The 550034-nt window shown below is 41.0% G+C and overlaps 39 protein-coding genes and 2 long non-coding RNA genes across 92 annotated transcripts; 18 read left to right on the forward strand and 23 right to left on the reverse strand.

The window, feature by feature from the left end:
- Nucleotides 1-1115: 1115 nt before the first annotated feature.
- On the forward strand, nucleotides 1116-5050 carry dguok (deoxyguanosine kinase). 2 transcript variants are annotated; one of them, XM_027278502.1, is made up of 8 exons: nucleotides 1378-1407; nucleotides 1631-1692; nucleotides 1776-1885; nucleotides 1973-2172; nucleotides 2856-3003; nucleotides 3786-3901; nucleotides 4274-4373; nucleotides 4515-5050. In XM_027278502.1, exons 4-8 carry the CDS (start codon nucleotides 2018-2020, stop codon nucleotides 4539-4541), a joined length of 546 nt encoding a protein of 181 aa, XP_027134303.1. In that variant the 5' UTR covers nucleotides 1378-1407; nucleotides 1631-1692; nucleotides 1776-1885; nucleotides 1973-2017; the 3' UTR covers nucleotides 4542-5050. The 2 variants fall into 2 exon arrangements, with proteins under 2 accessions (XP_010730857.3, XP_027134303.1); XM_010732555.3 differs by having other exon boundaries at nucleotides 1116-1692.
- A 439-nt stretch (nucleotides 5051-5489) lies between these two features.
- On the forward strand, nucleotides 5490-7320 carry spaw (southpaw). The gene is made up of 3 exons (XM_010732554.3): nucleotides 5490-5772; nucleotides 6149-6963; nucleotides 7050-7320. Exons 1-3 carry the CDS (start codon nucleotides 5490-5492, stop codon nucleotides 7200-7202), a joined length of 1251 nt encoding a protein of 416 aa, XP_010730856.3. The 3' UTR covers nucleotides 7203-7320.
- Nucleotides 7321-10616: 3296 nt separating this feature from the next.
- On the reverse strand, nucleotides 10617-14594 carry eif4ebp1 (eukaryotic translation initiation factor 4E binding protein 1). Of its 2 annotated transcripts, XM_010732553.3 has the most exons (4): nucleotides 14398-14594; nucleotides 14107-14272; nucleotides 11984-12175; nucleotides 10617-11268 (listed from the first exon to the last, which is right to left on the reverse strand). In XM_010732553.3, exons 2-4 carry the CDS (start codon nucleotides 14240-14242, stop codon nucleotides 11237-11239), a joined length of 360 nt encoding a protein of 119 aa, XP_010730855.1. In that variant the 5' UTR covers nucleotides 14243-14272; nucleotides 14398-14594; the 3' UTR covers nucleotides 10617-11236. The 2 variants fall into 2 exon arrangements, with proteins under 2 accessions (XP_010730855.1, XP_010730854.1); XM_010732552.3 differs by having other exon boundaries at nucleotides 14107-14594.
- Nucleotides 14595-15844: 1250 nt separating this feature from the next.
- On the reverse strand, nucleotides 15845-116826 carry ank1a (ankyrin 1, erythrocytic a). Of its 4 annotated transcripts, XM_019275198.2 has the most exons (47): nucleotides 102778-102953; nucleotides 102069-102570; nucleotides 68422-68514; nucleotides 50678-50779; nucleotides 48105-48203; nucleotides 47068-47166; nucleotides 46717-46815; nucleotides 46347-46532; nucleotides 46164-46262; nucleotides 45981-46079; nucleotides 45777-45875; nucleotides 45353-45550; nucleotides 45153-45251; nucleotides 44956-45054; nucleotides 44735-44833; nucleotides 44377-44574; nucleotides 44156-44254; nucleotides 43971-44069; nucleotides 43689-43886; nucleotides 43484-43582; nucleotides 42735-42833; nucleotides 41628-41726; nucleotides 41434-41526; nucleotides 41220-41292; nucleotides 41029-41049; nucleotides 38757-38877; nucleotides 38497-38575; nucleotides 37223-37338; nucleotides 36913-37137; nucleotides 36632-36786; nucleotides 36337-36548; nucleotides 34206-34410; nucleotides 33895-33991; nucleotides 33541-33769; nucleotides 33240-33368; nucleotides 33025-33144; nucleotides 32849-32936; nucleotides 32606-32680; nucleotides 32155-32286; nucleotides 31846-32001; nucleotides 25857-26502; nucleotides 25701-25754; nucleotides 25267-25615; nucleotides 22658-22741; nucleotides 22212-22364; nucleotides 20785-20883; nucleotides 15845-19565 (listed from the first exon to the last, which is right to left on the reverse strand). In XM_019275198.2, exons 2-46 carry the CDS (start codon nucleotides 102192-102194, stop codon nucleotides 20812-20814), a joined length of 6171 nt encoding a protein of 2056 aa, XP_019130743.1. In that variant the 5' UTR covers nucleotides 102195-102570; nucleotides 102778-102953; the 3' UTR covers nucleotides 15845-19565; nucleotides 20785-20811. The 4 variants fall into 4 exon arrangements, with proteins under 4 accessions (XP_019130743.1, XP_027133888.1, XP_027133889.1 ...); XM_027278087.1 differs by lacking the exons at nucleotides 20785-20883; nucleotides 102778-102953 and adding an exon at nucleotides 116656-116826; XM_027278088.1 differs by lacking the exons at nucleotides 68422-68514; nucleotides 102069-102570; nucleotides 102778-102953 and adding an exon at nucleotides 58033-58240.
- A 3007-nt stretch (nucleotides 116827-119833) lies between these two features.
- ebf2 (EBF transcription factor 2) lies at nucleotides 119834-148543 on the reverse strand. Of its 4 annotated transcripts, none has more exons than XM_010732551.3 (16): nucleotides 147913-148543; nucleotides 146093-146249; nucleotides 144390-144447; nucleotides 142932-142987; nucleotides 142755-142828; nucleotides 141312-141380; nucleotides 126474-126555; nucleotides 124797-124938; nucleotides 123407-123537; nucleotides 123059-123185; nucleotides 122874-122962; nucleotides 122694-122759; nucleotides 122103-122277; nucleotides 121831-122013; nucleotides 121558-121728; nucleotides 119834-121379 (listed from the first exon to the last, which is right to left on the reverse strand). In XM_010732551.3, the coding sequence occupies exons 1-16, from the start codon at nucleotides 148044-148046 to the stop codon at nucleotides 121348-121350; spliced, it is 1746 nt and encodes a 581-aa protein (XP_010730853.2). In that variant the 5' UTR covers nucleotides 148047-148543; the 3' UTR covers nucleotides 119834-121347. The 4 variants fall into 4 exon arrangements, with proteins under 4 accessions (XP_010730853.2, XP_010730852.2, XP_010730849.2 ...); XM_010732550.3 differs by having other exon boundaries at nucleotides 144390-144453; XM_010732547.3 differs by having other exon boundaries at nucleotides 119834-121728.
- A 3914-nt stretch (nucleotides 148544-152457) lies between these two features.
- On the reverse strand, nucleotides 152458-158052 carry LOC104920362 (eosinophil peroxidase). The gene is made up of 15 exons (XM_010732604.3): nucleotides 157995-158052; nucleotides 157790-157858; nucleotides 157284-157371; nucleotides 157011-157186; nucleotides 156788-156920; nucleotides 156541-156670; nucleotides 156218-156424; nucleotides 155756-156116; nucleotides 155505-155665; nucleotides 155132-155390; nucleotides 154659-154829; nucleotides 154303-154540; nucleotides 153995-154194; nucleotides 153867-153899; nucleotides 152458-153742 (listed from the first exon to the last, which is right to left on the reverse strand). Exons 2-15 carry the CDS (start codon nucleotides 157854-157856, stop codon nucleotides 153312-153314), a joined length of 2655 nt encoding a protein of 884 aa, XP_010730906.3. The 5' UTR covers nucleotides 157857-157858; nucleotides 157995-158052; the 3' UTR covers nucleotides 152458-153311.
- Nucleotides 158053-160911: 2859 nt separating this feature from the next.
- Nucleotides 160912-167608, reverse strand: LOC104920313 (eosinophil peroxidase). The gene is made up of 13 exons (XM_010732544.3): nucleotides 167541-167608; nucleotides 167335-167403; nucleotides 166902-166989; nucleotides 166592-166764; nucleotides 166373-166505; nucleotides 165921-166050; nucleotides 165577-165783; nucleotides 165115-165475; nucleotides 164828-164988; nucleotides 164482-164740; nucleotides 164037-164207; nucleotides 163681-163918; nucleotides 160912-162620 (listed from the first exon to the last, which is right to left on the reverse strand). The coding sequence occupies exons 2-13, from the start codon at nucleotides 167399-167401 to the stop codon at nucleotides 162416-162418; spliced, it is 2193 nt and encodes a 730-aa protein (XP_010730846.3). The 5' UTR covers nucleotides 167402-167403; nucleotides 167541-167608; the 3' UTR covers nucleotides 160912-162415.
- Nucleotides 167609-178271: 10663 nt separating this feature from the next.
- Nucleotides 178272-183001, forward strand: sftpbb (surfactant protein Bb). Of its 3 annotated transcripts, none has more exons than XM_027278228.1 (11): nucleotides 178272-178448; nucleotides 178649-178701; nucleotides 179836-179904; nucleotides 180105-180227; nucleotides 180306-180428; nucleotides 180521-180601; nucleotides 180691-180874; nucleotides 180959-181101; nucleotides 181189-181269; nucleotides 181393-181564; nucleotides 182371-182387. In XM_027278228.1, coding segments are annotated over exons 1-11 (1083 nt in total). In that variant the 5' UTR covers nucleotides 178272-178396; the 3' UTR covers nucleotides 182373-182387. The 3 variants fall into 3 exon arrangements, with proteins under 3 accessions (XP_027134029.1, XP_019130123.1, XP_019130128.1); XM_019274578.2 differs by having other exon boundaries at nucleotides 180524-180601; nucleotides 181393-181563; nucleotides 182369-182386; XM_019274583.2 differs by lacking the exon at nucleotides 182371-182387 and adding an exon at nucleotides 182579-183001 and having other exon boundaries at nucleotides 178274-178448; nucleotides 181393-181503.
- A 115-nt stretch (nucleotides 183002-183116) lies between these two features.
- usp39 (ubiquitin specific peptidase 39) lies at nucleotides 183117-187661 on the reverse strand. The gene is made up of 13 exons (XM_010732541.3): nucleotides 187464-187661; nucleotides 187101-187179; nucleotides 186912-187006; nucleotides 186691-186827; nucleotides 186273-186425; nucleotides 185946-186171; nucleotides 185770-185844; nucleotides 185474-185541; nucleotides 184540-184728; nucleotides 184238-184380; nucleotides 183914-184049; nucleotides 183674-183760; nucleotides 183117-183395 (listed from the first exon to the last, which is right to left on the reverse strand). Exons 1-13 carry the CDS (start codon nucleotides 187537-187539, stop codon nucleotides 183342-183344), a joined length of 1518 nt encoding a protein of 505 aa, XP_010730843.1. The 5' UTR covers nucleotides 187540-187661; the 3' UTR covers nucleotides 183117-183341.
- Nucleotides 187662-189119: 1458 nt separating this feature from the next.
- On the forward strand, nucleotides 189120-192115 carry ciiih2orf68 (chromosome III C2orf68 homolog). Its single transcript, XM_010732540.3, has 4 exons — nucleotides 189120-189359; nucleotides 190763-190878; nucleotides 190961-191106; nucleotides 191203-192115. Exons 1-4 carry the CDS (start codon nucleotides 189250-189252, stop codon nucleotides 191323-191325), a joined length of 495 nt encoding a protein of 164 aa, XP_010730842.1. The 5' UTR covers nucleotides 189120-189249; the 3' UTR covers nucleotides 191326-192115.
- Nucleotides 192116-202024: 9909 nt separating this feature from the next.
- Nucleotides 202025-207011, reverse strand: mat2ab (methionine adenosyltransferase 2Ab). Its single transcript, XM_010732539.3, has 9 exons — nucleotides 206773-207011; nucleotides 205886-205963; nucleotides 205674-205796; nucleotides 205462-205574; nucleotides 205216-205359; nucleotides 204908-205126; nucleotides 204641-204823; nucleotides 204395-204528; nucleotides 202025-203836 (listed from the first exon to the last, which is right to left on the reverse strand). Exons 1-9 carry the CDS (start codon nucleotides 206861-206863, stop codon nucleotides 203734-203736), a joined length of 1188 nt encoding a protein of 395 aa, XP_010730841.1. The 5' UTR covers nucleotides 206864-207011; the 3' UTR covers nucleotides 202025-203733.
- Nucleotides 207012-209467: 2456 nt separating this feature from the next.
- Nucleotides 209468-226194, reverse strand: inpp5jb (inositol polyphosphate-5-phosphatase Jb). 2 transcript variants are annotated; one of them, XM_019276049.2, is made up of 13 exons: nucleotides 225628-226194; nucleotides 221000-221493; nucleotides 219406-219513; nucleotides 219040-219148; nucleotides 216388-216504; nucleotides 215249-215424; nucleotides 214878-214989; nucleotides 214391-214500; nucleotides 214019-214226; nucleotides 213575-213712; nucleotides 213354-213437; nucleotides 212663-212767; nucleotides 209468-212509 (listed from the first exon to the last, which is right to left on the reverse strand). In XM_019276049.2, the coding sequence occupies exons 2-13, from the start codon at nucleotides 221479-221481 to the stop codon at nucleotides 212165-212167; spliced, it is 2094 nt and encodes a 697-aa protein (XP_019131594.2). In that variant the 5' UTR covers nucleotides 221482-221493; nucleotides 225628-226194; the 3' UTR covers nucleotides 209468-212164. The 2 variants fall into 2 exon arrangements, with proteins under 2 accessions (XP_019131594.2, XP_019131591.2); XM_019276046.2 differs by having other exon boundaries at nucleotides 225634-226193.
- A 3781-nt stretch (nucleotides 226195-229975) lies between these two features.
- Nucleotides 229976-233260, forward strand: selenom (selenoprotein M). The gene is made up of 5 exons (XM_010732538.3): nucleotides 229976-230242; nucleotides 230993-231028; nucleotides 231191-231225; nucleotides 231357-231435; nucleotides 232507-233260. The coding sequence occupies exons 1-5, from the start codon at nucleotides 230147-230149 to the stop codon at nucleotides 232726-232728; spliced, it is 468 nt and encodes a 155-aa protein (XP_010730840.2). The 5' UTR covers nucleotides 229976-230146; the 3' UTR covers nucleotides 232729-233260.
- A 119-nt stretch (nucleotides 233261-233379) lies between these two features.
- smtnb (smoothelin b) lies at nucleotides 233380-280153 on the reverse strand. Of its 8 annotated transcripts, XM_019275382.2 has the most exons (21): nucleotides 279701-280151; nucleotides 265181-265338; nucleotides 263751-263829; nucleotides 263581-263659; nucleotides 262825-262904; nucleotides 257118-257220; nucleotides 252983-253695; nucleotides 251390-251441; nucleotides 249885-250493; nucleotides 247820-247893; nucleotides 240527-240712; nucleotides 240193-240268; nucleotides 239978-240019; nucleotides 238924-239103; nucleotides 238638-238700; nucleotides 238457-238538; nucleotides 238192-238362; nucleotides 237978-238104; nucleotides 237676-237827; nucleotides 235894-236071; nucleotides 234829-234966 (listed from the first exon to the last, which is right to left on the reverse strand). In XM_019275382.2, exons 1-20 carry the CDS (start codon nucleotides 279749-279751, stop codon nucleotides 235924-235926), a joined length of 3225 nt encoding a protein of 1074 aa, XP_019130927.2. In that variant the 5' UTR covers nucleotides 279752-280151; the 3' UTR covers nucleotides 234829-234966; nucleotides 235894-235923. The 8 variants fall into 8 exon arrangements, with proteins under 8 accessions (XP_019130921.2, XP_019130914.2, XP_019130939.2 ...); XM_019275376.2 differs by lacking the exon at nucleotides 235894-236071 and having other exon boundaries at nucleotides 233380-234966; nucleotides 239987-240019; nucleotides 279701-280152; XM_019275369.2 differs by lacking the exon at nucleotides 235894-236071 and having other exon boundaries at nucleotides 233380-234966; nucleotides 279701-280152.
- Nucleotides 280154-281429: 1276 nt separating this feature from the next.
- trafd1 (TRAF-type zinc finger domain containing 1) lies at nucleotides 281430-289865 on the reverse strand. Of its 3 annotated transcripts, none has more exons than XM_010732533.3 (12): nucleotides 289187-289865; nucleotides 288029-288078; nucleotides 287810-287945; nucleotides 287469-287522; nucleotides 286945-287380; nucleotides 285926-286228; nucleotides 285778-285842; nucleotides 284665-284925; nucleotides 284358-284439; nucleotides 283478-283691; nucleotides 283293-283350; nucleotides 281430-282454 (listed from the first exon to the last, which is right to left on the reverse strand). In XM_010732533.3, the coding sequence occupies exons 2-12, from the start codon at nucleotides 288061-288063 to the stop codon at nucleotides 282416-282418; spliced, it is 1683 nt and encodes a 560-aa protein (XP_010730835.3). In that variant the 5' UTR covers nucleotides 288064-288078; nucleotides 289187-289865; the 3' UTR covers nucleotides 281430-282415. The 3 variants fall into 3 exon arrangements, with proteins under 3 accessions (XP_010730835.3, XP_010730834.3, XP_010730833.3); XM_010732532.3 differs by having other exon boundaries at nucleotides 284322-284439; nucleotides 289550-289864; XM_010732531.3 differs by having other exon boundaries at nucleotides 284322-284439; nucleotides 289187-289864.
- A 1070-nt stretch (nucleotides 289866-290935) lies between these two features.
- mob1a (MOB kinase activator 1A) lies at nucleotides 290936-296830 on the reverse strand. The gene is made up of 6 exons (XM_019275774.2): nucleotides 296611-296830; nucleotides 295821-295987; nucleotides 295429-295522; nucleotides 294509-294642; nucleotides 293481-293644; nucleotides 290936-293040 (listed from the first exon to the last, which is right to left on the reverse strand). Exons 1-6 carry the CDS (start codon nucleotides 296622-296624, stop codon nucleotides 292963-292965), a joined length of 651 nt encoding a protein of 216 aa, XP_019131319.1. The 5' UTR covers nucleotides 296625-296830; the 3' UTR covers nucleotides 290936-292962.
- Nucleotides 296831-299398: 2568 nt separating this feature from the next.
- On the forward strand, nucleotides 299399-302925 carry mthfd2 (methylenetetrahydrofolate dehydrogenase (NADP+ dependent) 2, methenyltetrahydrofolate cyclohydrolase). The gene is made up of 8 exons (XM_027278363.1): nucleotides 299399-299607; nucleotides 301075-301259; nucleotides 301390-301512; nucleotides 301611-301763; nucleotides 301858-301965; nucleotides 302048-302140; nucleotides 302236-302361; nucleotides 302464-302925. Exons 1-8 carry the CDS (start codon nucleotides 299528-299530, stop codon nucleotides 302610-302612), a joined length of 1017 nt encoding a protein of 338 aa, XP_027134164.1. The 5' UTR covers nucleotides 299399-299527; the 3' UTR covers nucleotides 302613-302925.
- A 2822-nt stretch (nucleotides 302926-305747) lies between these two features.
- On the forward strand, nucleotides 305748-308226 carry arl6ip4 (ADP-ribosylation factor-like 6 interacting protein 4; the record flags this gene model as incomplete). The annotated part of the gene is made up of 4 exons (XM_019275257.2): nucleotides 305748-306015; nucleotides 307206-307323; nucleotides 307493-307562; nucleotides 307648-308226. Coding segments are annotated over 4 exons (513 nt in total), but the record flags the coding sequence as incomplete, so codon positions are not given.
- A 65-nt stretch (nucleotides 308227-308291) lies between these two features.
- LOC104920301 (membrane-associated phosphatidylinositol transfer protein 2) lies at nucleotides 308292-349186 on the reverse strand. 7 transcript variants are annotated; one of them, XM_027273683.1, is made up of 27 exons: nucleotides 348400-349186; nucleotides 333148-333392; nucleotides 328832-329046; nucleotides 327993-328114; nucleotides 326166-326399; nucleotides 325754-326089; nucleotides 324122-324217; nucleotides 321851-321955; nucleotides 321699-321763; nucleotides 321416-321487; nucleotides 319563-319807; nucleotides 319150-319339; nucleotides 318925-319044; nucleotides 318612-318826; nucleotides 318310-318485; nucleotides 318010-318180; nucleotides 317027-317179; nucleotides 315948-316112; nucleotides 314836-315120; nucleotides 314185-314333; nucleotides 313955-314071; nucleotides 313731-313847; nucleotides 313495-313643; nucleotides 312373-312522; nucleotides 312103-312283; nucleotides 311861-311989; nucleotides 308292-311780 (listed from the first exon to the last, which is right to left on the reverse strand). In XM_027273683.1, exons 2-27 carry the CDS (start codon nucleotides 333223-333225, stop codon nucleotides 311412-311414), a joined length of 4404 nt encoding a protein of 1467 aa, XP_027129484.1. In that variant the 5' UTR covers nucleotides 333226-333392; nucleotides 348400-349186; the 3' UTR covers nucleotides 308292-311411. The 7 variants fall into 7 exon arrangements, with proteins under 7 accessions (XP_027129484.1, XP_027129486.1, XP_027129487.1 ...); XM_027273685.1 differs by lacking the exon at nucleotides 348400-349186 and adding an exon at nucleotides 346807-346916; XM_027273686.1 differs by lacking the exon at nucleotides 321416-321487.
- A 3922-nt stretch (nucleotides 349187-353108) lies between these two features.
- Nucleotides 353109-354549, forward strand: mtrfr (mitochondrial translation release factor in rescue). 2 transcript variants are annotated; one of them, XM_019275116.2, is made up of 3 exons: nucleotides 353109-353216; nucleotides 353312-353580; nucleotides 354158-354549. In XM_019275116.2, exons 2-3 carry the CDS (start codon nucleotides 353323-353325, stop codon nucleotides 354386-354388), a joined length of 489 nt encoding a protein of 162 aa, XP_019130661.1. In that variant the 5' UTR covers nucleotides 353109-353216; nucleotides 353312-353322; the 3' UTR covers nucleotides 354389-354549. The 2 variants fall into 2 exon arrangements, with proteins under 2 accessions (XP_019130661.1, XP_010730827.2); XM_010732525.3 differs by having other exon boundaries at nucleotides 353124-353580.
- Nucleotides 354550-355984: 1435 nt separating this feature from the next.
- kmt5ab (lysine methyltransferase 5Ab) lies at nucleotides 355985-360678 on the forward strand. Of its 2 annotated transcripts, XM_010732524.3 has the most exons (8): nucleotides 355985-356136; nucleotides 356378-356472; nucleotides 358447-358579; nucleotides 358801-359011; nucleotides 359110-359194; nucleotides 359310-359369; nucleotides 359879-360069; nucleotides 360159-360678. In XM_010732524.3, exons 1-8 carry the CDS (start codon nucleotides 356127-356129, stop codon nucleotides 360367-360369), a joined length of 996 nt encoding a protein of 331 aa, XP_010730826.2. In that variant the 5' UTR covers nucleotides 355985-356126; the 3' UTR covers nucleotides 360370-360678. The 2 variants fall into 2 exon arrangements, with proteins under 2 accessions (XP_010730826.2, XP_027134114.1); XM_027278313.1 differs by lacking the exons at nucleotides 355985-356136; nucleotides 356378-356472 and having other exon boundaries at nucleotides 358450-358578; nucleotides 358799-359011.
- A 205-nt stretch (nucleotides 360679-360883) lies between these two features.
- Nucleotides 360884-363997, reverse strand: rilpl2 (Rab interacting lysosomal protein-like 2). Its single transcript, XM_010732523.3, has 4 exons — nucleotides 363464-363997; nucleotides 363227-363378; nucleotides 361798-361911; nucleotides 360884-361358 (listed from the first exon to the last, which is right to left on the reverse strand). Exons 1-4 carry the CDS (start codon nucleotides 363755-363757, stop codon nucleotides 361337-361339), a joined length of 582 nt encoding a protein of 193 aa, XP_010730825.1. The 5' UTR covers nucleotides 363758-363997; the 3' UTR covers nucleotides 360884-361336.
- Nucleotides 363998-365407: 1410 nt separating this feature from the next.
- Nucleotides 365408-370866, reverse strand: LOC109138124 (RILP-like protein 1). The gene is made up of 9 exons (XM_019257502.2): nucleotides 370765-370866; nucleotides 370050-370420; nucleotides 368785-368935; nucleotides 367519-367637; nucleotides 367159-367431; nucleotides 366876-367070; nucleotides 366548-366711; nucleotides 366355-366459; nucleotides 365408-366263 (listed from the first exon to the last, which is right to left on the reverse strand). Exons 2-9 carry the CDS (start codon nucleotides 370371-370373, stop codon nucleotides 366170-366172), a joined length of 1425 nt encoding a protein of 474 aa, XP_019113047.1. The 5' UTR covers nucleotides 370374-370420; nucleotides 370765-370866; the 3' UTR covers nucleotides 365408-366169.
- A 1908-nt stretch (nucleotides 370867-372774) lies between these two features.
- On the reverse strand, nucleotides 372775-391189 carry hip1rb (huntingtin interacting protein 1 related b). The gene is made up of 32 exons (XM_019257525.2): nucleotides 390874-391189; nucleotides 384696-384759; nucleotides 384268-384410; nucleotides 383740-383796; nucleotides 383517-383597; nucleotides 383354-383430; nucleotides 383077-383138; nucleotides 382215-382355; nucleotides 382033-382090; nucleotides 381658-381733; nucleotides 380569-380736; nucleotides 380414-380469; nucleotides 380232-380304; nucleotides 379645-379828; nucleotides 379473-379561; nucleotides 379262-379378; nucleotides 379081-379182; nucleotides 378728-378922; nucleotides 377892-378039; nucleotides 377711-377797; nucleotides 377507-377614; nucleotides 377147-377283; nucleotides 376446-376556; nucleotides 376298-376356; nucleotides 376022-376052; nucleotides 375855-375917; nucleotides 375610-375710; nucleotides 375065-375170; nucleotides 374677-374800; nucleotides 374533-374594; nucleotides 374018-374248; nucleotides 372775-373929 (listed from the first exon to the last, which is right to left on the reverse strand). Exons 1-32 carry the CDS (start codon nucleotides 390964-390966, stop codon nucleotides 373921-373923), a joined length of 3213 nt encoding a protein of 1070 aa, XP_019113070.1. The 5' UTR covers nucleotides 390967-391189; the 3' UTR covers nucleotides 372775-373920.
- Nucleotides 391190-397656: 6467 nt separating this feature from the next.
- Nucleotides 397657-399269, forward strand: LOC109138131 (hydroxycarboxylic acid receptor 2). The gene has a single exon (XM_019257526.2). The coding sequence runs from the start codon at nucleotides 397758-397760 to the stop codon at nucleotides 398730-398732; it is 975 nt and encodes a 324-aa protein (XP_019113071.2). The 5' UTR covers nucleotides 397657-397757; the 3' UTR covers nucleotides 398733-399269.
- A 1252-nt stretch (nucleotides 399270-400521) lies between these two features.
- kntc1 (kinetochore associated 1) lies at nucleotides 400522-420089 on the reverse strand. 3 transcript variants are annotated; one of them, XM_010732519.3, is made up of 62 exons: nucleotides 419844-420084; nucleotides 419476-419623; nucleotides 419197-419317; nucleotides 418039-418154; nucleotides 417779-417857; nucleotides 417616-417693; nucleotides 417493-417527; nucleotides 417297-417407; nucleotides 417070-417163; nucleotides 416761-416813; nucleotides 416562-416674; nucleotides 416401-416455; nucleotides 416217-416315; nucleotides 416080-416123; nucleotides 415910-415972; nucleotides 415725-415800; nucleotides 415480-415605; nucleotides 415202-415374; nucleotides 415000-415111; nucleotides 414702-414845; nucleotides 414558-414614; nucleotides 414354-414425; nucleotides 414117-414236; nucleotides 413690-413833; nucleotides 413497-413592; nucleotides 413268-413371; nucleotides 413060-413162; nucleotides 412836-412970; nucleotides 412637-412756; nucleotides 412311-412383; nucleotides 412106-412173; nucleotides 411716-412017; nucleotides 411437-411609; nucleotides 411228-411328; nucleotides 410804-410948; nucleotides 410664-410720; nucleotides 410402-410565; nucleotides 410193-410297; nucleotides 409977-410105; nucleotides 409571-409687; nucleotides 409378-409487; nucleotides 409063-409279; nucleotides 408649-408738; nucleotides 408392-408557; nucleotides 408207-408265; nucleotides 407897-408113; nucleotides 407741-407814; nucleotides 407451-407661; nucleotides 407216-407328; nucleotides 407042-407097; nucleotides 406766-406844; nucleotides 406556-406680; nucleotides 406336-406471; nucleotides 406146-406241; nucleotides 405706-405762; nucleotides 404363-404417; nucleotides 403713-403776; nucleotides 403224-403353; nucleotides 403040-403129; nucleotides 402603-402757; nucleotides 400931-401029; nucleotides 400522-400793 (listed from the first exon to the last, which is right to left on the reverse strand). In XM_010732519.3, exons 2-61 carry the CDS (start codon nucleotides 419611-419613, stop codon nucleotides 400933-400935), a joined length of 6612 nt encoding a protein of 2203 aa, XP_010730821.3. In that variant the 5' UTR covers nucleotides 419614-419623; nucleotides 419844-420084; the 3' UTR covers nucleotides 400522-400793; nucleotides 400931-400932. The 3 variants fall into 3 exon arrangements, with proteins under 3 accessions (XP_010730821.3, XP_010730820.3, XP_027133917.1); XM_010732518.3 differs by having other exon boundaries at nucleotides 415910-415975; XM_027278116.1 differs by lacking the exons at nucleotides 400522-400793; nucleotides 400931-401029 and adding an exon at nucleotides 402185-402296 and having other exon boundaries at nucleotides 415910-415975; nucleotides 419844-420089.
- Nucleotides 420090-420956: 867 nt separating this feature from the next.
- Nucleotides 420957-428389, forward strand: rsrc2 (arginine/serine-rich coiled-coil 2). 2 transcript variants are annotated; one of them, XM_010732516.3, is made up of 10 exons: nucleotides 420957-421087; nucleotides 423548-423692; nucleotides 424059-424099; nucleotides 425207-425370; nucleotides 425914-426045; nucleotides 426144-426260; nucleotides 426891-426976; nucleotides 427082-427347; nucleotides 427462-427551; nucleotides 427637-428389. In XM_010732516.3, exons 1-10 carry the CDS (start codon nucleotides 421082-421084, stop codon nucleotides 427823-427825), a joined length of 1236 nt encoding a protein of 411 aa, XP_010730818.2. In that variant the 5' UTR covers nucleotides 420957-421081; the 3' UTR covers nucleotides 427826-428389. The 2 variants fall into 2 exon arrangements, with proteins under 2 accessions (XP_010730818.2, XP_019113074.1); XM_019257529.2 differs by having other exon boundaries at nucleotides 426144-426191.
- On the reverse strand, nucleotides 428205-430638 carry si:ch211-110p13.9 (uncharacterized). The gene is made up of 4 exons (XM_010732517.3): nucleotides 430411-430638; nucleotides 429776-429905; nucleotides 429564-429697; nucleotides 428205-429477 (listed from the first exon to the last, which is right to left on the reverse strand). Exons 1-4 carry the CDS (start codon nucleotides 430528-430530, stop codon nucleotides 428731-428733), a joined length of 1131 nt encoding a protein of 376 aa, XP_010730819.3. The 5' UTR covers nucleotides 430531-430638; the 3' UTR covers nucleotides 428205-428730.
- Nucleotides 430639-432142: 1504 nt separating this feature from the next.
- On the forward strand, nucleotides 432143-438177 carry zcchc8 (zinc finger, CCHC domain containing 8). Its single transcript, XM_010732514.3, has 14 exons — nucleotides 432143-432386; nucleotides 432526-432568; nucleotides 432666-432740; nucleotides 433609-433711; nucleotides 433800-433877; nucleotides 433971-434074; nucleotides 434221-434286; nucleotides 434406-434466; nucleotides 434553-434689; nucleotides 434791-434933; nucleotides 435032-435147; nucleotides 435337-435423; nucleotides 436461-436581; nucleotides 436714-438177. Exons 1-14 carry the CDS (start codon nucleotides 432212-432214, stop codon nucleotides 437583-437585), a joined length of 2181 nt encoding a protein of 726 aa, XP_010730816.2. The 5' UTR covers nucleotides 432143-432211; the 3' UTR covers nucleotides 437586-438177.
- A 1624-nt stretch (nucleotides 438178-439801) lies between these two features.
- On the forward strand, nucleotides 439802-462447 carry clip1a (CAP-GLY domain containing linker protein 1a). 11 transcript variants are annotated; one of them, XM_027274977.1, is made up of 30 exons: nucleotides 439817-440091; nucleotides 440437-440540; nucleotides 440651-440725; nucleotides 443770-444082; nucleotides 444719-445281; nucleotides 445915-446039; nucleotides 446151-446367; nucleotides 446464-446661; nucleotides 446819-446910; nucleotides 447115-447175; nucleotides 449439-449543; nucleotides 450851-451750; nucleotides 451926-452042; nucleotides 452373-452430; nucleotides 452530-452613; nucleotides 452756-452912; nucleotides 453019-453184; nucleotides 453347-453562; nucleotides 454535-456988; nucleotides 457723-457860; nucleotides 457962-458068; nucleotides 458205-458325; nucleotides 458407-458459; nucleotides 458584-458604; nucleotides 459324-459441; nucleotides 459805-459955; nucleotides 460053-460105; nucleotides 460691-460696; nucleotides 461170-461297; nucleotides 461391-462447. In XM_027274977.1, exons 4-30 carry the CDS (start codon nucleotides 443992-443994, stop codon nucleotides 461617-461619), a joined length of 6729 nt encoding a protein of 2242 aa, XP_027130778.1. In that variant the 5' UTR covers nucleotides 439817-440091; nucleotides 440437-440540; nucleotides 440651-440725; nucleotides 443770-443991; the 3' UTR covers nucleotides 461620-462447. The 11 variants fall into 11 exon arrangements, with proteins under 11 accessions (XP_027130807.1, XP_027130778.1, XP_019113054.2 ...); XM_019257509.2 differs by lacking the exon at nucleotides 440437-440540; XM_027274981.1 differs by lacking the exon at nucleotides 440437-440540 and having other exon boundaries at nucleotides 444722-445281.
- Nucleotides 462448-463425: 978 nt separating this feature from the next.
- On the reverse strand, nucleotides 463426-464048 carry LOC109138128 (uncharacterized). The gene is made up of 2 exons (XR_002041838.2): nucleotides 463984-464048; nucleotides 463426-463802 (listed from the first exon to the last, which is right to left on the reverse strand). It is a non-coding gene; the product is annotated as an uncharacterized LOC109138128 (long non-coding RNA).
- A 741-nt stretch (nucleotides 464049-464789) lies between these two features.
- LOC104920356 (leucine-rich repeat-containing protein 43) lies at nucleotides 464790-471304 on the reverse strand. Its single transcript, XM_019257508.2, has 10 exons — nucleotides 471131-471304; nucleotides 470821-471027; nucleotides 470073-470183; nucleotides 469486-469625; nucleotides 467747-467985; nucleotides 467494-467657; nucleotides 466200-466371; nucleotides 465577-465716; nucleotides 465406-465495; nucleotides 464790-465015 (listed from the first exon to the last, which is right to left on the reverse strand). Exons 1-10 carry the CDS (start codon nucleotides 471215-471217, stop codon nucleotides 464797-464799), a joined length of 1569 nt encoding a protein of 522 aa, XP_019113053.2. The 5' UTR covers nucleotides 471218-471304; the 3' UTR covers nucleotides 464790-464796.
- A 7083-nt stretch (nucleotides 471305-478387) lies between these two features.
- On the reverse strand, nucleotides 478388-492670 carry mlxip (MLX interacting protein). 4 transcript variants are annotated; one of them, XM_027276943.1, is made up of 17 exons: nucleotides 492030-492670; nucleotides 488334-488440; nucleotides 487145-487230; nucleotides 486930-487019; nucleotides 486732-486767; nucleotides 486135-486306; nucleotides 485911-486000; nucleotides 485639-485733; nucleotides 484329-484932; nucleotides 483614-483717; nucleotides 483329-483440; nucleotides 483132-483247; nucleotides 482867-482974; nucleotides 482604-482731; nucleotides 482374-482497; nucleotides 480545-480674; nucleotides 478388-479367 (listed from the first exon to the last, which is right to left on the reverse strand). In XM_027276943.1, exons 1-17 carry the CDS (start codon nucleotides 492350-492352, stop codon nucleotides 479261-479263), a joined length of 2532 nt encoding a protein of 843 aa, XP_027132744.1. In that variant the 5' UTR covers nucleotides 492353-492670; the 3' UTR covers nucleotides 478388-479260. The 4 variants fall into 4 exon arrangements, with proteins under 4 accessions (XP_027132744.1, XP_010730813.2, XP_019113073.1 ...); XM_010732511.3 differs by having other exon boundaries at nucleotides 486135-486375; XM_019257528.2 differs by having other exon boundaries at nucleotides 486732-486773.
- Nucleotides 491736-497239, forward strand: LOC109138132 (uncharacterized). The gene is made up of 3 exons (XR_002041839.2): nucleotides 491736-492062; nucleotides 492142-492253; nucleotides 496998-497239. It is a non-coding gene; the product is annotated as an uncharacterized LOC109138132 (long non-coding RNA).
- On the reverse strand, nucleotides 495597-501912 carry cfap251 (cilia and flagella associated protein 251). Of its 2 annotated transcripts, none has more exons than XM_027276925.1 (21): nucleotides 501760-501912; nucleotides 501481-501714; nucleotides 500575-500715; nucleotides 500369-500478; nucleotides 500175-500283; nucleotides 499689-499769; nucleotides 499510-499587; nucleotides 499377-499418; nucleotides 499049-499272; nucleotides 498777-498953; nucleotides 498437-498687; nucleotides 498178-498329; nucleotides 497779-497955; nucleotides 497456-497640; nucleotides 497247-497361; nucleotides 496975-497138; nucleotides 496792-496882; nucleotides 496437-496580; nucleotides 496117-496345; nucleotides 495827-495946; nucleotides 495597-495729 (listed from the first exon to the last, which is right to left on the reverse strand). In XM_027276925.1, the coding sequence occupies exons 2-21, from the start codon at nucleotides 501634-501636 to the stop codon at nucleotides 495599-495601; spliced, it is 2877 nt and encodes a 958-aa protein (XP_027132726.1). In that variant the 5' UTR covers nucleotides 501637-501714; nucleotides 501760-501912; the 3' UTR covers nucleotides 495597-495598. The 2 variants fall into 2 exon arrangements, with proteins under 2 accessions (XP_027132726.1, XP_027132721.1); XM_027276920.1 differs by having other exon boundaries at nucleotides 499371-499418.
- A 1497-nt stretch (nucleotides 501913-503409) lies between these two features.
- On the forward strand, nucleotides 503410-508804 carry LOC104920286 (rab5 GDP/GTP exchange factor). 2 transcript variants are annotated; one of them, XM_027276949.1, is made up of 10 exons: nucleotides 503410-503756; nucleotides 504589-504656; nucleotides 504914-505100; nucleotides 505405-505532; nucleotides 506257-506408; nucleotides 506500-506569; nucleotides 506664-506799; nucleotides 506883-506977; nucleotides 507380-507636; nucleotides 507731-508804. In XM_027276949.1, exons 3-10 carry the CDS (start codon nucleotides 504943-504945, stop codon nucleotides 508133-508135), a joined length of 1401 nt encoding a protein of 466 aa, XP_027132750.1. In that variant the 5' UTR covers nucleotides 503410-503756; nucleotides 504589-504656; nucleotides 504914-504942; the 3' UTR covers nucleotides 508136-508804. The 2 variants fall into 2 exon arrangements, with proteins under 2 accessions (XP_027132750.1, XP_010730809.3); XM_010732507.3 differs by lacking the exon at nucleotides 504589-504656 and having other exon boundaries at nucleotides 503415-503756.
- Nucleotides 508805-509667: 863 nt separating this feature from the next.
- Nucleotides 509668-512625, forward strand: psmd9 (proteasome 26S subunit, non-ATPase 9). Its single transcript, XM_010732506.3, has 6 exons — nucleotides 509668-509833; nucleotides 509922-510021; nucleotides 511285-511478; nucleotides 511573-511674; nucleotides 511838-511926; nucleotides 512123-512625. The coding sequence occupies exons 1-6, from the start codon at nucleotides 509708-509710 to the stop codon at nucleotides 512148-512150; spliced, it is 639 nt and encodes a 212-aa protein (XP_010730808.2). The 5' UTR covers nucleotides 509668-509707; the 3' UTR covers nucleotides 512151-512625.
- Nucleotides 512626-512976: 351 nt separating this feature from the next.
- Nucleotides 512977-517011, reverse strand: gtf2h3 (general transcription factor IIH, polypeptide 3). The gene is made up of 13 exons (XM_010732505.3): nucleotides 516794-517011; nucleotides 516632-516711; nucleotides 516442-516548; nucleotides 514861-515003; nucleotides 514640-514702; nucleotides 514412-514441; nucleotides 514258-514286; nucleotides 514095-514169; nucleotides 513954-514007; nucleotides 513731-513799; nucleotides 513505-513640; nucleotides 513387-513423; nucleotides 512977-513258 (listed from the first exon to the last, which is right to left on the reverse strand). Exons 1-13 carry the CDS (start codon nucleotides 516801-516803, stop codon nucleotides 513189-513191), a joined length of 903 nt encoding a protein of 300 aa, XP_010730807.2. The 5' UTR covers nucleotides 516804-517011; the 3' UTR covers nucleotides 512977-513188.
- A 1420-nt stretch (nucleotides 517012-518431) lies between these two features.
- LOC104920283 (Rieske domain-containing protein) lies at nucleotides 518432-521703 on the reverse strand. Its single transcript, XM_010732504.3, has 4 exons — nucleotides 521461-521703; nucleotides 519141-519371; nucleotides 519005-519039; nucleotides 518432-518858 (listed from the first exon to the last, which is right to left on the reverse strand). Exons 2-4 carry the CDS (start codon nucleotides 519340-519342, stop codon nucleotides 518568-518570), a joined length of 528 nt encoding a protein of 175 aa, XP_010730806.3. The 5' UTR covers nucleotides 519343-519371; nucleotides 521461-521703; the 3' UTR covers nucleotides 518432-518567.
- A 334-nt stretch (nucleotides 521704-522037) lies between these two features.
- Nucleotides 522038-529914, forward strand: LOC104920354 (uncharacterized). 2 transcript variants are annotated; one of them, XM_019257500.2, is made up of 15 exons: nucleotides 522038-522226; nucleotides 523021-523123; nucleotides 523202-524047; nucleotides 524343-524505; nucleotides 524647-524744; nucleotides 524890-525111; nucleotides 525388-525475; nucleotides 525864-525985; nucleotides 526124-526229; nucleotides 526351-526422; nucleotides 526529-526638; nucleotides 526738-528887; nucleotides 528970-529327; nucleotides 529548-529641; nucleotides 529741-529914. In XM_019257500.2, the coding sequence occupies exons 2-15, from the start codon at nucleotides 523065-523067 to the stop codon at nucleotides 529894-529896; spliced, it is 4644 nt and encodes a 1547-aa protein (XP_019113045.2). In that variant the 5' UTR covers nucleotides 522038-522226; nucleotides 523021-523064; the 3' UTR covers nucleotides 529897-529914. The 2 variants fall into 2 exon arrangements, with proteins under 2 accessions (XP_019113045.2, XP_027133592.1); XM_027277791.1 differs by having other exon boundaries at nucleotides 522082-522124.
- Nucleotides 529915-531612: 1698 nt separating this feature from the next.
- On the forward strand, nucleotides 531613-545308 carry LOC104920353 (ubiquitin-associated protein 2). Of its 5 annotated transcripts, none has more exons than XM_019257520.2 (30): nucleotides 531613-531736; nucleotides 533111-533248; nucleotides 533766-533843; nucleotides 533933-534043; nucleotides 534220-534379; nucleotides 534605-534682; nucleotides 535660-535723; nucleotides 535969-536057; nucleotides 536812-536864; nucleotides 537091-537155; nucleotides 537305-537536; nucleotides 537640-537895; nucleotides 538019-538153; nucleotides 538416-538552; nucleotides 539047-539285; nucleotides 539421-539664; nucleotides 539797-539836; nucleotides 539991-540120; nucleotides 540304-540361; nucleotides 540520-540742; nucleotides 540834-540925; nucleotides 541258-541308; nucleotides 541489-541567; nucleotides 541837-542037; nucleotides 542177-542347; nucleotides 543160-543261; nucleotides 543354-543386; nucleotides 543733-543806; nucleotides 543974-544165; nucleotides 544464-545308. In XM_019257520.2, exons 2-30 carry the CDS (start codon nucleotides 533153-533155, stop codon nucleotides 544557-544559), a joined length of 3579 nt encoding a protein of 1192 aa, XP_019113065.2. In that variant the 5' UTR covers nucleotides 531613-531736; nucleotides 533111-533152; the 3' UTR covers nucleotides 544560-545308. The 5 variants fall into 5 exon arrangements, with proteins under 5 accessions (XP_019113065.2, XP_019113067.2, XP_019113068.2 ...); XM_027277570.1 differs by lacking the exon at nucleotides 531613-531736 and adding an exon at nucleotides 531883-532047; XM_019257521.2 differs by lacking the exon at nucleotides 531613-531736 and adding an exon at nucleotides 532230-532252.
- Nucleotides 545309-550034: the final 4726 nt, after the last annotated feature.

Below are 550034 nucleotides of genomic sequence, written 5' to 3' on the forward strand. Positions count from 1 at the left end.
GCCAATTGAGCAGACGTTGCTGTGAATATTCTAACTGTAGTATGTAAATCGTAAAGCTTTTTTTTATCAAGGGTTGTTCAATGAGAATGAAATGTCGTAGAAAGTTTGATTGTACTTTTTTAAACAAATAAAAAAGTTGTGATTTCTTTTTAAATTAAGAGTTTGTGTTTTTGTTACAAAGAAAATAGTTGAAACTTTATTAATCACGTTGAAACACATGAAATTACTCCTCCTCATTTAACCCATCCAGGTTGGCACACACACACACATGCACATGCACAGGGTCACACACTCATAGAGACAGATGCCATATTCACTGGAGCAGTGGGCATCAGTTCACAGCGCCCGGGGAGCAGATGTTGGGGGCACGGTGCCTTGCTCAAGGGCACCTCGGCCGTGGCAAGGAGGTGGACTGCCACGCCACCAGCTGTCAGTTCAGCAGCGAGAGCGGGAACGAGCCACCAAACCTTCGGGTTAGACGACCCACTCTACCACCAAGCCATGGAATTATAACAACATGGCTCATCAATACTGAGCAATTTTGGTATAATTTGATTTTCATTGCATGTATGTAAAGCAACTTTGTAATGGAGTCCAAACCTACATTAAGTTATCATTTGTTGGATATTTCTTATAGGTATTTTTAAGTAGATTGTTGCAGTTTGAAAAGTAAAGGACATTTCTGTGACACATATAAAATTCCACATTCCTGTTTCTGTTCAGTTAAACATATGAGACCATTAACAATATTAATTAAATGTTTGATGCTGAGGTTGAAAACGGCAACAAGCATGTTTATATGTGACTCCAATCCTCCAAATCCAAAGTCAGTTTATTTGTTTGTGAAAATCATCAGTGTGCTATTACAAACGAAGTACCTTTTAATTAAAATGTCGAAAATGATTAGATTTGATAATGAGTCTCTCTCTCTCTCTGAATCAGGATGAATCAAGATTAACAGGCAGTGTCAGTACACACTCAATAAATAAAATATAACAAATAAAATTATATGAAAAATGATAATTACTTTGCTGCGTTTATTAAGAGACAAACCTATGAAAATAATAAACTTGTAAAACGAGATCTGGTTTGTCAACAATGCTTTTATTGTGAAGGCGCAAGCGCAACGTGAACCGGAAGTGATGATTGTTTGTAGCATGTGGGCTAATTTGTTTTCATGAACTTATCGTAGTATTTTTTACTTACTTGTAGTAAATATGTGAAACACGAAAGCCTAAGCTCTTCAGCAACAACTCGGCCAACATATCGGCGTTCATAAATGTAGTAATAGTCGCACATTTAGCTTTAAATCGATGATTCATAATGAAAGTTCAGGTTAGCTACGTCATGGAGAGGATTATGTAGCTGCCATGAGGGCAACAAGCACCACGTAACATGCAGATACACGTGATTATTCTTATATAGCTGTTCTTATATCTGTCATGATGTCTGCTCTGTGCCGATGCCTTTTGTTCAGCCGTGTTTCTAAATTAAAAGAAAGCACAGGTTTGGTACATGTTATGAGATTTGGCTTCAATGCGGTTCAATCTCCACAGTGGAAGACACATAGTAACATCCTCAGTGCTATGGCTACTAAGTCAGAGAAGCTCAATGTTTCTTTCTTTTCAAGTTCAAGTTCAACTAAAGATGGGCCAGCTCGAGTGAAGAGAGTTTCCATCGAGGGCAACATTGGTAAGTATAAATGCAGGATTTCAAAATAAGACGCGTCAAGCTCTGAGTGATGGTTTTATGTGAGCTCCCCTCTCATTTACCAGCTGTTGGAAAGTCGACTTTTGCAAGATTCCTGCAGTCAGCTTGTTCAGACTGGGAGGTGGTGGCAGAGCCAGTAAGCAAGTGGCAGAACATTGAGAGTGAGACCTCAAAGGTTAGTGCACACTTCATGACCTCTGTATCACAGATTAGACAAAGACAAGATGTAAGCTGACCATCTCTGCTTGTGTCTTTGTGTCAGGGGACAGGCGCGCCCCCCCAGACTACAGTCAGCAACCTTCTGCAGATGATGTACGAGGACCCTCAGCGGTGGTCGTACACGTTTCAGACATATTCCTGTATGAGTCGTCTGAGAACGCAGCTGCTGCCTCCTCCTGCTCGCCTGCTCGGCTCAGAGGGAACACCTGTCCAGGTGTATGAGCGCTCCATCTACAGCGACAGGTGAGTAAAAGGTAGGACAAGAAAGTGAACCTGAAATCATACAATGTGTGCCCGTGTTGTGGAGAAAACTTCCAAAAAGACAGCTGCTTGCGAATACGAATTTTTCCTTTTCACAACCTTTTATACCCATTCTTACATCACTCTTGCATCACTGTTTACATAGTTAAATCACCAGATCTGGACCCAACAGTCCTGTACTTTCTTATAATCATATGCCCGTGTTCTGAGCATCACACGAACGTAATATTGTATATGTATATGTGTTTCCCATGAGCCTGCATGGTGTGTGTGTGTGTGTGTGTGTGTGCTCGACTCCTTAATCTTGGTCAAGGCCGACCTGAAAACAGACTGGCTGAATGTTATCTGGTGGCACAGAAACATTCAATACTGTCCTTGCTGTGTGCATTTTTGTATGTCTATGTGTGTGCCTTTATCATGTTCCATTCAAAAGTCCATATGTGTCACACAGAACACCACACCTGTCACCCAAACTATTTTAACCAGAGTGAAGAAGCTGTAAACCTACTCCACTCTCCACAAATGCACACATTGTAACTATATTATTATTGTTATTAATCAAAGTTATGCTCCAGATATAAGTAGTATGAAATGGGAATATGTGCTTTTTAACTTACTGAATGCATTCAGCTTCGTGATGTTCACACTTGACTCTGTCCCGTTAGATACATCTTTGCCCTGAACATGTTTCACTTGGGCTGTATCAACTCTACAGAGTGGACAGTCTATCAGGACTGGCACTCTCTGCTGGTGGAGCAGTTTGGACACCAGGTGGAGCTGGAGGGCATCATCTACCTCAGAGCCCCGCCAGAGGTATGAACATCTGAGATTTTATGTCAGACATTCAAGAGATCAAACAATAACTCAAGAGGGAAAACAGGACATAAGTTTAGCGTGTAGTAGTTTATATTAGTATCTATTGTCAGGCCTACTGTAACATTAAATCATTGATAACTGCTCTATTTCTTTTTTGTAATTTTGTTTTTATTTAAAAAAGACAAGATCGCAGAATGTGCAGAACCTTTTTGCATACATGTGCATTTGACATATACAGGTTTAACACATCTGCAAACATCTGTAGTCACCCTATCTGAATCTACTTAAATCTGTCAGCAGCTTTTCAATTTAACTTTCTCTCATTGGTTATAGAACATGTGATAGGACTGTACTTATATAGTGCTTTTACACTACATATTCACACACACATTCATACACTGACAACATCCGTTTTGGGAGCTAATCATTAATTCAGGAGTCATTTGTGGTTCAGTATCGACATGCAGACTAAAGGTTCCGGAGATTGAACCACAGATTATCTGATCAGTGGACGACCTGCTCTGCTTCACAGCTGCCCCATGCCCATCTCATATTCTATTAACAGTCTAACTATATTAATTATATACAATAGAACCAAGCAAGTGTACATTTCTATTATTCTACAAAGTCGCTTGGATTGAACTTACAAGTTTGATCCATTTATTCCAAATCTGGAATAGTAAAAAAGAGAAAAAATTCTCTTTTTGCATCCTCAAATAATAAATGAATCCATTTAAAATATTTCAAAAACATTACGTTGTATTTTTGTTATCTCTTAGAAATGTATGGAGCGTCTGAAGCATCGGGGAAGGGACGAGGAGAAAGGAGTGAAGCTGGAATATCTGGATAAGCTGCACGTTCAACATGAGAGGTGGCTTGTTGAGAAGAGCACTGAGTGAGTTGAAATGAAATCATACCTTTGTTGTAATGTCACATTATGCTGTCTATAATCAGGTGGCTATTGTGAATGCAGCCCAGATGTGCAGGGTGCAAAACAATGTGAGGGAATTACATTTAAAATTGGTTTTATTTAGCTGTTATGACCTGTAAATGATTCAGTCAGAATCTGGTATGAACTTTTAAAACAAAATAAATTTAGAAAGTGAAAACAGTCATTGTGTTACAGGATGATTTACTCAGGTTCACCAGTTGAAACGCCTTTTCCTCGCAGCTGTTTGTTGCTTGGCTGCGAACAGATGACGTTCAGCAGTGTGTGGTCTGGGGACTTTGTGTTAATACAGCTTACCTCTCTTCTTTTTTTTTTCAGAATACATTTTGAGAAGTTGAAACAGATACCTGTGTTACAACTTGATGCCAGTGTGGAGTTTCAAAGTGACCAAGAGGTGCAGGAGCAAATTATAACCAAGGTAAGGTTTTATTTATTGCGCTGCTATGCCAGCGACAACCACACGAGGGCCCCATCCTAATATTTGAGATTCCTCATCCTCACACACACATTTTCTGATCTGATGTTCGATGTGTTTCTGATCCATCCTTTTCACACACAGGTAAAGAAGTTCTTCGATGCTTTGTGAGCAGACCAGCATCAGCTACATGATGAGACCAGCCCGACCTCAGTCAGTAGAGAGAAGGAAATATAAAGTTAATATAAAAGGTTCTCTCTTTTTGACAAGCACTGTCTTTACAGGACTGTACTGCATGAAACACAGTTCAGTTGACTTGAATGTGTTGGTTCTCTTAGATTGTTACATTACATTTTTTCAGCTTTTTGTCACCTGCTTGTTATTTTATTTGTTTTGATATTAATTTCTTGTACTGTACTGTTTATTCCACTTGAAATCTTACTAATAGAATATTTTACACATTTGACCTGTTGAAACACAGATCTGTTAAGTGATTTTACAGCCTGTCTAAATCTGTGCTAACACTACTGTGACCATTTGGAAACACAATTTACTGAACGTCATACAGTTTTTGTGTCTGGTACTGTTTCACACATTCCTCACGGTGTCATTTTACAATAACTTAATGAATGCATGTATTGTATCTGTTGTTTAATAAATAAAGATAATTTTTTTAGAGATGTTTTGTTCATTTAATTATCAAACATTGTCTTAAATTTTATCTTTATTTTTAGTTTCTGTATGTGTCAAATTGTGCTAGTGCCAACCACTAAGGTGCTAATGACTATACAGCATTTAAAGCATTATTTGTTAATGGATATTTACATTTGTAAAGGATCAGGCTCCTGAATAAAAGGCCAGGCACTTTGACAGGACAATGACCTTGGCTAAATGTTTTCTTTTTTTCCCTGCCCCTCTGATGTGCTCTGGTGATCAGAGGGGTTGTTCAGATGCCTGGAGTGGTCAGGGGTCATCAAAGGGCAGCTGTCCACTATAAAGGGGCCTGGCTGGAGCTCCGTCTGCACATAGCATCATTTCAGCCTGAGACCAGCTGGAGGAAGGAAGGAGATCTTTGCCTCTCTCTCATTATTAGAGTAGATTTTGGGAGTTTTAGTTAAAATGGAAGCTGGAGTCCTGATGTTTTTCTGCTCATTCCTCCTCTGTTCATCCGGTGTTGTTTCCTCCACTCCGGGCCACAGATATCACACAGGCCCCGAGGCCAGTTTAGCATTCAGAAATCTCTCAATGAACCATCGCAGCAGATATCCTCTGTACATGATGCAGCTCTACCGCTCCTTCAGGACGGCTGATTCCTCGTTGCCAGTTGTCAACGCCGTCACTGCACAAGGCGACAACCCGTCAGCGCACAGTTCAGACTCTGTCCTAAATCTGATGGCCAGAGGTGAGTAAACAGTTAAATTATTTCTGACATCACTGGATATGAAGCATGATACATACTGTGTATGTTTCTCCTCAGTGTGCTCTATCCTCCTGCAGCTCTTGGTTCATTATCTGTGTTATCAGACCCTCCCTCTTTACAACCCAGCAAGTGTCAAAATGCTTATTCGACTTTAAAGGCTTTCTCTGTTTTATGTGAGAGGGTGTGTATATTAGCCCTCAGACGTCCTTGCACAGGGGGGTTCAATACACATCCTGTCCTGTTCACCCTCCCACTTCAGTGTTTTGACATTTGTCCAGGGATCTGGTTTGCTCTGAATCATCCACACTGCCGATTGCTCTGTGCGAGCTCGTGTTTAAATGTTTTCTCTCATTTTTAGGTTGCCATCAAGAGGGTGAAAGATGGACAGTGACTTTTGACATGTCATCCGTCTCCACAAGTGAGCTTGTCCAGCTGGCAGAACTTCGGATCAGACTGCCAGCTTTCTCTGGCTCTAAGCGTGCCACTGTGGATTTATATCACTCCAGAAAGCAGAGCTGCGACCCGGACAGTACATCATGCCAGGATGAGCACCTTTTCCTGGGGAGCTTCGGCACATTACCAAACAGCACTAAGTCTTCGTGGAAGGTTTTTAATGTGACGGCTCTGTTAAAATACTGGCTGTACCAGGGAGATGGAGTGCCAAGCCAGGAGGCTTCAGGAGAACCTGACATGGACCATGGGAGTGGTGCTGGGGACGAAGAATTGACAACTGGCATGCCCCTCTTCAAGAATTTGGGATTGAGGAAAAGAAAAATACACCATCCAACGATGAACCGGGTCATGATGGTCATCTTCTCCAAACATAAGTTACCCCAAGAAGGCCATACAGCATACAGTCTCATTCATACTGTGGAGAACTCCAAGTATGTGACCAAAGACAGAGTCGGCAGCGACAGTCAAAGTCGACGTCACAAAAGGAACAAAATGGAGAGATTGAGGGTGACTGATGGAGCTTCACCTACTGCTGGACCAGCAGCAGAGCTCGCCCAGAGGCCGCTGTGTCGGAGGGTGGACATGTGGGTGGACTTTGACCAAATCGGCTGGGATGAGTGGATTGTGCACCCTAAACGCTACAATGCATATCGCTGTGAGGGAGAGTGCCCTACCCCTCTGGACGAGTCCTTCAGCCCCACCAACCATGCATACATGCAGGTAAGATGACAACTTATCTTTGAATCTTAAACAATCACAAGTATAGTTGCCAGTTTATTCATGTGAATTATTCATTTATTTTTCAGAGCCTCTTGCGACATCACCATCCAGAAAGAGGGTCATGCCCGTCCTGTGTGCCAACACGCCTCAGCCCGCTCTCCATGCTGTACTACGAGAACGATGACTTGGCCCTGCGGCATCACGAGGACATGATTGTTGAGGAGTGTGGCTGTCACTGAAGGACAGCTCATCACTGCATTCACAAGAGCAACTATCGACAGAGCATAATGTTGAACTTCATTGTCTTGATATAAATTAAGAGCTCCTTTTACAACAAATAAAGGATATGATTGTTAAGTTTTAATGTTAAGTCTTAAAATATATTTCATCCATACTGTGTGGAAAGCTCCATAATGCAAATATTTTATGTTTTATCTATTTAAACATTGTAATGTATATTTTGTACATAAAATATGAAATATATTAAAACATTTTATTTTTTACATGATTGTGATGTTTTATGTTGTTTGATTATTGGGTATTCATGGACCCTACATTTATATATATATATACAGTTTTTGAAGTTGCACATCTTAAAAAATAAAAACATCAATTCAGATATGTTTTTAAAGTAAAATGCTAAAGTTTGTGATATTTAAATCTCAAATTTCACAATAAAAGAGTCAAATCTGTATGGCCTTTGTTTGTTTTGTATTTGAAGTGTAACCTGAAAAAATATTCAGGATATTTGAGTTCAGTTTGCCAGTTTTAAAGTGACTCCTGCTGACTCCCGGGCAGTAACTTTGCTACAGAATGAAATACACATACCTGTGGGACCAAACAGAAAGCTCTTCTCAGAGCCTCAACCTGCTCGTAGATACTCAATTACATTAATCCCACTTGTCTTCTGTGACTTGTGACCAGCTAACATCTTAGCGTATTTGCCTTCCTCACCTCCAATCCACATCTTTGGGCCTATTACGGCACATACATCATCAGAGGTCATTAGTATCCTTTCCGGCCTGGCTTCTTTTGTTGATTGTGATCAAACAGGCAGGCAAAAGTACACTGAAGGACGGAGCAATGGGGGAGAGAAAAGCAGTAGCATTTGTTTACTTTTGGGAGGGGGTGAAGGGTCAGGAAGCAGAGGTGACAATGGGAGATTTAGACCCCAAACAAACAGAGAGAGCGATGTGAGGGAATGGGGAGAGTCAACGTCTGGATGCTGGAGCTACTGTGGAGCACAGACAGGGTGGACTGGAACTGATCAGCTGAAACTATTCAATCCACACTTCTACCCAAGACGAGTACAGACTAAGTTTTCTGGGGACTTTCAGTTTTATTCAACTGACACCTGAAAGCTTTCAACCAGGATACAGACTTATGTGCTTTTTATCCTCAATTAAACATTAGCAAACTATCCATTCTATTGTTTATGCTTATGAGTTATGCAATGATGAAATATGATGTGCTGATGCGGAACCTTGACACTGTTTGTACAGAAAACACAACGCAGTGGCAGGAGAGCTTAATGTCATCACCTCCAAATCATGCGTCAGTTCTCGCGCATCTACTCCATCCTGAACAAACCTTTCTGTTTGGAGGTCAGGCAACTCCACTCTTACTTCACCAGGAATAAAAACTATTATTGATGCTCATGTAATACCGAAAACTGGTTTTATATCCCTCAAAAGTGTAACACTTTTGTCAGTATATGCATTCAAATTAGTGGCCCTGTTTTGCATTTAGAAGTAGACCACACATGTGACATACTTATAGAACACAGAGATATATTGCTTTTCATGAAAACAATCTCCACCTGTTTATTCCTATTCAGTGTTGTGAACTGAAGCATATCTCAGCATACTTTTGAACTTGGAAAGCTAATCTGAGCTCATACTCATCTGTGGATAGTTAATCACTGGATTCAGCCTGACTTTGCACATCTTTAGAAACTTGGAGTACAGAAACAGGAACTTGAAAAACACACTCAGCACAGCTGCACAACCATACTGGACTATTTAGTGCAATAGTGCGTGGGATGTCCTGGGACATCAGTTATTTGGCAGCAGTTATATAATGCTTCCAAACAATGATGTGTAATATGCTCACATCAAAGGGAAAGCCACTTCAGAACATGTTGCACGATGAAATGACCCCATCTAGCTCTTAAGAAAGAGGGAGTTTCTCCCAGCTATGTACAGTTGTATATTGACCTCTCTTTATACACTTCACTGACTGAGGTTATCAGTTGCCAGTGAGCTCTGCGAGGAATTCCTCTGATATGACTTGTGCTGAATCAGTGCAGCACAGGAAGTGCTAAAGGCTGTTAAGCAACATGTCATAGTCAAGATTTATCATTTCAAGATGTGTATTAGCTCTTCACTTACTTCACTAACTTCATCAAATTTTTACTTTTAATCTACATGGAAAATGCTTTAAACCCCAGATTACTGAAGTACCGTGAATGAGAAAAATAATCTGGTAATCCTTTAAATTGTTTTCTCTCTTGTGCTTATGATTTTAAAACAGGTGAAAGAAAAGGTTTTGCCACATTAATCTCTTTACCTTACTTTTTTTTTTTGTCTGTTAAAAACAAAAAGGCTTTGGTAAGTGCATAATTGTTTTGTAAGACTAGTTTTCACATGATGTCAGATCTCTGTAGGAACACCCACTTGGAGGACAAAGACTTTCTTCCACTGCCCATCAGCCAAGTTAGTGAGAGATATCCAACACAGACTTAGTTTGGTTAGACAAAATGCCAGATAGTTGTTGCTTGATCGGATGCAAAAACCACGAGGAGACTAGTCTGGGTTAACCAGGCTGAATTTTGGCTGCAGTGTGCTGAACCCAGCTGTCATTATGCTTCTACAGAATCTGAAATCTGAATTTGCATCTGAAAAAAAAAGGCAGAAGAGAAGTGATTGTGGATTTATAACGAAATTGTACTCCAACTTCCCAACAGCACAATTATTGACCCATCAGATCAATATATTACAATCTGTACTTTTGTACGCTTTCATCGTGCCATGATGTAATGGAAGAGATTCTCCACAGAATATATGTAGACATCTCTAAAGTGGAGTTTTGGCAAGGATCCTGCTGTTTTCAGTGATTGAAATACTGCTGCAGATGCTCTACGTGGGTCACAAGATGCTAAAACCTGCAGTTTATTTGTGTAGCTCTGTTTCTCTTTTTATTGAGAAGTGATCTAAATATTCAGTGTGTTCAGTGCAAGTTGTCTATTTTGCCTTTCAGGGAACCATTTCACATGTGACTGAAAACTTTGAATAAGATTTTTCATCTGAGAACATGGTGTAGTGGTCTACTTCAGTCTCTTGTGGCTGAAATAAGAATTACAACAAATAATAAAAAATAATAATAAAAAATTCCTCCAGACAAAAATTTTTTTTTTTTTTCAAAACAAAAACAAAATTAAAGTACCTAAAATGATTTTTCCCACTTGTTCTTAAGTCATAAAGACTTTTGGTCAGACTTAAAAAATTGATCACCAGATTTAGTTTTTGTCTCTCAGGGCTTACATAGGTGTTTAAATGGCACTGTCCACGAGTGATGTATATTCAGACAAACATGATTATGATTATTGTAAAAGTACAATCCACTGACATGATAGAACAAGACTCAGAGTACTGTGTGCTTTAATGGGGTTTGCTTTAATGCTTTGTCACCCTACAAACCGTGTGAAAATCTGTTTCAAAATTTGATCAACAAAATTATGTTTCACATTCACTGTATGACACTTCAGGTGATGATCAACAAATTATACAGTATCTTGAACATTTCAAGGCAAAATCTGAAGAGAGGTGTCAGAAAATGTGTGGAAATAAAACCACATCAAGTGACAAACCCTTCTGGAATGGTTATAAATTCAGCTAATTTCAATTATTGTTGTTCTGCATTGAGCTTCATGTTTTTGTTCCTTTCTCTCAGTTCTTATGAATGAGGTTTTGTTGGTGTTAAATACTTCTCAGTGTTGATTTTAAACTTGTAGCCACTACAGGAAGGCACACTTTATCACACAAATCAGGTTTAAGCCTTGAGGCAGACAGAAAAAGGTTTCATTACAGATTTGTTCTGGGCAAAACAAGCAAATGAGATTGATGAAGACAGACTTTAAAACACTAAGACACTGGAGACACTGGAGGCGAACCTCGGTCCTCGTGGAATGGATGATGGGAAAAGAGAAGGTTCTCCTGAGTCTCTCTTCACAGCATCTTGTTGGTAAGTCTGACATCTTAATGCTTGGACTGATCTAGATGTCCATTTCGAACTGAGAGTCATCACCTTAAATTAAAAAAAAAGAAGACACATATGGATAAGAAACAGTTCCGACATTCAGACTCCTCCTGGTTTCCTTCTGTCTTTCTACCACCAGCCAATACTGGTCGATCTCCGAACCTCTCCCTCAATCAGTAACCCTGATTTCTCCTCTTATCCCTTACTCTCCATCCACCTACTCTTCATCCCTCAACCCTAATCCCTCCGTCCCTTCATCCTGTCATACAGTACATCATCCTTTATCCACAACATGCAATGAACCTGTCTAAATTTAAATCCATGATGGTGTGGTCTTTGTTAGTGAACTCGCAGTAATATTTCAGTAAGAGGTGTCAGAAAATGTGTGGAAATAAATCAAGTGACAAAACCCTCCTGGAATGGTTAGAAATTCAGCCAGTTTGAATTGATTTAGATTCATTTAAATGGATTTAAATATTTAAGACTGGGAGATCATTAGCAAGTAAAATATTGTTCAATAAAATCTGGCATCTGGCAAATCTGACCATGGAAAGAGGTGACCAATAAGTAATGTTCATGATTAATTTAATCATCAACAAATATGTTTTTAATAGAGTTATCTAACCTGAGATGCCTTGAAATACATTTCTGTCATTTGATTACAAACAACTAAAATACATTCATTTAAAATGATGGATGGAAGGCAGAGAACAGCAGCTATGTGAAGCTCTGTGTGTCACATTTCTCTGAGATGTGAACGTACCAGTGTTGCTGCTTTCAGGTGCAGGGATGCTGTTGTTGTTCAGTAGTTCTCCGTTACAGGCCTTCTCATCAGCACCTCTGGAGGGAGGACTGGTCACCCCTGGAATGTTGGGCAGACCTCTCGGAGGAGTCTTGGCCACCGGAGAGCTGCGACACTCCAGCAGGAACTTTCGGTCGTAGATGATCCTGGTACCTTTTGTGTGAGGAGGTGGGGAAAGTGAAAGTTTATAATCAGATGCTTCAACAAACAGTGGCTGAGTCATCATTCATTATATTCAAGCAGGTGTGCATTTTGCATCAATTTTAACAATTCCTAAGTGTGTCTTCTGACTAAACTGGTGTTTGGATACTGCCACTTTATACTACACACTAAAATATGACTAATAAATAAAATGAATGTGGCTACTAAACACTGAATACACAAATAAGAAGACTGTGTAATAAAACAGCTAACATATTGATGGGAATGTTTCCCAAAATTGATGAAGATAATAAACATTTGTTAGGTCTTATTGGGTTTGGATGTCAGCTGTGCACGGATACATAAAACCTTTTATTGAGCAGAAAAATTCAAACAGCAACTGAAACCCCTTACAGGCCAGCTCCTTCATCATACTTTTCTGTACCATCTACCGCACCTTCACACAAAGTCTCAAGGCTTGGCTTGGATGTGAAATTGATGTGAATATTTTTATTCTAAACCTGCTGCTAACTTGTCCCACACCTGTTGCCGGATGGTTGTCTTTGCATGACTTGTATGATCTTCATATTACATACACCTGTATGTAATATGAAGATCAATAATAGTGAAATGTAGTGTTATAAGCTTCTTCAACTTGTTCAATGAAAAACAGGGTAAACTAGGATAGTAGTAAGAACAGACAACATAAATAATAATGGTTATTATGGACGTAATGTGAGTAAATGAGTAGTTACAGGCCATAATAAAGTATGCACAACAACAACAATAACAATAATAGTTGTAATAAGAAGTAAATAAATAAGTAAATAATTTGCTGCATGGCTTATGTTTGGTGTGTTATGTCATGGTATGTATGCATGAATATGTGAATTTGTGTACATGTATATAGAAATATCACATTTCTGCTGCTAACACAGGTACAGAACAATATTATTTTATAGACAAGCTTTACTGAAACGTTGTTTCCAAGCTTTGTAACCTTACGGTATGATCAGCTCCTCATATTCAAGGAGAAGTGGTAGGAACACAGTAATTTAAAATCCTTTTTGAACTTGTAAGATTTCCTTTGTACTGAAAACTTTGACCTGACCAAAACAGGAAGTTTTGTAAGGAAGGCATCTTATGCAGATAGAGCATCTCTGGTTGGACGTGATCACAGATTATGAATAATACCTTCTCCTCTGAGTCACTAAAGGATGTGTTGAACTAATCTTTTCACAAGCCGCATTTCTTCTGTACACTCTGACAATAAAATGTTTTTTTAGAGTTATAAACCAGGAGAAAATTAAGTTTGTTTTGAGACCTGTGTGGCAGTAAACAACATACTCTCGCGAGATTTGGCAGCAGAGCTATTTCTTCTCTTGTGTCGGGTGATGTATCGTCTGTCTGTTAAATTAAAAATGACCCACAACAACTTAAAAACTTAAATAACTTTATAAGGGGCCACACAATCTGGTTTCATCCATCTGAACAACAACACTTACAAACGAGATTTGGAGGCCACGCAGGCGTCTTGTATGTGTAACATCTCTGGTGGTATCAGCAGCGGAGGACAGCAGGCGTCGCTAACGCTCCGATAATCAGCTGATAAAACCCGCAATAAAACCCCGCAAACATGTCTCGTTTACTGTCAAAGCAGTTGCGTGGGTATCAACCACCCACACGCATTTAACCACACTCACTTTACTGCTTTTAGAGCCGGTCTTTCTTTGTGTCTCACAGCCAAACACCGTCCTCTATCGTATAGCGTTAGCAGTTAGCTCTAGTGGCGTTTTGACAGCAACCCGACCTCATGGAGTTAGCCCGAGCGCCCTCATACAGCTGTTTACTGCGCAGGAGACTATAAATCATGTATGGCCGTGGGTAACCGCACGTCTCTTGCGTGCATACAAGTTAATACGATGTATAACAACAGTTCGTACCGCCCGGGGTCGTGCTGAACAGGGTCCCTCCGGGAGTCGTGGAGTAGTCGTGGGGCATGTGCGCCGAGTCGTTGATGGTCACCCTCCTGGTCGACGGGATAGCCTTGGCAGTGGTCTTCTGGCAGTCAGTGGACATCTTCGCTTAACTCTAATGATCTAAGCTTAACTAAATAGCATGAAAAAGGCAAGAAAAGTCTTGACAAAAAACAAAACAAAGCCAACACCGCGCCTGCCAGATATTGCTTTGGCTCAAACAGAACTGGCTACTTTCGGATAAATAAAAATAAATACCTCTTTTTCATAAGTGCAAATCATGAACGGTAGTATCTAAAGGCGTCACATTACAACACACACATACACACGCACACGCACAGTGTCCAGGCTCTTTGTTTTAAAAAAAGAAAAGAAAAGACCTGAGCACACGTTCCTCCGCTTCCACTCACTCTCTCTACATGCACACAAAACAACACAGACAGGCTGCAGACAAGCTGCAGGGAAAACACTCCCGAGGTGGACAACATGAACATATTGCGCCACCTACTGGCACATGAGGACTGTGCAATGGCTGTGCACATTTTAACCCCATGTCCATATCGTCATACAAATGATCTGGATGGTGGTCTAAGACACATTTGGCCAAAAGGATCAAGTGAGTACGAATACGAGTACCTCTAGTTGTTCGTGTTGTGGTACTTGGAGGGATATCTGAAATATATTTGCACCTGAACAACAGACTGGACTAGAGATGCAACACTGACTCTACTTCTTGGGGATGCTCAGGTCCTTTAATATGTGCATCAGGATGTTGCAGATGTTTTACTATCTATCTATCTATCTATCTATCTATCTATCTATCTATCTATGCATTTCCTGAAATATCTTGTTTCAACATCCTGATACGTCACCATGTTCATTCACGTAGTGTACGCATACATCCACAATTAGCTAAAGTGTGATGTAAGATAGTAAGTGGATGTAAAAAACAGTTTATAAAGACTGCAGTCGTGGCTCCAAACCGGAAATACATCCACCAATCTATCCATTTTCTGTGACTGCTTATCCTCATCAAGGTTGCGAGGTAGCTGTGCATTCAGCTACTGTTCCGTCTCTTGCCCTAAGGCAGCTGGGATAGGTAGGATAAATTTGTCCATTCTGGATTACTGTAGAAACGTGGCAGTTCAAAAATTATGGACTCTTTGGAAGAGGACCTGCGGCGTCTGTAGATATAAAAGTCTCAGTAACAAAAACATCCATGCATCCATCTAGAGGGGGGGCTGGAGCAAATCCCAGCTGATTTAGAGGCGGGATACCTGGACAAGTCGCCAGTTCATCACAGGCCACACAGAGACAAACAATCATTCACACCTACGGGCAATTTAGAGTCACCAATTAACCTAAGTCCATGTCTTTGAACTGTGGGAGGATGAGTACCCAGAGAGAACCTACAAGACACGGGGAGAGCACGCAAACTCCCCAGCCGAGGGTTGAACCAGGAACCTTCTCGCCCTGAGGCGACATTTTCTGCAAATGCCTCCTAAATCTTTACACACTGGACCTTTAAGTGTCTCACACAAAAGTATACACACTATACACAAAGACATTTCATTTCTTTATTAATTTTGTAAATGTTGAGCTGGTGTACAGAGTAAATTGTCAATAGATGTCCTCGGATTTGATTGGATTAAAAGGCTTTTACATTTATATTTTAAATTCATGTTTGACCCTCCATAACAATAAAAAAAGCAAACAAAACAGGTTAAAATACCCACAAGACCCCTATTTATCCCCAGGTTGCAGGCATTACCCAGAACTCAACAGTCTCTTGGTAGCTACAGCTGTATGATGCTAAAAGTACATCCATAACATAACTAGGATCCCATTTGACAAGTAAGGGTGCATAGCATTCTAAGTAAATATATATATATATATTTTCATATATTTCATATATATATAGCCTTTTTATGTTAAAAACATTTTCTGTGCATGTGCGCAGTTGCATTCCTTAGTATTGAGTAATATGCTATTGCGTTAATAATGTCTTCAATCCATTCTAAAGGAATATACATGTGTTCTCTAGTTTTTGCAACAGTTAATATTTTTGCATGAACTTGGTGCATGGCATCATCTCAGTAGTCCCTCAGTGCAGGACTGAATTTTCTGGTCTAACCACTCCTCCCTCTGCTTGCACTTAGTTAGGACTCCTCCTTTGAAACCGCGTTCAAACTGTAACCATGTGGAAGCCTTAGAATCGGCTCAGTCTAATATTTTTCGTAAGGGGGGTAGAAAGTAGAAATTAGGGGAAGGTTGTGTTGAGGAAAAATGCTTGTCATCTTGAAAGACTAGCCGTCGGAGCCACCAAGCCTCCCCACAACTCCATCTACCTTATTGTCTTTTTTTTTTTTTTAAATAAGACATCCTCTCTGCCCCCTTTTTGCTCTAACCTTGACATCAGCAGTGGTTCTATAAGCGGCCCCTGCTTCAGAAACCAACCCAGGCATACCATAATTATGAGCCCTTAGAGAGCAAACCGTATGCTATAACATAAGGGGTAAAGTACACGGTTACACTGCTGTGTAACCTTGTTTGACATCTAACTTTTTGTGGTTATTAAAAAAGATAATAAAATAGAAATAATATCTGACGAAGGGATATTTGTTAAAGTGTCCAAAACCCTCTCTCTTTAAATCTCTCCTCTTACATGATTTGTATGCATGTTTACAATGAATGTTGATGATGGACAGCAGATATTGAGTTGAAACAACAGAGTGAATACCCTATCATCTACTAAAGTACAGAGCCAACACAGATGACTACTTTATAACAAGACTTACAGTATACCAAGACCTTACATTCATCATCTCTGGCTGTGAAGCCGTACTAAACAAACACTTATTGTTGGGTGATTATTGCAACGTTTCTTGTGACTTTTCTCCATAACAAAGCATTCAATGTCTTACATAAATGTTTGAACTAAATGCATGTAGGTAATTCATATCGTGTGAGATGGCACGCTTATTGAGGTAAATCAACTTTAAAAAAATATGTGAGTTAGCGTTACACGTATAATCTGAGAGCTTCTGCTCTCTGTCTGTTTGCAGTATTACTTCCTGTGATATTATCACAACTCCTAGTATCCTAATATCCAGGACTGAATACGTAATTAAAATCACACACACACGCACGCGCACACACAAACACACATAAAATAGGATTTCTTTCAAGGTGCATATGAATGCCATTAAGGTTTAAAAACTATGACTCAACATGCCTACATTCCCTGATGAGTAACAAAAACAGACACTGGGCACTTTGCAGATGGGATGGCTGGTATTAAATCATACCAGTATTTGCCCAATCTTAGTGTAAAACTTAGTGTGTTTTTCTTCTAGAAAGACAAAGTGATGAAATGTTGGATAATAATGTACTGACATCATTTCTGAGTGGAGTGAGGAGTAGCCTAAAGCTGTGATTACCAGATTGAAAGCCCGATCTTAGGAAGAACATAAACTATGATCCTAAAATCCTCTTTCTCTCTCTGTCAACACTCAAACCAAACACACAGTCAAACACACTCACACAAACAATCCTTCCTTCTTGTAAGCACTTATTGCTTCTGCTGAAGTACAGTTAAGACAGTAAATCATAAAAAAAAGAAGAAAGACAAAAAGAAAAAGGAGTGAAACAAGAGACACGCTTCAGGAAGGGTCAGGCTCACAGTTGCGGGTCAGTATTACAGTTTCTCATCACAGTGATTGGTGACTGACTGTCTTTGCTACACTCCAAAGAATTGCCAAGGAGACAAACATCAAAGCTCAACACGTCCTCGACCCTCGGCGCGACACTTTTCCTTTCTCCAGCTGACTCTTCATCTTTTACCTAGTCAAACCAGTGCTACATTATTACCAGCATTTCAGCTACTTTACCCTCATCAAGTGACATCTTCTTGTGGTGGTAGTGGTGGTGTTGAGATGGTGTATAAGTGCACCTTATGTGTGGTGGTATTATATATATATACTGCATGATGAGGTCAATCAGACACTGCTGAAGGTGGGATCCTGCCCCCAGCTGGAGGTGGGCAGGACTGCTACATCTACTCTGAGAGGCTGACTGGATGGGGTGAGGGGTGGAGGTAGGGCGATAAGGGCAAGATTGTGGGTGTACTGGGATTTTGGCTCAGACAGACATCTGATTAACACAAAACCTCACAAGGATACAGCACACTGGGGGACAAGAAAAGGCGGAGGAGTGGGATGGTAGAGTAGGTTAATCTCTCGTGATAATCTTTCACTCACCATATATCTCATTGTCATCCTCTCCACAAGGCAAACCACTCTGAGGGAAGGTCGGGGAGGCAGGTTCACTGCAGAGACCTGCCTCCCAAAGCTCAAAAACCCACAGTACAGTAAATGACTCATATAGTATGTTTTCCCTCTACTGTTTGACATGTCAAAAGCAAAGGGGTGAAAAGCACATGAAAAGCACAAAGAAACAGACAACCTGACACACAAAAATCTGACGTTTAAAACAGGCAGAGCGACACAACATTTGCTTGTTCTTGTACCCACAAAGATCTCAAGATATATAGAATAATATATACGTTCAGACCAAACGAACCAAACGAGAAAAAACAGGGAGGAAATTCTTATGTACCTGAAACAGCAGCATCAGTGGCATCGCATAGGGACCTCAGAACATAAACAACACACGTAACACACAGTCACGTAGAGCATTTTTAGTGCATACGATATTATGTACAACACAGATATCCTTGGGTGATAATTGTAGCTTTGCTGGACTTTGAGAGCACTGGGACAGGTTTAAAACTAGTTTGTGATGCTCTTAGCTGGAAGAGTGTGGCAGGAAGGAGGGGGAGTAACCTGTTGCCTAGAGATTATGTATTTCTCAGTATTTTAGTCTCCCTTTTTTTGACTGATACACTTTCCCCTGTTGGTTTAGAAAACGGGTCAGTGATTGACCATACCCCACATTGCATGCCTGTCCCACACAGCAGTGTCTCCTCCCCATCCCTCCCCACCCTTTTACCCTCCCCTTGTATTCCCTCAGTATTTGTAGTTAAAGACAGGCCATGCGGCAGCAGTCACTCATGCTGATACAGATAACAGGAAGCACGTTTTGGTTGCTAGATTTTTTTTTGTTTGTGTTTGGTTTTTGTTTTATACGAAATCATGCTTCTAGCCTAGTAGTAGATGTTTTTTTTTTCCACGGTTTCTTTTAAAAAAAAAAAAAGGTAATAAAAACTACAAGTAAATCCGCATCCTTCTCTTCCGGTGCGTGCTGATAGTCGGCAGAGCCGCTGTGGTTGTCATAGCGTTGGTGTCTGTTGCCCTTCATTTCTGTCTGTCTGCCTTTTTATGTATGTTCTTCCTCCTGTCAGCTGCTGCTGGTCATGTGTCCATGTAGGATGGTTTTGGTGAAGGGGTTGAATCCTGCGGAGAACTCTGTGGAGAGAGGGAAACTGATTTAGGACACGCCACATCTTTACCTTGCAATAACTGATGAGAGCAAAAACATGCAAGCTGCAGTAAGTCAATGCAAATGTGAGTGTTTTTGAGTCACAGATAGGTCTACTGCTTAAAATAGCCTCGGCTAAACGTGTTCCTTTTTAAAGGTCGCTTCGATCAATGCTCATACATAACCCAGATTATTGGAATCAGTCAGTGTAACACTCCATAAAACAACACATTAGTTCTGCAGAAGCGTTCAAGCAAAAATGGTTGGCAAAAGTGCTTTAACATTCAGTAGTGAGTCGCTTGAAATATCAGTAATCTCAGAAATATTGCAGCCTTTACGTTAGAAAGGGCAAGTCACACACACGCACACACACACACAACTACACACACACACACACCATAGCTCCAGATAGTAATTCACAGGACAACTGGCCTTGCAGCTTTGACCTTGAGAGCTGTCACGTTACAAGATCCCTTTTTGGTCAGTTGTTTCGCTGAGTGCACATTGTGCCAACCCATTTTTTTTTTCCATCTCGTCACAACATGCATGCAATAAACTGCCTGACATCATTTATTGCAAAGCAGTAATGATCTATTTGTATCAGACTCCTCTGGTAATATATTGTGAGTGCACAATGGGACATTTTGAACACAGAAACATGTTTTTTGCACGTAGATGAATAAAATATTGTAGAAAAATTATCACATAGAAATGAGTTAAATTAAAACTAAGAAATATCAGTTCTGTGCCCATTACATGTAGTTTGCTATAATCTACAAATATAAGTCCGTGCATCTGAAGTTAAACATGACAAACCTGAATTTCTATCGTTCAGGTTGCAAAAACTGGAAGAAAAAGATATGTGCTCTCTGAACTTATGAGGTAAAAAGAAAATTACTGCAGCATTAAGTATCACCTGATATGAATGTATGTCTTCTTACACCATAAAATCTGCATTAATACCGACAGAAACTGTATTATTTGTACTTAACAAAAAATTACAGCCATTTTTCTTTCCTTCTTTTTTGATGTGTCATTTATATTTTCACCATTTATTATAATTAAAGTGTCGATTTGCTGTGCCAGAATCACATTACATATAATTAGTATGCATTAAAGGTACATTCAGATGCATTTAATCCAGAAAGACTGGATTAAATGGTCTAGCCCACAGGTCAGACGAGGCACTGTGGGTCAGTCCCGTACCTGCGGGGACGCAGCACTCAGTCTGCCTCACTGCTTAACTCTCCGCAGACTGGCACATTTCACTATCTGAGCACCTTTCTTCACATCCACAGTATCGGGCTACATCAGGGGGGAAAAGGGGTTGGCAGCAGACGAGGTGTGAGGATTGAGAAGAGGTGAGGATGACAGGACCAGAACAAGAGGTTGAGGGGGTGTTAGTAAGGGAGAGTAAAATGAAAAGATGTGAAGGGAAAGCAAAAATTGAAGAACAAATAAAGGAAATAGGAAAAACAACAGAAGAGATGTAATAGAAAAAAAGACAAATGAATAAAGGGAGAGGAAAGAGGGGGGAAAAGAGAAAGAAATTATGTATAAACAGTCAAGCAAGGACAGAAGTGATGGGTGGCAGTTGGAAAGACAGTTGAAGATAAGCGGGCATCAGAAACATCTACAGTCTTTGGGATTCAGAGCAGACCTGTGTCAAATAATATTTATTTTTCTGAACTGATTTCTGCATGTTCTGATGGATGGGATTTTGACCACATAAGACAAAATACAGTGCAAGAAACCCTGATATTCTGAATTGTCTCGATGTGGTAAACCCCGATCCTCTGCTACTTAAAAGTTAAAAAAAATTGTAAATAATATTTGACGCAGCTCTGATTCAGAGAGCCTTGCAGGTTTGAGTGATACAGCACACAGTCACAGTTGTAAGGACTATAAACTTTAATGAAGGCAAAAAGACAGAAGAGTCAGTCATTGAGATAACTGATGGGGACAGAATGGAAAATATAGCCACTGCACGGTGTCCACAATCAGTGCATTCAGTCATTAATATGCAAAAAAACCCCAAAACAAACATAGGAAGTGTTTGTGCGGCTTAGCGATGCTGAATGTGTCGGTGAACTGTGAGCACTTCACCCAAAGCGATAACAGCGTCAGACCAAAGTGGGCTGATTTGTCCCTTTTGCATGCAGAAGATGAACATGAGGCGATAATACTTGGGTGGAGATGAATGTAACAGAATGTCAGCAATCAAACAATTTACCAACCAAACTTGGCACTCAAACTTTGCTCGGTTTTTAGGGCTGATAATAAAACAGGGCTTTTGCTTTTAAGATCCTGAGAACAAACACACAAACTGTGTTCTCAGCCTGTAATACTGAAGCCCATGCACGTTAAGGCTACTCTGGGACTGTTGGGATATTCCTGGTAAACCATGTTTGAAACTCGCTTCATCACAGAGTCCCCCGTTCACTATAAACTAGCTACTACATGGATTTAAATCAAACAAGCTCTCATTAGATGGTGTTCAGCTGTATCATCTGATTTGATTCAGTCCATTTGGGCACTAAGTGCTCCCTGCACATCCTAGCTAATAACGGGAGCCTCAGGTGTTGCAAGGCCTCACGGGCCAACAGAGAGCTGGCTGCAGATCAGAAGCCCACCTTGCTGCTGTCCCGGCCCAGGATGGCGTAGCTCATGAACTGCTCAGCATCAAGCTCCAGCTCGTTGGCGTCCTGCAGAGAACCCTCCACGCTCACCTCCTGAACCCCCTCCTCACCTGTACCCTTCCCTCTGCGCACAACCTTACGCACAATCTATCACAAATGCACACAGGAGGGTGGGAGAGAGTGATGGATGGAGGCAGAGAGTGGGAATAAGGCAGTGAAAAGACAGAGTTGGTGAAATATAAAGAAATGATCATGGTGGTATATATTTTTGGGACATACAGTAGATCTATAGTATAATGTGATGAACTTTGTAATGATTATTAGTTTAATAATCATTCTGTGAAGAGGTGCTGAGTGAGTATTGTGACACTGACATAAGGGAAACAATTACTGCGCCCCACTTTAAGAATGCAGTATAAAAACACATTGGGATGGCTGACCTTTTTTGTGACAATGTTTCCATGTTCATCCGTGAACTGTTCCTCGCTTACATGCTCCCCAGGAAGATCTTCAACCTCATCGCCCTATGGACAGAGGAGAATTTGTACCCATGAATAATGTTTTTTTAAGAAAGAAACGGAAACTACACTTTTGTTTTCTTATTACTACAAGATACTTCAGTCCAATTTTCACCAAATCATAACAGAAATAACCTAACTTTTCAAATAGAGCAGAGCTAGACGAGACACTGAATAATATTATTTACAGATACCCTGTTGTTTATATGGCTTCCCAAAAAGCATGAAAAGTTAAATACACTCAGCTTTGTGAAAATAAAATTAGCACCCAGTAAATCATGCACTTGCATGATAAAGCATGTTAAAATAGCTGTCACTGCAGTGTTATTATTTGCATGCCATAAACGTCTCAGCTAATTGAAAACACAGAGGAGCAGATGAACGACAGATGGGTGAGGGGTTAGAGGGATGTTTGTGGAAGCATGTAAAGCCAACATTTGGGATCCATGGAGTTCACTAATGCTTCTTATAATTACAGTTCATGTAGTTTTTGACAATGCTGTTATAACCCCTAATAATTTTAAAGCTTCTCTCCACAGCTATTTATAAGCTCAAAGACATTCCTACAGAAGGGAGAACGAGCTGAGTCTGTGCAGACCTAATTTAAACATGTCAACTTTTGTGTTAGGCCTGGCACAGTCTGAGATACAGTAGGGAAAAAATGCCACGAGGCTCTTAATAGAACTTGAGTCTTGTTGAGCCCAAGACACTCTATTTACATCTGTAACAGCAGAAGATAAATTTAGGCACATCCGTACGATAATTTGATGGTAGTTTAACAAAATCAAATTATTGGAGGATGAATTATTATTATTGTTGTACTGATTCGATTCAGCAACATTTCCTCATCTGCACAGTGTCTGTACTTAATCCTCACTTTGTCACACCCTGTCCAAACATTTACTCTAAACACCACAGACTTATCCTACATCACTCAAAAACACTGCATCCTCCAGCCTGTCTCCCAACAGTATGTCCTCTCTCCAAATTTCTGTCCTCTTTATACCTTAAGGATGACTCTGCGCCGAACCACTCTGGTGGTGACATTCTCCTCTTCATCGGCCACTCCTTCGACCTCACCGAGCTCACGGTCCAGCTGAGCGTGTACGTAGGTGAGCACGGACCGCACAGAGCCACTGGCTATGTGGAGGACATTCTGACAGCTGATGACCAGGAAAGCAAGCAGCACGAAGCTGAACAGGAGCTCTGTAACCAGGGCCCACATCGCCCCGCTTTGATCCCCAACAAATCAACACAGCAGGAACACGAACACGACGATACACTCCCCCAGCCGTCAGTAACTCCTGCTTGCCCACGCAGCACTTCTCTCAGCTGAGAGAGAAGGTAACAGCTGCGGCCTCCTGTCACTGGTTCAGTCGCAGTTTGATTGTTTGTCTTTCAGTTCATGTCCGTCCTCCATTAGTTGGGGCGGTGGGCCCTTTCCTTCTTCTTCTCCTTCCCACTGTCAAGTCAGGACTACCCACTCCAATGACATCAAATCCAAGCAAAAGCAACCTTGGGAGGTTTCTATTCTCTCTCTCTTTTTCTGACCATGTGATCTGTGGGCTTTAAATACCTCTGGCTACTCCAGTGTGGTTCTGTATGCAGGGGTCAGAGCACTGAGAAACTTGCCCTCAGACTTCCTTCAGGTACCTTTCTCACTTTAACTACAAACTATTTCTCATCCACACAGCCTAGAAGCACATTTCCTCAGAAAGCATATCACAATTAAGCAGCACTGTATCCAAATGCTATAAAAGCTAAAGTCAGACTGAGCCAAGATAAAGAGCTCCTTTCTTCACCATACAGACATACAGAGCACAAGCCCACAAAGTCCCTAAAAGCAACAATCTATTTATGCTCACGCACTTTCACGACCGAGATTGTCCTTTATAGTGTGATGTGTTGGTGTTGTGCCAGAGAGCTACCACATGGAAATGACTGGGGTGGGGATCATGTAACATGAGTGGGACAGTGAGAATGCTAGCTATATTTGGCCGGACATGCTGCTTGTGTCCATCTTCGGCCCTAGCCTCTGTGTGTTTGGGTGTGTGTGTGTGTGTGTGTGTGTGTGTGTGTGTGTGTGTGATTGTTTGTTTGCTGTATATTTCTAGGATCTTTTATAAATAATCCAATACTGATTTGAGGTGAAAGTGTGACTTCTAGGAGAAACTACGGACACAAATGCACAAAACTTCAGAGGATGAATCCTAGTAACTCTGGTAATCACCTCACCTTTCCTCTAGCATTACCATGAGGTTGACATTTGTGGTTGGCCTTCACATTGGTTGGGAGCATTCATGACCCTCTATCAGCATATTAGCATTGCCATTTGTGGAATATTAGCGTCATGCATGTGGTAAGCATGCTGACATTAGCATTAGTGCAGCCTTACAGAGCCACTAGGATGTCTGTAGACTCCTAGTCTCATTATTAATGTTGGCTTTGCATCACAACAGTTGAAGCCTATGAAACATTTCTGATCACATTTAATCTCAGCATATCTTGCATGGAAGGAGCAACACGCTCACCTGGCCCTTCAGGCGCACGTCATCCCAGGCCCTCAGCTCTGGTACTCTGTGTGGGAAGCCCAAACCCTTTTCAAATGGCTGGGTACCTCTGAAGTGCCCTCGTAAGATCTCCGAGTGCCCCATGTCCCTCACAGGCTGAAGCAAGGCCTCCTGGGACATGTGGGACTGGTCTCCATCGACGGCGTTACATACTGTTGACATCATGGTGTCCATGGCCTGTCTGGGTTTAGGCTGACTGCCAACCCAGGCCTGTGTAGGGTCAGTGACAGGGATCCATCCCGGGCCTGTCTGTTCCTGCAGGTAGGAAAGGAAAGAGCCTCCACCACCTCCGTTTCCACCATTACCTGACCTGGAAGGAAAGAATGGATCAATGTGGAGGTGGTACAGGTACTGTACATGCTTATTCCAAGGAAAGTAAAACGACTTATCATAACCTCTTAGTGTCACTTCTTCTGCAAAAAAGGTTCAAAAAAGGCTCCAGTTCACCACTGACATGCAATAAAGATTAATGAGACGTTAGCAGAGATCTATTGTTGGTGTGAATGTGACTTTGCACTGTCACCTGAGAGGCAGACAGAGGTTTGACTCACCTGTCTCCATTCCGATCTGCAACACAGCTCAGACCAGGTGACTCACTCAGTCGAGCATACACCCTTTGCTGTCCTGCAACAAGAGAAAGCCCTTCCACTGAGCCCGGCCCTCCTCCACCTCCTCCTCCTCCTCCAGCTCCATTTCCACCAGTCGTACTGGTGAGTGCTGATGCATCCGAACTCGCCTCTGACCCCTGACCATTGTTCAGCCCGTTAAGATTGATGCCAGCGATGGTGCCACCAAGCGAGGCTGGCGTAGCAGTGCTGAGCGAGTCAACGCCCATCTCTGAATCGTCTTCGGGTAACTCAATGGAGCCACTCAGCACCCCACCCCCTCCGCTGGCTGCGCTGGCCTGACTGGCCGGCCGACCCAGACTTCCATATGGCAGCCCCAGCAGACCTTCTGAATCGTCAGCATTACTGCACTCCAATGAGGAGTCCTCCACAGGCACCAGGGATGGGCTGTTGCCTGAGGGCCACACCTGCACATCAGACATCTCCATGAGGGTGTCTTCCTCTGTGGTGGCAATGGGAGCACAGTCCAGACTGGAGACTTCCTGCCAGTAAGGCTCAGAACCCAGCGGGGAGGGCAGGCTGTACTGCATGGATGCCGGTGAGAGAAGCTCTTCCTGCGCGAGCCCATAACCTGGAGCGAGACAGAGAGAGGCACACTGACACCCGGCCCCCCCGCCTCGCTCCCCACCTCACCCCCACAGCACCGGGACCCCGGGAGGGGGTTAGTGCCCCTGCCCAGGAGCTGGGCATCTAGGGGAGGAGTAGAGGAGGCTGAAGGGACAAATGGGAGAGGAGTGGGAGAAAGAGAGAGGGGGAGGCCAAGACAATAGGAGCTGGAATAAAAGTGCAAGGAGCTTAAGACAAGAGAGCAAGGGCAGCTTTTAGAAGAGGGTTTGTCAAGCTCGATCAGCCAGCGCTGACGGTGAGAGCAGCAGCGGCAGCAGCAACAGACACAGCCAGAGGGACTGAGCGAGATTGACACTGAGGTTCTGACCCAGCAGTGACTGATGCTGCTCTGCTGGCTGCCACCTGCAGGGAGACGGGACAGGAATTACTGCCTCTGCTCCCGACCTGGTGCTGGGACACACACCTGTCCGGCAGGGACACACACACACACACATGCCACACTCTCTCACTCTCTGTCTCATACTATCACACACATACACTCACACTCAGATATGCATGCATTCAAACCCACTCGAGAAACAGGCAGGTTAATATTGTTGTCAGGCTTGGATAGCATGCACGCAGGCAATCTCATTCTCTCCTCACACACACACACACACACACACGGCTCACTCCACACAGCCGCTTGCTCTCTCATTGACACATAACAATATATTTTTATTATTATATATTCAATAAAACACATATATAAACATATAATCTATAGTATTGCTTATGCAAACACATATACAGTAGACTTGTCCTTCCATTGTGAAAGTCACATGTCAAACATAAATTTGAATTTCAAGTGCAATTCCACCAGTTAGTAAGATTGCACATTGTTAATGTGCTGTGGACTCAGGTCACTCCTACAACTGTCTTGAACAACCTTTTTTTTTGTAAAGGTGGACCTGGCGTGATTGCGCATAAAGTGTCACAGCAGCAGTAATGTTTTATTATTTTGCTAATAGCTGCATTTTGCACAAAAATAAATAAAACTCCAGTTGAAGACTACAAAGAGTACACTTTATGTCTCGAATCTGCCTTGTATCTGTCTTGTAACCTGACGAATTATTCTGAAAATGACCAACTCCCATGGATATTAGGTGAATATTGTATGTAAACATTTTGATGAATGGCGATGTAGGTGAAGGAAAGTGTGAGTGATACTATGAATGTCACACTGCAGGATGTGTGTGTTACCAAGAAGCACACATTAACCGGGCGGTGAAATAGGAGATGTAGCACAGAGCATACAGCATGTAGATAAGAGCGATTCCTCTTCTGCATGAGCAAGTGTGCAGAGAGAGAGAGTGAGAGAGACAGGCAGAGAGAGAGAGGCAGACAGACTGTATACTGTACAGTGATAAGAAAACTGTGCAGAGAGCAGGGTGTAACTTGATTCATGGTTGGCAGTGCTGCTGTTGAGTACTGCTGAGAGTGCAGGAGATATTTGTGACACCAAGCAGCCAGAAAGACTTCTTGTCCTACTTTCTGCTTTCCCTTTCGGCCTCTCATCTGCCGTCTACTGTCTATAGAAAATCATAAATATTTATATTTTTTTGTATAGTGTTCTGTCTTATGAAGTTATAAGTAAAAAACAAATAAATGTAAAAACAGCATTGATTTTAACTCTGGAGACTTCCACTGGTGACGAAATTCACATATTTTATTGTACTGTCATGGTGAGTAAAGCGTTTGTCGTTTATTTGGGTCATAAACGCTGCATCATATCTGCACATCATTATACAAGTAAACAACTCTATTCACTATATTAGTTTCAGGTGACAATGTGAGTCATCAAAACTCTGTATGACTGTCCTGATGAGGACAATCGAAAGTAAATGAGGTGCAGGATCAGGTGTGTATTGGAAACATGGATTTGGTGTTAGTTTGTAGTTTAATGATTATTGTGTTTTTTGTCCTCATTTTGGTGACGCCACACAAAGTACAACATTTTGGTTAGTCCTCTCTCTCCATGTTAGTAGATGAAGTGAAAGAAGAAATGAAAGGATGAAAGGAAGAAAGAAAGAAATTAGGGGAATGGACGAGTGTGAAATATGAAAAATGTGTCTGTGATTGCCTGACCCCCCTGATTGAAAGACATAAACACAGAAAAACAAAGCAGTGAAGCTCACGTGAAGATACATGTAAAGGAAATACATTTTGCACAACACTGATACACTAGGAATACAATACATTTATATGGAAGACACAAAACACTTAAAACACACACAAAGACGCTCACGTTGACACTCACACAGACTAATTGATGAAGTCACGTTAAACAATAAGCACATTTACAAGAAGGGGAGAAACAATATCAAATTGACCCTCACCAAGACATTTAAAAACATATATTTCACACAAAATAACCCATCAGACGGACACAGTTTGAAACACAGTTTACACATAGAATCAGTGACATACAAAACAATCACAACATTCATACATGAACAGAGCAAACACAAGTCAGAGTTCGCAACAAAAAAAGGTTTGTGGCCTTTTTTACCCCCCATGGGACAGATCACTGAGGAGGAACAGAGACAGACCAAGCAGGTTCATGCTCAGTATGCATGCCATGCAAAGATATATGTCAGTTGGTCGAGCAGCATTAGGTTTCCAGTGCAGTGGTTGAGTCGTCATCTCCAACAAGCCGGCGTTACTTCTGTCCCTCATCCCAGTGTCTCCATGCAAACACGGGGGGAGATGAGCGGTGAAAGTCAGCCTCATGCACATGCAGACAGGCAGGAGGACAGGGAAAGAAGGGATGGGAAAAGAGGGAAACAATAGAGTGGGAGAAAGAGAAAAGAAGAGCAGCAAGAGAAGAAGAGGGATTTAAAATAGGGTGATGGTCACAGACAGAAACAGCGAAAGAGAGAGAGAGAGAGCGAGGGTCACCTCCCCCCTCCCAGTGGGTGCTGAGTACACAGTCTGTGTGAGGGGTATTGGTCACAGAGCGGACACTTAAAAAGGTGGGGATTTCAAGAGCACAAAAATAAACAAAATGCACGACTAGTCGCAAAAAAAGATAAAAGATGTGGGTCAGAGGTCAACATGAGGTTGGCATGAGGTCAGAGTTCGGAGAGGAGTGAGAAGGAGGAAGAGTAGGACGGCTAGGCTGCAGATGACATGTCCAGAGAAACACAGAGAGAGGGACAGATTCACAGGGAATGAAAACAGGGCTCCCAAAAGGACATTCAGTGCACCATCTTAGTCCTAAAGAGACTCAAACTACTCCCCATGCAACCACAGGCAAAGAGAATTTAAATGTCCCCTTACAAAAGTCCAAAAGAAGAGGTCTTTCTCTATCACGATCGAGTATATTTTTATCTCCTAACCTGGAAATCACCTTGAATAAAGCTTAGACATATGCTTACCTACAGTACAATAAAGGTGCACTAGAACTATGAAGGAGAACTCCAACAAAAAGAGGGAAAGACAGGTAAAGATAGAGAAAGAGGTGCAGCATAACTGAGTCCTCTACTTTAGTAAATGTCTTTTTTGCCTTTTCTGTAAAACTTCTTCAGTAGAAAACAGTATTTTGATAATAATAATAATAATGAGTAGGCTTAGATGGAGGACTGAACCTGATTTAAAAGAACATTTTAGGAAATACGCTTACTTGCTTTTGTTGCCAAGAGCTTTTGTTGTGCTAGGTTAGCTTAGCTTAGTATAAAGTCTGGAAAAAGGGAGAAAAAGCTACGGCTTTGTAGAAAAATCCACTTACTAGCACCTCCAAAGCTCACCCATAAACGCTTAAATTCTGATTTATTTAACCAGTACAAAAACTAATGTGCAAAAGCAACAATTTCTTAGCCAGGCACAGTAACTTATTTCCATAAAACCAGAGAAAATTCCAGAAAATTACAGACAAAAACAAAGCCTGGAGAGATTAGGCTGGCTGTTTCTTCCTTTTTCCAGTCTTTATGCAACGCTACGCTTTGAACTTCTCATCTAACTTTGAGCAAGAAAGCAAATTAGCATATTTCCCAAAATGTTACACTACTCTTCTAATATGAAATAAATAAATTAACCTGTGACAAAAATAAATGAACTTTTATACGAGTCATTAATAAATCTGATGCCCAATGAAATCCAAAAATGAATGTATGCATATGCCCATTTTAAGGGTGTGGTTGTTTTCAATTTCTTTGAGCATTTCAAGATTTATTTTTTATTTATTTTTATTTATTTATTGGATAATTTCTCAGTTTATTTTATTCCTTGAGTCAGGTTTGGTCCTCCACTTGGTCACTTTGCCTTTAAGACGTGCTTAATCCAGACTATAAATCATAAACCGCTTGAAACCTGTCACTGTGATCATTGTGAGATTAGCAGAAGACACAATATCCAGGTATTCAAAGCACCGCCACGTTTATTCACTGAACGTCAAAGCAGGAACGGCCTTTGGGAGGCAGGTAGCCAGACAGATAGACAGACAAGACAGATACACGGTTATCAGATTCACTGCAGCTGTGATCTGAACGTCTCCCTTTTCACCCTTTGACCCTCATGGTCGTATGTCTATGCATTATTACATCTCTGATTATTGCTCCAGTTTTCACAGAGTAGGACCTGTCACCTGTCGGACTGACTCATCGCCTGAAGTGGAGCTCACACCGGTCCAGAGGTGAAAATGGAGTCAATAAGATGTAGGGTATGCATGTGTGGAGGGAACCATGAGGAAAAGGAGTAAAAGACTGAGGACTGACAATTGGTAAGGAGGTCACTTAAGCTAGGATATATTTAACAGTATGATCTATGTGGACTGGTCATGTATGACAGTGTGTTGTTTGTCTTTAAATTATATTAAACTGTTAATATAATTAAAATAACAACAATAACAACAATAATAAAATTAACTACGAATGACTGGATACTTTACTTATTTCTGTGTGTGAGTGTTTTGCTCGAAGGCTATTCAGTAACTCTGGATGTTCAGGTTTTAATCATACGTCTTTTTGGTATACTTCACTCTACTTTCCATCACATTGATTAAATACAGAGACACACTACAGAGGTTGTAGTGTAGTAGGAGTGTCCTGAGTCCTTCTGCATGTTGCTGGGGTAAAGTCCTGCAAAAGTTTGATGTTTGTGGCAGCTTTCATACACAACACCATCACGGGGGGAATAAATAAGAAAGACATGGGGACAACAAAGAGAATTCAGAGGGAAGAGAACAAAATTAGCCCTCAGGGCATTTTTAGGGGATGAGGAGATATGTTTATTGGAAAGGTAGCCATGGGCCAAGGCAAAAGGGACATCGGGAAGAGGCTGCATTGTGGGATTTAGGAAGGGAACTTACCATTCGTCATACCAGGCGAGATGTGCTCTCGCTCATTGTGTCGGCGTCTATTGAGATCACGGGCACCTTGTCTCGCAGGCTGGGGTGGCTGGCCCTCCAACATGTTGACTATGTCCATACGGTCGATACTCTTCAGAGCTGCGTACAAGCTCTCCACTACAGAGAATGTGTGAAGGAGGAACACAAGATGACAAGGAAAAAGAGAAAGAAGGGACGGGTTCCCAGAACAAACAGCAATACAATTACAAACAACAACAACAAAGAGGGGATGAGAAAAATTCACACCAAACTCAGATCTTATATACTCACTCTTGGCCCTCTTGCCCTCACGGGTGGCCCACAGGTTAAGCAGTGCAGAGCTCTGCTCCAACAGCGAGTTGGGATTCTCCACGCGGATCTTATTGATGTCATCCACGCTGAGCTGAAGCTCGCGCGCCAACTCTGCATAGAAAATGAGTCAGAGGAGATCAAGTAAATGAAGGAAATATTTATATAACTTCACCTATGAGTCATGCCTGGTCTAGAGATGGTGCACTACTTCACAGTGGCTCTCTCCATAAGAGGCAGAATAGTCTGCCTGTCAAACAAGCCATGGTGCTTGGCAGGAAAACAGAAAATAATTAGTTTCACTGGCTGGTTGCCGTGTTGTAACTTTGTTTAATCAGCAGTGAGTTACGCAAGCTTGTCAGACACAGGGTAAACATGTAAGAGTTAAAAAAAAAAAACAGATTTGACAGACAGTATTTTCTTGTTCACTTACCAGCCCAGCTCAATCCCAACTGCTCTGCAATCACAGCCATCTTCAGCTCTGTCCTCTCCATGGCACTCATTGATGCTGTGCAAACCAGATGTTAAATTTAGATTACCCCTGCATTGATTCTGTGTGTAGAAAACTGCTGGGGGAAAAAAAACTGCAACTTTTGCAAAAAATATAAATACCACCATGCTGAGCCTTATATTATTATATCGTCATGAGAGAGTGGGAGAGTGAGCGCCTCATTACCCATAGCAGGTTCATTTAGGGCGCTGTATCTTTCTCTTAAAGCCAGCGGAGTCAGAGTTCGCCTCCTGTCTTCACTCCCAACAATCTGCTAGTTTCAAGCAAACAACACAGTCAACACAGGGAAAGTAACTGCAGTTAAAAGACTGCTAATTTGAGTGTAACATTTAGAGCTTTACCTTGATACATGGAGGCATGGTAATGTTGAGGTTACAGAGCACATGTTGGCTGTCCTCGTATTTGGTGGACTTGCGCAGGAAAGACAGAAATCCAGTGGGCTCTTTACTGCTGTCTCTCACCTTAGACACACAGACATAAGAAGTATGTAGAGTGTGGATATAAACAGGCAAAGAACTGAAGAAAGATTTGTAAGAATGGTGAAAAATGGTGATACCTTGACAGAGACGGGAAGTCGGTTATCTCTGAAGGCCTGGAAGCTGAAGCAGCGAGGCTGCTGGGTGGCCTTCCTCACAGGCACCAGATTCCCTGAACACTCCAGGTGAAGCGGCATTCCCTCCATCACCTGTAAGATATAATATGGGTATAAGCCGGCCCCTGCAGGACCTGTATGTCCTGTATATCATTGTATTCACAAACTTCAAGTCTAAAGTGTTGGACTGTGGTTAATGCAGGAATACTTGACACACAACTACAGTTTTATCAGTATGATGCACTGCTCTTATCTCTAAACTGACCTCTATGTCTCTGCTGCGAGCCACCTCCGTAAAGTTCTCATGTTGTTCCAGGGTTTTATCCATCTTATCGTCAGTCATGCAGTAGCAGCGTAGGCGGCCTTCACGCAGCTCGTTCATCTTTGCAAACACCACAAACTTGGCCATGTAGGGTACAGCTGACAGCTCTCTGTAGAGCAGGTTGGCAAAGGAGACGGCCTCGGCTGTCCGAGGACAGTCTGCAAGCCAGAATCTGAGAGGAAACAGTGACATGTAATCACAGTATTCTTGAACACAGTCGAGCTGCTTTGCTAGAAGGATTTGAGCTGGCAAAGACTCACATTTGCCTTAGTCTTATGGTGTGATGGCTGAACTTACCGTGCTGAAACATTGGTTGTGAAACTGGCACAGTCGTTAGCGTACATAAGCTTGGTGGTGCCAGTAATGTCTTCCCATTGGGCTGGTGCCGTGCCACCTGGGAATCAAACAGGATGAGAGAGGGCGAACTGGTTAATTTAACTTCAGCAAAGGTCATAAAATATAAGTCTCATGAGGACTGTGTTTTATCCGACTGTAGCACTGACATCTTTACCACAGCACAGCAGCAATTTTGCCCCATAAATCTTTCCTTGCTATGGAAGAAAACTCTCCCACACACACACACAACTCCCAGTCATGGCATGCAGTACCTATGACAGAGCAAAGCAGGCGCAGACTGGTGGTGTCGCCCTCCCCAGAGTCTCGCGGGCTCTCCTTCCAGGACGGGGGCAGGGGTATACAGAGGCCGATTGGCCGGTGGAACTTGCGCCGCCGAGGCTCCACAGTGACCACGGGGCTAAAGTTTGCCTGGTTACCCAGCAGCTTTGCAACCAGCTCATCTGGAACTGGCTGAGCCTGAGGTTGAAAGTAAATGATGGAACGAAGGGAGTAACACAGCCACAGGTTTGATGATATGGTAGAAAAAAAAGGGAGATTAGGCAAAAGAGGGAAACATATGAACAGGAAATGGAGATTCAGAAAAAATATGTAACATGATAGCAGGTAGAGATAACGAGGGGGGGATGATGCAATAGATGTGGAGTAAAAAAGAGGACAACCAAGTAGGGAAAAATTAAAGATGAAGAGAAAGAGAGAGAGAAGTCCACAGTGAATAAAACACCTCATGGTTTAAAAACAATAGCAACAAGACTTGGTTGTAGGACTTAATAACTCTTTTTTTATTGCAAAATGTAACAATGTGTGTTAACATGAAGATTTTACAATCATTAATACAAAATGGATATCAAAGAAAAAGGCACTGTGGCTCTTTACAAGGCCATTCATGACATTTCTACAGCAACATTTGAGTTAAATAGATATGTTACTAAAACTTATGGAATAGTTAAAATAAAACTAAATAAGGAAAATCTGAAAATGTTAATTTTACTTACATTCAGTTACATTCACTATTTTCAGCTTAGAGGTTACGGCATGTGTGGCAGCATGTTAGCTTACATATTAAATATTTATTTATTCATGTGTCTATAGACACACAGGCAAAGGTCCATTTACACTGTATCTACCTTTCATTTTGGTTTACTGAAACATATTCTGACACATATACAGCTTTCCGTCTTTTTATCTCAAGTTTGTTTAAAACAGGAATTAATGCAATCACAGTCTTGAACTGGAATAAAATCTTATCAGAAGAAACAACACACTGCAAAACAGACTGGAAACAGGAAAAATGTTTAACTGCTCAAAATGATTTCACATGCAAATAGAACCTTGAAATCCCAAATTTGAGAAAATGTGCACATTTATATAACGACATAACATCTACTGCAAAGAACGAGCAAGAATAAAGGAGGAAAATGGTATGCTTTCTGTTTATAAACCTTAATACATGTTTGTAATTGTTAGAAACTGAATCACTGTATCACAAATGATGGTTGGATTCTTGCTTTTAGTGTGTGTATTATTCAATTTAACCATATCAAAAAATCCCAAATGTTCTGATTCTGATCTCACAGACAATGAAATGATATCATTAATTTATTGACAGGGGATTAAGGCACATATTAGATCAGTGAGCGCTAAATCTTAAGTGGATGCTTGTGTACAGAAAGCTGGTTTTATTCCATGAGCTCAGAAGAAAGGTGGGATTGTTCAAAAATGTGCTCTGAAAAGTGTCCATTTCATAGGATCCATATTAATAAGTCCTTTAAAAAAAATGTAAAAGTATATACTGTATAAATGTGGTAAAACACATTCGTCTTGTCTTTGGTGTGTATGTATTAGAAATCTTGAAAACCTGAAACGTGTAACTGTACACACAAAAATGGGTTAAAAGCTCAGGTGCTCAGGTGTCACACATTTTCCTGACATTCATGATGCCAAAACCAAAAGTATAAACTCTTCATGGCTATAACAAGAATACAGAAGATTTCTTATCAAGTAATGTTTGACTAACTGTACTTCTCAAGTTAATGTGTTAAATTATGCTAAATACAGGGACATAAATACATTAGTGAGAGAGACATCACTGAAGATGAAACAAACATTAACATATCAGCACTATATGAGCAGTCCACAGTTGTATAAAGGTGCCAAGTGCATGCACTGTGTGAAATAAAAAAGGCAAACAGGTCCTCTAAAAAATGCAAAAGCAAAACAAACTAACAACAGAAAAGTAAATCAAGACAACTTGGCACAAGCTCTGATATGATCAGGTCATTCCAAGATCAATCAAAGTACATCCAACATGCTTTTATTCAGGCAACACAGGCATTAACGATTCTGTCTTTCTTCTCCTTCCTTCTCCTCATCGTCCCATCTCACCTGCAGCCCCAGGCGGACTCGTTTTGTGACTGCCGTCTCAGGAAACGTGGCCTGGACCAGTGGCACCAGTTTACTTGTCAGGGAACCACCCTCTGGTCCAATCAGGTCGCTCTCTTGCTGGACTCGTGATACAACGGCGAAGTAAAGGGGGAAGTCGGTGGAGATGATGCGGCGGATTCGCTTCTTCCCGAGTTCCTCTTGACTTTCTAAGTCTGAGGAGGCGAGAGAAGGTTTAAATCCACATGAAGCAATACAACCCAGTGATATGTTTGAGATCTATGTTTGGAAATCTTACCCTCGTCCATCCCGTTGAGGATTGTTTCTAGCACCTCGTCACCGTAACGATTGCGATGTTCTTTCCAGACTGAGCCATTCTCACTCCTCAGCACCACAAGCTCCCGGTCACCACGACCCAGAGCAGCAAAGTGGGGGATCTCCACAATCACCGGTCTGCCACACAACACACACATCAACAAATGTAAACTTTTTACCAGAAATATATAGAATAATACAAATCCAAGGTACAAACTGATTGTTAATACAGATTTCTTTTGTGCTTTTCAGTTTCTTCCTCACCCCAAAAACTGCATACTGGCTGGACCCAGGGAGATGATCCTGCTGGCCAGCCCCTCTCCCTCCACCAGTGGAGGGGGGCTGGTCAGCTTCTGCGGCTTCACCAGGCGGCAGGTGATGCGGGTTGGTGCCGCACAGGTTCGCGGAGGTATGATGACACGCAGACCGTTATGCCTGCTGCCTCGCATTGAGCCGCCTCGAGCATCTACCATAAAACTGACCAGGAACCTGTTATTGGATTGTGACATTTATTAGCTGCCAGATCAGATATTAAATAGAGATTAAGCGAGATTAATTTATTTTTTCCGCTGACCCGGTGTGTATGGGACTGGCAACTGGGCTGACATTGTCTGACGTCTCAGTTGCCGGGCTGCTGGGAATTAGTGAGTCCTCATCATATTCTTTGGGCAGTGGAAGTGGAGTGTGTTGCTACAACAGACAGAAAGACAAACTGTTCATGACATTCTCAAAAGAACACTGTTTAGCATAATGTTTTATATGAACCCAAATGTGTATTACTTACACTATCATCTGTTTTATGTGATATAGAGAGGGCAATGATGAAAGATTATGCCTCTGTACTCATTTTTTAGGTGCTATTTTTACAGTGGAAGTGGAGAAGATACATCATTAACTTTCAAAAGACCGCTGAGAAGGAAATCTCATTTACAGTGTCATGTTACAAAACGGGTGAAGCTTAAATAACTGCATCATGTTACATACAAAGAAAGTCACTGAAAAGTTTGAATCACAACCTTGTTTGGATTCAAATATGTCAGCAACACACAGCAGTTCATACTGATAAAATCACACTTCATTCTCGAGTGGAAACAGTAGTTTGAAGTGAAGTGAACTTTAATTCAAGGTCCACTTACTAGCTTTTTTTTCCTAAGCTTTCAGCCGCATCTTCAACCAGGATTGCAGAGTCCACTGACAGCTAAGCAAACTTTATTTGAAGCTTTTGTTGAGTTTCATGAGCAGGACCACACCTCAACCATGCCACTTCCAACATTCCTATAAATACCCTCGTAAACATCTCGTCCTCTTTTGCTCTCATATTCGACACCCCTCCCGTCCACCCCATTTCTTTCTCCTATTTCTCCCTCTTCTTCTTACTCTCCATAGGGTCTGTCATGCCTGGGTGCTATGTCAGATTCTCCACCGAAGCATCCCCACAACATACCAACAGATCACACTTCACTCGCAATCGTAACATGTTGATGGTGTGTTCCTTACTAGTGAATTCGCTGATGAAGACTGTGTGGTGCGTTAAAAAAAGGACTAGTAAGGGGACATTGAGCCATGTCAGATTGGGTCTAGGGACTACAAATGTATAATGGAGACATGCATTGCAAACTGGGGATGTCGGGTTTGAAAGCATTCACTAGTTAAGGAAGGTCTAATGAAAGAAGCTATTAAGTTGCATTAACATAAATGAAGGATCCAGCGATCGCCATACAGGAACTGGTGCATGACCGTTCTTTTCAAGATTCATTTCTCTCAAGTCCTCCAGCTTTATGGAAATACAATCCTAAATTGTATTGTAGTACCCTTGCAGTGTGTTACTCATGCTTTTCTGTACAGTACCTGATCCATCTCATGTTCTTTCAGGATAACGGTCTCTGGAGAGACTCGGGGGATCCTGGGAATGGCTGGTGAGTAATTCCTGTTGTATGGAAAAAACAAAACACAAGTCAGATTGAGGAAGTTTCTTTATGTCTCCTCCCAAGTGCTAATCCCTGGTGTTTAGTGAGTGTCTATGGTGCATCCCCCTCTATCCATCCACCTATTAGCGTGTGGCTACCAGCTTGGCTCTCTCGCCTGCTTCCCCACCCTGCCCCCCTTACGCTGTGCCCAGCCCTCTCTCGTACTCCAGTGATTTCTTGGGGGAGAGGAAATCGTCATCATGGTCTTTCATGTCATCCATCTTCATGTACCTGGCCCCTTCTGTCCCCAAGAGCTCCTCTCCTTCAGAGAACAACATGCCAAAGAGAGCGAACAGACGGAGGTCAGGTTGGTGAAACAGCAAAAGAGAAAGAGAGAAAGAAAAGAACAAGATGGTTAACGAGAGGGGTTAGACAACATGACAGCCCAGGGTTTAGAAGATGGCTCTGTGAATTTAGGGGTTAGACTGGTGTGATGAGACAATCGTGACGATGCTCTGTACACTGACCTTCTTACTACTAATACAGAACACTAGAAACACTTGAAAAACTGTGGCGTGATGACAGAAACAGTACAATCACTGCAATTAGCTGTCGTCTCAGGAGTCCACCACTTTCGATTCAGAACTTCTAAATTTCACTACCTTGAAATAAGAGAAGACACCTTGTGCGAGTTTCTCAGAGTCAGAGAAATCAGCATTATAGATGTGCACATGGCACTATCTCTGGGGAGAGAATGCATCAGCATAATCTCATTTCCAAAAATTAGTTGTTCAGTGAATAAACAGTTATCGAATTGGAAGCTATCAACTGCTTCAGAGAGTGATGTATGCTCTAAAACACACAAATATAAGCACATAGACAAAACAGCATCAGCCGCACGACAACACACATGATGACAAATCTCTCTTTTGAATGTACATATGAGCAGAGGTGGGTTTGGCTTACTTACCCCCCAAAACACGCAGTTATTTTCGATAATACACCAACAACAAGAGCGAGTCTTCCTCGCCTCTATTCATTTGTGACCGTATCAGCACAGCTTGTGTGAGTGGGTGTCTATATCCGGTCCAGAGCCAAAGTAATGTCGTAGGTGTCATTACGCTATGTTTGACTCTGTGAGTGTACTTCCCACAGGTTCACACAGGGCAGCTCACACACCCTGGATATCCTCTCATCTTGTGTACCATACATGTGTGCCATGTCGTGTATTCAAGGGTGTGCATCAGGTAACATCATCACATATCATTTTACCATTCTGGATGTGAGAAGTGTGTTTAAGGCACATCAGCACTCAGCTATTTCCTATATTTAGAGCGACAGTGACAACCTGTCAGTTGAATTATCAAGGGACTAAAAATATGTCCTCTGACATCCCTATCAGTGGTGTTGTGAACACAGTGCATTAAAAGTTGAACCTGCAGTGTGATTGCCTAGAAGCAGAAACAAGCTGTGATCTGTGAGCTGACATATTATCACATTTTAAGCCAATATGGCTAGCAAACCATAGTTAAAAGTAGTAGTTATGGAGCAGCATTATCATTTCTTAGACACATTTCTTACCAGATGAATGTAAACCCAACATTCACTCTCCTTTTAGCTCAGTTTTTGGCTCTCCTGCAGGTAACATCTGGCTCTTTCGCTGGTAAATGCTACACTATATTCAAAGGTTAGTTTCTAACTTTGTCTGTTTTGCTGTTTAGTGCTAGGAAGATAGTGTACAGTAGAGGTTTTTCATGCTGAACCGAAAAAGTAACATTCCTGGTCATAAACCAAACACAGGTGAAAAGTCTATGCAGAATACTGCAGAGTCAGGTTCATAATTCTCTGTGGGCTCATGAGTCAGATACAAGTAGTCCTATTAACATATATACAAACATACATTCCTCTCCTGGCCAACAAACACAATTCACATAGCAGGAACACAAGACAACTAAAAATGATGCGGTTCATGATCAACACCACAATGCAGACAGATTCAAATGCAGACAACTGTAGACACACACACACACACACACACACACACTTCAAAGCAATGACTTCAACAACAAAGACAGCAGTAGTCCATGATAAACTGCTAAAGCTTTTAACTAAATATGTATTAAATTTGATTTGTTAGTAATAATAGGTGACCTATATGTACTAGTTATGATTGTAAAAAGTAGGACTGCGGTCACATTATGGAGGAAAAAAAGCACCTGGAGAGTTAGAGAATGACGGTGTTATTGAGGGGACATCTAAAGGTTAGAGACATGGGTGCTATGGGTGCATGCCAATGGGAAACCAGAGCCACCATCACAGTGAGCACCACTACAGGTGGAACAAGAGAAAGTGAGATAGAGAGAGAAAGAGAGGCCGAGAGATAAAGGTGGAGAGAGTAAGCTTGAAATGGAGCCACAGACTTTATTACAAAGACCTATGAATGCCGCACAAAGAGAGAAAGAGACATTCATACCTAAAGTTAGCTGTGCAATTCCTAAAAAAGGGCAAAAGGCAAAAAAAGGAGTTGGAAAAAAATGAATCTTATGTGACCAATTCAAACATCATAAAATCAGCCTCGTAAACAGGAAGTAATATTTAGGTAACAGTCGATTACACGTTGTTTCCTACAGTTTTATGTGGGTAATAATAATTTGAAGACTTTACCTTCGTCCTCAGAGACGTCTAGTATCTCATCCACTGTTTCTGGGAAACTCATGCGATGTTTCTCTGTGGTCGTCTGCAGGACACAGAAGGAAGAGGAAGAACCAGTTACAGTGACACAGAGTGGAAACTTCAATAGTATTTCCATGTCATTATCATGGCCACATAAAGCCAGTGTTGTATCCAGAGGGGATGGCAGTGTTTCTAAACTTCTCACCATGGAAACTGTCTCCTCAGTGACGAGCTTTAGGACGTCAATCACAGAGATGTAGCCCAACCTCTTAGCGATGGCCAAGGCTGAAGTACCATTCTATGGCAGACAGAGAAGAGCACATTGGATCAGATCTCTGACGGCATGACGACACGAAAGGTTATGAATCATTTTTAAGATGACGAGGTGTTCATGCTCACTGTTGTTGTTTCGTTGGGCTGAGCTCCATGCTTCAGCAACAGTGTCACAATGTCTGTGTGTCCCTGCTGGGCCGCCTGGTGCAGAGGAGTGTAACCAAGCTGGAAGACAGACAAATGCACTAATGTTAAATGTGCTCATTAATGTATGTAATGACATTCAGGATGCATCTAAATAACATATTTTTTATAAATTATAGAGCACAGCTGGTCCTTTTAATCCACGTTTTTACAAAGTTGGTTTGTTTCCATAAAATGAACGTTAGCTGAGTTCCTTCGCATCAAACATCTAGCTGAAGTGCATGAATTAAACAGCACACTGGGCAATTGTAATTGGACTAGAACTGAAATTTAATCAGCAACAATTGGTAATTGGTTAATTGTTAAAGTCATTTCCTTAAAGCAAAAAAAATGCCCACAGTATGGCCACTGGTTCGAGCTTCTCAAATGTTAATGTGTGCTGGCCTTCTATGATGATGATAAACTGAATATTTTTGGGTTTTGGACCCTTAGTCACACAAAAGAAGCAATCTGAATACGTCAGCTTGGGCTCTTTTTTTCTACTATTTTCTGACATTTTTACAGACAAAAAATAAATAAAGTCAAGTAATCACTTAGTACTCAATAATGAAAGAAATCATAGGTTTTTGCTATACATCTAACCTTGTTAAATCACTGTTTTAGAGCAACTATGTTTCTAATTACAACACAACTATGTTTCTAATTACAACACATTTTTGCATATATCATGAATAAACATGCACTAGTTTTAAACAGTTACTGGAAATGTTCCTGCAATGTACAGCAACTCCCACCTTCTACAGGAAACACTGCATCTCAGACTCAGAAATGAAATACTTACAGTCTCTCCAACACTTGTACAGTACATTACACTTAGGTTAAAATGCTCTCAATCCAATAAATCATCATGTAAAAATGCCAGTGTTAACAGCTTTCAACTGGGAGAATCGTGCTACAGCCATGACTTGTGCATTTAACTGTGTAGTAATTGTATTTCCTGATGAATGAGACGGAGACAGCAGACACAGTGACTCATGCCTCGGCTAATTTTTGTTGTAGTTTTATCTAAAACCAGAGGGAGGCACTCACCCTTGTTTTGCTGTTGACGTTGGCCTGTTGCTGCAGGAGGAACTTCACCATCTTGATGTTGCCATAGTGACACGCTACGTGGAGAGGGGTGTAACCCATCTGACAGTGAGAGAGGAAAAAAAAAAGTCATAAACGAAAAATCACAGCAGTCGCATAACTTTAGTGTCTTAATGACCTTTTAATTTGAATACATTATGTGGATTTTATCCTATTTGGGATTGAGCGGTTCATGAATATTACATAAACTGCTGGTTTGAATCCACACACTAGAATAATTTTGAGAACAGAGCCGTGATAAAAGCTCAATTTAGGCTTCATGAACAAGAGAGGGGGCAATTCTTTCTTGTGTACGTGATGGGAACAATAACAAAAAACACCTATATTAACATTAAGACTTTATAATAAATATAATACAAGAGACTCGCAACAAATACTAACACCTACGTAAGCCTGAAATGTTCTAATGTTATCAATGTTTTTGTTCTACTCCCAACTCTGTAGTCATTCTTGAGGCTTTGGTTTGTGTTGAGCTGCTCTAAGCTGTGGAGGTCTAAGGGATCTTAACCCCTCAAGAGTTGGCCATGTGTTGATAGCAACACGTCCCTCTGCTGAGAGATCATCTGGTTATTTATGCTACACACTACTTAAAGTGGATGGCACAAGTAGTTTCTACACTGATAAGCCTTTGATAATTCAAGGTGACGCTCTCTTAACCTGACTAGTTCAAACTATTGTTCTGCCTGTCTTACCCGCGTTGCAGCATAGACTGAAGCTCCTTGCTTCACTAGAATATCTGCAATGCCAACATGTCCTTCCTGCGCCACCAGATGCAGGGGTGTTAATCCACTCTGGAGACGACCAGAAGACAAAAGTCAAACACATAAATCAACTGCAACTCACATTATTACTTAGTTTTCATGACAGTCATCGTCTAAACATCTTTATGGTTCTTGCCTTGTTTCCAAGGTTGACATTGGCCTGTTTGGAGATGAGCAGGGAGACCATGTCGGGCCTTCCTTCCTGCGAGGCCAGGTGGAGAGGTGTAACTCCCTGCAGTGACTCAGCATTGGCCGAAGCGCCGTACTGCAACAGGCTGTTAGCCACCTCCACCTGGTTCTGCTTGGATGCTATGTGGAGGGCGGTGTAGCCATTCTGGAGCACAGACAGGAGTTGTGATTAGAAAAAAATATGTGAGCCCATGTGGGGTGATGTGTGTATTTATTTATTTTTATTTACCCTGGCTGCACTATGTGGCGATCCTCCTTTGCTGACAAGCAAGTTAACAACATCCAGGTTATTGTGATGTACAGCAACATGCAGCGGAGTCAAACCATTCTGAAAAAAAACAAAAACAGAAGTTCAAGCAAAAGCTTTTTTAATGTTTTGACTCCATGCTGTCTGCTCTTGCATGCTTTTCTCACCTTCCCGGCAGCATTAGGGTTTGCTCCTCTCTCCAACAACAGCTCTGCAACATCCACCTTGCCGTACTTTGAGGCCACATGGAGCGGAGTGAAGCCTTTCTACAGAGGCACCAACAAGGAAGTGGACACAATATTAGGTTGGGGGACACAGTGATATGGGCTGACAGTTCCAAGTTAGTTACAGCAGATTGTAAGTAAATGGTAAAGGAGGGAGGCTTTACCTTGGTCATCTTGGTCTGTTGAGCCTCCATGTCCAGTAGGATGCGTACGGTTTGTACATGACCTTCCCGGGCAGCAATGTGTAGGGGTGTGTGGCCAGCTGTGGTGGTGGAGTTGGGGTTGGCTTTTTGCTCCAGCAACAGATTCACTAACTCTTTGTGGCCCATCCGAGCGGCACAATGGAGAGGAGTTTGGTCATCCTGGCCAGGGAAGGGAGAGCAATTATGAAATGTGAGGTGTTGCATGAAAATCCAGCAGTAAAATATATTTTCTAGTGACTTAATCATCCTGTTTTAATCCCTCAGCTACTCTTTTTCCAAATTAGCACTTAAATGCACATTCAATGTGTGAAATCTCTACCTTGGCCTTGGCATCCACTGGTGCTGAATTCTGCAGTAAAAACTCTGCCACCTCATAGTGTCCTGCCCGAGACGCCATATGGAGAGGAGTCTCCACTTTCTACTCAATACACAGACAGACAAACACACAAATGTATCATTATGACAATAATGACAACATCATCGGTACAGAGGTGAATCTGTTATCTGTGCTGGTCTAGAGGTTTGAGAAGAAACACTCACCACGTTGGAGGCGCTCGGAGAAGCACCTTTCTGAAGCAGGATCTTCACAATGTTGAGATGACCCATAAATGATGCCACATGTAAGGGGGTCAGGCCCGACTGTTCAGGAGTAATATGAATATTATATGAATATTACAAATGCAATTACAATACGATGATAAACTGTTTTTGTCAACTCGTTCTTCCTGTTGCCTCACCTCAGTCACCGCCTCTAATGACGCAGATTGCTTAAGCAGGAGATCCATCACACGCATGTGATTCTTTTTACACGCAATATGCAAAGGAGTGAAGCCATTCTGTAAAAAACAAATGAATGATTATCATCACTGCAAACATTAAAAGCAACTCTGCCTTGTCTGATAAATCATGTTAGTGTTAGTCTGTTTTTGTCACTGACCAATGCCCGAGAGTTGGGTTTGGCCCCTTTATCCAGCAGTACTTTGGCCATGCGGTGGTGGCCGCAGTGTGCCGCCACATGCAGAGGGGTAAGGTGGTCCAGTGTGATGTCATCTATCTCTGCGTTGTACTGCAGAAGCTGCTTGACGCAGTCCATGTGGTCCCCCTGTGCTGCCATGTGGATTGGAGACAGGCCATTCTGCAAAGCAAGAAAATATGTTGACTCTCTCATCCCTCACAAAACAGGAAACAACTTGTCTCGAAGCGAAAACAAACAATCTGAGCAAGAAGCAGCAGCAGGAGGAATGTGTCAGACTCATGGATCACAAACTGTCATTTTTATTTATTTTAAAAAGATGATTTTATTCAGTACCAAACCAGATGGTGCACAGAGCTGACTATTTACTTGTATCTAGGTGGATTACCTTGGTCTTTGCCTGGATGGGGGCTCCATGATCCAGTAGTATCTCTATAATCCTGACATGACCATTTCTGGCTGCACAATGCAGAGGAGTTAGCTCATCCTGGAGAGACAGGATTATTGGTGACTTAGTTAATGAGGCATCAAATTAGAAACAAAGGCAGTAAGAGAATTAAAGCTTCTGTGAAATGGAAACTGTCTGTGGCACCTTAGTCTTGGCATCAATCTGAGCTCCTCTGTCCAGCAGGAGTCGGACCATGATCACGTTTCCCCGTCTGGATGCAATGTGCAGAGGAGTGATACCATTCTGCAGGGATAAACGGATGCACTTAAACAGACGAACGCAGCAAGGACAAAGACTAACCTTCCAACAACATTAGTTATTCCCTACCTTTGGGGTGAAGTTGACATTGGCTCCTCTATTAAGCAGCAGTTGAGCTACGTTCAAGTTTTCATAGTGTGCAGCAATGTGGAGGGGTGTGAATCCAGTCTGCAGGGAAACGTACAGGTCACTCGTTATCTTTAAAACATATATGCATACCTGCTGTACATGTGTACAATCATATATGTATACCTTGCTGAGTACGTCAGGATTGGGGTCATTCTGCAGAAGCACTGCGGCTGTGCGTGTATCATCGTTACGCGCAGCAATGTGCAGCGCAGGAAGGCGGACTTTCCCTTTGGTGCCATAGTTGATGAGCAGGGCTACGACATTCTCATGTCCCTGCTGAAGAGCCACGGCGAGAGGAGTAAATCCATCCTGCAAGCACACAGGAGAGCGTTAGAAGACAGGCTGACTCATGCAGAGAAAATAAAGAGAGATGTGAGGAGAGAGGCTCATGAGAACAAGACAGAATGGAAACACAGCGAAGTCTGGATCAGCAAGGGATGGGATTCAGGAATTTGGGAGATTCGTCTTTGAAAACTTCTGAGCTCTTCAGTACCTCAGTTGGAATGCTCTGATTGGCTCCGTTCTCCAGAAGAAACTTCACAACCTCTAGATGGTTTTCTTGTGCAGCCATGTAGAGTGGAGTGAAACCCTTCTGTCTCAGGAAGACGCACGACCAACACACACAGCAGCAGAGGAGACACAAGCACAGCAACAGAGAGATAGGAAGACAGTCACAGATGCACGCACACGGATGTACACAGAGAGGAAACCCCAACACACAGAAATATAGGAACAAAGACACATGTTAACAGATGGGTCTGTAATAGATACTGCAATGGTTTCACAGTAAAGTTCACGTAGTGTGTCCTGTGATCACCACAGTGAGAGCAGCGCCGAGTCTCACCTGGGACTGAGCGTTGACATTGGCCCCGTAGTTAACCAGCTCTGTGACCACCTGCTCCTGCCCTGCCAGGGCTGCAATGTGCAGGGCCGTGTTCCCTTTCTGTCACAACAAAGATTATAGGTGAAATGTGGAGCATGTAGTTTTTGGACATGTTCTGATAGTAGTATTGAGGCTAGTTTTGGTAGCAACACCAACATTTACTCGTTTTAACTATCTAATAGTACATTAAGTAAAGAACAGTACATATACACAAAGTCCCAACTTTCTATACTTTTTTATACTTGATACCAGAAAGTATTGAGGTTTGATAGCAGCCACAGTAAAACTGTTAATTTCTCTTTCTCATGTTTTAATGAGGTGTTAAAGGAATATGCAGGTTATTGTAGGCAACTGTATTATCTTAGTTTTGCCTCTCATCCCATAGGCTTTTTTAAATCCTGCTCTTCAAAACAGGAGCCTATTGTTAAAGAAATAGTTCAACATTTTGGGAAACATGCTTATTTGCTTTTCTTTTTTTGCAGATGGTTAGATCAGAAAGGGGGCGGCAGTGGCTCAGTCAATGAGGATTTGGCTTGAGAACTGGAGGAAGGCCGGTTCAAGTCCAGCATTGACTACAGTATGGGACGTGGACTAGCTAGAGAGGTGTCAAACCCCTAACATCACCCAGGGCGCTGCTACCTATCACTCCAATATTTCCCCACATTTGCACTTTTATAAACTCTTTGTGTGGTTGTATTTTGGGAAAATATATGTACAACTGTAGAACTGAGGGGCCGATAAACAATCGTTCTAAAAAGAAGAGTAATACCACTCGTGTCTGTTCACTACATACAAATCTAGTAGTTCAGCTTTGCATAAGGACTGGATCTGCATACTAGCACCTCTAAAGCTCACTACTTGTGTTATATCTCATTTATTTAATCTGTACACAGGCCGACACATTACGGTTTTAAGTGGCGTTATATGTTTGACTGTTTCTTGTGTGGGGCGGTGACAGGAGGAGTCAAGATCGTTGACCTTTTTGCAGGAGGTTTTACCTTTGTAGTGGTCTCCAGCACGATCCCATTGTGGAGTAACTCCAGCACCATTTTGACGTGGCCTTCTTTCGAGGCCAGATGTAGTCCGTTTAGCCCATTCTGAGTGAGAGAGCAGAGTAGACCTCATACTGAAGGGTCCTAAACACACTATGAACACAAATATTCTCTAATCTAACCACACACATACACACAAACACGTGTAGGCCATGCCAAATGAAACAACTATTTGTCTGTTTGTTTTTTTTAATCACAGTGACTAAAGCACTCACAAACCAAAGCAGGCAAATACTTACACTGGACACCACGCATGCAGTACTCTCAGAGTGGTCATTAGCAAAAACAATGTCTACAGGGATGAAAATCAGGGTGTGAACATTTTCATTTGATTAATGATGGGGAGAGGAGGAGGAGGAGGAGGAAGGGGAGAAGGAGGAGGAGGAGGACGGGAGGGGGATGGCAGGCCGCTGGTCTCGTGGCTGGGAAGAATACGAGCCGTGTGGGATAGGTCTGACCTCACACAGCCTTCCTTCAGCCGCACAGGACATGTGAGGTTGGACCTTTCCCACACCACTGATATTATTCCTCTGAGTGGGGAGACCACAGCACACCATCACTCTACTGCAGACAGAGGAGAGAGGGAGGGCAGGGGAGGGAGGGAGGCAATAGCAAGAAGAAAAAAAAAAGGGAGGTGAGTTAGAAAACAGTTCACAAACAGGAGGAGAGAGGGTGGTGGAGCAGTCGTTAAGGTTGAGAGGGAGAGGAGAGGAGGGACAGAACAATAAGAGGAGGGCAGGAGTGAGGCAGTGTCCTGGTGAGGTATCCACTCAGACAAGGAAACACATCTGCCACAGTCAAGCCTCCACCCGGCTAAACTCCCACCATACAGCATCAGGACTAGCAGTCACACAACCAGAACAACAATAGTCTCACCACTGAAGTTTAAGTGACAATCAACAACTCAAAAATCATGTCACTCTGTATTTATTGTACAAATTTGGAAGGTGAATAAACAGTATTTTACAATTCACCTGTGTTAATAGTTATTCACATATAAGGCTGTAGCCTACATTAGGTATTTCTTTATTATCACACTGAGCTCAGGCAACATTAAAGCTGCTCTGTGCAGAATTTGAATATTCCTAACTTTGCTGCCATCCGGTGGTAGCATGAAAAAGAGTGCAGCTTCACTACAAGCAGCACATATAATAAATGCACCATTTTGTAAACTAAAAAAATCACCAGACTAATTTGAAACTTGTTCTAACTGTGTAGAAATTCCACATATAGAGGCTTTAGGTGCAATCATGTCACTAAATTCAAATGAAATAAGGGATGTTGTAGATTATCACTTAAACTCCAATACAAAAAACACCAAACAGTAAAAATAACAATTTCATGATATCAGCATCATTGATGAAATGAAATTATGTGAAATTCAGGAGAATTCATGTTGCAAGTCAAAAACTTTTTTTTTTTTTAAATCAGACTGTATTTCTGCTTGTAATTATATTTTTAATCCATGAGGTGTCTCCCTTCATCATTGTGAAGGTGTTTTCCAGTAATAGCCACTATACAGTGTCACTTTCCATGAATAAGTCTGCCATTATGTGGTGTCTATAGGGCCTTAAAAAAAGGGCTCATAGAAATCCTTACAGCTATAATAATTACAAAAATGTTGAGGACAGCATAAGTGAATGGGACGGAAAGCATGACTAAGTTAGATTAATGAGACGAATCTCTCTCTCTCACGCACACACACACTATTTTGGCCAAGTTTCAGCAGCCTGAGGGCGGCGGTCCTAGCCCACTAACGCTGCCTCGTCCTGGACACTCTGGGAACAACCGTCATAGTAAAGGAGGAAAGATGGAAGAGACGGGGCGAAGGAAAAGCCCCTGCCCCATTTATCACCTTCCCTGGAGACCCTGGAAACTCTACATGCCACCTTCAGCCACTGATTAACAGTCTACCTGAGCATGCACATACAGTATAGTGCATGACTGAGTGCACAGGCAGACAGATAGGCACATAACAGCACAGCGATCAAGTCATGCACACCGGACACTCATAACACATTTATATAGACATAATAATACATCAAATGGTGGTATACATTGTCTGTATGAGCACTGCAGTTCATTTTACATTTTAAAAAATGACCAATCATTTCACTGTTTGTATCATCCATTAGTTAAATTGTTTTGCCTTTTCAATTCACACATTGCTGTTCTTTTGAATGAGAGGCGGGCAGTCCATCCACCTCCTGAATTTTAATTTAATCACTTAGAAAGCAGATAGGAAGACAGAAGACTAAACCCTGGCAGGATTCGACTGTGGTGCCATCGGTGGCAAACAAATACTCATAAATGCTTGAATATTTCTTTTCCTCTTCTTGCCAAGAACTATAACGCAGTACAACTGAAGAGTGAATTTTGCAGCTAAGCAAAACTGTGTGATGTGAATATACGCCAAGAATGGTATAAATAAAAATCACTGGCTTAGATTTGGATGAGTCTCGCCAGTCAGAAGATATTACTTCAACCAATTCAATCTGGGGAATGTGCAGCTCTCTCACCTGATTGGCTGTATTTATATCGATGCCATTTTTTATATGTTCCAGGGCCTTGTCCAGGTTGCCAGATCGGGACGCTCGGAGAAAACTGTTGCCAGCATCTGCCTGCAAGCGGAACAAAGAGAGGGAAAGAGGAGGGGGATAAGGGGTATAAGAGAAAGTGAAAGACATATAAAGTAGAGGAGTAGAGAGGGAAAATGGAGAGGGAGACAGAGATTGGTTAATATTTCCTCCAGGGCATTTGAAGGACTGAAACCGTTCAGTAGTAATCCATCAGTTTTCCTCTCATGTCACTCCGCCCTTGGGATTTTTTTTTTTTGGACAGTGCAGTTTGAAAATCTGCATTTGCACCTTGAATGTGTGTGAGAAGGTGTGTTGGGCACACAGGTGGAGTAATGGAGTACACAAGCTCCCATATAACACCTCTAAAAATCTGTCCATGAGTGTATTCACTGTACTCAGGTGATAAGGCGAGTGTGATAATACTGACAGCTACTAGAGTGTCTGTTGTGATCAGCAGACTGTTGGCTCTTTGTCTGGACTGAGTTCATGTGTGTATGTGCGAATAAAAGAGGGAGAAAGAGACACAAGGTGAATAGAGAAAGGAGAGAGAGAGTTTGGTGAGATCTGGCTCACGGGCCGGCACATGGCATGTCTAGTGTTTTTGTCTGTGTTTTGATTGTGTCTGAGGGCTTCATGCCTCTCCCAGGCAGACAGGGGTGCTGCTGAAATAGGATCACTCATGCGGCACACGGGGGGGTGAGCGAGGGAGAGGAGAGGAGGAGAAGCAGGAGTAACCGAGGGAGAACCACAGGGAGAGACACGACTGCGGCAAACCCTACACTTTTTCATTTCATTTACATAATCTCCTCTCCCCCGTGAACATCCCTCCTTCCATCTAACCAGCTATCTCAACACGCTGGGCAGGAAAAACAATCAACCCTCCAATCATTCAGTTTTCACACAAATGAAGAGAATCAATTCATTTAGAAACCGCACAAACACCAAATGCTGCCTTCACACACACTAAAGAAACAGCTTTTCTCAACTTCATAACACACCGTTTTAAGCTGTTGTATCTATTGTGACAGGGTTGTCTGCCCTCTTTTGACAGAGAGGGAGAGAGCCTGAGCAAAAAAGATAAAGGATCCACATGCCTGTAGGAGAAACATAGCAACAAATGACACAACACACCCTCAGCATGACACCAAATGGCACAGCGCTGTGCAAAGAGAGAGGTCACTACAGAAAGAAAAAAAAAAAACTCTGAAAGGAAAAGTTGCTTCCAGCTGATACAAATAACAAAACACTATCAGTCGACAGTCTGTGATTGTTTTTCCTCATTTCTGGTACAGAGATGGAGTTTATCGTATGCAAAGTTTATACTTATCAGATGAACTTTACACAGTGTGCAGCATTCTGTGTGTAAAGTAATAAATCCTTGACTTTTGTGTGAGTACACTGACTCATGCAGAGTGCCACTGAGTGCCTCTGAATAACTGTCATTCTCTTCATAAGATGTTTTTGTTTTTAGCTTATGATCACAGACAATTGAGGCATACTACTCCTATTGTCAAAGCCACTGAGTCATACTCAACTACAAACACACACCGACAGGCAAAACACAAAAACACTGCGCACACTGTAAAGCAACAGAAATGTGTTAATAAATCTACAACACGCTATTTAGATAATTATTTTAATATGAAGCTACAATTACTCTATGTTGTCTCAATTAGCTGTTTATTTACTCACAGTTGCCAAGCTGTTTCGGTAAGCCATGTCCTCCCTCTCTCATTCACTTTCACTTTGAAGAGGATTAAAACCCACTAACCTCCTCCCTCTAGGCTGCTGCAGAGCAACAAACTGACCCCGGCACACCTGTCACTGGAGTTACGATCACCATACTGAGATACAACATCCTGAAAAGTTTCCACAAATATACCTTGAATGTGAATGAGCAAGTGTCTGTGTTTGTTACTGTAGAAAAGTGACCAAATCAAACGCCAAATGATCTGATCAATGCATAGTAAGACTCAATGGAAAAAGAACTACTTTCTGAAGCACTGTGCTCTCTCTTTTTGTGTCTTTTTGCACGGGTATATACTTTCTGTTGCATGAAGTGTTTGCCGGCTCTTCCATGGTGACACAAAAAAATCCTTTCATCAAAGTTGGAGCAAATACAGCTGAGGCAAGGACACACACACAACCTAACACAATGTATACAGTCCCACAGCAAATGGTGGCATGGTAACACCATGGTGACCCTGACTGAGGCCCTTCTGCTGGCTTCCCCCCCCCCCCCCCTAAACTCAGTTCACTGCCCCTCAGAAACAAGCCTGTTGAAGTTTACAAGACTCGCACTAAAATCCCACAGAGAGAGTCGAGGATGATGTCGCTAGTTGTAGCGTTTTTACTTTCCTCGTGGTCAGTCTTTTTAGATCTGCATGTTTTCTGCTTGCGTCAAGAAGTGTGTGTGTGGCACCGGGAGATAAGGATGCAGGCGGACCACACCCATCCACTAACTCAGACATAAACAGGTGCAGTGCACATGTCACAGTCTAAAAATGTTCTCTGGTAATTCCTCTGCAACATCTTCCTGGACACCAGTATCTTTTTAGATGAATGTGTGTGTCTCTAATTGTTCCCGTAGAGAGTGGACAGGCTTTGGGCTCTGGGGCTGAGTGAAAAATGAGCGAGCACATTAATCATACTGTTCAGAGCAACAGAAACAGACAATAACCTGCTCAGCAGCTCCATGTTAGCAATATCAACACACACTGTCGTGCAATGTGCGTGCAACTGTCCTCAGGCTGAGACAGTGCAAGGTTCTTCATAATGGAGCTCCAAATTACCAAGTCAAATTATTCCCCTATCTCATCACAGAAAATCCTCTGTCCTGAACACTCTCGCCTCGTCTTTATCTCAGCTTTTCTTTCCTGTTGCCTTCTTTCCCTTCTCCATCCCTTGCTTCTTACGTTTTTCTCTCTCTCTCTGTCTCTCTCTCTCTCTTATTCTCTCCCTCCCTTGCTTGCATCCTCTGCTGGCGCTGCAGCAGACAGAATGACATCACCACCCTCGCTGGTGGACTGCAGTGTTCGAAAACTCAGTGTATACGTATGTGTGTGTGTATACTGTATGTGCATGAGGATGCATGCCTGAGATCAGCATACCCAGCCATGAAGATCCTCTGCAACGAATGGCTACATCAAAAGGATCATCATTTTCACAAGATATCGATTGTGTGTGTGTGTGTTTGAGTTTGCGAAGATTCTGAATGGAGTTAGATTGAATGTGTGTGTATGCATGTTTGTGTGTCTGTGAGCATGAATGGGGAGGCAGAGAGCAGAAAGTAGACTCTCACTGTGTTTGTGATCTAATTGTAAAGATCAGGATTTAAGACAGCGAGCTTTAAAATGGCTGTAATAACTCCTGCATGCTATCTCCTCATCTGATTTAGATCCTTGTGTACACTGTTACCCTTCTGTCTATTTGCAGTGCCGTATGCACACTATTGCAGACTTACTTACAGATACTGTATCATCACAGTAACCTCTTTCACATCTGCTTTTGTTGACCTACGTGGAAAGAAACCTCATCAGAGTCCCTACACCTCAGCACCAGAGCATTTTTACTGTTTCTACCTGTATATGGTGACTTCAAAGGCAATGACTTATCATTTCGAGCTCAATGCATTGTTGCTTTATATATTTAAATACAACAATTATCACTATTTTCCTGTGAAAAGAAGCAGAAATTAGCTTGTTGCCCACTTGTAGGTACAGTTTAAGGGTTAAAATGAAGCAGTATCTACTTGTAACACCATCATCACAGGTTTGAGGCCTTACTATGGATGTAAGATTTGAGCACTTCAACCAAAGATCACATTTTCTATCTCAGATTGTTTCATTTGAAGGACATTTAGAGGTCTGAAGATGAAAAAGTAATTCCTTTATCAGATTTACCACTGGACCACTGGTTTAAGTGTGTCATGTCCTTCCAAACAGTCTAGACAGGTTAGTCGATGTCTGAACAGGTCTTATTGCTACAGGAGAGAGAGCCAAGATGGTTTTGCTAATGAAATCAAGAGACAAATCCTGGAGCTCTTCCATTGAATGTCAATGGACGAGTCTCTCTGCCAAAGATCCAGGCTGATTTTACTTGGAGATGGAACTATTATCTGCTTCGGTATTTCTATTAAAATTAACATAAAATTCACAAAACACAGAGTCCCTCTTTTTCTTTCTCCCTCACACACACACACACACACACACACTCACCCGCACACATGCACACAACGTGAATTTGCAGACACAGCACCAGGTGCAAATCATACATATTTTAAGAGCCACAGCCACAGCTATTTGTACACCCAGCAGAAAGGTGAAAATAAGGTGCATACGTATGTTCAGCATGTCACAAGTCCTGCTTTACTTGCAATAATTTCCTGAACTTTAAACAACATAAAATTGTGCAAGAACACCAAACTCTGGTTAATGTCTGCTATTTTCTCCTCGCTGAACTCAATATCTCGATGTATTTAAACCAACAGTGTGATTGGTCTGTGTATTTTAGAGGAACACTAAACAGCGGATATGGAAATCACTGCAGAGTGCTTAAACAGCCATTTCATCACCCTTTTTCTGCTGACTTGCATTTGTTCTAGAAATTGATTTTTCTTCCTCTCTGTCCTTTTTTATTTTTTTTTCCTTCTTCCTCGGGCCTCCATTTCTGCCTTCATCTCTCAGGCTGCTTGAAGAAGATGAGCAGGCAGCGGGCTGTTTCCGGCTACCGAGATGTAGTAAGTGTAGAGTCAGTCAGACTGAGACCCGTGGGAGCATTCAGCTATGGACACATTTACAGGAAGAAAGCGTGCAGGGCACTGGGATTACACTCTTACATTCCCCCACTCAACACTGTCTGTCTGTATGTAAATCTGTCTGCCTGTATGCTTCTATTCCCCGTACGTGGCGAAGCGTCTTGTCCCATTTTTACTATTTACTTTCTCACACTCCCAGCCTCCCCCTCTCTGTATCCCACTGTTTGTCCCTGCCGTACTCATTGATTGTCTCTTTATATCTGGCCCTGCTGCAGCCTCTGCGCTTGAAGATGAGATTGTCATGGTTATTGTGATCTTTTGTAGGGGTGACAAAGAGGGTGAAAGCCATAGGGAGGAGATAGGGCTTGGAACCTATGGAGGATAGGATCAAGATATGGTAAATATCCTGTGTTTTACTGCACAGTAACAGTAATTATGCAGAATATAACCGTTTCGTGGGACAAAAAGAATATATAATATATAAGGTGTACATAGATTTAGTCCAGATATTGGACTGACCTGAAATCTATATCAAGATACTGGATATTTAAACTTCATGTAACCATTAATAAAGTTATTGATCAACTGCTAAAACAGCTACAGAAAACCCTCAGAGGCGTAGAAGTACTTTTTTTTGCAGTAGTGAAAAGTAACTAAGTACATCAGTAACTGCATTCAAATCAAATTTTAGGGTACTTGTGTGTTTCTAATTTATGATACTTAACAATACCGTGCCACAACATTTTAGAGTTTTTTTTTTACTTCGACTGCTACTTTCAGATTAAGATTTTACCAACAAAATGTGTGATGAGTTTATTAAATACGTTTTTGTTATAGATTAAATTATCCAACAGGATATTAAAGTCACAACATTGAAATGCTACTCACATGTAAATGCATCAGTAATAATAATCCAATGTATTATAAAGAAATAATAAAACTCTGATAGGGGTTACTCTGTATGATGAGTACTTTTACAGAGACTTTTACTTGCTGCTGTATTGCTATTTTTAAGTAAAGGATGCAAATACTTCATCCACTACTTCTCACTGTTATTCTCAGCAAACAAAGATCTTTTAGCTGTTTAAATTTTTTTTTTTTTTTTTACTTTACCAGTTAGTCTGTTTACTTCCAAATTTCTCTCTTATCTTTGGGGGGAACTAAAAATGATGAAATACTGCAAGAAGTGAGAAAAACAACAACAACCACTGACAGCATCGTAAAACTGACTTCAGTTTGTCGTCAGGGAGGGAGGGATAAACTATAAATAGGTGCATTTCTACAAGTTGCATCATCTACAGTAAAACCTCACAACCTTCTTCTTCTTCATTTATTACGCCAGGTAAACCGGGGTTGACACAAAATTAGCACTCACCAACATCCTGGCAACAGGAAATTGTGAACATGTGCCCTGTGTTGCCATTACCTCTGCTAGTTCAGTAGATTAAATACTCTATAGTCTTCAGTGAAGCCACGCTAAAAGAATCTCATTAATCGACCCGCTAATCAGTTTACTGACCTCCAGTTTACTTACCACAGCTAATCCTGGTAGACATCCTACAATCTGAACATCAAATAGAGGAACAAATGAAGTCGAAAAACAAGATTAAGCAGGAATACAGAACACGATACACACCCACACATATACGCACTTACACTAATCTTTGACACACATGCATCACTCTCAAAGATACTCAAGCTCCCTCCCATGTTGCTGTGGGAGGCTCAGGCTGATGAGTTTGATCAGGACAGGTTATGTTTGGGTCTGTAAGCAATGACTATCTTCTGTGTTTTAAAAAAAAAAACTCCACCAGCTTCTTAAAACCAAAACAAATGAGTCTGCATTTCACAAGTGACAGATCACTTTCTTATTAAGAAGGACCTGTTTACATCTCCATGACCTGTATCTCTTTTTCTCTTTCTTGCTCTGCCTTTTCTCTCATTTGTCTTTGTCATTACTAAAGACGAGGGCACATCCAGGACTGAAAAACAAGAACAAGCAGTGAAAGCGGAGCAAGGGAGAAGTCTCCAAAACAGTTTATGTGGACGGACGCAGGAAGGAGAAAGATACTTAGCGAGCGGAGAGCAAACGCAGAGAATTAAAAAAATATATAAGCTTGAATAAAATGGACAAATAGTAAGTACAAACACATCAATATTCATGTATTAGAGGCAAAGTAAAGATGAAAGAAATGGATTTAAGGCTGGGAGCAACGCCAGCGACAAAATTATTGGCCCATTACTGTCTGATGTGCAAGGATAAAGACAGGGAGCAATGGCAGGTGCATTAAATCTGAGAAAATGCAACCAAGGATTTTTATGAACAGACCAAAACATTGCAAAAAAAAAAAGAAAAGAAAAAGAAAAAAAAGAGGGAGAGAGTGACAGCAATAAAATAAGAGTGATAGAGAAGTGTACAGGTGGAGGAGAGAGGTAATATGAAGAGACAAGAGAGAGTGACAGGAAAAGATATGAAGTGAGAGCTTAGGAGAAAGAAGGTGAAGAGGAGACGGAGAGCAGCAGAGATGGTGGTACTCACTCCACAAGTGACGGTCTTGACTGGCATGCCTGTTGGCCCTCCACTCTCTCGTTCTTTATGTTTTCTGTTTCTCTCAAACACACAGCTGTCTTTTCTGTTGCCCCCTGCGAGTGCTGTGGTACAGGGCACGTAGACCCCCGTCCAACGTAAACACGATCACACACACACACACAGACACACACACACACACACACACACACACACACGTCCAGACACACACTTGAGTAAGCATGGTGGGTGGAGAGACTAGGGAGGGTGGGGGTTGAGGGGGCCCAGGGGTTTATCTCTGGAGGAATGCTGCCTGTATCTAAAGACACACATTTCACACTCAGCCAAAAACAAATGGGCACCCCACACTCTCACCCTGGCTTTCCTGACTACATCTTAGCTAAACCTTGGCTACTTTTTCAAACTTAATTTTTCAACCTGCTTCACTTGTTTTCGCCTCAAACTCCTTTCTTGCTTCCTCCTTCATCTCTATCTTTTTCTCACCCGTCTTCCACCCTCCATCACACTCTATGTTCTGCTCTCCACCTCATCTATCCTCTCCACCTTTCAGGTTTTGTTGCACCCCAACACTCTGTGTCACCCTAACTTTATCCCTCCTTTCTCCTGTCCCTTCTTCCCCACACGTCACGCCCATCTCTGTGTCTCCTGTATGTTTTCTGACAGCCAGACAATCATTTTCTTTCACGGACCAGGCAATACCAGAATAGCGTAGAGTTACTGTGGAGAATGGGTGTGTTTCTGGGGTGTTTTTTTCTCGGAGTGGGTCTGTTTCAGTCTGTGAGGTGACTTACAGTGACAAAGCGGCTAGCGGGGGGGTTGCTGCCACCGCCCCGTGACAATGGGCCAGACACACGGGGTGGGGGGAGCACGGAGGGGCCAGCCTCTCAAAAGGCCCTGCCTCTTTTAATAAAGCGTCCGTCATTCCCTGCTTGAAAAGGCCTCCTTTTCTCTACCTCTCCCCTCCTCTCTCCCTCTCCTGGCTAAATGCTGGGAAAAGCACATCGCTGCCAAAACCATGCAGAGAGATAAATGCTTGTAGGAGAGGAGAAGGAGGGGGCAATGTGGAAAGAAGGATACGGACTACTCAGTGCCACTGGACCGTGACCTGGGCAAAAACATCACGTGGGATTTCTCTCCTGTCCACAGTATGAAGTTTGGACAGCGATGAGAGCTCCGCTGCCAAAGAATGTGAGGCAGGGGAACACGGACACTAATGTCCATGAAGACATGACAAATTATCCTGTGGTCTTCTGCGAAAAAGGGGACTGCAACTCTTCCCTCTGACATAAAACCTCCTTTGGCTCAGCCAACTCAACTCTGAGGAGAAGAATGATAACTTATCAGATACTAATTGATAAAACCTCCTAAAGGTGTGGCAGAGGCAAGTGAGTGATGACGGAGGCTTTCTCTGGAGGTGTTTATCTAAGTGGCGTGGAGTCATGGCACAAAAAGAAAGATGATGATGCTAAGATACTTGCTGCTATACTATGGAAAACTCTTGCAGGGGCAGGGGTCTCACTGACTATCACAGTATGTTGCAGGTCATTATAAAGCATATAGGCCACACTCCAGTTGATTTAGGTTTGGGACAGACGTGCCCTCTGCACCCTATGTCGAGCCCCTCTTGTTTGCAGGATAAAGGACTACAGCTGTCCACGTGTGCTGCTTGTGGTGGTTTATTGCCCGTGTCCTGATGTCTCAGAGAACAGTGGCTAGAGTTGAAAAGGTGGGGGAGGAATCAACATAAACACTGATAGTCTGTCAGCTGTCTTTCTTCAACCTGTCACACTCTTGGCCCTTGTCTGGCCTCTATTCCTACTGCCTCTTAGACTTAACACCAGACAGACGAAACAGGTATACATTTATGGTCACTGCAGGTCCAAATTCCATGTTGCAATGCTTCCAACTTTTCTCGATGCTCCAATGAACCAAATTATCAAAGTTTCTGCATGGGAAGCCAGCTAGGGATCTGCAGGCTGGTCAGTTTCTATGGGGTAAAAACATGAAACTTCTTGTGCAAGTCACCCTGCTGAACAAGATCCTCACTGCCAGGTGAAAATTGTGTGGTAGCCAAAGCAAACAGGTGCAGGGTTATAAATTAAAGATAAAATATACCGTATACTACGTGAGCTTTCAATTTGTCATAATGGCCCTCTAGTGGCAGAATGATGCTCTGCAGTATCGGCCTGCAGCAGCTTCAAAGAGAGTATGGGCTGGGTCCTGCTGATTACTGCAGCCCTGGCACAATACTCACACTCACACACATAAGACACATTTTCAACTCCTTATCCTGTGCTTCAGCTCTTGAGCTACATTACACTTGCCAAGTCTCTGACAGAGTAGTTTAACTCTGCATTAACAGCAGCAGGTGTTAAATGTGCCTTCACTTTGCAGGCAGACTATATATCACGTGTCAGAGCACACGTTCTGGCTCAGTCTTATCATACATACAGTAGATAAAAAGATGCTTCAGCAAATGCACATGCCCCTCAACGTGACAAAGCCAGACTGACCTGTGGAAGACAAAAACAGGGAGTCAGAAATACTCAGACGAGGGAGGAAGGCAGAAAAGATGAAGGCAATAGTGGAGAATGACAGCAGTGATACGTCAGTGCAGAGCCAAGCTCCCATTAATCTTCATAAGTGGAGAGGTAGCGATGGGGAAATACAGAGTGAAGATGTGCAGGAGGAGAGAGAAAGAGTATCACTGTGGACAGAATATGTCCCCACAACTCTTCAGGTCTCCCTCTCTTGTATGAACGCAGTATCTGGCACTCCCTGGAAACACAGACTCATAATTTTAAAAACTCTAAACCATCAGTCACAACCGGGCTTGAGTCAGCATCAGACAGGATCCGAGCAGCTAGAACGTAATTCAATCAGTCCTTGTTAATAGATGCAGAGCTGAAGTGGCCCAAGTTTTCAGACTCTATTCAGACCTAATGTACTGTCCTGAAACTATGATATACAAACTGCACCTGCCACTGTCGACATGACTCAGTTAAAGTGGGACATTATGTGATTCTATTAGGATTCCCACAAGAATAAAACTGTACTCTGTCCTTTGAGGAATAAGTACAACAACAACAAAAAAATCACCCTTTTACTGTTACAAACCATCTGGTTACAAAGTTCTGGGTGCACATAAATTTTCCTCAACCAGCCTACTTCTTATTTCCTTTGACAGCTTCTCGCTTTTCGTGGATTCACTGACAATCCTCAGACTACATGCCTTCTGAATTCAGTATGCAACAAAAGCGATGGCGGCAGCATTATTGGAAATGTTTTCCTTGACAGAAAAAATGAGGTTAGCATTCCTTACTCAACATTTTCTTTATCGTACATTAAGTTATTGAGCGAATCCCATGTGAAGAGAAATGAGAAGAATTGATATTTAGAGGGCACGGTGGTGCGATGGTTAGCACTGTCACCTCACAGGTTCCTAATTAAAAACCCAACTGGAGTTTTTATGTGGAGGTTTGCATGTTCTCCACATGTCTGCATGGGTTCTCTCCATGTACTGCGGCTTCTTCCCACAGTCTAAAGACATGCAGGTTATTTGGTGACTCTAAAATTGCCTAAAAATGTTTATTTGTCTATGTGCCCTGTGATAAACTGGCTACTTGTCCAGGGTGTGCCCTGCCTGTCACTTAATGCCAGCTGGGATAGGCTCCAACCACCCACGACCCTGATAAGCGGTTACAGGAAATGGATGGATATTTGGTTCCCTAACACTTTAATTATGTAATGATGAGTTGACATTTTTGTAAAGAAACACCCTCTCTTGGTTGGTTTTAAAAAGGTCTATGTGCTATTAACTTAATTACAGCTGCATAGTGTCAGATTAGATTGGATTTTCTGAGGCCGATATTGATATTTGAAACTTAAAAAGTCAAACAATTGATCAGTCGATACTGAATCGATTTTTATCCATTAAATTAGGTAATTAAACTTTATGGACTATATATAAACTAACTGAAGTATAATCAACAATTTGTGAGGTAGGGTGTATTAAATTAACATAATTAAAAAAGGTCTGAGCAATGATTATCTTCATGTATTGACAAACACTTGTTTCTTTGAATGTGATACAAGCTAGAAGAAAGCTTTATCAACAGATTGAGCTTCAATTAAATCTCTGTCCTTACTCAGCCCATTGTATATGCTAATGGATTTATATATATCATGATAAGCTAAAATCAATAATCAAATGATGCTGATGCATCAATCAGGCCATAGATCTCTCACTTTAGCAGGCCATTGGACGATAGCTGTAATCTGCATGACTCTTGACTCTTGACAAGAAGTAGTTTTTTACTCAAACAAATATATTTTACTGTCTTTCCGCATTATATTATTCTCGGTGCATTCGGTCTTAAATCTGCCTATATGCCAGTTTACAGTACGTTATTACCATTTGTGTGGGCACAGTTGCATTTCCAAACATTTATTCCAGCTTGTCTCAGTGCAGCACCGGCCTCATTTCTCACCGTAAAGAGCGGAAGTGGTGAGGTAACAGGCCCGGGAATGAAAAAGATTAAAGAAGAGATGGATGGAAAGAGCAAGAGGTTCACGGAGCAGCTGAAAGAAGGGAGGACGTCTCGGGCAACGGTTGCGACTGTGATGATAAATAAACGTGCTTTGGGAGCTTTAACTGAACGCATGCCGCAGTGGATGTGTGTACAGTATCTTCTTCCACAGTCTTGTTGACAGAATGAATGCATCTTCATCTGTTAGACTTTGCTGAGTCAGACCTCCTTCCTCCATCCCTTCCCCCTCATTTGCACACACCTTCATCATCATGTTAGCTACAATGAACCGGCAGAGTGGCTGCCTGCAGCAAAGAGGGATCATACACACTTCAATGTGTGTACGGCACTAAATTAACAAATAAATCCATATTTGATGTATCTACCGTGCTGCTTTCCGCTTGAACAGTTAATATCAGCTGTCTCAGGGGCCAGATGCTGCGCTGCCTGCCGAGATTGACGTGTTAATAAATATTAAATATAAGCAATTAAAGGAGATGCTCTCATCAGTTAGGCAAGGGCAGTCAAAAGAGAGATTATAAAACTGACTAACTTATAAGACTGTCAATTACTCCACTGCCTTACGCTGCCTCACACGCAGACAGATTCAAACACACACACTCATGTACGCGTCAACGCACACACATTCACCTACAGTGCAGTACATGCAGGTGCACGCTCACTCGCATTCAACACACACACACACACACGCATATGCAGCTCTCAGCAACCCTCCGTATGCAGGCGTACGGTTCAGGCAGCGGTATACTCAAACTGAAAAAGGTCATGCAACTTGTCGTCCGACCATGTGGGGAGGCAAATATGTTTATTCCCTTCTTAAAATAAAATCTATTTTATATTGTTTTCTCCCTATCTAACACAACCACCACTCAAACTAGGAATCTGTATCTTCGGTCTCACAGATTTGTTTGAAAATGTTTTACTTTCTCTCATAAATCCTGTTTGTGGTGGGCTGCACTTTAATCAAGTAGGATTTCCAGTTACCTTACAGTCCATAAGAATAACCGTTGCATCGATAGATAGATCATTGGTATTGGTAACATACAGAGATTTAATGGTTGTGGGTAGCATGAAAATAAAATACTATTATGCCATATTTAAAGGCGCCTAAATGCTCTGCAGGTTCTTATGGATATGACCTTTGAAATTTCAAATTAAAAGCACATTATTAGAAGGTTCATCTGGTGAACTAATAACATGTAAAAGTAAAACTGTTAGGCCTAAAATTACTGATTATTACTTTTACTTTTTCAAATTAAAGATTTTAAGTAAATCTGTAGCAAAACACATTAAAAAAAAGGTACAGGAAGCTTTAGATATTTTCTAAACTGAACCTGCATGATTGGTATTAAGGAAAGCAGATACTTGTGAATCACTGAGTAGATCTGTCTTGGCTATTGTTCACAGTTGTTTTAGATTTCAGCTCTCTATTCGCAGATAATTAACCAGGTAATCATCACAGCTAATGTTGACAGGACATTGGTGAAACTGTACACAGAGGCAGTCTTGGCATGAAAGATTGTCCATCGCAGAAGAGTTTTCTAGAGCTTTCAGATTTTTTCGACCAGCACTTCTTTTGGAGTATACTTGCATCTTTACCATGCACTCTGCGCATTCACCTAAAACACGTGCACATGCATGCATGCACATTGATTGTTGCTCATTTTGTCTCTCTCTCTTTTTTTAATCAAGTAAAAACACACATGAAAACTCAAATTGATGACAACTAAGGTGCCTAAGATTAGAATATAAAACGAAATTGTTTAAAACTGAAATAAAAAAAGGGTGAAGTCACAAAAGAGATGACTTGAATTAAAATAAGTAAGATAGTGGTAAATAAGTTGGTGACTTAGGTGGTAGACAGAAAGGATCACAGGGGAAAAAAAGATACTAAAGGTAAAAAATGGTTTCTTTGAAACACTGAGAGGAAGTTTAATGTTTTCTTCACATTGCCTTGAGGTAAAATAAGTGAATCTCTGCTCAGTTTGAACTGGTAATATCCATATTTCATAATCCAGTAACCTGTGTATGACAAAAGCAACCCATTGTTCATTTCAGCCTGTTATGGGCCCCTTGTCACAAAGCCACAGACTTCTTTATTGATGTAAAATGTGTTTGAACATGGTGTAGTGAACCTGTTCTATAGGTGTGGTCTGCATTTATAAAGCCATTTAGGTTATAGTTACTTGGGATGGCTCCATTGAAAGTTTTCTTTGTAGGCCATATTGTTCCCATGAGGTGTTGCACTGTTGCGAAAAGCCAAAGAAGATCAGTTCTTAATGGGTCAGCAAGACGAGGAGAATCCTGCTCTCCTGTCCTCTTCCTAATGTTGGTATCTGGCCAACTGAGACATTATAACACGACTTCTGCAGTTTTGAACAATAGGGGATAAAGCCCCTTCTACCTTTAATCTGTATTCTGTGAAGCTGGTATCAATAACCCTGGGACAAAAATGAGAGTTACAATATTTGAATACGCCATGGCCTTTCACATGTAAATTAAACTCTGCCCCCCCTAGCCGAAACAAATTACAGCCAACTGCTGGTGGCTGGACATGAATGGGCTTCCTAATGTAGTCTGCATCTACAGTGGGCTGGGGAGCAGCTGGAAAAGAGAAACTGAGACGGGGGAGAATTTATGTGACAGTGCAGAGTGTGACAGTTTGCTTTTTTTTCATATTGAGTCTGCCATGCAGCCGCACTGTGACGAATGGGGCTTGGCTCCCTTAGCATCTGTCTCCAAGGATTCACTGAGGGGTAATTAGAGCTGTGGGATGATAAGGGATATTCTCCAGGCTCACTAACTATTAATGGTGGCAAAGGGGACAGACCCTTTACACAGACCTCTGACATCTTACAATTCTGTTTTACAGCAGGGGTTGTGGTGGGACGGAGCTTTTGTTGAAGCGTTAGATTTTGGTGTAAATTAAATCAGCCCTCAGGGAAAGAGTCATGGTTTGTGAGACCAGTTTGAAGACTACTGAGAGTCCTCAATGATTTATGTCACCAAGCTGCTGACTGAAGGCTCTGCATTATTCTGAATTGGACTTGCTCAGCTCGGACAGCTGAGAACAATAAAAGTAAGCAATAGAAGAACAAACAAGAGTGGTCAGACAATCAGGATGTAAACAAAGCAAGAGGTTGGTTAGATTTATTTGAAAGTGAATAAATGGTTAAATAATGACTTAAACTGTATGTTGTAAACATCTATCACAGTTTAGAGTGGATGTATTATATGAACCGAACACAGAAATCTAATATATCCAATCACTGGACTGAAAACTGTTTGCAAAATGCATAAACCAAAAGGTTTTCTCCTTTCCTAGTTTGCAAATAATTTAAATAACTTTTGTAGTTATCTGCAAACGTTTTACAATTACAAAAATCCCTGAAGAAGCCTCATGGATGAGAGGTGAAACATCTTCACAAATCTACAACCAAGTCCAGTTGCCCCAGATTTAAGCCTTTATGAAAAAAACGCTGAGTATTAATGAATATTAATGACTTTATGGGTGCAGCTACTTATGGTTTTCCTTCCAAATTAAAATAATGGGGCTAATCTGGTAGCTTGTCTACAACCTGTATGATTGTCTGACTGCTTTTGTTGCATTAATTACTATGTTCTCTGATAAATCACCTCAATACAGATGAAACGGTGACAGGAGCTGCAATAATAAACTAAAAAGTTATAATAAACTACAGTGTTCCTTTAAGATGCGGGACTGGGGTAATAAAAGAGGAAATTGTGCACTGCTGGCAGAAAGGGAGACTGTATCACTGTGGAGTAGACACTAGACACTATTATGCTGCTGTTGTTTTGCCAGAGCCAGTGAAGGGGGGACTGGGTTTCTTCAGGATGATCTATCACTGCCCTACTCTTTCTGTCTGTCTCTGGGACATACAAGGTGTTCATATACCTCTGCTCCCACTCAGCAATCACCGTGCTGTCTCTTTATCCACTGTACTCTATATTGTACTCCATTTCCTTGTCATTTGTGTTATTTGCAGTGAGTCCTACTTGCTCACCAAGCTCTTGCTGTTTGGAAACCCGAAGAATATTAAACTGGGTCTTTAGTCCCTGTTGCATTGAGTCTTTAGTTCTTACAGGTTGGTGTGTATAGACCTAACTAACAGATTAAGACAAATAAATCAAAATTCTCTCAGTCATTCACACAAAAGCTAAAAGAAAATTTTTAAAGAAAAAAGGAAAAGTACAATTGCCCAATGCACACGCATTCATGAGCATCACCGAGGGAAAGACAATACTCCATATTGTTGCGTGTTGGGTCAACGGCCAGGAGAACCTATGATTAATAATGGTTTGCATACGTATCCAGTTGCCCTCTATATGTTACCTTCACTCGGTGTTAAATGTGTTCACCCCGCCTCTTTTTTAGCCATTTGTTCTCTGCACTGGTTTACTTTGTCAGCTGAAAATGGTTTAGCTGAGGTCCAGTAAAGGTTAACATAATGATGCTCCAGAGAGTTTGGGAGCAATATGGAGATCGAGAGAGTAGATTTAGGAATTTGACATGAGAGCAAGGGGGGAGCTAGGATTGAGGGGAAATCATCATGGGCGAGTGTCGTCTGGAACAAGTTTCCCAGCAGCTTTATTGCACTTAGATAATCTCTCCTCCACTTAGTGGAAATGGACTCGAGATCATCTACTGTATTAGAAAGGTGCAATAAAACCTTTGGCAAACCTATCCCTAACTGTTTAAATAGATAAAACCAGACAGAACACAGGCACAGCACATGACAGCACAGTGACACAGGAAATACACTACAGCCACAGTACACAAACACAACACTGACACATCAAAGGCACGGGCAAAGGCAGGCTCAACCCACAACATCCACAGGCAGAAATACCACAATGGAAAACACACAGAAACACAGACTGAAGCACAGACACAACACAGACGGAGACACAGACGGACATTCAAATCACATCTAATAGTAAAACACAGAGTGAAGCCATGCACAGACGGAAATAAAGCATGCACACAACCACACTGAGAAGATTAGAAGAGGTCGACCACCAAAAACAGACACATCCTCACACAAGTCCTCTGTTTCCTTCTCCCTTTCACACACACACACACACACACACCTTGATTTTATCCTTAACACGAACACAGTGGTACAGATGACACAAGCATATTTTATAAATCAGAAGAACCCACAGGAAAAATACTTGGACTGTTGTCTATTATCACTACTGTGAACCTGTGTTGTGTGAAGTACTTTGTGTTGAAGCATACGCACACGTGCTAAAACTTGAGATATCAAAATCTATATTTTGCCCGTGGACTCTTGCCATGTAATATGCTCTGCTTGAGAACAGTAAATTCAGAGAAATCACAGACACCGATATATATATAAATAGAGAGATGTTAAATACTGATACAGATACACACTCATGTTATATTTAAAAATGTGAAACTAAAAACAAAAACAAAAAGAAAACGCAAAAGAAAAACAATCAAATGAAAACTTAAAAATCAGCATAGTTAGTACAATACGTCAAGCAAGGACAGGAACAAAGAAAAAGCTCCAGCCTGATCCCACGACACCTGACTGAATCAGCTCACAGCACAACAGCAACACTAGAAAGTCAAAGGAACCAGAACTACAATACCAATAAGCAACACACAACAAAAACAAGAGAGATAAAGATAAAAACAACAACAGCAGAGCAACAATAGTGACACACACTTTAAGTGACAGATACAAGATGGTCATAAATACAGAATATATATATATAAATATATATACATATAGATATATAGAAATAGGAAAAGCCAGATATACGTGTTGCAGATATTTACTTCATCATCATAGTGCCATACTCCTTGGCCATCCGGCATCTCAGAGCTCACACTACTGTCCTGATCGATTAGCCAGCGATGCACTGCGTGGGCCTAAAAGAACATACGACATAAAGACAGAGCCCAGTTAATCGCAACAGTGAGAAGCAAAGGATGGAGAGACAGGAGAGGAGAGAAGAGGGGAAGGGAGAGGTGGGGGAGAGGAGAGGAGAGGAACGGGGCGGACAGAAAACAATGGCAAGGAAATGAGAAAGATTCAAAGAGGAACAGGCGAACATTATATTGAGACACAGGTAGAAAACAAGGTGGGGGAGGGAGGGAGAGGAGGAAGAGAGCACCCACCGCCCACACCCTATCACATCCCACCAAACCCATCCCTCCCCGGAAAAAAACTCTCCCTGTGGGAAACAGGACAGGTTAGGATGAGTGGTATGAGTGTGAAATCAAAATGTGGCACGACACAAGGACATCACACATACAGTGATGAGCGCTGGGCAACGCCACACTGATGGCGATGGGAGGAGGATCTGGTGTTGATGGTTTGTGACTCACAGATGGATCAGATGTGTGTCGCTGTGGAAAAGCTGCAACCTACACACCGGAGTGAGTCGGGATTACGTTTACGTCACGCTTGTGCGAGTGGCATCTGCACAGAAAATGTAGTGTACTTACCCAGAATTCACACACAGAAATGTGCAACCACGTATGTGCAGTATGAAACACAACCACAGACAATATATTTAACACAATATCACAGAGAAAAAACACTCACAGTAAGGCCCAGTGTGGCCTGTGAATAAGATGCAGAATAACAGTGGAAATGCTACAGTTCAGAATTGTCTCATAGCAAAGAAACAGCCAGTAATACATAAAAAAAGGTGAAAACAGCAAGAATGGTTCAAACAATTCATACAAAAGTTGTCAACAGAAGTCTGTGAGCACCAGACAATAACCAGACCAGACTTTTCCCCCCAGAAAGACCTTTCAAACGTCTTCAACCAGACAAACAGAGGCATGGTTACAGATCAGATCTGCTCACACTCCCTCTGTTCAGATTCAGATCAAACACATGCTGTAGCCAGCTCTAGTCCCGGTCACCCTGAAACACACACACACACACACATAGACCAGACGCACACACACCAAAACCCATCTGTTACTCCTGACTGTTGTCGTGTCAGCACCAAAAACAACCCAACACAGCTTCTTTTGTGACGCTCGCCGCCCCTGTGCGGCAGAAATACTTGTCAAGATTTGCACTCGGGTGAAATCGCAGAATCACAGGGATTAATTACCTTGTCATGGCTGCTACTGCACATTTACTATTTACTTTACGCCAGCAATTTTACAGCACTTGTGTCGCGTTTTTAGGATGCAGTGATGCAGGCTGTCATACCGTGACAGTGCAAAATAACATTTATTTTAGACTGAAGGGGCTACTTAGCAAACAAATTGTTGATTGAAGGAGAAAACTGTAGATTGGCTACTTCAACCCACAAAGTTATGATATTACATGTGTATGTGGACAAACATACAACTACCCACGCACAGACTGGGAATAACCTGCTGCATGCCCAACCTAAGGGCAGGGACAACAAGTCTCAGTTCGTGAGATGTGATGTCCGGCCACATGCTGGAAGGCATTCATAGTTTTGAACTTCGCTAAAAGTGTCAGAAATAGTTGTGTCAAGTATGAAAGAGAGAGCTAGAGAGAGCTCCTTTCTCACCTCCACACAGCGGAGTAATTATGGCGTGAAGTGGGTGTGAATGTTGGATTGAAATGGTTGGACACAGCTCCCCCTGGTTAGACATCGGGTAGGTGTGTGTGTGTGGGGGGGAGAATAGCTTCTGGTGGAGTATAATGGCTCCTTTTAAACTTTGCCCTCATACAAACCTGACACAAATTTAAATTTTAACCCCAAATCAAAGTCCTAATCCTGAACTACCATGAACTGTATCTTCTACTGTAACCTGAAGTTAATCTAATTTTAAATGTAAGCCAGAATCCCAACCTGAATAAATCCTTTTTAAATAGGTGAGGAACAGACAAAATGTCCTTTCTATGCTTGTGAGGACATTTGATCCCCACAAGGACAGGACACACACAAAGAGGGAGCGGGACCTTCTGTGTCCGGTGGTGTGTCTGTGTGAAGACAGATGCATTAGCTATTAAACACATAGCAGGGAAGTGAACAGAGAAACAGACAGAGTCACCTCAAGGGTACAGTGAATCAGAGGGTGACAGCGATGCCTAAAGCTTCTGTTAGGACACCCGAAAATAGACAAAACAAGCAGAAGGGGGCAACTACAATGCACGCGTGCAACATTTGATCCTTTTTTTAACTTTCTAAGCGTGAGTGTGCACTTTGCATTACCTTCATCTGTGAAAAAATATTTGCAGTAACAGTGCTCAGGAGCTCTGTGAGTGTTTATGTGGTGTACGTGATGCACAGAGGCGTCATCTGCCAGAGTTTGTGGTGAGTTACAGAGCGTGTCAGCTTAAAAGAATAATTGGATTAAGTAGCAGACGGCTAGTGATGACAGGGAGGAGAGGGGTGAAGGGCTGGTGGAGGAAGAAGAGGAGGAGGAGGAGGAGGACATGGGTGGGGGGAGGAGACAGGGTGAGGCAAAGGGGGGAGAGAGGTGCTGATAAGAGTAACAGGCCATTTTCTGCGGAGCCTCTGGGAGCCTCAGGGCACCAAACAGACACACAGAGGGAACTCAAACCGTTTCGCTGTAGATTAGAGGGGATAAAGGGATAACGCTCGTAGTTTCTGGACAACTAACTAGCAGCCTCTCAGCGTTTGGTTATACTTCACATCAAACTCCAAAACAAGCATAAGACAAGCAGAGTCATGCACAACAGAAAAGAATGACACATCATTTTGTCTGTGTTTGCTTTATGTGGTTTTAAACCTCCCTGATGACATCTGGAGTACAGCCACTCTAGAGGATGTTACCTCTACACATTTACAGTTTCACAGTGTCAGCTGCACAGCCAGAGCTGAGGACAGGAGTCGAAAGGAGAGGAGTGAAAATCAGAAGAGAGAAAGGGAGCAATGATTAGAGAGTGATAAGACTAAGAAAGGGGCAATGATGAAACAGAATAAGGCTTCATTGGTGTTTTGATGACCTCAGGTGCAGGAGCAAAGTCTGAGAAACACTATTAGAACAAGCATCTACTGGACGCAACCACAGAAAATGTAAGAAGATATAAATGAATTAAAGAAATTTAAGTGCATATTTCTAATATATACCCAGCCAGGTCACACACTCTGTTTGTTAATGTGGATGCATTCAAACCAACATACTGTGTATTACTGCTGTAAGTTCTCTTTGTTTCTTCATCTGTCACACAAAAGGACATTCACACGAAGATGATTTTACATTCACTGCACATATTTTTATACTGACAGAAAACACAAACAGCTGTTTGCGAATTTACGACTCGCTCACGAGAGATGATTACAGTCCACCTCTGATTCAAATACACACGTATAAACATGCAAGAGAGCACAATAGAAAAGCAACCCACAACAATATCACATAAAAATACTTCACGCATGTCCAGATTAATTAGCCCTCCTTCGGTTACTCATACAGAGTATTACTTTGCAATATGCAAGGCTGCTTCTTACAGTGCCACCATCTGGCAGACTGAGAGACGTTTGAACACAACAAAACCTTCAAAACGTTTTTTGCACATTTCATGCAGATGAACTTTAAATTGTACAAGTGGACAGGGCTGTAAAACCACAGCATAATAATACAAAATGTCCCCCTTGATACAGTATGTTTGAAATCATCACGAGTATTGTAATGAAGTAACAGAAGTAAAACAAAAAGGTTTGCAAGTCATGATAGGAAATTAATGATTCGTCATCAGAAATTTTGAAGTATCAAAAGTCGTTAAACAAACCAATTGCATGACAATAATTTGGCCTGTTGGTTGATGCACTTTTGTCATTTTCTAAATTCAATCAATACAAGGCCAAACATTTAAAACAATGGCGTTAAAATCAGCATGAAGACATTGTTTAAACTCGTGACAGGGTTGATTATTAGTACACGCGTACTGTTTAACTGGTTGAGCTGGCTGAATGTGTGCACAGATCTTTCATTAGAGCAAACACTCCACAGGGAGAGACCAGCTCTCTGCTGCTCAATGGACCTGCACCGTCTCAATAACACACACTCCCCCTGTGAGAACAACGAGAACAATAAGGTACAGCGAAGCTGTGATACACAAATGACCGAAGCATTAAGAACCATGCACCTTCCTCAAAGCATCTATTCATCAGTCCAGTTTGTTTGAGCCCTGCAGTGTATCAGCTTCTCTCTTGACCGTCCACCTTCCCGTCCATTATCCTCAAGTTCAGGATATACATCAAATAATCAAGCTCTAATGCCATGAGTCAAACCAGGCCAATGCCAGCCTAGTTCCTCATGAAATGCTGACACAGTATCTAAACTAAGTGGACTCTTACTAAATTATTCAACTCCTGAGGAAAAAAAATCATCAAGTGTAGTTATAACAAGACAGTATCATCACTGAGGTGCAGTAAAGAACTGTTCTCAGAATCACGTCGTATCTGATTTATCAACTTATCTCTTATTTCAGCACCACTTAACTGCACATCACACAAGATGTACCGCGAAAAGATTAAAGAACTGTTTGATAATTTTCAATAATGATACCCGATATCAAAGCAATACTTTGCTCTTGATACTGTGAGAAGCCATTTTCAAATCTAATGTTATTCATCAGATAGCTCTTAATTTAAAAGAACAATTTGATTCAAGAATATGTAAACGGTTTACGACACATACTGTAATTAAAAATGAATAAAATTAAAAATTTATCATCAGAGAAAAAATTGAATTGAAAAATTTCAACGACTGAAATTTAAGAGAGTAAACTTTATTTCATATGAACGTTTCAGCCTCATACAGTTTAAGGTCCTCCACTGGATCCATTATTCCAAAGTCAAACCAGCTGAAATATACACAAACACAACTAGTAGATGTGACTGGTGTAGCCGGTTTTATTTTGGGGTCATTATTTTTAAAACATCATCTGACGTACTAAAAATAGATCTGCAGCAATGTCCCTGTATTGCAATCTTTGCAAAAAATTGGGGTCCCCGTTGAGACCACAGGTGTGCGTGTGGAGGAAGCAGACGTTATTGCTTTTTCTTCGCTCCTGGCACGTAGGAGGATTTTGCTGTCATGGAAATCATCTAGTCCTCCATCAGCATCTTCCTGGTTGCGGGATGATGAATTTTCTCAAACTTGAGTGAAAAAAAAAAAGAAAAAGGTTTGACTGAGGTATTTTTTTGTCAGGTGGCAACTCTTAATAACAAATTTCAAAACCTAAAAAGGCTTCCAGTTAAGCAGCATGACTGTCTTACTTTTTACTATTAGTATAACGTGCCAGAGTGGCTTACTCATTTGCTCCATTTTGCTTCACTGCCCACTTAAACATACAAAGTTTATCTGTTCATTTATTTATTAATTATGTTGTCTTGTCATTGTGTTGTTTAGTTTTTGTTTCTGTTTATGCAATCGTGTAAAAACTTCATAAAATCGTATGAGGAGAATTTTTTGTTTTCCTTAAGTGAAAGGTTTTGTCTGATTTAATGTGTCACAGTAGGTTCACTGGATTAAACATTCATTTGCTTTACAAGTATATTGGTATTGTGATACATATTGCTGTGGTGAGCCTTACTCAAGACTGGAAATGGTATAAAATATCAAAAACAGTAACTGACATAATCATTACGTAATTAAAAATGACACAGCAATTGTAAGGTTGGCAAGGTCCATGTGGAATGAAAAACAATGGTAGTCATCTAAATACATTATTGATTTCAGACTGAGTGCATAATGTAGCTCAACTGATGATTTGATGATTGGACTGCCCACAGCACTGTGGCTGCTTTTAGTTTAAATATGAGCATTAGCTGCTTGCACAGCACATGCTAACTCCTGGTATATGGAACGATGGTGTCATGGAACAACTTAATCCTTGCTTGGAAAGATAACTAACAAACACTCTGCTGTATAGTTGCAACTAATGATAAACAGTCGATCATTTTCTTGATTAATTGATTGGTTGCTTGGTTCATAAAATTACCACTTCTTAAAGCCAAAGGTGATGTTCTCAAATGTCTTATTTTGTCCACAACCTAAACATATTCAGTATAGTGTCATAGAGGACTAATGAAACCAGAAAATATTCACATTTGAGAAGATGAATCAGAGATTTTTGACATTTTTTTCTTACAAAAATCACATTGAAACTTTGCTGCATTGTAAAAAAGAAAAAAAAGAAAAGAAAGACATTCCCACCCAAAAAAAGAAGCCACCACTGTCTGAAACATTTGAGATGGGTGAGAGGTTTTACATGTAAGCAGGCATAAATGAGCGCAGATATAGTCTTCCAAAGTGACAGAGAGTTACGAGACAACAGGGTGAGAATAAGCAGGAGAGCTCTGCAGATCTCAGCCTGATAAATAATGCATGACAGAGAGCTGCCAGCTCTGTGCCCAGCAGCATCCAGCCCGAGCTCCTTCAGCAGAGGAGAGGTGGTTTCTGGCGGGGCACAGGTGGAACCGCCAGGTGGGATGAAAGGGAAGGATGATGCAGTCACCTCCACCTATCACCTCAATGCGCTTTTTCTTTTCTTTTTTTTTTGTCTCTCTCCATCTGGGCTCACGTTCTCTACCTGTTCTGTACATGCTTGTGTGTGAGCATGTGCAGAGTCTCTTCATCCTTAACTGTCAACTCCACTTCTATCTGTGTACAATGTGAGGTCGTATAGTACACTGGCTCTACGAGTGGCTACGATAGTGCCTGTGTCAGAGAGCTGTTGATTAATCTTGGACATTCTTTAGGGCTGTAGTTTGTAGTTGTTAAAGCTAGGCTAGGGTGTGATTTTCATTTTTGCTTAACAGCAATCAATAAATCTGGCATCTGTGTCTCTCGCAGGCCCCAGAATCTCATTTGGCCCGAATAATTGGCTGCTCTACCTACCTCTGTACCTACCTACCTGCTTACCTGTGCACACGATGAATGAAAATGTGTTTTGATGGCGTGACTTTGGAGAGAGACCTACTCTACCTTATAATCGGTATCTTTACATTAATAATGGTTCAAAAAGATCACATCACAAGAGGTCATAGTGACAAACCCACAGAGAATAAGCACCTGACTGCAGCTTATTATTTTTGTTGTTTTTAGTATTGTTTTCGATGTAGCAAAAAGCTGTTTTCAGCAAAAAAACTACACCTGCTCAGCACCAAATGGCAAAGGTAATGACTACAGTGCCTGGTAAAACACATTTTATTTAGCTGCAAAGGAACCAGATATTTCCTTTAGGAATTGGAGGATGCCAAAAACAGGGCTTGAAGGAGGACACACACACACACGACTCCAAATGAATGCTTATGTTGCTAAATAAATTGCAAAGGCAGCTACACAGATGTCTCAAAAATCATGAAGACATTTGAAAAACACACAAAACTGTGTTGGAAAACAGGAGTAACACACTCAAAATAGATTATGTCAGGCTCGTTGCATTGGATTGCACTACGCAGTATAATATGGTGTTCCTGCTCTTTTGTCCACCCTGTCTGATTCCTCCTGGTCCCACCCCCTTTGCTCTGAGCATGGGGAGGTCAGAGGTCATTAAAGCTGAATGATTAACATCACAGCACACAGAGGACGGTGCACTTTGATGTTCTCTGCAGTGGGAAGACGGTACAACCTTTTCTGATCTTCAGCTCTGTTTGTATCATCGTGTCTTCCTCAGAGAATACTCCTCTGTGGATTGTTGAGGCGGCGAGTGAAGGAGGCGAGTGAGTGCTGGCACGAGTATACTTAATGTAAACAAAACCTGTTAGTGTTAATATGGAGTCATCTTTTGTTGCTTAGCTTTAGTGGTTGAAGATGCATTAAAAAAAAAAAATCAAACCAACAAAGGATTATTTGATTCTAGGCAGCTACAACTAAATGTCAATGATGTGCTGTTTACTGTAGCTGGAGCACTCTGAAGTTGAACTGTGACATGACACAGACTGAGCAATGTTTTCATGTTTTTGTGTGAACCCCTGGGATTCATGACGTGGACTGAAGCTTTGTTGAAGAAAGAAGAGAATGAAAAGAAGGAGAAGACACAGAAATGGCCCGTATGAAGGAGAGAGAAGCCAGTCTAAATTTCTTTATGTGTTTTATCAATGACATTTAGCTGCACCCTCAGCCCCTCCTTCCTATTTTTCTCGTCTTTCCATTGAAAACCGTTGCTCTTCCATCCCAGACTATTTTTATCCAACGTTTCATTACCATAATAAAACACATGCATGAAAAAAAGATAAACTCAAAGAGACAGCACAGCCAAAAACCTGGATTTGGGAGGCTTATTTTCATTTTTCTTTCTTGTCTTCTATTCTTTTATGTTGCTCTTTTCTTTTCGCTCAGAGAAATGGAAAGAGACATGCCTTTTCTTTCAGCCTGTGCCTCATTATGGTGCTTTTCAGGTCTGTTCTTTTGTATGGGGCCAGCCCAGAGCCGTGCACAGGCATAGCGGAGCAGCCGGTGGATTACCCAGACTCACGTCAACACTTCGACAGAACCACCAACCACTCCAGAAAAACACCCCTGCCAAGTGTAGCATGAATGTTACATGCTTTAATAAGTGTAGCCAAAGAGCCATACCAAGACTTAACCAACAGGAACAGCTGCTGTATCACAGACATCAGTGTGAACAATACATTTAGATCTTTAAACCACGGCACGGCTATCATGATACTGGACAGAATGTATTGCTGTCCACTGATAATCGGCATGCAATGTGTCGTCTAGCCACACAGAGCATCACGTCCCAAACTGAATGTCATTAAGATTAGACGTTCAGAAGTGATAGAAGTAATTTCTTTGTCACTGAAAAGCTTGAGGTCATCGTCAGCAGCGTCTCTTTGCTTAACATTTGGCCTGTGATAATACACTCTCAAACAATACATGTTGAAATGAATGCATTATGAAGCCGTATAAGCCTGAAACATACTGGAGAAATATAACATAACGCAGAGGTTAAAAAAAATAATGTTTCTCTTCTTATTGCTAGTTATTCAACTTATAACACATTATCTCAACTTTATTTGTGTGCATGTTGTTTCTGAAAATTACAAGTCATCTGCACACCCATAATGTGGTATTTGTTTGAAGTGAAGAGCTTATCACACACAATATCCACAAATTAAAGCTGCTCTTATAAATATCTAAATAATTAACAATAAATCTAATAAATTTATGATATTTGATGGAAGATGTTGCTTGTACCCCATGAGCTCTGTAGTGTAGCATTGTTTTTTTTTTTTATGACCTCCAACTCTTAATGTCTCTCTCATCAACCTTGTTTCCATCTGGAGCAGGCACCTGTTTTCAGAGAAACAGCTCTAAAAACCAAATGTAACATGACCTGCTCAACACCATCAGCAGACAGACCAAGTTAGCAGCTATAGCTGATGAAGATGCTGAAGCATTTGACTGGGATGAAGCCACATATTTCTTCTAAATCATTTGGTGGGTACCAAAAACACAGAGATAAACACAGAACACGTGATGTTATGTAAATATACTACCGCATGCCAACAAGCTCGGCATGTGGACTAAAGCGGTAATACATCACTGTTAATGCAGGTTTAACACACAGTTCAGACACACATGCTAGAACAACGAACATGTCCTTGGCTGTAATGTTATGTGTGTGTGTGTGTGTGTGTGTGTGTGTGTGTGTGTGTGTGTGTGTGTGTGTGTGTGTGTGTGTGCGTGTGTGTGTGTGTGTGCGTGTGTGTGTGCGTGTGCGCTTGTTAATGTGTGCAAATACTGTATGTGTGTGCTCAGCAGTTGGAGCTGGAGGTTCAGGTGGTCATCTATCAGAGCTGTACTCTCATCTCCTCGAGCTCCCTCCTGGGACAGAAAGACGGATGTCCCCTCTATCACTGCTACATGTAGTGCTCATTAAGCCCCTTTGCTGTGGTAAGTCACTGTTTCTCCCGCTCACACCTGTATACAGTTGTTTACACACACAAGCACACCTGTGCATGTGAACACACAAGTGAACACATTTTCTGCGTGAAGACATTTTTATTTAGACTTTTTTTGAGCATTATATTTAGATGCATGGATTTTAAGGGCCAGTATATAAGATTTAGGGGGCTCTATTTACCGAATATGGCCAAAACTGAATATAGTATGCATTCAACTATATCTGAGACTACACCTCTAGATGCTACTAAATCCTACACACTGATTTTTTAAATGAACTTGTAGTAAACCCTCACACAATGCAGCCAAGAAGTGAGACAGTTGCCAGAGCACACTGCATTGCCAATAAAATCCCATATATAGATGCTGCATAGCTTAAGACAAAACTTTATTGCAAGTATCCTTAATTAGATTCACTGTGAAGAATTGAATCTGAAGGGTAATATTCTCAAGAGGGAAGGGGACAAAAAAAGCAGCCAGTGAGCTGTGAGGGTGAGAGACAAAGCATTAAGCCTGTCAAATCCCACAGAAAAATGGATTTGTCTTCCTAACCTTTAAAAAGAGAAAAGCCCCCAAAAAAAGCCTACACAGTGGGCTTTTATACCAGGAAACTGTGATGAGGACAGGAAATTACACATGAAGGGCTTTAATGTAACACCTACAAGCTCTGTGAGAAGGTTTGCACCATTAATAATTTAGCTGTCTTCTGTTGATTCATTCACAAGAGACTAAAATATATATTTATCTGGCGATGGCAGCATTAGCTCATCTGAAGTATACACAAAAGCTACACAGGATTCAAAGAAAGAAGCTCAAGAGATGAGAGTTAATTTGCATATTAATGTTAGTAGGAGACAAAAAAAAACAAAAAAAAAGTATTTCTTTCTTTCCCTCCTGTTGTTGCTGACTCATCCCTCAGAGAGACTCCTCCATGAGGTCAGCTTGGTTTGAGTACTGCTGCTGATGGTAAAGGTTACTTTATAAAGTGTACACCGGAAGTGTGAGAGGAGTGAGAGGAGGAGGATGTCAATTTGAACACTGCAGATTGCATCAACACGTTAAGCCCTTCCTCATTCCACGTTTCATTTCTTCAGCTCAAATCAAAATGACAGCGCTACAGACATTTCAGGGGCCAAAAAAAAGGCGAAATATGAAAGCAGTATTACTTCAGTGTTATGTACAGCATTTCATACATTTTTTACTGGATCTCTGCTGATGTAAAAGCCAACTTTCACATCTTTGAAGGAAGGTGTTTGGTGTTTGCATGTGGTTGGAATGATGGAGGTCAAAAATAGGAAATAGAAATGCCAAGGAAAATGGTGATACTGTAGCTATAGCTCTCTTCTATTTGGCTCAAAACATGTATACGTCTGTCTTTTGTCTGTCTTTCACAAACACAGCCCTTCAGTCCTTTTTACACTTCCATCTATCTGCAGTATTGAAACACACGGCACTGAGGCACCTTAATCATTAACACACACGCACGCACACCCAGACGCACACTCACACACAGCTGTTGAAAAGCCATTTTCTGTGTTCATGAAGAGGGCACGTTGAGTTCCTCACTGCAGCTCTTCCCTGATTCTGTAGTCAGCACTAACGGCACGTGGCTTAAACCTACAACCATGTGCACACTCGGACAGGAGCTAAGATTCACACACACACAGATGCTCACACACACATACACAGATGCTCACACACATACACACACACACTTGGACATACCTTTACACACACTCTTGCATTAATGCAGTTGGCTTGCTCATACGCGGTCATACAAGGAGGCAAGCTGAATGCATCTAAAAATAGCACCCCAATGGCACCCCCAACGTCATCATTACTTCTTTCATCGTCCTTATCAGCAGTGTGGGGCTTATTCAGTTGGTGGACAGTCAAGCCGCTTTCATGGAGCTTTCCTCACCTCCCCATCAATACTGACATCACCATACCCTGCTCATACCCTCTTTTGAATTCCTTTCCTCCATCTCTCCACTCTGATATTTCCATTTTGTGCCCCTAGGTCCCTTCCTTCTCCTCTTTTTTTCTTTCTCTGCCTGCTTATTGGGAAGCACTGACGACTGACACCCACCACAGTGTGGAGAGAAAGACGGAGGAGAAGAGTAGGGCAAATCCCAGAGGAGAACCTTCATCTTGGCCCACTGATACAGAAGATGAAGTGACATCAATCATATGTAACAACAGATGAAACAATTAAGGCAACAAGAGGAAATGAAAAAAGTGGAGAAATGAGATGATCAAAAGAGGTGAATGAAGACGGAGAAGAATCTCTACGGTGTTCATCATGTTGGAATCAAAATCTCTGCAGTGGATATTAAACACACCAAGCGTTTAATTCTGCAGTTTCACCAAGAAAAGGGGATCTTATAGGAAAAGCTGCTTAATCAAGTAATAACAGCAATAATGGGACTGCAGCTAAAAAAATTGTTTTCCATTATTGATTAATCTGAGTATTATTTTTTAATTAAAACGTCCAGTGTGGAGGAATTACCAGAATCTAGTGATGAGGTTGGAGATTGCCCGCTTTAGAGACCATTCTGGACTACTGTAGAAACATGGTAGACTAGGCTAGATGTAAAGGCTTATTCTAAAGGTATAATAATGATTTTTAGGTCATCATATAACCGTTATGATATAATATTACAGTTGTTACATATTCTTCCAATAGATCCCCTTAAATCTTAAAACACTGGACCTTTAATTAAAAAGAATTAAGAAGTAAAAAATGTAATCTCCCAGTTTTTTAGAGAATACAAGATGGTGTTTTGCCTGACTAACAGTCCAGAACCTAATGACATGCAGTTAATTGTCATGTAGGACAAAGAAAAGCAGTAAATGCTCATGATTGAAAAACTGGGACAGGGAAAATACGGTTTAAATCTGATAATAAATCACTAAGACTAAGAAAACAATAAACACAAACCTCAAAGTAACACTGTAGATTGTAAAAATTGTCAACTAAATAGTCTTGGGACTAATGTATGACTTGTTGGGGTCACTTGTACTGTAAGATGTACTAACTTTAAATATATTTATTTATATTTAAATTGAGAACTATAAATAAACAATAAACCCTATAAACTATATACCCATGTTAAACATTGGTTATAATGATGATGTATACACACATGTACGAGGAAGGAAGGCAAAGAGTTGCTATGTATACACACATGTACGAGGAAGGAAGGCAAAGAGTTGCTAAGTATCTTTGCATTATCCAGAAATGACGCATGGTGCTGGCTCTAGATGTAAATGGGCTCTAAAAGTAGGTTAATAAACGTTACGTTGAAAAATGGTCTGACAAAAGACTAATTGGCTGACAGTGCTCTTTTGAAGAAGTTTACTTGCACAAAAATGAAGAGCATCCATTTTACGCTGTCAGAGCAACAGCCTGGAAAGTCTGAGGGTAGCATGGGTGAAGAAATGCTCTGGCAAACTGTGCGTCACACAGTTTGTGAACACTGTCTCAGTTTTTTCTCTCGCTGTCGTGTCCATGACTGTTTCTTTGTGGTCTGTCTGGCTGCAGAAACATATCCTTAGGATGGAAAAACATGCCAGTTGAGCATGTTAAAATAAAGGTTTAATACCTTCAACAAATGTTGAGATCCTTATTTTTGGGGTGCTCAAGCAGTTAACCTGTGTGAAGACTGCAGTTCCTATCCTTTGTGGTATATTACAGACTATAAACTTACAATCCCTATTGTCACTCAACATCTAAATTAACTTTCCTCTCACATTGTTTGAGCAAGAGAAGCCACATACAATGCGAAACCCCCACCACTGTACACCTGTGGCCTGAGAAAAACACACTTTTGTTCTTAGAAAGCATGTATTCCCCTTACAAATGAGACACATACCAACCACAGAGACATCCCTAACCCTCAGAAAAGCCCTCTGAAACAGGAAAAGAGCACTTGAGTCGGGATTTGATGAGGGAGAGTGGCTCAAGGGGGGTTGTCAAAGCTGAGGACATATAAAGAAGCACACATGAAGAGGCTGGGGTCAGTTCAACGACCAAAAAGAGAAAAGCAGAAGAGAGTAAATAAGTGTGAACGTCTTGAAAACTACAGAGCTGCGCAGAAATAGAGAAAAGAAACACAAAAGAGAGACGAGAGGAGAGAGTGGAAAGGTTTGGATGTGATGAGAGCGAACATTGTAAATGAAGCTGTACAAGATGAGAGGGGTCAAGAGGGAGAAAAAAAGCGGAAAGTGAAAAGGTGATATACTGTTGGCCCCACTGAAGGAACATATTTGTACTTGGAGGCCCAATGTGTGGGAAAAGACTTTAGAAAATTGAGAATAAATTATCACTAGTGGGAGGTGAGCACCGAGCACAAATATTTTGGATCAAAGTAAGAGGACAGAAACATCACGCGCAAATTCAACTTGCCAGGCTTGAAGCTATGCATTTGTGTCCAAACACAGTGGCTACAGACCCATCAGCATCCCATGAGGAATATCTGGCACTGATGGCATTTTAAAAAGGGTGTTTGCTCGATAAAAACAAAGAGGTTAGCACAGAACGAGATCCGGAAATATTTTTTGAAGTTCAGACTGTGGTGTGCTGTGGTGATGCCTCAGTGCTCAAACAAGCCACCTGTAACTACACCCATGTGTTCATAAAGCAGCAACACTGATAATTGCGCATAATTTTTATTTTTAGTATAATTTGAACGGGTGAGAACATTCACCCTCAGTACAGTTGTCATGAACGGGGAAATTATCTATAGAGACCAAAACATTTTTTTTTGTACCAGGCTGTAAACATGTTTATTTCTGCTGTGAAGTTGGACATTATAACATGGGGACTTATGGAGATTGACTTGTTCTGTAGCCAGCCTCAAGTGGACGTTTGAGGAACTGCAGTTTTTGGCACTTCTGCATCGACTTCACTTCACAGCCACGGAGATTGCTGCTTGGTTATGATTGTAGATTTGACTGCTTGAACTTCTCCTATGATAGATAGTCAAAAATATGCATGTTCTTCAGATTCCATCGATGACCAATGATTCCCATGTACACATTATAGTCAGGTTAGGTAGGACTGATAAATCAAAAATGTATTTGTTAATTTGATGAGAGGGAGGACGTGGCTCGCTCTGAAGACAGTACAGAAACTTCTAAGAGAGAGAAGAACACAATAAACACTTGCGTGCAATAAGAAAGCAGAAGAAGCAGATTACTCTGCAGTTGTACCTTAATCTCAGCACTTTAAGAACCACTGACGAATGTAATCATATAAAAGTTCAGTTTTGCACTTGTGTAGTATAATGAAGGACACCCTACTGTGTGAAAATGTTATCTGCACTATTCTTACCTGAAAGGACAAGAGGACACACACTGCTTCAAGAGTGCTGAATATACTGTATGAAGCAGCTTCACAAAAAGGCCTTATCAGCATGTGAAAAACAAAGTCTATAACCAGAAGCAATGCCTCAAAATAGTTCCAACCTTAGACAGCACATTGGCTTCCATTTTGAATAAATGGAGCATGAAAGAGGGATGAACAGCCAAAGAAGTGCCCAGCTAGATACCCACCAACCTACACCCCCCTCAATCTGCTGCACACACACACACCTTTCCCTACCACCCTCTCCGTGTTTATTTCTTTCACCTATACATATAGCCACTCCGTCACGCTCTGTATTATTCATCGGTGTCAAACTTCTTTCAGTAGCTCTGTTGTGTGTGTGTGTGTGTGTGTGTGTGTGACGTAGAGGGCAGGTGCAAAAAAAAAAAACACTCTGCACGTGTTACCCACAATGTCACCCACACACTACAACTTGTGGTACAAGTGTGGAGATATTCTACATTTTACTTATTGTAAACAAACACCATGAAAAGATCCCACCTTCGCCAAAAAAAACAAATGAGTAATTGTAGCAAATACATGGACGTGCTGGGGAAGCCTTAGGGCGCATTCAGACAGAATCTGGCACAGCGATGGGAGAGAAGTTGAGCCAGATCCAGCTTTTGGAAAAACACATCCCAATGCCACACTGCGGCTGCCAATCAGACGTTGAGATCGGGCAAACCTCCACAGTCAGCCTGAAATGTCTCTATGCTATCCAGGTGGATTCATGGACTAAACTGTGATACTCTACCTGTGTTCTGGCTTTGTTTGTTTCAGGTACTAAATCTGTGCTCGCAATTCATGCTGCAAAATAGTGACACAAAGAAATTTCCTTTGTTTTGTGTCCGATGCTTTGAGAGAGACAGGGACAGAGCAAACACTGATCAACAGACTTAGACACTGAATGAGAGCAAGGGACCGCCATCATAGATAAAACCGGTTAATCAGTGAAATGAATAGTTATTTCCATATTGTTTCACAGAGGTTACATTAATCACAAATAGACACACACCCAGCAGTCCTTCCTCTCTGTCACACAACCCTGCATGATTCAGCACAGCGCCTGATCTTGTCTGAATGTACCCTAAATGTACTGAGTTACAAACACGTGTGAGTGTTTGGTTTGGTCTTTTCAAGGGATTCACTGAAAATAACAAAAACATAAAAATACTCCTAATATTATCCTTTAAGTTTACTGTCAAATTTCAGAGATGTGCAAAAATGTAACCAGATCAAAAAGCATAAAAACATGAACCTGTGTGGTCTCCACATGTGTAGGCGTGAGGAGGCAAGTACATCATGCACTGAACAGTCCAGAGACATGACCTTGTGTAGTAATAAGAGAGTAGAGTAAAATAGAGTTGAATGGTAATTATTTTGTAGGAGGATTTGCATTTGGTAGCACATTTAACTGTTGATTATCTATTCCAAGATGATGGAAAAGAAAAGAAAAATGAGGTAGAGGGGTGTTTTTAACCTCTGGATCATCAGTGAGAAGACAAACTGGAATTAACATAATCTTTTAGTAAGTGCAACACAAGAGGTTGAATTGATCTCACACATGACGTGACCTTTATCATGAATAAAGCTGTCTTCATGAATGTATATGACCATGCTCACTGGCTGCAGTCCAGCAACAGCCTGGCCATAATGTATGTTGGGGCAGTATTACAACACACGCAGTGAAATACGACCCTATTTTCGCATAACCATCATATGAGAATGTTACAGTATGTGTGGTTTTGTACTGAGAGAAAATATCGATATCAAAAGAGTATTTCTGTAACACACTACTTAAGAAAGTGGGCCTGCAGAACCTCCTCCTCCTCCTCCTCCTCTGTATTTGAAACTTACATAAGCCTACACTGAAAATGTGCACAGATAACATCGACAGAGGATTGTAGGAGTGAACTCGCTCCCTTTTGATAAACTGTGGCAAAAAGGAGCAGCAGTATCGTTTGGGGAGCTACATATTAAACACACATCATCATAAATATAACCCAAAGAAATCTAATTTATTTTGAATATCAATACAACAGTTGGTTAGGTCGTGAAAATTCACTTCTGCAGGTCATAAATGCCTGTATGCATCTTAAGTGCTGGAGGACAGAGCTCACCTCTCCTGCCATTAAATCATTCATGACCCTGCAGTGCTATGGACCACACAGTGCCAGACCTGCCTCAAACAATCTGTGTCTCCAGTCTGACAGTAAGCACACACACACCGTTAGAGTCATACTTTTAAGCCCAGCACTAAAATCAGCCTCCGCCAACAACAATTACAAATATTCATCCAGGCAGGCGCACACATTTAAAAACACCCAGTCAGTCAGTATTTATTTATTTGTGTCTCCTTGCTCCTGTTCCATACACCTGTATACTTTGCTACCCTCAGTGGCAGCATCAATCTGTAAAATATGTCTAAATCTCATTCTCGCTCTAATAGTCTCCTCTGCACAGCACTTCCCGCACTATTGATCAGCCCTGTGTCAATATTCATGAGCTCTGCAGATGTTCTGACAGGGCACATTGGATACCATTTCTTAGTAAAGGGGGTTCCCTAAGACTTTGTCCTCCATCTCCTATCTGCCCTGTCTTGTGCCCTAATGACCAAAATGTTCCTGCAAATGAACCTCCAAATCTCCCTCCTCAAATATTTGCTTAGTTACTCTACTAAAATGTTTTTAAACGGCATCCAGCTCAGGAATTAGGGGACATTTTTACTTTAACAGTGCGTCACTGTCAACTCAAGTTGTCCCACCATCCATCTAAAGTTGCAAACTACAGACAGGTCTCATTACTATCCTTCCTATCTAAAGGTCCTAGCACAAGCAGTTGTGGTCAGTGCAAAGGGATGCCAAGTCATCAGTTCTCATCTTGCTGATACCTCAGCAGCTTTTCACATGGTGAACAACCAAATACGAACTAGGCATCTCTGGTAAAGCACTACTCTAGTCTGGGCCCTACCTCACAGAACAATTATTCAAAGGTGGAGAGTCAAGGCTTCATTTTCTGTCCACTGGTGTACTGCAAGGATCTGTGCTTGGTCCCCTGCTTTTCTCAATATGTAGCACTTCCCTTGGTCTGATTATACATTCACATGTTTTTCTTACCACTGCTATGTTGCAGATTCCAAGCTCTGTTTGTCCTTCCCACCAGCCTCAATGATATCTTAAAATGGATGATGGAATGCCGTCTTCAACTGAATCTCAATAAGACGGACAACTTCTGTCGAGCATATTAGTATCCAGCTCAGTTCTGCCTCGCTCTCACTGACAAATGCTGCTCAAAATCTGGGCATTGTGACTGATAACAAACTAGCTTTCCCTGAACATGTTGTATCCGTCCATTGTTGTGTCAGACAGATCAGGTCCTATTTGATGGAGTAGTCCTTGTACAGGCACTGGCCTTCTCTTGCCAGAACAACTAGCATGCACAGTATGGTCCAAAATTCAACCAGCCAGAGACAGTTCATGTCCTTCTACTTTTCATTAATTTGCACTAGCTTAAGTCACGAATGCTTGTTTACAGAGTAGCCACTAGGATTCAGGTTGATGAGCCTTCTCGCTCACTACCATCTGCAAATGAAGATTAATAGGAAATATAAATAACAGTCCAAACTACTCTCCTGTGGTGGAATGAGTTTGATTCAGTCAACAGAATCCCTTTATCTTTAAAAATGGCTTAATACCTACTTGTTCCTTTAGTACTTACCTACCTAATATGCTCTCTTTCTCCCAATTTTCTCTATCCATCTTTAGCTCTTTCCCCAAAGAGAATAATAATAATGATTTTAATAATTTGATAGGTACTTATGTGATTCCATATAAGCATCTGCAAGCCCGTGGCTCTTGTGGCAAGTGGAGTGTTGAGGCACTTATTCTCGAAGACATTGGACAAAAGAATCTACCAAATTAATAATTGGGAAATATAAATGGAATTAATAAAACACTCATTGCTGAGTCCCAGATAATATACTGTGCTGATGTGGTTATTTATAGAAGCTAACCAAATTATCTATGCAGAGAAGACAGAGCGATGCGTTGGGTTTATGAGACAGGCGCAGAAAGATGGTGATGCCTTATTGACAGTGAGACAGATGTTTCCCACATGACAAATAAATCAGATGTTGCATAATTATCTGTGTACCGAAACTGATCTAGGAAGAACAGATATCCAAGGATAATGTACACTCGATAGCATGACTATAGAGTAATTCACTAAATATACTGTTTCATTGAGTTTCAGAAAATTATATCAATTTTTAACCTCTTCACCCTTCAATCCTATCTCTCTGTCTATCAAGCCCATGACTGAACAAGTGCAGAAACCCTTAATGAATAATTGATGACTCTGCGTAACAGTATTGCAGAACAGCATTGGATTGCTGCACTGGATCAGAGGGAGAGGTGGGTGTGAACACAGCTTGTGTGTGTATATTGCACGCTCGGCTAGTATCTGGGGCAATGTGTGACTCTGTGTGTGTCGGATAATCACGGAGTCTCTGTGTCGGATAAACACCACCCAACCAATGCCTTGTGAAGGCAGTGCAGTGCCAGGTCCTTCACACATCCTGTCCTCTCTCCTCCGACTCTCTTCAGGACATGCACATGTCTTGTGGATGATCTTTAAACCAACTGTCAGCCTACTGACAGCATCATGCTGTGCTGTCAAGCTGCTCACATGCTGACCAAGATACAATGAAGTTCAATGTAAAAAAACTGGATCTGACCCTGCACTGACCAGCAGAGGGAGCTGAGACCGGCTCATCCTTCATCTGTCCTCTGTTATCAATCCATCTTTGTAGAATAAAATACATTAAAACCCTCAAAGACTGTTTTTAAGGCAATCAAGAGCAAATTTCTGGCTCTCTCAGAAGACATTTTTTATTTTGACAGCACATTTTGTTCAACTTCTTTTGTTCTCACACTCATCCATGCAGCAATATCTGGCTATACAGCTTCTTTTTTTTGGCATTTCTCATTAATCTTCGTATTAAGGGGAACAGATGTCTGGATGACTGTGCTGAGCTATACATTGTGTAAAAACAAACATATGCATGCATACTCACAGCCACAGAATATGCTGAATCTTTTTCACACCTAAATTTTGTGCCCACATCACTTCCAGGCTCCATATTTAGGTGATGAGGGCAGTGATACCACATAAATCTGGGTCATACTGTAACAAATGTCAAGTGCTGAAGACACGCTACCAGTTTCAAATGAACCTTAACATTAAACTACTCAAATAAGAAAACAGCCTGACATTTTTAACCTTATAGTGGGTTGAGTTCAGCAAAGTGCAGGATCTACAGCATGATGTATATAACTCAATATATGTTAGGTTAATGCCTAAACTAGCAGTTAGTTTAAAATAAAAACTGTTCAGCAGAGTGCTTTGCTGAACACAAGCCAGATTTTCGCATTGAAGCATACACCTCTGCTCAAATTCGAGATATTCTGAGCACATTACATAACAACAGAGGCTGAAGTTCAAGGATACTACAAGTTTGTAAAAACAGGCGAGTGAAATATAAAAATAAACATAATAAATTCAAACTATGCATACTGTAAACTAAACATATCAACAATAAAATCTAGAATTACTACAGGCTGAAGTAAACATGTGTTTAAACAGCAGCAGGGTGTAAACAGTGAATTAAACTGCTGTAAACTGTGAACACTAAACTGTATTTAGAATTAATATGATGCATCAGATAAAAGATACTTCAAAATATAAATACGGATAAATTTGACCAGGTTTTCAAGATTAAGACAACTTGATTATGGACAACGTGAGCATGATGGATCACCGAAGGGGGTGGGAATAAAAGCAAAGTGAGTAAGTGTTGAAGTGGATTCAGTTTCATCAACTCAGCAGGAAGCAAGAATGCAAAATGTCTAGTATGGAATGACGGCCAGGGATGTGGGGTAAGAAAACTGATGAATGATGGAAAACAGAAGTTGCTTTATGATGACTTTCAGCCTCCTGACAAAGGACAAAGACAGAGATGGAGAAAACATGACAAGGAAAACAACATAGTTGAGCTGAAGCCATTTTCATTAATAGTTGTTGAATTTTTTTTATTTGAGAACAGATCTAACAGCAACTAAAAATTATGTTCATTATCATTTAAACCCTAGATTATTCTTGTTTAATTAATTATTGCTTGGTCTGTAAAATGTAAGAAGGAAAACAAATAGAGAAAACTGTTCATCACAAGTTCCCAGAGACCAAGGTGATGACATTAAATGTCTTATTTTGACTCAAACTCAGAGTTTACTATCACAGAGGGACAAAATAAAACACCAGACATTCACATTTCAGTCACTGGAACCTGCAAAATTTTGCCGTAGATTAATTTTCTGCTGATCGACTGCTGGATGAATTGTTTCAGCTCTAAACTGCTCGCATGAAATGGCTGCAGTTCTTTTTTTAATACACAGTGAAGAGCTTACAGCTGAGACTGTTTGCACACTTAAAACCAAAGTTTGCAAAGATACATTAATAGATTCATGAGCTTTTTTTATTCGCTGACGGGTTCACCCAAATACTGAAGACAAGCTAAGGTCCTCAATCTTTTAAACAGTTGGTGGTGCAGAAACCACAGTGGAGAAATGAAGATGAAATTAATTGTAATGAAGAGGAAAAGGACACAGGCACAATATTGATCCAGGAGATATTTTAGTCACACAGAACCACGAAAACAAATACGGTCATAGAAAGAGGAAGCCACAGAGAAACATATACATACTCTGTATGTGACACAAATGTGTGTGTGTATGTGTGTGTGTGCGAGATAGACAGAGATGTCCACCAGTGTGTAGGCAATTAAAGGTCTGTGCCTAAGGGGGTGCTGAGGCCAAAGTCACAGTACTCTATTCTCTGACAAATATTTTCTCCATTACCAGCAGTCTAACTGTCGTGCACCGCCTCAAGCTCCACTATATATTCTCCTTCACTTAGACTCTGCAGGGAAAAAGAAGGGGGAAACGGGTGAAAAGAGGAGCGACCACGGGGCAGAGGGAAAGGGGTGGAGGAAGTGCCGCTGTACGAGTAGGCTAAAAAAGAAGCAGGAAAAAAAAAAAAAAAGAGATGAGGACATGATGAATGTAGCCAAATGCAGAGTAGTCAGGATCTACCCCCAGCCATCAATAAAAATGAATTATTCACCTAAAAGACATGCCAGATAATCTTTCTAAATCTGTCAGTCTCTCCGTGTCCCTCTGTCCAAACTGGTTTGGAAAAGACAGAAACAAAGAGGACACAGTGTTTAAATGTGGATGGATTTTCAGCTCAGCATGTGTTTGTGCAGAGTGTCTAAGACACTGTACATTTCAAAAGGACAGCGTTTCTGTTTTTCTGTGCGTAATAGTGGTGACAGAGAGAGGGATTGTGTAGCTGAACGCTGAATTTGACTGGAGGACAGGAACAAGAAAATGAGAATATTAATAAATATATTGAGCGATGATGTCAGTGTCATATAGTGATTAGAAAAAAAATCCTCTGTGTAAACACTAGGTGGCGACATCCAACTTTCTCACAGAGCAGCCAAACACCGTGCTGACTAAGGGACACAGTGGATGTGCGTGTGCCAGGTCTACATACATGTGTGCTTACATGTGATCATGTGCAAGCTGTGGTTGACCTTGGAAAGCTGCTGCATACACGCAGATTCTCCTTCATCCTGAGCCGATACTGCTACAGTCTCCAAGGACCTACCCCCTTCCTCTTCGATCCAAACTGATTTATTACGGCAGCTAAAACATTATCTGAACAAATGTCTGTTTACTACATCAAAGGTTTTGTGTTGTGGTGGAAGTAGATTATTCTATATCTTCCTACACAGCACTCCTGTTTCCTTTTCTTTTCCTGTTTACCGAAAACATTAGGCTGCCGCAACAGTAAAAATGACTGATGCTCTACCCACCCCCCCTCGGTTTCTCACTGAATCTCTCTCATTTCTCTATAAATGTGGACCCATAGTGTTTAGTGCAAACTCAGAGGCTGACAGAGACGAGAGGGATGGTGAGGGAGGCGTTAAGAATCGAAAGCATGATCTTGCAGTGTTGCAATGTGCCGAAAGTAACTGCGGCAGAGAGAGGGAAGGAGTTGAAGTCCATATTGAAGCAGGAGGATTGATTGTGGGAGGGATGGAGGAATGTACTCTAGGAGGGAGGGAGGGAAAAGAAAGAAAGACAGGGGGTGGGCACCTGGCTCTGCATCTGCTCGGGAAACATCTCTGGGGTCAGCCAATTAGAGGCTGGGTGACACCACTATCCTCCCAGCTAGCTAGTAAATCCTGCGCCACAAGACAACCCACGTGCCTCTGCTCAATGAACGTGTGAGCACACACACAGGCACACACACACACACATAGAGAAAACATATTGTACACAGAGATAGAGTTATTTGAGTGCTGATGGTCACGTTTTCATGGGAGATGTGATTCATTTTTTAGTATTAACTGAACTGACTGACATACATTATGACCAGAGAGGGGTAATACCTCATACCTGTGACAGCATTTAACCCCTGACAAGACTCTAATCCACCCAATCCTGCCTGACCTTTATGGATCATAGTAATACTTTGTGTAAGGTCCAGATTTGAAGGAATCCACATCCTTATAAGATATACAGCCATGTGGATAGATTTAGTTTCATTTCCATCATATAACATGATCTTTCTCAGCAATCACTAATCACTTTAATGGACTTGCCGTCATGAGATTAGAAGGTCATCGTTGACCTTGGAAATAAAACAGGAAGTGAGAAAATGGAAATTTGAACATCAACGTTTCCATGACGGCTGGGAAACTTCATCTGCTGAGGAATATCATGTGATACTATCAAAAGCTCAAGGCCAGTTATTGAGTGGACCTTGTATTGAGATTAACTTAACTGCTTTTACCAAGGTCAAGGATTAAATCTAAATCTCTCTTGGGTGAACTAGACTATTAAAACTTATATGCTACATGTTTGATATTTAGCTGAATGATGTACATTGCTCTTTGCTAATGACAAAGAGGGAAGAAATAAAAGATTAAAGTCAGACACCAACTTCATGTGCCTCAGTGAATCAAGAGGGGTTTAATTGAGGTGCTACCATACTTGTGGCATCAACAGATCATTACCACATTACCACAGTTTGAAACTTGTGAATAATTAGTGAAAACAAGTGACACTCTTGCAGAAAACTGTGTCTGTACACTGCATTTTGCAGCATGAAGTGGAAGTGTTAGTTACAGACTTGGCAAATGAACAACACAATATTTCAGCCAAGGTAATTAACTAACGTTTGCTCATGCCACCGCAGATCTAGCTCCTTCAACATAGCCATGGATCAATAGGTGAAGGTCCTGATATGTTCTGTGTGTTCACATTTTATTGGCCGTTCCTCCTGGAGAGCGGAGCATCACTGTGCATACTGGGTGGGATGAGAAATGAAGAGTATCGAATCAAAGTGACACCACCTCTCCCGCTCAGGGATTCAGATAAAAAGGTTTACAAATGGCTAAGCTTTTAATAACAGGTTGATGGTGGTATGACACTTTGATGACACTTGACACAAGGATTAGATGACTCATGAAATCTGCACACCGCTAAGAAAGATTTGTCATCAGGGAGCATAGAGTGGTACTTCAAGGAAGGCTTGGTCTCATCATGTTACTCAAAAGATCTGCTATGGTCATAAAAACTAAATATAAATCCCTTCTTTAAAAGCCCTACAAGGCTCCTGTAACATATATACTGTATTTCAGGACGCCACTTCAGGACTGTGCAGGTTTAATTCGGTCAGGAAATTCAGACTTCAATCATGAACTCAATCTTCTCCTCCCCATCACATAAATGAATCAGACGTTCTCTATTGTCCGCACTCAGAGAACTGGAACGGAGAATTACAGCCGGGAAGCTGCACTCCTATAATGACCTGCTGTACTGCTGGGTTTTGAATCGAATTATTTTTCTTCACCCCCCAGTAGACAGAAAAGAAGGAATCATCATATCAATCAGGTAAATAAGACACCCGTCATTCAATACAGAGAAAAAGGGCGCAGAGTCACCCTGGGATCACCCCGACTCTGATATTTCACTCCTTTTTGCTTTCACTCTCCGCTGTTCTATAGCTCTACCCCTGGGCTATATTCCTTCAATCTGAGCTCTCGTCTGCACACCAAACACTTGCACACAATCACTAACACATAAGGCTCTTCCCACACACATACAGATGTAGTCCTACACTGGTAAGCTTGCCTTAAATACAAAGATACAAACAAAACTTTTTAAATACATGTTCCAGCACTAAAGTGCAAAATCCTATGTATCTTGCCATCTAACACAACAAGATTAAGAGTCAAGCTGCCATGCTAACTCACTTAGAAACAACAGTTAACCAGATATAATCTTTAACATGTTCACCATCTTAGTTTAGCGCATATGCATGTTAACATTTGCTAATTAGCACAAAATGTAAAGTAGAGCTGAGGTTGACAGGTACAGTTTTGCAGGTATTTTGTCATAAACTAAAGACAAATATCAATTTTGACCAGACAGTGGCACTAGATGAGAAGTCTGTATCCTGAGAGGAACGCTGTTACCATCTGTAACAAATGTCATGGCAAACCATCCAATGGTTGTTGTGATATTTTACTAAAAAACACAACCTTAATGGTGGCAATAGAGGAAAGATCAGTAATAAACACCCTCTGAGGAGCATGCATGTATGTAAAAGAAAAATTTAATTCATGTTTTATTTTTCAGTCTGGTCTCATTTAGTGCCCTTACGCATGAACAAAAAAGAAAAGACAGTGATGACATCAGACCAGTGAAAGGTGAATAGGGATAGAAAAATGCCTCAAAATGCACCAACCACCTACTGTACAAGTCATATGTCCAACAATATAAAATAAAATCTCTTTACTGAAAAAAGCAGATCAATACAGTAAGTGGTATGTTGCACATTGCAGAGGCCTCCAGTTATCTTACATATCAGTCCAAAAGATACTGCAGATATCAAGGCAGGACTGAGAGTACCTGGACCAATGATCAAACCGCACTAAGCTCCCTATCCCACCTCCTGTCCTTTCCTCTCTCAACAGCCAGAAGGAGCTTAAAGGGAACGAGCTCAGGTTGGGTAACGGACACCAAAAGCCTTCCTATTTTTTTTTCCCCACAACAAGCCGTCCAGCATTGACCTATCAAATTCCTCTAAGAAGATATCACCTCATTGTTTCTCCTTCTCTTCCTCCCTCTCTCTCTCTCTTCCCTTTTTATTTGGGCATGATGAGGATCCATTTCAATAACCATGATCTCTCAATTCTTGTTTCAGGGAGTTACGTAACAGCTGCACTATTAGAATAACAATTGGGAGGAGAGATTAGCGCTATCGGCCAAGGAGAGCGATAGAGAGAGAAAGATGAAGGGAGGGAGGAAGGCACTGGGCGGGAAATCTAAGGAAGCCCCTCACAATATGACACATCATTTCACGTGCCTTCTCACAAATAGATTTAACTGTGCAGTAGGAGGTCGAACACAGACCAATGCTGCCACTGTTGATATTTTTTGGAGGTTCATACAAACCTGTGTTGGAGACTAATGCTTTGCTGAAAGCACTGCAGTCCTACGTGTCAGTTCAGCTTCATTTTCAATCATCAGCCCGGGAAACACACCAACAAATGCTCTGTGTCTTGCAGGCTTTCTGTTATTACAGAGACAACAACATAAAATAAGCAGGTGCTGATGCTTGTAGCTTTAGTCTTCAAATCAAAGAATGAATCACTGCAGTGAGGATGAAACTGAAAACATGGTCACTTCATCACTGATCAACAATTTAAAAATATCCTCCAGCTTTGGACTTTTGGGGAAGCCAAACCGCTGCAGGGAGGGAGTGTCTGCTGGATGCTTGATGTTATTTTGTTCTTGTTTAATTAATTTTTTAAGAAAAAAAGACTGGAGATTACCTTTTGAGCAGGGGAGACATCTCATCTCCCTAATCAAATAAACGCTATAACTGGGTGTGGTGTGGCATCTGCTTTGAAAAGACTCTGCTAGCTCATAAATAAAGACCCGCGATCGCCCTGGTAAAGGGAGGAGGCGGGAGGAGAGAGGTGGGGGTTGGTTAATCGGACTCACGTGCACCTTCCATTCCCCCTTTAATTAAAGGAGAGTAGGCTGCAGCTCCCGGCCAACCTGCCCCAGCAGCACTTACTGTTGAGCTGGGAGCTAGACTCACTGAGACTCAATCCCAGGCTCCATCAACATGAGTGAGTGCTTCGGCCAGGCCTGCTGACTCATCTGTCGAAGGGGTTCCTCCAGGCTACTGATTCCCCTCATTCAAAATATCTACATATGTTGGACACAAGACGCTTACAAGATACTGAAAAATAATTTCAGTGGGTGTGTGTGTGTGTGTGTGTGTGTGTGTGTGTGTGTGTGTGTGTGTGTGTGTGTGTGTGTGTGTGTGCGCGTCCTGGACAGCTCCAGTTTCAATATCACATTTGTCTAAATTGCTGATGAATGTGAAAACAACTCTCTATATGGACTACATCAGTCTGCACAATGAAGCTTAAACACCCAAAACACTTTGGCCTTTTCAAGCTTTATTTTTGATAGAGACAGCTGAAGAGTGACAGGAATGTGTGAAAGCCAGCCTGGGCTGCCATGGCAAGGACTGAGCCTTCGCAAATGGGGTGGTTGCTCTACCAACTGAGCCAAACGACACCCCCAAAAAACATTTTTGAGTAGAGCTGAGCCAAACGACACCCCCAAAAAACATTTTTGAGTAGAGGGTAACTTTAACAAGTGGATTCAGTCAAGATAGTTAAAAAATAGCTTCATTTATTGATTTTTCTTCAAAAGTGAGCTGATGCATACACCAGGATACACTTAGCAGTTTACCACAGAGACTGGGAACAGCTAGTCTGTCTCTTTCCAAAGGTAACAACCCAACCACTAATTAACACATAATATAGTTTTTTTTTAATTGGTACAAAACAGTGTAAAAATGCATCAAGAAAGTTTTAGTTAGACAGAAAATACTGAACCTTTGTCACTCAACTGCAAGAACGTGCTGTTTTTCTCTGTTTTATGTCACTTTAAATCGAATATGTTCAGCCCTAGTTGGGTGGTCCAAACAATATTACCCAAAATAGTTGAAGTAAGAGGTCACTGGTAAGCCTGAAACAGACTAGGTGAAGCCAAGCTCCAGAAATGGTTAATTAAAAATTCACCACTTTGATTAAAGCAGCCACTTAGAGGACAGGTAAGTATGGAGGCAGGGCTGATCAGCAGACAGGTGATAGAGTTGGCTCTGATGGGCTTAGTCACTGCTGCAGCACCGCTAATCCACTGCACCAAACCTGAACACACACACACACACACAGTCATACGGACACATAAACACGACATCAACACCTAGACGGCACTACAGTACCAATCTGTCTCAGACATCGACACATTAACCTCAGTGGAGGCTCTGCTTCCTGTTCAGGCAGAGGGGGGAGACGGGGGAGAGATTTTGGAGGGCAGACGGAGACGAGGCTGGAATGCTGATCCACTGCAGCCACATCAGCTTCATATGAAGATGGACGGATACTTTTTTCACCATTGCAACGTTCGATGGCAGCCGTGTAAGCTGCATAGTCCTGCACCATGGCGGCTGTTGTTTAGGAACCTGAGAGATGCAGCTGATTTTTACCTTTAAGATGCCTGATGGGCTGCGATATACATCGGCAGCCAACACCTCTGAGTGCTAGACAATATACAGCTACAAAGGAGCCATAGTGCATCCTGACCAGACTTATTATATTGATGGATCTGAGTACCAGCACCACTAATGGGTCAATCCTCAGCTGCCACAACTCTCTTTCTCTGCACTTCACTGCCTTACAAGTTACAGACAAGCTTGACTGAACACAAATGATGACCTATCTACATCAAACAGACATTACAGTGGATCTTGAGATCACATCAGTACAGTAATATACTGTAGAGCTACAACGATTAGTCAATTGAAAATTAATTAGCAAATGTTTTGATTAATTGTTTGTAATTTTTCAAGCAAAACTGCCAAATATATGATCATTACAGCTTCTTAAATGTAAGAAATTGCTACTTATTTGTCTTACACATTACACTGCATTGATTTCTTTGGGTTTTGGACTGTGAGTTGAACAAAAAAAACATCTGATGACATCAACTTGGGTTCCAGGAAATTGGGATGTTCCCATTAGCATTTACATCGACTAAGAGGAGAGTAATGACTTTATTTTTAACTCCTGTTTTGGAAGAAGCAGCTTTTGTCCCAGCATGCCACAGTGTTACATTTGCTGCCAGAAAAAAAGCTGCAGATTTACATCATAGACATTATAAAGAGTGGATACTGTATCCATTACATTACCCACAGATTTATGAAGGTAATGTTGTAAAGCTCAAAATCTGTAGCTTCGACCGTTACCATCTTGAAAGTCATGCACCAGCTAATCTAACAAATAGGCAAAGCCGTGGAGCGTGTTTGGACCTGAGGCGAGCTGAATGAAGCCTGGTTGCTTAAACAAGCCATCTGTAACAACACCTACCTATCAATCAATGTAGCCACACTCTTAATCATGCATAACTATGAGCATTTATATAATTTAACTGAGTGAGTTATATAGAAATTCAGCCTCAGTATAGATGTCATGAATGACCAAAACTGTTTTTTTACCAGGCTGTAAACATATTTCTGCTGGGAAGTTTGACATTTTAACTCGTTCTGTAGCCACCCTCAAGGTTTTGGCACTTCCGCATTGTCTTTAAAGGTTTCTGCTCAATTTACGTTCAGAAGTAGACTTGAATTGCAATTTGTGTTGCTACCTTTGGAGATACAAACAATTTGACACATAATCATGACCTGATCACACCAATAAAAATTCAAACATGTGCATGTAAAGAGATTTCACATATGCATTTAACAACATACTCACTGAAACACAAAACTCATTCATGCTCAAAACAAATGAGCAAAGGCGGCAAATGACACCAAAGAGAAATCCATATTATTGCTCAGAAAAATACTGCCCTGGACACATATCCTGAATGGGGATTATTGGATTTGTTAAACACCCTGGGGGCTCACCAAATACTGATCACATACTAAAACAATTGATAACGAGATGCAGTAGATCTCTAAATGGTCCTAAAGGTCCATTGAATGAAATAATTGTACAGCTTTACTACAAGTTGACAAGACAAACTGATTTCTTCTTGTCTGTGTACACTTGAATTTAAAGCAGTGAAGGTGTTAATATATCTCCAATCTTCAGACAGCATGTTTAGAAATAGACAGCACCTGTGCATTTCACATGACCTTGGAATAAACCTAAATCTTTTCCAGCCTTAAAATGAAAATTGCACCGAATACATTTTTTTACTTTTTCAATCTGTCATGCTGATATGAGACAAACAATACAGGGTCATTCTCACCAGGTAAACCACTTCACATTAAAGCAGCTTTAGACACAAACACACATACAGAATGAGGTGAAAATAGGTGCTGACTCGGACAATAGGGCTTTGTTCACATCCTGACAATTCTCATTTTTCAAGAGGAGCAAACTCATCAATAAAAGTAATTTGAGGACAACATTATCCACTGCTCAGCAACTGACCTGTGCCGTATAATACCACTACATCATGAAGCCAATTAAAATGGCACTTTCACCCTTTGATGACGAATTGTTAGCTTCATGACTCTGGACATTCATCAACGGACACGGATTTGTGCCCCTGCATGGGTGGAAATAATCACGTACAACCACCAACATACATTAGCCACAAACAGTAGATCAAAGAGATTACAACAAGGATAAATAAAAAGCTAATCAAATAATAGAAATGCTAAAAAGAGATGCTAAATTAAAATCACTAGAAAATACACATGGCCTTTGACTCTAAAAGCCCCTAGAGGCCTTAACTGGACCAAAGCAGACTGAACTAGGTGACCAGCTGACTAAATGACATCCTTTGAGAGCCCTGTGCTGCTGCTGTTCTAAAACACCAACAATAAATCAACCACTATAAATTAAAGCAATTCAGACAAGTACAGATCAATAAAAGTAGCTGTGAGCAACTATTCGTGTAATAACTCAAAACACATCATTTGTCCAGGATAAATGAGTGAAAGGCCTCCAGTGAAGGAGGAAACTCAAGCTTACATAACGCAAGCCTGTTTAGCTTCTGACGAAAAAAACTGGTGAGTGTTAATGTGTGTCAGCAAAATGTATTAGGCGGTTAAATAAAATGTGGTTCTGTCACAGAGAAAGTGTTGACCTTGCCTGCACCACGAGGATAGGGACACTCCCGAGGTGCAGGTCGATACACAAGACAGCTGATGGAACAACTGCCGAAAAACTGGTGTCGAGTGGCAAACAAAGAAAACAGGCAAGTGCAACGGTGGTTTTGTTAACCACTATGCAATATAAGGAAACACAATCAGTCAACTTATGAATTACTGTAGAACCTGACTACGTAGCTGCAGGCATCAGAGAAGGAAACAAAGAGGGCACTGGAGAGAAAGAGAGATAAAGAGAGAGAATTCCCCCGGTATTAACATCTGCTCCAGAAACCAGGAATGGCTGTAAGCCGGTGTTAAAAAAAGGAAGCAGAGAGGTTGGGAGGGGGAGCTGGAGGGGAGTCAGGAAGCTTATTTGAAAGACTTAAGCTGCATGGTTACGTAAGTGATATGGAATCCTCTGAAACCACACACTTTCAGTCAAAGTTGGGCTGCATTAGTACCCTCACCAGAAATCGCATACTGTTAGAGATGCGGGCTTTCCCCTCTTGTATCTCATCTTGCAGGACATGCACATACTACACATGCACATTACACACACACACACACACACACACATGCATCTCTGTACGGGTTTTCACACTCCTTTTCATTTTAGAAAAAGCAAAAGCGTTGATCAGATCTGTCTCTTTGAGAGGTTAGAGGTGATGAATATGGAGAAACCATAACTCAGGAGTCATCGGCTCATGGCAGTCTTTGCAGACAGTGGTGTGGTGGAATGTGTGTCTGCGATGATGAAAGGGTTGGGTCGGACTTTCCAACAAGAAAAAAGACGAGCAAACCCTCGCTGAGAGACATCTGCCCCAGGTGTATCTGAGTCATCCCACCTTTCCCTCTCTCTTTCTTGCTCTCCATCTTTTGCTCAAATACACCTTGCAACCCCTTGTCATCCTACATTGCACAAGCACAACAAAAAGAAAAATCTGATCCCTCTACCAGTCTATCAGCCCTGCCTCTGATCTCTGGGAAAGTGGATGCTGTACTGTGTTTCCGTCCATAACACTGTCTCTACTGCATCAGCATCAGATTGGTTTACAGCCAGCCTGGCACAGTGCAGGCTCACAGGGTGGCTGGATTCACACTCATTTGCTGAGGACCCATTGGCCACCAATACACACAACAGCACAATCTGCGGATGACTCATTTTCATTAATGAATTTGAGCGAAATCCAACGAGAGGCCAGAGGAATAAAGTAGACTCGGCACCTTGATGATACATCCCTGCAGTCAGTGACTGGCAGAGCAGAGATTTATTGTTTACAACAAGCCCTGCAAGCTCTGCCTGGGACTTCTCAGTCAGACAGAAGCCTGCAGGTTTTGCTCTGCGGTCATTACAATGCCACAGAGAGGAAAAAGCTGAGAGAAGAACAGAACAGACTGTTGCGGAAACTGGCAAGCTCGTTGTCCTCGTGGATGACTAGTGCTGTAGTGAAATTTTGCTCACTGACACCATACCGCAGTGTGCAAACAAAGAAAGATAGAAGACCAAGAGAGGGGACGAGACAGAGATGTGAAGAGGGACGGGGACACAGTGAGAGGTAGAGTACTACACTGCCTTATCAGACGGCTTAGACGGGACAGTCAATAAAGCAGGTTTAAAGCAGTCGAGAGGAGTAGGAGAGCATGCAGTGTGTTGTACCGTTTCCCCCGTGTCTGTATGCACAGGACATACCAGGGAGGGACGTGCCAGGGAGACTGTGTGTACACACAGTAGAAACACACTCATGACTGAGTTTCCATGTGTGCCCCGGCACCCCTGACCAGCTTAGCATGACAGAGAAAGAAAGGGGGGGGGGGGGGCGTTCTCAACCTTCCTGCCCCCCTCTCCAGCCACCCCTCCCTCCCCCCCATCACTCCACCCCTAGACTACCCCACCTGTGAATAGTCCCAGTACCTTGCGTTTTTTATCCCGCGAGCGACTCCTCTTTTTGGCCCTCTGATCCTCCTTCTCTTTGCGCTCCGCCTCTAACTGGGCTTCTAAATCCTTGTTCTTGCGGAGATGTTTGGCGGCTTGTGCCATGGCGTTGGTTGCGGGGGTCTGGGCAGTGTTGACGTGTCCAGATCCAACGGCGGTGGTCTACGAGGTGAGGGTGCTGGGACTTCTACCTGGTGCCGGCCAACACTAGCGCTGCCGCTGCTGCTGTGTGTTCCTCTATGGCCCTGCAGAGTCTGCGAGCGTGCTCACCCTCTGCCTCCTCCTCCTCCTCCTCCTCTTCAGCAGTGCAGTCACACACACACCGGCAGTCCTCAGCCGTCTGCTGTGGGATGCTACTGCAGCGCAGCTCTCTCCCCCTCTCTCTCTCCCCCTCTCTCTCTCTCTCGTCAATGCTCACACAGCCTCCCTCTCTCCATCGCTCACATTCGCTTGTTCAGTTTCCTTGCCTCTCTCTCTTTCTCTGTGCAGAGGAAAAAAAGGGTAAATGACCGTTAACAAACACCTTTTCTTTCTTTCTTTTCACTTATTTTCTTTTTCTACATCTCTTTCACATTTTGTGAAACTGCTTCGCCCCCCCCCCCAGCTCCCCTCAACAAAGATTAAAGAAGGATGAACTGCCAGTCAGCTGAGGAATAGCCTGAGCAGCTTTAAATCAAAGTCAGCTCACCCTCCTCACATTGCATTGATTTTGCTTCCTTTTCCTGTATTTAATTTCTCAGTATCTCATAGTCTTGCTGTGTGTCCATCTGTGGAGGATCGCTAGGCTGCACAGGGAACCCGTCATCACCACAGCCAATCACGCAGTCACTCGCACACACCAGGATACCAGAGGAAATAAAAAAAATCTAAAACATGCATGAGGGGAAAAAAAAAACACTGCCTCTTACTCTCCCTCTCTCTCTCTCTCTCTCTCTCTGCTCCCTTCTTCCTCTCCACTGTTTAGGCGCTGCAGCAGACAGGATTGGTACCCGTGCGAGGATGTTGGTGCAGTGTGCTTGAGTATATTAGAGTGAGGCTGTGAGCAATAAACGGCTATTTCCATATCACTCACTGAGCCTCTTTTGTAAAGTGTGATACAGTAACATCATTAAAAGCTTTGCTTCATTGACTTCTTTCTCTGCTTTCCTGCCTTCATTTTCTCCCACGTTATAGTTTTCACATGCAATCAAAGATGAATGGCTGGCGACATAAATATATGTATTATAGTATAAACATCTTCTGTGTCCAGCGCTCATGTACAATGCATGTGTGGATATGTGCGCAGTGAGGAAGAGGTGCATAGGAAGAAGAGAGGTGCTGCTGGAGTCGGCACCTGTTTACTGGCATTGCTTTGCTTTGCTCTCCCTCTCTCCTCCTCCTCCTCCTCCTCCTCTCCCTCTCCCCTCCTCCTCCTCCTCCTCCTCCTCCTCCCTGCAATGCTGCTGACGCAGGCAAAAAATATCCTTTAACATCTCTCTTTGCCCAGCTCACTATACATCACACGTACAGTTCACATTGATACTGTAGACGCACAAACACACACGCAGTCCACACGCATGTAAACATGCGCGCTTCAGTGCTCTCACGCACACACACACACACACACACACACACACAAACAAAGAGGGACAGCTAGGGAAGAGCTGTTATTCTGCAGCCACATCTTAATTCCTGGCTTATTTTTTCTCCCTTCATTAGTTATCTGAGAGGATCTTACCGGAAAAAGTACACTCCATACCTTCTTATTATTGTTATAATTGTCTCTATTCTTATAGTAATTATCAGGATTAAGATGCATAATATTGAGCCCAATTTAAAGGAAAAGTGCTCTTCAGATGTTGAAAATAAAGTGACTTCTATCGGCATCTGTTTGTAATAAAGATGGTGACAATCTTGTTGAGCTTTTCCACGTACATCTCAATCATTATCTGCTGCTGCTTCCTGTCCACGTCCCTGTACTTAAAGTCTTTCTCCCTCTCCATTTTTCCTCTGCTCTCCTGCCAAGGCTTCCCCAGATCTGATAGCAGCTCTCTCTCTATACTGCAGCATACTAATGAATAAGACTGGTGATATTGCCTTCTTCTTGTCTGCAATGCTACTACACATATCACTCGCTCATGTGGCCTAGCTATGACACAAACAAACACAAATACTGACAGGCTGACAGCTCCGTGGCAAGAGATCCATCATAATATTGAATTTCTGGGGAATGTGCCTGAATGAATCACCATCGGGACTGACTGCACTGGTAATAAGGAGGGTTTTGCTTAGCCAACTAGATAGGTCTTGTTAAGATACAGCCCTGCTGAACTAATGGAGGGGCAGTCCTATACAGTGGATTTTAACACAGCCAGTGGGACCACTAATAGCAGCTGGATAATCTGAGTCTGGAGAGGGCGTTCCACATCCAGCACATACTGATAAACTCACTGTGTCTCTGAAGGTTTAAGCAACGCAAACTCTGAGAGATCACCTTCAAACCTAACATGATGCTCCTTGAATGTACCAACAAGGGCACCTTCTCAAAGTACTTACAGTACCGGTTGCAGCTTTACCATGTATCGATGACGTAACTTGGATTCATTGTGATGCAAGTAACTGCTTCATCCTGAAATTTAATGGGCACTAATGGCTTGTAAATCAATCTAAAACCTTATGGTTTGCCATGGAACGAGGACGGCAGTAATAAAGTATCCTTAGATGATACATTTTAACATCTTGGAATTTTAAATAGATGTTTGAAAGCTGACATTAGCTACAACAAGCAATGCCATCTAACCAGAAGATCAATCAGTCAACAGCTAGTGTTTAACTTGTTACAAACATATATGTCATCATGCGACATGAATACTGATCTGCATTACATCTGGAAATGTTTCGCCATACATGCAACTATTTGCTGGAACCCTGTACAACTCACATATATATTAGTAATTTGTGCAATATAACATTGCTACCATTTAAGATCTGTATGTGGACAGTGCTGAGAAGTCTCCAGAGCTTTTGATGATATCACACTGGATGGAGTTTTCCAAGTTGTCATGTAGTTTTAAATGTTAAAATTTCTATTTTTTCTGAGCACTTTAAAAGACTTTTCATTTATGTTCAGGTCAAGAATGAACCTTCTTCAAATGTTTAGCAAACCCGATCAGCAACTGTCTGTACATAGATCTCAAATGGTTGTATCACATTTTATAAACAGCATGGTTGAGATTCTTTTCTTAACATGCAACATTTACGTACAACGCTTTTGTTAGAAAGTATGCAAAACCACTGAAATGAACCTTAAACTACATAAAAGTCGTTTGTTTGTGATTCAGCCCGCACCCAGCGAGTATAGATCGTGCCTGGGCTGGTCCTGCCTGAGACACAAAGGGACAGGTTGTGTGGACCTGGGGGGAGAAAGACACACACAGCTACTGCCTGAGCACTCTTCAGTGTGACGGCCAGCACCCGCCAGCACATTAACTGCTCCAGTGCTCCTCTAAGAACAGTGGACGGGATACGACAGAACCACACACGAGAAGCAACCTATTCAATACATGGAAACAAATTGTATGTAACCTTGCTATCAAAACCAGACCTCCAGTCATGCAACTTTTCAAGTGTATACAGCAAAGTACTTAAATCAACCCTGATACAGTTCAAATGAACACAGAACAAGTTTATATACTGTATGTAGGTCCAGACAAGTGAGGTTTAAATTGAAAAAAGATTTTAGTACTCATTTGTTATTTCAGAACACCAGGTGTTAACTTGGTGTAACATGCACTGATTACGAAGTTAAATTACTTAACATTTCTGATTTTCTTCCTGCAAACGTGTCAAAGCTGACTAAGAAATCTGGAGACCAAAATAACTTTGATCTAAGGACTGCAAAAGGTCAATTTGTCAAGTCTTGCACAATTTCGTCTCTCCTAGAAATTAAATGGACATTAGGCATATTTACAAAGGATTATAAAATTAAACTAAGTCACAATGAGCAGCAATGTACGCACAGTTTAGACCAGTAGGAACAAAGGCACAATGTATATGCCACCATCTGAACCAAGCGTTTAAATTTGCAGTGTTAGCTTTGACGTGATGATGACGATGTTTTTTAGAAAAGGACAATCAGATGATTATTGACAACAAAGCAGACAAATGACTCTACTAAATGTATCTTAGTTATTTTAGAGAACATTGGCATTTAACCCTCAGTGGAACTACAGATGACCTTTTCTATACTCTGTCTTATTCAGTGTCATCCAGTTAGTTGCGAAAATGCCGTTATGCATGTTGACATTTATCAACCTTGCCATCATTTCACCACCATCCACAGCTCTCATTCATTCAACTGTTATGTAATTTTAAAAAAAATGCCCTCATTTTCTATGATGTTGAGAGTACAACAAAACAAATACACACAAAAACGATAGTCGTTTGTAATCATGCTTTTAAATTGATATATGGGTATAAGCGGGCACGTTTAAGTATAGTTTAACTGGTGTTGTAAAATGTTTAAAGCAGTTTTCCCAAATGTAGTGTTTACATGCGGGACTTTGAACATCCACCAATTACTTGAACAAGTCAAATAATATAATGACTATAAAGAGGAAAGAAGTGTGTCTAAAGACAACATCACCATAATCCAGACCTGACAAGACGATGACCTCAATTATCTGCTTCCTACTGAATAAAAGGAAATTAGCGGTTTCTGTATAAAAGCCCAGGTTTGCCCTTTGAATAGTTTGTAAATTCAGAGTGGTAATATACTACTAAGACTATTGTCGACAATATTTCTGGCTCTAGAGAATAGCATATATTTTTTGGAGGATTTCAGTAACTGAATATGCAGTATCAGCAAAGCAATACAGAACTATCGTACACATAAAGATGGGGATTACAGTTTGTTATAAGGCACATATTAGTGTTAATATAAATTATGAACAAGACAGGACCAAACATTAAACCTTGAAGAACTCCCTATCCCTACCACACAGTTGTATTGGTCCACATTTAGTTTGTTTTAAAAGTTTGCGAGTGATTGTAAGGGATTATGTGTTAAACTGGCTGTTCGATGTTTTTGCAAAAAAATGATGTCACAGTGAAGTTGACCTTTGCGATGTAAAATGTTATCACTTCATCTTTTTATCTTGTTAGGTATCTGTGAAAACTGTTATAATTAGCATAGGGATTAGCATGAGTAATGGCCATAAAGTGGAGAGTCAGCACCTCCAAGTCTGAGGTGGAATAACAGTGGACAGCTCCCTCTGTGAGCTGCTGCCCCAAGCGAAGGAGTTCAAATGGAGCGTGAGATGGACCGGCAGATTGGTGTGGCAGTATTGATCTGCAATATTGCAGACGTAGTACCGGACTGTTGTGGGGAAGAGGGAGTTGAGCCGGAAGACAAAGCTCTCGGTTTTCCAGTCCAAGAAGGAAGAAATGGATGGATGGCCAAAAACGTGGTTTGTAAGGTCACAGCGACCTTGACCTTTTATGACTAAACCTTTATCAGTTAATTCTTGAGTTCAAGTGGACCTTTGTGCCATGTTTTTAAATTAAATTAAAAGTTTTTGCGTGCACAAGTATGGTACAGACGGAGGTACACTAATTTTACTACACAACAGAGGATTCCTTTCAATGTGTAACGATGCATATCTTTAAACATCTCTGCACCAAATTGCATAATAGGCATAAAAATCTAGCCCTCGTTATCCCCAGGCTATTCCACAGTGTTGAGACCTGAGTATGCTCCCAAACAGATGCTGACATGGTCAGTTGCAGACAGCTGCACACACCATGGACGCGTAGTAGTTCTATTTATACTAATTATTTGAGTCCGCTTGGAGGGCACGTTCCACACATGCTCAGATGTATACCTTAGCTTGCTGTAGTACAACAAATGGGAGGTATCCTAGCAAACTCCAGCAAACCTTTGCATACATGAAGCCATATCCCACCACAAATTAACAGCATACTGGAGTTCTTTCTCGATCAGCAGTGCTGGTTATTAGCTTATCCACTGCTAATTAAATCCCTCCTCAAGTGGCCCAGTCCTGCCACAAGTCAACACCTGACCAGAGCTCCATTCCTGCTGCAGTGTGCCCAATAGCAAAGACATAAAAATAAAGCTGGACAGTTTTAATGGACAGGAGAGGCAGCAACACCAGGGAGGCCATGTCATTATCCCAGTGTGGCAGACAAAGTAAAAAAAAAAACCTGTGGCAATGAGCATCCATGAACTTTAAAGTTATATGTGTATTACATATATCATTGCTGGTTTCCGTTTCATTATCTGGGAGCTTTTTAATTGCTGAGCAGACCTCAGTGATTTGCCTCTTCAATGACCTTAGATGAGGAAGATGTACCCCATCTTTCAAGCATCTTTGTGGATGTTTCAGCAGCAAACATCAGCAGCAAGTCTCAATTTTCCTTCACATAGAAATACACAAACACAAAGTGCGATCAGAACTTTTACATCCAAAAATCGTAGAATGTCACACTGAGGACAGGAGTGGTTTTCTGTGGGTTATGCATCAGGTCCTGGTGATGTTGGATGTCTTCTTCATTTTGCAAAACACACAGGTTTGGGTGACCAAAGACTGATGTAGGGTTCCCACAGGCTACAGGAAGCATCCCGAAAAAGAATCCAAAAGCCTCCATAAAAAGCCCAAGAGATTTCTCTCACTGGTTCGCCCACTGTACCTATTGTTAATTATGCATAATTCCTATGCTACAGTGAATTTTTACATTTGTTTGTGTACGATTAAACAAACAAGACATAATCCTTTAATTAGTCTGACCATTATTTGCTTAACCTCCGCTAAACTACATCAAAATCCCTCATCAATAAAGCAAGTCATGCCACAACAAATCCACTAACTAATGTTACTCAACATTATATTAGCTTAACCACCAACCATAGATTTTCAGTTGTACTAGTACTTCTTCTTGCATGACAATGCTCTTGATTTACCCAATTTATTTTGGAAGTTTATCAATTTGAGTGTGTTTTTATTGCAGTACAAGTTTGTATGCATTCTTCTTAACCTTAACCCTTTAGTAACCTTGATTGAAGATTGATCGACCATCCGTCAAACCTTTTCAGTCTTCCCCGTCCAAGTAAAATCACTGACCCAACACAGCGGCCAGACATTGCTTATCCTGACATCTATACATATTTGATCGAGTCACCAGGTAGCATTAGGCCAAGCGTCTATAAATAACCAACGAGTTAATAGCCAACTGTTCTATCAAGGTGAGGCAGTAACGTTTACTGATAATGCTATGACCGTACTCTAGCAGCAGCCCGCTCCAGCTAGCTATCCATCAGTAGTAACTGTCACCAGAATCGTTTAGTTATTTAACACAGTGACAGTTTAATATCCCTGTACCTTATGTGCTCACAGTAATTTTGTGATGTAAACTCGCAATTCAGCCCTAGCACGTAAGGACAGACTGTGGGATGTGTCTTGACAAGTGAGAAGTCCACAGTCCTTGGACTGGACTTTCCAGCCAGTCATTCTTGAAAGTAAATGTCAGTTTTACACTCATTTACACCCACAGCACAGGTGAAACTCTTGGGATAATATTCTCATTTCCTGCTCTAATTTAGTCATCCTCCTCATTAGGGACAGATCACATGGGTGCACAGGTCTGGAGAATATTTCTCAAACAAACACTTCATTAAGTCAGAGTTAGTCATAATGACAGAAAGGCTAATAATGCATCTTATTGCATTGCATCAGTCATAGTTGCACAACAGCAGCAACAGTAGCTCATGAACAGATATCCAACTGTGGTGCTGTTTTTTTACTATGCTGCTCATGTTGAAACCCCGTCAATATTTCGGAGAGTCTCTTGTGTGTTTGCTGGCCGAGGTCCACAGCCTACAGTGAGATACAGTATTCTGCAGGCCTGTGCCATCCTCTGCACCATCAACCATGGCTCATTGCAGAGTTATTTTAGCAGCAGTGTTAGTCACTATCAGACAAAACGAGATGATGGGATGAACAAAAAAAACCTTGCTGTATTTGTGCTACTACAGTATGGATAAACACTGTGGACCATTTTGTGATTTTAAGTGTATCAAAGAATCGTAATACTGCCCTTTTAACCACGTGAAAGAGATTATGGTTGGTTGTCACAGAAGATCAATAGGAAAGGCAAGAACCATTAAGTAGAGAAGAACAGAGGCCAGACAGCACCCTCTATTGATTAGAATGAGGTACTGCAGCAAAGAGGGACGGGACAGTTTGCTGCATGGGTTTATAGTCAAACATGCAGGGTCTTACTAATTACCTGTTGTTGAAATGTGCTCATTTAGAAGCCCTTAATCAAACAATGTAATAGCACAATTTACAAGTTACAACAACAAGCATAAGTGAAACAGATCAAAAATGACAGGACTAAGAGGGTAAAGACAACAAGTGTGGTGGGATCAGGACTAATCCATAATAGTGATTACACCACGGATTACAGTGCCCCCCGTAGGCACCTCTTGCAGTGCTGCGAGTGAATGTACACGCACAGCAGAGCACAAGACTGCACTGCAGCACACAGCCAACTCAGAGCAGTACCACAGGACTGCACAGCTCAGTGCAGCTCTGATGCACACTCCATTCATATATAATCATGTCCGAATAGCCAGGACGAAACTATTTCTGTTTGAACGTCAACACTAACGTTTGTATTTAATTGGAGGAATCAACAATCAATGGACAGTTTTCATAAGAAAGTAAGCATGCACATTATTTAAGAAGCAAAAATGACAAACATTTCCTACTTGCAGCCTCCCAAATGTATAGATTTGTTGCTTTTTGTTGTTTTATATTATAATAGATTGAACACTTATGGATTTTGTACTGTTGGTGAATTAGTTGGAAATTGGGATGGGCATTTTTTACTATTTCCTGACATTTTATTGACTAAACAAATAACAAACTGAAAGATGAATGGGTAATAAAGTTTACTAAACTAATATCTGTTGCAGTTTTAATACTTAGTCATGCTTTATTTTCAGATATTCTTGTTATTTTGTACTCCCCCAGTAAGTGTTATGCCTGGTGGACATTTTTGCTGTCATCTTTCCCCTCCTGACACTTGGCTAGTGAAGCATGAAGGGAGGATAGAGCAGGTTAGCTCAGAGACCTGAAATGCTCCTTTAGAAAGCTCTCTCTCTTTCTTCCTCTCTCTAAGTGTCTCTCTCTCCCTTCTCTGCTGGCACTGCACCAGCAGAGCGAGCACTGATTGGGAAAGCCATATGGCAGGTAACAAACCAAGGGCAGACTCCATGTCCACACTGTGCCGCGGCTCAGGCATCCTGCCACACCATCTAAAGGGCTCATCTGATTTGGCTCTGCATTCTAGGGAAATATATAGACAGAGATCTGTATAAATATGCCATGAGTATTACTGACGCTGCACCATCACCCGCTCGGTGGTGGTGTGAACAGCAGTTCAGAATAGTCTCAAAGCTGCAGAGTCAGCAATGAATATCACCGTCACATGGCCTCAGGCAGATTGACAATCACTGCTGTTACGTGCAGCGGATGTGTAGGCAAAGCAACACTTTGTTCTCAATTGACTGTTTAAAGGGTGGCTTGTCTAGTGATTGTAACAGTTACATAACTGTCACTATCCTTTTATTGGAAGTGAGAGATGTGATGAAGCTGCAACGTTTCTTGAACAGAGTTACAAAAATAGCTCAGATTGAAATCCCTTGTCTTGGTAAACCATCTAGGTGAGGCGCCTACCGCAAATAACAGAAGCTGCCATCTGTGTGAAATATGTGAAGTGTGAAGCACAACAACTACTGTCACCGAAAACACAGGCGAAGCTTAGCTTTCAGAATCTGTGTAAGTGTGTTGTTTATTTATCGATAAATAAGCATTTTTTTTAAATGGTCAAAATACATACTGGAGTATTTTTCCATATAGTATCTGACCAACGAATGGAAGAGGAAGTGAGGTACAACAGCTGAGGGACACACTGTATATCCAGTTTACTTCTGCCATCTGGTGGTGCAATAGTGCACATGACAAAGCTATGGTTTATTGAGTAACGCTGTCTGAACCTCTCTGATTAATAGACGGCTGAAGGGTAGAAATACTACAGATGATGGTGATTAATGTAATTAGATCATTTGTTATAACACAGCTGTCTCTTCATATCTTCTTTTGTATTTTCTTGTCAGTGGTTGTCTATATGTTGCACGTCCTAAAGAAAACCTTCACCTATCTCTGGCTTTACTTCAAACTCAGGACCCCCAGTGTTAAAAAAAGGGTGATTAATGAAATGTAAAAAATCTGAAATAATCATATGTTAAAGAGCTTGGACATCCGGAGGGAGCAGAAGGAGTAGAGCCTCTGCTCCTTTGCATCGAAAGGAGACAGCTGAGGTAGTTCGGGCATCTGATTAAGACAGGGCAGACCCAGAACCCACTGGAGGGACTATACAGCCCATCTGGCCTGAGAATACCTCAAGATCCTCCAGGAGGAGCTTGAACACATTGCTGGGAAGAGGGATGGCTGGAAGGACCTGCTAAACCTGCTGCCACTGCAACCTTACCCTGGATAAGCAGAAGAAAATGGACTTCATATTTTGTAATCTATTTCTTCCAACTACTCAATTTAAAGCTTGAGATGTTAAAGCCAATAATGTAAAGAACCTAAAATGTCCTTACTGATAAGGGAAGTGAGTATTGAGGAATGTTATGCAGAAGGTGAAAAGGGGACAAAAGCGGAGAGAGATTTACTGCCTCACACAGGGACAGACGATGTGGACACGAAGGTTGTCTGATCAGGGAACGGGATCACTGCAGAGATCAGATGGACAGTTTTATGTGTGTTGGAGGGCCAGTGTCAGCGCTAAATCACTGTCAGTCTAATACATTCAGTGGACTTCAGTGAACTTCAGTGATTGTGCAAACAATAAGACTCTCTTGAATGACCCATACTAGTGCATGTTTACTAAAAATTATATTTATTTTACATAAAGTTCTCCCAAAAGCAGAGCCTCTTCTTTTAGTTCATTTTCAACATGAGCCCAGCCTGTAACTGCACTGCTAAATGACAGTGAATAAATAAAATGTTTACGATGACGATGTTTCTGCAAATGCATTTTTATACAGCAATGGCTCCCTGGATGGTAGGTAAAAAAATAAAATAAAAATCAACCTTAATGCTTCAGGAAATGGTAGTGGTAAAGTATTATTTATAAGATACCAATAAGATTTGATCATGATGATAAATATTTCTATTGGCCTTTTGAATTAATAGAAGTATAGGCTCTATCCGCGGTGTGTGCATGTAGGTGTAGACCTCAATAAAATAAAAAAAAACTGACAAGAGGGGGGAGAAGAGGGAGCATTAGGAGAAAAGAAGAAGGGAAATGAAACAGGAAGTGCAGAGGAGGAGGCCGGAGGCCGGTGTCAGTCCCCCTGAGTCCCATTCCCTTCCTCTTGCTCCTCCCTCCTCTCATTCCTCATCTCCTCTCCTGCCATGTCTCTTTTCCTCTGTGTATTTTTCTTCCCATGATTCCTTACACATGGCTTCCTCTGACCCCCTTCATTAAAATAATTATTCCATCCTCCTCTCAGCTCCATTCATTCATATTTTGCTCACAGGTGGCCAACCAACATTACAAAACACTCCCTTTGTGGTCAGAGCCACCATGCCTGTAAAAACTCGTCTTGGGTGTGAATGCAGAACATCACCAAAATATTCGATCCAGTTTAGTTACATTAAAGCAGAACACAAGAACATCTGGCAATATTGTTTCCTGTCCCTCTGTCGACCGTTGGAGTAATTACTGGTTATCTTTTACAAGGTAAAACCAGAGCCAAGACAGAAAGTGACTCCCCTCGCGACACCCAGCGACTCCTCACTTTGTCCCAATCTGTTCCTTTAGATGTACAGCACGCCTCCTTCCACCTGTCTCCTATTCTTCCTTCCTAATCAGGCGTCCCTGCCAATCAATTTGATCGCCATGACAACATTGCGTACAATGCCCTGCCTCCCTACAAACACAGCCACCGTTGCCACCACCCATCCTCATAAACAAAAACAAAACAACCCAAAAAAAAAAAAAAAAACTGAATTCCGACAGCTCAGGATTGATGAGAGGGAGTCCTGTCAAAGGCCAGAGATTAGATTAGGACTGAAGCACACAAACCACAACACAGCTCAGAGGCAGCAGGTGCTTTTGGTTAAACCTTAATTACATGATCTCTGATTTCTCTAATTGATATGGTAATGACTATGTAATTAATGCAAAAGCAGAAATACCAGCAGCTCTCCTAATGAATGGATTTATTTGATTAGATATCCTCTTGCATATTTATGCATGCTGGTATACAGAGGACAGTGAGACATATAAAATGGTTGTTCGGGGATGTTGTCACAGTGTTGATACCTGCTGGCATGCTTCAACCGCAACACTGGATGTGACACAATTTAACATGTGAACACAGATGAAGCTTCAATAAATCATGGTGAGAAAAATACTGTAACTGGATGAGATGTGTGTTTGCTGAAAGAAAACTGTGCTCTTTCACAGGTAGGTGGCGCTATGTGGCTGCCTCATACACACAGGAGCCACAGTTTGAATGAATGAAGATGATCATGAGCAGCACCAACACATCCTTGAAAATTTAAAAACAAAAAAAAAAATAGAAAGTTGCAAATATTGATGATTTACAGACAACTCACATCTGCTAAGAGCAGAAATAAAAAGCTGAATCACCTCTTCTTACACACATACACACAAACATATAGCTATAGCTTCACTAGCAAAGGGTCAACTGTGACAACTAAATGTGACCCAGCTGCAATTACTCTCTGCTGCTGCAACATTCGCACGGAGGGAGGAGGTTGAATATTTGGGGAGAGGCTCCAGTTTGACAAGTCACCTTCTGGGGATGAGAAATCATTCCTCCTGCTCGCACCAAAACGTCCTCACTGCATGCTGACTCTAATATATGTCTTCTCCCCTTCACTTCGTGGGGGGGGTCAAGTGAAAGCACACGTGGGGCCCTGACCAGGTGTGAAGAGCAAAGACCTCAGGCCTTTTCAATCTTTCACTTAAACTACATCATCCGGACACTGACAGCTGATCCGGGCACCACTGGACCTGTCTCTCCTACTGAGTATAAGAAACCCAAAACCGACAAGACTGACAGTTACCATACAGGCTGATGTGCAGTAATGTTTTCACTGACAGGGTGAGAAAATGATTTTTCAACAGTTTTAATAAAAGTCCATGAGAAAAGGTGTTAAATGTGGGGAAAACTGAGACTAGGGATAGAAATGGCATGATCCCACAAAGTATAAAGCCTCAGAGTGGATTCAAATGGTCTAAAGATGGTATTAAATACCTCTGTATAAACATTCCCACATCTCTGCAGAATGTGCAAACTGTAATAAGATAATTCAGAGCATTAGTAGTGATCTGGAACGGTAGTCTATGCTCCCCTTGTCTCTAATAGGGCACGTTGAAAGTATCTGCATGAATATTCTGTCCAGATTACTTAATGTGCTTCAGATGTTACCTATAGAAATTTAACATTCCACTTTTGATCATTTGGATAAAATAATTTTAAAAGTTATATGACCAAAAAGTGCCCTTGAATACAACTCAAAAAGCCAAAAACTTCCAAATCTAAAATATTATTGGGCTGCACAAATTAAGCCTCTAATAGTGTGGAACGGTACATACACATGCTGGCTTAATAAAAAAAAAAAGTTTATGCCCACCAGAGACTCTGCAAGACCTACCTTTCCTGAATGCTCCCATAAAAATGAAAGAAAAATGGCAATCTGGACTGAGACCACTCTTAAAATGTGGAATAAAACACAGTGGATCTATGAGGAGCTTTACATCAGCTTTAGAAGGTGGTCAGATCATGGCTTGGTTTATCTGTACCAGTTATTTAGGTGTGACAGTTCAGAAAAGGTGGTTATTTGCTATGTGAAGATGTTTTTGATGAGGGTTTTAGTAATTAATAGCACATCATTACAAGTCAAGAGTACTTGGGTTTGAAAGACAACAGATTTCTCCACTTTCAGGAGAAAATAAAGTGTGCTGTCCACACTAGCCTATAAAATTAGTTTAAGAGCTGCTGAGTCGTAACATTTTTCTCAGCGGTTGAAAATCTGCCACAGACAATTATTTTTTTTGGACTCAAATAATTGTCTCTGTGATATCTACTAACTATAAAATACTGCACTGTCATTAAGATGGTCACTTGTTTAAAAAGTATGAGAGGATTTCCAGGGACTTTTCTGTACCCACCTCCCCAAAAACAATCACTTAAAATGGGCGTGTTTGTTGCTGACTCTGGGCTTCTCTGCCTTACCTGTGGTACCTGAAGGCCAAAAGCGGTATAAGTTATGAAGATATCAATCAAAACCACTAGGAGACACGGAATAAAAAACTTTCCACAAGCTCGGTTTTGGAGAGGATTCCTTCTAATTTGATTTGGTGAACCGACCATTTCATGACGCTGTGTGTCTCGCAGGGACAGACAGGAGAGGAGCTAATACCATTAATGAATGTTGGAGCGCTAGTTGGTTAACTAACTTACCTCTGAATAATGTGTTTCTTACGGGGCCACTCGGGCCACAGTTGATGGATGGCCTTACAGAAGCCGGGTCAATTAGCCAGGCTGGGTTTCCCTCCATGTCGTCTGCAGACATCACCGGGAGAGCTCCCACCTCTGTCACGCGGCCTGGCTGTAATTAATCACCAGCGTGGGGCCTTCTCACCTCACACAGCCGCGCGCACAAACAGCCAATACGCGCGTTTGGCCCAAATTACATCCCCACTCCTTTAATCTGGCTAATTGTCAATATTGTACCTGGAGGAGCAGGAGCAGGAGAGATCATGACATTAAAAAAAAAGTACCAACAAAAGGATCTTTCCCACAGTGTATCTGCATGCTGCATATTTTATAATGCACTTTGGCAAATTTACTAACAAGGCAAGAAATGAATAAAAAGTCAAACCACAGAAGAGAGGGGAGTCAAATTATAAAGGTATAAATTAACAACTGGTTGCCACAGACTGGCTTATTTGCATAACATGCCACAGTTAACTAATGCATCTACAGCATACCTAGCTAATTAGTTAAAGGCACAATCTGTGATGCAAATGTAAACAAAAGGTAGCCCCACCACCACCACCACCAAAAACATGCATTGGTAGGTCTTTTAAAACAAGACAGCAATTACATCTAGACAAAGTGTACACTGTTGTTTTAATGGTTTAATGGTTTGTTTAATGAAAATGCTTCAGCTACATTAATGTGCATAAAATCCATATGATAAAAATGATTGATGGCCCTTAAATCTACCTAAATAATAAATAATTCATTTAGTTTCATTTAACATTATAAAACATGTTAGGTTTATTAAAGTTGTCAATGCAAAAGCATCAGAGGAGGAACAAACTTAACTTTTAAAATGTAATTTCTCCTGGAAGCATCATTCTAGTTGCACATCTGACCCCATGAAGCTGTTACTGTGCAGTTCTGTCATAGCTCACACAGACACACACACATAAACACACAAACACACAGAGCACAGATTGAGAGGCAGGGACAGAGACGTCACTCTGTGTTCACAGAACATACTCCTGTGGTCTGGACAAAAGCAGCAGGCTGACAGATGAGGTTTGTGTCTGGGGGCAGGGGAGCTATGTGTTGCTGCTGCCGCTGTGCTGAGTGTGTGTTTGTGTGCGCATGTAGTGTGTTGTGCTTATGCATATAATGTGCATGCATGCATGTCTGAGCCTGTGTGTGCACCTATATGTGCTTGGGTGTGTGTGTTTACATATGTGTGTATATGTGTGTGTGTTTTGTTGAAGGGGGGAGAGGGGTGGAGGGGGGGGTGAGGGGGGGTCTCATGGGGCAGCTCTGTGTCTGTCCCATCTGCCACCCCACTCTACTGACACCCAAGGGAATGGCAGAAAGGGTGGGGGATTCATTTTGGAAAAAGGAATCGGGGTCCAGTGGTCTAATGGGCAACAATACAGGTTTTACTGACGGGCCAGAGGCAAAGGACACCGGCTGGGTGTGTGGAAGCCAATCTACCAATCTATTTGACAAAACAGTGGGCCACCCCTGTCAAGCTCTGGCTCAGTCTGCCTAATAAGGCACGCACACCCCTGAAATTATGCCTCAAATGAGAAAGGGGTGCACTGTATTTTACACACACACACATACACACACACACACACAGAGGGACAGACATTACATACACCCGGGGCTAATGTCAGCCTAATGCATGGCCATGCTGTGACCAGAGGGCTAATTGGGTATATAAACACAAACACATCCCTTGAGAGACAAGAGGGGAACAGTGTATTTTGTGCTATATGCTCCCTGTATTGTTATGAAGCTAAAACTGTAACTTAAACATGGGAGCTCATAAGCGCTTTAGCTGTATCGATAATGAAAGATGACATGGTTTTTTGCTCTCATGTACCCAGCAGCTAGGTGCTGTTTTGAAGCCGTGCATTGAGTGTGATGTGGAACGACTTGGTGGCAGGTGGCATCTCATCCTGTCTTTATCCAAACTGTGATCAGAAGACAGTAAATAGCGACGTCGCAGCTACAACAGCAGCAACAACAAAACAGTCATGTGGAAGAGAAGCATATGGCTCTTGCACCACTGGGCAGAAGGAGCACTCAGCAAGATGTATGCCGAGGTGCTGGCAACAAAGCTGACTTTAACTTGTCAAATTAACAGCAAATCAAAAGAGAGAGAGGGAAAGAGAGAGCGAGGGATGAGGAGGAGGCAGCAGCCTGAGTGTTTTTTTTGACAAGTGCCACTTGATGGTGGCAAAGACAGGCACGAAGAGAAGCTTGCTGCTGAGGTCAGATCACAGACAGTGTCAGCACTCGTTTGAAGTCCACGTGTCTCTCACTGTCACCAAGCTGAGTTGTTGATACACTGTTTGTCCATATATGTATCATACACACACACACACACACATGCATGCATGGGTGTTACCCTGCCCCCTCACTGCTTTGAGCGCTATGTTAATGAAACAGTTGCTGTTTCCTGGCATAACATTAATTACCCGATCAAAATAGAGTGGGTAATTAACTGCCCTTCTTTACCAGTGCTAATTACATTAGTAGAGAAGGGCCATTTGAGGGGAGCAAAAGAGAGGAGAGAAAGAAAGATGGGATGAAGCAGTACCAAACAAAGACTTAGTGAGGCACATGCCTAGGCGTGTGTGTGTGTGTGTGTGTATGTGTTTTAAGAGAGAGAAAGAGACAGAGAGGAGGAGGCCACGTTGGAGGGAGACTCATGTGGTTCTCACTCAGGGCCCCCAGAGGCTTGGTCCTCAGAGAAAAGCAGGCTTATTGAAGAGGAGAGAGATAGAGGTGGGGTGTGTGTGTGTGTGGGGGGGGTGTTGTTGTTTATCTTGACATGCTCTACTCAGTCTTTAACGCTCGCATCACAATTAAGATGCTGCGGCTCATCAGCTATGTATACAAAACAGTGTAGCAAGCTGCACGAGCACACAGGTGATGGGCACAGTCAAAAATAGATCCAGCAAAATCTGGAGATGTAGAGTCGAGTAGGGAAATCTTAATGTCCAGGAAACTGTCAGGTAGTGCAGTGAAAATACTTACCATGTGATTCTGTTTCTGCACACATGTAAAAAGACCATTCACATTTGAATGCTTGTGTAAGAACTTGGACGACCATCAGACTTTTTTCTCATTTGTTTTATTTGGAGCACAAAATATAATTACACCTTGAGATATACAAATCACGTTTGCACCATTTTTTGTACCGTTTCAAAGAAAGATGGCTTCAAAAAACAAGCATAATATTAAATTGCTAATATTTTTTTTAAATAAATAAAATTAACCAAAACTCTAAAAACAAATTTGCAAATGTCATCTACTCTTTGTGTTGTTTGCTTTCACATCCTGAGAATGAAGTTGGTGTTGTTGTGATGACAAAAATCAATGTAAGTAAGAACAGTGTGATATGGGTTAATGAACACCTAATACGCCCCGTTCTTTTCTACTGAGCAGTTTGTGCTTTCATTTACTGTACTGCATAGTGACTAGAGACCTGTACTGGATTGAGACATTTAAAATGAAACTGTAAATTCTATAAGTTATAGTCATATAAATTCAAATTCTGCAACGTGGAATGAAATAATATCAGGGCATTGGTGTGACAAAGCATGCATTATAAGTGAAATCAAAAAGGATAAGGCTAACTAACATTTTTCTCCTTTACACAAGGACAATAACCTTCTTGGGGGGCATAACATCAAGATTTTGCTATGCAAGAACCTGAAAACTGGGATTGTTTTATTCCAAAGAAGTGTAATAGTTGAACTCCTTCCACCAAAAAATCAATTCCTTATGATTATTTAGCAAATTAATTAGCAATTGTTGAGATATCTTTATTTCAGTGACAGTTGGAAAAGGACCACTTTATAAAAACACGTTTATATTATTCCCTAAACTAACTATAATAAGTTAAATTGCTTGTTCTTAAATAAATCAATATATGAATTCCTTTAGTAATAACCCTTGAGACAAAGAGTTCTCTCATGTAAAACCGTAAAGATCAGAACAAAAAATAAAGGGACTATTTTTCTGGAATGTAAATTGCCTTCAAAAAGTCTACTACAAAAAAACCTCTCACTAACTCACAGACAGTGTACACACACATGCCATTTAAGGTGTCCATACACAGACAAATAGCACCCTGCTTCTTAGAGCTGCAACGTCATATCAGAGCTGTCCGTCATCCAACAACATTCAGTGCTCTCACAACGCGTCCTGTACGTCTCTGGCCGAGGTTTGGGGCGGGTGTTGGAAGAACCAGATACTGCATGTGATAGTAGGCCAAGAGGTAAATTCAGATGCTTTTGAAGCTTGGGGTGAAATTAGGACCAGTGTTCCCTTTGTTTCCTTTCAAAACGCAGATGCTTCATGACATACACAGCGGTATATGGTCCAGTCTGATGCTCTTAGCTAAGTAGCTTTGTCTGTCTGTAGTTGTGGGTAAAGTAGTAATCTGCTCTGCCTCTGGAGTAGATGACTGGTCTTTGGACATTTTCATACCCCATCCTGTTCATCCACCTTGGATGAAAAGGCGACTAAGTAATGGCGGGGGGCTCAGAAAGGAAAGTTATACATAGTCGCTAGTGATCAATTTTCCATTCTCCCTGCCCTCTTAATGCCAAAAGAGGGGCTAAGTGAAGCAGTGGCCTGGGGTAGATTAGGGTGGGTGCTTTGCTACATCGGGGGAACAACCAGGCCCGCCATCGCTGGAGAGAAAAAAATATACAAAATCTATGATTCTAATCAATCAGGTCTTGCATTATTGTACATCCAGCAACTTTCTTTCTGTCTTGTTCAGTCAAAGCTTTCGAGCGGTTAGTACAGGGAGTTAGACTGCATTCGTAAGTTCAGACAGGGGGGTCAGATAGTGAGTTGGATGGCTACCTCTGAAGCTGTTCCCCCCTGAGGCAGGGCAGGCAGGGGAGGGAGAGCCCTGGGGCCTGAGGACGGGAGCAAAAGCACTCTTCTGTTTAGCAGCAGACGGGAAGGAGGAGAAAGGCAAGAGAGACGATGAAGAGCTGGAGCTTCCTGGTATAGTGGGGCTGGAGGGCATTACTGGGGAAGAGAGAGCAACAATCAGTTTCAATATCACAACAGATTCAGAAATGTGACAATAACTACCACACACATTTAGAGGCACAAGTATAAGGTACTCACTGTAGGGAGAGCCGGTGGGGGAGGCACTGCTGAAGCCAGGAGAGCCAGGTACTCCTAGACTGGTCATGGGAACAGTCCCATAGCCCCCAGTCATCCCTCCGCTGCCCCCGTAGCTTGACTGCTGAGGAGTGGAGGCTGATGGGTAACCCCTTGGAGACAGACTGCTGGAATTTCGAATGTAACCTGGAAGAAAAATGAAAACGTTGGGTCAGTTCTGAGCTTCATCAGAGGGGAAAAAAACCCCTGAATAGTTTATGTCTTATTCTGCTCACCTTGGCTGCTCTGTCCAGGCTCCCCGATGCTGACACCTAACTGAGAAGGATAAGAGCCCAAGCCCATGACACTGCCGTGGGCTGGTGAGCTGGGCAACGCCTGCAGCTGACTGTGAGGACGGGGAACACTGTAGAGCGCCTCTGCGATGTCGGCCGCACGTTTCAGCAGCATGTCCTACAGGAGATAAAATGACACAGAAATCAGAGTCACAAATAAAGAGAGAGCCACGGTGATGCACTTTAGGCTGTCAAGACCTCCCCTAAAATGAGTATGTCTGGGCTGTAGTCCAGATGATGAAGCTTCCTGATACAGAAACTTATCAAACAGTCCATGCTCTGAACTCTTTTATCATGAAATCATAATTTGCCAAAATACATAAATCAAATAAACTCTGATTCACTCTGATGGATTAGCTTTCTCAAGTTTCAAATCTCTGCAAGTTAATTACTGAAATTATGGTAAACCAGTGAATGCCTCAAAAAGCAGGAAGCCAGTTTATTAACTAATGGTACGCTTTTGGAAATGGTCAGGAGTAATGCACACACAATTAATATTTAATGCACTAAAACATGCAAAATCACATTGTTTACCTGGTTACTGTGTGGATTTCCATACAGAGCCTCAACAAGATCTGCTGCTCTCTTCAGGAGGATTTCCTGCAAAGAACCCATTTTTATTACATTAACATCTTAACAATAAGAGTGTAGCGTGCCCAGTTCATTGAAAAATCATTATGAGTATGGTTAAGCGTTTATTTAGGCGTCTCTAACCTTGGCTAGTTTCTCTGGGTCACCAGGATGTCGAGGAATGACCTTTTGGAGGCGCTGGAAACCATAGTCTATAGTTGGTTCATTTAGGGCTGAAATAATATGAAAGAGACATTTTGCACATCAAACACTGGTCAAAGTTAATTAAAAAGTCTAAAAAGAAAGCTCACAATGTGTTGCCTAAATACCTGTGTAGATGAAGCGTCCAGGGGCTCCCTTGCAGAATTGTTTAGACTTATAAGACAGTGTGACCTCCACAACCCCGGGGATGTGTCTAGGGGGTGTCTGGACACGGATAGCGTGCGGTGTGATCAGCTGAGGAACAGGACAGAAAACCGTCACAAAAAAAGCCACCAAATTATTCCCCCTATGAATTGTAAATATTTAGGCTAACACAGTACTGAGGAAAGATTAATTTGTGTAGACTGCCCATAAATCATCTAAATAATGAGACAAGCCATATGCTATATATATCATTTCAAAATACGCTTCAGACTCTACCATCATTAGTGAGATGTTTTGGAGACAATTCCTACCTCACTCCACACCAGCATGCTGCCAAACACCACCTGCAGCCCGTCAAAGAAGTTCTCCCCGATGACAATGACCATGGCCCCGCCGGTGGTCCAGCCCTCACTGGGACTGATGGCTTTGATACACGGGGTGGCTAGACAGGAGGGCAAAACGAAGAGTTACTTTGATTGTTTCAATGCACTAAAAACCAATTGAAAGAAGAGTGATTGGAGCATGCTTTAAATCTGTTTCAGGAATGTGCTCTGTAGTTTTGGCATTGTTCAGGCCAAAACTAAAAAGTTAAAAGCTAACATTATTTCATGGCTAGTTAGTTTCTGTCCCTGTGGCTTTGATCCATGCATAACACCACAAACTGCCTGAAGAATAAAAATGGTTGGACAGGGAAAGATCCAAATGACGTGTAGGTCAAAAAGTTACATGACTTGAAAGTAATGCATTTATATAAAACAGTAAAGATCTCTGGTTAAATACAGGGTACATAGACACAGGCATAGGGGTGGTATTCATCCTTTACTTCAATAAAAATATAGTACAAGTAAACCCTGCAATTTAATCTTATGGAAATATGGAGGTATTATCTAAAAAATTTACCTAAAGTAAAAGCATGCCGGAAAATTGCCCCTCTGACTGTTGCGTTATTATTGGTTTATATTAATTGATTCATAAGTGTGTAAAAGGTATTTTAATGTTGAAGCTGGCTGCTGTGGACCTACTTTGAACTACTTTTAATATATATAAATATATTTCAGTACATCAGTATAAATCTATTTTTTTGTATGTAAAATATAAATTAACAAAATAATGAGTAGTGATAAATGTAGATAAATGTAGTGTAATAACAAAAACTACAAAATTTCTCTGTGAAATAAAGTATAAAATATTGTAAACTGCAAATATTCAAGTTAATTACAAGTACCTAAAAACTCCAGCACTTGAGTAAATTACTTATAATTACTTTAAGTTTTTTTCCACCTCTGCACAGTCAAATGTTTCCTGGTTTAAAGATAAGTTTTTGACTTACAACTGGAAATGGATCTCACCCTATATTAAGTTTTTGACTTACAACTGGAAATGGATCTCACCCTATATTAGGTTGTTGTTCTTCATGCTTAAATATATGGATTTAAGATATTATCATCTCTGCTTTATGTGAAGACAAGTATTTAATTAATGAATTAATTAGCTCAGTTAATGACCTCAGTAGCACCACTGGATATGTTTGATATATCATGGTGATTATAAATGGACATTAAGCAGCTCAAGTACCTGCTGTTACAGTTTGTTCTTTGGATCAGCATGGACTGTGTTTGTGAATGATGAAGTAGACATGTAATAAAATAAAACAAGATAAATGGGGTGTGACATTGTAGTTCTGTAGTGTCAGTGTCTCACCATATTCCATACTATTCTCGACAGACTCGCCTGGCTCAAGTCTGCGAGCTCTCCGGCCATGTTTCGAATTGTTGTGGACGAACATGTTGTCAGACACTGCTAGGACATGCCCGTCGACGCTCACAGTGCTGGACAAGACCACCTGAAAGAAAGAGAGGAGAGCCAAGGGGAAGATACATGAGTGTATGTGCATGACTTAGACAGCATGCTGCAAGTCGCAATCTCTGGTTACAACGGCAAAATCCCTGAGCTACAATTTATTTCGGCATACAGGTGATAGTCATATTTCTCGATAGATAATGTGACATCCCTGGGATCTTCATAATATGTCTGCATTCTGGTGATGACACTGCTCATGCACCCCTCCACTCCTCCATCAGGTCTCCATATGGCCTCTCCACTGCCTCTTGCCTAACTTTTTGATTCATACAGCATGCAGCAGGCTCATCGTTGTCTCCTCATGATCCTTCAATGACACCAAACATATGGACCAAATCTCCCATTTTAGCCGGCCGTTAAAGTAGTGGATGATATATAGTGGCCCTAATTTGATTTTCTGGCCTCAGCATGTGTGTGTCCCTTCCCACATCTGCCTCGCACGGATGACACACATATAATTAATGAGGGGGATACTTGTAGGTTTTTCTCTTTGGATATTTATGAGTGTTGGTGTGATACTATTTCTGAAAGTGATAATGATTTTGAGCATGTGTTTAAAAACTTGTTTGTGAGATTTACATGGAATGGGGGTTGAAAAAGTAATTTTCAATTAAATAGAAAACCATAAATATTTTAGATTATGGATTTTTTTAAAAAAAGATAAAACTTTGCACTCCCTTCGAAAAATAAACACATGGCAGTAATTTTGCAGGTGAAGGAACATGAGAAAGAAAAAGAGAAAAAGCATATGTGCTATAGGTGGTGGAAAGGGAGGGGAACCTAAAGGAAAATAACTGTAAATTATCGATCAAGCAGCAGACTCCCGTCCAGCTCTGATCACCTTTTAACCCAGAGATGAGAGTCTTGGAGCGCCTGGGTGCTCATAACTTCTCAGCATGTGTCACGTCGCAGGAGTTAAAGCAAACATGGTGGAAGACAGAGGGAGCACGGAGAAGGGGAAGGGACAGAGAGGGTTTGCTGGGAGAAGGAAAATGCCAGACGGGGGCCGCTGGTGCTGAAAGACGGCAGAGGAAGTGAGGCGGGAGTGTCCCCTGTGACCACTTCCTGGGTCACGGAGCATGACCTCCTCCATCTGGAGCCAATCACTCAATTCTTGACAACTTCCTGAAACACCTCAACCTATTTCCTGCACCCCAGCACCCCAACGACCAAGTCTCCCACATATCTAACTCCTTTCATTTGTCTTTCCGTCTCTCTGACTCCTTATTGATTTTTAACTTTCACCTCTAACTCCCTCCTCTATGTCTTCCATTGGAAAAACTTTTCCAGAGCTTTACCGTGTTACCGAGTTTGTGGCACAAACTTTACTTAAAACAGGCTGGACACATGATTAATTATTAAATTGTTCTATAAGGATGAATGGGCATGAAGGGGGTATGTTTTGCATCACTGTAAAATCTTTTTGTTCCCCGTGTTCAATCCCTCATGTCATCACCTTCCCTCTTTCCGCTCACCCACAAGCACACGCATGCATTTTTTCCCCCCGTCTTTTCATACCTGAAATCTCCTCATATCCCTTGGGTTTCCTGCAGTCTTCAGACAATTCTGGTTACATTTCAGGAAAAACTTCAAGAAAAACCTGCAAAGGTAAATGAGAGGACACGTGTTTGTACATCAGCAACTAAGAAATCACATGAAAGAATCACATATACTCCTATATGACTATTTGCTACCCTGCAACACAGTCAAAGGTGACATTCATTATTTTTCAGAGATAGGTCTTGTGAATAGTGTGCACAGGCGTGTGTGTGTGCACATCCATGTGATTACAGCCTTGACATCAATCCCAGCTGTTTAGCTTAGTATTAAAGTCAATGTTATTACACTTTAAATCAAGTGATGAGAATTTGAAGCACAGTCCAGTGAAAGCGCTGCTGTGTTACAAAGTAAACTGGAGACAGTGATGTATGCCAGGGGACTCAAGGGACCGTGGTATCCCGCAATGCTGTATTTGAACCCCCACATGGGAATGGAGAGGGAACGAAGTAGAGACAACTACAGAGAAAGTGAAATGAGGAGGTGGAAAGAGGAAGGTAGTGATAGAGGCACAGGCGCTGGTATGGACATGAATTTTGTTTTCAAGTATATGTGTCTCATTACGTATGTGAGAGTACTTTTGAGGGCGATAGGCTGTGGAAGAGAAGGAGAGAGAGAGGGTGAGACAGGGAGAGAGAAAGAGAGAGAGAGAGGGAGAGAGGAGCTGATAGCCTCTGCTACACCAAACAAAACCTGAGAGGAAGGTGGAATAAATAGGAGAGAGGGAGACTACGGAGAGAGACTCCAAATCCCAGGTGTACACAGTTCGGCAACATAGCCCGCTGCCATGGCAACGCAGCTCTGCCGCAATCCCAAAGTCCCCATGCTGAGAGGCAAAGACAGCGATGGGAAAGAGAAGGCAACAACAAGAACACATTCCATCACTGAAATACAGCGAGGAGGGAGGAGAGAGACTTGGCAAGGTGAGATTCAGGAAAATGTAGAAAGAGAGCAGGTGCAGACGAGGATGAGAAGATCCACACAAATCTCATGCCGAGGAGAAATTAGGTAGATGTTTGTTTAAAAAACTAAAGAAAAGAAAAGTGAGCATGAAAATAATGCAGCGTTATGATAGAACTGTGGCTATCAAAGCAGATCTAAACATCATCTCACCGAGAATGAAAAACACATCCATTAATGTTGCGATTAAACAAACAACAACAGCGCAGATGAAAAATGCTGCAGAGGGAGGCAGCGGTTTTGGGCTACATGGTTAGCTCCAATCCCACCCACACTGTGCTCTCTGCAAATATAAGTCATCTTAATGGAGAGTGGTTGTTTGGAGAGGAACTTCATATTGGCCCCACAGCTCTGAACCCTCCCATCGAATACTAATCTCTCCCTCATTCTGTCAGTTTTTACTCGCTATTCTTCCATCACTCGCTCCAACTTCCTCCCTTGTGAACGGAGCCTGGCTTGAATCTAGCTCTTGGTTCCAACACTGTGTCCAATATTTCTTGATTTGAGCTATTTCATCAGAGGACAATCAATATTGTTGTTGGCAGAGGGTGATTATAATTTATCAGTGAGAGCTCGGACCTTCAACCTCAAAGCTGCGCTAGACCGCAGTTTTGGGTGGAAACATGTAAAAGGGCACATCTGTGCATCTCCCATTTCCTTCTTCCATTTCTTTCCTCATCAATGTCTGACTTTGTCATTCTTACATCTGCCTGTTGGACAGCATGACAGTATCAGTTTAATATGATTTAATATCACTATATATACAGTACATTGCACAAGGAAAGGTATATTCATTGTACTGGCTCCTCGGAGGGTTGTGCTACATGTAAGTTTTATTTTGAGCAATGATTCTTACATTATGGTTAATTTTTAAAAGTTGTCATTTATAAGGAGGTAAATCAGCACAGGAACCACATTTATGGTGGTGCTATGTCGGGTCTGACTGTGGTTTAGCCACAACCATTTCCTTGTCACTTGCTTGTTTGCCACTTAATGTTAATCTAACCAGCAGTCATCCTTCATTTGACTGACTGACATGATGAAACTTGCAGTGATGCCTCAGATAGTGAAATCACAACCCCTAATTGAGAGGTTGTCTGCATCCATCTGAGGCTTTGTGCACTTTCTGAGGGTTCTTGACCTTGTTTGTTGACTTCTTCTCATCATTCTCTGTTTGTATGACACCAGATGCCTCACACACACAGAAACACACATTCACATGCATGCGTGCACACTCTAATACACCGACACCCCCACCTTTGCCCCCCTCCCAAAAACCCATTGAGTCAACTTTTCACCCCCCTCAGTTCGGACGCACACAGCTGCAAATGCTGAAATTAAAGCGAGACATTGACGCATATATTAGCATGCATTAGCCGCTTCCCCCTGCCCACTTAACATGCAAATCTCCCAGCCCCGTCGCCTCGCACCTTCTGCCACACATTCATTTGCTGAATTATAATTAGACTAATCTTGCATAATTAATAAGAAGTCGAGGACCCTCTGTTTTTTATCCCCTCCTCTATTGTGGTTGCAAAAGTTTAATATTGCTGTTGTTTGTTTTTGTTTTGGTAATGTAATACACCCACACACCTCCCCATCCAGAGGGAAGAGATGAGAACATGCAAAGAATTGGAGGTGAATTCATGTTACAGGGAAATTGCAGAGAAAGGCTATTTTCAAAGCACTCCACTATCTTAAGCATGTTTGTGTTTAATGCGTGCCTTGTTCTTTGCGTTCACAGAATATTCCATAAAGCATGTGTAAAATGGTGATTCTGTTTGTTTAAAACACTCTTAAGTGAGTAACACAGTGCAAGTAAAGCTAATGGGAAACACCTTTCAACTTTTAAACTGTCATGGATGTCAATTTTATTTTCAGGGGCTGACAAATCCACTTCGTGAAGCTGAACAGACATTATTCTCTAATTGCAGAAAAAAAGAAAATCTTCCTGTGGCATTAGATTACAAACAAAACTTGATTAAAACAAATTCTTCTTCTGTGTTTTTTTTTTGTTGTTGTTTCACACTGATGACAAATTTAAAAAGTAATTGAATTTTACAGCGTTTACTGTGGCCAGCAATGGAAACCGAGTTTTATCTTACACAACATCTACCCTCCGCAGACACACTTAAAACAGGAAACACAAACAAAACATAGACCCCAGTCTTAAACCTCGGGATCATTTTCCACTGTGGCACCACAGGGAATCTGTTTTTTCTTTTCTGTCTTCACTTCTGCATCTCTGTCAAGGCCTGCAATCCCTTTTGTCTGCATCTGCTTCAGTTCCCAAGACTAAACACAGGCTTCGCAGCATGAGGCAGCCATCCCAATGGTGACAACTTGCTTATCTAAAACTAGTTCAACGACCAACCAGTAAGTCATGACACTAAAAACAATAGCATAAATGCAGTTTTTGTAAACATTTCACCCCTCTGTGTGGACCCGCAGTTTCACGTTACTCAGTCCAATGGGGCATCTGTTACACATAAGTGTTAGACACTATGCTTTACATATGGCCTTAATCAAGCAACGAGCACCTAAGCAGCACAGGACCCCCTAACAAAAATTTTCATAGGCATTCATCAGCACTAATCACTGTTGACATAAACTGCCTTTTCACATAGACATAAAACACATCGCCCTCTGTGCTCATTGTAAATGAAGGTTTACTGGTAGCACTGGCTCTTGAAGCATGAGATGCAAAAGGCTTTTACACAGAGTTCAAGTTAGTGAGCCGCACAGTTTGAAAACTTTCTCCACTCATCTCCTTGTCTGGGTTTGGCTTTGGCCCTCTAATTTTGGGTTACTGCGCCAAAGATGACAAATTTATGCTTTGATGCAAAAATATGGGAGAGGAAAATTTAAGGAAAAGAATGAGGAGGAGGATATTGTCATAATTTTTGCTCGGCTGATGTGGATGCCCTGCTGCTGCAGAAATAGGCAAAGAAGAATAGGGGAGTGAGGACAGAGAAAAGAGCTCCTCCTCTACATCCTCTTCATACATGTGACCCTGACCACCTCCATAACGCTCCCTAGCTAATGATTTAAATAAATAAGAAGAAAGAGACAGAGCGATAGAGGAACAAAAAGATGTAGAAGAGGAGAGGCAAAGGCAGAGGAAGAGAGGGGGAATGTTGATGTCCTGTATTCAGGGCCATCACTCATCAGACATCCCCTCCATCACCCCCCCATCCCCACCCCACCCTGAAAAAACAAAACAGTGTCCTGACATCGCGGTGGAGGGGAGCTGAGGGGAGGGCAGGGAGGGAGGAAAATTAGGAAACCAGATGTGAAGCATTAAAACATACTGACATGCTGAGGGCCTTCCTCTGCCACACTCACACATTGAGAGCACTAACTCATACAGCAGGCCCAGATGCATGCACGTATGCATGCATATGTCACACGCTGGACGTACAAACACACACGCTCACACACACACACACACACACACACACATTCATGCATGAGGTCACAGAGAAATACACAAAGACAAATACTGACTTGCAAGCAACCATGTGTGCACAATAAATCATGCAGCATTATAAACATTAGCAAATGTGTTGCCTCAAAAACAAGTGAAAAGTCATACAGTATGCTCGCATGTATTGTTAGCTGAGTTTTTAATAAAACATATAAGTAACGGGCCAAAAACATGCTTTAGCTCATGGCTATGTGCTCAGATTGTTGACCTACGAATATTTCACGTCAAGGCACAAATCTACAGATGGGTCGTCATGGATCAGTGTATGGATATGCATCCAATTAGTACATGTACCCGGGCTGAGGAACGGCTAGGGGGAAAGAGATGGAGGTGTTTTGTTTTCCTCCATAGGGAGAGCTGTGTTTGGGGGATGGAACAGAGGAGGTAAGAGGGGGGGTTAGTAATAAATACCCCTGGACTCGGGTCCCCTGGCAGACTGGAAGCTAGACTGGTCACCGGGGTTAACACTCGGGGCACATGACCTTTGACACTGCTAATGGGGCACAGAAAACCCTCCACGAACTGATACCCCCTCTGTCACATACCACCACAGGACCTTTCACACCAGCCTCCCAGTCCAACCTCCTCCTCCTCCTCCTCCTCCTCTTCCTAAAACATACAGAGATATCTGTGGCATCAGCTCCACTAACAAACGTCAAACAGCCAAACTGACTCCATTATTGTTTTTCCTCCCTTATTTAATGCACATCTAGTCATCAGTAAAACAGCTGTGCTTTTCTTAATTTTTTACAAGATTGCTACAGTTGAAGCCTCCATCCACTTTCAACATAACTATCCACACTGATGCCTAATAGTCTCTCAGTGACATCTTATCCTGTATGAGTTGGGAAAGTTTAAGCAACATCTGCACCAACATGCTGACATGCTCCTCAAACAAGCCAAGTGAAACACAGTAGTGGAGAAAGTATTCAGATCTTTTACTCAGGTAAAAGTACCAATACGACAACGACAGTTACACGTGAAAGTCAGCACAACAGTAGCCAAAGTTTTCAAAGTAAAAGTGCTTGTTATGCAGCCGAACAGCTGCTATCTTTGTCATATTATATTGGATTATCACTACTGATGCATAAATATTCATTTATAAAAATGTGAATGTTTTATAAGTTATGCAAGTTTGTTTTGCTTGTAAAAATTAAACTAAAATTTAGGTAGAGTAGAAGTATAAATTAGCGGAAAATAGAAATGCTCAAGTAAAGTACAAGTATCTCAAATTTGGTGCTGAAACATCAAACCTCAAGGCTCTTTTGGTATCGACTATAACACTGTAAACTACTAAAGTGGGAATCAAATGCCAAGTTAGATACATAGTCTTGTTTACTCATAATTTTATCCAATTATATAATAATTTTACACACAGTTCTTCTGGATTCTTATGTGTTGAGATTTTTTTATTTGAGAAGATTGGCTGCTTTTGTAAAATAAAAATTATTTGAACGACATTCCTCAAAGTAAGACATCAGAAAAAGGTAAAATTACTGCACCGTTTGAAAACAATTCATTATTGATCAGTGGTAAGAGAATCAGTGAGTAAATCGACTCCAGGTAGTCTCAGGCGGACAGCGAGCACATGGGGGAACTCTGCTTTTTATAAATTTGCCTGGTGGATTGGCTGTGCCCCTTGTGGCCTCTTCTCCGTTGCCTCCCAGGCTGGCTTCACCCCTGCAACCTCAAGCCCCGGCCCACCCCGCCTCTAAACTTGAGAACTGTGACAAAGGCAAACATTTAAACCACTAGTGCTGATTTATAGAACTTGGTAGTGCTGTAAAACCTTCAGGCTTGCCACCGCTAAAGTGAGTGAGGCACGGTGAAGCTGTGAAGGAAAAGAGAGTTGAGGGGAAGAAAGTGGAATGATGGGAAGGGTACACAAGAGGCACTCAAGTATTTCAACGAGGTTTCTCCTGGGTGCTAAAGTGTTTTACTGCATAACCTCTCGATGGCTGCTAAATGTGCATTTCAACAATTTAAAATGAATTAATGCTTCAGTCTCCAAAGCTTAGCCAAAAGCATAGATTGCATACAAAGCTTGGCCACATGGGACTGTGGTCAGCCTGCCAAGTAGTTGGATATGGATAGATATTCAGAGTCTAGAGAACATGAATTCACAACCAGGACAGGGAATAGAAGTCCCATCAGTGGCCTCACCTCTCCCAGCATGCTTGGGGTGTCCTGAGGGACAAGGATTCAAAATATACTCTCAACTGTCAAATGGAGACACGGAGCACCTTCTACAGCCGAATAGATTTCAAACAATACTAGAAGGTCATCTGCAATACACCAACACTAATCTTACTTTGTCAATAGCCTTTCAATCAATCAGCCACTAATCAGATTTACCAATAACACGTGTGGCTCAAAGTTCGACCCGAACCTCTCTGAGAGAAGAACAATGAATCTGGGATGGATGCCACTGAGCGGGAGAGGAGAGGAAAGAGAAGCAACAACAGAAGGAGAAGAGATGTCTTCTTAATTAGCCAGTAATGATAAGATCTGACAAACAACATCTGTTTCCAGAAAGAGAGAGAAGGGGGGGGGGGTGGCAAAGAAGGGGGGAGAGAGGGATAGGAAGGAGGACGAGAGAGCTGGAGAGAGAGAGGGAGAAGCAGCTGAGAAACCTGTGAAGCCTAGACAAGAGGGACCTCCTTGTAGGAAAGTAAAGGGGGAGCGGAAGAGATGTGTAAGAGAGGAAGCGCTGTGTAGCGTGACACAATAGAAGAACGGAGGATGAGAAGTATAAGAGAAGTGAGAGAAAGACAGAAAGGGGAGAGAAATCTGACAGGGTTGAGGGAGTCGAAGAGCCAGGACGAATATGACAGACAGAGGGAGGAAAACAGATCAAAATGAGAGAAAAAGGAGGGAGATAGACAGACGCAAGAGAAGGTGAGCTGGATAATGGTGCTGCAGGGAGAGAAGAGGAACGTGTGAAGAGATGGGAATGGAATCACTCAGAGGTCCAGGGTGCTGTAATTTACTGTCCGTGGCTAATACACAGCAAATGTGTGGAGCCGAGGACTGGGAGAGGAGAAGGGGAGCCGGGTGATGGGGGGGCTGAAGGGAGGGCACGCAGACTGTTGGGGTTCTCAGCATGCATGCTGGGAGCCTGTCAGCAGTCACATCACCCCCTGCCCTCAGCTCTGACAGATTCATCAGGACCATTACACACACACATACTGACGCACACACACACACTTATATGCATGCATCCAAAAGATTTAGAAAGACATCGCAATTGTTAACTTTTATTTTCCCTCCGCGACGAGGAAAGCACAACATCTGTTGCATTAATGATTCAGCCGGCAAAACACAAAAGAGCCAGCGATGATTCCTGCTTTTAACTTTACACGCTGAAAACCAGCCTATCCTGCACTCCCGTTTCTTTTTCTTTATTTCGGCTGTGTAATTAAAGTTCATCAGTTTTATTGTACCAAAACTGTATCACCCAGTATCCTCGCCTGGTTGCTTTTTCCATGCCCCACAGAAGGGATTACTATCGCCTCAAGCATAAGCCAATAAAGACACTTAATCAAATTATATTTAAGAAATACTGCAGATGTGTAAATATTAGTGTGAAAGGGTGGAGATTTTTAGAGAGAAATCTAACTCCTGGAAGAAGTACAGTCTGTCCAGATAAAGAGACAAACAAATAAACAAGGTAGCTAGCGGGGCCGGCCCAGCACCAGGGGGCATTGTTAAGTCATTAGTGAAATTTAAGACTTTAGACGAGGATGACCGATCCCCATCACACACACACACCCTCACAGCTCCACCCACAGCAGCAACATCCAGCCAAAGAAAACAGCCCTTGTTCCTAAATACCACTGCTAACTGGCCTCTGACTCCACACCCCCACACACACACACATGTACACACATACACACAAGATCCTGATTATACCGATACAAGATCTCCTTACAAAATAAATGGCAAATGCAGGAATTTCACATGAAAAATAAACCCACAGAAAGCCAAATCAAAGACACACACACACATAACCACACGCCACTCACTCGCTTGCGATCTGAAGTACCTCTAAATCACGCTAATCTGCCCCCTTGTGATCCTCTGAGTGCCCCTACTTAATCTCTACACCGCTCAACCAAAGGTGAACCCTATTAGTTGCCAGACAAATGGTAGGGTTTGCCCCAGCTATACTCTGGGAGAGCGAGGCCTTTCAGAGCGCCATTGAGCTGCAACTCAAAACTTCTAATCCCCCTCCTCCGTCCACCATCCTCTCTGCATCCCACCCACTCTAAAAGTCCCCCTGCTGTTCCTCCACATTAGCCCATTGGTAGTCCATTCCCATTTCCTGTCAAAACATTTCTCCATTGCTCTCTATTTCCGACTGCCCCCTCTGTAGGCTCTCAAAGAAAACAAACCAAGCCTTCTCCTTGTGTCAAGGGTCAAGCCACAACAGCTAACACTGGCCGAAGCAGAGCAAAGGTGACCAAACACATACTCGTCTCATAACCCACTACTCATTATACACTTCCTGTGCACACCGGAGTGCAGGATCTTCCCAGTTCACATGAGACCACATCGCAAAAAGCTTGAGCCCCTCAAAAGGTCCCTGAACTCATTTTCACCAGTCCAACTCTGAGTGAGTCTCTCACTGTTTGAAGCAGTACCTGTCAGTGAATTTGATATTCTAGACATTGCATCGTCTCTCTCTGTCTGTCTTTGTGTCATTCTCCCCCTTGCATCGCCCCAAGGGAGGAGCCATCCCCATGGTCCTGTGCCAGCTGCTCAGTGGTCCAGCCTGTGTGCCGCTCCGCTGTGTGAGGCGGTGTGCACTGGAGCCTCAGGGCCCTGTCGCCACGCTGCCTGGCCCCCAGCCTGAGGGGCTCGCTGACAGGGGGTCTGGAGGGACTGGACAGTACTAGCTCACCAGGGAGAGACCTGTGACAGCGGAGTGAAGGAACCAGTGTGTCTGACTTTGTCTCCGTGCATGTATGTATGTATGACAGCCAGGTAATGTATGCATATTAATAACTGCATCAGTATGATGTGTTGATTGTGATGGAGAGCCAGAAAGATCAGTCTGTGGAGTGAATTCCAACAACTGGGAAGTTTACTTGTGCTGATACTGGTTTCATTTAAATTATAAATCGGGATACATGAAGTATATTAAACTTCATGTTACCATGACAACATATTTCTTACTACTGTACTAAAAATGGTAAAACTTATACAACGTGAAGTAAAGTGACTGCACACAGTGTCAAATGAGCAGACAGTATCTTGCCATAATGTGTTATTATACACTATATAAACTTATTCTTCTGAGACAGTAATTTCTCACTAAATATTTATATATCCACCCCTGCGTTTGTTACATAGAATTTTTCCCCCTGGCCAAGTAAATGTTTATTGTTGGCGGCAGAAAAAGGGGGTTAAATGACAAAGAACAAAGAAATCTCAAGAAAGAATCTTCCCATCATAGAGACTCCACAGATTTATCAAGCTAACTTAAATTTGGAAAAACTTTACCGACATCATCCGCAGCTCTTTCTGCAAATGCACATTCTCCATATCCGCTGGAGGATGACACATTTAGCAGTTTTTTTTCTCTCAGCTATTTCTCACATAAAGTCCTTCTTACTGATGATTTGTCCCACCCCAACATCCAGTTTGAAAATAAAGTATAACAAACGAGCTGGAAAATTAGAAACTCAAATCCATTTTTCTGGATTTTTATTATTTCTGGACTACAAGATGAGCTAATTCACACCAATCATAGCACTGAAACTCAGGATTAGTATCTCATAAAACACTTTTAGACAACACATCAAAAAGGTAATGGCAGCACAGGTACAGCATGGCAGTACCAACACAGAAAGCTACAGTATGAGTTACAGCTAAAGAAAAATCTTATACTGGGAGTATGGGAAACAATCTCCTAAAATGACATTGTTGTCTCACACATAAAACTCTCAAGTGCATATATGATGACCTAACAGGGCGACTTGGCGGCAGTACGTGAGTATGCATCTGGGAGAGGGGAGGAATTCAACCCCTGACACAGTCCAACAAATGTTGCTGCATTTATTCTTTGGCTGATAGTTTAATGTTCTTTTCCCAAAGACTTGCAGCGTCTATTTTCCTTTTGGTTGATGCTGAAGAATGAGGAGGCTGGTGTTCCCGACCATTAGCAGTACAAGGAGAAACTATCAGACCTGCTCTGAGAACAGGTAGACGCCAGGAAAAAAAAAAAAGGCACAGAGGAAAGTGGCCCGTGTCATCATAGACTGGTATTTTTTTAAATTTGTATTAGACAGGCAAGAACAAGCAGGGTGATAGCCAAACATTGAAACAGATGGTCAGTCTGCCTCTCTGAGACACCATACCGGTTGAGAACAGACATTAACATACACCAACAAATGATATCTGAATAGTTTATTGTCAGACTGTCCAGACAGCGTTAATCCGTAAAGAACTCTAAAAAAAAAAAAAGATTGGCAGTTTTACGGCACTGCAGACTCACTGTGTAAAAGTGCGTCTGTGCGTTACCATACGTGTTTTTTTGCATGAAAATAAGGATTTAACAAATAATAACTGCAGTAATAAATACTTAACTTGGGACTTTTTTGTAACTGAGCTGAAACTAAAGCTATCTACTACACATCGATTAGGAGTGGGGGAAAAAATAAAACCCTGCACTGACTAGTTGAAAACAAAGCTGTGGTACATGCACATAACTAGAACCATGACTACAAACAGATCAATACAACCCACAACCTAAGATTAAGAGTAATGGATTCCTCTTGGAGCCGAGCATCTGAAGTCAAGCCATCGCACAGGACAACTAATCATTGTTCAAATAGTAAAATGATAAACTTTAACTGCTTAAAAGGGAAAGAAAGCACAAAAACTATGGCTCCAGTGCATCCCAGATGTTTTGTTTTTTAGGTCAGCGTTCAGAAATCAAAGCCTGATATGCGCGCGTGAGTGTTTGTGAGCTCATTTTGAATCCATGGGAGGGAAGAGCCTTATTGACAAGATTGGAAAATTCCTATTGATTATTCTTCTTTTCTCTGAGCACAGGCTTGTTAAAAAAAAGACCCCTCTTGGAAACACGATCAATTAGTGAGATAGTGCTTGCCATTGATCCCCCCCCCCAACGCACACACCTCTCACAAGGCTCTTGCCTCACGATGGATACCCCCACACACTCCTTATGACCAGCTATTGATTTCAGCTTCTTAGCCAAATATAAAAGCATGCACTCACACCGAGCACTGACCCCTCCCATCCAAACCACACCGTCTAATACTAATACTGACATCTGCTTGTCTCCATTGTAAACCCATGGTTCACTCATAAATACAGAGGCCAGCTTTGGCCCAGAACCAATATAGTTTCTCAGAGGTCAGAGGTCAGCATGGCAATAATGCCACCATTAACAGATCTGCCTGGGTTAATATTGAGAACTTCTCAGAGCAGATGACCTTTACGGGGTGAAAGCAACAAAGATTGGTGAAAAATACCAGAATTATACATAGGCCTATTTTCATTTGACTGATATGTTGGTTATAGATAGAGTTAATCGATTAAAACTGAAAGGTAGAGGCCGGAGAAAAGCTGAACATTTTTCAAACTTTTTTTTTTTTTTTGCTGACCTACACAATCAACCAATTAGCAAATTTGTTGTTCTGTGTTTCAGTACTAATTGTACACACAAAACAAAAATATCACCACCAGAACTGTTAAAACAGGAAAGGAGTAGACATGCAACAAGAGTTGGCGAGTTAGCAAAGATTTATGGTGATTATGCCCAAAGGAATCATGTCCACTGATCAATCAGGTAACCAATCAGTGAACAAGCCAGTCCATCAGTCAAAGATAAAACACTCCATACAGAGAAGTCACATCAGGCCTGAGAGTAAAGCAGTTCACCAATGTTAAGATTAGACAATTGTAAAACTATTAGACACAGCAGGCAGTGGGACGTTAGATAATTCTCTCTCATAGCCAACTTAAGAGTCATCTCTTTGTCAACGACTGCCCTTGCCCTCTTCATCCCTCGGTCCCCTCCACCCTCTATCCCTTCACCCCTCTTTATGGATCAGCTGTGATCTCCTCTCTCCTTTCACTCAAATCAGGATTAGGGAGAAGAGGAGGTGGAGGGGGGTGGGAGTGCAGCAGCGGCAGCAGGAGAAGGGGGGGGAAGAGAAAACTGAAACAATATGGAAAGGAGATTAGAAAAGAGGGGGTTTGGGCCGTTTGGGGAATTGCAAACTCCCTTGTGCTTGGGTAGGTGTCCTAATGACACCGCCTAATTATGGCAAAATTAGACAGGCTAAAGGGAAGGGAGGGGGGTGGTGGTGGTGGAGATTTTAACGTGAGGGGAAAAGAAGAGGAGCGAGGGAATTAAGCAATAGGGAGCGAAGAAGTAAGAGCGCAGTAGGAGCAAGCGGAAAAGAGCAAGAGGGGTGTGCAGAAGTACAGATACGAGGTGAGGCGGGGAGGAAGGGAGCGTGGGGCTGAGAGTGGGAGAAAAAGAGGAACGGAGGAAGAAAAGGGGTGGAAAGCAGTGGCGGGGCGATAGGAGCAAGTGGGCCCCAGCACGCTGCATGTTAATTGGAGAACAGGTGTTGGGGCTGGGAGCAGGAGGCTGATTACTGGAGCCACAGAAACAGACCGTCTCCTCCACACACACACACACACACAGTGCAAGCACACATACACAAATGTACATAGACTGCATACACACACACACACACACACACACACACACATGAATAATTTACGACCCAAGCAGTGACTAGGAAAAAGGTCAAAGTAGGGGTCACAAAGACACATACATCCATATACATACATATATAAACTTGCAAGGATCTCCACACACACATGAAAATATACATCCGTTTGTGTGCACACAAACAGTGTATACATGCTCTGAACACACACACATATACACACATCTTGCCCTGTCAATCTTTTTACTTTTCAGTCGAATGAGAAAGTGCACATAAGGTTGGGTAAAAGGGCACAGGGGCCACGCAAAATTCCATTGGCTTATCAGAAATTAACTAGCTGCTAATAGGCTGCTCCCTGAGGAGAGGATTTTTGCCGTCCAGTCAAGAGGGAGAAGCCCCCATCAGGACGGGATATGCCCAGTGTGATTAGAGAGTACAGTAGGTCAATGATTCCATTTAAATCAATCCTCACAGCAACACACAAGCCTGCACACACACACACAAGGAGTCACAAAGAGGTATGGATCGCTCTCTCCTCACCAGCCCGACTGCCGAGCTACTCACAAACAAATTTGGAGGAGGTTTATCCATGTTAGGAGGAAGTATAAAAGGGGGTGAGGAGGGGGTTATTGTGAGAGTAATGTGCTACAGTAAATGAGAAAAGCAGCTGCTCCAAGGTATTCTGGGAAAATTCAAAAGACAACAGCCCGATTTTTCCGTTATATGAAAACTATCTTCAGCGGAGATCCTTTGAGACACACTGTCAACAGCCAGCCAGCTTGAACTGAGAAGGGGAAAGAAAAGGGTCCTTGACGTATATGAAGTGAGTGTTTTCTAGACAGACTATTTGAGGGAAGGAGAGAAGGAAGCAGAGAGGAGAAGAGGGACCGAGGGAGGGAGAGGAGATGAAGGTTGTGTCTATGACATCACAGAGAAAATATTTCACATGCGGTCTGCTTATGAGCATTCATCACACTGGTTAATGCCAGGCAGACAGCGCGAGACCTCCCGAAATCCCTCGGACGTGAAGGCCCTCACACACACCGATTATGGCGGTGGTCATCCACCTTTCAGTGTGATAACTGGCTGTCAGGGTGAACATTTACTACATATGTGAGCCCCTCTGGTGGGATGAAAGATCCACATGCTTCTGATAATATGAAATCACGCTTTTGGCAGGTTTCAGGTGCAATGTCGGCTGTTAAATGTAATGAGTGACCAAATTGAAACAGATCCCAGCAGGCTGACGATAGATCAACAGACAAACACAAAGCTTTGGAAACACATGGGATTCAGACATGGACACAGGCAGTATAATACAGCCTGTGTAAACTGACGATGAACCTTTATCCGTATGTTGTAAATATTAATATTTATATGGTAATGCATGCATGCAAATTCACACACAAACATTAGCACCACTGTAAAATACATGAATGTGTTGTAACTCGTCTAACTTTGCTGGAAATGCAACAGCTGATTGGTAAAATCTCAGCACAGGAATCTTCACCTCTCATCTCTCTCTTTGTGACTGTGGAGGTGCGTGTATACAAAGAAAGGGTGACCTGAACATTTAGTGTGAAGTGGGTCTTGTTTGAGGTGGATGACACTGTGTTTGGTGTGTTTTGATCTCATTACCTGTCAATGATGACTGGGTCAGAGGGCGTCTCGTTTCGGTTGCCACAACTTTTCTTCTCACAACAGCGGCTGAGTGGGCAGTTAAAGACAGGACAGAAAAGAGAAAAAAAAAAAAAGTCAGCGGAGGAAAAAGAAAAAACAAATTAAACAGGAGGAGCCATCATTTGTCTGGCCCATCCACATCCACGGGCCCAGACTACTGACTGCCCCGCAGTCGGCCAAGATCCAGGAGCACACAAAGGAGGCATGAGAGGGGAGGGGAAGAATAGACAAAAGAATAAAAGAGGAAGAAAAGGTACAACAACACACCCTACAAACAGTGAGAGACCATTCAAAAGTGAAAAGCCAGCCAGGCAATCTGTCACATTGATTTCGAAATCAAACTCAACCCCCACGCAGCCTCATTGCGCACACACACACACACACACACACACCGTCCCACAACATCCTACCATTCGTCAGCAGTCCTGTCCGAGGAGCTGATGGCCACCCCACCCCCCCCCACCCCACCCCACCCCAAAGTCCCCTTCACTGCATAACAAAAGTGCCCCCACCCCTAACCATCTGCCACCCCTACACCTCGCCTCACCCCTCTCGTGTCCCAGCTTGGCCCTGCCCTGCCCCCCTCCGCCCCCCTGTCAGACGGCCTCACTCCCCAGCTGTGACGCTTGCCCTCTGCCTCTTCGGCTCTGTTATTAGCCAGCTGTGAGTCACATTCGGGCATCTGCTGGCTACACAATGGCAAACCCCACTCCGTCTTAGCCCCTCTCCCCATGTCCCAGCCCCTATCCTTCCCCCTGCTGCCCCTCAAATCCTGGGTCACTGCCCCACTTCCAGACCACTCTCTTCAGCTTCTTCTCCATCCCAGTGCTCACCTAATTTCTTCGCTCATCAAACAACAACAACTCTCTCAATAACTGAAACTCTCTGGTCCCTAAGCCATGACTAGACTTTTTAAACTTGCTCTGCTTTTCAAACAACTCTCTGACACTGAAGATATAACACTGCACATGTCATCACATGTTGACAAAGTTCAAACATGATGTCTTAGCTAAACAGAAGTGCTTTAGTTACATTTCGATGAGGGAAAGGTGGATTGTTCCCCTAAAATATGTCTGCTGCTGTCAGCTGTGGTCTGGTCTGGCTGCAAAACTCCAGACCAGAAAAAGAGGAACTCCAAGAAGAAACAGGAGCTGGCTGGTGACATGCTGCGTTACAGCAGAAAGCAGCGGGGGGTTACCACTGTAACAAGAATGATGACAGACAGGCCAGACTTATGGTTCAACCACAGTCTAGTTTTCAAAAAATGTTTAGCCTCAAGCGTCGTCCCAAAACCACACTTCAAGCCGACTGAGGCAAAGCAGAGTGAAGGAGAGTAATGGATATTTGGATTTATTTGAATTTGAATGAGCGTGTGTGCGGTTTTGTGTGTTTTAGACTCACCTGCACATAACCTCGTGTGTGAGCAGAACTCTGCACATTTCTGGATTCTTGTTTTGTCCCTCATATGATATGGGCTGAGAGGAGAAAATGGGGGACAAATTCAGTTTCACGTAGAATCAATTAAACGTGAGGGTTAAATCACACTTAAGTGCGAGGACTTAAGGAAAGTTTACCAACCTGTTTGGTGACAGAATCGATAAGTCGTGCGTAAAGATCCTGCTCTGTACGAACTCCTGCAAAAAGAAAACAGAAATTGGTTTTCAGTAACTTAAACATGAAACCATCAAGCTTTTTTTTTTTTAACTGAATGTATGATGTATGAAACAGACAATGGAGTGACACAAATGAAGCAACTGAAACTGGACTGTAACCAGTTGATAAAAACAGTACATAGTGCTGAGTATTCTCAAAATAAAATGGAAAGATTTATGACATTAATCTTTTTTTTTTTATCTCAAACTCTGGACAAGCTCTCAGAAAAAAAGCATTGAACTCTGTCCAGCCAACATGGAGGAACAAGATTGGCATGCAGTTCATATTTTCTCTCTGATGGTTTCTGAGGGGATTGGAAGTTATTTGATGTTTTGATGATTATTAGTCATGTTCTGCTGAGGCCAGAATTTACAACCACATTCTCACGATTTGTCAAGCTGTTCTTTTTTTGGCTATTTCTCAGTTTAAACTTTTGATTTACTCACAAACTTGAATGACAGAGAGATGAGAGTTCACCAACAGGTAAAACAGTACCTGAGATGTTTGATAAGGAGTTTAATTGAAGGGTAAATATCTTTTTATTCTCGTTTCATTGTAATCAGGTGAGTCTCTGAGAGCGATTTCCAGAAACACCTGAACCTCTCAATGTTTCAAAACCTCAGCTGTAAATCATACAAGATAGGGAAACGACATGTAATGAATTGCTTCTTGAGAGCAGAGTGGATTACCCATGGATTTTTTTTATAGAGACTTTGGAGAGTATTGCTTTTAAAATGTGTTCCTCTCATCAAAGTCTCGATTGAGATGCCTTTGATATCACTTGGGGGAAGGGGATGAGAGGATGCGATGTAGAGGAAGTGCTTTTGGTGTGCTTGTATGTACATGTGTGTGTGTGTGGAGGGTGTATGAGGGGGTTGCTCTGGAACATGTCTTTTATCTTCTCTCCCATGGGTGCCACTGCGATGGCAGAGTAGGGGCAGCAGTGGCTCATGGGAACCAAATTTCTCTGTGTATCCCCAGATCTGATGTGGAGGCTCCATGGGGGGTTGGAGGAGTTGGGGAGGGAGAGAAAGTGAGAGGCGGGAGGGGCGGCAACATGTACCTCATTTCCCCATACATGGGCCCAGAAATGGCTCTTTGCAGAGCTGAACATTGAATTGTACAAACCCAGTGATTAGACAATGAGCGGAAGATAATTTATGAGCTCCGAGAGCAGAGGCGAGGTGAGGCAGGGGAGGATGTGGAGGAAGATTAGTTAAGTGGAAAGGTGTGTGTCACGTTAGTGTGCTGGTGTCGCCGGTGACCTTTTTCAGGTCCTGTTACGTGCAGGCCTTGGCGTTGTCATCTAAATGATCAAATCAGGAACCTGAAAGGGCAAAGAATCAAGCCATAATCTGAGAAGTCATATCTGACTCTACTCACCATTGCTGTAGAGGAGCTGCAGCTTGTAGTGCGTGCCGTTGTTGGTCTTTTCTCCCGTCTGCTCCTTGGAAAGGGGAGGACCGACACACAGACAAATGCAGGGCATGCAGTTAAGCACATTTGGGGCACAGATAAGTACAGTTGAGCATCAGTGAGTTTCTCCTAATCCTGCAGCTTGTCCTTCCCTAGGAGCAGCATCGAGATCAGAGGGGTTGTAGGCTCAAAGCCCACGTGGGACCTTTCGTTGTGCTCAAGAGCTGAGCGCTTAACCTTGAGTTAGATGTTCTTTGTAGAGGTTGAACTATCATGTCTTAGGAACTCCTAAAACCTTACGATCAAATGTTGCCGTTCTCCCCGTGATATGGTACAGGCATGGTTATATGTGTGTGTGTGAAAAGTGTGTTTTAGCGAGTGGAAAGTACTGTATGTGAGACTGAGCAGCAGTCGACCTTGACAGAAAAACTTCCTTTCCGCTATCCCTCCTTCCCCCCAGGCTCTCCACTATAGCCTCTCACTTCTTCCTTCTCCCCCCTCTCTCTCTCTCTGTCTCTTGTTCCTTCTCTTTCTTTCTCTTCCTCTACCTCTACTGGTCTTTCTAAGTGGTCTCAAAGGAATGCTCTCTGGTCCAATAACCCAGGAGGCTGGCATCACAGAGACGAGAGCGAGAGGGGAGGCAAGAGAACAAGGGAGGTTGGGGAGGTAGAGAAAAGTGGAAAAAGGAGACAGTTGTAAGGAGGTAAGAAGAAGTGGGGGGAAATTAAGATGCATGAAGATAAGTTGTGAAGTAACAAAGCTCAAAAGTTAATATCAGTGAGATTGAAGCTGAACATCAGGAGATAGATGCATACCTGGCTTCATAAGTTTTGTAAATATACACAGAGGAACATTTATTTCGCCATGCCATCGCTCCACCTCTGCATAATTACAAAGCAAAAACAGATGCCAGGGTAACCATGCAGAAAATGAACTCCTCCACTGCCGTCATATTACTCTACGCTGGCCTGGTGTGGCACAAAGAGGAGCACACTGACAGCTTTCAGGCCTGGCATTAGCACTGCCGCCCGCGCCTCTCCCTCCCACCCCACCCATGAAATTTACAGTAAAACTATATTTGAACTTCAGTTGACAGGACGGTGTCCTCTTGTCTTTCTCACAGGGGAGAGCTGTTTCCAGCTTAAGAAATTCTTCTCCTCGCCACAAGGCAAAAACATCCATCAACACCGGGCATAAGGCTCCCAGTCTAAGCAGTCTCTCAATCTCCAGGCTCCTTCTAACTCTGTCTCCACACGGCACCCTTCCTTATTTTGGTCTTGTCCAACCTGAGGAATCCAGCTCCCCCCACAGCAGTATTTAGAGTATGGGAGGTGGGGGGGGGGAGACTTTGATGATTAGTTCACTGTATAACTTAACAGGAGCAAGCATAATTTGCATTTTAAAAAGTAGTGATGTCCTCCTAATGAGGCAAGCTGCTAATTAGTCATTAGATATTCTTTTTCAATCCCACATCATCAGCTCATTGAGGGTAAAGCTTGTGTAAACATGTAGCCGTCAGCTGTTCGATATGCTTGGCTTTACTGGGGATGGGGAAGCTCAAACTGAGTACCTGGTTGCAGCCGAAATACTGTATTAGTAGTTTAGGTGTTGAAAATCCCCCTGAAATAACAGTAAACATGAAAACTTTTAGATTAGAAACATTCACACACCTTGTCATGCTCAACAAAGTCCACAAACGCGGTCCTCTCCACCTCCACAGGTTGGCCGTGTCTGTCATAGAGCGCCAGGACAAAGTGGAAGAAGTTGGACTTGCGGAGATTTGAGGGCGGCTGCTTCTCAAAGTGAGCTCTTGACAAAGCTACTCCACTGAGGACACAACAGGAAGAGACAGTCAGCTCACACTTACAATCATGATTATTGAAGACATTCATATTGTCTTAAATGAACTGATTTATACTGCATAATATAAATCTTATTTTTACTTAACATACCATCTAAATATGTATATAATCTACTAGTGGGTGAAAATATAACTAAAGGAAATCTAAATAAAACAAAGACTAAAGACCAGACACTTTTCACTGTGTGCAGTAAATCATTAAAACTAAATTAATATGCATCTCAAATATGTTTGATTTACTGACACTATAATGTCAGTTATTAAAATATTAAGATTGTTTTTAAAATCATGTAATTTCTCACTGGTTACAAATTTTGTTTTTTTTAATTCTCCAATTGTTAATGCCTTCATATTATCCATGAAATAAAAAAAAAAAAAGCATATCATTATAAATATTTTGTTTTTCCCAAAACTTAAAGGTCATTTTACCTGTCTTAAAAAGAAAGCAAAAAAATAAATAAATCAGGATAAATAGCAAACTGAAGTAGAGGAACAAATGAGCTCTTTTGACTCAGACTGATGGTGGAGCATTAAAATGTACAAGCTACTGACTGTTTGACTATTTATGCAGAGTCCCTCAAAGGAGACTCTGGGTCTTTTATCTACAAATCAAAACGTGAATAAATAGAAATCTGCACAACAGACAGCCTGTGCAGTTTTTCTGTAAATTACATTCAGTATAAAATGAGACATTTTATCTCTGAACAGAGAACCTAAACTTAGTGGATTATGGATTTTTTTTTTTTTTGACAGCCGTAAATCTGAAAAATAAAAAAAATTAAAAATGACCATGACTGTTGAGCTGTTAGTTTTTACTTTTTATAAAACAAATTTGAAATCATAATTTAAATAATAATAACTTGAACATCAAATAATATAAACGCAGAACGAAAAGCGCCACTTACTGCAGCAACTGCTTCATATTTCATGTCTGTTCAGATATTTATCAGGCTGTGCTTGGCTTCCTTTATAGTTGCAAACGTTAGTGCGCTTTTATGAGTGTTGACTCCGTTTTCTTTGAGCACAGTCAGAACACGAGAATACTCGTGTATGTGTTTGTGTGTGTAAAGAAATGAAAAATGTGAAGAGGATGGTTGAACATCTGGAAGAAGAATGATTCAACAACAATAGAAAAACTCATTACTTCTATTGATGAAAAATGTAAGTGTGTAATGAAAAACATCAGCTGCTCTGTGAAAAAAATGTATTTATTATATAAATTATCTCTGATTTAATTGTGTAATTAAGCTTAGATATCTAAGTTGAACTTTAAAGTTTAGATTATTAGTTTTGCTCTCTGATAATATAGGCCCACTTTTCTTTTGTGCACACAACCAAAACTTTTGTTGGCCTTTATTACTTTTACAATAATATTACTAATAAAGCCACGTGTTTTATAAGGTTGACTTATAAAGGTGACTCGTGCCATCTTTTGCAACAAGTAGTTTGCAGCTCTTTTCTGAAAGGTCGCCTGTTCTGAAATATTCACACATTATCAACGTGATTGTGCTCTTGATGCTCAGTATGAAAATAAATTATGTCTCGTTGCTAACGAGCCTGAGCGCAGCTGATGAAAAATAACTGGTGAGTAATGGTAATGTCAATAGATCAGCTGGGTTTTTACTGTACCTTTGAGCTGCTACGTTCGCATCCACAACCCCGACATTACGCACCCACGACCGGACTGGATCCATCTCCTCTCCAAGACTTCTCTCTTTTAATCCGCTCACTTCTCGTATCAGATGCTCCTGGATCCCGAACATTTAAGCCCTTTCTTAGTCGTTTCGTTGCACTTTTTTTTTAAACTTAAGACAAAAATATCTGATTTGGAGAGCTAAAGCACTTTGGCAAACAACAGAGGGTCCAGCTCAAGGCGCTGCGCTCCTCCAGAGCGCCGCAAGAAAACTGAGCTTTCACAGAGCTTTGAAAAATAAATGACCGGCGCTGTGTGATGTTTTAGAAGGCGTCTCAGTAACAAAAAAATCCACTCACACTTTCTTTTAAGGCTGAAACGATGATAATAGATATATTCCAACACTAATTGCAAGCATTGTCCAAGCGCAAATCTCCAGCGTCAGTTCGAGCGCAAACAATCACCTGCTTGCTGGGCTCAACTCCTCACACAGTTCGGGACAGGTCCGTTCTCGGAATATTCTTTAAAAATATGTGTGTGAGAAAAGTCTTCCTTTGTCAGGAGGCCAGATCGGATCAAAACAGTTGATCCGAGGGCCAGGAAGCTCGCAGTGAACCTCTGTCTTGAAGCATGAATGAGACCCTCTGCCGGGATAGAGCGTGGAGGAGGGGCCTTAGTGCCATATGGGGGACCGATTGTTGAAATGGATGCTCTCATTGGTGTAAAGTGCATCCGTTGTTTGGACTTCTGCCAGATTCAGCATCCAACCAGTGACTCCTACAACAAACTTTACGCATATTAAGTTCGAACAGGGTGATAATAAAGAAAACACACAGACTGTGAAAGCAGGAAACTTTACACATGCGTAAAAGTCTTCAAGTGATAAATATATTATTTGCTGAGAAATTGAAATGAAAGATGCTCTTTGTGTGTTTGGAGTGAGAAGGAGGGGGAGCAATCATTATTATTCAAATCAAATATTAACACAAATGTTTTTTGTTTTTTTAATATATATGTGTGTGTGTTTTCTTCTCTGAATGTTTCATGAAAGCCAGTTGTTAAAATGTGATATTCTCCCCTACATGCTGGACTTACTCCTGACCCTGAATAGTCAGTACAGCAAATCCTGTTTGGTCTATTCATTCAAGTCAGAATTTAACACAAGTGCGCTCTCGACATGCGCGTATTCAGCAGCTCGACCGTCTGCTCCTTTGAACGCAGTGATTCCGCTGAGGAGGCATGGCATCAGTGTCAGCCGCAACAATGGCCGTCTGGTTGGTCCATCAATCTCCGCCACCAGCGGACAGGGGCTGCGCTCTGATTGGCGTTTGGACTGCTGCCTGACAGTGCCCGAAATTAGTTCTTAATCAATACAACAGACTCTCAAATCAAACTGGTCATGAAATAGGTGCAAAGAAAAAATGTTGTTAAAGTCTTATGAAGGCCTGTGTAGAATAAAACACAATGCGTAAAAGTGATAATTTTGGACACTAAAGTTTCTTCAGCTGCTGATTTCTATAATGTCAAGGCTCGGTGCTGTAATAAAAGCAAAAAATAAACAAGCCAAAAAATATTTCCTGTTGTTTTTGTCATCAATAATTTAACAAGCTCTATTTTAAATTAATTATATGTTTGTTAGGCCCAACAAAAAGAAAATATATATAATGTTTTTTTGTTTTTTTTTTTGCAGTCTGAAAATTAATTTCCGTTCCTGCTCGTCTGGCGTTTAAAAGGAAAGTTTTTTTTTTCCAGCCTTGGTTCCTTGCCCCTTACCAATACTATTGTCTCTGTGTGGAGTTTGTGCGCTTGGACAATGGATGTAAATCTCCCCCCTTTGGATCCCGCCTCAACCCACCATCTGCCAGCGCGGGACAAAGTCAGATGTTCCCCCAATTATGAGAGCAGTCTTGGGGAATCCTGCTGCAGAGTCTCCGCCCTGTCGCCGTGTCCCTCACACACTTCTCCTAACATGATTGACAGCTGTGCTTAACCGTGAAAAATCAGTATATTATGATGACACACTTTAATAACATTCCTCCACTCGTTGCGCAACTTCCAGGAGATGCAGAGAAGATATATTGCAAATATGTGCAAATAATAGCTCAGTTTATCGACTCAGAATGGGTGAATATGTGCAGAATATCAAACTAAAAGTAACACAAAGAGAAAATAATAACTTAAAACTTTAGATTTGACCTTCATGCATTACATTACAGAGGGATGTGTGAGAGGGTAGGCTTTTAATTTGAGCTATAGTTGCCTCTTGTCTGGTGGCACAACTTACATTATGAGGCATAATTTCTAAATGACAAACAGAACGAAGTAAACTGCACCTCCATATTATTTCAACATGTAGACTATGTTTTATTTATTTATTTATTTATGGGAAGTTTGATCTATTTTACCAAAAAAAGAGACACTAATCACAATTATTACACCTCTAATGTTTAAAAAGCTCTATTCCAGTTGTCAGTCTTCACCTATTTTTAATTTATAACGCTTTATATCAATCGATAGGAATAATATTAAACGATCAATAGAAAATCCTGCATTCGTTCTGCAGTTGATGTCCAACTTGTGTTCTCTTCAGCCCCACAGGTGCCGTGATTATCACAACCAGCACACCCAGACCTGCTGCCTAAATGTGTGGCTTTTCTAATTTGGTGAAGCGGAGAGCCGGGGCGAAAATGGGGGGGATTAGTCAAACCACAAACGTCTTTCTAATCAATTTAACCCGCTGAGACGGTCAGCCCGTGTGTTTTAGGGGAGGAGGGAGAGAGAGAGAGAGAGAGAGAGAGAGAGAGAGAGAGAGGAGGTGGGTGTGGGGGGAATCAGTGACTGCTAAACCAAACAATGGGGTATCGTGTGCCGCTCGTCCTCTCCAGCATTCCCCTGCTCCCGTGGGACACCCAAAGCCACTCACTGTGGATGGCACTGTGTCCACGGAGGTCAGGAGGGGCGTGGTGTGTGTGTACATGTGTGTGTGTGTGTGAGGGATGGAGGGGGTGCCGGAGACGCAGCAGCTGGTTCCCGTCCCTCCTCTCCTCTGTGTAGAAAACAACAGAGCTAATGCGACCCACAACGTCTCCTATCGATCCTCATATATTGCTCTCGTTTTTTTTTGTTGTTGTTGTTGTTTGCTTATTTAGGTAAAGATGTAGATCCCCTGGGGAGTGTCAGCATCCGCAATTAAAGCAGAGTGGCCGCCTTTAAACCACGTTTGTTAATATCAAAACACATCATCTGCTAAACTGTGAACAAACATTTGGATTAGTGTTTAATAGAAGACCTGTTGGAGTTTAAATATCTCCATAAAGTGAGACATTTTATAAGGACACAATGCAAAAGTATATTGAAATATTGAATTATCATTATAATAATAATAATTATTATTATTATTACCATTACAACCTATGTTGATTTTATAAAATAAAACATCTTTGGTCTATTTTTATTTATTTATTTTTAATCTTCTGCTCAGTTCATTATTCCAGTTTTTGAATTACACTTTCACTGCACATTTTTAACTTGTCATAGAATTAAAAAACACCACACTTTCATTTAAGTGTCACAGTTAGTAAGATATGTTATTTGTGTCATGCACATACATGTACCAAACCCACATAGCCTCAAAATACACAAAAATATTGTTTTGAAGTGGTTAAATATTTGTCAGACAAGAAGAGAGAACATTGCATCCAAAACCTGTAAAAGTCTAGAGATGGAACTGGCTCAAATTTAAATAAAATGCAGCTATCATTAAATAATGTAATCAATCACACCTCACACCTGTGAGCAATAAAAAGTGTCTCAATATCTGCTATAAAATGTCACAATATCTACTGTGAAAAAGTCTTTTTGGCGAGGTGTTGCATACTCTTTTAAAACATGATTAGTTATTTTCCATGCAGTTATGCTGCTTCACATCATAAAACCTTTCCAGATATCACAAAGAAGCCAGGCTTCTGCACTATGAACCTCATAATTGATCAGTAAGGTGAAGACATTTGTTCCTCTATAAGAGGACGTCTCACCTCCCAAGTTATAAAGAGCAAAGCATGAATTCACTCCCACATAACTCATACAGCGTCCCGGCTTGGAGCAGCAACACAGATGTACTGCAGGTAAAACCCACAGAGAGATTTGTTAAACCTTCTACATGTTTTCAGGCTGACATCTTTATGGCATGGTGTGTACCTTGTGTACAGTAAGTCCTTTGTTCCTGAGGATCACTTAATGATAGCATGATTTGTATGATCTGCATAATTTTAAGGACTTGTTGTAACTCCAGTAGAAACATTATTTTAGAGAAAGGAGAAACACATCAACTACTGAACTGCTGAACTGGGTGTTTCCAAATGCTGTGAAGAGTTTTATGGGAACAAAAGTTCTAATATTAAGTTATCGTCGATACAGCACAAATAAATATCCTTTCTGAAAAATCTGTTTCTTAATTTAGCTCCAAGCAATCCACTTATTTTGATTTGTTGCCTTGCTTTAACTAAAACTCTCACAAAGTTTAAGACTGCATGGATTTAAAGTTAAGATTAAACTTATGATTTATTATTTGATACCAAAATAGGCTACATCTACAAATCAACAGTTCAAATGGAGAACCAGCATTGCATCCTGTATGTAGAGGAGTAACTGGAGTTCACCCAAATCTTAGGACTGCCATTTTTTTATGTCCTTAAAACTGGTATGTCAGTGCCATCTGCTGGTCTGGTTAAGAACATCATCAAATGTGGATTTGTTGATCTGCAAAGTGTTGTTCTATATAATCATCACTTTCACTCAGAGGCAGAGGTTAATCTGTATGACAAAGTCTTACACTTAAACTTTGGACATAAACAGATGTTCCAAAATAATCAGTAAAAAATTATATGTGTACAAGGCACTAAGGACAGAGGGTGTCACTCCCTGTACAGATTGTAAAGCCCTCCGAGGCAAATTGTGACACTTTGTGACTTTGGGCTGTACAAATAAAATCTGATTTGATTTGATTTGATTTGAAAAAGAGCAAAGACAATGTAAATAGACGATAAAGTGATTAATTCAACAGAAAAGAAGCATGTTTTCACATTTAACATGCACATTTAACATCACATTAATAGAGGGTTAGGGTTATGTTTGTTTTTTTAGTGCATCAGTGCATTCAGAATATTTCTTCATTTAGTACACAGCTTTTAAACTGTCAAATAATGCCACAGTTTTACAAATATTGTGCTTTTCTATCAACAAGTAGGCTACCACTACAAAACAATGTCAGTTTAAGATGTTATTTAATCTTTGGTGATTACATTTCTCAATGTAGATTGTAGAATTAAATTAAATAACTGCTCAAATCTGATGTTTTGCAGTGGTTTGATGATGCAGCTGTATCAAGCACAGTTTCCTACTCAGTGAACAGCAGATGCCCTGAGAAGAAACTGTCACTGGTGAGACCGTTTTTACCATGTCTGGTCAAGAGCCAGACCCTGTCTCCCCCCTCAAGCTTAATGTACACGCTGCCAGTTGCTGTGATGAAACCGTTCTGCCGGGTAGTGTATGAGTGCAGGATCAGCTGTCCGTTGCGCATCAGATCCACACTACTATCGAACTGGTTGATTGTACAGTAGAACTGGAACTCGTAAACACCGGGGTGCTGGCATGTGAAATACCCGGTATTGATGTCATAGCTGTTCTGTCCATTGTAGATGACATCACGAAAGATGATGGGTTGGTTGGCATTGGGGAAGTTGTTTCCAAGTCGCACAGAGAAAGCAACTTTTTCAACCATGCCAGGAGGTCCAGGGGGGCCTCTCTCCCCCTGTGGTCCCCTGGGTCCTGTGTGGGGAGGGGGAAAAGAGTACTATTATGCCAAAAGAATCTTTCCATTACAGTATTTTAGAGTTATAAGCGATATCGATATAAGCTTTTATGGATATGGAACAGGAAGTGGTGAATTTACCTGGTGGTCCTCTGGGACCATCTTGGACTGCTCCTACAGAAAGATTAAAGGAAAAAATCAGCCTTTTCAAAATACCAGATTGGCACTCGGCCAATTGTGTCAGAGAGTATTTCAGGACAGCAACTCACCATCCTCCCTCCATGGACTGAGGTCAAATGAAGGAATGTCGCTGCACTTGGTGTATCCTGATCCACGAGGCCTGTACTGGAAGGGTCTTTCCGGTACATCAGTGATACCAGTGTTGTCGCAGATGATTCGGGCAAGCGATGTATCCCTCAGGGACTTCCTCTGGTCTGCAGTGAAGACTCCATCGTTCTCCCACCAGAGTCTGTAATTGGGCAGTTGTGCAACATGTAAAGTTTGGTAAAAGTTAATGTAAAGGTGCAGGTAACACAAAAATCTCCACATCTTTAGGAATGTAATTTATGTAACATACCGGTCTCCTTGTCGGATTCTCTGGAACTGTGTGGCAATCAGGCAAGCAAACAAAGGTCCGACTCTTCCTCCATTGACGAATGGCTCAGCCACTCCTCCCAGCCACACATCAATGTTGTCAGGTGTGCCGTAGAGCTCCAGAAGTTTCTTGGCCAAATCATGGTTTCCCATTACTTTAGCCAGCTCTGTCAGAGTTTTTGGTTGTGACAGCCCACAGAACTTTCGCCATTTGTTGTAGCCTAAAAAGGGGGATACATAGTGTGAAAATTTTGCCAGGTTTTAAATATATATGACCTGCAAAATCTATTCTAATCATCAAAACACATATATAAAGATTACTTAAAACTAAATAAATACCAGGGAGTCCATGGTCTCTGCCTCTCTGCAGGTTGAGAGACCCCAGATCCAGTGCCAGCTCAGCAGAGAATTTAAACAGCCTTTCCCTCAGTTCATCAGTCATCATGTGATCCTGTGTGTTCAGCTTGGCCTGGCGACCCACCAGCCCCCTCACGATTGGGTCCAAACCACCTGAAGAGAAACATTTTTGATATTAGTATTGACTTACAACTTTCTGTCATGTGAAAGCACTGCTTGTGCTGCTGATCTGTTTTCATTGGCGGTTGTTTCATTTTTGAGCATTGTATGCTTTATTAGGCAATGACAGCTGGACAGAACATTTAAAGGAGAGAGAGAGGAAATGGCATGCAGCAAAGGACACAGGCTGGAATCACACTCAGGCTGCTGCAGTGAGGACTTTAGCCTTTATGCACAGGGCACATGCTCTACTGGGTGAGCTACCAAGCCCCTCAAGTTAAAGATCTTGACCATACCTTCAAAGACGACTCTCCATGGTGCAAAGAAGGCTCTGTGCAGCAGTGGGCTGGGATATTCATGGTGCTCCTTGTACTCCTCATCAAGACGAAACATAAAAGGCTGAATCATCAGGTGAGCAAATCTGTAGGCAGCTGTGGCGAACACATTAGAGATGCTGGGGTCAACCTCTTCATCATAACCAGGGTAGGTGGACAGCTGCTTGGCAATGAAGTCTGGACCAACAATGTGAAGTAGATAGTCTCTGAAAGTGATGACCTGAACAACACAGAAGAACCTGGGTTAACTGAGTCATGTGAGGACATACCATCCATCCCTACAATCATTAATTCAACACTTCAGAAAATCTAGTCAGCTAAGCTCCTCTCTAACCTGAGAGTATCCTCCCATGATCTTGCGTGCCTCCTGGTAGAGTCTTTCTCCATTCCAGTCAGGATTGAGTTTGGCCAGAGCTCGTGCCAGACGGTTGTGTTCACGCAAAAACAGTGTGTGTACAGAAGTCAGACCAATGTTCTCGTTGGATCGCTCGTCACCTTGTAAAATAAGAAAAAATGTGCTGTTGGCCATGTGCAATGATTGAAATGTATCTAACATTTTTAAGGAATTCTTTTGCTACTACTTACCAGCCACAAAGCAGGGGACCTCTTGCGCATTGCTGTCTTTAGTTATGCGAGCTCGTGTAGCACACATGTTGACACTCATATTGGCGAATGGCAGGAGCTCACGGCCGTTGTCAGTGTACTCTGTATTGACCTTCAACAGACCCTTATCTGAGGACAGATCCCGGAGGAAGCGGGCTTTGGTGTCATCTGCACCGTACACCTGGCCTACATCAAGGAACGCTGTGAGAGAGTTCATCTGCTGACGAGTACTGCTTGCACCAAAGAAGTGCCCTGTGTTGCCCGAACCACAAGCTGCTGATGAGCGGAAGAAGGGGATGCACTCTTCTGAGTTACTGCCAAAGCGGGGGTCTTCCTTGGGAATCTAATTACAGGACAAGACACAGTTGGAATCCAGTATGTGCATATGTTTGGGTTTAAGATGTATCTGTCTACTTTATTTTTCTGTAATGTGATGATACTGACCTCAATGGGGAAGCAGGGCTCTGTGCGATCGCAGGTATGGTCACAGTCAACGCCGTTACTGAATGAGCGGATGACGGGAGAATGAGGAGTGAAGGTCAGATCGTGGTCAGTCCACTGGCCGAAGATTGTCACCAGGTGAGTGTAGAGAGGGTCGCTTTCCACTTCAGAGTTCTTTGTGTTGAGAATCCGGTTGGACACTGCTCTTACCTGGAGACAGGATACAGACAGTGAGAATCTTGGTGAAAAGTATTTTTTACATTTGTATTTTCTTCCATGGTCACTGTCAGTGTACCCAGTAGAGATGATATTCTAAAGCATATTACCAAGGGAAGTATGTGTCTGTTGACTTTCAGATCAGGATCCCAGCCTTTTGGCAGAGAGATTCTATCCTGGTACTCGGCAGGAAGCCAGCGGATGAAAGGTGTGTTGGAAGCTCCCCATCGAGTATTTTCCCTGAGGTAGAGAAATAAATCTTTTAAAAACCATAACAAGTATTTGACTTGTGAACTGTACAGTTATCGACACATTTGTGAAATGAAATAAAAGTTTACCATTTAATATCTGTCTCACCTGTTGTTGCAGACACTGGCCGCAGTGCGAAACTTGTCCAAATTGGTAACTGAGTGGCAAGAGGGTACACGATGTTTGGCGGAGCAGCCTGTCAGTTCAGCAATAGTCTGCAGGTCCTCCTCAGAGATCAGATCTGATTAAAAGAAGCAAAGAATAAGCAACTAAAGTGAAACTGGTCTGCAAATATTTACTGAACTGAAAGTTCAGAGGATCTGATAAAAACCTGTGGCATTGATGGAACGCCTCTGACGTCTCAGCAGAGATTTCTCGATCAGTTTCCGAGCATTGTCCATGTAGTCAGCAGCACGCACGGCAGAACGGGTTGCCCCAACAGGCTGCTTCAGCAAACGCAGGATGTCAGAGGGACTTGCTGCATTCCTCCTCACACGTTCAATGCTCCTGAGTTGGGTAATGAGACATTTGTGAATACTTTAATACATTGGTATTTTAACCACATAGGACTTTAAGGAGCAGTTCAACAGGTTTGTACACTCACTCTCTTCTGCTGTATTCATAAGCTGAGTCCACATTGGCTTTAGCAGCGATCACGGCCCTTTCAATCTGACTCCTGCTCAGAAGTGACTCTGAAAGCAAAAGACATATTTTGTTTAGTTAACTCCTCTGAACGATAGTGATTTTTTGTTTTTGTGGGGTGTTTTTTGTCATTTTCAGGTTAAATTCATTCCCCAAATTACAACATTTTATGAAAATAACAAAACCTAACAAAACTAACAACTACTCTGTGCTCCTTTACACCTTTCTCAGCTTATGTCCTCCTCTGTAAGTCGCTTTGGATAAAAGCGTCTGCTAAATGCAATGTAATGTAAAATATTCATTGTAACATAAATGAAGAACAAAACATACATTTTAAAACAAGGTTGATACAAAACTAAGAGGATAAATAGTAGTAGGGTGAGATTTTTTTTAATCAAGTCAATAATGAATGCATCTAAAGCTCTCTGTAGTTATTACGTTAAGTAAGATAACAGAAGCTTTACTCACCAGCAGATACTTGGCTCTGCAAGCACAGGTAAAGGCTTGCAGCCAGGAGACACACAAACCGGTTCATCTCTATAAAACAGACAAATAAACACTGTAATCATACTCAACAAACAAACAGGCTACATGTAAATATAATGAAAAAATAAATCTAATATATTATTATCGACTGAAGTATATTGACTGCATCTACTGTTATAGTACATACTTGTGATTGTCCCGTCGCATCAGCTTCAACTTCCAGTTGCTGTTTAACTCGATGCTCATCACTCACTCACATCCGTGCCTTTTATATCATCAAAAGCAGCAGGAATGTTGCTCAGACAGGTAATTTTTTTTTCCTGGTTCCTCTTCTCAGAATCACAGTGCGCTAATTACAGAAAAAGTTGGATTTTGACATTTTTAATGAGATGGTTTATTTATAGATGTATAGAAGAAGTTAAGGTGAGTTAGGTATGAGAAATTTATCTGGGATAATTGAACAGATTGAGCACAAGACAGAGACACATTTTGTTTTAAATCTTCATTTTTTTCATTTCTCGTCATCCATTTATCTCCGTTTTCTTTCTTTGCTTCTCTTTTTCTGTTTGTCGATTAGAGTCGTTTTTTTTTTATAAATTCTGCATTTCTGTGCAACACGAATACATAACATGTAATAATAATTACATAATGCACACAGTTTCCTCTTCTCTGCCCTGCTATTGCACTCATTTTTCAGACCAAATCACCCAGCTCTCTCTCATACATTTCATGAATGTAGATTTTAATTTAAAGTTAAATCCTCTTATTGGTTCTTTAATCGTTGTGACTATTTTAATGTATTTTTATTTTTTATATATACTCTGTTTTATTTATTTTTATATTTTTAATTATAGTTCTCGCTGTTGTTGTTGTTTTGTTGTTCATGTTTAGCAATTTAATGCGTTTTTACATATTAATAACATTTTTAAAATCTAAATGATATAAGTCATCATGGTGAAATTTCGCGGTAGCGAAGTGAAAGCTAAACAAACAATATGTTGCTCAACAATGACCGACAGCACAGCTCAGGTGCCAACAGCTTCCTGACAGGTTGGAAAATTCTTGTTGCGTGACATGATCTTTGAACAATGGCAGCATGCCTATTTTTAAAAGGGACGAAACTCATTTTACAATCAGAAAAGAAATCTTGCAAAAAAGAAGATTCCAGTTTTTTGTTAAATGGATATTAAACACATTAAATTCCCCTTATGTGTTCAAATATAGGCAAATATTTACTTTCTCTATCTATACGGTGTTTATTCTGAAAAGTGCTACTCACACACACACACACTATTATTATTATTATCTAAAGACTTAGGAACGTAATAATAAGCAATGCTCCATTTAAAGATAATAATATGCTACTACAAAAAACCCATAGGTGAGATGTGCCTCACCGTTTGCACTGTTCACTGAACCGGATCAGGTTAGTTTTGTTTGAATGTCACTCTCAGAATTTTTTGTATTACTTAAACATACCTGCAGTGACAAGTTATAAAGGTCCACCCACTGTGATTAAAAAAAAATAAACATCTGTGAACTATGTGCGTCTTATTTGCGTGTAAACTCTGTTTCATTTTGGCAGAAATCAAATTAACGCAATTAATGAGCATGGTATACTTGGCACCGAGCAGGTCCTACAGCCTCGAAACTTATGTAATTAAATGTGACTCATAATCCAGGTGTGAGATCATCACATCGGTATGTACCCTATTTATTCCGCATTTCGCGTCGTGTGGGAATTTTTTTTTTTTTTCCAATGCTCCCATATGTTCCGCTTCCAACTTTTCCTCATTCAAGCGAAACTTTCACCCACGCAGATCATAGTTAATAGGTTGGTCTACCAACCTCGGTGTGGATGACGGAAACTTATTCTTAAAAAAACAATAAAAAAAAATATTATTATTATTATTATTATTTATTACGCCTTTTTAGCCCTGCTCTTTGTACACACAGCCCAGGGGATTTTATTAATATATATATATTCAAATATTTTTTATTGGATTTTGAATTGTAAAACAATCAACAAGTGCCCAAACAGCAACCTCAACATATACAATACAAAAAGTGACAATAATAACATTAAAAAAAACATACATCAAGGGAAAGAAAAAAAAATCCGACATGTTACAGAGTAACAAAGCCTGTGGATCAGGTATTCCCCAGGTATCATTTAGAAATGGCTGCCATTTCTGGAGCACCTTAAACTGGAGCAATCTATGTCTGATACAGATCGAAGTTGAATGTTTTCTCTTTATTGCGCTTTGCCAGGAGACATCAGACACCTCAAATCCTAGTTCCTCCTCCCAGCCTGCCCTAATATGACTACGTGACTGAAAGGCATTCATATAGATATTCTCATATAATCTGCTCACTCTTCTTCTTTGATTTGGATCCCCTTCCAACTACTCATCCATCCAGTTATTTGGCGAGAGTGACAGAAACGAAGAATAATGTTTCCGAGCAAAGATACGCACCTGCTGATACCTGATATAATAGGAACTGGGGATATTATTTATCAGCTGCTCGAAAAACAAACAGATCACTTCACCTGTTTCAGACCATTCCTGAACCACAACTTAAATGCTGTATCCACGAGTGAGGGTGGAAAGAGTGCGTTGGCCGAAACTGTGAGAAAGGGCATTGCCTGTCTGTGCTTGAAATACACTAAGAGGCGGTCCTGGCTACAATAGCAACATATTGACAAGAGGCTGATAAACAGCCTATAGCTGCAGAAATCTGCATACCTTTATCTTTGGCCCGTTTCTCCTCTTCTTCTTTTCTTCGTTTTCTAAACTGGGCACCTGATGCTTCTTTGTTTTTTTTTACTTTGGTCCATGATGAAGACTCAACATCATTAACCACTAGGCCTATACCTTTGCCAACACCGTCGGTTCGCCCGTCAAGATGATGACTTGACTAGATGACTGAACAGATTTTTTTATTTTTATTTATTTTTCATTTTTCACATAACCCAAATAATTACATGTAGGTATATGGGTCTATGTTAATTCTAGGAATGAAATACAATTAATTTGGAAGCAGTTTGTGTTGTGTGGCCTGCCGCCTGGGGTCAGTCTATCCCTCGCCCCCTTGCCTCTTCTGACACACACACAACCTGTATGACTCTCAGCAGTAAGTTGACGTGACAATGACGCTAGTGCGCCCTCACATAGATTGCGCCCTGGTCGGTCGTCCACATTGCCCATAGCAAAAACCCGCCCTGTATACACTACAGAAGCATTGGGACCATATTCGAAGTGAGCCACTCACGATAGGATTACATGTGAGGCCCTGCTTAAATTGGTTGTGCTAAGCCTCAAGCCTCTTTCTGTTTCTCAAGATGTGCCGTCCTTATTCGTGGGATGGTCTTATTCCAGACAAGGTGGATGTAAATATATCTAGCTTTCTGAAAAAGGACTTTGGGACAGGTATTGTATGAAACAAGAATAAGAACCTGGGCATAATTACCATCTTGACAGAATTTACCCTTTGATATAGGCCAACGGATAAGGTCCTGTTTGGCCCTCTCCAGGGCTGGTTTAAAGTTATGCGTGAATAAATCACTGTATTTACGAATTACTGATAGGTAAAAGTGTCTCAAATGCCTTCAAAAGAAATCTGTCGAGACTGGTCGTTAATAGGGAAAAGCAAAGTCTTAGTTGATTCTGTAGCTTGAAATCTCTCCAATTTCTGCTTTATGAATAGATGTGCAGGGATCGGACAGATAAAGTAGCAGGTCGTCCGCATATAAAGACAGCTTGTGTTTTTTTAATGTGTTGCAAAATAATTAAATCTTAAATTACTCTAGCTTCCTTTTGTGTAATGTTTGGTAATTTATGGCAAGCCAACATTTTCAAATCCAGATTGCCAAGCTGTATGCAGGATACACTTACCTCTTTGGCCTTTTAAATATCAGGGTGCATTATGAAGGCTAAAGAGAGGTTAATTTGTCAGGTAGGATGACAATGCATTGGCTAAGGTGCGGTTCATGCACGGTGTGGTTGAGCTACAAATTGTTCCTATGTCATACAGTTATAGATACAAAGTGTCAGACATGTCTTTGATGGTTTCAACATAATAATGCTACACTGTTTTGTTGATTTGTTGAAGGGGTCACGCCTCACCTTTGAGGGTGAACTTATCCAAACTAAGTTCAGTTCACCTGCTGTCTGTCCAGCATGAGAAAAACTGTAAATCCTGAGTAGAGGTTAAACACGTGTGCATAGATTCGACCATTATGAAACATTAAAATAAAAAACATTGAGGTTGAGTTTGATCATATTTTTATGGTGGTTTTTGAAGAGGTTTAAAAAGGCGTTTTTAAGTCACCCTTTGCAGAAATGTGACAAAATAATGTAATTTACCCAATGTTCCATTTAAAATTAAACATTATTATATATTGTACCTTGCACCTTTAGATTAAACAGAGTAACACACATTTATAATGTTGCACTTACAGTGATATAAACTCTTAAGACAAAACAGGTTTTGAACACTAGTTTTGTGTCACCAAGACTTTAAAGATGTCTGCAGCAGTGTGACATCTCCTCTCCTCATACACAACAGGATGTAGGTGTTTTTAGTCAGACTGCACAGAGAGGATTTCTACTCAGTATTCTCCTTCCATGGTGTGAGGTCAAAGGCAGCGATTTTACTACATTTAGTGTAATGGGTCTTGGTCTGGTATTGGAACGGCTGCTCTGGTACTTCAGTGATACCAGTGTTGTCACAGATGATGCGGGCAAGTGACGTCAGCTGCAGGGACTCCCTCTGGGCCCCGGTGAAGACTCCCTTTTTCTCCCACCAAAGTCTGAAATTGAGAGTTTGAAAAAAATTATTTTAGCGTAATAAATGCGATGTAACCCTTTATCCCTTTATACTGTAAGTACTGTTGATTTCCAAGACAAAATATGCCATGTGTTTTACTGTACAAAAAAAATATAATAATAAATAAATTAGTGCTGTCAAAATTAACGCGTTAATTTTGTCGATTAATTTTAAAGAATTAACGCGTTAAAAAAAATTAACGCAATTAACGCGGTTTTGTTTACTTCCGGTGGCGGCCGCCATTTTGGATGTGGCAAAGTGTAGCTTTGTTTCCCAGATATATTAGTGTGTGTGTGAATGGGTGTATAAGAGGCATTAACTTAAAGCCCTCACGGAGACTGCGCCCTGTGCGGTCGCCCACATTGCCCACAGCTAAAACCGGCCCTGCTTGTTTTAGTTTACGGGCAGATCTGCCACATCCAATATGGCGGACGTGTTAACGTATCGCAACAACGGGCGTCTATGTATATATGTCTATGTATATATGTCTATGATCTATCCTAACTAAAGGAGAGTCTATGGCGTAAAGATGGATAAGGACTTTTAGGGGGAACATTTCATTTTAAAAAGTTGCCCCACGGCTCGTTGGACAAAAACAAGGTAATTTGCACAGTTTGCAAATCCGAATTTAAATTCCACAGAAGTAACACAACTTTAACATATCACCTCAAAGCAAAACACCCAGTCTACACTACAGGAGTGTGGCAATCGTCAGTATATTTCCTCATTCTGGCTTTTTTCTATTTGCACTGTGCATATGTGCACCTTAAGCCAATGAAATGAATGAATTTAAATTTACTTTCTCTGTGTTTATTCTACATTAATTTGATCATTTTACATAAATAAATATTCATTATAAGCTTCAGTCTCAGAAAAATGCATTTAATTTATTGATATATTTATTGATAGATTAATCGCGATTAATCGCGATTAATTACAGAAATGTTTGCGATTAATTAGTTATTTTTTTTTAATCGATTGACAGCCCTAAAATAAATATATAATATAAATATATATCTTTTGTATGTCTCTTGTTTGCTTACTGATCTCCTTGTCGGATTCTCTGGAACTGTGTGGCAATCAGGCAAGCAAACAAAGGTCCCACTCTTCCTCCACGGACAAATGGCTCAGCCACTCCTCCCAACCACACATCAATGTTGTCAGGTGTGCCGTAGAGATCCAGCAGACTTTTGGCCAGTTCTGAGTTGTTCAGTACTTTATCCAGCTGTTTCTTATTTTTTGGTTGTGACAGCCCACAGAACTTCCGCCATTTGTTGTAGCCTAAAAAGAGACACAGGGTTTGAAAACATTGCAGTGATAAAGTCAATGAATGATCTATAATGTCTGCAAAAGGCAAATTTTTTTTAACATTAATTGAAAGTCTTAATCAGAGTGATACCAGGGAGTCCATGGTCTCTGCCTCTCTGCATGTTGAGAGATCCCAGATCCAGTGCCAGCTCAGCAGAGAATTTAAACAGCCTTTCCCTCAGTTCATCAGTCATCATGTGATCCTGTGTGTTCAGCTTGGCCTTGCGACCCACTAGACCCCTCAGGATTGGGTCCAAACCACCTGAAGAGCACAAGAGATACATTTTTGACTGAGAGTCATGGACCTCATTATAGTTTTTAGCTGCTTTGTGTTCCTTGTTTATTGTTTGTTTGATGCCAACAATTTACCCATAAGAAATTGATATGAAGGTATGTTATAGCACTCAGCATTGGCTTACAGCACAGCACAATATTCTCCTGCATTGGTTTTATTACACTATCATGGGTTGTAATGACTTGAAGGGAAATCACCTACAGTTCTTTGTAATAAGATAAGTTAAAGACCTTGTCTGTACCTTCAAAGACGACTCTCCATGGTGTAAAGAAGGCTCTGTGCAGCAATGGGCTGGGATAGTCAAGGTGCTCCTTGTACTCCTCATCAAGACGAAACATAAAAGGCTGAACCATCACATGAGCAAATCTGTAGGCTGCTGTGGCAAACACATTAGAGATGCTGGGGTCCACGTTTTCATCATAACCAGGGTAGGTGGACAGCTGCTTGGCAATGAAGTCTGGACCAACGATGTGAAGTAGATAGTCTCTGAAAGTGATGACCTGAACAACACAGTGAGTTAGCCAAACCATGTGAGGATCATTAATTCAACATTTCAGAAAATCCAGTCAGCTAAGCTCCTCTCTAACCTGAGAGTATCCTCCCACGATCTTGCGTGCCTCCTGGTAGAGTCTTTCTCCATTCCAGTGAGGATTGAGTTTGGCCAGAGCTCGTGCCAGACGGTTGTGTTCACGCAAAAACAGTGTGTGTAAAGAAATCAGACCAATGTTCTCGTTGGATCGCTCATCACCTGGGAGACAATGCGGACAACTAATTTTAATACTCGCAATTGAAGGTTGTCTTACCTAAGCTCTGCTAACTTTGACAACTACAAAGTGACACAAATTGACTGATAATTTATCTTGCTGCCACTTACCAGCCACAAAACAGGGGACCTCTTGCGCATTGCTGTCTTTAGTTATGCGAGCTCGTGTAGCACACATGTTGGCACTCATATTGGCGAATGGCAGGAGCTCACGGCCGTTGTCAGTGTACTTTGTGTTGACCTTCAACAGACCCTTATCTGAGGACAGATCCCGGAGGAAGCGGGCTTTGGTATCATCTGCACCGTACACCTGGCCTACATCAATGAAAGCTGTGAGAGAGTTCATCTGCTGACGAGTACTGCTTGCACCAAAGAAGTGCCCTGTGTTGCCCGAACCACAAGCTGCTGATGAGCGGAAGAAGGGGATGCACTCTTCTGAGTTACTGCCAAAGCGGGGGTCTCCCTTGGGAATCTGATTACAGGACAAGACGCAGTTGGCATCTATTGTGTGCATATGTTTGGGTTTAAGATGTATCTGTGTACTTTATTTTTCTGTAATGTGGTGATACTGACCTCAATGGGGAAGCAGGGCTCTGTGCGATCGCAGGTATGGTCACAGTCAACGCCGTTACTGAATGAGCGGATGACGGGAGAATGAGGAGTGAAGGTCAGATCGTGGTCAGTCCACTGGCCGAAGATTGTCACCATGTGAGTGTAGAGAGGGTCACTTTCCACTTGAGAGTTCTTTGTGTTGAGAATCCGGTTGGACACTGCTCTTACCTGGAGACAGGATACAGACAGTAAAGTATCACTGTAGATGTGGTCTTCCCTGTGCACTTATTCTCATTATTACTGTAGATGTGGTCTTCCCTGTGCACTTATTCTCATTATTTGTAGAGTATATATAATAATAATACCAAAGGAAGAAGTTTTCTGTTGACTTTCATATCAGGGCTCCAGCCTATGGGCAGAGAGATTTTATCCTCATACTCGGCAGGGAGCCAGCGGGTGAAAGGTGTGTTGGACGATCCCCAGCGAGTGTTTTTTCTAGACAAGAAAAAGTAATCCCTTATTTTTCTTTCTCTTTTTGTTTTACACATGGGTGCATCACGTACAGAATGTACCTGTCTGACATTACTTCCAACATTTGTCACACAAGCAGCAACACAAATATACACTCCCATTTGAAGCATGTTTAATTATGAAAATAAAAGAAGAAAGAGTTAGACATGATTTAAATTGGCTCCAGGAACAAATCCTTTGAGCAGTCAATTAGCTGTGTACACTTTTATTACTTGTTTGTTGTTTTTGTTCTTGTTTTTCTGGTTTTTCCATTAAGCTTAAAGTTGCCCTTTAGCAGTTGCCTCACCTGTTGTTGCAGACCCCATTCACAGTACGGAACTTGTCTAAATCGGGAGTTGTCATGCAAGAAGGGACACGATGTCGGGCAGAGCAGCCTGTCAGATCAGCAATGACCTGCAGGTCCTCCTCAGAGATCAGATCTGTTTAACACAGGCCAGTATAGACATCTTAGCTGTGATTTGCAGCTGCTTGTATTGGACATTCAAAGACAATTTTGGATACGCACCTGTAGCGTTGATGGAACGTTTCTGTCTTAGCAGAGACCTCTTGATCAGTTTCACAGTGTTATCCATGTAGTCAGCAGCACGCACAGCACTACGAGTCGGCCCAGCAGGCTGCTTCAACAAACGCAGGACGTCTGAAGGATTTGCTGCATTCCTCTTCACACGTTCAACACTCCTGTGTTGTGTGGACAGGTCAGATTAATGAGCATTTAGATGTTACTGCTTTTTAAGGTAACTTTATTTTATACATTCATATTGTACCATTTGTTTTTCTACTACAGCAAATCTTGTGCAGCAGTTCAGTACACTCACTCTCTTCTGGAGTACTCATAAGCTGAGTCCACTGTGGCCTTGGCTTTAATCACAGCTTTTTCAATGACACTTCTGCTCAAACGTGGTTCTGAAGGCAAAAAGGCATCTTTCTCAGGACAAAGTTGACTTTGTTGACAGCAAGCGTACAATATTAATTCGTTAAGTGCTTTCACACATCTTTTTGTTGACATGTATAACAGTAACAATAACAGTAATTACACAAGGAAATGTTTTGAAGGTTTGAAATCATAGGCAACAATACAGAGAAAACATCTATAATCTATCTTAACAGTAATAACATAAACAAAAGACAAAGAGGTAGCTTCTCAGAGATTAGTATAGGAGGACCTCTCAAAATTGTCGAGAAGGCATGACAAAGAACGCAATAAACATGTTTGTGTATTTAATTTAATTTTATAGTGCTCATACTCACCAGCATCCACATGGCTTTGCAAACACAGGTACAGACCTGCAGCTATCAGGCACAAAACCCACTTCATCTCTGAAAAGGACAAACACGATCGTGTTGTTTACACAAATTAATTAACCAAAACTGATAAAATACCGCTTTTAATGACTTCTACATACCACATGAAAGTTTAGTAGAGTTAAGTAAGTCAAGAAGCTTGACCACGGTACCTGTGATGTCCTGCCAGTCCGGAATGGATCCTCCAGCTGCAATCAGGTATTGGTACCTTTCACCACAATTGGTTGTCTATATATACTGTATGTAGCAAATTCAATGGGTGTAGACACCCTTTAAGAACACCTGGGGCACATTTCTTTTTCCTAAAGAAAACAACATTCGTTTAAAAGGAAACTCGACTGACAGCATTCCAACAAACAATCAAGATGTTTCCCATCAGTTAGCTTTGTGAACAGAACGGGTCATTTTTTTTACACTAAAAGCGTGCAAACCTTTTCCAGCTAGATAATCAAACACACAGCTCAGTCCGAACACTTCATTCAATGTTTTTTTTCTTTATTTTTATTGTCTACATTGCAGATTTACACCGAAGTTTTGTTTCTTCACAATAGACACTTTTTCCATTAAAGACAGCGTTGCAAAATCCTCACATAGTGGCATAGTGTTAAATCTTGGGGGCGGGGGGCACTGACCTCCTCTTCACCTTCTCCTTGTGTTTAGGAAAGTAGATGTTGTCCTGATAATTACTATGGTAACCGAGGTCAGAGGATAGCAGACATAGCGCAGAAACTTCGACAGATAACAATGCCAACAAGACAAAGAATAAACATATTTCCTTGTTCCTAGTCTAATGAGGGACATCGAGTATTTGTGGTACAATCTTGAGGGCTTACAGACAGGCTTTTGTAAAAAGCTTCTTCAGAATTGAGGCATCATCATGTAATGATAAGCAATTAATAAATCCTCCTTGGCCAAACTTCAATAAACATTTCAGCATAAGACATCTTGGACTTCTTTCACACAACACTGCATCCATAACATGTCTTTTTTCAGACTAGTGGAAAAGAGACACCCAAAATACACATTTAGGTGTATATTTTACTATATTTTTCCTATTCATAGATTTCCCCTTAATGTACTAATGGTTAGCATTAGATAATGCCTTTGTTGCCTATTTAAAAATACGATTCAGTAAACGCATTGTCAATTAATCATAATCAACTGGTTCAATAATTAGAATTTTTTTGACCATATCTACCTAAAGTGTCTGGCCTGCAGTTTTATAACAAGGAAGTTGTTTTTTGCACAAACCTGTCAGCTTTTACTAACAATGCACCTTTAAATCTCAGATATGTCAAGTGTAGACAGTTCCTGCTTTCGTGGTTTGGTTCTTTTGTAACACATAATCTTCCAGTCAGTCAAGTGTGTAGGACAAAGTTCCTCAGCCAAAGCTAAAAATACAAACGTTTTCAATGGTTTCTGATTAACACATTGGTTGATAATCTGATCCACCCAAAAAAGTAATCAGTCAGTTAACGTTGATTCAGGTCTGTGCTCCCTGAGTGCAGAGAATAGATTAGATTAGATTAGATTAGATTAGATTAGATTAGATTAGATTAGATTAGATAATACTTTATTTATCCCACAACGGGGAAATTCACTTGGTAACAGCAGCGAAGAATAGAATCAAGGAGGGAAACACAAGTGTACATATTTACAAAAAGTACTAAAGTAAAATGTGCAGATTTAAGAATGTGCAGATTTACAAAACAAGTACTAAGGTAGAACATAAATGAAAAAACAAACAAAAAAACAAAAATAGCAATGGGACATGAACAGGAGACTACAACATGATCAGGTGCAGGTGTTGTAAAGTCTGACAGCAGCAGGGATGAAGGACCTGCGGAACCTCTCCTTCTTACACCGCGGGTGTAGCAGTCTGCTGCTGAAGGAGCTCCTCAGAGACCCCTCAGAGAATACACACCTCAGAGAATACACAACATACACCAATGCAAGTCCACATAATAGCTTTTGCAGTGATTTGTTTTTATTATTCTGTTATTGTTATTTTAATCTCTTCATGTCTTGCACAAGGTTGCTAAACGAAAAGGTTTAAATGTAGAAAAAAGATCCATCAGGTTCTCTGTAATTAGCTCTTGAGCTGTCCTGCAAGGCACAGCTAAAATCTTAAGTGAAACACTTTTAAGCTCTTTGACTGCAAGCCGTTTAAACAGCCTGCCCGAGTCGTATTTCCAGGTTGTTATATAACAACATAAATGAGAGACAGACAAAGTGGCTTGGCTAACAGGCTGCAATTAGGGGCGTTCATGCTGGAATGAGACTCAGCAACTAAATATCTAAGTATATCTAAGTATGACTGATATCTCATCAATGTTTCTATTTCTTTTTTTTATGTATTTAAGTCAGTATTTTGTGCATTAGTCACCCATTGTTTTATTGTTTTCTTTTTCTACCTCCTCATAAGTGTGCCAAACATCTGTGAAACATTATGGCCTGAAGTAATCTACATTATCTAATGAGTTCAGTCATTATCATTAAAACGTTTGTTGTTGCTTTTTATTTGTGACACTTGGAAAGTGTAGCAGCGCGTGCCTTTTTCAGTGCTTAAATAGCCTTCCCCTGATTTGCATTTAACAGGACTATAATAAACTTTAAAGTTTAAATTGACATATACAATTCAAGTAAAAATTATACTTAAACACAGAGCTGGCATTTTCAATTTTAATCACAAGCTACTTGTTGTGTTTTAGACTTGGCAACCCGTATTAGTTCTGTTCTATATGGGTTCATATTTAGATGTTATCACTTAGATAACATTAAATCAAAGACAACACGCAGAGCTTACTGGCATTTGTACGGGCATGTAGACTTACTGGATTTGTTTGTTGATTGCAAGATAAGGCAAGGCAAGGCAAGTTTATTTGTATAGCACAATTCGTACACAAGGCAATTCATAGTGCTTTACAGAGGCAAGGAAAAACATTTGACATTAAGACAAGCAATAGCAAAAGAAATAAAAAATTAAAAAGAGAAGTAAATTTAATTAAAAACATCAGAAATTTAATTAAAAACATCAGAATGTCATTTAAAATCATTAAAACAGCTCATTTGAAAACAATTTAAAACATTAAACGAATCACTGGATTATGATTAAAAATTCTTTAATAGTTCTTTAAAAGAGCTCAGCCATAAGCACGTGAAAATAGAAAAGTTTTTAACCTGGATTTAAAAGTGCTAAGAGTTGGGGCTGATTTCAGTCCTGCTGGTAGTTTGTTCCAGTTGTGAGCAGCATAACTGCTAAATGCTGCTTTACCGTGTCTGGTTTGAACTCTGTGTTCCACTATCTGACCTAAGTCAGTAGATCTCAGAGCCCTAAACCATTCAGTGCTTTGTAAACTAGTAGCAGAACTTTAAAATCTATTCTGTGGCTAACTGGGAGCCAGTGTAAAGACTTAAGAACTGGGGTGATGTGTTCTGATCTCTTTTTTCTGGTCAAAACTCGAGCTGCTGCGTTCTGAATGAGCTGCAGCTGTTTGATACTTTTTTGGGGGAGTCCAGTCAAAAGACCATTACAGTAGTCAAGTCTACTGGAGATGAAAGCATGGATCAGCTTCTCCTGATCTGTTTGGGACATAAAGCCCTTAACTCTGGATATGTTCTTAAGTTGGTAGAAGGCTGTTTTGGTGACTGATTTTATGTGACTGTTGAAAGTCAGATCTGAGTCTATTGACACGCCAAGGTTTCGGACTTGGTCTTTAGTTTCTAGAGACAGTAACTCAAGGTGTTTACTGACAGCAACCCTCTTCTCTTTATTGCCAAAAACAATGACCTCAGTTTTTTCTTGATTTAACTGAAGAAAATTTTGGTTCATCCAATTTTTGACTTGCTCTAGACAGTTACACAATGACTCTATAGGACTGCAGTCATCTGGGGACAGTGCAAGATATATCTGTGTGTCATCTGCATAACTATGATAATTGACATTAGAATTCTGCAGAATTTGACCCAAAGGCAGCATATATAGGCTGAACAAAAGGGGTCCAAGAACTGACCCCTGAGGAACCCCACATGTCATAGCCACTCGATCTGATTGATTACTTCCAATGGTCACAAAATAACTCCGCTCCTCCAAGTAGGACCTGAACCATTCTAGGACTGTTCCACGGAGTCCTGCCCATGTTTCCAATCTGTTCAGCAGTGTGCTGTGATCCACAGTGTCAAACGCAGCACTGAGATCCAGCAGGACCAGAATTGATACTTTGATAAGCAAGTTATGAAATTAAAAATAAAATCTATCTATGAAATAATGGACATTCAAGTAGGGGTGTGATCGGTGAAACAGCCCACTTTACATTTAAATAGCCCATCTGATTGGGGGTCAAAAAATTATCAATAGGCTACCTATACTGGTTATAAGTGATTCAAGATTCTCTGTCCTTGTCATTTGTACTTAAACTAATATAATAGTGTTTACAAAAGTCTTGTTGTGTGAACTTTCTAAGTTAAAATAAATGCTGTTTTTGGAAGTTTTAATGTTATGTAGGTGGTAGTAATGTGATAGTTGTTGTGGAGAAATGTCTAGATTCAATGGTCAATGTTGAGGTCAGGAGGGAAGAAAGTGTTCAGGAGCCTTTGATGTCTTATGCTGTAGTATTTGTGGTCACTTGATTAAGGAGAATTAGAGACTCTCAAGGCCCACATGTGATCTTGAGTAACCTATGGGTAAAAAAAACTCCATAACAATAGTGAGTAAGTATTGTGTAATGCAGGAAAGATAAAATAATTCTTTGCTGCAGTTTCCTTGTGCCATAATTACAGGCTGCCAGGGGGTGGCTTTTAGTGCAGACTTTAGTTGGTTTGGATCCAGCATATCTTGCAAACTTTAGTTGGTTTATGTGCAGTATATCACTCAAACTTTAGTTGGATTACATGTAGTATATCTCACAGACACACTGACACAGACACAGACACAGCTGATTAATATCAAATATTTATATTTTATTTTATTGCAGTACATCTCTCTTTTAGACTTTTAACTGGTTATCTGTAACTTCCTCTTAGAATTCTTTTAAATATATTTGGAGTTATTACAAAGAAAACTGTAACTTGAACCTCTTGTGGTTTTGTCAGACTTGCATTGCAAATAACAGACAAAGGACTAATGGCAGTTTACCAGTTTGGGAATCTGATACAATCTTGTGTGAGTGAGTACTAACACAGCTTTCATACAGACCAATACATAATTAAATAAAAAATGTAAAACTTTAAGCCTTAAAAGCATTATTTAAAATCATTTGCACATATTCAACACACATGTTAGTGCACAGTGCCGTAAAATAACATTCAATCTGATGTAAAGTCTTTTTTGTTTACCTCCATTACGAGGAAGAGGAGTCTCACCTGTGTGAATACAGCTTCATTTACCCGTGAACAGGATGGAAAATGCAGTTTAAGCAGAGGTTGACTGGAAGGACGTCTGGGAATTCCCTCATTTAAAAAAAATCTTTCATCAAAGTCGTAGCATGTAATTTTCATAGCTGTTCATTTAGGTCAGACACGGATAGGAACTATCCACTTCTTTTCTATACATACAACATCTTTTTACCATAAGTATCAGTGTTGCATAACTGTAACTAATATCTTGTAATACATTATATAACTACAAACACATGGCAGTAGATGATATTTTGTGAGTTTCATAAAAACTAGAAGCACATATAAAGGAGAATTAACAATATTTTGTGATTGTATTTTATGGGGCTATTGTTTTTAATATGCTGTTTATAATGATAAACTAAACCACTGGTATACTAAACACCTGTCCAATGGTTAACAAGATAAATCAGTGAGCTCACAAGATGATTTTTTAATCTCTAGCTAATGGACACTGAAGCTCATGGGTATTGTAGTATTTAGTGTCATTAGCCCTGAGAGGCCATGTCCCAAATTGATAGCTGATATTTTAGTGCCCTATGTCCCCTCTCGCACCCTGAGATCCTCAGATATATCATTCCTAGTTATTCCAGAGTCCAGATATATACAAATAAAGGTGACAGAACGTTTGTAGTAGGACTATGGAATGACCTACCTGAGGAGATCAGGGCTGCAAACTATTTTTTACACTTTTTTAAAGGGTCTTTACTTGATCTATTTGTGTTTTAGGTCGCATTCTAATCTTTATTGATTTTAGCTTGTTGTTCTTGTTTGTCATTGTGGTTGATTATATTCTGCTTGATCGTAAAGCACTGTAACTGTGTTTTGAGAAATACCATTATACCAACCAGTAGCTCTTCATACTCATAACAATGTTATTGTTGGATTTATAGCCTGTACCTTTGCTGCTGAATACCTCAGTGACAGTAGCACAAAGCTACTGGATTGGTATGTGTTATGTATGAGTAATTTGCTTTGCCTGATGTTTGTGTCACTGCAGGCCGCCTTCAGTTTTATGCACCACACTTGAAAAAGTAATTTCTATATCGTGTGCCTGTGGCTCAGGAGGTAGAGCAAGTTGCCCACTAATTGAATGATTGGTTGTTCAATCCCCAGCTCCTCCAGTCTGCATGTCAGTGTCTTTGGGCGAGATACTGAGCCCCAAATTGCACAAAAGGATACTTATAATCTAACTGTGTTGCTCCAGTGTTAGCTGATGAGTAGTTGGCACCTTGCATGGCAGCCATGCCATCAGTGTATGAATGGGTGGATGACATATGTAGTGTAAAAGCAAACCCTAGAAGACTAAAAGGTGCTATATAAGTACAGTACATTTACTAAATAAAGTTACCCTCATTGTTTTATGTTGCTTCTATAGATTCTGTTGCTTTTGACCCGAAACTGTTGACTGTATTTTGTGGTATTGTATATTACATCCACCTGCTCGGGTTTGTAAGTCTGGTTTCTAGCATTGTTCACAGGAACAATACAAATGGAAGACTGCATTAATTAAATCTATCAGTGAAGGTGCGCACCCATAAGAATAAAATGCTCTGGGCTTGCCAAAAGTACTTACAAGCGCTCAGATGCATTGTCTAGATATTTTTGTGTTGTTATGTTCACCTTCCACCAAATCTAAAAATAGCTTCTGATGATTTTCTTGAGAAAGAACTAGCTAGCTTTCAGCTAGGTGTTGACCAAATTAAAAACTAAAACCAGCTAAACCTGTGTCAGATCATTTCTTAAATAACTAGGATGTTATCTTAGTCTAGCCTCTATCTCTCTTGTTGTTTGTCATCAGGCTACCTGCACAAGGAAGTGATGAGGAGGAAAAGTCATGGTGTCTGACAACAGAACGGTCCTTCCAGCCAGTGGATCATATGATTCAAAGGAATGGAGTAAAGAAGAGGAAGGCATAAGAAACCCAAACTAGAAAAGTGACCTCCTGGTTCACTAGGTTTACTGTCTGATATGTGTCCAAACCACAATGTTTGGAGCAGATAAAGTTCATATGATTAGAAAATGGATAAATTAATTAGTAGACAGACATCAGATGATGGAAACAATGGAGTGGAGTCACACCTTAAAAGACCTAACTTCTGAGAATATTAAGACAGTAAACAGTCAAAGAAAAAGGGGAAAAAAACACGTTTTTGAGAGAGTTTTTGAGTTTTTGAGTTTTTGCATTGTGAGGTTGTGTGCATTATTCTTCATATTTGGAGAAGGTGCAGCTGTGTGCAACTGTCACGCAAGTTTGTAGTTTTTGTATGAAAATATGTCAGCTATGAAGTGTCTTATCTGCATGTTTGTCACACCTTCCTCATTGTCTTACCATCTTTTGTCTCTTTGGCACGCTTCTTTCTGGTACACTGCAGATGGAATGGGAAAATGTACCTGTTTGAAGTGTTTCCTTATATACAGTCCTGTCTGCCGTCATCTGATTAGTGGAAGACCCGCTCCATCTCCATGCTACAGCCACATGTGATAGCACGGTCAACTAAAACAACATGCATGATAACACGGTGCAAGTTATTTACGAGGGTTGTCAGAGTATTATGAATGTTGTCTGTGGAATGAATTGTCTGCAGCCTATCATTAATCAATCAACACAACTCAACTCATACTTGTGCAGCCATTAGTTTCTTGTGAAAGCTGCCTCCAGAAAGACTGAGAAAGACAGAAAATGACGGGCTTGTGGCTAAAGTTAAAGAAGCAGATGTGCGAGCAGACAGACAGTGCAGCTCTTAAGTCTGTAAAGCCTGTCAGAGAAGGACGTGTCTTAATAAATAACATAAACATGCAGTATATTGCGGAAGCACATTGCATTCACTGAATAATTTTTTTTTTTTTGACAATTATGACATGAGGAAAGGTGCAAATTTTGATTAATCAATGTTATTTGTGTGTTTCTATGTAACTATTCATATACTTTGGTGGCATGTATGACATCACTGTGAGCTGTTCATTAACAAAGAGATTTCTTTAGCATTTCTTAATCATTAATCCCTCTCATAATCAACAGTTTCCTCATAAACTGGAAAATAATAATACCTTCTTGTCAGGAGATTCGGTTGGCACGACCAACTTGGGCTGCAAGTTGACCATGTCCTGGCTAAGTGGCGGTAACCGGTACTACCTGTTTAGAAAAAGACAAAACAGAGTAAGGTAAAAATTTAAGAAGGAGTCCAAACCAGGAAATATCAAACAAAAATAACTCTTTTCTACAAGTACAAAAGGGCAGGAAAGAAAAGTAATTGAAAAGGTTTTCACAAATATATACTACAAATAAATACAGAGGGCTGAAGGATAAAACAGGGAAATACTCACATGCACCAAGGGTGGCATGTGCATCATCTGATCCACACAGCAGTCTGGCTGGCAGCGACCATTCAGTGTGTCTCAGTACAAACACTAGCATGTTGTTTTAGTTAACAGATTTTCCTGAAATCTTCTTCATCATGTTGCTCAGCTAAATGCTTCTCTAATTTACCTATTTCCTCTTCCAATTGTACTTTTTTCTTATTATCCTTTTTCTTCCATGAGCTATACATTTCCCCCTGATAAACACCCACACAGTAGCCAGTCTTTCTGTTGTCCCCCTGTTAATGTCTAAAAATACCTTAATATCCCCACCAAGTTTTGTAGCAAATTGTTTGTCTTGTAACAGACTATTTAGTCTCCATCTTCCAACTTTACCTTTATCAGAACGCAAATCTCTCTCTCTCTCTCTCTCTCTCTCTCTATATATATAGATATATATAATAATATATATATTATAATATATATATAATATATATATATATATACTGTTTTGTACTGTTGTTCAATTTGAATTTCAGTTTAGACTTTGTAAATGTAAATAACGCTGTTTTTTTTATTGCATTTCTCTGCAACATTTGGCTCTGCTTTTGTAAAGTTCTCACATAAGTTTCTCTGATCAAACCCTTGCCCAAATAGTAGCAATGGTGCCTGAGTGGCATGTTGATAGTCATTGCTGTCCTGCTGTTATGCATTCTCAGACTACAATCCTCTTTACTCCTAAAACTATATCATTGGCATTTTACAATGTTTATTTACTTTAAATACAGATCTTCAGGGGTCACAGTTGTTGTAAATGAATGTAAAAGCAATTGAAAATACAAAAGGTAATGAACAGACTTAAAGGAAAAAGGTTTGCCCCAGAACTTGGTGTGGGGGAGGGGGTACAGTTTGGTACACCGAAAGGCCATTGAGCACTACACTGTGTTAGGTGACAACCATGTAATTTCAAATGAATAAAATTAACAGATGCTTTCTAAGTACAAAAAGACTCGTCAAGGTAATTATGATTACTTACTAATGCCTCCCCAGTCATTAAGGTATATCTTGAGCTTGCAATGGCAAAGAGATGTACACTGTTAAATGTCCCAAGGGCTACTCCGACTGACAAGTAGGTGGGCAGTCACCCTCTTTCGGTGTCTGAGTTGAAATCAACCTAAAATGTTCCAGCATAAAAAGTAATGTTATAACATTTAAAGCATTCAGTTCATACCACTTATGTCATAAAGTAATATGCTAGGTGTTATTCCTGAACACTTTTGATGGTCATTTTCAGTTTTTATAGATGAATTAAGTTAAAACAAATGACCCCGCAAGCAGCACAAAACATTGCACTTTTGAATGAACTTTTTATTTCGGGCTAAGCATTCCATTCTCCAAAGTGTCAGGAAAAACACAAATCTAGCAACCATTCAAATATTTATTCTTTAAATTAACAATGTGTTTTAGTTGCCTACCTCACACACACACACACACACACACACACACACACACACACACACAGCGGCGGGTCAGTGGCAGCTGCGCCACACAGTGGCAGTAGTTGAGACATTATTTAAGAAAACCTCGCAAATTAATGCGCAACTCACGTAAAAGAAATGTTACTTCCATCGAGTCTAATACAACAATGACTGTTTTATAAAATACCACTACACTACTAGCTGCAGCTGCCACAAACTGAGCCCCTGCTGCAAAAAACACTGTCTTTAAAGAGAACATGACAGTGTGTACTAAAGCCTTAAGTTTCTTTCAGCACCCACAACTCTGACTTTACTTCCAACCTCCTTGGGTCAAACATATTTCATATATTTCCTCTGCTCTGCTGCCATCTACTGGCTCCAGTTTTAAAGCTTTGATCAGCTGATTTTTATTTATTTTTTTTATTTTTTTTTAGCATGAGCTGCAAAAGTAATTCAGGTATATTCACTCTTTGTTTAAACAATACACAGCTTGTCTCCAGATGTGTGCAGCAAGAACACCAAAAATAAGACATATGACAAGATATTTGATCTAATAGTAGTAACCATAGTAACGTAAGTCTTATCTATATATTTATGTATTTATTTTCAGTTGATCACCTTGTAGCTCGTTTATTATTAAAAATATTATGATAAAAAAATACTATCTATTATCTGCGACACAACGCCTGTGCGTCACTGACAGCTGCTGTTCTGATTGGGTGCGACCGTCACCCTGCATATCCGGTTTCGATCCTACAGACAGCAGAGCACTGATGTTATATTAGACCGCTCATCCTCTGCGCTTCGTACCGTTTTGTTCCCCACTTCACATCAGCATGTCAGCAGCCGGTCTCCTCCTGGTGATCCTCGCCGTGTCTGCGTGGCCCGGTAAGATTTTACTGCATCACTGTCACCTGACAGGCCGCCATTAATTCTCCTGTCAAAGATCATAATATTATTATTATTATTATTATTATTATTATTATTATTATTATTATTATCAGTGGAAAAACAAAAGAGGCAGCTCTGTTATGGCTGTTTTAAATTTAAAATGTCCTCTTTGTCTCTGTCTGTCTGCGGGTGTTAAGGAGAGTCCAGGTTCATCATAGACCCTGTGTCACTAATTAAACACAAATCTCTGGTAAGCCTCGCTTTTATTTCCTATGTCATCACACACACACACACACACACACACACACACACACACACATAGAGTCACTGTACTTTGACAGTTCAGGGTCATATGAGCTGGATTTCTGGATCAATGAGGTGAAAATGTGAAATGGACACTGCCCATTGAGAGTCATGAGATCTATTCCATATAAAAACCATCTGACTGATCCACCCTGTCTTCTGTAAAATATCTACCATCTTCCTCTTTGAGGATCTTAATGCTTTGTGTGCAACAACAACATTTAGCATTCACTGCCAAGCTTTTACGCCTTGATCGTCCCCTCTTTTACTTTTTATCTCATGTGTTTACTCGCCTAATTTACTTTTTCACCAACATTTTATTGGTTTTTATTGCTGAACCGGTCCATAATTTTTATGCAATGTTCTTAAACTTATTTTTTTCTTTTTCCTTCTCATTGGCTTTTATTTAATATGACATTTTATAATTGTATGATTGCTCTGTGAAGCACTTCGGGCTGCATGTTTGCATGAAATTTGCTATGTAAATAAATGTTTGTGTTTGAGTTTACCTTGTGTATGTGAGCGGCTGAAACAAGTGAATTTCCCCGTTGTAGGATTTAATAAAGTCAACCTTATCTTATAATTTATAATGCAGCATAATGAACATTTAAATAATAATGTATTTAAATCAAGCACACTTATGACACTGACACTGACAGTTAAGAAGAGGAGTCTGTTTACAGATTTCTAAACATTCGGGAGGTCAACAGGCTGTGTGAATTATTTGAATCACTGTAGGAGGAACTGAAAATGAATCACATTTTCTTCTTATTATGGGAGAAGAAGAAAATCTGTACTAAATAAATCGTCTGTTCAGAATACAGAAATGTTTTGGTGCACTGATGACGATAGCTTGGAAAAAACATCAGGATGGTTTAATTATGTAGTATCATTTATAATTTATGTTGTTTCTCCTAAATAATGTTGTCTTGTAAGCCTGTTTAGGCCAAACATAACACTCACTAACACTTCACTCATTAGGATCAGCAACAAACGGTTCCTTATGTTAACTCTTTATTTTTAATTGCACACAACAGTGACAGCTAATATTGTTGATATGAATGTGATTTCTCCTGATTAGAGTTTGTGTTCAGAATGCAGCCAGATCATCCAACTGTCCGCCAACATGATTTCAAGCAGAGACACTAAGGTGAGAACAATGGTGACTCACTCGACTGAACAGTTTCACTTCACTTTATTCACCGCATGTGCTGGAGTTGTGGAGTTGTCAGGGTGTTGAAAAGTGACTTTCATCACAAACGTTTGGGCGTCTAATCGTGTAGAAATAAACACATTTATTTATTGTTGCCATGATATATAGACAGCACACTAACTACTTTATTTTTGCAGGAGACTATGTATGAAACCTTGCATGCTCTGTGCCAAGTCCTCCCCAAAGAACAGGCGTCAGAGTGTGATTCACAGGTGAAGACGTATTTGCCCAAAGTCCTGCAGCAAACACCCGGTCACCTGGTGAGTTTAACCTCCATTTAAGCTTCTTTGGACCTTCAATGTTCACCTTTTAATGTAAGATAATATGTATTCGTGTAGAAACCAGGAGATACCTGTATGGTTTTTGGACTCTGTCCTGCCCACGAGGAGAAGGAATTACTGAGACTTCCCCACCTTAAAGACATATCTACTTCCGCACTCAGCACTGCCACCGACACCCGTGTGAGTATGAGAAAGCAGAAGTTAAAATGAAACTTACTTAAATTTATTTTCATACTATAAATGGCCATCTTAACTTCTTATCCTTTCTCTAGAAGGTGTCAAATCCAGTTTGCACGCTGTGTATGTTCCTCATGAAGAAAGTAGAGTCCCTGTTGCCCACAAACATAACTGAGGTGACTCTTTTTCTATCATTCCAAGCACATATTACTCACTATAGACCACAGCATGCAAACGTCACTATCTCTTCTTTCTTTCCCTGCAGGATGCGTTGATGAAGATCATGGAAGAGGTCTGTGATCTCGTACCACATAGCTATAAGGATGAATGCGATGATTTTGTTGCCAAATATGGCACGCAGATAGTCGAATTCCTCTTATCGTCTGCTGCACCGTACACAATATGTACTCTTTTGCACCTCTGTTTGTTCAACGAGCAGCCTGTTCCAGGTCAGTCACGTTTTCATAATGAATAACGTCGTTTGTGCATTGTTTTGATTCATCCACTAAGTTAACAGTCTGATGATTACACAGAGGTGATCTTCCCTTCGGACTGTGAGTCGTGCCGCACACTAGCTGTGCTGAGCCGACTTCACCTGGGTTCCAACTCTACCGAACCTGTGACTTCCTCCTTCCTCCAGAGTGTGTGTGCCCATCACCCTAATGCCATCCCCAAGGTCCGACCCTCAGCTAACACTGAATGTCCCTCAGTAACATCAGATCTAAGATGAAAAACCGTTGAGTAACTCTGATGCTCTTTTCAGTGCGAGGCTTTCACCAGAATCTACGGCTCCCGTCTGCAGAAGGTTCTGGGAAACCAAATTGACGGTCCACATGCTTGTGAAGTAAGAAAAATCTCTCACATGCAGTATTACAGGCCCGCAAGAGACGTCATCTGTAGTTAATTGCATAGACACTTGCAGGTGTGGTTCATTTTCTCAGGATCTTTTGTCCCATCTGTCCTGCAGAGAGCTGATCTGTGTGTTACCTCACACAAATCAGAACCGCTTGGAAGGAATCCTTGTACTTGGGGACCGAGTTACTGGTGCAAAAACATCCAAACTGCTCAGATGTGTGGTGTAAGTGAAACCCAGTTGATTATTACCAGTTTAGCCAATAAGAGTGATGCACGGGTCAGCTGAAAACAGGGTTCCCACACCTTTTTCATGAACAAATTCAAGCACTTTTCAAGCACCTTCAAGCACCAGTTTTTCCATTTTTCCAGCACCTTTAAATAGGTAGCCTACTAGTTGTGTTTGCCATGATGGTCATGGGAAGCGCAGCGGTGCCACTGTATGGCATAATAATATGGGTCTAATTAGCATTATTTCATATGGTGGTAGATTGACTGTTTTGATTTTTAACTAATTGTGAATTGGCTTGTATTCTCAGCTTGTGAGCGGTGTATTGTGTAACTACCATAGCGCAATAACAGTGACGAATGCCTGAAGGGGGCTAAAGTATGTCTATCAGCAGACGAGTAATTTCTTTTCAGTGTGTGGAAACCTTTCACAGCAAGGACCATCACACAGACCAAATCCACACTTACTGCCCCTGTCCATTAACATGATACATGCTAAAGCTGCTTGATGATCAACCAGTATGCTTTGCTTTGTACCAGCCCCAGGAAGACAAAATACAGACAAGAGACACTCATGATTTACTGGAATGTAATGTATCAGGTGTCGATAGTAGTCTACTGTTATTTCTTGGCAGAACACCAAGCGAGTATGATAACTGAGTTCTGCATGTAAAGGCATCGGATCAAGCGCGTAGCCGCTTAGGAAACATTTTTGTTTTCACTTGGTTCATTGAGATAGACATCACACAAATTTCAAGCATTTTCAAGCACTTCACAAAAGATTCAAGCATTTTCACAACCTTGAAAACACTGAATTGAAATTCAAGCATTTTCAAGGAATTCAAGCACCTGTGGGAACCCTGTGAAAAGTACAGTGTAATCATGTATATGTCACAACCCTGCATCCAGACCTAGCTTTACTCATCTAGAGGACTTGATAAACTCACTTATATTGTTTCTTTAAGGCCATTGATGAATTGCTCTTAACCTACATTAGCGAAACGCAGTGCAGTTCAGTATATAGTGATTTTGTGAATAATTCCAGTTTCTGTGTCACACCCTTTTATTTGCAGAACCAGGCCTTCTGTAAGAAATACATGTGGAAGAAGTGAAACTGCCTCAGCAGCTCTGGAAATAGGTGCTCACCAAGAACTACTTTCCTTTTTCCAAATCTATTATTACACTGATCAACTCTTGAAGTTATAAATGTAATGCACTGAACTCTTTTTGTTTTGTTTTTTTACTTTTTTGGAGAAATGATCCGCCTCATATGCTTTATCAGTCAATCAGCCAAAAATATTAGACAAGAAATTCTCCGGTTTGCATGAAGTGTCACAAGACTGAGGCTGGGATTCAGTCTGGAACATTAGTTTCTGCAGGGGTTAACAGTTTTGTGACAGTTTTTTGTTCACTACATTGCTATACGTGTGTTATTATGAATGTAATGTCTACATAAGTTGAGCTATTAAAGGCTATTTGGACAACTGGTTACTCAACAGAGCTGCTGCTTCTTCTGTTACCTTATTGCTGTCATATGATCCCGTGGGCAAATAATGACAAACACATGAGAAACTCTAAATTAAATTCAACAGTCGGTCAGGGACACATTCCTGAAGTGTGTTTGTTTATTTAGAAACTTCCACATAGTAAAAAGATATAACAGTGAAAAAAAAACAGACATTTATTTTTTTGTAGGTGTAAAGAAAAAGTCCCAATGCACTCTTAACACACTCGTGTTATATTCTGTTGTTACTTTTGATCACTTAAATACCCAGTTCATTTCCACAATAGTGACTGCACGTCTGGCTATTCGCGCTCAAGAAAATCCTGCCTCACTTACGCCCCTGTGTGGTTGTTTGTGTCATCATCACTCTCTTGTCTCTTCCAGATCTAGGAGAGAAAATAATCGTGTTACCAAAGCGATACTTAACCATAACCTTTTAAACAGTAGTACTGGCCTTTTTTATATTTATTTCATATCACTACTATAGCTCCCAGGCACTAGAAGATAAATAGTCTGTGCCATAATCAAAAGCTTTAACTGTTTGCTGCAGATGAAAGATGATTTTTTTTTTTTTTTAAATGGCATTTCATGGTGCACTGAAAAGTGTCAAGACTCTGCAACATTTACATTTTCCTGCATCCAAAGAACGAATGGAAGGACTTACCTGGATGTAGGCCTCTGAGAGTGTGATCATCTGGGGGAGAATGTCGGTCACCTGCAGGTCCTGCATCTCATACCACTTCCCAGTTCCCTGATTAAACAAAAGACATTATGACGGATGACGTTTGAACCCATAACGACACATAAACACTGGCTTGGTTAAAACATAACTTAATGTATTTGTTTAAGTTGTTGCACCACAGGAAATCAGGGAAATTACATAAAATATCTGGCTGTAACTTACATGATGCAGAACATGTATCCTGTACGCTCCCTCGGTGGGTTTCCCATCATGCACTACGTTAGCGACGAGGTCATAAGTTGTGTTCTTCTCTGTAACTTGAGCTTCTTCTGTCAAGTACTCCCGAAGGTCTACGTTCCTGTTGTACGGACAAAATGTACCAGTGCATATTTATACTGAGGACAAAATAGACACGACCTTGACATCCCTTCATACAAGACAATTATTCTAATAAATAATAAACAACAACTCATTACTATCATCAACAGGCACTTCATGGTTTTGTTGATCCAGGCTACATGTTTCATCTCCCGGTATATATCTTACGTGATAGGGAAGTTGACAATTGTGGGGTTCTTTTCCACAAAAAAGTTGTTCTTGGTGAATCTTTTGATGCAAAAGACGAGGTAAGGAGGCAGTTTGGTCAGCTGGAACCTTTTGAGAAAATTCTCTTTGTAGGTTTTGTATTCCTGGACGAAAATAAGACAAGAGAGTTTCTTTAGTTAACGTGATCATCAAATCTGCATCGACACAACAGCTTTTCTGTCAAGAGTACTGCATTGCAACAGTTTATTATATTTTTTTTTTTGTTAAATATCTGAGACAAGAAGATGTGAGTGAATTGGTACCTTCTCTGTGCTGCCATTGAACTTGCCCAGGATGTTAAACAGAGGGACCTGTGGGATGATGAGCTGCTCCTTCTCATCCTTGTACAGTGGAGCTGTTGGGAGGTCAAGGGTCAGGAACAGGAAGGTGGACTCAGACATCTGCTCCTGGTACTCCTCTGTAACAAGCAATGCTTCTTTCTCCTCTGGTAGCTGGAAAGTTAAAAATAAACAAATAAATACCACAGTAAAGTAGACCATTAATTGACTGTTAGTGGAGTTAAGAGATTTGAGGGCACATGGAACTAACTTTCTGCCTTTGCGATCTATCCAAAACAATTTAACCTCCTCAGTCACTTTAGGTTCCTTCCTTTGTTTAAAGTATTTAACACTGTGTCAGAGAAACTAAATTCTAAACATCTCCAAATCAAACTTAAATCAGAGAAAGTCTTAAGTAATGTGTGTTAAATCAAATCAGAAATCAGCTTTGAAACCCGAGCTATTATATCAGCACGATGATTTATAGTTGAGATCACTAGTTCTCAAACTATGGGATGTGTACTTCTGTACATGACGTCCCTCTAATGGCACGTGGAGGAAATATTTTATACGATTATTTCATACTATGAAACTCCAAATGAAGGTAAATTGTTGAAATCTACAAAATACAGTATGTTTTTACATTTTCCATGGTTATTAGTCGAGTAGTAATTACAAGCTAAAATGTGACAAGATGGAAGTAAAATGAATAGTTGGATCAGGAGCTTTTCCACCAAATTAGGACCGGTTCCATTCAGGATTCAATTAAAGTCAACAATAAATAATCTTATTAGGTATAAACCTGCATCCTGTCATAATGGCTGTATTTTGATTTTGGTAGTAAATGGTGTAATAAGTTTGAGGAACACTGGTCTGGATGCAAAATTAATGATTTCATAACACAAGCAGGAAAACTCACTAAATCTGGGTGTGGAAGTTTCTTGGAGAAGATCCGCATGGAGCCTTGAAATGCTTTTGTAATGATTGCTGTGAGGGCGCAAAGACAAAGAAGAACAAAGGTTAATTCACACTTTTCTAACAATAATATATGAAACATTTTACATTCTCAAAATGCTAAACTTAACTCAACCTTAGTAAAAGGAAAACATTTTTTTTATATAAAACTGTCCCAAATACCTATCGAATATCACATCCAAGACTTTAACGGCATATATTATGACATAACAATTAAGGATTGAACACTTTCCTACTCACATGGTTTTTTCTTTGTGCCTCCAAGTGCACCATGCAGAGCATTCAAGAACCACGTCATGAAGTCCACAGCATCTCCTGCAGAATAGAAAATGATCAATCAGCACCACAACCTAGTCTCCATTGCATAGGACAGCATGTGTAAGATCCTACTTTAGATCTGGCAGCTAAAACGTTACCTTGTTTGGTAATTTGAAAGTTCTTCTTGCTGCACAGCACCACAGCCTGCAGCATCTCATGGGGAGACACATGGGCCTTGAAGTTTCTCGGATTCCAAAGTTTGCGCATCAGCTCACCAAACCTCTGCACCAAGAGGAACATGATATCTCCCGGTGGCCTGCGGATCCCCCTGTAGTTTTCCTCCTCCAGGAAGTAGTTCCGCAAAGGTGGAACATTGGAAAAAGCCTAGAAGGAAGAAGAAGAAGCAAATATCCAAGTGGTTGGGATTATTTTAAAAATGTTTATGACCAAGCCCAGATAACGTCCAGTTTGTCATTTATTCATACCTGTAACACCACATTGGCGTAATCATTGGCTTTGATGTTGTTGAGCCCGACAATGCCTGGCAAGTAGGTCGTACCATCATAGGCTCGGTACAGTTTACCCTGCTTGTCCAGCCCTGCGATGTGCTGCTTGGTGAAAGTTGGCTTCAACACATACTGCAGACAAAGTAAGAAAGGTGTCAACAAACTAGTAACACAAAAGTTATAAATGCTATACTTTAAGTATGACCCTCGGGGCACGATGTAGTCCCAGACAAAACAAAACAAAGCAGAGTATTGAGTTGACTTTGATACATTTAAGAAGGCCAGAATATATTATATTGATCGTTTACCTCTCGGCTCTAACCACAACATTCAATGTGGGATTTGTTTTGTTTAAAGAATGCCATCAGCTTATAACACCATGTTTTTTTTAACTCACCGTGATGTCCTCTAGTGAAGAGTCAATGATCTCGTAGTTGTCTGGCAGGCAGTAAAACTTCAGAGTGTGCAGATTGAGGAACACATGATGGGTAAACTGCACACTGTGAGTGTAAGCATGGGACTTGAGACCTCTACCTACAAGCAAGCACACATGAGTGAATCAGTCCAAGCACAACAAGCTGTCCGAGCCCTGCTCGATATTTCAGATCATTCACCTACCTTGGAAATATTTCCCACATATGAGGCAGGCGTAGACGTTGATGTGTGAGAGAGAGATGGAGCAGAGTTTCTCAAAGTCAAAGTCCAGCACGCTCCTGGTGGATAAAACAAACAAAACTGCGGATCAGCTGCAAAGCTACAGAGCTACTAGCATTTAGCACCAACACTAGCCGTGCACATTGAACTTGCCTGTTTATAGTGTCGAGGTACGGACAGTGACGGCTTCTCCGGTCTTCTACCACACGCCCACGGCTTGTTTTGGCTGCCACTGCAGCAGAAAGTGACACAAAATTAACACAATCCAAACAGATCGTGTTTAAAACAGCTAAACATGCGAGCTAGCCTAGCGTTTAGGTTTTTTTTTAAAGATACGATGGATTTGATATACAGAGTAAACTGGAAGGGCGGCACGTTCGTTTTAGCCGTTTGGTGTCCCGCGTTTCTGTGTGCCTGGAGCGACCCGTGACTGAAATCGAACGCACTTTCCCCTCTAGGTTCCAGTAGCATTAGCTACCGGCTAACCAAACAGACGTTTGGAGTAAATAAACGCACCTCTGTCTTCGTTATCGTCGTCGTCCACGTCGACTTCTCTTTCCCGCTTCAGAGAAACCATCGCAGCGGCTAACATGTGAGCTTAACGTCAGGTCAACAGACGCGCTGTAACTTTGTTTGAATGAGCTCCGAGCTCCGTGCTCGTCGAAACTCGCGGCGGTTGTACGTCGCAAAGAGGAGACCAAAACCTATTCCGGAGTTTGAAGCTGGCGAGCTGCTTTAGCTGCAAAAACCAACAAGTCTTTAGATCTTCGTCCTACAAGGTTTCTCTTTTGCAGAGGTCAATTCACTATCAAATTATGGAATATGTTTTGTCATACTTTTATTTATTTGCACAGTTAAAATTACACAGAAATGACAAAGATAGCAAATAATAATAAAGTGCAGGGAGAGGCAGAAAACCCCAGATGGACTTATTTAAAGCCTCCACCTGTATAATGACAAACTGGTAATAGAAAAAAAACATATGTATAACATCAACAACTAGTTATAATGACAATAACAATAATACATTTATAATAATAATAATACATTTTATTTCATAGGCGCCTTTCTGTCACCCAAGGACACCTTACAAATAACAGAAACAAACAAAAAAAACATAAAAGTAAATCAAATTACAAAAATACAACGTTAAAAACAGGTTAAAATAGGACAAAGCAATTTTAAACAGGTGGGTGTTGAGTGCGGACTTGAATTGTGAGAGTGAGTTGATGATAATGATGATAGATCATTCAATAATAGCAATATAAAAAACAAAAATATGAACATGATATAAAATAAAACAAACAAAAAAAAACACTGATATATTTAATGTTTTGTAATTTATTATGCCATGGAGGGTTTTAATAAAAACTATCTATCTATCTATCTATCTATCTATCTATCTATCTATCTATCTATCTATCTATCTACAAATCTATCTATCTATCTGTCTAGGGTCTTCAACCCCTACATGTGTCAGATTTTAAGCCTGGCTTATAATTACTTTTATATTTACTTTATTCACCTTTTATTTCACCTTATTAACCTATTTATATGCTGTGTTATTAGCCTATATGTGTTTATGATTGATAAAACATTCAGACATAATGGAACGATTTATAAATAATATATAAATAGTAATAGTTTGTTTTTTTGTCAAAAGTAGCTTATTATTACATATTAATGCTTGCAGTTTACTCATTATCATTTTTGTTATATATTTTTTTGGTTTATTTTTTTTGACCCCCTATCAGAGGTGCTGCCAGGAATTTTGGGCCCCATGACAAAAAAAATCAAATTCGGCCCCCTCAGCTGTTCTCACCACATCTCTACGACCTAACTATCCCATCAAAAGCTTTACATAACTCTAATTAAAAGCTTGCAACTGTTTTGTGTCTTGTAGTTCAATACTAGTACTAGCACAAGGCCATTTTGTATTTAACTTTTACTGCCCAAAACACATAAAAACAAAGAGATAATTAATTTCATTATTCTATTTGAAATATATATACTCAATGATGATGGTTTCATAATTTTATATTGGTGTTTACCTATTTTTTGGGGCCTCTGTCAGCCCTGGGAATTGTCCTAACTTTCCCCCCTGTACGGCGCCCCTGCCCTCTAGGGGTCGCGGACCGCTGGTTGGAGACCCCTGATCTAACTCCGGGATTGTTATAATTGGACAACAGATTACCATTAGCTAGCATGTAGCTCTTTGTCAGTGTGTGTGAGAGTCCTGCTGCAGCCATCAGCGTCTTTAGCTCACAAAAACTGTCCCCGTGTCCGAGCCGTGTTTGTTCAAATGGATATTTTAAGGGACGACGAGGCGCATGAGCTGAAGTACAAACGAGGGGGTCGCTTGGACATGAGCCACGGCTTCCTGCACCACATCCGGAGGAACCAGATTGCTAGGTGAACAGTTAGCCGCCAGCTAATTGCACAATAGATAGTTCAAAACATTTACAGCCACATGTTTTATAGTTTCATTGATCGGAAGGTGCAAGAAGAAGAAGAGGGTTCATTAATATGGAAAATGTATGCGACCCCTTCTTAAGGTGGAAATGTGATGAAAGGTCGCACAGGCCTGTTGGCCAAAGCTGTCTTTGTTTTCAGGTCTCTGGAGGAAAAACAACATAAAAACATATAGTCAGCTGTTTGTTTGATATATATATTGTGTATAACAAGTTACAGGATTGTTTCAGTATCAGTCAGTACTGTAGTCAGATGTAGCTGTCAAAGGAAAGTTGATGAATGAGTTGGCAGAGAGATTTTCTGTATTAATGTCCCTGTGTACACACAAACAGTGTAATATATCCTGTATATACAGTAATACTTCTCAGTACTTGAATATAGTTCAGACAGCAGGTATAGACACAACCTTGTCACAGTGTGTAGAACATTCACACATTTTTCCTATTTTAGTATATTTTGTTTTATTCTTTTTTTACCTAAAGTTTCTATATTATAGTATATTATTTTACTGCTTGAGCTTCAGCTGTGTCCAAACCTGACAGATTTGACAAAGTGAAAAAAACAATAAAAGTTTGTGTACACATAAATTTAAACAAAACTTTTTTTAGGAGGGCCAGATTTGACATTTGACAATTTTTTAATGGAAAAAAAAAAACAGTAAAAGTTACATATAAACACACTGTTCTGTAACCATTTTGTTTTGTTGCCCCACTTATTTTTTAAATGATAGTGTAAACAAATCTGAGCTAATCAGGCGTGAACAAATCTAAAAACCAGTTCTTCCTTTCTTTCACATCTGGAGTCAGATAACAAATAAATTGTGTGGAATACTAGAAACTTGCATGATGTTTATTTTAAATTTAAATGTATCACTCTTGCTTATCTCTTTCACAAGATCATTCAGAAAGTAATATTTATGTCACGTCTACGACACCTATATGACACCAGCAGTTATGTCCTTAAAGGTTCAAATGCTTCGTTGTGTCAATTTAGAAAAAAGCCAGATCTTCCAGCCATACAGTATCTGACAATCCTAGCAGGCCATAAATAAGATTTTATAAAAAAGCATGAAAAATAAATCTGAAACTTTAAACAAGTGAAAAGTACAAAGCACCTTTTACCTCATATTCTGGTGTAAACATTATTTTTTTAATCTCTTCTCGTTGGTGGTGATTGTATCAGACTAACGAGAAGAGAAAAAGAAGTGTAGATGTTTGTTTTAGGGGAACAGGATTTGAACGTCTCGTAATGTTTTAAGTTTCAGGTTTGTTTATCGTATGTAGGTTAACACTGTATGCTTTTAACCAAGCGATAACAAAATGTTGATTTCGTGTCTCCTCAAGAGATGACTATGATAAGGAAGTGAAGCAAGCCAAAGAGCTTCAGCGGCGGAGGCACACCACAACCCCTAGACGGCCACGTCGACCCGATATCCAAGTGTACCATCCTCGACGCAGACGTACGTTTGATGCTTATTGTTGTTTTGCAGACAGTAAATCCAGTGAAGAAAAATACACATTGTGTGTGTGCTTATCTTTCAGATGGATCCGAGCCAGGAGCCGGTGCTGAGCCCGAAGAGTGGAATGAGAGTGGGTCAAGCACAGAGACGGAGATCCATGGAACTGAACTCTTCTGGCTCGACTATCAGGAGGACTCTGGTAGCATTACCTCCTTCCTTGTGCACAAGGTAAACGCACATCTCTTTGACTGATGTTTCTGGCTCTTTTGATCTGTTCTACTTTGCTTGGGTCTTAATTCCATTATGTTCTTTCTGTTTCTAAAGGAGGATAAGCCTGAGAAGGTGGTGGAACGTGTTGCAGAGAAGAACATCCTAGACTCGGCTATGAGGGCAGCCCTAGAGGCTCGAATTCGAAAAGAAATGGACAAAAGACGAGACAAACGCTGAGTGATATTTATATCAAACAGGAGATTATCTTGACACAGAGGTCACGAAGAGGAGCAATACTTAATCTGCAGTTCTGTTATCCTCCAAAGCATCAGCGCTGTTGACAGTGTTGGAGGCATAATGACAACTCTGGGATCATGTACAGTGACTGGCAGCAGAGACTACATGACCCACTATCAAAGCTGTCTTCTGCTTTCAAAGGAGAAGAAACAGCAGTTATGATACACAGTATGGTTAAGGGTTAACTGTCAGGTTCATGTTTGCCACATTACATTCACCTTCAGCTGTTACCTCATACCCTGATTCATAACTTTAGAGACACTTCAAGTTAACCGGACCTGGAAAATGAACAGTAAAGTTCAGAAAGGAGAAGGTACTCTTTGACAGAGAGCACTGTTAACCTTCCTCCTCTGTTGAAAATGTCCTGTGTTTCTTATGTTTACAAAGATCTAGTTTTATAAACAAGATTTATACTTATATAGATTTATACATCAGTCTATCAGCAAACCCATGTTTAGAAAATGTGACAGTTTCTTTCTGAGCTGGAGGAGTTTTTAGTGGATGTAGCCATGATGTGTTTGTGTGGCAACTGTTTTGTTGTTTTCAGTATTTTAATTTATTTTGTGTTGTTGAAATACTTTTATTTTTGATACTGTAATATTTTTTGAGGGAATAACTCTTTACATATAAAATGACATATTCATAAAAGCCATTTATTACTGTCAAAATGTGTCTGGATGTGCACTTATAGAATTGACATAAAATGTGAATGTTTTTTTTATTAGTGTCTTGATATGTTGTAAAAACACTTAAATCTATGGGGAAAAATAACAGATCAACATTTTAACCACCACTTCTATTATGAAATATACATCAGTCAAAAGTTTAGACACACCTTCTCATTCCATAGTTTTTCTTTATTTTAGTACTTACTGCTCTGTTGATTAACACTGAAGACATCAAAACTATGAAATAACACACATGGAATTATGTGGTAATCACAAACAAACAAGGTAAACCATGTTTTATATTTTAGATTATTCAAAGTAACCATCTTTTGCTTTGACGACACTCTTGGCATTCTCTCACTCAGCTTCATGAGGTCGTCACCTAGATTGATGTGCCTTCTCAAAAGGTAATTAGTGGAAAATCTTTAAGCCCTCTTAATGTGTTTGAGATCATCAGTTGTGTTCAGAGGTAGTGATGGCATACAGTAAATGGCTCCATTAAACTACTGTTGTATTTTATATTATGGCAAGAACTACGACAATCCATCATTGCTTTAAGACATGAAGGTCAGTCAATCCAGAAAATTTCAAGAACTTTGAATGTATCCTCATGTGTAGTCATAAAACCCATCAAACACTTGGAAGACCAAGAGTTACCTCTGCTACAGAGGTGAAGTTCATCACAGTTACCAGCCTCATGAATTAACAATTAACAGGAACTCAGATTAGAGCCCACAAAGTTTAAGTAGTAGACACATTTTAATATCAGCTGCTCAGAGGAGACTGCATGACTCAGACTTTCCAATAGCTGCAAAGAAATCACTACTGAGGGAAACCAAATGGTTGAGCCAAGAAACTCAAGGAATGGACATCAGCATGCATGTGTGGTTCCCCCTGTGAAACATGAAGGATGGGATATGATGGTGTGGAGGTGCTTTGCTGGTGACACTGTTGGCAATGTATTCAAAAATCAATCTACAGTTGATCTCCGTAGCGACAGAATACTATCTGGTTAATGCTTAGTGGGACCATCATTTGTTTTCCAACATGACAGTGACCCAAAACACACTCTAGAGAGTGATGCATCGTCTGGCCTCCACAATCACCCGACCGAAACCATATTAAGATGGTTTGGGATGAGTCGGGCTGCAGAGTGAAGGAAAAGCAGCCAACAAGTGCTCAGCATATATATGAGAACTCCGTCAAAACTGTTGGAAAAGCGTCCCAGGTGACAAACTCATGAAGCTCACTGAGAGAATATCAAGAGTTTGCAAGGATGTCATTAAAGCAAAATCAGGCTACTTTGAAGAATCTGAAATATAAATGTTGCTTAGTTTTTTTTGTTTACCAAACTTCACTTGACAGAAGCGTTTCAGATTATGTCTGATCTATGTCTATCAGCAGGTGGCAGCATTATTCAGAGTTTCAACTCTGCAGGCCTGTTTTTTACTGTATGTGTCTCAGCTTTTGTTTGAATAATTAGTCAAATAACTTTTGGTGCATAGTAACAGTGTGTTCTGAATCTAAACACAAACCGTGTCATTTTCTATACACATTAATAATTATGTATCATAGGTTCTTCTGTGTGTTGAGTACAGTTCAGGCAATTTGTGTTGAATTTGCACCACTTTTTATCCAGAAAGTAGAAACTGGACAGTTAAATCTTGAATTTGCAGAGTCATTGGTGGGTTATATTGTATGGTTCTTATCTAACAATGAGCACTTCTTGGACTCAACTTTATACTCCAGATAAGAAGTCTTTTGTGCCTTAAACCAGGGCAAACTATCATGTAACAAAGCAATTCAGAATTAAACAAAGAGACATGCTACCAATAAGATACCATTACAAATTAGGTCAATATTTTGTTTAAAACTTTATTTTGCAGAGCTACATCTTCAGACTTTAAACAGGAGCTGCCCCTGATTTTACATCTCAGTTTCACAGGTATGTTTCTGTTGATCTTGCATTGCATTACGTGCCATTGTTTAATTTCTTTTCCCACCCTCCAGCCTGGAGGACTAGTTTGCTGTTTTTCCACCTGGGAGCAAGCAAGCAAGTTCAAACCATCCAAGAGTGTACTTTATACTCCTCATATCTTAGGAAAGTTTTACGAGCAGGGCACCTACATTAAGGTTCATGTAAAGCAGTGGGTGTGTAGGTGTGAATCATAAATGTTGAACCTTGGGAGGGAGAAATAAGAAAAATAGTTCTTAAGAGGAGTTATATTACCCTTTAAAACGTATATACCAGCAGTAGTGCGCAGATTTAATGTGTCGGTGTCCCATCAAGCAGAATAACACACATTTTTCCATCCATGTACTGAAAAGTGACACTTCCATCACCTGGCTGTGAAATAAAACCAAGCTGACCTGACAAGCTTCTGTTGCACACCCACAGTATTAGGCTATATCATTGTTTTCATTAATAATTGCATATCAAATATGCAATCTTCATCCCCGGCCACATGGCAAGCCAAGTATTATGTAATGCCTTTTTGAAGGAGGGGTGGATCCTGCTCTGGTATTGGTGGAACAGAAACACTCCTCTCCTAGATTGCCAACACCCACCTCCTGCTCACTTTTCATTCCTCACTCAGCATGTGACTGACATTTTTTTTTAAGGAGGAGAAACAATCCTATGTCACTTATCCAGCTGCTCGCCACTTATCTCCTGTTTCACTAATTCTCTATTGGCAGAAATGTACCCAATCACAACTCAGCACTGCACCATACCCCTCAATGGAGTTTCACATTAATTATAATGTACTGTACAACAAACAATCGGTGGTTTGGTTACCCGAAGGAAACACTTTAAATATTTCCTGCTGTGACAGGCAGAATATTGGTGGTTGGCCATATTGCCTGATGTGTTAGGTTACTTGTAATATACTCCCAATTTTATCTAATTAGATTGCATTATACCTATATTACACTCTTAGTATTACTCTTTTTTTACTTATTTCTGAACCAACACAATATTATCTAGATGTTCATGTACGCACGCAATGTCCTCTCTTAACCCTGCTAACACATTCCTTTCTCAAACCTTCTTCTTCAGCAGTGGATATTCAAACAGGTTCAGCCTCTCACTTATCATTATACATCACATTGTTAGTTTAGATTAAGGTAGATTGAGGTCAATTTTGTAAACAAAGCTTAAATGTTCAGCACTAAAGCACATATTATCTGCCGTCCTGCTCTCCTTTGGCTCATCTTAGTGAAGCCTACTTCAGAATGTATAAATTGACATCAGTGTTTTCTGTCTTGTGTCTCCCTGCATCATTTTCCACTTGTGTCAGGCTAATTAGAAGTGCCGAAAACTACAGTTCCCTGACTGTGCAGTTGAGAGTGGCTACAAAACAAATCAATCTCCATAAGCCCCCGTATTAAAATGCCCAACTTCACAGCAGAAATAAACATGTTTACAGCCTGGTACAAAAAGTGGTTTTGGTGTGTCTAGCTAACTTGTTCATGACAGCTGTATTGAGGCTGAATTTCTATATATAATTCATCCATACAAACTAGATTTAAAGTTAAGCTTAATTAAGAACATGCTCGCTTTTATTGAATTGACAGGTGGGTGCCATTACAGGTGGCTTGTTTACCAGAATGCCATTCAGCCCACGCTCTGTGTCGTTGCCAAGAACGGCTTTCCAAAAATCTATGGGTGACGTCATGGAAATTACATCCATTTTCATTTGTGCGTCTATAGTTTTAACCTTGATTGTTATGATTTTAATATGCTTGTGACAATGTAGTGTAACAAAACAGACATTTTGTAATAGGATTAACACTTCGATCACACATATAACCATTTTTCTGAGCAGCTCTCTTTAAGTTCAGCCGAATGTAGCAATCTCACAGACAGACGTTACGCAACATACTGTAGATTTTAGACTGGGTTGGGCACAAAGAGTATCTAATGCCACTTTAATAACAGCTATGATACATTTCTGAAACGTGTCCAAAACTAGGCCCACAGAAAGCATGTTTGCATAACTGCAGAGTTTACCGTGATGCAAGTTGATTCAAAGGTGCATTTGCAATCAGATGAATCTTTATGACCTTCATTAGAACAGGAGATGATAAGGTGTTTTTTATTGAACACACCGAATTCCAATGAAATAAAGTTAACAGACTAATAACTACTGGCTGAACATACTTAACCGCAGAAGTAACAAATAAAGTTACGTAAGCACAGCACGCTAACAGATCTGATGGGGGTGAAATACATGGTACCTTAGCCATAGCCTGTAATATCTTAGAAGTAATATTGAGACTAATTTGTGTATAATGTCTGTTAAGGAAAACAAACAAACAGCAAAGACAGGATAAGATTTGTTTTAGTGATAATGTGGTAAATGTAATGAACGAATTTGATGAAAAAGAAGGAAATAGAGGGGTAGACATATGGTGTTGTATTAACAAAAATGAATATTAATGTTTTTATAATACTTAAAGTGTAATATCAGTGTCATAACTTCTACTTCTAACTACGTGAAAATCCCCTCTTAAATGACTTCTTATCTGGAAACACAGATAATGTTAATCATGTTTAATCATGCTGGATAAATACTGATGTACTGATGTAAATGTATTTGTAACTTAAACGCTTATCCTCAAACACTTTTGTTTTCTTCGATAATGTGTGCAAAGAGCAATGTGGGAGCTTTTCTGGAGAAATACAGTAGAGAAATGGTAACATCCTGCCGATATTGCATCAGCCTTACAAGGAATCCTAGTAACCTCAGCCAAACAGCTGACCTGCTTCCCTTTTTAACATGACAAAACTCCACGGTTCTGTCCGTTTAGTGTGAATCACCTGTGAGAAAGTTAAAGACATCTTTCAGCCCACAACATTTGGTTTCAACATCATGCTCTGTTTTGGTGTCTAGTGTTTTGTTTGGTCTCATGGGTTGCACAGGTGGTGGTGCCCTCTGTGCTCTCTGTCGTGGGAAGATTCTGTTTGCTTTTTTGTTATGGGGAAACAAAGATATACAAAACCAAACCTGCATCTAAGCTGTATGTGCCACACACTTCAAGCAAAAAGACTTTAATGGTGCAGTGCTGGAGGCCACAATCAATGAAATTGATTCAGGAAACACTTTCCCAGAATTTTATCATTTCATCCCGGTGCATTTCAGGTGCAGCGACCTCCATCAGTGCTTTGACACTGGTGCAATGGTGAGTGATCTTGCCCATTCAAGGCTGTGGAAGTGTTCCCCAACAGAACCTCCCACCATTCAGTTAAATATAGAGGCTTGACTGAGCCAGCGTGGTAGTGGAAATGCACAGCTGCTGTGGTCAAATTGCAGACAGACCTCGAGGTCTGAATCTGATGATGTTACTTGAGCATAAATATGACGCATAGCTTGATATACAATAACTGTAGTGATGTACTTTGTAAAACAAGCTGGGCCAGCTTTCGGAGACAAGGAGTACTTGCAGACATGTAATCAAATGCCACCAACTTAGTCCGTAAGGAAGGATATAAAGGTTAAATAAACTCTCACATAGCACATGAGTTAGGGAAGGTTCTTCATGCATAGATGCATTACTTTTCTACAGCATTACAATGCAACAAATGGGCGCTGCTTTCTTTTAACGTCTTTTCTTGGTGTTGCCATGGGAGGAACTCATACTATGGTGCAGCAACCCACATGTGCAGACCACAAAATCCACTCATTAATTTGCAAAGCTGGAAGGATTTGTGTGCCACAGTAAAAAAGTCAATTATAGTAAAAAAAAAAAAAAAAAGCTTAACTGGATTACCAGTTAATGCTGACATTAGAGGACGTGATCTTCGACCAATACAAAGAAATTTGTAAGACTTAACTTATTTGTTGGTCAAAACAAACAGACACTCCTGTGGGATTACAGTATAATATAACGCTGTTTTGAAATTTCCTGTAACGGTATTTTCCCGCGGTCTTGTTTTTCTCAATATGACAACATAGCAACCATCTTCGGATGCAACACCCTAAAGGTGCTGATTAAAGAGCACTGCCCGGACTTGTTTTATTAGATCTTTGTCACATCAGGTTTGAATAACCGGAGATGAACTGACATCCTTGTATTTGTTTAATTTGACTCTTCGTGTGTCACATTTATTTGTGTGAACCTTTTTTTTTTAATCTAAAGGTTGAGTAATTCTGGATGATCATGGAGGCCCAAGGTTATGTTCATTTTGTGCAGTATTATTTGAATAGCACACCCCTGCAGTTACCCTGTAATTAGTTCATCCTGGCTTGTGTTTGCATTACCTAGGTGATGTGAGATGTTCTTTTTCAAGAGTTTGCTGTCATTACTGCTAAATTGAGTGAGCATCTTTGAACATTTTCAAATCCTGTTGGAACAACAGTGAAAGTAGTTAGAAATGATTTAGGATTAGTGAGATTTACCTAAGATTTAATGTACAAGCATGTTAGAAATGCATGTTAGGATTAAACAGGGGCTTATTTAAAGCTCCATCAGCAGTATGTTAAGTTAGCTACTGGGATTTAAAGCTCCATCAGCAGTATGTTAAGTTAGCTACTGGGATTGTTTTATACCACGTGTTTATTCTTCTTCTCCTCTTTTAAATGTTATTTTGTGTATATTTTTATATATTTACTACATATCTCCATTTCGTGTTCAAGAACACGTCCATTGTGTCATGATGTTATACGAAGCTTTGAATAGTTTATGTAACTGTTGAAATAAAAGCATTGTGTGTCGGCACCACAGGAAAATCATACATGAGCAGCTCAAATTCAATATAGATAGTCAAACTGTATAGGCTGTTTGGTCATTAATTTTATGTTTTAATATCTTTAATGTGTCAAGCTAAGGTAGGATAATGGACACAAACAGAATCATCTGTAATTTGGTAATTACTGATTAATGTAGAAGGTGAAAAATACAATACTTATCACCATTGTCTTGTAAGACAGCAAAATAAACATTAATTGTATAAAGAAACTGTGAATTGTAAAGCACAAATGCCAACTTGCTAAACAGTGTTGAAATATTTCATGAATTTATGTGAAAATATTTCTGATTTCTAAAGTTTTGATGCTGATGGGAAACTAGCATAGATCTGTTTTGTTGTTTTTAAAATGTATTTGAGGAGGCTGATCTTAAATGTCTGCATGGTCACAAATCCTTTTCTACTAAGAGTCTTGTCCTTCACACTTTCTTGGTTTAGTGTCTAACTTGAGAAAATGCTTCATCACATGTTGCCCCTTGTCCCATTTCCTGCATCCACATGTACAGTAGCATTGTTTTGTTATACAAAGATCAAGGTCTGCTAGATCGCCTTGTCCTTAGGTTACAATATCAAATGTGCTGCCCTGAAGTACCGTGAACTGCCACACAGTCACAGAATAAGCATTTCTGTCCTGTTATGTCTAACCTCTGTTATCAATTGAAGGTTCACATTGACATATGTGAATCCTCCTATTTATCTAGATAGAGGTAAAGGTCACTCGTGAATCCTGTCGTTCCTGAATGTTTGGCCTTAACTGAACACACCTGAAAAGAGATTGGAGTGGATGTATGCTCAGTCACTGGTGACAGGTTCGCTTGGTATGTAACTTGCCAATAAAACCTACATGTTTTTTTAAATTATATAATTCTTTATCGACTATAAATCTTTAGGACAGAATATCTTCTCCAAAGCAGTCAGCTAAAGCTCCTTTTTAAATGTGAAAACGCTGCAGAAAAAACATGCTTGTTCATCTAAGGCACCTAAATACTCAATAAACAAACTCCAAGTATGTTAATAAGTGTTTGATTATTTCTTAACTCTGATAAGTAACTAGGATGGAAAATTTTAATGGAGGAAGTTAATAATAATGTGGTTGTCTCATCTGTCTGTGAGTCAGTAATTACTGTAAATATCTGTAGCTAATATTGATTTCACAATGATCCTTACTTCCCGTAGTCAAGCAGCAGAGGTTAAGTGACAATGTGCAAATATCACTGGCCCTTTTTTGGTTGAGCTGAAAATGTCAGATTAGACAGATCGTCTCACATATCACATGTCATGTCTATAACCCAGGGCATTTATCCTTTAATCCCCTCTGTTAATGGAACAAAAATGTAATTAAATATGTCTAAACATGTAATTAATGTGTGTTTTGAAAGCTGTGCATTTGGAAAGGAAACAAGCTTCTCCAGTTATGCAGTGCTGTTAGCGTGAGGCTGACTCATTTTACTGTTTGGTCTGGTTCTATCCCAGAAGGTGGTTGTTGAGTTTAAAAGTTTGGTAGTGGGAACCAAACACACTCCTAAATTTGATCCCAATTACATTTGTAAGTATCAGTGTCGTAGTACTCGAGATTAGTCTTGGTCTAGAGACCGGTCTCAAGACCACTTTTTGAAGGTCTCATCTGGGTCACGGACAAAGAGGACTCAGGACAGTCTGTAGTTTTAGAGCAAACACCTGTGTGGCACAGAAAACTAAAGAGAGGACAGGAAAGGTCAGGTCAAGGTTTAACCACAAGACCACGCGCCAACAGCTGCAAAGTTCTTCCAACAAATCAAACTCAGTATTTTATGACACGGGTAATTAAAAACAAAGAAATTAATTAGTTCAGTTTTATGTCTCTAAGAAAGAGAGTTGCACATGTTGCTGGTCTTTCTAAAAGAGTTAATCTGTAAAACAACATCCAAAAGAAAACACACAGCAGTCTGGCTGAGAAGGCTGGGAAGCATCGGCCTCACCCGTTAGCTACCTAAATCTGGTCTTGGTCTTGACTTGATCTTGACCCCTCAAAGTCTTGGTTTTGTTTCGATAAACTTTGGTCTTGGTTTAGGTGATATTATTGTTTCACAAATCTGAAATTCAACATGACATTTCTGGAGCGTGGACACAGTTCAGCCCTATATCATTGTCTCTTGCAACATCTGTTGCCTCCACAAACAATACAAACACAATGTAACAACATCTCCGCTTTCACTGTACTTATATCATAAAACACCTTTAACAGGAAAAGCCAAGAATGCTTTACTTGCTTTGAAAGCTGAGGCAGCTGACTGTGCTGTTAATCTCCAAGAGCTAGTACGGTAGTATCCTGACCTTTTCACTAGGTACAGGCAGCTGTCAGAGGCCAATAAGAGGTTTGGCTTGGGGTCAAACTCCACAGGGGACTGACCAGGAGCAAGAGAAACACTACCTACAACCCTGAAACCTGCTTCCAGCTGATCCCTGCAGTTTTTTACAAAACAGCTGCCACACAAGCTAATTTTGAGCACTGGTAATACATCACAGATTAGTGTGTAGTGCACATTGACTGCAAATGGAAAATATGTTTGCTTCCATTCCCAATGAGCAGATGAAACACGGGTGAACATTATGGGAGCTGACAACTCCTTTAAGTGTAACATTATATGATATATTGAGGATTAACATGAACTGCACCGGCTGCTGCATTTGTATTAGAAAGCCTAACTTCAGTGAGGAGCTGGCTGAAATGGCGGCAGCGCAAAGGTATTTCGCAGTCTGCGTTGTCAATTGAGCCAATCATACATCCGTTTTCTGCAACCGCTTATCCTTATTGGGGTTGCAGGAGGCCGGAGTCAATCCCAGCTGACATTGGGCAAGAGAAATTGGATACACCCTGGACAAATCTTAGTCTGACGCATTTTTATTTATGTATTTAATTACTTGAGTTCAATGTACTTGTTCAGTTCAGTCAATAAGCTAAAACTCCCCTAAAACATTTAATGTAAGATCATATAAAAAGGATAAAAGCATCAAATTCTTATTGTGGAACAGGAAATCAACACACTGATTACTTCCACCTGCCAGTTCCCACTTTAAACCCCTGATCATAAAGGCTGTTATTTTATATAAGCACAGGTATAAAAAGGTGATACACCATCAAACTGATGACATGAATTATAATCCTGCCTCATTGTGACAGGTTTTAAGTGCCAATAACATTTTACTGTGCATTATCGACAAAGAAAATTCATGACACATGACATGTGAGGAGTAGTCGTTTATTACAGAGCATAAGGAAACTACCCAGTCTAGACATGAAGCATACAGTATGAGCTACTTGTTCCTCTGGAAGTTGAACGCATGTTGGAAGGAGGGGGACAAAAGTAAGAAGGGAGTAGAGGAAATAGAAAAGGCACTCTTAACACTTACTGTAGCCAACGGGATGACCTCCGGGTGGTAAAAGGGAACAAAACCAAAACTCGAAACTCTATCCAACACATGGGACGGCCGTGTAAACAAGGCTGGTTTCTCTGTACTACACCAACCAAATGTTGCCAGTCCATTAATGAGGACAGGAGTGCCAAAGAATTGCACTGGACATTTTAAAAGGGGATTTCAAAACTAACCCACCTAAAAAAGAAGATCGTCCACAAATAAAAAAGTTGTAAAATTGCCATCAACAGTAGCCAGCTGAGGCAGACCAAAGCTTTTCTGTACAACACTCTGGAGCCTCACGCAAAACACTGAAAAATGGTCAAGTCAAAAGGAATTTGTGATTCAATAACCAAGTATGTTTAAAGCTGCCTTCTGAAAACTCAGCTTCTCTGTATCCACACCGAGTTTCAGAGAACAAATAAATAGTGTCGAGTCCTAGCCAATAAGACTTTGTGGCAAAGAACACACTCCACTAATTATAAAGATGGGAACCAGGTTTCTCTGTAGCTACACCTGCCATCCATATACTTAGGGAGTATAAAAGGGCCATTAGTCACATCAAACCATAAAAAAACGCAAGTGAAAGTACATTTAAAAAAAAGGACTCATTAAAATTGAATTTCAATGCATAAACAATCCAATTTTATATCATCAAGTATAACCAATACCTCTGCAGACCAGAGCAGTGACATAGCAGCTTCTGACTTTTCTGTATTACGTCAGAAAACAGCAAAGGTCTGTAGAGGCATCTGAGGCGTTACGCTCATTTGAGAGCTTGAATAATTAGGATTTGGTTCGCCCCTTAGCCTGCAATGCATAGCATTTTTTTGTGATAACAGCAACAACCCTTGAATTTTAATTGTGCCATTCTAGCATCCTCCACAAAGACGAGGGGATAAAGCTAAAAAAAAAAAAAAAAAAAAAAAAAAAAAAAAACAGCGGGTCAGGGAACAAATGTACCAGATAGACAAAGGAGGAATGTTTAGAAAGAAGCTCAACTTGTTTGGAAAGATGCCGGATTAGAGGACCCTCCAACTATCAAATTATGCTTCTAAATGGACTTAGAAATGTCAGATGTCGCACAGACTCCTTACATCAGTAGCACCAGTAAATTAAGAGGGGTATCGCATATAGCCTAATATGCTACCGCCATGACACTGAATGACTGACAATATTGACGACTGGAGTGCCAAAAAGGGAGAACTGAAGGCTGCTATTCAATCACAATGAGGAGCATGGGAACCTCGAGACGTGGGAGAACATGAAGTACCATGGAGCATGAGTTCATGGAACCCATCCGATTCTTTAAAACATCAAATTTCTGAGGCATGCCTCCTATGACCCAGTATGATAGTGCAACCAACAGAAAAACAGTAACAAGACAAAAAGGAGGGAGGTGGAGGGAGTGAGAGAGGGAGTCATGTGTTAAATGATACCATTATTATGAAAAGAGATAAGCGCATTTCACCCCCCGGAACCTTGCTGGCTTCTCTGTAGTATACACCAACAAGCCTGGGGGGGAAAAGCTTAACAGGTTTAGTATTTGAGTTTTTTGGGCACCTCCCATGGGAAGGAGTCTCGGCCAAAGTGGCCATAGGCTGCGGTCCTCTGATACAAGGGCTTCTTCAGATCCAGCTCCCTGGAATACATAATCAACATATTTAGCAGCAGTCACATCTCGGTGACACACGCATACATACTCACACAGACATACCAATCACATTTGCGATGGGGAGTGTCGAATAAAATAATAAAGTTTAGACCAGCTGGTAAAGAGGGAAACATGTGAAGCTTCGACACTTACCCTGCCAGCCCTGAGCAGTGTGTTGACTGCAGCTTGCAGATGGAAACCACACTCATCCAATTTACATAAGGACGCTTATCTAACTATGACCTACAAAACTTGATTATAACCAGACATCATAAATGTCTATGCTAATAAATGATTTTTGCCCTCACTAATGCCCATGTGTTTAACCTTCAGACACGCTGTGATTAAGAAGAAAGAGATAAGGCAAATGCTGCGTTCAATCACAGAAGCTACAAAAAAGGAAAGAAGGTTCTGGCTCTGAGATTCACTATACACTAATGGAGTAAATTAACTCTTATAACTTGGGCGGGGCAACTAAATAAAGACATAATTATGGCAAAGGAAAGAAGGAGTCAGGAGCAGGTGGTTTCAGAGGTTATATATTACCTGACAATGACTCCAGGACGGAGATCAAAGTTCCTCTTCACGATGTCCAGCAGCTCTCTCTCACTCTTGTTTGAGGTCCCGTAATGGAAAATGGAAATGGAAAGTGGGTGGGCAACTCCAATAGCATAGGACACCTAAAAACAAAAACACACACACATTATAAAAACCAGAGAAGACTTCAGGTAGAAATTTCTTCCAGGTGACTTTTTAAAAGCGAGACCAGTGGGTTTTGACCCTACCACTCACCTGGACCAACACTCTCCTGCAGAGCTCAGCTTTCACCAGAGACTTGGCTACCCAGCGTGCAGCATAAGCAGCAGAACGGTCCACCTTCGTGTAATCCTTTCCAGAGAAGGCACCGCCACCATGGGCTCCCCAGCCTCCGTAAGTGTCAACAATAATTTTACGGCCCGTCAGGCCAGCATCACCCTGTAGTGGAAGACCAGGTTACACAGGTCAGTAACCCTCAGGTGAAATATATAGCATTCCTGAAAGCCACTCCCACACATTTACCTGTGGGCCTCCAATAACAAATCGGCCACTGGGCTGCAGATGGTAGATTGTGTCATCATCCAAATAGATGCATGGAACGACGGCTTTGATGACTTTCTCCTTCAGGGCGTCTCTCATCTCCTCCAGGCAGATGTCCTCATCGTGCTGAACAGAAACGACGATTGTGTGCACACGCACTGGAAGCATGGCACCACGGTCCTGGCGGTACTGAACAGTCACCTGCAGAGAACATGAAAATATAAATGAACTGGACACAACCCCAAAAATTAATTTACAGGAGTCAATAAAAGCAAGTATGACAGCTCTACCTGTGTCTTTGAGTCTGGCCGGAGCCATGGAAGGGTGCCATCACGACGCAACTCTGCCATCTTAGCGTTCAGCTTGTGGGCAAGGACAATCGTCAGAGGCATGCACTCATCCGTCTCATCAGTGGCATATCCAAACATCAAGCCCTGCAGGGGAAGAGACAGTTAGTGTTTGAGTAGTCATTTAAAGACAAGACCAGCAATCTGTAACATCAAAACACACATAAGATGTTGATGTCCACCACTCACCTGATCCCCTGCTCCAATGTCCTCCTCGTTGCGGTCAATGTGAACACCCTGAGCGATATCAGGAGACTGCTGCTCCAATGCCACAAGGACATTGCAGGTCTTATAGTCAAAGCCTGTGCAGGAGACAGACAGAAGCTCAAGACACCATTCATAAATAAAAGCCCACAGACAGCACAAAGCAGAAAAAAAAAAAAACCCACAACATGCCGTACCTTTGCAGGAGTCATCGTATCCAATTTGGCGGATGGTGTCGCGGACAACTTTCTGGTAGTCCACTGTGGCACGAGATGTCACCTCACCGGCCAACAGGATCATTCCAGTCTTGGCAACGGTCTCTGCACGAGGCAAAAAAAAAACAAACAAACAGTCAATACAAACATCTGACGCAAGCCAACATAAACACAGAATATGTTGTTGTTCTTACCACATGCAACCTTGGCATCGGGATCCTGCTTGAGATGGGCGTCGAGAACTGCATCGCTGATCTGATCACAGATCTTGTCTGTAAAAAAAAAAAAGAGAAGAATGCAACTAAACACCGACATCAATTACAGACTGCAGCATGCAGCAAAACCAGATCACAGTGGAGGTGGAGGTGGGGGGGCTGAATGTAAACTGTGGCACGCTTTAGCAGCACCGGTCCGGATCCTCCTCAGTGGGAGTGGCTCGGGGAGTCTTAAACAGTCGCCATTTCAGCATGTGGACATGTGGTGAGGAAGACAGCGCGCCTAAGTAACCGGGGACAGGAAGGCGGGCATGACAGACCGACACACACTTAATGGATTGCGTCAGCCGTGTGCACTATAAGCATTATAATAGTGTCTATCATGGTGCAGTGTTAGGTCAGACAAGGTGAATATAACGTGAAGTCATCGTGGCCGGCGTGCTTCAGGAGCAGCGCCGGCATGTTCAGGAAAGAAAACGTCAACCAGAGCGAATATATTTATAATAACTGTAACGAGCACTCAAAAGTAACGTGTAATAGAGCGTATCTGCTTGTAAATAAACACTACATTTGTTGCAGGAGCAGGCAGACACGCGACATCATCAGCATCACCTATCCGGCTAAGATTAGCTCGCTAACGTTAGCATGTTAGCGCGTGCTCTCGAGCCAACGTTCAAGTGGCGGAAAAAGGCCCTAACGGTCACATTTAAATTATTTTTATTCGTGTTTTATTATTAATTAAAAGATGGGTGAAATTATGAGGTACGAGACACAAGAAACGTCATAAAATTAGTTTAAAAATTGTAGTTTTTTTTTTAAAAAAGGTTTAAAAAAAAAAAAGGATGGCGTGTTTTAACCGGTCTTACCGGGGTGTCCTTCTCCGACCGACTCTGAGGTGAACAAGAAGCAGTCCTCGTCAATGAAGGAGTTATGAAAACCGTTCATCTGTCCGTTCATTGTGGCTAACGGCGGCTGCTGCTGGTACGTAATGTCTAAAAAAAAAAAATGTTACGCTTGTTTAGTTTTTTTGTTTTTTTTACAGTATTTCTTCTCGCTAAGCAGCGTCTCAGCGGCGCACCCGATCTCTCGCTATTGATCCTTCAGCGTGAGCCTCATGGCGCAGAGCTCCACTATTTATCCTATCAAGTCAGACGCTCTGACGTCACGAGGAGGCGGACCATACCATTGAGCCTACCCGAGGGGTGGTGGGAGGGAGAACAACCGTAACCAGAAAAGCTTGCTGGATGTCAAAGTGTTATCAAACATGTCTGTGACTTCAGAGCTTTGACCTGTCAGCTCATTTTTACCTGAAGCACTTACATCATCGCAGCTAAAGTGTGTATGTGTCAGTATGTTGAAACCTACCCCCCTCCACCCCCCAAATCATAAAGTTATTGGCAGTATGAATTAGATTAGATTAGACTTTATTCATCCCACACGTTGTGTAAGATATATTTTATTTAATTTAATTTTTACAAAATATAGCACAAATTGAATATTCATTTTATTTAATTTGTTACGCTGGAATGATCATTTTATATCTGCAGAAGTTGTCTGCAGAGTCTGCCATGTTTCTCAAGGACGACAAACAAACTAAATACTAGATCTGGATCTTGAAAGGGCCCTTTCCTCTTGTATTTAGCAACTTTTACAGTAGCTAAACTTCCACATAGAAAGAGAAGGGTGTGCCGGTTGCAAATCAGAAATTTTACTACCTGCTACTAAGTCCTACACTCTGGACCTTTTAATCTCCACGGCTATGCCACTGTACACCCTTACACATCCTACAATGCAATACCTCAATAATTAAGCAAGCACACATTTTGATTTAAATAAGTTAGGATTGGCCAAGATGTCCTTTCTTTGCAAAAACAAAAACCAAAAAATACCAACATGTAGGATTGTGAGTGTTTTCTGTGTGGATATGAGGATGTGGCTTGCATGTTTGACATTTGATCTCCTCAGACTGACCATCCTTCACACTTTATGCCCTCTGCTGTATTTTAAGCAAGTGAAAGTAGAGCTGGTGGACTGTCGTCGTGAATTCAGGAACATTCACTTGTTCAGTAGTGCAGAGGTTATGATCAGCTTTTATTTAAACGATAAATAAAGACATAAAAGGCCTAATAAATGTTAGGATGTCAGATATTATTTGCTTTGTAAACTATTTTTATGATATATAAAAACTCCTACTGTCCTTGTGTGTGATGTGTTTTTATCATCGACTTAAGTGTACCAGGCAACAAGCAAAGGTTTCCTAGAAACCATTATTCCAGGTTAAAGCAACACTGTTCTAATTAATCTGGTAAAGTGCTATCGCAAGAACATCAGAACATGCGCTTCCTAGGTGAAACAGCCAGATTAATCTGGACGTCTGCAACAAAGTGAAGACTGGACAGTGGAGAAAAGAGCAGAGGCTGTGGATATTATTTCACAATATAACTTGATTATACTTTACTCAAAAAGCTCCCATCTCCCTCTTAGGCTTCAGGCCTCGTTGTCTAATATAATCAAAAGCTATGATTGTGAACATGTTCTACGTTTGCAGGCAACAGATGGGTTTAATATTGTCTTGATAGGGTTTTATAATGGGTTTAGCAACAAAGCAAGGTCATTTTATTTATTTGTGAAGACAAACAGTCTTACAGAGAAGTTTCTCTAGTTTTGATTGGAGAATATTGCTTTTTTTAGTGGAAAAGTGCTTGTCATTGTGAATATCCAAATTCCTACATCTATTAATCACCTCTTGTTCGTGATATCGCTGAATGAAATACACGTGGCTTGTCACAGTGACACAGCATATATAAAACACACATCCACACAAATCCAAGTGTTGCATCATTAAGCAGAGATCTTTCTAAATCCACAGTGACGAGATATAACCAGTTCACCGTGCTCTAACTGAAGTTTATGGTCAGTCAGCCATGGTCCATGGTCAGTGAAGGTCTGATAACTTTAACAGTGGCTGCTAGATATTTTTTATTATCATCGTGTGAGGTAAAGAATAAACGTATCATTGATATCCTACACTATAAAGATAGTTAAACACACACAGCGGCTTATGCTGTAAACTAGAGGTCCGCCCCGCACACATGCATATTATTATTAATCTTCTGGTGGCAGAATCCAAAAAAAAGGCAAATTTAGACATTTTAATTTTGCCATTTTCATGGAAACAATAAAAACACTCTTCACAGTCATGACATTACAGGGGTGATTACTAATGTCAACCTCCACCCCAGTCAATTCATTTAATAATGTTTGTTTGGGTTTAGTTTCACTAAACCAAACAACTCAATCCCTGACCAGTGTTGCATCAGAGCAGTACAGTCACCATGAATTTGCATGATGGACACTTTCTTTTCACAGGGCAAAAGCATGATGCAAGATGCACCTGCTGTTGCCTTCAGCAGGATGTTGTGTTGTGCTCGCTGACCACATTTATTGAGAGAGACAAAAACAGCACACAACTTCTACCTGTAACAACAGACTATGCTGAAGTTACTCATTTTTCAAGGATTGGCAATAAATATGAAGAGACTCAGAAAACAGACAGCAAAGTTTGAAGGATAGTATATTATTCCTTTGGACAGTGTTGCACTAGTTTTTGAGTTCGATAACAAAGCAAGCAACCCCTATAAACCCGTCTCACCACACAGATCAGATGATTTTAAACACTTTCATATACCGACAATAATTATCTTGCAGGCTTGCTAATTTGTTATTTTAAATTGATTTCATACACAATTTACAAAGAACTGTAGACTAAACAATCTACACTTTAGACAATAAAAGCAACATCTGATCTGACTTTACTAAAATGAAAACTGGAGAAATCAAACTCTCTCTTTATAGTTCCTAATAGAAAAAGAAAATAATTATCAATAATTTATTATCGTATTTTGACATTTCCATTGAAATAATGCTCCCTCACTGGCCAGCAGAATTCAGGCTCATTTAACAGTTACAGTAAATAAGAAAATAAATACATAATTTAAGTAAAATAATCTTTGTGGCATAGATTGTCTTCTATTACATATTTTCTACCATACTTAATATGTTCTTTACATAGATATTTCTTCTATTTTAGCCACATCATTACAAAACAGTAACATTCTGTAGACAGAGCATTTTCTTCATTAACATTTCACAATAGATATGAGTGAATAGTCATGACTGCAGAACTCATCATACTTCTAAATTACCTAAAGTAGGACAAAGTCATACAATCTTTAACATTTTTTAAACACTCTACACAAAGTCCAATAGATTTTTCATTTAAAAATCAAGAAAATACACAAATGCACTATGAAATGATTCAAACAAGTTCAGAATTATACAAGCAGAACTGTCTTGCATTTTCTTCACCTAACATTTATACTGAAGTTTAAATTTTTATACTGTCCTTACCATGTTTTTCTAACAATTTTTCACAGCCACGATCATAACAAAGAGGAGTCAAAAACAGCACTTTACGGCACAAAAATCACAGTACCGGAATGTACAGTATGTCCAGCAGCAAACCATGCAAGCTCAGTCACACCCCCCATTCATGCCACTGTTCGCTACACACACAAACAGGCACCCCACACCATCCAAAACACACACACACACACACACATCCATAAAAACACATACACACACAAACTGATTACACACATACACACTGAGGTTACAGCTACAACAGTATACACTGTCCTACGCTAACGGCCCAAAAGTGTCTAAGATGGTGCATCAGAGGTCACACGGTAACAATGCAACACGACTATTGTCACTCAGCTAATCACCAGGACCTGTAAAAGAGGATCTGAGTGAGAGAAAACACAAAAACAAAAAAAAAGAGGAACTGTGAACTGAAATAAAGCAAAAAACAAAAAGTCAAAATCAAAATAATCAAAAGAAATAAAAAGGACAAGTTTTTATTTATTTGAAATATCACAGAAGCATTGTGATATTCCATAGTGGAACATGTCAGCTTTGTATCATACTACTTTCAGTATAATGCAAAGCACTGTAGTAGCTCTACACAGTAGAGTTCCTGCTCACATTTGTCAGCGATATCCAGAGTTTTACTTCCTTCCATGTTAAAAACATCATGAAATCGAATAAAAACAAATATGTCATTTTTGTTTTCTGAGTAAATTATTTCTTAGATAAGGCCCATTAACTCACATGGCAAAGCAATATACTGCATGATTCCTGGCTCAGATATTGCTGTAGTTGTTACCAATGTAGCTGGCCCAGCAGTGGCCAACAATTAATGGACTAGCTCTGGCAAAGCAGCTATGCAGTATCAGCTGACAGCCTACCCTCATCACATCCCACTGTACTGATTTGGCGGTCTATTTAAAGGCCTTTACACTCAAATACACTCTGTGCTGACGTGCTGCGCTGCTGCCATGGCTAGTGGCCGAGCCCCCTGGACCCCAGCCTCCGCCTACTTTAGTTCTGCTCTGTTTTTATGTACCCTCCAGGGACTTTTTTTCCCCCCTTTGGTGGATCATTTGGACCTGCGTGTTAAGTATTGTGTTGCTCTGTAATGCAACCTGAACATCCATAAGAGTAGAACCATGCCGCCAAGACAAATTTCATGGCTATCTCCATTTGCAGGTTTGCTAAAACTGATAATGTGAGTGATTGCTGACCAAGCTGGTGATGCTTTCATAGGATGTTTTGGAATAAAATGCACTATTTACTATGTCTAGAAGGTCCTCTTGGTCTGAGCAGATCTGTTTCATAACAGATACATGTTTCACAACTAAAGCAAACTAATGATTTGTGAGCAATGTCTGTGGCAAGTCATACTCCTTATCTCAACAACGTTTTCCAATGCCTGTATGCAGTCTGCTGACATGACTGATAGATACATCAGTGCAGAGTTTCAAACACGGAAAATAGGAAGGATGGTTTGTAAAAAGTAATCACTCTTTTACTCTACATGACCATATTATCCTTGAGTATTTCCTAATGCAAGGTGTCAGCTCCCTGTACTGTCCACACCTGAGAACGGACAAAGATAGAAGAAACACAGGACAGAGTGAAAGGTTTACAAATAAAAAATATACAATGTGCACAGCTTAATAGAACAACTCAAGGCAAAGTAGCCTTCTGGACAAACCAGATGGCTGTTCCTGAAAAGGATGGCATCAGAGACTGTATATTTTCATTACAGAAAACATACAGCGTAGTGGATGTATTTAATAAAAGACACAACAGTTGGCTTTGTGACCTGTGACAACAGCAGGGCTTGGTTGTGCATCACAGCCCTGAACCCTTTCTGTCCTTTTCTTTCTCCTTGGGAGCAGACGTCTGGCTGCTGCTGCCCTCTGCTGGATGTTCTGTGGACTCACTCTTAGTTGTTGTAGTGTTGCTGGATGGAGAATCATCAGTGACATTCAGCATTTTCATTTTGGCCTGCTCCGGGCTGCCAGAGCGGCTGCGGCTGTGACTTCGGCTGACGCTGCGACGGCTGCAGTGCTTGCTCTTGCGTGGACTGGGACTGCGGGACCTTGTTTTCATGAGGACAACAGTGCTGTCATCTTCGGAGCTGAAGTCAGAGCTGTCTGAAGAACTGTTGTCAAGACCTGAAGTGGGAAGCTGGATCTGAAGATAGATGAAAAAGAGGATAAGAGTGGGATGGAGGAGGCAGAATATGGAGAAATGTCAGCAGTAGACGCAGATGTAAAGCCTTCCTCTAAGAGATAACGCATTTTGATTGTTTTAACCTCAAGAAAGAAATGCCAGAGTTATGATTACCTGAAATGGCTCTGTTACACCCACAATGGTGCTCATGTTGTTGCTATAGTAACCCAAGATAAAGTCCCCTGAGCCTTTGGGCAACTCCTCCTCAGTAAAGGTTACCTGGAAAACAGTTAGTCAGACCTGTTATAAAAAATTAGGATTACACTGCTATTTAGATGTTTTAAATTATACGACATTTGTTCCTATTTATCACATGTCTTGAGGGCACTTTCCTTTATTAATGTTTTACTGAGACTGGCAGGGTAAGGTAAAGTTCAGGTTAATGTATAAATAGAGGAATTCCAGAACAGAACAATGGTCAGAGACAGGTCAGAGAGGTGACATCTAGATTGGGGATATACTGGCTACTGATTAGGGGATATGCTGAAGAAAACCGTTTAGATGCTATATATGCAAGTTGTCTGTTAACAATTTGCAGGGGTTGAGACAGCCCATTTTTAGGAAAATGTATAAGAACCAACTGTCAGAGCTCCTCAGGGAGCCTTTTTCTCTGTAACCCCTTTTGTGTGTTGCACTGTTAAACGCTCCTTCTTGAACAAGAACAATAAATTCAACTTGAACTTTGATACTTTGAATCCAGTCCTCTTTATTTAAAGGGGTTTTCTTTAAAATTCCTGTAACAAGACCTCTATTAAATGTGAAAGAAAATTAGCTCTAGAGAGAATTCAGCATGCATCCAGATTACCTGATGTTCCTGTCGATGAAAATCAGCCTCCTCTTGCTTGGCCCACACATATCCCACATAGTCCTTATGGTGTTTGAAACCCACCTATGGGGGCAGCAGTGGAACAATCACAAACAGTACTCGATCCAAGTCGGTAACACACAGAAATATTTGTTATGCTAGTCATGGATTCTTCAAACATTTACATGTTATTTGGCCAGAAGAGGTAACATGATATTCACCTTGTACAGTCCGATCCAGTCCCAGGAGCTGCGAGCAAAGTTGGGCACCATTTTGAATTTTGCTGTGGCATCAGCAATACTATTCCACTCGTCCTCCACTGTGATTATGACCAGGGGAATGTCCACCTTGTACGGGAACTACAGAGAACATTTATCATATAGTGAGCAAAAATACTGTGAGATGAACTTAAAATGATAATAAGGACTGAGCACTGACTGAAATGAGACTTAACACAGATTATTAAGTTCACCAAATGCATGCTCATATGCTTCGTATTGTGTCGATAATATATATCCCAATTTAATTCGCAACTTTGCTAAGTTTAGACTGCTTTTTACTCTCTAAGTTCTTGTACAGCAGTTAGATTCTCAAATTAAAGTGTTGAAAATAAACAAAAGTATTGTGTTATCATCATCTTTAAAGTGTACCCTGATGTGTCTCACCTGCAGGGTAAAGATGGAGGAGACTGGTTTGTGGTCGCTGACAGTGTATTCCATGTAACTTCGGTAGTAGTGCTGTGTCACTTTGGTCCCGCTGGTCAGCCCTGAAATGGAGCTACGCTTCCCTGTGTTGACACCTGTGCCGGAAGCTGCAGTGGCTCTTAGGCGCCACAGGATCCGGTCGGTCCAAGCTGGTTTACGCTTCTTCCCACTGGATGAGGGGCAGAAAGAGAGGGATGTAGATGAGAGAGAAGAAATCAGTACAGAGAGGAGAAAAATGAGCCACTTTCATGCTCCCCCAGGCTAAGGAGAACCTTTCTGTGATATCTGGTCAGTGACCTTGAATCCAACAACAGCAGTCCTCGCATCACCAACCTTGTGTCATATGTATCTGTCCCAACGTCAAACTTGTAGGTGGGAGGGAATTTCAGTGGACCCTCATGGAAACCCTCCAACACTGTTTCACTGTCTTTGGCCATATTGAGCTGTAACAATGACAATCAGCAGACATTACTCACAGAGGATTTCTGTTTGGCATTTGACTGAGGGCTCTTTTAAGAAGATGGTGTGTTTCTCTATTGCCCTCTATTGGCATTACTTAGCACAGTGCATAGCGTGCCAAACAAGGAAAGAAGACATTTTATCATGTGCAGCCTGTCTTTTGTGAAATGTCTTCACAAGCACACTGATCTAAAGTTAAGATTTTAGCATGAACAGCTTTTTGGAAAACATTTCTGGATGAGATTTCAGCATCTAGACTACTTACATAGTTAAGAGTTGCACTCAGTGGTTCAGGAAATCACATGCGAAGGAGATGATTCATTTTCTTTATACAGTATATTAGACAACATTTATTTTTTACCTGATCTTTTTCCCACAACATCGGAAGCTTGTTGTTATCAATGGCTGACTTCACCACTTGCATATCCAAGTCATCAATGCGGAAATTGAGATCCCCAAACCAGAACACCACACTGTGAAAAAAAGGAGTCATTTCATTAATATCTAATGAGGGAAGTACATAAATATTTTTGCAATGCTGAATGCAAAATCACTGCGACACAATTTCCCGTCTAAAACATGAATATGGGGAAATCTGGGATTGTTTGTTATAGATATATCCAAGTGCAAAGGATTCAGATCCAGATTTGTTTAACTGCTTATTAGGCGGATACATAAAACTAAATAAATGTGTCTGTATTTATGTGTGCCCGTGCTTGTGCGCTGACTTACTCATGATCAAGAACCCCGGTGGCAGCCTGACCCTCAAACTGCTGCTGCTGCAGGATGCTCTCAAAGTCCTCCATGCGCTGATCTGAGTTTTCCATGTGAGCCGGCAGGTGGCAGTTGAGAAAGCAGATGGTGTGGCCAAACACTGACATGCGGGCGCTTACACCACCTTTATTGCCCTGCAACATCCAGAAGAAGAGAGGAAGTTATGTAATATCTAAGAGAGGAAGGAACACACTTGTGAACAAGAGACTTTGATGATTCATATTGATTTTACTTACTTTCATTTCATTTCAAATAGAAAAAGTAAAGGACTGAATGAAATGAATGATCCCATACACAGTGGACACACAGGATATATCAGTGTTTTCACTGCATTGAGTGGTGCGTGCGCCTGTACCACAGAGACACAGGAAGTTTACTCATTAAAGGCCTGTCATCAATACTTAATGCTAACAGTAAAGTGCACAGTGGGGGGACAGGATGAGTCTGCGGATTCCTTCCCGCTGTTCTCCCAACTGCTCTGAACCACTAAAGCACAAAAGATGTTTCATTATCAAACCTGCAATATGTGAAGAAGAGTTCATACAGACAGAATCTCACTTAAAACTAAGAGTACAAGGCTTTTCAGATGTATTAGAGCCCTCACTGATCAGGATAATACATGCAGACATCCACTGAGTATTTAGTTCTCAGTTTTTTTTTTTTTAATGTTACAAAGAGAACTGAACTAGTTATGTATGATTATATGCAGAGTTTGTGTATATTTTCATAGAAATGTAATCCCCTGTAGTTTGCCCTTGGTTCATTTTCATTTTCAGCTGCTGACTGTGAGATAACAGTATCTATATCTTCATTCTCATAAAACTGGAGGAACAACATTTGAACAAGTAACAATACAGTTAGTGTGCAGTTTCACCAGCCATTCATCTATATGTAATTTGCACCAGATTACCAACATATGCTCTGGATGAAGCAAACAACCTACATAGAGCCATAGAAGTGTAAAGTAGTCAGGTATCTCTCAGGGTATCAGTGACAGACATGTAAGCTTAGTCATGCCAACAGAGATGTCGTTTTATGTAGAGCTAAGCTTCCATATCGCAGTGCTGTTCAAAGAATGGTGTCAGTAGCCGTCTCACCCAGTAACCCCCCAGGCCAGTGCGGGTGGTTTCAGTCTGGACGCCGCGGAGGAAGGGCAGATGGAAGTACTTGGCAAAGACCAGCAGTAACAAGCCCTGCATGCGTTGGGAGGTCACCTGAGAGAGACAGGTGAGGACAAACAGATAAACCAAAGAAAGATAAACCATGAATAGACACACAGTGATGAGATATGAACAGGTGCTTTGCATAAACCTGAATAGAGTATAGCTATAAAGTTATATATCTATCTTTTTAACAGGCAGAAAAAATTTAATAAACAAATTCTCTCCGAGCTGAGTCCAGGCTTTCATGTGTGTCCATTTCTGCTGCTCTGCTTCCCTTTCTCCATCCTCTTTCACCCCTTACTTTCCCTCCGTTGAATTTCCATTTCGCCCTGCAGGAGCCTGTGGCCCAGCTCTCCATTACTTTACACGAAGCACTGCACATTAAGGAGGCCATAGCTTGTGGTCTACCGTCTCTGTGGAAACAAACCACTTTGCAAAGGAAATGTGATGTACACACTGCAGGCACAGCAGGCACGGATGGTCCGACCATTCCTTTCTCCAAGCCGTCCACCATCATATTTCAAGCACTTGCTTCTGTTTATGCATAATGATATGCAGATTTTGACATTAGTGCACCACTAGTTCAAAATAAGAAGTCTACATATATTTGTATTATGTAAAAACGAGGCAGGCATGCAACACATGCATTTGTTAAATAAACAAGAGAAGATATTTGTATGGTATGTCAAGCCCCTCAACAGATATTTACCACTCCCTCTCCCTATCTCCAGCGGTCCACGCATCCCAACCCCCAACTGGCAGGCCAAAGAAGCATAATCACACTCGGCCTGAAATACCCTGAGGGCAGTAATGGAGGCACACATCTCCACGTGACATAAGACCCTCTCGCTTGTATACTAACTGGCTATTTGAGCAACTTTGTTATGTAATGGATTCTACTGAACCGTAAAGTGGATTGACTTTATTTGTGGAGTGTGTGGACACAGACAATGGCTGTGAATATACCTTTGCATGCATGTATTCAGCATCAGTGAACATTGGAAGAGCTCTTGAAGGCTGCCATGCTACATTTTGGCTAAGAGCAGAAAAGACATTTAATCCCAAAGACAGGTGTGTGTGTGTGTGTGTGTGTGTGTGCAGCGGTGTATGTTTGACCTTGTATTGCACACACATGACCGAAGGAATGAGCTGTGATGCTTGCAGGGCAGCCTGGGAATCTGGAAGAAGTTCAGTGCAAAATAAAGCTCACTCGTTCCAGTCTTTAATACTGATGACCACAGAAACATCAGGGTCTTTTTCCACTGTTCATCCAAAAAATGTTCCACTTACAGTTAGATAGATTTATTTATATTTTTAAATGAAAAACTGCATTAACTGCAGTAATTCCATAACTTAATTTCACTTTTAATAAAAAGGTAGGTTACTGCAGCATCTATGAATCTATAAAAAATGATCTAACCTAAATATTAATTATACATGTTTTAAAAATGATTGCATTTTACAGCCTCACAGTATCCAAAATGCACGTTTAGCTGCTTCATATTGTCATATTTAAACAAATCTGGAGAAAATGTCAATCCAATAAATCACACTGCATACAAATGTGTGCATCTAAATTGGAGCTTACTATAACAGAAATGATGGTGACAATCAGCAGGTGAATAGCCAGAAAAATGCCTTGTCGGCTCTGTGTTTCTACAGTGGAGGGCTGATGTGAGTGCGCTTTCTTGTGCTGGCAGCAGTCACAGCTGAAGCTGACAATCAGTCTTGGTGATTAGACTATCGCAGAGTGGAAAGAACCGATGGGGTGTCTCGTTACTTTGTGTCTGTCCACTATATCATGACTAGACAGATTCCCGCTGACACTATCGTGTATCTTCCTACGCTCATGACACACTCCAACTAACACATCCCTTTAACCTGCTCACAGCATTAATATCCACAACATGAAGCACACAAAAAGGTCGCATCAAGATGATTTTAACGAGGTTTAAACTAACGTAGCCGACTATGAGATAGCTGGGGGACAGCATCAGTCTCACTGTCAGAGGCCCATCAACACTGACAGCGACGTGATCCAAAAATAAAACAGTATCCTGGGAGACATTTGTTTAGCTCGACAGTTGATTCACGCTCTCTGGCTCACCATGCCAACAGAGCCAAGATGCAGCCAGACAAACACCAAGCACAGCTATGGTATGCGCCCTTACAAAATTATACCATGGAAGATATTAAACAGAGCAAACAGTTCCTTTAGAAATAAACATCTGTGTAGAAAGTATAGATTATATGATAGGAATGTTTGCTACATTTCATTCAATATGTGCAATAAGGGGCCTGTGTGCAGGAATTAAGGCACACAGATGGAGACCATGAGACAGAAGTGAGAGCTTGACTTTGTATTATGAGCTTAGCAGACAGCAGAAGATAAAAGATAGACTGACATTACACGGCTGTTACAAATTATCAGCCCCTACGCTGCTCAGGGAAGGAAAAGAACCTAAACAGCAGCAGGAAGCAGAGATCTCATCAGCGATTGTGTAATGCGTACAGTAGGAATCAAAGCTGTTTAGCATTTTACTATGAGAGTGTGCATATGTGTTGATAATAAAAGCCATTACTGACCAGCACATATCCAAAGGGGCTGAGTCTCTCCATGCAGACTTCGCTCCACTGGTCTGTGAAGAGGACATCTTTCAGCCTTTTGTTAATCATAGAGTTCACTTCCTGCAGCCTTGAAGATAAATGACACACAACAACACACAGGGGTCAACATCAGACAGCAGATGGAAGAAGAGCTGGTGAATGGGAGCTTTGATAATCTAACAGTGGATTAATAAATGGGAGAAGATCTTAGCCATAATGGGAGAGACATCGCCGTGGTTCAGACCGCTCATTAGCGGCATTGTCTGCAGTGCCGATGTGAGACAAGTGAGCATAAATGGACACTTCAGCTTTTGAGTGGAAGAAACTGTACCGCAGAGCACTCACCCGATAATGTACATGTCTGTGTTTCCATCACCCACGTTCAGCCCCAGCAAGGAAGTGATGTCATCGGGTGGCGTAGCTGAACCCACATTCCAAGTGATGATGTGCACCCTGTTGGAAAAGGGGGTTACATAATATCTCTGATAAACACACACATCTCCTACACACCTCAGTGTCATAACCTACAGACTCAGAGTGAGACAGCAGAACCCTGTGTATCTAACTTGATACATCTTTTCTCTCAATTTCTCACCACAATGTCACAATTTGTCTTTCTGATATCATGTCAGCGTTTCGACCTATCAGTTACTCCACTCTAATTAATCATTATGAAATTAATTCATTTTTATGACAGAAATATTAAGTAAAAACAACACACATTACAAACTGATGATATTGACTTCCAGATGCTGTTAAATAGTGGTATAAATTAGGGCAGTTACCAGGCAGTAAACCAAAGGTTGTATAAAGGAATTGTACATACACTTTTTATGTTGTTACGGGAGCAATCGTGTAATGTGATTTAATACATTGAAAAGCCTAGAAGCTCAGTAGTTAGCAATGTCAACAAGAACAAGAAGTCTTTGTTTAAAAAATAACTCTGAACCACTCTGAAAATCCAAATCACCCATTTGAATGTGAATGAGAGGATGTGTTTGTCTGTTTAAACACAGTCTGTCTGAATTTGCCTCTAACCCAGACGGGCTCCTACAATCCTGGATAGGGCGTAATGATGGAATAAAAATGCACATCCCAACCTTCATACACATATTTAAGGACCTACATTTAAATGTGAGTGTGTTGAATGTGAACGCAGCTCTTGTCTGTTTAGTAGTGTACAGGAAATGGGATGTTTAGGGGTCATTAAGTGCCAGTTGTTCCAAGACACTTGTAGTTCAGCTCCTGAGAAAACTCGAATGTTCTATAAAAAGCAGCGCTTGCAGTGTTATTATTAGACTTTCCAAAAGACCCTTCACACAGCCGTGGCATGTATAACAACAGCTGTAGCTGATACATTTAACAAAGCATACATGTTATTTAGGTTTTCTTGTTCATAAATGATCTAAATCTGACTATTTTATGCTGTTTTAACACTGGTGAAGAACAAAAATAGGTGTTATGACTAAACAGTTTGCACATTCCTCCCTTTTCTTTAGAAATCTCTAGAAATCCAGTTTACTGTAAAGTAGTTAACTACCTGATGATTCAGGCATTGGTTAGAGACACACCCATAGAAAAGAAGTAACATCCAGTGGGAAAGAAAGACACAAGGCCATTTGTTTTAGTCCCTAATCAAATTCTGTAATTCAGGAAAACATTAAATGTATCCTGACAAACTTGGTGGTATTGAAGTAATTTAAATCAGATGTATCCTGTTTTTCAGAAAAGTAAAATAAACTATATACTATATTCAGCAAAAATCGCCACAGTTTGGTGACATGTTTGCTATATTCATGCAGCCTTGCACTGTTGACTATCTATGGAAATAAATGCTGCATGTGCCAAGCTTATCTTTCACAACTGTGTGGGAATGACAGCCAGTGTGGAGACGTGCTGAGACATGAATGCTGGAAGACACACAGATCTGGGAACTTGCCTGAAGTCTTCCACAATCTGGGCCTGTGTGTCAGCTGTGCCTGCTACAGAGAGGGCTCTCTGTGCATGAGGGTTCAGGTGAGGAGGCACGGGCTTGCTGGCAGGTGGGTGTGGGACTGAGGCAGCCCTAACCGGGTGGTGGCCTGGACCTTTAGGACCAGCCTTAATGTTGGGTTTGACTGCTGCAGGGTGAGATGGTTTGGGACAACTTGCCGCAGCACCATCAGGACTGGACTCTTCATGATCAGCCACTGGAGGAGGTTCAGTTTTGAAGTCAGCTTTGGGTTCAGAGATGTCGACGGAGCCCTCTACTCTTGCGCTTCTCTGAGGCCGCCGCGGCCTGGCGGGAGCTGCAGGCTGAGCAGCAGTGGGATCAGTGGCTGGAGCTGCTGTATCTGATGCTGGAGTTGTTGTTAAAGCTTCTGCTGCTCCATTTGGGTTGTCTTCTTGCGTCTGGCTTAGGCTTGGAGTATTTTGGTCCATCTCTTACGATTTCTGCGACAAAGAAAACAATAGGAATGTTTCCACTTGTAAGACCAAAGCACAGTTTCTGTGGCCATAGAGCCAAGGAAGTATAGAGAGATTTCTACCACTGAAACTCGAACATGCAGCCTCTTTCACAAATGACGACTCAATTCAGCTGATGAGTCATGAGACCCTATTGACCCAGCAGGACAACGGAGTGAGTCATCCAGGCTCTTACCATCGTGACTCTTCAATTACCTGCCTTCTCATGACCTTAAAAACATATGAATACAGCTGCACCTATTGACAGGAGTAGACACTTGAAAGAACAAAATACATGAAAAACAATAGCTGGAGAGCAGGAAGAGCTTTTGGATGGAAGATTTGGAGTGGGAGCCTGTACACGGTTTATCATCCTTTCTTCTTGTGCCTAAGCCGCCTGCCTGTCCTCCAGTAACCAGGGAGATGCTCAGTCAGTTCATATCAGCTCAGAGCACCTGCCACACAGTAACACAAACACAAGGAACCGCTGCATGGTCCAGAACAGCAAAAGTCAACAGCATGAAATAAACAACAACAGGCAGAGAGAGAGAGAGAGAGAGCTGCAGAGAGATCAAACAGACAGAGAGAGCTGAGGAAGAGGACATGAATGAAAACGGAAATCTATTTATTGAAGTAACAATCCATTCAATTATTGTGTGAATACATGTCTGCTTTGCTTCCCTCTGTTTCTGATTGATATAACACAATAGCGATCTAAGCTGCTGTGCACACAGTTTACAATTTTCTGATTTAACTGCAAAATACTTGACATCACAGGCAACTGCTTCAATGCACTGAGGAGAAATTAATAAATAACTGACTAATTATGGTGATATCCAGCATGGCTGATGACAAATGACTGCCACTTGGTCATACAATTAATAGAAAATTAAATGCAAAAAGATATTGTAGTCCATAAATTGTTAATCACAAAAGAGGACTCCAAACTAAATGCAAGCAAAGGTTCCCTGAAAATGAAAAATTAGCCACATAGATGGGGTCGTGGTCTTGCGCTTCTGGGCATGTCTGAGCCTTAAAAAGAGCTGATTTAGGCACAAAACTGTGGCAGCCTGACCCAGATCCATCAGTCAGCGGCGATAGAAAGGGACCAAAAAATGTCTGTGTCATATCTTTTATGGAGGGTGAGGGGATACCTAACGTCATGCATTATCAGGAGCACGGCCAAATCACATTCTCTACATGGCTGAAATGATTCCCTGTACGTTATGGACATATTTTAGTCAGCAGGGAGAGAGAGACGGAGAAAGGGAGCTATCCGCTTGGGGACAGAAGTCGGCAGAGGTTTCTAATAATTATTCACATGACCTTGAAGAGACGGAGGCCGTGACTTTCATGCAGAGAGGGTAGAGCTGCCTCTGTCCTCAACATGTGCCCAGAAACATGCTGGTCTTCCAGTCCACCAATAACCTGGTGCCTGGCTGGGCATAATGTATCCCTATGGTCCATGTATGGCATTTAGTCAGGGGGGGGGTGTGGAGAAGGGTGGAAGGGGACGATTGGGCACACGTGGGAGTGGGTGGGTGCAAAACGAGCTGAGGAGAAGTGAGGGGTGGGCCTGAGTGAGACAGCCCATACAGTGACAACACTGTGTCTCTGCAGAATGTCTCTAAATTGATCCTCTCACACTTCCCTCTGGCACTGTCTATTTTTCCAGGCTTTAATCCCCCCCCTCTCCCTCTCTTATCATGCCATTTCTCTAATCCTTTCTCTCTCACCATCTTCTCCCGTCCTATCTCACCCACCTTCAATGCATAGGCATCGAATGGCTCACTCCGCCAATTTAGTTTTCCCCTATCCTATATTTTTCCTTTCACACACACAGCGCCTACACTATTCCTGACCTAAAATCATCTCACTCCTTTCCTCTCTTTATTTCCCCCTGTACTCCGAGGTGACACTGCTCCTCTAGTGACGGGCGCTGTATTGTTTCCTTCAGCCAACCGCCTCACAGTCACTGGCAATGACGTCAACATGCCACAGTCCCAGCGGCCACTGTCACAACAACTGGACATAGATCATAATCGGCTATAATGTGCGGGAGCATGGGAATAAAGAATAACAGGGAAGGTGACCAGCAAGTCTAAACCATATATGAAATGGTGCACAAAAATATCTGGGAACGAGGTGAATGACTTAGTGAAGGTGGTGATGAAAGAAGGAAACACTTAAACGTTAGATGTGCTTCTCAAGTCTTTATTTTTCCCGCAGCCAAAATCTAAATACTTTCTAATGCTCATTGTCTTTATCTATGACAGAGCAAGAGCCAAATATTTGCCTTTCTGGAAACAGTCATGACAAACTGGCACTTTTTATTCCACTCACGTTCGCCGAGGAGAGGGTGGAATGATTTGATAATAACAAATGTGTCATGGTGTTTACATGCACGCTCCTGAGGGGGTGAGAGCGGAGAGAGCCAGGAAGGATGTAGCGTAACCCAAACAGCAGGCTCGAGCCAGCCTCTTGGCTCCTCTGATGGGATTATTTGACAACACGGATAGCCGCATTTCATGTCTGTCTTCTTTAATGAAAAGGAAGTCATCTATATCCTCACATTAAATCATGTTTTCATCTCTGCTATACATGGTCGCCTTATATTGATCGCATTTCACCCACCTCTTCAGTATTCTATGCTGAAATTATAGCCAAAAAGAGTGTTGGTGTTCGGGGCCCCTCCAGGGTCATATGCCCCTGTGACAGGGATACTAATGATGACCCGGGCAGATATGACACCGGCAGCTGCTGCCACAGCTGTATATCACTCCTCCCGGTCCTAGCACCACTGAGTATCACTCGCCCGTATCCAGGGGCCCTCGTCTTGCTGATCAGGTCACAAGCCAAGGCTTAAGGATGTCGAGATGATTTTGCTTACCGTCCAATACTGACGACAAGTGCTGACAACATGAAGCAAATTGTCTGCACTGCAAAATTATGTTGTAACTTACGATTTCAGACTCTGTCAATTAGCAGTGTAGAGATCAGCCAAATGGAAACATGTACTTAGGCTTTATTCTGCTGAGGAGGAGAACACTCACCATACATTGCACATTGTCAAGTATCTGCATCCGTCTTTGGACAGACTCATCAGGGAGGATGAAAATAAATCATCAGTGCTTGGCATGTGAAACAAGCCCAACGTTATTGTTATTATGAAGTCAAAACGCTGTCTTACAAAGAAGTCGTGCAGTGCCTAAGTGTTCCTTCCTGCCCAGCTACTGTTTTTTTTTTTTTTTTTAACAAGAGTGAAGAAAAATCTGCTAACAGACTTGTCAAAAGTTGCAACCGCAGCTTGCTGATCCGGTAACTACTGAGAAAACCTGTTAGGTGAACAATTAGTGCATTTGCTCTACAAATTGCAAAATTAATGCATTGTATTGGGAGCCGATGCAGTTGCATAATATTGTGCTTGCAGCTGAATGCTCCCTCAGTGCATCTATCACAGCATATTACATTACTGAATGAGAACGTGCTGAAACGTCACTGTAAGGGTGCAACATATGTGGTTTATGTAGCACTATCTTACACCAGTATGCAAATATGTGTGGCAGCCAAGAGAAGGCATTTTGACAGGATGTGTCTTAACATCTGTACGCCTTGTTAGGTAAACTTTCAGGGTAGCAGACACTATTTGCACCTTGGTAGATGTACATATTTTTAAACCAGGAGAGAGTAATGACTGATGCCTCGGCTGAAAGAGGACAGTAGCAGATATGGTATCTGGCCTAATTACACTCTCGCTTCAAGGACAATTTTGTCTGGCTGGAAAAAAAAGAGGATGAAGGTCATTTAAATTCAGTGTTTTGCCATCAGATTTAATCTCAGACACACGGGTGCCTACGTGTGCATGCATTTGTGTGTCAGAGAGGAGGGAGTCCTAATACAGAGTGTGTGTGTACACATTTCTAAATCAGTGTGATCTAAATAAACAGGTGAATTTCGATGGTTATAAACTATGATCACAGTATGAACACATCACCTTTACAGGTGATGAAACAAAAGTAAACAACAACAATATGTGGTGTTTTTTTTCTTTTCTTATAACATACCCTGTTTACATTATGAATGCCTAAACATGGCGCATGCGTGTGGCTGATTAATCATCACCTGTACCTGCTTTGGGTCTTCTTGTGAGGAAAGCGTCTCTGCAGGTGTAAAGGTCGGTGGAAGTATTTATATGAGTCCTCTTCTGTGAAACATTAACCTAAAAAACACACTGAACTTTCCTTTGCAGTCGCCTCCCTGGTGTGACCATCGGCATTCCACCTTCCTCCCTTCCTTCCTTCAGTCCGTCCTCAGCGGGGTGATGACAGTGAGCCGGAGCAGGTGGGTCTGGAGCGATGCAGGCGACAGTTTTTTTTTCCCAGGCAGGCTACATCTCAGAAACACAAATACCTTCTCCTGCGTTTAAAGACACAGGCTGCAGCAGCTCCTCTCTCCTGCTCCTGCCCTCGTGCCCTTCAAATTAAAACAGACGTCCGGGACACAACACGAAACAGAGAGAGAGAGAGAGAGAGAGGGAGAGAGAGGGAGGGAGGGAGCGTTTCCGTAAACGAGCAGCTGCCTGCCAACGATGTGTCTGATGAACAGTCCAGCTCTGACGCTCACAGAACTACAACAGCTCGAGTATCACGCCTACAATCATGGCGTCCGTTCGAGAGCGCGTTCTCTGTCTCACGCTCGTGCACCGACTCAACACCGGTCGCTATGACAACATCCTCAAAAGCGTAAATTAGAGCGCGAGACAAATAACAGTGTAGTTTTTTTTTTTTTTAAAAGGCTGGTCTATGTAGTCTGTGTCTTCAAAGAGCTACTGCCGCCCAGTGGTCGGTATGGGGAAGTGCACGGCATAGGCTAATTACAATTAAATAGAAGCACCTGCATCTTTTATTTATTTATTTATTTTAGTTTCTACTAAGCAATCATTAGTTTTTTATTTATTTTCATACTGCTGTTTGTTCGGGGTAATACATAACATAGGACTGCATTTAACATAATGCTAATATGTTTAAACTTTTTACATAATACTCCAATGTTTTATATATATTATTACTGTTGTGGAGAAATTGCTGAAGGCAAAGGTCAATGGTGAGGTCAGGAGGGAAGAAAGTGTTCAGGAGCCTCTGATGTCTTATGCTGTATTATTTATTGACGCTTGATCAAGGAGAATTAGAGACACTCTCAAAGTTCATCAGAAGCGCCTGAGTCGGTCTCACATTCTGCCCAACTCATGCTGGTGGATAGACTTTAAACCTCAAAGATAACACCATAAATACTACATGCCCAGAATTAGTCATTTACCCATGCAGGTGTTATTGTCAACACATTCTAGTCTGGAGACACTGTTGTCTGTTTATGCAGATTGGAACGTCAATGGAAACCTATCTATTATGTCTAGGAAGGCAGCGATAGGTCTCTTCGACCCTGGCCACCACAGTGTTGAGATCTATCTTATCTTATCTTATCTATAAATTGTTCTGTTGTGATGAAATGATTGTGACAATGTGATTTATTCTTGATAGTTGAAGTGTATCTTCTCAAAACTTATTGATCAATCTCTTCCAAACATATCACAGTGAAAATGTACTCCCCCATCTTATCATCATATATATTAATAACCTCAAATTTTTTTAAATCACTCTGCCTGTGACTTTGTTATTGTTTTGCTTTTGTTTTGCTTTTGTTTTACTCATTCTCCATTTTAATAATTTTAATAATAATCTACTTTGTAAACCTTGTTTTTAAAGGTGCTATATGAATATAATTCTTCTTCTTCTTCTTTATTCATATATAGTATTCTTATGTTTATTATTTATCATTATTATTATTATTATTATTATTATTAGTCATAGTCTGTCAGTGACCTGAACATGTCTAGTCGATTTTCCATCCATCCATTATCTGTAATGACTTATCCTCATTAGGGTCACAATGGGGCTGGAGCCTATCCCAGCTGACCCAGGACGAGTGGCGGGGTACACTCTGGACAAGTTCATCACAGGATACATAGAGACAAACAACCAGTCACACCTACTGGCAATTGAGAGAAAGACATTATGGGAAGAAGCTGGAGTACCCAGAGACAGAAGAACATGCAAAGTCCACACAGAAAGGCCCCAGCCAAGGTTTGAACCTGGAACTTGCTGTCAGGGGACAGTACTAACCAGTGCACACAAGTTGATTTTGTTCAGTGAATTCATTCACAGATATACCTCAAAAGGCTTTACAGATTGTATGACTGGAAAGAGGAAGAAATATATAAAAGAAAAGGTAAAGAAACCTTAATACATGTCATGTGTACTCTCCTGATGTGTTATACAGACAGTTTATCTAATACTGATTCCCCCTTTTTCAGTTACATGTAATGAATTCATACATCCAATATGCAAAGTGAATATGCTGCTAATGTTAGCATCACTGTACTGGCTAAGGCCTGAGGGAAACTGTGTCACCAGATGTGATGTTTTTTTTTTTTTACAGTTAAGTGTCACAGTTTTGGCAATGAGAGGAGAGTTCAAACTTAACGAGGACAAAATCAGGACTGTGTGCAAAACGGAAGAAGATATTCCTGTTTCACTGTGATTAAATTAAACCTTTACTCAGACTTAGATGCAAACTTGGACTGGAAGTCCTTCAGGATGAGTCCAAGGAGATAAAGTTTGTTTCACCCATCATCATAAAAGTTTATTGGCTGATTATTTATAACTGAAATTATTATTTTATTTACTCGTAAAAATGTCTAAATAAAGACTTAACTTGTACGCCTACTGCCCTATAACCATTAAATAGTTTGTATTTTGACACTGGTGTACTTCACCTACACTGAGCTGAAGTGCCTGGGATAAGGTGTTACCGTGGCAACACCTGAAGGTACTTCATAAGTCTCTGTGATCTCTTAAATGCCTGTGGTCTTTGTGAAATGAATGAGTCAAAAGTCCTAATGTGTGTGTGTGTGTGTGTGTGTGTGTGTGTGTGTGTGTGTGTGCCCTGTGAGGCCAAAGCCTGCTGGAGAACGTGATGCAGTACAGTAAATGTGGTGAAGAAGGTTGCCTGAAGCTAATGGTGATACACGGAAGTACACTAAATACAGCAGGATGTTTTCTCACTATGCATACGTTGATATACTGCATACTCATTTGATGGAAAATAACTCATAGCATGTCTATATATAGCCTAGTACACAACAATGACGTAACATCGAACATAACATACTGTAGTTTATGTTTTTTTCTATAATAATGGAGCAAAATGTGATACACAGAGGCAATTATAAAGATGGAAACCACATAGAAAATGCTGTAGTCTTTTGGCCCAATTACTACACAGCAGAAGTAAGTTGAGTCTTATCATATAGAATATTAAAGTCTTATTTTTTTTGTCTTTTTTACCTTTTCAGTAAGTCTTTTCTAGTGTGGCCCAGTGGTGCTGTATGCCTCTCTTCTTCTTCTACTATGAATCACAACAACACAGGTTTTTGTGCAGTATATAGGTCAGTGTACGTGGTCATGGTAACTTATTCTTTGCTGCTTTCCTCATTATATCCCTTCAGTGTTCCTCTGTCTGATGTTTCTTTGCAACTCATCAAACCAAACAAGATGACTCAAATCCTGTCTTGTGAAGAAATATTTAGAAAAGATTAGACAAATAACCTTCATTAATCTGGTAGACGCACTGTACAACGTAATATAATCCAGACACCCTGCAATAAACTTTCTCTGTAAAGCTTATGATACCCAGTTTTTGTTGAAACTGTGTCAGAGGTTTTAGAAGTATTAGTTCAATTCTGTGGTAATTTATGAAGCTTGCGATGTTGCATTACACTAAATCTCACAGTAATTCAGACGTGTTCAACCACCATGTTTAAATGTGTGTATGTGTTTTACATAAACAGAACATAAATACACAGAACACACATTTTAATATGATCATGTACAAGAAAAACTGGTTCTTGCTATTTGCTCTGGACACTTTTTGTACTTTTTGTATATTTTTTTGCTGCTTATGATTCTTTGGGGACCTGAATGCAAAAAATTGACTTATTTAACTCACAATTGAACTTTTGGTGCTTTGAAGAGACTTTCCTTTGGGATAAGGAATACACAGAAGGATTTCTTCAGTCAACCTTTGCAGCAATTTGACCTGGTTTTGATAAAAACCAACAAAGGGGCAGTTTGAACACCTTTGAACAGCCTTTTAGGTGTGGCTATATGCCTAACCTATTGACTTTATATAACGTTATTACAGTAACCATCATTAGCAGACAACTTGACATTTTTTAGATTAAAATAAATGAGGATAATGAAGGATAAGTAAACATTATTTCAGATTGTTTGTGGTTGCATAAAGTCTCTTTTAAACATTTGCGAGGATGAATCATGTATCTTGCAGGGGATCTCTCAGATAACCAATGAGCGCCTCTCTCCACGCCTCCTGCTCTCTCCTCCGGGACAAATATTTGACGTGGCAAAGAGATCCGGACGTGACATCGCTGCACATCATCAGCCCTCCTCCTCCTCCTCCCCTCTTCTTCTTCACTTACCTGACTTACCTACAAACATCTGCAGCCACTGGTCCCGGAGCAGAGCAGAGTCCTGGTTCACGATCGGAACCAGGAGCAGGAGCAATAATGTGGCTGATAGTGTTGGCCAGTTTACTTCAGTGCGCCTCGGCCTACGATGTGGATCTGAAGAAACTGGACGGGCTGGCAAAAGCGAGGGTGGAGGTACAGTAACACCGTAGCCTTCATGATATTACGCTTTATGCGCAGAAGTATGCTGGGTTATGGTGTGTGTGGCGGTGCGTCGAGGCTGTGGGCACATTTTCTGAGCCTTATTTGCGGTAAATGCGTGAATGGATGCGTTTTATTCCTTAAATTTCTGTGTTGGGCGCATGCGTGAGTGCTTCTCCTGGGGGAGTCTCCGTGCATGCACACTGTCAGGCAGTGTAGACAATACATATGTATAGTTTATTAAGTGTATTAACCATGAAATCTACAACAAAATGAGTTTTTAGCTGAAACCGGGCTGGGTGTGTGCAACTGGAGGTCGGATTCCTGCACAAAAGTTTCTGTAACTCTACACTTCTTTTTGTGAAAAATCATGCACTTTTCCCTCAGGGTGTCACCAAATCACCACCCTGCCAGCATCACTGAAGAAAAGCTTGTTATCTGTTGCTATTGTTGTATTAGTCACACCTGCTACTCAATACCCGAGGCTCACATTTCTGGGCTAGGCATCCTTCCCAGGAGCCTAAATCTGTACTCTGCACAAAGGATTCAACGCTGCAGTGACACCAGAACATTAAAGACTTTACTGAAGTGTTGTTGAAGGGAAACATAACCCAAAAAATGCAGCACAATGGAAAATATGCAGACACATTTCAGTGGCCAAAATATTCCATCTTATTGATGTTTCATTTCAAAAGTACGGGAGCTGCTTCTAACTATTTCCTGGGTCTTATGTTCTTTTTGTAGACATGCGGTGGATGACAGCTGAACAGGCTCAGAGAGGTAAGTAACCCTCATTATGTAACACTGTCAGAGGCCTAATCCATGCCTGAAAGTGCTCACTGAGAAACATTTAACATCTAGGGTTTCCTATAATCATCCCCACCGTTCTGTCACTGAAACCAGCGCTAAGTGAAGAACATTAATCCTCATCTCTCTCTGCAGGTCAAAGCCTTTGTGGTCCAGGACATTCCTCTTTAGTATCCTTTCACTCAAGCACACTGCTGTTACTTGTTCTTAGATATGTCTGATTAGATGCACATTGTAAATATCCCAGCGTTTTTTAAATTTTTTTTATCTCATTGCCGATCCTTGACCATCACTACCTCAGCCATAACCTGGTGATGAAGCATATTCCTGGGGCCGACCCTGAGCTTGTCCTCCTGAACCACTATTACGAAGAGCTGGATGTAAGTCTTTGTTTTGGCAGTGAATTTATAGTTGTGTTGTACTTAACAATATATATGTAGAATGTGATTATAGATTAGAGAGTCCAGGGGTCAGATCTGTAGAGATAAGGGGGACTATATTCAGTTTTAAAATCTTACACACTTTAAGCACACTTTGAATAATAATAATAATTTATGTATAATTTAAAGCAGCATTAAGCTTTATCATTTTTTGCCCACTTGGGGGCAGAAATCTACACCAAACTGAAAAACCACATTGGCTTTGTCTTTACAGTATAAGGTGATGTCCAAAATTCCTAGCAAGCACTCGCCAAGTAATTAATCCAGAAATTTAGCCTACCTGATATCCAGTAAAACTTCTTTAATGACTCAGCCAACTCTAGAAAATATATTAAGATGAGCTGCTGGAATGAAGGACCTGTGGTGGCGCTCCTTCTTACATGGTGGGAGTAGCAGTCTGTTGCTGAAGGAGCTGTTTAAGGCCTCCACAGTCTCATGGAGGAGGTGAGAGGAGTTGTTCATGATGGATGTCAGATTTGCCAACATCCTCCTTTCCCCCACCTCCTTCTTGACCAGTTTGTCTCTCTCCCTCCCCAGCAGATGATTACATAGAATATTGCAGATGCCACCACAGTGTCATAGAAAGTGTCCTGCACACTCCAAAGGACTTCAGTCTCTTTAGCAAGTGGAGACCAGTTTGGTCTCTGTGTTGCTGTTATATATTTACCTGTGAGTCACCAACTCAGTCAGGTAGCATATATTATTTATTTGATCCATTGTTTAAATGTATAAAATATTGAGTAGTGCAGCTTCAACTTTTCAAACTTTCAAATTTTTAACCCATTGGTACGGTTACAGTGCATGGCACCACAACATCTAAAGTTTGATACAGCCGGTCATACCCCTTTTCTCATTTTCACTATAAACTGACCAGTAAAGGCAAAGATTTTAAACAAAATTCATTTTAAACCAATCCCTGCTCACAATAAGATCCTACTGCACTGAAAGTCTACCACAATAAACTAAATGTGTTACCCTGGAATCATCATTTTACCTACGTGTCCTCTGTAGCGGATCGCCCTGTCCGACATGACCCGCTCTGAGATCAACGAGCTGCTGGAGAAGCTTGGTTTCTACAAGAAGGCTCAAGCTGAGGATGAGGTGCCGGAGGAGTTTCGCTTCTCTCCTGCCAAAGACAGCCCGTTTAAAGACGCGCCGCCGTACAAATCTGCCACTTCCTCTCTTGCCACAGAGAATGAATCCAATGCAGGAGTCAAGCATACTGACCTATAACCCGTCAAGAGTGAAGAAGTAGGAATCTCACAGTACCACCGACCCCCATTGCTGCTCCACGACCAGCTGGTTATTGCAGTTGATAATAGAAATGCTTGTCATTTCAAAATAAGGCCAGCAGATCCTGGATCAGCCCTTGGGCAAGGACAAAATCTTAGCATCAGCAAAAGGCCTTTAAGATGTCCACAGTCTGCACATATTGTTCTTGCTGTTTGTTCTTATGTTTGCAGCAATAATAACCCTTCAGGCTGCTTTGTGAGTGCTTTTCTACTCCCCACACAAAGACTGGAAGTGTGTATGTTTTGTTTTTTGGTCTATCATGTTGTCATCAGGCTCCTCACCTCACTTGAGTTCTCTTGGGTGTCTGATTGCTTCCTACCTGCTGTGAAACTGAATGAAGCCTCAGGCTGAAAACTGTCTGACAGGCCTGAGGTTGATGCTACATGTTCTGGTGGGTTGGACTGACGCACACAAGAGGATTCAAGTGGAAGTGTTGTAAAAGAAGAAAATAATAAAATGTGAAGGTTGTCTATCCTCTGTGTGATTTCTCTGTTGAATATTCATGTTCTCATTCCTTTGAGTGTAGATTTGGCAGATCACAGACTCTGACGTATGAATTTAAGCAAGTTCGAGCAATAATCCACAAACACATTCATTTCTCAAATTGGTTTTAATTCACATTTATGTGTGGTGCACAGAAACATGAAATTATAATGTGTTTAAGTTCTTATGTACAGCACTCACTGCTTCGTGGAAGGTATTCGTTTTTCGGCTGGCAGCAGTGGCAGCAATAATTCTCAAGTAATTTCTTTAAATCTACTAAAACTGAACTTTTAAGAAATAACATTTCAACTCTGGTCGGATTTTAAACATCTTCTCAAAAAGGAACCTTTTTGAAGTTTACAAGCTGAATAAAAATCTTCATTTAAAATTTTTCCTTAGCTTCATGTTGTAAAATATACAATTGGCAGTCGTGTTAAGTCCTGATTACTTATAAACTTTAAACAGAAAGCCAGCTTTCATCAGGCCTTAAACTTACTCAGAATATGACCCCCAAATTTCTTTCACAAAAGAAAAAAAACAATAAATCATGGTAGCTTGAGCTTATCAACTAGAAAACTTAAGCATAATGTACACACTAAAGAAAAACAACATTTCAAAAACATCTACTCAAGCATTAATAAGGAGCCCTCTAAAAGAGCTGTGTGTGAGTGTGTTTGTTAGGGCGAGGCAGTGATGCTCGGCAATGATGGCAGCATTGCTGTGAGGTTGTTTTTGTACATATGCTGTCAGTCGGGCAGCGCAAAATCTGTTGGACTGTGAGCATCTGTGCTGTGAGAATAATATTATGATGATACAGTAATACAGGAGGAGGCACAATGTTAAAAAATGTTCTCAGTAGCACAGAAAGCAACAATATTAATGCTGCATCCATCTGAAAGATGAAGAACACCCCTCTGCTCGTGTATTAAATATTAATATGGTAACTGATTACATCGACACAAGAATAATAAGTTAATTAAAATGCATCAAGCAACCCGAGTTTGTTAAAAATAAAAGTACCGAAATGAAAACCAAATAATAAATCATGTGGTTAGGTATATTTTTTTCGTCTTCAGTGGACTTACTGACAGCAATGGTAGCAAATTATAATAATTACAAAAGTGAAGCAGAGAAAAATGTAGATATAAATAAATTAAAAAGGGAAATACTATAAAAATATTTCTCTTTTCTCTCTTGATGTATTTTTCAGTACACTATCGTAGTGACATAGCCACTGCACATTAAATATCAGCTGACTTGCAAAAAAAAGAGGAAAATTTTAAAGCTTAAAAGGATTTCTTATGAAAACTTTGGCGCTCTTTCGCTGGAGAGACGTGGACTTTGTTTGAACAAAGTGTGTCCAACTGAAGTAATGAATGCACATCACCACTGCCAACAAAAATAATAAGCAAACTGATACACAAACACACACGCGCACGCACACACACACGCACACACAATCCCCAACAATCAGAGATGTGCAACTCTGTGACCCAGCCTGACAGGGTGAAGATGGAGCTGAGGAGGGTGAGTCAAGGCTGAATGAGGTCACAGGGTCGACCCATGGACATCTCGTATCTGCGAAGGTGGTTGACGAGAGACTGCACGTAGGTGAAGACGCATTTGGAGTCGGGTTTATTACCCATGATCATCATGTCCTCCACTTCCAGCAAAGGCATGCAGTTGGCGTAGGTCCTGAGGAACAGGCATACAAGACACAGTTTGTTTGAGAACGAGGAAGATGAACAGACGAGATGGGAGAGTACCAGAGACGGAGTAGGAAGGAGGATATTCTCTTGGGATTTGTCATGATTAATGATTTGTTACTCAAACTGGTGGAAGTGCAGTTAAAAGTTAACATACACACACATCTAGACTGAGAGACTTGAGGACTTTGATGTCTTTTAGCATTTTTTGTCTCGGTTTCTTTCTTTAAAAGCTCTCTATAAATAAAACTCGGTAATACAGTGTGTTTCAATAAACTGTTTTAGGAACTAAGCCCTCACATATGAGCTATGCAGAGAGCGACCACAGGGTGGCATTATCTCCACGTACTGTAAATGTCCTGAGACATCCGACACAAACAAAGAGTACAGTAACACGAGCAGGACAAGCCTAAATCTCTTGAATGACCAAAAAAATAAATGTCAGCATCATAAAATCAGGTTTGTTATTCAAAGAACTAAGGGCACGGGTTATTCAGCACTTTGCTTTTACAATATCTTTAAAAAGCTTTACAAGCCAAGTGCATAAACACCTGTAAACTATCACTTGATAAAGTCAGTGGACAACAGCCTTTCCGTTCTCTGTTTTGTTTCTTCACTCCTCAGTTTCAAACATTGTGATGCAGCAGTTCCTTTTAAAGTGCTGAGCTGCGGATATGGACACACACACAAAACACACTCACGCTTACCATGTTTGGTACTTTAGACCTTAGTAGCTTCAGATTAACATCAAAAATTAAAAGCCCAAAAACAGCCAGTAAAGGATTTTTCTGAACCGTCATATCAGCTGCTTAAAACATACAGTTACACACACACTCATACACTCCCCCCTTCATTCCCATTAAGTCTGTCAAAACCAAAGTTTGGTTCCTTCGCAGGCTCACCCCCCCTCTCTCACCATGGGTTCAGATTTAGGTGGGGTGCGACTCTAGGAGGAGTTTTTGGTTTTAACCAGGCCCTTCGTCACCAGACCTCTGTAGAACTCCTGCAGGTACGTATAAACGCACTTCCAATCCGGCTCGCGCATCTTCACCATGTCATCCACATCCAACAGCTGGGGACAGTCCACTAGTTTCCTGTACCGGCACCCGGCAGGGTGGGGAGAGAGATGGGGGAGGACGAGGAGAGGAAGGAAAGGCAGACCCAGACAGAGGGAAACAAAGCAGAAGACGAGGAGGACAGATAAGAAGAAGAAGAGAAGGAACAGGACGAGACAGAGATAGTAGACAGTATGTGGGAAAGAGAGGAAGGAGGATAGAGATAAAGCAGTGAGCAGCCAGATGAAACAGATTGAGGGTGACAAGACAGAGGAGGAGACAGAGGACACAAAAAGAAACAATAACATTACATTCTCTGTGTTCACAAATATATCCATGAGTTGACATGCTTCATGAACATCACGATACATACAGTATGTGGCAAACACACACACACATACATAACGCAAAACAAAACGTCAAATGAGCTGATGCTCATTCAGCCTTTTTGTTTGTTGTTGTTTTTTTCTGTGCACTACGACAAAAGACTTTTTGACCATTTCAATACGACTACGTTCTGTCTGAAAAAACTAGACAACAAGAAAAAAACAACAAGGATTTTGCAAAATAAACCCCACAAAGATACAATACAATCATATGGTGACTCTAAATACAGACTGGTGCACAAGAGTGTGTGTGAGTGTGTGTGTTGGGATTTCTAGATAACAACAAACTGCTGGGAGGGTCAGGAGTGCACGAGGGAAGTGAGTGATGGTGCAACACAAAGGTGGAAAGACGAGGTCTGTGGTTGGGTGGCAGTCCGGTGTTGAGAGAATAAATAATGAACATAAACATCAGCATTGACATTATCCTACTGGGAGCATGTGAACACACACATACACACATAAGTAGGTGGGTGGAGGGCATCACAAGTGTGGATGGTGTGATGCAAGACGGATGATAAGGAGAGAAGGAAAGGAGTGGAGAGAGATTAAGGAGTAAAAAGGAGGGAGAATATCGGAGGCATAGCTGAAAACTCGTCCAGTTTTTGTTTTTTTTTAACCTGGTGCTTGTTTGGGGAGGGTTTGCTCATGGGTCTCTGGTTTAGAGCAGATGGAGGGTGTCACAGCAGTTACTCATAGTAGAGGACAGATGGAGAGTGGAGGTTTAGAGGTGGATGAATTAAGAGTAGTGGCAGTAATGGGGCTCGCTCAGCCTTTAGGTGGTAGGATACACCTGGGAGAGACAGGGAAAGTTAACACCGGGACGTCAGTCGAGGAGCTTCCACATGTTTTCGGTCCATCTCTGTACTTCAGAAGAGGATGTTGGCAAAGAGAAATAATGAATGAAGGCTTGGAGGATTTACAGAAGGCATGTGAATAATCTGTATAATGCAAAGAAAGGGAAACGTGTTGGTGTGCTGGGAGATTTTTACGGTGTATTCACGCCTCAGTTTGAAGATAACGTCTATATCTTTATGCTAAAGAGGTAAGCTGAGCCTGCAGTAACTTCTTCTGCTGGTTTCTTGTCATAATCTTCCCATTTTCTCTGCCAGGAATAAAAAGGTTCACTGCAGTTGATGTGGTTTCTCCAACAAAGTCGGTCGATGTTCTCACTTGCAGTCAAAACTTAACAACAACAACAGAACTGATGTGGTTAGTGGACATGTTACTTGGACAAACGTGTTTCTTGTGTGTACTCACTCGGCATTGCTGAAGGCCACCTCAAAGTTTTGCCTGCGGTTGCTGGGGCTCAGGGAGCTGTAGTCAAAGGCTTCAGGGAAAAAATTGTGCACCAGGGCACAAAACGCCATACCATTACTCCAGCTGGATGAAAAATTCTGAATATCCACATGCTGAGGGAGAGGACAAACAAAATAAATATAGAGGCAGTGATGAATAAATGACAGAAACATTCCCAAAGTAGGAGAATATTATCAGCCACAGCTTCACTTCACAAGATGAGCAATAAGCACACAGTGGGTTTGTGTGGCAGCTTGGCTCACCTCATATGAGCGGGTCTTGGCACGACACCAGTCGAGCAGCATCTGCTTGATTGAGTTTGCATTGGGTACACCAAAGCTGGTGGAACGCTGGACCCTGTTTACCTTGGCGACTGCTTGATTTCCAGGGCTAAAAGAAAAGTGTGCATTAATATTTACATGCTTTGACGTGCTCCTTTTCTTTCTTTGGTAGCAACACCTTTCTGTTTATCCTTACCCGCCTCCGTCCTTCTCAAACTTCTCTATCATGGCTTTGCGGGCCTGCATGGCGGACGTCTTCGGCATAGTCTGAGCCCTCATCAGCTCCTTGCGTCTCTCCGCCTGCCTTCGCTCGATGGCGGCTAAACCACCACTGCGAGATGATGTGTCATCCTCGCGATCAAACACGCTGAGGGCAGGGACATGTCAAAGTTCATTAAGTTCATGGAAGTGCTTGAATGTTAAACTTTGTGTGATTACTGTGTTAATATTTCATAACTTACCTGCCCACTTTTTTGCTTGCGTTAGAGGAGGAGGAGGATGTGGAAGAGCTGAAACTATAAGATTTTGACTGGACTGTCCCTCCTGAAATAAAAAAATAAATAAACACAAAGACATCATGAACACTTGCAGTGAGCTAATATAATATTGTAAGAGAGCCAGTGAAATAAAGCAATGACTTACTGTCCGTTTTCTGCACATAACTGGCCTCGACGACAGTACTGCGTGATGATCTGCTCCCATCATCTAAAAACACACACAACACACACTTTATTATTTGCCCCACTCAGGCCATTATTTATTACTGTTCACTATGTTTTGTGACTCTGTTTTTCTCCTTTTCCTCTCAAGATGTTTTTTTAATGTCTTGTAAAGAAAGAAGTCACTGTGAAGAAGAATTAATTCTTTGTTGGCTTGAGTGGTTAAATACAAGAAGGAATGCACAGGAGGAAAAGAAAGGAAAAACTACCAGACTGTGCGAAGCGGTCTGTCTTGGTGACTTGGCTGAGGCTTGAGCCATCTGCTGACTTCTCCACCTTTCTCATCATCACCTCTCCTGCTCCGGCCCCAGCGCGACCCTTCTGCGTTCGCTCTTCTCTCTGCTGCCGGAGCTCCTGAAGACGAGCCTCACGCTCCTTTTCTCTCTGATCTGGGGTGGAGGAGAGGAGAAGAGAAGAGAGAAGAGGAGAGGAAAGAAGAGATGGAGAGGTGGTGGGGAAGGTGGAGAGATGATGTCAGTGGAAAAAGAGGAGGAGGAGGACAAGAGATCTTAAACAAACTGCCAGCACCTCATCTGACTGCCACAAAGATGGATTAAAACAGGGCTTCCAAATTTGAGGCGATACATTTCAGCATTCTTTCCACTGTACCGTAAAATTCCTCTGAACACACAAACACCCGCAGGTGGGAGGCTCACAGCTGAGCCAAAGCTGTCAAATAATATATACTACACAAACAACACAGATCAAAGAGAGCAAACACACGGTGATCGTCGCCTGTGGAGGGTTGTGCCAAGTCCAGCAATGTCCAGAATACCGATACCTGCACTTCTACCTCCAGCTTTTATCTGAGTGTGTACATATATGTGAACATACTGTGCAGTGTTCATCTTACACATTTATTCCCAAACTCTCTATTTAGCTGTGTCTGATATTTCCCTGCAGAGGTGAAGGCACTGAGGGGCCGCCTGGAGCCAGTTGCATGCACGATGCCACTGAGTGCACTGAAAATTTTTCTAGTGCAGACTCAGATCTGGAAATCCAATTAAGAGGTTCAACTGTCAGCAGGCGCCCGGTGAAATCACTGCATATCGGAACACACTAAATGCGGTTGCAGCACACTGAGGTAAGTGTGAAACGCTTCATGCACATTAACAAAACTGTCAACGCATCCTCCATCATCCACAACAGAGATCCCAAAGATAAACTGTTTAATAATTGTAGTGGTTTGACAATGACAGGATGGTGCACACAAAAGGACAAACGCAGGCAAGTATCAGTTATTAATGCACACTGCACACCAACCTGGCCTACCCATTTCTTCTTGAGTACATCCCAGCTTGGCCTCTGAGGGCAAAATAATGTGGAAATTGCAACTTTGTTTATATTTGGTAAAGAAAAGTTCCGAGATAAAAGTGTAAGGAAGTGTGTCTACTGATTTATAGAAAGCATTGGTCATGAAAAAAACTTTCATGTGGTTGGAGTAACAGATAGAAGACTTCGCCTCTTTGTGCCGTTACCTCTCTTTTTCTTACGAAGGTCTCTCATTGCTGCACGGATCAGCCTTCTCTCCTCAAAGTCTTTTGACTCATCGAGCTGTGGAGGGAAAAACACAAATGGAAACAATGAGAGGTCATTCCTAACAAAAAGCCAAAGAGGCATGGCTCTATTTATGCATGCAGTTCTAACATAGCATTGTGCATGCACACACAGCACTGGGCTGTGACTTTTCCAAATATATCCTCACATAGCTGGCAAGATTTACCGCGAAACGTTATGCATGACTGAAGCTATTCTACTTGTTATAAAGTGGTGCTTTTAAATCTAAACAATCCAGAATTGGGTGCGAAGTACCATTTTATCAAGGAGCTCTTCATCCTCGATAGCAGCCAGCTGTTCCTCAGTCAGTTTTCCGGAGCTTTCGTTAGGTTTGGCCTGAGAGCCGGAGCCGTTGGGGATGGCTGGGACGTGACACGGCACCTGGGCGGACGGTCCAACTGAAAACACCGGCTCAGAGGCCACAACAGGCTCTGTCTCCATCTGCACAAGGCACATAACACAAACACACATAGCGTGACCAAGGGCATACACATCCTACATGCAAAAGGGAAGCAGATTCATATTAATTAGTCCCAGATTGCATGAAAAGGGGAAAAGGGAAATTGTGACCTTAGCTGAGAGCTCCTGCAAACAGAAACCTGGAGCTCAGGTTTGAAACCATGACTGAAGCGTGCTGACATTTGGGATGTAATAAGCGCATGAGGATTTTGAGAGGAACACACTGCAGCCATAACAGACTTCAGCGTGTGAGATAGTGTCCCTCTAATAATCCCTTTTTGCCTACTCACCATATCTCTTAATTTCTTCCATCCCTTCTACCTTCCAGCCATGCTGGAGAGGGTGACAGTAAACACATGAGAGCGAAACAACTTTGCCAAGTTACCGTTAATGCGTTTCATGGAGTGTGACTGACACACTGAGTGTCTAAATGATACTGAGCTGATGTGAACCAAGACTTTATGTGACAAGTACTGTACACCACTATAGCTGGGAGATGGGAGAAATGCATTAGCAGATATAAACTCTGAGGAAAAACATCCCGAACCATGCTTTTTGGTAAGTACACCACAGAAGGAGCAGTGCACGTAGGCACAGTGAAGGGTGGAGAGCAGTAGAGCACCATAAGATAACATTATAGGTCATTAAGGTAAAGCTGGTTGTCTACCAGCATATTCTGAGTGACCATAAATCCTACAGAAAACACCTCTTAAATGTTCATATGGTGCTGAATGCCTGTGGCAAACTGTGGGCTCTAGCTGTGGCTTCAATGCTTTTGTTGTAACTGAGTCCTGGTACAGATATAGCTCAGACAGTTGGCTCCGTCCCTATCCACAGCTGCCCGGCCCTTTCTCCCTACGGGCCCCAGTCAGGCCAGGTCTCACCACGGAGAGGGACAATACCCAACACGGCCACAGCACTGTGTGATCACAAGTGACCACTGGTTTTAAAGACCTTTCTGGACATGGGACAGACCGGACTGAGAGGCACTTGACCGACGAGGAATGTTTTGGGACACAACACAGCCAAACAAGGGCTCTGAGTCCAAGTGGGGGGGATGTGTGTGGGGTGAGAAAATCCCAGATAACCTTAATGCTCGAGTCATGTTTAATTCAGCTGAGTGTACCCATCAGCATCTGAGTCACTGTGACATACAAATGCTCCTTTTGTTTGTTTTTTTCCTCTAATGGAAGATGAACTATAATCCTTTAGAAAACTTTCCAGCAGCAGAATTATGATGAGCTCATATGGCACTAAGGCACAGAAAAAGTGGCCAGTGTCACTCCTCATTATCACAATCATCTGTCCACTAAGGGGAGTAACATTTAAGAGAGATCCATCACCTTTACAGGAGCAGTTGATTGACAGACCCAGCTGTCTTTGCAGCATTAAAGAGAAATATGAACTCTGGCCGGTTGAATAACTGAAAATAATGCTGCAAATACTCAATATCCCTCAAAATGTCACCAGCACACAGACACACACAGAGTTTGTTATGTAATCTAAAGAGCACATAGAGCAAACAAGGTTAAAGATGAGGGCCAATACTGTCATGAACCTGGTGCATCGATCTCTTTAACAGGATGTAAGACCTTAAATCCTGTTCTTGTTCAGAAGCCAGACAAGTAAAACCTTTTTAAAGTTCATACTGCTGCCATATTCAACCTCATGGATGATTTTATGAAACTTAAGAGCAGGGCTACTGTTACTGTTAAGACGTGGTCACTCTTTCCTCGACCAGGAAGTGTATCCACTTAACAGAACACTTGCATGCAGGCACACACACACATGAATGCTAGCCAGGACACGATCAGAAAGACATGGTGTTAGAGGATTAGAATACCTCCGTGACAGACTGTAGTAAAGGCAGTCAAACTTTTTTTTTTTTTAAATGACACTAAAACCAACGAGAAGCTAAGAGAGGTGGATAAGTAGATCAACATGTGCTGGAGCAGAGAACAGAGTGTCACTGGCATGGCGAATAAAAGTCATGGCCAGCTGATGCACAGGTATTCTCAACACCTAAACAAAAGACTTCAAGCAGCTTATCTTAACTAAAAAACGGTTCATGATCAAAATCATTAACAAAGAGCAGTACCACGCTGTTGTCACAAGAAATGTCTGCCATCACAGAGGGTGCAGAGAGGGAGCGATGGGTCGCAAAGGTGGGTGGGTGAGGGACAGGTAAATCCGCCAAATTTTGAAGTGTGCTTATCTCAGTAGATAGAGAGTTTGAGTCCTGGGGGCATGATATCGTTTCCTGGGGTTCACATGGAGTATCCAGGAGAGTGTCCTGGGGTTCACTTGGGGTAACCAGAAGAGTGTTCTGGGGTTCACTTGGGGTAACCAGAAGAGTGTCCTGGGGTTCACTTTGGATATCAAGGAGAGTGTCCTGGGGTTCACTTTGGGTATCAAGGAGAGTGTTCTGGGGTTCACTTGGGGTAACCAGGGTAATGTCTTGGGGTTCACTTGGAGCCTCCAGGTGAATGTCTTGAGGTTCACTTAGTGTCTCCAGGAGAGTGTCCTGGGGTTCATTTGGTGTCTCCAGGAGAGTGTCCTGGGGTTCACTTGGGGTAACCAGGGTATTGTCTTGAGGTTCACTTGGTGTCTCCAGGAGAGTGTCCTGGGGTTCACTTGGTGTCTCCAGGAGAGTGCCCAGGGTTGAACTTGATGGACAATCTTGAGGAGTGTCATGTTGTGCTTCAGGTGCAGAGTCCTGAGGTGTGCAGGGTGGAGGATCACTGGATGAAGGTGGAAAATCACTGGATAATGTTGGAGGATGACTGGGTGGAGTTTTGGTTTCACATGGAGATAAAGGTGAGCTTTCAAAGTTGGGGGCTGAATATAGTAAAGGATCAGGTAGCCCCATTACTTGACACAGAGTCTCAACTTGCCTCACCAGTCTCTCTTGCTGGATCCTCAGCCTCAGGTTCTCCTCCTGCAGACTGGCAAAAGCCTCAACCAGAGGAGCCACCTGAGTTGCTGCCTCCTCCAAACGGGTGTTCACTCGCTTCCAAAAGACCTGCAGGTCAGTATGGACCTCCCCCACTGCACACTGCAATGTTAATTCAAAATTTCTCTTGCAAAACTGCTCGTCTTCATCCTCTACCTCCTCCTGAGCAAGCAGTTCACAAAGTGCCTCCTCCAAGCCTGACTCAGCACAAGGACTATCTAGGCTGCCCAAAGTCTCTGGAGCTTCGGAAGCGGGGACGAAATCCAGGTTTACTCCAGGCATGGCCAGACCTGTTGCACCCAATGTTACACTGGTCAAAGTCCTTTTAGTTTAAACTTAAAAGTCCCCAAAACAACTCAAAAGGTTGTGTCCTCTGCCTCGGATGTGAGGGTAAAAGGTGCTCTCTCTGTCTACAGGGACTTCCAAAACAATGCATGTTCTTTATACCCCCAGCAGATCTCCCCTCTTTACTGACCAACACCCTGACAGCCAATAAGCATGCAAGGAATCCTGTTTCCCAGGCAGCAGTAGCCCAACCCCCTTATTTCCAGGTGCCATGGACATGTCTATTTATCTCCTGCCCCGCAATTATTTGACTGAGCCAGTCAGTCCTGGGGCACTGGTGGAGGCCAGAGGGGGAATGATAGTGTTGGCAACGATTTAGACAACTCGCCCCTCCCTCTTTCAACTTTCCTTTTATTTAGAGCCTTCGTCCTTCACACCTCAACTGGCAGGCAATGAGGGTTTAGATGTGGCCTTAAGCCTGGGCTGAGTAGAGTTATATGTTAGTGTTTCACTCCTCATCAAATTGCTTTTGAACAAAATGCAACTGGGTCATGACTTATCAGGTCAGTTGTGTTGCATGACTATTATTCAAGGCAGATCTCCAGAGGGAAGATCAATCCACAAAGGACAAAGCATACATAGCCATGACAGAGCAGACTGGGTGACCAGTGAGCCTGAGCTGGGGCTCAATTCTCCACGGCTCTGGGCAAGGATGTTGGGAAGGACATCACAGACCTTTCAAGATTTAGTTTTAGGCTTACTGGCAAAACAGCAGCGGTGGCCCCGGCTGCTGCTCATGTGGATGCTTGAAGTGTTTTTGTGTTAAAGAGATTTCCAAGAGCACTGACAGAAGTCTGGGTGTGTGTTGTAAATAGTGTAAGATGCTCAAATACATATTTTAATGCCTATACAAAATTTATTGGTATACAGAAGCTCTGAAGCACAACAGAAGACTTCACCGTAAATATTTGTAGCTTAACAATGAAATGTTGTGACTGTTTTATGAATACAAACAGTGCATGACTCATCTATGATCAAAATAATCAGGACTGACATTCAGTGAAGAACAAAGGGCAGCAGTGGTCTGATTTACAGGTAAGCAAAACACAGTTCCCGGGAAGAATTTGGCCTCGAGGAAGAGTGGAGAGAAATGTGACTGGCAGTCGGGGAAAGTGGGTCAAAACCCAAAGAGGACACGGCTCTAGTCTTACCATGCATCAAAGCACTGAACACTTTACTTACAGTAAGGCAAAGTGAAAGACAAGGAGCAAGACAAATAAAAAGACTAGAAGCTACAGAACAACTTTCTGTATGTGTATAGCTCTGCGTTTCTGATTATCAGTTTCCAAAAATAATGTATTGTAGCTTCTAGCTGAGCTAAAAAATTTTTTAGAGAAGAGCAAACAGAGCAAAGAGGAAATCAAAATCTAAGCTGGCAAGAAAACGTCAGGAATAAAACGCAGTGTAAGTTCATGCAGACATTAAACTCTTTCAGACCTTTTGTCACCAGTTTGCTGGGTTACATGTGAACTGGTTGGGTAACCAGTATGTGTCATGGATCAGCGGTATGTTAACAATGGGGTCCTTATAACTGTGTGACACTGAGGCAATCTGTCACTGACTGTAGGCCTGTGTGTGTCCATGTCCATGCAGTAGTAGTGTGACCCAGAGCTTGGAAGCGGTCATCTGTATGACTACAGGAAAGAGACTGACTGTCCTATCATCACCCTGGTAATAAAGCTATAGCATTGTTTATATTTGTGTTCATGGCCAAGCGCAGTAGGCGGCATGTGACGAGCAGGAGCAGCTGAGATCACTCGGAGCAACAGGCATCAATAATCAAGGGCTGGTCTCGCCTGTCTGTCTGAGGCACTACATCTTGACTGTGTCATTAATTTATTCTTAGTCTTGCTTTTACAATAAATAACAAGAAACATTTGTTTCAGAGTCTTTCCATTATTTATTTAATCTAAAATGTTTCCCTCAATGGCAAGGCAAGAGCCGATGCTATCAGCATCTGCTCAGTTTATTGGAATGAAATAAAATGCCTCTGAAAATAAAACTGAGGAATTAGTGGAGGTAGTGAGTGCCGAATTAGACCACCGAGGAGATGCTCGGACCACCCAAACAGATCAGAGTCGCAAGACAGGAAACATTGTGGTCAATAAACAGCAATCAACACTAAACAGGACAAGCTTATTCAAACTCGCATACTGTCTTAATATCCACACACTCTTCTTCCACGAAGAGCGTGAACACAGAGGCGACTTTGAGTGGTGACCTGAGGTGTCACCTCCTCTTATGCAACCTTGAACTTTGACAGGACCAGGGAAAGTCTGAACAGGTGGTCTCTGGATCAGTCGGAAGGGAAACAGGTTGATGCTAACCAACAGTGTCTGCTGCTGTTTTAACAATCTCAATAGCCAAGTCGCTCAGGCTAAATGTTTGTAGAACTGCAAATCCAGGAGAAGCAGGTGGAGAGAGAGAGAAACTTTAGCCTATACAATGATGCAGTTGGATTCGCGTGTATGGGAAGCACAGATAATCAGTCATGCCTGGTGTGTTGCAGCCAGTGTTGATGACTGTGGCTTAAACTTCCCCCTCAGCAGTTACAATTTTAGGCTATGAAGCAGCAAAAATCTTTACTTTTCTGGTGGGCTGCTGTAGGATTTAGTGAGAGGTCCTAGGAGGTAAACAAACTTTAAATTCACATTTAGTTATATCACACACATTTTCACACTCACACAAAGACCTTACCTTCATGTCCTTATGGTAATGTTGTAACAACACTTATCTCAGACAAGTGTAAACCTCATCTCCTGCAGAATCTCTGTTCTCTTCCTGCAAAATCCCTTTTCTACAAGAAAAGACTGCCGTGCTATCTCAGTTCGTACCTGCCCGTGTTTGTGTGTATCTACAAGGCCCTAACTGATGGAGACAGTCTCATTCCAACACCTTAAATCCACCCTGCAGCTCTGTGGTGCCTCCTCCCAGCCTTAATTAACCAGCTCCCTGATCCCATAACCAGATTGCCGCCGCGTTCAACACAGCCATTAAAAACAGTAAACAGGACACCGTTTCTCCTCTCCTCGCCCTCTCCAACCCCACTCTCCATTCACAAGAACAATTCCTTTCATGGAGGAACAAGGAGGTTAAGGAATGAGGCAAATGGGAATTTAGCAGTTCATCCTAAACCCCCAGAGGTCACTTTGAGACGGGAGGGGATTGGTTTTTACTCCCAGCTCATTCTGTCACTTTTCAGCCGATTAGTGTGTGCCAAAATTAAGAGGCGAGAGCTGCATCTGTGGGTTTTAGCCCTCTAAGGAGAAGACGTGATGAAGAACTTGTGTCAGCATGTGCTTTAATGAAGCTGGACAGTAATTGGTGTGCATGAAGACAGATAAGTGTGATTTAGGAAACATTTCCCTGATAAATCTCAGTGGGCATGGCCTTCAGAGAGAAAACGAGGAATGCCCGGAGCACCTCCCTCTCCCCTCTCCTGTTCTTCACATACCCTACAAGGACAGATGTGACTGGCTACCCACTCTGTGTTTGATAAACACTGTTCTTCCCTCCTCTCCCTCCTTTCCTCACACTCTGTCTGTCTTTCACTGTCCCGGCTCACTCGCTTTTAAGGCCTTTATAGGTGATTGTGTCCGCAAAAACTCAGCGAAATTCAACTGAGTCAGTCGAGAATGAAATAGTACACGAAAACAAAACGTTAATCTTTAATCTTTGGAAAGATCTAGGAATGTGATTTAATGCATGTTTGACAGGTTCTGCTGAAATTCTGCGAGGCCTCAATGTTGTAATAATTTCCCAAAGCATAACTTACAATGGCGGACTGTTACCTTGACGGAGGATCCAGAGGAGAGGCTGGATGAGGAGATCTTGAATGGTGTTGCTCTGAGGCCAAGGGTCAACTCTGAAACATATAAAGACACAAATCTATATTAATGCTCAGCATAAACTTAGGATATATATATAGCACACAGCCATGGGTTGAATAATAACAATCTCCAGAAGACCAAGAAAGGTCCTGCTGCCGTATGTATGTCTATAAATGTGTGCATGTATACATGGTCGGTGGTAGCCATTAGTCAGTTACGTAAGCTGCCACAGAGTCATAAACAACACGGCCTCATGTCTAATAACAAGAGACAAGTGAGAAAATGTCGATGACACCACCTTTAACATAAACAGCGCTCTCCACTCTCCTGCAATGCACATTCATATCCTGATGTCAGACCCCATCGCCCCCACCTCATGCACGCTACATCATAAAATACATGATTGATGTACACCAGCGCAGTGCAGTGTACATTAAAGATTCTTGGGAGGTGTTTTTGAGAGAGATCGGAGACACAATTGGAGTCTGCCTTTAATCAGTGAGAGATGGGCAGGTTCCCAAAAAAGGAGCCTAAACCATTAAAGCCAAAAACCGTGTGACCCTCGTGGAGGAGCACAGAGGGGATGCCGATATGTCCTAGGAGGAGGGGGGTTTGCTTGTAAGAGGTGAGCAGGCTGTAACTGCACAGGTCCAGCTTCAGTCTTAAATAAACTGTTTGAGTTGAAGGTCCCGGTTGCTGGAAAGAGCTGAAACTTAAGATGTGTTGTTTGGACAGACTGTAACAGCAGCTGCAGCAGCTTTGCTTCTGAAACGACTCCTGCTACTCATGTTTTTGTTTCATGCAATTAATGAATCTCTGCTGGGACTGTTTACACTATGAATATGTACTATGCTGAGCATGAACATTAGATTATAGGAACACTGTTTGGAGGAGACGGGCTGCTGCTTAGCATGCCTATATATGAAGATTCACAAATTTACAACAAAAACAAAACAGATACTGTTAGTTCAATATAGTCAGGTCAAAACGCTGACCATGAACTGCATCATCCCTGGTTCATGTCCCTTTCCATCTCTCTTCCCCCCTTTCCTGTCATCTCTGTTATATTATGAGTTATGGTTTCCTCACTTTTGACGCAACACTTGTCACGTCCTATTGAACACATCAAAGGTGTTGCATGGAGCCTTTAGGGAAAATTTTTTTTGCCAGCTAACATGGACACCTTTTCTTGATAAAGAGGAAACATGAAGACAAAAGGCGGCAATAACGTGACAAAATGTCTCCAGCCGCTCAGGATGCAGACATCACTATTAACAATGGTATAAAATGTCACATATACAATGAAAACCAATGGCAACAAAGCAGAAAAAGGAACTTCAAAAAAACAGCCTCTACTAAAAAAAAAATACTACTTTATACCATGAATTTTCAATCATACAATCAAAATCTATAATCGCTGCATCTGCTCCAGCCACATTCAAAGTGAAGATGCCACAGCGTCTCACAGTGTCTGCTGGGCCCAAATGAATGACTGAAGTACGTAACGGGGGCGCAGACAATATCTACAGCATGTAACAAACAAAACACTGTACTGTGTGGGCTGCTGGCTTACTCAATTGCACTGTAACAGTATTACTATTCAGTCTTGCCTGAGACAGCCAGTTGTTCTTTCCTTTGTCCCAATATACTCTCTGCTACTACTGACCTCACCCCCTCCACACTGCAGCAACATGCCCACACTATAACAAATACCCTTCAGTACAACCGTGCTGCTTCATATTCAGCCCTAACATCCATCCCCACTCATCCATGTTCTTTGCTTGTTTAGCCTCACAAAAACCATTGTTATCATCCCACTTGTGACCGATTGCTTGGTGCCCGTTGCCTCCTACGGCGACCAGGATTTCTTTGTGATCTTAGCATGTTAGGATAAACATAAAGTATTGCCTAAAACACAATGGGCAAATTTCACCTGATAAACATGGTGTATTAGGTGATTAAACAAACAATGCATCATGTTAGATGAGTTATTTGAGTGTTGTCGCTGTAAAGTTGATGCCCCTACCTGGTCTGCTCTGTCCCAGAGCATTGGTGTTGATGCGTGGGGTCATGGTGGAGATAGGTACGATGTTGCCCCTAGCAGAGGATGCAGAGGAGGTGGTGGTGCGCCCATCCTTGATCTCAATCGTGAGGAAAGTCTTCATGTCTGGGTCTTCCTCTCCCTGAGTGACCTGCTGTTCAGCCTCTCTCCCTGGGGTCCTGTCTTCCTTGGAGTTACTGGAGGCGTGCACATCTTTTTCAGCTGGATGCCTCGTCCCACCCATGGAGTTCTGCCATTGGCCGGCTGAAGACAGAGGTTTGTTGGCCACACCTCTTGGCTGAGGTGTTGCGTGACTCTGGGATGCGGCAGAGGTGTGAGACGTGGAGTCACCATGTGGCCTCGCTGGCCGGTCTCCAGATGTGCTGAGGGATGCTGCTGTGTGTGTAAACAGCTCAGTAGCTCTGGAGAAGTTTGTATGACCTCCGCTGCCGGAGATGATCCCATTCCTCAGAGGAGCTTTCTTCAAAGCTGGGACATTTGGGGTCTGATTGGACTCTGTGAACTTGCGCATTCGGTCACGTACAGAGTTGGTGCGGTTGAATTGTTCCAATACAACATCTTTCTTCTCAGGTGCTGTGAAGATATGAAGCAGGAGGGGAGTTGATATCATAGAAAAAAAAAAAAACTCAACTCATAGCTAGATCATTTCCATAGAGGCTGAATTTAGCACATTTATGGTCTCTTGCCCTCATCATCTCCTCCACTTCAAAAGCCCTCTCTACAAATCCCATTCCTCTTTTCCTCCTCTCTCTATTTTGTGGACATGTTTCTTCCACTCATGGATATCTTCTTCAGTCTCCAATCCTTAATACTGTCAGATAATGTGTATAAAGCTCACGATCTGGCACTGATCCTCTAACGGAAAAAAAAACACCACTGATTACAGGAGAAGATATTCACTGAGGTCATCCTAACAAAGAAGAAGAAGAAAAAAAAACGATGTGCAGCTTGGAAGAGGAAAGCCACAGTTTATAGTACAGTGGACACAGGAAAGAGTGCTGTCTGGTAGAACGACAGAAAATGGGAGTATGTTATAACATACACTCTCCCCCGCACTCTCTGAGTGGCCCTATACGGTCACACTAATTGACTGTGATTGTCTCCATACACTGGAGTCCTACAGGATATGAACCATCTGGTGTGATATTATCACATACTTTAAGATTATCACATACCTTATCTATAACTCTGTTATTAACTTTTACATTTAATCCATTAATTAGTTAGTCTATAAAATGTCATTTTCCAGACTCCAGAATATTAATAAGTTTAAAGGCTTTCCAATTTAACGGTACTGAAACCAAACATATTTCATTAACAAAGATTTTAAAAAAGTAGGACGGATGCTGCAAATCTTCTAGAAATTATACAAGTTTGTTTTTCCCCTTGATAAGTTTATAAAAAATTATGTTGAGGGTTTTTATATTGATTAAATCAGTTCAGGGCTAAAAGTTAGATGTGTTTCTTACCAGAATCTTTTGCTTTGACGTGAGAGACGGGTGGATCGCTGTTAGTTATTATCTAAAAAGGGACAAAAGAAAGAAAAGAAACATGACAATTAGTAGACGACGTAAAAAAAAGATTAAAGGTTAACATGCTTTGTGTCTGGATTGATAATCACAAAACTACTATGCTGAACAGCTCTGTGTTTTAAAGAGGTACAATATGTAAGAACTGGCCACCTGTTGAATTCATACTTGAATTCCTCCCAAAAAAACACAGGGCACCACAGCACCAGAGTAACCACTAATCACTACCAACTGTAGCTGCAGCTGTAGCTGTGTAGAACATGGCCGGACAGGGACTGAACACAACCTCCGAGACCAACGGAGGACAGTTTGATTGGAGTTGATGATTGTTGGAGCAGCTGAAAAACTAACCAAGACGTTTTGTTTCTGTCAAGTGTGAATGATTTACAATAAGTTAACAAGGCACTAGTCAGAATATATGATGATATTTTTTGAGTTTATCTGTGCTTGCATACATCTTCCAGCTAGCTGCGGGGTATATATCACTGCAACACAATAAAGACTTTAAATGAAATTTGACATGAGGTCAAAACTAAAATTCTTACATATTTTACTTACATACATATATCTTACACTTTATTTTGTCAGGCTGTAATGCACATTCATCACGGGCATTAGCACGGACACACAGAGATCTACACAATCCTAAATACAGAATCCACCGGTGGTGTTTTCATTATGCAACATTTGTGTTTGGAGTGAAGCAGTGGGCCTCTGTTCTTTTTTTGGCACTGATGGGCCCCAGGGTGTTTACATTACTCTCAGGAGACCGAGCATGAGCATATATTGCAGGGAACAATAAAAGAAGTCCGGGGCCAGCCTTAGGTAAACACATTTAGAAGAGCGACATGATGGCGTCATGGTGACCCGAGCCCCTACAGATGGGAAATGTTGCTTAACAGTCAGTGCTGAAATAGCGTGATGAGGAGAGACAGAACCTCTGGCTAGTAATGCTGCCTATCCCTCTCTGACAGCAGGTGAGGCTGAGGTGAAGCAGAGACGATCAGGTGTACTGTTTGTTTGTGTAGCCAAGTAACAAAAGTTAAACAGAACAGGAGCTCAGTATGAAGTGTTTATGGATGCCGATGTGACCTGGGTGTCACTTAAGAATTGAGTGCCGGGGGGGGTTTCTTGTCAAAGACAGCAAGAAATAAAAGGGGGCTCGCTCGGACTGTTGGTGCGCATGATCGGCGGCTGTGTAGCTCAACACCCCACTCTAGTGGTGCAGAAATGTTAAACACTGACTCAATGTTGCTTTTCAGCTAACTCAAAGATTTTGGTGAAAATTAGAAGATTTTTGTGGAAATATCCAAAATTTTTCTTTTCATATCAGCCGGCTGAAGCTTGTGTCCCTGTCTGTGGTTTATTGACATCAGCTGGCAGGATGCCAGAGTGCCTGCCCTGTATGGAAGTGGGATTTGTTATGTTTATCATCTCTTTTATTCAGGGTTTACCTTTAATTAGTCACCTGCCTGTATAATCCAGTCTCAAAGACAAAAAGCATTCATCTCACGCAGAGACTGTATACACTACCTTTTGTTCCTGGAAGTCAGTTTTTCCTTTGGCGTTGCCATTGAGCAGACCATTTGCCGGATCTTTGCAAGATAAAACGGCCCCATCAGGCTGCTCCTGGTCAATGATGCTGTCCTGGTTGGACTCTGGAGCCTGGAGGTTTTCTGGGCCGTGGCTTTTGCTCTCACTTTCTGAATCTGTGCTGTAAGTTGAACCACTTGTGGCTACTTCTACTTCCTCTGCTGGACCCCTCTCTTCAGAGGACATACTCACACTCTGGTCAGATGTCCCAGAGTCAGTACGTTTTCTTGACAAAAGACCAACACTGTCTGAAGCCCCAGAGCCAAAACGGGGTCTGACGCCAGAGTCTGAGACATCTGAGCCCAGTCTCTGTCTGACGTTGGACTGGGAACTGACGCTTCGCTCTGATGCCCCAGAGTCTAGCCGACCCCGCTGGGAGGGGCTCTGACTCCTGTCTGAGGCTCCAGAGTCCAGCCGGGATCTGTAGGCCGAGCCCAGACTCTTCTCTGAGACTACAGGATCCAGATTGGACCTGGAAAGCCCTGAGGTCACACTGCGGTCTGAAGCTGAAGAGTCGGATCTTTGCCGATGAGACAGGACCATGTCAGGCTCTGAGGTCACAGCCTCTCTTGGAGGCTGGATCAACAGAGGTCCAGAGCTATCATCCTTCACCAGGTGATCGAGAACCAACACCATGCCGCCTGAATTAGAGCCTGCAACGGAAAATACAAATCAAAAAATGTCTTCATTATTGTAGGCTTTGTAATGACTTAAATCACTTCTATACTGCCTCTTACATCAGTAGAAAACTAAAGTTAAAGAGGGTGTTACTGTATGTGAGCAAAGGAAGCAGTAGGTGGTGAAGTTTGAGATTGAAATGATGGAAATGCAGCACCGAGGCCCCACGAGAGGCCGGGCCAGAAAATATTACTCAGGATCACAGAGCAGGCACGTGGAGACATGAGGGGATGTAGGCATTTCCTCCAGACTGGCCTCAGTTCCTGAGCGAGATCTGTGAGATTGTGTTGGACATGGATGTGCGTAGAAGAGAAGGAGTGGTCACAACTAAAGAGAGGGAGCATGCGGCACGACAGAAGGTGGTATGCAAGTGGAGGAGGAAGTGGGGCTGAAATAGAGACTGGGAAAAGTACTATCCCTCCCCTCTGTCCATGCTCCTTCACTGCTCCTTCTCTCCTCAGGAAACCACACTCAACAACAACACTGCCGTGCCCACATCCTCCCCTCGTGATAGCCTCTACCTCTAACACCCCATGGTGCTTCTAGTGATGGAATATCTGCGGTGGCGTACATACCGCAGATAAGAAAAACAGAGAAAAACGAAAGTGTATCAGATTCCTACATACCATGCGCACACCGAGGCATGAAAACACTTCTGTGTGACCTGTGTTTGCACCAACGTCACAACCGAATGGGGTTCACCAAGTATGCATGCCTGTGATTTACAAACCAAATCAAAGAGGCACTCCAGTCTGACCGGGAACCGCTGCGATCGCTTTCAACTTCACACGAGACGGCATCAATTGGGACATTTGCAGCTTCATTTAAAGCAGCTGATCAGCTTTCATTATTGCGTAACACCTCCCAAACGAGATGCCTGCTAAATTGTGCACAATCAACTTATTAACGGAGGCAAGTTGTTGATTAAACAATCCAGGAGATTACGCAACACGGTATGAATAGAAGGCGTGATTATGATACACAATTAGGACGATAAAGGGTCGCCATTCTTACATGTGACACTATGAACGCCCCAACAGACAGCAGTGTCCTTATCTAATGATGCGCTCAAACCAAACTCAATTACTGCTCAACTGTAACTCAAGTGAGAGCCAAAACACACTGCTCCTTCTACAAACTCTCATGTTATTGTTCATATTTTTGCCATTGGGAACCTGCTATGTCCATTGTTTAGTGATTTCTGGGAAAATCCCCAGTGCTGCTGCTTGGTAATGAGAGGCTTGCCTTTTTCCTCTAAAATAACTACAAAAGCAGCCTGCTCTTGTGCACTCGGCTGCCAGTCAATATATAGAGCACAAACAAAGGCCAGCCGAGGGTTTTCTTTATACTACTGAAGCAATGACCCGAGGAAAGCTCATGTTTGTCGTTGCTGTGAATGGATCGACGCAAGCTTGAGCAAGAGTTTAACATGGGTTCATCGCACCTTGACGTGACAGGTATAAGACAGGGCTCAGATCTCTAAATTTACTCATAGTATTGGGTGTGACCTCGAGACTCATTCAAGTTGCATTAGCTTCTGTAAATGTTACATCATAAAGAAAAGAAACATACGCTAAGCTGTAAAAAACAAACAAACATTGCAGCAACCATTTAATGACGAAACAAATGAGTCTAGTTAAGCAACAACCACATATCTATAGGTCCTACACAGCAACGGCTCCCAACATTTTTGGCATGGGACTCTTTTAGTGAAGAAATCAAGCTCTGATTAGATTCATTAATAGTTTTTCAGATTTTCATTACCAAAAAAAGGTAATAAACGTGTGCGAAATGTTGTCCTCTTTATTTAATCCTCTCACAACCCCTCAGATTTATCTCATGACACCTTTGGAGGGTCATGGGAGCCTTCGTAAACGCTCCAATGTTTTGGCAGTGACTTGTATTGTGCTCCAGTCGCAGAAGGTCTTGTGTGAAAGACAATGAAGTGATATAAAGTGTCTAAATGACGACATGCTCCTGTGTTCAGGCCTCCTGCTCCTCCACAGGGCTTTTTGCGTCAAACTGCCGTTCGTGTCAAACTTTAAGTTGAGAACATTTCTTTCTTTTGGAAGCCTGAGTTACGCAGCACATTCCACCGAGAGTCTCTGCAAACATTTCATTTCCTAAATCACAGCCTTACCAGTTATAGTTTGGACTAGAATGAAGTACAGCCGGACACGTGATCATTGAGGTAAAGCTTGTAAATGTAAGCTTTAAGGTAGAGGTATGTGTTTGTGCTGTGTTCAAAGACCCAAAAAGAACCCGCCACTGATCCATCCAAGTCAATATCTTATTTTATGCCACTTTTACTCCGCCTATTCAAGAACTACCGGCCCACCCTGGCCACCCTGTCCTTTCCCAACCACAAAAAGTCCTTGTCTTTGTCCACTATAAAAGGCGCCTTCCTTTTCTATGGTGGTCTTCTTTTTTCTTTTTATTGACCCGAGCTTCACCCTGGTTTTAAATTGTAAGGCAGGGATAAAGTAGAAACAGTGGGGAGTTAGTGTTAGTTCTGTTCTGGTATCAGCTTTATTTAGCAGAGGTGTGGCTGTTGGGGTTTCCCTGTGTTGCTTCCCATAACCCCAGGTCCATAAGAAGGACACTGGGAGCCAAGTCCAGGGCAAAACAGGCCACACAGAATCACTTTAATACGGCCGTCAGCTTCAGGCCAGCCAGGCTTAAAGAAGAACAACTCTTTCTCAGAGGATTGTCCTATTAATAGTTTGTTCTGAGGTGTTCGGACAAGCTACAGGTAGGTTTGTAACAACATTCATGACGTTGTCGCCAACAATGCACTTTTGACGTTTTACAAGCTTTTCATCGTCAGGTCTGCGCCTGCTAAGTTTCAAGGATACAAGTGAACGAGGCACTCTCATTCCCTGCTGAAGGCATGCATTCACACTACTTTATTAACGGTTGAGCTAACAGAGTGGTTAATGAAATTACCTCACACTTAAGAAGCCAAAGTCATTAAGCCTATGGCTCTAAGTGACTCTAAACAGTTAATAAAGTTCAATGAAGGAGCTTAAAGAGTCTGAACTAATATGACCTCCTGACCCCAACCTCAGGAGAATGCCTCATTTAGCCGACTATTTTAACAGGCAGTGAAGAGGAAATTGCATCAAGATGAATGTATGAACTCACATGTACACGCAACAGAGGTGTTCAGTGTTGGCTTCGAGATATACGCACCTTCCCAAACCTGACCGTTAGGTGAGCGTTTACAGTATATAATAGACGTTGTGTTCCAATGATTTCAAAAGCTTGGCTAAACATTAAATAAGTGTGCATAGCGTGCAGACAATCTGTGTTAGGCAGTTAGTGCAAATGTGAAGCCACTGTCCGCTAATTTGAGAAGCAGTCACAAGCAGTTTGTTACCGAATGAGTGTTTCTCACCTAGTCGCTGCAGCTCTCTGCTTTGTTGTGTCTGTTGGCCGCGTAACTCTCGGATCTGAGATCTGATACGTTCGCGCTCACTGTGACTCTCCCGCTCTGTCTCCTGTTTGAAAGAAAAAGAAGAAAAGAATCACACACATGCTCATTGAATTTCAATAAAAACGGCCAAAAAGATCATGCTCTTTAATGTCTTCAGGTTTTTCTTTGGGACAAACTGCCAACTCATTCCTCTGATCAAAAACGGAGTGAAAACATCAGCCCTACGAGGTCAGTCAGTGATCACAAAAGTCTTTTGTTGGATGTTGAGGTCAAATACTCCATGAGCCATGATGAGCAACATGTTTGGCCAGCTGGAAAAGTAAGAAAGTCTAAAAAGGAGAGAGCGCCAATATAGTCAATGCACGATCCGTTAATATCTGCCTGACTTGACTTGAGTAACTCCCACTCTTTCAAGATTACCTGCTGTCTGACTGTGGCAGAAAATACAGCTGTATTTGGCCCTAACCTGCACCAATAGAGGAAAGTCGCAGCAGGAGAGACATCTCGGAGGCAGCAGGATTTTGGCATATGGAGAGGAAACTGGAAACTGGAGAGGAGGATGGATGAAAATGCCAACACTACTGTTGGGCCTCTGGTGCTTGACCTTGAGCTACTCCACAGGAGAATCAGCTGCACAAATAAGACTCCTCTGAGCACGTGTGCACACTCTTTAAATCACTCCCACACATATATCTTAAATCCGCAACACTCGGAGGATTTGCAAACTTTTCTATTAAAGGGCAAAAAGCTTGTGTGTGCGTGTGTGGAGCTGCAGGTGGTGTGTATCATTTTGTAGCTCATTTTAAATGACGCACTATGTCACGGTGCATAATCTGGTGTTTTACAAGAGGCATCTGGATTAAGAATGGTCCAACAAAAAAAGTTTGGGTGGATCCTGTAAAAATATACAGGACATGACCTTACATACTGAAAATATAATACTTACACGCTTTTTTTGAAGTAATAGTAGGGTGTAAAGCTGGTCTGAGAACACATTCATAGGCTTTCAAGCAAGCAAAAAAAGCACACACACCCAGCCACACTATCACACGCCACAATCAGTTTTCCATGTGTAAACAATGTCAAGAGAGACTGGCACAGCTGTCAGCAGCAGCCAGAGAGTAAGAATCTTTGTTTCTGAAAAGACTTTTAATCAATACAGTGCATGATCAGAGAGGAAACACAAAGCCTTCTCGAGTGAGAAGCAGAGGTGATAAAGGACTGGAGGACTTTCTACTCCGTTTACTGTGACCCTTCTTCACCTTGAGCAGCAGATTACAGGGCAGAGCAATCAATCACGCAAGAGAAAACGTAATCAGACACTGTCGCAGGCTAAAACAGGAAAGGTGAATCTCGAATAGTGCTGCTTGGGTTATAAACAAAGACAATGCATCATTAAATGTATCAAAAATAGGAATAAGTAAGTTGCGTTGCTAAAAAAAAAAAAAAAAAAGGCAAATCTGAGTTAATGTCACATCATGGCTCCAATGTCATTTTTTCCAAGCCGTCTTTTTTTCCATATGGTGCAAAAAGTCTAAGTGGCAGCACAGATTTTGAGGCATTAAAAAAAAAAAAAAAAGTCTTCTCAGCTTTTCAAGATGGTAAACGTTGCTCATACAGACTGGGCGGCCACAGTGGAGAAGAATAAATTGAGTGAATCACTGGTTTAATGAGTCATTACAGTGTCTGATGAGTTTGGAGGACACAAACAAGTCACAAAAGACTTCAAATGTAATAATGCGAGTGAGAGGTCGCACACAAAGTATCTCTCACACTCTCCATCTGAGTGGAGTCAATCAAAGAGTCACAGGGGGAGATAATAGTGTTTGAGCCATAAACACAATTAGAGAGGACAAGTCTCCCCTCACCCGCCACTCCTCTCTCGCTCTCTCTATCTCTGCTGCTTCTACCGGCAGTCAGACAGACAGCCATCATTTCACAGCTCCCACTAAACCACAGAGGACATATTTCTCACAGACAGTGAGGCAGAAGGAAAAAAGGGAAGATAAAGTGGAACTGGAGACGCAGACCAGAGCTCAGGACCTGCTGCCAGCCACTGTGCTGTCATTAGCGGCTTCCCTCTGGCCCCAGCAATCAAGACCTGACAGAGTGGAACCAACACCATCCACCGTCCCACTCCGACGCTCCTTCGGACCACTCATCCCCCATCTGGCCTCAGGAGCCCATTTGTGTTGGACTATAATTGCACAAAGCTCAAACCAGTAAACACAAAAACAACTGTCCTCTCTTGTGACCACAGCAAGGCGTGGGCCATATGGATTCCTCTGAACCCTCAACTCCGCAAAAAAAACAACAACAATGAAGCTGAGGCTGAGCCAGCGCTGAGGCACACACACACACACCTCCCTCTCCAACAGACCGATGAGATCAACTTCAGATTAACACACTGGCTTTCAATGCTCCAGTTTTCCATGAAAGCTAAACTCATCACTACCCGGGTAAGGTCAGAACCATTTGAGGGTCTTCCATGCCTCCACGATGGAAGAAAGGAAGAAACCTGGCGGCTCATTTTCCATTACCGAAGCCTGAAGGAACCACACGCTCGGCTTACCTCCAATAGCTGGAAATCCAGTAGCTGGAATGAAGTAGCAATCATCTCAATATCACACACTCAGTCTGGTGTGAGGGAACCCACAAAAAAAAACTCAATCCCATTTTGACTTACTGCACATCATCACATGCCAATCCAAGCTTACTTTCTGGTCTTTTTTGGTGGATCCACTGCACTTCTTTTTTCCCTCCATCTCATCTCCAAAGACCGCTGAAACCCTCTCTCTCTCTCTCTCTCTCTCTCTCTCTCTCTCTCGCTAACGCCAGCTACTCTTACTTCAGGTCTCTTCTTGCAACATGTTTATGATGAGATCAGAGAGCAAACAAAAACCCTGTGTAAAACCCGCCCACCCACCAGCCTACCTGACACAACACACCTAGATGACAGTCAAGCCTGCAACCTCAAACTCACAGGGTTAAATCACTAAATAAGAGTGCAAGCATTAAATATTCAGGGGGTTGTCTTGTCTTATTTTACATATGTCAATGAATCAGTTTCATCTCATGCATCACTAAGGCGAATATCTACATCCTCAGAGTTAAACTGTAGCGCAGCAGCAATAAAGCATTACACACACAAACCTGGAAGGTAAACACAGAGGCAGATACGTCCCATTCTTCAGTCAGATACAGAGAGTTTAAAAAGATCTTAAAGTGCAAAAAAAAGAAAAAAAAAGAAAATGATAGAAATGAGTAAAGAAAATCAGAGAGGAGATCTGTGACAGCAGAGAAATCTGAATGACATTTACCTTCTCTTCACTGAACCCGGCTGCCTCTCTCTCCCTCCTTCTTTCCCTCTCTCTCTCTCTCCTCCTCTCTCAGCAGTAAACCTCTTGAAGTCAGGACGTCCGCTACTCTGCCGCTCAACTCCCTCAGCCACATCATGCACACACACATACACACACACACACAAACATGCACACCACCACAAACACCACGCACACACACAGACACACACACATATACCAACAAGCCACTCCCTTGACTTCCCCCCTCTCCCATTCTGTCTCCACAGGGATCTGACCCCCCCACCACACACACACACACACACACACTCTCTCCTCCAGGTTAAAGGGTTGCACACACACACACACACACACTCTCTCCTCCAGGTTAAAGGGTTGCCTGGTTGACACATTAACTTCTGACACTCTGTCTTTGTTTTGACCCATTTTCTTCACGTCTCTAACTGCCTCATTAAATGAGACAAGAGGTGTTTTTTTTTTTAACTGTAACAGAACCTCATCTACATTTTTGCACTTTTTTTTTGTGTTGATCCTTTTTCCTACTGGCTTTTTCTTTTACTATATACATATAATTAAAGTTTTTTTTATAAGCCGTTACACTATGGTTTCTTCCAAATGCGCAAAAGGAAACTTTTTTTTTGCTGGACGTCAGCTTTCCCTGCGACCCTAAAACTGTCTTTAAACTCTAACGTGTGCTTTATTAATCCACTAATTAAACATTTTTGCTACATGAGTTCTTGAGCTGCTTGCAGTGTCCACATATTGTGTGTGAGTGTGTGTATGTTTACGTGTGTGTTTGGCTTCTGCAGGGGCCTATCTAGGACCTCCATCTGGCACGGGACAATTGCACGCAGCTCAAAGAGATCCGCTGCTGTGATGTGATGTGAATGGAAGGAGCCCCGCTGCTGCTGGTTGATGTTGTTTTTGGCCACGTCCCCATTCCAGCGCAGACTACACTGCTGAGGCACAGCTGGTGGGCTGCCTGCCTGCCTGCCTGTCTGTCTGTCTGTCTGTCTGTCTGTCTGCACCACCATCCCCCTCCCTCTTCCATCACACCACCTGTAGCTCTTAACTCCACCGTCTTGCCGCTCAGCTGTCTTACAGGAAGTGAGGTAAAAAAGGCCTGAGTATTAGAGCATCCTGTGACGCCAACATGCTATCATCGCTTCCCATCTGAGGACAATACACACACACACACACACACACACACACACACACACACACAAAGAATTGCATGCAAGCACAAGCACAGGCTGCAGCAGACAATGGGACTGATTCTAACAACCTTACATTTCTCCCTCTTTTATATCACTCTGGAGGGAAAAACCAAACTTTCACATGCACCACCAGAACGCTAATAAGATGACTGATTGTATTTTTCTTTAAAAGCATAAACAGAGTAGGTGTTCCTCCACTTACATCACTCAAAAAAGACTTGAGTTACAACAAAAGTGACTGCATCCAGTCAGATCTAACTTTGTTTTCCTCTCATCCACTGGAAACAGAGCATTCATAAAGAAACGGTGATCAAACACAGCAGATAAGATAAGATTTGGGCCCCTGGCAGACTCTTCCAAAAGTCTTACGTCTTCACATCTTGTTCGCTGCAACAACCATATAATTCAATCTGTTACGCTTGAAAAGATACAAGTTTGGTTCAGCTCTGAAAACACAGTTCGATATCATCCACTAGAGGGCCAGTCAGCTGAGGACGTTTTTTTTTTTTAAAGAGCGACAGTAGAGGCATTCAGAAACCCCAAAAGAAAAGAACACTATTGAAGAATTTGATGAAATCAGATAAAATTAAATTAAAAAGACCTCGTCCCTCAGTGTGTAACTGTCTTAGAAGTGTAAAAAAGTCTGCACAGACTGTCCCTGTCATAAACAATTTACTGCCCTCACACCGCGCTCACAGTAAATTTGATCTTTTAGCTCATACTTGGCCAAACCTGAATGATGAGGGTGTAAGAAAAATACAAAAACACATTCCTTGCTCCGTGGCAGCTCGAGCATATGTCTTGTGTGCATCTGTGTGCGTGTGCGTGCGGTATAGCCACATTCACGACACAGTGTGTGACTCAAGTCACAATGCCTGTTGTTGTTTGCTGCATTCTTCAGTGTGGCAGCAGAGAAAAACCTCAGTGGTCACTGTTGCCATGCGAGCGAACTTAGTACCCTCAAATCGGCCTGTGCTCAGCTCTTTTTTTTGTAAATTGGAGTATTAGATAGTTTGAGACAGTTTACACATTAGCAATGAGACCATCAAACTATGTAAGGACAATGCTGCGACATTTAAACACTTATCCTCCCATAAACGACACTTGTCGCCCCATTAACGCTGCTGTACTCACCCCAGTTCCCATGCTGCTTTGAGACTCCACACTCTCAGGCTCCAGGCAGCAACTGGGAGCTTTAGTCCGCTCCACAGTCCCTAAAAACACACACACACACACACATTATCATTATCTCATCTGAGGTCAATCTTGTGGTCATTTATAAAACGACACAGATGGGATACAAGCTGAGGTGACAGAGGACAAGGAGAAGGCTGGGCAGACAGTGTGTATGCATCATTGTGTTTTAGAGTGACAGAGGCCTTACACAGACCAGACAGCGCTAAGGAATGACAGGAATCTACTATCTGATTCAGTATCATAGGTAGATCTACCACTATGGCGACCACAGCAAGACCGCTATCTCTCCCACATGAGTTACGCACACACTCAACAAAACATATTTAGACTTAAAATCCACAAAATCAAAACTAAACAGGCCCTTCGGGAGTTTTTAATCTGGAATCACAGCGCCCTCACCAGGCCAATGACTTTATAACTGCCAGAATTTGATGCCAAGACATATAAATTGTGACATGTTTAAACTGCCAGAATTTGATGCCAAGACATATAAATTGTGACATGTTTAATCAGAAATATCACTTCATATTGAGAATATCGTTAAAATGTTTTGTTTTTGGCTTACTGATTTAACAAATTAAATGGCCTTTCAAACTCAGACAATTTGACCATTAACTATATTTTTTACAGTTAGATTTCATCTTAACCAGACCAGTGGTATCATATTTAATCGACACACACGGCTTTACTCACCTTGCTGCTGTTCATCTCGGATTTGTCGGATGGCTGCTCGGATCATCTTCCTCTCCTCGTACTCGCCGGCGGCGCGGAGCTTCATACAATCACACAAAATGTCAGCGCACAAAGGTCAAGCATGCAGTGGAGGTCACCATATGTGATGATGTTTGTCTGTTAATACTCACCATCTTAGTGAGCTCATCGATGTCCTGGATTGATTGCAGTTTTCGTGACAAGACGTCCAAGTTGTCGCTTGATTCTGACCTGAGAGAGACAAATCACAGACAAGTGACAAACAGGAAATCTTCTAGTATCTTTAAAAAACAAAATACAGTCTGCATACTGATGCCTCTGTGCATGTCAAACGCAGCAGAAGACAATTCCAAGATAACAGTTTTTTTTGGCTGGGGCAAAACCCTTCAAAAGCAAACACTTCCAGACCAAGCATGGAAAAAGTGATACTCTGATATAACAGTTTTGACAGCAATGACACACAGCCATAAAAAAAAAAGGCTGTTCTCATCCTCCCTAATTTCGGCCTCATATTTCTCCATCTCGCTGCTCAGTTTCTATTACTCATACGCTCCTCCAGTTCTCTCGTTATCCTAATTATCCTCCAGTCGTCCGTATTAAAGGATGTTGGAGTGGAATATTTCACATTCCACCACGGAGAGGCATGGGATAATGCAACTTTCAGACGTCTTGACGTGTGTGCACGTGCGGTAGGTATGCTCCTTTTGTTTTTGTAACCCAAGTCATCTGAGAGCAGCGGTGAATGGAAATGATTAGACCTGGCCACTGGTCTTAATAATGACAAATAATAATAATAATGACATGAGACAGCACGGTTAAGTATCTTCTACACATCCACACAAACCATCAAAGTTTCTAGATTTTCAGCTTCTATAATCAGATCAGGTTAAGGTATGATTGGATGGATTTTAGGAATTCCTCAATAAGCACAGCCAATCTGGAAAAACATAGCTGTGATAAGTTTCAATGATGAAAAGCCTGCATTACTCAGCCAAATTACATAAATCGCACCTAAAACAAATAGCTGCAGCTAACATTTCTAATAAATTGCCATGAGTTTTTGTGCTATTTGAAGTACAGATAATCATATTGTTGACACTAACATCAAGATCTTTGATAATAAATCCTGTTTGTCCCGCTTCTCGTTCTGTTTGCCAGCAAAAACTTGTTTACAGGCAAAATGACAAAGGTGACATTACAGCTGAGTTATCAGTTCATGCACATTCCTGAGCTGAAGGACAGGTGCTGGGAAATGTGTGTTACTGATCTGGAAAAACACTCAGAAGCTTTTGAGTAGGCCAAATAAACATTAAGTAAGACAAACAAATCATCTGAGAAAAACTCTCAAGACTTTAAATGCTGACGAGGAATCTGAAATAAAAGTATTTATTTTGAAATGTGCACACACAATGGAAAATGTACTGTGGTGGCAGTTTTCTGACCTCTATGATTTCCTGATGTGACTTTTCCAGACTTCATTTTCCCACTGGAGTTTAAAAAAGCGCTGCATCCGGGTTTTATTTTTTCTCAGCATCTCCCGTTCATCTGGTCTGGTGCTCTGAGTGTGTTTGTGTGGTCTTACCTGTGCTGATTCTCCTTGTCCTCCTGCTGTTTGAGGCGCGTGGGTCGAAACCTCTTGCTGGCCAAAGCGGCTTCCATGTCCTCGATCTCACGCCTCCTCAAGTCCCGGATGGCTGAACGGATGAGACGCCTCTCGTCCAGATCCACGGTTCCGTCCAGCTGTGACAGGAAAAGACAAACAAGCATGTGTTAAAATTGAGCCAACAAAGCAGGGTGGCAAATATTTGGCTTGCAAAGATTAGCCCTGTCGCTCTTATATTTGCATCTGTGAGCAAGCACATCACAGATGTACAGTTATATAAGAATCCACAGCTACAGTAAAAAGTCACAGGCCTGTTCTCAGTGTAAGTACAGGGCGGTGAATAAGCAGCATAAAGTTGGAGCCCTAACTTCTTTCAGTCGCCGTTTGGCCCCCTGTAATTAACCCGACAGTAACACACTCGTTTAGTCCAACACACATCTGTCCAGTCAGACAACTAACGGATGGATTGCCATGAAGAGCTGTGCACACATTCATGATCCCCTGATGATTATTCATCGTGATTTTGGTGACTTCCACCTGTCCAGGAAGTACCTGTTGAGTTTTTAAGCCATCCAGCCTCTGTCTCTGTCTCGTTAATTATGGCAGCCAGCTGACAGAGAGTAAATGCATCATTAAGGCCAGTGTTAGAAGATTTAAATGTGTGGCAGGGAGTTACGGGGTCAGCAGGGACGACGAACGGCTTATAGATTGGTGATGACAGGTGAGCCGGCTTCACTAATGTGAAAAGACAGGACCACCTGAGCAAGGAGCAGAGGATGAGAAACAGGCATGCCAACAGCTGGTGCTCGGCTAGAAGAAAGAAGTATGTTCAGCTCTCTGGGACGAGCCTTCACCCAGGTGTCTTCTTCTCTGGCTGTAATTCATCTTGGTTGAACAGCAGCGAGGCTGCGGGAGGCCCAAGAGACTCAGACTCAGCTAAAGGGGCTCACTTAAAAACGCTCAGGGAGCCATTTCATCGCTTCGAGTGACTATTAGTTAAGGAGTTTATTTTTTCAAGCAAAAGAGGAGTAATTAAGGTGTGTATAAAAGCACGGCTGCAGAAAGACACACCAGTCGGTGAGACGGATGCTTTCATGTTAGCGACAGCCGTGAGCATGGGAGGGTAGAGGGAGCCCTCTCTTGTCATATGAAAGACAGATCTCTCTTTTGGTCGACAGCGGGAACCTGTCAACACATGCAGAGATGAGCAGCTCCTGCTCCTGCTCCTCCGGCAGGCTTTTCTGATACACTTCACGCACAAATGCACACTTTAAAGGTTTCCTGCTGCACCAGTTAAAACCTGCAGAGACGAGACACACAAACCTTTTGCAAGCCAACTGGTTTTTTACTAGAGAGAGCTGGATGTGGTTGTTAAGCTAAGCTTTACACCCTGATGGGTTGAAAAGGAGGCTGATGTGCCCCCCCCTCTCTTAGTGAGCCCGGAGGAGGAAGAAAGAGATGAGGGGGGTCTCACAAGAGATGAAGAGGGCGAGTGGTTTTTGAGGTTTCACTGTGGTTTGACAAAATATGCAGCCCAAGCTGCACAGGCTCAGAGGGGCTCTCTCTATATACTATAATTTGTGGAAATCTAAAGTGCTGAGCTGACTGAAAATAACGGGTAAGAGGAGAAAGTGCTCCGAAAAGAAGAAAGCACATGAGGAAAGAGGAGAAGGAGAAGAAGGGGGGGAAGTAAAGCGGTTCACAGTGGGAAAGGATGACAAAGTGAAAAAGAGAAAAATGAAAGAGAAGCTGGACTTGAGCATGCCTAAAAATGGGCAGATGAAAGCTGGGTGGGAAAGGGCCAGGCCTCGTGCACAGGTCATTCCTCACATTCCTGCTGACTCACAAGGAAAGAGATGGTAGTGAAATCAGTCGGTCAGGAACTGGGTTTTGGGTCCAACCCAGCAGTAGTGAGATGATAAAACATCCAGGAGCGACAGCAGCACATTTTTTAGTTGTGAAAGCGAGGAAATCACGAGAGGAGAGAGGAAATGAGAACACACTTGGTCATTTTTCAACATAGTCCAGTGTCTCACACACACACACTCACACACAAACACAGCCACGCACACAGTAACCAAACACTCAAGGGAGCTGTACGTTACCACACTGTCAAGCTTAGTGCTGAATGAATGTCATGATGTGATTATACAGGCAATGCGCTGCCAAGTTTTAGGACTGACTGATTTATTTATTCATTATTGAGATATAACAGAACGGCCTCGAGCCTGGGCCTCTCAGTAACTTTCAAAACAGTCTGCGTTTTTTGACCTATGTGCTGTGCATATCAGTTTAAACATGAAGCACGTGACGACTCACAAACCTCCAAATCAGTCACAGTAATCTTTCAGCGACGGGAATTACAGTCGCAGCGTGATAAGAAGTGAAAAACAGTTGTTACATGCGCATGTCAGACTTTTACCTGCACTAGCACAAAAATATTTAAAAACTGGACCAATCAGTGCACACGTGGCTGCACGTCAAGTCAGTTTGGATTGGTTGCAACATTCAACTCGCCAGTCAGTTACAGCGTCTGGCACGAGTCCAGACGCTGTAACTGACTTTTCCTTCACGTATTTGAAAAATAAAACTTCCCCACTCACAGGAAGGTGACGAATGGGCGTAACCCAGGCAAATAAAACACCTTTGACTTTGGGTGCCTGCCAAAGAAAACAGAAGAATGACCGTTAAAGTACGGAAACACAAGCTTGTTTAAAGACAGAGTCCATTTGACAAAACCTCCACGTGACATGACTTTACTGTGTCAGTGGGAGCACAGAGGGGAAAACAGTGACAGCACCTTACACCCAGTGGCCTTTTCCAAAAGGCTTTTTTTTTAAACCCAAGCCACAGACCTCTGAGTAACCAAACCTTCAACTGTGGCTCCAAACAACAACAGCGGCACTGTGACCCGAGCAGTCGTTATACACCCAGACAGAAGGCTTTTTCACGCAGCCTTGCTTCCACCGCTAACAGACGCATGAGTCACAAATAACACGCAAATATGTTTTACTGAAAACGATGCAGTCATCGAGACGTCACTAAGCTGTCAGCACCTTTAATGACGGCGGGGAAATCATCACGTTACTGCTTGGCCTGCTCTAGTAACTGTGAACTCGTCATCGAGCCTCTGAGGGAACTGTTGGTAGTCACCTGACTCAGGTGGCGAGATGCAATGTTAGGAGCAGGATGGAGGAAGTGCGTAGGACTGATGGGTGAGGACAGAAATGGGGGGCGACGGATGGGTATATTCAAAACGCACTAACCTCAAAATAATTACCTTCATCATACCGTGGTTTTAGTGTTTCGTAAGCAGGCCTGCTACGGCTTGTACGGCCCTGTTGGTCTGCTTTGAGTCACTTCCTGCCGAGCAGCAGCTTTCTATGGAGTCAAAACCTCAAACCTAACCCAAAGACATCCGACTGAAGCAGCTCAATCAATCACAGTCAATTAGAAAGCGTTCATGGTTTAGCAGTAATCCCGACCAGCTGGTGACACACACTCCTGAGGACGGAAACACCCTCTGAACTCATCTGCTACACATGAGAGGAGCAGATTTAAATATGATTTTTAATTTTTTTTTAAGTTCATGAGGTTGCTTTTAATTTATTGTGGCCTCAGAAGTGGTCGAATATGGGCAAGAAGTCAAGGCTCTTCAGGTAGTTTAAATATATACTACTATTTAGTGGAGCTGAGCTAAGAGCTGTAACTACTACCTGTGGGCGCAGCATTACATCGGGATTAAATTAAACCCGTGCAAGTGAAAGTCAGACCACTCGGCTCGGTTACCGTGCAAATAGAAAGCAAATATACAAGTTCAGATTTGTCTTAATTCCCCTGTCTATTCTCTGTTTATTCATGGCAACTGAAACATGGATTATTGGATATCAACATTCAACTGGCAACAACATTTCAAACACCAAGACTTACATACTATACGAGTCTCTCGAGTTGTGTTGTGTGCCGTCGTTCACAAAGGTCAGGTCAAACGTCACAGACACACCCGGCCCCGACTGGGAGCACAACGACCCCTCAGGCTGAGACCTGACCTTTTGACTCCCGTGTGCCTTGGCTGTTTTTGCACTTTACACTTTCTACTTCATGAACTATGACGTGTCGAGCAAATTCCCGTGGCACAAAGGAGTAGTATGTGTACTTTCTGCAAGAAATGTGTGTGCACATGTGAGTCCACATGAGTGAGAGGTAGAAGGAGGAAGGAGGGGGTATACTGTATGTTTGTGCATGAAATGAGGACTATAGTAATAATTTCCAGAGCAGGCTGAGGTTAGAGTGCAACCAGGCAGCAGATCGGATCAGTGCCTTGAACTCACTTGTGTCAAGTGAGTTTGCCCTTATAAGGATGCATGGGACACTCCTGATAGTAGAGCTGAAGTGGATTACCAGCTGCCACTGAGAAAGCTGGACTGCTTCAGACATTGAGACGGACACAAATAAACAACAGAGAATGACTGAAAGGGTGAGAAAGTTCAGAAATATGTGCATCACCCCTGCCTTGAATGTCTTTATTGCCTTGCTTTGGGGCAATCATCCAATCTGAATCAGGTGGATGCCCATAAATCATTTCTCAGCGCCTCAGGAAAACAATGCATGCACACAGTAGGCCGGTGCACACACACACACACATAAACACCACACCCAGTGAAAAATGAGAATATAATCAGGATACATGAGAGCCCTGCAAGGAATGGGATCTTAGTTTCTCAGAAGCCAGAGTTTCAGTCACCTCTAGGCTAAAAAATTAACAAAGAAACAAACCAGAGTCAAGGTTAAACCTCATTGTGCTACAGTGTACACTGAGCCTTCATTGTCAAATTGTCACAAGCCAGGGAGAAAGAAAGATTACTGCACATGTGGCAACGTGCTCTTTGCAAGTGCAGCTACACGTGTGGGAAGGCTTAACTTTCATTAATAACTGAATGGTAGGACAGAGGACCAGAGCTGGAAAAACAGTGTCCCCTTTACACTTGAGATAGCAGGGATAAAGAATGGACGCATGGAGGAATGCATGTGGGTCAAAGGGGGTACAGGCATCAAGAACGCTCTATAGGACCGTAATGATGCACTGAAGACAGATCTGAACTCACACGTGCTGTTACTGACTCTTACATTAGTGCTGATGGATTAAATCACATGAATGGGCACACATGGTCAATGCTCTAATCTAAAACTGCAGAATATTGACCTTTCAGCTCCTTGCAGGACTTAAAAGTAATTTTCAATCTTGCAGCATCGTTGCATATCTTTACTTTAAAATGAACCGCAGAGGAAATTATTTCTTTTGGGCATTATCCATTACCTCTATGAGATGTTTTGGCCCATTTCAAATATCTGGCTCCACACACTGAATGAGCTGTAGGTCAGGTCACAGAGAGGGATCTAGGTCAGTCACAGCCTGGTCGGGACAAATGTGTCCTACATTTGTGAGCTGGCCTCATCTAAAGGGTTTCACATCAGCTAACGTAGGCAAAAACGTGTCCCAATATTTTGTTATGCACAGTACACACAGACTAAGTGTGAATATTACTTGAGCATTCATTCACGTTGAGAGCGGTCTTTGTTTGCAGCATTTTGATCCAATCTTGGGTCAAATGTTGACTTTCCATTGACTTCATTTTGCACAGATAAAAATCCTAAATATAAATAAACCTGATGCTGAATCCATGCAGCGAACCCAAAGGCAGTCTTTTTTTATTCCACACGTCTTTCTTCGGTTCAGTCAGAGACTTAGATGTCTGTTTGGTAGCAGCTAACGTAGCCTTGAGCCACTAAACTTAGGGCTTAGAGCTCTGGTAAGCTCACTTCCAACTCCACATTCCCAGATGTTTTTCCATCATCGAACTTGTAGTCTTCAGATCCAACGATCTCTGACTCAAGTGACATCACTTGAGGTAATTTATCAGAGTTTGTGCAGCCAAAATAAAAAAAACATTTCATGCAGTAATACTCTTTCCAGGATTTTCTTTTCCCCCAAAAACATTCTCCACATAGTCAAAGAATTCCAACCACTTCACAAACGGAGGAAAATATTTCACAAATAAAGCCACCAAATGAATTCCCCCAGTCAAATTATACTATATATGCATACGTGTTTAGATGCCAAGACTGCCACTTATTGTGCCATTACATTAAATCTCCAATGCCACTGCACTGGTTTTAAGGGCTTTCATTTGTTATCATAGATAATCACAGGAAATTAACAACAGAAGGGAGTTGTCCACAGTTTATTAGTACAGTCTATTGGTATCTCCCCCCTGTAGTCATATTAAGAAGATCTGATACAGTATGACAAATTTCAGCAGGAAGAAGCCTTCACAGATAAAGAAAGACCACAGTGGATCATGCCTTTCCGCTGGCCTTTGTCCTGGGATAAGACCTAGGTCACATCAGGAGCTACAGCAAGATGAATCTCAGAGAAGAATCTCCAAATATGGGACATCGTGGTCAAACTGAAGTCCTGCGTGACCGGTTGTGGTTTAATGAGGGAACAGTAAGGAGGTGAGAGGGATGTCTTCAGGGAACAAACAGTTTGTTCTAATAGATCCACGGGAGCCAGCCATGCTGACTCTGAAAATCCCCAGTAACTATAACAACAGGAGCGAGAGCCTCACACTGACAGACAGACAAATGCCACAACATTAACAACAGCGGGCTGGAAAGCTAAACATCAACATCCGCTGGACGATTTTGTAGTGGATCTCAGGAAATGGCTCTTTCCTGGGGGAGTCCAAACCACAATGTTTCTGCATTTCTCTTTGTTTCTCTTTCATCTATTCTATTTATTTTAAAAAGCACCATCCTTTTCAAAGCTGGTGAAATGTGATATTAAACTTTCTTCTGGTTTAATTCAGTATGTGACTTGGCAAAAAAAACAACCCAGAACATCTCTGATCCTGCAGAGTGGTGCATGCCGTTTCCTGTATGCTATTTTTCTCTATAAACAGAGCCACACCTCAGTTTTCCAATGTAAAGCCAAAGTCTGCTAAAACTGTACCAAAGCCCTGCAATGATACCTTAAAGCTGAGTGTTCGGGTAAAGCAAATGAGTGCTGAACATCAAAAGGCACTTTAATAGCATCTTGACAATGATTAAAGTCCTAATTGTCTCTTCCCCTGAGAGAAACTTCCTTATTTCCTCTTCAGTTCTGCACAAATTAAACCCAAAATTTATCTTCAATTCAAGGAGGTCTTATAATATGAAAAACTCACATCATAGATGAGGCATGGAGAAAACTGAAACAGTAGCCACAAAGCAGATTTAACACATCTGGTAAGAGTTTCTTCTGAGTCCAAAACACCTGGAAAACAGTCTAAACAGGAGCTCAGGGTGTTTGTCCCCCTCTGAGCGGCTGAAGCATTAAAGCTCAAACTGGGACTCCGCTAGCCAGAGACGCCTGGTGGCAGCGAAGAAGACGAAGGATAAAAAGTGCACCTTCAATCCCTTATCCAGATTTCTTTCCATTTGGCAGAGTGATGATCCAGACAGATGGAGATCAGTCATGAGACCTTTTTTCTGCTGGATCACTTACCAACTCAGACGAAAAGACCAGAGCGGCTCTGACAGCCGAGTCTGTCTCATATCTGATGCTTACAAAAAACTGGTTCACCCCTCAGTTGACACCCAATCTATCACAGCAGAATATACTGTATTCATCTATTGAGTCTATACAACACAGATCAGATCACTGAGGTCAGTTTTCGACACCAGTAGCGGGTGATGTTGCCTCTGTTTATCACACTGTAGCTCTCTGACCTCCTTCTGTAACAACAGGTTGTATCTGTTGTTTCTTTCCTCTATCAAGCTCAATATCTACCCACTGACTGCACTTTAACTGCATCCTCTGGAGGTTTGGACCACTATGGAGCCATGTTTTCACCATGCACTCCAGAGTATAAAGAATGTATGACGTATCCATGACATCATCCACGGGTTTCTGAAGATCCATTTTAAAGCTCAGCATGGTGCGATCTTGGCAGTCCAGTCTCTTCCGCCTCCCAGATTAGACTAAAAATGGGTAAATATGTGGAGCATAGGTGGACATGAGGTGGGCTGAATGACGTATAAACCGTAAAACAGGTAAACAAGCTATAGAGACCCAAACTGTTTCTTTGTACCAGTCTGTAAACAGTCTGCTGTGAAGTTGGACATTTTAACATGGGGGCTTATGGAGATTGACTCGTTCTGCAGCCAGCCTCAAGTGGATGATTAAGGAACTGCAGTTTTTGTGACTTTTGCATTGGCTTCACTTCACAGTCATGGAGGTTGCTGCTTGATTTTCACAAGTGTTCCTTTTTCTTTGTATCATGCACACCGACACAGATGGATGGCTATTCTGCTGATCGACAGTTGGAGCCAGTAAAGTGCCAAGAAATGTATAAATGCACCAACCAACATGGATATAAACATTGCATTTAAAGAAAAATAGCCTTTTATTAAGTACACAGTGAGTGCCAACATAACCCTCTTTACTTTTCTTCAGTTGTCATCACAAAAAATGAGCTGACATGATGATATGTTTGATATTTTCACTGTATTCACTACAGAACTACATAATATACCATATATCATAGACTACTAGGAGAATCAACAGTAATATGTGATTTACGCCTTGAAACACAAGCTCATTCACAGTCTTAACTTACTATAAGAATGTAATCACATTACTTCACTGACACGAGCTTTATCGCCTTCTTTCAGATTTGTTTGTTATACTGAGTGTTAAACTGCAACATTATTCTTTTATGACCTTTTCAAATGACAAAACAGCATCTGGTGTGCTGATTGTTAATGAAATACTTTCGGCTCATATTTAAATGCCAGCGCGTGTGTATTCAATATTTCAAAAGCGATAAAACAATACCAAGTGTCTTCTTTAATAAGGAAATATGCTGAACTCAATCTCAACTTTAAACGTTGCTGGAAGTGTGCCGCACTTACTCAGAATTATTGTTCCATCGCTATAAACTTAAAAGGCCACAGAGCAAAAATAGACATTGGTGGAGTTTTTAATCATCTCTTTTCTCATCCTTCCAGAGCCAAAAATGGGAGGCTATATATAGCAGCATCCAGTAACAAAAGTTTCCTGTTTAATAAAACAAACAACTGACTTCTTATCTCTCTGCTCCATGGGCTTGTATTTGGATATCCACTGTCTGAGGCTGAAGTCTGCAGGCTCTAACTCAGCTGAGTACTGTCACTGCAACAGTGTAGATAACTCAGTTTCTAAAATGTCAGTTTGGGAGGAAAAACTGCTCCAAATGATGAGTTGTTCGTCAACACCTTTGAAATTTAATCATACAGGAAATGCAAGGGGAGGGTAAATACCTGCGAGAATGATGACAGGCTCAGCAGAAATCAGGTGTGCGCTGTGAACGCTGTGTTTGTAGTTTAGAACCTCGCCAGGGGAGAGAAACACTCCCAAAAAAACACCCTGTAAACATCCATTGAGGTCAAAGGCACCTATGTTCACCAAGTGTCGACATAAACGCAGAAGCAGCAGGTGTTGTCAATGGTCAGGAGCGTAAAACTCGAGACTCTTTTCTTTTTGTGAGTGCGTGCATGCAGCGAGGTGTGGGGGAGCTGTATTCAAAGGAAGAACTGTTGCATGCAACAGCTTGTGTCTGAAACACACTGCAGCCTCTTTGAAGAAAGAAAAATGTTTTTTTTATGATTGTTGACAGACAGGTCACGTCTTGTAGTATCGTGCTCCTGGTATTTAATACTTTCTGATGAAACTTTACTTTAGGGCTGCAACTAACAAAACCAGCTGTCCCTAGAAAAGCCTAAAACCTTCAAAAGCCAGCAAATCTTTGACATTTCTGCCCCAAAAATGTCAATTATTCCGTTATTATAACAGACTTAGCAATATAGCCAATTAATTGTTATTCCGTTATTATAACAGACTTAGCAATATAGCCAATTAATTGTCTTTTTTTTCTTCTTTTACTTCAACAATATACCATAAAAATGAGGAAAGAGGATGTTTTAAACAAATTGGGCCCTTGATGACATTTGTTCAAGTATTAGACAACATAAAAAATAAAAACACACTGCACATGTATCTGAAAATGTCCCAGACGGTTATATAATGCAGCATCATTTTTCTGGTTTATTCGTTCCTGATGATGAGGCTGACATTTTGGACCTTGTCTCCAGGGTTTAAGGAGAACCTGGGACTGTACCGAGACCCCACAAAACAAACCCATTCTTCCTCTCAGACTGTAACCGTTGAGCCCTTGTCAACGCACAAAGGGTCCAGAGAGCCATAAAACGAAGACCCAGGGGTCCCATATATCACCGATGCCGGACCACAGAGTGAAATTGCCCTATTTTAAACATGTGTGAATGCTTCTTGCTCACCAGGGAGAAAGGACGGTCACAGGGCTGGCAAGACTAGTTACAAATCATTATGTGAGACTTCCAGCATGTGAAATCAGCCCAGCTAGGCGCCACGGGCGGAAAAAGTCTCCAGGCAGTCATGTCGATTCAAAAATGAAAAGACAGACTTGTGCATTAAGCAGACCGCAAACTGTAAAAGACAATAAGGCGATCAGATTCCACAAGTATGATGACGTTTTACTCATTTGTGAGACTTTTCCTGTGAACCTCTGATGATGCAGCGCAGCAGTGAGGAGTTTCAGACATAATTAGAAGGGAGACCACGGTGTGTCTGACAGATGATTAAGTCAAACCTGACTCTTAGCTAAGTAAGCAGGTGCACAAGTGCCACAACAACAGACACCTGTAAGACATGGCTTGTCTTACAGGTTTGACACACAGGAAACTATTGCCACACGGCAGATTCAGAGGCACAACAACAGATAATCATCACTCTCCGAGCTGGCAGCCAGCTGATTAGACCTATCTATTTTTTAAACAGTAGTGGTTGGAGTGGTTTTGGTTGGAAGGAGCTTTTCTCCGACTGGCCTCTCAGCAGCTTTTGTCTTTATGTGTCCACAGATCTTAAACCTCATTCAGACAGATGACCCGTGACAAACTCCCACTCCCAGAAGAAACTGGGACACCAACTGATTATTTTTGTGGATATTTAAATAATTGTGGTGGCTGAGAGAAAGGAAAAATGCTTTTCCTGGTTGCCATGGAGGGGATTAAGTGAGCAATATAAAAGAGAGCCTGGGCTTTGAATAGACGTGTAGAGATGGGATTAGCGGCATTAGAGAGGCTGCCATATGACCTTCTGACTGTTTAGTTCATTAAGTACAACACAGGCCTGGAGTATGTGTTCGTTATCCAACTGTTGTTTAATAGAAGCTCCTCCGCCCGGCTTTTATAACCAGTTTAATTAAGCCTGGACATCTCTGAATGTCCACCATCTTTTACTGGAGTGCTAAAAAACAATTCTTTATTCCCAAGCTGAATATAAACACAGCAGAATAGGGTGTAAGATTTCATAAAAACTAAACACAAAAAGGCTCCGTTTGTGTCTCTGCGGTGCCGAGTTTAAATTCACCACACAACCCCCATATGAAGTTTAATCAGAGTTTGTTTCCTTTCAAAACCAAGTGGAAAACCCTGACACTTGAGTCACCACAAACATCAGTGAAAATGTGGGATCTCGGTGACCTTAAAGCTGGTGGTCACATCTTAGGGAGGGGAAGCACTAAGAAGAGGAGGCATTTTCAATTCTACCTCAGTAATGTGTTGAGCATCGGCGTCATATGATGATAAATCCCATCAACGTCTGCATGGTTTTATTCAGCTCTCTAGACAACGCCAGTATTTTTATGGCGAGCCGTCTCAGGATACAAAAGATCCAGACAATAATAACAACGAACTCAGACACTGAGAAATCACATGTACCTGTAAATCTCGACTTATAAAACTACATCAAACACAGTTCAGTCCAGCAAAAAAAACCTCATTCTTTACACTGTCAAAATTTGTAGTGGCCACTTTCAGTCCTTAACTCGGTTTTTCCTGCTTTGTTCCTTTATAAATAAACTCATAAATCCACTGTTCAAAGCATCCAATGCTCGAGCAACCAGTAAATCATCATGCCGACAGAAATCTATTATATCCTCAATATCCTCCTGCGTTATAACGTCACTCGGGATAAAAGTTTGCCCTTTAGGTGATTTACGACTCCAGACTTTGAGGAAAATAGTGGACTGGCTGTCTTTATACAGTTTAAATAGTCTCAGGCAGGTCAACAAGATACCACATTTTCTACTGCGCTTTGCTCCAAAGTTAACAGTCTTTACTTGTCACAATTAATGATCTTTAAGAACAAAAAGCTTCATGGGTTTTCTTTCTGAGAGGCCTCTTCTTGAAGTGCACAGTCTTGGGAAAGCAACTGGTGAGGATAACAATGATGACAATAACTGTACTCACCCCTACTTTATTAACACAAACTTCTTGTTCAGTGTATATTTATATTAGTCATTATTACAGGATGAAAACCAGAAGAAGGGGACTATCACCCGGATGTTTCATACACAACTGTTGTGTACACGTGTAACTCTGATTCAGACAAGCGCAGAGTAACTGTGTCTAAACAAAGACGCCCTGACTCACGCGTCCTTGTAAACCTGTCTGGTTTACAAGTGTCATGAAATATATGTCAGACAGACAGTCGCACCTTCCTCTGCCTCAGGAAATAATTAGGTCATGACTAATGTTGCTGTCAACCAGGAAGTCTCCTTTTTCGTACATGCTCACTTGATCAATACTGATTTACTGCTAACACCCGTGACACAGCGTCTACTTCTAGATCAGTGTTAATCACCTAGGAGTGAAATAAATGACTTTATCCCACTGTTTAAAAATAAAGATATGTCTGATATGTGTCATCATGAGCAATCACATGAAAACTAAACATTTACTTGAGTCCAAGTTAACTGTTATTTTCTTCATGAAGCAATCTGTGAATATTTATTTTAACATTTGTGGGGCGGCAGTAGCTCAGTCTGTAGGGAACCGCAGGGTGTCCGGTTATAATCCAGCCTGGACCACACTTTGAAGCTGTATGTGGCTGGAGAGGTGCCAGTTCACATCCTGGGTTCAGCCCTTGAGCAAGGTACTGAATCCCTAAGTGGTCCCAGGGCGCCATGTCTCCATATTTGCATGTCTATAAACCCTTTGTTTGTGTGTGTGGTTGTATTTCAGGCCTACATTTATAAAACTTGAGTCTGAGAATTTCCCCATTGAGGGATCAATAAAGTTTATCCTTGTCTTTTATTTGTTTGACTGATTTATAGTTTAGTGTATAAATTCACGTGGCATATTCAAATTGTTTTTTTTTTTTTTGTTGTTTTTTTAAATCACCACTCAAAAACAGAGAAAAACAACAAATCTTTACACTGGAGGCTGGAATGAACAAGTGTCTCTGCATTTGTGCTTGACAAATGACCTAAATGTTTGATTAGTGATCAAAATTGTGGGCAATTTGACTAATTGATTTAAATCAACAATACAGTTTGCACTCATAAAAAAAGCAAAAAACAAATAAGCTGACCAACATAAGCACAAAACTCACTACTTGCTAGACTTTTTACAGTCAGACTCACTTTTTTCGTTTAACCTTGCAGTTATATTCTCATTTAAATGGTCAACCTGACCACTTTCAAATCTCTTATTTTGTTCGATCAGCAGGCAAAAATCCAAAGATATTACGACAATTATATAGAAATAATGAAAGGAACAATTATCAGCACAGTGGCTGATTACTTCCCATAACTCCACAACTAACAACAATTTGGAGTTCAGTCATGGTAAGTCATTGCCTTCACATCCTTTTTATTGTCAGTGTTTTGGTAGAAGCAGTGATCTCCACCTACCTTAAAAAAAAAGACACGGTGTGTCTAAAAATTAAACACACACAACGACTCATGAAGACTTGGACGCCTTCTATACAACACTACAACACCTCAATACCAATAATGTTGGTGTGATGATGTTTTCACTCTCGGTTTAGTTTAATCTGTACAGTTTGTGTTCGTAATATATGATATTATCATGTGACATCAGCGTGACAAGCTTGTAGACATATCTGCTGTTCTATATGCAGAGTTGAGAGAGATAACAAGCTGGAAGGTATATACACTATACATTTGTATATAAAGTGCTGATATTCTGTATTGTAGAAAAACAAAACAAATAAAGAACTTGTTCAATATATCAAGCACACAGAGCACCTGTTAAGATTATTATAATAAGATTATAGTCATGTATGAATTATTAAAAGCTCACTTAAGTCATAATATGTTTTATTATTGTATACATGTTGGCTGGCCTTGAATCAAGGAGTTCCTCTATAGTATGTAACAATAACAGACCAGTATAATATCTAATAAGATCTCATTTACGTATAAATTAATTAACAAATAAAGTCTGAACTTCATATGATGCACATGTGAAAATTGAAGATAATAAACTATAATATTTTTTTCCCCAGTAACATCACAGTGGTGGTCCACTTTCATAACTTAACACAGTCCAGAGCATCTTAATTCATCTACTCACCAGGGCTCGGAGAGAGGTCTCATCCAGCGCCGAGTAACTCTCCACGGACATTTTAACCTTTCCTGTGAGGCTCAGGTGAGACGAGGAGGTCTGGATGGTGAGTCTCGGTGTGATCAACGTGTGGTTCACCACCTGCACGACTTGTAGGCTGTTTTCTTTTTTCCTTCTTCTTCTTTTTTTTTTTTAGTGCAGTCTGTCTCAATCTTCAGCGCAGTTTAAACTTCTGAGTCAACAAATATAAACTGCTATCCCGCATGTGGAGAAGCACATTTCGGGGCTTCTTTTGTCGTCTCTCTTGTTGAGTTGTAGTGAAAGCAGCAGAAAGCAGGCTCTCTTCACAAGGGGGACGTTGGTAGCTTTTTGAACAGAGGTTTCCCACTGAAAGGTGTAAGTAAGCCCGCCCCTCTCTGTCTCCGGCTTCTCCCGGCGTTCATTCAAAGCGCGCCGCTCTGTGGGAAGACGCAAAACAGCCTCCGTGTATGAGAGGTGATCAGTGCCACTGCTGGCCTCTGAATGGGGAAATTCATCTATACTCAAAAAATATACTAAAATAAAATAATAAAATAATAAAATATTTAAATCATTTTAATGCTATTTTTGCCATTTTTCCCCACTATAGCCGTTCAGTGTATTGACATTTCTGTAATTACCTCTTTAGTTGTTTCCATCCTTCACTCAGACACCAGAGGTCAATCAATAACTTTTATTGGTCAGGTTTGACTTCAGTTTTAATGCATATACACATAAGTACAGCTAAAACAGGGATGTTGACAGGTAAACATAGAAATTAAATTAGTATTTACAGACAAAAACATAACACAACCCCATTTTTAAAAAAAAGTGGGCATGTATAAAATGTAAATAGAAACCAAATGTGATGATGTGCAAAACGTTGAAACCCAATATTTAATTGAAAATAGCACAAAGACAACTTATCATATGTTGTTTTTGAAAAAGTATATACCTATTTTGAATTTTATGCCAGTAACACATCACAAAATACTGGAAAAGTTGTGACATGCTGGAAGAAAACATCTCGCAAAAAAACTTCAGAGGAAAGCATAAGGAAGAAAAAAAGCAATATGGTTTTATCTTCCAATATGAAGGTCTAAATTGTGTTTCAAATTGAGGACAGGAATAAAATTCTGAATACATTATTTCATTGTCCTAAACGTATTCTAATTTAAACATATTAAAGGTCCAGTGTGTCAGATTTAGGTGGCACTTTATAACAGAAACAGAATATAATATGCATAACTATGTTTTCATTAGTGTATAAACACCGAAAATAACAATTGGTACGTTTTTGTTACCATAGAATTAGACTTTTATATATACAGATGCCAAAGGTCAGCCATTTTGGCCATAAGCTGGCTCTAGTTTGGGATTTTTGTGTTTTTCACGCCACCATAGTTTCTCCTTCAGTCTAGGAAGGAGATGGTGGTGAAGGTGTTTTTATCAGCAACTAAATTAATTTGGAACAAGCAGCAAGCTCCGGTGCCACAGATTTTGAACTTCAAAACAGCTCTTCAGAAACCAGTCCAATCTTTATACTGCTAGTGTTTGAGAGTCACTGCACGTGTCGTGTTTTATCTACCAATAACAAATCCATGTAGGCACTTTGGCTGCAATTTTTCAAACGTGGGTTACCCGATTGATGAACTGAGGTGAGTTAAGACTTGTGAAGAAATATGAAACAACACTGACAGAATACAAACTGAAACCATGAATGTCCTCATTAAACATTTAATACACACAAGACAAGGAGCATCAAGACATTTGTTCTTAAACAGGATAGTGAGCTGTGCGCTATCCGTGCCTTAAATCCATCCAAACACCTTGTTGATCAGATATTAATCAGAAAAATGCTCTCTCAACTGTCTGTGTCACAAGGTTGCCTATTTTTATATATGTATTTCTAAAGTGGACCCTATGTTACACGCAAAATACATCTTATCAATCTTAAATCTGGAGGAGCAGCACACAACATTTTTGACACTACTTATCTGGACAGGAGACGATGCTTCAAAAGCCATCTCGTCATAACAACACATATACACTTCTATAATTATGATTAAAAAGAAAATCTAAATATTACTCAAGAGTATTAAAGACAAATGTTCAACAGTATAAAAAGACAAATGTTTCAATAATACAGTTGTTTTTCTTCTTGGTCAAAGATGCATAAATTTATCAAATTGGTTCCTCAAGCCCTTTTAAACAAAATAATCTAGCAAAGTGCTTCAGGTTACATAAAGATGCAGAAATCAAACAGGAACACTGAGAAAGATCCTGAAAGATCAAACAGGGTGAAAACAAAAACATCCTTGGCTGAAGTAACAAGGTAAATATTAAGTGATACAAATGCACAGTCGTGTGTTGATGTTCCTAAGGAGCCATGACATGACTTCAAATCAAATTCAGCGTAAATAAAATCAATTTTATAACTTATCTGTTAAGGATAGATGTTAGACAACGTCTGAAACAAAACTTGAAAAGAAACAACAACAAAAAAGCAGAATATGCATGAATAAACCAAATTAAACATGCTTAAACTTTAATAGTAAAATCATGAAAATATGAACTGCAAGATACTAATACTCACACAGGCACTTATCAGATAGGTATATGTTTCATTTTCATGTGTGCAAAGAGATAAATGAAAAGCAGAGGAGGAGATTTGGTTTGTTCCTATTTCTCCAGATGTTGCAGCGCTCACTCTTCCTGCTGCTCTTCATTCTGCTTCTTGGGCAACTGCAAGTGGAAAAAAATACAATTGAAAATCTTTTTTTACAGACAAAAGTATGTTGAATGGGCTCAGAGGGAAAATCCACCGAATTTACTCTGTCGAGGTAAAACATTTGTAGCAGTCGTAGACTGATCGGTTTATGAGAAGAAAAAGTCTCATCGTTCGACAATTTACTGCTTGTAAAATGTCTCTATCTCTCCCCACCTTCATAGCTGGAGTGCACAGAGGTTGGTAAGGTTGATAAGCCTTTACAGTCATATATACACAATCATATACAGCGCTGGCATACTACACAGAAAGATCTGTGATCCGTGATAGAGTGAGGAGAAGGAGGCGAAGATGCAGAGCTGGACCTAAGCGCCAGGACTGGAAAAGATGGTACAAACCATGAGTACCGTCAGTTATCATGGAGAATGTAAGATCGCTACAGAATTAGATGGAGGAGCTTAACGGTGCTACTGAGGCTACAGAGGAAATATGGAGAGCGTAGCATCACAGAGACGTGGCCGAAGAATGAACTCGTTTCGGACTTGCTGGTAACTCTGGGTGGCTTTAAACTTGGTAGAGTGGTAGAGACAGGAAAGCAAAGGAGAGAGGACAGCTGAAGACAGACAGTAAAACAGTGAGGGAGAAAGAGGGGGAATGACACAAAGCAAAGGACCACAGGCCGTAGACAAAACCAGGTCGCTGCAGGAAGGACTCAGCCTTAATAGGCACATTTTTGAGCTGCTGTAACAAGTGTGGGATCAATAAAGTCTGTCCTATCAACCCTCCATTGATCGCACCTTCTATTATGTACATTAAACACCAGAATGTGATGAACAAAAGGAAACGTGAATGTACCTTCGTCATTGGATTCCTTATGTTCCCTCTCCCTTCTTTATTTTCCGGTAGATTTAGTCTGATGGAAAAACACACACGAAACTCAGAACATTAATGATATACTATTAAGAAAAAAGAAAACATTATTGGATTAGGAAACTTTAAATGTGTCAGTTAAGAAAAGTTTCCACGTGAATTGCTTTTACCCCTTTAGAGGTGCAGGAGCAGACTTGTCAGTGTCACAGAAAGATGACTGAGCTCCATCTGCTTCTCGGCCGTGCTGAGGTCTGTCTTTTACAGAAACGTCACAGTTGGACGTCTTCCTTTGACTCGGCAGTCCAATGTAGCCTCTCTGCCAGTCCCTTAGGTTTTGTCCTGGTGGCGTGTCTCTGTCAAATCCAAAGTCGTCCAGGAAGTCAGCTGTATGTGGAACAGGACACACAGTATGTGGGGTTAGGGTTTAGCAATCATCACACAGACTGTCCCCGAAGCCGACCGACGACTCACACAGTCACCCCTTCTGTCACATTTATAGAGGAGGAGAGAGTGAAGGAAGAGAGGTGTGAAGCATGCTGTGTCAGGGCTGCTGCTCTCAGGTCAGTGTTGGCTGATAATCTTTGTGTGTGTGAATATGTGGTGGGCGGCGCAGAAGCCCGAGTGGTTAGGGTTAGGATAACCACCTGAGGAGGATATCCGAGGTACAAAGCCTAACCACTTCTTTCCTGACCGACTAAAAGAATTGCACCGCCCACCACACATCACCTCGGACTGACCGAGACATGGATGATTATCAGGCAACACTGACCTGCACAACTCTCACCTCTCCTTCTCTATAATGTTATGGCGAGTACAGTGGGAGGGGAGTCTGGTTGATTTACGGTTAGGACATGTGCACATCTCACATATTCTGCCATAGTTTGAGGTGGATGTTGAACTGGACGCTTAATATTTACTCAGATATTTTGTCCACCTCCAGACAATGTCGCATGTTTATACTACAAACTGTATAAGCAGATTTTCGGAAGAATTCGTGCATTATTTATTTGCTACCTTGGTGCTTTATTCTCCGGTCAAAAGTGTCTTTACCAGGGCTCAGTGGTTTTTTCACAGATGCTTTTGTTAGATTGTTCAGTGGATGGGCCGCCTGAGGACGCATATCACATTTGTCCTGTGTATAAAAACACAAAACAATTAGAACAAAGATTTCTATTTTATTAATTTTTAAAGGGACATTAACTTTCATGAACACATATTCAGAAATCTTGAGGTCATAATGTGGAAATCTCTACAGAAAACATATTTCAATTGTTTTTAACTTCCAATAGTACTGCCATGTTGTCATTTTATAAAATAACATCATGTATCATTCATCCTAACCTGATTAGTGACATACCTGATGGTGAAAGACGACCGCCTCTTCAAGAGCGACGCCGCAGAACTCACAGGGAATGACCACGTCGCCCTCTAGTGGACTGGCCGGAGGACTGTAGGAGGCCGGGGAGACTGACCGAGGGAAAGTGGGAATGTTTGAAGCGAGCGTGTCGGGGATGCTGTGCATCAGCCCTGAAGCATTCCTGCCCATCCTGTCCTCTCTAGGAGGAGACACCGGCTGCTTGCTGAAAGATGCAAAGGCAGAAGCGGGACTGCACCCAGTCTGAAATAAAAGAAAGAAAAACATGGTGATATATGAGTGGTTGGAATTTAAGATCACCTGCTTACATCAACTGATCATATCCATTCTAGAGGAAGATGAGGGCCACATGTTCAAGCAGGCAAATGCAATAACTGGACTGAAGCATCTCGAAAAAAGATAAAGGGTATGCAAATGTTTGCACGTCATGTGATATCTGACCCGATCTGAGCATTTTACACAGATTAGATTTGTGCACGCAGATTTATTTCCCACGCAGGGAGGCTGTCTGTGCACAGGTTTTAGAAGAAAAACAGAAAAAAAGCAGGTCACAGCAAGTGTCAGAGGAGGAGCAGTATATTTTACTTGAATATGGACACAATAGTGCACAAAACATGAAGGCAAGATAGTTCAGTGGAGGAAAAAAAGACAAAACATGAAGGCAAGATAGTTCAGTGGAGGAAAAAAAGACTGCAATCCTGACTCCAAGTGGATCAGGAATACATCCCTTTCAACCAAATTAGCTCTGGTTCATTCAACAAAAGTCAACAATAAATAATCTGCCTGTGTAAACTGTATTTGTCTTTTTTTGTCTTCTTTATATAAAAAAGAACATGAAACACTGAAGTAACTAAAATGATCCGTGTATTTGTGAACGTTCTGAAGCATGGAGACATGAAACTCGGGCAAAATACTAAATTAAAGAACCTTTTAATCACTGAAAGCCTATGGCATCTTTTTTGGGCTATTTCATGTTGAATGTAGTGTTTTTTTCCCCTCAGTCACATGGTTAGCTTACTAACATGCACACACAAAAAAAAAAATCTAGCATCACGAGGGAACAAACTGAGCAACAGTGTATCCAAAATCTCTAACCTGATGCAAAATGAGGTCCTCTTCAGGAAACAGCTCTTCACAAAACTCACAAGGCAGCATGGTATCTATAAAAGAATATATAAAATAATTAACAAACTGAAAACGGAATAACTTTAAATATTCTAATTAACAATGTTTTATCATTTACCTGTTTGATCGTGGTCCTGGACTGCACTTGAGCTTATGCCCGTAGAGAAGTTCGGGTAGTTGTTGTTGGGTGGAGAGAGTGGAGAGTTTACAGACGCGTTAGACGTCTTCCCAATCTTGTGGTCCCAGATTCCACTCCACAGGTTTCCCTCCACACCTCCAGCCACTGATTCTCCGTCATTCTGCAGACTGAGAGCCAACATGTAGTCCAGGCCTGATGAATCCTCATCCAGCGTGAGCTCACTATGGGGCCATGTACTACTGCTGCTGCTGCTGCTAGTGAGAAAATCACTCTGCTCCAAATCTGCAAGAAAAAAAATGATGAGACAGTTATTTCAAAAAACAAATACAGCTACAAGCAGCTGCACAGCAACTTTCTTTCAGACAGAAAGGGGTCTCTGAATGTTGGTGGACTTGTTCTATTCCAATTTTTGTCAAAACCTAAATGTTATAAATGTGATATAACTTATTGCTAATAACATGAGCAGTGTGTTCTTTGACCGTCTATCTATCTATCTATCTATCTATCTATCTATCTATCTATCTATCTATCTATCTATCTATCTATCTATCTGATAATAAATTTTCCAGTGGTATCTGCCTGCAAAATTAATCTTACAAAGACTACTTTACTGAGTTACAGACTAATAATTTAATTGATTTTTAACAAGTTGTAAAGAATATGTGAAAATAATTAAACTAAGTTTATGATACTATAGAAGAGCTGGATGTTTAAAGGTATCCTGTTGTGTTTTTAACCACTAGTAGTGCTATAGTGCAATGTTTTGGCTCCCCATTTTGTTTGTTTGTGATACAAGTTCTTGTTGGTTTCACTCTTTTCTGTTGGTTGACAGTTAGTGCCAGTAACGTGAAGAAGTCTAACAATGCACCCTCAAATGGAATAGAGATGAAAAATCATTACACCTCATGGATTAGTAAGAAAACACATCTACAGTACATGACTGAGTCTGGTGGTCATGCCTCCCCCCCAAAGCAAATTTAATAATCAAATAAACTCACAGTGGCTATATGTATTTCTTGGGGCAATATTCTTCCAGTCTGCTGGGCCTTGAGGTCCCCTTGAAGTGTTATAAACTCTGGGATCAAAAGGCCGAGGAAAGGCCTGCTGTTCAGCTGCACTGATGTTATTATTCTTTGGGCCTCTCTCTTGGGCTCTTAGGAGGTTTCTGATGGAGTGGGCTTCAAACCATGATCCTGGAGACTGTTGATCTACTGGACTGTGACTTGTCCGGCTGTTGTTCCTCTCTTGGGGCGGTGTAAGGCTTCCACATAGGACCGGATGCACAGCCTGTTCCCTCAACATTACGTTGCATTTGCAGCGTGAGCAGGGCTCAGTGCGTGTACCGCAATAATCCTCATGCTCTTTGGACTGACTGTAAACTATCTCCAGTTCACAGTATTGGCACGGGACCAGCCGCTGAGAACATTCAGAACTCTGAAGGATCATGAAGAGGCACAAATTAAGACTTTAATCAAGAAGGTTAAATATTAGTGTTATAAATACAGAAGTTCTGTAGAGATACCTGGTGAACATCAATATGATTCTTCTCAATCTTCAAACCACACTTGCATGCAATCTGAAACGACAGAAGACGTGATTTGAAAGTTACGATGCTGCAGTTTCAATCTTGACGTTGCTTTCTCAGAGTTTCCTCCAGTGAGTCTCACGTTTTCATGTCCTGCATTGTTACCTCTGTCACAACACGGACACTCGCTCAAGACAAACAAACAGTGTATACTATAGAGTGTAAATACTGATTACATATTCCAGAGTATGCAAAAGACACACACACACACGACAGGCCTTTAAAAATAGCACATCTGTTGCAGGACGTGTGTGTTTTGCAGGTATTGCTGCACAGACCTGTGTGTGCTCCTGCTGTTTGTGCTCCTGCAGATCGGACCGGGGCACTGGCTCCTGGCATACATCACACAGAGCGATGTTTCTTCGACAGTGGATCTCATGGGTAGTAAAATTCGCCTCTGGGATGTCATGTTTGCTAGAAAAACAAAAAATTCAAAAGAAAGTTAAACACTGTATTAAATTGACTTATCTTGTAATGCTCAATTATTTATTACTTACCAATTGCCACAGAACTGTGTATTTTCATCCGCCATGGCTTTACCTAGAGCCTGTGGACACAGATTAATCAGATTCAGATTCAGAAATACTTTATTAATCCCTGCAGGGAAATTGTTTTTGTTACAGCAGCTCCCAAACAGTAAGTTAAATAGTAAGTAATAGCAAGAAAAAACAAAAACATTTAAACATAACATCCCAAGAAAGAACTTTACTACTATACACCTGTAAGATACACAAAAAAATTAACACTGTATACACAGGGTATAAATAACAAAAACAGTAGGATAAAAGCCAAGTAACTAGTAAACTATACGATATATAAATCTAAAACCTTATAAAAGAATTTAGTGTTTGAGGGACTGTACAGCGAATTAGATTAGATTATACTTTAATTATCCCACAATGAAGGGGAAAACAAGTACTAAAGGTAAAGTGGCCATTATATAAAGACATACAGATAAAAAATGATGGACTCGCTGACTGTGGTGTTAGAAAGGAGGATGCTGTCTAAGGTGCGGGACTTTCTTGGGACTATGACTCCCACCCACTCCACGAGGTGCTGGACTCAGGATCACCTTCAGCCAGAGACCGCTGGCACCAAGATGCTCCACAGAGAGACACAAGAAGTCTTTCCTACCTGTGAGCATCAGTCTCCCTCAAAACATCAGACTAGCTATCGAACTGGCTTGTGCAATAAATAATTTTCTCATGCATGCATACTGCACTTTATACAATCTGTGTCTATTCTCTCTGTACAGTCTCTCAAAGACTAAATTCTTTAGAAGGTTTTATATTTACATATTGCATAGTCCTGTTTTTTTATTTAACTGTTATTTATACATGTGTATATAGTGTTAAAATAGGATATCGTATAGGTGTATAGTGTTAAAGTTTTGTTTCCTTGCTATCACTCACTATCTCACTTACCGTTTGGGAGCTGCTGTAACAAAAACTATTTCCCTGCGGGGATTAATAAGTGAATTAATAAGTAAAAAATAAAGTATTTGAATCTGAATCTGATCTAGGCTGACATGACATGATCTGTACTGATGTTTACAGCTGGTAAATATGTATTGTTTGCTATTTATCAGTCCAGCATTTGATGTTTTGTCGGCTGAAATCAGTTTGATAAGCAGCTGTTGTTTCGGTTTTGCTCACCCAGCTGTGTCTCCAGGCAGGTAGCTAACGTTAGCTGACAAAGCTGGCCTGGATTTTTTTTTTTTTTTGGCTGAATCCTCAAACAACAACAACAACAGCAGCAGCAGCAGCAGCAGCAATCATCCTGATTGAACCACCTCGGGGGAAAGTTGAAGCTATGAGCTGCGTTGACATTAAACAGACTTGTCAGCAAAGCACCACGTAGCGTCAGTGGAGCTAACCAACTTTAAATGCTCCTAACGGACAAGCCGAGGAAGCTAAAACGTAACGTCGGAGGGTTTTTCTGGGGCGGGGGGCTCCTGCTGCCCGGTCCAAGCACAACGACAACAGCCGCTGTGATGTTCTCCTTTGTCGATTAATTACCGGTGGAGGGTATGTAATCAGAAAAACGCCGTAGACGACAGCTAACTTGATGATAGCTTGAAAAAACAGTTCGTTATTTCCTCCTTGCTCTGCCCGAGCACTAAAACTAAACTCCCCCCGCGTGAAGTCTCGCAGGCTACCTACGTACGTATCCACCCCATCTCCATTAACGTCGCCACAGCCTGACTAAATCCAGCCTAAACAAGTTTTAATAGTGCACCCAGTGTACGTGCACTAAAATGTAATGGTGATCTGTGTTTGCGGAGAGCCAACATGTTATTTAGGTTAAGGGTTAAAGCTCCCTGACAGTCACAACTCAGGGTGAAATAAACTACACAGCTCTCGAGGCTCGATTCTGATTGGCTGAGTGAACATCGTGCGTTTGTAGAAAATAATTTAATTTAATATCGATCTGATTTTATTAACAATAAATATTATAAAATTGTGATAATAATCGTGGAAGAAATATATATATATTTAAGTTTAAGAATAAGTAAGTGCTCTGACTCCGCAACTTTTAACATCCGGTCTGCACCGGAAGTGGACTATATCCGTTTTGTAGTTTATTATGATCTCTTTCTGCCTACATTTTATCAACTACAAGATCCAGAAGGATTTAAACATAGATGGAAGAAGTTACATCATAACTCAAGTTGTTCAAGTTAATACTAACTATTATTATATACTGTTATTAACCAGGTATCAGTACTATTAACATCATCTTGCCATTGAGTATTTTATTCTATTTTATTTTTATTGTTTTCAAGGACGACCTAATTCCCCTTCTGGGATTAATAAAGTCATCTATCTATCCAAATTTATTTATGACGTGTAACCAATTACATTATATTGTCAGTATGTATTATTCCAGACTTTTGTCCTTTGTTTTGACAATTGTAATCGTGTTAATTAAACATTTAGCTTACACATATCTAATTTTTCACCTCATTTGAATATGTTTATTCAGGATATATTACAAACATCCATCCATTTTCTGGAACCGCCTATCCTCATTTGGGTCATGGTTGGGCTGGAGCCTATCCCAAGATAACACAGGGCGAGACAAACAACCCTTCACATTCACATATTCATATATTTTGACATGAAATCGTAGGGTAAACACAGGTATCACCAATGATACTAATCAAGTGTGTTGACCCTTTTTTTTCTCCATGTCAAAATGACTGCTGTGAAAAAGGTCTATTACGACGACACTTCTCGTCTTTGGACTGGGTGGAAGAACATGCAAACTCCACACGCTGTGAGGTGACAATAACCACTGCACCACCTAATGTTATCTGTAACTGCTTACCCTTATCAGGGCCTATCCCCATTTATCAATATCTACTGCACAATTCAGTCAACACCAAATGAAAAACAAGAGTATTGTCCTTTCAGTGTTTATTGAGTTTTTGATCTACCAATACTGTCACATCAGACATTTTCATTTGTGTAAGGCACAGTTTTGTTCAAATAAAACACTGATCTTATTTACAGCAAATGTTCAGACGCAGTACGTACATCCTCGCACCTCCTCCTAGTCAAAAACAACCACCCAATGATTGGACCATTATTGTAAATATATAAAACTTTTAAATTCATTTCAAAGCCCTTGTTCCTTATTCGAAAAGGTAAAGTCAACTATTTATTTTACAATGTAATATGAAATGTAACTCCATGCCAAAAGTTTTAAAAACAAAATTGTGAAAAAAGTAATACATTTCAAAATATGTGACAAGATTGAAAGAAAGGACTGGTGATATATTCAGATAAAATCTTTAAAATAACTCAGTCTAAAATATCTTCATTTGCCTGTAGATGATTAGTTTAATGGCTGCTGGCTTGATTTCTGTTCCCAACAACTCGAAGGGCCTAAAAGTGGATAAATCACAGTAAAAGTGACTGAAACATGTTTGGGTTTTTTTCACATTGTTGAAAGTCAACTTCTTAAAAAGTGGTACATTATAAAATGAACACTCAATCACGCTGCTTTGTTTCTGGTGATGCATTAAATTGTCTAACAGTTCTTAATTGGTTACATGATTGTCTGATATGAGTTAAGGCCCAACATGAAGACGGTTGTGCGCCGATTCCCTTGTTCAAAGTTAGCCAAATAAAACATTCATCGGGAATATTAGCTGCATTGGTTTGTAAAAGGATGGCAGTACCAACAGCCCCGCTGTTGTAGCCAGAGTTAAGCACAGGAAATGACCATGATATATGCACCGAGACTAAACAAAAACATCTGTGGAAAAATTACAGGTCCTTAATGTCCACAGGTATAATACCTGTTTAATACTCTATTATCCTTGGTGGGGGAGATGAAGTCAAAAAACAAGTACCAGCATTCAAAGATCAAATATGCAAGGATCCACAAATAACCTGCACCACAGAAATGAACTAAAATGACAGTAAGGCTAAAAATTTCAATTATACAAATCCTTTAAAGGATCACTATTATAAAAGCTTTAAGTGGCTATTAACAATAACTATGAAGCAGATTAAAAGTATAATTGGAAGCACAGTCTCTTGCATTTTACTATTTTAATTAATAGCCAAAGAAATGTGCAAAAAACAGAATATTGCATTACCAAATTTAAATAGCTACAATGCAGTCAATGGTGGGGTTTGTTGTGGGGCAGGAAAGGCATCTTAAAATCATCTATTACTGCAAGTCTTCACATGTGACTGTGTCCAATACATGCCAAAAGGAAGCATGTCAACATACGCGGGATATCAGATACACAACCAGTTGTGACAGAGAGCTGTATACTATATACTGGAATATTTCTGTGCCTGCCTTCATGTTAGAAAATACAGTCCCCACACTTGTATGGTCAAAGATTCAAAGTCCACCCAGGACCTGATTTGTGTCATTACTTTTTTTGCCTTCTTTCCTGTTACTCTCCACCGTACACTAATGACAGACATTTAAAAAAAAAAAAAGAAGCCAAAGTTGGGATATTTGGTCAGTCACTGAAATTACAATAGCTAAAAGTTAACAAAAAGAAAATTGCCTATCAATAACTAAAAAGTGTTTAGACAATCTTAACACTATTCGCCAAACGCTGGTTTTCACTTTTACTTCCAAATGTCCTTGGTCCAATATAAAAATCAGTAGGTCGCTCTTACAGAGTCGTTAACCACAGTCCTGTGAAAAAATATTCTTACTACACTATTTTATATCATCTAGTGGCAAAATGGGGAAAAAAAGGCTCAAAGACAGCATAAAAGATGACAGAAGGAATAAAAGGAAGGAGTACAGTACAAACATCTGTGAAATGAAAAGAAGAAGGCACAGACTTTAGAAGTTGAGACCAGAAGTCGTAGAGGTAGCAAAGGTCACAGAGAGGGGGACAAAGGAGAAGAGGAAACTGTTAAAGAAAAAGGAAAAAAATGTTGTGGTGAAATGTCTATCTGTCCTTGGATCCAAGCTTCTCGATCAAGTCCTGCAGGGGAGCGAGCTCTCGCCTGTCGATGAGGTTGAACTCCTACAAGAACAAAACATTTGATATGTGTTTAAAAAGCATGTTTAAAAGCCAAATGCCATGCTTAACACTCAATGTAGTTAACTCACAAGAACCCAAAACCCTCCTGTCCATTCAGACGTATAATCTGGAAAACTGCTGGATTCATCTGTTTGTTTAAGTAATGGATTTTTGTCTTTCTCTTATGCGAAAGATTCACGTTGACTCTGTTCAAACATGTCAGCACTGTTCCAGATAGAGCCTCGATAACAATTGGCATCTGGAATAGGCGAGACTAGGCATCGCGGGGTGTTATGTATGAAACAAGAGATGCTGCCACATCCTGTTAAAATGTTTTGTCCTTGGCACAGAGAGAGAACAGTTCTTTCATTTTGGTGTTCACTGAATGGGGCTTCAGATACACAGAAGTGATTAAACCTGACGTTGTAGCGGGATAATCTCACCTGAACAAAGAAAATGAAGTGCTTGAAGGAGGTGTTGAGGTGGGCCTCCTCCTGCAGCTGCATCACAGAGTCGAAATGTTGGTGGTAGATGTGAGCGTAAACCCTGAACAGGCGCTTCAGGATGGTTTTGGCCACAGACATGAAGTTCTTCGGAAAGGGAACTCCTGTGGGGACAAAAGGTGGTGGAAAACGCTGATGTCAAGAGAAGAGCATGTGCTGTTTCAAATCTCCACTAAGCCATTCAACGGAGTGGGACTAAACTTTGTGACCGTGAATAAAACTGACCTTTTATGAATTATAGTTTGTTTTTACGCTGTCGTGAAATTTTAGGGGACCGAATTAATTTTAACAAGTTGCACAAACTTAAGTCAAAGTCATAAGATTTACATTCTGGATATTTAACAGTTAATCTCTGTTTGAAGTCTATAATCCATTCATCAGTCATCTTCACTTCTTCTTTGTATTTGGCCTCTCTTGAGTCAGTCTACTCCTCAACATGTGAGACACATGATCAGCTGGATTGAAGTCAGGTGACTGACATGGACAGTCAATAACATTACACTGTTTATACCCCTGGTTGCCATGTCTGTATGTTTGGGACCATTGTTTGGGATGTGAACCCCTCACATCCCAAACAATATTTTGGGATGTGAGGGGAATAAAACATAATAATTATTTTATTCTAAATTAAATACGCCATAGAAAAGCTAAGACAATTAACCCACAGCACAGGAAGCTGTAGCAACAGATTTGTTGTCTGGTCTTTCTTCTCGAGGAGCCAAAAAACTGATTTTACAAACCAGACTGTTGGACAGGGAAAAAAGCTAATGGAGGATGCAAAAAAAAGTGGACAACGTGAATTTAATTCCCAAAGAATAAAGTCAATTAAAAGAAATAAAACTGTTGGAAAGACAATATCCAAAATAATTAATTAAATGAGATGCATGCAGTTGTTTGGTCTGCAGGAGAACAATGTCACAGATCATCACACACTGGACAGTTTGTTTGTCTTATTGATCTAAACTCACCGATCTTGGAGGGAAAAAGTGTCTCATCGTCCAGCTGATCCTGCACCCAGGTCATCAGGTAGTCGATGTACTTGGGTGCAGAGCATTTGATAGGCTTCTTAATATTGGTGCCATCAGCCCAGTGATACTCATATCTGCAGAAAAGGCACAAACTTAATCAGACATGAAGCTTTACACGTAACATGCACTTATTCTGCCTTCCTGTCGCGACATAAAAACACGATTTTGTAGTTAGTAGCTAAAAAAAGAGCAGGAGGGGGAAACATCTACAGTCATTTTCTTGATGTCTATGTCAACAGGAAGTGAACCCGGGGTCTCTTCCTCCTGATTACAGACTGAGCGCAGACAGTCTTGGCAGGAGCTAGCACAGAGGAAGTGCCAAATCTAGATTGTAACTAAACAGCTTCTACAGGGACCACATGCAAAGTTTAATTCCCTTTTCTCTCATGTGACATTCAGATGACGCATTTTAAATTTCTTTAACTGTGCCAACCAAAATCTGAATCTATATAAACTATATGATAGATGTGGTGTCCTAACAAGCATTTCCTTCAAGTTCAGTTCACAAGGCTTCAGAGCCACAAATCTGTCAGTATTGATTCTGTTAGTCGTGTTTCGTAACATCCTTTGAAGCACGTTAGCTCTGCGTGACACATCTGCCAACTCGTGTGAAGTTCCTCGTTTCCCAAAATGACGTAAACGCATAAATCAGCCTTAAGTATTTCCCTTGTTTTCGATTGGAACTTGTCAAGTGCCACAGGGCAAGTTTTAAATGTTACATGTTAAATAACATACATGTGTTGGGGGGAGTTTGCTGCCTTGCTGAAATAAATACGGTACGTGAGAATGTAACATGGTCGTGTTTTCACCCCACACAGATGAACTTTGACCCGGTCAGCTACATGCATAACAAAAACTACCTCGGTCCGGCAGACATCACAGAGCAGCTGGTCTCGGTGCAGAACTCGGTGATGGTGCCATACAGCATGTTGATCTGGTTGAAGAAATCCACCGCTGAAAGAAAAGGGTTACATTAATACAATTATTACAATACTGTCACTTTTCTATGCTATGCATTATCTTTCTTTTTATACAACAAAGTCAGCGTATGACCTCAATTTAAAAGCCATTAATGGTTTGCAAATAATTCTGCGACTAATAATTTACTAATTCGGTTGTTCGGCTATACTTGGAGATGCAAATGTTCAGCCTCTGCACATGGATCATTTACGTTTAGACATTTTAAATGGCAGTGTGTGTGTGTGCACACTGAGTGATGGTTTCTATAAATAGTTGTATCCGTCTCACTCACTGTTGACAGCAATCCACTCATTGAGATCCTCTCCTTCAGGCAGCATGACAGCCTGCCTCAAGTTCCCGCTGCCCAGCGTCGCCTCGGCATGTTTCAGCAGCTCATACTGGTGGGAACCCTCTGGGATGTTCTTCTTGGGCTTGAAGGTCTTGGATGAGCGATTGCCACTGCAAAGACACAAACGTAGAGCTTTTGAGGCCATCTTGAGGCCTTCACATGTGAGGATCCTTCCTGTCTGCTCTGACATTACGATGAACATCTACGCTGCCGTAACGACACTCGTGATGCCACATTTGTCATGCCAGCTTGTTTGTTTGTTTGTGTTTGTCAGTGTGACTGTATAATGTGTGTCATGTAAATATAGTTAAGGTGATTACCCACTTTGTACTCAAGACAGGAAATGTGACTGTGTGTGTGTCTCTGTAAATAAAAGGTGTGGGACTGTTAACATGTCTGCTGTCATTGACATGCATGTGATCATATGAGCCACAGAGTCAGGAGGCAACTAGTTAAAAAAGTTGAAGTTGGCGTGTGCGGTGAAACTATAAATAAACACAGCAGCAGCAGCACAGATAGAGTTTCGACGACGGGTGCTAACCTTACAGACAAACGGTGGGTCGAGTTTAAAGCTGAGTTTATCCGGATAAACAAAGAGGTCGGCGGACTTGTTGTTTTTATTTTAACGCCACTTACTTCCCTTGAAGAAGAAGAAGCAGCAGAAGAAGAAGAAGCGTAGCTAACGTTAACCGCAAAGCTCCGGCTGGTAACTTGAGCAAAAAACTTTACTTACAACAGGAAGCTCATCTTGGCGGTCGTCGGAGAGCTTCGGTCACAGCTCCTGGTTCTGGTTCAGTGAACAGAAACTTGTTTTAAAACTGTTAAAATCACTTTTCAGCGGCGCCTGCTAACTGTGACGTTCAGGCTAACTGCTGCACCCACACGGAGGCTCTTCCTCTATCGACTCCGTGCAAGCCGCCTGCCCGCAGACTGTCGCCCCCTATCAGCCCAATGTGGGTACTACAACTCCCCCCTCACATTAAATGTATAACTTTCTGTCAATTTAATTTATTTTGGTGGTATAAATCAATTTAAATTCAGCATACACCAGAACAGATACCAACCCCCACCCCTATCCCTCCGGCACCCAGCCCCAGCAGATAGACAAGTGTAATTAAAAATAAATTAAGGACAATCAAATGAAGAAAAAATAAAGATAAATAAAATAGACAATGGTGTAAATGGTGGTATAAATTAATTTAATTTAAGGAACATTCAGACACCTGTACCTGTGCATTATAATTTATTTATTTATTTACATAGGTATGTACAGCAGACACAAACACGGTCAATCACTTTTTGCAGTTGTTGCACATTATTTAACTCAACTCAACTCAAACTTTATTCATAAAGCACATTTAAAAACAACTGAGGTTGACCAAAGTGCTGTACAGGTTAATACATATAATTAACATATAATACCATAATTACAGAAGGTTAAGATAAATGCTAAGATGTGTACAGAAGTTATTACCTAGTTATTTTTTATGTTTATGTTTATGTTTTTGCATCTACCTGTCATGTTCCTTGTCTTTTAAACTGTACTTATGTCTATAGAGCACAGCGAACCAGAGTCAAATTCCTCATGTGTGTACACACACCTGGCCAATAAAGCGATTCTGATTCCGATTAATTTGTTACAACAAAAACAAGAATGTTGCAAAATCAAGGTGTTTTCATTGACTGGGAGCAGCTCAATATTTGTTTATTTTTTATTTATGTCATTACTTTATTTATACCTCGAGGGGAAAATTCTTTTTTTTTCACTCAAGTTTTTACATAAAGGCCTGAAATACAACCACACACTGACAAAGAGCTCATAGACATGCAACTTTGGAGAGATGGTGGAGTGATGTAGGAGTAGTTGTAGTAGTTGTAGTTGGGAGTTGGGGTTTAGTATTTTGCTCAAGGGCACATCTCTAGCTACCAGTCCACCCTCCATACTTTAGTCTGGACTTAACCCCACTACCCTTCAGTTCCCAAGCCAAATCCCTACAGACTGAGCTACTGCCACCCCTGCCGAGCTATGATAGGTAAATGGATAGATACATAGTATGTTATTCATCCCCCAAAGGGAAAATTAAATGTTTAAAGTGTCTACAATATAAATAGAATTAAAAGTCTAAGCGATGGAAGAACATATAGCTCTATTTGTGTAAAATATACAAAAGATCTATCATCATCATCTTTTAATTCTCAGTAAAGATTGTTTTTAGTTTGAACCTGGAGTTGTGTTTAGTTGTATTTATTTGTTTGTACAGTGTGTGTTTGTACTGTACATGTGACAAGGGTTACACAGGGACAGGGTTCACACACAATGAGGGCTGGAGGCCCCCTAACAGGTTAATTCTTCCATGCTGAAAACTGACTGAGTACGTTTATTTAACTGCTCTATCTGAACACAGCTCAAAAGTAGTAAGTATTTTTACTGTCTATGTAATCCTTCTACTCCAATACTTCTGAAAGGAAAATATATGTATTTGACAGATCATTGCTAGTTACTTGAGTAAATACTTATTATAAATATCTATAGCACTTTTCATACAAAATATGTTCACACAATTTGTTATTTCTCCAATTTCTTTCTGCTTTGACTTTCTTTTTAGTCGTTTGATTTTCTCATTTCTCCATGGAGAAATTGGTTTGGAGGTAACCTTACTCAGTGTTAAAGGAGCAGCTTTGTCGATTGATAACCTTAGTTTCTACAATAAAATCACAAGAGGAGGGTAAAATCTCTGCAGTACTGTCATGTAAAAGATCAATGGCGTGTAAACATACACAGACTGCTAAAAATGATGTATTCACCAAATGTAATGTCTTTAGGAGCAAGTGATTTTTGTCTTTATTTATGATTTATTGTACTTTTGCTAATGTAAAATGTTGAATGCAAGACTTTTTTTTTATTTGTATTTACTTTAATTCCACTTTTTATACTTAAACAACACATTTCAGAGGGAAATATTCTACATTTTACACATAATTACTTTGTAGATAGAACATACAAAACTTACATGAATAATATTTTGTTTTTCTTTAGTTTTTTTATTGTTTCTCTTTGTGCATGTATGTATTGTATTAAGTGTATATGTAGGTTTTATTTTTGTTTTTTGTAATAGAAAGTCAGGGATATATTTTATGTATATATAAGTATCAGGTATGTCTAAACAAGTTGCAAGGAAGCTTGGTATTGTCATTCATTATTTAAGTTATTCTTCTTCTCACTCCTTTTCGAATATGTATTTCCATGTTTAAATGTTTTTCCTTACTTTGTTTTTATTTTTGTTTGTGTATTCGAAAGAAACACTCCAATATCTGCTTTTACTTTATGATTTAGTTTTCTTCTGCTCATGTAAAATGTTGAATGCAAGACTTTTTATGATGGTATCAGATCTCATGGCTGAGGGGGCCAGTTCACTTCGTTGGAAAATTACAGTATTTGTGCACACAGCAGAGGTGTGGCAGCAGATAACAGTGACGCAGGCCCCGTGCGTACTGAGGGGTGGGAGGCGCCTTTTAAAGCCTGTCTGCTCCCTCCTCCCCTCCTCCTCCTGCACAGACGTCGCTCTGTCATCCCGGGTGGTGGTGGTGGTGGATCTCCGTGTTTCGTAATCTGCCTGTCTCTTCCTCTCTCGGTCTCTCAGCCGGTCACAATGGCAGCCGTCAGGACTCTCAGGAAACTGTGCCAACACTCCCAACACCAGCTCTGCAAACTGCACACGTCCGCCTCGAGGTGAGTGCACCCAGCAGCCGTGAAACGTGCGTTAATGTGCGGTAAATGTAATGCCACTTATAGGACATGTTGGGCGGTCTTCTCTCCATAAAGAGAAGGTTTATCTCTTATAATGTTTTTTTTTAAATATCTTATTTTCTTATTAATCATCTGCCATATTGTGCGCAAAGGGATGAGGTGGGTTTATTTGGTTATATTGAACTAAATGTCCGCATTTGGTCACATTTCGGTGCGCCCCTTGCGTTATGCCGGTAACATTGCAGCGGTCGGCTGGCTGATGAAATCGGTCTGAATGCTTGCACCCTGTGGTTTGCTTTAGGAGCCAGGTTTCAGCTGGAGATCGAGGTGCAAGGAAAACCATATGCATATGCATTAAAAGCTTGTATGACATGCGCAAAAAAAAAAAAAAAAAAGTCTCTGAGAGCACTGATGCATCCCGTGCAGGTATTTATTGAAAACGTGCTGAGTGCAGCATGACTGAAATACAATGTAATGAACTAATGTTGTACACACGCCTTAACATCTCCAAACCTCGTGTGACTGCTGCACATGACCTGCAGCACACCATAGATCATTTAAAGTCATGTTATGTAAGACTTCTTACCATTTATCACAACATAAATACAACTTTATGCAGGCATATTAGTATTTATATTAAAATACACACAGCAACAAGTAACCAAAGAGGGAAAACAAAGAATATAACAAAAGATAAAACACTGTGAGGTCCAATTTACATGACTATGTGGTCATACATGTGAATAATTTTCTCCTTCACTTTTAAACTGGTGTGAAGTTAAAAAGCAGTTTGCCTCCCTGTATTGTCTCAGGGACCTCTTACACCACCCCCGCGGTGTTGCCCCCATTTTCGACCGAAGTTGTGACACTTTGCTTTGTGTTTTAATTAGTTTTGTTGGACTAAAAAGGTTGGTTACATCACCGTCGATGGCTCATTACTCTTCGGTTATTAGCACATCTCTGATGTTATGTAACGCATACCATCTTTTTGGCATGCGGACGTTTGGAACAAAGTTGCACGACATGTCGAGCCACTCTGTATGTTAAGATTGAGATTAAGATTAAGGTGCAACAAAATGTTTCACCCTCATCTGGCTGCTTCCTGCTTGTGAAGTTTTAAAATACTATAACACACTGTACAGTACTGTACTTGGTGTTCAAGTACTCAAAGAGCATATGGCTCCGTCAGGTCGAGACACGCTGTGGCTAATTTTAGAGGTTGGAGCTGGTGCAGTGGTTGAGACTGATGACAGGTTTCTGGTGTCAAAAGCCAGTCAGAGAGACAATGTACAGTAGATGCGTACATTTAGATTAGTACAGTTTAGTTTATTTACTTTTTTGGGGGGCTCTGTGTGACTTAAAATAGTTAGTTGCAGCCTTTGATTGAGACTGACAAGAGCAGAATCGCAGCTTGTTTAAGTTATCGACTCTTTGTCCTCTGACTCTCAGGCAGGAGGCAGTGGTCATCTCAGGAAAGAAACTAGCACGGCAGATTCGCGAGGAGGCCCGGGGTGATCTGGAGAAATGGGTTTTATCCGGCCACAGGAGACCCCATCTGAGCGTGGTCCTGGTGGGAGATGACGCAGCCAGCCACTCCTACGTCCTGAATAAGACACGAGCGGCATCTGATGTCGGTAAGACAAACAAAAAATACCCACAGTTCTCGCGTGTATGTGTAAATGTATAAACACACTTCTTCTACAGCAAAAGAATAAATGCACGGCTGTGTTTTTAAAGTTGTTTTCTCACTTTAACCTCCCACAGGGATCTCAAGTGAGACAATTCTCAAGCCTTCGGACATCAGTGAGGAGGAGTTATTGGACCTGATCTACAAACTCAACACAGACCATCGTGTGGATGGTCTGCTGGTCCAGCTTCCTCTGCCAGGTATGGAGAAATATGCATCTGTAGACTGGTATCTCTGTGTCAGCCAAAATACTGACGTCTCGGTGTCCTGACTGTAACTCGTCTTTGCTTTCTGACAGATCACATCGACGAGCGTGCAATCTGTAATGCAGTATCTCCCACCAAGGACGTGGACGGCTTCCACGTAGTTAATGTGGGCCGTATGTGCCTGGATCAGTCCACCATGCTTCCTGCCACTCCCTGGGGAGTCTGGGAAATTATTAAACGCACAGGTAAGAGGAGTGATCACTCACCTTGTCTTGAGATTGAAATTCTGCAGTACAAAAAAAAACGAAACTAACTCTGCAAATTGTCGCCGTCTTCCAGGTATTCCTACTCTTGGGAAGAATGTTGTGGTTGCAGGACGCTCCAAGAATGTGGGCATGCCCATCGCCATGTTGCTGCATACAGACGGCCGCCACGAGAGGCCTGGAGGTTGGTTATATAGTTCATGTGTTTAAAGATAGAGGGTTTGCATTATATATTAGATAAACACTAAAAGTTATTTCTGTTGCAGGTGATGCCACAGTCACCATTTCTCACCGTTACACTCCAAAGGAGCAACTTCGCCAACACACTCAAATTGCTGATATCATCGTAGCTGCTGCAGGTTTGTATTTGGATCAAATCTTTCTTTGGTTTATTGACTTTCTCCTCTCTTCTGCTGTTGTCTAACTGAACTGTGTGTGCTTACTGATCCATCAGGGATCCCAAACCTCATTACCGCGGACATGATCAAAGAGGGAGCAGCCGTTATTGACGTTGGAATAAACAGAGTGCAGGACCCTGTCACTGGGAAGAGCAGACTGGTTGGAGATGTGGATTTTGAAGGTGAGGCTGGAATCTGAACATGATCTACTTGTCGCGTGGACATTCTTCTGCTCTGGTGTCTCGTGTATCTGTAATGACATACCTTTTTCTGTCTATATTCAGCCGTGAGACAGAAGGCAAGCTTCATCACCCCTGTGCCTGGAGGTGTCGGACCCATGACTGTGGCGATGCTCATGAAGAACACTATCAAAGCAGCTAAGAACGTTCTGCTGTATCCCCCAGAGAGGATCCGCATGGCAGCTTCTTCCTAATGGGTCGAGGAAAAGTAACAGTGACACATTCCAGCCCCCTTCTCCCAACACTACCGCCCTCCTCATTTTTTTTTTTTTTTACTCGGAGCAACCTGACATGCTCCTCTTGCACACGGACTGGAAAGATGATAGCTTTACGGCACTCGTTCTGCTGACATCCTTACCTTTTATTGTCCAGTCATGTTAAGACTGTTACATCCACTCATTCACACATGCAGCTGTGTGTTTTTGATGAAACAGTTACCAGTATTTATCATCTGCAATGTATTTCTGTAGAGTTTTGCAGTTTTAAGGAATCTTGAACTGTTTTATTTATTGCAACACTTAAAATATGTAAACATGAATGCGGGCAGGTCGCAGTATTTAAAACTAAACTGGTACGCAGAGCAGTTGCGCTCTGTCCGTTCTTTTTCTTTGCTTTAGTTTAGCCTTACGTACAAAGACAGATAAGGGCTAACATAATCAGGAATAAGTATGTTTTTATCAGTTTAAAAGCTTTAAAGATTCACAATTTGCCTTTGTAAAAACTTGAAATAAATATTTCAAATATGTTGATGCTCTCTGTGTATGCAGTTTGTCTTTTCCTTTACAGTGCGGATCTCCTTACAGGATCACAGTGCTCTTATTCCAAATATAACTCACTTCTCAGGCACTCCCTTTACAAGTAATCGCCTCTGAGCGCTGATATTAAGTAACCAGTTATTCCTGTCTTCACTCTCTCGCAGCTAGATATGAGCCAGGTCTCTAAATTATATCCTCGATGACAAACTTAATCTCAAAACTAAAGAACAATACTTAGTGATTAGTGAAACGTTCTTTAGTAGGCACATATTGAGCCTTCACAGAGACTTTCTGTCCTTCATTGAGACCTGGTGTCATTTTTTAGGTCACCTTAACATTGACCTCATTTGACCTGATGTTAAGTAGCAGAGCTGACTTCTTAGACAGGTCTATATGGAGGATTTATTAGGGTCAACGGGTGGAGGGTTTGGATGGGTTCACTGAGTTTGTTGTGTTTTTCCTTTGGATATGGGCTGGGCCTGTGGAATCTGCACCACTTGGACTTTTTCCATTGCCTAATCGAAGCTATTAAAAGCAGAAAAAAGATTACTATCATTATTATTGCATACTAAACAGTCAAATGTAGTGGTAAATGATTTAAAAAGAGAAGCATACTGTATTATTTTAGGCAGGGCTGGCCGCTGGCACAAGTCTGTGTCTGTGTTTTGAGTTTGTCAGACCAAAGAACAACGAGTTATTATCCATCCAGCCAAATTTTGACAAGTTTCTGTTTGTCTCTCTCTCTTTCTTAATATTTCATGTACCTGTATATGTCAGACACACTGACAAACTTCAGATCATTTTCAAAATAAATCCACTTCTTCTTCATCTCTTCGTGTTTGGGAAGTTTAAATAAAGCTGCTCATTCAGGGAAGATGCATTTAAAGTATTTCGAAGGCAGAGCAGCGTGTTAGATTTAGTATGAGTATGAGTATTTATGGGAAGGAATGGAATACAGTATTTATTAGTATGTTTCCATTCATGTATAATCACCTGAAAATAAGAATCAGTGTGTTTTTTGAGCCCTTCAGATCTACAGTGAGGGCGGGTCCTCTTTCATACAGTCCGCCATGTTGATCCACTATTTTGTACAGTAGCCCAAAACAGACAAATCAAACACTGATCTAGTTTTTCTTACACGCTTGGAAGGAGATGATCCTACACACTGGACCTTTAATACATTAATATGTATGGTCCTATAAAGGGATCAATAAAGTCATACATCTTATTATTTATTGACTATATTTTTGTAGTTAAGTTATCAAAAAAAAAAAAGTATATGTGTAAGGAGCATGGATAAGCTCTTCTAGTTCTATTGCACACATAATCTCGCAATACATTTTTATCAGCACAATACAGCACAATCATGCACATAGTCTCAGCTATGACTTTTTGCTATTTATTTCAAAGGGGAAAAAACAACAGTGGCGACAGTACATCAAGTCAGTTCAGTCACTTTATTTTTGACATTTTAAACAAGCAGATTAGGACACTTTTCATGAATTATATACATTAATTAATGAATTACAACTATACACAACGTATTTTACTTATTATTTAACTTATTTACAACACTAAACCGAACAAATGAGATGGACTCACCATGCGTAAATTGCGCAGACACTTATCACTTTCATTGCCTTCTTGGCCGCAAACAATAAATTCTCTATAATTTGCATGCAATGTCCTTTTCAGTGGATAGCAGGGCAAGACCGCACAGTCTCTCCTGTGACATGGAGGTGCGCAAATAGTTTTTAATTAGTTTTCAGTGTCGGTGTGCGTGATGGAGATGCGAGTTGTTGCCACCGCATCTCTGGAAGTGCTGACAAATGTATCCATGTGAAATTCTTCCTTCTTTTTATTTTATTTTTCCTCCTCTCCCGTCTTCAGTGAGGACGCATTACGTAATGACATAGCGACAATGGAAAAACCAGCGTAATTAGTTTTTTTATTTATTTGTTTGTTTGTTTTTATGTGACATGTCACTGATGCAAAATCATACATAACTCATGTATTTATTTAAACAAATAAATAAATTTATTAATCTGGTAAGGGGCTCAAACAATGTTTTGGGTAAACTAAAGTAGGAACCTTTGTCTTTTATTTCCTGTTGCAGACGGAATGGAATTGTGCACACTTCCGTAAAGGAGTCAGCTGTAGTTCCCACGCGTGTTTTTCTTCATTCAGGTTTCCTGTGTTTGTTTGTTTGTTTGTTTGTTTGTTTGTTTGTTTGTTTGTTGTTGTCTCGGTGATGGATCGCAGCAGATCACGTGACAGGGGCGGCAGAGAGAAAAAGCAAGAGAAGAAGAAGAAACGGAGACGGTCCTCCTCCTCTTCCTCCTCCTCCTACTCCTCCTCTTCTTCTTCCTCCCCCTCGTCCAGGAGCAACAGCAGGAGTCGAAGCAGCTCATCAAAGAAAGTCTCACACAGGAGTCAAGGTTTGGACTTTAAGGAGTCAAATTATAAAGTGATTTAATCAAAGCAGGCTGCTGATCTTCTCCTGCTCCTCCTCTAGATGTGAAAACACAGAGAAAGAAGCGAAGAAGAAGAAGCTCCTCTTCTTCATCCACCTCCTCCTCCTCCTCTTCATCCTCCTCCTCCTCCTCGACAAAGAAGAAGAAGAGTAAAGCCAAGAAGAAGAAGACGACCAAGAAGAAAAAGGCCAAGCTGAAGAAGCAGAGGAAGAAGGAGAAGAAGAAGAAGCTGAAGAAGAAGCTGAAGGAGAAGGAGAAGAAGAAGAAGGCGGAGGTGGTGCTCTCCAGTCCTCCAGCGGAGAAACCTCCACCTCCATCCTACCTGGAGGTGTGGCAGAGTGATGAGGGGGCAGTGGAGCTCGGACCTGGTGGGTTCATCACACACTGATGCTGATGCTCAAAGCTGCAGTGTGTGAGTCAGGGATGTCCAAAGTACGGCCCGGGGGCCAATCACGGCCCATTATTTAAATAATATCTTATTTATGGCCTGCTGGCATTGTCAGATACTGTATGGATGGAAGATTTGGCCTTTTTTTGGGTTGACATAACGATTTTTTTGGCCTTTTCAAGCTTTATTTTGATAGAAAGTGACAGGAACATGGAGAGAGAGAGAGGGACGGGGAATGAGATGCAGGAAAGAGCCACAGGTCGGATTTGAACCCTGGGCCGCCACTGCAGCAAGGACTGAGCCTTTGTACGTGGGGTGGATGCTCTCCCAACTGAGCTAAACAACACCCCATACAATCCATTCTTTGTTATCTGACTTCAGATGTGAAAGAAAGAAAGAAAGAACAGTTTTTTTTTTAGATCTGTTCACGCCTGATTGGCTTAAAAAAAAGATAATTGTGACTGAAAACAGATTTGTTACAGAAGAGTGCATTTGTATGCAACTTTTATTGGTGATTTTTTCATCTTTAAAATGTTAGTTTGGCCCCCGGGCATCTTCACATTGTCAAATCTGGCCCTCTTTAAAAAAAAGTCTGGACACCTCTCTATATATCTGGCCCCTTTACATCTTTACATCAAATCCTACACACTGTTCTTCTTCTAAAGATGCCTTGTTAGGTTTTTAGGAACTTATTTTTAGTAGTCACAGCCCTAATGTGCAGAGTTTTACTGTCCTATCTCAAGTTAAATATAAGTTGAGAACAAGGATTTGTTCAGTATGGATGAAATCCTCAATTAATATTACACTCAGGTAAACCCGCACAGCCTAATGCAACCTAATACAACTGTTCAACCTTCAAAAGTCAAAGTTATTGTGAGCTTCGTAGATAGATGTTGCGTATTCCGGATGTTTTATACAGGATTAGTTTGTACAGGTGTACCTGAAGGGGTCATTTCATGGTAATTCTTCTGGGAAATCGATAGAAATCCGACATTATGACACCGCATCATTCCCACAGTGTCCTAATACAACCACAGATATTGAAATTCACAGAATATCAGTATTGAAAGGAAATGTCGGGTTACTTTCTTTAGTACCATCATTGGTCAGCGATGAATCCCCAAAACACACATAATGTACTCATATTTAGTAAATTATTTCCCTCTGCAGTGATGACAGACGAGCAGAAGGCCCGACTCTCCACTAAGAGGCCTCTCACCAAAGAGGAGTACGAGGCCAGACAGAGCGTGATCCGCAGGGTGGTGGACCCCGAAACAGGACGCACCAGGTAAACCAGAGCTACAGAGTACGCTCTGCTAGTTTATCTAGTGAGATGTCTCAGTCTGACACCAAATTTCCCAAGAGCTAACGCACGATCAGTCTGTAAACGACATTTTAGGTCCACGAGTTGTTTCTTTCTTTATCAAAAACGCTGTCGTCTGTGTGTTTTCTTCCAGATTGGTGAGAGGAGAAGGAGAGATCATAGAGGAGATAGTCAGCCGAGAAAAACATAAAGATATCAACAAGGTACGAGAAAAGTTATAACGGTGATATAAACATGGCACCCTTCACCTTTCATCTGACAGTGAGTAACTTCCATTCATCCCCATAGCAAGCCACCAAGGGAGACGGGAACGCCTTCCAGAAGAAACTGGGAATCAACCGGTAGAAGATGCCGTGATCTGCCTCAATAAGCTGAATTTTATCATTTTCAAATAACAGTTGCCTGTGATTAAACTGTATAGTGGTGATGGTACACTAATGAGTTTAATCCAGGGTAAATGACAGTATTTCCTGTTGATCGCCTTATTAAATCTATGCTGCAAAGGAAATAAGACAAGCAGATGAGCTGGTGAGTCGATGGAGATCTGCCATAGGAACTCTACGCTCGAAGTTTGCACACAATGTATTTTACATTTTGTAGTTTACACTGATTAATGCTTATTTATTTTGTACATTTAAGGATCAGTGCTGAATGAACTGAGTTTTTTTTTTCTGTTCACAAATGATGTGACAGTTCAAATGTTTTCGTCTCTGTTCCACTTTATATCAGGCTGATTTTAAATGTTCAGTATCCTGCTCGACTGCAACTTTTTCTACACCCACTCGTGGATGTCTTCTCACCTTTTACATCTCACATTTTGTTTCTTGTTGGTTCCTCTGAATAAATCTGCATTTGTGTGAACTGCAATCAAGTCTCTGAACCATAATTATTCTTGTGTAGTCATTTGGGAGTGTGAAAAAAAGGCCAAACGATGTCTCAGTTGTTCTTTATATGTTCTTTATACACTGTACATAAAAACACAAGGGAATGGATAAAATGAAGTTATCCAAAACTTACAAGATACACACCCTGTACAATGAAAATATTTACCAAGGTATGTGGCATATATATATATACAGTATACAGCCTATATGAATGCTGACTGTTGAGCTAACAGCTGTGGCATTGCATTTACCCGGGGGGACAAAGCTTGAGATAGTGATGGCTTGCCTAATGTTTGTGAATATATCGAATAGATTTCCTTTATAGTGAAAAGCCTTTTTAAGAAAATATGGCCTTTTCCTATTATAGTCTACACAAACAGTCCTATCCTTTTTTTCTATGGAGTCAATTCTGGAGTGAGCTGTGTTCATTCTAGGCCTCACAACACAATGGTCAATGTAAGGCAGAAAGGGGAGCTGTAAGGCCTCTGGTAATATATGTGTGTGTGTCAGTAGCAGAATTGAAGCGATTGTCTGCCCAGAGGTATCCAAACGTCACAGATAAGCGCACCGCTCGCTTCGTCTTTACATTCTCTTGGATTTTTAATATCCAGGCAATTCAGATCTCTGAGGAAGGGAGCATGGTCGAGTAGTCGTCAACTTTTAGATGAGTGCATGTCTTCTTTTTTTTTTTTCCTTTTATCTTTTTTAAATCTAATTACAATCAATGTACAAACGTGCCGTTCTTTAAATCAGCAGCTTTCAAAAGAGTTGTATAAATATGGCTTCAAGCCGAATCTCAAAATGCAGAGGGACGATAGTACAATAGGTAATTCAACTAAAATTCCTTAACCAGGTAGCTAAAAAACAGGAAGAATGAAGCGTCTACATCTTACATCTACCCTCACTGATGTAAAACGGGGTGGACAAAATATTAGAAACACCTCTCAGAGAACATAACAGCAGCACAAACTACAGCCTTTAAAGTTGAACCTGTCTAAAATACTTGATTTTTATGGTCACCTTTTAAATGTTACGCGGCTCCATTTCTACCTAAATGTGCTGGAATGGAAACACAGACAAAGTTAAGACTGTCCACGGGAGAAAACCTACTGTAACATTTCATACCATTATCAGATCAGGGGCACTTTTCTTGTGCAAAGTCTACTAAATGTTGCATGTGTACCGGTGTGCGTTTTGTTGAGTGCTAAGACGAGTTCAGATTCCCTCTGCAGTTTGACATCTGTAGAATATGTGCCTGTTGAACTGATTGTCAATGCACTGTGACATTCACTCAACACAGTCTGTTTGATCTTGTGGTGTTGGTTGAGTAATATTGCACACTTCCCCTTTAACATTTGAGCCCATCATAATGGTCCAATGCAAGTCAAGCTCTGTACATGCCTATCAGGAGGGACAGATAAAACATCGTTTGAATGAATAAAACACAAACTTTTACCCATTTCCGAAATAAAATGGCAAACAGCATAAAGTAAGTCTTAGCTCTGTGTTCTACGTCTGACGGCATATTGTACAAAATTTACAATTTGCAGATTCTTCTTCTTCGTCTACAAGGCGCAGCAGAACAGAGAAAAGAGACCTTAACCTAAGGAGGATTATCTATGAGCACATTCAACACCTCATTTACAGCTTAGGGATAACCAGAGAGAAGCCATATCCCAAAAAATGTTTCCAAAATAACAAACATACAATATATGACACGAGATAGCAGTTCTGTTGATACGATTCTGGTGATCTGCGAGATAAAATCATAAAAATACAATACTGTGCCAGGCAAAGACCTCTTTGAGTTTTTGGCTGCTGCAATTGAAGTTTGAAGAGAAAAAAAAGAAAATACAATATAGCTAAAGTAATCTTAAAACACATTTTGTTCACAAAATCAATACATTTTTTAAAATATCAATAATCTTAAATAACAATAATTATCATCATCGATCAATAAAGTGTATCCTGAATGAGGCGGTGTTTACCCCCAGAGTAAAGAAGACACTTGAAACTGGTCTTCAGTGGACCAGATACCAGATCTGCACTGTAATATAACAATTATGTACAAGCCTTGTTAAGGCATTCGACTGCATACATACACAATCCCATTTTTCTTTTTTTTACAAGGGAGACCCGAATCACATCCTCTCTCTTCATGTAGAGCATATCATCTACACTGTTTACTTTGGCACATTAACCGTACAGTAGTAGGCGTTTTCCCTATAGCTGAATCATACATTAGTGATCCAGGAAGCAGCACACTATGGTGGTGGTGAGATGGTGGTTAAAATGTTAAAATGCTATAAAAACCCAGGGGACAGTGTCAGCTGCAACCACAGTTAAAGGGTAATTTTTCGCAGTTTGCTTCGTGTGACATTTGAATGGTTCTTTGGTCTGAGGGACGACTAGAAAACAAGCAAAACTGGACTGTGTGGTTCGGTGAAACGTTATTGTGGTTTGTAGATGTCAGAAATATGTGCAACGAGTCATAGCTCGATTAAATAATTTCACCTTGGCTTACACAACATGTTTTTTTTTTTTTATGTTTACAGACAAATTTTGGCTAAATGATTCAATCCAGTTTTACCTGATTCTCAGCTCTGCTCCCAGACGTGTATTTATCACGTAAAAATGACGTAGCTTAAAACTATTATGCACTCCTCTATAGTTATTGTGCTTGCAGTGGCCACAGTGGTCAGTTACAGCACTCGGACCAGGCTGCCTCTGACCACTTTGTGTTGTTTGCGTGGGGGGCTGTTGTCTCCAATCGAAACGCCTGTTGTAAGAGGAAAACTGACCTTGTATTCAAGACTGATAAATATTTACTAAATAATAGAAACAGTCCTACAGTATATGCTATGCCTACTTGTGTGCATGTTCCTGTTTCAGGAAGATGTTTCATGAAATGCCTGTTAAGTTCTGTGTGTGTGTGTTATAATAAATACAGCTCCTGCCCATAAATATTTGTTGTTGTCGAGTGTGACTGGCATTAGTTTTATAAAGAGTGGTTCGTAGCACCTGTTGTTTTCATTGTGGTATTTACCCATCTGGTGCAAGTCAACTGTTTTTCACTCTTTGCTTTAACTTCGTCTTAAGTCTCTTCATCTGCCGCACTTATATTTTCAGTCACTCCCCCTTAAGTCTTCTCACATCATCTCCGTAATCTCATTTGGGGCTGAAAATGCCTGGATCCAGCTTGGTGCTGCTGCTGCGGCCCCAGCAGCTGGCTGTGATGCTCATGCTGCGCTGTGTTGCCGCCTGGCTGTGGCTGTGAATGCTCTCCAGCCGCTCGCTGTCTGATTGGCTCTGTGTGCGCTCTGGTCTGTTGTGGATGCTGCCTGTCGGGGAGCTGGGGGCCGGTTGGGAGGAGATGGTGCGTAGCAGGTGGTTCCTCTTCCTCAGGAAGTCGCTGTTTGCACCCAGGCCGAAGCTGCCTTTACGTAGCACCATGCGTGCGCTGCTGGACTTGGCTGGCCGAGAACGGTGGTTGTACTCCAGCTGGGACAAATGAGCCGCGTATCCCTCTGTGATGAACTGGTGAGAGGACCAATGACATATGTTAACTAACTTTCATTGAGGTTTGATAAGTTATTTCTAAAATAATGGAATGGTACCTGGCACTGGTGCTGCATCTTCTTAGAGGGTCTACCGACGATGTATATTTGGGAGGAAGGGAGACCAATGGAGGTGTAGACTGAGATGTCTTTGGTTGATCCGTAGCCAGCGAAAATCTTCATGTGAGCCTGGAATCAAGTGTTAATAATAATTATAGATCAAGTCTACACATACATTGAACTAAGCACTTCTAAAACTACATACAGCCCCCCCCTCAATCCTCCCTTCCTGCCGGTCTGACCTCTGTCAGGGTCTTGAGGAAGTTGGCCTTGTGTCTGAGCGGGTCGTGGACCAGGCCGTCACAGAAGGAAACAATGCCATGAGGGAAGTTGTGCTGAGACAACCAAGCCACCACACGCTGCTTCTGCATGTCTGGTCGTCCTGTTACGTAGATGATCAAATAGCCTAAATCCTGCCAGTGCCTGCGAGGAGGAGAAACAAATGTGCTTTAGTCTGTCAGGGAGTCTTGTTTCAAACAAAAGAAAACAGGAGGTGAAGAGCAGCTAGGTACCTGACGACATCCACGGCTCCTGCCCGCACTTTGGGATCACTGCCCATGATTGACACACTGGCAGCAAACGACCCGTCGATGCTGAATACCACAAACTCTGTGCCACGTGGGATAACGGTCAGGTAGCTGTCTGCAAATGTGTGGTCACCTCTGGAACATAGAGTAAGGAAACGGAGAAAGACAAGTGAGCTACAACCAAATATAAACCAGGCTTCCTGATGAAATGTACATTTATTTGTCATTTAGCTGACATTTTTATCCAAAGCAACTAATCAAGGTACAGTGCAATGAGGACATGCCAGTATAGCAATGTGTACTACTCGTATATATGAAGTACCAGCTCTAGAAGGGGATAGATTTATCATGTCCAGTTGTTGGTAGTGCCAGTAGAGAAGGTACTCTCTGAAGAGCTGGGTCTTCAGGAGTTCTTTTTAAAAGGTACAGAGGGATGCCCCTGATCTGGTAGGAACTGGTAGGACGTTCCACCAACGGGGAATAACAGATGAGAAAAGTTTGGATTGTCCTGAGCGTACAGGTGGCAGAGCCAACCAGAGCCAAAAGCAAAAGCAAAGCCATCACAGTTTGGGTAAAGGCCTTTTTCAGGTGTAAATAACAGAATGGTACAAACTTATAAATCCAGACAAACAGGAAATCAAATACATTTGAGACAAGCGTTCAAAACATTAGTACAATACGTCCAACCTGATGAATTCAGAAATAATCTGACGAGTCATTAACACTATCAAAATATCAGTCACATTTAGCCATATTAATTGTATATGTTGTTTTGCATCATAAACAAGGTATATAAGGGTTTGGTGTCTCTCCACTTTGATGTATGAACATGGTATTTTCCCAGAATTATAATTAGAATAGTGACATTGGAGAAAAGGTTTGTCTTAAAAGAAACTCATCACTATCAATCTGTAAAGATAACCAGACATGGATGTCATCACAAAAATGTATACTTACAAAGAATTTTAAATAAATATTTCTGTTTCCAAAGTGCAAAAAAAAAAGAAAAGATGGTTATGTTTTTACATCACCTGAGCTTTTCCTATGATGAACAGGTCAAATATCTGCTGTGACAAAGTCCAGCTGAAAAAGTCAAACCAATCTCACCTGACAACCATTTTGACTGGGTAGACTCCGATGCCCAGACGCTTGTCCTCTGGGATGACAAAAGACACACGGCCACTGCTGTTGGTCACTTCTGTGTTGAAGTACACCCATTCTCCTGATGGAGGCTGGGTCATGATGTGGAGGTCAACCTGCGCAGGATTACAAAAACCATGAGTACAAATTACACGCTCATTACTGACAGCAGTCTATGTGTGTGCTGTTTGTGGTGACATCACCTTCTCCCCGGCCAAAGTGACCATGTCCAGAGGGCCGTACATGAAGCGACCTGTCACGACCTGCTGGGAGTCTTCTGTGTACACTGCGTCATTTACACGGTGGTTGGCAGTCACGTTCTGTCAAAGGAGCCAAATAAACCATACACGTTAAAATGTAGAATAAGGTGCAAGACAAGGAAGGAATTTCCTTAGGTGCCCTGAGTTTTTGTAGACCTGATGCCTACCCTGATCTTTACATGAGTCCTCTTGCGGAGCCACTTCTCTCGAGGTTTGGAGGGGGTGAATTCAGACACTTCTTTCCCGTCGAGCTCGAGGATACTCGAGTTTTCATGCCTCATGACCTACAGGAGACATTTCAGTGACTCATCCTCAGTATTTCTGAAGAGGACTAACAACCCACTAGTCACATATTAACAGGGTGTAAAGACTGGCGGTTATTCTAATGTTGACTCACCTGCCTCAGGAGAAAAGACACAACATCAGTGGACTCCCAGTACGATGCGTGGAAGAGGTGCGGTAAAGCCACAGTGGGGAAAGCTGTCAGGGCGTCGGGGCAGTACAGGGCAAAGTCCAGCCGCTTTGTGCCCCACCAACGTGCTGCAACTGCGATGGGAATTGAGTGAATAGGGTGCAGATATGTAAGCTGAAACATCATCAGTGTGAGGTATGTGATGCCACGCAAAGTTGCAACACCCCTGAAGCTAAAGACAATTAGTCAGTCTTAAACCACAATTATCACCGATCCCAGCAGTTCTTCAGGAAACAGGAAAATAAAGTGCTGGAATTCAAGTGCAGGAGGAAGAAAAAGATGAGTTAGAATGGATACATGATTATATGAGCTACTGAAGATGGTCATTCATGTTAGTATGGGCATGAAAAAAGGATTATGGATTTGGAAAGAAGAGGCAAGGTCTGGATTTATGCACATTTCCTCATCAACAGAAGTGACCCGAGTCCTTAGGAATCAATTTTAAAACAAATGAAGGGAAGGAAGAAGCGCAGCACTGATGTTTTCGGATTTTGACACAGTATAGAGCAGTGCACAGAGAAGAACTATAGCCTCATGTTGACTTCATACAATCAGTCCCCTCCCTTAGAAAAATACCTTGGTCCACTTCAGCCTGGGAATCCAGTGAGACCAGATCAGATATAGCAAAGTCCAGCCCGGCTGACAGGCAGTTCTCGTACTGACCAGTGGGGCTTAGACCTTCACTAGACTCACTGTCCAGCTCTGCCGCTAGATCTGCATCAGGAGATTCCGCGGCCTGGGCAGCCGCTGCTTTCTTACGGGAGATAGGAGGGCTTTTCAGGAAGAATTTGTTTTGTGATGAGAGGGCGAGTTGGGACAAAAGGCCAAACTTTTTGGATTGGTTAATTTGGCATGAATTGGCTATAGGGAGAAAACAAAGAGAAAGAAGTCATATGAAAAAAAATGGATGCATGTCATGACATGTATGTGACAGTTTATGACAGTTCAAACAGTTTGAAGAGTGATGCTGGGATGCGTCCGGTGTCGGTAAGCTGTGAACGTCAAAGCTGAAAAATAATTATTAGAACAGTAACAGTTCAGGCAGGTGAACAGGGTGATGCTGTCGAACGCCTCCAGGGTTGTACTGTAGGTGCTAAAACAGCCGTGTGCAGAACAGTAATGTGAGGTAACAAGAGTGAAATAGAGAAGGAGGGAGGGGGCGACTCTGAAGGACAATCTCACATAAAACACAACAGAGTACTGGTCATCTTGGCAAACATCGCACTCGGGAGTGGACAATGCAGGAATGGCTGAGGGAGGCAGGGGTCTACATGCATTGCAACATTAGATAAATGCAGCACTCGTTCATTGCATTTACATTTAGACAGTGGGAAAGAGTAAGACAGACAGTGAAAAGTGGCGCTAAAACTTTGCTGTTCTTCAGGACTTGGCTTGCTCGTATTGGGACTTCAACAAGAGATGGAGAAAACACTCTGCATGACAGCCTGGTTACAATGCAGGTGTTATGTCTGGCTAAGCATAAGTAGAAAAATGAACGCGGTATTCGTCTATCTGACTGGACTGGACTGCTCCAGCTGTAGTGCAGGCTGTGTGTAGAGTCAGAGTAACGGGGTTGAGATAGAAGATGAAGGAGGAGAGTCAGAAAAAGAGGGAGAATAACTGGACCAGTGTTTGTGTGAGTGGAGGGAAGAGAGAGAGAGAAGCTTGTTGGTATTGAAAACACTTACTGTTGGCTATGTTGGTGGCAGTGTAACTGTCTGCCATTCCTGAGACCTGGCTGGCAATGCTGACCTCACTGGCCCTCCGCTGGCCCCGGGAGAGGGGGCCCGTTACGGGGGATGAGGGGTACGAACTGTCCATGAAGACACCACCATGAGACTGAACAACATCCGCTATTGAGCCGAAACAAGGAGATCCCATTAGACAGAGACACAGGTAAGGGGGGAAACTCACAGTGATGAAGGGGCAGAGGGAGATGTGAGGTTAGGATGGCGGGAGAGAAATGTGACGGCAGGCACCATGGTTTCAGAGGACATGTGAAACCAAAAGACGGCCACATGGCAGCCAAGGTCAGATTTCTGTAACTGACCGAGTGGAAACACGGGTGCATGAGTACATAAAACACTCATCACATCACAAATGTCCACATCTGTTACAGTCACACCCACGTGTTAAGTATCTCTAATAGCATGTTAAAAATCTTTGTAGATTTTATAAAATCAGATGACCTCTGACCATTATCACAAGGAGAAACATAGAGAACAGTGTTTTCAGGATGTGTAGATAGAGCTTCATGTACACCACACTGCGCAAACACCCAAACACACAAGCAGCACAATCTTCACATCAAAACTTCTCTGAGAAAAGTACCGTCCGTCGACATCAATAATTTGATATTATGGAAAGGATGCAGACACAATCAAATTTGGCACAAACAAAGACGCGTGCATCCTCCAAACACTGAACGTGACATGATGGCAACAATGAAATGTGACACCACATGAGACGCTTATTTTCCAAAGTATTTCCATGGCAAGTTATTTTCTATTATTTCTAGGCAGAAATTGGTAAAAGACCAAGAATTGAACCAGGAAATTAACCTGCAGATACAAATTAATTCAAGCAGCATATATCTTTGTCTGGATTGAACATGACTGCAACTCTTGACCCCTGAAACTACAGCGATGGGAATACCCAGAAAGGACACATGGCAGGTATACATCTGAACATTTTGGACGCGACAGACAAAAGGAACACAGTGAATGGGGGTGAGGACAGATGCAGGTGAATGGGAGAGGCTACACACACTCCATAGTGGCGGGTGTGGCTTTGAGGGAGCCCTCCTGCCAGTTTAGCACGGGCACAGGGATGAAGGTCTCACTGATGGTCTCCTGACAGCGAAAGGACAGGGGAGGCCCGCTGTCAAGCAGCAGCTGAGCGTTGCTCTGGACTGTCTCCACTACAGAGGAGGCGAAGGGGGCAGAGGTCAGGAGGGAGGGAGAGGGGGGAGAGGGTTTTGGAGGTAGAGAGCCACGCACGCAGATATGGGGACAGGAGGAGGCCGAGAGAGGAAGAAAGAAAGAAAGACACAAAAACATATGAAGCAAGAACAACTGAACATGAGACAAAAAAAAAGAAGCAGAGTCAAGCCCTTAGTCGAGCCCACTTCTTTTGAATCTCCACTGCTAGTCAGTCATATGCCAACAACACTAATGTTTTGCACTTTCTCAACTCAAAATGTATCTTTAAGTTGTCTTTAAAACTTTATCTGTACCTAAAAAGACAAGTCAAGTCCTTTTTAGGACTCTGAAACAACAAAACTGATTTCTAAAGTCATCTACAGCTTATTCAGTGGTTGAAAGACTGCATTTTAACCCTGAACCCTCACAAGTTACCTCACTCATTTCTGTATTCTCTGTAGGCTAAGGCTCTAAGGGTTACTCCACTATAATGACCAGTCCAAACAGAAACCACCAGCACGACTATGACCACATTCAGATGGAGAAAACTGCTTCACAAAAGATGTTGAAGCACAAACAGTAGAAAAATGTGTCATTTTTCTTTGAGGCGATGTTTACTCTGTGCGTACGTATTTAAGGCGTGTGTTGTCTTGGCCATGCAGCCATGTGAAGCCAGACAGTGCGTTACACAATCTGTAGTGTCAGCTGTTGCTTACCATTTTATTATAGACAATTGTTTTTGTGCCTGTGCTTGTGAATCATCAGTTATTCTATATTCTGTATTAATATAAACAAGGAATTTTATATATCATCGGTGCAGAAGGCTCACCCAGTAGGGCAGAGTTTCCATCTCCCAGGGGAAAGCGTTGGTAACGGGGCACGTTGAAGGGAGGCAGGAGGTGAAATTTCCTCTCCAGCAGAGGCTCCAGGCGGGAAGCTGAGGGATCGGCTGGGTGGAACAGGTTATAGACCTGCTGACAGGCAGGCCGCAGCTGGGCCACTAGGGGGAGAAATCCAACCAAGGACATGAGAAAGATGAAGGGAAGGATCTACGGACCCCTTCCCATAGATGGAATAGTTGCGAAACTTTCTCTAGATATGCTTACAGTGTTTGTCCAAATGAGCTTACCGTCCAGCATAGGAATGACGGTCTTCCTCAGGGCGAGTACCAAGCCCAGCGGAGAGCCAAAGAGGAAAAAGTCGGACACCTCAAAATCAAACTTCCCCAGGGAGCCTCCATCCAACGTGGTGCTGCTACTCAACCTGCGTGAGGCTGCGTCGTTCCGCAAGACACTGGAGTGTAAGCTGAAAGGACGGCACAAAATCAGTTCCTCATGTTGAACTTAAAATACAGAAAATGAGGACTGACTTTTCCTCTTTTTTTTAAAAATCTCCCAGGTAAGGATTTATGTCATCCCACACTTAACACACCTCGACAGGAAGGCCTGGTGTTGTTTTATTGTGTCCACTTCGTAGGTGGAGGAGTCACTTCTCTTGCGCGGCAGTTGTCTCTTGGGGTCGTCACTTGTGCCGGTACGAGGGATGTCGATGTTGCTGCGACTGAGGTGGCGGCTGCCCTCCAGGGTTGGAGAGGCCGACCCGTGCCCACTGTTGACAATGATGCCAGGAGATAAGAGGTCCTGGTCCTGCGGGGGGGTTGATTTGGGAAAATCTGTTATGAAAACTACACATAAAACATATTTTTGACATATTTATTCATTACTCTGAATGTTATGTCTCTTACCTGTACACTGACAACACTGCCTCTGCGACTGCTGTTCTGGCTTTCATTAACTGTCTGATTGCTACTGCACAGTGCATCAAATCCCAAGATTCCTCCCACGCAGTCCCCGATGAGGCATACCTAAGGAAGAACAAGACAACAGTCAGACAAAAAGTTAATTGAACAAATAATCCTTCGGATTCAGGAGAACAATAACACAAACAGACTGACAGGACAGTAACCCACCTGGCCAGAGAAGGCTGCACCGTCCAGAGACTTCATGAAGTCTGCGTACACCTGGTTGGCTCTGACGATGACGGTGGCCATGGCCTCCTGATACTGTGGAGCAGAGGTAGCCAGGAGAGGGAGGGCTGCCAAGGGGATGTGGTCTTGGCTGCTAGACAGACAACCCTCATCATAGCTGTATGGGCTCAAGCTGCGCATAAGAGGCAAATGATCCAAATTAGGTTATGAATGTGATTTAAAGATCAAGACAGTCCACAGTGTGAAGAAATAAACACAGGAAGAGGGAGCAGTGGTCATGAGCTATATCTGGACTGCTTCCATCAAAAGCAAGAGTCAATGAACAGAAACCTTAAGTCATTACCCTCGATGCTTGCAGCATGCAGAGAAATGTGTGTGCATGTTTGTCTTCTTACTTGGACACCAGGGAGAAGGCCTCGGCACAGATGGCAGGGCAAGGTACCAAGCGGATGGCGATGCGTCCCAGCGCAGCGGGATAGTGAACACGCATGACTGTATCAAAAGCCGTGCTGATCGTGTTGACGTCGGCCTGCTTGCTGTTCTGGTCCCCTCCGCCTGTATCCAGGATGTTCCCTCCGTGCAGAACCAAGATCAGGACATGGATCTTGGAAGGCTGCAGACACTGCTGAGAGGAGCTCTCCTGAGAACAGAAACAGAAAGGTGATGGATGGGATGATGAGGAACAGCTCCCGGTGAAAGTTTAAATAAATTATGTTTTTACAGATGAAAACATCCTTTTTATCCGCATGACAATCAGCATGCTTACTGAGTGGGAAAAATCACATAGAAACAACATGTATGAAAGCCCTGAGAGGCAAGTGAGAAAAAAAATCTAATATTTATCTAAACTGTTTTCTCGCCAGTGTCTTAAGAACAAGTGAAAAGAGGTTTTTGTTGTTGTTTGTAGGTGGGGAAAAAGTTATGCAAGGTTAACATCTCTAACGTTCTTCTTTTTGCATCTATGAAGACATGAAAATGAAAAAAAGTTGTTTTTTTTGTGATTTTGTTTAGGATCGTTGTGTGTTTGTTTTAATATTAATTTTAGCCATGTTTCATCTTTTTTCTTCCAGGGGAGTTTTAGCCAAGTGAAGTTAACACCAAGTGCCAAAAACTTCCTTGAATTCCCTGAATGGCCACTCGAGGCTGGCTGCAGAGCGAGTCAGTCTCCAAAAGGCCCGATATTAAAATGTCCAACTTCACAGCAGAAATAAACATGTTCACAGCCTGGTACAAAAAACAGTTTTGGTCTCTGACTGACAGGTGGGTGCCGTTACAGATGTCTTGTTTGAGCACCCAGGCGTCATTCAACCTGCTTCAGATCCACAGATGATCCACGTCTTTGATCAGTTTTAGATTTGCCGGGAGGTGGAAAAAGCAGGATGTTGACATGGTGGCGGCCAGAGCCACCACAATCCGAGCTTCACAGTGGCTCTTTAGAAACGGATGGGTGACATCACGGATACGACGTCCATTCCTAACACTGTCAGTGGTTTTAGCACATTTCCAGCCAAAATAAAGACATGAAGGTAATGTCATATAACTTGCTCACATTCAATATACTATGTACTTTGTGTTAGTCCTATTAAGAACAGGGGATAGTGATGCACTATAACGGCAAACACTGGGACATAACAAAACTTCCATTTTCACCTGAGTTCACAGATGAACAAACCTTTTTTTTCACCTGTTCTTAACTCAAAACAATTTAGATTTTTTTTTTCTCACTCGCCTCTCTGGGCTTCCGTAATAATTTTTTTTCACTATTGTGCATTAAATTATTTGTGTTTTGTGAGTCATATTAGCGTCCATCTCTTCAAACATGGACCACACAACAAAATGTTTGTACAAACGTCTTTTCACAACCAGAGAGGGAGCGGAGAACCATGAAGGGAAACAGAACAGCCAACCTACACTCCACCTGGACAACTGTTCAACTTACAGCAAACGACAACGTTTCCTGAGGACAAGTCACATTAAATTGAACAACATGATGCGTGTTTTTTTTTTTTAAACAAGTCTGATACAAAACATTGCAATACATGTACACTCAACACCACAGCTGCAAGTACACAGGAGTTGAACAGAGGGTGAGGTTGAGGTGTACACATGGATCTGGGTTTGAGCAACGGCGGGGAAAAAACGGCAGAGGCAGTATGTACTAGGTTTGTTCAGGGGGATTGGGGGGGGGGGGGGGTCTCTGTGGAGCTTCTGTAGCCCACAGTGCACTCGGGCCAAAATGTTTACTTACTGACGGGTGCCTTGTTACCGTGATGGTGGGAATGGGAGAGCTATCGGCTTGGCCGCTAACAGAACCACCCATCTGAACACAAGAGGACAGAGAAGCTCAGGGACAAGCATCCCTTCTGTAAAACCTGATGCAGAAGTTTATTAAAATGAAATCAAGTTTAACAGAAACTTTTTGGGTCCTGATGGGCACGGTTCTTCAGGAATATTCACATCACACATGGTTCTGCATCAGAGAAGGTTGGTTAACGTTTAGTAGTCGTGCAATCACGGTCAGACACACTTACCTCATCTAGTCTTTCCTCACTGGTTGCTCTTTCATAATCCACTGTCATTTCCTTGAACAGTTCCCCTGCAAGCACAAACACACACACACATATTTTTAACATCAAGTACTGAGGCAGTGTGATGGTCAAAGACGAAATACTCATCATCATACCAGGAGTTTCCTCTGTGTCTGCAGCTTCAATCTTGTCCATGAGGTCGTTGGAGTTCCACTTGGCGATTTCCTTCGGGAGGACCTCCTCGCCGTCTGAGAGATCCTCTGCAGAGGCCACACAAGATAGATCATGATTAACTATGGCATATGTGCCGTTTAGGGTTTACAAATTCCAGTATAACCAATTCATGGAGAACAACAGCATCAGCATCGAACAGTTGACCAATGTAAACACACTTTGTCAAGCTTTCCCAAAAGACATTGTAAAAGAACTAAGTAGACCATCAAATGTTATGATGGGTATTTTCATGTCTTAAGTATAACCTTTCTGTTCATCTGTTCACATGACATTTTGCTCAAATGGAAAGTTTATGCTGGAGGACAAGAAGGGGTTTTACCACATTAGATGTTCAGAAAATAAAAACAAAATGTTTCTATAAACATATTGATGGACAGTGTTATCATCCACTGACATTAATCTGGAGGTTCAGGATCTAAAAGAGAATATCCCGTTTTATCCCATAATTTCTCTCCTGGGACATTTTTGTTCCACTGCCAGTATCTTCATTTCTGAGAAACAAGCAGCCACCTCCTGTTCACTTCAGCTTGTGTTACCAAGCTGAAAATCTGATCTGAAATTGATGAATTTGATGTTTACTTCCACAGTAGTTACACTGCAAATAAATAACACATCATTTTATTTCACAGCAAATTGCTTTGAAAGTAAATACTGGGTTACAGTCAGTTTCAGAAACACCAGACTGAGATTATTTAAATATTCATTGATCATATAAATTTCTAAAGAGATAATGTGTCCAGTGCACTGTTCAATATCAAGTGACTTTCTCCTTAATTGCTTCTGAGGTCATTTTCTGTGTTGCTTCAGTTTCTTTCATTCAAAAACAACCCAGTATTAAACTGCAAAGAAATTAAGGTGTGTAGGTAGAAATGTATCTTTCAAATTCAAGTTGATACACTTTCTATTCCAGCTTAATTTGCAAGTTTTTTTGGAGTTAGATAACATAAATGTGTAATTGTGGCATATATAAGATGTTTTATTGTGTATTTTGTAGAATAGGTACTGCAATGCTAGTTTTTTTATTAGTTATATAAGTGTTTCATTCGTAGAATAATTAATGGGCCATGGAGACACACAGAAAGTGAGTTATCCTCCTTAAGCTTTCCTTTATTTATCTGCACCAAATATGTACATATATATATATTTCCCTGACACCCAGGAAAGGAGAAAATGGTTCAAAATAAACTTGGACAAGCATCACAAGTGTTTGTAATAGACGATAACTGCAAAAGCACCATGAGCGCAAACAAACTTTAAAGATAGAAATCTAATATCAGAAGCAGTCTGAGCCAAGTCAGTCGGTTTCCAAATTTAATTCGTGTACCAGCGTCATGTGATTCACCCAAGCACATGTTTATCAACACCGTATATCAAGTTCATTTTGAAACACCAACCTCATTTATTTACCATAATTATATCACTGCTCATTTCATAAGGTCGTCTCTGTGGTATTAGAACGTCTATAAATCATAAATATACTGATATGGGCACGACTGTCACTGAGACAGGAGGACATTTATGACAGTGCAGTCACAAGTTTAATCAGCTCATTTAATAAAATGTAATGTGCTTTCACTTCAGGCACCAAACATGAACAGGAACATGAATACTGCAGCACACAATAAATGATCAGACGTCAACACGATTCAGACTAATGATTCCCTGTTACTCAAAATAACATGAGCGAGATTTATTAAACCTGAAACAGGTGGAGACTAATGAGTGGAGCTAAATCAGTATCAATATAATAAATGACAGCATGATTTTATTCTTGTTTCATCGTCATGACAAAATGTTCGGAAACAATTTCACCACACAAACACTGATGAATTATTTAAGGTGGAGGTGAGGAGGGAAGGGGGGGGGGGCATTTATTGCTTGGATTGTGTGTGTAAACAGTGATGTGGCAACTGATGGGGCTGATGGGGAGAGACGATTGTGATTTCTGAACTGGACGTCAGGGTCAGACACCCGGCTCGTGTCCTCGGCCAAACTCATCCAGCAGAGCGAGAGAGAGAGACAACGTGGGTGTCGTACCACACCCACCTATTGCAACTGCAGCCCCAAAGCATGCTGGGTATCTGGGAAGCTTAAGAACTGATCTGTAGTTAAAGAGACGCATGCAGAGTCAGGGGAGAAGGGAGCAAGCAGGTTATTGCCAAATTAAACAATCGATCAAAAACTGTGGTTACCATGAGCGTCGAAGAATTCCTCATCCGAGCTGTCGTCTGAGTCTCGCGCTATGCTCTGCATCCTCCACTCGGAGATGCTGTGACGTGACGGACTCACTGAAAGACCGTACATGAACAAAAAATTCATTGTTATTTTGGGACATGTGTTTCACCCTCTCTCTTTCCTTTTTGCAACACACGCACACACGCTCACACACACTATGACAAAGAAATATTGCACAATCTCCCCCCAGCCCACACACACACAGTGTTATATAAACATGCAACAGTCTCTGTGGTGCATTACTTCATCACAGATGGATCGCTTGGTGGTCAGGGTGGTGTGTGAAAAAGTGAGGCCCGATGTAACACAGAGAAGCTTCGAGCGCACCGACTACCAAACGCCAGAGGAAAATGGCGATACTAAAAGCAGGGACTTGTCTATCACGTCTCTTCAGTCTATGCCTCATATATCATTAGTGCAGAGGAAGAGCGAGGGAGGGTGTCGCTCCAACGCTCTGAAGGGCAGGCTGGTGAGAGGGGGGCACAGCTGTAGCTGTCAGCGCACAGAAGGAAACAGCAGTGGCGGAGGGGAGGGTCACTGCGAAGAGCGTCAGCCTCCTCTGGTCTGTGATGTCAGCACTGCTGCTAAAAATAGCCCCAGAGAGAGCCACAGGGGGGCGGGAAGGGGGGAGTTACAGGGGGGCGAAACGAGGCCCAATGGATGAGAGTTAGGGTCGGTCCAGGTGGTAGATACAGTGCTTTGAGATAGGGGTGACACTGGAGATGGGTGTGTGTGGTCATGTGGTCTGTGATGTCAAAGCTAGAGCTAAAAATAACCCAGGTGAGATCAACAGAGTTGTATGGGTGAGGCGAGGTGAGGTGGATGCTGCAGCAAATGTGGAGGCGCGAGTATAAATAGTCAGGTGGAGTAAAAGCTGTAATTAACATCAGGTGCTGGATGCAGAGTCTGCATACTGCAAAAAAAAAGAAGGTTCCCCCAAGTGACTTTAATAACACCAGTTCAACAACTTTAGCTCAGTGGTTTAGTGCTAGAGCAACTTTCAGCATGTAGTCTTTTAATATAGCAATTAAAGTGCTTCATGTGGAGCTACAGAGGTGACACGGGGCTGTGAATTTGGCCATATTTTGGAAAAATATTTTGAAACACACCGAGTATTACAGATGGACTGCACAGTGAGTTATGATACCGGCAGTTTCTATAGATGTTCTGATACTTTTTTTACACCTTCACAGCTGCAGATCTTTATTTAAAATAATTCTGTTTCAAGTTTGTAGAGGGAGGATGACCACTATATACATAAAAATCATACAAACAGAGCTACTTTGGCTTTGCTCTAGCTTGACTTTGTTAATTTCTTTACCTACTAGCCTCCAGCTCAAATATCACAACTGGCTGTGTTTACTTAAAAAGTTTGACTTTGCTCAGTCTGCCTCACAAGGTCCTTTTCACCTTAAAGGTCGAGGTGCACTGAGTTTGAAGGCACGATGATGTGTAAATATAGACGCGATAATGTGCGAAGGAAGGAGTTCACCTCAGGACAGCGCAAAGAGTATGGGGAATTGTATAGGGGAGAGCCATGTAAATACATAACGGATGTGATAAACAGGCGAGCACTGTGCGCTCCTCACCTCCTCTCTTGGATGAGCGGGAGGATCGGGATGAAGTGGACCACTGCTTGGTGAGTACACCACGTGGCTGGAGAGTCTCTACTCCCGAGCTGACGACCACCTCCTCAGCTTCAATGGAGCTGATCGCCTCTTTGACCTCCTGGTCTTTGTCCGGAGACGGGGCGCCTCCGTTGGCCTCTGTGGCCTCCTCTGGTTGACTGAATTGGCCCATCTTTGTGGCCAGGGCCAGCTGGGTTTCCAGTTCCAGCTGCCGAATGTCCTCCATGGTCAGACCATACCACTCATCCTGCCAGCACCAGGCCTGCCGGTGGGCACGCACCATCACCTTTCTCAGTCCTACAGGGAAACAGCAGAAAATATTACACACCTGTATCCAAAAATCTGACTGTAAGGTCCGTGACTGCATACTCACCAACATCATGGATGAAGCGTTCGATCTTAGACTGCATGCCCCAGTAACGAAACTCCACCTTGCAGAGCTTGTAGGCACACATGATGGGGGTCTTCCCTGGGTTATTGTTGTACTCCTCTATCCAGTCATCTCGCAGAGGACCCCTCTGGGTCTTGACTGACTTGTAGAGCCGTGTGTCCTCCTCTGCTTTGTACTCATGAGTGGGGATGGGATCTGTCACTATGTCAATTGGGTCTGCCAAAGACAGGAGACAGATATTTTGAACAGATTGCATGAATAATAATATAACAGATTCTGTATGTTTAATATCGCATCATGGTGCAGAACTTTTCTGGCTGGAAATTCTTTTAATAACTAAATTTCAGGCTGACGAAACGCATACATGAATAAGCCATTGATTAAAATTATTACAATCAGAGTTGTAACTAGGTCACTGCATGCCCTCAAACCATTCATTTCTGAGCAGCTTCATATTCAATACGCATGCGACCAGGCAACAGAAAAAAAACATATGCAGTACTACTGAATGTGTGAGACAGGAGAGGAGAGCTATCCAGACACCATCAGAATAAACTTAATCAACACAGAAAGATTAGTTAAGATCTCAAATATAGTTAGCCATTACAGTGTTTGTAACTATATTCTGTATTTTGATTTATTCTCTGTGAGAAAAGTGACTACAGTTTACAGCTTGTCTTATCCTGCAGCTGTGAACACAGACATGTCATTAGATACCGGGATTGAGGTTTGCAGGGAGGCACATTTGATGACCAACTCTAATATTTGGAGGAGTTTAGATGGAAAGTTTTAATTGGATACTTCAGGACGCTATAAATAACAGCAAGACAAGGGTTGGAGAAAATGTTGACCACAAAATGGAAACAACACTCATTTCTTCTGGTCGTGTCCAAAGTTGAGTAATTTTTTTGGCAGGATGTATTAGACGCCCTCAGAGCAGTATTTCACTAAGATATCACAAATGACCCCGAAGGTCCTTGGTTCAATCCCGGAAGGTTTTGAGAGCCAAAATCGATTTCTATCACAATGAGATGGTTGAAACTTGAACCACCAACATATAATAATATCTGGCTTAAAAAGTATGGGAACTGTATGAGATGGAACAAATTACATATGCAATAAGGCTACAAAGACCCACATTTATGAGGTGGAGTCCTGCAATGAGTCTGTTAATGCAATAAGGGAGTATTTGTTTATACTTATTTATTTATTGTTTTTTATGTAAGCGGCTATATATTGATTTAGATATGAAAGCAGCTAGAAATTTTGTGAAGTGAAATGTCAAACTGTAAAACTGTACTGTATGTATATATGTAAGGATGAAAATAAAATATGAGTTGAGAACTGTTACTTTAATCATTTTATTGGACTTTCTTCTTGAGGTTGTTATAAGGAGAAGTTTCTGTGAGAAGTTTTTGTGGATAAGCTTCGATGTTAGGATGAGAGATGCGGGACAGATTCTGGAGGACTTCCCAGTAATAACTGAACTTCTTGTCATGCCTGAGGGAGGATCTGTTGATCTGTTTCCGTGTGAAACTTTATTTCAGTCTTGGTCAGACTCTGAACCACCTTGTGTGAGCGAGGACCTCTGACCCTTCAGCTGAAAGAGTGGTATTGTTCTTAAATATTACAGCTGTGTACTCATATTGCCTTCTTAAACTCATTTTATTCTACCAAAGCCAAATGCAATATTGGATTCACTAAATGCTGTACTGCAAGAGTTAAAGCAGCCTGATACACATCAATTAATATCTTAATATAAAGTTTATGTTGTCCTCGTGGTTCAGGATTGATACCAAATTGTCTCACCGATAGTCCTTTGTCTCTTCTCTGCTGCAGACATGTTGAAGACATCTGCTTGGTTGCCTGTGTCGGGTTTGTAGTAGGTCTCAATGTCAATGGAGAACTTCTCAACAAAAGGACAGGTGTATCTGAAGGACAGGAAGAGACAAAATGAAAAAAAAAAACACAGAACCAAGAGTGCGTTATGAATTCAAACACATAAGTTCATTAAGAGACTTGCTTTTAAACTGAATGGCTCAAGATCAGAACTATTTTATCAAGAGAGAAGAGACCCTCCCGATGCTGAGAACAGAAGACATGTGAGCCATTCCCATCTGTTGCATCTGAGGCGTCTGCAGCAAAGCTGTCACTGGTTGAATAGATGTGTCAACAGGCACTTGCAGTCTATCAATATCCTGACAGTTTAGTCAAGGGCACATCTCTTTTCAGCACCTCCACGTCTCTGTTTGTCAGGCACCACACAGACAAACATACTGACACCCTGAGAATGAGGGGCCATCAACATCTAACAGCCTGGGAGTGCTGCTGGCCACACGCCGATCTGATGGTCTGCTCTCTAATATTCTGACAACTTGCTCAGAGGTCTTTATTTTCTTTTGGATTTGACTGTGGGACAGCAATCCAGAGCATCATCACACTCGCCAGTCATGGCGTTTTATACACTGAATACAAGCTGCGTTTGTAATCTTTAAATGTGTGCACGCCTACAAGCTGCAGCATTTAGACACTTATGCACACCTCTATTATTAAAATAACAAATTTATAGTTTGGTGCAGCTTTGGCAGAGTTTAATGCACTGCTCTGAAGGAGTGTGGAGGTGGCCTTCCTGCAGTACAAAACCTCACCTGGTGCGGGTGTAAGGGTAGGCGTTCCAGGACTCTTCTTCAACCCTCAGTGCTGCTTTGGGCAAGATGGAGCGAAACCAGCTGGGAATGTGCATGCCAATGTGGTAGACCTTGTGGGTGTACTGGCCCGTCCCACCTGGTCCATCTGTGTAGGGCTTATTCTCTAGGATCTCCACCCCGCTACCTTCGCCGCAGCTCTCTTCTCTGCTCTTTTTCTGAAATCAGAATAATGAAAACGGAGTGTTACATTTAAAACATCACACGTCTAAATCGGATGTTTAAGGAAGGAACTGAAACAAACAAATGCTTTTTGCAGATAAGAATCTGAAGGGTTTAGTCAGGTGTTATCAGTCAGTGGACTGAAACAGAAGACGAGCACATGGGGCACCAGAATGAATAGCTTCCTGAAAGCTTTGGCAGCTCTGAATTGCAAATCTGGAAGCCCCAAAACCAGCTCACGTAGCCACACCTTTCCCATATTTACATTCCAGGTGCACAGAGGAAGTCAGGCTGGGGTGGAGCCTGCAGATGCAGTTGAGCAGACTGACAGCTAGGTGACTCAGAGCTTCAAAGACAAGAATGTGTGGCACAGCAGTTCTCATGAAGTCAGTTAAACAGGAAACCTAAATAGCAGAGCATAGTCCAAGTGCTGACGATATTAGGAACACAGGGTGCAAAGAGCAAGAACCATAAATGACAGAGACTGCTGATGTATCATCTTATCTATCTCCCTCGTCAGCCTTTGTCCAGTATTTCCACATCAACATACGTTAAACGCTGTATTTAGTGCAGCGCTGGGATAATGGAGAGACAGATTTCTCCAGTCAGTCCGGCGGGGAGAGGCGATGCCAAACAGGCAGTGAATCAGTTGAGTAGGGAGGAGGAAGCCGTGATGTGTCCAGTGCTCCGGACCTCATTACCTTTGACAGGTCATTCATTAGCCACCCGCTCTGCTCTCAACAGCCCAGACACACCTCCAAAGACACAGCACAGACGCCACAGCACCGTCAAACTGAATGTACACACAACCGGTACACAAGACGCTTGATGTAAATGTGAAGTTTACAGTGTACCGTACACATACAAACACTATAAATGTATGTAGCTACAAGTCATGTAAGGGAAAAGTTCACCGCAAAAGACAATAAAATGTCTTTTTCCACTTGCCGGTTTGTTTGTTTTTAATTAGACTGACGAGAAAAAGGTTATTGTGAGCACTCCTAACATTGTATTTGGAAAGATAAATCGCTGAACTGTCCCTTTAATTAGACCGCCGACAGGTGAGAGCAGCTTGCCAAACGCAGTGTCACTTTTTTTTCCATTTCTCCTCCCCGGAGCGACGGATGATTCTTTCCAGTTCACCGGGGAAAAAGATTAAGAAACGCTGGCCAGGGATCAGCAAAAAGGGGAAGTGAGGGAGTAGGTTACATGCTTGAAATTAACACTGCACGTCATGTTAGATTCCTAATGAAAACAGCAGAGTGTGCTTTGCTCATTTGCATACAGATGTAAACTGAACCTGTGGGGGGAGCAGAGATGAAAAACTTCTGAAAGTGTGTCGACTGTTTTCACAGGGGAGGGAGGGGGTTTGTCATCTGCACTGTTACTACTGTAAAACCCTTTTTGGCTCAGCACACAAAGTCCTGCCCTAAAACCTTTTGCCACATAACACACTCTATGTTTCTCTCTCGCAGAGCTTTCTTTAAACAGCCGTCAAACCCTTACAAAATAAAAGCTAACACCATCAAAGCCTACTGGATGTGTTTAGTTTCGACTGCCCTGACAGGATGGGAGCCACATCCTGGTTTTTTTCTCCCCCCTCTTGCCACAAAGTTAGGGAGGTGCGTTTCCTGTCTGAGCTGCCGCTTTTCACTTAGCTACACGGATACAGTTGCTTAGTCAGAGCGTGATGGATGTGTGCGAATGAATGAGACACAGTGAGATCCTCTCATATTTTAATTTCTCACACTTTCTCGCCTTTTGCTTCGTACGTTGCTGCAAATCCCTCTGCGGTGGTAATGAATTTACGATTAGCTATCGAGTGAGTAGGTGTCGTTGTAAGGGCAAAGGAGAGGAAGTGAGAGGAGGGGTGGGGTGGGGCATTGGCTGCTGAGGTGCAGACATGGCCAGGCTGTCCTAAGGCCCTGACTTCATCTATGTGGCTTACACAAGGGATGAATCGCAGGAAGGCAGGCAGGCCTACATGCTGCTGTTGCCCTGGTAACATACAGCGATGAAGCGAGGGTATCCACAGACACCAGCTTTTTTCTTTTTTCCTTCCACCCTCTCTCTCTTATTTCTTCCCCTCCCTCCCTCCGCCGCCTCTCTTTTTATCCTCCATTTCCTCTTTTCATTCATTCCTTCTCTCTCGAACAAAACCTGACCACCGGCATGCTGCTGATTTCATGGTTGCCATGGTGACATAAGCCTCACAGCAACGACGCTGTGCAAAGAGGGTGAGGTCAGGGGAAAAGGTAACTATGGGTCAGCGAGGTAAGAATCCATCTTCCAGCTGATTTGTTTACATGCTCGAGAATGCAATGCACTAAACCACCGTGTAAACCTGATTATGCGTGTGTAATATCTTTGCACAAATAATACAGGCCGTGCAGTGAATCTGTAGTTAAGTTCTTCACAATCTAATTATTAATTCTCCACAATAAACTGCTACAAAACAGCAAAGGTGCCAAAGAACTTGTGTGTAAAAGTGTGGAGCAGAGACTAGTTTGTGCTGTCTTCAAATGCCTGCTTGCTTTGGGGCATGTCTGTTGAGTCATGCTCCCAAAAGCATCTACAGCTCGGCTGGATTACCTGTCTGTTCAGTACACCGGGGAGAGGAAATGAAGAAGAGCAACAGAATAACCAACAACTGAAAAGTCCGACCGATGTACTCGTCAAGGACTTGTGTTGTAATCGGTTAATATTGTTAGCCTGTTTGCAGGCTGAACAAAGAAAGGCCTTTACAGTTCTACATCATTATATCAACTAATGTTCCACAAATCTGTCAGAAACAACTTCAGACAAACTGTTTTCATAGTACATAATAGGTGAGGCCCTCTTTGGCAGTGCAAGCAAACAAAGCTGTAGCTTGTGTTGTATCGTACCAGTAGGTGGATATTAGTTTTAGACAACTTTGTCAACAAAGACTCTCATTCATTTTGGTGTAAGATTAAGCTGTGTAAGCTTGAAGTTGTGCTGGGGTCTCCTTATTCAAGGCCAATGGAGCCGTTTTTCTATTTATGCTTCTTGACTTGCTTTTATCTTCATTTATACATTTCTTGTGCTATAGTTAGGGACCAATATACCAAGGCAAAGATCTACTGAAGTTCACATTTGATCACATAACTCAAATAGGTGGGAGTATGAGCTATTTAAACTTAGGTAAATACACTTTTAAATTTACCAGACTTGACACACACACTCTTACGATTCTTGTTTCCTGATGAAAGTACTTCTTCAGTGATGTTGCCACCACAAGCAAGACAGCTAAATACCTCGACCTGATCAAACAGGCCCGTCACGTCAGCCTGCTCTTCAACAAACGTAAGAAAAAGATTCCTGTGATTCAAGTTACGTAACAACGTGGCTTAAATCCCAACACAGCTATGGAATGTTCAGTCAGCACATGCCTCAAACGGTGAAAAAACATGTGAAAAGAAAAAAAACCCACCACAACTTGTCCAAACAAAGGTAAATAAATAATTGAGGATATTGTTTTTTACCCTAGTCTGACTCATTGTGATTACTCTCCATGCCTCTTCTGTGTACAGATGCTCACGGTGCACCTGGCAGTGCCACTGGATTAAATAAATCCCCCTTCATGCACACATGCCATATGAATAGAAAATATGTTGCCACACTGGATAACTAAAGCTGCATAAATCAGCCTTTCCTGCTTGGAGCTGTAAACCCTAAAACTCTTATGCAGACCCTCAGTCTCCAGCTCAGGGTCTGGTTAGACAAATGAAACTGTCTGACACAGAAAAAGCAGTACGTCCATCTCCATCGCACTGAGTTTGCGACGAGAGCAAGGTGCCCCCACCCTCCTCCTGAATAAAAACATGCAGCCTGTGACGGGTGGAAACAGCCAGCTTCAGAGAGTTTAAACTGGATAATCTATCAGCACACAAGCTCTCTTTGTTCAGTCACTCCACCGGCGTCACACATCGTGTGACCAATCATTTCATAATTGGGCACACTGTGATCGTACACTTGAAAAGTCTTCCGTGTTGATGTATCTCCTCTCCGGCTGCACATTTTCGTGTCCCCTGGCTTCTGCATCACTTTGCTGTGGATGTGGTGCGAGGTGACCTCACCTGGATCATGTAGAGCTGGGCGATGCGGTACTCCTCCACACTCATGGGCATGGGGATGCGGTACTCCTTGATAAGCATGGTGAATCTTGGAGGTGGGGGGAAAGGGGGATCGGGGAGAAGATTGACAAGGGAAAGGGAGAAGGGAGGGACAGAGGGAAGGGAGGGGAAGAGGGGACAGGAGAGGCTCGGGGGGCTCCTATTTGTGACTTGTCAAATCACCAGCTTGAAGTCCACATTGATGGTTCCTGTGGGGAGAGAAGCAAATAAAAACATGAGGTATGTAAGCTGTGAACATATTTGAAGACAGATACCTTCAAGCATCCAAACAGTAGCGTTTGTTATGGTGAAAACATGCTGCAACACAAACTGATTGTGGCTCTCCAAACAGGTCTTCACCTACATCCATCCCTCAAAAGCAGAAACCAGCACAGAAAAAAGCACGCAGACTAATTCAGAAGCTGCAAGATTCCTTTATAGATAAGCGAGGACAAAGACTCTCGAGGCTCACACGCTGATGAAGAGTCGGACTTTCAGGACGTATACGCCTCACTGTAGACACAGTGCGTCTGGTCCAAGCCTGAGCACTACAGAGGAGCATCAGCGTTGTGCCTCAAGCCAGCGTCTCAGATCCAAGTAAGGAACTTTCCAGGCTAAACCTCTCTTCTTATACGCAGGCCACAGCTCAGTGTTTGTGTGTTTGTGTGTGTGAGGGGGGTGGGGGTGTCTACAGAGAGCACCCATGCCTTGCCAGTGGTCCCAACAGCCACCCAAGTCTCTCCCAACACTTCAGCGGCATCACATGGGGGGGCTCACTCAGCATAAGAGGGATTACGGTTGAGTGGGGAGCATTATGTAACACTGTAAAGAGCCCCCTGTGCTCCGTGATCGAGGTTTCATAAATAGCAGCCTCAGAATTGCACAAAGCATTGTTTTGAAAACCACTGGGCAGATAGGGGTAGGTGTGGGCTATACATAACCAACGTGTGGGTGGCGTGACTTGCAGAAATCTGCTTTTGACCGCAAAGCCAAGCGAGTAAAAAAAAACAAGATCCTCACTGTACAGTGTTTCAGATAAGGTGACACATTAACTGAAGAGGATAAGGAAAGGGGAGATATCAACTATTCTGTCAGAATGAGCGATGACACATTAACTGAATATTTGTAAAGATAAACTGGTAACTTTAGTCCTTGGAGTAGAAAACAATTAACACTCTGATAACCTGAATCCTAGGAAATCCTCGAAAAAGAGCTACACACATGTTAATCAGCAGCCAAGATTTAAAAAGTCTAGTTAACGACGGGTTGGTTCAGTCTGTATTCAGATACAGCTGGTCTGCATGTGTTACGAAAGACAACAACGCCACATTTTGCCATTCAAATGTGACAACACAGCATTGCATAACCCGGATATTCACTCTTTTCTGACCCAAGGCAGTGACTGTCCCTCAGTCTGGCACCCGGCCATTCTGTGTAATCACACTAATATTCTCAACGCGTCACACATCCACTGAACAAAGGCCAGCTTTGGTGAGGCTCCCGGTTGCTCCAAGGGCTCCGGTCAACCACCTATTAAGCGCTCACCTCCCACAACTCCCGACTGAAGACACATTCCTCTAATAAGCTCACTGAAGTACCGCAAGGACAAAGATGCACCTTGTCTTACTTCTCAACCTGAGGCAGGTGCTTACTAAAACATTGGGAGGTGTTCTGGTTAGAACAAGGAAACATTGTCTTCTATACATTTTTCATATAACATCTTTGCTCTACACAGAAGAACAAGGCATTGACAAAATCGGAGCAGAACACGACGTATTGCTGAAAATAACTGCACTCTTGGGAAAGGGCTTGCATAAAACTAGGCTAGCCTGGAGAGGCCCGGAGAAAAGCCTGCGGCTCAGGAGCCCGAGAGGCCTCTACATGTTAGTGCCAGGCTTTAGAGGAGAAGGTCATCTTTGTTGACAGTGTTGATGATAAGCAGCGCGTTTCAAAAATGTGGCAACAGTTTCAATGCTCGGTGGCAACAACTGATGCTGCAACAAACTTCTGAGCGTTTCGGAGAATTTCCTCTTTGTCAATCAAAATCCGGCCGGCTGCTATCATTTTGCAACCGTGACACGAAAGAAGTGTGATCAGGTGTGTAAAGATATAGAGGAGGAGACAGGCAGCATAACAGAGGGACTCCGTACAGTCATGGCATTGCTCCGTCCAGCGGGATGTATTCAGAGCCCTGGGTGACGACGTGCTATCAGGATTTGTAGTGTTGCTGATGCATGTGAATTATGTGCCGGATTGCCAAGCAGGATTATGACAATTTTACTGTCTGATAAAGCTGCAACTAATTATTATCTTTACTATGAATTAATCTGTTCATTTTCATTCTGTCTAATCAATTTTTCTCCCCAGAAGCCATGATGATGTTTTCAAATTGCTTGTTTAGCTCGGTCTAAAAACAGCACAGAGGAACTGAATTTACAATCAGTGGAAAAAGCAGCAAATCATCAGCATATTTTAGAAGCCAGTACGAGCACATGTTTTCTTTTAATAATGACCTGATCAAATATTTATTTTAATTTCTGCACGCACACACAGAGAGACAGTATGTGTCTCTCCTTTTCTGGCTCATGGAAGCAACACCATAGACGGACACACCCAAACTCGGTTTATTAAGTAGGGGCAATTTGGGACATAGGTGCTTAATTATGATACAGCACACACATATTCGTGCTTTGTGGCTGTGGCTTAGATTTAGTATGCAATATCCTCTCCTTAAATTATACACTACGGATTAATGATGCCTTCTGAATTGCCTGATTTCAAGAGTGTCTGACTGCTCCACAAATATAACGTCTCCTACAGCAGTATTGCGGACACAGACGAACCTGTGCCTCTCTTTCTCTTATGACTGATGCAGATGCTGTGCACAGCATAGGACCCGTAATGCACGATCCACCAGCAGCCTCGAGAGAGTACTGGCACCATGCTTGACCCAGAAAAAAGCACTCTCATACACACAGCTTAAAAATAGCCCGGTCACAATAATCCTAGCATACGCAAGCAGAGCCCTTGACGTTGTTCGTTCAAAGAATATGCCCATTCCCTTCTAAAAATACAGTCTCTGCCCCCCTCTAGGCAGTGACGCAACAGCAGCACACGCCACTGCACAGCGCTCATCACAAGGCAGCCTCCGACGTTCCTGCTCCTGTATCGACAAAACTGAAGCCGGCGATAGATTTGAGTAGGACTGTGTTTTTTGTGCCTCTGCACACCGTTGCTTTCTTAACCTGAATGTGTGGCCAGCTGAGGAAAGACCCCGAGGTGTGTAACGCTGCAACTACTTCACCTGTGACCGTCTCAGAAGTGATGAATCAACAGTACCAAGCAATCCTCCAGGCAAATCGTGTTAGTCACCTTTCAAACTATTTAAAACAGCAGCTTAACGTTCTTCAGGCGGACAGGTCTGAGCAAACTTTACCAGATAAGATGATGCTTGAGCCATAAGGCCTGTAAACACAGCTACATCTGTGTAGCATAAACAAACAGGAGCTCAAATATGTGCACATCTGCTCACCTCTTAACAGGGATAAGGGTTTGATCTAAACAGATGAAACCTGCTTACTCCACAAAGCAAAGACTGGATTATCCTTCACAGACCAGAGGCTCTCGTTTCCACCTAAACGTTGAATCTACCTCACGCTCTGAAATCAATTTTCCCTGCAACCCCAGGCTGTCCTGTACCACAATGATGAAAAGTGGCATTACTACCTCTGTCTGAAGGTGTGACATACAGTGCTACAAGTACAGAAGACAGGTTGGCCACGGGACACAGAGCAACAGCTGGGCCTCCCTGTTGACACAAAGCAGAGTACTGCGAGGGAGGTGTTGACTCACAGGAGGCTTTCCTCCCCCCCAGAGGCCACAATGGCGGTGCTCCTTTAAATTTAGCCCCTTTTCAGAGAGAGGAGGGGAGGGGCGGCAGGGGTTCCCTTATGACTGACCCCGGGGCAAGACCCCTTTAAAACACAAGCGGAAAATGTTAGCCCCTGGACTGCTTAAAATACCATAGATCAGTTTCACATAGTGTTGCCTTGACATTGCAGAGACAACTTCAGCTATGACAACCGCTGCAAACACAGCCCCGGTCTGTGACGAGAACCCTTGATTGAGTTTATGGGCTTATCCACCAATCCTAGTTAAAATGTCAAAAGGCTTAAGACAATGCTGTTCACGCTGGGCTGCAGCCAGAACGAGGGACTTTACCATCCACCTGCAATAACTCAAGAGGCCATGAAGCATATTTCAGACAAGCTTACTGTACAAAGACTCCGTCCCATGGAGTGTCTATTAAGGGCAAAAGATAAAGCATCATTAATCAGGGGTATAAGTGAGATAAATATAAATATGTGGCACAGATTACTGAATACACAATTGATTTACACCCAACAAAACCAGCTCCCTTTAGAGCTTCATGAAGAATGGAGCATGCAGACAGACTACTTTCATTGCCATCTATAAATCTGTCTGTATTAAGTTGTTAAATGGGAACTTGGAAAGCTTTAATTTTTATCCATACCACATGAGAACATGCATTTTACCCCTAATACAAGGTTGTTTTTTCTAAGCCTTCTAAATGCTCCACTAGACAGTGACGACAATAGTATAAGGTGTATTTTGGGTGGAGACTATTTGATAGAAGACCAGGTTTTGTTTTGTTTGACTCAGCGATGCATCAAAGAGGCGAGCAAACATTTATCTTTTCTCCGTATTAAAAAGAAAGTGGTCAGGATGGTTTCATGTGCTATCCCTACACAATGCACAGAACTGAAGAGCAAAAGCTGGGAAAACATTTTGAGCGATCCATCATCTCTGCACGACAAGACTCATTGTGAGCCGAGGCTGAGCTAACAAGATCATAACAAAGCTTATGATAGTGTAAAATGCAGATGAGAATATCCTGGGGCGTCATCTTGTGCCACATATTGTAAATACAGTAAACTCCCTTTAAACAAGGACATCTCTCCTTCTGTCCGCGAGGCTCCTCAATGGGCTAAAAGGAGGTGGGAAGCACAACCTGCCCTTGTTCTTTAGTCATCATCGCTGTACAAGGGGAAAGCTAAAAATACTCGACACCCTGTGAGCATCTCCTCCATTGTGTTCCTCCTCCTTCTCCTCGTCCCTCTTCCTCCTACAGTAGCTTCGAAAGATGATCCTCGTTTACGCGGAGAGAGAAGGAACAAGAACCACCAGCGAGCACAGACGCAGAAAGAGAGCGAGAGATAAAAATAAAAGTCCAGCCAAACAAATTGGTAATCATCCATTAATTGTGATTTTAGTCAGCATACACAAAACATTCTTCAAATTTATAACGGCAATCAACCACAAGCGTGTCACAACTGATCATTTACAAATGTTGCATCAAGCAATAAATGGTTGTAAAAGAAAGCAACACCTGATTATAGCTGTTCGATGTTGCAATGTCGTGAAAATAGCTGCACAAAATCTCATTGCAAACCTGAGCTCACTCCCAGGCAGATCAGTGATCCTCTCTACATCTGAGGCTTTGAACCAGTGGAAAATAAGTAAAGTTTAGATTAGATATCCCCACAGCATGTAATTAAAAGTCTACATAAATAAACCCGATGCCCGGTGACTGCTGAGAACTTTAAGCTGTTTAATGAGTGCAGCCATTGTTTTCTGATGCCTCAGTGGTGCTCATCGTCAACCCACCGTTTTCCAAAACGGGCCCGTTACATACCAACTCTATCTCTAATCAACACCACGCTTCGCTCTGAAAGCCAAAATTAGATGACCTTATATGCAAATTACACTTGGATTAATCTGTTACGTGCCAAGGTTAAATGAGGATCTCCCCTCGCTGTCATTCTCTCCAAGTGCTCAGACAGCCTGAATCAACTGCACAGAGAGCGGTCTTATGTAACTCAGACAGATACAGAAAAGGAAAGCATCCCTACCCTAGCATTTTGTCCATCCCATTAGCTAATTCATGCCCGAGTGTAGGACGTGCTTTTGGAGATTCAGACAAACTCTCTGAAACATCTCCACCAGCCTCTCTGCGAGTGTTTAGCAGCAACAAAATGTTGATTCAAATCAAGGCCGTCCTGCGTCCGGCCGCACTGACACCACAAAGGCTTAGCACAAAGGCTTGGAGGAACAACAACTAATGGATTTCCACCGTCATCACTACTAGAAATCTCTCACAATAGTGCAAAGTGGCTTTGTTGATACGAAATACTACAGGGATGTGGGCTAAGACGTGTTATCGCTGTGTGACAACACCTACATTATCTGTGTCTGACTGTCCACCAGATCGCAACAACTCAAAAAGGAGTTTGGAAAAGACTGAAAAACAATGATCAAATCTAAAATTAAGTTTAAGGGCGGCAGTGCACTGGCAGCTGGAGAGGTGCCAGTGCACCTCTTAAGGTACTTGAACATCTGACTGCTCCCAGGGTGCTGCTATGTGGCATCACTTCACCATCTCTCCACATTTCTTACATGTAAAAACTGGAGTGAAAAAAAAGAATATATACAATAAAGTATCTATTAAAAAAAATGACATCTGGAAACTGAAGGTCCCTGGATAAAAGATATTTACTATTTATAATGTATGACAGCAAAAGCTTAAAAGAAAGAGAAAGCAAACTTCTGAAGTGTCAAATGTCTATAGTTGAGAGCAAATATTATTTTACATTTGAGAAAATAGCGGCAGTTTTTTGTGATCATCGATGAAATAAAGTTGAAGCAGAAGGTACATGGAAATAGAAACTCCACTGCCTCGTCTGTTGAGTCTATTTTTAGTTTCCCGTATTAAAATAAAAACTTCATTAGCTCTTGCCAATGCAACTTTTGTCGAAGAAGACAAATGAAATGGATTACACTCCACAAAACTTATGAAGAAAAATGTTTCGCCTGAGGCCAAAACGTATTCCCTTCCCTGCCCCTTTATTCTCTCCATCATTGCTTGAGCGGGGGGGTTACCATGGAGACACAGAGGGCCTTTTCCTTATTGGTTGCCAAGATGAAGTCAGAGAGTGACGAGGAAAGTAGAGACCAGATGCTGCCGGGGCTTCTTTCTCCTGTTTCTTCTGTCTCCACTTTCACTTCGAGTCTGTCTCTGTTCATCCCCATCACGGCTCATTTCCACCGCACGTTGGTTTCTGTTTTCTGGCTACAGTAACACCCCGATACCCCTCGCTGTTATTAATATATCAACCTAAATATATGATACGGTGATATGCTGTGGGTAGGTGACAATTCTCTACATAAAAAAAATGCAGGATCCAAACAAAAAAAAAGACAGTGGTGGGTGTAAGACACATTGGCTAAGGCACAGTCCTAAATATAGTGGGCTTTATGTGGGCTTCAGGACATGCAGGTTTAAAAGTACTTTGTGTTAAAAATGTCCTGTGCAATTATGATGCAAGTTCTCTTTATACAGTTTAAAATTAACCTAGCAGACCGTCATTACATCCCTTTACAACAATCCAACAGTGAGTCAGAAGAATGTGCAGACACACAGGAGAATAGCAATATTCAATGTATTGAATCCTTGGGAAGAAGAAGAAGAAGAAATGGGTCTTGGTGCCCCAATTTCTCACACTGTAGCAGCTGTGGAGAAAATGGATCTGAAAACTGAAGTGAATCGAGGACAGAGGAATAGAAAAACATGCAAGCGTCAGACCAAAAGTATATTAGAGGAACTAGAGGAGAGAGAGAGAAGATTAAAACAGAGTGTGTGTGTTTTTTTAATGCTTTTTGCAGATCAGCTCACATTTAAAGAGATTTCAGATAAATGACACTCTTGACTCTGACTGAAAAAAGGTGCAAACCAATGCATGCATAAAAGTAAGAATGAAAAACAAGTCTCATCTTAACACTATGACTCTTTCCATCTATTGCTTTTATATTGTGTTTTTCTATTAGTCTTAAGTTTGTGTTTTAAATAAAGTTCAATCACAGAGTCTTCAGTTCAATGAAACTGAGGCCGTCTGCTGCCGTTTGGTGAAATACCTCAAACCTGCTTGTGCAGCATGAATAATGCAGGCTTCTACCCGTTGACCAAAGACAGACACTGTCTCTCATATTGACCATAAAAGGCCACTTTCAAAGATCCTCGTGGTCCTGTGACTTTGGCTAACATTTTGATGAGCTCTGAGGTCGCGTTTACAGCCTGGGCTTAATCACCTCGGGATTTTCTTATCAGAGCCAGAGCCTATATATATATATATATATATATATATATATAAAGAAACTATCAGTCTTATAACATAAAAGGATAAAAGATTCTGATGTCTCTCTCTCACACAGACCCACCACTCTGAATGGACACATGGGGTTTTGTCTGACACATGGAAGCAAAGAATGGGCATAACCCAGAGGTACTTCCAAATAAAAGCCTGCCCACCGGGAAGAAAAAAAGCAAAAGAGGAGGTGAGGGGCAGCGAGGAAGGGGGAGTTAGGGTCTGAAGAAGTCTATTTTTAGCCACAGAGAAATCAGGTGTCTGCGGCCAATGGAAAAAAAAAAAAAGTAGCGTGGGTATAGTGACATGAAGCAGCGCTGTCGCTTTCATTTTACATGATCCATGTGAGTCAGAGGGCGCTGGAAGCGTTGGGGGTGGGGTAAAACAAGTCGCAAATAAATATGAAATGGCATTTATAATCCACACTGACGTGAAACACAAAATGGAGTTAACGCGACGTTAAAACTGTAGGGATGAGTAGTAAAACAATTAATGTGGACGTATTGAGAGATTAAGCAGAAAGTCCATTAACGTCAATGACTCGACGGTGCGAGCAGCATTTCTGATGTATAGCAGACTATGCACCTTGCAGATTAGATAAGCTAATAGATCCCATCTACTGAGATTCAGGACTTTGCCTCACAGGAGAAGATAATGCTGTATCGTTCTGCTTGAGAGCCAAGAGAGGGTGGAGAGGGTGTGTGTGTGTGTGTGTGTGTGTGTGTGTGTGTGTCAGAGTGCCTCAATTTCACTTTTTGCACAACAACAATGCTCTTCCCTGACAGGACAGCCCAGGATGCACATAATGGCCTTTATTCCTCTTCCATAAAATAAAACTCAAGTAAGGCTGCTATAAAAAGAGCCCAGCCACCCACATCGCTAGAAAAACCGGTGTCCAAAAAGGGACAGGGGACACGGCACAGCCGGCACAAAGCGTTTCGTCTTCGTCTCATTTCCCAGACAACTGTAGGAGCATTAGCAGTGATGTGCCATTCATCAGCTGGCTCATCAGGGATGGGTGGGTGGGGACGGGTTGTACCCTTGTTGTCCCTTTCAACAGCAGCTCAACACCAACATTAGCATCACCTGCTTTGTTCAAGGGAGCTGAGGTGGGAGGGCGGGTTTGCGGAAGAAAGACAGAGCATGTGGAGCTCGCGGTACAGAGGAAAACACAATGTTCCATTCAGAGCTTTGGCTGGCACCCAGGTGCACGATGGAGGCTCATCTGAAATACCGTCATGAAGCCTGATTGTCCGTGCTCATGATGAATTAAAAGAAAAATTGGACCTTCAGATAGGCAGCTGGCAAAGCTCCCTCCCTAAACTCCCCTAAGAGGACACCAACATTGTAAAAGATGTTATTTAGGATTGCATTGAAAATGCTAATGTTTGCTTTGTTACTTGGTAGTGAAATTGTTTAAGCTTCCTTTGGGGAGCTCTGAGACATCTTTTGCATCACTTTGCACAATCCAATCCACCCACCATCAAAGCTGCTCAATATTCACTCTAATATAAGACTGGAAAATTATACTCTTCATTTCTAAACGCTAATGAGGGAAACCGATGATGCACAACATTCAAACTATTTTTTCACTGCCTGATCATTCAGGCTGGTCTGGTCAAGTTAATCACAAGTTTGCCTCAAAGGGCTTTATAATCTTCACAGCACACAACATCCTCTATTTTCAAACTCAAACTACATGGTGAGGTCATGTCTGTTATGTGTTTCAACTATTCTGAGTCATGTCAGCAAGTTAAACTGTGAGATGGACGCACAAGCAGATCAAACGTTAAAGATGCTGCTATTTATACCTATCTGTCATCAATAATAAAATAGCAGGTAACCGCCAAGCAGCAGCTGTGAAATGAAGCCAACGTCTAAGTGTCAAAAACCAGCATGGTACAAAAAACTGTTTTGGTCTCTATAGCTAAATTTATAATAAATGAACTGAGTCTGAATTTTTTTAACTCACCCGTTCACATTAAACTTATGTTCAAAGTTATGCCTAACTAAGAGCATGGCTGCTTTGATTGACAGGTGGGTGCCGACACAGGTGGCTTGTTTGAGTGCACAGGCTTCATTCAGTCCGCCTCAGCTCCACTAATTACCACTAATGCTAATTTCTGCATTACTTTTGCTGTTTCCGCACGGGCCTAGAATCACCTGTTGTGCAATAGACGCCATTGCGTGCGTGCACTACGGCGAGTAAACAAACAAGCGGCAATAGTCCTCATCTATCCATCATCATTATCCACTTCCAGAGCAGACGTCACAGGCTGCCCATGACAATGTTTCAGTGGAATACTTGGGAGTCACACGGCATAAGTGAATGGAAAGTTCAAGCCTAAAAATAAAAACTCATACAATATCATCTTTCATGATCATTCAAATTATATATATATGGATTTCAGGGGGGGCGGGGGGGACATTTGTGCTTATCCTTTCAACCACTCAATAGACTCAGTTCAGATATTTCCACATATCTGACAGACAGATCTTAAACAAGTGTTGGGACATTAACATAATGCCACTTCCTGCTCCGGCACTGCTAACCAACCAACCAACAACAGCCTTGTCCTCTTACAGACAAAAAAAAAAAATAGACACCAGGGGATATTTTAATAAAGATGCCTTTTCAATTATTGAACACTTCATTTCAGGGTGGTGTGAAAGTTTCCGAACAGAGAATGCATTCATAACGTCCCCTCCGGTGTTGTCAGTGCCCATAAAAATCAGTCTCCATCCACTGACTGTCAAAGAAAGGACTCCAACATGACATGAGTCTTTGTACCCAGGAGTTATCAGCTGTGGGAAAATCATTTCGAACATACAGTCCGAGATAACGTAAAGAGCTCGCTCGTGAATCAGGGTTAATACCTCCAGTAGCTCATTTAACAAGCTGCATTCCCACATTATGTGACAAGCTGTAGAACAAATGGACTTTTCTAATACAACAAAGCAATCACAAGAAAGTGGCTAACGCAATACCAACTGTGATAAAAGAGCCCCCAGAGGGGTTAAAGCATATTTGTTTTACAGATAAAATTGAATAAAATAAAAAAGAACAAATGTTCTTCATTGTTTAACAGCTGTACAACTGCTCCATCTCTGTCACTATCCACTGCATCTTATCAGCTGGCCTTTACGATTATACTGCCACCTTTATCTTGGGTGGGAGTGACAGTGTTTGTGTGTGTGTATGGTGACAGGAGATCAGCATACAATAGACTTTATATAGCCCACAAAATAGCCCACAGACTGGTCTAAGTAAAGAACTAAGACTATACCATTCATTCCTTTCTCTAAATAACCAAATCATATTAAATGTTACGGTGGATATGACACATAGCAACACTAATATTACACAACAGGTTTTCACACAATCAGTGGAGATGTAGCAACATTATAAAAATGTGAAATTACAACACAAAAATGTGCAAGCGAATTTATGATTATACCATGTCGTTCATGCAACGTGTACATGTCACAGCCTATTTGTCTGTGTTTGAACCTGATGTTTCTCTGCTCTTCCTGTGCCAGAAATCTCATCTGATAAGCAGCTCAAATAGTACAGACATTGAACCAAAAGATGTGGCGCTCAGCAGCAGCAGCAGCGTACGTTATTCAGACTTTAACTGACAGGAAGTGAGTCTTGTTTCCTCGACTAAAATGTCATTACTTAGTGGCTGCGCAAGTGTGCGTTCCGTTTGTCGGCTGTATTTTTAGTAGCCGCTGGATTATTGACCTATTAAGACGATCTTAAGCAAACCGAGGGTTGTAGTTGTAGAACAGAGGACCTGTCACATGTATGAGTAAGAAAAAGAAAAAGAAAAAAACACACTCCCTCACAAAGATTCCACACAGTGCTATGAATACTCAAACAAGGCTGGGACACACGCACTACAGGCTCCTCTGTCAGGAATTTTCCACTCCACAGACATACAGCATATATTTACATATTCTTCTCACAGCATTTTCATGGTCAGGAGGTTGTCAGGCAATCCTGTAACTGTATAACATTAGTGGAGTGGTGAGTAATTTCAGTCTTAGGGAAAGAGACCTGTGTGACTCGAATGAGCAAACATTAGCATAGTATCTGAGCGCAGTTAGAGATTATCCTCATTTATCAAAAAGGGTCATTGTAGTGTCTCCACTTTGCGTTTTTATGCTGGCTTAAAAAAAAAAAAGAGAGCATCAGCTTTAATTCAACAAATACAACGAAACATTACCAGCTAAAAATCACACCTGCACGGACAATGAAATGTTTAATAATCCTCACCTCCGCTCTTTCCTCCTCTGTGTTAGTTTGTCTGCAGTGTTGGACACCTGAGTGTCAAAGAGTGATCAGGTTTCAGCCTCTCAACTACTGTCTCCCTGCTGTAAGATTCCTTCGCCTACTGACGATGTCAGTACATTGTCTCCTCAATTAAGAGATTACAGATTTAAAACCAGTCAAACGTGTAAAAAAATCATAGAAAAAAAAAAGAAAAACGCTAATTCTGCCAACTTCAGATCTTGACTGTTCAACACGAAGACCGCTGCGAATAAATTTGCAATCCTGACGGAGCTACAGTTCTAACTTTTCCAGGAAATAACTCATACAATATTCATACTGAGCGAATATTTTAAATATGTTAAACTACTAAAAAAAAAGTGGAGTGAGATTCTAGTAAGTGAATTTCTGAGGGAGCGGTATCACAGATACAAGCTATATTCAACATCAACCTAGTTTCATCCATCCATCATCTGTAACCACATATCCTCATCAGGGTCGTGGTGGGGCTGGAGCCTACCCCAGCCGGCAACTTAAGGCAAGTGGCGGGGTACACCCTGGACAAGTCACCATAGAGACATTCACACTCACATTCACACCTACGGGCAATTTAGAGCCGAGTGCGTGTGTTTGGGAGGAAGCCGGAGTACCCGGAGAGAACCCACGCAGTCACAGAGAGGCCCCTGGCGAGGTTTGCACCAAGAACCTTCCTGCTTTGAGGCCACAGTGTTGACCCCTGCAGCATGGAGCCGCCCTTTTGTCATTCAGTTTGACTTAAATGCACTGAAAACGACAATATTATACGCTACTTATTTCTGTAAGTATACTTACTTAACAACACCAGAAGCTAACAGTTAAAATTAGAGGGTGCTGCAAATAAAAAACTGCGTGGTTAGACATGTAGAGCTAAAACTACCCAGCATCGTGGTCCAGTTCTCGTGTCCGCACTCACAGACTTTGAAATACATATATACAAATATATCCAAATATATATTTGTCTATGAGGATTGACGAGAAATGAGAGAAAACAGAGTCTAGGCAGCACTTCTGACCAAATAACAATAATAATATTAAAACAGTGTGTAATTAACTATGACACACAAAATATAAGGCTTGCATTTTACTGACCATGTGTCTCCTTCCTCACTTTTTGTCTGCACTCACACGTTTTTTCACTGAGCGCACAGGTGACGTCAATTAAGAGCTCAGCTAACTGAGCCTTAATCAGACTTATCACTGCTTGAACAAATTACAATATTAAACACCGCTAATGCTCTGAAAGGGACCATTTCATACACTGACTTATTTTACTTTCACTCAGTTCTAATTCTGAATGTGGGAATAAACTTATCTTAATTATTAGTACTAATCTCAAATGAGGAAAGACAGACAAAATTTTTTTTTAAAAAACATTAGACGCAGGTTTCCCTGGAGCTTGACAACCAGTTTTCAAAACTGTATTGCACCACCACCCTGCCTATGCACCACACACCTTCATTGTGCGTTTGTTGTGTGAGTGTGTCTGTTGGCGGGAGGGAAAGAGTCCCTCATCAGAAAACTGGTTTGGCAAACACCTTGAGGTTTTGCCATGTTTACATCAGAGAAACCTCCACGGCGGGTGAAAGGTCATAACAGGAATGAGAGGTAAACGAGGTGGAGCTGTCACGTGAGGAGGAATTGAATTCTGGGTCCTCGGTGACGCTATAATCGAGGGACTTCACCTCAAGCTGTCTGCCCTTAATCGTCAGAGTAGCACTTGAGTGACTGAAGAACAGGCGGCGACATTAGCAAAGTGTATTTATGGAGTCTGTTAAACAAGTCAAAACAAAGAGTTACTCAGATTGTCTGTAATTCAGCTCATGGAAGAATTCACTCAATCTATGTTTTGCAAACTTTTGCACTTTACTTCAAAAATGACAGCGCAGAGCGTGTGTGTTACACAATCCTCACGACCGTTGCGGCTTTGAGATAGATAGGGTGCATGTCTCAACATGGCAAAAGGCAGATTACACCCTGCGTGCATTCATATCAGCACAGTCTTCAGGGCCAATGTCTGCATGTGTGCATGCAAATCTTTAGTCTAACTGAGTCACAGATTTCAAAGATATACTGTGATACAGGAAACAAATCAGGGGGGAGGGGGTCACAGTGGAGTGGGTGGCTGTGCAGGATCAGCCATCATCTGGACAACAGACGACACAGCCTCCTAGTCAACACTGCTTCAATGACTCACCCAGACCCTGCTGAGTCAAGTGGAGTGACTCTTGATGCTGAAACTCATAAAGTCATGTTAAGATATGGGCCTACGGGACAGAAAAACAAGCTTGTGGGCTGCAGGGTTAAGCTGACCAAGTGCAAACCAGCAGCAAACTCTCGCAGCTGGATATCACCTGCAGAGTGCACCAATCTTAATATGTTATCAGTGTATCAGAACAACATGAGTGCTGGCTTACAAGCCACCTGTGTGACAGCTGCAGGAAAAAAAAACAAAAAAAAAACACGCTGCACAAGTTAGTCTAAACACCACATGGCGTTAAAGGATGAAGATTTAGTAAACGTGACGTTGCATATCTGAGACAGAGACAAGAGAGGACAGAGAGGAGAGGGGCATGATCAAATTTGAACTGGAGTAAACCCACACCAGTCAGTTAGTTACCTAGCAACATGGCAGCACGGTAATGACAAATTGATGGCTTGCAATGCTCATCACATCACACATACCTGGACCTGATGCGCGCCAGTGATGCACCTCTGGGCTGCTGTCAGCACACTCCAGCACTCAAATGAAGTCTTCTTATTATTCAGTTTTTTGTTTGTTTGTTTATAGGGTGGTGGTGGTGGTTGTAGGGGGTAAACCACTTTCACCAGTTTTCCTTCAGCACGAAGCAGAGATGAGGTCTGATGCCATAAAGTCAGCTGCTGGTTTCCTCCTCTGTCAAACGTCGCCGTTTGTTTGGCTCTTCAAGCAGCAGGAGGAGGAGGAGGAAGGGTAGAGAAACATCACCAAGCTCGCTTCTCTGTACACACACATGTATATGTATATATATTTATTTACATGACATCAGCCGCCGTTTGTGCGCTTGTTTACAAAACCTGCCCACATCGTTGCGCATCGGACTCGAACCACCACGCGTCGGATTTCCTCAATCGGCACACAACCAAAAAGGCCAAAGTAGCTACGATAACGTCAAAATGTCCTTGAATATCCCGAGCTTTCACCCCCTCCTCTCCTTCTCTCTCTCTTCTCCGGTAGGGTAGGTAGGTAGTTGACGGTTGGGCTCGTCCTCGTCCCCGCCGCCGCTCCTCTCCTCTCAGACCCGCAGCAGCTGCTGCCGTCGCCTCCGTCCAGACAACCGGGAAGAGCGAAGAGCAAGCGGATGAGGAGCAGCGCTCACCATCGCCATCATAAGTTGTCACTCCTCAAGTCTGAACCGCTGCAAGACTTCACAGTCCGCTCAGGCACGACACGGAGTGCAGTCAAGCCAACCCGTGTGCAACCACGTTTCTGGTGCGAGTTTCAAAATAAAAGCCCCAAACGTAGAAACGCGTGATCTGTCCGTACACATTAGATTAGATATGCTTTATTCATCATACCACCACGGGGAAATGTACTTGTTACAGCAGCAGAGGAAAGTGTAGCATACACTACAGAATTAGAAGTAAAAAAAAACACAATAAACAGACAGAAATATCTATAACCTACATAATAAACACGAAAAACAACCAGTACTGAGGATAAAAGTGGCATGATATATAAAAAGAGTATTGTAATGTAAAGTGACCATAGTGTAAGAAATATTGCAAAGACCATGATACAAATACTAATATTATTGCAAGAGTAGTGACCATAATATAAATAATATTAAAAAAGTAAAAGTAAAAGCCCCAAACGTAGAAACGCGTGATCTGTCCGTACACATAAGACTATCCATACACTATAGCTACATACACTGCTCAAAAAACATTATAGGAGAGTTCAACTTCTGGGATATTGATCTGGTCAGGTAAGTAGCTGGGGGAGTTGTTAATTATTTAATCTGTTTTGGTGTTAATGAAATTAACAACACTAGAGGGGAAACAATGAGACAACCCTCAAAACAGGACTGGTTTTACAGGTGGAGGCTGCTGAGTCAGTATAACTACGGGTGTGGTGGTACCTGGACCCTACAGGGGTTGCACAGGTAGTCCAACTCCTCCAGGGTGGGAGATCAATATGTGCCATTGCCAGAAGGTTTGCTGTGTTTCCCAGCACAGTCTCAAGAGCGTGGTCAGATGGTCAGTTAATCTAGGCAAGGACCAGTATCTGCTCCTTTGTGCAAGGAGGAACAGGATGGGCAGGATTTCTTTTCCTGTTGAGATCTGATGTGTTTTCAAAGTGTTCCTTTAATATAGTATAAATACACTGCATGGCAGCGCAGAGACTATTTTGTGTTTTATTCTGGAGGATTGTTCGCCTAACTTTCGGTGTTTCTCTCGTCTTCTGCCAACTTGACGACGCTCAGACTTTGTGTTCAGCTGTTTTGATGACAGAGCGCCCCCTGCTGGTAACACAGCGTGTGGTCTAAACTGGTATCACAAGTAGTAGTCACGTATTTCAGCAGCGGTTTTATTACAGGATGTAAACTTACAAAGAGTTTTGTGTTACATTCATGCATGCTCACTGTGGTGTTACTGCTTTAATATCTTTAAAGTATGCAATGTATTGACATCGTCTAGCATAACAAGTTAAAGAAAGTTATATGATTGAAGGAAGACATTTTTTTTTTCCATTTGGGGTGGAGACCCAAGCTGTTACTGTAAATAATATGCATACACCATCAAAATGCTTCTTGTGGTGTCTCTGAAGCATGTGTGTGAAGCAATACTTACCTTTTTTTTTCCTACAACCAAAAAAGGCAAAAACTAGGCCGCCACTGCACCTCAGATGAAATGAAGTGAGCCTGCTGACTAGTTTCACTTCCTTTGCAATGTGAGGAAATTATTTTCACTGTCTGCTTTGATGTCAACTTACAGTTTAAACTTTTTACATACAATAATATTCTTGTGGCTGTAGAGATTTCTGTTACAAAACTCACAATCATATGATATATATATAAAATCGATTTCTTAATAATACACCAGGTAGATCATTACTAGAGAGTATTTTACATTTTAAGAATGACAAAGCCATAGTTGTACTGTAACAAATGAGGGTCACTTTTAATGTGAGAACTAAAGATAAAGTTCAAGTAATTACAAACTCACATCCGTAATATCATAGATGTCATCACAGGTCATCAGAGAGATTGTCTTTATCCTGTGACCTACTTAGTTTCCTGGGTTACTAATTTTGGTCATTGTCAAGGGAGCGAACAGGAGGCATTACATCACAGTCCGTTTTATGCATATCCATATAAAAAATGTGGCAAAACTAGTTTGTTTTCTAGAAACTACACTGAAAGCTCTCCTTCTGCAAGTGTTTGGCATTGCTTGCAGATATGGACACCTGCAAATAACAGAAATGTTAAAGAATAATTAAGGTTGTTGTATTCAATTCAACAGCAGAGTCTTGTGTAGTAGAAAAAAAGTGTCTTCATGTAACGTGTGGTGTGAATGATAAATAAATAAATCCACCAACCTACTACACAGTCAGGTGAAGTGGTAATTATTTATCCGTTATTTAACTCAGTCCTGCTCTTGTTATTGTGGGAAGGAGGGTTCGTATTATTACTCCATCCAAAAATTCTCTTTTAATTATAAAACACGTTTTCCCAAAAGACTTAGCTCCACAGTTTTCACAGATAATGGAGGCTGCAGTCAGTTTGGGTTCACAATGGGGGCAATGCTTTCCAACAGTGATCAGTTTACATCGCAAAAAAACATCACAAGGAATGCCACTAACAACAGCAACATAATACATTTTCCCCTCGTCCTTCTGTAAATGATGTACCATGGCCAGAAAGCAAATCCATTCACTGTAGTCAAATACACCTTTTTCACAGAAGACATTTCGACATGCTATAGTAGGAAAAGCATAGTAAACAATAACAATAATGATACTTCAACTCAATTTTCTAGGTTCAGTTTCAAGGTCCTGTATTGGCTCACAATCACAAGTATTTTAGTGTAATGGCTGAAGAGAAGGGAGCCATCACTAATGCTATTAGAAACACCTGTGCTTCAGACAACCATCATCCATTATCACTGTATTCACCAGCATCACCACACATGCAAATAACCTTGTAGTGTCTGCAGCATGCAACATATTATGGCCTGACACATGGGAATATTTATGCTGATATTTTTGGCATACACAGTAACACCCTCATATCATTTACAGTGAAGTACATATACAGTATCCAGAGAATAGTGATGAGTAGAATACAGTACAGTGCAGTAAAAGTACAGTGTCCAGAGACTTTAACCGTTACACAGGTAATAATACAGGGCTTTACTATGACTGGGACAGATGTGGCATATAATATTTGACACTGAAAATACAAGTTTCTATCACTCGTCATCATGTATTTATCCATGTACATTCATGTAAACAAATACCTTGGGGTATGTGAATATCAAGGTAATGTAAAAAGAAGAGTTTCTTTACACCTGATGATAGTTTGTTGAGAGGAGGGCCTCTGAATGGTCGACAGCAAAGACAGAACATCTGAACCAAAGACATCATGGTATTGATAGTAGACAGCTAACAACAAACTATGCTATATTTTCAATATAGAAAATGGATAAATAATCACAGAAGACATTCAGTGTTATTTGATTTGACTAGCTGTAAATGCTGAATATACTAAATTAATTGTATATGCCTCGTCTCCATTTATTTATCTGTATAAAGTTTATTATTTCCAATGATTAGATCAGATCGCATTATTTTGTAGTCCAACAAATATGACCTTTTAACAGCAGCCATTGTGACATGAAAAAGCAGGTCTAGGTCACACAGAGTCAGGGTGCTGCTGTGGTGTATGCTGGCTTACTGGAACTGGTTCTGCTGCAATAAATGGAAGGCAACCTTAATTAGTATTATTGGCAACACCTGTGTTTACCTTACTGTGTCATGTCAAAACGGCTGTCGTGAAAAGGGTCTATTGGTTTGTAATTTGTATTCAGTAATCTAGCATAACTTGTATTTATTTATTTATTTTTCATATATTCTTATTTCATTTTCTTTCTTTATGTATTCCTTACCCGGTTGTCTGCATATATCAGTATGTTTGAGGACTGTGCTGTAGTTTCTTTTGTGTATTGGTTGTATTGTTGCTTCAAAGGAAACAAGAAATGATAATAATAATCACAAAAATAAAATAAAAATAAAAAAGTAACCTAACATAACACAGTCACGGAGCTAGAGACATTAAAAACATTTATGACTTTAAAAGTCGCCACTACAAAACATTTTTTGCTCGAGTTGTAATTACCGAACAGAAACACGGTGGCAGCAGAGAGTAATTGGTTGACTGGTGACGGAAGCGTAGAAGAAGACAAGCCTGAACGTAAACATGAACCTAGCAGCATGACCGTGAACTAGACAATAACACGATGTAAACATGATTCCGTCAGGCTTTTGATGAGTGAATTAATATTCCTCTGTTAGCTGCCGCCTGTAACTTTGTAGTTTTATTCACCGCGTTTGCAGAAACCGGCTAAATGTCCCGACTTGTCCCGTTTATCTGCTGCATGTATGGCCGGGTCACATGGAGAGGTCTCCCGCTGCTCACACCGCTCCCACCCGGGCTGCCACGCGTTTTGGCAGTCGGTAAAAAAGACCTGGTTGACTTCCCTGTCCTGAACGAGGACGAGCTGGAGGAGCAGTTTGTGAGAGGATCTGGACCGGGAGGACAAGCCACCAACAAAACCAGCAACTGTGTGGTGCTCAAGCACATCCCCACTGGGATTGTTGTGAAGGTTAGTGTTGTTTTTGAATCTGTCTAATAGAAGTATGGTGAATGAATGAGTCCACCTCAAGCCCCATGTAGAAGCTGTTTTTGAACATATTATCAACCCACAGATGCCTCGTTTTCATGCAGATGAAAGATAGAAATAGAATAGAAAGTTTTTATTGTCATTGTACAACAGACATACTGTAAGCACAACGAAATTACAGGGGGCTTCAACGAGGTGCTGGTCCTAATATAGGTAATAGTATAAAAAACACAATATAAATACAAATGCAAAAATAAAATATACAAGCTATACAAAGAAAACAGGGTGTATTCATAGAAAGTGAATAAATTCTTGCTTGTATTTGCATAGCAAATGGTAAAATTAATTACACATTCATTTAAGATGTTTAAATTTAAGGAGTTGTCCATGTTGACTTAAAAGTAAGAGTTTCACAGTTCATTGAAGTCCTTTCACTGTCCAGAGAAATTGGAAATGGTGATTTCCGAAAGCTCCGAAACAGCCTTAATGAACCTTAAGATGGGATTTTTGTTATGTGCTTTACTAACCATGTTGATATCTTCTACCGTTTCCCCTGCAGTGCCATCAGACCAGATCTGTGGATATAAATCGAAAGCGTGCTCGAGACATCATGAGAGAGAAACTCGATGTTGTATATAAAGGAGAACTCAGCGAAGTTGTTCTAAAGAAGAAAGAGGCTGAGCTGAGGAAACACGAGAAGAGAAAGAAGGCAAATGATAATCTGGAGAGAAAAAGACAGTTTAAAGAGGCGCTGGCTGCAGACTCTAAACCTGGAAGTGACACTGTTTAAACTGTGTGTGTGTGTGGTATAAACAAATGAAGATGTGAATACAGGAATGGTCCTGTATTTAATGCCTGGAACGAGTCATATAGCATCTTGTGTAAAATGTGTAAAATCACATAATACAAGACAGAAGAGGTTTTGAAAAAAATAAAATATAGTCTGAAATATTGATGTGTAGTGTGTCTTTCAATTCTTGAAGTGGTGTTCTCCAAAAAAAATTCATAAAGGTATATGCTTTAGATAAAAGCTGCAGTATGAAACATTTACCTATAAGTGTGATTTGACTTGGAATACACATTTCTTTCATTTCAGCTTGAAGTTGTTAGTGTTCAGAAAAACAAGTCAATTAATTACTGCTGCAGTACTGATGTTGCGGCTGATGAGTACTGTAACATTAGCTGCAGTTTACACTAGATGTTTGCAAAAGTGCTTAAACTCTTAATGAAGGCTTGGCCTCCCTTGCTGCCCTCCAATCTATTATCCTGTCAGGTGTTTTTAATTGACGTAATAAAAAGACTTTCCTAGTATGGAATAAAATAATTAAAATAAAATGCACTTGTGTCAGCTATACTTTTATAGGACCAAATCCAGAGTGTACTCCCCCTGTTGGCTTTAATCGGAAAATTATGGTTAAAAATTATGAACATTGCTGTAAATTGCTTCTTTGTTTTTGTTGTTGTATTATTTTTATTGAGTCATTATCTGTGCTTAGGTTATGGTAAACTTCTAAATGAATCATACATTAAAAGTGTCTTTCTGTTCTGTTTTATATACAAAAACACCTTTTATATACATATGCAGATAAAACAAGATTCAAGAGATGTATTTCCAAGTAAAAAACACATGGCTTATACGGCAATGCAATTCTTACTTTGCCGTCTCCCTTTACACACAACAATAATAAGAAAACAAAATACACAACACAATAATAGAAAAATAAGAGTAAAATAAAATAAATAAATCTTAAATATAGTTTAAAGTGCAGAGCAGTTAAAAGTGAACACCTGAGCTAAAAGCTGAAAAATAAGGTGCAGTAACAGTTAAAATAACATTGCTTTAGAGTGTGATTGAATTAGTCTGTCAATTAATTACCACTGCAGTACTGATGTTTTTAACCAGATAATTTCATAACATAACACAACATAACAAAATACACTAGATGTTTGCACAGGCTCTTGAACCTAAACCTCTTGACTACCGGTAGTTGTTCTTAAATGAGGCCTATGGAATAAAATAAACAATCAACAGACGATATAAGATAGACCATATAGACCATTTAATTAAAAAAAAAAATGATATATTGCTTTTTAGTCATCATAAATCATTATCTGTGCTTAGGTTAGGACATTTAAAACTTAATCATTCTTTTAAAGTTTCTTTCTCCAATGTATTTTATATACAAAAAAATACTGATTACTCTACCGAACAATATAATTTAATGAAAGGATAATAATGATTGTGATAGCCGTTATCTAATTCAGATAATCCCATCAGTTTTTTAAAAGATAGACCGGTATGTAGCAGACCTGACTGTGTGGCCAATGAGAGAGCTCCTTTCATACTCGTGCCCCGCCTATTTGGATGAAACAGCCAATGAGAGGCGCGGGCAGGTTTTTAAATCCACCACGCTGTTACAATGGGCTGGTGTTTGTCGTTGCGGTGGCAGTGAACTAACCACAGTGGACACAGAGGGCAAAGTTAACAGACTCCCCCGTCCTCTTTGGATTTTATTGTGGATATTGACATGGCAAAAGGTAAACATGCTCGTGTTTTTTGTCGCTTTAGTAACTGCTGCATGTTACACAAGCTGCAGCAGCAGGTTAATGTGTAACTCAGCTAACGGGCTAATGCTACCGAGCGTAAATAAAGGGTCTAAATAAACTGAGTGTGTACAAATAAAACTCACCAGTAATAGTCGTATTCTGTATACTGTTTATGAGAGGAGTAAACAGCAGCGCTTACGTTTGTTTATTATTTATTTCCATGTTTGTAAAGGGAAGAAAAATGTGCTGAGAAGAACCGAGGACACTGTTGAACATAAAGTCACCTCACGCAAAGAGACAAAGGAAAACAAACCAGCAACAGATAAGGTATGTTTGTTTTGTTGTTGTTTGCTTTTATGTTCGCCAAACTAAAGTAGGAAACCACACAGTGTGTGTATGTGTGTGTTAACACACCCTTCAGGAGGCAACAATACTGTCACAGAGAGTCCCTCCTCAGCCTGGCGTCGTAGCAACCAAACTACAGGAGGTTTGTATTGTCTGTAATGGACGTCTTTATCCAGACCGAGGTGTGTACTGCCCATTTAAACTTCACCATCTGTGGTTAGTGTTTAAGTGCAGGAAGGTACTCTGGCTATTGCTTCAGGGCAGGGTGTCAAAAGGGGATGACCACAAAAAAAAAAAGCTTTGCAAAGTGTGAAAATTGCATGAGAGACAGATGGATACTTTATTTTATACTGAGGGGAATTCAAGCATACAGTAGCAGCATGAGACACCGTAAACACACAGTAAGCATGCATTAAAATTAACCTATACTACGGTAAACATATGTTAAAGTTAACCTATCTGATTCAATTGCACTGTCCTATTTTAACCTGTTTTTAATGTTGTACTTGTAATTTGATATAATTTTAATTTTTTTTTTTGTTTGTTTCTGTTATTTGCTGTTTACTCTCATTTATTGTAAGGTGTCTTTGGGTGACAGAAAGATGCCTATAAAATAAAATGTATTATTATTATTAAGATGAAGCTGTGCTAAGAGGAAATGAAACACGTGCAGAGAGATAAAACTTGTGCCAAGATCTTTACAACTAAAACAAAACAACTATAACTAAATAACTAAAAATAGAATCAAATTCTTCTAGAAATGTGAAATAGAACTACAAATAGGTAGTGCAAATTGAGTCCAGTAGTCAAGTGTCCAGTAGTCAGTGCAACTTTGAACAAGTTTTTTTTCCTATAATGAGTATTAGTAAAACATAACATAACATGCAACCATGTGACGATGTGCAAATTACTGATGATATGCCTTTTAAAAAAACAAAAAAAACCATTTGATGTCAGTAACGTGTTTTCAAGAAGTTGGTAGAAGTGACAACAAAGAAGCTCTTATTTTGGAAATGGGGGTTTTATTTAAAGATGCTGAACATTGAGCAGATTATTGTTGATCAGCAGCTTCAGCACAAAAGAATCAGTCGGACTGATATTTTATAAATACAGGTGGAACTACTGAGGCAGTGTCAAAATATTTGATTTGTAAATGGTCTGTAAGGCCGGTGATAACTTAACCTTCTTCCTCAATAGCTTCCACGTTGTATTGGTGTGCCAGCATTACTGCACAGGAAAAACTTTTTCAAGGTCACAAGAAGTTGTTTGTATCATAAACAATAAAATACTATATTATTAAGTGTGACTTCAACATCACAACTAAAACTGGCTTGGTCCACTTCAAATTGGACTGCATGTGGCCCATGAAATTACAATGAGACAGTCCTCCATCTAGTTCAGGATGTACAGTAAAGCTACACGACTAACGTTGTACATGACTGATTTTCAGTGCGGTATAAGCTTTTGAAATGAGGATGTACGCCCACATAGAAACCACTTTTTAAAAAATCTGGCACAGGTTGGGTGCTGAACATCCTGTTTTATTAATGTATTAACTAACAATTACAATACATATTCAGACGGTCTCAGATGGTGCTGTTACCATGGAGATGTTTACCGCTCCCGGTTGGAGTTGGCAGACAGAGCGGTGAAGTCTTCATCGGCTATCAGTCTGTTTACTGTGTTTTCTGTTGGATCCAAACATAACACAAAGAGCATCAGTGAACATGAACATGTGTGAATATAAATTTGGAGCATCTTGGATTCACATGCATGTTGTGACTGAGTGGGTGGGAGCAGGAAAAAAGACCTTAAATACAGTCTGTACAGCTACATGGTTCTAAACACAGCCTCAAATATGATGTCTTATTTATTGACTATTTGCATATTAATTACGCCTCTATATAGTATAGCTTTTTTTCCCCCATTTCTCACCAGTGTAAATACTTTTTGCAGGATTGTGCAGCCAAAGTGCCGTCAGTTTTCCAGAGCAAACCTAGATCCCCTCTGAGCGACAGTTCGAGCATGCTGATCCAAGAAGGAAATGAATCTGATGCAGCTAATCCTGGCATGTCAAAGCCAAAAAAAGGTGAGTACCTAATTAACTTTTAAAACGGTTTGACTCGACTAATCTGATACCCCCTGTGTTCTATATGGTTGAGATATCCACGTGTACTACACAAAAAAACTATGAATGGTAGCTGTGTTCCCTGACCCACTATCTTATGACACAACTTAACTCTCTTAATTTAAGGCCAAATGTTTAGAGCAGCTTTCAGTTTCATTCTTGTTTCTTCCTTTTTATTTTAGACATACCTAATGAAATCAAACCTGAGAGTTGTGAGTCCAAAGAGCAGAAGCCTGAAATGACTTGTCCCAGTCACGGGATGAAAAAACAAGCCACTGACCAAGTTGAGCAAAAAGAGTCCACAACGCTCACAAATGTCAGGTCTGCAGCAGACAGCAAAGTTTCAGCGTCCAAAAGTCGGAGTAGAACTGGTCGCAGAGCTGGAGCAAAGAAGTGAGTGCAGAAAGCAAACATGTCGGTGTCGTCAAAAAGAAACAACCGGTGAGTTGCACAATTGTAATCTCTAATTTCTTTAATGTCTCTCCTTTCAGAACAGAGAAAGCTCCTCAAAACAGAAAGGTCACAGACTATTATCCAATCAGACGGAGCAACAGAAAAACTAAGGCAGAGTTAAAGGTCTGTATGAAAAATGCTTCCTGTGTACCTATTTTTTTTTTTTGTCTGTGAGAGTGTCTATAATGATTATGCAACACTACTATAACACACTTTAAATCGTGTCGATTGTCAACAGAGTGAAGAACACAGACACATTGATGACGTGATAAAGAACGACATTGAAGAAGGAATGCAGGTAACATGCGGTGGCTGTGGCTCAGGTGGTAGAGCAGGCTTCTCGAGTCAAGTCCTTGGGCAAGATACTGAACCTGAAAATTGCTCCTGTTGGAGCTTGTGTGCACGGATGAGCTTAATGTCACTGTGAGCACGCTGGATGGGAAGCACTGTGCCTTCCTGATGAGCAGCTGGTAACTTGGCAAGGCAGGCTCTGCCATCAGTATATGAATGTGTCTGTGTATGAATAGGTGAATGTTACAAGTGTTGTACACTACTACTAATTCCTACACACTGGTCCTTTAAGGTAGACCAGAAAAGTGCTATATAAATCCAACAGTTGTCAATATCATGTAGACAGAACTATCAGTGGTCTAAGCATGACCTCTCTGTAATTTAACTAGTCATTGACAAAAATCACTAACCACGTGTAATAAATTAAATCTATTAAAGTAGAACAGTTGTATAGTAACCGCTGCACCATTGTTATTTCAGCTAAACCTAGCACTTTGTTTATTTGAATGCTGACAGGTCAAACACATAGAAGGAAAAGGAAGAGGGGTGTTCGCTGTCAAGGGCTTCAAAAAGGGAGAGTTTGTCGTCGAGTACCACGGAGACCTACTCGAACTGGCTGAGGCTAAAATAAGAGAGGCCCAGTACGCTCAGGATCCCCAGACAGGCTGTTACATGTACTACTTCCAGTATCAGACTAAGACATACTGGTAAGTCCAAATGTCTCCACTTTGACATGTTGTTGTAGATACCTGTGTTGAGTTTCAGTTCAGATAGTTCATTTGTTTAAATATTACAGTGTGGATGCCACAAAGGAAACAAGCCGCCTTGGACGACTGATCAACCACAGTAAAACCGGTAACTGCCAGACCAGGCTTCATCCCATCGATGGCACCCCTCATCTGATCTTGGTGGCATCCAGAGACATCGAAGCTGACGAGGAGCTGCTGTATGACTACGGTGATCGGAGTAAAGCTTCAGTGTTGGCTCACCCTTGGCTTAAATACTGAATCCACGACCACAGTGATATTTCAGATGAATTTGTGCTCTCTGCTGTCCTTTTCATCCTCATGTAAAAGATGCTATAGATGAGCCGTCCTCAACAATGTTTTATAAGTATAAAAGATGTTTTTTTGTTTTAAATGGAGGATAAAGCTTCGCCTCATGAAGAGTGTATTTCTTGCAACAGTTTTTATCATGCTTTTATTTTTTTTATCTAACTGTAGCAGATTGATGCAAGTTTGAAGAGTGGACAAGAAGCGTTTCCTTTTGTAATGAATATATTGACAATTGAATTTCACTATTGTAAATTATTGCCTGTGCTGTACATTGAAAAATAAAACACTGATGGATTTTTTTTTCCAGCTGTAGCTGTAGCTCTGTGCTGTTCATCCAATTTAAAAATATCAATAAAGAAGATTTTGCTACAGACTTTAAATAGTGATTATAACTCACAATTAATTGTGAAATAACACTCATTTTAAATATTAAACCCCAGAAGGAAAAACACAAATGCAACTTGCAAACATTCAAAATGTATTAACATTTTATTCTTTAAAAATCTGGGGGGTGCAACCCTTTTTCCTTCATTTGATAGCAAACAGTGGAGTGATAGAAAATGTGTTTAAGATTACCGGACCAACACAAAGCCCCATGAAGACTTAATCTGATTTATAAAAACAAAAAATTCAAGCCTATAAATAACTTGAGTGAGTGCATTCAACATAAATTCCAACAGTAGTTACATAATACTTTCCAGTTTCATTTGATATCTTCACCAAACTTTCCACATCATATATATTTCTATTATAGCAACTCTATTCTACTATAAACCATCTTCAGGGTTAAAATTACCAGTACAAAATAACAGTGCTTGTTAGATTGACAAATACACATTGTACAAAATAGTCAGTATAAAAGTGGTTAACTGATGGTGTCTTCTGCGTGGTCACTTTTTTCTCTTCTCAAAGCTTTTTCCTATTTTCGCCTGAATGAAAACCTGCAAACAGAAAAAGTCCAGAGTTAGTTTAAGGAGGTTCGTTTCTGGGCTGAAAACCTGGAAAACAACTGGTAAAACTCCACCACTGTGAGAAAGCAACACTGAGTCATGGCAGACGTAATTACTGACAGCAACAGTTTGGCAGACATGCTGCCGATTTCCAACCTCTCTGCCTGTCTGTCTGTCTGTCTGTCTGTCTGTCTTTCTCTCATTCAGTGCTTGCACAAACATCCTCGGCATCAGCCTGAATTCATTTGGTCACAAGTATATCATTAGGAGACAGGAAACAGACTGTGAGAACAATCTCCCAGCTAGCTTACTTCAACGTCATGTGGTCGCTGCTGAAAGTTTTCCTTGAAATCTTGCCATCCGAGGTGTACAGCTAAAAATAGTGTCTAGGTAGAAATAAACATTTGAATATTCGCAGCCTTTTACTCACAGTTTTCCTATGGTTGTCTTCTCCTCTTTTGCTTCAGTTATCGGGGCTGGACTGTTCTCCGGTGTCTCCAGATCCACTTCCACCATGGGTGGTTCAGCCTGTGGCAGAATCCCACTGCAGAAGAAAGTAGAGCATTATGGTCAATGAATAATATTTTATGAAAGCGTGTCGTCCATCAGAAATCAGTTTGAAGCCAGTCATGAGAATGAATTGATCTCTTCCCCTCCGTCAAAGCTAGAATCACTAGAAATGAAAATATGACAGGAGCAAAGTCATTTCTACTCTACTCTACAATCTCTGCTGATGTTGTTGTAGTTTATTCCAGTATTCAGCGGTTGATTACAAAATGTTAATCATGTCTGTATTTAAACAAACACCCTGTGTGATCTTGTATTAGTAATGGTGGACACTGGATGTTAGATGTGTACTAATATTAATATTGTCAGTGTGTTCAGCGATTCTGGGCCTGAAATCTAATTTCTCGTTTACATTTTTGCACCTTGGAAATATTCCTAAAGGCCTCAGTGGGAGCAGCTCATGCCTTTTTAAGATCTTTATGGCTGCATAAAAAACAGTTACGAAATGCTCCAGAGGAACCCTGTACCCTATACTTTCTATTTAGACTTTATTTTAGCCTTTTTCAAGCTTTATTGGATAGAGACAACTGCAGAGTGACAGGAATGTGGGGAGAGAGAGAGAGATGGGGAATGACATGCAGCAAAAGGCTGCAGGTCGGATTTGAACCCTGGGCCGCTGTGGTAAGGACTGAGCCTTTGTACATGGGGCGGATGCTCTACCAGCTGAGCTACCCAATACCATCTGTCTTATTTTTTAATCTCACTCATTGGGATGTAATACTCCAGACTTCATCTGCTCTGTGTGTCCACACAAAAAGGAAATAAAATGCCTACGTCTTCCAGACAATCTTTCTCATTCTTATTGATTTATTATAAAATCTCAAAACCATTCAAACCAACCACAGTTTCCGCTGAGTAAAAAAAGCATTAGCTTACACCTAAACAATCGAATGTGGTACTACACAACAACCCTGCGACAAAAACTGTTGGCCTGCAGACATTGTGTTTGAGAGGAGTTGGTTTAGGTATATATGGTCATTTCTGAAAGTTAAGGATTATCTTAATCATCTATTAATCGTTAGATCATTTCATCAATGTCAGAAAATGTTGATCACCCAAGGAGATGTCCTCCAAATGTCTTATTTTATCCACAACCCAAAGACATAGAGAGAATATTCACAGATTTTTTTTCTTATGAAACGATTAATCGAATATCAAAATAGTTGATAACTAATCGACTAATTGTTGCAGCTGTAAACTGGATTTAAACTCTTGTGAGGTGTTTCTAATTCTCTGGGCATATTTTAATGTAATGCACTTTTACAAAGAGGTCACATGATGTTGAGGCTCACCTCTTGTACAGCTGCAGCTCCTCCTGGGCCACCATGAGCTGAGCCTTGAGCTGGTTCCTCTCCTGCAGGACCTCCTTCAGCTCCTGCATGGTGAAGCGTGGTCTGTTGGGGTCTGTCAGGTCCACCACCAGCTGGTTGGGCCCTGCATTTTGCTTTCATAGAGGGAAATCATCTTTTTTTAAAAATCCATGCATGTGTGAGCATATATTGAGCTGTGTGTGCCGGGTAAACACTCACCGTGCCCTGCACCGAGGAGCCCTCCTTGATGATCCTGTCCAGTTCACTCTTCAGGTTGTCCCGCTCCATTTTCAGCTCCTCCAGAGATAAGTTGTATTTGTTGACCAGAGTCTCAAACATCTCCAGAACACGGACTATCCTGAACTGTAAGTCTGACACTTCTTCCCCTGTGCTGCTTATTTTTAACAAATCTCGCCCGATTACATAGGAAATATCATACACATCTTCCACCGTCAGCTCAAACGCCTCCTTGTCGAAAGCCAGAGCCGGCGACGACTCTTCACCAAACTCCATGACGCGGAAACACCTAAAAACTATAAAGTCAACTTTCCCCCCTCCAGCTACGACTTGAAACTCTTTCTTTTCCTCTTCTTTTTGTCTTCTTGGTTACCTAACACCAGTAAAAGTGTTGAACCAAACTTCCAGAGGAGCAGCGGCACTTCCCCCATCACTCATCCGCCAATGGCGTGCCTCCGTGGGCAGCAGAGGAGGGCAAAGTATCCTAGCGACAGGTGAGTACAAAGAGCATGCACGAGTCAAGAGAAGTCCCCGAGCGCTGTCCGTCAGGTCAACACGACGGCACTGTTTCAATGTGAGTGATAGCTCTCAGTCTTTGACATGTGAGGATCAGGTGAGAAAGCACGTGATTTAATGTTTCTGATCTATTATTTCATTTTTTTTTTAATACAACTTTGTTTACTGAATTTGTGCAGTTATGATACATTTAGTTCAAAGTTAGAAATGATTGCAAAACAAGAGGGTTAAAGAAGGAAAATAAACAAGTTACTTGTGTGAAAAAAAGAAAATGATAAATAAAATAAAAGCAAAACATAAACAGAGTTGGTCATCTATGAGAAATAATGAATATATACATCTGTACACAATGAGTACACAACAATAAAGACACAAAGCATCCTTTCCAGAAATTAAATATAATATACATAACTATGTTTCAGTAATATTCAAACACCTTATAAAAAGAATTGTTCTGTTTTTATTACCTTAGAATTTGCCTTTTATATCTACATTAGATTAGATTAGATCATATTCAGTGGGTCGCCTTACACGGCGTCCACCATCCGCATGTGATGCAGAGGAAGAAGAAGAAGTGTTTGCTGGTTCTGGTTAACTGTGTTGTGTTTTGTTTGAAGTTTGAGAAGTTCAAATCAAATCAGGAAAGGTCGTGATCCAAGAATTTTTCAGGTCCGGGATAATGGCAAAAGACGCATCTGCAAGAAATGGCCCCAAGGTTTAAAGTAGCAGATGAATCCTCTCAGTGTACACCTGATTTCATCCATATTGACAAAGTAGAAAATATATTTTATCTACAAGTTGTGAGTGTTGGCTGGCTTTGATTTCTATATGAATGTAAGGACTGATATAATTTTCCTGCATATTAATGCCATTAATGTTTATCATATAATGTGTCATGTATTGACTGTTAGGTGTGGACCCCAGGAATATTACAGTAGCTGATTGTCATGGCATCAGTTAATGGGAATCATTTACAGAAACAAATAAATAAATGTATTACTGAAATGACCAAAGAATTTGATTAATGTCTACTTGAAATAAATAAGTCTACGTAATAATACCGGAGAAATTCACTTGTCACAATCACTCAAGTACACATGGTAGATAAGAAAATACTTAGAAATATAAGATATACTGGAAATAATACATAAAATAAACAAGAGTTATATACGCCATATTCACATTTTAAATATAATATATTGTACAGTGTAGATAAACAAATATAATTACAGTGTAGTGCAAATTAAATAAAATGAAGTATTAAGTAAAACCATTTATGCATATATAGAGTGAAATTATAACAATGATGTATAATGTAATGTAACCTATCAAAACTAGAATGTAAAAAGTCTATATATCTGTCTTTGCATATTAGTATCTGATAGTAACACAATAATAACATTCAAAAGATGAAAAATAAAACTTTATTACTTTATAATGAACAAGCATGATTTTTCAGATGCATGACACATTTTTACAGTACTCATTATCTTGTTGGAATAGATTTCTTCTGGTGGTTTTTCACCAGCATGATTGTACCAGTTTAACCACAGAGTGTGGTGCTAGACTTTAGTGTTGCAAGTATACAGTAACATCCTCTTTTCATCATTCAGTGGGAAATTTACTGCTGGTGCTGATCTCAATATGTCTCTTGGTGGGAAATCAGAGGAAACACTGCGCCTTGGAAACAGATATTTTATCACGAAAACATAAATTACATAAGAGACTGCTTGAGAACTTAAAAGTGCTCAACTTAATTCATACTCAGGAGAATATTCCAGTATTACCGGCGCTACTTGTCAAACTGGTAAGCAAATTCTGCACACTATGTAGCGCAGTAACACCATTTTGGCAACTGAAAACAGAAACATGGGTGCAAAGCTATTTGACATTACAGCAGCATCACAACTAATAAAGCACAGCTTATTATGGAGCCTAGGAACTCATAAATACACGTGAGAGTGCCCAAATTTGACCATTTGTCTCACATTTTAAATACTAAGTTAGCTAAAATGCATTGTAAAAGCAGTCACCAGTAATGAAAACAGTTGTTCATTCATCACAGATTCAAGTTTAAGTAATGTAGCCCTTAAACCATTTTTTTGTAAATAAATCTATTAACAAACTGTGTTGGGAGAAATAAAATCTTAAAATAAGAATTTAAACTCAAGGTCATACGAAGGAAACAAGTCTTCTGATTGGCAACAACGTGGGGTCGTCTACAATCAAACCGGCTGCCACCATCGGCATTATGGCAGTGAAGATCCTGTCCAGAGATGAAATTGAACAGAGGTCAGTCAAGTGCAAAGTTTAACCTTAGCGTATGAAGAAAAGTGTGTTAAGGTCATGTTACTCACAGGCGTCTAATTCCTGATTCAGGCTGATCAGTAGAGCTGGAGCATGTTGGAGGAGATGAAGTACAAAACACTGAGCTGACGTCCTCAAACTCCTCAAACTCGTCACTGAGGGATATGGAAGAGTTAACTGTTAACGTTTGAGTTATGCACAACTGAGATTAGTTCAATCTTATATTTTGGAAACAAAACATACCTTTTGTAATACGCCAGCTCTTCCTGTAGCACAAACACTTGAGCCTTGAGTTCATTCCTCTCCTGCAGGACGTCCCGCAGCTCCTGCAGGGTGAAGCGAGGTTTGTCCGACTCTTCCTCCAGGCTGTCTGCCTCCTCCTCTGGCTCTCCATCAGTTGACACGTTCTGTAGTCAAAACAACAAAGTCAGCATTTCTTCCTGCACAGCAAAGAGGAGAAGAAACACACTAAAAAAAAGGCTTTTGCAAATGTTTTATGGGGCAAGAAATGTGTTCAGCCTGTTTGTAAGGATACACCAGCACGATACTGTTTAATATAAACAGGTGTTACCAGAAACAATGCTGCAGTCTCTTCCTCCTCCTCCTCATCCTCTTCCACCTTTTCTCCGTTTGAAGACCTTGGGAGAGGGGAAGGACACTTGTCACGCTCAAAGCAGTTTGCCAGGAAGTCAGGGTCTCCTCCACACTCCACCCACACTGACTTCGGTTTGCTGGTGGAGTTGGATGGTGCTGCTACTGGCGAGGACTGCATTGGTGACACAAAACATCAGCTTAGACACTAAAAAACCTGCAAGCTCACTTACTGAACTCTTAGTGAACCTTCTTTTTCTTACCGTTATCTGTGGTGGCGTATGTGATATTCCAGATGTGCTAAGAGAGGTTTCTTCTATGTTAATGACCTCTCTCTCCAGTTCATACCCCCGGAGCTCCTTTCTCAGCCTTGTGACCTCTGTCTGCAGAGCCCCCAGCTCCTGCTGATGTACCTGTGCTGCAGCTTCCAGTTCAGCCCTCTGCTGGATCAGCGCCTTTCCCTGAGCCTCTGTAACTCCTATCCTGTGCCGAAGGTCCTGATTGATTCGTATCAGCCGATGCTGCTGCATCTGGAGCTGCAGTTGAGGAAATGTATTTTATAACCTCATGTAAACAGTAGGTCAGGATCCAGTGTATGTGCTGCACACGATCTACATCCTCACCGCCTCGACATCCTCATTTTTTAGTGTCAGCTCATGGTCTTTAGCTCGGATTTCATCCCTTTGCTTATCCACTAAGTCTTGCAGCTTCTTCATCACCTGCCTCTCCTTCTCTGAGAATCCTGTGAGGATCATAAAAAAGAAAAAATGTTCATGCATGAATGCAATTGAACAACTTATAAATAGATAAAGATTTAATTAATTTTTTACTTAATTTCAAGTTAATTGTCACGCTGTATAAAAAAGAACTACTGGGTGACTAGACTAGTACGGGTCTACAAAGCAAACCTGGTCTCTTTAAGACATGCTGAGGCTGAAATTAAAGCATCTTTTACACCATGTATGTTTTTTTCTGGATAAATGTCAGTGTCAGTGAGCAGACTAATCATGTCACGTAGTGCCCATTCATCTGGCTGTTTTATAAGCACTGTGTGTGTGTGTGTGTACTGTGGCTCCCGACAGTAAGTATAGCTGCAGCCACCATGAAAGTCTCACACAAGAGCGGTATTTTGGTCTGCTTCAAAAATAGTCTCCTTTATAAGCTCCTCACTGCCTCTCTACACAGCCTTCTTTTTCATGTCAACATGCATGCGTGCAGCATATACTGTACAATCTCACGTGACCGCATAGGGTAAATATGTGTAACGTACAGCAGATGGTTAATCAGTTAACACAGATCTGCAGTGTGCACATATGGAACAGATAATATAATCTGAACTGGAACTCTCAGCCAAGACGAAGATACCGTGCAAACACAACAAGAAGGCAAGAGTTTAGACAGCTACAGACAACCAACCATGCTGTGTTGTCATTATAGTACAGCTGTAATATTTATCTGTTATCTGTTCATTGACATTGGTGCATGTTCCTGTGATCGCTTTAATGCCTGACTGAAGATCAAATGCCTACTAAGGACAAGTTGAAACTGATACAGATCAAGTATGACACGAGACACGGGACCTCGGATGCTGTGACACTGAAAGCTGAGTTTGCAGCCTGTTCTCCCTGAAAGACACTTAAATTTACTGTAGATCGGTCAACAACGACATCGATACTAATATGCGTATCAGATCAGTGAGATTCTCTCATCGTACCATTTGAAAATGAAACTTTATAGCAGGCATGGTAGCTGGAAAAACTGAGCAGAGAACATGCACACAATAATGCAAAATAATCAGTGTTTAAAAAAAAGACTGCTCTTGTCCTTTAGATCATCTTAAAACTTCCCAAAATTCATCTGGTTGAGAGCCACTGCTGCAGACAACCCACCTTCCTGTTTCTGCAGGTCTTCCTCTGTGACGGGGGACTCTTTGAGTGGGAGGCTCACTAACAGCTTCTTGTTCTCTGCCTGAAGTTGAGCGATTTGAGAGAGCAGGTCCTGAATTTCTCCTCTCCACACATCTTCCACCAGCTCCAACTCCTGAGAGACAAGAGAGAAAACACCACCACAACAGTTTAGATCACTTCAGATTTTGCTACCTAATCATACATTATTTATTTTTTCAGTTTCCTGAAGATGTGCTGTAAATGGAAAATGTAGGAATGTAATGTAAATGAATGAACTCCTCTCTAATCATTATTATAGCACAGTAATGTATGAAGTAGTACTGTATTGTAGGATAGTTTACTACACTACACTGCAACATACTAATCCAGTGACATGCCCCACTTCACTTCCCTATTAATCATTAACAATGATAAAAGAAGCAAGGTTCTTAGTTGAATTTTAGTGAAATAAAGGTCAGCGACACACAAATAAAAAACTCTTGCACCTACCTGCAGTGGTTTTATGCTCCAGTCTTAATTTCATGTATCATAACATGTCAATATCATACAGGATATATAATTTATCTCAAATAGCGCTAAATAGATTCATTGATAAATCAATTATACTTGATTTTCATTTATTCTAACATTATAAATTGATTACGTTCCGTTATTTTCACTGTTGGTTGGACAAGAATAATAATTTTAAAGGTCCAGTATGTAAATTTTAGTGTGCTTTAGTTACAGAATATGACAGAAAAACAATATGAATATAATGTGTTTAACTGTGTTTTCAACACTGACAGTTCAATGAATGGATGGTGTATGGCTCAAAGCATGGTGACTGCCTCTTTCGTCCCCGGACTAATCTAAAAAATCGTCTGAAAATGTTAATTATGCAAAACTTTAAGCCTTAATATAATCTGAATGGGTGATGGTGTTTAAAATCAGACTCAGTACAGTTGTCATGAACGGGGAACTTAGCTATAGAGGCCAAAACTGTTTTTTGTACCAGGCTGTAAACATGTTTATTTCTGCTGTGAAGTCATTTTAACATGGGGCCTTATGGAGTACAGTAGCCCAGAATTTTATATGAGTTGAGGTGAGGGGTATTCAGTTTGCTGTTAATCTGCAACCTCAAGGCAAGGTGCAACTGAATCTTAGACACTGGAGCTTTAAAATCTCAAACTAATGTTGAAAATGAGTTTTAAAGGTGACAACACACATGCACCCAGTGTCAGACAGGTGACACAGACAGGTAAACCGACCTTCTGGTGCTTCCTCTCCTGCTTGTACCTGTCGCTCCTCTCCTGTCTCAGCCTATCCAGCTCCCTCCGCAGCTCCTCGGCCTCCTGTCTGGCGGCTCCGCGGCTCACCAGGGCCTCCAGCAGCTCCAGCACCCGCACCACTTTGGGCACCACACCGACTAGAGACTCGCAGCCGAACCTGTCGATGATCCGCTCAAACTCCTGCCCGAGCACCGCCGCTATGTCGTACACATCCACGGCGGTCAGCTCCGCCGCGGGTCTGTCCAGCGCCGACATGACGGAGGTTTCCACGCGTGTCCTCTGCTTTAATGACACGTCCGACATTCAGCATATCTCTCTGTCCTCCGACACACCGAGCAGACTCACATTTACTGTGGGGAAACCAGTTTGAAAGAAGCGTGTGCGGACATGGAGAGAAGTCACTTTGTTGACAGTTTAAACTTACTTCAATGCTGCGTTCATGATCCTCTGGAAAACTCGGACACGCCACTTTTAGCATATATAAATAATGAAAGCTGATAGCAGCACAACAGTGCCTTATACTACCGTTGAGTCACTGACAAAGAATGAGAATATATTACTTATTACCGGTCACCTTATGGTTCTGTTTTGTGAACAATACTCATATTTACAATCGCTCCTGAAGGCAGCAGCCCTATCCACGTTGACCCCCCCACAACCCTACTGCGCATGTCATGATATTAGTAGGTATTACCTTCTACAGTAGAAACCATTAAAAAGTTCCCCTTCAAGCTGAATCCAGCCGTCTTCCAGCCAAGTTCAAAGCTGGAGTGACTCCCTCCTTCTCCTTCTCCTGAGCATGTCTATTTTTTACTGTAACTCCACCTATTCATTAAATTACAGGGTATGACCAGGAGATGGCGCGTCTCTCACAGATTTTACAGTTGTTCTACCTGGAGATGACGTAGTTCACACACCCACAGCAAAAGGATGAAAATACAATAAATAAATCCCCCATCCACCATTGACTGATCTGTTGTCAGACCTATTGCACCAAATGTATGCTCTTAAAAAGGGTACCTGATGCTGGGGTAGAAAGGAATAAAATTATGCAGGTGGGGTGCATTTCATTTCATGGCAGGCCTTGTTTTCCATTTCCTGTGATATGTAGGCCTACCCCCTGAATAGGGCTGGCTTTCCACCTGCGTGTAGTTACAAATAACTTTACACATAAGTAGCAGAGGTCACATGAAAATGGTTGGTGTTACATCTTGCATTTTTAATTTAAGAGGGAAGTCAGATTGTGACAGATGTAAAATGTAACCTGAAAAAATCTGACTCCCCTCTTTTGTTCCTCTCTGTTAACACTAGTTACAAATTACTTTATACATAAGTAGCAGTGGTCACAATATGCCAGCAGAGTGAAAATGGTTGATGTCACTTATTGTACAGACAGACAGAAAGACCATCAGTGCATATACAATAACCACACCAGGCTATGCAGAGTATACATAAACCCATAACATGTTATTTCCCGCCTGTCATAACACAGATAGGCTATCAGATCAAACATACGAAATGTAAAAACAGGCCACAGAACTGTTTTCACTCCCAGCATAAGAAATTACCTATGGAGTTTTTGAATGATCTCACAATATCTGAGAATACCAGAAACAACAGTAATAATACCTCCTGTTGAATATTTAATCACAGTTTTATCATTGTGAATCTCCATTTAAAGAGGAAGAATTACAGGTGATTAACAGCCTTTTGGAAGATTTTTGCAGCTGTGCAGGTATTCAGTGCATGCTTTAGGCCAGGTAAGCCCATGCAAACACCTCATTAGCATTCTCATTGCTCAAACCTTTTGTTTGCACTGAAGCTGTCCTATAAACTGTAAATAAAACAGATTATACTTTAGATAAACTTTATAATGTTTACAGTGAGAATCACAGTTAGTATCAGAAGTATTTATTAACATACGTTTGATTTCTTAACACATTCATTTCTCTGTTCTTTTTGCATCTATTACCAATAAAAATGTACCAATTTATTGACATTTATTGGTAGAAATATAAAAACATATAAGATAAGACTTTAATGATCCCACACCAGTGAAATGTATTTGTTACAGCAGCTCACAATACACATGGATAAGTGGATAAGAAAATATAAAATGAGATATACTTGAAATAGAAAAAATAAAATGAAATAGCTAATAAAATAAAAAGTTATATACACTATATAAACCTTTCAGGTACATGTGATCCAATACAACAACTTTGCCATAAATTTGACTTTTACAAAGCTTTTTACAGCTTTGTAAAAGTCAAAATTAATTTTTTAAGCTTTTAATTTTACAGTTTTTGTTTACTATTGTTGTGTTTGTTGATTGTAGTAGTTGAAGACTGCATTACATTAAAAAGTGTTTCTTTTTGGTCAAACCACAGCCATAACATTAGAAACACCATAGGATATAATGCACTAATGTACAACAACACTGGCTAAGACCTTAATAGTAAACAACTGGTGGGTATCTAACATGAAAGTAAATATAATTACCACAGGAAAAAGTAATTTTACAGTGCTGAAAGTCTGACAGTTGTTGGTATGAAGGACCTGTGATAGCACTCCTTCTTACAGGGTGGGAGTAGTGGTAGTAGTTTAGTAGTAGTAGTGGAGAAGTAGTAGTTTATGTGTGGTTTGTGTTTTTATGTCTAATACATTTTTCATAAGCTCAGAACCAGATGAAGCCAACACAATGGGACATTAAATCAAACATTTATTGTTCATTTGTTTGACATTTACACTTCTTACATGGAGAAACCACCATTATCTTTACTAAAATATATTAAGAGATCTGAGTGTATAAAGACATTTCATACAGAGGAAAGACAGAACATAAAAAGATGCATTTTTAAGACCCTGTAAGAAAAGCCCAGAGGCATAGAGGACTTGAACACCTTCATATTGTACATTAAACTGATCCTAAATCATCATATTCAGCCTAAAAGAAGAGTTTGATAATTAAGGACACCTACATCCGTTATTTGTGCACAAGCATTAAGTCTATTTGCTAACTAATGTCTAGGTGTTCCTCTAATAAAGGGACATTCAAGATGAGTGGAGATATAAATTATACTTGATGACACTTGCACACTCCTATACAGACTGTATGTCTTTACAGTACAGTACATTTCAAGGCCTCTGAGACAATCGTGTACTGTTGAGAAAGAAAGCTATTTTGCACATAAGAGGAACACAGTCCATCATGGAGGCAAAGCCAGAGGTATGTAAAACATTTGCAGTAACGTGGATACCAATGATGTCCCCCCCCCCCCCCAGTTTCCTTCACCGTCCACCACAACATAAATAGTGTACATTAAGAAAAATGTGATGTGCTCTGTAACAAAACGTTCAAAATAGTGTGCAAAAAGGTTGTCCAGAGAAAACTAGTGACATAGAAGTAGAAGATATGCTGTCGATTTGTGATCATCATCATCAAGGTTTATTTTCTAAAAGCAGCAGTAATGCTTGAATCAGTTAAAAATCCGGGGATGCAAAAAAACAACACACAGCCTAAAAATAGTATGCCATTAACCTTTTTTGTTCTTGTTGCCAAAAACCAGCAGAAAAAAAGTTGTTTATCTTTTTAAAAAAAAGGAGGGGTAAAGACAGCATGTTCATTACAGGCAACAAGGGTTAAAAAAAAAAAAAGGCTTCTGGTCCATTTTGGCAAGAAAGAAAAACAAAAAAAGAAGAAAGAAATGAGGGAAGTAACTGTGAGGATGAGGCAGAGGATTGTCAGCATGCATTTTGAAAAAGGAACCATATGTTCACAAAAAGGCCATCTTTCTCTGGTCAATCCAACCATCCATTAGTGGAGCAGTTTCCACTTTCTGCTCAGGCATTACTTAAACTGTAACATACAGAAGTAAAGACGCAGATTAAAGATTTACCAACAAACAGAATCTTTTTTTCTCATTCATATATATCACAGCCCTTACCGTGGTTTTAGGTGGTATGTTGGGTTTCTGGGCCAATGCAGGTTTCTTCATGAGGGCAGGCTTGGTGGGTTTTGGTGACATGGTGCCAGGATGGACCAGTGAGGAGGTTTCGCCATTCCCCTCAGAAACCTGCTCAAGAGGAACTCCAGCTAACTCGTAGTGTTTCTTCCTCAGCTCGCCCAAACGCAGACGCTCGTTCTCCAAGTGAGATTCTAATTCGAGCACCTTCACCTGAAGGGGCGGCGAATAAACAAGTGGTTATCTATGGTCGAAACTGTTGAATCTGCTACATTTAGTTACATTTTCCCTTCTTTGAATTTATTCATGTAAAAAGATATTAATTTTAACATCTAGCTGGCAGGTTTAGATAAGATTACAGATCCCAGCAACACACACTGCAAATCCTAACAGGAATAACACATTACCTGTGTTTTAGATGATGCCTAGCGATTTTAATTTATTAAATGAATGTTGTCAATATCTGACAAAGTATCAAAAGTAGTCCCATGACTTACCTGTGACTCCATTTCTTCTTTTCTCAACTTGATAAGGGACATCCCAGAAAAGTCCATGGTATCTGTGCATTAATAAAACATAATTATACAGATGCTGACCAGATTCTACAATGATGAAGTACAGATTAATTTGTACTCCTTTACCTTTATCCTCCAGGTGCTCCTGGCCCGTTCTCGTTGAGGCCACCACATTAGCTGCCATTTCATTCACAAGCCGAGAAGCCTGCTGGAGAACCGGCAGCTTCTTACTGTTGCGGTCTGCCTTGACCTGAGTGCAGAGGAGAGCGCTTGAGTAAAACCAGATCATACTAAACTCATTCAGAGAAACCAATTACACAGTAAATGTGCTGCTAAGAGGAAAAGGAAAACAATTTGCTTGATAATTAAATGCAACATGGTTCATCTGCTCTCTCATGTGATAGCATATTGAACTCCCACCATAGAGAAGTGGAGAATACTGTGTATTTTATTCACACTTTGGCAAATAGCGTGATGAAATGTATCTCGAGTATCTTGTAAATTAGATTATTACCTTTGAGGCAGCAACCAGCTGTGCCGTACTAGCAGCGATCTCGTGGGAGCAGACAATCAACTCTTCGTATTTGCCCGTGTGCAGGACCACCTTATCAGCAGACTCCCTGCGAGGAAATAGGAACAGTAAAGATACAACTCCACTTCAGTCAGCTTAACTGGAAAGGGTACAGTACTGTGCAACTGCTAATGGCTGAGTCATTTCAACACTATAACATTTTAACATCAATAAATGATCAGTAGGTCTGTTTTGAATAGGATTACAGTAAACTATTAAGGCCAGAAACAAGCCAAGGATAGACGTTTGTGATGCCTGAGCTGTAAAGCTGTTGTCAGGAAACACAAAACTCCACATGCTACAATAATCTTTTTGTTGTAATGCCACATGGACCAAAAAAAATCATCTGAACTTCGATAATGTGTATGTGTAAAGTGTTGATCCTGTGTAAACGGACAGTAAGAATCACAGTTAATTTAATTAAAAATGCTACATTAAATACGTTTAATGATGTAAGAATATAAGCTGTAATACCCTGTATAACTTACACCATCTCTGTGGCTCCCCATCCCACAGCCTTGGCGGCAGAGATCAGTCCCTCAGTCCAGCGGGAGTTTTTGGCGTAGAACTCCTTAATGGTGGCTGCGCCCTGAACATGCAAGAAAGTACTTAGTTAGTCCTGTTAGCTGTTTTTTCTGAATGGAGCAGAGCTTGATCTCTGGAGCTGGTTTGATCTCAGAAACGAAACCCAAGCTGCCAGTTTTGGATTCAAAATTAGAAAAATGTGACTCACCCTCCCACTCTCGACAATCTCCTTCTGCAGGTCTGTGGATGCTATGATCAGCATGCGGATGGCCTACGAAAGAGTGAATGATGACAGAAGATCAAGAAGTGAAAAACACATTGTTTAGGATGTTTATTAGAAATATGAGTAGGGTGAGACACGTCAAACTACAGTACCTTCATCAGGTCTGTGCAGCTGAAGAGGATTCTGCAAAAAAGCAAAATAGTAGAGAGTTAAAACTAAATTTACAGGGTGATTAATAGGTTGTGGCTTCACTTCAGTTAAGCAAAGAAAAGAGTAACATAAAGGATGACGGGTGACAAAGACAGAGGAGTCCGATTTTAATTAAACTTTGATGGATGACACATCTAATTACAAGTTGGTCAAACACCAACGTGTAATTAGATGTGTCATAATTTAGATAAATTAAGTCCCCAAAAAAAGAAACAAACCTTTCATTGACCTCCAGTTTTATTCCAGTCGTGTCCTTTCGTGCCTGATTCATCATTTCCTAAATACAGAACCATACATGACATTTATTAGTTTACAATGGACACACAGTAGGTGAATTCATCTTAAAGTGAGCCTCATACCACTTACATCAATCCTGCGGACTGCTTCCTCTATAGCTGCTGATGTTGCAGCCATCTCCTTATCGACAAGATCTCCCAGCTCATCCTGACGAATGTCCATGCCTTTCGGCCGCAGCTCCTGGATATAACAAGAAGGAAAATTATTAGTAATGATAAAGAAACATGAGAAAACACTTATTCTTTTACACTGTTTATAATTCAGTAGGTGGTTTTATGTGCTTCCTATGATGTCTTCTTTTTGTAGAGAGAAAGCTAAAATAGTTTGTAATATACATAAAAAAAATTCAACACCCACTGACACCGATTCAAACTAAAACATTTCAGCAATTTATTTTTGGTCTCCTTGGAAGCAAAGCATTGTACAATTGAGAGTTCATCTCACAATAATGAGGGTGTTGGATTGTTGACAAATGTTTACGTCACTGACCCAGAAAAACATTAGTGGTAGGAAAAAATGCTGAATAGATAGTATAATGCAGCATCTGTCTCTTTGTTTGCAGCTAACCTACATTAGATTACGGCACACTGCACAGACTCTACAGTAATGCCAAATAAAAAGAGGATGAAGTCTTCATGTGTTTACCGATGTGACCGATGAAGAAAACATATTATTTGTGATCATATTTTTAATCTAACTTTTTTTTTTCCACTGTTCTACATAATACTCATATAGTAAAGTCAGTAAAGTCCCTGGTTAGTGTGTCTCACCTGGCCCAAGTGAAGGATCTTTTGAACGATAACGCGAATGGAGGCCGGGTCTGCCCTCTGGAGGGTTGTCTTGGACTTCAGGTCCTTGAGGAACTGCAAACTCTGAGTGGCACATCCTCTGCAGTTCTCTGTCAGTCCTGCAGGGTGTAAAAGGGCAGTGATCAGCCATAATGTTACATCCTTTTTACATTTAAACACCTAAAACTTACTCTTAAAATGCTGCTTGAAGGATTTAAAGGTTGAGTTTGAAACCAAAACTTAAAATATGAGGCGTGGCTTTAAATTCGAAAGCTTTTCCTGTGCAATAACTACTAGTATAACTGGTGTAATGCCGAGGAAGTAATCTGAGCTCTTCCTTACGGTCTGCATGGTCGGTGGGTGCCATGTGTGCAGTGGCGCTGCCATTGATGATTGTATCCGCAGCCAAGTGGGAGAACTGGGTCAGAGCCCTCAGCAACGCTCCAGCATCTGGTTACAAACAGTAAGAGGGCAGTTAGCCACATTAACAGACAGCCATGAAGATCAGGCAGGATCATGTTAAATCAGAAGCAGCAGTGAACTTACCCCCCATGTTACTCAGATAATCAGCATGGCCCTTTTTCACTTTGTCTATGGAGCCTAGTGTGGCCTCTGCCCGGCTTACGAGGTAATCTGTGTTTGGATGACAAACAGAGGATTGGAAAATAAATAAATAAATACAATCTGTTTGTAACACTCACTGCTATAGCAAAGTAGGGGGTCTGACCTGGAGAGCTGGTGCAGCGTACATGGAGGGGATCGTCCAGTTTAGCTACAGCATCTTGGATGATGTTCTCGGCCTCTGCGACGGTACCCTGCAGCAGAGCAAACTGCTCCTCCAGAAGCTTCTGCTTCAGCTGCTCCTCCTGACTCGACTACATGCGCACACACACATAAACACACATTGTTATATTGACATAAACAGAAACCAGACTGTTGATTTTTGTAGCAGAACATCTCATACAACACATCTGTACTTAGACATCTTAGGAAAGTCTACTGCACATTTCTCCACGTACAGTAAAATCATCTGTCCATGTACATGCAAAATTATTGGAGATAACTACTGGCCTAGTAGTTCCTATACAATATAACTATATATGTATGTGGGATGAGATGTTTTTATGCCTACAGTATAAAGCTATCCTGTGCATTTTCATATTTATGTGCTGCACAGAGCGCAGCCTGATGCTGATACTGAAAAACTGTGCTGACAAGCAGGTCTCATCAACCAGCAATTTTCTAAATTTCAAAAACAGATTGATTAGATGTGACCTTACATCCTAGTTTAAAAGATTGTGGGTAATATCTTTGGCTTGCTATTCAAATATGCAAACATAAGGATTATACAAATATGCACAATCACCCATAGGATATGTCCAGTAAGAGTCAGTGTTTTAAATTTTCAGATTTCGGCATGATGGTAATGTGATACCCTCGTGAGCCTGCATGCTTTTTGTTAAGAGGACAGACCTAAAATACTGCTGAACACGACTAAACGTATTGAATGCAGGCTGCTGTTCACACTGCTGAGCTCGGCTCGGCTCGACTGTCCTGACTGACCTTCTCCTGCAGTTTGCCCTGCAGCTCTCCGAGCTCCCTGCTGTTCCTCTCTCGCTCCTGCTGGAGTGACGACTGCTGCACCTGCGCAGCCTGCCGCAGAGAAGACAACTCCGCCTCCTTCTCGCTCACGGATCGCATCAGACGCTCCTTCTCTGCCTGCAGAGCCGTCATCGAGCTGTTCACTTGCTCCGACGTCTGGCAAAAAGAAAGAGAGAGAGAGAGAGTGATGAAACAGAGGAGGCAGATGGCTCAGAGTGTCAGACAGAAAGTCCATCCGGAAATGTGTGACATGCCTCGAGCCTCCAAACACAGTCGAAGCATCATCGAGGTTGCTGCTGTTTATGCACACTCACCTTTTCACTGCTCTGCAGTGTCGCCTTGATGCGCATCACTTCTGCCAGCTTCTCCTCCAGCTCTCTCCTCAGTTTCTCCATTTCAAACTTCTGCTCTTCCAGCTACGACAACAAAACGTTATTCATCTGCACAGCACTGCCACCTTGGAGATCTCCATCAGAAAACGTCAGACCAACCAACCTTCATGTCAGCTTCCTGCTTTATTCGATCCACCTCAAACGACAGCTGCTGTTTGGTCCTCTCCACCTCTTCCTGGGTCTGCTGGGTGGCTGACAGCATCTTCACGGTGTCTGCACTCTGTCAGCACATTAACGCATTTAATGTCATCACAGCACAACAAGGTGCTGACATCTAATTTAAAACAGACATGTCTGGACCGGTCTGTCTGTACCTTCCGAAGTAGTTCAGCATGGCTGGCCACCAGCTCTGTGTGCTTCTCCTTCAGCTTATTGTACCTCTGCTCGGTGGCCTGCGATCTTTCTGCACAGCGAAGAGAGATGACAGCGTTATCATCACGGTTTGTCCGTGTATATGAATTGATAAGAGTTGACTTTATGTCTTACTTTCTGCTTCAATGAAGGTGGACTGCAAGCTCTCGTGTTCTGCGTTACGGCGACGCGTAGCCTCCAGCTCCATTCGCAGTTGTTCATTTTCCACAAGAGCACGTTGTTTCTGTGCACGCTGTTCTTCTAGTTCTGCCTCCAAACTGTTGATTTGGGACTTCAGCTGTGTGATGTAGTGCTGAGCCTTAAGGAGGGGAAACAAAAGAGAGGTCTGCACTTTAGCAACTTTTGTCCAATATTCGATGTTCATTTCACAAGATGCCTTGATGTTTTTACACACCCGACGGGCTCATCTATTGATATTTTCCAAGACTTGTCCACTGTCACAAAAAATGCAGCAGGAAGAGGAGGAATGACACAACAACCATAAAAAACAAAGAGGGTTGCAGGCTGGATTTGTATCTGTGACGTCAAAACTCGTTCAGAGGTTACTTGCCACATTCCACATGTCAGGAGCAGCATTTTGCATCCACCCAACACATGACCCAGATTCCTTTGCACAGAGATAATAATGCCCTCTGTCACACCTCGTCTATGCAAGGTCTGAAAACCTAAACAGCAAGTGATCCAGTCCCAACAGTCCTTACCTCTGCTTTGACTCTCTCCAGCTCCGCTCTCAACAGCTCTAGGTCCCGCTTCAGGCTCTCAATCTGGAGATCCCTGGCAGACAGAAAACACACAGTCATAGTGTGCTGGCACAGATTTCAAACTGAAACCAAAGAGTCTGTACTGACAATCACAGATTACAGTGAAAAACAGCCTGTCTCACCTGTCATCGAAGCCTCCATTGGGAGGTCCAAACGTCTGATCAAATATATCCAGTTGCTGAGTAAATTAAAAACACAACATCATGGTTCTGTTGTACAAATACTTGTGTGAGCGGGTCTATACAGTACACATGCATCTGTGACTTATGTGCCTTACCTGTGGCTGTGCCTGGATGCTGGGTGTGGAGACGTCGCTGACCTCGATGAGTGGCTCGGGGTCGTCATCATCGTCGTCTTGTTGCTCAGGCTCCTCCTCGTCAGCCATGACCACCACTGGCTTCACGTGCTTGGCCAGTGAGGCTGCATGCAGAAAGTTCGGTGGGGACTGACAAGCAGACACGTCATGATTAATTTCAACAGAACAGATTTATAGCTAACAATAACAGTATTAAAGCAACATTGTGAAACATTTCTGCTACACTGACATGTAATCATGGTGTCTGTCATTTCCGCTCTGCACCCTGTATGTCTGTTTCTGTGCTGTCTAACTTTGTATGTAACACTTTACGACACATGCCACCAACTATTTCACTGATCTTTGGTAAAACTGGATTATATTTTATGGAAACTATGTTTTCTACTTTCACTCTGATGTCCTCTGGTCTCAGTTACCCATAGAGTTATCTGATAGATAGGCTGCAAATTGTAGCTGCTGTTAGCTCAGTTTGTTAGCTGGGCAGTGGGGGAGTGTTAGTGCTTGTACCACTGGAGTTTAGACCACCAGAAAGGAGAGGTTTTCAGCCCTGGTACTGTACATGTGGGAATACTGACAGGGAGCAGAGCTGGTGTTGTGCCAGAACCGGAGCTGGGCAAGCAGGCAATGTTACATATAGGTAACCTGGCTCAGCAGCCTTTGACGAGGAAGGTAAAAAGAAAAAAGGAGAGAGTGGACGAGCGAAGAGAAGCCGCCAGACGAAACTAAATCTGGGACTGACTTTTTGTTGTTGGCGAGGGCTCCATGAAAGAAAAGACAAACGCCGAGCTGGGCTTCTTGCTGTTGGACTAGTAAGTAACATTATCTGGCTACTATGTCTTGGGTTGTTACACTTGCTTCATGTTTTGCTAGTTGTTTAACATAATTAAGATAACCCAAACAACAAATACAAAAAGGCACAGCAGTCCATATTTAAGAAAGTGGGATGAATCATTTCTACAGTGTTGCTTTAAGCTGATGGTGACATCAAGACGGCAGCTGTGACTCAGCACTGAAGTCATCCCGACCCTCCCCATCCCTCTGTGCTCTTACATCAGGCAGTTTGGGGATCTGGATCAGTCTCTTGAAGTACAGCATGTCTCTGGCTTTATTGAAGAAGGTCTTAAGGCTGTGGGACAAAGAACAACAAGAGTTAGATAAAACTAAACTACTTAATCTGAATAAAACGCCCCCCAACTCTCTGAACTCAGTGTTAAAGTCATAAACGTGTAAGCGACGGTGACACCAGCTAACACAACCACAAAGGTTGGGGGGATGGGAAGCGTGAGTGATTTGCATCAGTTCAAAGTGCTGTGGGGACTGGGTGAGGCAGGATTATGTTGCACGCTTCCTTTAGTAAAAAAAAAAAAAAGAAAAAAAAAAGATTTGCTCTCATTCATTCATGGCCTGAAGCCGTGGATGACCTACCTGTGGAACTGGTCATGGAAACGATCACGATGTCCTTGTAAGGTGTCAGCAGGGAGACCTGAAATCCAGTTTTTATTATTAGACATCATAATCTCAAGGCAATAGCTTGAATTATTACCTTAATTTACCTTATTTTACCCCAGAATTTACAGGCTACGCTAAATGATATTAATTGTTCTTACAGGCATGCAGCTTGAATAGCAGTTTGACGGTGAAGTGGTAGAGGTGACTAGAGTCCTGGATAACTTGGATGAGCGGAGCCAGCCGACACTGGCCTGATGTGAGAGTGGAGATGGCGATGGATGTGTTGAGCTGTCGGATCACTGCGGAGGGATTAAAACAGAAGAATACGGTACACGTAAATAATTCAGACTGCAACTTTATGGGAATTTTTGTAGGTATATTTCTGTACACTTCTGCAGCCCTTTAGATACTGGCCTCAATCAATCTGATGAAGGACATCATTGACAAAATAAAGTGCAGACTCCTCCACTGAATCAGTTACTGTTGCAGACTTTCTCTTGTTACTTGAGAGGCTGTCGGGTGAGGTAGCAGCAGTACACAATTTCTGCAACTTGCAGTAATAGGTGAGGATATGTTGTGCCTTCAGTGGCTCCATGAACATATCTACAGGGTATAAGTACACTTCTTTCACAGTACAGCAGCAAAATTTGTTTGCTGTTGACACGTGATCCCGGGCCTCCACCCTGCAGGCCTGGGAGGAGCATACCACTGCAGTTAAACTGGAGGAAATCAACTTAATGCCCTCTAATTGCAGGCATTTCCTCATAAGTCCAAACTAATTTAGGCAAAAAAGGTGAAGATGAGAAGGGATAAGTGAAGATTACTTTCTCAGATGGGCTACAGTCTGTGTGAAAACAGGCAGGAAAGGAGTCGCACACAATAACTCTTTCTTTAAAGAGCTCTTTGTACATAAATAGATAATGTCAGCAGGCTGCGGCCTATTACTGTAGCTCAAGTTTCTCTTTCTTGGAAGAGTAGGATGGGGGAAAGGTGGGAGGGTTTTTTTTTTTTTTTTTTCACCTGTCTCGGCCAGCCTTAGCTCTGTGTCCAAGTAATCGAACACCTCCACTGTGAGCTGGAACCTGCAGGAGAGAAGTTGATACCTTCGTTAGACAGAAAAGAGGCCCCACTCAGAAACAATGACGATCAGACCCTGTGAAATTAAATGAGCAGCGGGGCTCTGTGGATTTGGGTGGCAGCTGCTGTGTTAATGAACGATGATGATGATGATGATTGGGAGTTAAGGTTAAACAAGATACTTTAAAAAAGTCACTTTCAACAGTATTTGGAGACTCACACGTTATTAATGTCTATTCCTGCAGTGCGCTCCAGGACTTCATCTGTGACCTCCAGGTTCGGTGGGATTTCTGGACGCTGCAGAGGTACATTTTTGGAGGTTTAGTGCCTATTCCCTTGGTAACATGCTGTGTGGTGTAACATATGATAGAGGATGTTCTCACCTTCACATGAAACTCCATTTTTGTGCACAGCAGCTTGGTATATAGAGCCACCAGCTGTCCGTATTTGTCATGGAGGTTGGCCTGGACACCACAGGAGAAGACAAGGAAGAGAGCACAAATAATAGAAAAAGAAGTTTACGCTTTCTTGAGATTATTTCAGACTTCACAGGAAATTCAGTCAACCATAAATATTTCCACTGCATTTTTTTTTGCAAAGACTCACCCATAGTTTTCCAATTTCAACTAAAGAGCTGTGATGTCGCATGCAGTCTTGCAGAACCTGTAAAGGTGACAGCTTGAATAAAGATCTCCGGTAACATTCATCAATGAAATTCTATTCAACTCACATTCTGAACACTTTTCTGAGAAAGGGGTGTTATTTTATTTCCCTGTGGGACAAACCTTTAGTTTATAGATTTAAAGTGAACTCATTTAATTTTTAATAAAATGAGGAAAGCCAATATTTTTAACATTTTGTTGGGGCTTTTGAGCCTTTATTTGATAGTGGTAGCTGAAAGTGGGCAGAGAAAGGTGGCGGATGGCATGCAGCAAGAGCGACAGGTTGGAAACAAACTCAGAGCGCTGTGGTAAGGACTGACTATCTGCACATGGGGCGCAAGATCTACCAGGTGAGCTACCAGAGTGCCCCAAGAAAGCCAATATTAAAGAAATTGAGATTGTTTTTTTTCGCAGTTTCATGTTCTCCACTGTGTAACAGACAGACATAGGCAGAAAGAGAAAGGTGCCTTACATTGCGGTGTCCATCCCGCAGGACTTTGTGCAGTACGTGGCAAAACTTCCAGCTGAGGATGGAGCTGCTGTGCAGAGGGAAGCCCAGAGCGTAGGACCAGAAGGTGTAGGCTCCCTTCTCCCTGTGAGTCCCCAGGATGATTCCTGTTGTTGTGTTGTTAAGGAAGCATAATCTGTCACAGGACTCCTGGCTACATATCTCTCAAACTATGTCACCAGGAAATGATAGCCAGGCTTTATGAAAGTCAAATGTTTAAAAAAAAATCCCAGGTTATGTACAAGATGTTTTATTTTGTGTTTCTCTATTGTTCTACACATCTAAATTATGACTGCTGGCCTTAATTCAACCCCATAAATCTGGTCAAACAGGAAAATTACAGAACAAACTGTTCCTAAAGTGCTGTTTCACTGTGACTCAACAAAGGATACGTCGTGCATGTTTCTCCTTCACAGGCGTCTCAGTGGAGTTGATGGCTTTGCTGATGCTGCTCAGCTGGGTGGAGAGGAGAGGAGAGGAGTTAATCTTAGATCTTGGTTCTCCACCTACATGACTAGCAATACACGTAACCAGAAATTAAATATAGAACAGGAGTCAAATACATGATAACAGGCAGCACTACAATGACAGGAATGAATCAGAGAAACAATGACTGTGCACTGTGTACACACTGTGTTGACTTTCAGCTCTCTCCTTGTAGTTAGCCTCATTTTAACCGGCTGAAAACAGCCAGTAATTCAGGGCGAACTGGCAGCTACACTTCTTATAACTTGTGGTTACCTTAATGGCTTTGTCATTTATGTCACAAACTGTCCATCGATAGATAGAATCTTTAATGATCCTGCTCATAATGAGTGTCACCAGAAACGCAGGACACACAGCGAGCTGCTCAGCAGACCTGTCCAGCAGGTAAGACAAGTGTCACAGGAAAGGAGAGACAGAGAAACACAAACAGTCTCTGGATCTACACACTTTTAGATGTGAGTCCATGTGGACTTTAAAAAGGTGTTTCAATGAACCTCAGGTTTAGTACAGTACACCAAAACCACAAAGCAACATGATGACTGCCCGGTATGGTCAGGTTACACCAGAGTGCTCTTCTAAATATGCAATAACATTATAGCTTAGAGGCTGGGGAGGGCTCTACTACTTTGGCTTTTTAGCAAGGCAGTGAGTTTAGCTCCATGGTTGCTGTCTTGTTACTGACCGTGCACTGTGAAGTGTATCTTATATATATTTCATAAATTATTTCCCAAGACCAACTGATCGCCCAGATTCAAGATATTTCAGTTATAAGCAACAACTTTCGGTCATCCCTTGATTCAAACACATAATAGCTCAGTCTGGGGATTTCATGGTGCACCTATTGACAGTATAAGGGCTGTCGTATCCGTAACATTACACATAGCTTTCAGAAGAGCCACTGTGAGGCTCCAGCTGCCGCCATCTTGGCACCTCTGCGACCTCCCAGCTTATCTAAAAATCAGCAAAGACGTGGATCGTCGGTGGACCTGAGCGGCCCTGACGCCTGGGTGCTCAAACAAGCCATCTGTAATGGAATCCACCTGTCAATCCTAGTGGCCACACCGTAAATTATACATAACTTTAAGCCTGAATATAAATTTGAACAGGTGGGTTTATTGTACTGGACTGTAAATGTGTTTATTTCTGCTGTGAGGTTCTGCAGTTTGACATGGAGGCAGCTTATGGACATTGACTCATTCTGTAGCAAGCACTGCACAGCCACGGAGGTGGTGCCACTTTGGGTACACCCTCATTCAGAAGAATGCAAATTATTTTTACAGTATCCTGATAGTCATATCACAATGGATCAAATACCAGCTGCTTTGTTTAGGGCTGTGTTGTACTCCAAAGATCCAAAGATGGAGAAAAATCTATACAGCAGGCTATATGATGTGACTTAGAAAATAAGTAAGAACCAATTTATTTTTACATGGATTGGCTAAAATTCTATAAATGTCTATATTTCATACGTCTTTCTCCTCCTTCCTGTCTTTTAAATTTGAATTATATCCATAAAATTGACACTTAAAGTTGAAGTTTAGATCTGACTGCACAGCAGAAGGATGTGTGATACAGTCAAATATCCTTGACCATGATGTTTCCCTTTGGGATCTTACAACAGAGATTTGCATCACTGACTCATGAACACATAACGATTACATAATGATCAAAGCTGCAAGCTCGACAGCACAATTACCCCTGAGCTACTACGACGCCACCCATGGCTAAATCAGGCTTAAAAAACTGTGTTGTGCGCCTCCTCCGCCTTGGGTCAAAATTCAGTGCTGCGTTTTGTGTGAGGGAAGTGTACGGAAAAAAAATAAAAAAATCAACAACTGCTTCCTGCCAGACTGGCTTGTCTTTGTGAAAACCTGCAGGAAAAAACAGCTGGGTGCGCATTATTCACACATTATTATTAGAATTAGCCCAAAATGCTTAGCCAGGAGCATCTTGATATTCTGCAAGTTGCCAATTTGCAGCAAAAAAAAATAAGACAGAAACGTAAATGCATATCTCCTTGTGTGTCACATCTGTTGAGGTCCACACTATCTGTATGAGCCAGCTTCACTATTATAGTATTACATAAGAGACTAATCCAGCATCCAGTTCATGCATTAAAGCAGCCACCTCTTCAATTTCAGCCTCTATTTTATAACCATCGTTCCCATCCTGCATCAAAGGGCTCCTTAAACCCGAGTGAAACCACAGTGTGTAGCAGAAGTTGGACATGAATGACAGCACAAGATCCGGGTCTTGGCCTGAAGCACAGACTTAGATGACCATGTCAAATCTTTGTTTGAAACGTAATCACATATCAGTAGAAGAGGCCCCCTAATCCCACAAAACCCCATAAAAGCCTCTTTAATAGATAACAAAAACTGGGAGTCACCACCCCAACCCACGCACAACCATGAAAACATACATGGCTACACAACAAAGCACAGAGGGGCTACTGTGGTGTCTCAGAGTGAGTGAGGGGTGTACTGGTTAATGGGAGACTCCCTCCCCTCTCAGGCCGCCCTGCTTCTGACGCAAATTAACTGCCAGTCCCTCGTTTACACAGGGCAAGTGCAGTGGACTCGCATGGAGGCCTGTGTGACAATGAGGGGTTTGTTCGGGGAGGAAGGCCGACAGCTGGGGTAGAAGATTGGGTTGGGATAGGGGGCCGCGCTCTGGCACACAGAGCCTGGCACTGAGGCCTCAACAGATGGCCGCTGAGCAGCGAGGCTGCAGGGAGACTCTCATATAGTACATTCAGAATGGCTGTCAGTCAGAGAGAAGAGAGAGAGAGCGAGGAAGAGGGACAGAAAGGAGAAGGACATCGAATGCGGGATAAGAACCAAATACGAGGTAGAGTTTACTGTGTGCTGTATTACAGTAGATTTTAATGTCACCTGTAGGAGCACTCCGGTGTACATACCCTTACATGCCCTTGCTCAAGGCTACTGCGGGCACTGGCTGCATGGGGATCAAAATACAGTCGCAGCACTTCAATTATGAGTAGGCCTGCAACTAACTATTATTGTAATAATTGATCAACCTACCAATTATCAGAAAACAATGAAGATTATAATTTCTTAGAGGTCAAGGTGACTTGTTTGTGTCTTGTCTGACTCATTGCGACAACTCTAACTACTAGTAACGGCTTGCACATGTAAAGATACTGTATGCTTCTGCACATGACACAAAGCATACCACTGTTAGGCCTCACATCAACCTACACACAGATGCCGTTTTCTTAATGCCATGGTCCGATGAAATCCAAACTTTTTGCTCACAGGGTAACACTGCTCCACACATGCTGACACTGTCGACTGTGCGGCTGCCCGAGAAGTCAGTGCCTCATCTGGTTTGAGTGTCCCCGACCAGCATAGAGGAGATGTGAGAGGCAGGGAAAGCCTGGCCTAATCCCTGAGGCCTGCCACAGCCAGCCAGCATTACTGTAGCCATACACTCACTCTACAGTCTACACCCGGCTCGCTGCGTTAATACCTCCAACCTTGCGGCGGTCTCTGCTTACCTTGTCATCTTGCTTGCTTTTCAGCAGCGTGTCCATGTGCTTGGACATCCTGACGTGGCACTGTGTGCGACTTTAATGAAGTCAAAGCATCAACGCTATACCTGGTGTTGCTCCTCACTGGACATAATGCCCCGAAGCAAGAGCACTTATTGCAGGTCCTTATCAGCTTAATTCAACAGACTGCTGCTGGGGGATCTGGCTAACAAGGTCACACAGCCAGCTCACAACCATAAGCCAAGGTTAGCTGCATGTAGCACTAATATGAATGTAAAGGAAAATCACCTGGTCAGTGTATTAAAAATCAGTGAAAGCTGATGCAAAGTTAAAATCCCTCAGATTTACAGTCTACTTCCATGTTGCATGAAAGTAAGAATACAAATCATATCCATCACCAGGGTCATCACAGACCAAAACCAAGAGAGAAAACATGGATACAAAACATGACAAAGCTGATTTTTCACAGGATATGTTCTCACTGAAGGGATTCAAGTTAAAGTTTTGGAAACAACAGCGAATACATCAAGAGAACTAATGAATGTCTGCACAGACAGAGGTCACGTCTTATTATTAAGTTATGTCCGACTAAATTATGAACACAAAAGATAAACTGTTCTCTGGAAACTGCGGTTTTTGTGACAATTATCAGAGCCGGTTAGTTATCTCGTGATTCCCATGAAGCTGATGATTATGAACATTAGTTGTCTGGACAAGGGCACAAAACATGATACATGTCGATTACATTGTGTTTATCTATTTTCAGTGGAAATACAGGGATATTATGGGCATCATAAGCACATGTTTTGTAAATAACGCAGGAGAATTACATGTGCGCTTTGTATGGTTGTATTCCTCATGTCACTTCATTAACATTTTTTGTTAGTGCGTGAAACAATCATAACAACAAAGTGCTTTTAATTTTCTCTCTACTCCCACTCACAGTAGCAGTGTTTACCCTCTAGTCCTCCCATCCCCCTTCACTCTCTCACGGGCACTCGCTCAGGCAACAGGAGTGAGGAAAAGCAAACACTACACACACACACATACACAGAGACACACACACACAGGACGCTGTGTGAAACATTTCACCTTGGTACCGAGGTCAACATAAAGAGGAGGTGCAGAAGAGGAGTTGGAGAGTCAGTGTACCGGATGAATCAGCACTACTGAGGATATCTATGACGAGGGAAATGTGCAGGCTCCCTCCTACACATGGCAGCCTCTTAAACAGAACAGGTTACAGTTGTCTTGATGATCCAGTTGTAGTGAAATGTTGAGTAGGAGACGGTAAAGGGATTTAAGTTTCTGGAAAAAAATGTCAAGCCAATCAGGAGTCAGGATTCATCTCCACACTGGCGACTTTATTTGCATGTTGCCAAGTAGATCCTTCCAGCTATACCGGTCGTGTTAACAAGGACACACGTTCAAAGCAGTGCCACTTCTTTCTGAATATGCTTTAAACACTTGTCTTTCACACACAATGCGCCATGCTGCATATGTGCACACAGCGTGTGACTAGAGAGGCACCAAATCCTACATTTGAAGTCAGACACTGTGTCTACCTGTTGCCATTTCCTGTTGTACTCAACAAATATGCTGCAATGTTAAACGTGAATCCAGGGCTACAAATGTGCAGCAGCTGTTGCAATAATACATATAATTTATTGTAGTTATTTTAGGTGTTGGAAGGGGGCACAGAGGACGGATAAAACCACTCCGCTCCACCTCTTTTCCTTGTGCTTTAAAAACAAATAAAACACTGACAGAGGAATATACGCCCAACACAAGAAGAAAGCTCAGCCCTCTTTAGATAACAAAATACTGAACGTGCTGCAAGTTTCACAGTTTGTTTAGTTACTCAACCTCATTTGAGTCTTTCCACAGACTCGGGCGTGTGTTTCACTTCAAACAGCTGCTCCTTGAACCTGCCGGGTTCACCTAGTCAACAATCCGGTCCTACATGACAGATAGTATCTTACTCGTGTATGATGTTGTGAAGGTCATGCTTTACTCTTGCAGATGAGTGCAGTGGCACCACAAAGCACCTGTTGTTGTATGAAACAAACCTCATTCATTCAGCGCACACATTTAAAAAGACAATACCTGAAAGGCTGAAGGTCTTTTCCTTGTTTCACAAGAGCTACATTGCAACAAAGGGAGAGAAATGAGTGGAGGGAGGAAAGAAAGGTAGCCAAACAGGAAGGACTAGATCAGCACGATACCAATGGGCAGAGCACTGGATTACACTTAAATTGCTTAAATAAGAAATAAAAACACTGAATATAGTAGTAAGTAAAGCTTGTAGTGGTATATAATGATAAACACTTCTTCTTCTCTCTGGGATACACACACAGCATCCTGCTGGAGGCTTTAATTGTGGATATTTTACGCAGACATTCAGTTCCCAAGTGTTAATTGGAGATGTGGCCTATGCGGTACACTGTGCCAACCGCGCACACATACACACACACACACACACACACACACGCATCTACGGTCAAAGCAGGCCTGAATAAAACGCAGGTTTTGTCATCTCACAGAGATGTTTCCACGTTTTGTTTTTTTACCTGCTGCTTGTCAAAATGCTCCCTCTCCGCTCCGAGATTGGCCTCAGTCCGCCTGGTTTTCACCCGTGTGGGCACCTGTCTTATGCTGTTCATCCCTTAGTTTTGAACAATGACGGTTTCGGTCAGTAAAATAATTAACCTGTCCTCTTCTCTCCAGGTAAAAAAAAAAAAACATAAAAAGACGTCCAAGCGGCAAGCAAATCAAATGTTTCTTCTTCTTCTTCTATCTAGACTCCAGGCTGTGCGTGTGAGAGGAGACATCCCCAAGCGGCGGCTTCATTACTGGTGATGCATCGCGGCTGAAGGAGGAAGAGCGACTGAGTGTGTTTGCCTGGCTCGCGTTGAGAGGACGGATCCTCCCACAAGGTGGAGGAAATCATCATCATCATCATCATCATCATCATCATCATCATCATCATCATCATGTCTTTTTTTTCCCTCCTCCCACACACATGACATGTTTCTTTTCCCAGCTACATTTAATCACAGCTCAGGCATGACGATAATAATAATTTCCCTGTTATTAACTCATATACGTCTTTATTTATTTTTATATATATATGCGCTCATTTCTCTGAGCTGTACGCAGTGACGTCACTTCAGTGAAATGAGGATTATGTCAGGGTTTTTTTTTAAACATTTTTTTTGTTTTTTTTTATATGTATATTTTAATCCTGAGATTGCCTTTATTTATTTTTTTTACAAGCTTTTTTTTTTTTTTTTTACAATTTTTATGAGCAAGACCATTAAAGGTCCAGTGTGCCAGATTTAGGGGTGACTGTTTATAAAAATGCACTATGATTTCATTAATGTATAAACACCTGAAAATAAGATTTTTTATGTTTTTGTTGCCCTTAAATGAGATCTACAGATGTTGCAAGTCCACTTTCATGGAGTCTGCCAAGTTTTTTACAGGAACCCAGAACGGACAAACGAAACACTGGCTCTATAATAATAATAACTTTATTTGTATAGGACTTATAAGGTATTAGACTCTCTCTGACTACTCCTTCTGCATCTGTATTCACAGGCAGCGATGACATAAACCAGGAAACAAAGCTCAGATTCAAATCAGATGATGTGTCTACTTTTAGACTGCTGGGACAAATATGAGACAGGCCAGTAAAGGTCCACTGCGTAACATTTAAGTTTATGAATATGGCAGGAACTATGTTTTTGTTAGTGTATAATCACCTGGAAATAATAATCTTTTTGTTTTTGTCACCGTGGAGTGAGACTTTATATCTACAGACGTTGCAGGTCCACCATGTTTCTACTGTAGCCCAGAACAGACAGACCAAACACTGACTTTAGATGTGGCGTTTTGTAGCCACTGTAGTTTTTCTTTCTCGCTAGGTAAGAAGAGGGTGAAGCAAGGAGGTTGCAATCCTATGATTTAAATACAATATATGTAAGTCCTTTACTAACATATTTAAAGAAGGGTGGCCAGGTCTTTACATTTAAATATGTATTTTAGATGATGTCAGGCATGGTTAAAAATACTGGGCCTGTAATAAACAGAGCTTATCTTATTATCTGCACTAATATTAGAAGTATTTAATAAAGTACTTCTAATATTAGTGCAGATAGTAAGATACATAGACAAGCCATGCAAACAATGCTAATAAGTCCTTGAAGATCAAATTAACAGTGTTCAAAATGCCATTGTAGTCTTTTAGGATAACTCTTTGGGTGTGACACAAACAGAAAGAAAGCCTTCAGGGACTACAGACTCCATAAACATTCATGATAAATTCACCTTGGGTTACTTTGAGTTGCAGCTGCTTTATTAACAGAAAATGATTCATCTGTGTCTGTTTATTTCAACTTTATCTGAAGACTTTCCACTTAGATTACTTAATTTATGTGCTTCATTAAGTAACCCGCCCCTTACATTTTTCTTTAATGTGTTGTGTCGTACCATGAAGTGTCGTCTCTAATACTTTGCCAAGCTTTACTTGGCATGGCTGTCATACTTATGACCTGAAGTATGTGGACTAACCTGTTTTATCTGTCTCACCCACTGCTTCCTCCGTTTTTCACCTTTCCACAACCTCAGCTAAAACATTTCAAACTATCAAGATACAAAGTGAATTAAAAAACTTTTAATAAATAATAATTATCTGATCATGTTTAGTCAGGCTGCAGGCTATCAGTGTTTCAGCCCCCTAGAAAACACCTTGTGCATTTCACTTCAAGGTTGTAACACTGGAATTTCATGTTTGTTGCGCCGGGTGGAGCAGTGACCATGATGTTTTGTTCCCCAGGTATGCAGGCGAAGGAAACACAAGTGCGGATGGGACAACAGGAGAAGAGGGAACAAAAGGACGTGTTTGCCCTGCAGGCCAAACTGGCTCTTTCACATTTTTGCACTGCAGCATGTCCACACACTCTCAACTAATCTCTGAACTGGCAACTCACATCCAAGGATACATTACAGAGAGACAGCACTCACATGTAAAAAGATGGTGACTGATATAGTGACCTTATGACTAATAAGACATGTGACAAGTGCACAGTTCTTCACTCTCCTTTCATACTGTAGTATGGCTATATTAGTGGCATTACATTGTTTGCATGCACTAAATTTAACATTACACGTCCTCTCCTCTTAAGTAATTTCTTATAAAAATTAGCACCACTGCACAATTTGATTTGATATCACACGGTCTTCAAAACATCAGCAATTTCACATGGTATCCACTAGACAGCAGCAGAGATCCACAAACAAAAGATGAGTGTGAGCTCAGCCTCTGATTATCATGTTTATAATAAGAATAACTTCATTTATGTGATAGGTAGGCTTTGACCTAGTAATGTCACCACCTCAGCTGTCTCTATCCTAAAAAGCTCCACCCTTAGGAGAATCACTCATTAGGAGGTAATATATACGAGTAACACTCAGTATCTCAGGCTTCATGCATTTGTACAGTGAACAGGTTAATCTCCTAGAACATATGGAAAATGTAATTGTTGCTTATACTGTATATATCCTATAACATAATCATATTTATACCTGCACTATATTTATATATCCTGTTCATATTTACATACTCTGCACTTCTGGTTAAATGCTAAACTGCATTTCATTGTATAAGCATTGTTACTTTGTGTAATTACAATAAAGTTGAATCTAATCTAATCTAATTCAATGTGGCCTTATTTCAATTCTTATAAACATTTTTAAAGACGTGTGTTCATCAGTGTACCCTTAAACAAGCTACTGTCCAGACCCTGTATGTTAAATAAGCTGTTTTAAAGGTATGACTAGTGTTTGTCCTCATGTAATGTAACTCAGAACATTAGGTGATTGTATTATGTAACACATTTATATATGTAACTGGAAAGGCATTGGATCTTCACTTTAAAGCCTTTTATTGATCAGTGTACCTTTTTTATTTTACTACAGGCACCTTAAACAACCTGTTGTCCAAACCCTGTAGGTTTAATAAGCTGTTTTAAAAGGTTAAAAATGCAATATAGCACATATCGTTTACACATTTTCATATATAAATATATATGTGTCTGTGTAGCTGGAAAGTGTTGCTCATTGAGTTTCCCTGCAGTTCCCTGAAGTAGCATTGATTATGGAGCCAGTTGTGGGTTGCTAGGTGATGCAGCGTTTTAGGGAAAATAACTTCAACGATAAGTTATTTGGGAAGTTTCGTATGACTAACTGGTCTTTTGACTTGTCCTTTTCAGATTGGCGTAGCAATGCTGTTTTTCCTGTGCTGTCCTTGATTTTTTAGGTATTTGTATTACATTATTAATAAGTGGATAGGCTGTGGAAATGTTGTTTGCCACTGTTTTTCGTTTTCTCTTTTGTAATCCGCCCTCGGTTTCTAAACCCGTGTTTTTCTTAGTATTTGTACAAAACAGACAGCGTGATGTAATGTTGTTGCCCGTTTCCCTTTCACTGCCTTTTATGACGTGCCAGTTTAACTGTGTGCTGATCTACTTCTGTGGACTTGAGGATAAAGATAGACTTTAATGATTGCACACTGGGGAAATCCACCTGTATTACCTTGTCCACACAAGGCTGATAGGAAATTACACATAAATAAGAAATATATAAAATAAAATCATGGTGGGAGTTGTAATCTGTTGCTAAAGGATCTGTTTAAGGCCCCCACTGGTGAGAGGAGTTGTTTGTGATGTGTTTAGGAGACAGCCTCTGTGTGGTTGTGGTGGTGGTGAGGTAAACTTGTAACACTCAGGTAATCCGTGTATACATCTGATCACAAAAATCTGAGGTTGTTTTGTATTGTCGCAGAATTTTATCGTTTTCTTATCGCATCCATTGCAAGCTGACATTAACATTCAGCTTTTGTTTGAGGTTCTTTATGTCTCCTTCACCTTCATCACAGCACCACCATCAGCACTGTAAACGAAACTGAAGAGTTGTACCCAGTTTTTCACGGCTGTAGCTCTTGGCACGCAACTGCTCGGCCACAGAAAGTTTTTCACACATTTTCAGTGTGCTAAAATAGATTCAGCAGCAGCCCAGGGTTTGAATCCGACCTGCAGCCCTTTGCTGCATGTCATTCCCCATCTCTCTCTCTGTATTTTATATGCTATATATCTCTATATATATATATATATATATTTTTTTTTTTTAATATATATATTTTATATTTGATATCGGGCTGCTCTGGGACCAGGGGAAACCAATTTCGTTTCATCCCATGTTTTACATGTGCTGCAATGACAATAAAACTCCTTGAATCCTTGAAAAAAAAAAGCTTAAAAAAAAAAACATCAGTGTGGTGTCATGTGGTTTAATGCACCTGCTTCATTTTCACACGAATAAGAGAAGCCAGAAATAGTTTCTCCGACAAGTAAACAAGGGTTGTGACTGAAACATGAAGAACATTAAAAAAAGGTGTTAGACAAACAGGCCCTGTATAGACTGAGCTAAGTTCTTTCTCGAAATAAGGACGCTTAAACTTGTCTCAAACTACATTTTGTCTTTTTTTTAATGACTAATGTTCAATAAATTGTCCATACAGAGTCAAAATCCAAGTCTCTGCATTATTCTGTAGGACTGTTTGAACTTTAAATCCAACTTTGAAGCCCACTAGCCTCACTATTTCAGCCTAGTAGCAATGACAAGCAAGGTATAATTTACTGAAACACAGTATATAAAAAAAAATAAAACATTTTTAAAAAGTGGGGAAAAAGTAAAAGTAAAAAAAGAGATTACAGATCAGAGAAAAAAACAAGTCTGAAAAAGTGCTTTTTTTTTGTTTGTTTACGTTTATTAGGGACCATGTACAATTAAAACATAAATGTTGCCATTTCATGCATTGTACCAGAGTTAGCCTCAGGCTAATTTACATCTGCTGTCCCTGGCAGGACATAAAACATCAAAAAACATATGAACATACACATAAATACAATAGACAAGTCACTCATGAGTTTGAAAGCTTGAAAACTCTCTGTTTTCAAAGCTTAATAAATGGTGTTTCTCTAGAATATTACAGTGGTGGTAATGAAGTGGTTTTGTATCAAGAATTTTTATAGCTTGTTTATATAGTGATTTTAACGGCCTAATGGTAGATGTTTTGGCTACATCCATAGGACGTGACGATCTTGTATGTCTAAAATTTGCCAGGTTATATTTAATTGTTTTTGTCATTTTTTCAATGTGCTTTTTGAAGTTGAGGTTATAATCCAGTGTAACACCAAGATATTTTAATTCGGTAACTATATCAATGGATTCATGTCTAATTTTAATGCTTGCAGTTGGAGCCTGCTTCTTAATTTAACAAAAGAACGTGCCCTTTGTCTTACTGATGTTTAGAGTAAGACAGGACTGTTCAAGCCATTGAGCCACACCTTGCAAAGCATTTGTTAATTTCTCTGCTGCTATCGGAGCATTTTTACCATGAACGTACAGGACAGTATCATCTGCATACAATTGTACATCAACTCCATTACAGTGTTGTGGCAGGTCATTGATGTATAAACTAAAAAGAAGAGGACCCAACACAGATCCTTGAGGCACGCCCATTGTGTTTTTAACATAATTTAAAAATGGAACAGAGCTGGTGAATGGCAACTTATTGATACACAACATCACATGTCGCACTGTACCCTGATTCTTTCTATTTTTTGTAAGTCGCTTTGGATAAAAGTGCCTGCTAAATGACTAAATCACACCAGTGATGGTAACATTAGTCATTAGTACTCTTCTTGATAATGTACCAAATTACACAACTTAACCCTAACAGACAATACACCACTGTTTTATGCCCTAATTTTTCTGAAGATTTCACTAAATAAGATATCAAACTCATGTTAAAACTACTATTCATTTCTATTCTTTATCAACAATTGATACAAAGTCAAAAACTCTATATAACATACATAAAAATACTTGCGTGGTGAATCCGACACGTAAACAAGGGTTGTGACTGAAATATGAAGAACATAAAAAAATAAAAAGGTGTTAGCGACACAGGCCCTGTATAGACTGAGCTAAGTTCTTTCTTAAAATAAGGATGCTTTCTTTCTGTGAAAAGTTATCTTACCTCTGATGTAAGGGTTCCTCATTTGGATGATTGGACTTTATTCAAATTGATTGTTTTTAATTGAAGATTAAGATTTATGCAGTAAGATAAAGAATACATTAGTGATTTTATATAATAGCCTTAAAGGTAATTTTTCCAAATGCAAGGATATAACAAACTGATAATATTCAGTACCTTTTTCAAACATCTTTGGGCTACAGAGCTGTCTAATTCTATGTATTCAAATGGAAAGCAGAAGCCACAGACTTCCTGTTAATGCCTAAACCACAAAGAACATTTTTAAAGAATGCTGACAGCCCTCAAGACCTCATTTCTTTGATCTGCAGCCAGCAAGGCAGCACATAGCTCAAAATGCACTGCAACTTCAGTGGGGATGTTTTGAACGGTGTTCTCCCTCCACTGTTGATAACAGAGTTTGTTTTTGGGATCCTTGGAAATGGTTTGGCTCTCTGGGTTTTCTGCTTCCACCTGAGACCCTGGAAGAGCAGCACGGTGTTACTCTTCAACCTGGCCATGGCTGATTTTCTGCTCAATATGGTTTTGCCTTTCCGTGCCCACTACTACATCTCAGGGATCAAGTGGAGGTTTGGGAGCGCTTTCTGCAACATCTGCCTCTTCTTTTTAGCGATGAATCGTACTGGAAGCATCTTCTTCTTGATGGCTATTGCTCTGGACAGGTACATGCGTGTGGTGCATCCCCATCATGCCATCAACACTTTGAGTGTCTCCAAAGCCATGTGTGGTGCACTTGGACTGTGGTTGCTCACCATCTCAATGACAGGTCATATCTTCTCTTTGGACCACAGCAACACATCCTACTGTGAGAGCTTCATGGTTAACACTGAACCCACAGCAAATCTGTCCTGGCACAAGTTTGTGTTTGTCTTTTCCTTCATTGTGCCTGTGCTTGTGATTCTCTACTGCACAGCCTGTGTTATCGGGCAGCTGAGAGGGAGACAGTTGGCTCAGCATGCAAAGATTAAGAAAGCTCTGTGCTTCATGATAGTAGTGGCGATACTCTTCATCATATGCTTCCTCCCGAGCACCATCACACAGTTGCTGATTTGGACAAAGACCAGAAGATTAGCCAGCACCCTCCGTCCAGCTGAAGTCTGCCCTGCCTTGGAAAACATGACCACCGCCTTTTACATCACCATTAGCCTGACCTATCTCAACAGCATGCTGGATCCTGTGGTCTACTACTTTTCCAGCCCTACCTTCAAGAACATCTGCAGGAAAGCTCTTCATCTGTCCCAAGCAGATACTGCTGAAAGTACAGAGAAGAAAACTCGAGAAACAGCCTCCCAGTCCATCAGCCAGCTGTGATCACATGGCTAAGATCTGTGCGCCTTAAAATAGTTTGTAAGTGCCGCAGCTAACAATATATCATGTTTACTGCTACAGTAGTTATATAAAAAAAAGAAGAAGCAATATTTGCCTTTGCAAAAGCTGTATATTTTTACCTCTATAATGACAGCACTTTTTAAAAATACGTTTTTGCAAAGCTGGGACTATATGTGTAATATCTATAATGTACAATTTATACAGACAAAAAAAACTCAACTCTTTAAATATATAGTAATTATGAGAAAATGATATGATAATTATGTGGAAAAATATGACAAGGTGGCACATAATGTCTGATAGCTTTCTCATATCGGGTGATGTATGATCATAAAGACGCAGAGTTATGTTTATAAGATAAATGTTTTTTCCTTTCTCAATTCAATGTCTTTGCTGCTGGAACAAGTAATAAAGTTTTTTATGTTCAACACAGAGCTGTGGCATGTTTTCCTGAGTTATTTCACTTCCAGGTAACAAGAAATGCGTACGATCTCTTCTACATATACAGTACAAAGAAGATTAGAGGAGCATAAATCAAATAAATATTATAATATTTAAATTTCTTTTTTTAATATAGTTATCCATTTGTATATAACATTTTTATTTATACAGTTACTTTCTACTTTTATATAATTTTTGTATAGATGTTTAGCACAGGTTAACTTCTTAACACATATTTAAATTTAGGTCTCTATCTATCTATCTATCTATCTATCTATCTATCTATCTATCTATCCTGCTTTCACTCCATGACAGAAATGCTTTCACACTGCAATTTAAAATTAAAGTAGGAGTCTGCTCAAAGTGGAATGGTATCTTAGATATACAATACACATGTACACAGGATGCTTGCTTGATGTGGCCTCATTAAAAATAGTTTATAGTTTTACCTAAGTGAAGCACAACCCCTTGATTGGCTATTATAAACTGCACAACAACATGGCTGTTTTACCAGTAATTTAAACATCACGTTTACCAGCTGCTGATGATCCCCCACTCAGCGGAACATTTTTCTCAAGTATTGCTCATTATGCTGTTGCTTTGGTTTCCAGGAAATGTAGTTTACGCTACAACCACCACAACCCCATTCAGTCCGTTTTGCATGAAATGAGCGACGCAGCACCATTTTTTTTTAAAGATTCACAGGAGTCTAAAGTGAAGTTCACTTCAGGTCAGATGTGCTAAATAACTCTTCATAGTAACCACCACTTAATTTAATCAAGCAGGAAGTGCGGTCTCAGTGTACAGGGGGTGTGTGGTTATCCAACTTCCACATCAACTCCATAAACCTTTTTGTAGCCTATTTTTCTGAACCTTTATTTTGATAGTTGTAGCTGAAGAATGACAGTTTAGTACTGTGGTAACTGAGGTCATATAAGGCTGTCTCACTCTCCAGACAACGCAATAAGGTGTTTGACCAATTGTCAAAACACTTTATACTATAGATACACTGAGCATTACCATTTATGGACTACCCGAGTGCATACAGACGAGCCAGAGATGACAACTTCATGGCAAGCGACAGATAAATCCTCCTTGATCAAGCTTCAATAAAGCTTTCAGCATGACATCCTGTGCAGTCTCTCCACTGACTGATCATTGTTGAATAAAATGTTTCGGTGTGTAAAGTTCAGTATAGTTGCTACTTCCTCAAAGAAATATCATGTGTATGTGCATGACTGCAAAAAGAAACCATACCATGACAGAGAGAGAAAAAAAAGACAGATGCAAGATATTTTGCAGAACCAGAAACTCTGTTATCAAGGGTGAAAATATAGTAAACCTCAATTAAGAAAAAAATTATATTAATATACACATAAACAAGCCAGGAGGAAATAAGACAAAAGTAGACCAATATCCTGCTGATTCTACACAAATTATTGTAAAGTAATTATTCAAATATTGCGAGAACAATTGGAAGATAGATGTTAAGTGCAAACGTTGCATCTCAGCCCCGGGACAGACCAAGTAAGAATACATATATACAGCTGCAGAGACGGTGTCAGTTCATCCCGAAAGTCCATTTTGCATGTTGAGAAACTCCTGAAAAGCAAATTAGAAGTGAAATTTTGCACTTGCACTGTAACAGATCAATAATCAAAGTCATGGTAAACATGGTATGGTAAATAAAATAAATGCAGCCAAGACTAATCTGCGTCCAGGATATGAGCTTCAGTTACCTTCAGCTCGGTGAAGGTGAGCCATTTGTCAGAGATTTCCCTCTTTGATGCTCTCTGTGTTTCATGTATTCATGAGCGAGTGAGTCAGCGTCATCCTGACTGTAGATAACAGATAGAATAAAAACAATCTGAAGTGAAAAGGTCAAATGCATACATTGTTTTTTTTTGTGTGCGCAAGAGATGAATGATATGGACTTAAAGACAAATCAGAAATATTGTTATTTCAAGACCTTTATGACCCCCAAAAGATAATCTATAATTTCACATAAAATTAAATCTCACTGGACAAAATAAAACATCAGTTTATGAGGCAGTTTCAAAGTAACTCAGGCTGTGCTATCAGGGAATACATCCAACAAAATTCAGTTGAATATAAAGTCTTTAAAGAGCACATCTACAAGTCCACATGGTCTACACACCAGATGCTGTACGCGTGCAACATCCAAGTTCAGGAAACGTAAGGTAGACCACACAGAGTCTGATGTGGTCGTGGAGTGAGCAGCAAATCTTAAAGATTGTGCCTTTAAATGTTTCATGAATCAAAAGCATCGCTCACACACTGAATGGATGAATACACGGGTTATTGTTTTAGCAGCTCAACACAGTTTTCACAGATGAAAGGAGTCTACACTTAAAGAGCAAGCACAAATATTTAACATAAGAAAAAAAGAATGATACTTTAGAATTTCTTTTTAACAGGAAATGTGGGGGACGTGTCAGCGATGATGTGATGTGATGAAATTGTTCCCAGAAGGACACACGTCTCGCACTGACTCATTTTTCTTATTTTCTGAATGAGAATGCATAATGCAGTGTGTAGTAATACAATTTCTCCTAATTCTCTTCTCTTCTCACGAAGCAACCGCAAGCACCTGGACCCCCCTAGTCTAACTTCCATTTTACACATGTAAACATAACATTTATTGTCTAAACTGACACTGTTTTAGCCACACTCCAACCATTTTACACAACAAAATAAATAAAATTAAAAATAAATTTCTTCAACAATAACATAATCTCATAGCTTTGAGTGTGACACATCTGTGAGGTCCACTGTCCACCCACAAAATCATTGATCATATTTCGGATACGATGTTTACATGGAACATACAAACACTGTACACATGATCACTTTTGAAGTGATGAGTAGAGGACAAACTCATTTACATTTAGACACTTTTATCCAAAGCGATTTATACAAAAGGGAAACGATCAAGGTACAGAGCAGCAATAATAACTACTACATACATGTCCAGTTGTTGGTAGTGAAAGGAGAGGAGGTCCTCTCTGAAGAGCTGGGTCTTCAGGAGTTTAGAGAGGGGCTCCCCTGCTCTGGTAGGAACTGGCAGGGGGAGGAGTGCAGCGGCTATGAGGTAACATATGCCTGTATAAGGTCATTCAAGTAAACGGGAAATGCAGAACCGAGAACTACTTTGTGGACAAACATTGGTGAATTGAATTTAAAAGGTTTATGACTGCCTTAACTCTTGACCCCTGCACCGGCTTCGACTTCTGCATTCTACCATCAGTTATGCAACATGAGAATGACAAGAGATATTTCATGCATCTTTATTTTGTTCTCAGCCCAAGGCTTCAAACACATGTACACCTGTATCGTGTATCAATATATTGTTACTACAAAAAACAAACAAGCACCCCACCTCAAACTTACCAGTTCTGGCTAATCAGGTAGTCCACCAAGTCTTTCACCTGGTTAGGCTGGCCGTTTGACACGACGAGCTGCTTCAGATGCTTGAAGTGTTTGGTCTTCAACAGTTTCTGGTGGTGTCCATTTTCAATGATGAACATTAACACAGTATCCCTGACCTGAATAAAAAAACAAAACAAAATGAAAAACAAAACAGGCAAAAACAACAACAGTGATGTTTCAGTGCACCTGGTATTTGTTATGGCAACACTGCTGAGCTGAACTCGGATATCTTCACACAATCAGTTACGCTCAGTTTTCCTTTCACAGGTTTACTGATAATCAGATACCATCGATGTCAAAACACACATACACACACCAATCTGAATAGAAAGAGCCGAGAGAACTGCAGCTCAAGTCTAAGCTCTGTATATAGTTGAAAGTGGAAAGTCGTATCTAACCTGTGAGGGGATGCTTGCCAATTCCCCGGTGTTCATAAGCTCGTCCACCTGCTCGAGGACAGCGACTGGGTTACAGACAGACAGAAAGCCCTGGAAACAGCAAAAAGACAGCGATGGTCATCACAATGTGATTGTAGTTGGAGCATAACAAAAAGGTACCGATCATCTCATCGTCATCTCTCACCTGGATCTGCTGAGCCTTTTTATTGGCACAGGGGACGAGAAGGAGAGTTCCAAGGGCAAAGGCCGGCAGATTGAACTGCGCAAAGCGATTAGCGATTCCTATCAGGTCCAGATTCAACAGGAAAGGGCACCTTGAGAAGAAGAATAAGTGGGAATTAGACTTAACGTGAAGTAAATATGATTTATTATTCAGGTTTACAGTCATAAATAAATGCCAACGTTGGGTAAATTAAAACTAGGTGCTTGAAACAGATGAACTCTTCCCTTAAAATCCCCATCTCTGATTTAAGGCAGACTTTGGACATGAAGTTTAAGGACTTCTTAATACTGTCAGACTGCCAGGCTGGTTTGAAACCAGATTTTAAAGTTTACACTAAAATCCATGTATGGAATATTTAATCTCCTAGTGCTAGCAGTCCGTGAAAGCTCTACATAACCCTGGCATGCAGAACAGTTGGTGTTACATTGGTTGAAAATGAGTAAATCGTACTTGAGAAGGAGAAAAAAGGTCCTGTAGAGCGTTGCCTGTTGATCAGGACTCAGAGGAACAGAAGCTGTCATCGAGAAAACAGAGAAACATTCAAGTGGCATAGTACAAACCTAAAAACATGACATAACTTCAACCATTTACTGCTAGCAATCACCATCTTCCCATTATTTAACATGCCTTGCTCTCTATGAGCTAAACAAAACTCTTGCAACAGAGATTCAAATTCTTGGTGGGTTTACAGTATTTCTTCATGTTAATTCAAGGAGACATTTTACACCGATTTACATGGACAGCCTGCAGGAGTGGAACAGAAACAATCAAATATTTTGTATCATATGCCACTTTCTGGCCTTCAGGTATATAAAATAATGATGAATAATCTTCAAGCTGATGAGCCGGTCAAACGGCAGATATTTTAACTTGTCAAAGCAGGAAAAACATGTGGACTTCATGACGGGTTAATGTCCCAGTAACAATGCAAGTGAACCAGCACATCCAGCAGCGTGCGTAAGTTTCCTGCTATGACTGGTCAAAATGGCTGCGGTGCAACCAGTTTGTTTAAATCCTTTAGTCTACCAAAACATTGTATAATAAAGAGACGCATAAACTGTTAATGGAAGTGAACTCTAACAATTATAAAAACTTAGTACCTGAGACAAAAGGTGCCAGTATCATACTCCTCCAAGTCCTGGAGAAACTAGAAATCTGGAAAGAAAATAAAACAAACCAAAGAAAATTAACTGATAGCAGGATGGTTGGTTTAACGTCTTTATGAGTGGGATATCCGGCGGGTTAGTGCTTCACACAATAACCCACCAACTCTCCATCCACCCCCATCATAAACAAAAGCACAACACACAACTGCCATCCTGTCATCTGCAATGAGCAAACACCAGAGGCAGGTTAAAAATGAATAAAATAAATGAAAAATAAGTAAAAATAAAGCATAACAAAACATACAGACAACTAAAAATAAAACGTTAAGATAAATAAATAGACTAACCAAATAAATATATAAAAGTGAAAATGGTGTAACAGAATCATGTATAAATGTAGTTTAAGTAAAAGCCAAATTTAAAAGTCTTGGGTTTGCTTTCAAAAATATGAATATTTTCTGCTGCCCTCAGGTTTCCAGGAAAGCTGTTTCACAGACAGTGACCACAGTGACTTAGTATTTAGTTGTAAATGTTGCCTCACCATGGATTTTCGCTTTGACACTTTTGTTTTCGACTTCCCTGAAAACCAGAGGGTCCACGAGGGTTCATAGATTAAAAGTAAATCCCATAAACAGGTGGGACTAAGGCCATTAAGGGATTGATAAACCAATAAAACAAATCTTTAAAATCGCCAATGCAGAGACTTTAAAATATGTAATAAGTGCCCTCTTTCTGGTTTTCATCAACAGATAAGCGTTTGAGTTTTGTGATAACTACTTTAATGGAAACACCCCTGATTTTATTTTGGCCACAAACCCCTCTGCACACATCTCATTTCCTGTTATGTTATCTCTACTGTCGTAGTAAACAGATGAATGAAACTGGCCGACTATCTGAGTCATGTAGTTTCCTACGATATTTTGTACTAATGAAGATATTTATCATATACAGTTTGCTTTTACGTTTTACCATCATACCTCTGTTCTTTTATTTCTAAAACATGTGATGGACAATATTCACTGCGTTCAAGGGAGTTTAATATCTTATCGGTATCAAATGTTCGTAGTGAGCTAAGGAAGAGGGCGTTTGAATACTCAGCACCCTCTGACTGGAATGCTTTTAAAACCACATTGAAAGACCAAGAGAATGAATCATTAAATCATTACATGTGTTGTAATATTGTCTGTGTGTCTTGTGTCTGTTTTCGGTTTCACTTGTCCCCTAAAGGTCCCCTAATCTCAATGGGACCTTTCCTGGTTAAATAAAGGTTTAATAACAAAATAAATAAAAACATTATTAGCATTTATTTAAATAAAAGCACTGAATAATAACATTACCTCCCACAAAGCAGGGACAGCCACGACTGCCTCTAGCACCCTCTGGAGGTGGCTGATCTGAGGGGGGGAAACATGCAAGTTTTAATTAAAACAACATGTGCAGTGTTTGTATGACAGGTGTTTTGGACCATCGGGAAGAGGAGGCGCATGGGAATGCTGACAGGGAGCAGAGCTGGTGCTGAGCCAGAACCAGAGGTGGGCATGTGGACAATGTAACCACGCTCAGCAGCCTCTGGTGACATACTGACTGAGGCGAAACGACCAAAGAGGACATCGACTAGATGGTAGGTACTAGATTTTGATCATCAGTAATGTAATCATAACAAATACACAGGTACAGGAATTGAATTTAGAAAGTGCATTTTTTTAGAGAATATAACCAGTTGAAATTCAGACTAAGTGTGTGAACAAAGAGATTTTTCCAGTGCGTGTCTCCTCACCAAGTTGAAGCCCAGCAGCTTCTGAAGGAGACTGTTCCACAACTGAGGGTCGTAGACTTGATACTCCAAGCAGAGGTCTGCCACCAACCGCACTGCCTGAAAGGACAAAGGGTGCTTCAGTTTTCCCAACGTGCAGCCGAAGACAGTGAATTTAAAATAAAGTAACAAGCTGGAATAGTTTTAATGTTACCTGTGGCTCATGGCTGTGGTTCTTCCACAGCCCTTTAACCAAGCCCTCTTTGGGACTATTCAGGAAAGACTGCACCGTGTAAGGGATGTTTAATGCCTCCAGTTGAGACACAAAGATGTAACACTTCAGGTAATATCTACAGGGGAATATAAAACAGATAAATCACCTTTGCAAAAAATATTTTCATCGGTATTAATAAACAGATGTCCAGGCTCCTTACTGAATTTTGGTCCTGGGGATCTGCAGCTGAGCCTCCAAAGTGGCCGCATCAGCGAGGCGGACGAGACAAAGCAGCGCTCGAGTTCGATGGCAGAAGGTCAGACGAGGCCCAGAAGTGCTGAGAGGCTGCAGGGGGAAGTCCAAAAACAGACATCAGCCACTTTCTCTGGACACTTTGTCCAATTTTGACTCCATTTATTTTATTACTGACCCATGTTTCAGCAGATAGGATAGGTTTTAGAAGACGGACAGCATCGTCCATGGGGCAGGACTGCAGCATGTACACCAGCCTGAAAAGTGAAGCATACATATTTTGGTGTTTCAACCCTTGGCCAAACAAGTTGCAAAATGTACTGTACACAAAATACCAACTGATGATGCAAACTTACTTCCTAGCAACGCTGTGCCCATTAAACACAACAACAAGCAAATAAGAAACAGAGTGCTTCCTTTTTTAAATTGAATTTAAAATAAATAATGCCTCTACCTCATTAAGTCTGGGTCCTCCTCGATGTTGCTGACACATTCATAATTACCAATATCCTTTATTAAAAGAAAAAATGCACTCAGTATCCAGAATTTGACAATGTAGACAGACTAACAGAAGAAGAGAAACAGTGAATAGTAACTAAAAATAAAAGGTAAGCTCAGAGTAACAAACCTTGGTAACAGCAGGGCCGGTTTTGCAAATCCATTTTTCCAACAACATGTTACGGATTTTTAAGAGATCCACATTATTGATGGTGGCTATCTCCTTAACCACGGCATGTATGTCTGCTCAGAGGCAAATAGAAAGGATAAAAACACTGCCAAGCAAAATGGATGGACGTAGCAGCCACCTTTAGCACATCAAATGCTAAAGGTAAGAATTGTTTTCTGTGTCAAAGCATGCTCACCAGGATAAGTTTGACTTCCTGTGTCTCTGTAGTGCTGCTCCACACTGCTGTGCTCATACAGAGCCACTATGAGCCTGGCTGGCAGCCCAGTCAGTTTCAGATGCTCCGGGCTGTTCAGATGGCTGGTTATCAACGTGTTCTCAGTAGCTGAGCGCTGAAACTGCAGCTTCAGCTTGGACAAAAAGGTCTCTCCTCTGGCCCGTGCTGCTTCCTGCTCAGGATTTGAAGAGGGAGTAAATTAAAACCAAACAGTTTATGATAAAAATAACCAGATAAAAGATGTTACTGACCTCAAGGTTTGGATCTTTGAGCCAGGCATCCCCAAGAGCCAAACAGAACCTGAGTGACTGCGTCTTCTCGTAGCCTGTAGAGAGCAGAAAACAACTCAGTGCATGCATACAAACACAGAAGCAGCGTATTGGCAGCGTCTAATCTGCAGGTCAGACCTGGTGGCAGCTCCTGGGTGATCTTGTGAGCTGTGGCAGCGGCCCACTCTGGGCTCTGGATGCACTGGATGTACTTCATCATAGTCTTGGCCACCTTGAACGTCTCCTTATTGTAGCCATGACCCTGACCCTTTTTCCTTTGCTCTAACAGTAAGGGCTTCATCTTCTTCTCAAACACATGGTTCGCTGCTGACATGTATAACTTGTCGAGGCTCACCTGGACAGACACAGGATGAATAACAGACAAATTTGATGGATACATCTATGATCTTTTTGACTGTACAGAGTAGAAGCTGCTGTTTTGTTTTACCTTCATCAGTTTGCTAATCAGAAGAAGTGTCGGGAAAGTCTCCTCACTGAGCTCAGGACCTAAACACAAAGAAAATTTAGATTAATCAATCTTAACACACCTCATGAACTCTAAATAACAATAAATTGAAATCCAATATTCAAGTAAGTCTCTCATTTTAAATCTAACTACAGTGGCTAACTCACAGATAATCTTCCAGTAATGTTTGGTCTGCATAAGCAGGTGAAAGGGCAGTCGGGTGTTGGACAGCGGGTTTGGCAGCAGGCTGTTTTCTAGAAGATACGCGTTCTCCACGTCTGAGGCAGGAGACACTCGCTTGTAGGACTTCAGATGCTGAAGGAGGCCCATTGCCTGCAGATTAAAAGACTTTGGTTGCTGCACAATACATTTTGAAAACAAGTAAGTGTTTAATTTTAAATGTGCCTATGTGGTCATTTTTTACCTGACTGATAGAAAAACTGGTCACATTCTCATCTGCAGCCTGTATGATCTTCAGCACTACTTCGATCCGCTCGTAGTTGTAAGGGCTGAGCTGTATGAGAAAACAATTTTAAAAGTTGAAAAGCAAAGGACTCACACTCATTTCAGTGGTGTAGTTCACTTGTTGTCTTGAATCTGCTTGCTAGTAGAGAGCCAAAACCAAGGCCTCTGTGGAGTATTGTCATTTACAAGCTAGAATTTAAGAGCACGATTTATTCGTATATTATCACACTTGTGTTGTATGTTTTTCTTAATTCAACTGTCTTTGTTCGGGCTCTGAGTGGAACTGAAACAACCTCATAATTTCATTTATGAAAAAAAGCTTGTGTGTTGAGAAGATCACCATCTTCTGGTTTGTCCCCCTTCTTACACAAACCTTGAATATGGCAGCGCAGAGACTTTCTGTGAGTTCACTGGTGCCGTGTAATATCGGGATAATCTGCAGGACTCGCTCCAGTGCGTCTGCGGGACACAAAGGCTGCATCTCTTCCTGGCCTGTGCCCAGGCCGCCTGCACCTTCCTCGTCCTCTTGGAGCAGCAGTAAGGTGGTAATGTATTGGTTCATCACACCGTCACGGTCCAGGCTGAAGGCGCTGCAGATGGAAGCAGAGGGTGACTTTTAGTACAGGTGGGAGAAGACTGTGGTGGACAGTGAAACAGAAGTGTTTGACTCTATAAATGAGCAGCTGACCTGCAGTACTGAAGAATAATGTCTGGAGTGATCTTCCTGTTTTTCACCAGATCAGGGATCAGACTACTCTTCATCTCAGGCCGCTGACGGAACACCGGCTGGATCGATATCTGTGGCAGAAGCAGGGTGAGACGTCAAGTCAAGAAAAGTCTAATGTGAATATAAAATATGAAGCAAGTTTTCATCCACAAACCTCCAATTTGCCAAGCTTGATGCCCCACTCAGCATCAGTGATGACGGAGAGAAACTTCTCTTGTTCCTCTGCCTCATTGTAGAGGCAACACAGATTGGCTCCGACACTGGCCACAGCCTGAAATATACAAGAGGCAGACGCTGATCAGATTTGCTGAATTTCACACGAATGGATATGTGTAATCATGTACATGCATTTCTTTTACAACCAACAAATTGCTTGATGTTTTGCCATGGCTGTCATTAAAGCAGGTACTGTATACACAGTTCAAGAGCTCTTTGTGTATTTGGGTACAAAATACCTCTCATGGGAGTATTAGTCAGTCAGGAGGAAAAAAACTGACATCTCTTTAATTAATTAAATTTAATTTAAAAAGTACAGAAGTAGAGTGATTCACATTGCCTACCAGGATTTTGTCATAGTTTTGCCAGGTGTTGTCAATAACCTTCCACAGTATCTTAAAGACTTCTGCTTTGGACAGGAGTGTACAAAGTGCGATAGCCAAATCGCAATCGACAACCCTCCAGTTGAAGACCTGCAGCGGACAGATAACAGAGATACATTTATTTAAAAATGTGCTAAAATGTATTTAAATGTGGTACAAGTGAGACATCAGACTCACCTTGTTTAAAAGAGCAACAGCAACAGCATTCAGAGACGAAGTAGTTGTCTTATGAAGATCATTCATGCATATATTGTACTTCTTAAGCTCCTGGGTGTCGTAAAGCTGAAAGAGGAGTTTACAAACATTACAAAATATATTATTACACTGGCTGGTCAGCTGGCTTAAGTAGCATTGATAACATTACTGGAATATGTTGCAGCCTATACCTGTACGCTGAGCTTTATGTCCATAACATTAGAGGTGACATGTTGCAGGCAGCTGCCGTACGAGTTCACCATCACTCTGAGTGCCAGCTCCAGCTGACTGCACTCCTGTAACATCTCTAACATGTTGGACAAAGGACCCAAAAGGGGCCGCAGGTAGTTTGAACCTGTATGTGGGTCAGGCAGAGAGATCAGAGACACAATGTAAGCCTTCAAAATTATAACTTCAAGAGAGAAAAAAAGAAAAGAAAAGATATATACATACCGCCTTCAAATGAGCAATGTGACAGACAGGAGCAGTCCAGCGGGTACAATTTGGTATCTGTCAAGAGTGGGAATAAATTAGTATACAGCTGCTATAAAGGTGAGGAAATTCTAAATAGATGATTAATTTGAGCATCTTACCCCGAGAAATAGGCAGCAAGCAGTTGGTAATTTCATATTGTATCGGGAGCACAGACACCGGGTCCAGAACGATGCAATCTTCATTAAAAACATCCTGAAAACTCCACTGAGAATATGGATCTTTTTCTGCCTCCAGGGTCAAATCCTGTGACATTACACAATGTAAATACAAAATGTAATAACTTCACAGCTTTGTAAAGGGGAGACATTCGTCAATTTTAACTTCTATTCTTGCTAATTTCCTCTACTGGATCGGTGCAAAGTCCCAGTTGTAAATAATGTATATATTATTATATCCAAGATTTTATCTGGTAGATTCTCAGTTAATAATTTATAAAACATGATGTCTGATTTAAATGTCTGCAGACAAATTTCACATCAAGCACGAACCAGAGCAGAATAAAGTAAATGATGATATGCTGACCTTGGCTATGAAGCCATAGTTGTCTGATAGTTGACACTGATGATAGACGTCCATAGCTATCCGTGTGCACTTGCAAAGCTCCAGACAGTCCAGGAGCAGATCTGTAACATGTTATCATGATGTCAACCTTAGGCCGGCTCAGAGCTCAGATGTTTTCACTGTCTGTTGCCCCCCCCAATCACTGACTGATGTTTACACATGTTTTTTACCTGAGTGGCACAACGTGATGGCCTGGCAGGCCAGATGGTGGATGACTGCTGGCAAATCTGTGTCATCAGGAAGCACCATGGGCACGTCAGCCTCCAGCATCTGGCATAACGTCTTGGCAGCAGTGAACAACACCTTCCCTGTGCTGATGTTGCAGTGGTGTTCATACAGCTCACTGAAGACATGAAGGAAAGAAAACAAATGAGATTCTCCGTACACCTCATTGATCAGGGCCTCATAATTTTTACCGTACACACGGCACAGCATCCACACGTGCAAACCTGAGGATCTTGAGGGCCTTGTCCACCTTTCCCACTCGCAGAGCTCGCAGGGCCAAGTCAGACCAGAGCTCCTGTTCGGTGCGCTGCAGCTGCCTTCCTAGACGACGTAAGCCAGCTTCTGTGGAGATAGTCTTGGTCTTGCCATCGGGATCGTTAGCCACGACTGGAGTTGCTGTGGCTTTCCCCTTAGACGAACGGTGGCCATGCGTGTTTTCATAGGCTGTGATGTGATGCTCTTGGATCTGTTTTCTGATGTTTGGATCTTCATAGTTGGAGGGTGTGAAGAAAACATCAAAGTCCTCCTGAAGAAACAAACAGAGAGACAGCATGTTTTAAAAATGATGAAATAACTTAAAGGAAACTTTAAAACATTATTTAAGTCAAAGTCACCTGTAGGTGGGCGATGGCCTCGAACATGATGAGGTGGTTTTCACACTCCATGCTTTTAAATGCATCATCTACAAAGGACATGAAGGACATGGTGTCACCGCTTGCACATTTATAACACTTCTTTCCTTAATATTTGTATGTATGCTGTGTTTTTATCTGTCACTCTGCTGTTCAAGTTTCAAAATTCTCTCAAATAAATACTTACGTTTTTGAATTACATGCAGGTATTTCAGAGCCTCTACCATCAGCTGAGCAATGACCATCTGACGTTTCTTGTGCTATTGAAGACAAGCCAGAGAGAGAAAGATGAGATGCACAAAATACCAGAATAGGTTTCATGCATGGTCTACTTTGAGGTATGTTTGTGATGTTTTAGCTGTGTAGGCATCATAAATGTAAGCATTTAAATATGCAATCACGGTGGCCAGAGTGAGAGAAAATGCTGGTATATAAGATCAAATATATGCCAGCACAATTACAATGCAACAACATATTCCTTCCTGAAAATTCAGCCTTGAACATCATAACCACCTCATCAGATATGTGGTCTTTGTCCTGCAGCTCCAGCTTAGCCCAGGATGTGAGACGCTCGATCACGCACTCTGCCTCTGCAGAGGACAGCTTCTTCAGGACAGTCATGCATTCCTCGGTCTGAAAGCAGCATGTCGATATGTCACGGATGCATAAAAAGAAATTTAGTGAGTTGATATTTCCATGGAGATGAACGTACCTTGGCTTGGCCAATCAGCTGGATGAGATACAAGTAGTTTATCTGTGAGGTTGGAAGTTTGTATGCTTCAGCTAATGTCAGGGAATCTTCTAAAGACATCGGCAAGTCTTGCTTCAGGATGTATCTAATCAGTGTCTGGGGAAAATATACAGTATATAACACTAACGCTTATAGGCAGGCACAGCAGAGATCATATGTCACATAATTAACCAAATTGAAATTACCATAACTTTCGTGTTGTTAGAGAGGTTGAAGTTGCAGATCCCGTAGCCCCTCAGGAGTTTCCTGATCTCCATCAGATGGTAGCTCTCCTTTAACAGCTCCTGTCTGAGGGAATATATCATTTAAGAGAAAGTTATATAGAAACCTCAAATATTACCACATTTTCAAATAGTATGAACATGAATCAGGGTGAGGACAGAGTAAACATACTTCGGTCCATCCATCTCCAGGTACTGCTGGACCAGTTTTTCTATCACATTACTCCAGGGCACTACAGCTTTTTGCATGATCTCCAACACAGCATCCACCATCAGCTGACAGGAAACACGATGATGTGAGATTTACTATTTTTGAACAGCTTTTCTGCTGCTGTTATGGCTGGTCTTCACTGGAATATTTGCACTTAGAAAACTTGTAAACTTGTGAACTGTGAACCTACGTCAGTATCAGTCATGCAGTGTAGCACAGCCACTGCTTTGGCTTCCCATTCTGTGAAAAGCGTTGTGGTCTGAGAGCTGCAGCGCTCCAGCAGGTCCTAGAGAGGATGGTATTGAGAAGAGAAACACTTGTTATCGGGCATTTTAGAAAATGAAATGTTTGCCCCAGTGGGCTTGGCAGTGGTGAAGTTTTACCTTGATATACTGTAGAAGCAGCTCATCAAAAGGAATCTCGTGTTCTTCAGCGTACGGCAGTATACAACTCTCCACTGTGGCTGCGATCAGCTCTGGAGCTGGCACTTTGTCCAGCATGAAGAACGCCACGCTCCGTACACTTCCCTTTGAAAGTGACAAGGAAGATAAATTATTAAGATAGGAGTAACAATGCAAAACCCACTAAAAATGTATGAGTAGTGAAGACCACTCATAATGTCATATCATACAGTATACGGTGAACGAATGACAAGACAGCATGACTATCTTACAATGTAATAAAAGTCAAAGCAACAACACCACAACATACTTATAAGTATGTCATTTTCATAATGAAAGAACTTCCACAGAGATATAAGCATAACCATACATGTTTTTGCACACTTTGTGTCACTAATAAGAGACAAACCTTCTCAAAGATCGAAAGAGAAAGTCTGCAGTTGTATTTCCGGTGAAGGTCCAGGAGCTCACGGAGACTGGACACCAGGGACTTGAGGTTCTCCATCTCTTTTGCATCATAGTTATCATCCTTTAAGAAAAGATTCAAATAAAATCATACATCCCATAATGTCACGATGATGTTACGCTACAATTCACATCCACAGGTAGATCATGATTCATGAGGGCACAAAGATAAGTAACTTACAGATTTCATCCATTTCCAAAGAGAGGGCAGTCCAAGCACTGCCAGGTCCAACCCGTTCTGAGGCCAAGCACCCTGGAACAACACATTACATTTGAAATCATTGGTTTAACTACTGTGACTGATACTTTTAGTGTTTTAAACAACTTGTTGCTTTTTTAGTTTACAAAACTTTCCCCAAGTCATTAAAATCATATTTTTATTTACCTTCTCTGTTAACTCCAGATTCCTTGCCCTCTGCTCCAGCCATCTCGCCAGGATTTTCTATGGACACAAAGATAGAACATTTACTACGGGTAACAAAGTACCATATAGTAAGGATGACACAGCTTTTTAGACTTGAGAAAATACCTGTCCTGTTGGGAGCACTTTCCTCACAAAAGGAACAAACACTGTCCTGAACCAGGGACAGAGTTCTTGGGACGGCAGGTCCTCTGGGACGGCACTGAGCACAGCTTCAAGCTTGTTCTCATCAAACTCTTCGGCAATCTGTCCCTGTCACAAAACACAGCAGTACACACAATCACAACTTGCTCTGACACGCAGTAATGTTTTGTTTCATCATTATAAGTTACCAGTGTTAAAAGTATAAGAGTGTATTGACAAATGACAAATAGTGGCCTGGTGAGTGCATGAAGCTGTTCTTCACCTCATATCTAAGCCAAAGTAGCTGTGCACCCTTCATGTCTCCTTCTCTTAGGTGGGTAACAATATCTCCCAAGTTGTCATTGCTGTTTAGAAACTCAATCCAGGCGATGCCACTATGGAAAACAGAATAACATAATGAATCACATCTTGACGTACCAAATGAACAAAAACAACACAGGAGACCACCAAGACTTTAACTTTACTTGAAATTCTCTGGGCCGTGCACGCTGCAGAATGTTGCCAGTCTGGCCAAAGCCTCTTGGATCTGTAAGCAGGAGTATGGCAGGAGCGTGGCAGCGTGGTTTAGCATCTTCTCCGCTGTCTCAAAGGTCGGCCATGGAGCCTTGAGGCAGTATTCCACCACATACTGCTCATCCTAGGCAAGAAGAAGAAGACGACGGCGTCAACGACATAAACATTTTGCAACTGTAAAGTGAGATTAAAACTAAAAGCGCTTTAAAAACAGCGCTGCTACACTTACTGTTATCTTCATCAGGTTGGTCTTGGCCTCCTCCACAAGTTCAGACCACACATCCTGTCCGTAAGAGCCCACCGATGCAGAGGCCAGCTGCTCCAGCACAAAGTCAAGCTTCACCTTGTAAACAAGCTGAACAAAAATAGGACTGTTAATAGAACGGTTTATAAAAATATTAAAAAGTTTAGTACAGTCACATCAATTCTACTTTTCCTTGACAGAGACACAGACAGACAGAGACAGACTCTTGCCTCTAAATCCAGCTCAAAGGCGATGGCAAACTTTTCAGCCTCTTCAAACATGTGTTTGTGAAGAAGTCGGCTAAGCCTGAGAAACAGAGAAAAGTCAAATTATACAGACGTCACACAGACTATACAAACTGCAATTATGCAAAAAAAAAAAAGAAAAAAAAAAGTATCCAATTAAAATCAGGTACCTGTTCTCAGGCAAAGCCTCTGTGAAGCATCTGACAACAAGAGAAGATACAGGCTCTCCTCGACTACTTGATGAAGAGGAGGAAGAAGAAAAACAAACACTTCATATTTAAAAATGATGCAACTCAAATACTGCCTGAACATTACAGTAATCAAACAAAACATATCCTACCTTTCTGGGTTCTCACAAATCCCCTCAACTAAATAAATTGTATCCTGAAATCAGAGGAGAAATATGCAGCAATATTAACAACTAGAAATAAAACATGTAAAATCTATATAATAATTTAATAAGTGTTGATTGTTTACCATGCTTATTTTTGTCTGGACAAGACAGGAGACTGAGGAGACATCCAGAGAGTAGCAGACAGTCATGGAGGGCAGAGAACGGATCTGCAGTGAGTTGATCTGAAGAATTTAAATCACGCAGAGTTCAGAAAAGATTTGAGATAATCATATATAATATTTTCTTTAAAAGGAGTTGTACTGCTACCTGACTGTTGTCTTGCTTTGTGAGTGTGATCATCTTCATGCTGCCTTTGTCTTGGCTGCGATACACACAGATAAATTTATATTTATATCAACATTGTTTAATTGAGTTGTATCCTTATGCATATTTACAGCCACAGTATGTTATAAAACCTTGATACTTACGCCACCATGGAGGCAGAGCCACATTCAGTGGTGAGTTCAAAGTCATGAATGGTAAGATCCGGCCAACAGTGAATCATGACGAGGAAATGTAAGTCCCAAAGACTCAGGGTATCCTGACACAGAAGAAAACCATATCAAATATTTTTGATTAATCCGCATGCAATGGTCAAAAAATTACAGGCGATACCAATGAACTCACCTCAGTGTCGAGAATATACAAGAGATTTTCCACCACCACCATCTTCCTCACACCTTTGGAGTAAACATACAAGAATATGTTACAACTCCCACACAATCTCTTTTGTTTTATGACTTGAGCTTTGCGTTTCTATTTCTGTTTTCTCTTTTACCCAACTACTTATTGTATTTTATTCCTACCCATGTCCAAAAACCTGAGCCCATATATTCATCACTTGTTAATTAAAAAAAGTTAAATATGTAGGCACATTAACAATATGTAGCTTTGTTGTAGGTGGGGGAAAAAAAAAAAAAAAAAAAAAGAGCTTACCTGAAATCAAGGCATTGTTGACAGAGTGAGCAAGGCACATCTTGGCCTGATGAGGGTCCATCATCCAGTGAGTCACAACGTTTTCTTTATCTCCCTGTGAACACAGTGTTGTGACAAATTACATCATGAAATACATTTTGTTTTATGTTGTCCTTTAAGTATGTTTTCAGTCACATGAACCAATGTAGGAGGTAAATAAATCAATAAAACTTCTCACAGACACCGACCCCGATCATTAAATGGATTTCATGGCCCAGATTAAACATCACTGCTGTACTGCAGCCCTCGTCGTGATAATCCATGGTGGAGCAGAAGTCTATCTTGATGAGAGACTGGAGCTAAGATGAGGAAAGGTGTTAGAATTTTTCTGTTCTTCAAAAAACTGTTTTGCTTCAGCATGAACAGAACATCGCCTTAACTTACCTCTTTCAAAGCTCCACCATCCATTTTTCCAATGGCTGTCATGACAAAAGAATGAATGTTTAATTCGGTCAACAAAATGACTCCAACAAAACTCTGAGTCCAACACACATGATGTCTTGATACCTGTCTCGATCTTTGCTAATGCAAGGTTTGTAATGTGGAAAAAACCATCCTTCACCAGAAGGAACACATGGTACGTTCCTGTCAACAACAAAAAAAACATAATTAAACACCTACAGAATAAATTCCTTCATATTTCCAGGATACATTACTTATTCTTGTTTACCTAGGGATGCCTTGTCCTCCTCTATGATGAGATAGCGGTATGTTTTCTTATCCCCACTGGGTGGTTTCTCTACCAACGCCTACAAAGTCAGAAAATGACACGAGATATTAATGCACATTAAGTGAAACACACAATGTAAATCAAATTCATTTAAGAAACGCATCAAGTGCTGTAGGTGAAATCAGGCAAAGATAGATACAGAGTAATCACATCTGATGTAATCCTACACTAGTAAACCTTATTAAGAAAAACACTCGTACCCTGGTGAGGAGGATTCTCTTGTGTGGAACATAGATCAAATGAAGGTTTCCATTTCTTTCACAGACTACCAGAAACTGTCCATCCAGGCATACGTCGATGGCATCCACATCAGTTTCTGAAAAATAAATCTTTTATTATTAATGTACAGCTGTTCAGAAGCAGAATCACTTTTATTGGCCCGGTACACATGGGAGCAAAGCTTGTTTCATGTCGCTCTCAATGCACAGACACAGACATATGGGAAAGAATCATAGCATGCATAAATATCTTGGCTGTGTCCAAAGAGAGACTGTTTCTAATATGTCTGAAATTTGCCAAGTTGTACTTTAACCTTTTTTTTTTTTTTAAATATGTTTCTTAAAGTTCAAATTTGGATCCAGTGTTACACCAAGATATTTAAAATCAGTGACTATGTCAATCCTTTCACCTTTGATGAGGATATAGCTATAAACAAGGAGTTCGGCAGGTAAACATAAATATAAGACTACATTGTGCACATAAAAAAACAAAAAAATAAAATTTGTAGACAGAATGGGATGCTGAATTAAAATTGGGTTAATACAGCAGGTTTAATTATGTATACGATTTAGGTGGATATGACAGATATGCACAGCATGAGTAGATTGTTTAAAGAACAAAAATAGTTGGAATAAATCATTTATAAATTTACAAATACTGTTACTGTACTGTATTAATGAGAAAGACATAATCTTTGGCATGTGATCGAACATTTACAACATATTGAAACCTATTTTATTTGGACAAAGCAGTGTCCATCAGACATGGGACCAAGTCACACATGTGCAAGTCTCAAGTAAGTCCCAAGTATTTTCTTTCTTGGGCAAGTCAAGTCAAGTCACCTTTGGTGTATTGTTGTAATTTTATCTGCAGAATCTGATATTAATATGGTGTATTGTTGTAATTTTATCTGCAGAATCTGATATTAATATGATCGCACTGTAAGTCCTGAGTCTTAAACTTCCAAGTCTGAGTCAAGTATTTCCATTTTTTGTCAAGTCAAGTCACAAGTCATAAAAACGACGACTCGAGTCCAAGTCACTCAAGTCTCAAGTCCCCATGTCTGGTGTCCATCAGTCAAACACCATCATATCTCACAGTCGGTGAACACAAGACGAATGTAAACTGAAGTTGTGTACCAAAGTGTAGAAGCAGCAGGATGGTCTGATAGCTCTGATCAAACAGGATCACCGTCTTGTCTGCAACAACAATGCTCCAGTTTGAGCCACTGGAGGAGCAGAGATGTGGATCCGTCTGCACCTGCAAGAAGCAGCATCCCCATCCAGTCATTGTTGTCATGATCAGTGACTGTACTAATAAATGTTGCTCCCCTGTGGGGGCTATAATTGTTGGCTACGCCCCTGGATGAAGTGCACAGTAAATAAACTGAGTGGCTGCACTGTAAACAGACTCATTACCTCATTGGCGGTGGAGATTTTGACCAGTGTGTCCACCTGATACAAGCCGCTGCCACTTTCCTCCCTCGACACGCTGCCGAGGCGGACAGTGTTTGTGTCCTCGTTGGTGAGGAGCTCAACGTCGCTCCACATCGCCATTTCAGTGGGACTAATAAAGTATGAAAGACGTGTTAAACCTTTTTACTGTCGTCTGAATCTGATTAAATACGTTGGCTTGATTTCTTCACGATACATTAGCCAGGCTAGGTTGTTATAACGCTAATGCTAGTAACAGTTGAGAGTCATAACACCCACAATGAACTGCTGGTGTCTATTGGGAAATAGCAAACTGGCAGATTATAATCTGTTTACAGTTTATAGTAACTCACCTCCGTGCTGAGACAATCAGACAACACACAGAGGCGACATAACTGCGCAGCGTTAGCTTCAGATTTGGCGGGTTTTTGTAGGTTGACCGGGTAAATTGGGGCAAATTTTCCCTCGGCGACACCTTCCAGACACAACGTCCCTCACAGGGTACGTAGAAATCGTGCTTTTTTTGTTAGGATTGTCACAGGTAAACCCCTTAAAAACAGAGCGTGCTTTAATATTATCCACCTACAATCCAAATCTAAGCATTTGATTTACGAAACTATTTTAAACTGTAGGGTGCCTGAGAGTAAATGTTGCCTGACAGACAAGAATCGGGGTATAATACATAAGGAGAGGCGGAGCATAGCAGGAATGTCCGGTGAGCCTTTTTCGGGTTGCCAGGTTGAGGCCCCCTGGCAACCCGGGCACTTTTTGCGTTTATTCTTCTTATACATTTATATTTCAACTATCAACTTTATTTATTTATATAACACCTTTCATACAGAATTGTAGCCCAAAAGTCCTTCACAGAGTAGAGTAAAAACAGAAATAGACAACAACTAACAGTTCTCAAGGTAAAAGAGCAGTAGAGATGAGAAGAAGAGTAAAAAAAAAAAAAAAAAAAAGCATAAAACTATAACAACGAAACAAATAAGAAGGAAAATTAAGACCTACAGGGTAAAAGGTATAATTTAAGAACAGTTGCAGTAAGAGTCGATAAGACCTGTGCAGTGAATAAGCACCAGAGATAAAAGTAACATGGAGTGATCAGGACATTAAAAACTCAGCAGCGAATAACCAGGCACCTTAGGTAAAAGTCAGGCTAAAAAAGGTATGTCTTAAGTTAATTTCTAGAATTATCCCAAATTGGAGTAATTAACAACACATTTTACAGTGTGCGTGGTAAATAAGAAAAAAACACCAGTGCAATCCCTCTTATTCCGCTTTGTCAAACTTTACACCCACAGTGGTAAATTTAAACATCTCGCATTATTTGTAATTATTATGTAACTACATCAAGTTGGTGTGTTTTTACTTTTATGTATTCTACATATCTGCCTTTTTCTGATACTTGTTAGATTCAACTCTTTTTTTGGGGGGAATTTGTCTGACCGTAGGAGGGGGGATTGAATAGGTCAAACCTGGCAACCCCAGAGTAAACGCTAAGCTCAGGCTGCTAGCTGCGGCTAAGCTACCTCTCCGTGCGCACAGTCAACAAAACGGACGCGTTACGCACACACTGCGCTCGAGGATTATGTCGGTAAGTAGCGTTATGCAACGACAATCAAGACGCAGGCGAATGCAGCGACGTCTAAGTAACGTTATTGCAGGTTTACGGTTGTATTTAGAAATCATTTTTCCCCGTAAAGATGGCGGTTATCGTTAGTTAGCCTAGCCTAGCCTAGCCGACCTGGCTAACGCTGAAACAGCTCTCCGGTGGAGGATGAATGGCGAGAGAAGCGGGGCTGTAATTAACACAGAGAGCACGGCATAGCATGCAATACTGGCTTTTTGTTTTTAATCTGTAGCTTCCTTCACAAGCTGGGTTTTAATTATGGTAAAAAAAAAAGCATTGTCATGACCCACCGGATGTCGTATTTCAAATTAAGAGAAGGGGCACACAAAGTATAAACATCAGTAAATGTATAGATATATAGATAATTCTTTTGTTGCAGTAGCCTTACATGTAACAACACAAAACAGGTATGAGGTAAAAACTTGCATGCAAATGTGCACTGTGGAAAAACTTAAATAGGTTTAGTGCAATTTTTGCATCCTTTGTTATGTCCATCAATCAAATCAGCTGCTACACAATGGGTCTCTTCTCTCTCAGTAGCATTGTGATGGCCTCTGAGATGGATTTTATTTTATTTTTTAATCTCCTTTTAACGCCAGCTAGTAGTGATGTAACGATTCTCACTCAATTCACGACTCCATACGGTTCACGATTTTTTTTTTGTTCGCGATACGATTTTCTCACGTTTTTTTTAATCAAAATAAGCTACAGACAGATTATGACCAAATAAAATTATCTTTTTATTTGTAGGAAAACAAATACAGAAACTCTCAAACAGTTTGTCTTCCCTTTATAAAAAAAAAAGTGAAACTTCAACAACAAAATACATGACAAATGTCTCCTTTCTTTAGAAACAATCTCACGAGTTAACTGGTGTAATGTGCAGTTTTCGCTCACGAGGTGGTGTAACGTTACTTTGGTGGATAATACGCTGCTGCATGTTGCTCGTGTTGCAGCTATATGTCCGCAGTCTCCTGCAATATTTACATGCTGTTTTGGTTTTGTCTGTCCATTTCTCACTGGTTGTATTTGTGTATATAGTGAATCCAAAATGCCGCCACACAGGTGATTTAAAACTGCTCGGTGCGTCCTCTATTTCAAAACTATTTTCTACCGTCGCCATGTCTTCCCTCGTTCTACGTAGTGACGTAAGTCACAATGCTTGACGTCTGACATTGAACAAATGAATCACCAACCAGTGACTTTTTTTAAGATGACGTAACCTATTTCTAATTTTTAAAAAAAGAAGATATCCTACTTCTCTCGCATTCGCGAAGAATCGCGATTCATTTTTTCTGTCACCTGGTGCGAATCGTCACGCATTTGTACCGATTTTTAATCGTGTCATGATGCATCGTTACATCCCTAATTGTTGTCCATCGATCAAATCAGCTGTTACAGAATCTTTTTTAATCTCCTTTCAAAGCCAGCTAGTTGAACTAAGGTAGTGCTATTTTGAAAATGCCATTTTTAGTCTGTATGAATGGTAAGCAGTGACCCATAAACTAAAGTAAATCAAATATCAAACTCCTGACTTGGACACTGTTGATGTGATTAAATAAGCACCCAAAGGGAAGTCACATGTATAGCACGGGATGCACAGTGAATTAGCATCACAAGGCTAAGGCAGGATGCACCAAAAGCATAGGGTGCAAGTATATATGGGCTGTATAGCAGTGTAGGCTGTCCTGACTAAAACCATGTTAAAATGTGCTTTTAAATAAATTCATTGGAGTTGGTGGATTCCCAAGTTGTAACCATAGACTCTCACCATTGGTTAGTATTGGTGAAGCAAACGGATATTATCAGTGTTGCTTTGAGTAATCCTTTAAAATCCATTGATAAATGTTCATAATATCCTTCAGTGACCCAAATCAGTGCCCTAAATTTGCCTTTTAAAAATGGATTTGATGCCAAGAGACAGACATTTAGCTAACACCGTGAATTAAACAGTGATGCACAAGTACAGCATTGCATTTATAAAGCTAATGAGCACATGGTTAAAGAAACAAATGACTGATCACCTTGATTAGAGCTGGTGCACTTTAATACTTGTCTTACTACTTATTTGGCACTAGTCACATCTATATTTCTATTTAAAGACCCATTTGGGATACAGTAACATTATTAAGTTGGTGTGCACTCGGCATAGTGCAGAGCATCATTGTCAGTGTGCGTCCCATTTACAGGGGTGAGATCGAGCAAAGTGATACCAGCAATAAGCCTGCACTGTGGTTCTTTAACATCACTGTATTACTCAGTTATATTTCAGAGTTCTCTAATGGGTTGTGGGCTGATGTTAAGAAATAGTTCACACCGCCTTTGGGAGTGCATACAACTAGGACAACAGTGCTTGATCATTGTGAACCACACTGATTTCCTGCTGGGCTTTCTTTTTTTTCTCCTTGTATTTGTTTCTTTCAGGCGAGTGACAATGACTCTGTCGACTTGACCAGAGCAGGTTCCCCAGTTCATCACAGAAAAAAACACAACATGGAGTCATCCAGATCTCCCAGAAGCTCCAAGCACCATCATTCACGTTCAAGGTCACGCTCCAGGGACAGAAAACGTTAGTATTCAGTAACAGCACTCACACAGCACTGAACGTGCCAGAAGAATCAGTTTAGGGTCGAGGTATGAAATTTGTTCTTAGTGTACATTCATGAGGGGGAAGAAAACAGTCACCCATTTACTCGGACACAAAAATAAATTTGTGCAAACATGTAGTTACATTAGCATGTGGCAGTATAACATATAACTACAATTACTGGACAAAGTCTACACTCGTATGTTCTTTTTCAAAAGTGCAGATTGTGCATAGGAAGGGTTCAGTTCCCTGACAGAAAATCTACTCTAACCTATATACAGTCGCTTTCCTTCACATGTGGCCACATGTTTGCTTATTTGTCGGCACTCTGCTTTCTTCTGTTTACAGGAGACAGAAAATACAGACGGAGTCGCAGCAGGAGCAAAGAGGTAATTAATAATTTCATATCTATGACACATAGAAACACATTTTGATGTGATTTTTGAGTTGTGTTATATTCCTTGTTAGTTATAGGTCAAGGTGAGTATGTTTTATTAGACAAGTTACAATAAGTTCAGAACAAAAAACATAGATGGAGATGGCCTTACTCACATAGGGAGGGTCTTTTTCTTTTTTTTTAACCCTCCCTATGTTGACATGTCTCAAAGGAAACTTTCATCCTTGGATATCTGTCATTATTTGTAACCATAATAAATGGTGAAAAGTAGATTTTTTTTTTCCTTTTTTTTTTTTTTTTGTTAAAAGCTGTGTGTAGATCACATGATAACATTTCTACAATAAATCATACTCAGCGTGCTAATGCACGAAGAGACTGAACAGAAGACCCTGCTGACATAGCAAAATAATATGCCTACTACTGGGACAGGTAACTATCTGCCATTCAAACTCTATTTGTTTCACACTGTTAGTAGAACAAATGGAATTAACTCTTGCATCTCTTTCAGCTAGGGATGGGCATAATTTAACTAATTATTCTTTCAATGAACCCAAACAGAATCTCCTGGTGTTTTTTTGGTGATTTTTGTCACATCACATGGCAAAAAAAAACAAAAAAAAAAAACCCATTGTAGAAATGCATCATTTTAATTTGGAGGTGTTTTTCATGCTATCATTGTGTGTTGTGTGATTTGGATGACGTACAGAGGCTGTAAAAAGTAAGTTTGATGCCCATCCCTACTTCTACCTTTCAGTGGGTTCAAGTTCAAAGCATTTAGGTAACACTGAGCTGACAAACTACATCTTTTTCCCCCTGAGAATCACATTTTAAGGTTTGCATGCACACTATTAAAAGATTTGAGGATTCCAAACATGATTTAATTCCTATAATTATCCCAGAAATATCCACACTTGCAATCATGTTCACAGAATGGCATTCTGTATATGTTATGTAAGTGGATTTGAAATTACAAAATGACAAGGTTTTTTTTTTTCTTCAACTTGTCAAAATTTAATTACATACCTTCTGCTGTACGCCATGGTACTAACTCTTTTTGTTGCACTATTTTCCTGAAAGAGACAACTTCTTCTTAAAACAGGCACGAAAGAGAGACTCTCAGAAGTCGTCCAAATCACACAGAAAAACAGACGAGCAGCAAGAGCCAGAGAGACTTTCAGCAGAGAACGGAGAGGAGCGGTCCAGACGCAAAGACAGGAAGTCGTCCAAGGGCCGGAGCTTGTCTAGGTCACACTCACGAGAGAGGTTGGTCTGGTCAATATACTGCATAACCCCTGGATCCCACCGGGGGTGGGTCTATGATGCTGTGTATTGGTCTGTTCTCCACCAGGAGTGTTTCAGAAGCGGAGCTTCTCTCCTGCCAGACTTTGTTCATCATGTGCTTCTATCATGAGTAAATAGGTAGTTAAATAGTTTGCCTTTAGTCTGTTTTTAGGATTCTGCAAAGGGTGTCACACTCGGCTAGCTCGATCTGTTAGGTGCTGTTCTATGTGGTTTGTTGCGGTGTCCGTCAAAACTAGAACGGCCACGTATTCTCGGCTTAGCAGAATGGAGAGTCGCTTCTGAAATGTGCTGCGGCGCTTCTGGTGGAATCACAAACATTGCCTAGAACGGCCACGACGCAGCCATGCCCGGTGGGATTGAGCCGTTAAGAAATATGTTTAAAAGGACTAAAACAACTCAGCATTTATTGTAAATATCTTTATCGGGGATAAACAATTATAGTTTCACTTTAATTCACATCAGTAATTTCTTTGATTCATGTTGCTGGGATACTATTGCTTTCAGGCGGCATCACAGCAGAAGCAGGGACAAACGGCGGTCGCGATCGCGTAGCCGGGACAGGAAGAAGAAGGCTAGGTCTCGCTCAGGTTCAAGGACCAAACACCGTCATCATAGCAGAAGTCGCAGTAAGAGCAGGTGGGTTGACTTGAAATGTCTGCATTTGTTGTCCCACGTAATTGCCATCTTTATCTATATGTTTTATTGAATTCTTTTTGTTGTTGTTTTTCCACCAGGGAACGAAAGAAAAGGAGTGAGAAAGTGCGCAGAAAGAGTCGAAGCAGGTCTGTTAATCCACCTGCCTTCCGGGGCCGAAACACAGCTATGGATGCACAAGAGGCCCTGGCCAGAAGGCAAGGCAACAGTTTACAGGGCATTTACAAATACAGATGGTTGGTCATACTGTTCTGGCCAATGTCAGTGGCTCTTATTGCATCTGCGTAATTGCAGCTACAAAGCCTTTTTTTTTTCTTATTTTACAGACATTGTCAACTTTTACTACTCTATCAAAGCCTGTTATTGTAAGAAGATGATACGGCTAGCGGTCAAGCATACATTAGTTAACTGTAATCTGACTTCTTATCTATGTTGCACTTGCCAGAGAGCGTTGTTGTTCATAAGAGGAAACATATTGCTAGGAAGACAAGGAAATATAATGTGATAGGTGTGGTGCACTGGTGGCCGAGGTGTCAAAGACACTGACCATGTAATTTCACCATCCACATTTTTATTTCTTTTTAGTCTGGCCGGGGACCTTTGTTGCATGTCGCCCCTCCTTTCTTTCCCCTCACCTGTCAAATCTTCACTGTCCCCTGTTAAATAAAGCCAAATATGCTCAAAGTATACTAATGTAAAGTCTGGCTGCTATGATTTATTTATTTTTTTTTGCTTTTAGGTCATATTATCACTTTTAGGTACGCAGCTGTAAACACAATGCGCCATTAAACCACACAGGTAACATTATTTTCACTTATTCTTCCCAGGCTAGAGAGAGCCAAGAAACTACAGGAGCAGAAAGAGAAGGAAATGTTTGAGAAACAGCAGCAGCAACAGCAGGAGATAGCCGCAGGTGAGAGGCGCTTATTGTGTTTTTAAAAAAGCGTGATCGTTTTAGTCAGGATTCAGTTACATACTTATATCGGTCGGTGTGTTTTTTTGTTTTTTTTGGTTCCAGTGGCTGCCCCTATCGCTGCAGCAGCCGCCGCCGCAGCAGCAGCTGCCACAAACCCTGGACTCAATGTGGCAGCCCTCCTGGCCTCTGGGACGCAGGTCACGCCTCAGATTGCCATGGCAGCACAGATGGCAGCCCTTCAAGCAAAAACACTGGCAGAGACTGGTATCGCTGTGCCTAGCTACTATAACCCATCCTCTGTAAACCCCATGAAGTTTGCAGAGCAGGAGAAGAAGAGGAAAATGCTATGGCAGGGAAAGAAAGATGGGGTAAGATTGGATTTTGCTTTATATATCCTCTTTTAAAAAAAATATGTTCTCGAGCTTTGGTGTACAATATTTGTTTAGATTTATGATTACAAGATGTTTTTGTTTTTAATTAAGGACAAGTCCCAGACAGCTGAGTTGTGGGAGAAGCTCAACTTTGGAAACAAGGACCAAAATGTAAAATTTCGCAAACTTATGGGTATTAAAGTAAGTCTAACTATGGTATTTCACTTGGACGCTTCAGTTAAATCTTGAATCGACCGCCGTTACATTTAATCTGCTGTCTTCACAGGGAGATGATGAGGCCGCCGAAGCTTCCAAACCAATTAACGACGAAGGCATGAAGACTCTTCAGAAGCAGGAGGAGATGTTTAGGAACCTTGACGTTCAGTACGAGATGGCTCGGTCTCAGACACACACCCAGAGGGGAATGGGCCTCGGCTTCTCCTCCTCATTCTCACGTGGAATGGATTCTATTTAGTGCCAAACGCTGGCCGTCTTTGCCACTCATCTGATCGTATAGGACCACCAATTCATCGCCAGCTCTCCAGCTTGCATGGATGTTGCTCTGATTCTGTAATTTATTTATAGACAAACATCTCACCTATTGGAACATTACAGTGTAAATAGCCAGATGCTGAGTTTGTCTCAGTGTTTAATAATCTGTACATCTTTGCAAAAGGATGCATCAGTGTGACTGGTCGATACTGGTTCAAATTAGACATTTGTTTGAACAATGTGGTAGCTTTTTTATTTTTAAACTCCAGTATATATTGATATGTGATTGTTTGAACATAAACTGAATATAACGTGGTGCAAGTGAACACTGTTTACATCCATTTAGTGAAAGGCATCTGAAGTCAATTTAACATAATCAGTTTAATCCGTCAGTTTAATTTCTCCTGATTCGTCTGGGGGAAAAAACAAAACAGTGGGTTGTAGTACATATTGTCTTCAGCATTGCCACAGATTAAACTGTGCTTTGAGAGAAGTAATCACATAATTCAAATGTTCTTGAAATAAATTAGTTTTGTGTTGAATAAGGTTTTAATCTTAATTTGTATTTTATGTGATATCTGTGTGGGTCGTTACATTTTATTCCAAATAGAGTCGGTGTTGTAGCTAGAGCTGGGCGTTGAGGATAAAATAATATTTTTCCAATATCAATTTATATTTACAATGTAACAAATGAAGCCAAAATTATACAGGATCAAATTGATGTTGAATTTAATTGTTTAACTGTCATTTATTTTGTGCATTTCAAACAACTTACTTGCAGTAAATTTTGTAAAACATGATTGTTTGGTTCCACTGAAATTTGACAGTTGAATTGTCACCATGCCCTGGTTATTGAAAGACAACTTCACATACAAAAATACAAATATATCATTTACATATAAGACTGGAGTACAGCACATGAGCCACCCCAGTGATGAGGTTGTGGTTGGCAAACTCCAGGATAAGGAGCAGGATCGGGTACTCGCTGTGTCTCTTCTCCAGGGTGGACTCTTCACTTAAGCCCATCCAGTGAAGCAGCAGAGTTTGCATGGCTTCTGGGAACAGCTCTGTGGCTAGTTCCTCAGCAGGTGGCAAGTCACTTATTCGCTCGATATGATGAACTTTAAAGCCCTCAACTTTCTGGCTGATGCTGCTGTTGGCTGCATGAAACTGCTGTCCAAGCCAACGTCCGATACAACTGAGCAGGGAACTTGAATACACACAGCCCCAGTCTTTGGCCTTTAGTAGGGCTAGCACAGTTTCTGTCACATCCTTTTCTTCCAGGTTCCCGTTTATGTACCGATCGATGTTCTCCAAAAGCATCAAGATCATCTCCAGTTCTGTGTAGCTTTGAGTCTCAGAGGAGAGTTTGTCATCCAAGCTGTGCAGTTTCTGTCTCACTGTGGTTATTATTTGGTTTTGCTCAGTTTGTAATCTCTGCTTGGGAAAAGAACAGTAATCATGATCCGCTGATGTATCACCGCTGTTTACATCCACCGACTCTCGCTGAGGTTGTGGCATTTCATTCCTTGAATCTGCACCACATGAGCTGCTGGATGGTGCAAAGTCGAGCTGCACGCTGAGGTTATAACTCATTTTCAGAGGGCTGTCATTTATCTGTGATTTCCAAACATCCTACAAAAGGAAAGAATAATATATGAAGATGTACTGGGGTATTTATAGATCGAAGCAAATGTATCTTAATGTGAGCTGTACTTCACCTGGAAGTTCTCTAGTACAGCAAGCTGCTCTTGTTTACTGTACATTTCGAAGGCTACTCGAAAAAGTCCTTGAACGCTGTAGAACCAGAGGCTGTTATTTACAGTAGGCACTTTCAACCCATGAAACCTGAATGCTGCAACCAGAAGACAACATTGTCAAGTGTTAGTCAGTGTTTTATCTTATTATAGTATTTTCTATGTCTTTTTTATACCTGAGGCAAAATTTATTTTGGTCGCCAGTCCTTTCTTGGCAAACTTGGCGTGATGTCTCGGATGGTTCTCTGTACGGATGTCTGTGTTGGAGAAGAGATCGGCTCCTAAATAGAGAGGAACCGCCTGACTCTGAAATAGATACAGAGATCATATGGATACATTATAAGAGCCTACATCCATGGACGATACATAATGTCTCATGTAGCATCTAATAGTGGATTGAAACCCTCTTGTTTCACCCACACCTTCCTAGAGTGATTATACATTAATAAAAACATAGTTATGCACATTATATTCAATTTCTGCCTTATTTATATAAACAGAGCCCCTTAAATCTGACACACTGGACCTTTAATGAACATATTTTATATTAAAAAAGAATCTTAGGCAAACGTTATTCATGTAAATTACACAATATTACATTTATTCTGTGTTAAGTAAATGTTTTATATGTTTAGCATTGTTTTTATTTTATATTTCGAATGACGTTTTCTGATTGGTCCCTACTGAATGGCGCTGGTGTCAGGGAATTATGGGAAATGTAGTCCTAAATACAAATCTTCGTTAAAGCTGTGAGGGGGAAAACAAAACTTGAGTCTGCAGTAATATATATATATTAATATTTAACACTCACCTCATTGGGACAGTCTGTCAGCCTGAACGATGTCAGGTTCACCAGGTAAATAAAGCGGATTTTACGTGAGCCGCCGTCCCACTGCGGTAAAGTTAGATGTATAGTCGAGCAACCTGACATTGCTGGAAGCTGCACTCACTCCACAGTTATGTCTTGTGCTGGAGGAAGAGCGTTGACATGATAAAGAAAGCAAAGACGGCTACGACAAAACCAGCTAGCTGAGCGTGAACGAACAGAAACATTACGCGTGTCGATCGTGAACGAGTCGTTCAATTTGAACTAATCTTTTATATGACTCGTGAGTAAAACACCTTGAGCACTATTTATCAGATTTGTGTTCATTTTCCTTATTAGGACTCCCATTTAAAATGAAAAACAGAAGCTGTTGTGATACTATGATGTTCCACAACAATCACTCAAGGATTATGATAACACCATAATAAATATTGCCGTGATTTATTTAGCATTCAACAAGCTTTTAACTTTTTATTATGCAATTTAATAATTGAAGTGTAACTGAACCCTCAAACCACTTTTTTGTGATTAAACTAGTGTATATGGATATTAAGTCGTGTTATTGCTCAATTCAGGTTCAAATTTTGACCATTTAATATTTGAATTCCATATATTGTGCTATAAATATGTTTGACCATTTAATATTTGAATTCCATATATTGTGCTATAAATATGCATAGCTACCTCCCTCTACTTGTTGAAACCGAGATAATACAATTTAATATTGTTATTGACTGATGTGGCAGGTGACAGCTTTCATCACCAACCACCCCTGGCTCTCCATCTCCTCTGATAGGTGCTTCAAACCCTGAACTACAATTCCATAGAAGCACTGCTTCGAAGCTTGCTTTGGTGCGAAAAAAAACATGTGACATATGACGTCCGGAGCACAAATTTCTTTGTTGCCAGAATGAATCACCTGACTGGTTGGTGACAGGTTGAGACAGTTTTGAATTTGAGCACCTTCAACACTCTGAGCGAGTGTTTTCAAAATGTGGAGAAATTGTGAGCAAAAAAAAGAAACTCACTAAAAATCTTTGACTGTCCCCCATCCTACATAATCACCTTCTGCCATAGTTACACAAGCACACCTATGACATAGGTTTACCACATAAACCTATGACATATTTTCCCAGCACTCTTCTCAATAACACAATACACACATTCATCATCTTATTGATCTTTATTTGTGAATAGAACATATTAATCAGTGTGTAATTAAAAACTTCCTGTCCACCAACTAGCTTAATTTAACTGCAGCCTGGCACCAGGTCACCATAACTGAAGCTCCGAGTAATGAACCCATTTTCGAAACAATTGGCTCAAGTGATTTAGTGCTTCACAAAAGCTTAATTTGTGAATGAATTAAATGACAAAAAAAAAAGATTAGTTCAATTTACCGTCCGAGAGTAAGTGATCCGATTCAGTAAAAAGAGTCGAACTTCTCACAACACTATTACGCTTACGAGTATTTTAGCCCTCAAACTTGTCTTACAGGCCAAAGACTGAGCTGCGAATAGAAGTGTCTCCAGACATACACACAGGTCAGAGCACATGTGTGTTTATCTTATCGCTTGTTTAATAGTAAACAGTCTGAACAGATGTTTAAAAACAGCCAGCACCTATAAAACAAAATAGTGGGCTTAAAACACAAAAACCCACCAATCTCTCCCGCCCCAAAACATTTCAACCACGTGGCACAACGAGGACGAATGAAGACGCAGAGCAGCTGCTTTGACCTCTGACCTCGATGTGTCCTGTAGCCGCAGAGCTTGGGTAAAGAAAAATGGCTGAGGTTGATTTCGGGGATAGTGAGCTCTTTGAGCAGCTCGATGACTCCGCACCGGCCGTCCCGACGCACATACGCTTCACAGATGACGAGGAAGACCAGGAGGAGACGAGCCGGCTCCGGAGCAGGCTGGAGGAGTGCGACGATTACATCCAGAGACTCACTGAGGAGAATATCCTTGTCGCAGGCGCTGACTAGCTTTGTGGATGTAGCCCTGCTAGCACAGTGAGCGTCCTGTCTGCACACACACACCCTCAGCATGTTTTGTTTTTGTATCCTTGCCTTGTCTGTCTCCTTAACGCGCAGATCACATAAAGATTTGAGGAGAAAACTCAACATCCTGACACGGCCGAGGTAATTAAACGCGTCGTCAGCTCACACAGGCTCATGCGCAATTCAAATCAATCGAAACTGTAAGTAAGCAAAGCTGATTCCCCTCTGACTTTCACAGCGGCATCACAGTCGAAGATATCAATTTTGACGGACCAGTACTGCAGATCCTTTACGCAAACAACATTATTTCAAAGTAAGCGCTCTTTTTTCCCCATCATGAAATCATGTTTAAGTAGCTCAGCTTATGTTTATGTCAGCAGATACTCATTTTGAATCTGTACCTACATTAATATACCATGTATTTAATTTCTAGCACATCTAGAGCCCTTTAAATATCAAACACTGGATCTTTTCATAATCACAAATGTATAGGAAAAGGAACAAAATTGTGTTTCTTCATTTGCAAAGTTAATATTAACCCTGACCCTTCAGTTTTGAGTAAACTCTGTCCAGTCTATACACAAGCACAAAATAAAAACTTAAAGGTCTACTGCCTGCTAAATGCAATATCCATTTATTTTAATCTTTTTAATTTCTAACGTGAATCGGCTGCACATCTTCCGTTAATATGTCCCATCCACTAATCTGTCATCAGTAGCCTAATCCTGTGGCCAAATTGAATAATCAAAGCTTTACTGCGCCTAGATCCACAACACAGAGAACTCCTACCTATTATATAATATATAATATTTTCTGTTGCGTATTCGGATAAATAGCCTACAGTTACATGGATGCAGTCAGAGTCCTTGTTGCATAATCTGATTTAATTTGAACTTGATTTTTGAACTGGATTTTTTTGTTTCTTTGTCAGGACAAAATTAAATGGAAACAGCTCTTTTTTTTCTGTTCTTACAACATTGCAAACATTGATTTAAATAGATTTAAACTTTAAAACATTTTCCTATATAAATTTCAGAATAGGGAATTGATTGAGACAAAGGTACGCAGATGAAAATACAGCACAAGCTGATTAAGCTTGCTGTGTGTTCACGTCACCACTAAATTACTACTGAACCACTATATTGTGGTGAATGATCAATAATAAATGTCCGCCCCTTCAGGCAGTGTCGTCAAGAAATTGAAGATTCCATCTCCAATGTGATTTTGAAGCACCACAAACCAAGCAATGAAACGAAAAAATCTACCTGTCACATAAAACCTCAGGTATTTACCAAGAAGAGATTTTGTGATTATTGTCAATGAATTTATGATCTGGCTTTAAAAAAACCAAACATGTTCTACCGTCTTGAAGAATTCAGCTTTTGCAATGGACGAAGATCTGCAGAAGTCTGCTTCCAGTGGTGTAAGAACAACAACAGAAGCCTTTAAGGTGAGGTGGTTTGCACATTGTACAATGTGTTGGCACATAGAAACTTAAATGTAATGCTATATTGACACATCATAAACTGTTTTCCTGTCTTAGGTGGTTGGAAGCGTCTTACATTTCCAAACTTTCAGTCTCGATAAACTTGGACAGCCTCTGGTGAATGAAAACCCCCAGATGACAGAGGGCTGGGTCGTTCCAAAGTATCTTTAAGATGAATGAATTAATAAATTATTTGTTTTGAATGTGCTATACACTTAGAGAACTGTTTTGTCCTGGGATAAGAATTTTTGTTCAGGGAAAGATGTCCTCATTTTAAAATTTGTAGATTTCCTGAATTGTTGTAAAGCTATCTCCAGGTTTTCAACCATGTCATTGGCACAGATGGACAGGAGATAGAAATGAAAGACAAAAGGTATGTTTGGGATTATTAATGAAGCTTTATATAGTTCCCATTGTCTGTTTATGCCTTGTTCCTGTTCCTGTGTGGCGTATAGCTAAATAATGAGTCTATCACTGATCTGTTCATTGTAGACCCAAATCTATGTGTTTCAACTGTGGTTCGAGTGGGCATCAGATGAGAGACTGTCCAAAGGTGAGAACAAATCAACATAACCTTGTTTTGAAGGTAAACACAAGAAGAGTCCTAACTACTACATTTGTACGTTGTTATCCTTCTAGCCTAAAGACATGGCTGCAATTAATGAGAGAAGAAAGGAGTTTAATCAGAACAACAACCAGGCCATGCAGGGTAACCAGCGATACCATGCTGACGAAGTGGAGGAGCGGTTCGCTAAATACAAGCCTGGCGTCCTGAGGCATGATTGTTTATGCACAACAGACAAACATCATTTAATCACATGCAATATCTGTTTTACCATGGCGAAGGTAATCTTTAATGTGTTGTGCTTTTAAACAGTGAAGAATTGTTGACAGCTCTGGGAATCGATGGCAACACGCTCCCTCCTCTGATTTATCGTATGAGGCAGCTGGGCTACCCACCAGGTTGGCTAAAAGAGGCAGAGATGGAAAACTCTGGCTTAACGATGTATGATGGAAATGGTATGTTTTTAAATAAAATTAAAACCACTGACTTTTTTCTTTGAGTGATGTCGTGTAAAATATATATTTGCTGAATATGTTTTTTTTGTGTTTCCCAGTTTCAAATGATGGTAATCTAACAGACAATACCAATTCGCAAAACATCTCTTACGATGTCTCCAAACTGGTCGATTTTCCAGGCTTCAATGTACCTGCACCGCACATAATGAAAGATGTAAGTGCGACGATATAATCTTTTCAAATGATGAATATATTTTCTTGTATGTATACCTTTTTAAAATTTGCTCAAAGGTCGGAAATGTTCTGTAGATTTGTGTGTGTATGTGTATAAATGTATGCATCATAATGGCACAGGTGACGGTCGCACATCTCACCCTTTTCTCACTTTTTGTCTGACCTCCAGGAATTCATGCAGTATGGTTCGATTCCAATGCAGACCAGTCACATGAAGCAAAACTATGCAGCCTATCTGTCCAACAACTTCCCCATGGTAATTAAAGCCGCACAAGTGGTTGGGTTCATCCTGTCTGTCATCTAGTCCTTTTCCTGCTTCCCGTAACAGCTTCCTATCTCACACAATGACAAAGAAAACACCTTGAGCACTATTGATCAGATTTGTGTTAATTTTCCATAATAGAACTCTCATTTAAAATGAAAAACAGAAGCTGTTGTGATACTATGACGTTCCATAACAATCACTTAAGGATTATAATAACACCATAATAAATATTGCCATGATTTATTTAGCATTCAACAAGCATTAACTTTTTATTATGCAATCTAATAATTGAGGTGTAACTCAACCCTCAAACCACTTTTTCATGATGAAACTAGTGTATATTGATATTAAGTCGTGTTGTTGCATGATGAAACTAGTGTATATTGATATTAAGTCGTGTTGTTGCTCGATTCAGGTTCAAATTTTGACCGTTTAGTATTTGAATTCCATATATTGCGCTATAAATATGCATAGTTACCTCCCTCTACTGGTTGAAACCGAGATAATACAATTACATTTTGCAGCTTTCATCACCAACTACCCCTGGCTGTCCATCCCCTCTGATAAAAACCAGCGTCTCCTGACTCTGTCGCTTGCTCTATAGCCATACAGACACTCCCAAGTTGATAGCTGTCAGCGAACAACACAGCACAGGTCCCACACAGCAGCTACTTGTGGCTGTTAACTCAGAGCTAGCGACACAGAGAGCTGAGCTAACGATTCAACACCGGTACCTCAAAGTGGCCGTGAATCTGCTTCAAGTAACTGTCAAAGCTCCAGCAGGCACCGTGAGCCTGACAGCAGATGCTCATAGCTGATGGCAGAAAAGAAATCCTCTGAATTCAAACCACCGTCACATGCAGCAGATTCCCATTCATCATAATCCCTTCTAGACAACCAGGCACACTAATCAAAGTGCATAGTCATGTCTGTCTTTCCAGCTTCTGGATTTTTACTTTTGCACGCAGTTCACTAGCATTGCATGTTGGGCAGAGCCCTTAAATACTTGTTGTTCTTGTTGCCGACAGCCTGGTGCCACCTGCAACAAGAGACGACATGAATCTGACTCATCTCCACAGCTAAGGAAGAAGACAAGGTCCAGTCCTGATAGGACTTCGGATAGGAGCTCAGACATGGATATTGAATCGGGTAACTGTTCATCTTAGTCACTCTTTTCACACATCGTTATGCATTTTAAATGTGCAGAGTTTGCGTTGCAGAGTTATACCTTTGATTCAGTCGTCTCTTTCTTTGGCTGACTTTATTCATGTCTTCTCTCAGACCCAGGCACACCTTATCATGTTCATGGCGCAGGTGACTTCCAGTTCCAACCTCCGCTGCCTCCTGGCTCGCCTTGCTTCAGTTCACCTCCTCCTTTACCCCATGGCACTCCTCCTGCTACACCCACTCCCCCACCTCTTCCTAAAGGTACGCCTCCTCCCACACCCACCAACGGCTCTCCAGCTCTGCGAGGGCGTAACTGGGTAGCTGATGAGGCTGCGGCTGAGGGAACAGAGGATGACCTGACGCTGGAGGAACTGGAGGAGCAGCAGAGGCTGATTTGGGCAGCTTTAGAAAATGCTGACACTGCCACCAACAGTGACTGTGAGACGCCTGCACTGGGAACACCTGCGCCGGGAACACCTGCGCCGGGAACACCTGCGCCGGGAACACCTGCGCCCAGTTCACCAAGTGTGTCCACACCTGCGCATGTAGACACAGAACCAGAAGAGGTTGAAGAAGCGATGGACACAACAAAACCTGCAGAAACTTGTCAAAGCAGTGAAAATAAAAAGGAACCGGGGATTCAAGAGATTTGCTCTCAAGCATCTGAACCAATGAAAGTCGAGGATGACAGTCCACAGAGTCCTGAACCAGTCAAAACCCAAAACGACACCACTATGAGTCCCGGTCCAATCAAAGCCCAAGATGACAGCCCTCAGAGTCCTGGTCCAATCAAATGTCAGGAAGACAATCCACAGAGCCCTGTGGAGAAGATATCAGCTGTTCCTCATAGGAGCAACTTTGCAGCTGGCATTGTTCCTTTCGAAGACACACCAGAATTCACTGAAGTTGCTGAAGCCACAGGGACATACCTGAAGATCAGAGACTTGCTGAAAAGTTCCCCTCGAAATTTGGCCAAGAAAAAATAAAAATTCTCCATCTTGATTTGGAACATTGATTATTTTTAAAATTAGATTATTTTCATTTTCATGACCATCCTGGCAGCCATGTTTTTTAGCCGTTTTATTATTTTTGTACCAAGATGAATGTCTATGCTGTGTATATACATTTGATCTGTAATGAAACAATGAGGGAGGGACATTGAGGGATGCTGCAACAGCAATGGTTTGTAGGTTTTCACCAATTAGTCTATTTTTTTTTTTAAGCACTAAAGTTACTCATGAATTTTGTTTTATTGTAAAATTTGTAAAAGGTAATTTCATGGCCTGTATTGTTTTAATAGCGTTTTGTGTCTACATGGCTTTTTCTATTTTTGTCCCACTTGAATTGCTCTAAAATCTTGAACATGCTTGTATTTGCTTCAGTGTGTTATTTTTTTTATGTATGCTGACAGCACAGATGGCTAAATATGTGTGCTAACAGTTTATAGTTGATTGTTAACCATCTTCAGCAGAGAACAAGCTGACCCTCTTTTACCATAATCAGTTCACTTGCTGCACATGAAATGGCATATAATTGAATCTCTGCACTACAACAATCATCAGAAAGCTTGGTCTACATTGTTTCTTTATTGTACCACTCATCAAACAGATTCATATCACAGCTGAAATAAAGTTCTTTCTCCCTTTCAAACTAATTTACTAGCAAAAAAAATGCATCATAAAATGTTCAAATACAGATTTACAGCAACTTTAAAGAAGCAATATGCATAACAATATGGCCATAGTGTCAGTCAGTCATAAAAGTTGGAGCATTGGAAAAACAAACCAACCAGCCACTTCATTAGGTACATATCCAATATGATCCAATACAACAACTCCATTTACATACATGAGAAGGCCATAAAAGTTGTGAGTTGTACTAGATTTGTTGAGTTATACAGATTGATAGAGTTGTACAGATACAAGTGAGAATACAGTACAGATATATCACATATTGTAGCTGAAATAAAGTTTGTTCTCCCTTTTAAACTAATTCAATAGCAAAAAAAAAAAAAAGGCATTGTGTTCAAATGCAGATTTACAACAAGTTGAAAGCAGCAGTATGTACAGCAATATGATTATAGTGGCAGTCAGTTGTGACAATAGGGTAAAAATACTAATGCATTGGAAATGTACACTGATCGAACACTTCTTCATGTTTACTATGAAGGTTGCAGTGGTGTTAAACTGGACTGCATTATATCTAATATTTCTTTGCCACATATTCAAATTATAAGCTTTGTAAAAGTGGAATTTATGGTAGTGTTATAATATTGGATCACATTGGATTGTACAATTTCACCTAATAAAGTAGCCGGTCGGTGTATATTAGGATTAGGACCTAACTTTCCCATCAAAAGCTTTACATAACTCTAATCAAAGGCTTGCAACTGTTTTGCGTCTTGTAGCTCAATACTAGTACTAGCACAATATTTACTGCTGGTGATTTGTACATGCATGCAAGTCTGCATACAGTATGCAGTGCAGTTCACTATTTGATGCAAGATTAAAAGCCACCATCCTCATCATCCTCTCAAAACAATGAAAACAGCAGATTTTTTTTAACTTAGCTGCACATATGTCAACGATATTTTTTGGAATTGTCCTAACTTTTCCCCCCTATATGGTGCCCCTGTTGACAAATAACCCTTTTTTTTTTGACAATACCTAAAATACAGTGGCCAGTCTGTGTATATTTCTAAACGTTTTACAGATGCAAGCAAGAATACAGCAAAATGATTGCATACAGATATATCACATATTCTAGCTGAAATAAAGTTCGTTCTCCCTTTCAAACTAATTTAATAGCAAAAAAAAAAAAAAGCATTGGAAATATACACTAATCGAACACTTCTTCATGTTTACTATGAAGGTTATCTAATATTTTTTAATTATAAGCTTTGTAAAAGTGGAATTTATGGTAGTGTTATAATATTGGATCACATTGGATTGTACAATTGCACCTAATAAAGTGGTGTATATTTCTAATTAGAGCATAATTATTGCATACAGTTTAAAAGTTAAGAAAACTTCCCTTCCCTTTTACACTTGGCCCAAACCAAAGAACAACTGCATAACACTCTCTCTACTTGTACTTTCTTCTTTGGCACAGGTTTTATTCTTGACAAATAACGTTTTTTGTTTTTTGTTGGACAATATTATAACATTTAACCTGCTCTAAAGCACAATCCAGAAAAGCATGAGCCTTATTTATCTTCATCTTAATGAGAGTTTGGTGGTTTTGAAGTTGTTTCGCCTCTCTCCAACGCGAGGCAGTGTCCCATCTTCACCGAGCATATCATCTTTGGTCGGCACCTTCCGTTGACGTTCCTCTCGGCCGTTGGACACACCGCTCGTGCGCTGGGCTGTGCCTGCCTGTGTCGGTGTGATCCGAGCGGCGGCAGCAGCAGACGTCGTCGTCGTGGTGGAGGTGGTAGTAGTGGTGTTTTTTCCCCCCTTCAAAGAAGACGTACGCTGTACAGAGACATATCAGGTCAGTATTAGCTACGTGTTCCCGTAGACTCGCTGATAAACCGGAATACTTTACGTTTTACTTTAAGTTTTACAGGTTGGCGTAGACGTTAGTTGGAGCTAGCTGCTCCCTAACCGCCGGTTATCGCTCGGGCCTCGCTGCTAACGTTACTTAGCCGCTTAATCACGTCTGCGCTTATCACGATGAACACACTTTGATTCATATAAGCCCAGAGAGAGAGAGAGAGGTGACAGCACAGTCACCCAGCTGCTGATTACAACAACATTCATACGACAAACTATTAATTTCAGGTGGGCTAATCTGTAAACATTTTTTGTTAATGCTTGACTCTCTCTCAACTTGTAGCAGCAGTGTGCCCTGCTGGAGCTCCGGGGACACTGCGGAGACTTTTGGACTTGTGGAATTTGCTTTAGGCTCGGACACACTGTTGTTATTCGGATGTTTTGATCGTATGTAACTCAAGATAAACGTGATTTAGTCTCGCCAGAGAGGTTGTTAGGATAAGCTAGTGAGGTAAGTTAGCTGACATGTTTCGTGTTTTTTTTTTTTTTCTTCACAGGCTTGCCAGATGTGCCACCTCATCGACAGCCCTCAATCCCGTTAGCTATTGATAGAGGTGACAGGCAGGGGCGAGGTAGGCCAGACCTGCACAGTCACACTGTGTAATATAATAATCTGTCAGTGAGACAGCTGTGGAGACTAGACTAGGTATGTGGCTTTAAAGGTGTGACTATAATGAAACCTTTAAGGCAGTTTAACTTGTTTGCACTCGAGATTTTTAAAGACTGTGACACTTGAAACTCTTGACAGTCCTCTGTTTGTATTTCTAACAGTTTTTGAGCTTTTCCACGTGCAATTTAGAGTCTGAAAATGTGTGTGTGGGTTGGTCACCTTTTGTCACCATTTAAACCCCAGTTGTTATACTTGGTTTGGATTTTACATTGCAGCCACAGTGGAAACTTTGACTACCCTACCGTATATTTTATTATTTCAAGTCATAGTTATTTCTTGGCACAGTTGTAAGTGCCAGGATCTACTTAGGACAGACCAGTGTTGATACAATGGCTGTAGACAGCGAGGGTTGGTTGACTTGAAAACAGGTGATGCAGGATGCTTTCTGGCTCTTATTCTGTGCTTATGTCCTGTCCATGCTTTTTCTACACCTTCCTCTGTCGGTGTTTCGCAGAGGCCTACATAATCATCCCAGCAGATGTTTCCTCAAAAAGGAAAAAAGCAGAGCTCGCCTTGTCCTTGTGATGACAAACACAAAAAAAGAGTGTGATTACATCAGCGAATACACACTTCTGAATACATGAAGTCATACTTTTCTTTTGGTGTGAATTAGTCGTCAGTTTACTCTATCCGAAGCTCATAAACAATGTCCTGTTTCGCTCTTGTGTGTGTGAAGCAGAAATTGAGCGGGATGTCTCAGCTGGACTCGCTGTGAAAACATCCCAAGGAAGCCTGTTCGCACCTCGAGAGGTGGAATGAAAAAAAAAAAGCCCCACTGGGTTTTGTAACCAATGACGCCCTCCCATCATTTAATAAATACTTGGGAGGCTGAAAGAGATGAAATGGTTTCTGCTGTCGTTACAAAACATGCAAGCGGATTCAGCGAACGCCTGTATCAAAAGCGGTTTTGCACTCCTGTAGTCAGCAAGATACGCTCTTCTAAAGTGCGTACTGACAATCAGCGTGTTCCCCATAGCAGTGCTATGAAGATATTCATCTGCAGATTGAGTTTTTGTTTTTTTGTTCTTTTTCCAACATTCATACAGTGATTGAGGTTCATACTCTTCATATCTAATGCTTGGAAAGACTTTTAGCCCTTAAATGTCTGTCATTCCCAACGGGGAAGCTGATTATGTGAATGCAGCCATTTTGAGAAGTAAATTTCAGTTCTGTTTTTCAGGCTGACGTCTACCCATTTCTTTCTGGTTATTTCCAATCTATCAGTGCGTCGGCATGTTAATTCCCTGAAACTTTAGCAAGACGTTGATGTTTGGCTTTCTTCCTAGCTACAGATTAGAGGAGAGGAGAGTCAGTGGCAAAAGATTAACGTTACTGCGGCGGGACATTCTCCAGACTAAGTGGATCATTTTCAGCTGACTGCTTCAGCTCACCGATCAGAGCTGAAACAGCCCCCGTTAGTGCTCACAGGACAGTCATAGTAAAGCCTGGTGGTGCTCTACTAAGACATCTAAATGCAAATGATTTTTAGAGACCTTTTGTTGTCATAGTCCACAGGATCATGGGTCAGTCAGACCTTTCTTTTCTGAAGATTTAGGAGGTCACATATGGGCTCTTCATTTCAGCCATGCAGTCTTCAGCCACTGAGACTCTCTCTTTCTTTGGCCTCCTCCTGACCTGAGGGCATTAATAACTATCATTCAAGGACACGGCGCGAGAAAACTGGAGCACATTTGAACTAGGTCGCTGCTTTCTGATGGCCACTCTTTATTCTCTGCTGAGAAATATCTAAAAAGGCTACATACTGTAGCTTTTAGGCCCTTTTAGGCATGAAAGGTATGTTTGTGAAACTCTGTGTCATGTCATGTGTCTTGGCTGTCTTAAAACGTAGTCAGAACAGCTGACTCACATTTTAAAGGTTTATTTCACTGTAGAGACTTTGAAGGTCCAAAATGTTTAGGGGCCTCTACAGAAAATTAGAATCACTATGATTTTGTTAACTTTTTTAAATTAGCTTTTAAGATGAACAGATGCCACGGGTCCTCTTTCACAGAGTCTGCCATGTTAGACCGAATGTTCAACAGTAGCCTTGCTTGTTTCTCCTTGCTATAGGTGTATCACAATGCCACACTATCATGCCATATGATCAAACTACTAATAACAAAGGGACTAAGCAGTTTCTATGGTGCAGTAAAATGATAAACAGAGATGATCTGCCGCTGGTGGTGGAGGTCTTGCTTCTACAGTAATCCTGTTTATTAAAAAGCTGCCAACCAGATTTACATGATTTAATATGCCAGAATGAGTGAGCGACTGATTTGAGTGTCTGCGGTACTGTGTGTGTCGTGGTCAAGGTCACAGATGATACGTTATTCACAAGTTCATGATGGCAACAACATGGACTGCATATCGGCTGGCCTTTGACGGGGTATTTTTAGGTCTGTGTGCTGAGGAGCTTGTTGTCATAACAGAAACATTACATGCCTCCATTAACAGAGCACCGAGTCAATGAACATGCCTAAAAGGCATATCTGTACTTAGTATTTATGAGTTCATTATAAGTAAAATTAGTCCTGTCGGTGGAACACACAGCACAATCAGAGGCAGGAAAAGTCGACAAATAGTGCATTTGTCTAAATGATTAATTAACCTAATTAAAGGTCCAGTGGGTAAGATTCAGGGGGCTCTATTTACAGAGTATGGCAGACTTTTCATCAGTGTTTAATCACCTGGAAATAATGTTTACGTTACCTTAGAATGAGCCTTTTATATCTACAGACACGAGGTCTGCTTCCATAGTCTGCCATGTTTCTACAGTAGCCCAGAACGGACAAACTAAACACTGACTCTAGGTTGAGCTTTCATTTTTTCTGCATGTTTCATTGCCAACATAGTTTCTTCTTCATTAGCCTTCTCTGGTACTTCTAGTTTTTAATTCAAATGTAATTCAGTCGAGTAATGTTTCTTTATATTCCTCTCTCCAAACAGGGTCCTTTTTGTGGGCAGCATTTTTTCTCCCTCCTCCCTTTTCCTGTTTTTTTTTGTTTGTTTGTTTGTTTTTATTTTCTTTTTGGTAATTGATTTTTGGTGCGGAGAGAAGAACTTCGCCATCACAGAGCTGCAACCAGTTGTTTTCATGGTCTGGGGTCAGTCTGTACCCACTGACGGACACAAGCTTTGTGGGTCTGAGAAGAGATCACAGGTGGAAACATGAGCACAGCCAAACCTAGTGGGATCAAAGTGCCCAGCAAGATCGCTAAGTCCGCTGGGACAGCAGCCCCAAAGACCAACGCCAGCGCAGGTAAGAATCATCCCACGTGCAGCTGCTTCCAAATGCTCATGCTCACTTTTCTGGCAGACCTGTTGAACAGTCAAAGAGTTTTTTACAAGTTCATATAGTAACAAACAAGGTGGTCAGTTTCATTGGCTGGATAGAACTGACAAAATAGCTTTAGATAAAGTAGCTTTGGTATTTGCAAACACACTTTCTAGGTTGTACTAAATCACAATTGGAAAGCACAGTAAATATCTTAATAAATAGTGATGTTGAGAGCCTCTTTTTTTATGCTCAGCTAAATATGTAACCAGAGTGTACCAAACAAACCAAGGTCAGCTGGTTAACTGGGTTTTTGACATTTCAGATATTTGCTTCTCCGTGCAGCTTTTTTTCTAGTTAGTTCAATACTGTTTTCAGCCTCACTTTGGGTTGCATGTTTGTATGAAAGGTGCTTTATAAATAAATAAACAGCTTTTGAAACATGTACTCATGTAAGCTAGTTATGCTATAATTTTCATTTACATTGACGCATTTGGCTTACAAAAAAAACAACACAAGATAATCTGGGCATTGAATCAAATCACATGTTGTGTACAGCATTTTTTGTCAATTACTCAGTCTTTAAAAATCTCTATTCATTCCTCTCTGCTTATTTTTCAGCAGGAGCTAAAGCTTCTGTGGCAGACAAATCAGCTGCAAATGCCAGCGGAGGAGATGCCCAGAGTGCTGGGGAGAACTTCCAGATTGGGGAGCGAGTATGGGTGAATGGGAATAAGCCAGGCTTCATACAGTTTTTGGGAGAGACACAGTTTGCCCCAGGACAGTGGGCAGGAATTGTTTTAGATGAGCCAATTGGGAAGAATGATGGGTCAGTGGCAGGGGTGCGCTACTTCCAGTGTGAAGCTCTGCGAGGAATATTTACCCGCCCATCCAAGTTGTCCCACACAGAGGGGGAGGCTAATGGAACTCAGACGGCACCACCGTCTCGTGCTGCGTCACCCACTCCTTCAGTCGGTAGTGTGGCTTCGCACACACCCACCACAAAATCAACATTACCCTCAACTACCCCGGCAGCCAAGAAAGCCTCCTCCACTACACCGGCGACAACAGCTACACCATCATCCAACCTTGCACGCACAAACAGTGAATCTGTCTCCAACCTCTCAGAGACTGGATCAGTCAAGAAGGGGGAAAGGGAACTGAAGATGGGTGACCGTGTGCTGGTAAAGTTTGTTTGTTGTTATCTGGATATTTCAGCAAAGTGACAGAACTCTTTTTGCATAGCAAATTAGCAATTTAGTCACCATCAGAGTGCAGCTCTGGTGGGTTGATCGTATCATGATAAGCACCGTTCATCCTGCCTAAGCGGCTGCATGCTTCTCGCGGCGGGCTTGGTGCACCCACCCACAATCCTCCACAATCACACAATTGTGGCCAGTGTGTGGACAGAGTGCGTGCCGCATGAAATTTGAAACATAAAGGTCTGAAGCAGTTAACGTGCCTCCTTGTTGAAGATATTAATCATATAAGCAACAGACATAGGACACAAAAGCAAGTAGAAAACAGCACACAGCCATTATAAAAGTTAGAACTAATAACTGTCATGTTTGACTTTTCCTGCTTAGATAAATATACTTCCATGACCAGATTTATGATCATTTAAATAAAAGAAAGAAAAAAACATGTTTCACATGTTGACAGCTGGCCTCATTCTGCTCAACGCTGGTTTGTTTCTTTTGCTTTGATGGAATTATCTCATTCAGGATTTATTACTAAGAAAAGCTGATTACTCTTTAGGCCTCTCTTATCTGCTGAGGAGATTAAATGGTGGCTAATGTCTGTTGTTTTCTTCTCAGGTTGGTGGTACAAAGGCAGGAGTGGTACGTTTCCTTGGAGAAACCGATTTTGCCAAAGGCGAGTGGTGTGGTGTGGAATTGGATGAGCCCCTAGGAAAGAACGACGGAGCAGTGGCAGGCACAAGGTACAAACCCAAAAGATCTGTAAAGAACTGAAATAAAAGCTGCTACACCTTCTAGCCATCTGTTTATTATGACTTCTACGATCATGATTGTATTCCATTATCTGTCCCCAGATATTTTCAGTGCCAACCCAAGTATGGCTTGTTTGCCCCAGTGCACAAAGTCACACGCATTGGCTTCCCTTCCACCACGCCAGCCAAAGCAAAAACAACAGTTCGGAAAGTAGTGGCCACCCCATCAGGGCTAAAGCGAAGCCCGAGTGCTTCCTCAATCAGTACCATGAGCTCTGTGGCATCCTCTGTCAGCGCCAAGCCCAGCCGCACAGGCTTGGTGAGACATGGAAACACTCTCCTAAAGCAAAACTTAATTTTGAAAGTTGTGCTTTACTGATCTGTCTGACCATGTTTGCATTCCGTCTATCCACAGCTAACAGAGACATCATCACGGTATAATCGTAAGATTTCAGGCACCACAGCCCTGCAGGAGGCACTGAAGGAGAAGCAGCAGCACATTGAGCAGCTAATGGCTGAGAGGGACATGGAGAGAGCTGAGGTTGCCAAGGCCACTGGCCATGTCGGAGAGATGGAACAAGAAATGACCCTGCTCAGAGACGATCAGGAGCAGGTCAGCTCACCCAGCGGTTTATTAATAACTCTCTGAATGAATCTCCTGTTGATCATCCATCAATCAATCAATCAAACTTTGTTTGTACACCACTTTTCATACAAAATATGTAACACAAAGTGCTTCACACAATAAAACCCTGACCCTTCTCTTGAAGATGGAGGCTAAGATGGACCAGTTACGTGCCTTGGTAGAAGCTGCAGACAAAGACAAAGTCGAGCTGCTGAATCAGCTGGAGGAGGAGCGTAGGTAAGGACTCGCAGACTACTCAAACACTGATGTGCTGTGAGAAAATGGCAGCTAAGATCATATTGCTGTTATACTATCTCAGTCTAAAAGTCAGGAGGAACGATCTGTGCCCAAATTAGCTTATCCTTTCTCCCGATCAGTATAATTGAAGGTCATTCTCCCAAAAAAAAAGCTCCAGCATGATCATTTTTCTCTGTTGAACAGGAAGGTGGAGGACCTTCAGTTCCGTGTAGAGGAAGCTTGCATTACCAAAGGAGACCTGGAGGTAAATGCACGACACAGATCCACACTGTTAAAATGAATACATTTTATACTGATAGTGATGTTTAACTAAACACTGATTTAACGTCAAAGTTTGGATATTAACTCAGAAGCAACAGGTTCCCTCAAACTTTGCTCGAGATCCATGACAAGAGAGTGATTTCAATGTTTACATCAGTGTGTCTTCTTGGATGAGGTTAGCTGGTATTCCGTGTCACAGTTTTTATCCTGTCAGAGCATTTGCATTATCTCTTGCTCATGTTAGGAGCAGAAAGCAACCACTATGCAGTCTCAGTAGGCACGTTTGCATGGACAGTTTGATGCTGCCTTCATCTTGCATTAGATGATGAACTATCAAATGCACCCAGTGGTGCAGGAAGGCTCTGGCTTTGATGACAGGGCGAGGCTATGGCCAAACTGTGGCCTACTGTATGGCCTACTGTTATACTAGTTATGATTAATGTGAAGAGATGAATTATATATCCACACGAAGATTTTGCATTTAGCTTTGTCCTTCACATCATATTTTATAGTCATTTAATACTTTCTCAAGTGAGTCATGTTCTCATCCCAAGTAATGATTGAGTATTGGGGTCCATTGGTATCTGTGTTCATATCTGATCAAAGGATTTGTTATTTATTCCACAGTGCTACACAGGGGACCATCTCAATTACCCCGAAGGCATCCAAGCTCAAAATAGATGTTTAAAAATGAGGGCTACAGGGTTAGAATACCCCCTTATCTTCTTCTTAAATGTGTATACTAACATTTTATGACTTACTCACAGCTGTGGATTCATTAAAAACTTGCATGCAGCTTGAAATACACCGACAAAAAAAAAAAAACTCTCCTAAGAGGCCAAACTCAAAAAATGCTTTGTTGACTTCAAGCTGTTGAAGGTGTACTAATGTTTTGCTATAACCCTCAGTGCCTCCCTGTTCAGTGATGTGACGTTACTGCTTCTTTTTCCTCCTCGTCTTCGTCTTTCATGTTTGGCCCAGTGCTCAGCATGGAACCACTGGAGTTGTCCCCTTGTCATTCCACTGCCCAGTCACAGACCTGAATCCCACCAACAATGAACAGTGGTTGCATACACGGTCTTAGTCTACTTTCGTTCAAGTCACCCAGAAAATGTCCAGTGAGCCTTAAAATGTATATGTTAGCATCATAATCACATCCTTTATGCCTGATTCATTACCTTTAAATGTGGAATATCAGTTAGTGGCGTTAAACCTGGGATAGTCTGCTGACATAACATTTAAAACTGCTGTTACTCCCCTTTTTCTAAATGAAACTGGGTCACGTAAGACTAGAAGATAGCAGACAAACAAATTTGTGCCTGGAAATGCTTCATTAAGCTGCCATAAAACCCTTATTCATAAGGACACAACACCAAGAAGTGAAATGGGAATCCTTTCCTTGAGCCCGATATGCTTCTATTACTGATTGATTTCTGTTGAGTTGGTCACAAATCCTGCACATGGTGGTCTGAAAACTGGTGGTTTCTTATACAGTACAGTGTGGGCAATGGCCTTATAACCGAAGAGAGAAAGCAGTGTGGGTTTAGTAATACAAAATCACGAGATGTAATGTGCGTTTAGCTGGAAATAAACGCAGAAAAATCTCTACAAAGCGACTTCTTATTGTTAGATTAACGTTCTACAACATTAGATATCTTCTGCCTGATATAATAAATTGACCTGATCTTCCAGAATTAAGCATAAGGGTCAGGAAATAACCATCACTGCTTTCTCTCCATGATGTGGTGAAGTAACTTTTACTTGCTGGCTTGACACACATTATCAAAATTTCTATGTATCATAACAATCAGTGTGCTTTGTTCACCAGGTGTCAATTTTGCATGATCACCTCTCAACTACCTCCATCAGTATACTCATCCTGCACATCCATAACACACGCCACCTCTTCTGCTGCTCGTCTATCCCACCATTCTTTCACAAAATTCCCTGTGTGCAGCTGTTTATGGCACAGCCTGAAAGTTCTGCATGGGGTGTTTGTTTTTATTTTCCCCATTTCCACTCATCCACCACTCCCCACCTCCACCCCAAAACCCTTTCCCCAATTTTCATGCACACACACACATACAGACAGACACATACACCCACCGCACATCACTATTATCATTGTCCAAACCTCCCCCTCCATCCTCTCTCCTGTCTCCCTCCCTCCCTCTCTGTCTGCGTTGGGCTGGCATGTGATGGTGGCACTGGTGTGTTCTCTTCCTCTCCCCCTTGTTTACTAACAGACGCAGACCAGACTGGAGCATGCCCACATTAAGGAGCTTGAACAGAGCCTGCTCTTTGAAAAGACCAAAGCTGAGAAACTCCAAAGAGAGTTAGAAGACACTAGGGTAATGAACTCTGCTCTGCAGTGTGCTACGTCGGAAACGAGGGCCTGGGCCGGGGATAGTGGCCAAAAGATTTGCAAGGGGTATACAGAGAGGTGCCGAGTAGTAACCTGGAGCTTTGCTTTGTATGGGCTTGTCGTGAATGCATTTATTGGGCTTCACACAAGGAAAATAATACTTCAATCAATTCATAAACTAATGCATATATTAGGTCTATTTAAATGCTCAAATCAGTCCATCCTGCATAAAGTTAGATTTGAAAATTTAGGAATTATTTTGTGGCGTTAGCTACTGATTCATTTTTCCTTTTTTTTTTTAAATATTAATTTTCCTCACATTTAAATTGATTTAACTTTTCATTGAAAAGTATAAATTTCTTTTATAACCTTTCGATAAATAACCACATGCAACTATCAGCTGCCCTGAGTGACGGCTCTTTTACTTTTTTTTTTCCATTAAGTTACCCAACCTGAACTCACTCTTGCTTTACTGGTATCACTGCTTAACCAGACAGACAAACTTCTCCCCACCCGGCTAATCATTTTCTCAGTTATCCTATGTTCTACTCCCTCCAGTCCTTCCCAGCATCCATTTGTCCTGCTTATTTGGTGTCCCTGCGTTTTGCTAGTCTAAAACCCGCTCCACCTCCCAGACTATGCATCCTTGTGTTGCCCAAGGGTATTTTAGTCATGAGGGATGTCAGGAGAAATGTAGTTCTGTAGGTTTGTGAGCATGAGGGTCATAGTTTCTACGGGTTCTCTATTGACGGAAAAGAAAATGTTGATTTTGATTAAATAATTCACCTTAAACAAGCTATTAAATACTCATTTGAAGGATGTTTGAGAACATTAGAATAAATATTTCGAACATAGCTCGATCAGTGCTCCCTTAAAGTTGTTCTAGTTCATACCTCTCCTAAATAATGACATCAATAACAGCATTAATTCAACGATAAAGAGTTAGTTAGTTAAATGGATGGTGGAAAATGTCTACACACTGCTATAAGATCCATACATGCTTTCAGTGTTCACTTCCATTATTTGGACCATACCCCTAGTAGCCACAAGAGGTCAGTATAACGCCTTGTTTTGGGGATCAATGGTTTTTATACCCTCTTCATTAAGCAAGCAAAGAGTTTGTCACAAATCATTGTTAAGTTTTTTAAGTGCTTATCTATCACCATTAAAGTATTTAATTTGTTTAGTAACCGTATATTAAGATTAAGTCCCTAACACACTTTTGTTAGAACACAGTGGTTCAGTATGTCAGATTAGGACATATTTTTAAATGTAAGATTTCTGCTTTTAAAGGTCGCTACTGTTTCGGAACGATCCCGTATTATGGAGCTTGAGAGGGATCTTTCACTGCGAACACGAGAGGTAGCTGACCTGCAGCTGCGTCTTGGGACCCAGCAGGGCTCTGAAGACGCAAATTCAACTCTTTCTCCCCTCCTGGAAGAAATCAACTCTCTGAGGGATCAGTTGGCTGCCCAAGAAACTAAGCAGCAAGAAGAGCTGGCAAAGTACAAGGAGACGCTAGAAGCTAAAGAAAAGAGCCACACCGAGGCAATTGCTCAGCATCAGGCCACATCTGTGAAGCTCTCTGGTGACAACGAGCAGATGCAGATGCGCTTAAGCCAGGCTGAGAAAGAGAATGCTGAAATTATTGAGCTCTGGCGGTCGAAACTGGAGTCTGCCATTGCGTCTCATCAGCAAGCCATGGACGAGCTGAAGGTGTCCTTCAGCAAAGGTGCAGGTGCCCAGACAGAAGAACTCATAGAAACCAAAAGTGCACTAGAGAGGCTGAAGTTGGAGCACAAGTTGGCTTTAGAGGAAGCTGGAGCCAAACATGAAGCTGACATCAGAGTTTGGACTCAGGAGACGCAGGCACTGAAAGCACAGCTTTTGTCATTGACTGAGGACAAAGAACAACTGGAGGAATCACTACGGTCCAGCGTTGAAAAAACAGAGGAGCAGCACCTTGTGGAGATGGAGGATGTTCTTGGAAAGCTTCATGCTGCTGAAATTAGGGTTAAAGAGCTTGAGGAGAACGAAGCAATACTGGCCCAAGACAAGGACAGAGAAACCAAAGAGCAGATGGCTGAAATGGTGGCTCTCCGCAGCCAAGTAGCACAAGGTAACCAGGAGCTTGTAACCCTGAAGAGTCAGTTAGAGGTGGTTCAGAGCCAAGGAAACAACCAGGAGGCCAAGGTTGGTTTTTATTCAGCTTCAGTACATTTAAATACGCAATTTTCAGTCCATTTTAGCAAAGTGGTGTCTTCTGTTAGGTTAGTGTGATATTGTCAGCCATTGTTTTGTTTTGACATTTCTTTTCTGTTTCATTTTGCCCGTTTGTCCACTGTATTTTTTACTTGACATGCTGTAGGTTAGTGAATTGAGCTCTGAGTTGGAGGGCAAACAGCAGGAAGTCGTCTCTTTACAGGAGAGTCTGACCACTGTACAGCAGGAGAAGGACACCTTAAACCAGGAGCTTGGAGACCTGGTGAGTCTGTTTGTATATACAATGACTAAAGTTGCGTTAGGATGGAAGTCACTCATCTTTTTCATGCTAAGTGGCCTTTTGTGATGACTATGTAATTGTTTGTAAAATTACCTTAGTCATGTTTTTGGCATTTCCCTATCATAATTTCTTATTACTCAACAACTGATATATACAGCCTGTCTATCTTCAATGAGCTAATATCAGCTAAAATATTTGCTCAACCGTTGTAACAGTTGGTCATATGGTGAAGATAATTCAGATGTATAAACCACAGAAATCATAAATGAAAGTCCTGAAATGCTGATTTGTAAATTTATCAATTTCCCACAGAAACAAAAGTTGGCTGAAAGCACAGAGGAGCAGACAAAATCAGCAAAAACTATGCAAGGTAAATGACATAAGCAATTTTTTTATTGGTCAATTAGTTAAACATTTTTACCTATCGTCTGCTTCACAGGATTAAAAATGTAATATCTTTTTTTTGCAGAAACACTCGAGAAGCTCAGTAAGAAAGAAGAGCAGTGCACATCGCTGACCACAGAATCAGAGTCTCTAAGAAGTCAGCTTGCAGGTAAGAATATTGTAACTGCGTTCTTTTATATTAAATGATTTGTAAGTAATATGTGTTATTACTGTACCGTGTGTTTTGTTTCCTTTCATATTGAATAATAAACTTAAAAATCGATGAACAAACGCGTCATGTCTTTGCTCAGGGCTGGAGAGGAAGCTGAACGCTGCAGATGAAAAGCTTGAGCAGCTTTCAAAAGACAAAAACAAGCTGGAAAATGATTTTTCAGAAATGATGAAGGCATCTGGTGATAGTTCAGTACAGCTGACCAAAATGAATGAAGACCTCATCCAGAAAGAACGGTACCACACTTTAATGTTACTTTTTAATTACTTCACATAAAACTATTTATTTTTAGTTATCCAACCTGTACCCAAACATTCTCCTCAAACGTTCTTCCTCACGCAGGAGGCTTGAGGAGTTACAGAGTCAACTAGCCGAGGAGAAGGAGAAGGTGGCACACTCAAATGAACAACTTCAGCAGGAACAGTCCCGCAAAGAGCAGGAGCTGAAGGAGACCAGAGAGGCACATCAGTCTCAAATTAGTAACCTTGAGGGGAAGATTGCTAACTTGGTTCGTACTGGAAGCAGTCACAAAATTTTTTGGAGTAATATGTTGGATATTTCAAGACTTAGACATTAAAACTTGTCACACTTAAGTGCATTAGACGCAGCTTCAAGGGGGAAATGCCCTAATGTGATTTAGTTATGACTTTTCTCGTCCCCTGTTTTCTAGGAGAAGACTGTTAAACAGGGTGAGACCCAGGTTGAGGAACTGAAGGCATCTCAAGAGAAAGCCTCCGCTCAGGCCTCGGAGCTCCATGTGAAGGAGCTCGAGGTGCTGCAGAGTGAAGTCAACAAGTTGAAGCAGGACCTCTCCTCCTCCAAGGACAAAACCCAGGAGCTGGAGAAGTTGGTGTCTGAGCTACAGCCATACAAGGAACAGGCTCAGGTAAGCACCAACCCTCAAAGTTACAGACGCACAGGTTTAATCAACACGTTTTATGTTTGTTGAAGGTTATTATGCATACGAATGTTTTGATCGTTAAAAGTTACCAGGAAAAATGTGATGTGTGTGCACCAAGCTCATTTAATATTGGTGGTTAATGTGTATTATCATTTTCACCATCATACACATTATTAGTGATAAGTTGTTCATTCCTCCCCAACATTAAAGGCTAATATCCTCCTTGTTCATATCCATCTTAGCTCTCTTATGGATTATTCCATGGGCTATATGCTTACGGGGGTACACCTGATGAAAATTATATTTAATGTATTGTAACACAATTTATGGTGATTGGAAAAGTTAGGGCTGCTAAGTGGATATTTGTGCACTCGGTAAGATCAAGTTAAATCACTATTTATGGATTTAAAATGAGTTTAAAATTAGTGGTAACTGCTTTTTTTTTTTTTATGTACCCCTGCTAGCATTGTTTGTTAGCGTGATATTTCATTTTAGTAGAACATTTTCACTTTCTAACAAGTCGTTTTTTGTGTGCATTTCTACACGATAGAAGGGATTTTTGTTTTTTAATAAGTTTTCTATATTTAAAAATAAATGAAACAATAATACATTCACTTTATTTAGATATTATATATTATTTTGGCATCAATTTAATTAATAAATTTGTTTAAAGTAAATAAGGCCTGAAGTGAAAATGTTCTGCCTTTTTTTTAAATATATTTTTAAAAAAATCATTGTGGTGTAAGCTGCGGTTTGATCTTTTGCCATTTTTAAAATCATTGTGGTGTAAGCTGCGGTTTGATCTTTTGCCATTTTTAATGCTTCTGCAGCTTAACCTTTCCAATTGCGTATTACTTATGACCATATCTGCTTTGGTTTATTTTTTGGATTCATCTTACTTTTCCCTTTTGTGTATATATTCCCTTCCTTTTTTTTCTTTCAACTTTATTTTCCCAGCGTCTTTCTGCTGAGCTTGACACCTACAAGCATGATGTTGAACATTTGTCCAAAAAAGTGGAAAAGCAGAGTCTAGATCTGGAAAATATGTGTAAGGAAAGTAAGGATGTTCAAGCTCAGAAAGACAAACTGGAGAAACAGCTTTCAGACGTGCAGGCTAAACTCTCTGCCGTGGAGATCAGTCACCAGGAGCTTTCAAAGCAGAATGAAGAACTGCTAATAACCAGAAATACACTTTCAAAAAATCAAGAGGAACTACTCTCCAAAAACAAGCGCTCAGATGAAGAAAGGATATCGTTAAACAAGGAGCTGGAGAACCTCAAAGATCTTCTTCAGGAAGCTCAGACTGAAAACAAAAGTCTGAAGCATGCTGAAGGTGAGCACCAGGCCGAAACTGAGGAACTTCAAAGACAAAATGCAGAGAAGAATGACTTGCTCTTAAAGCATCAGCAGGACATCGAGCAAATCGAGGCTATAAAGAAGCAACTATTGGAAGATTATGAAAATGTCTGCAAAGAGAGGAACCGGCTTGAAGATGACCTCAATGAAAGCAGGTCAAAGTTCACATGTGAGAAGGACAATCTCATTTTGGAGAGAGATTCGGCTAGAAATGCCAAAAAATCTCTCGATGCTAAGAATGCTGAACTGCAGGCGAAACTTAAATCTTTGAACTTGGAAAAAGAAGATCTCACAATGAAGAACACCCAGCTGCAGGCCCTCACGGAAACACTAACAAAAGAGAAGGTGGAGATGTCTTCTGAAATCAGTGCTGCTGTGCTGGATAAAAAGAGCCTTGAGACAATGAAGGAGGATCTCCAGAACAAGCTTAGTGTTACAAAGAAGGACTTGGAGAGCTCTATCCGGGAATGTGAAGAACTTAAAGCCTCAAAAATGAGCCTGGCCCAGATGCTGGAAGAGTTCAAGACAAGCAGTCAGGTGACCGATTCTGAGAGGCTTCACCTTCTGCAGGAGAAAGAAGATTTACTTACGATCCAAAGAAAAGTCTGTAATGAGAAGGAAGAGCTCCTCAGAGAGATAGAAGAGTTAAAGGAGAAGCTTCAAGCCTCAACAGAACAACTGTCTCAGTCTAACGAGAAGTTAAAAGAAGCGTTATCGTCCTTTGAGCAAGAGAAGCAAGCATTTCGCCTGCAGACTTCTGAAACAGAGATGTCTCTGCATGCAATACGAAAAGAAAAGATGAGCCTGGATTCAGCACTCGAGCAGCAGAAAATGGATTATGAGCGTTTGGCAGGGGAGAAAGGCGAGTTAGAAGAGAAGTACACAAAAGCTATATCTGAGAAAGATGCTCTGTCTCTTGAGCGTGATAAGTTAGCTAGTGATATCCGAACAACTAAGGAGCAGTTAGATAGTTCCTCTAGAGATAATTCTGTTGTTATTCAAGAGAGGTCTAACTTAACAAAAATGCTAGACGAAGCCAAACGTCAAAAAGACGAGATTGAAGCAGAGAAGACCTCTTTGAAACGAGAAAAAGCTGACCTACAAAACGAGCTGCAGAAACATAAATCTGATATCAAAATTCTTGAAAAGGGCAAAACTGAACTTGTTCAAGAGCACAGTAAGCTAAAGACAGATTTTGAGAATGCTAATTTAGAATCTGTTCAACAGATTGATAACCTTACAAAAGATTGTAAGCGTCTGCAGTCGTTGCAGACTGAGGCTGACAAAAAGGTGCAGTCCTTGGAGAATGAAAAGCAGGGACTGCTTCAGGAGATCCAGGAGTTCAAAAGTCAAACTGAATCAATGTCAGAAGCCAAGCAACTTCTTGAGACCAAGCTACAGGCTGAATCCAGTGAACGGAATAAAGTGATATCTGACAAGGATAGTCTTTCCAAACAAATTGAGCAATTGCAGAAAAAGTTGTCCGAAGCTACACAAGAAAACAAAGAGATTTCCTCTAACCTTAAGAATATTGACGAGCAAAACAAGTCTTCTCTGGTAGATATGGAAGCTCTGAAAACACAACTGAAGCAGCGAGAGCAAGAAACTGGTCGGTTGTCAGAAGATAAAGAACAGCTGTCATCTAAGCTCGAAGAGATGGGCAAACAGGTGACCCTCCTGACCACAGAGAAGGAGAACCTTCTAGCTGGACAGTGTAAATTGGAGCAGGACTTTTCATCCCTCCACACAAGCCAAGAAAAGTGGCTCGCCGAACGGTCAAAACTCCTCGAAGAGGCCGAGAAGTTGCGTGCTAGTCAGAAACAACTAGAGGTAGATGTAAAAGACCTACAAGCTGAGAAAGACCTTTTGGAAAAGCAATACAAGAACGCTGTTGAGGAGGTTTCAGTGTCTGCCTCTGCAAAAGAAGAGGTTTGCTCCAGCATTTCAAATCTAACAGCTCAGAAGGAAGCCCTGCAGGCGGAGAAGGATGACGCTACCCAGCAAGTCATGCAGCTCCAGTCCCAACTAAAAAATGCCATTTCTAAGCAGCTTGAGGTATTCCTCCTCTAGTAGTTATCACCGTCACACAAACCCTTAGAGTGGCTGGGGCTATGTCACCTACTCACTGCATGCTTTGCTGGTTTGTTCCCCTTTTCCCTTTCCTCTTTTGTTTTCATGTCTAACTTTCATCTTCCACTTACTAACTGCTGTAAATTACCCTTAGCTCCCAGCCTTTTCCTGTGGGCTTATAACGTGATCTAACATGAGGTGAAATTCTTCTGGGTTACATTATTATGTAGGTCTAAGGTGATCTTCATCACGCTTACCATCTGATGATGGTGATCGTATAATTGACGTCAATAGGCTTTTAATTGTTTTTAGAGATTATAGCCCCAATTAGTGTGGGTAATGGGTTTTTTGTATCCGTTCTGAGGCCACAGGTTGTAGAGTGTTTACCTAGAGTATATACTAATTGTTTTCCTCTTAAGTGTAAGATTAATGTTGGTAAGTCTCAACTTTAATGTACTTGAAAATTGCAGTTAATTGAGATTTGGATAACTGATTCAGCAATTAAGATGGCAGACTTATTAAGCATGCAATTAATTTATTAAATAATATTAAAATCAGATCATCGGTTGAATTCAAGCTATGAATTATGAATATCTTCACAAATTTCTTATTATAGTTGGTGTTTAATTGAGGGCATTATGTCAGCGTCAACCGATCGTTTGGTGCTCTCGATTTGAAGCCGTTGTTCTTAACAAATATCCTACTCGTGCACCATTTAGGCTGCAGAGGCCTCTGGCAAGTCTGCTGAGGCCCTCGAACAGCTGACAAAAGAGAAAGCCAGTTTGATGCAGGAGAAGAACGAAACCCGATCATTGCTGGAGGAGCTCCAGAGCTCCAAGCAAGAGCTGGAGACCCAGGTGAGAGAGGAAATGCTTATGCAAGCTTTCACTGGAGAAGTGTCTCTTCTCAAAAAGCAATGTCTTGTAGTTGGAACCATAAATATATTTGTTGTTTTTAGCTTAAGAAATCAAGGGAAGAGAACTCCAAGTACCAAGAAGATCTGAATGTATCCAAAGAGCAGCTTTGCACAGAGACTCAGAAGACTAAGCAGCTGTGCAAGGAGATGTGAGTATTTTGGCTGCGGTGTAATAATAATAATAATAATAATAATACCTTTATTTTCATATTTTCTTTACAACATCCTTTTTTGTATGTTGTCTACATGAACTTCTTAATCATTTGAATATTCATATGTATTCAGCGAGGAGCTGAAAGAAGCTGATTCTGTGAAGACACAGTCCCTGCAGATGCTGCAAGATGAGAACAGCAAGCTGACTCAGGAGCTTGATAACAATCACAAAGGCCAGGATGATCTTGTGAAGGTGCAACACTTTAAAAACTTCCATAAAGAATCTGAACATTTGTGTTTCTGCAGCTAAGCAGCTCTTGTTTTTTTTTTCTAGCTCAAGAATGAGCACTCCAAACTCAAAAAGCAGCTGAAGGAGTTTAAACAAAGGTAAGATAAGACACTATCATCCTGTGACGTGTGCACTTCGTCAGATCTCTGCAGATTAAACAATATTTCCTAAATAAGTAGAAATCCTTTCACCTGCGAATCATGCTGTTGTTTTCCTTCAAAGCCTGCCAAATAATGCCATCAGGTACTTCACCAATTTTAATATTGTCTGATGTCAGTCAACGTCATGTGAAAAATATCTTAACCATTTGCATGTAGGAAATTATCAGGAACAAGCTAAGTCATGTTTCCGTTCTGTCGTAGTCCCATAAAAGGATGTGGTGTCACATTTCTGATACTGATCAGCACAATGTGTGTGATACTGTACCACTACTAAATGGTGAAGAAAAAAAACGAGTTCTCAAACACAGTGCAGCTGTGCAACGAGATGAATTCAGATGAACTCTGACCTGCGGTCAGCTCGGGATTTCACCGGAACAGGAGCATGCTTGAACTTGTCCGTCGTACATGTTTTAATAAAAGCGAACAGGAAACTGAGCAAACAATTGTAGGGCAACAAAAGAATGTGAGGCAAAGCACAACACATTCAGTACATTATTTAAAAAGTTATTTAACCTACAGCCTCATTTCACCTGCTCAACTCTTCCATGTGTGCTCTCACTGCTGATTTTCAGTGTTTAGGGATTTTCTTTGTCGGTTTTTCCCATGTGTTCAGAATCTCCCACTTTATTTCCACAGTCAACACAAAAATATATCAAATATTTTAACCAACCACACCAGAGAAGAAATGACTCTTACTTTTCTGCATGTCTCCTCAAACTTGTAAAATGTCTGTGGTGCTCTGTGGTAAACCGGGGCTGATCGTGTATCTCTGATATTTAACTGATATTGTGCATTTGATAGTGAGAGCACCTTGAAGGAGCAGTTTGAAAAGGAGAAGGCCTCCCTCCAACAGTCCGTCCATAAATCTAGTGCCTTAATTTCAGAAAAGGACCAGCAGGTGGAAAGCCTGAGGAGCGAGGTGAGTTTGCACACAATGAACAAGTTTTTAGAGCATGGACAGGTTTTGTGAGTGCGCACGGAAAGATGCAGAAGTACAGACGTGTTGATTTTATGCACCCTGCGGTCAGACACAGATTCATTTGACATGAGTAAAATAAATGGACCTTACAGGAACATTTCTTACAGTGCAGATTAACAGGATGCCACTTCTAGGTCACCTTTCATTTTGTGTGTGCATATGATCATCAACAATCTTGATAACCTAAAAGTACAACTTTGAACATCGTAAGAAGGCGAGCCCTGACGTTGACACTGCTCTAGTTGATGCAATTACATGAGATTTGTGCTCACATTAAATTTGTGTTTTTTGATTTCTTCACAGTTGACTGTGCTGCGTGGGGAAAGTGCCTCAGTTAAGACACTGCAGGATATGATTCAGGCCTTGGAGCGTGACAAGACTCATCTACAGGAGCGTGTTCAGAGACTAGAGAAGGACCTGGCTGCAGGGCCTGACGCCATCAACGTATCCTCAGGTAAGAGTGGGTTTAACTCATGACCACAACTAAGATTTCTGAGGTCACATTGACCTCAAAAAGAAAACCAGATTACCTAAACAATTCTGCGTTTCAGGTGATCCAGTTTTGGACCAACTGAGGGAGGATAAGGAGACTGCAGAGAGTCAGGTGTGTATATCCAGACTAATACTAATCATAGGCTTTGTTAGGTTGATTTTTGCCATTCATACATTCAGTGTAAAGATGCTTCCCTACCCTGGCCCATTAAAATGTTCTTGTTTGACAATACCCTGATCTCATTTTCATTTTCATCATAGTTGGGGCAGTCGTACGGAAGCAGCCTTGCTGAATGCTGCTTGTGAAATGACTGTGCTGCTTAATCAGACATTTACTAACAAATAAAACTTCTGATGTAGCAGTAGACTCTGAATTTTACTCATGTAGCTGTTCCAGTATAATGTTTTGCAGAGGTGAATTGGTTTGAAGTGACCTTAAAAATTGAGCTTCTGACATCATGATCGATGATTGACAGGACTCATGAATGATCACAGAAATTCATCATCACAACCTCCAGCCTCTGTTTAATCTAAAATGTTATACTGTATTATCTCCGTCAGTGATGTTTTAAGTGTGTTGTCTGGCAGGAAGTGGGTCCTAATTTGAATCTCAATTTTTTTTTCTTTCTCTTTCTTAAATCCCAACTCCTCCTTCTCTGCCCTGTCTCTGATGTTGGCAATGCTACACCACCATCAGGCAGCGGTTTGTTAATGTTTTTCATCAGCTTCACTTGTGCACGTTTGTCTGTCACTGTCACTGTGGTTCTTATGTTTTGTTTTTCGTCCACTGTATCACGTTATAGTTTGAATTTAGTTTGGCTCATTAGGCGCTCTGATAGAACTTGAAGCAAAACTTGAAACAAAATGACTCTTGTCATCAGCACACATCAGACCTGTTAAAGATTACTTTTACTCGGTAAAACACTCATGATTCAATCTGGGTGTTTTTTCTTGACTCTTTGTGACTTATTCAAAGCTTCAGTTTTTCTTTGGCTTACAACTCACAGTGGCGATTCACCATCGGGGTCAAAATTAGGTTAATTATTTGGGGGGAATGGCAACGTTTTGGCACATAGTACAGTGAATAAACTTCACAGGGTCAGTTTTTAGAATATTGTGTCAGAAAATGTGTCGATCAGCAGCACTGATGCTTCTGTTGTGTTACTCCTTTTACAGATTGAGTTCCTGAATTCGGTCATCGTTGACCTTCAGAGAAAGAACGAGGAACTCAAGGACAAACTGGAGAAGATGGCAGCTGCTGCTCTCAATGGGAATAATCCAAGCGAGCTGGATAACTATGATAGGTAAGTCCTCTAAAATGTCACCAGCTGTGCGGCACTACGACTTAAATTTTGTACAGTCGGTTACACACCAAACTGCTTTCTTCTTCTCTGCAGCCATGACAAGGAACCCGTGAAGAAAAAGCTTCCCCCGAGGCTCTTCTGTGACATCTGTGACTGCTTCGACCTCCACGACACAGAGGACTGTCCCACACAAATGCAGATGCCCGACTCCCCTCCACACACCACCTACCACGGCAGTAAGGGCGAAGAACGTCCCTACTGCGACATCTGTGAGGTCTTTGGCCACTGGACCGACTCCTGTAACGACGACCAGACCTTTTGAAGCCTATATATCACCCTCGTTCGCACAATCACTATATTTGCACATCGCGTTAGATTATGCGGTGCTTTTGGGGTTTAGGTTTGTATGTGTGCGTTTTCGTGTGCTTGTTTTTGCCAAGCGTCTTCGTTGTCCACGCCAGTCCTTAAGCGCTCTTACAGGAGAAAGGTCTCCTCCTCTTTCCAAAAATTCAGATATCCATTAAAATAATACGCAGCAGTTAATAATTTGTATTTGTAAATGACTTTGGAGGAAAAATGTTTGATATCTCGGGTCTGTGTGAGTGAGAGGGTACTGTAGGTGGATGTGTCTTTGTGCGAGGAAGCGACGGTCTTCTTCAGATCATTAATTTATCAATATCCTAACATTGTTTGCACAGCTTGTTGGGGGATTACAAAGATAATATACTATCATAAAAGGTGTTTATTTGAAACTGTAAATTACTTGAGTGAACAAAAAAAAGTCGGTTTTTGCAAAAATTGGTGAGCTATAGTTTATTTTTTTATGCCTGGAAATACTACGTACTCTTTAAAGGTTTGATAGTATGTGTGTAATTTTGTGAGGGGGAATCGCGGGGAGAGATTTGTGGAGCGGTGAAACCAATTGCTGTCTGGCTTTAACAGGAACTTTTTTTATGCTCTTCATGAAGGAACTGCAGTGTGATTGGTTTAGAAACACATTTAGTGTGACTCCTCAGTTCCACTCAAAGGGCCATTTCCAAAAAAGTTTCTTTGCAATCAAGATTTCTGTATGAAAGACTTAGGCAATTCTTTAAAAAAATGTTTTGAATATCTGTATAAAAATAAATGAAATTTATGTATGAATTAAAAACCATCTGTGTTGATTGTTCAGTTGAAAGCGGCACATCGATCAGCCATAACGCCACTCCACCTCCGATGATGTGCTGTGATATCTGGGAGCAAGACGTTCGCAGCACATACTGTCAGCTGCGAGGTGGTGCCTCCGTGGATCAGACTTGTTTGTCTATCACATCCCTCAGAGGTTCATTGGATTGAGATCTGGGGAATGTGGAGGCCAGGTCAACACCTTGAACTCAGCGTATTATCCTGCTGAAAGAGGCTACTGCCACCAGAGAATACTGTTTCCATTAGAGGATGTACATGTAGGTGGTACTTGTCAGAGTTGCTGCCTAATATAACCCTCCCACTGACAGGTGCCATGATAACGAGGCCCTTCAATGCCAAGACCCATTTTAAACACTGTATTATTTCAGGTGTTCTTAAACCAAATTGCCATAAATCAGCTGAAAGCGTAGCCTTCAGGTCCCCTAAAGATTCCTTCACTGTCCATTCAGTAAATCAGCATTTCCATACATCAAGCACAGCTGTCATTAATTCATAATGAAGAAGACGAAATGTCACACGGATGAAACACAAAGTATGAAGTATTAAACACACAAATTTAGTTTGACACATTTATAATTGCATCATCTTGACTTGGGTTTAGTCCCATAAGTAAATGTATCTCTGTATTATATGTGCAGAATAATAACTAACATGGAGTATGTAGCATGCATCAAACATCAAGGTTTCAAATCATGGAGTATGTAGCATGCATCAAACATCAAGGTTTCAAATGGGACCATAGCCAGGTAAAGTATTTGCAAAGTGAAATAAAACTCCAAGTTTCACCTCTTAGGTTTTAGTCTAAAGGTATTTCTTTCATTTAAATGTAGTGCTTAAAGCAGGGAAAGACATTTTTACAGTGAGTTTAGAGGCATATATTTTAGCTGGAACAGCATCACTTGATGTAGCTTTTTAGGAGTGCAATAACTGCAGCCCACATCAGACTAATAAATCAATTTTAATACATGTTTGTCTGCTAGGTAGGCTGTAACACTTAATAACACTTTATAATAAGGGTACAAATCATATACTTACATTTTGTAATACTGGTTAAGTCTGAAGTGAAGCTAAGCCTGAAAACTAACCCAACCAGGATTGATGGATTAAGTTCAATAACTGATGATAATCCTGAAATCTCACTTGAAGCTAAAACAAACTGTTTGCTTTAGGAGATTTGGTGTGAGAGCAGAAGAGCTTCAGCCGCAGACTCCCATTTCTCCAGCTCCACACTGAACTCCACCGTCACTGGTACCAGTTGGACAGGCTCAGAGTTGTCTGTGAGGACATCCACCTCGCGTTCCTTCCTTCCCTTTCCTTTGCCTGCAGGGGACAATATCAAACAGGATTGGTGAAAAGAAGAGTTGGCACGCTTGTGACTTTTAATATATGCTTTACAGTGGGCACTGAATGCTTTTTAAACTTTATAGTGTGCAACTTGCTTTAAATCTTTATCTTAATTTCTGTATCAGTTTTACAGCTATTAAAAGTTAAATGTAACAACCTTTTGAACCTGATGCACTCCTCTCCTCCTTCTTCTTCTTGTCCTCTTTGATTTTCTTCCTTGGATCCTAAAAGGTAAGTTAAAAATATATCCCACGTCAAATAAATTCTGTTTTTGGCAACTTGAATTATGTTTGCTGTCATTATAAATCCTGTCTCAGTGTTTCTCAATTTTAAACCAAGCTGTTTCCTAATAACTCCAGAGAAATGGAGATATCTCAGCAATGCACAGGCTGTGTAAACACAACAAAAAACAGTTTTCTCACATTTTTCTCCTCCGTAGACAGACCTTTCTAGCAGCGACATTCATTAAAAAATATTTGTAGATGATGAAAGTGGAAGAATAGTTCTCAAAGAGTAAACTTTACACCAGAAAACATTCAAAGTAAGGCCAAGAATGGTTTCTAGCTTCCTGGAGCTGGAGGAGGCAGCATGATGAGTGATAAGGCTGCTGAACCAGTGTAATAAAATATCTGGCAAGACTCTTCCAGTGAAACGCTCTCACAAGAGGCTGAGCTCGATGTCGTCCGTTGAAATTTGCAATATTTTTTCCAGAACTGGTCCTTCGCTCTATCTTTGCTCTCCTCCTAGTCTTTCTCAGTTTTTCCCCTGACACACTTTCCTCAATTTCTTTCCATCTCACCTGGTAATCAGGGTTGCACCAACAAAAGAGTCTTCTTGTATTTTCTGACTTAATTGTTTGAAATTTAGGTTATACGCCTTTGAACTGAAAGACCTCTAGGAAAGACAATTTCAGTTATCTTGTACAATCCCATGTCTCAAAGCTTCAATCAGACTTACGTGGTTCCTCTTTCTAACTTGCCTTTTCAAGCGTTTGTGGAGCTTCCTCGGTATGCAGAACACCAAAGTCACAGAGAACATCAACCCTTTGACCTCTCCTGGTCAGGCTTTGCAAGGGAACGTGGACAGAGCCAAGGAGTCTTCTGATGGGGGCGTCATGGACCAGCTCTGGTGCCGATTTCTTCTTTTTGTCTTTGGACTTCTCTTTAGTGGAACCTGATTTGACTGAAGTCTGAGGAAGAAAGCAAATATGAAATGAAACATGAAATGATGAAGTCTGATTTTTATCTGCTAAAACAAACTTTGGACACCTGAACGGGGCTCATCTGACGTTCTCTGACTGTTTATATTAGAACAATCCTCACTTGTTATATAACCTGTGACTCACATTTAATTAAGGCTGGAACAGCACATCACATTTGAAACAACAAAGGTTTCTGCACGTTATTGGCCACAGTTAATTTAAACTTTTATTAATGTACCATGTTACAGTGACAGAAATGTTGCTGAAGCAATAAAGCCTGCAACCTTCTAGGAGTCATCAAAGTCTATTGAATAGATCCACTGACTGATTGATGACTGAGTTAAGGGTGTAAGTGTGAGTAAGTGGGAATTTAATTACCTGTTTGTCTTTCCCGCCTTTCTTTTCTTTTTCATTTTGGCTGGATTTAGTCATCGTGATGTCTTTGGAAACTGCAGGCCACGATAGGACCTGTAGTGTCACATTCCAGAATATGAATCCGAACATATTTTGCATCTAAACATTTGCCGTCTCACACCTTAGTGTCTGTACCTTTTCCTCCTCTATCTGAAGATTAAGTCCTAGATTGAAGAATCTCTTTAAGCCTCCTAGGTTCCTAACAACGTATGTTTGTGTGTCACTGAAATCCATACACTCTGACCACGTCAGCTTCGCTGTGCTGTGTCTTGATACTGTAGAAAAATCAGAAAAATACACAAGTGAAGGCTTGGCACACGCTGGGTACTGCATGTACAAAACAAACCAGGCTTTAGCAAGTCAGAGATACCTAATTGAGGGGAAGTGTAAATAAACCTGTAAATTATAACCTGTAAAGGTTATAGTGCATATTTGTGCATAGTGTATATTAACAAACATCAGACTGACCCGAAGTATTTTAAACATGATAATGATTGAAAAATGAGTATAGTCAGTTTCAGGGAGTGTACTCTTCACTCTCTGCTCTGACTGTTTTTATCATCTCCATAAATTCCGCAGAAACTGATGAGTAAACGTTCATCCCAGTTATACAGGAAATGGTACTAAATTAAATCCAAACATCACACTGGCATTATATCCAAACTCATTTATACCACTGCAATGACAGGTATTTGCTGTGCAGTAATCCATGCACCTGTAGGCCTGAACCCTGTGCAGGTCAAATGAGAAAGGTGTACCTTGTGCAATCTCATGGCAGGTTCTCTCAGCATACACCATCGAGTCACGTGTGTCTAATTTGGAGGTTTCTTTTTCACAGTTTCTGTTTGATTGTAAGTCAGCATCACTGAAGCCATCTTCTGTCACATGTGCGGTGGTAGATGCGTCCAATTTAGACTCGCTGTCGAGCTTCTGTGAGGAAAAGATGGTACAAAATGTTGTTGACTTTAGACGTGTTTCAGTATCTAAAGTCCATTTTTTTTCATGCTCCAAAGTACATACAAACACAAACTGACTCATTGATGTGTGCAAATATCAAACAGTTTCTTTTGTGGGCAAAGAAAATTCAATCTAATCTACAATAACAAAATTGCTTTCAAGGGTTCAATTTTTTTTTTTCTTTTTTTTTTTCCATGTTTTTGTTTAACCTTTGTTAAACAGGAAAGGTCCAGTTGAGATTAAAAATCTTTTCTCCTGGCCAAGACAGGCAGCTGCACAAATAGACAGACAGTATTACAACACACATCTACTCCTACATAACTGCCACGATTATGTGTTGTGGTATTTTTGTTTTCCTTGCTGACTGCAACTTTGGATTTTGCCTCTTTACAGCCGGCATGGACAAGAGTAACAATTGGGAGCAACAGCTGACTCTTGAAATGTACCTATGGGCATGTGATTATTGTTTTAACATGAACTTAAACTTCTAGATTTTTACATGCAAAATCAATTTTCAAACATGAATTATTAGGGAGAGATGGGGGAAAGAATTAAGTAATAAATATCCAATTAGCAATGGGAGAATCCGCCGGTGAGTCACTTTTAGAGCTGCCTAAAGATACAATTAGTTTGGTGATGTGTTTGAAAAATCGTGCAGCATATTCTTGGGACAGGGAATGTTTGACACTCTTGATCCACTTTAGGTGACAGGAAATGACATGAAATAATGACGTGATGTAGCAGCAAAAAAATCCACCTACAGCACTAAAATCACCAAGGAGATCCACGAGATGGAAACACTGACTTTCTTACTGAGACTGAAGAAAGATTCATACATTATAAAATGGTCAAAATGGAGAAATATCAGTCAGTTTAAGAACTGAGGGTGCTGTTTTTTGTCGGCATTGTTTAAGTGTTTAAATGTCATTTGTCAAAGCTGTATAAACCCCTCTAACCATAATCCTGAACCTGAAGATGTATATTTAAAAACTAAAATTAAGCCAAAAACCTGTTTGCTTTGACTTCAGTTATCACATGTGACATTCTGGACAGGGTTCAACCGAGAGGCTGAAAAGTGTGGAAAGGATACATTACCGGGTCAGCAGGTATTTCGTGACCGCAGAAGTCATACGTGATGAAATATCCGTAGGTGACAACAGGGAAGTCAGAGTTAGTGCCGTTATCTGCACTCAACGGGTCTGGGATTCCCCTCATCCTTCCTATGCTCACTGTGGCTGATGCCCGGTCCACTGTCAGATCTGTAAAAGAAAACAATCCTGATATTATAAACTGTAATCACGCTCTTGATGTAGATGAAATGACAGAGCTGCACATTGCTCAGCCTCACCACTCATCTTGGCTAAGCCCCTAAATCGGTGTCTTTCATCGGGGGAGATCTGTAAAGTGTCCAAGTAAGAGAGCCGTGGGAGACTGTCCAGAGTGAAGCCCGGATAGCAGGATGCAAGAGTGAAGGGGTTTCCCTCCAGCACCAGTGTCCTGAGGCAGGGGAGTGTGGTCAAGGTGTTTACCAGAGCCTGCTGGTCCTGAAACTCGCAGTCACCCAAATCCAGAGACAACAGCTGTGGCCTGAGGTCAGAGATAGTCAAATAAATCTTGTAACATAGATAGGAAAAATGAAATACATAAAGCTCCTTTAGTATGCTCCAAAAAATGCTCCCATAATCTTTTTTTTACAGATAAATGTCAACTGCAAGCTATAAAAATCACCCTGCAGCACACAAACTGCATATAATCAGGTGACTATGGCTCAGGAGGGTTGTCCACTAATCAGCTGATCTGTGGTTCGATGCCCAGCTTTTCCAATCGAAATTTCAAAGTCTCCTTCTGCAATATACTAAACCTCAAGTTGCCCCTTAAGGCTGTGCCATGAATGTGTGAATGTGAATAATTATCCCCTGAACTATTGCTGTGAGTGTATGGGTGAATTAGATAAGTAGTGTAAAAGCGCCTTGTGTGGTCGGCTATACAGGCACAGTCCATTTGCATCCGTTGAAGGTCCAATGTGTACGTTTTAGGACAAAGTATTGGCAGCAACTTCACTGCTAGGTGCCCCTAAATCCTACACTGGACATTTAACAGATGTATAGAAATCCTGAGTTCATGTCCATCCAAGTGGCCTTTCCTAGCCTACCATCCATCCATTTTCTGTAATTGCTTATCCCTCTTTTATCAGGTTTGCGGGGAGGAGGCTGGAGTCAATCCTAGTTGACTTAAGCCAAAAGGTAGGTTACACCCTGGACTAGTTGCCAGTTCATCACAGATTTGACGCACAGAGAGAATGAAGCATTCCTAAGGCCACTTTAGAGTCACCAGTGAACCTATTACCTATACGCAGACATGCAAACTTCAATCGAGGTGTTTGAACCATGAACCTTTTTGGTGTGAGGTAACAGTGCTGACCACTGCAAAAGTAAAATGCAACAGTACGATGTAAAAGTTTCTCTTCATTTTTACTCTGTTTTATTCATTCATTCACTCATTTAAAAATGGATGCATTTATGTACATGAAGATCTACACACTCAGAGTTTTCTCTACTTTACCAGGAAGAAATTCTGAAACCCTCAAATTTATTTATTTATTTTTACTTTCATAAGTGTACCTAGATATGTACATTTCTGTTTAATTGATGATAAAGAAGCTTAATAAATGTCCCCAATGTCCACAGTGCCTTACTAATATTAGATTTAGTATGCTGATATTTTGTTGACTCTAGGTCTACAAGATAAGTCTTTAGTACGTAACTTTGTAATCAGCTGACAAAATAGCTCCCACTGAAACCACATTTAGTAGATACAGTTATTTTGGATGGGAGCAAAAGATTTTTGGTGAAAACTTCAAGTGCTGCCTCAGTGGGTGTCGACATTTAAAACGCAGGCACACACGTCAAATGTAAGTAAAGGTTGTATGATGAAACATCGTCACATGATGCAACAATACTGTGACATAATGACATAAACAACTCTACTTGAGATTTAGTTTGACCTGGTTTTGGTTTACCTCTTCAAAAACCACACTGTGTGTGTGTGTGTGTGTGTGTGTGTGTGTGTGTGTGTGTTTGAACTAGCCAGTGTTTTCCTGTAAGTTGAAAGACGTCTCCATGAGAACCAAAACTGTTTGAGCCAAGGCCAAGGTGGTGCAGGCGAGGAGGCGGGCTGCTGGTAAGACCGTCAAGAGCAGATAACCGATTGGCACGAAGCTCCAAAATCTTTAAAAGAAACACATTCAATATCAAATATCAAGTTATTGTGCAAGACATCGTGATGCACCACCACAAATACAGATTTAGGAAGGACCTGAATAAATGAGTGTATGATCTTCATATCAAACAAAGTCATGCTTTGTGGGATGGAATAAAATGTAAAGCAGGCTGATCTTGTATGAAGATGAGGAAGTGATCAGAGTGAGTTTGAGAGAAGGCAGGAGCTTCAGTCAAAAAAAAAAAACTTTCACCACACAGTCACCACATCTCAACCCGCTTGAACACTTAGAGGGTGTGTCTCTGTGGTATTTCCTTCATTTGTCACCCATCTGTATCTCTGATGTGATGGAAAATATGTCACTCTACTACATTTTAATTCTGAATCACTCTTCAGTGATAAGACTTCTGCAGAGGAAACCGTAGTATGATAAGCAGCGGCTGGGAGACTCTGACCTTCAAAGTACTGGGAAGGTTTTGTGCTGAGATTTCTGTGATTTCGTTGGAAGTGAGCACCAATTCCTCCAGTTTTGAGAACTTTAACAAGCCCTCATCGATGACTGACACCTGAACACAACACAGACAAAACATCCATGAAACATTTCATGTAAAAGTAGCAATATTTGACTTTTTTTGTGTTCAAACTGACCTTAAGAGGTCAATTAAACAATTAAAAACGCTTTTTATCATTGAGATTTCTCTTTTTTGTGTCCATTTTGGGATTTGGGGGGTAATATGACAAATTTTAAGCTCAGGGATCACTCTAATTAATTTCAGGATCACAGGAAAATAAACTTCCTGGCCTTCTATAGCAGATTTTTGGATTTAGGGACACCCTAACAAGCTTTGGATTTATTAGAAATACTATGTATTGTTGCGTGGGTATAAAGGAAAGCCTTCCAGCATGTCTCGTTTTCTTCCTTAGTCTCTTCACTATTCCTCCAGTTTATCTGTGGTTATTTCAGTCAGTACGATATCATAGGTTTGGTAATGCACTTACAAATAAGAATGCAGGTAGTTTCCTCTAAGAGGACAATATTAGACCAGAAAACAATGAAAGACTGGAAACACTGAAATGCTGATTTCAAGCTTGCCATGAGCTCAGTTTGGGGCCTGCATGATCAAGTGAGAACCACTTACCGGTAAGTCAAATTTAAAATATAACATTTAGGATTAGGAAACAAAAACAAAATTAGGCACTCACGCCTTTGTCCACAATACGAAGTGTAGTAAAGTAATTGTAAATGAAGCGATCATTCAGGTGTCCAGGTGTGAGCACAGCCAGCTCTCTCAGAGCCGGAGCTTGAGGGCTCCATGATGGATCAGACTTCCACGGAGAGTGAGGGCACCTCAGCAGATCCAGGCGGGCGTCTATGTCCTCTGTGTCTGCTCTGTCTGGACAGTTTTTTGTCTTTTTTTTTTTGGAGAAAATAATCAGTTCATCAGTTGAGATAATCTAGAAAACACTGCAATCAATTTACAGCTGAAACAAACAAAACAAACAAAAAACTCACCCAGTTGACAGGTCCACAAGGAAAGTCATTCAGACACAGGCGGCGGATCCGCTTCTGTAACACTGCAGAAAGTGTCTTTGAGCTCATGTCATTAAGTAATTACTGAAGAAGAAGAGAACACAGGAGCTTCAGCATGCAGTGTGTGGTCAGTGTTTCAGGAAAAAGGCCTCTGGTGTTTATTGTTTACAAAGGTTTGTCAGTTGCCTGGCAACAGCCGGGTTCACTCCACACACTGCATTGTGTTTTGACTCGAGTGTCTATAGGTTCAAACTAGTGAAAAGACACCAGCCCTCACAGCAAATCACTCCTGGTTTCATACCCACCTCTTTTCCTGCATGTAAGAATATTGACTGAAATTAATTATACTAGAGGTAAATGGACTGGACTTATATAGAGCCTTTCTAACCTTACTGAGACTGAGATCCTTTGGAGTGTGCAGTGCTTTTATGACATTGTGGTGGCGTCTGCATTATTCTATGCAGTTGTCACGCAACAATACATAGTATTTCTAACAAATCCAAAGCTTGTTAGGGTTTCCCTAAATCCAAAAATTTGCTATAGAAGGCCAGGAAGTTTATTTTTCTGTGATCCTGAAATTAATTAGAGTGATCCCTAAAGCTTAAAATTTGTCATATTACGACCCAAATCCCAAAATGGATAAAAAAAAAGAGAGATCTCAATGATAAAAAGCTTTTTCAATTGATTAATTGACCTCTTAAGGTCAGTTTGAACACAAAAAAGTCAAATATTGCTACTTTTACATGAAATGTTTCATGGATGTTTTGTCTGTGTTGTGTTCAGGTGTCAGTCATCGACGAGGGCTTGTTAAAGTTCTCAAAACTGGAGGAATTGGTGCTCACTTCCAATGAAATCACAGAAATCCCTGCACAAACCCTTTCGAGTACTTTGAAGGTCAGAGTCTCCCAGCCGCTGCTTATCATACTACGGTTTCCTCTGCAGAAGTTTTATCACTGAAGAGTGATTCAGAATTAAAATGTAGTAGAGTGACATATTTTCCATCACATCAGAGATACAGATGGGTGACAAATGAAGGAAATACCACAGAGACGCTCCCTCTAAGTGTTATAGAGACTTCAACTCCACTCACTGTGGTGGGCTTAAACAGCTTTATACAATTTTCGCCTGAAAATGGACAAGGACATGGTTCACGAGACGAGGATTCTTGCGGTCATTTCGGATTTTGGTTTGCGGCACACCTTATGCCACTGATGGCCACATCTTCGAGGGACTTTATTAGAAGCTTTTGTGTTTGATCAACACAGATAGACACACAGATAAGACAAAAGGCTTTCAAAATAAGAGTCCCTTCAAAATAAAAGACATTGTAAAAACTCTCTCATTAACAGACACAAGACCACACAAGCACGCACACACACACATGCACACACAGACACAGACACAGACACAGACAGAAGCCTTTCAAAATAAGAGTCCCTTCAAAATAAGAGCCTATTAAAAAGGCAATGATGACACAGCTTGTTGTATTAATACTGAATTTGCTGAGCAGTGTCAGTAATAATGTATGGAGGCGACAGGGCCAGAGTCAGGCACGCTCAAAATTTCTTTTGAAATCTAGTTGTCCATACTTTGCCACCTTTCAGTTCCCCAAGCCAAATCCCTACAGGCTGAGGTACTGATGCCCCAGTTCAAGTCGCCAGTTCCTCACAGGAAACGCGGAGACAACTAACCATTCACACTCACTTTCACACCCATGGGCAATTTATCATCAATCAACCTATTGCAAGTGCATGTCTTTGGACTGTGGGAGGAAGCCGGAGTACCCGAAGAGAACCCACGCAGAAAGATGTGTTGAACCAGGAACCTTCTTGCTGTGAGACTAAAATGCTAACCCCTGCACCACCATTGGAAATAATAACAACAATAGTATAGTATTTTATTTCTTTATGATTGAACTTGTTGCAACCTATAAATAATCTTCCATTCTTGTGTAGTAATGCTGGCATCACCACATCAACAAAAAGGAAACTATTGAGGGCGGAGGTTAAGGTATCTATTTACAAATCAAAGGTTTTGGCAGTGCCTCAGCAAAAGGTTTCCACCTATATTTATAAAATATCAGTCTGACAGCGATTATTTTGTTCTGAAGCTGTTATATTAATATTTTGCACAATGTTTAATATCTTTAAATATGATTTGTTACAAACTCATCAAGTGTGCTGGACTGGATTTATACTGTTATAATCTTTTACCATGTTCACTGTCTTACTTTAGCATGCTAGTATCATCTGATAAGCACAAAACACAACGGAAGCTGAGAAGACAGTCATTAGTTTTGCTCATATTTGGACATAAGATGAAGAGCTGGGAAAACTTGACGATGGTGCCAGTGTCAAAAATAACAGGTCATGTTGAATGTGTCACTAGATCTGTTTAGATCTGTACCAAATTTCACAGCAATCCATCTAACTTTGTTGAGAGATCTAACCACAAATAATCTCACTGATACATTCATCTACATACTTCACTTAGATTAAAAAAACTTCTACGTCCTGTGGCATGCTATCCACAGTAAAAGAGATAGGACTTGTAGGAAATATTTTTAAATCTGACTCACTTTCACACTATCAAATAAGCTAAATAGTGTTGCTCAGTAACGTCGTCACATGTCCATGGCAAAAGACTGCAGATCACAGATGACAAACGTGATAATGGCCAAAACTATTTTAATCCCTAAACAATAATGCTGCATTAAACCAGGCTCTATAAGTTTCTATAAGGCCACTAAATATGTCTCTCACATGCCCGTTAAACGTTATACTCTCTTAAGGTTCGATGGCACCACAATTACTAGAATACATCTGTGATTTGTGAAGTTGTCTGGGTTTAAGATTATGTGGCAAATCGTCAAAAAGCAGCACAGTTTATTGGACTTCTTTTTTACATTTAACATGACATCAGACATCAGATGTCATAGAAAATTCTGTGGGACGGTTTGCATTGCCTTCCCACATTAAAGCACTGTGGTGAACATTGCCCTACAAACGTTTCAGATTTTTGTGCAAGATACCATGATGGTGGCATGCAAAAAAAAAAAAAAAGTTTCGAGACTATATAAGCACGAGGTATGCCAGCTTAGGGGCATTAACTCAACGGCGAGAAGACGATCACAATATGACTCTTGGTAAAGGTAAGCTGTTTAAAATATAATAGTTAAATAATAGAGAGTTTGGACATTGTGGTTGATCCTATGCAGACTTCAAGCTTCTGGATGACTTTCTATGCAGATGACAACATTGCATTTTTGTGTATTTTGTCTAACTTTCTGCAGAACTCCTGCTTTCCTGCATTGTGATAATGCACATCTCCTCTATGATTTCACAACCCGTTAAGCGTCACACAAATTACGAGCTGTGGGCTATGAAGCTATCGTTGCCCACTCTAAAGATGGCAGAACAGGGTTATGTAAGTAAACACATCACACTAAACTGCATATAAAGTGACACCCGCTCACTTGCTTTTACAAACTTTTCATGTATTTGCAGTTTTGTTTGATTTAAGATGTGATCAGTGGTAAAATGTAACACGGCATAAAACTATTACAAAGTCAACTTGACTCCTCCTCAAGCTTTTGAAGCCTTCTATCTAAAGTTAGGACAGCTTACATTTTCTGAGCTCCATCACTGACTTTGTCAAACCTTACTTGCTTTCTAGCTCACATATATGTTCAATAAAACAAGACCAGAACCCAACGAAGTGTTGCCCCTGGAGGGAATAACCACCAAAGACAATCAGACCTCCATGTGTGCAATCATCAGCTACCTCGGCAACCACGTACCAGAAATCATCAACAGTCTCCTCAGCGAGCACAATGAAGACCTCATCAGAAACATTTCTGCTGTTAACACTCAGTTAAAAGCAATAAGTCAAAACAACACCTGTGTCCTGAAGAGCAACTACACAGCCTGTGACGATTACACTAAGAAAGTAGCTGGCTACCGGATGATCTACTTTGCAAGAGATTGGGTGGAGCACTACTTAAATGCTACTGCTGCAAGTTCCTGAAAACACTTTGGATGACTTATTTATGCACCTGTTTATTTATTTATCTATTTATCCATTTATTTATTTATTTATTGATATGTTATTTAAGGTTTTCTATCTATTTTTTATAGCATTTATTTCATTTATACTTATGTTTTTTACTGCTCTATTGTGATTGGATTACTTTTTAAAACATACACTGACAATAATAAAATCTTCATTCAAACCACTGGCTTTTTTTTTTTTTGGTGCTAAATTATAGGCTTCTTCATCCTCATATAATATGTGTATAACTCATAATTTGACAGGAAACTTCAAGGCACTTTCTATTAAAATTTGAAATTTACACAGAAACCAGAGAATGAGTGACGTACGGATGACTTTTAAAGATTTAATCAGGCATGTTACGGGATGGGTGGGTAGATAAAACCCGGAAAATAAAACTAAATCCTAAACTTACAGGACTTTTTCTGGGGTGGCCCGCACTAAGAAGCACGGTAGTGGAAATTATTATAATGTTGATCTTTATCTGAGGAGGAGTCCTAATAAAAGTGATCCTCGAAAGATGGAGCGAAGAAACAAGCACACCAGAGAACCTGCTGCTGATCAAAGTGTCTTGTCGTCATGAATTACCGATCCGGTAAGCATCTTGATGTGCGGTTCCCGCTGTGTCTATTTTTAAACCCTCGGTCCCTTGTGTTTCTGCGTGTTGAGCGACACTGAAACCCTCTTGTGGTCACAGCATGCCTGTGTATGTCTGTATGCATTTGTGTGTGTGTTTAATTGTGGTTAAAATCTAATTCATCACTCACTGTTTTGCTCTTTACTGTTGTTAGTTCTGATCATCCTGAGCCTGGTGTTTGCACCGGCAGCCTGCGGACCTGTTAGAAAAGACATCCAGGCGACCATCCAGCTGATGCGTGACGACATAAGGTCCACTTTGACAGAACTCGTAAGTTTTTTGGTGTTCAAACTGAAATTAGATTGCTTTGATTGACGTTAAACTACTTTTTTTTTTTTTGGTTGAAACACAGTAATAAGTTGATTAGTTTTAGGGTCCAATGTGTTTATAGACAAGAATATTGGCTATTTAATGCTTTAATGGGACCTTAAGAGTTTAATTAATTAATGCAAAAAAAGCATTTAGATCATTTAAGTGAAATATTAAAATACTATAATAAATAAATTGTAAATTTGATCTTTTATATATCTTTAATATATATATATAGTTTTTTTTTTGTTCTTAATAGATGGTTACTTGTTTACATATGTTGTTTGTTTGTATACTGGAGTATTGTAACAAAAAATAATTTCCCCTTGGGATTATTAAAGTATTTCTGATTCTGATAACACATTCCATTCATTTAATAGCTGAAAGTAGTGTATGCTTCTGAAAGTGTTAAAAGTAGGTTAAAAGTTCTCATTATGTAGAGTGATTATTGTTGTTGGATGTGTGGAGCCTGATTCACTTGTAGCAATACATCAGGTTTTATAAACATGTTGCTCAATCTGAGTCTCCAAACTACAAGTTCAGAGCACTGTTATGGGCCCAGATGTGGGTGACTCCTGTTTTGTTACATAAAATGGAAATACTTTTGCACTTGAGTACAGTACTTAGTTACTAATACTCTATGGGATTACTGTACATCTCCTGACCACTTTCATCTGTCTGTTTCTCAGCAGAACAGAGAGGGACTGCTTCCCAACATCTCCTGTGTCTCCCTGAATTACACAGAGCTTGTAAATCTGGAGCAGCTGCCCTTCAGCGCTCACAATCTATCCTTCTTCCGCTGCCAAATGTTGAAGATGTCATCTCAGGATGGGACTCCGGAGCTGTCGCCTTGGCTGCTTCAGCTCTGCCAGTACGCTCAGGATTTGGAGCAGAGGTTGATCAACCAGACAACTAATCGGGACTGCAACATACCCCAATTTGAGCAGAACATGGACAGTTTTATCTACGTCAGGTGTCTGCTGCAGCTTTTGGACCAGAAGCTCAGCTCAGCAAAGTTTTAATTTCACTGCCTATACGAATTTATTTATTTAAATTATTTAAAAAAAATGTATTGAATGAATGAATTGAATGATAAACTATCAGAAGCCAATCTAATAATCAAGTAATATTTATTCAAAACAAAATGTTATTTATTGAAAGTAAAGTAATAAGACGTCATGATTTTAATTTCTGTTGCTTTTATTGTGATTCTGAATCATTTAAGGCATCTTAAAACCTGTTGCATGATGACGTTTAGGAACAAAGAAACACACTCAGATGCACCATAGGAAAATATGTTTACTTCTTAAAACGAAATACTTGGGGAAAACCAACTTGTGCAGATCCAATCTGCAATCATATTCAACATCTGATACAAAACCTCCTCACAGAAACCAAAAAAACAAAACAACTTGGTATGACTAACATTTTTTTTAAAAAATGTAGGAAGAGAGAAAAAAACAATCACCACACCTATGTCAAGCTGCAGTGGAACATCAAGGCTTCCTGACACAAGTTAAATCATGTTTCGAGTCTCAGTTTGAAGAGAATTTTTGCTGTTAGCAGTCATCATTAAAATCATTTCTTCTCCCATTAAAATACAATAAAAAGACTGGCTGCACACAAAAAGCTGCACATTCATGAAATAAGAACTATCAGTGATGCTTTTTGGCTTCGTAAATGTCAGAGTAAACTTGTTCTGCAGAAAAGAAAGTAAAAAAAAAAAAAAGTGAATGTCTGCCTGAGAAGTGCTAAACCACAAATAATAATAAAAAAAAGACTAATCAGTCTGCAGAGGTCAGGAGCACTTTATTTGACCTTAAGGCAGATGTTAGTCAGACATGCTGACTGAATCTTCACAGGTTGATGCCAGTAACAGAAAAGACACACTGAACAGACAGGTAAACTACTCTGGTATGGCTTTTGATCTGTATCTTTGAACATAACAGACTGATTCACTGCTGTTCACGTCATAAATTAGTGTAACTAAGAGTAGAAGTGACGTAATCTGTACCCTCACAGACACCATGTTGTCTGACTTGATTTGTTCATAGCTGAATGGAAAATTATTACGCTGACGAGCGCAGCCCTGAGTGATCAACAAAGAAGAGTAAAGACTCCAACAGCTGCTGTGTATTCAGATAAATGTAACACTGTACATGTCAGTGTAGTATATCATGTATCAAGTATGACCTGTACTGATAATTTAGTTATGCTCCCTATGGGGGCTGTAAGTACTATACTTTTTTTTTTTGCTGTAACCTGCCCAGTAGGAACCCATGTATGTAACATACCGTCTCTAAGATGACTGTGATCTCATACAATTTGCAGTTGAACTTGATAAAAATGGGCAGAGCAAGCAAAGCATGAAGACAAATGTTCAGCATGGACGGAAAACCACCATCGTTAAGTGGCAAAGTAACATTCACCTGAGTAAATGAGACAAACGACAATAAAGCTCCCATTTTGTACTAAGTAAGCACGGACTAGCACACGAGTCGCATTTCTGGGAGGTTCAAACCTCTAAAGAAAACAAAAAAAACCCAACAACATTTACTACACTGTCAGCTAGTCCTAAAAAAAAAATCCACATTCATCTTCTCTCCTTGTGAAAAAAGCAACATATCCATACATTTATACATTGGAGAGAGAAGACATATATGCACAATCACTCAATATTTCCCTTTTTTAAACACAACGTTGTGTTTTACATTATAAAAGTGATTTAAATATAAATATATTGTTGTTCAAAAAAAGCAAACCACGAGTACCACCTTCTAATAAAGTCTTTAGATGATCTCCACCTACAGCAGGTGAAATATAAAACAATAAAAGCTTTTTTTTTTGTGCACAGCTGTTATAAACGTCAAAAAGGTGTGCGTCATTCCCAAGAATCAAAGTACTGCAGGACAAATATATGAAGAGTAAAAGTAAGCCAGACCTAGCTTGCATTCATCATTTCATTTATTTTTTTTCAGGGAAGTTGTGGATCTGTGGAAGACGTGGCGACCTTCTCTGAGCGTCTCTAAAACGTAAACTAGTGATTTGTCATTCTGACTGCTGTTAAAAAGTTCATGTGGTGTCCCCGAGTCGTGTCACCTCCTCTTAGAGCAAGGCTACACATCTGTGTGCGTGACGGCCTTTATGGCTTCTTCGGGCAGCAGGGATGGATCGCTAAGAATGGACGTGGTTGTGCTCAACTGGCGAAGGGTGTTCAGCACCACTGAAAAACAATAAAACCACAATTCAATAACCATAACTGGACTGTAACACAGCATTTGGAATCTGTGTAATTTTGGGGAAGTACAACAAAACGTTATTATTGATGTTTTCCGGGTCACTGTGGGCAAAGTTGTCGTTTCCTTTTCTGACTGCAGCATTAAACACATAAAAGTCTGGTGTGTCATGCTGAGGATAATGACTCAGGGGAAATTCGAATTGTTACTTACCATTAATCACTGATTATCTGTCAGTGATTCATTACGTTTGAAGTGGCAGCCCCAAGAGTAATGTACTCAAAAGATGGAGCATTGCAGTTTTTGTATTTTTTTTTCAGCCGTGCAGGCTTGACCTCCTGAAGCAGAGCTGTGACCTGCAAAAACTGTGACTGTGAAAGATAGAAATCTTTTGACGTCGCCAAGTGTAATCTGGCTTAGTTTCGAACACTTTTTTTTTAACTAGTTGGTTTTAACCAATTGGGAAGTAAAAATAATGCATGTTACTAACTAAACTTCTTCCCCGGAGTTTCTGTGCTCTCTCATCCAGCAGGTTCTCATGGATCGTGGTCATTTTTGTTACCATATCTCCATTACAGCTTGTAGTTAGTTAATGATTTGCTGCTGCTGTGCACCTGTGTCTCTATCTCTCTCTCTCTCCACCCGCCCTTCTCTCTTTCTATCTGCCCCTCTCTATCTTTAACTCAACCGGTTGCGGTGGATGACCGTCCACCAATGAGCTTGGGTGTACCCGAGGTTTCTGCCTGTCAAAAGGAAGTTTTTCCTCGCCACTGTCACGGTCTAGTACGGTCTAGACCTGCTCTGTATTAAAAGTGTCATGAGATAACTGTTGTTATGATATGGCGCTATATAAATAAAACTGAACTGAACTGAATTGAAAAAAAAAAAAAAGTATTATCATAATTCAATGAGATGGCAGCTCGAGTGATGTCATGTATCATTAAAGACTGAGATGTTTCCTGCCCTGTCATGGTTTCTCGAAAGCAGAACAATGCGGATTATCAAAGCAGAGATGCTGACAGATAGGAAGCAGAAAATCATGAGTAACTGAATTATTGTATCACAGTACGTGCTAGAAGGAAGTCCCCTCTGGGCTATTCCAACACCACTAATCCTTTCTGCTGTAACCACCAAACAGAAAAAAGAAAACAGTCTTTTACTTACTGGGTCTGAGTGCTATGAGGGAGCAGTGACGATCGAGCCATTGCATTGTGGTCTGATACAGCTCTGCTCTGCTTGTAGTTGACACCATCCCATTGAATGACTCAAAGAGAGGCTTAATGATGATGCTGAACTAGAAAGAATAACGGTCAAGGATCAATCTTACTACAGAGTGGGTCAAGCTCTCCAATCCAGCCTCTCAGCAGTAGCTCAGTTCATAGGGACGTGGCAGGTTCAGGTCCACAATGGACTGGTAGCTGGAGAGGTGCCAGTTCACCTCCTCAGCACTACCTAGGTGTAAGATACTGAAGCCCTACCTGCTCCCAGGGTGCCGCTATGTGGCTCCACCATCTCTCCACATGCTTTTTGTGAGTGTGGTTGTGGCCACTGTGCTTCTCTGCTCACCTAAACAGATTTTCATATATTTTTCACACCGGCGATTATCTACATATCTCTACACTATCCTTAGACTTGTTCTGTTTGTGCACGAACAGGTCTCTTAACTTTAGTAACCACAATACGATAGTTTTACCAGTCTCTGTTAGTCACACTAACTAGCCTAGCTATAGCAATGGCTTCTCTCTCCTCCCCTGCCCGGTGTGCCACATGTTTAGCTACTCCTCGTCCTCCTTTTGCGATCACGGTACTTGTAATAAATGTAGTTGATTTGTAGCTTTGGAGGTGAGGCTGAGTGATTTAGAAACAATTTTCTGATGTTAAATTCAGACAAAACTAAAGTTTTTAGTAATTGGACCCAAACACCTCAGAAACTCTCTTTCTAGAGACTTAGTTACTTTAGACGGGATCATCCTGGCTTCCAGCTCCACCGTAAAGAATCTTGGAGTTGTTTTTGATCAGGATTTGTCCTTTAACGTCCACATAAAACAAATTTCGAGGACTGCATTCTTCCACTTACGTAACATCGCCAAAATCAGACACATCGTGTCTCAAGCGGATGCAGAAAAACTAGTCCACTAGGCTGGACTATTGTAACTCTTTGTTATCAGGCTGCTCCAATAAGTCTCTTAGGACTTTGCAGTTAATTCAGAATGCTGCTGCACGTGTTCTGACAGGAACCAAGATCAGAGATCACATCTCTCCCATTTTGGCTTCCTTGCACTGGCTACCTGTTAAATCTAGACTAGAATTTAAATTTCTTCTCCTTACTTATAAAGCTCTTCATGGTCAGGCGCCATCTTATCTAAGAGGTGCTTTGGTCCTGCACGACGTCCACTACATATATTATTACTGTCATTATTGTTACCATATCTCCATCACAGTTTATACTTAGTTAATGATTTGCTGCTGCTTTGCATCTGTGTCTCTATCTCTCTTTCCACCTGCCCTTATATCTTTCTATCTGCCCCTCTCTATCTTCACCTCAACCGGTTCTCATGTTATTACTGTCATTATTGCTACCATATCTCCATTACAGTTAGTTAATGATTTGCTGCTGCTGTGCATCTGTGTCTCTCTATCTCTATCACAGGTTCCACTGCTACTGTAATCATTTCATCATTCATTGTAATTATTTGTCATTTCATCATTCATTGTGTTGATTTGTTCTGTACACGTGACATCTATTGCACGTCTGTCCGTCCTGGGAGAGGGATCCCTCCTCTGTGGCTCTTCCTGAGGTTTCTTCCACCTTTTTTTTCCTTGTTAAAATGTTTTTTTGTGGACAAGTTTTTCCTCACTCGAACCAAGGGTCTAAGGACAGAGGGTGTCACTCCTTGTACAGATTGTAAAGCCCTTTGTACCCAGTTTGTCTCTTTCTGTTTTGTGACATTTCTGACATATCTGATCTAAACAGCAAACTGTTCAAAGGATACGATCCAGAATTTCCAGTTTTGAAGCGTGCGGTTTTTTACATATTCATTGAACTTCTCTTGCATGTGGTCGAAGCGATTCCGCCTGATGGGCACCCCTGTTGCAGGCAGCTGTTCCTGGCACAAGCTGTGGTTATGCCGTGATGGAGGGACAAAAAAAAGTTGAGAGTTAATGAGTAAGTAAGTGTCTGTGTATAAGAGGTGTGGGATGCATATACAGTGTTTAGACATACTTAATGGAAGCGTTGAGCTCCTCTATCTCCTCACGTAGTCTCTTGACCTCTTCCTGCATCTGCTGCCTCTCCTGCTGGAGCTTCCCAATGTGCTCCACTGTCTTCTGCAAGGTGACTGCGTTACTGATCTAAATGCACAAAGTGAATGAATGCGGTGGGAAAGTAGAAACCAATGTGAAGAAATTTCTGTGCACAAACATTGTGATCAATAATAGTAACGTCTTGTTGTTATGTTATGAAGACACACAGGTACACAGGCTTACATTTGATTGTGACTTTAGAGTGGGAACGAGGTTGCAGAGTGTTTTAAAGCCGATGTTTATGTTCGATCGTCTCTTTTGCTCAGCAGATATGTATGTTGTCCTCCGGCTCTGCCACACAAAAGCATTGGGAATATCACAGAGAGGCTCACTGAGAGTGTGTCGGGTATTTCAAATGACAACGCGAAAAGCTACTGATGTTACAAACAGGGTTATACATTTGTCTGGGCAAAGGTGGACCATTTATTTAAGAAACATAGACACAAACCTGACTTTGTTCAATTTTTATTAGAGGTGTACTGCTGCTGCTGATCAGTGACTGGGGACTAGGAACTTGATCTAACCCACATGGTGATCCTTGACCTGATCCTGGCTGACTGTGAGCTGAAAACAACAAACAAACTTAAGAAAAAGTAGTAGGGTTTGGAGTAATAATGTGCTTTTCTGGGTAGCGTGAACTCTCACCAACACTAGAGGACGCTTTCTGATTTTTGCGGCTGGAAGAGTAAGACTTTTGTTTGGGGACAATCGGCTGAGGAGACTTCTGTGTCTGAGACACAACGTGAAATCCTGGAGGCTAAAATACAAGATAATACAAATTAGAAATAAAAAACATACAAGCCCAAAAACCACAACAATAAAATGTTAAGTAAATGTTGCAGTTCTGTAAGTTGTAATGGAAACTAAGTAATTGTGGCATAAGAAGAAAATTAAACAGTGAAGAAGACACTGACAGAGCTGAAAACATACCCCAAGGTGAGAAGGAGTGATGACCATGCCGGTATTAGGGACCACATCTGCTTTCAGAGGTGTTGGTGTGACAATCACAGCATTAGCATGACCTTGGAAAGGGGCTGAAAAGATAAACATTGACATTAAAGCACCTCACTGTTAGTTTTATGTGCATTTATAAGTAAATAACCCAAAATGAGTAGCCATTTTTTTACCATTTCCTCAGTGGCTTTTCTATTTATGCAGAAAATAAACTCTGTGGTTATTATAACTCTTGACAGATTTTATCTTTTTGAGCTGGTTTCAGGTAAAAAAAAATAGTTTAAATCATGAAAGTGAAGTTTACAAAGCTAAGCAGCAGGGGGCAACATAGGGTCCTAGAGTGGTTGAGGTGTTGGTGTCCATGCACACTTTCTGTCAGCTCTCGTCAACTATATTAACAGTTTAGGTCCAAAATCCTGAAAAATGTCTTTAAATTGTGGAGATGATCATGCAGAACAAAGTTACATTTTCTAAATTTATCAAAATAACAAAAATTCCATTTTAAATCTGACAGAAAGTTTTATCTTCCGTGCTACAAAATCTTACAACACCATCACTGTTAATCAGTGTGACTGAATTAGAGAGACTTGAGCGCTACCTTGTGGTAATTAAGTTAAAATGATCAGACCAACAAATGTTAAATGCACATCTTCTCCAATATCTTAACCATGAGATCAGAACAACGACAGACCTGTGAGGATGAGGTGGGAAGAGGGGAGGGTGTTAGCAGGAGCAATCCTTTGCACAGGGCGGTTTTTGTTGGCACTGGATGACTGAAAGGGGCGAGGCAGGGCAAAAGGTTGAGGGTGCTGGACAGAAGTGGGAGGCAACGAAGCCAAGGGTTGGAGTGGCGTTGGAGGAGGCGGAGGTTGTGTGGATATGGAGCTATAGTTTGAGCCGTGGCTGAAGGTTGTGGCCGATTCGCTGCACGTGACGGTAGAGGAGGCTGTGTGTGTGATCACAGATGCCGCTCCAGTTTCATCCAGCGCTGAGGTGTTGTTCAACGGCGAGGGAACCATGGGTGCCCCTGAGGCCATGTCCTGACCTGAGAGGCACTGTGCCAGAGGATCATGATGGGAAGATAATGGCTGAGAAACTGAGGAAGCTACTGCTGCTTGATCACTGGGCGCTACCTGCCCAGGAAACAGAGGCATGTAGTTTTGTACATAGGGCGCATCACTACCACTGCCACTACCAGTTTGACTGGTTTCCCTGACCATGGGAGAGGAGACGGGCAGGGGGCCAGGAGGGGAGATGTTGTTGGTAGTGAGTTGCATTGAAGGCATTAACTGGGTCTGGCAAGGGATGGCAAAGGAAAAGGGAACAAACACACTTAGTCTTTTCTTCTAGTGCAATATGATACAGAAGAGCTGCAGTTCTATGCAAGTTCATATTAGCTGGAGCAAATAGAAGTGCTTTTTTTTTTTTTTAAGGTCCCTACAGTGGCTTCCTGCAAACTGAATACCAATTTTAAAAAAGAGAGATTAAGATTTAAGATTTTACTTGTTTAAAAACATGCCCATAACTACACTAACATGCTCCTAAAACATGTCTTTGGCATGGATCTTTTTTTGTACCTACAAGCCAGATAAAGACCTACAGTAAAGCTGCATTTATGGACCCAACATACACCCTTAAACATACTCATTACATACAACTAAAATATGGCTTAATAAATATCTTCTGGGGGAGATTCAAGCAGGACGATAGCATGAAAAAGAAGCAAAATATTTAGCCATTTTTTGAGTGTTTGATTCTCAAAAGAATATAAATTTATTGTTAGAAGTTTGAGCAGCAAACGTATGAAAAGTGCTATGCAAATAAAGTTTAGTAATATTATTATGTTACATTGATTTTTGTGTACAACTAAATTAAGACAGAACTATAATAGAAGATGTGAAAAAATAAATGTCTTTAGTCTCGGAGGAATAACACAGTCCTTGCACAATCTCTCATCGTGGTGGTGTGTGTTTGGGACTGTGCCTTGGGTCGGTGTTTTACCTGTGACTGAGAGCTGCTGCTGGGTAGAGGGGTGACAGATGGTGCAGTGAGGGAAACAGAGGGGAAGATGGGCTGACGGAGGCTGTGAAATAAGTCTGGAACAAGAGTCTCTATGTTAGGTAGAGGTTAGTAAAAACCACACTACTTTTTTTATGTTAGGCTTAAGCCAACTGCAGAGTTACAAGAATATGTGCACTTGATTACAGTAAAGTGTACAAAATTAGTGTGTGTGGGCAGTACTCCTGTAGCTATAGGTGGTGCCCTATGGCTACCTTGTAGTGGATCAAAGGAGTCCATGAAGTCTAGGTTGGGTTGTAAGGGGATGAGTCCTGGTTGGATCATGTCTGCGTTCCCTGCGTGAGCTGTGGAAGGTAGGCAGAGGTGGGGAAGACATCGAAACATTTTGACAGATACACAACATATTATTGAGAGACAGCACTAATATTAAATCAAATATTGATCTTAAAAGAAAATAGATAGCTGATGATTTTCTCACCGATCTCCCTTGGATTGGGCCACGCTATGGGCTGGTGCGAGGCTAACGTAGAGAACAACGTGTCTGAAAACTCAGACATCAGAACATCCATGTCAAAGAGGGGGTCCATCTCCATAGGAGCAGGCGTTTCATAATGCTTACGAGGCACACGACGCGCCGCAGTCTCTTCATCCTGATAAAATGAGACACGAAGCATGTCTGGAGAGACTTCTCCAAACAGCGAAAACTGCTCCGCTGGGCCCTTTGAATATTCAAAATGCAACCACCAGGCCAGTTAGTGACACACAAGCATGCAGTACAAGCATGAGTACAGCAAAAATGTGATGACTACTCTCCACACATGCAATAATCTCATCTATATTTATAATCTAATCTATGTTACGAGCTACATTAGGTGCAATCAGTCAAAAGGACTTTGTTTGCATGGTCAAAGATGCAATGTGAAAATAAAAAAGTACATAAATAATGTGAGGATGACTGGGTTAGCATGGGTTAATGGCATCAGTATCAACATCTGGTTGAACAGATGCTGATAGCAGTGTTTATATTGATACTAACAGCACTTTGGTGAGTTGAGCATGATGTAGTTCTCCATACCTTAAGCAAGCTCGAGAGGTCCTCGTCTTTGTGCTTCTGTAACTATAAAAGAATTAGTGAGTGCTACATTAGATAAACACGTTTTGTTTACATGTTTTATGACCAATCAAAGAAACAGGATACATCTAAGAAAAGCCCAGCATTCCCCTGTCAACAACTGAAATGTTACAGAGTATTTATGAATAAATTGAACAATACCCTTTTCTTAAAGTATGTTCTCCATTTGTGGTATTCTCTTATGACAATTTCAATTCTTCTTTTCCAGCATTTCCCCTCTGCGGAAATAGCCTGCAAGAAAGATGAAGATGAGAAATAAACACGAAGCACAAAGAAAGGAAGTGACAAAAGGAAACATAAAACTAAAAAGACATCCAAGTGTTTGGCAAACTGAACATAAAATGATCCCTCTTCACCTCAGCAGGACGATGTATGTCCATGTCCATATTTCCATCCAGGGGAGTCACAAAATGACAAACAGGATTATCCCTTCTCTCCACATCTGGGAATAGAAAAACAACCTTAAAATCACCCTTGACAGTGGTGGTCAGAGTATGGCCTGGTATCCCTGCTCCAGATATTCAGTTGTGACAATATATAAGAACATTTGAGCAGTTAAGAAATGGTTATGGTCTTCCCAAGACAGCTTTCTTTTAAAACCTGCAGCTTAGAACATTTCTGACAACGCATAAGGAACTTCTCCTATAAAACAGTTCTTAATAGAAATACAAAAAAAATTATTAGTAGATTATATAATATATTTTTGTCCATGAATACACAAAAATCCTTACAGATAAAGCAGAGACGGGAGGCAGAAATGGATATGATTGTACCACAGGAAGCCTAGACGGGAGGCAGAAATGGATATGATTGTACCACAGGAAGCCTGGGAGGAAGTGTGTAGTGAGGCACAAGTTCAAATACGTGGAGGGAATTTAAGTGGAAAATAATTACTAGATTTTTCAGAACGCCATAAATAGTATCTAGAATGAGGCAGTCACATTCTAGCTCATGCTGGAGAATCACACCCATATATTCTGGTTATGTCCCAAACTAAAGACATTCTGGGGAGAGATATTTGATGCTAATTTTCTAAAAGGATATACCTCAAGATACTACTGTGGCCCTATTAGGAGTAATGCCTAAAGGTCTGAATGGGAGGTTTAAGAAATATCTTTAAAATATATTACTTGAAGTGCATAACTATTAGATGGCTGAATCCCCCCCACTCCGCTTCATATAACACATGGATCCAGAAGGTTTGGGACCTCTATCAGATGGAGTACATTACACATACACATACTGCATAAATGTCTAAAGATCACAAAAGTGGCATTTCACTTCAAAAGGAATTCGCCTCACTATTCCAATACTTTCTGCGAACGGGTCATAGCTCTGCTCATAGTTCATGAAATGCTTGACCCAGTTTGGGTTTAGTTTTGAGACCTGAATAAGAGCTGAGCTGCTATTAGTTCCTCTCACAAAACTGCTCATGACATGTTAACAAACTGTTTACTAATGCAGGAAATGCAAAAACTTTTATTGTCTTGACACAATAAAAAAACAGAGCTCTCTCTCTATCTATGTACAGTGTAGAACTCTTACATTGCATATACCAGGCTCTCCATATGGCGTTGTTGAGTCGAATCTTGTCTCTCCAGAGCAATTTTAGACCTTTGAAGTTCTTCCATTTGGGAGATACCAACTTACCACTGAAAAGACAAGACAAGAAAATGAACAAGTGAATTAATGTATGAAGTCATGAGAGACATGATACATTCTGTATAGTAAATATGACGACTGAACTTATACAAGCAGATGCCCAGTATCTCAGCAAGAATTTAAACCTTCAAAGTCTGTAGTGTTTTCCTTCAGAAGAAGCTCTTCGCTAATATTCTTGCTTAAACAGGATCATCAAAATGCTCTCTTTATGTTAGAGGTTTGTTTTTATAACGGATATATTCTGCTCAGCTTTAATAAACACCAGCATGTTGTCTCAATCAGAATATTTTAAAATAAATAATAAAATATAAACCAATAAACAATACAATAAAAACCTGATTTTGACACTAATACTGCAGCTTGACCTCAAGTTTTAATAACTAATACTGCCGCTTGACTTCAAGCTTTAATAACTAATACTGCAGCTTGACTTCAAGCTTTGCTTGCTGTAACACTGAGCCAGCATCCGTCATTCAGTAAAAGGTAAAAGAGCACTGTTTGGGGAACAGGTGTTACATATCTGATGACTGACTATTTCACTGACAGAGTGGCTTGAATTTGGCTCTGAATGCTGTTGCCGTAGGCTGTGGAACAATGGGCCTAAAAAAAATTGTACATAATACATACACGTACAAAAAGGTAAAGGTCACCTTGACCAACACTGGCTATTGAAAAGAAAAGTAAAGCAAGCAAAACAAACAAAGCAGGAATCTGTCAAGGTCAAGCTCAATAAGAACAAATCACCGCTGTGATATGAAGACAAGAAGTCCAATAAAAAGAGAGGAAACTATAAACATTTGGTGCTCTACTAAAGGAAAAACACAGAGACTTCAGAGGAATTCATTAGTGAGCACTGCTCTGGTTACAGGATGTGTAATTCATGATTACAGCTCAGTGACAGCGCTGTAGTGCTGGACAGTGTTCGAAGTCAAACAGGCAAGAATAATCGACTGAAACATTGCAGACACACTGACCCTATAATACTCTATACCCTTTAATATCTACCTGTTCACTTGGTGGATTTCAGGCAAAACGTATCTGACATGACAGTAAGAGTCTGCTGATCCTCTTAGCAGTCGCTACAACATAAATAAACTTTGTGCATCATTTTAACAGGACAGGAGACGGGGACAATCAAGAAAAATATAAGGCTTAGCTCACAGTTTCCCCTCTTTCCATCCTTCCTGTCCTTTCTTTTTTCACAGCCTATCCTTCCTGTCACATCTTTTTCACTCTATCCTGTTCTCATTTGACTCCTTACTTTCTGTGTGAGTCCTCGGGAGCAGAAAGAGCTCAATAAGCACGTGGGTCCAACTTAGAGTCAGTGCTATAGGGAGAAACTTTGCAGGCTCTCTTTTATGTACATGAATACTCAGCGCTTCTCCCCTTTTAAATGAATGACAACAGCAGAACAGTGACTGGTAGTAGTGTTTTCCTGAGCTATAAATAGTGAATCCAAGTTGGTACCATTTGCAAAGTCAGAGGGAATCCTCTGAGCAGATGGCTCTGCACCAAAGCTACAGTAACCCTACAGCTGTGAAAAGAGAACCACAGGCAACACGAGCCTGGTATTTCTTTTTACAACTCGCCTCCGCTACACTTTTACTGCTTTTACACCGTCTAAAGCTCATAAATGCATCAACATTCACTGTCCTGGTATCTGTCTTTGGTTGCCCTTTCAAGAAGCCAGATGATGAATTACATTGTTTAAGGATTTTTCTTTTTTTTTTTTAAAGGAAGTGCAGCACATGACACACTCATAAACAGGAAAATTATGGCACAACAATAGTCATGCTGTTCTTGCTTCTCTTTTACATAATAACAGAGTAAATATCCTCTGTTATGCTCTTTGTCAGACTAAGAATATTTAACTTAAATACCCTTAAATTAAGTTCTTTTTTAAGAAATCGGCTTCCTGAGTAGCTTTGTATAATCATTCTGGCTCTAGTTTTCTGGCTCTAATTTGAGGACATTTGAGTGTGTATCTCATTTGTCAGCATTTGAGTTGTTTCATTAACTAAATGATAAAACTCAAATTAAACTGGCTGATAACTTCCAGAAATACTTGAATAACTTGATAATTATGCAAGGCAGGCAGAGCCACATGGGCACATTTGAACTGGCTCTTTCTTTGGGAAATAATTTGGACTAGAATTCTCATAATAGTTGGTTTACACAGCGATTGAGACAGATACAGAAGTCTTGAAACAGTGCATATCTGTTCCCACCACACACTTTGACAGGGGTGGAGCCAGTTGATGCCAATTATGATTAAAAAAACCCAAATTAGCATAACACTGGCACTCACTCAGTGGTCTCATACCTTGCATTCATTTGTCCAAATCTCCCCAAATGCACTTGCATTAGAGTAATTTGTGGTTCACCAAATCTACCATCTGACAGCAGCTGAACAAGAACATTGTGTACTCCGTGTGCCATTATGACAATCTTATGTGAATATGACTGAACAAGTCTGAGCGGTAAGTTCGCCTTTTCCTATCATCTTATGTTATGCAATGAAGGATGATGTCAGAATGATCTGATACAGTGTTGCACAGCTCATGGCAGCTTTGACAGGATGTGCTATGGTGGTTCATGGCAGAGTCTCATTAAAACAAAGATCTCTTCTCCTTTTTTTTAAGCTAATAATGTCGACTAAACCAGTGACGGAAGGTAAATTCACACATTTGTAGTGCTTGTCTGCTACTTTATGCTGGTTAGAGACTTATAAATATTGTATTGATGGGAATTTTAGATGGCAAGAAGGAAAATTGGCTAACTGACATTTTTAGGTTATATTAATTTATTCACTTATAATCATTTTCTCTCAAAAATAAGATGATTTTTACTCCCTTCCTTTTTTACTTTTCTTTCTCTCCAGATGTTTATTTATTAACGGGCCACTTCATTAGGTACACTTGCACAAACCAAAGTGATCCAATACAACAACTCTGCCACTAATTCTACGATTACGAAGCTTATAATACTTCATTTTTTGATGACATTGTCAGAGAGGAAATAAATGTACTTTATGTTTATTATTGAAGTTGTGGTTTGCTGTAGTGTTGAACTGGACCGTATTATATTGATGCATATTATATTATGCGGCACCTTTCAAAAGGTAAAGGTAAGGTAAACATGCAGTGCTTAGAGCAAATAAAAACACAGAAATTATACAATGAATTGAATCTGGCAAAATAGATAAACACATGAATGGCTATGTAATTATAAAATGTTAGAATAAGGTAGGTTTCTACTTGTTATATCTAATATTATGGCCCTCTCGTGTATGTGAACTGCTACCTTAATAATAAACACAAAGTGGACTTGGCAGTGTCAACAAACCTGAAACATTACAAGCTTTGTAGGAGTAGTAAGGGCAGAGTTGTTGTATTGGATTACACCTGATGTTCTCATCTCATCTCATGGTCAAGCGGGAAGTTGCATGACTCGTGACTGCAATTTCACACCAGGGAAAGGACTCAAGTGTGTGTGTGTGTGTGTGTGTGTGTGTGACAGAGAGAGAGCGAGCTCAAAGTGAAACCCACCGCCCCCACGCGAGCTGCTACAAGTACTCACCTGTACGCGAGAGTCATGCACTCAAACAGCTTGGTGAGCGAGGCGTCTATGGACAGGTGAGACATGCTGGCTTTGCCGAAACGATAAGTCTGACAGGTCTGTTTGTTGACAGTGTCGAAGTCGTAGCCTTTCTTCGGTGGGTGCTCGCTGTGGGGCGAGGACACCATGAAGTGTCCGCTGTGGATGATCTGAGACTCCAGCCCGTCCGCCCTCCTCAGCCCCAGGTGAGTCTCCTCCGCGTCGGAGTCGTCCTCCTGCTCCTGCTTTATGCACGCCGGTGGGCGACGGTATTTCTGCCGTGAAGCCGTCTCTCTGGTAGCCATATCGGCAACACACACACACACACCAGACAAATAGCTAACGTTAGCCAGCGAGCTAGGACAATAAAACTCCCACTTTCATGAGGCTCTGCTGCGAGACGCGGTCGGGTTAAAGTTTGTCAGCTTGGTGTTGTGCAGTCCGAGTCCCCCGTTCACTCATGACTTAAAGCTCGCTGCTGCTGGTTAATAAAGTTGACTTGTTGTTGTCTTGTTAGATAGTTGACGTAAAAGTCGCAGCAGCGACCAGCTGACAAAAAAACTGCTCCTCTATCCGGAGCAGGAAGTTCCTGTGTCAGAGCGCCTCTGATTGGCCGCGGTCAGAGCCCCACCCACCGGAGGACTCAAAATAAACCTGACGCGACAGGTCCGAGTTTCTGCTGAGGTGTCTGCACACACAGACCCTGTCCGAAAAATTAGAATATCATAGAAAAGTTAACTTGTTTCCATAATTCAATTAAAAAGGTTAAACTTTCATAGATTATAGATTCAGGGCCCACAATTCAAACAATTTCAAGTATTTATTTGTTTATTTTTTTTACATATTTTGGGCTTCCAGCTCAAAAAATCCACGAAAACAGGAATTCAAAAAATTAGAATACTGTGATGAAATCACCATTTACTTCTCAGTTTTTGCTGAAAAAAAAAGAAAGAAATTAGGATCACATCAAATCAATCAAAATATGGTACTTTCTAATTGATATGTCAATGTTCAATACTTGGTTGGGAATCCCTTTGCCTTAATCACTGCCTCGATGCACCGTAGCATTGAGGCAATCAGCCTGTGGGAGTTATGGAAGCCCAGATTTCCTTGATGCTTGCTGTCAGCTCTTCTTTGTTTTTGGGTTTGGTGGCCCTCCTTTCCTCTTGATAATACCCCATAGATTCTCAATGGGGTTTAGGTCTGGCGAGTTGACTGGCCAGTCAAGCACTGTGATGGCATGGGCATTAAACCAGGTTTTGGTGCTTCTGGCGGTATGGACAGGGGCCAGGTCCTACGCTTCCTACGTTGGCTCAGGCTCAGAAGTGGTTTGACCCGAATTATGGAAAATAAGTAAACTTTTCTATGATATTCTAATTTTTTGGAAAGGGTCTGTAGATGCATAGTCATATACTAAAGCTAATACTATCTTGGCGCCGCTGTCAGATGTGTAGATATGATGTAGAAAATGATTTCTTTTAAATGGATAGATAAGCGGTCAGGTCAAAGGTTAAGGCCCATAAGTGGGCTAACCTGGGAATGGAAATTCACTGGAAATATAATAAAACTAAATAGTATTTCTTTCAAGAACAAATTAACAGTGATTAAAACAACATGGGCTTTCTAACAATATAAATAAAATAATAATTATACTAAATGGAAATTCTACTGGAATATTTAAAGGATATTAAATAAAGATTTACTTTCTTTGAAAAAACATGTCTACAAATTTATTCTAGGCTATTTATGCAATAGTTAAAAAAAATAGTGAAAATTTAACAACCGCATTTCATATTCGGTTTCGGTATTCGGCCAACAATTTAATTTTTATTCGGTTTCGGTTTCGGCAGAAAATTTTCACTTCGGTGCATCCCTAATTGTAGAACATAAAAAATAATGTCAGTTACTTTGCTGAGTAACTAATTACTTTTACAGTGTGGTAACTGAGTTACTAACGCAACTACTTTTGGGCAGAAGTAATTTTAACTGTAACTAATTACTTTTTAAAAGTAAGATGAAAACACTGCTCTTATCTATCTGTCCCTCTGACTCGAGTTATTATACTGCATGTTTGGGGCGAGTTATTTAATTGTATGTTTTGGGGGCATAACCTACTAATATAAGGGCTTGTCCCGCATAATCAGGAGAGTCTCATCATTCGGCCAGGGGCTCTCCAAGTAACGTTTTACTTGTTACGATACTGAACTTATTGTAATAAATTTGTTATACAACTAAGACAGTGTCGGCAGAGTTTCTCTTCAAACATCTTCAACTGCATCACCACTGAATATACGACACTGTTTCCAGAGGAGTTCATTAAAACATTAAATTCAATTCCAGCAGAATCATTAATTAATCAATGTGCAACATACAACTTTTATATTCTTTATTAAATGGTGTTGACATCCTGAGCAGGGGCGCGGCCAGGAAATTTGGGCCCCATGACAAAAAAATCAAATTGCGCAGCTGTTGTCACCACATCTCTAGGACCTAACTATCCCATCAAAATCTTTACATAATCTCATCAAAGGCTTGCAACTGTTTTGCGTCTTGTAGTTCAATACATTACTAGCACAGTATTTACTGCTGGTGATTTGTACATGCATGCAAGTCTGCATACAGTATGCAGTGCAGTTCACTATTTGATGCGAGATTAAAAGCCACCATAAAAATGTGCTAAAGGCCTTTTTTTTTTTTTTTTTTTTTTTCCAGTATCAATGTATTTTATTGTAAAGTTTCAAAATGGAAACTCTCTTAACTTAATGAACGATTAAAAAAAAAAAGAAAAGTGAACAAACTTAAAAATATATTCAATTTTCAATCATAATAAATTGACATCATCCTCTCAGCTGCACATATGTCACAATATTTTTTGGGCCTCTGTCAGTCATGGGCCCTTTGATTGTCCTAACTTTCCCCCCCTATACGGCGCCACTGATCCTGATTAAACATGCACTAATAAATATATCAGAGAATGAATACACTCTAGAGGGAAATTCTTTTGGAATGCTATCTTTATGGATATTGATTGGCATAAAGCCTGGCTTGTTCCTTTTTAAATTCTGTGTCACAAATAAAATCAGAGAATTACTTTTAAAAATACTACATAACATATACCCATCTAAAGCATATATATCAAAATTCTTTGACATCGATAACAAATGTACCTTTTGTAAAACCAAACCTGAAAATGTAACTCATTTATTTTATGGTTGCCCGTATACTAGCACATTTTGGAAAGAACTTGAGAATTATATACTGTAAAACAAAACGTAAAATTAGCATTGAGGAAAAAAAACATTATATCTTATTTTGAATACAAAGAAAAGAAACTATGTATTATTGTCAACCTCTATATTTTATTAGGGAAATTTCACATCCATAAATGCAAATTTTAAGATTCATCACCATCATTTAAGCTATTTTTATTGAATTTGACTATTATTTTAAGTTTCTTAAGTTAATTACTAATAAAAAATGTCTATCTATAATGAATATTCATGCAGATATTTTCGTCCTTCGCTCTCCCTGGCCAAAACTTTCAGTTACTTTCAGTTACGAGGTGAGGACCTGCCACTCTGTTCGGTTAAAGACGGGAAGCCCAGGATGTGACTTGCAAATGTCTCCATAGATATCACATCTGGGATTGCACACTCCAGCACTGTATATTTTGAATCTCCACCTGGACACATGCACACACACACATAAAAAATCAAATATGTTTTTCAGCTATTATGTGAATTTTTAGGTTATTGTTTGTAAGTTTCTCTGTTCCATACCGTCAGATTCATGATCAGAAGATTCCCCTCCTGATGCTCCTTCTTCTTCCTCGTCCTCTTCATTGAGGCCTAAAAGTCTCGTGAAACACTCTGCTATCTCTTCTTCTGTCATAGGTTCTCCTGTCAAAGATAGTATCAAAAATCTGCACACGTTGGACAATACAGGATTACAATAAGAATTGTATGTAGAAATGGAAAATGTTACAGAGAATCAAGATTTTTCTCAGTGATGGGGCAGTCATACAGCTAAAGTGGCAGACTAATCGTTTTCTGAATGTCCTGTGGTGTACCTCGAGTCTGTAGAAGTTCAAGCAAGTCATGTCTCTGCAGAACAGGCTGTCCTGTCCTATCACAGGCACCAAGGACACGAAAAGCTTGAGCAATCTCATCGTGAGAGATGCCGAAGGCTGGTCGATGGTTGACATACAGCTTGATAAACTCCTCCAGGTCGATGTCGGTCACATATTTTCCTGTTTCAGCATACCTGCTGAACTTGACCTCGTTGAGCATATCTTCTATCTGGTAAAAATAAATAAATAAACAAAACAAATTGTAGCTAGGTCTGAGATGTAAAAACAATTTGCGCTTGAAAAATGTCACTTCATTGTACCTCTTTCTCAGACGGGAAGTAGTTCAAAGCTCTCATTAGAGAGGGAACCTCTGACAGGGGGATTGTGGTCAACACTTGTTGTTTCTTCATTAAGTTAGTGCCTTGATGGGAGATTTGGCAGTAATAGAAAAACTCCTCCATTTCCTAAAGACAGAAAAGAGAGAGTCTATGGTTAAAATAATATCAGATGACTCATTTAATGAAATATAAATAATACAATTTGCTGGAATAAGGGCACTATACCAATACAAAACCTCAATAAAACTCAATAAAAACTGAAATACTAACTTATAAGTAAAACTTTAAATATTTAACATATATATAATATAAAGTATATGCCAAACATTTAACTCACCCGGTAGAACTTGCCATCTCTGCCTCCCTCTAACAGAGTGTAAAAGGGCACAATGTCCTTTCCTCCCAAGGCAGCTGCTGCCTCCAATGCACTGCATTCACAACAAGAGAGAGGGTTACCTTCAGAAAACATGATTACATTGCTCATGCATTTACTCTGCTGCTCGGTACTATTAAACCTTACTTGAAGCTTATCTCCCATAACAGGACACTGTAGTCAGATCTTCCTGCAGTGAAAACAAATCGTCCGTCGTAGGAGCATGCCAAAGCAGACACCCCTGTTGGATGGCAGATCAAAGCATTGGACTTGTAGGGGTTCCCATCCAGAGGCAAAATCTGGAGACCCAACTGGAAATATAAAAGACTCTTAGTGATAATAACTGTGTATTTCTGATAAATGTCATTTGATAAAATGCCACATACAAAATAAAGCAGATAAAAACGTCCAATACTGACCTTGTCCTCTGTGATGTATGCCAGGTAATATGAGTTTGTCTTGGCTGCTTTAGACAAGGGTAGAAGCTCCACTTTCTTGATAGGAGAGCCATATGTTGGGCCGAGGAGAGTCTTTCTGTTTTTGTAATACACATGTATACCTTTTTCCAGTATTTGTGGTGACAACAGTTCACAAAATACAAAAATAATCTGATCACTGTTTCACAGACCTGCACATCTTGGTAGTGCTGTTCAAAAGCTTTATCTTGTATTGGTCTGAGGCAACAAGAAGAAATTGCTCTGCAGTGAGGGGGGGATACCAAGTCATGCACAATGGCACAGCGCTTTGCTCAATGCGCTCCGAACTCAAGATGAGAAGATTATTCTCTTCACTTTTTTCCAGGTCGTACTCCACCTATTATGCAGTCCAACATGAACACAAAGAGGTGTTGGTGCTAAACATTTGGCATAAAAAATGCTATGAATACATAACAATTCATCCAAAACACACACACTAGTCTACAGTCTTACAACTTTGACAAAGCGGACTAACCAGTCGGCGGTCCATTCCCAGAGAGAGCAGTCTGGGCTGGGTGCTGTCTAGGTGAATGCCAAAAAGGAGGTCTTTGATGGGCTTGTAGTGGGAGCGGTATCTGCCCAGATACATCCAACGAGGCGAAGAGCCTTTATTGGTCTGAAAGTGGAACACTGTCACAGCTTTTCCGACATCCTGAACAAGGAAATGAATCATCATCATGTCATACTTAAAGTTATACAAATGTTAAAGCATAGAGGTATAGATTTGCCATAATTATAGGCAATGACAACCTATTTCCCTTCATTCCCATCTTAACAATAGGCTAACATAATATCACAAATTCTAGTCCAGAACCACTGTTGCCAATAAATAAGTATAAACGTTACACTTCCTAATCAAAAGGGGCTTGCTCACCGCAGTGGCAAGATACTTGGAGTCTGGGGAGAAAGTGATGTGTTCAATGCTGTCTTTAGTGCAATGAAAACACTCCTCTGGATCACTTTGTAAGGTGCTGCTGTTCAGTATGTGAACAGCTCCAGTGCCAAAGCCAACGGCCAGGTAAAATCCTGTTCAGAGACAAAAAGGTAGCTCTTTATATCATAGAATCAGAAATACTTTAATAATCCCAGGGGGGTTACATCAGCAAAGACAGTCAGTAAACGTATTGGCTCACCTTGAGGGTCAAAAGCAACACACTGAATCTGCTTCTCTGTCTCGAAGGCCTTACTACAGATGATTAGTTTGATGTTATAGTCCCACACTCTTAAAATACCCCCTTGACTGCCCATGGCCACAGCTGGCTGTTTGGGGTGGCAGGCCACTGCATGTAGAGGCTCACTATCTGCATGTAGCAGGATTTGAGACGTGTTTTTCTGTGCTTTCACATGTACTATGGTGGAAGTGACTGTGGACACAACAAAGTTCCTGTAGAAAAAGAGGTCATCTTGGGTAATTTACCATAACAGTTGACATAATGAAGACACTGAAGACATAATAGATTGTATTTTTTCTACCTGATGATTAATGGTTTTTCCTCTAGACTGCAATCCTTCAGGTATCCCTCTGCACTTTCTTTGGAAAAGGAAATGGAAACGATTGCGTCCAGATTGAATTGAGTGTAGGAAGTGAGAATGCTGAATGACTCATCATAAAACTTGATATGGCCTCGAGTGTCACCAGTTACGAGATGGCTGTGATGTCAAACAAAGAGAGATTAGAGACCAATATACACAATACATGCCACTTTTATTAAACAGTAACAATGAATATTTCTGGCACTGGCTACCTGTCAGTTACAGCGAGAACAGTGATTGGATCTTTCTGAAGGTGAAAGGTCCTTATTTGATCTTTGCCGGCAGGTTGATTTGCAGCAAAGCATTTCAGCACTTCCCACACCACAAGTTCGCCTGCTGCAGTTGCTGTTAGGACCTGAGGCTTTGTCCAGTGAAACACAGACGGGTTGGGTGACCATCCAACCATGTTGGAGGTTTGAGCAGTGTCAGGAGAATGCTAAGTAAATACAGAAGCATCAGATCCAATTAAGTATTTTACAAAACGATTAATTCTCTGACAATTTGATACCAGCTTCTACTAATTTTTTGGACTACCTGTGCCTTTTTCAGTTTCCTGGCAAAGTACTGCAGACCTCCCTTCCCCTAAAAAAAACAACAACAGCGGATTATTGCAATAAACACAAACATCACAGCTATATCATGTATTTTAATTAAAAGTAACTGCAGGACTCACTGTGCTGTAAAATAACACGTGGCTTTTACTGCTGCTGAGCAGCTGAGTGCTATCATTTGGATTAAAAAGGATGTAACCCTGAAAAACAAAATCCAACATTTGAATGTTTTATCTCCTGAATGCCATATTCATAAAGTTAAGTGACATTTAAATATCAGAAGAAGACAAAGGTTACTTACTTGAAAACCATGTTTAGGACTGAGTTGTGTAAACCACAAAGGCTTCTCTGTTTCATTTGTCCAATCCCATATACGCACACACTGCGAATAGATCATCAATAGACAGCACAATAGTCATTTTCTAAGATGTTTTTGTATTTTGTGAGCTTGGTGTTGTGAGGTTACATCAAGAAAGAGTGCAAATCTGAGATATTGATCATTTGAAAAAAAAACATACTTAATATTTGTTTAATTTTTTAACGTAAAATTGTTTAAAGATCCTACATATAGGTATAATTATTTTACACTATCCTGTCATCAATAGAGATTTTTTGGAGTTCTTACATTTAAAATAATAGAAAGCCATCTGGGTTGTCACACTCTTGACATTCATTTCAGAGAAGAAGTATACAAAAAAAAAGGTTGTGCATTTGACAGTCTAGACTAAACAACTCTTATTACAGTCTGGATTTTTTTGTCCATTTCTAACCATGACGTCAAACTCACTTGAACTTCCTCAGACCCAAGGGTCACCAGACGTTTTGTGTCTCTTGAAAATGCCATCGCAGTAACAACCCCCTCAGGGTGGCAATCAAAGAATGTATGCACAGGAATGCTGGAAAATGTATCATACAAGTGGTTATCAACCAAATCAAAGTTTAATACATAAAAATACATTAAAATGTAGAATCAATATCTACCCAGAGTATGAGTCCCATATGATCAATGTGCTTTTTGGCCCCTTGTCTGCTGTTGCAATCCAGCGTCTGTCTTCACTCACACATATACATGAGATGGGGCTGCAGTGACCCTGACAAGATTATTATATTTAAATCAACACCGTTTAATTCGACACTGTAACCTGCTATAACTTACTTGATCTGAAGGAACTGATCGGGATTTTTACCTTAAGTATGTGCTGAGAGTTTGAAGTATAATTATATATGATCCCAGCATGAACTGCAGCATAGAAGACCACCAGCTGACCTTCATCTTGCAGACTGAATGTCGGAAGAGCAGGATTCATCCCAAACACCCATTCGAGTGACTGAATGAAGAGCAAATTTGCTGTATTGTTATTAACCATTTAAAGTTCTTAGATAGTTAAGCCCCTTATCTAAGGGAGTATGTTTTCTTTGAACATTTTTCCTTGAAACTTTCTTAGATATGTGGAAGGAAGGGGAAACAGGAAGTCTAGCCCGAAGAGCAGGCAGAGTCTATAAAAAGGGAAGACAGGGTTTGAAGCTTGATTTGGTATGCTTCATTTTTAACATGTTTAGAAGCATTATTTTAATATTAATACTACAGGACCATGAAATCATTCTTTAGCTATTTGTTACATAAAATCTTTTCCTTGTTGGACTTTTCATGTTTGGTAAGGGGCAAAAAGCTTGGAGTGATAGTTTAAACACATCAGCCAAGTAACAGAGATATTTTAAAATAGTTTTTAGTCTCTTAACACAATATTAACATGTTGATCTCTGAATATAGACTCCAGTCACCTCAATGAGGATTGAGTTTCAGTTTTGAAAAGTATATTATTTACTTTACATTGCACATGTCTAAAGTTTTCATTGGTATATTAATTTGCTTTAGAGAAGCCACACACTGTTTCTCCCAGGTTTATATGATTTTAACTTATCACTATTTATTTCGGGGGAGTTTATTACCATATTAAAGGGTGGACTGAGTGGTAGTGCAGCCATTTAGCACGTATTAATAAAAAAATATTTTTTTTGTCCAGCAGTCTCTGGTTTCAGTTTGTTCTGGGTCTTGTGCATTAGGTAACACATAGACAAATTGGCATGCTTACCAATGCATGTGTTCCAGTAGGAGTTGTCTTCTTTGAGAAAAGTGTGTCCCTGGTTGCAGTGTAGACTTGAGACTTCCCATTTCTCTTGAATAAACCAGCCTGTGTTTCTTCTCCCGGTTTCTCTCTGCTCTCTGCCTTAGCTTCAGCATCCGACATGATGTCCAACCACACAGTCTCTAACAGGTAACGTTAAGTTATAGCCAAAAAGTAACAAAAACGTCAGACTAGAACGATGTCACAATAAAAAATAAAGTAACAAAAACGTCAGACTAGAACGATGTCACAATAAAAAATAACCTTAAACACATCAGAATAATATCAATTGTTGCTGTATGTTTGCCTGTTTTTGTTTTAACTTAAATGCCTGAAAAATCTCCAACGTTGGCTTCTGTGAAGCGTCTCGTTGCCTAGTTACCGCCGAGAGAATGAAAGACGTTAAAATATAGACGTTATTTCAAATTAAAAGCACAATTACTCATAGGCGTAATCACTCGGGTGCCGTTACTAGTTACTTTGTATAGTAACTCTACACTTTACTTCTATTACATCCTGCGTATTTTGTAATGTAATTATTGAATGTAAACTCCCAGTCACCGTGCATAATTTTGAAAGTACTTACCGGAAGTTACGAAACAGTGTATGAATATGTCTTTATACGGTCAGTGATTCATATATGGAAGAAAATACCATTTCTGTAAGTAATTAATTAACTAAATTAGACAATCTGGAAATATTTTCAACCAAAATAAACAGACTTTAACACAATACATAAATTTAATATGAAGAAAATAACAAGCATATGATTTTTCAGTGATTTCAGGCAAATGTATGTTTTATTTAGTTTTTGAGTAGTCAAGTTTGATCTGGAGGATTTATATCCTGTACCAGAAATATTAAATACATTTAAAAACTTCACACTTTCTTTATATACTGTATATGTGTATTCTCTATCTTTGTGTTTGTTGTTGGGGTCTAATACTGTATATGCTCCTTCATGTGGCATTCAGTCAGATCAGTTTGTTACAGTTATGGTTAGATTATATATTATGGTTATGTTTTATTTACCGAACAATAACAACAATTACAGAAATATATAGACTTACAGGTTCTGTTATCCAACAACCACAACTTTGTTGGATCATTTTATAAAATGCAACAACGACTAACAACATACCAAGTCTACATGCAAGTCAAGTCTTTCTGTTATTGTAAACTAATAGATCAAACAAATGAAACAACAATAACCTTTATTATGGCCAGTGCTGTTCCCCAGTTGCGTCTGGCCTTTTGGCCACCCATTGCTCTGAGTTGGTACTTTGTCTTTTATCTTTTGTGTTTTATGTGTATTCAGTATGTGTGAATGTATATTTTTGTATTATATTTTTGAAGGTATATATTTATGATTATATATTTTTTTACTCTAATTACTTACCTATTGTTGTGGCTATTGTCTATCTGTGTATGTGAAATATACTACACATTGCTCCTTTAAGAAATGTAAACACATGGTAAAAAGTGTTAATGTTTATGTCACGTCGTCCTTCAGTATATTTTAGGGGTCTTCAACCTTTTTCAGCCCAAGGACCCCTTGGACAAAAGACAAACAAAGCCCCCACATGTGTCACATTTTAAGCCATATTTACTTTATTCACCTTTTATTTCACCTTATTAACCTATTTATATACTGGGTTATTAGCCTATATGTGTCTATGATTGATAAAACGTTCAGGCATAATGAAATAATTTATCAATAATATATAAATACTAATAGTTTTTGTCAAAAGTAGCTTTTTATCACATATGAATGCTTAAAGTTTAAGTTATATTTTTTAAAATTCTCACAAATTATTTAGGTGAAAATTGTCATTGCCATGTCTGTAAAGCGTCAAATTTGACAGCACATGAGCACTTCCAGTGGGGACACTTGTACATCCAGTCACCATGCTTTTACTTTGAAAAGTCGACACCTTGTCGAAACATCACCACCGCAAACTTTACGGTTGTTTTCCCGCAAAGCTTTTCCGGTTGCACAGGTTTGAAGTCGGCTGATTTTCTGTCTGCGTGTCGTCAACTTTTTTTTTTTAACATTTTTTTATTTAGGGCACTTTCGTTTCCTCTTTTCACGCTTCCCCCTAACAACAAGATCTCCTCCTTGAACTCGTGTGTAGGATTATCGTCAGGAAGTCATGACGAGTTTGTGACGAAGGTAACAAAAAAAGAAAAAGAAAGGCACTCCTGATCAGGAAGCGGCTAGTTATGATTTCACCAATTCACAGGTGAGTAGGATTTTTATTCATTCGGACATTATCCTTATAACTGAGTTAGTTTTACTACATTTAAACGAGCAGGTTAGTGAATAGCTGTCAGCTCCATGGTGGCTGACGTTAGCTGGTGGCTCTTATCTCCAATCCCCCTCAGCTGACAGTCAGCCACTGCTGAGCTGTAACAAGCCAACACTTAAATCTCATAAAGTGTCAGGGCTCCTTCACAAGCTCAATTAAGAGCTAAGAGGGGAAGAGAAACTCTCATCTCTTTGAATGATTACATTCTTGGACAGCAAATCATAAAAGAAAATAAACATGATTTCTAGTATCTCTTTATTCGGTTCAGAAAATGTTTTTAAAATAATGGCTTGTTATGTGTAGTTTACTGTAAGAGCTCAGTCCATAGGGACTTGGCCTGTTCAAGTCCAATATGGGACAAAGATCCTAGGCCTGGGCTGCTCATCACTCCACCATCTCTCTCTCTCTCTCCACATTTGCATTTGTGTGGGTGTTAAAATGCATGTAAAAAAACGGAGTGAGAATTTCCTCTTGAGGGAATATATATATATAAAAAGTATCTCTTCTTCTTCTGAAAGGACTAAATAAGCCAGAAAATAATCACATTTGAGAAGCTAAAAATTTAGAGAAATTTTACTGTTTTTCTTTTAAAAAAAAGGCGACTATTTAATGAATCGGAATAGTTAAAAGCGATTTAATTTATTAGTTGATAATCTACTCATGCTGTTCTTTCTGTACATACTGTTATATTTACCCCAGTATCCTTTGCACTGAAAAAACAAACCAAGAAATATTTTTTGTTTGTTTGTTTTTCTCCTCGATTTAGTCTTATGTCTATATCTGTATGTACACCGAGGGCAAAGTACAATCAGAATCAGCAGCTCTGTTCTAAAGGTAACTGGCAGAATCTGGCAAAAATAACAGTTTTTTTAATGCCAATGCCATTTTAAAAACTGTAACAATTTCAGTAAAGAGTGTTTCTGTTAAGTAGCTTTGTATAAAGATGCCTATGGCTATGTGCCAAGTTTAGGGACACAACCAGGCCATGGTGAACACTAAGCTTGTGAGATTTAGGCCATCGCAGTCACAAAAAGAGTAGAGTATAATTACACTTTTTTTGTTTGAAATATTAACGGCATGTCCATGTGCAGGTGGCAGTAGTGTATGAGAAAGCTCTACAATGTGGACTGATAAGCAAAGAGGAATCAGAGTCACTCAGGAGGAGCTGCTCTGCAAGAACGCCTGTGGGTATTATGGAAACCCTGCATGGCAAGGCTTCTGCTCTAAGTGCTGGAGGGAGAGAGCACGTCCAGCTGGAGCCCAGAAACAAGACCCAAGGTAAACATGCTGCCTTTAAACACAAAAGAGCATTTAATCTCTAGTTTTGTCAGCTCGGATGACCATGATATGATACAGTGGGAATGTCAGTGTGAAGATGGACTCTTAACAGCAAAGTTATACCATGCTGACATTGTTATACATATTAATGAATAATAATTACTCCTAAATACTTTGATTTGTAAAGTCAGTGTGTTAACTATACTGACAATGAACTGTCTTCTATCACCTTTAGGCATCTTAAGTGCTTTTGGTTTAAACTGGGTGTTTAAGTTTGGTTGTTTAACGTTGTCATTTCTTGTAGGCTGAGCAATGATGGAACTCCTCTCACCTTCTCCAAATTTGAGGAGAAGAAAAGCACAGAGAAAGGTCGTCGAATTAACACAATGAGGAGACTCTTCTGGGGCAGCCCGTCACCTCCAAAGCGTCAAGGTACTTCAGTTCAGTGTTCTCAGATCTCCATCGAGTCAAAAACAGAAATCTGCAAAGTGTTTGGTTGTGTTGCCTTACACTAAAAGTCCCTCTAGGTGCATTTGGTTCAGACACTAGCTTTATTCCCTGAGAATCAAAATCAAGTCGTTGAAAAGAGGCAACAAAAAACAAATAGAAAAGCTGCTGCTAATTATGTGTCTCATGATCCTACAAAGTATATAATCTTTGACTTACTGACCTGTTTGCCATTAGCTATGTATCAGTAGTAGTTTAATTTCATTCAACTGTTGCTTCAAGACTCTCATGAGGCTACAACATTTAGATGGAAAACAAGCTGCTTCCATTCTGCTCTGTGCAGTAATCCAATTTAGCAATCCCACTTCAGGAAGCAGAGCTTATCTGTCTAACAGAAAACACCAGGCACATCTTCAGGACATCTTTTCTAGTAGTGTAGTAAGTGTTTTTCCTCATTGTTTAATGTACAATTAGACTTTCATGTATGGGTAGTGTAGTGTCATAACCCAGGTTGGTTGAACTGCTGCCAGGGACTGAACCTGGTTATCTGTAGTGATTTCTTTGCCTCTTCTACACCTTTTGACCCACGGATTCACTATTTTACCAAATGCAGTGACTGGTCCAGCAGTGGCTCAAGAAATGGAGCAATTCTGCGCATCATATTTCAGTTTTATTTACCTGTAATAACATCTACCTTTTGTCCATCTAGAGTCTCCTGAAACCTATACAAATGTGTTAAAAGCCTACCAGAGCCTCGAGCCTGGGGACTTCCCTGGTTTTCTAAAGATACTTCGGAGCTCTTCCTCCCAGCGCTTGCAGTCCCGATGTACAGCTTTCCTCAACACAATGGAGGCTTACCATGTAATTATCTGTTTTAAAGTTCACTTGTTATAACGTCCCTTTGACATGTCAGTGTACTTGTACTGATCATTGATTCTCATCATCTTTACAGGGTCTTCCGGTACAGAAGCAGTCAGATCTCGTGCAAGATTTCTACCAGTCTTTTGCTGAATATTTTAGCAGTGAGTACAGATCAGTTGAACACTTTTGGGGCTGTTTTATTCTGAAAAACAGGATAATATTAAATTCATTTTGAGCTGTTGTTTTTATTCTCAGGTTTTCCCGAAGCCCAGGTCACTCAGATAATGGAGCATGTGGAGAAGTTAATAATGACAAGGTTGCACAAATGGGTTTTCTGCCATGACAGCTGTGATGATGAACAGAAGGACCTGGCTCTCCAGAGAAGAATACGGTAACCTTAAATCACTTGTTTTGTATTTGATGGAAACCTCGCAACATTAAGCCGTGATTGACACTGATGCCTTTCCTTTGCAGCTCCTTAAACTGGGTTACTCCACAGATGCTGAGCGTACCTTTTCCTGATAAAAAGACTGCCGTCACAGGCGACCCCTTTCTGCCTGCTATAACAGGTGATTCACAACTTCAGTACTGAAAGGAATGGTTTGTCATTTTGGGGAATATGCTTATTCCAAAGATGCTTATACACTTATTCTGTAAATATAAGGCAACACAACCCAACATAAATCTATTTTATGTGTTTGTTTGTTTGTTTGTTTGTATCAGTGATCCGAGGCGCTGACTATGTTGTTATTATGTTTGTGACTGTTTCCTGTCTAAGCTAGCCTTACATTTAATGGACAGACATGAGATGGTTTTTATCTTGCAATCTAACACTCAAGCGAAATACTCTTATACTCTAATACTCTTTTCAAGCTCATTAGAGAAATAAGTATTCACATGTTCCATTAACATCATTAGAGGTGTCACATGCTACTCTTTGACATTTTGTCCTCCCCTCTATTTCTTAACAGCCATAATTGAGATGGATGCTAAACGAGCGCCTCAAGACAAACTTGCATGTGTGTCCAAATGCAGTCAGCATGTCTTTGAAGCGCTCTCCACCTCGAGTAGTGAGCCCGCTAATGCTGATGACTTCCTGTCAGGCCTGATATATGTGGTGCTCAAGGCTAATCCACCTCGCCTACACTCCAACATGCAATATGTGATACGTTTTGGTCTCCCTCACAGTCTGATGGCAGGAGAAAGCGGCTACTATTTCACAAATCTGGTAAGTTTGTTGCCACGTTACTCATCCAGCGTACACCAGAGGATGCTGTGTAAAGAGTGTGTTTGATCACTCATGTTTTGTCCCCTGTTTTTAGTCTTGTGCGGTGGCATTCATTGAAAAACTGGATGGACCGGCACTCAACCTCAGCGCAGAAGAGTTTGAGGGCTACATGTTGCGTCGGCGTGCTCCCTCTGTAAGAAACAAGAGGCAGCAGGCTGCCCGTGACACACAACACCTGTTAGAAGAGCTACAAGGCAGACAGGAGAAGCTGGACCAAGGGGTGGATGCTCTCAACGTGCAGCTACAGCAGTGGGTCAAATCAATTCATTCACAACTGGATGAAGCAACAACCCAGTTTGCTCTGGTACAGAAGGAGATAATAGCTCAGGCTGAGCTCTCATCCTCATCTCATGATGCATCACTGCAAGGAGATGACAAAGACCAGTCAGTGCTGGTGCTTGTGGATAAAAATGCAGGTCCAAAAGATACAGACTGTTAGTTATATTAACAAAAACACCTAATCTGGTACTTGACTCTTTTTAATCATCAGCACTAACTCATGTTTCAGCAGAACAAACAGATTTATATTCCAATACCCATTTGCACACAAGTTTGTGTGGAGGGATTGGTAAGCTAGTTGAACATGAAGGAAACTGTTTCCATTTAGTATCACAGGGCACACAGAGGTCTTTAATTACTGTGTTAAAAAATACTTTGCACTTGGGATGAAGGATGAAGGCCATTAAAAAACATTTATAGTACATATATAAGCACTCAGGGTACACAGCACTTGAGGACTACAGAGGAGCTTATCTAATATTCACTTCTAATACCAATGTGCCTATAAGTAGACAACTGTGAAACTGTAAAATATGCTACAGGAGAAGAAGCAAGATGGCAGATGTGGACCACTACAAGTCGGAGTGTGTTTCTAGTCAAAACATGTTTTTCAGAGTTGTGTAACTGTACTCAACGTATGCTGCCTTTTACTGTTTGTACAAAAGATGAATTACCAGGTGCAAAACAATTTATAACACATTTTACCATCTGCGTTTGTGCGCAGAAGGCGTTTACAACTGTTGGAAGGTTTCTTAAAAAATTAAAGGGGTTTATGTCATGATCGATGTTTGCATCCAATATTATATTAAAGCTGACTTATATGATCTAATATTATGTGCTTTTGTGTTTTTCTTAAGTACATTTTTGAGCAGACCTTTAACTGATTTTGATGTGATCTTGAATATTGAAAATCAAGTTTAAAATGTGTGTGTGTGTTAGTGTGTTACCATTTGACAGTGGTGAGGGATTTTGTTGACATTTTTATATTTAATGTGGGTGTGTGTATCATGGAAAAGTAATTTTAGTTTAATTACAAGAAGGGACTTAATATAAGAGCTTGAATATACATTTAAAGACTAATAATAATAATAAATAATTAATAATTAGCACTAAAATTGCACCTTACTGTCACAGTCTGTGCCGTGCCCTTGCTGTCTGCTGTCACTGTCATTGTTATTATCAGTCTGTCCTCATATACCTGCATGCATGTCTTTTATTGTGACAGAGTGATTAATGTCTTTTATATACTTCTGTGTCAGTTAGTGTTTAATAATGCAGCACTTTAAACATCAATATCCCTCATTCCATTGTTTGTATGTGTTGTATTTTGAGCATCTGTGTTGCATGTTATCTGGCAGTATAGTATAATGGTGTCCTGAATGATATTTTTAATGATGCTTCTAAATGATCTAAGTAACTGTAACTTCAATCTGTTTCTAGGGTGATTTTGTAACATCTGTCCTACATATAAAAAAAGGGGGGCTTTTTCAGTATCACTGTCCCTGTACATTAAACAAATAAATGAATGAAAAGTAAGTAAGTGAGATCTGCAAATTGTGTTTCACCATGTGACAACAGACTGCACAATGAGCTAAATGAGTTCAGGAAACTTTGAACTTTAAACTTTGACCAGGTTTTAGTGTTTTAGTAATACAGAAAAACTGTGACAATCCAAATCGATGCGTCATAGCGCTGCTCTGGAAATAACCCGGATGTACTCCATCGGGCAGCCATGAAGATGACAGGAGAAAACAGCTCTCTGAGCTCAGAAATAACAATGGAGGACGTGAAAAACCTAATTAAAAAGAAAGATGAGATTGAAGAGCAGATAAAAGCCTATTACGACGTTTTGGAAGACGTAAGACTGACTCTGGATCAGCCACACATCAATGCGCACGCAGCGCGAAGCTGAACGCGCTTCATGTTTGTTTACTTTCTGTTTACAGCAAGGTGTCGGAGTCGAAGGTGCCTTGGTGGACGAAGAGGGTTACCCCCGATCTGATGTTAATTTATACCAGATCAGGACAGCGAGACACAACATTTCATGTAAGCAGCATGCGTGTTTGTTGTTGTCAGTCTGTGAGAAACTTCCAGTAATGTCAACATAACGTGACAGCCTGTGTGTGTGTGTGTGTGTGTGTGTGTGTGTGTGTGTGTGTTATTCAGGTGGTTTCTGTTGCGCAGAGAGGAACCTACTGAAACCAGAACTAACTCATTCCCCCACATACTCAAAATGTTTATTTACTTTCTGTGTAAACGCAGAACATATGAGTTCCCATCAGTCAGAGTGAAGATAAAAAAATAAGAGCAAAAGGAGGCACAGGTCAGAGGTGCTGCCAGGAGTTTTGGGCCCCATGACAAAAAAATCTAATTGGGCCCCCTCTGTGCAGCTGCTGTCACCACATCTCTAGGACCTAACGATCCCATCAAAAGCTTTACATAACTCTAATCAAAGGCTTGCAACTGTTTTGCGTCTTGTAGTTCAATACTAGTACTAGCACAATATTTACTGCTGGTGATTTGTACATGCATGCAAGTCTGCATACAGTATGCAGTGCAGTTTACTATTTGATGCAAGATTAAAAGCCACCATTAAAATGTGCTAAAGGCTGTTTTTTACAGTATCAATGTATTTTTATTGTAACATTTCAAAATGGAAAAATCTCAACATTAATGAATGATTTAAAAAATGAAAGAAAAGTGAACGAAAGTAATTAAAATTTTCAGTCATAATAAATTAACATCATCCTCTCAAAACAATGAAACAGTCATAATAAATTAACATCATCCTCTCAAAACAATGAAAACAACAGATTTTTTTTAACTTAGCTGCACATATGTCAACAAGACCCTGTCAGTCGTGGGCCCTTGGAATTGTCCTAACTTTTCCCCTCTATACGGCGCCCGTGGCACAGGTACAGGTAGTGGACCACAAGAGGTTTAGATAGAAAGAATAAAAATGTTAAACGTCTACTTGGTTATAACAATCCTGTTTTTCCCAGTATTTATCGCCCATCTCCTTCTGTAGTCGAAGTGTGAAAGTCATTTAAAGTTCTTGTCTATAAGAAGGAGCGATGGTAGGAGCGTTCCTCTCATTACAAGGTCTGAGTCAAAGGTAACTCAGGAAATGTTTTGACCAACCAACAGTTCAAGAGATTTAATTTACAATAAAAAAAACTAGAAAAAAAGCAGCAAATCATCACATTGAAGAAGCCTCACCTTGATAATGTCATTATCATTATATCTGGTGATTAATATTGTTGATTACCTAATCATTCGTAAAGGTAATGCTTTGGTCATGTCTTTCAGGCCTGCAGAACGATCACAAAGACATCATGGTGGAGATCGAAGAAGCTCTCCACAAGCTGCATGCACGAGAGAAAACCAAGCGGCAACAGGATGAGACAGGAGCTCAGGATGAGGCGATGGAGCAGCAGGTCACTCTTCCTCCTCCCTTTGCACGGGTGGACGCTGTGACACAAGGCTCACCGGCCTGCGGAGCTGTGAGTGACGTGAACTATATTTTCGTATCTGACCGTTGTTTGAAGTGTTTTTGTTCCTGTGATTATAGTTTTTGGTTGTCTTTTTTTCCAAAAGGGGCTGAGAGTTGGTGATGAAGTCATTGAGTTTGGTTCTGTGAACACGGCGAACTTTCAGAACCTCCAGAATATTGCTTCTGTGGTCCAACACAGCGAAGGGGTAAGATACATAATCTACTTTTTTTTTGTTCAGCTATAAAACAAACTTTATTGTTTATCTTTTGATTCATTAGAAACTTCTAGTAATCATTATGAAATTATTATGTACTTTTTTTTTCTTATAATATCTGGAGTGTAAACTGCAATGTCACGTCCTTTTATAGAAATCATTGCGTGTCGCTGTGATCCGGGATGGGCAGAAAGCCCAGATGAGCCTGACACCACAGCGATGGTCAGGCAGAGGTCTGCTGGGGTGAGTGCTACAGACATGTATTTAGATTGATGCAGATTTATCATTCAAAAGTTTACCTGATTTACTTGGTGAATGACTTCTGTAGCACAGACATCCTGAAGATGCTTGACTAGTGATTTAAATAGCTGTCTGTTGGCATTAGCAGGTATGACGTTGTTTGTAACACTCACTAGTCTGTCCTTGTTCTCTTTTTCAGATGCAACATTGTTCCAATCAATCGATGATCACCATGACATTGTGCAAAACTTCCTCTACTGAGGAAACCCCTGGGTGGTTTCAAACAGACTTTGTATAAACTGCAGACATTTCCATCTGTTTATTTTTTCAACATCTTAATCAGAACATGAACTATTTCCTTCCTACAAGGGCAATTTTCATAACTGGATATTTAAGAATTCATGCTGAGTTTACTCAGAGATAGCTGAATAAACATTGCTTCCTTACTCTGATTAGAATCCCACATGTTCAAACAATTGACTCATCGCACTTGGCCTGTTTTCTCAATCTACATTGAGTGTGCAAGTGGTGATTTTGGTGTAAGAGTATCACTGAATATTAATGGGGTTGACGGGTATATTTATGAATGATGAGTGGCTTGTTGAAATGCCTTGCAGTGATGTGAAGCTATAAACGGGTACTTAGCAATGAGTGCAGGACTTGCTACTATCATTAATAAAGACTTATTTTCAAAAAGATAAAAGATTTATTCCATGTGTAATTTAAGATTTGATGTATTTTTAGTTGAGCTTGATAGATGTTTAATGCCTTCTTCACATGTTTGAATGCTGTACACAAATCACTGTCCTCATTAAGTAAAGTCAGCAGCACAATCAATTCAGATTAAGAGTTGAAGAATCTGAACAACTAATTGAAAAGTCGAGATAATGAGAATGGCAAAGAGCTGTCTGACGAACATCTTTTATCATAAAGAAATTTACATCATATGTTTGTTTTTTTTTATACAAAAGCAGTGAATTCATTTAGTTTTAGGCCAAGTGGATTATTTTTACCCAACATCATGAAATGTTTAAAGTCGTTGCGTGCCAATAGTTTCTTTCAAATGTTTTAATGCATGTTACACATTTTCATATATTGTCCAATTTTTTCAGGAAAATAATTACTCATGTTCATATGGCCCTGGTGCCTCAATGGCATTTCTAGGATGTCACTGAAGCTTGTTACAAATCTATGCCAAACAAAAATAGTATAATATGAATATCACAAAGGGAAAATTAGCTACATTGGTGCAACCACAGCAAAAATCATGTAGCTTGCTTGAGTTTCTTCTTTTTGGGCTTGACCATCTGTGGTAGTTGGATTTTGAAGGCAGTCCTAAGAACAAAATTGAACAACATTAATGGCATTAGAGTTAAGATGAAATCACAATGCACAAGTTGTCCAGAAGAAATAAGTTTTGTATTTAAGATTTCTGCTTTGAGAAAAAAAAAACAAAGACTCACTCGCATGTTGTACAGATGGGGCTGAAGTTGCAGAATACTTCAAGAGAAGACAAGGGAAAGCGTCACCACCAGTATTATAAAGATTGTTGTCATGCATACAGGTTCCTCTTTGACTTACTTGACAGACAAACTGAGCACACGTAACCAATCTCAATGAGGTTACGATGGCAGAAGCATGCAGCTCTGTAGTCTACATGTGCAGGCGGTGGCAGCACCAGCTGTGAACGTTGCTCAGAGTCAGGCAGGAACACCCACTGTTGAGAAAACACCATCATCAACACAAAGCAGCCCCTTTGACAGAAATGATACTCTCAGAAATGTGGATATTTGTGCTGTACTCTCACCAGAAGGTATTGTGCCAGGGCAAGTTTATGTGGTATCTTGAGGTACAGTCCTCCAGTTATATCGCAAGCCTACAAAACAAACATCTGAAGGTTAATAAAGAACTGGGTATATAAAGGTTATATTAAATATCAACACTTTATATTGGTATTCTCAGGTTTAGCTTTTGGGTGGTTGCTATCATGAGAAAGGTTGTAGTGCTGTAACAAAGCTGGAAGAGCATACCTGCTGAAGGAGACCTGAGTCTGAGTCCAACACACAGGCATCTATCAGGATGTTCTGTTTTAAAAACACAAAGTTTTAATGAATATGCATGTTAAAAGATGTAAACAGAACAGAAAACACAAGCAGGATAAATTATTTTACCTGTTTCTGGGCAGCGAAAATGACATTCATGAAGTTCATGTACTGGAGGGCACAGTCCTCGGCTGCTTTTATCACCTGTCCAGTAAAATACAGAGGCTGTGTTCAAAGTCATGGAAATTTAAAATAAAAAAACAATCATGAAATAAGACCATTTAGAGCTTACCAGTATTCTTGATTTTAAATCCTGTCCAACTAAAGACAAAAAGGCAACATTAATAAGTATCAAAAGGAAAAAGAATAACCACTGAAAAACATTAATCTTTATGGTAAAAACATTCAAATATACATATATAAAACATATTATATATAATATTTACCTTCCAGCTCTTTAGAGACCCTGTTAATATCTGAATATTAGAAGATGAAGGAAAAGTCTCAGAGTTAATGCTTGGCCTATGCAATATACTATCTCTGTATGCACTTTTTTATCTCTTCAGCTTCTTGCAACTCCAATATAGCCATTCATTAATATGACTTTATTCTTATATTAAGTCCACTACATGTCATAAATGGTAAAACTGTAAACAGTTTTATTGAAAGGATACAGCAGAGAGCTTTGGCAAGAGATCCAGCCAACAAGGTATCAGTTGAATTTCCCCGCACTTCAGCTGTAATCAAATAAGACAGTGACTGACAATGTACAGCTTTTTTAGAAACACATGAAAATTAAGCTGTAAATAATTGAAAATACAGTAAAGCTGTTTGTTGTTGTTATTATATATTGTTTGTTAATTTTACCCACTCAACCACACAAACTTGTACTTACTTTTTGACATGACATTCCTGATCTCTTCAGCAATGAGATTATTAGCGACCGACAGGAGTTCATATTTTCCATCCCCGCTAGAACATGCATCATCTCCAACGTTGTCCCCGCCTCTCCAGTTCTTACTGGGATACAGGAAGTGACTGAAAGAAAGAAAGTAAGTGGAGAGATGTTCATATAGGCGGTGACAGACACAGTGACAGTCCTGGAAACTGAGAGTGGAAGAAGTATTAAGATACTTACGTTGCTAAAATTATAACTGCTTTATTTTTTATTTCTTGGTGAACATGTTTAAACCCTGCATTACTTATGTCCACATTTTTGTGCATCACCGGTTTTATATTGAATAGGTGATGATGTTTACATAGTTCCAGGTTACCTGTTGTAGCAGGGGGATTTTGTCTAAGTAAAGTAGCCGCACCTTGATGGTAAAACCTGGGAGACTTTTGTCCTGGTAAGATGGAAGTGTTGTGATGTTCTGTCTCTTGGTCAAGCTAACATGTTTCAAAGTTATTTATCTTGTCACAAACTTCATATAAATGTAACAACAGATGATTATTAATACGTATGTTTGTTTTGGTCTACAAAAAACTGACGTTTTTATCTGTTAAGTTTGACGGATACTTTCATTTGCATATTTTCTGACCTGCTGCAGGGGACTGAGAGAGAGCCTGTCAACCTGTGTGTTTGAGTGTGTGCGTTTATGGCGTCCCATTCTGCTTTTATAGGAAACAAATGTGCAGATCCTGAGTCCTGGTCTGGTCCTGAGTGATGTTCTTCATCGTATGAGCAACCATATTGCAGCTGTTACACTTACAACAATGTAAAAAAATACTCCATTACTTTACTCCAGTTCTGCATTTAAATGTTTTACTTCAAAGTAAAAGTACAGAAGTATTGGCAGCAAATGTGGAAGAGTGGTATCTGTCTGGGACTTGTTATGTATTTATTTTATTTTATTTTCTATATTAATTTTATGTTTATTTATTTTTTATCTCGACTTTACCTTATTTATTTATTTATTTATTTATTTTTTCACTGTTCTCTTAGTTTAATCTTGAGAACTAAAATGTAAAACTCAATAAACTCAATTTGAATCATAAAAAAATATGAGGAGTGTGCTGCAATCTATCAAAGAAATCTGTGAGTGATATCATAGTGTGTGATATTATTAGACTGTTAATACTGGTGCTTTAAATTAACGCACCAGTATTAACAGTATTAACTAACCTTGTTTTGGTTAATTATCTCGCCTCGCTCAGTACTCGGGTAAATGTGTTTTTACACTCCAGTACTAATGTTAAGATTCTTACAGAAAATAAAAAGGAAACAGTGTTTCTCAATTTCTCAATTTTCATCATTTTGATCGCAAAAATCACAAAGGGACTGTTTAATGTGTAAGTAGCATTGCAGTTTGCAGCTGGTTGAGGTGGAGGAGTTTTAAATACTGTTAAGTAGTGTAAGCCAGGAGTACTCTAACCTAGAAAACCACCTATACAAGAACTGCTTCCTCTGTAAGAGTCACAGGACAGAACCAAACCAAAGTACTGTCAGAAAATCTCTAAGTCTCTGTGAAGTTACCTGTCTTGACAGTGGCTAGCGATGACAGCCAGCTTGTTGGTCCTGGTCATGGCCGTGTGGGAGTTCCCTAACACCATGACCGCATCCAGACACTTGGACAGGGTGAACTGGACGGACACAGACAGGACACAGAGACACAGTGAGTGTTGTTTCGTCTCAATAACACTTGGACTTCACTTCAGCACCTCACCTCTGGCTCACGTTGAGCTTGCTGCCCCCACCATATCGGATTTACATCCACGACGATGACCAGCAGGCTGATTTCATCCTCTGGGGAAGAGTTAGGAAACATCTTTAACATGCAAACTGTGAAATAAGTCACGTTTATGATCAGTGTGTAAGGAGGACAGACCTGCTGCCATCACAGCTGCTGTTACTGTTGTTGTTGTTGCTGCTGCTTTAGCCTCTGTTAGCTTCCATATCTGACCTCAAACTTTACTAAATTAAACGATATTAAGTTACGGATATTCCGACAATGTGTAGTTTATTAGAAATTGTGAAAGTTATAAAGTTACAGATAATTTCTCTGCTCGATGCCAACCACACTGACGAGGCTTTGTCTACGCGTCATCAGCCTGCGACATGTTGTTATTATTATTTTTAATTATTTATTTACAAGTGTTACAATACATTGCATATTATTTTGATACTAGTGAAACTTTATAACGTAAAAATAAAAATAATTTTAAAAAGAACAAGTATTTGTTTTATTCTCGTAGCGGACACAAGGTGCTCTGCTGCCACCTAGTGTAGTCTCCGCTGTGCAGCAGGTGTTTACACTTTACCTGATCATTTACCTGATGTTTAAAGGTGCAGTGTGTAAGATCTGGGGCCTTTATTTTTTAGAATAAGGCAGACACACATAATATTCATAAATATGTTTTCACGCATGTGTAATCACCTGAAAATAAGAATCTTTTTGTTCTTGTCGTGTGATTTTCATTGTGTTGCTGCTGTCTGAGTTGCACGGGTCCTTGGGTAGCTTCAGGCTGCTCACTGATGTCATTAATGGTATGTTTCCCTCCTCCCATCTATGGTTTTTTCAAGAGGCATGCGTTCGAGTGATTTTCACCTACAAAGAGTGCCATTTTTTGTCTATCTACAATTTGATGCAGAAAGACTGTGCCTTCACCAGACAAGGCTCACATGTCCAGGAATGGGTGGACCAAAGAACAAGTTCCCAGCTGCATTATTTTTTTTCTTAGGAAATTTCTTGTTAAGATGACCTGATTTTTCAATAATTTTGCTGCCTTTTTAAAGGGTCCCCCACGGTACCTTTTTTATTTTATGTGATATTGTATATTGGGAAATTAAAGAAGAGTACTACAATTTGGCATACAGTGTTGTACTTTTACATAAATTGATGAAAACTGTATTTTATCCGGGATATTATATCAGGTAAAATATACCCGACGTTAGTGATGGTGTTACTAATTTTAACGTTAGTGTTCTAGGGTTAAGAAGTATCCGTTTGGCGGGGGTGATGTGAGGAGATTGCAATGCAGTATCCGTTTGGCGGGGGTGATGTGAGGAGATTGCAATGCAGCCATTAAACCACTAGATGCATCTATATGCCACTAGATAATCCATAAAAATGAACTGAAATTTTGCCTTTTTTCAAAGCCTGTCTCATGTTTTACTCATCAAAATCAAATAACGGACAGGACATGGTTAACGTAGCATAGCTTGGCATAAGGACTAGCTCAAACTCTGACAAAAGATCTAAATACCTAAGACTTGGAATGATGAACATGTTGGATTTGGTTTGTTTGAGTGGAACAAGTATTAAGTAACATAAAATGGAAGCACTCAAATAAAGTACTGCACCTCATTAATACTGACACACAGTAAATTAGACTTATAAACAATACAGTGTATATCTTGACAAATGGCAGATATTAATATTCCTCATATTTTTTATTTAGACTTTATTTGTACACATTCAATTGTTTTCAACCACAATATTCTGCCACAGTCCCTGTTCTCTTAAAAAACTGCAAACCCAGGCATTAGAATAAGTCTGTTTCTGATCATCTTAAAACAAGCAAAGTGCAAAAGAACAAAACTTTTTTTTATTGTTTTTGGTTAAATCATCAAACAAAACAAAAAAATCCTTAAGTGCCGGGTTATGTCTTGGGCTTAGGTTTCGGCTGGGCCTTGAGTAAGACAGTCCTGTATTTCTCAGTTTGGTAGACATCTGACTCAATGGCCTCGCTGGAGTCATTCAGTGTTACATATACATCCCCGTTGACCTCAGTGACCTTGTGAATCCTCTGTTTGACACCCTTGGAGCACCAGTAAGTTCTCAGAGGTTTGGCCGTAGGGTTGTCCACAGCTTGGTAAAGCCCTTCCCCTTCTGCCAGTGTGATCTTGTACTTGTGCCACGGACACACGATACACTGCCGCCCATTAAACTCCTGATGTTGACGCAGCATGAAGGTGATTAGAGAGAAAAGATCATAGCAGCTGTACTAGTAGTCTGACACAAAAACTTTAGAAAAGCTATTGTATACACAGGGAAGCTTGAACAAGAGCTTTGCTTTGAAAATAGTACACAACATACCTCAATGTCTCCATACTGCAATGCACCACCTGCATCTGTTAGTGTGAAAATGAGTGTCATTATAGACAGCAGTGTCTCAAACACAACGCACCTTTACAGCAGATACTGCAGATAAATTAATAAACAAAGAGCTTACGGTAGCAGCGCATGTCCATCGCATGAAACTGCCCTTGGTGGTACAGGACGAGTACATCTCGGCATCCATTCACCAGCTTGGTCGTGCGCCCCGCCTTGACAATATCATCCGTCTTTCCGATGAAGTGGGAGGCAGGGGGAGGTGATGAGGAGGAGGAGGAGGGAGGGGAAGAAGTCTGAGAAGTCTCCTCCTCAGACGACATGTTGATCACTTCTCAGAGCAGCTTTCCTGCTATGAATACATTTTAAAAGTGATTTCAGTATTTAGGTCATTATTAGTAACAAAATAGAGACTCCTGCTCCTTTTCTTCACATTCATTACCACATTTTACTTGAATCTGTAGTTTCTGCTGTGCCAGCAGGTGTTTACACTTTGCCTGATTAGACCTGATCAAGAGGAATACTCCCATCTTTCACCTAAGTATAAGTAGCAGTACAATCCTGTAAAAATGCTTATCATTCAGACAAACAGTCCCTGTGATTGTTAGAATATTACACATTATACTATCACGTTGTTGTACGCTGTTTAATCTAATGCTTCACATTTTCAGATTCGATTAGATTCAGGTTTCTTGTCTTTGCACAAAGTCCAAGCATTTCGACAAGGAAATACAGTTTAGCATCTAACCAGAAGTGCGGAAGTAGTAAAGTATAATGTATAAATATAGTGCAGGTATATATATGAATATGTTATAGGATATATACAGTGTAAGCAGCAGCAGCAATTGCAGGTGAAATACAAGTAATTAGGGGTGTCCAAACTTCTTTTAAAGAGGTCCATATTTGACAATGTGAAGATTCTTGGGGGCCAACACTAACATTTTAAAATTGTAAAAGTTACATACAAATGTTCTGTAACAATTTTGTTTTCATTGTCACAATTATATATTTTTTAATGGCAATGTAACCAAATCTGAACCAATCAGGCGTGAACAAATCTAAAAACCAGTTCTTCCTTTCTTTCACATCTGGAGTCAGATAATAAAGAATAAATTGTAAGGAATACATTAAACTTGCATGAAGCTGATACAAATCTTAACCTCATGTTCATTCTAAACATGACTTATTATGAGTAATGCAAAGTCTGTTTAAGTTTAAAATGTATTGCTCCTGCTCTTGTCTTTAACAAGATCATTCATAAAGTCATATTTTGTGTCACATCTACAGATATATAACACTAGCAGATATGTCCTTAGAGGTTCAAATTGTTATAGGAATTTTAAAGAAAAACCCTTGAATAAGGAGGACTGGACTCAAAGTTTAAGTTGAATTTATTATTCTTGTACGAGACTGTCTTGGACAGCTCCCCACTGATACAGATAATATCATAACATTCCTTTTTTTTGTTACTGCTCAAGAATGAGCACTATATTTTATATCCACATGGTACTCCCCTAGTCTGTCTCTCCTGTCCTTGTACTACTGATTTATAATTGTCTCTCCCTGACATGCAAAAGACAGGACACACACACACAAACTATCTATACGAGTTAAAATATCTGCATCCCAGTATAATCCTAATTTTTATAACACAAATGCTTTGTTATGTCAACCCCCCAAAAAAAGCCAAATCTTCCAGCCATACAGTATCTGACAATCCTAGCAGGCCATAAATAATATTATAAAAAAAAAGAAGCTTGTATCGTATGAACAGTTACAAGATTATGTAATGTTTTGGTTGTAAAGTCTACATCGAATCACTCATTAAGAGAAGACCGTGGTTCATGTAGATTATAAATTCAGTTTTCCAGACATGGGGACTTGAGACTTGGTGACTTGGACTCGAGTCGACTTGATCGTCGTTTTTATGAATTGTGACTTGACTTGACAAAAAATGAAATACTTGACTCGGACTATAAGTTTAAGACTCGGGACTTGACTTGAATGACTTGAGTGTTATTCACATCATGTTTTCAGTGTGAATATGAAATGTGAATATAAAATGTATTTTTTATTTTTTTTTTTTTTTTTAAATAATGTTAATGATTACAGTGCAATCATATTAAGATCAGATTCTGCAGCTAAAATTACAACAATACACCAAAGGTGACTAAACTTGGACTTGACTTGCCCAAGAAAAAACATACTTGGGACTTACTTGTGACTTGAAGGTTAAGACTTGAGAGTTACTGTCACTGGGCCAGGCAAAGCTGTTATGAGTTATGCACCCATGGACAGAACATACTTGATGAAACACGATGATGAGCATTTATGTTGCTGCCAGATGTTTTTAAACATCCACACAAACGAATGAACACGTGACATTCATGAGGAAGTTTATAATGAACTGCTCATTTAAAAACAACATTAAATTAACTCACCTCATGTAGCCTGTTTACATCTATCCTAACTTCTGTAGTCGGTTACCATGGCAACGTGACACTTTATCTCGCTAAAAGTGCACGCGCGACGTGTCCTAGTGTCTTATCTGTATAAAACAGACGTGCTGTATTTATGTGGACATTTATCAAAATATAAAATGTGAAGCAAACATCGCCAGTGTACGAGAAGAGCCGGCATGAGGAAGAGCCAATGTTGTGTGTTACGCCTAATGTTGTCCACAGTGAAACAAGGGCGGATGAACGAGATTCCTTAATTTGTTTTCAATTAAAACTTAATTTTACTGAATTAAAAAAAATGCAAACAGAGCTAGTATACCAGTGTGTATTCACTGTTAAATATATAAATACAAGAGTGTTTGTGGGCAAATGGTTGAGTCCTGGGGGGGGGCTTTATGTCTTAGCAGGTTTGTTGGTGGGCATTAAGCCCTCTGAGGGATTATCTCTATCTTTCATGCTGAAGTGAGCGTAATACGACCGGCTGTCTTTCTGCATTTTATTTTATTTTAACGTTTGATAAACATTTCTTAGACTTTGTATCACCTGTAAGGTCTACCTGTCGGGACAGAAGCTCGCGGGGAAACAACGCGCACTCCCCACCAAACCGTTTTCGTCGTCATGGAGACCAAGTCTGTGTACGGAAATGGTGATACTACTCAAGCTGGCAACTTTGTGAAAAATTAATGTCAGTTCAGTTTGTTCGCTCAGATAAACCGACGTTTGTCTTTTTTTTGCGTGTCTGAATCAGGTAAGTTGTGATGATTAATAACTTTAAAGCAAACTTTTATTTATTTAAGATCATTCCTACAATGGACAGGTGTAAACAACCTTCTGCACTTGTATAGCTCTGCAGCTAAAGATGCAATAAATGTAATTTTAAACTCTACTTCAGGTTGAATTTAGCAGTTGTTGACACTTAAAATGTGCTTACTGTCAGGTTTACTGCACTGTGGCTCAGCCTGAAGGAAATATGGGCCTCTAGCAGTGGGATGATTTGAAACAGTGTACTGTTTCATAAACACAGTAACCAACACCCACTTTACCTTATGCATGCATATGAAGAGGGTCTCACTCAAGCGTCATATGGCAGGACTGTTGCTGTCAGCCAATCTACTGTAAGTCAAATAGAGCAACAGTTGCACAGCTGTGCCTGCTAAATTTATCATATTTGCTGCATTACACAAATGTGTGACATGACTTCACTCTGAGCCCATCCTGACCAAGTGTCAAATTTCAGCATCATAGCCAGCGTCCTGCGCTTTGCCTGCCACCACAACAGTGCAGTGTGGTGGTAATAGTAATAGTATGACACAGTGACCGACCAGACCGCTGGCCATCATTCTCTGACAGAAGTCACTGAGGGAGAGAAAGCGGCAAGAACACACTGACTTGTAAATAGCAGTGTGGTGGTGATTCAAGTTTTCAGTCATTTTCTGTATATGTTTAGCCCATCATTACAGAATTAGTCTAATTGTACAGTAATTCCTGCTTTGTGTGAGTGACGGATGGAGAGACTAAAGCGTTATGTCTGCCACTCCCAAGGCAAAAGAAGAGAAAGAAACGAGAGAGAAAGGGAAGAGGAGGAAATGGCACTTTGCCTGTACGAGTGTCTGAGAGCGGTTGGGCTGCAGCGTCACTATGCCAGGTAAGCTCACTCACTCATACTACATCCAAACTCACACCTGCCCTGTGCTCTCCTCCTCTGACCACCTGTCTCCTTCAGGTTTACCTCAGTGGGTGTTCATCGTGTGGCCCACCTTTCAGGGCTCACCATGGAGGACTATCACAACCTGGGAATCCGTTCTATGGAGGACAGGACTCGACTCTTCCATCTGGTCCAAATGGTCAAAACCCTTGACCTGGAGAGCCTTGAATATGAAGATCGTGATGATGATGACAACGATTATGATCATGATGATGAAGGCTACGCTATAGCGGATAGTAGCATTACTTATGATGGTTGTGGAGAGCCTGATGAAGATGAATACGATGATGTGGATGAGAAGAGTGATGCTGTGAGTAGTTTTTCCAAACCATCAAATGTTTGCAGACGACTTGATTTCAGTTGTGAGACCAGCGATCATCACCAGAAGCCACTTCCAGTAGGCACTGTTCATGCCTACGCAAGTCATAACAGAAATAATGAGTCAGGTCAGAGCAAAGGATCAGCCATATCTGTGCAACTCGAGCTTGACACTGAAAGTCCTGTGGTATGTAGCTGCAAAGGGAACAACAACCACAGGTCGGATGTCCGTAGTCATCAATCAAATCATTGCTCCAAGCCTGACATTGTGGAAGGACTCTCAGTCAGCAACTTTCACACCAGATTATCACCAAACCACAGTCCTAAACCCAGGCCTGCAGCAGCGGCGTCAAATAGTTTTAGCAACAAACTGAATGGGTACAAAGACAGAAAAGGAATCTCTAGGAAGGAAAAACTCTATGCAGGAATAAGCCGTAACACAGCTTCTGAGCACACGGCTAAAGCAACACCTGTTTATGAATCAAAGAGAACAGCTGGCTACAACTATGGACTACCACTGAGTTCCCCTCCAAGCCCAAACAAAAAGTGAGTGCTGTTGGTTTGTATTGTCCTCACTGCTTGCTCTGTATTTACAAATGCAATATGTAAAATACATTCATTGAACATAAAAGACAAAGTAGGATAAAGTACTCAAATGGCTATAGCACTTGCACTGAGGCAATGGTTCCTGTGTATGCACAGCATTTTAATAATTTACATGCTTTTTATGACCATGTCTCTTCAAATCATGACGTTTGCATGGGAGCATTGTTTCCTTTACACATGTGCATCCTGATTGTGTGTCTGTGTCTGTGTGTGTGTGTGTGTGTGTGTGTTGCAGGCAACCAGACGGACAACGTATCAGTGTGTGTGTGAGGAAAAGACCTCTGACACATGCAGAGTGCAGGCGAGGAGAGTCCGATGTTGTGACAACTCCGAGTGGAGAGTGTGTGACTGTTCATGAAAGCAAAGAGGCTGTGGATCTCACACAGTACATACTACAGGTAGATATAGTGTCTAGAGAGGAGACAATGACAGATCAATGTTTTGTCATGCATCTCTTCTGTGTGTACAATTTTTGTTTCATGAGAAGCCTAGACTGACTACAACGTCATGCCTTGCTCCTTGTTCTTTTGTCCCTGTAGCACAGGTTCTACTTTGACCATGTTTTTGGTGAGGAGAGCTCAAACGAGGAAGTGTATCGAAAAACGGCGTATCCTCTGGTGCAGCACATGCTCAATGGGTAGGGTAGCATTGATGAAGTAGAACTTATAGAGGTGCATATGTTGCCATCATATCATCTTGTCAATCAGAATCCAGTGCTTGTAGGCATTGTGTGTTTCTGTCTGTTCTCGCTGTCAATGTTTCTGTTGTGTTTGCATCTATAGAGGCAAGGCCACCTGCTTTGCATATGGCCAAACAGGTGCAGGCAAGACTCACACCATGTTGGGTTCGTCTCCTGGTGTGAGACCAGGGTTGTATGCACTGGCTGTCCGGGACATTTTTGCACAACTTTCCACCACACGCACACACTCATCCTTGCTGGTGTATGTCAGTTTCTTTGAAATCTACTGTGGGCAGCTGTATGACCTGTTGGACCACAGGAAAAGGTGTGTGTTTGTGTCACTATGAGACACAGAAATAATTATCAGTTGCATATTTACGTAGCCACCAATTAATATACTTGTATGTATTTAATTGTATAAAGTATATCAGATATTTATTATTTACATGTTGTGTCATCATTGCACCAGTTTTCCCATTAGTTACATTATTTTTTGGTAATATCATCATCCAAATAAACCACAATGTCCTCTTCTATTACCCAGATTTATAATAAGACTTGATTTTCTACCATCTCAGTTTCTTCTTTCTTCCTTAATTAGATTATTTGCCAGGGAAGATGGACAGAAGGTGGTTCACATTGCTGGACTGCGACATGTCAGAGTGGACTCAGTCAGCTCACTGCTGGAGGTTTGGCCCTTTTTTGTGTTGTCCAGAGCTGGTGTTCTGACTAGCACCCCAAGTTTTAGAGCACATTAACATGAATATTGTGATTCCAAAATCAGCAATTTGCTGTTAAACCTAACTTCTTTCTTTATGTTTAAGTTGTTGCAAGAAACACTCAGTAGTACTTTCAAGTCTTAGTATTCAGTGGAGTGCAACAGTAAACATACTTTGATACATACAGTACATACTACGTCTCAATATCAGCCCTATCTAGCACTTCAGGTTGGCTAATTCTGTGCGTACATCCTCGTAGATGTACCAGCAGACGACTTGAAATATTACCTGACAAGAAGAATTATATGATTTTGCTTGTTTGAAGTAGTGACTCATGCAGTCTCTCTCTCATCTCAAGGTGATTTCACAGGGTACAGAGGAGCGCACACAGGGGATGAGTGGAGTGAATCCACTCTCCTCTCGTTCCCATGCCTTGCTTCAAATACAGCTACGAGGTCCAAACCAGCAGATAGCTGGTAGGTGAGTGACAACAGGTTTTATTATATTGTCAGCATATTACACTTAAAGCACTGCTTGGGTTATTGTGTAGTAGTGTAGATAAAGTAAGCCCAGTAGTATTGGTGTAAAATGACTGAATTAAGAAAGGTGTGCCTGCAGAATGTGGTTTGTGGACCTGGCAGGGAGTGAGAGGGCATCAGATACCAAAGAACCAGACAGGCAGAGTCGTATGGAAGGAGCCGAGATCAACCAGAGTCTGTTGGCTGTAAGCTACACACACACACACACACACACACACACACACACACACACATGCTTGCACACTTTTGGAAGTATGGTGGGATTTGTACATTTCATATGTACATTTTTTTTCTTTTCTTTCTCAGCTTAAAGAATGTATCCGGTCCCTTGATCAAGAGCAGTCACACACACCTTTCAGACAAAGCAAACTTACTCAGGTACTATGACGTTTGTGCCTTGCTCATTTTCAGTTGTTCTGTTGTATGTATGTGTTAGTGCATAAAAATCTCTCCTCTCTTTTGGACTACATTGTTCTTATTCTAGGTTTTGAAAGACTCATTTATTGGGGACTCCATGACATGCATGATAGCCAACATTTCACCCTGTCACTTAGCAACTGAACATACGCTTAATACACTGAGATACGCGGATCGGTAAGTGTGTGTGTGTGTGTGTGTGCAGTATGTGTGGCATATTAGTTTATCATTTTAAAAGTGATGTTTGTAATGTTACATCTGCTCGATTTTTCATAGTGTGAAGGAGTTGAGGGGACAAGGAGGACTAAAAGGAGGAAGAAAAGGCAAGACAATACCCTCCCCAAAACGTAATCTTTCCAACGGCAACACCAGCAGAGGAGGCAGCAGTGTTGCCACCCGTGGAAAAAGTCCCCCTAAAAAGCCAAAGTTAGGGAGACAAAGAAAAGCTTTTAGCCCCACATCACCTACCTCGAGGCTGGCCACAGAGGGTGCAGTTCTCTGTTCCACACCAAAGAAGGACAGATGGGGAGAGGAAACCGGTGCAATAGCTAGAAATGGGTTTGGACTTGAACAGATTACACCAATCAAAGGTTTTCTGGGAACAGGTGATAAGAGGGAAAGATCAGATGGGAGGATAGGTAGAAGAAGAGAAAAGTATGGAGGAACTGAAAGTGAAGGTGACCGAAGAGCCACAAGGCCGGGTGAGCAACTTCACTTGTGGGAGGTACCGAGGCAATCTGGATTCTACCACAGAGAAAGAGAGAACCAGCAAAGCACGGGTGGAAAGGTGGATGAGAGGGCGATAGGGGGACTAGAGGTGGAAAGAAGATGGATAGAACAAAGAAGACAAGTGGAAAGCAGTACAGACACATGTAATGATGTAGAGAGACTTAGGGAGAGAGATTTACAAAAAGTTGAAAGCGATAATGAGAGGGTGAGGCATCTGAGACAGTATCACCAGCAGCTGCAGCAGTTTATGCCCTCCTCCGCGTCTTCGTCTGACCATCTCTTTTCACCCTCTGCATGTCTGTCTTTCTCTTCCTCTAATCAGGCCTCTCTCTCCCCGTCTTCCTCTTCTTCTCTCCAACATACTTCCCGCATCTCAGTTTCTGCCCTTATGTGTCATGGTTTGGAAGATGCCTTAGATGCATATGGGGTTGCCAGGGTTGAGGTTAGGACTGACGGTTACAGAGGACAGTCATCTTCCTCCTCCAGTGGAGAAATTTGCTCACAAACTGGCACATCTCCAAGATACAATAGAAATAATGATGAGGTTGATCATGGTGACTCAGGTGGTGTTAGTGAAGATTGGAGGGAGGGAACGGAGGCAGGGTTTGGACACAACAGAGGTAAAAGGGAGAAGAGGAGGTCACTGAAGGCAAGAGGTGAAGGAGAGGTGAGAGTAAAGAGGGAAGACTGGAGGTCAGCTAAGGTGGAAGGAGGAGGAGAGAGGAGGTGGGCTTGGATGACAACGACAGGGACAGAACAGGCAGACAGGGTGACAGGTGCAGGGCCAGCTGAAGTAGAGGCGTCAGCGTCAGGCAACTGTGATTCAGACGTGGGTGAGGAAGGACTAGATGCCTCAAATGTCCCGTCTGATGGATTATGGAGTACTGAGGAGCAAGAAGGAGCTGATGGCTATGATTTAGTGTCCACCCACAGCAACAATAACAGCAACAGCCTGTTTAACCACCCTCCTGTCGATCCAACCCATCAACGAGCTCCGGCAGAACGACCCCTCTCCCCGCCTTGTGAACATACCAACACACTCCTGACCCATAATAAGCTCAGTGAACATACCAGACGCACCTCAAACATCCTGCCACTACCATTGCGAAATGTCCAACAGGGAATGCCATCAAGCAGCCGTAAAGAGAAGGAGCCATGGTTTGCTACTAATGCTACCAGAAGAGAATATTTCAATTCTCAGTCGGCCACACTACCTCCGCGTACTCCCATCGCACAAAATGGACGTAAAATACCTGCTGAGCCCCTTAACTTATCTGATAATCCAGCTCATACCCACAACCAGCCACAGGTCAAAGCCAAAACATATGTGTTAGCTCAAGGAGAGACTTCTACAGATTCTCTCAGCTACATCATGGACCCGCTCAGCATCTCCTTGCTTGATGTGGACCAACAAGTCGCCACAGCTTCGTTCCTCCAAGGAGAACAGAACAACACCTCACTCTGTCTGCTTGAGTATGAAAGGGAAGAAGATAAGAGAAGGGACGCAGAAAAAGAGCATCTCACTTGTGCCAAGATGGCAAATAAAAATGTAGGGAATAAGGATGAGGAATTTCGTCTGTCGCTTTTGGAGCTGCCACAAGCAAAGACCCACTCTCCCATGTCTGAAACTATGGCAGCTACTAACTCTGAGCCAAGAAAAGACATGTGTTTTGCCACTTGTGAACATTGTGGAATAGGTAAGTGCGAGTTCAGTGTGTGTGTGCGTGCGTATAAATGTGCTTAATAATTGGTATCTAAACAGTTTTGTATCTTGTCCAGGTACGATGGCGCCTCCTATCTCTGAGGTTATGCTGGTTTCTCTCCAGGACCACGGCAACAATCAGAAACTACAAACCACACCAGATATCGAAGTCCTGGATAACAAAGCCTCTGCATCCCCACCTAAACCCTCTACAAGTGCTTCTGTCCAGTGCTCTGGGAACACTGGCTCGCCCAGTTCACACAATCTACCACCAGAATATGCACACGATGTGCCCAACAGCCTTGCTTTTTCCATTTCAAACATCGCACTCCAACCAACTGTTCCTACAGAATTAAAAAGTGAAGAGAACAACAGCAAAATGCAAATTAGACCCATAATCCATCTGTCTATGCTGGAAGACTTGTATCATGACCAGTAAGTACCAGAAATCTCATCATTTTGCTTATACAATCATCCTAAACTACACTACAAATTATAACTACAAGTACTGATAATACCCAAATATGCTGCGGAGATATTGAAATCTGGTTACACATTAATCATACAGACATGATACAGAAATCATAGAGACTGCTTTGATTTGCTTCACACTTGTCTTTTTCTCTCTTCTTTCTCCAATTCAATCCAACTTCAGGTGGCGTGTTGTCCAGGCCCATTGGGAGCAGCTAGAAGAGATGGAAAGTTTATGTCGTAAAGAGGGGACGCTTCTATGCCAGCAGCCTGATATGGTCAGAATAACTCTGCTTAGCTTCTTCCTTTTTGTGCATTTTAATCTAATTGCACACTTTTTTGTTGCCTGTACTCACTCTCTGTCTCTGTCTTAACAGGCATTTGGGGAGTATGTCCACAAGCTGGGGGAGATTATGGAGAGAAAAGCTCGGTGTGTCCACAGCATGATAGCTCAGCTGCAGCCATATCTTAAGACAAGTCATATAAACAAACCACACAACCAAGCAGAGGATAATCATGATCATGATACTTGAATAAATTAATAAACTAGAGTCATTAAGCACTAGCATTTGCATTTTTAAGTGCAATCTATACACTGAAGAAATATGAGTTATGCAAATCCATGCTGTGCACTGAATACAGTATGGGTCAATATTAGTATTGTTGTGTGTTTTGCATGAGGTTGTTTTTTTTTCCCTCTTTGATCCTCAGTACTATATACATGCTGATAAAGATGTGTGTGTGTGTGTGTATATAGTATATTATAAAATTCATCCACATTTAGTTCTTTGAATCTGAATTTAATTTTAAGATGGAGATGTATAACGCTGCTGTAGAAACTTGAATGTCTGGTATTAATGAAGTTATTTTAGAAACTGCTATTTAAGTACTGTATAATATTTGTATGCTTGTTGGTGTATTTAGATCGCCATTAGCCACAGTATTGTAACAGTAGCCACTGCACTGTAATGGTAGCTACTGTATTGTAACAGTAGCTACACTCTCTGAGCCGTAGCTACTATGCAGAAGCTTCTACTGTATCTTTTCATGGTCCAGTATTGGGCATTTCTTCTGTTGTCAAACTGATCATTTTTCCTCAACTTTGGTGTTTCTTGATAGATTTCCACTGATCATTTTTCCTCAACTTTGGTGTTTCTTGATAGATTTCCCCATATTGTTCTTTAAAAAACTACTCTAGACTACTTCTTTTGAAGAAAAGTGACAACTCATCGATCATTCTGACATATGGCCTTGGCTTTTAGTTTACCAGGTTTGAGTCTAATCTTAATGCTTAAGCAGAAGGAGCACTACTGCAGGTCCTTCATTCCAACGGCTGTCAGACTCTTTAACACCAGCATGACTTAATGACCTTTTTTTCTATACTTCTATACTCTCTCATCCTATTTGTGTATATGGGCTGCTGTGACAAGTGAATTTTCCCAATGTGGGATCATTAAAGTCTATCTTATCTTATCTTTAGCCGACTAACACCTCAACAGACTCAGAGACCAGACCAGCCTGATTACGGGTTGGCTATGGTCTTCACTAAAACTTTGACTCTGCAATGACGAAACACTGAACCAAAGATGCACAACTCATATTTTGCTAACCTGTTTCAAATTTCTTGGATTACTAGGCAGGTGGCAAACTGTTTCCTGGTGCTACATGTTTTTTTTTGTTTTTGTTTTATTATAAAAATTGAAATAATGAAAGATTGTGATTTTTTGTTAAGCAAATGACCTGAGTTGTGTGGGCTAGTTATTTTTTTAAACACAGTTTTAAGGTTTTAAGATAAATTAAATTTGCTTTGATGATCTGATGATGTGTTTTGTATTCAAATATTTATATAGGGGATAGTGCACAGATATGTTGTTTTCACCCCAGTCTGTGTGCCTATTAAAATGTTTATAGTCCAAGTAGTTTGAGAATGATAGGGTGAATAATTTATTAGAGAATAAACCAGCGTAAACACTGTGGATTTTGACAGTTAACATCATCATTAAAAACTTGCACAACCTGTTTTGACTCATGGATAAAACTTTTTAACTCTTTAATAGACACACAAATTAAAGCCCATCACATTGAAATCTAACCTCTGTTCCAGGGATTAGATCTGCTAAACATAAGTCACCACATAAACTCTTTGTGCAGAGTATTTCAGGCTGCAAACATACAGCGAACATAAATACAACCATGACAGCGAATCGCATTCCCAGACAAGGGAGCACGTACGTCACGGCTACGGCGTTAACCACCTGACCCCGCCCGGCGGCTTCTGATTGGCCGATCCGGCTTCACAACGTTGAACAACGGCGCGGTGGGTCACGTGACAGCATCTGCTGCTGCTGCTGGCTGAGCGAAGCGTGTTAGCAGGTAAACGAAAGAATAACGATTTATTATGTGTAATGGTATCGATTTAAAATCGGCTTCGACTTCCCAATACTTGCGTTGTTATTGATTTTAAATTAGTCTTAACCGAAAACCGATCGACGCACGCGGGAGAACCCGTCCGTCCTGTTCGGCGCTCGGCTAACAAACTGGCTAGTTAGCGAGCTAGCTGCCACACTTAGTGCTGCATTGTATGCGGGCTCAACATCAACGGGCCACGCGTTTTTCGACAACTTTTCTCTCCCGCACACCCCGCACTACACCTCCTAGTACTAAAGTATTGGACACCGGTCGAGGTAAATGATTAGGTAACGTTAACACGCGGCGTTTTTTTTATTTTTTAACGTTTCAGTTGCGCTTTAACTTTAGCTTAAATCTACGTAAAGTGACTAACGTTAGCGTATCGTGGTTTACACAAAAGGGTACATCTTCGTAGTTGTCACACTTGTTTATTGCCCGTGTCGGAGCGGTTAAACGACCCGCACTCACGCTGGCAGACAGGTTAACTCATTTTGTGCTTTCTCTGATGTTTATAAATCCGGTGAAATGTTGAGTTTGTAACGGAAGGAGTCAAGTTAGTGTCGCACACGGAACAAAGACGGTTAGCCGGGGGGGGGCTAACGTTAGCTCGCGCTAGGCGAACGTTAGCCGGTGTCACATTTCCGTCGATGTTCGTAACGTCAACCGACTTTAAAAACTACGATTTATTTAAGACACACGTTTAGATACTGGCGACTTAAAATCGCCGATAACACGAGACGTGTTTTACAGTTAACGGCGTCTTGGTGTTTAACGTGTTTCTGTCAGTTTGTCAGACAATAGTGTGAGCACAGTCGGTGGCTGTTGTTTGTTGTTTCCACGCTGGCTCGTTGTCAGTTGGTAACATTACTGTTATAAACTAAACAGTTACTGTATGTAATGTAATGTAATGTAATGTAACCAGGGTGTGCTTATATACTTTAGGTTTCCTTTTTAGCCTGGCGTAAAGCCCAGGCTTCTTTGTGGTTACTCATTAGTTTCAATCAAATGCCAAATGGCCTGTCGTCGTCGATGAGGAAAAAACCTGTTATAAATCATGCTACCTTTTAAAACATATACTCGATTTTGTGAGTGTGTGTGTTTGTCAGACTCGGTGAGGATTGTAAGTTGACACCCGGACAGTCCCCTCTTGGCTGGCTAAATTTAACCAGGGAGGTGGGGGGCGACAGATGGGGTTATAGTCTTACATGGTATACTTGACAACAGTGAGTCTCGGCCTGCTTGGACTCAGTGTAATGTACTTGCGTTACATTTATTCAGTATTGTGATGCAATGTGATCATCTCACAGGTGGCTGTTTTCCTCTTCTCCTCCCACACAGATTTTTCTATTTTGTACATACATTGTTTTGTATATACTGTATATGATGACTTCAGTGGTCAGCAATCAAGCCCGGGGGACTCGGGACAGAACGCTGCCCACCACCACACAAACAACACAGCCACAGAAACAGATACAGGTGAGTCAACAAGGAATTGTCCTGCTAAATTATAATGTAACGTTTAACCTTTTATTCCTCTTGGTACCTAGTATTATGTTTGTTTATATTAAATGTATTTTCACACTCCTAAAGGTCCAGTGTGTTGTGATATAGAGGGCTCTGTTTACATGGCAGACATGTAATATAATATGCATTTTTTATGTATAATCACCTGAAAAATTAATTTGTTGGTCAGACAATGGTATGATCACAGTCTGTGGCTGTTTTTTGTTCCCAATAACAACAAAAACAGCCACCTTTAAAGAATCAGCCTTTTATATCTACAGACAAACTAAACACATGTTCTAGATGGAGCCTTTTTTCCTCATATTTGACGGCCACTGTAGTTTCTCCCTTCACTTCACACTTTTTGGTAACTACATAGTGTACCTTCGTCAGGACTGTATTGTCTACTTGAAATTAGTAAATAAATCTGTGTCTTGTGGTCTAATGGTTCTTTTGTATTGTTTCTTACTGAACTCTCTCTGTTTACCAGGCCACAGCAGAACAGATTCGTTTAGCCCAAATGATCTACGACAAAAATGATGCTGACTTTGAAGACAAAGTCAAACAGGTAATATGTTGGTACATATGCACATGCTTAGACAGACATGTCAGCATATCTTCCTGGTACTTAACACTGTATGTTTTGCACTCTCACAGCTGATTGAGGTAACTGGCAAGACTCAAGATGAGTGCATGGTAGCCCTGCATGACTGCAACGAAGATGTAAACAGAGCCATCAATTTCCTGCTGGAGAGCACCTCTGACACAGTAAGTCTATATACACACACGAAAAGACTGTTTCTATATACATATTGGACTAGTGTACACACGTCTTATGGTTCCTCTGAACTTTTGCAGAGACCAAAACGCCATGAACTGTGCAACATTTTAATCACACATAGGTGTATTTTAGTCCAACCCGTTCTTTGGTTAACCTTTCACAGAACTCCTGGGAGACTGTGGGGAAGAAGCGGAGCCTTGGCAAAGAAGGGGGACCCTCAGAGATAAAAGAGAGCAGAGAGAAGAGAGGAGGAGAGAGGGAGACCAGTCGTGGACGCGGGGGCTCCAACAGGAGGGGCAGAGGCATCAGCCGAGGGCGTGAAGGTAAGAAGGGGACAAAAGATGTTTATCCTGTTGAAGGCATTTTAACAGTCTTTCATTGATAAAGGTATCCTGAGTGTATGAAATGATCAACCTGTTTTGTTTGACGTTGTTTACCCTGCAGGTTTAATTAAAAACTCAGGTCTTAATCCCAGTTCAGTCTTAATAATGTATGAGTTTTTAATGTCTTAACCTCATCGTCCCTTTTTGTTTCCTGGTTGATTCTAGGTCGGATAGAGGAGAATGGGTTTGAGGTGGCTCCTGGAGAGAGAGGGGGAGACCGTGGACGTAGGGGGCGAGGCAGAGGTGAGCAATACAGAAAATGACACCCCTTTAAAGTTCATAGTATAACACATTGTCATTTTGTTAGCTATGAGTCTTAGCACAAAATGGGGTGGTATCTGACTAAAAGTTACTTCTTTTCCCCAAAAAGTTCCTAGAAAGAAACAAAGTTTGTCCGGTAAACATTTTCTAGGAAAGTCAGGTTGGGTTTACATATACTGAATAAAGCTGGTATGCGTGGGGGGGTGGAAACATATGCCCTTTATTTATTTTTGTATGTGTAGGTGTCTACTTTGGACAACCCTACAGTCTGCCCCTGTTTACCCAAACATGCCCCTGTGTTTAAGCAAATTGTAAAATGTTTTTTTGTTTTCTTATGCACTATCTTTAGATAAGTAATTGGCCCAGACGTTACTGTACATGTTTTGGTGATGTAGCTGGCAGCACATCTATTTGTGTCTGCAGGCGTAGTATTGCACCACTCAACGTGTGTGGAATGTGCTCAGTCCCTGCAGCTGCTTGAGCGTGCGGTGGGCAGGGGATTGTCGTCAATAGATAGAGATCGAATGAGGTGGAAAGTAGTAGAACTTGACTGGACTTGCTGGCTTACTTTGTAACAAGTAATCTAGGAATGGTGACGGAAGAAATTGTTAGATGGCCAGTTGTGCTTTACAAACACAGAAATGTTATTACTAGCATTCTTATTGAGAACAGTATTAAAGCAATGCCACATTTTAGAACAAATCGGGGTAAAAAAAAAAATGCTAGAAAAGAAACTTAAGGATACATGTAAGCGAGGATTGTGTTAAACAAAAAACAAAATCTAAATCTAATGCCTGACTATGAAAACAATACTTTTTTTGTTCTCCCCCCAGTAAACTTATTGCTGAGTGTTTTTGGAAGTTTGATGGCATCTTTTAAAGAAAGCTTAATGGTGACTTAAGGTTGAAATGGACCGGTCAGCCGAGGTCATCTTGCTGTTTTTGTGTGTGCGTCCTCAGGGGCAGGGGGTCGCGGTAGAGGAAGAGCAGCTGCTGGTAACAGGTTCTCCTCCCAGGGAATGGGGTAAGAACATGTGTTTAGTTAAATCTCTAGCCTCTCTAGTTAATCTTAAGCCTGACGTAGGCTGAGGAGGTGGTGATGGTGATTACAAGCACATATCTTAAAAACAAATGTGTGGAAAAACAAAGTTTCTGAACCTCCTCTTTCAGTAGCAACAACAGACCAGATTATTTTCCCTTCAGTTTCCGTTTCTGTTGGCTCACCTTCCCAATCTGTCTCTTCACGTGTCCTGTTGTCTTTTCTTTCAGCACCTTCAATCCTGCTGACTACACGGCTAATTCTGGAGCCCGCCAGGAGACCTGGGAAGGGGATGGCAACGAACCTGCTGAGGGAACTGGTAAGGAAAATAACAGAACATGAGTCATGTTTTGACTCCTTCTACTTTTACTCTTAATCAGCTTAAAAGAATTGGCCTTTGCTTTCCCCAGATGAAAGCACGCAAATGTTAACAAATAAATTTAAACATGGAATTCAGGGGTTTATAGTTTTAGTGTTTGTGTCTAAAATGTCATGAGTTAGACAGGTCATAAAAATTGGATTTGGAGCTTAATATTACATTTATAAATTTGCATTAACTTCAGTCTCATTTTTAAATTGGTTTTTGGTTTGTATTGTAATGCAGACTGTGCTGCCTGTTCAGAATTTATCAGCGCACACTCAGTTAGTGTGACAAGGTGGTGTGGGGGCTAGCGTTTCATTTGTACTTCTCAAAGTAATACGTTAAAATTGTTTCTGTTAACGTTACTCTCATCCAATTTGAAGTGGGCTGCACTTTGTTCAAATTACAAACTTTGGATATCAAGACATTAGAGTCACATGGGGAGATTTCAGTTACTGATATTGGCGAGTAATACATTCCGATATCAATACATTGGTTTATATTCTACATAAGAAAAACTTCTTTTTTTTTTGCAATGATCCCTTAAACATCTAACTTGCCTCAAGCATCGGCCTACCAACACATCAGTTAGGCTCTAATTCTTCGTGCTATATTTTTCTTGCTTTGGAGAAGACTGATGGTTGCTGGGAACGTGAGCATGTGTGGACATGGAAATAATAACTTGGCTGGTGTTGTGTTTTTATTTTCTTAGGAACATGGGGAGGCAATCTGGAAGACTGGACTTCAGAAGACTGGAATGAGGATGTAAGACATCACCTTTAATGCTCTAAAAGGGATTTTCAATGCGGCTGTACATTACTTTAAATCTGCGTCTGCAATGTCAATGTCTGGTGGTATTGGCTGCTGGCGTTAACTTTACTAAAACACTATTGATTCAGAGTTGGTTCTGAATGTTGTTTTATTTACAGTAGAGCCTAAATGCCCTTTTATTTATTTGATGGATGACTGTTTTTACTCTACTTTCTCACAGTTGTCTGAGACCAAAGTATTCACTGCCTCTTCTGCTCCAGCAAACCACGTTACACCTGGACACAAGTAAGCCACCCTGCCCAAGATCCATTCATGTAACTTTTATCGAAATCTCGAGGAATCAATGATAACATGGCCTTATTTTTATTGACCTACAAGTAAAACACAATAAATACATACACAAAAAAATAACTCCCCACTTTTCTTCTACTCAGTGTGGACTTGACTGGCTTACTGCCTAAGGCTGGAGTGGGTGTACCGGGTTCTGTGGACTCTGACTTGGGGGCGATAGTTGATGGCCCCTCAGCTGAGGATTTAGGCCAAAGCCTGGTGTTTACCAATTCCCACCACAATGGACGCACTGCAACACACAGCTACGCACACGCCACAGCCAACAGCTATGCCCATGCCGCCTCTGCTGGTACCACCTACGCGCATGCTGCACTGGTACAAACAGCCTAATATATACACACATACATATAGAGTGCAAACACTTAATATATGGTATTAGTGTATTCATTTCTTGTTTTGCTTCTGCTATCCTTTTCAGTCCTCAGTTCTGGGTTCTGGTTTTGGGTCCTTGAATGCACCTAAGCATTCGCCTGCCTCTGACATGAGGACACCAGATCAGCTCAATGGGCCTCGGCTTGGTCAGAGAGCCAGTCAGACGTTGGCTACCACCAGCAACAGTGCTGTTTCCAAAGATGCAGGGCCACCACCAATGCAGAACCCTGTTCCTGCCTGCTCTCCCTCTGTTGAAGCCAAGGCTCAGAGAGTTGACAATGGCCCTGTTACTGCCCAACACTGTAAGTTTATCTCAAGGAAATAAAAATAAAAAAAGCACTATGACAACCACACAAAGGGCACAGAGCATGGTAGTATAATGGTTATGTTGACATACTGTATGTGTTTATTCCTGTGCTCTTCAGTGGAGATGAAGCTTCAGCCTGAGCCATCAGCGGTGCTCAGCCAGCTGGCCCAGAGGCAACAGTCCTCCATCCTTTCCACCACAGAGCCTCTGGGCATGTCTCAGTTGCATGCTCCACAGGTCCCCACACCGCCAGGTAGGACTGCAAAACATTCATAATTTAATATTGTTAAAGAATAGATAAGAAAACCACCACCAGCAGATTGTGCTGTATGAGCTGTGTAGAAGATAAGCGAGTCACTGTCTAAATCTAATTGAGTCACTGCCCTTACAAGATCTGTGCATTAAGATCATAGCAGTATCACCATATTCATTAAGTCATACCTGACAAATATTTTTCTCTTTGTGTTGTGATTTTTAATAACTCTGTGTGGGACTGCTGCTTCAATCTTGTTCAGGTCATGAGTCCTCCATGGCTCCTGTAAGAGATGGAGCTTCTCCGGGAATGAAGCTGTCAGGCATGGAGCCTCCCATCACAGAACCCCCTCAGCGGCAGCTAAAGACACAGAGACGCAGAGTACCTCCTCCCACAAAGGTAAGCTCTTCTGGTGCCTCAACCTTTTTTTTTTTTTTTTTTTTTTTTTTTTTTTATCTGACAAAATGTGTCAGGTCCAATGCAAAAATAACAAAAGAGCAGTATTACTTGCAAGACCAAGTAGAAAATGAAAGTTTGCTCAACAATTTATCCGCTTTCACTTTCTTGACCTGACAAGTCAGGGAGCTGACTTGCCTCTTGAAATCTGCAATAATATCTTGTCAACAAAGGGCACAAAGAAGTGTATATAGTCATCTTGCAGTATATCAATCTCAGACATGTGTTTGCTACCAGAGCTTCCTTATCTGCTGCTAAAGTTATGGCAGTTCATACTGTAACACATTCATGTTGCAGTTCACTGGACTGTTTTGTCTAAATCGCTACAAATTTCATTTTGATGGAAAATAACTTATTTGTACACACTTTTACACACGTGTACACACATTTTACAGGTAGTACATAAGATTTACTTTTTCCACTCTTGGTTTACTCAGATACCGTCGTCAGCAGTGGAGATGCCGGGCTCAGCAGATATATCTGGCCTCAATGTTCAGTTTGGAGCTCTTGACTTTGGGTCTGAGGCTGCTAGTGGATCGGTAGACATGGCGCAGGCGGAGTCGGTCAGGGAGCAAGCCCCGGCTCAGGCTTCAGCTCCTGCAGCCATGCCTGTCCCTACAGCTGTTCCCACACAGCAGCCACAGAGCAGTCTGTTCTCCAAGCCAGGATCTATGAGGTGAGTGTATGAGTTGTTGTGTGAGGCACAGGTTTGTCTGTTGTTGTTTTTTTTTAAGTGATGGATTTGTCATTTTTTTATTATTCCGTATGTATATTTATCTTTCCCCCACCTTTCTGTCTGTCCTGTCAATAGTGAACACATGAGCAGCTTACCCCCTCTACCTTCAGCCGTATCGGATCCCAGCTTCCCTTCACCATCCCTGGGCTTGCCCAGTGCCACACCTTCTCCCTCCCTTGGTCTTCCCAGTGCAGCCACTCCACCCTCTTCTACAGCCCCTACAGCAGCCAGTCGTGTGGATAACAGTGGCCCAAGGTCCCTGCCACCTCACCTGGGCTTCTCTCAGAGCAAAGATGTCCCCTCAGCTGCTGCTCTCACGGTGAGAAGAAACCTCTTTCTTTAAGGAATCTCTGATTTCACTGTTGTCTCCCAAAAGCTGAATATTTGCTTTACACCTGGCAAAAAAGCAGAATGAGAAAACTAAGACTCTGACCATTTCTTTTTCTCGTAGAATGGCTACAGTGGCATGAAGACGCAGAGTACACAGGACAGTAAGTACTCTCCAAATAATGAATACTGATTGATAAATGCATCCGATAGGAAGTGGAAAGTCCTTTCAGTGAAAGAGGATGAGGTTAATCATTTAACTTAGTTTTATTTTTTCTGTTTCGTTCTGCTAATCCCCTTTCTTTTTTTTTAAACCAGCTACGTCATCTACGTCAAGAACTGTCAAAACAGACTCCCCCATCATGACGAGTGACAGTGGCCCCAGCCACCACATCCCCTCCCCTGCAGTTACACCTTCCCATTCAACACCCATCCCCTCGCTCAGCAGGTAAGGGACTGTTCATTTTCATAGTGTCTCCTTCATGTCTGGAGATAATGATGGTTACAAGCACATATCTTAATCTTTTTATGTGGAAGTATCTTTGACTGAATCTCCCATCGTCCTGGTTTAAAGTACTATTGTTGCATCAGGTTAAAGCAGGCTGACAGAATCATTTTACTTTCTTTCTAGTCACGTGACCAATACTCACTCATCTGGATCAGCCCTCACCACAAGCTCCTCGTTAACTGTAAGTATGACACATTTGCTGAAAAATTGAGACGTGGATTAATTAAGTGCTGGACTTTAAAAGCTCTGCGGAAAAGATTTCACAGTTTTACTTATCCATGCCTCGAGTTGCTGGTTCTCTTCTCACAAACCATCTCTGCTCTCGTCCTGTTTCATCAGATAAGTAATGAGGAGAGCAGCGGTAGTGGCAACCTCCACGCCTTTTCAACATCGTCAAGCAGCCAAGCTGTCAATCCCAGTCCTTCAGTTCCCCAGGCTGTCAGCAGCTCAACCACCAATGGCCTGCACCCATCTGGAGCACCAGGACTAACCCCTAATGGCACAAACACAACACTCTCAGCTGCAGGCGGCCGCCCAGCTCCCCTGCTCACCAACACTTCCGGTAGGCTCCATAGTTCACACAGGAATCACGTCGTTATAATACAGGATCTGAGTCGAGTCTTAAAATCCTTTTTGTTTCTCCCCCTCCCCAGGTAAAGCTCCTCCCAACTTGGCCCAAGGAGTGCCGCCTCTCCTGGCCAACCAGTACATCATGGGCCCTGGTGGCTTGCTCCCTGCTTATCCGGTAACTATATGCTGTACTTATTATTTCTTTGTGTATTAATTAGTCCTTTGAAGGGGGGGGTTTAAAGAGAAAGAAGGGTTGGTATCTTTCTCAAGGGACTAACCTACATAGAACTGTTTAGCATCTTCATTCGTTCATCAGTCTGTTTGTAACAATGAATGAGTATGATGAATTATGAGCATTTGACAGCGAGTTCACTTTGTAATTCATAGAGCGACCGATTCAGTAGGTTCTGATCAGATATGATGTCGGTAGGTTGCAGGCAACAGTAAGGTTTAGTAGAGACTCCAACGTGGCACTAAATAATCACCATTCCTTCTTCATTTCAACAGCAGATCTATGGGTACGAGGACTTGCAAATGCTGCAGTCTCGCCTTCCTATGGTGAGTCTCGTGTTTGTTTGTTTTTGTTTTTTTTACTCATACCCTGCTGCATATTACTGTATCATATCCTGTATTCCCAAATTTCAAAAGTGGCTGTTTAAGATGCACTGATGGAAAAATTATCAACAAGGGGAGGACTACGTTTCACATTAACTATTGCATCATTCTCTTGCTGCACAGGACTATTATGGTGTAACATTCCCTGGTACTACGGCTACTATGCCCGGAAGAGATGGCCTAGCCAATAATCCATACTCTGGTAAGTCAGATTTCATGTTGAACTGGATGATTCTGAGTTAATATACTGACCTTTCTTTCTGTGATTTATCAACCAGTTTTTATAAAACTACATATCTGTCTGATCATACTACGTTTCAATCGTATTCATTTTTGTGCTTGAGCATGTTGTTGTTCTTTGTTCAACGACTGTGTGAAAGTACTAATTCATGTCCGCTGTTAAACAGGTCAGCAAAGAAGTTTAAGATTTTTTCAACTTCAGTTTTGTCTTTACCATTGTTTTCTGTCCAGGTGAGGCGACAAAGTTTGGCAGGAATGACTCTTCATCTCCAGCTCCCCCAACCAGCCTGTCTACAGCCGGGGTTCAGTCGCAGCCCCAGCAGGCTCCACAGGCAGGAACACAGGGGCAGGGCCAGGGACAGAGCCAGGGTCAGCAAACACAGAACCAGGCCTTCCTCAACCCACCTCTGCCCCCTGGCTACGGATACACTGGTAAGGAAAAGCCAAGCTGTGTTAAATTATGAGGATTCTACTCATTTATTTCCAGTGAAGTCATCTGAACTCATTTACTCCTTCGACTACTTCTGAAAGTAAAGTTGTTGCTTATTTTTCTAACTCGCTATCTTTACAGGTCTGCCGTACTACGCTGGTGTGCCAGGGGTTCCTTCAGCCTTCCAGTACGGACCCACCGTCTTTGTGCCTCCTGCTTCGGCCAAACAACCTGCAATGGGCCTGGCAAACCCTTCCAATCAGTACCACCAACAGCATCAGCCCAGTTACGGACAGCATGCGTATGGCACAGGTAAGACCAGGACAGAAGAAGGAAGGCTCAGTTGGGCATTGCTCTCCCCAGTAAATTGTTTTGGAGTCAAGCGATGGTAAAAAGTTTATATCCAGCAGGTTTATTTTAGATTTTGAAATAACTGACTTGAGCCCTGTGCGTGTCTATTTGAAGTATGACCGCACAGGTTAAATTACAGCCAAACGATCAGAGTATTACAAACTGTCACAGCAACTTGCCGCGAAAACGATTTGAGAAGGTTACTTTAATCTATTTCAACAGTTGGAGTAGTGATGGTGACAGTAGTGGATTCTCTATCTGTGTTTTGAAGTACACAAGCTACTGTCCTGCCTTACAACACTATATTACTGTCATGTATAGTCAGTTTGGTACAGCTGCATTTAACAAGTACATGTATTGTGACAGACAGTATCTGGATAAGTTGGACTGTGGCATAAATTAGGTGTGGAGAGTGTCAAAAGAGGCAAAAACTTCCAACCCTTTATACATGTACACCAAATGCTGCATGTGCGTGTGGAATTGGGCCTGTGGGTGTGTTTTTTGCTTGTGCTGCATGCATAGCTTAAACCCCCTGCTGAAGTTGGACATGGCTCAATATAGACACCGCTGCCATTCTAGTCAGGTTACCTTACTGCCTCTCTCTCCCCTGCCCCCCCCCACCCCTCTCTCTTCTCTTCTCCCCATCTCTATTCTTTTCTTCACCTCATCTGTTCCTCTTCTCCTTTCTCCTACCTACCCCCCCGTCTCTCTCCTCTGCTCGCTCTGCCTCCTCCTCCTCCTCTTCTTCTGTACTCCTCCTCCTCCTCCTTCAGCCTTTGATGACCTGTCTCAAGCCCACGGGGAGTACAATAAGGGAGGGTACGGAGGCTCGGCCCAGTCACAGGCCAAGTCAGCGGGCAGCGGCCCAGGGAAAGGTACACACACAACACATGTGCGCACACTCTAACAACACACAAAGTCAGTGGGCATTTTCCTGTGGGAAAAATGGATGTACTCACAATTGCAGATGATTCTACAGTCAAGAGTGTTCTGGAGAAAGGTGTGTATATGCACGCGTGTGATTGCACTTTGATGTGCACATGAACGGATACATGCAAAGGGGTGGAAAAGTGAGAAACATGCCTCTGCACCTCCTCACGTAATACGCTTCATCCTACTGGCTGGCCCCCTCCTACTAACAGTGGAAATGAACATTCTGTGCTTAATATTCACTCATCAGTGAAGTGACAGTTGTTCTCTTTCCCCCCTTAATCCCTTGATTTATATATTTTTTTCCCCTTTCTTCTCTGTCATTCTTCTTCCCTTTTTTTGCTGTCCCCCTTCCCTCTTAAATTCCAATCTTTTTCTTTATCTCTTCTCCTGCTCCCTCTTCTTCTTCCTCTAAGCACCAGGACTGTCAGGGTCAGGTACCAGTGGAGGAGTACCTGACATGGGAGGTTCAATCTACAGCAAAACTCAGGTCAGTGACTTGTTGAGGTACCTTAATCAAAACATTAACATGTTTACACATCAACCACACATCATCTTAAACAACCAATTAACTTTATGAAGTTATAAATTAAGCTTGATCAAGTTGACCTGTATTTGTATTCCTAACCTCTCGCTCCTTCTCTTGGTTCTCCTCAGTCGTTTGACAAGCAGGGCTTCCACACGGGGACACCACCTCCCTTCAGCCTGCCTTCAGCACTGGGTGGAACAGGGCCCCTGAACCCCGGGGGTGCTCCTGGTTACGCCCCTGCTCCCTTCCTGCACATCCTGCCACCGCACCAACAGCCCCACTCCCAACTGCTGCACCATCACCTCACACAGGACGGACAGGTAACCTAAAGTGCCTATGCGTACGTCACACTTTGAAGGTTTCACAAAATTAGTTTAAGTCCTGGTGTTAATTTCTTATTTTGCTCAATGCATTAGACACCTGTGTTTTCTGACACAGGTGAGCAATAAAACAAGCTTGCCTGCAGCATTCAGCAACTTTTTTTTATCCAACTAGTCCCGAGACCTAAAGTCAGACACAAAGAAATATTCAGGCGTCAGGAACCACACTGCATCGAGTAAAGCGAAAGCAAAGCTCAGTGGCAATAAAATCATGTTGGGTAATTTCTTGTTCTTGCAGGGTGGTCCTGGTCAGCGCAGTCAGTCCAGCAGCATGCAGCAGAAGACCCAAGGCAGCAAGTCCAGCTACGGCAGCTCCCCCTACTGGGCCAACTGAGGAATGCTTCCCACTTCCCCTCTTCCCCCAAAAGGCTGTGTGCGTGCGTGTGTAAAGCTAAAGCAGAAAAAAAGACACACTACCCTCACAATGAGCAACCTTGGGCTTCCTTGCCCTGCTCCCCCCACCTCCACAAGTCCTCATAAGTCTTTTGGGTTCTCTCTTCCCGCCCCTTTTCAAAATTGGTTGTACATGTAAGATATTTATGTATGTATTTATATATATATACTGTATATGTAATAGTAGAACATGAAATGTGGTTGCTGCATTTTATTTTTGAAGGACTTTTTGTTTACTTTTTCAAAACTGCAGGAAAAACATGTTACATTAAGACAGAATGAGATGATTATGATGGTGAGCGAGCGAGTGAAGAAGATAAATGATCTAAAACTTCCTGTAAGAAACCAGAAAAAGGAAAAAGAGAGCTATAGCACTGATTGCATATGAGGACATTTCAGATGGGGGTGGGGTTTATAATAACTAACTGCATCTGTCTCATCTTTCTTTTCTTTTTTTATACATAACTTCCTGAATGACCAGGCTCATCTCCCCCTCCAAAAAAAACTTCATTTTGTAGCTTCCTGTCTTTCCCCTCCTGCCTCTCTCCCTCTCCTTTTCTCTGGAGGGCTACCCACTCTCCTTGTGTCAACACCTTCCCTTTAAAGACAGACCTGCCTATCTAAAATTTTATATTTTAATTTAATTTTAACCCTGATTTCCCTCAAAATAAAAGTTCTGAGCAGTTGGAACTGACTTGTCTGAGTATTTTTTTTTTTGTTTTTGTCTTTCACATGGGTTTCTCTAGGCTGTCTAGACTTCTAGAGTGACGTTTTCAGTCAAATAATCATTTAGAAATTTACAGCTACTTCTGTCGTCATTGGAAAGTAAAACCAAAACCTAAATAAATGAGTGGACAAACATAATGAATGAATGCAGGTGCACTGCATCCTAAGCAATTAGCATCCAGTCATGCTCTGTTGGCATGTATAGAAATGCCGAGCAGGCCCAGCTGACTCAAGATCAGGATGTCAAGAGGAAAAGATCTAAGTGAGTTTGAAGGATGATTCATTGTTGAGCCACGAATTGCAGGCGCCTCAGTCACAAAGACTGCTCCACTGGCTCGCTGGGAGCAGTGACTGAAGTCACGTCTACGTTTAGATCTATGGGATCAGTAAACGGGGTCAGACATCGTGGTCGATAGCACATCTGATGAATGTGATGCTTGTAGCGCAAGAACAGTCTGTTGACAATTACACAGCGAGAGATACTATAAAAGGGTTACATTGCATAAACCCCTCATTAAAAAGATGAATGCATCTTGAAGGCACTGGTCTATAGAGATGTGGAAAAAGTGATGTTATTCAAAACAAGTGGGCGAGTGCATGTGTGCTGTGCACCAAGGCGGTTCAGGCTTAAACGTTTGAGCCAGTGGCTCTGTTATGCTGTGGGGACATTTGTCCTCTAAGTCCATATAGAGTTGTTCTGAGTGATTTCCTTCATTTCTATTCTGATTAGAGTGGACGCTCTCAGGAGGACAATGCCTCAGTACAGATAGCAGGAGATTTTGGACTCCCAGTACCATCATCATCACACCAAATGAGGGAATAAGTTTTGAAGAAAATATTTTATCCATTCCAGTAGACGCCCAGAAACTTCACATTGATTTTCCTTTAAGATAAGATAAGTTACTTTAATGATCCCACATGGGGGAAATTCACTTGTCACAGCAGCTGATAAACACAAGGTGAATAAAAAATTACTCATAAATAAGAAATATACATCTTACATGGTGGGAATAGCAGTCTGTTGCTGAAGGAGCTGTTTAAGGCCTCCACAGTCTCATGCAGGAGGTGAGAGGAGTTGTTCATGATGGATGTCAGCTTTTCTAACATCCTCCTCTCCCCCACTTCCACTATGGCAGTCCAGGACAGAGCTGCATATTTGGAAAAAGAAAGTTTTTGTTTTTTTTACAAAGTCCTGATGTTTGTATCGTGTGAGATGAAAATAAAAATAAAAAAAAAATAATTTGCTGAAACTGAAATTAATTTTCTGTAATCTGATTGCCATAACTGTATTTTAGGCCAGGGGTTAGGGTTAATTTCCCATTAAATGCATATTCAGTCATGCTTTTAATAATAAATTTCCCATTAAATGCATATTCAGTCATGCTTTTAATAATAAAAAAAATGCACTTAAAATTAAACTTAATTTGTTCCTTGGCTCGTGACTCAGCACATCAAAAACTTTTAGTTTAAATATGAAAATAACAGGACAGTTGGACAATGCGATTGTACTGAACTGTATCCTACAGTTATTCAGCACAGTCACATTCATTAAGATGAAACAGATATGCAGCCATGCAGAACATGGATGAATAGATGTGGAAGGACAACAGCATGTAAGTTAAACTGTGATGTCACCCTCAGTTTTAGACTGTCAGTCCCATTTTGAAAGAAGCAGTAACGCAGGATGGAGACTGGTTAATGGTAAATACACAGCCTCGTTTGTCTGCATCTCATTCATCCAGAAGCTGCTGTTACATTGTGTGGCAACATGATAATTTATATTTTGAAATGCAGTTTTATAGTCAGACAGGACTAAACATCATCATTTTAATTTCTGATTGTTGATCAGACTTAAAGTTGGAGAGCACCTCTTCATCCTGGATCTTCAAGCATAGTTTATAATCTACATTTATAAGAAATAATGTCTTTAAATTTCTTTGTGCTGTGATTTTGTTGGTTGTTCTGTGCATATGATATCTAATACATGTCTGTTCATCCTGGGAGAAGGATTCCTCTGTGGGTCCTCCTGTGTTTTTCTTCTTCTTCTTTCTGTGTTAAAATGATTTTTTCCTTCCGAATTGAAGGTCTAAGGACAGAAGGAGTTACACACTGTATTGTAAAGTCCTCTGAAGACAATTGTGATTTGTGATTTTGGCCTATATGAATAAAATCTTATTTGACCTGACTTCTGTCTACGCTGTGCGATGAAAACCTCTGTGATAAATACAGAGAATAAAGAGTAATTCTCCACCTGTAAAAGTGGAAATGAACTTGAATTCACCTGCAATTTTCTTTGTGTAATCCTATCAGTCAGCACCAGATGGCAATATGTAGCTGTGTCTTACAAAGTCAATCGCTGGGTCTATATACCACATACAGGAGGCCAGACCAGGTGGGTCACAGCTCACAGGAACACAGACAATAAATTATCTTTCTTTCATTTGCATATTAGAAGATATTTAGACTGTATAACCTGGGCACTAATGAAATGCACAAATCTAAGTCATATTTGGGACACAAGTAAACACAGACCATGTAAACCAACCAATCAAACAATTATGTGATGACCTCTTTACAAAAAAGCATGGTGGAAGAGTTTAATTGATAACCAATGCTATACTGACTGGAGATTAAAATTCACATTCCCAGCAGATGCAGAAACCCAAAGTTTTGCTTGGCTATAGCACTCTCTGTTTTGTCCCTTCATCTCTCTCTGCTGAATGTAGAGAGTGTGTGTGCTTCGAGAATAGTCTATATAACCCTGGTATGTGCCTGACAAAAGAGAGAAGGGTGGTGATGGGAGGGTGGGATACAGAGCAGAGAGGATGGAAAGTCGGTGAGTGGCAGGTGCTATTGTGGCCCAAGTGTAGGAGCCTACAACAACAAGGTCAAAGGTCAAAGTGAAGTTGAGAGGTCAACCTTAACTCCCAGGAAGCCCACCCAGTGAGAAATATAGATAAGGAGGGGTCAGAGAGTGCGACGGGCTCGAGGAAATAAGTGAAGGAACAGAAAGGTGCATGAAGGAAAGGATGAGGAGTAAAGACAAGATACAGCACAGGTTAAAAAAATATAAAAACAAAAAACAGGGAGAGCATCTGGAAAGAAAAGCATGAGGGAGGTGTGGTTAAGCACCGGTAGATTTGTAATGGCAGTAATTGCAAGATGAGTTTAAATGCACGAGAGGTGCACATGTTTGATAACGCCCCTGTCTTGATGGGACAAGAAAATCATGTGGGAGGTTCCCTTCTAGAAATGTTGGGCTTGATACTGAATGAACAAATTAGCTGTGTCCTCGGTGAATAAAGCTTGTTGGCTGCAGTTTCCTATTCGGGGCCTTCCATTGTGTCGTATCATGGGGGTTGTGTGGAGTTTTTTAAAGTTGTGTTTGGCTCATATGCACGATGCACCCTGTTATTTTATTGAAGAGGCACAGGAATGCACACAGGAATGCCCCTCAGAGTGTTTGTTGACACTCATGATCATGGCTCTCAGATGTTGACAAAGACGTTTTGTTGGGGTTCACTCGGTTCACTCCCCAGAGACACTCGGGTAGCTGTGAGGCTGTCGCGCAGGATATCGCGACATTTCAGATCTGAAATGGAAACTGGGGGCCCTGGTGCTCAAGGTAACCTCGTGACCTGGGTACTTGATTTGGATCCTCAAATCAATTTCTGCTGTGTGACGTCTCCTCTCCTTTTTTTCTTCTACTTTAAATTACAAGCCCTTCCATCAGGCTTGAATGGAAGACGATCACTGGATGTGTGTGGGTTTTTTTTTTTTTCCTCTATTCCCTTTCATCTCCATCTGGGGGACCATGAGATGTTCTTGTCCCCCCACTTGTTGTGAGATGTGACAGCGGGGTCCATTCAGTGAGAAATTGGCTGCAATTAGTGCAATTATGCTGATTTTCACTTGTGTCCCATGCAGAACAGAGTTTTCGCTGTGCACAGAGACATCCCCGGGAAACTGCTGCAAAACAAAAACCCATCAATCAACAAAGGCCTTGAATGAAAGGCTCAACTGCAGATAATACCGGGCACATTCCATAATGACAGCGTTTAGTCAGCTGTGACCTGTGTTGCGATGGGGGGCATGACATCTAGAGCTTCATTCATTAAGGGGAAATATGCAGGAAAGGGTAGCAGGCCTGACAGCGGTGGACATGGCATACAGTAAGGTGATCTGTGAGGTTGGTTACAACACGGCAGAGTGAAACACACCTGAGTTCAGCTCATGCCCAGAGGTATTCGGCAAAAATCACGACAATCAGTCAGAATAAGGTTGAGTGTTTTACGGGAACCAAAATAATTCAATGTTTTCTGAATATATAATAGTTCTGTTTTGTTTTTGTTTTTTATGTATGTGGCTGTTTCTCATTGGATGATGACTGAGGTGGAGGTCATAGTTTACCCAACTTTACATTGGTATGTCTATGTCAATATTGCCCAGGAGACTGACAAGGCTTGCATTCAACAGCAGATTTCAAGGTGTATGAAGGGGGAGCAGTCTTCAAAATGTAATGCATCCACTTGTTAACTGGTTGACTTTTTTTTTTTTTTTTTTTAAAGGGGAGGGAAATTCCTGTACAGCAGTTTGCATCAGCAGCCAGCAAACATATAAAACATGTCAGTCTCTCACTGAAAAACTTGCACAATTGTTGACGGTTAAGAAAACAGCTCTGCTTTCTCAA

The sequence above is a fragment of the Larimichthys crocea genome, chromosome III (genome assembly GCF_000972845.2).
Source record: "Larimichthys crocea isolate SSNF chromosome III, L_crocea_2.0, whole genome shotgun sequence".
NCBI classification, from domain to species: domain Eukaryota; kingdom Metazoa; phylum Chordata; class Actinopteri; family Sciaenidae; genus Larimichthys; species Larimichthys crocea.

Coding starts and splice junctions, on each gene's coding strand:
- cfap251 (XM_027276920.1), bottom strand. CDS start 501,636: ATGTCGGATGCTGAAGCTAAGGCAGAGAGCAGAGAGAAACCGGGAGAA. Junction 498,688..498,776: donor GAAAAACCATTAATCATCAG/GTAGAAAAAATA, acceptor CTTTTTCTACAG/GAACTTTGTTGTGTCCACAG. Junction 495,730..495,826: donor TTCTGATCATGAATCTGACG/GTATGGAACAGA, acceptor GCATGTGTCCAG/GTGGAGATTCAAAATATACA.
- sftpbb (XM_027278228.1), top strand. CDS start 178,397: ATGTCAGCAGCCGGTCTCCTCCTGGTGATCCTCGCCGTGTCTGCGTGG. Junction 178,449..178,648: donor CGCCGTGTCTGCGTGGCCCG/GTAAGATTTTAC, acceptor GCGGGTGTTAAG/GAGAGTCCAGGTTCATCATA. Junction 180,602..180,690: donor TGCCCACAAACATAACTGAG/GTGACTCTTTTT, acceptor CTTTCCCTGCAG/GATGCGTTGATGAAGATCAT.
- clip1a (XM_027274977.1), top strand. CDS start 443,992: ATGAGCACAGCCAAACCTAGTGGGATCAAAGTGCCCAGCAAGATCGCT. Junction 452,431..452,529: donor ATCAGCAAAAACTATGCAAG/GTAAATGACATA, acceptor TTTTTTTTGCAG/AAACACTCGAGAAGCTCAGT. Junction 461,298..461,390: donor GAGCTGGATAACTATGATAG/GTAAGTCCTCTA, acceptor TCTTCTCTGCAG/CCATGACAAGGAACCCGTGA.
- gtf2h3 (XM_010732505.3), bottom strand. Junction 514,442..514,639: donor TCTTGCCAAAGCTCTCTGCT/GTATCCTTTCAA, acceptor TCTAATATTCAG/ATATTAACAGGGTCTCTAAA. Junction 514,170..514,257: donor ATTTAAAATCAAGAATACTG/GTAAGCTCTAAA, acceptor TTTACTGGACAG/GTGATAAAAGCAGCCGAGGA.
- kmt5ab (XM_010732524.3), top strand. Junction 359,195..359,309: donor AAACTAAGGCAGAGTTAAAG/GTCTGTATGAAA, acceptor GATTGTCAACAG/AGTGAAGAACACAGACACAT. Junction 360,070..360,158: donor TATCAGACTAAGACATACTG/GTAAGTCCAAAT, acceptor TAAATATTACAG/TGTGGATGCCACAAAGGAAA.
- ciiih2orf68 (XM_010732540.3), top strand. CDS start 189,250: ATGGATATTTTAAGGGACGACGAGGCGCATGAGCTGAAGTACAAACGA. Junction 189,360..190,762: donor CGGAGGAACCAGATTGCTAG/GTGAACAGTTAG, acceptor TGTCTCCTCAAG/AGATGACTATGATAAGGAAG. Junction 190,879..190,960: donor GTACCATCCTCGACGCAGAC/GTACGTTTGATG, acceptor CTTATCTTTCAG/ATGGATCCGAGCCAGGAGCC.
- eif4ebp1 (XM_010732553.3), bottom strand. CDS start 14,242: ATGTCCACTGACTGCCAGAAGACCACTGCCAAGGCTATCCCGTCGACC. Junction 12,176..14,106: donor GTTCAGCACGACCCCGGGCG/GTACGAACTGTT, acceptor CTCACACAAAAG/GTACCAGGATCATCTACGAC. Junction 11,269..11,983: donor ACCTGAAAGCAGCAACACTG/GTACGTTCACAT, acceptor TTTTAATTTAAG/GTGATGACTCTCAGTTCGAA.
- inpp5jb (XM_019276049.2), bottom strand. CDS start 221,481: ATGGACCAAAATACTCCAAGCCTAAGCCAGACGCAAGAAGACAACCCA. Junction 214,990..215,248: donor ACCGGGGTTCTTGATCATGA/GTAAGTCAGCGC, acceptor TTTTTTTCACAG/TGTGGTGTTCTGGTTTGGGG. Junction 213,438..213,574: donor ACTGGATCGGACTGTACAAG/GTGAATATCATG, acceptor CTGCCCCCATAG/GTGGGTTTCAAACACCATAA.
- psmd9 (XM_010732506.3), top strand. CDS start 509,708: ATGAAGATGACAGGAGAAAACAGCTCTCTGAGCTCAGAAATAACAATG. Junction 510,022..511,284: donor AGCGAGACACAACATTTCAT/GTAAGCAGCATG, acceptor CATGTCTTTCAG/GCCTGCAGAACGATCACAAA. Junction 511,675..511,837: donor TGGTCCAACACAGCGAAGGG/GTAAGATACATA, acceptor GTCCTTTTATAG/AAATCATTGCGTGTCGCTGT.
- usp39 (XM_010732541.3), bottom strand. CDS start 187,539: ATGTTAGCCGCTGCGATGGTTTCTCTGAAGCGGGAAAGAGAAGTCGAC. Junction 185,845..185,945: donor CTTTCAAATTACCAAACAAG/GTAACGTTTTAG, acceptor TCTATTCTGCAG/GAGATGCTGTGGACTTCATG. Junction 184,729..185,473: donor AACTTCCACACCCAGATTTA/GTGAGTTTTCCT, acceptor TTAACTTTCCAG/CTACCAGAGGAGAAAGAAGC.
- LOC104920283 (XM_010732504.3), bottom strand. CDS start 519,342: ATGTCGTCTGAGGAGGAGACTTCTCAGACTTCTTCCCCTCCCTCCTCC. Junction 519,040..519,140: donor GATGGACATGCGCTGCTACC/GTAAGCTCTTTG, acceptor TCACACTAACAG/ATGCAGGTGGTGCATTGCAG. Junction 518,859..519,004: donor TGCAGTATGGAGACATTGAG/GTATGTTGTGTA, acceptor CGTCAACATCAG/GAGTTTAATGGGCGGCAGTG.
- ebf2 (XM_010732546.3), bottom strand. CDS start 148,046: ATGTTCGGGATCCAGGAGCATCTGATACGAGAAGTGAGCGGATTAAAA. Junction 144,454..146,092: donor ACTTTGTTGAGCATGACAAG/GTGTGTGAATGT, acceptor CCCCTTTCCAAG/GAGCAGACGGGAGAAAAGAC. Junction 124,939..126,473: donor GGGATATGAGGAGATTTCAG/GTATGAAAAGAC, acceptor TCTTTCTTTCAG/GTGGTCTTGTCCAGCACTGT.
- LOC104920301 (XM_027273683.1), bottom strand. CDS start 333,225: ATGCTTATCAAGGAGTACCGCATCCCCATGCCCATGAGTGTGGAGGAG. Junction 321,956..324,121: donor GGAATTCTTCGACGCTCATG/GTAACCACAGTT, acceptor TGGCCTCTGCAG/AGGATCTCTCAGACGGCGAG. Junction 313,644..313,730: donor TCACTTTGGCCGGGGAGAAG/GTGATGTCACCA, acceptor AATCCTGCGCAG/GTTGACCTCCACATCATGAC.
- LOC104920313 (XM_010732544.3), bottom strand. CDS start 167,401: ATGAAGTGGGTTTTGTGCCTGATAGCTGCAGGTCTGTACCTGTGTTTG. Junction 166,506..166,591: donor ACGTTCCATCAACGCTACAG/GTGCGTATCCAA, acceptor TGTGTTAAACAG/ATCTGATCTCTGAGGAGGAC. Junction 162,621..163,680: donor AGAATCCGACAAGGAGATCA/GTAAGCAAACAA, acceptor TCTCAATTTCAG/ACTTTGGTGGGAGAAAAAGG.
- mtrfr (XM_019275116.2), top strand. CDS start 353,323: ATGTCCCGACTTGTCCCGTTTATCTGCTGCATGTATGGCCGGGTCACA. Junction 353,581..354,157: donor CCACTGGGATTGTTGTGAAG/GTTAGTGTTGTT, acceptor TTTCCCCTGCAG/TGCCATCAGACCAGATCTGT.
- smtnb (XM_019275369.2), bottom strand. CDS start 279,751: ATGTCCGTGGAGAGTTACTCGGCGCTGGATGAGACCTCTCTCCGAGCC. Junction 263,660..263,750: donor TCGATGAGCTCACTAAGATG/GTGAGTATTAAC, acceptor GATTGTATGAAG/CTCCGCGCCGCCGGCGAGTA. Junction 257,221..262,824: donor AAAGCAGCATGGGAACTGGG/GTGAGTACAGCA, acceptor TCTTTCAAACAG/GAGACAGAGCGGGAGAGTCA.
- si:ch211-110p13.9 (XM_010732517.3), bottom strand. CDS start 430,530: ATGTCAGGTTGCTCGACTATACATCTAACTTTACCGCAGTGGGACGGC. Junction 429,906..430,410: donor TGACAGACTGTCCCAATGAG/GTGAGTGTTAAA, acceptor TATCTATTTCAG/AGTCAGGCGGTTCCTCTCTA. Junction 429,478..429,563: donor CTGTACTAGAGAACTTCCAG/GTGAAGTACAGC, acceptor TTCCTTTTGTAG/GATGTTTGGAAATCACAGAT.
- zcchc8 (XM_010732514.3), top strand. CDS start 432,212: ATGGCTGAGGTTGATTTCGGGGATAGTGAGCTCTTTGAGCAGCTCGAT. Junction 434,467..434,552: donor AGATGAGAGACTGTCCAAAG/GTGAGAACAAAT, acceptor TTATCCTTCTAG/CCTAAAGACATGGCTGCAAT. Junction 434,690..434,790: donor TACAAGCCTGGCGTCCTGAG/GCATGATTGTTT, acceptor GCTTTTAAACAG/TGAAGAATTGTTGACAGCTC.
- mat2ab (XM_010732539.3), bottom strand. CDS start 206,863: ATGAACGGACAGATGAACGGTTTTCATAACTCCTTCATTGACGAGGAC. Junction 205,797..205,885: donor CGATGCCAAGGTTGCATGTG/GTAAGAACAACA, acceptor TGCCTCGTGCAG/AGACCGTTGCCAAGACTGGA. Junction 204,529..204,640: donor GCAGGAGAGTGTTGGTCCAG/GTGAGTGGTAGG, acceptor TTTTGTTTTTAG/GTGTCCTATGCTATTGGAGT.
- LOC104920286 (XM_027276949.1), top strand. CDS start 504,943: ATGTGGACTGATAAGCAAAGAGGAATCAGAGTCACTCAGGAGGAGCTG. Junction 506,800..506,882: donor GCTCTCCAGAGAAGAATACG/GTAACCTTAAAT, acceptor TTTCCTTTGCAG/CTCCTTAAACTGGGTTACTC. Junction 507,637..507,730: donor GCTACTATTTCACAAATCTG/GTAAGTTTGTTG, acceptor CCCTGTTTTTAG/TCTTGTGCGGTGGCATTCAT.
- mthfd2 (XM_027278363.1), top strand. CDS start 299,528: ATGGCAGCCGTCAGGACTCTCAGGAAACTGTGCCAACACTCCCAACAC. Junction 299,608..301,074: donor CTGCACACGTCCGCCTCGAG/GTGAGTGCACCC, acceptor TCTGACTCTCAG/GCAGGAGGCAGTGGTCATCT. Junction 302,362..302,463: donor TGGAGATGTGGATTTTGAAG/GTGAGGCTGGAA, acceptor GTCTATATTCAG/CCGTGAGACAGAAGGCAAGC.
- LOC109138124 (XM_019257502.2), bottom strand. CDS start 370,373: ATGTCGGACGTGTCATTAAAGCAGAGGACACGCGTGGAAACCTCCGTC. Junction 366,712..366,875: donor AGACTGCAGCATTGTTTCTG/GTAACACCTGTT, acceptor TTTTGACTACAG/AACGTGTCAACTGATGGAGA. Junction 366,460..366,547: donor GAGCTGGCGTATTACAAAAG/GTATGTTTTGTT, acceptor CATATCCCTCAG/TGACGAGTTTGAGGAGTTTG.
- LOC109138131 (XM_019257526.2), top strand. CDS start 397,758: ATGCACTGCAACTTCAGTGGGGATGTTTTGAACGGTGTTCTCCCTCCA.
- trafd1 (XM_010732532.3), bottom strand. CDS start 288,063: ATGGCGGATGAAAATACACAGTTCTGTGGCAATTG. Junction 284,926..285,777: donor AGGACCTCATTTTGCATCAG/GTTAGAGATTTT, acceptor CTTTTATTTCAG/ACTGGGTGCAGTCCCGCTTC. Junction 283,351..283,477: donor GCTCCTGCACCTCTAAAGGG/GTAAAAGCAATT, acceptor TTTTTCCATCAG/ACTAAATCTACCGGAAAATA.
- LOC104920354 (XM_027277791.1), top strand. CDS start 522,097: ATGGAGACCAAGTCTGTGTACGGAAATG. Junction 525,476..525,863: donor CAGTCAGCTCACTGCTGGAG/GTTTGGCCCTTT, acceptor TCTCATCTCAAG/GTGATTTCACAGGGTACAGA. Junction 526,639..526,737: donor ACACTGAGATACGCGGATCG/GTAAGTGTGTGT, acceptor GATTTTTCATAG/TGTGAAGGAGTTGAGGGGAC.
- mob1a (XM_019275774.2), bottom strand. Junction 293,645..294,508: donor ACTTTTTCCCTCCAAGATCG/GTGAGTTTAGAT, acceptor TTGTCCCCACAG/GAGTTCCCTTTCCGAAGAAC. Junction 293,041..293,480: donor ACTTCATTTTCTTTGTTCAG/GTGAGATTATCC, acceptor TTGTTCTTGTAG/GAGTTCAACCTCATCGACAG.
- ank1a (XM_019275198.2), bottom strand. CDS start 102,194: ATGGCACAAGCCGCCAAACATCTCCGCAAGAACAAGGATTTAGAAGCC. Junction 48,204..50,677: donor ATATAAATACAGCCAATCAG/GTGAGAGAGCTG, acceptor TCTCTCACTCAG/AATGGGCTAAACGGACTACA. Junction 32,937..33,024: donor CCATGCCTCCATGTATCAAG/GTAAAGCTCTAA, acceptor GCTTGAAACTAG/CAGATTGTTGGGAGTGAAGA.
- LOC104920356 (XM_019257508.2), bottom strand. CDS start 471,217: ATGAGCTCAAAGACACTTTCTGCAGTGTTACAGAAGCGGATCCGCCGC. Junction 469,626..470,072: donor ACCTTCCCAGTACTTTGAAG/GTCAGAGTCTCC, acceptor TTTCTTTTAAAG/ATTTTGGAGCTTCGTGCCAA. Junction 467,986..469,485: donor CAACTTACAGGAAAACACTG/GCTAGTTCAAAC, acceptor CTCTGACCTCAG/GCCACAGCTGTTGTCTCTGG.
- LOC104920362 (XM_010732604.3), bottom strand. CDS start 157,856: ATGAACCGGTTTGTGTGTCTCCTGGCTGCAAGCCTTTACCTGTGCTTG. Junction 157,372..157,789: donor GCAGAGCCAAGTATCTGCTG/GTGAGTAAAGCT, acceptor TTTTGCTTTCAG/AGTCACTTCTGAGCAGGAGT. Junction 153,900..153,994: donor CAGTCCATGGAGGGAGGATG/GTGAGTTGCTGT, acceptor ATCTTTCTGTAG/GAGCAGTCCAAGATGGTCCC.
- kntc1 (XM_010732518.3), bottom strand. CDS start 419,613: ATGGCGATGTGGAGCGACGTTGAGCTCCTCACCAACGAGGACACAAAC. Junction 419,318..419,475: donor AAATCTCCACCGCCAATGAG/GTAATGAGTCTG, acceptor TGCTTCTTGCAG/GTGCAGACGGATCCACATCT. Junction 406,472..406,555: donor ATCCCCAGGACCAAAATTCA/GTAAGGAGCCTG, acceptor ATTCCCCTGTAG/ATATTACCTGAAGTGTTACA.
- LOC104920353 (XM_019257520.2), top strand. CDS start 533,153: ATGATGACTTCAGTGGTCAGCAATCAAGCCCGGGGGACTCGGGACAGA. Junction 542,038..542,176: donor CCCTGGCTACGGATACACTG/GTAAGGAAAAGC, acceptor CTATCTTTACAG/GTCTGCCGTACTACGCTGGT. Junction 542,348..543,159: donor ACAGCATGCGTATGGCACAG/GTAAGACCAGGA, acceptor CTCCTCCTTCAG/CCTTTGATGACCTGTCTCAA.
- rilpl2 (XM_010732523.3), bottom strand. CDS start 363,757: ATGGAGTTTGGTGAAGAGTCGTCGCCGGCTCTGGCTTTCGACAAGGAG. Junction 361,912..363,226: donor GAGCTGCAGCTGTACAAGAG/GTGAGCCTCAAC, acceptor TTTCTTCTGCAG/TGGGATTCTGCCACAGGCTG. Junction 361,359..361,797: donor AAGACAACCATAGGAAAACT/GTGAGTAAAAGG, acceptor TTCTGTTTGCAG/GTTTTCATTCAGGCGAAAAT.
- mlxip (XM_010732510.3), bottom strand. CDS start 492,352: ATGGCTACCAGAGAGACGGCTTCACGGCAGAAATACCGTCGCCCACCG. Junction 483,718..484,328: donor TTCCCACCTCATCCTCACAG/GTCTGTCGTTGT, acceptor TTATCTTTTCAG/CCCCTTTCCAAGGTCATGCT. Junction 479,368..480,544: donor CCTCATAGCACTCAGACCCA/GTAAGTAAAAGA, acceptor ATTGTTTTTCAG/TGGTGCTGAACACCCTTCGC.
- dguok (XM_010732555.3), top strand. CDS start 1,443: ATGATGTCTGCTCTGTGCCGATGCCTTTTGTTCAGCCGTGTTTCTAAA. Junction 3,902..4,273: donor CTTGTTGAGAAGAGCACTGA/GTGAGTTGAAAT, acceptor TTTTTTTTTCAG/AATACATTTTGAGAAGTTGA. Junction 4,374..4,514: donor AGGAGCAAATTATAACCAAG/GTAAGGTTTTAT, acceptor TTTCACACACAG/GTAAAGAAGTTCTTCGATGC.
- hip1rb (XM_019257525.2), bottom strand. CDS start 390,966: ATGAACAGCATAAGACAGGTGCCCACACGGGTGAAAACCAGGCGGACT. Junction 383,139..383,353: donor GGAATAGACATTAATAACGT/GTGAGTCTCCAA, acceptor TCTCTCCTGCAG/GTTCCAGCTCACAGTGGAGG. Junction 379,183..379,261: donor AGCAGGAAGCTGACATGAAG/GTTGGTTGGTCT, acceptor TTGTTGTCGTAG/CTGGAAGAGCAGAAGTTTGA.
- spaw (XM_010732554.3), top strand. CDS start 5,490: ATGGAAGCTGGAGTCCTGATGTTTTTCTGCTCATTCCTCCTCTGTTCA. Junction 5,773..6,148: donor CCTAAATCTGATGGCCAGAG/GTGAGTAAACAG, acceptor TCTCATTTTTAG/GTTGCCATCAAGAGGGTGAA. Junction 6,964..7,049: donor CCAACCATGCATACATGCAG/GTAAGATGACAA, acceptor TTTATTTTTCAG/AGCCTCTTGCGACATCACCA.
- rsrc2 (XM_010732516.3), top strand. Junction 423,693..424,058: donor ACGCTCCAGGGACAGAAAAC/GTTAGTATTCAG, acceptor TTCTGTTTACAG/GAGACAGAAAATACAGACGG. Junction 426,261..426,890: donor CAAGAGGCCCTGGCCAGAAG/GCAAGGCAACAG, acceptor TATTCTTCCCAG/GCTAGAGAGAGCCAAGAAAC.